This window comes from Homo sapiens, chromosome 8 (assembly GCF_000001405.40).
Source record: "Homo sapiens chromosome 8, GRCh38.p14 Primary Assembly".
Classification (NCBI taxonomy): Eukaryota; Metazoa; Chordata; class Mammalia; order Primates; family Hominidae; genus Homo; species Homo sapiens.
Window position 1 is genome coordinate 136,425,674 of NC_000008.11, and position 576,716 is coordinate 137,002,389.

Consider the following 576,716-nt stretch of genomic DNA (forward strand, 5'->3'; position numbering starts at 1 on the left):
TAAATTTAATTTGGTTCTCTGACTAGATTATTTTTAAAGACCTGTCTTCAACTTCAGAATTTTTTTTCTTCTGCTTGATCTAGTCTGCTGCGAAAGTTCTCTGTTGTATTTTGTATTTTATTCATTGAACTCTTCATCTCCAAGGTTTGTTTGGTTCTTTTATATGACATCTATCTTTCTTGAATTTCTTATTCAGATTATGAATTGTTTTCCTGGTTTCATTAAATTGCCTGTGTTGTCTTATATCTCACTGAGGTTCCTTGAGATCACCATTTTTAATTCCTTTTCAGATGTTTTAGAAATTTCCTTTTACTTGGGGTCTGTTACTGGAGAATTATTATGTTTCTTTGAGAGTGTCATGATTCCTTGTTTTTTCATGTTTCTTGTGTCCCTACATTGACATCTGCACATATATTGGAACAGCCACCTTTTTTGATTTTATGAAGATATTTTTGATGTAGATGGGTCCTATGGTGTTGGACGGGTGTAGTGCATTGGTTTGATTCTGGCTAGACTCAGTAGTGTGGTCTCTGTGATGTTTCCTCAGCTATAATCCACATCAGTGACGTTTGTGATGGTGTCAGTGGCTTAGATGACAGGAGTGAGAGCAGTAGTTAGTTTTTCCTGATGGAAGGGGTGCCAGGCTGGCTGTCAGGCCAAAAATGTGCATGCTTCATGGAAGAGCTGGGTATGCCATGGGCTGTCCAGGGGATGAGGTCACCTTTGCTCTGGCTGTTAAGCATGGTGAGCCGTGGACTGGCCTACTGTGTAGTTAACTCTCCAGGGACCTGAGCTACCACTGTACTGGTGGTCAGGCGAGACAAATTGTACGTGGATGTACACAGGTTTGTATAGGCATGGTGAGCCAGCCAGCTGTGTGTCAGCTTTCTCACTCTACAGTGTCTCTTTTCCTTGGGGTTTGGGGTTCTATGTAGGTTCACATACTGGGGTCTAAGCCATGTCACTAAGCCTAGTTTTCATGCCACCGTGGCTAGTTGCTGCAGTGTCCTGTCTGAGCATGGTAAAATGATGATGGAGACTCAGGGACACAGAGAAGCAGTGGCCATTGGCCCCAAGGGCAGGGACACACTCTAGCTGTGGGTTCAGTTTCGAGATGAGGCCATCTTGGGTTGCAAGGGTGGGGTGTCCTCAACCTAAGCTCCTATTCTGGGGAAATGCAGTTGAATTACCTCCAGGTAACTCTCCAAACTGGATTTGGAGTCTGTGAGGACTGTGGGACTCTTCTGTAGCAAGGACTACAGGCAACTGCAGTTGCAATGGGGACTTCTGGAAGGCTCCAGCCTAACAACAATCCCAGCTTGGGAGATGCTATGTTACAGGTAGAGTGCTTCACTCACCACTCTATGTTGCTATCCTAGGTGTGTGTCTTCTACAGGAATTTAGCCACTCCTCTGGTTCTCTCTAGCATATTTCCTTAACCATTCCAACAGAAATATAGTTGTTTGTTCATTGTCTTGGTTTATTTCTGTTGACTGACTAGTACCAGGAAACTTTAGTAGCACATCTTGCTAATGTCACTTATAACTCATAGTTTCTGCCATTGAACTGTAAAATTCCTTGGAAATAAAAATCACGTCTATTTTTTGTTCAGTTTGTAGTAAATACTCAGTGCCCTACATTCTATTTAGCATTGAATTTTTACAAAAATAGGATCATATTAAGAAGCTTGGGTGGCAGAGCAAGATGGCAGAATAGGAGCCTACACCATTTGTTCCTGGTTCCATAGGAACACCAAATTTTAACAACTATTTGCACACAGAAAAGAGAAAAGCACTATCATAAGAACCAAAAATCAAGTAAACAATCACGGTACCTAGTTTTAACTTCACATCACTGAGAGAGGTATTTAAAAGAATAGGAGATACAGTCTTGACTAATCAATGCTACCCCTCCCCAATCCACTGGCAGTGACCGTTCAGCGCAGAGAGTTTATGCACTTGGGGGAGTGAGGGTGAAGTGACTGCTGGACTTTACATTGAATTCAATGCTGCTGGGTCACAGAGAAGAGAAACGCCATGCTGGGCTCAGCCAACATCCACATAAGGAGGAGCATTTGGACTAGCCAGAAGGAATTGCCCATCTCAGCAGTCAGAACTTTGGTTTCTTGGAAAGCCTGGCCACCATGAGCCAAAGTGCTCTGGGGTCCTAGGTAAACTTGAAAGACAGTTTAGACCACAAGGACTGCAATTTCTAGGAAAGTGCTAGTGCTGGGCAGGGCTTAGAGCCGATGGACTAAGGAGGCACATGACCTAGGGAGACACAAGCCATGATAGCTAAAGAAGTACTTGTGTCACTCTTCCCCCAACCCTAGGCAGCACAGCTCACAGCCATGAAAGTGACTCCTTCCTTTTGCCTGAAGAGGGAACAAAGAGTAAAGAGGACTTTGTCTTGTCTCTCAGCCACAGTGATACAGAACACCAGGATGAGTCATAAGGCCCCTGTTTCAGATCCTAGTTCATGGATGGTATTTCTAAACACACCCAGGGCCAAAAGGGAACCTGCTGCCTTGAAGGGAAAAACTAAGTCCTGGTAGGATTCATTATCTGCTGACAAAAGAACCTTTGGGCCTTGAATAACCAGCACTGATACCTAGGTTGTATGCTGTGGGCTTGGGCTCTGAGACATGCTGGCTTCAGGTGTGACCCAACACATTCCCAGCTCTACTGGCTACAGTGGAAAGATTCCTCCTGTTTGGAAAAAAAAAAAAAAACACAGGGAAAAGTTAAGGGGACTTGGTGTTGTACCATATATACCAGCTTAGCCACAGTAGGGTAGAGAAATAAAGAGGCTCTTGGGGTCCTCAAGTCCTAGCCTAGGCTCTAGGACATTATTTCTGGACCTGCCCTGGTGCAGAGGAGAACCCAATGAAGAGTAAGCCCGAGGCTTGGCAACATTCATCACAAGCTGATGAAAGAGCCCATGCACCTTAACAGAACATTGGCAGTGATCTAACAGAATACCCCATTGACTGGTGGTGGTGGTGACCACAAGGAGAGGCTCCTCTGTCTGTGAAAAGGGAAGGGAAGAGTGAGAAAGACTTTGTCTGGTGATTTGAGTGCCACCTTAGCCATGGTAGAATAGAACATCAGGTAAATTTCTATGGTTTTTGATTCCAATCTTTTGCTCCAAGATAGCCTCTTTGGACCTGTCTGGGGCCAGGGGGAGCTTGCTGCCCTGAAGGGAAGGCCATAAACTGAGCTGGCTTTGCTATCTGTTGATTATAGAGCCCTAGAGCCTTGCATAAACACAGGTGGTAGCCAGATAGTGGTTATAGTGGGCCTTGGGCAAGAAGTGCTTTGCTAGCTTCAGGTCTGACCCAGCACAGTCACAGTGATGGTGGACACAGGGGTGCTTGCATCATCAAACTCCCAGTTCCAGGTGGCTCAGCACATAGAGAGAAACTCCATTTGTTTGGGAGAAAGTAAAGGAAAAGAACAAAAGTCTGTGCCTGGTAATCCAGTGAATTCTTCTAGATCTAATTTAAGACCACAAAGGCAGTACTTGTATGAGTCTGAAAAAAAAAATCACAGCATTATTAGGCTTAGGGCCCATGTCCTTTCAAATAGCTAGGAAGCTTTCCCAAGAAGGATGGGAACAAACAAGCCTAGACTATGAAGACAACAATAAATACCTAACTGTTCAATGCCCAGACACCAATGAACATCTACAAGCATCGAGACTATCCTGGAAAACATGACCTCACCAGACAAACTTAGTAAGGCACAACGGGACCAATCCTGGAGAAACAGAGATATGTAACCTTTCAGAAAAACAATTCAAAATAGCTGTTTTGAGAAAACTCAGATAAATTCAAGATAACATAGAGAAGGAATTCAGCATTCTATGAGGTAAATTTAAAGACAGTTCTCAAGAGAAGATATACAAATGGCCCATGAACAAATGAAAAAAAAATGCTCAACATCACTAATTATCAGGGAAATGAAAATTAAAATCAGAATGTAATACTACTTTACTCCTGAAAGAATGACTGTAATTTAAAAATGAAAAAATAATAGATGTTGGTTTGGATGTGGTGGAAAGGGAAAACTTTTACACTCCTGGTGGTAATGTAAACTAGCATAACCACTATGAAAACAGCATTAAGATTCCTTAAAGAACTAAAAGTAGAACTACCATTTGATCCAGCAATCCCCTGACTGGTTAACTACTGAGAAAAAAGAAGTCATTATATGAAAAAAGACACTTGTACGTGCATGTTTATAACAGCAGAATTTGTAATTGCAAAAGTATGGAACCAGCCAGATGCCCGATCAATAAGTGGATTAAAAAAAGTCATATATATATATATATATATATATATATATATATATATATATCATGGAATACTACTCAGCCATAAAAAGGAATGAAATAATGGCATTAGCGGAAACCTGAATGCAGTTGCATATAATTATTCTAAGTGAAGTAACTCAAGAATGGAAAAGTAAATATTGTATGTTCTCACTTATAAGTGGGACCTTATAAGCTTTGAGGACACAAAGGCATAGGAATGGTATAATGGACTTCGGGGACTTGAGGGGAAGCAGGGAGGGGGTGAGAGAGTACACACTGGCTACAGTGTACACTGCTTTGGTGATGGGTGCACCAAAATTTCAGAAATTACTACTAAAGAATTTGTCCACTTAACAAAAAACCACCTGTTCCTCAAAACTATTGAAATAATTTAAAAAGATATTGAAATAATTAAGAAGAATCAAGCAGAAATTCTAGATCTGAAGAATGCAATTGACATATTGAAGAATGTCTCAGAGTCTCTTAATAGAGACTTGATCAAGGAGAAGAAAGAATTACTGAGCTTGAAGACAAGCTATTTAAAAATACACAGTCAGAGGAGACAAAAGAAATAAAGAACAAAAAACAATGAAGCACATCTGCAAAATCTAGAAAATAGCCCCTAGAGGGCAAATCTAAGAGTTGTTGGACTTGAAGAGGAAGTAGATAAAGAGATAGGATTAGCAAGTTTATCCAAAAGGATAATATCAAAGAACTTCCCAAACCTAGAGACAGATATCAACATTCAAGTACAAGAAAGTTATAGAACATCAAGCAGATTTTAACCCAAAGAAGACGACCTCAAGACATTTAATAACCAAATTTCCAAAGGTCAAGGATAAAGAAAGGATCCTAAAAGAAACAAGATAAAAGGAACGAATAACATATAATAGAGCTCAAATATATCTGGTAGTACACTTTTCAGTGGAAACCTCAGGCCAAGAGAGAGTGGGAAGACATATTTAACTGCTGAAGAAAAAAAAGAAAAACAAAAACTTGTACCCTGGAGTAGAATATCCGGTGACAATATCCTTCCAGCATGAAGGAGAAATAAGAACCTTCCCAGGGAAACAAAAGCTGAGGGATTTCATCAACACCAGACCTGTCCTACAAGACAGGAAGTTCTTCAATCTGAAAAGAAAAGGGCATTAATGTGCAATTAGAAATCATCTGAAGGTACAAAACTCACTGGTTATAGCACAGAGAAAAAGCAGTATATTATAATACTGTAATTGTGATGTATAAAGTACTCATATAAGTAGAAATACTAAATGAGAAACCAATAAAAAATAATAACTAGAACAACTTTTCAAGAAATAGTATAACAGGACATAAAGAGAAACAACAAAGAGTTAAAAAGTGTGTGTTGTAGGTGTGAAGTTAGTGTAGCCTTTATTAGTTTTTCTTTTGGTTTGTTTGTTAATTTATGCAATCAGTGTTAAGTTGTCATAAATTTAAAATAATAGGTTGTAACAGTATTTGCAAGCCATATGGTAACGTTGAATCAAAAAACATACAACAGATACACAAACAATAAGAAGCAGCAAATTAAATTATACCACTGAAGAAAAATCATCTTCACTAAAAAGATAACAGGAACAAAGGAAAAAATGAAAAGAATACAATAGAACTACAGGAAAACAAATTTCAAAATGACAGGAGTAATTCCATACTTATTAATAATAACATTGAATGTAAATAGTCTTAACTCTCCAATCAAAGGACATAAGGTGGCTCAATGGGTGAAAATACAAGACCCTATGATTTGTTGCCTAGACTTGTTCAGAGTTACGTAGACTGAAAATCAAGGGATGGAAAAAGATATTCCCTGCCAATGAAAATAAAAAAAAAAAAAAGCAGGAGTAGCTATGCTTATATCAGACAAAATAGATTTATAGATTTCAAGACAAAAATTGTAAGAAGGCACCAAAAGATCATTATATAATAATAAAGGAGTGATTCAGCAAGAGAGTATAGCAATTGTAAATATATATGCACCCAACACTGGAGCATCTAGATATAAAAAGCAAATGTTATTAAAGCTAAAGAGAAAAATAAACCTCAATACAATGAGAGCTGGAGACTTCAACACTCCACTTTCAGCATGAGACAGATTTCCCAGACAGAAAATCAACAAACATAGAACAAATGGACCTCATAGATATTTACAGAATCTTTTATTGAACAGCTATAGAACATACATTCTTCTCCTCTGCACATGGATCATTCTCAAGGATAGACCATATGTTAGGTCACAAAGCAAGTCTTAAAATATTCAAAAAATTGAAATAGTATCGAGCATATTCTCTGACCACAATGGAATAAAATCTGAAATCAATAACAAGAGGAATTTGGAAAACTATACAAATACATGAAAATAAACAATATGTTCCTGAATAACCTGTGGGTGAATGAAGAAATTAAGAAAGTATTTGAAAAATTTATTGCAAAAATGATAATGGAAACAGAGTATACCAAATTCTATGGGATGTGCAAAAGCAGTACTAAGAGGGAAGTTTATAGCTATAAGTGCCTGCATCAAAAAAAGAAGAAAAACTTCAAACAAGTTACCTAACAATTCATCTTAAAGAATTAGCAAAGCAAGAGCAAACTAAACCCCAAATTAGTAATGAAAAAGAAATAATAAAGACTAGAGGAGAAATCAATGAATTTGAAATAAATAAAACAATACAAAAAATCAAAAAGAAAAGTTGGCTTTTTGAAAAGAAGAGATATTGACAAACCTTAGTCAGACTAAAGAATAACAAAAAAGGGAAAAGTCTCAAATAAATGAATCAGAGATTAAAAAGGAGACATTACAACTGATACAGCAGAAATTCAAAGGATCATTAGTGGTTACTAGAAGCAATTATATGGCAATAAATTAGAAAATCTAGAGAACATGGTTAAATTTCTAGACACACACAATCTACCAAGATTGAACTCTGAAGAAATCCAAAACCTGACGAGACCAATAACAAGTAATGATATCAAAGCCATAATAAAAATTATCCCAGCAAAGAAAAGCCTGGCACCTGATGGCTTCACCCCGAATCCTATCAAACTTTTGAAAAAGAACTAATACCAATCATACTCAAACTATTCTGAGAAATAGAGGAAGAGGGAATACTTCCAAACTCATTCTATAAAGTATTACCCTGATACTAAAATCGGGCAAAGACATATCAAAAAAGGAAACTCAGGCCAGTGTCTCTCATAAATATTGATACAACAATCCACAAGAAAATACTAGCAAACTGGTATTCGGCAATACATTTAAAAAGATCAATCATCATGACCAAGTGTCATTTATCCCACGGATGCAAGGTGGTCCAATATATGCAAATCAATTACTGTAATACATCATATCAACAGAATAAAGGACAAAAATCATATGATCATTTTAATTGGTGCTGAAACAGCACTTGATAAAATTTAACATCCATTCATGATAAAAATCCTCAAGACAATGGCTACAGAAGGAATATAGCTCAACATAATAAAAGCCATAGATGATAGGACCACAGCTAATATACTGAGAAATGCAAATCAAAACTACAATGAGATATCATCTCACCCCAGTTAAAATGGCTTATATCCATAAGACAGGCATAAGACAAATGCTGGCGAGGATATGGAGAAAAGGGAACCCTTTTACACTGTCGGTGGGAATGTAAATTAGTACAAACACTATGGAGAAGAGTTTGGAGGTTCCTCAAAAAACTAAAATAGAGCTACCACATGATCCAGCAATCCCACTTCTGGGTATATACCCAAAAGAAAGAAAATTAGTATATGGGAGAGATGTCTGCACTCCTATGTTTGTTTCAGCGCTGTTCACAATAGCCAAGATTTGGAAGCAACTTAAGTGTCTGTCAACAGATAAATGGATAAAGAAAATGTGGGACATATACACAACGGTGTACTGTTCAGTCATAAAAAGAATGAGACTGGAGATCATTATGCTAAGTGAAATAAGCCAGACAGAGAAAGACAAGCATCATCTTTTTTCATTCATATTGGGATCTAAAAACCAAAATGATTGAACTCATGAACATAGAGAGTAGAAGGATGGTTACTAGAGGCTGGGAAGGGTATTTAGGTGGGGGTGGCGGGGGAATTTTGGGATGGTTAATGGATACAAAAAAATTGGCAGAAAAAATGAATAAGTCCTAGTGTTTGATAGCACAACAGGGTGATTATAGTCACTAATAATTTAATTGTACATTTTAAAATAACTAAAAGAGTATAATGGGATTGTTTGAACACAAAGGGTAAATGCTTGAGGGGATGGATACTCCATTTTCTATGATGTGATTATTACACATTGCATGCCTGTATCAAAATATTTCATGGACCTCATAAATATATACACCTACTATGTACCCATAAAAATTAAAAAATAAAAAAAGAAACTGTATGTAGGTGAGAGAAGGTCATTATTTTTTTTTGAGTTTTGACATAATTGTCAGACTCCACCTCAGAGATGGTAGTAAGTTAAGCCACACGATATTGCCAATATTTGCTTGTTTTAATCAAGGCAAAGAGCAATTTTATATGGTTAATCTATGTTTTTAATATTCACAGCATAGATCTCCCTGAGAATCTGTCCTTAAAGCTTTGTTGCAATTACAAGGATGCCTATAAAAAGGTAATTGTTTAGTTTGACTTATTGGGTTGTGACAATGGAGTTCAGGTTAAGTCTATGGCTAGGTTTGCATAAATGGGCACACTGTTGTTTAACTGAGATGGAGATTTTCAATCTTACTGACTCTCTAAAAAATGTTCTGTTCTGTGTGTGGCCTGTGCAACGCTCTGATATTTTTGTTCTCTGATCACATAGAGTGAGATTATTGATATATCAGTAAAATTTAAAGAGGGGAGTGCAAATGGAGCATGGTGTAGGAAGCACATCCTTTGTGTCAGATGTTGTGATAGCTATGACATACATCAGTCCGTTTAATTCTTATTGCACTGCATAGGGAATGTCAGAGGATAAAAAATAGGATCAGAAAAGTGAAGAAAATTCACTCAACATCATAATGCTAATAAATGCCAGAGCAAGAGATGGGACTGTTCCATTAGAGTCTAGAGTCCAATGTTATACTAGGTGCTATGTGCTACTCCAGGTGGATAAGTCATGGCAGAAGCCACCAACACCTTCTTTAGCATGCACCTGCCATCTTTTGAAGGTTATGGTTCTTGTGTGCCAGAGACAAGGGACTCTTCTGAAAAAGTTTCCAAGTACCCAGAGACTTTGGAAATTGCACTGTGCCACCATCTGCATAATATATAAGTAGAAGGTCTGTTACCATCTTAGTTAAAGCAGCTGCAAAGTTTATGAAACAACAGGTAACAACCAGTCACAATATGCTTCCTCATTACATAAGATTTCCAGTGGCCCATTGATCTCTCTGACTCAGGCTTGCCCCAGATTCCAACTCCTCTTTTACCTGGCTCATGGTAATAGCCTGATAAATATTCTCTAGCCACAAGATGCATTTTGTGGCAAGTATGACCTCAGAAAATACAAAAAGAGTCTAACCTGGAACCCCTACCCACCCCTCACACACATTCAAAATTAAAATTCCTAACCTGGAGTCCAAATATCTTTATGATCTGGCCTCTTTCTCTCTCCACGGGCTTCTCCATAACCACTCTATCTTCTTGCCTGCACAGCAATATTCTTCCAACCCTTCAGTTTCTGCAGGCCCCTTGTGGCACAGCACCACAAGTCAAGGCTCTCTAAATTGTGCAGGGAGCAAATAAGAAGGCTTTGATTTATATTGTAAATCTAAAATTAAGAAAAGAATATATTAAGAATTCTACAAGAATTGACAAGGAGCAATAAACCCTACTGAAAGAAGGATGGAAATTCCACAATCTTGTCTAACTACTGGGGGCCGCTCATGTATCCATTTTTGAGCTATTATGACATACAGTCATATAAGCATCACAGTATGTCATCGATATGGTGACATTAATTAAACAAAGACAATAAACAGTAGACCCTTTATAGGACTTTTAATGAGATGGTAGGCAATGATGTCAAACTTTAAACTGTGTGACATTTGTTTGGTTATCTCATGACAGATTATTTGGAAGTCTTTGGAGTGTCCATGACCACAAAGCTGAGGCCCAGGCTCAGAAGTAGCAGCTGTGCAAACTGTGATGTCTAGTACATACAAGAGGCAGCAGTGGGACCATCATCAGATGAACTCTGTGTTTACTGGACATCATTCACAGAAGCCGAGGTACAAACTCAAACCCTCCCCAAAATACTGCAATCCAGTCAAGGCTGTGTTGATAAATTATATGTATTTGACATACCAGAGCAGCTTTGATCGTCAACTGGAAGCCCTGGTTCTATACAAATGTCCCACACTGGCTGGCATTTTCTGTGTTGAGACGTAGTTATTACTAGTATGCTACTTAAGATTAGATTATCTGGCTGAGAGCAGTGGTTCACCCCTGTAATCCCAGCACCTTGGGAGGCCGAGGCAAGATCACCTGTGGTCAGGAGTTTGAGACCAGCCTGACCAGCATGGTGAAACCTTGTCTCTGCTAACAGTACAAAAATTATCTGGGCATGGTGGCGCATGCCTGTAATCCCAGCTACTTGAGAGGCTGAGGCAGGAGGATCGCTTGAACCCAGGAGGTGGAGGTTGCAGTAGCTGAGATTGCACCACTGCACACCAGCCGGGGCGGACGTCATCTCAAAAAAAAATCAGATTATCTATCTTTGTATCTCTGTATCCATCTATTTCTATACTGATATGAACAGATAGTTAGATAGATGTAGATATGTATATCTTGATAGATAAAGATATCTATGCATGCCTGCAGTCTATGTCTCTAAATACAGATAAAGATGGATAGATCTAAGTATCCATCTCAGAGGTGTATAGAGAAATATAAATATATAGATATTTACATTACTCTAAAAATTGATATAAACAGGTAAATATTTGTCTATCTCTATCTCTGTCTTATATTTAGCAATATATGTGAGATGGTCAAAGTTGTGTCATCTTGGTTAGGTTATGGTGCACAGTTTGATCAAACACAAGTCCAGATATTGCTGTAAAGGTATATTGTAGATGTGATTTACATTTATTTATTTATTTTTTTTTTAACTTAAATATGTACAATTTTTATTTATCAATCATACTTCAATGAAGCTAGAAAGAAAAATAAGAAAAAAACATTTGTACAGCATAATTAATTATGAAACGGATACATTTTCTAACAATTATGATATATTTTTCTATGCTTATTTTAGAATATTGTATTGTCATTGGGATTATTGCCACCATTTTCTTCTCTGTACCTGTGTTCCTATCTTTATCGCAGTGACCAAATCTCCTCTGATAACACTTAATTTTTGCCCATCTGAAATTATATCTTAAATTCCAAAAAGTAAATATTTTCTGATTTTTAGGGAAAAATAAGAATTTTTTAGATTTCCTAGGTGACCTCTAGAAAAACTGTGACAATTTTTGCCTTATAAAATGGATGAGGCTAAAATAAATTGGGCTTCTTTGGTATGCCCCATATTTCTTCATTAGTTCCACACATCTGTGTGAGTTGCATGAGGTCAATTCTAAAAGACTCAGCCTTCTCAGTTCATTTTACATAATCTTACATATTAAGATGAATGGTGGTGGGGTGCGGTGGCCCACGCCTGTAATCCCAGCACTTTGGGAGGCTGAGGTGGGCACATCAGGAGGTCAAGAGATTGAGACCATCATGGCCACCATGGTGAAACCCCATCTCTACTAAAAATACAAAAACTAGCTGGGCGTCGTGGTGCATGCCTGTAGTCTCATCTATTCAGGAGGCTGAGGCAGGAGAATCACTTGAACCCAGGAGGCAGAGGTTGCAGTGAGCCAAGATCGCACCACTGCACTCCAGCCTGGTGACACAGGGATACTCTGTCCAAAAAAAAAAAAAACAGGTGAATTGTTTAGGAACTGTAGACATTTAACTCACAGATTAGAGACTGTAATAGGAAATTGGAGAGGTATATGCCCCCAGGTGAAACACTGGTCAAGTCTTTATGAGATAGTATTGAACCTAATGCAGAATTTTTTTTTTTTTTTATACTCTAAGTTTTAGGGTACATGTGCACATTGTGCAGGTTAGTTACATATGTATACATGTGCCATGCTGGTGCACTGCACCCACTAATGTGTCATCTAGCATTAGGTATATCTCCCAATGCTATCCCTCCCCCCTCCCCCGACCCCACCACAGTCCCCAGAGTGTGATATTCCCCTTCCTGTGTCCATGTGATCTCATTGTTCAATTCCCACCTATGAGTGAGAATATGCGGTGTTTGGTTTTTTGTTCTTGCGATAGTTTACTGAGAAAGATGGTTTCCAATTTCATCCATGTCCCTACAAAGGATATGAACTCATCATTTTTTATGGCTGCATAGTATTCCATGGTGTATATGTGCCACATTTTCTTAATCCAGTCTATCATTGTTGGACATTTGGGTTGGTTCCAAGTCTTTGCTATTGTGAATAGTGCCGCAATAAACATACGTGTGCATGTGTCTTTATAGCAGCATGATTTATACTCATTTGGGTATATACCCAGTAATGGGATGGCTGGGTCAAATGGTATTTCTAGTTCTAGATCCCTGAGGAATCGCCACACTGACTTCCACAATGGTTGAACTAGTTTACAGTCCCACCAACAGTGTAAAAGTGTTCCTATTTCTCCGCATCCTCTCCAGCACCTGTTGTTTCCTGACTTTTTAATGATTGCCATTCTAACTGGTGTGAGATGATATCTCATAGTGGCTTTGATTTGCATTTCTCTGATGGCCAGTGATGATGAGCATTTCTTCATGTGTTTTTTGGCTGCATAAATGTCTTCTTTTGAGAAGTGTCTGTTCATGTCCTTTGCCCACTTTTTGATGGGGTTGTTTGTTTTTTTCTTGTAAATTTGTTTGAGTTCATTGTAGATTCTGGATATTAGCCCTTTGTCAGATGAGTAGGTTGCGAAAATTTTCTCCCATGTTGTAGGTTGCCTGTTCACTCTGATGGTAGTTTCTTTTGCTGTGCAGAAGCTCTTTAGTTAAATTAGATCCCATTTGTCAATTTTGTCTTTTGTTGCCATTGCTTTTGGTGTTTTGGACATGAAGTCCTTGCCCACGCCTATGTCCTGAATGGTAATGCCTAGGTTTTCTTCTAGGGTTTTTATGGTTTTAGGTTTAACATTTAAATCTTTAATCCATCTTGAATTGATTTTTGTATAAGGTGTAAGAAAGGGATCCAGTTTCAGCTTTCTACATATGGCTAGCCAGTTTTCCCAGCACCATTTATTAAATAGGGAATCCTTTCCCCATTCCTTGTTTTTCTCAGGTTTGTCAAAGATCAGATAGTTGTAGATATGCGGCATTATTTCTGAGGGCTCTGTTCTGTTCCATTGATCTATATCTCTGTTTTGGTACCAGTACCATGCTGTTTTGGTTACTGTAGCCTTGTAGTATAGTTTGAAGTCAGGTAGTGTGATGCCTCCAGCTTTGTTCTTTTGGCTTACGATTGACTTGGCAATGCAGGCTCTTTTTTGGTTCCATATGAACTTTAAAGTAGTTTTTTCCAATTCTGTGAAGAAAGTCATTGGTAGCTTGATGGGGATGGCATTGAATCTGTAAATTACCTTGGGCAGTATGGCCATTTTCACGATATTGATTCTTCCTACCCATGAGCATGGAATGTTCTTCCATTTGTTTGTGTCCTCTTTGATTTCCTTGAGCAGTGGTTTGTAGTTCTCCTTGAAGAGGTCCTTCACATCCCTTGTAAGTTGGATTCCTAGGTATTTTATTCTCTTTGAAGCGATTGTGAATGGGAGTTCATTCATGATTTGGCTCTCTGTTTTTCCATTATTGGTGTATAAGAATGCTTGTGATTTTTGTACATTGATTTTCTATCCTGAGACTTTGCTGAAGTTGCTTATCAGCTTAAGGAGATTTTGGGCTGAGACGATGGGGTTTTCTAGATAAACAATCATGTCGTCTGCAAACAGGGACAATTTGACTTCCTCTTTTCCTAATTGAATACCCTTTATTTCCTTCTCCTGCCTGATTGCCCTGGCCAGAACTTCCAACACTATGTTGAATAGGAGCGGTGAGAGAGGGCATCCCTGTCTTGTGCCAGTTTTCAAAGGGAATGCTTCCAGTTTTTGCCCATTCAGTATGATATTGGCTGTGGGTTTGTCATAGATAGCTCTTATTATTTTGAAATACGTCCCATCAATACCTAATTTATTGAGAGTTTTTAGCATGAAGGGTTGTTGAATTTTGTCAAAGGCTTTTTCTGTATCTATTGAGATAATCATGTGGTTTTTGTCTTTGGCTCTGTTTATATGCTGGATTACATTTATTGATTTGCGTATATTGAACCAGCCTTGCATCCCAGGGATGAAGCCCACTTGATCATGGTGGATAAGCTTTTTGATGTGCTGCTGGATTCGGTTTGCCAGTATTTTATTGAGGATTTTTGCATCAATGTTCATCAAGGATATTGGTCTAAAATTCTCTTTTTTGGTTGTGTCTCTGCCCAGCTTTGGTATCAGAATGATGCTGGCCTCATAAAATGAGTTAGGGAGGATTCCCTCTTTTTCTATTGATTGGAATAGTTTCAGAAGGAATGGTACCAGTTCCTCCTTGTACCTCTGGTAGAATTCGGCTGTGAATCCATCTGGTCCTGGACTCTTTTTGGTTGGTAAACTATTGATTATTGCCACAATTTCAGAGCCTGTTATTGGTCTATTCAGAGATTCAACTTCTTCCTGGTTTAGTCTTGGGAGAGTGTATGTGTCGAGGAATGTATCCATTTCTTCTAGATTTTCTAGTTTATTTGCGTAGAGGTGTTTGTGGTATTCTCTGATGGTAGTTTGTATTTCTGTGGGATCGGTGGTGATATCCCCTTTATCATTTTTTATTGTGTCTATTTGATTCTTCTCTCTTTTTTTCTTTATTAGTCTTGCTAGTGGTCTATCAATTTTGTTGATCCTTTCAAAAAACCAGCTCCTGGATTCATTGATTTTTTGAAGGGTTTTTTGTGTCTCTATTTCCTTCAGTTCTGCTCTGATTTTAGTTATTTCTTGCCTTCTGCTAGCTTTTGAATGTGTTTGCTCTTGCTTTTCTAGTTCTTTTAATTGTGATGTTAGGGTGTCAATTTTGGATCTTTCCTGCTTTCTCTTGTAGGCATTTAGTGCTATAAATTTCCCTCTACACACTGCTTTGAATGCGTCCCAGAGATTCTGGTATGTGGTGTCTTTGTTCTCGTTGGTTTCAAAGAACATCTTTATTTCTGCCTTCATTTCGTTAGGTACCCAGTAGTCATTCAGGAGCAGGTTGTTCAGTTTCCATGTAGTTGAGCGGCTTTGAGTGAGATTCTTAATCCTGAGTTCTAGTTTGATTGCACTGTGGTCTGAGAGATAGTTTGTTATAATTTCTGTTCTTTTACATTTGCTGAGGAGAGCTTTACTTCCAACTATGTGGTCAATTTTGGAATAGGTGTGGTGTGGTGCTGAAAAAAATGTATATTCTGTTGATTTGGGGTGGAGAGTTCTGTAGATGTCTATTAGGTCTGCTTGGTGCAGAGCTGAGTTCAATTCCTGGGTATCCTTGTTGACTTTCTGTCTCGTTGATCTGTCTAATGTTGACAGTGGGGTGTTAAAGTCTCCCATTATTAATGTGTGGGAGTCTAAGTCTCTTTGTAGGTCACTCAGGACTTGCTTTATGAATCTGGGTGCTCCTGTATTGGGTGCATAAATATTTAGGATAGTTAGCTCCTCTTGTTGAATTGATCCCTTTACCATTATGTAATGGCCTTCTTTGTCTCTTTTGATCTTTGTTGGTTTAAAGTCTGTTTTATCAGAGACTAGGATTGCAACCCCTGCCTTTTTTTGTTTTCCATTTGCTTGGTAGATCTTCCTCCATCCTTTTATTTTGAGCCTATGTGTGTCTCTGCACGTGAGATGGGTTTCCTGAATACAGCACACTGATGGGTCTTGACTCTTTATCCAACTTGCCAGTCTGTGTCTTTTAATTGCAGAATTTAGTCCATTTATATTTAAAGTTAATATTGTTATGTGTGAATTTGATCCTGTCATTATGATGTTAGCTGGTGATTTTGCTCATTAATTGATGCAGTTTCTTCCTAGTCTCGATGGTCTTTACATTTTGGCATGGTTTTGCAGCGGCTGGTACCGGTTGTTCCTTTCCATGTTTAGCGCTTCCTTCAGGAGCTCTTTTAGGGCAGGCCTGGTGGTGACAAAATCTCTCAGCATTTGCTTGTCTATAAAGTATTTCATTTCTCCTTCACTTATGAAGCTTAGTTTGGCTGGATATGAAATTCTGGGTTGAAAATTCTTTTCTTTAAGAATGTTGAATATTGGCCCCCACTCTCTTCTGGCTTGTAGGGTTTCTGCCGAGAGATCCGCTGTTAGTCTGATGGGCTTTCCTTTGAGGGTAACCCGACCTTTCTCTCTGGCTGCCCTTAACATTTTTTCCTTCATTTCAACTTTGGTGAATCTGACAATTATGTGTCTTGGAGTTGCTCTTCTCGAGGAGTATCTTTGTGGCGTTCTCTGTATTTCCTGAATCTGAATGTTGGCCTGCCTTGCTAGATTGGGGAAGTTCTCCTGGATAATATCCTGCAGAGTGTTTTCCAACTTGGTTCCATACTCCACATCACTTTCAGGTACACCAATCAGACGTAGATTTGGTCTTTTCACATAGTCCCATATTTCTTGGAGGCTTTGCTCATTTCTTTTTATTCTTTTTTCTCTAAACTTCCCTTCTCGCTTCATTTCATTCATTTCATCTTCCATTGCTGATACCCTTTCTTCCAGTGGATCGCATCGGCTCCTGAGGCTTCTGCATTCTTCATGTAGTTCTCGAGCCTTGGTTTTCAGCTCCATCAGCTCCTTTAAGCACTTCTCTGTATTGGTTATTCTAGTTATACATTCTTCTAAATTTTTTTCAAAGTTTTCAACTTCTTTGCCTTTGGTTTGAATGTCCTCCCGTAGCTCAGAGTAATTTGATCGTCTGAAGCCTTCTTCTCTCAGCTCGTCAAAATCATTCTCCATCCAGCTTTGTTCTGTTGCTGGTGAGGAACTGCGTTCCTTTGGAGGAGGAGAGGCGCTCTGCGTTTTAGAGTTTCCAGTTTTTCTGTTCTGTTTTTTCCTCATCTTTGTGGTTTTATCTACTTTTGGTCTTTGATGATGGTGATGTACAGATGGGTTTTCGGTGTAGATGTCCTTTCTGGTTGTTAGTTTTCCTTCTAACAGACAGGACCCTCAGCTGCAGGTCTGTTGGAATACCCTGCCGTGTGAGGTGTCAGTGTGCCCCTGCTGGGGGGTGCCTCCCAGTTAGGCTGCTCGGGGGTCAGGGGTCAGGGACCCACTTGAGGAGGCAGTCTACCCGTTCTCAGATCTCCAGCTGCGTGCTGGGAGAACCACTGCTCTCTTCAAAGCTGTCAGACAGGGACACTTAAGTCTGCAGAGGTTACTGCTGTCTTTTTGTTTGTCTGTGCCCTGCCCCCAGAGGTGGAGCCTACAGAGGCAGGCAGGCCTCCTTGAGCTGTGGTGGGCTCCACCCAGTTGGAGCTTCCCGGCTGCTTTGTTTACCTAAGCAAGCCTGGGCAATGGCGGGCGCCCCTCCCCCAGCCTCGTTGCCGCCTTGCAGTTTGATCTCAGACTGCTGTGCTAGCAATCAGCGAGATTCCGTGGGCGTAGGACCCTCTGAGCCAGGTGTGGGATATAGTCTCGTGGTGCGCCGTTTCTTAAGCCGGTCTGAAAAGCGCAATATTCTGGTGGGAGTGACCCGATTTTCCAGGTGCGTCCGTCACCCCTTTCTTTGACTCGGAAAGGGAACTCCCTGACCCCTTGCGCTTCCCAGGTGAGGCAATGCCTCGCCCTGCTTCGGCTCGCGCACGGTGCGCACACACACTGGCCTGCGCCCACTGTCTGGCACTCCCTAGTGAGAAGAACCCAGTACCTCAGATGGAAATGCAGAAATCACCCGTCTTCTGCGTCGCTCACGCTGGGAGCTGTAGACCGGAGCTGTTCCTATTCGGCCATCTTGGCTCCTCCTTCTGATTTACATTTATAATCAATTAGGTTTAAGTAAAGGAGAGTGTTCTCCATCATACAGGTGGGTATCATCCATTCATTTAGAGGTCTTTAGAGCAAAAAAGGTAGTTTTCCTGGAAAAGAAGGAATTCTGCCTCAAGATTTTAATTCTGCCTCAAGAAAAATTGCATGAATTTCTAATGTGCTGGCCCGCTATGTAGATTTTGTACTTGCCAGTCTTAACAATTGCAATAATAAATTCCTTAAGAGAAATCTCATTCTTTTTCTATCTTTTTTTTTCTCTTCTCTCTATATTTATGGAAAGCTTGACTGATACAGTATATACCTATATCTGTATAATGATAAATGTATATCCATTTTTTCTGTTTATATTTATCTGTCTTTACATACATATGTTTATATGAAGTTAAAGATAATTATTTATTTACACATCTATCTAAATCTTTATGTTTTAATCTATATTAGATCCCATATCTATATACATGTGTCTGTCTATATCTCTGTATCTTTATCTATCTCTGTATCCATAGCCACATCTTTAGGGAAAAGATGGCATTTTAGGGATGAATATCTCTTTTTTCATAACAATTCATTAAATACATAGCATATTGCATATGATCCTTTGAAATGTTTCCATCATGGTGTGATTTTGTTGCTGAAAATAATGAAAACTGCATAATCTCTAAAAAGTTTTGTATCTTCATATTGTAATTCTTTAAAATATACAGTCTATAAAATGAAATTCCATTTATTAGAAGTATCCGTGTCCTCAACTTCCCCTTTGGAGTTAGTCCGGTCTCCCTGGCCCCTTCATGCCCCGACACTCTCTCTAGAGCAGAGCAAGTTTGTTTCTGTGAGCATGTAAGTCCTCTACCTGTGGCCCTGACTCTTCCAGAATTTTCTCCTGCCCAATTACCAACCACTCCCCACCCCAAATGTATGCTTCTACTCCATGCAACTGTCTGTGACCTCCCACTTTGATCAACTGTGTTATTGCATGCTCAAAATCATCCCTTTTTATTTGATTTGGTCTTAGATTCAACTTAGTGTTAAGCTAGTATCTTTTCTCCAGTGTAAAAAAAAGTTTTTGCTTTGCTCAGACAGACTAAAGAGCTCCTTCTCTGACCTCAGAGAGCACCATTTTTGTATTGCAAAGACCGTATTATATTGCAAATGTTTATGTTTCTCCCTATCCATTATTGTATTGAAATATTCTTAAAGATGGGGCCTTAGCATTTTTTGTATTTTGATCTGTACTCTATGAAAGAGCTTGATATAAAGTTGATGTAGGGCTTTGTAAAACTGATTGGAAAACATATTTTCTGGTTTTGAACCTGTACCCATTTTCCTCTCAAGCTATAGCGTCTTCACATAGTGTTTCTTCAGCAACCTCCTTCTTAGCATTCCTCAAATCTCTTGGTAGTTTTAAGGCTTAACATTGAGCTTAATGCACTATTTGATTTTCCGCATTTGCAGTAATTCCTTTGCCAGACTTTCATAATTGTGTATATGTGTGTTTCTACACACTGTTTCCATTAAGCAGGGCAGCAATGTCAAAAAGCTGTGGTACATTATTCAATTTTTATTGAATAGCCAGCATCAGTTCTGTGGCAGAGATTATTATAACTGTCAGTATTATCATAATAATCAAATAAAAGAAAGTCTCGGTTTCAACTAAGCAACTTGACCTTTTGCACATGTCTGTCTCTTTAACGTCACTTTAGAGAGGATGACTCAGCTTGTTCTAATACCAAACTAATGGTTTCAGATCTACCCGGCTCTTTCAGGGAGGGGTAGAGGTTAAGGCAGTAAAGTCCTAAGAACTGGCTTCCCAGGCAGGGGAAAGCTCATTGGCTATAACACACAACGAGTTTCTGGCTTTCTCCAGGCCTCCACGCTTTCATTTTTAACACATAGTCTCATTTAGCTCAGCAAGTCTCATTTCTATTCGGAGTTCCTGGGGGGTAAATCTCACTGGCTTTTTGCTCTTACACAAACTTGCCTAGAGCTCAGTGTATTTGCTTCTCCTAGACATATTGATAAAATTTCAGTGTAACTACTGTTGAAAATTCTAGAATCTACAATTCTCAGACAAAAATAACAAAGTTAAGCCAGGGCAGGGAAGTTTATTTGACAGAAATAACATGGGCTTTTGTACTCTATCATTCCTGATAGAGTCCACATCTGGAAAACAGGGACAGCATTACCTTCTACTATATGTGTAATGAGGAGGCAGCTGTTCCATTGTGTTTAACTGCATAGGATCCTATGACAGACAACCTCAGTTCAAATGCCCTCCCCACTGCTTCCCACGTAGGCGTTCTTAGGCAAGTGTCTACCTCGTTCACTTCAGGTTCCTCATTTCTAAAACAAGGTTACAGTCATAGTGCCTACTGCAGAGAACCCTTGGGTGAATCAATGGTGGTTTAAGTAATACTTAATGGAGAGTGACCAAAGTCCTGAGTTCATGGAAGAGCAACATGAATGCCCAACATTAATGTAATAGACTCTTTCTAATTTTAAACATTTTAATTTGATATTATATAATATATATTTTAATTTATAAGTATAATATATGTACTATATATAAATATGTTATAATTATATATACTATATACTATATTATATGTAGTATGACTATATGTATATATGTGCATATGTACGTATGTGTTATACTATATATAATCGTATACTACATATAATACATTATATACATTATATTTAATGTATTTTTCTGTGTACTTTTCTATGTGCCTTGAGTTAGTAAAATTTAAAGTTGAACAAAACCACAGATTCTGCACCTTAGAAACTTAATTCTAGTGAAGAAACTAATGCATCAGAAATTACATGCTTCATCAAAGATAAATAATGGTTTGGACATATCAGAGATATTTTCCAGTAGGGAGATCAAAGGTTTGTTGGTAGACTGTGAGGGTTGTATATATATAGGAAGGGCTTGAACTTTTGTTGTGTAGACAGTAAAGAACTGATATGGTTTGGCTGTGTCCCCACCCAAATCTCATCCTGAATTCCCATGTGTTCTGGGAGGGACCAAGTGTGAGATAAGGGAATCACGGGGGAAGTCTTTCCCATGCTGTTCTTGTGACAGTGAATAAGTCTCATGAGATCTGATCGTTTCATAAAGAGGAGTTCCCCTGCACAAGTTCTCTCTCTCTTTGCCTGCTGCCATCCATGTAAGACGTGACTTGCTCCTCCTTGCCTTCCGCCATGATTGTGAGGCCTCTCCACCCATGTGGAACTGAATCCATTAAACCCTTTTTCCTGTATAAATTACCCAGTCTCGAGTATGTCTTTATCAGCAGCATGAAAAGGACTAATACAAGAGGCATTTTTGTTTTAATTGTAAAAATAATGAAACTAACTTTGTTTATTCTTGTGATATTGTTTTAAGTATTCATTATTCTCTATTTTCATAAATATTTAACACCCACAAAATACCAGGCATTGTGCTAGGTTTGCAACATTCACAAATCAATTATAGTAATTTAGCTTGTATTTGGAGTAGCAGATAGAATATCAGTAAGTAAACAAATAAATAGATACAGATTGTGATAAGAACTATGAAAAAAAAGGGGCTGTTTTATATGTCCAGCATAGGGGAGAACTTGGGGCACTAACCAGGGTGTTCAGGATTGACCCTACTGAGGAGGCTCAGTTCAAGCTCAGCTCTAAAAGATAAGGAGACTCCAGAAGGAGCTGGGAGGTGGGGTTGCAGACATCTGGGGAAACACGTGGAAAAGTGACAAGGGTAAGAAGCAGTGTTGTGTGGTGCAGCTTTAGTAGGTTTCTGTTGTAGTTTGGATTTTACTTATGTTATTTCTTGAGCATCACTCCTTGGGCATCTAATCTCTTAAAACCTTTGTTTACTTATCTGTAAGAGGAGATGCTACTGCTGTCTGACAGGATTGTTGATGATTAAAAATCAGTAACTTTAATTAAGACCCGTGTCTTAGTCAGTTCAGGCAGCTATAACAAAAATTGAAATCATAGATGGGGTAACATAAACAACAGAAATATATTTCTTGCAGTTCTAGAAGCCAGCAATGCAAGATCAAGGTGCCAGCCAGTCCATTTCCTGGTGAGCACCCTCTTCCTTATTTGCAGACAGCTGCCTTCTTGCTGTGTCCTCATGTGGAGAAAGAGCTAAGCTCAACTTCTGTTCTCTTCATCTTCTTAAAGGGACACTGATCTCATCACGAGGGCCCCACCCTCATTAACCCATCTAGCCTTATTACCTCCTGAAGGCCCCACCTTCAAACACCATCACATTGGGGGTTAGAGCTTGAACATATGAATTTGGAAGGGACACAAACATTCAGTCCAAAGCAGCCTGGCACCAATGAGTTCCAATGATAAAGTATTAGTCAGCTCACATCAGTTTTCTACTCAAAAATCTTTTATGAGCCCCCATTTTACTCAGAGTAAATACTATATTGCTCAACATGCCTTACCCAGCATGGCCACAAATTCTGGAACATTCTATGCCTTTGCCCTTGGTCTTCCCTCTGCCAGGCATGCTCTTTCCCATCTCTCTACTGGCTGTAGTTCCTCTCTGTCCCCATCAAGTCTTTGTTCAAACCCAAGCTTTCCATTAGACTCATGTGACCCATCCTAGTTACCGCTGTTAGCTTCTCTACAATCTGTCTTTTGATGCCTCTTACTCCATCCACATAGTTACCAAAGCACTTATTTATTCTAACATGGTTTTTAATCTACACATGTATCATGCTTATTAATAATTATTTGTCCCTCTCTCCTACTAGAATATAAGTTCTGAAAGAAAAAGATCTGTGTCTGTTTGGCTCACTGATATTTCCTGAGCAAGTAGAACAGTGCCTGGCACAACAGTTATTCGGGATTTATTTACTCAGGTGACCACCTGAATAAATGGATGGCAAGTTGTTGTTAAAGTAGCTTTTGTAGAAGGATGATTGCATTGGACTCTAGATCAGAAAATATTTGGGGGAGACTGGGTATTATCTAGGCACCTGAACTAGAGGTTCCAAAGAAGCAATTTAATATTACTTTGGAAAGTAAGGATTTTCTCCCTGTTCACTTGTCTTGAGCCCCTCTATCCACAGCAACTATTGCAATTCCAAATATGAACTACATATTAAAAATAATCAATTCAATTCAATATATTGAACTGGGCTTATGGGAATGTGAAGTATAGTTGTCTGATTAGATAATTAATGTAGGAGGTAAATCTTGCAGGAAAAATCCCGATTCACCCATGACTGCCTATGATATTTCCTTATGCTTTCATACCCCAGGTGATTTGTGGTAGAGGCAAATCCTATGTCTCATGGGAGAGTTTGCATTATTCTGAGCACTTCTGTGCAGGCAGGAGACAAGACTTACACAAATAGAATGTTTTCTACAACTGAAATATCATGGGAACCCAATTCCAGAGGAAGGGATACACATTGCTGGGAAAACAAATCTTCTATTAGGTGGCCACATTGCCATGCCAATACAAATCAAAGAAAGTATCTGGCCCAAAATTGGAAGAAAACCAAATACAGGAGAATGTGCTTTGGGGATAAAGAAAGGCAACAGTGAGGCATTAGGGTCACCCACGGGTCTTCTAGGGAGAGGGACGAGCTTTGAATACTGACTTGGTTACAAGTGAGGACAGGGGCATATGACTTAATCTCCAAGAGCCATAATTTTCCAGTCTATATAAGCATATATGTCAGACAGTGCTGTGAAGCTTAAATGACATAGCATGTGCAGTGTGCATTTGTCAGAACAAATGTCAAGATTTACTCTCGTTTATCAGCAAAATGAGAGAATCCAACAATCTTTCCTTTTAACAAGTATTTATCGTGCTGCTATTCTTTGTAAAACCTCCTCATTGTCGCGCCACTGCACTCCAGCCTGGGTGACAGAGCAAGACTCTGTCTCAAAAAAAAAAAATTCTCATTGTCATTATCTTGTAAAGTCTTCATAACTCATGAGAAAGAAATCTAGTATTGCCCCCCATTTTCCAGAGTACAAAATTGAGATACAGAGAAGTATAGAAACTTGTTCAAAGGTATTAAGCCACAGCTAGGTTGGTAAAACCAGCTTCACAACCTACATATAATAAGCACTCAGTGCAAATTGGCTATTATTTGTATTAATATTAGCAGGAAAAATAATATTTATCAATGCAAATAGTTCCACAAATCATCAATTACCATTTGTCCAACAGTAAACACAGCAAGCAATATACAAAGGCACACACACACACACGCTCACACACACATGTGCATACACACACACACAAACACACACACACACACTCTCTCACAAAGGAGAAAAAAGAAACAAAACCTTCCAAAATTAGAAGACTGATCATGCAAACTCTGATGGTTTAAGGTAGGGGCAAGAGCTGCTATTGCTTCTTTTACAGTTAAGGTGGGAAGACTTTGAAGGAAACATGGTGAACTGGGGAGTTCCCTTATCCCCCTCACAGGCACAGCATGTGACGGGATGTGGCTCACTTCTTAGGGTGCCCCACTGCTCAAGCCCCTAGGGGGAGCTTGCAGATGCGCAGGTGCAGAGGCTGTGGGGAGTGCTTTTGGACTCTGGCCTCACGGCAGTGTCTAGGACTCCCAAAGCCCAAGTGGCCATGTGTTACACTGTGCTCTTTCAGTTGTGCCATCTGCAGATGACTTGTGTTAGTCAGCTCAACAGACCCTCTGACTTACTACAAGCACAAGAGGCCAGTGTGACAGCCTGAGTTCTTCCCCAGTGTACTGGAAGAATTAGATCTCACGTGGGCTGGAAGGTTGAGTGCAAGGTTTATTGAGTGTTGGAGGTGGCTCTCAGGGTGGATGGGGAGTTGGAAGGGGGATGGAGTGGGAAGGTGATCTTCCCATGGAGTCAGGCCATGCAGTGGCTGGAGTCTTCTCTGACCGCCCCTGGTTGAACTCCCCTTGGCATCCATGTCATCTGGTCTGCCGGTGTCTGCTGGTATCTGCTGGTGTGTTCCTCTGCTCCTCTCAATGCCCAGCCACTTGTGTCTGTGTCTGCTTAAGGTCTCAGGTTTATATGGGCACAGGATAGGGGGTGTGGCAGTCCAGAGTGGTCTTGGAAAATGCAACATTTGGGCACAAAAATAGGCATGCCTGTTCTCACTTAGGTGGGCACAGGCCTACAGGTGGAGCCCTCGCCAGGGACCCCGCCCCTGTCTACCCATCACTTCCCTGCCCCCCTCTCGTATCAATGGGATTTGAAGAGAAATAGGATTGAAATAGAAAACCTGATGGCTCAACTGGTTTGAAAGGGAGACATTTTCCAAACCTGAGTATGCCTTTGCTAGTTAGTGATTCACCTTTGAGATTAATTTATGTAAGACTTGGGTTGAGGAAACATCATGTGATTTTGTAAAGTTCAAATCCTGAGCCAGAAAGACCTCAAATATGAAATTAGTCCTTGCTTATTGAGGTATGGTGAAGGTACAGAACAGATACAAAGGTTTTGAAAAGCAATTTGGGAAAACTGATGTTATCCAATAAAGTTAATTTATGAGATAGTTATTTACAATAGTAAACAAATGAAACTCCTCATAGCAAATCTTAAAAAATATATTTGGTTAGCCAATTGTTTTTCTTTTATTCAACTTAAAAACAGACTTACAAAACTCAAATGTCAAAATAGTACACTCAGGACATATTAAAATTAAGTGTATAAAGTGTTTCTAATGGCATTACAAAATGTATTTTAATACCAAGTAGGAACAAAATCAGATTATTGCATGGGTTATATAAATCTTAACTATTTAAAACTATTTATAAAGGGGAAAATCCTTTGGCAGAAGTTCACCATGACAGCTGATTGTGGAAGAGATTTTATTTTATTATTTTATTTTAAACTTCTATAAGGAGCAAGAACGCTGTTTACAATTAGATGATAAAATACCATTTTAAAGTAAGTCATATTGAGAGGGTAGAAAATAAGAGGGTATACATTTGTCTCATGGAGTTAAAGGTAATCTCAGTTTCACTGGTTTAGTGCTTTGTAATCTAATGTTACCCACCCCAAGCCCTGTCACTGAGGTTATAACACTTATTTCCATTACAGCAGCAAAGTTTCCCCTATCCCTCTTGGACTCCTACAAGAAAAAAGAAACAAGCTGTTCACATCCGTCTTATCTTTTAATAATTGTATTTTAAATTATAGTTATTTGTCAAAAAACTCTTAAACTTGCAGCTGTGGATCTATAAGTTCCATGACCTGTCTCCTCTGGAAGGGGCTGATGTAATTAGAAAGGTTCCATTATCAATCATTCAGCCAAAGGCCTCTCTCTCCCTCTTGCTCTCTCTGTCTCATTCTTGCTCAGGCGCTGGCTCTCTAGCTTTCTCATCAATTACTCTGAATATTTTAGACAAAAGATAAGACCAGCTCCACCTCCTCTTGGCTACAATATTGTCATTGCTGCTAATGGAATTTTAAATCTTCCCTTAGAAGGAAGTTTCCTGGGGAGACATCTTTGGAACTGCCAATTAAGGGGAGGCTAATTTATGCACTGTCCACAGAATTAGTAATAGATTGTAACAAATGTGGCTAAAGATAGCCCATTTGGAACAAAGCAATTTTCTCTGACATTTGGTGGAGTCTATAGTTGGTTTTTATTCCTCAAATCAGAAGGTTCCGAAGTGTTACTTACATGTTAAAGTGGTCTGTAAGGGAGCTGCTACCTTCTCTCCTTCTGTAGGAAATAGAAAAATTAGCAAGAGATTATTTTTTTTCTATTTACTGTATTTCTCTTTATTTTCAAACAGACAAAAATGGTTTTTTGAGTATTTTCTTCATCTCTCCTTTCTTGTCTCCTTGCCTGAAATCAGAGGAGTTATCTGTCCCAGGGATTATCATCGGGAACTTATTTCAGGGTCACTTTGTCCATCTTCCTAGCTGGTAATTCACAACTAAATAGTTTCTCGCTCAACTCTCCCCATCCTCCCTACCCACTGACAAGTCTTATTTCATTTTCTAAAGTGATCATTGACTGTACACATGCTTTGCTCCTACCTTATTTAAGAATATTCGTGATCCAGAAAAATGTCTTAGTTTTCCTTGAAGAGATCATAATAATTTGTCTTATAATATTTAGATCCATGGAAACATAGTTTCTCTGTTTGTTTTAAATCAAATTAAACCTGAGACCCCACGGACCAAGTCAGTGGCTAATTCAGCCTGTCATATGGGGACTACCAGTCATTCTTGGGAGCTAAGGCCATTCCTCCAAAATTAAAAAAGGGCGTAGTCTTTAATCACTGCTGGGCACCACCCTTGCCTTTGCTCCTTCCACCACGGTGCACTGGGATAAAGTCCTCGGGTCTCAGTGCTGGCAGAGTTTCTTAGGAAAGCTCTCAGAGGCCTCTGGTCTTTTTATTAATTCTTCACAGATATCCTGGAAACTTCCCGGTACATGGAGTGCAACAGGCAAATGGGGCACAGATCTCTATAGTTCCTAAACCTCTAACCTTCCGTTACCTTCCAGATTCTACAGACCTCTCCTTGTCTTCCTCCTAGGAAAGAACTCCTCAATGAGGTTTTTGTTTGTTTGTTTGTTTTTTCTTTCTTTTCTTCCTTTTTTTTTTTTTGAGACAAAGTCTAGCTCTGTCGCCCAGGCTGGAGTGCAGTGGCGCAATCTCGGCTCAGTGCAACCTCCGCCTCCCCGGGTTCAAGTGATTCTTATAGGTGCCCGCTACCACGCCCAGCTAATTTTTGTATTTTTAGTAGACACGAGGTTTCACCATATTGGTCAGACTGACCTCGAAATCCTCATTTCAGGTGGTCCACCCGCCTCGGCCTCCCAAACTGCTGGGAGATTACAGGCGTGGGCCCCTGCAAGGGGCCTCAATGGTTCTGAGGCAGCCAGGTGGGAAGAGGCTCCCTTTCAAAACTCCAACCAGCCTGTGCACGGGGAGGAATGAGCACTGGGATGGAGCCACAGAAGTTCATGCTCTTTGCAGCGAGTAGGAACCTGGCCCTTCCTCTTCCTGGGTGGAACCTGGAATTCAGTCTATGATTTGGGAAGCCTACACTAGCGGGAACCCTGACCTTGCAGAGAGTTCCTGTACCCCCTTTTTTCCTTTTTGCCCAATAAATCCTATTATTCTCACCCTTCAAGTCATCTGTGAGCCTAATTTTTCATGGCTATGTGATAAGGACCCGGCTCTTAGCTGAACTAAGGAAAAAGTCCTGCGACAGCTTTATCCTTCCTTTATAAACTGTGGAAACTGTCACCACCCAACTACACCCTGATGTGATGGTGTTTGTTGCAGAGATCCCCTGGATGAAAGCTTTTTTCAGAGAGATGATCTTGTATTTAACTTTCACACCACCAGAATTGGATCAAGAGATGCACAATTGACAGAGAAGAAAAATGAGAGCCAGGAATGGATTGGGGTGACTCCACACATATCACAGAAATCTTCAACCGGAACTGGTAACACGGCCCATGCATCCTAGAAGGTCAATGTGCATCTTCACTTTTAATTCATCCACCTGCCTCTCATTCCAGAACTGTGGTCACCTCATGTGGCTGAGTCACACTGACCTTCTCTTGCTAAGTTTTCCCTCTGCTCGTGGCCTTTTCAGTTAGCATTCCCTCTGCTTAGGATTCTCTCTTCCTACTTCTTTCCATGATTAACCCCTTCTCACCTTTCACTTTCAGACTGAAATATTGTGAGCTAACAGAACACTTCTCAGATTGTTATAGAAATTTTGTGATTTTCCTACCTCCCATTTCCTGCATTACACCAATCGTATAATGGAATTTATTAGTTTTATAATATAATATCAATTTGCTTGATTGCCTGTTTTCTTTCAACTCTTTTTAGAAATTTATGAAAATAAGACTCTTTTCCATTTCCTTATTTTTTTCTTCGTAGCACTTAGCTTTATTTCTGGTATATAGTAGGTGCTCAAACAAGGATTCCTACTGCCCCCTCCTGGGTTTGATTAAGTTGCTAGGACAGCTCACAGAAATCAAACACTTATGCTTTCCAGTTTCTTACTTTTTAAAAAAATTATAAAAGATACAAATGAATAGTCAGATAAAGAGGTACATAAGGTGAGGTCTAGAAGGAACTCTGTCCCCGAGAAGATGACTGTGCACAAAAATGCATTGAGCAACTCAGAAGCTCATCTCATTGTCCAAGAGGCTTTACAGAGCTTGATTTCCAGCCCCCAACCTCTACCTTTCCTGAAGATTGCCAAAGGGAGACTCAGTTCTCTTAGACTCTAATCACTTGGTCTTTCTGGTAACCAGCCCCATCTGAAGGCTGTTTGGGATCTCACTCTAAGTCACTCCATTAACATAAATGCAGGTGTGACCAAAAGGGCTCGTTATGAATAACAGCTTAGAAATCTTCAAGGGTTTCAGAAGCTTTGTAAAAAAAACAAATATCATAATAAAGATGTTCCTATTACAATAATCACTTATGAAAATTGGATTTAGGAACTCTGTGTCAGAAACCAGGGACAAAGACCAATATATTTGTATATGTATGGGTGTGTGTGTGTGTGTGTGTGTGTATATATATATATAAAAAATCTTGTTACATAGTAGATAGCCCCCAAATTCCAAACATACAGTGAAAATGGGTTTTAAAACAGCACAACCTCCAAAAGGGAAGACATAGATTTCTTGGTGTTTTTTTCAGTTACAAAAATCCTCCCCAATAGGCCTCTCAAATAATGTTGTTCAGGAAAATGGACTAAAGAGATTGTCCTGGAGAGTAGAACTAGGAGACATTGTTGATGGCCTGATCCAAGCCGTTATTCCATCAGCACCACCTGGACCATGGGCTGGGCAATGGGACCTAGGACACTTTTCTCCCCTTGTCAAACAGGAAGTTTTTCTCTGGTTTTCTTCTGCCATTCTCCGTGGGATGTTGTAAAGTCATTTAACATACATGTGCTAGAAAGCCTGAGCCTTGATCTCAATGCTCGTTTTAGCTTGTATGCTATGAGGATAGGTCAACTATGTTTTAGTTTTAGCATGCAATGGTTGCATTATATTAGGTAGATAGTTTAAAAATTATATAATTGGGAAGAATGGTATGTATTTATGCTAGAGGAATTATAGGTGGACTATAGCGGATGTTTCTAATGGATTCCTAACTAATATCCCTTTCTTCAATTTCTTAATATGCTAATCCACCTCCTTTATTGCCTGCAACATTTTTGGAATTGTCTGACTTCACCAAGCAAAGTTTTATCAACCACAGTACCCCCAACCTTCCCTCCATTGGAGTGGATAAAATCGTAATTCAAACTTTGCAGAGAGAGAACCCTAATGCTTCTACCCTGTTCCCAAGGCCCAGGGATGAATTCAAATATGTTACACTCTTTTTGCAGGGATTAGCATGTTTAATGAGACTGCTTTTTCCCTCTTATGAGAGCACATGATAAAAAATTTTTGAGATTGTATGAGTCATCTTTGACTCCATATGGAGAAACAATGAAGAGGTGCTGTAAAAGACAAATTGTCTAAGTATCTGAACGCATGCCTGCTGCAAGCCACCCTTGTCACTTGACTTGACTATTAGCTGAACCAATAACTTTCTCCTTTTAACTACACATGCCAGGGATGGTTTTTAGTTTTAGGTTTCTAAAAGACTCTACATTAATGCAAGACGGTCATGGAAAAAAAATCTTACATTTATTGATTATTGGTCATTTATCAATATCCTTACATGAATCCAATGCTCAGAACAATCATATGAGGTAGAGACCATTATTATTAATTTACTACAAATAAAGAAATGGAGTCTCAGGGAAAAATAGCTTGACTTAGTCTCAAAGATAGGAGATAGTGAAATAGAGATTTAAACCCCGGCCATCTGTCTCTAAAAGTTTCTGTGCACTGTAAATATAGTGTTATAAGAATGCAACATACTTCATAACTATGCTGCGTCATCGTGACGATGCCTTGTCTGACTGCTTAGACTCTTCTAGTATTTGAACTCCTGCATAAGAATGATGGTGGCATTCTGGAGCAAAGCAGGAGAAAAGGCACAGTTCTTTCTTTTCCTGACCAGTGTAGACTCTGAGGATTACAGAAGGTGAATGTGGAGTATGACATGATCTGATGTCTGATGAGACTCCCTAACTTTCAGAATCAATCTCCATGTATCCAAGATTCTAACAGTTGGAATTAATTTTAATGTCTATTGTCATTTTAGCAACATTTTAATTTCTCCCTGGCTATTTCTAGTTGGGAAGCCTTCTGGGAAGGTTTTTTGGCAGGTGCTGTATTATTATGGATTGAACTTTTGAAAAACACATGATAGTGTGAAGAAGAGAGTTATTTGGAGGTTATTAATTAAACAAATATTTCCTAAGCATTTACTATGTACATAGTAAATTTAAAAGGAGAGAACAGGCAAAGATAAATATAGAATTAACATGATATCCAGGCTTTTCTTTAGAAAAGTTATAAAGTCATTAGAGAAATCAAACAAATGTATGTGAAAAATTGTTGAAGGTTATGAAACTGACCTGGTCTTGATGGGAACTCATTTCACTGATTTATTTTTCCTTGTGCTGAGCTTATTTACACATAAGGTGAGCCTTTATCCATAAATTGCAAGAATCAAATAATTCTTTAAAATATTTGAAATCAAAGATTAGTGATCAAATTTAGATATCACTAGATATCCTGATGGAGACTGTTTAAACTGCAGATTCATGAACTCTGATTTAGAGCTACTGAGTCAAGTTTATGCATAGAGACTGGGAATCTGTATTTCTAAAGTACCTACACAGAAAGACCTCCACTTCCAGAAAGATGAAATACGTGTACTTTTCTCTTATTTCTTCCATCAATTACAATTAAAAACCTGGGCAACACACACACACACACACACACACACACACACACACACATATATATACACACTATACACACGTATGTGTGTCTGTGTACATATGACATAAGAACATTCTGGAAGGTGGAGAGATAAATGCAGATGATATGGGAAACTCAGGAGCTAAGAAACAATAGTGACAACGTCTCTGAATTTCCTTTTTGCCTTACATATCCCTGACACAACGCTGAAGAAGATGGCGACCTAGAAATTCCCATGTATGCAGGCAAAGCCACAAAAGAAGCCTGATCTCTCTAGCCAAAGGACTAGGAAACATGCAGCACTGCAGACAGAAGACTTTAGACAATAACTGCTATAATTCTGCCAAACACACAGAATCATTGGTGACCCCACACACTCATATCAGCAAAGGCCAAGCAGGAGCCTAAATTTCTACTGTCACCAGACTATAGTGAGATGCCTCCAAATTCCCACTAGAGTAGTTCCAGAGAAAGCCAAATCAATGTCAATAGCTAAAATCTTTAACTCCAGTGGAGGTAATTAGTCCCCTTTTGTGCTATCTGTGGAGACTATGTGGGGAGCCTGAACTTCTTCTACCCTTACGGGGCAGTAACAAGGCTAAATTTCACGCTCTTACTGAGAATTTCAACATCAGCCAGATAATGCAAAATTATTACAAAATGCCCATAGTTTCATAACTAATATAATATCTACAATGTCCATGTTATAATTGGAAATCACTAGTCATAACAAAAACCAGAAGAATCTCAAACTAAATAATAAAAACAATCCATAAATATTATAGTGGGTTTAATAGTAGCCCCCCAAAATTTATGTTCACATAGAACTTAAGAATGTGAACTTATTTGGAAGTAATGAGTCGTTGCATATTAATGTAAAGACCTCAAAGTAAGGTCGTCTTGGATTAGGGTGAGCCCTAAATCCAATGATAATGTCCTCACCAGACATAGAAACACTAAGAGAAGAGGTAATGCGAGGATAGAGGGAGACATTGAAGTTATACAACCACAAGGTCATGAGAAGGTGGAAGACACATAAAAGATTCTTCCCTAGATCCTTCAGAGGAAGCATGCCCCTGCTGACCCTTTAATTTTAGACTTCTAATCTCTAGAATTATAAAAGAATACATTTATTTGGTTTAAGCCACCAAGTGTGTGTCAGTTTATCATGAGAATCCTAGGAAACTAATACTCATGTCAACATCAAGATGACAGTGATGTTAGAATTATCTGCAAAGATGTTAAAGTAGCCATCCTAAAAACAATATAATGAGAAATGGCAAATATAATTGAAAAAATGAAAAAAAACAGAAATTTTTAGAAAGGGATTAGAAACTTCCAGGAAATAAATAAATATAAAGAAGAATCAAACAAAATTTATATAACTGGAAAATACAATGACAAATAAAAAACTTGGTGGATGGGCACAGCATCAGAATGAACAGAATAGAAAAAAGAGTCAGTGACTGGGCAAGAAAACAATGGCAATTACCGAATCTAATCAATAGGCAGAAAATCCAAAATAAAATCAGCAAAGCCTCCAGGACCTCTCAGATTATTAAAAAAAATATCTAAAATTTGTGTCACAAGAGTTTCAGAAGGGAAGGAGAAAGGGCAGGTTTAAAAAAGCACTCAAAACAATGGATGAAACCTTGTGCAAACTTGGTAAAAGACATACCTCTTCAGATATAGAAGAACCTGAGTGAACCCTAACCAGCACAATGTACTTCCACCTCCTCAGTGAAAACCAAGGCACATAAGCAAGTTTCTAAAAACTAAAGATAAAGAAAAATCTTGAAACCAGTCAAACAGAAACTACTTTACTTAGAGGAAATCAGCAATTCAAATGAGAGCTGATTTTTCATCAGGAGCCATGGAAGCCAAAAGGAAGGGGGTATAATATTTTTCAAGTTTTTAGAGGAAACAAAGAAGTCAACTAGGAATTATGTGTTGAGTAAAATTATCTTTAGCAGTGAAGTGTGGGGTGGGGTGGAGGAAATCAATCCTAAGATGAAGAAGAACTAAGAAAATCTATCACCAGTATATTCATCCTAAAAAGAATGACTAAAGAAACTTTTCTAAACAGAAAGAAAATAGTACAAGTAAGAACCTTGGAAGAGCAGGATGGAAGAAAATAAAATGATAAGCAAAATCAGGTGTAATTACAGTAGACTTCTCTTCATCTCCTTAAGTTTTTATTTTTTTCTTTTTTGAGACAGGGTCTCACCCCATCATCCAGTCTGGAGTGCAGTGGCTTGATCTCAGCTCACTGCAACCTCTGCCTCCCAGGTTCAAATGATTCTCCTACCTCAGCCTCTTGAGTAGCTGGGATTACAGGTATGCACCACCATGCATGCCTAAATTTTGTATTTTCAATAGACATGGGGTTTCACCATGTTGGCCAGACTGGTCTACAACTCCTGGCCTCAAGTCCTCCACCCACCTTGGCCTCCGAAAGTGCTGGGACTGCAGGGATGAGCCATCGTGTCTGGCCTTCTCCTTAGGTTTTCTAAGTATTACTTACTATTGAAGCAAAAATTATAACAGCATCTTAGAGGCTTTAAGTGCAGAGAAAACACTTAAGAACATTATTATAAATGGGGGAGGACAAACGGGTGTAAAGTAGGTAAGTCCTGTATATTTCACTTGAACTGGTAAAATGACAGCACAGTACACTGTACAATACCTAGATTCACCGTTTAAGATGCTGTAAACAAGATACGCCAAGAAACACTATAAATAAATAAAAATAGAACTCTAAAAAAATGTTAAAGTAGCCCAAAGCAAGGAACAAAAAAGAGAGAATGGAAAAACAAAGAACAAGCAGAAAAAAAGGCAGATGCAAGCCCTAACATATAAATGACATTAAATGTAAATGGTCGAAATGTATCAAATACAGAGAATGTCAGAGAATATTAAAACATGTGATCTAACAATATGTTGTCTACAAGAAATTCAATTCAAATATAACAATATAGGCAGGCTGAAAATAATAAGATAGGGAAAGCTATTTATGAAGATATTACATGTAGGAAAGCAGAAATTGCTATATCAATTTAAAGTAAACTTGATATCAGAGCAAAGGAAATATCACAGACCAAGAGAGATATTATATAATAAGAAAAGGGTAAAAAACACAAGCATAGCAATCCTACTGGTGCACCAAACCTCACACCTGCAAAAATATATGAAGCAGTGTAGATAAAACTGAAAGAAGGCATAGATAAATCAATATTAATAATTGGACATTTTAACATCTCTTTCTGAACAACTGATAGAAGCACTAGACAAAAAAGTTGACAAGAATTTAGAAAAACTCATAAACACTCTCATAAAGCAAGATCTACATGACATCCATAGGAACTTCACATAGCAACAGAAATACATTCTTTTCGGTATAAAAAGGACATATGCATGGATAGACTGTATCCTGTACATTAAGCAAAGCTTGAAAAATCTAAAATAATTGAAATAATCTCTGATCATACTGGAATCAAGCTAGAAATCAACCACAGAAAAATAAAAGGAAAACCCTCAACAGCTGGAGACTCAACAACATACTCCCAAATATTTAATGAGTTCAAAAGGAAGCCTCAAGGGAAATTTAAAAATGACCTGAATAAAAATGAAAATATAAAAACATGACAACTTAGATGAAATGGACTAACTTATTGAAAAACAAAAACTACTGTAACTCACTCAATATGAAAAAGATACCTTGAAGACTTGTTTGTTTTTTGAGATGGAGTCTTGCTCTTGTCACCCACGCTGGAGTGCAGTGGCACGATCTCGGCTCACTGCAACCTCTGCCTCCTGGGTTCAAGCAATTCTCCTGCCTCAGCCTCCTGAGTGGCTGGGATTACAGGTGCCTGCCACCATGTCCAGCTAATTTTTGTATTTTTAATAGAGACGGAGTCTTGCCATGTTAGCCAGGCTGGTCATGAACTCCTGACCTCAAGTGATCCACCCACCTTGGCCTCCCAAAGTGCTGGGATTACAGCCTTGAGCCACCGTGCCCGGCCAACTTGAAGAATTTTATATTTATGAAGTGTTGTAGTCTGTGCCTGCCGCTATAATAAAATATCCAAGAATGGTAATTTATAAAAGACAGAAATTTATTTCTTCTAGTTCTGGGAGCTGGGAACTTTAAGATCAAGCTGCCAGCTGGTTTGGTGTCTGCTGAGATTCTGGTCTCTGCTTCCAGGAAGGCCTCTTGCTGCTGAACCCTCACAAGAGGAAAACCTCTGGCAGAAGACGGAAAGGCAAAAAAGTCTACCTATGTCTCTCCAGGTATTTTATCAAGTCACGAATCCTATATATGAGTGAGGAGCCCTTGTGGCCTAATTGCCTCCTTAAAAGCTCACCTCTTAATACTCTAACATTGGGGATTAAGTCTCAACATTAATTTTAGAAGGGACAAAAATATTCAAAGTATAGCATTGAAGGAAATCAAATTTGTAATTACAAAACTTCCCTAAAGAAGCTTTCCTACCTCTATGCTTTCACTGGAGTAGTCTACCAAACATTTATGAAAAATTACACCAATTTTACAGTCTCTGATTTAAATAAAATAGAATAGAATAATTTTCAATTCTTTCTGTGAAGCTGTTGTTATCTTATACAAAGACCAAATGAATCTAATACAAAACTCTAAAATATGTAATTCAAAAAATAGACCAGTAGTCTTCATATAGACAGTCACAAAAATTTATAACAAAATATTAACATTTATTTTTATAATAGTTTTCACAAATTTGTTGCCCAGATCTCATGATCATTTATTAATTTATTTAATACAGATTTATTGATTATTTACTATATAAGCAATTTTCATGATTGGCTAATGGGGTAAATAAAGTGATATGGGTTCAACAGTTTGTATCTTTAGGGTCAGAGCTGTTCCATCACACAAAGAGTTGGAATCCGATTCAAAGCTAAAAAAAGTGATCAAAAGCCTTTTTACAGGTTGAGAACCAAATGAGAAATTCCTTTTTGTCTGGTAGATAAGTGACTTTTAAAATAGGTTAACATTAGTATTTTGGTTATCTATTTATGTACAACCCACTACCTCAAAATGTATTGATATAAACAACAATTGTATTATGCCTCATACTTTCTATGGGCCACAAGTTCAGAGAAGGTACAGCAAGTATGGCTTATATCTGCCCCATGATATCTGGAATTTAATATGAGAAAGCTCAAAAGCTGTGAGCTTGAGTTATCTGAAGCTATTCTCGCTCACATGTTTGGCAGTTGATTCTGGTTGTCAGCACAGCGGTCCACTGCGCTGTTGGCTGGAACCCCTATTTTTGGCCTCTCCATGTTATCTATCATATAGGCTAGTTTGGGATTCCTCACAATATGGAGGCTGGATTCTTAGACTGAGCATTCCTAGAAGCCTGGGCTTAAAAAATAGAACGATATTGGTTCTACCGTATTCCGTTGGTAAATCAGTCACAGAGCCCAGATTCAAGGGGAGGAGAACCATAAACCATGAGGTTAGGGAAGATTGTCAAGGAATTTTGAGGCCACATTTTAAAATAGCTAGTCATCCCTCTGGGATCAGATGAGTCCTCCCAAATGCAAAATAAACTTCCTTTCTACCAGGAACCTGAAAACTCCCATTTCATTAGCCTCATCAGGTTTAGTCTTAAGGTGAAATCTCATTCTATAAATCTAGTCCAGGAAAATATGAAGCTCCTCAAGTACTTATTGTCAAAGGATTTTAGAGCAACATTAAAGTCACAACAGGCCGGGCGCAGCGGCTCAGGTCTGTAACCCCAGCACTTTGGGAGGCCCAGGCCGGAGGATCACTTGAGGTCAGGAGTTCGAGACCAGCCTCGCCAACATGGTGAAACCCCGTCTCTACTAAAACTACAAAAATTAGCCAGGCATGGTGGCGGATGCCTGTAATCCCAGCTACTCAGTAGGCTGAGGCAGGAGAATTGCTTGAACTCAGGAGGCAGAGGTTGCAGTGAGTTGAGATTGCCACTGCACTCCAGCTTGAACAAGAGCAAGACTCTGTCTCACAAAAAAAAAAAAAAAAACCACAACAGTGACCACATCAAGTAAGAAACACGGTGTTTTAAGATGAGAAACTTCATGTAAGATTGAAATAATTTGGACATTGTGTGAATTATTATCCGTATGGGTAAATTTGTTTCCTCTGTTGGTACACCATATCTACTCCATGGTTTTCCAAATGATAAGTGACAACCATGATTGGTCTTGCACTTACAAAGATGACCTGGATAATTTGAGTATGGGATGTAGGACTTGCACTACTTGTCAAGTCCAAATAAACCCATCCCAGATTCTTAGGAAGTGATAGTCTCTCATATTGAGTTCTGAGATTCACGGGTCATCATGCATGTTGATTTATTGTGTGCTAGTTTACATCTGTTGTCCTAATATAATCATTAATAATAGTCCTTATCTTTTGTAAAAGTCCAGTTTGGATGATAAATGCTATGGTTATTTCATTGAGTAAAATCCCACGAAGCATATTTTAAGAAATTGGCAGCTGTCACTTCCTTTTGTTTCTCAAAGGGAGTGCAAGACTCTTAAGGACAGAGGCAATACCTAATCCTTCCGGCTTTTCTCAAATATCTCTACTCTTTTGACATTAAGTATTATATTATTTAATAAGTTTAAGGAAAACATTGAGTCTCCTTGTCCATAAGTATCTTGAAGCCAGGGGTTGTATCTTAGCAATTTCTGTACACACAGCACCTGTCATCGTGCTCATCTGAGTCAAAAACTAATAAACGGTTGTTCAGTGAATGAATTTCCCTTCTTTCTCTTTCAAGAGTACAATTAAATCTTGAGAAATAAACTACTGTGCTATGTGTAGCCATTGGATCAGGTACTGAATGTGCCTCTTTGGACCAGAACATTCACAGCCAGCCATAACAAGATCTATTTAAGGAAGAGACATAATCTCCCTGAGCAATTTGAATCCAGCTTTTTATCACTTCACAGCAGAGCAGCATTTGCCTGAGATTTTCTTTTTAATGATTTATTAATGCAGTTGTCATCTGACAGTTTGAGTATTTTAATTTTGCTTGATCTTAAAGCTACTTTTGACACTGTTGATTATAACATCCTCCTGGATCACTTTGAATATTATGTCAGCTTAGCTGAATCAACTTTAAGTGGGTTTCACTCGTGTTTGCTCAAGAGCAATCACCCTTCCTGATGAGAAGGTGATTTCCTTCTTTCCTTCTCCTGCGCTGACATACCATGTGGACCCTCGTTTGAGAGACCTGCATTCATGCATGTCTCCACGCAGTTTCTCCAGACAAGGCTGTAGTCCTCTGAAGTAGAAGAAAAGTGGAAGGTAAGAATCTTTGACATCAGCCTTCAGGCATTCAAATCTGCCTCCACGTGACAAGTCAGTTTATCACTCAGCTTCTTGGGTTCCAGCTCTCTAAGTGGAGATAATTATATCTACCTCACACTGTTTTTGGGAGGATTTTCAGAATGTCTAGGACATCATGCTAGCCCTTACTTGAGGCCATGCTCCTGGAACGACATTTAATGAGAAGCCCTTGTGAAAACATGTTATCTGCTGGTTCAGCATCAAGGTAGCAGTGTCCGTGCAGCCGGGATAAAAATTAAGTTACTCCAGACTTTAGAATCTTCACACATTTTATTTTATTCTAATAGCAATTTTTAGAAAATATTTTATTCAAAGATGTCTACCTCTTACGCTGTATTATAAATTCCTAAGAGGTAGAGACCTCTCAACTTTTTAGCTTTGAATTTCCTTATAACTTAAGTCACCATATAATTTATGATCCAAAGCAGGAAACATTTGTAAAGAAAAGGGGGTGATAGTAATAATTATTCCAGTACGATAAGTCAAAAACAAAGACTGTCCTAACCAAACTGACATCATTACCCTAAGTATAAGCCCTTGCACGAACATATTCACCTAGGAAACCATTAATAAATTGTTAACAAATGAAAAATTTGTAGGTCAACTCATCACAAATCAAAAGTAACATTTTCAGATTCGGAATATTATACCACTGGGTTATTTCTAAACTTGCAGTCCCTATATACATGTCTGGCATAAAAAAATCTGTCTTCCAAAATAGACATACCAGTATCTCTTTGGATTTTTTCCTCCCTCAAGATTCACATCCTCAGTGCTGCCAAATTTGTTTGACCTTCTGCCTTAAATCCCTTAAAATCTGCTTCCTTTCTATCTTCCTCATAGATGTTGCCTTCCAGCAATTCTAACTATGAATATTATAAAAGTTTCCAAAACGCTCTTTTCCCTTGTCCAAAACAAATGCATATTATTTCATTAATTTAAAATAATTAATCAAAATTATTAATTTAATTTAAAATAATTAAATTATTCCAGATTTTTTTACAGTTCTACATTTTAAAAATTTTAATATTGCCCCATTGATATTTATTATAACACTTTATCCCAAAACCATGAGAGTTGCCAGTCTGGCCTTGATATACAATTGAATCCCCACACCCTGTTTCCTACTCCTTAGGCAGTGTTACCGATCCTCCTAGATCTCATGTTTCCCTGAATTTTTTTTTATGCCATCACAATCCCTTTTTGCTTTCTTCCTAGAACCACATTTCTATTTTCTTTACTTGAAGAATTTCTAATTTTTCTTTCAACTACAATTCATTGGGTGCCTACTCTATGAAAACATTCCACCCCCCTTAGGAAGAAGTGGGAATCACTTTCTTTAAGATTTCAAAACCCTTCCTATCTCTAAGAACAGGGTGATTACCTTAAATGCTCTTATCTGCACTGGAGTGTGATCCTTATGGACAACAAGTCTATCTTCTTAACCTCTCTATTTTCTGATTCTTGAAAACATCTTGCAGGTTTTGAATATCTGGGCATTACGAAGAAGAAAATAAAAAAAAAACAAAACAAAAGATTGTACAGTTTCATAGTTTCTGTGCACCTTTTCAACAGTCTCATACTCAGCACAGTTAATGCTGCTTCTGCTGATGGCGATAGAAAGGTCCTATTATGTTATTATTATTGTTGTTTTCATTGACATCAACATGAGCAAACTCCATTTTTGGATCACCAATTGTGGTCCAAACACTATGCTAATAGATATTTGTTGAGTACCTCTGTTTACCTATATCTCCTATAGGTGGGATGATGATAGTAACAATTATAATAATACAATTTATAAATAATTTACTGTGATAGGCACTGTTGTCAGTTAAGCAGTTTATAATAAATTGATTTTCTTTATAGAGAAGAGAAATAGTGTAAATAAATTACCCAGAGCCACACAATGATTAAGAGGTGAAATTAGGAATTAATCCTGGAAAGTCTGACTCCGGTGTCTACATTCTTAAAAGCTCTGTTATCCTGGAACAGGCCAGACAAAGCCCCTTTTCACATAAAGCTGACATTCACGTAAAGGAAAAAGAAATAGATCATGAACAAATAAGTACGTAATAAAACATACTTTCCAGAAAAATCAATAATTCAGAACGGGAAGTTATTTGCAAAGAATAATTCAAGGAGATAGAAGAGAGGGTGATGTGCAGCAAAGGCTGGGTATATGAGTCATAGAGGAAGTGAGACCTGAAAGAGTCAACCAGGTGGACTGCCTTCCTGCTGGAGGAACTGCAGGCAGCCATATGTCTGGGCATTAGTATGAGATGCTTAAGGACCAGGAGGAAAACCTGTGTGCCTCAGACACATTGAGCAGGGTGGGGAGTCGTAGAAACAGGCTGGGGCAGAGGCAAGAGGAAGGAGCCTTGGCCTGGTGCGTGTTTGTCTTTCATTGCCAATGCAATGGAAAGACAAGGCAGGGCTTAAAGACAAATATAAAGTAACATCATTAATATTTTTAAAACACTGTTGTGTGGAGAATGGATTTCTGGGTGAAGACTAGAACCCAAAAAGCCAGTTGGGACTCCACTGTGAAGCCCGGCATTAGGAAGACAATGATTTGAACGACTTGTAGCAGTGTTGCTGAATATAAGTATATGGACAATACTTACAGCTTCACATCTTGTGCTCATCATAACTTTGTGAGGCAGCTTCATTTTGCCCATTTTAAAGATAAGCAAACTGGGGCTCAAAGTGATTTAGCATTTTAACCAAAAGAAATTGCCACCCAATGTCCTGTTACACAAGCTGAGTAGGGACTTTAACCCAGATCTGTCCGGTTCCAAAGCCCATGCCTTTGACTCTCCAATGTTTCTGGGAGAAGACAAGAATCTCCCAGGACTCAGAGGACACTGAGGCTGCTATGGCTCGTGATAGCACTGGCAATGGAAACCAGGGGTGCAAAGTAGTGTCTAAAGAATGTTTTAAAAAACTATGTACAGCTCAAGAAATCCCTCGTGAAGGAAGCACTGTTCATGTGGGCAGCCATCATAGGTTGGCTTTGGTTGTCATGATGATAATCTGACCATGCTTGATGTGGTGGCTTCCTGTGCCTGGACTCACTGGGAACTGCAATGACCTCAATGATGGCAGATACAGGGGGTGTTTCATGGCCTGGACAAGCAGGTAAAAATCCAGCCTTCAGACCAGGATGAAACTAGAAAGTGGAATATTAAAGAGGAAGATGATATCATAAACTATCATCAGGGAAAAAGAGGGACTTGGAATAATTTTTGTGACACAGATTAATGGGTTCAATGGGTGATCAGGAAACTCAGTGTTGAAGTTCAGCTCCTAAATTCCAGGTCTGAAACCACCACCGAATATCTGCAATGATGTCTTATAGGAAGGAATATGTGGAGGGTAATGTGGAAGCACACAGAAAGATAGATTAAACTTGAGGGTTTAACAGCAACAAAAACATTACGCCAAGTTGTAATATTAGTTAATGAGCAGGTGTTAAAGTGAGGGAATGGGCAGTTTCCCTTTTCCAAAGCTTATGTCATGTCATATATATGATCTCAATTGCATTTCTTGAGAGGCATGCACCTTGATTATTCCTGTTCTATGGAAAAGGAAACTGAAGTGTAGATAAGTATTTCACCCAAAATCACCCCTGGGGAGTTGAACTCCCACCTGCGGAACCTTGCAGCCTATATCTTTCACCCTCTGCAAGCAACTCTGATGGGGCTGAAATCTAGAGAAAAAAAAGAATCATTCCTAAAGAGGCAACACTGCAGGTCATGGCAGAAGACAAACTCTACTAGGTGTTTTCAGGCTCACATAGAAATTTTGCCTTCTGTCCACTGACAAATTTTGAACTAAGTCCCATAATGTTTTGTTTGGAACTATGTTTTGTTTGTCTGTTTTCCCAGCTTTCTTCAGGATTGGCTCAGAAACTGAAATAACACCTAGATGAGACTGCACAAGTAGTTTTACATTCAGAGTGCTGGAAAAGGGGCAAGAATCAGGACGAGACTATAGAGTTCCCTGATCTTTAATTGACGCTGAATTAGTAGATAATTTGGTCAGTATTTAATTTGGTGGCAGCCTTTATTCTTATTCTCAGGATTTATGGAAACTGAACATATTTTTCTCTCTTTGAACCTTATTTAGTTATCTGTAAAATAAGGCTGAAGAAATACATGATAGCTCATTTCACTTTAAATTACTAATTCTTTTATATAACAAAAGCAAAGCATCACTAATTTGAAACCCAATGATTTCATAAGAAGATAAGGAAAGTATACTACGATTTAATTTTGAAAAACCATATGCAACTATAATTAATAGCATAAAACATGTCTTCAGATATACTATTTAATCTCCTCATCTCAGTGATCCAAATCTACTCCTCCTGTCATATTTCATAATTGTAGCACCACCCATCAAGTTGGGCAGTTCCAAGTCTTACCAAATACCACCACACCTGTTCAATGTTTAAACTACGTAGTCTATTTCTTTAATGCATTGATCTCTCTATTGAATGGCTGATCATTTTCCCACTTGAGTTACTATAATATCATCTTCCATTGGGCTTCTGCCTGACACCTGGATTTCCTTAATTCTCCTTGCAGACGTTTGTCAAACTAATAATCTAAAACAAATATCCAATGTTATCTCATTTCTGTTGAAAATCCTCATGACTCCTCATAACTTTCAAGGGAAAGTTTCAACTCCCTGTCTTAATTAGGAAAGCCCTTTATAATTTATATGATTTAGTCTGTATCATGTCAAGTAATACCTTCTGCCAGTCTCTACTTCACATATACCATTGCAGCCAGAAGAAGTGATTTAAAATTCCCTCAATATAGCAAATTGATAAAACTATGCCTTCTCAATTATTCTTCTTCTTAAGAATATTCTTCTTAGGCCGGGCGCAGTGGCTCATGCCTGTAATCCTAGCACTTTGGGAGGCTGAGGTGGGTGGATCACGAGGTCAGGGGTTTGAGACCAGTCTGGCCAATACGGTGAAACCCCGTCTCTACTAAAGATACAAAAAATTAGCCAGGCATGGTGGCATGTGCCTGTAATCCCAGCTACTCAGGAGGCTGAAGCAGGAGAATCACTTGAACCCAGGAGGTGGAGGTTGCAGTCAGCCGAGATCATGCCATTGCACTCCAGCCTGGGTGACAGGGCGAGACTCCATCTCAAAAAAAAAAAAAAAAAAAAAGAATATTCTTCTTAAGCGGGGATGTTTAAAATATGCTTCCCCCCTTACATTCTCATGACCAGCCCTGGTATTGCTTTTGTTTATTGAGATTCAGCCCAAATAATATATTTTTTTCTAAAACTCCCCCTACTTTAATCTCCTACTCCCAGATCTCTGCGCCCCTTTTGCGTTTTGATGACATTGTAGTGTTTCTACATTTTATATCTATGACAAAAATTACCATATATTCCTATTATTATCAATTTGCTTGCTAGCCCAAGAATAAACTTCATAATTGTTAGTGTTTTTTTTTAAAAAATGACTTATTCATCTGTGTATTCTCAGCCACTAGAACTATGTTTTGGGAGACACTAGGTACATACAAATTTTTGAATAGTTACTAAATTTGTGCTCTTTTATCAATAAAGAAGTTCCACGAAATGTATTGAAGACATATAATTTGTTAGTTCAAGTTGCAATATGCACATGAATACTGTTGGGACAAATAATGTATCACCAATTATTTCATTCAAAATTTCTACAATCCTAACAGATGTTCTCTCCAGTTATATGTTAATGGATGAGATAATGCTGTGCTTTGTATAGTTGCCTCATGGGAAGCCATTGTATTGATAAAGTCAATTATGTCACAATGAATAATGGATACCAACATTATTGCCTGTAGAAAGAAAGAATTTAGGTTTTGGTTAGTTTTGAAATTTTTTAAATGCCATAATATTTATGATAGCCAATAATTTAACAAACATATGACAAGTTTTCCAACTATCATTATCACTCTCTTACTGATTTTACTGTATACAAAGTGGTAGTCTAAACTCCTGAAATTTGAAAATTCCTCGTTATAAAAACTACTGCCTGGAATCCATTGCAGTTCTCTCATATTTTCATTTTATCCTTTATATTATTTTAAGACATCAAGTCAATCAATGTCAACAGATTGAAAAAGATGCTGCTTAATTTCATGAGCAATCACAACATTTTTATCTATGCAAAATGAGATAATAAGAATAATTAAGTCTTATGCCTGAGGCTCAAAGCAATTCTCTGTGAGTGGCAGGAAGGATATTCTCCCATCCTTTATCTCCACCTGGATATATGGATGCAATACAGATTGTTCGCAGCACTTCAAGGAAGACGGGAACTCAAACCTCATTCTATTATAAAACAAGCATATGGATATCAATGGTCAATTTAAAATGTTTTTGGCATATTTTATAACTTTTTGTAAGATGTTCTCTTTTCACTTTAATACCAGAGGGATGAACAAAATTAATGCACATTTCTCTGTTAAATACTTTATGAATGCTTTAATCCCCACAACTTTATGTACTTACCACTGTCATCTCTGTTACTCAGATGAAGAAATGATGCTCTGAGAAGTGACGTAAGTCCCACTCTCCCTTTTTTAAAAAGTTGCAAGTAGGGTATATACTAACCTTCCCATGTAGAAGTTCTTTCTCAATGTTCAAATATATATTTGATCAGCTGCAAGAAGGACTGGCTCAGATAGAACTGAACGTCTCGCACAGGTATTTGGGGACATAAAATTGGGATATATCAAGCTTGTGGTTTCATTCTTTTAACACATTATTGACTTAGAAACCACATAGCAGGCACCGTGCTGAGTGAACAAGTTAGGTCAGTTCTTTATTCTCAAAAGGAAGACAGCATAGTGGACAATATATGTGTGGTCTGATGCCTGCTGGCATGGAGGGAAGCTGCTAGGAAAGCACATATAGCACACCTAACAGTGTCTGAAGGGGACGGTTACAGGGCTGGAAATGTGGGTTACTTAACAAAAGGTCAAAGGTAATCGGAAAGAGACATCTTAGAGGAAAGGCAAAATTGATGTGGCAAACTTCACAGGTCACCGATTAAGGAGCTTGAAGCAGGGGAGGGTCAAGATATGAATACGATGTGTTTGGAACCAAGGAAACTGGGGAATGAGAGGCGGGATAGGAATCGAAAGCAGGGAGAGAGTAGCAAAGGGATTATTTGGAGAGATATAAATCTAGGGTCCTGAATAAGTTTTCGATAACATGGTGGTGCAGGCTTTTCACATGTAGCCTTGTATCTTTAATAGACTGAGGTGAGGGGTACAACAAAGGGTGCCGGGGGAAATATAAGAGTAAAATTCTCTGAAACTAGTGACGTAAAGTGAAATCACCATTTTTGTTTTTATGGTACAAATCCATAATAGTAAAACGGTGGTTACACCATTTATTGAACACTTACTATTTGCCAGTTTCTTCTACCCATATTTTATGATTTAATTGCTCACAAGAAATCTCTTCTGAAAATACTGTTATCCCAGTCCAAGGATAAGGAGACTTAAAAAGTCTAGAAGATTTGGCTAAAGTCATGGAGATAGTAAGTGAAAGATCCAGCATTAAAATATTTGTCTAACATTAATTTATTCAATAACATTCTTGTGAAACCAACTGACTGAGCTTTATAAGCATATTCTTTAGTACTCCCAGCAAAATTTTGAGGGGTAATTATTTCATCTTGTAGATAAGGAAACTGAGGCTTAGACTTTTCAGAATATTTTTCTAAACTGCAAATGTAGGAAGTGATAGAATCAACATTCAGTCTGAATTAATTCAGAGAGCATTTGAGTGTACTACAGACAGTTGCCTATTGCATGTTCTCACTCACATGTAGAAGCTAAAAAATGTTGATCTCATAGAAGAAAACAGTAGAACAGAGGATACTGAGGCTGAAAAGTGTAGGGGGAAGAAAGGGATAGGGAGAGATTTGTTTAAGGATTCAAAATTGCAGCTAGATAGGAAAAATAAGTTCTAGTCTTCTATAGCACTGTAGAATGACTATAATTAACAATAATGTATTACATAGTTTCAAATAGCTACAAGAAAGATATTAAATGTTTCCAATACAAAGAAATAATAAATGTTTGCGATGATGTGTATGCTAATTACCCTGATTTCATCACTACACATTATATGTATGGCAACATCACTACACAAATGGCAAATATGCATGATTTTTAAGTGCCCATTTTAAAAAATTAAAAAAAAAATCAGAATCAAAACCAGGAACCTTGTCTTGAACAAAGTAAGACCCCAATCCATATCCGTTGAATTGCAGTTGAATACATATATCTGTTGTTTTAAAGGTATTATACTTTCCACAAATAAAATTATTTTTAGGTAAAATTTACAAAAAGGAATGATGGACAGGAACAAAGCAGACATGTTTGGTCTTTTAGATCCAACAGACCAGTTTGAGGAGAGAAATAGTGAAAAGATCAAAACGGTCCAAGAGATGAGATCGCAGAGATCCTTGAGCCCATTTTTAAAGATTTTGGATTTTATTCTTAAATGCAATGAACAAAACAGTGCCTCATTTCAAGCAGAGGAATAACATGGTATGACTCATATTTTCAGAAGACCCTCCTGGCTATGAAGGAAGAATGGACAATAAAAGACCATGTAGAAGGTTTTGAATGGAAAGCAGGCATAGGATATTACCAGGTTGGACCTGAATAGTAGCGGTGAAGACTGAAATGGCATAACAGTATTAGCAGTAGAATTTCTAGAACTCAGTGGATTTCAAATATACAGAATGCAGAGGAGTAAGGTCTCTATGATGATTCCAAACCTTCCATTGCTGTAATTTAAAAAACAACCCAATTAGCACTCAAGTCACATAGGTCAAGTGATTTTTCTTGATGAGACGATCAGTGACTAATAATATCTATTGCATTCCGTAGCCGTAGCTCAGCTGAGTACAACAGGGAAAGGCTTCTATTCCTTGCTGGCCATGACCAAAAAGCTACTGCGATCTCAGTAAAATGAACAAATTGAAAATTTATTCACTTGAGAACTCCACAGCTCCATCAGAAGAATGCTGATCTGATTTTCTGAGCTGTCAATATGTTTCATTAACTATCAAACAGTTGAGTTTTCAAGACATCTTCATTAAGGTAAGTCAAGGTGCTAATACACCAGAACGCAGATTGTAAGGATTTCTTGCAAGTCCCTAGGAGATAAGACAGTATTTCGTGGGGCGGTAATTTGGAGTAGTGCCAAGCCATACTACAGCAAAGGCTCTGTTAGCATTTCTTCTTGAAACCATATTTTCTGCATTGACTATCTGGCAGTTTTGGATTGCCTCGGGCTGATAATTGGCAACTGTGCTGTTAGACCAGATGGCATGCATTTATTTATTTTATAAAGGAAAGGGAGGAAAAAAGCATGATGCAAGTTGGAAAGTCCATTTTTAGTTATAGAACAGAAAAATAAAGGAGAAAAGAAATTGATTTTAAGCAGTTCCAGATGTTATGTGCTTTTTATTTGTAAAGCCACATCTAAAAAGAGGTGGCATTAGAAACAGAAAAAAAGAGAAGAAAATAAAAAAAAAGGAGCCACAGACTAATGTTCAGTTGGATTTACTTGTTGGAGTTTGCATTTACAGTGAATAAGCATTTTTTAAAGAAGAGAGAGAAAAAAAATCACACAATTTACATATGAATAATTACTTTCATACTGTGTATACATAAGGAGAACAGAACAGCTTCAGCTGCTAAAAGTTCCATAATGTTGTGTCTTAATCACATAGCCTCTCTGGCCTACCTTGCTTGTTCCAGGAGCCATCTGTGAGGTTCTATTGTGTTAATCCTCCTTCAGCTGTTTTCTTTTGCCCAAAGCAGGACTTTAATTAGCACCCATTAACAGAGTGCCAAGAGCATCTTCCATCAGCTTTTTATCTCACTTTAGATGGAGAAGAAATTATGATTCCTGTAATAAATTGTGCCTTGTCTTGAAACTGTATGCCAGGATTCTCCCTGCCTTAAATTCAAATGTGTTGGGTCTCAGAAGATTAGATGTGTAATGTTCTAAGGAATCAGCACAACTTACTGTAGTAAATGGGTCTGGGGCAGATGTGTTACCTTGGGATTCTTGTGGTATATGGTCCCACTTACCTGCCATCCTGATTTGTATCCTTACCATGCAGACACCTCATTTGGTTCTTGAGAGACAAATTACTAGGAAGTCTCCCAGTCTCGAAGGGTGGGGCTTCAGACATGGTATTTCCAGGAAGCTACCGTATGATGCTAATACAGATAATATGCTACACTTTGAGGGACAAGACTCAAGGTTACCATTACAGGTCTTCATTGGGGCCAAGTTCAAGTATTTACCAGCTATGTCATGCTGGACAGGTTATTTCTTCTCCCCTGGTCAAAGTCTCTGTCAGAAAACTGATACATGTTGTTGTGGAATTGTTACGGTAATCACATTGGAAACATCAGAATGAAAAACCTTTACAAATCAGGAAAAATGATTTGGTATTCTGACTCTATTCTGCCATTTACAATCTATGAGAATACCTAATACATCTAAGCTAATGTTTCCTTAGTTCTAAGTGTTATAACATTATCGGACAGTTATTAGAATTAAATTATACATTATATACAGCTATAATATGCCTAACACAGTGTTTGAAGTTTAAGTGGCACAGAATAAATAATAGGTCATTCTGCTACCTTGGTTTCCTTCTCTGGGCAAATTAAATTTCACCATGCTCATAGTTAGGAAACAGAATGCATGTAATTGTTTTATATAAATTGAGTTGAAGAATATACTTTTTTATTATTAAATGATTTCTATGTGCTGGGCACTATTCTAGGCATAGGGAGTAGAACAACCAACAAAAACAGAAGTATCTCTATGCTCATAGGAATAAAAGACAAAACAAAAAGACAAAACACATGAATATGCAAATAATAGCATAATTAAAACTAGATATCTGATCTTGCCCCTTCTCTGCCATAAACCAAATTCTGCATCATAAAAAATTCTGGAAATCATAGAGCATAGAAACAGACGCGTAATGTAAAAAAAAAACTGGAGAAAAACAAGCCGATAATAGAAAGGTTATCTTTGCTAAACTGGAAAATGGTACAATCCACAAATACTAGCACATGAATATTTTAAATTTCATCACTAATTTAAGACTACACTTATGTTTGAAATGATAAACTGGCATTGACAATCTGACAGTGATGAGAAAAACGCAGAAACTATCAAACTCACAAAATGAAATATATTATTTAATGACAGAAGAATCTATGTATATTTAGTACAAAGCTGTTTCTCTCATTAGATAGAATGTCATTAGAATTATAAAATATGGAGACCCTAAAAATTAGAGTAACTAACTATAATAGAGAAAAGAAATATATATATATATATGAACTAAGAACACAGAAGTATAATTTGTATATGTATATACACATACATTTAAAACAGGACAAACTGAGTAAAGCTACTCTGCATGTGTGAGTGCATGCTTGTGTCTGTGTGTGTGTGTGTCTGTGTGTGTGTTTAGTGTTGGGAGTTCAGTGCATAAGGATCGAGACTGAGCCATGTCCAAGGTGTCTGAGTTAATGCCAACACAGAGATAAATTGACAGAAGGGACAATCACATGTAATGATAAGGGTAAGCAGGACTTCAGGATTAAATTGCCTGGGTTTGAGTCCTGGATACGTAAATTTTCTTGAGCAAGTTACTTGAAATGCTTGGACTTCTGTTTCTTATCTGAAAACTGGGAGAAGTAGCATTTACCTTATGGTATTGCTGTGATGATTGAGTGGGTACAAGTAAAGCAGTTGAGGTAGATCCTGTCTGTTGATTACTTATTCATTCTTCCCTTCATTCACTCAGTCGTTAGTCCCTTGTGGGTATCAGGCAGTTCTGAAGTCAGGAATCAAAAAAAATGGATCAGGCCCCTACCTTCATGGGGCTTATAGATAGAAGATAAACAATTTTCCCCTGCTTTAGTAAGTGCTAATGTGGTAGAAATGATTTAGATACCTTCATCCCTCTGCTACTCATAACCAAATGCAGAATCACTCTACTCTCTTGATTATGCTGAGAACCCAGCTCTCCTAAACTCCTGCACTGAAACTCAATGCAGTCCCCTCCCCTCTTTGTTTGAAATGCCTGGGAAGAAGAATGAGCAGGATTACAGCGGATAGAAGACAATCACATGGGAAGACAACCCAGCTGAGGGTGAACACTGATGCTCTGGGTCTGCATACATTTTGGTTGGAACATTGCTATACATTGTTTATGTTCCCCCAAATTCATATGTTGAAATCCTAACCCTTAAGGGGATGGTATTTGGAGGGGGGCCTTTAAGAGGTAATTTGGATAGGAGGGTAGATTCCTCATGGATGGGATTAGTGCTTTTAAAAAAGAGATCTCGGAGAGCTCCCTCATAACTTCCACCACGTGAGGACATTGAAACAAGGCACCATCTGTAAACCAGAAAGCAGATCTTCACCGGACACCAAGGCTGGTGCCTTGATCTTGGAATCCCCAGATTCCAGACCTGTGAGAAATAAATGTTTGTTTTTAAGCTACCCAGTCTATGGTATTTTTATTATAGCAGCCAAGACAAAAATTAAGACAAACATTAAACCTCACATAAGGTATAGAATATAGGTTCAAGCAGACCTCATCTCCAGCTTCAGTGTAAAGAAGCCACAGATGATATACGGGTTAGACAGAATAACTTGGTAATTACAATGCGTGATTGTGATCTCGAGGCATCATGGAAAGGTTACAGCATGTGCAATTTATTAAAAGAATACACAGAAATGATTGATGTATTTCTGGAATACATACATTACAAATGTTTAAAATGAGAAAAAATATCTATTTTATTAAGTGATGAACTTTTCAGTAGTTAGATAATATCCACTGAAAATATTGCTTTCTCTGTTGATCCTTGATTTCTGATGTTATTGTTGTTAGCGTAGTGACAGTCTTCCAAACACGCTTGAGACAGATTTGACCACCAGTCCACATACAGAACCGGGGAAAAATGGAATACTTTCGGGGAAGAGGAAATGAGATGTGTAGCTTGCCCTCAGTACTGCCATGTAGTGTGTGGTGCTTGAACTTCCTGGTTATATTAATGATGTCTCTTTCATTAGTTTATCGTAAGATGAAACATGTAAATGTTCTGGAAAGATATCACCTAAAATGAAACGAAACAGTATCTTTGAAAAAATGTTGTATTTGTAGATTGTAAATATTCCACTCACCAATATGATATCTTCATGAAAAAATTTTGATGTAGAAATTAGACCACAAGGACCCTATATAGTGCTATATTATTTTATTTTTTCAATCTTTTGAATACCTACATTTATCTGTAGGTCTGAAAAGTTTATAATAAGAATAAAGGAAAGGGAATGTAAATGAAACAAAATACATGCCCATAAAGACACATAGTGCATCATGTTTTTAATAGTTTTTAAGCTCTTTACTTGATACAAGAGAAATTGGAGCGAACATAGTACAGCCAACCAATAAAGAAGGCAGATTTACTTAATGGAGAAATGCACTAAGCTGCATACGGAATGCTTTTCAAAATTAGGACTTAACAGGAAAAATGAAAAGAAAGCAATCTGGTTAATTAGAGAAAACTAAAGATGTAGTAAAAATAGCCAAGTTAAAACTGGCTTAAGGGCATATGGTCCTTGAAAGAAAAAACATCCAGATGATCACAAACAAAGAAAAATAAAGCATTTTATGAAGTACAGAAAATGGTAAATGTCATTTTAAGTTACTTATAAAGAATCATATTACAATCAGATTGTGGTTAAAAAAAAATAGAAAGTTAAATCTTAACCCAAAGCGTGATTGAATAAATCTCAATCCTGGATATTTTTGTCGTATTCAATTTTAATTCAGGTTGTTACATTAACATGCTATGTAATCTTGAAAACACCATCTAACCTTCTTAGACCTGTTTGCACTGTAAGAAAATGCATTTGATGCATCCTTTTAGAGACAATAATGTATTATTCTATAGCAAATCTTCAGTTATTTGGAATTCTCAGAAAATATTTTCCATATCATTGAAAATGTACTTATTTCAGTGCTAAAATTTGTCATTCAGCCATTTTTACTAGATTTGTGTTTAGCATATACATATTATAAACCTGTTTCTGCTTTCTTACCTAAACGATACTAAATGCCTTTGGCTCTTCTTAATAAATTTGTGTTTACTTGAGAAATTCATGTTATTTTATTGTGATTCTAGATGGCTAAGTCTGTGTGTAAATTTCACACTTTCTGCCTCTGCTCACATTGCTCACATTTGACCGCCAGCTTCCAATAGCTCTTCCGGTAACAGCTGATCTCTTTCTTCTCATAACCAAGCATTGGTTAAACTTGTGTAAAGACCATCTTATAGTGGTTTGGGAAGGTGGGGAATTATTTCAAGTAAAGCACACACCTTTGCCATATGGATTTACACAAAGCTAACTGGACTCTCCAGAAAGCATTTTTTTTTTTTCCTTTTCAAGAATGTTGATCACAGTGGAGGCTTTTGGGTAACTGAGCTCTAAGAGAAGATATATGTCCCTACTATGTCATAGCCTGGAAAAGTTTGCTTTTCTGATCCGGCTGACAGCACCACAATTAATCAGGCAAAGTTGTTCTTTGGATACCCTAATTCTTCACATGGAACACTTCTGTTCACTTTTTGAAAAGCCAAAAGGATTTCTTGCCACCTTAACTCTCAGATTGAGAAAAAGTAAAGTATGATTGATCTTAATGTATTTCTCCTTCCCACAATATTTGTATATTCAAACAGGAGCCTGGAGAGGGCAGAGCTTACCTCCAAAATCAAAACAAAACAAAAGAAAAAGAAATGCTGATGAAAAGTTTTACTGGACATTGAGAGGTAGGAACTTAAATTCAAAAAGAGCAAGAAGTGGATATAGAACCCAATCAAATAAATATCAGTGAGAATCATAGCCCTGTCAGACAGGAAGAATGTAAAACAGATTCAGGATAGATCAGACAATAAATGCACAAGTTGTATCCTATTAAATTGTTAAAAACTGTAACAACAATAACAACAAAAATCACTGGCTTAATAACTAGATTAGCTAAAACTTGAATCCCAGGGATGTGAGCTATTAGACATCATTTGGAGATCACGGCCTTAGAGATCTTTTCCACATTTCTCCATATAAAGAGGGTAAGAAAAAAAATCACTCCTACTACTTATAGCTCTAATTCTTACATCCCTGTGAAAATTTCTGGTTAATATGAAACCCCAATTTGCTTGGTAAATAGGTAATCTCAAGTTTGCTGAATACCGAACATTTTTGTTTTGTTTTTGTCCGGGCTCACAAATCTAACCCCAAAGTTATATCTCCACATGATATTTAATTTAGTTCCTAAACTTATGGCCCAAACTGAATTCCCTGCTTTCCCTTAAACTGGCTTCTGTTATAGTCTTCTTTATTTCATTCTGCCAGTGGCTCAGACCAAACACCTTTCACTAATGAACTGGAATTTGAAGTCAATTCCTTGGGTCTCCTTTCTAATACATCCCACTGCTCATCACCTCTACTCTTTCTAGCCTGGTCAAAATGCCCATCGCCTTTCATCTGGGATGTGCAGGATCCTCTGACGGGCCTTCTGGCTTCTGCCCTTGCGTTCCCCATCTCTCTACACACAGTCTCACCTAACAGCTGCTAGAGTCTTTCTGCCAACCTCATATCACGTCATGACACTTCATGTCGTTCCCATGCTCAATGCATTTCACTGAGTTCCCTTCTCATTGAGAATAAATGCTCAGGAAAACCCCAGCCAGCCTAGACCTCATTCTCTCTCTGACCTCATCCCCTACCTGTTGTCTCTTCATTCTCCCTGCTTGGGCCACACTCACATTGGCCTTTGGGCTACTCCTCCACCATGCCAGCTGCATTCCTTTCTCAGGGTGTCTGTGTTTGCTCATCCCTCTGCCTGGAGTGCTTCTGACCCAGATATCCATGGGCTGACTTCTTTACCTCCTCCAGGTGTTTCCTCAATTGTCACCATTTACAGGAGCTCTTTCCTGACTGTGCTAAGTAAAAGTGCCACCGTAATAACTCAGGAACTCCCTATCCAGTGTTCTTTTGTTCATGGTAATCTCCATCTGACATGCCACATGATTTAATTTGTAGTTCTTTGTTGGTCTTTCTGCTTTGCATTCCCCTTGCATTTAAGTTTCATGAGGTTGGGGATACTGGTCTTTTTTTCCCTGCTGTTTTAGATCGAGCGTCTCAGATGGTGCCTGGCATATGGCAGGCTCTGAAGGTTGTATGAATAAATTGGTGCATGAGTGAGTAGTTTAACCACAGGAAATTCTAGACTTAATTCTGAACATGATGAAGCAAATTATAACTCATAGTGTTAATATTTTTGTGTTAAGTTTGGAAATAACCTGAGCTTATTTGACATTTTAATTACTCATAACTTATAAGACTTTGGCATGTTAAAGTATAATTTGACATCCTAGAGTATATAACAGATTAATTTGATTCCAATTTAAAATGTGGATTAGAAAATTTGATTTTGCTTGTCATTCTAATTTGAATAGTTTAAGACAATTTTACTATATCTGTGAAAAGTATAACAAGATACTTGTAATTTTGATCTATTAAATTTATAAAAAGTGGTTAAGTATCTGGGAAACTTAGCTTATTAGAAAATTGGAGTACTTAAAAGTAAAAATAAACACATTAAATTTATAAATAAATTTTAAAGCAGTTAATGGACCTTAAGTTGGAAGGGTTACTTATGAGCTTTTAAATATTTTTCTGGATGTACTAATAAAAAATAAGATGATTTTTAAATTAAATGTAAAAGCACAAGAAGAACAAAATTTTGACTTTGTAACATTAAATGCATTAAATATTAATTGTTAAAACAGAAGTAAATTATCCTTTTTCTTACTGTCATAAAATGTACTTTCAAATATATAAAAAATATATACTGATGGTGAACATTCATGTGTTGGTATAATAACATTTCTTTTTTTGGTGAATGTTGTTGCTGGAAGAGAAAATTCAGTTTGCTCTTAGGTCAAAAACCAATTATGCAGAAGACTAACAGTTTGATGGCTAGCTATATGTATGCATGTTTATCTATCTGTCTATCATCTATCTATCACCTATCATCATCTATCTATCTATCTATGCTGACCAGCTGTTATAGACCGAATTGTGTTACCCCAGCATTCACATGTTACAGTTCTGAACCCCAATGTTAACTGTATTTGGGGATAGGGCCTTTAAGGGGGTAATTAAGATTAAATAAGGTCATATTAGTGGGGCCCTAAGCTGATAGGCCTTGTGTCATCATAGGAAGAGGAAGAGACATCAGAGATCCCCCTCTCTCTTCCTCCATTCCCTCTCTCTGTGAATGCACAAAGGAAAGGCCATGTGAGAACTTGTCAGAAAGCTGCCAAATGCAAGTCAGAAAGAAAGATCTCTCAGCAAACATCTTGGTCTTAGACGTCCAGCCTCTAGGGCTGTGAGAAAATAAGTTTCCATTGTTTAAGCCACTGAGTCTGTGGGATTTAGTTAAGGCAGCCCTCAGAGACTAACACACCAACCTTTACCCAACAACCTTATCTACTGTTCATTCTTAACTTAGAAAACAGATTTTTCTCAACACTGAGATATTTGGGGGCTCCATGGAAACTACTTCCTTGAAGTTCTCATCTTTCATAATCGGAACTACTTTATGAATGCCTTCTTCCTTTCTGTTTGTTGGCCACACCGAGGAGAAGAACCCAAAAAGACATTTAGCTCAGTCCTTGCTCATTGTTCTAGGGACAGGTATCCAAAGAGGGGACCTTAAAGATTTTGTTCAGTGTTATGCTGACCAGCTCACGAAGGCAATGGGGGAGAAAAACACACACACACACACGTACACACACACACACACACACGCACACACAACAGTGGCTAACATCAGTGTACTTGGTACTCTTCTAAAAGCTTTGTAGCTATTATTTCATTCAAGAATTAAGGCAGAAGTCTGGGTTGAATCAGGGACTGTGCATGATCCTTGCAGTAGGTTTCAGGGACTTCAAGTGGTGATGGAAGCAGGGAAGCTGGTGGGTTATTCAGCTGGGAAAGAATGGAACTGGTACAGGAGCCATGCCATGCCTGGCTGATTTCTTACCTTTTAAAAGATGTCTTATGATTTCAGGACATGGTGTGCTTTCAAATATGGTATTTTATGTAATAGTGACAAAACTCTACCCACCACATATGACATATGAGGTTCAGCAGAAATACATTTAAACCATGTAATACATTGGCCCTTATAAAACATGTGAGTTAGGGGCACCAAACCCCTGTGTAGTCAAGAATCCACATATAGCTTGACTTCCCAAAAACTCAGCTACTAATAGCCTACCATTGACTGGAAGACTTACTGATAGCATAAATAGTTAAGTTTTTTTTATGTTATATGTATTACATACTGTATTCTTACAATAATTAAGCTAGAGAAAAGAAAATGTTATTAAGAATATCATCAGGCTTTGGAAGGCCAAGGAGGGCGGATCTCCTGAGGTCAGGAGTTCAAGACCAGCTTGGCCAACATGGTGAAACCCCGTTTCTACTAAAAATACAAAAAATTAGCCGAGCGTGGTGGCGGGCACCTGTAATCCCAGCTACTCCAGAGGCTGAGGCAGGAGAATCACTTCAACCCAGGAGGCGAAGGTTGCAGTGAAGTAAGGTCACGCCACTGCACTCCAGCCTGGGCAACAGAGCAAGACTCCTCAAAAAAAAAAAAATCATAAGGAAGAGAAAATAGATTTACTATTTATTAAGTGGAAATGAATCATCATAAAGGTCTTCATCCTCATTGTCTTTCCACTGAATAGGCTGAGGAGGAGGGAGAGTAGGGGTTGGTCTTGCTGTCCCAGGTGTTGCAGAGTTGGAAGAGGTGGAGGAGGTGGAAGGGAAGGCAGGAGAGCCAAGCACACTTGGTGTAAATTTCATTGCAAAAAATACATGTATAACTTGACCCACGCCCTTCAAATTCAGGTTGTTTCAAGGTCAATTGTAATCTGTCCAAGGCCAACAAACTTGAAACTGATTGCCTTCACGTTCTTTCCCAGCCCCATTCCCTCAGTCATTCTGCTCCAGCCACACCAGATTTTTTGCCTTTTTTCAGAAACATTCTTTCTTTTCAGGGCTCTTGCAGTAACTGCTTTCCTTGCTTAAAATGCTTGCACCTCAGATCTGGCATGGCTCTATCTCACACATCATTTATGCCATTTTCCTCATTGCCTTCTCGGGCTTCATTTTCCTCCATGGTATTCTATATATTTATTTGATTAGTTTCCATTTTTCTCAGGAGGACAAGGGCCATTTCTATTTTGAATATTGTATTTCCAGCACCCGAAAAATTCATAATGTTAAAGGAAGTGATTGCATGATGCATTGATAAGGGGTGAAACCCCAGCCTCAGTCATGCATCTACTGACATGGGCTTGGGAGCTTTCTTCAGGGCCTGGACTCCTGCTTACTTCTCCCCTTCTTCCCAATACAACATTGTTCCTGGGCTTCCCCATACAAACAAATGAATCCTTTGAACTTTTGTTTCTTTTTTCCTTACAATGGACTTGTAAGATAAGAGCTCCTATTAATTCAATTTAGCAGCTTTTACCACCAAAGTTCAGAGATGCTAAGTGATTTGGCCAAGATCACACAAGGTTATCAGTGCAGGGCTGCTTCTCACCCGGGTCTACTGATAGTCTCCACTGATGGATGGCCTTTGTGGAATCTCTGCTGTGTTTCTGCTTCCCAGAGGATGCTAATTCAGTTTAAACAACAAAACTTGGCAAGAATGCTTTTCACTTGTGTTACTGCAGCTCCTTAACCTATGACATGATCACTGATCATGTTACCCTACTGTAACCAGCACTCCTTAATAAAATGTGACTGTGGACCAAGAAGCTGGTCAAGGCTGGGAAGAAGGAAATTCCATAGATGATGTATTATTCCATTCTCATATTGCTATAATGAACTACCTGAGCCCGGGTAATTTATAAAGAAAAGAGTTTTAATCGGCTCACGGTTCTGCAGGCTGTGTAGGAAGCATGGCTGGGGATGCCTCAGGAAACTTTCAAACATAGTGAAGGCAAAGGGAAAGCAGGCACATCCCACATGCCTGGGGCAGAAGGAAGCGATGGAAGGAGGCAGCGCTACACACTTTTAGACAACCGGATCTTGTGAGAGCTCTATCCTGAGACAGCACTAAGGGGATGGTGCTGAATCATTAGAAACTGCCCCTCTGATTCAATCATCTCCCACCAAACCCCACCTCCAACACTAAAGATTATAATTCAACATGAGATTTGGGTGGGGACACAGAACCAAACTATATCAAATGAAAAACAAGAGGCCAGGCGCGATGGTCTCATGTCTGTAATCCTACCACTTTAGAAGGTCGAGGCAGGTGGATCACCTGAGGTTGGGAGTTCGAGGCCAGCCTGACCAGCATGGTGAAACTCCATTTTTACTAAATACAAAAAATTAGCCAGGAGTGGTGGCGGGCACCTGTAATCCCAGCTACTCAGGAGGCTGAGGTGGGAGAATCGCTTGAACATGGGAGGCGGAGATTGCAGTGAACTGAGGTTGCACCACTGCACTCCAGCCTGAGCAACAAGAGTGAAATTCCATGTCAAAAAGCAAAAAAAGAAAGAAAAAGAAAAAGAAAGAAAAACAAGAGGCTCTGAAACACAATGACAGGCAGGCTGTCTACTCACTTTAACTTTTGTATAGGTCACAAAGCCATTTTAATGACATGATTTCCTTTTTTACTCAGTTCCTCCCTAAAATGCTTTGAGGAAGGTGGGTGGAAAGGACGATGTCCATGTCGCAAATGATGGAGCTGAGAATCAGAGAAGGGCAGAGATGTATATAAGGTGTATTAGTCATGTTAAAAGAAAAACCTCAGCTGAATTAAATTTAAAGGAGTTTAATTGAGCAATGAATGATTCACAAATCTGGGCAGCCCCCAGGATCACAGCAGATTCAGACTCCAGGGATGCATCATGCTCAGAACAAATTTACAGACAAAATAAAGGTAAGTGACGTACAGAAATAGGAAGTGAGGTACAGAAACAGCTGGATTGGTTACAGCTCAGCTTTTGCCTTATTTCAACAGAGTTTGAACAATTAGCAGTCTGTGAGTGGTTGAAATATGGCTTCTGGGAGTGGCCAACACTCAGTTACAGGCATATACTCTTAAGTTAGATTTTCAATCTTGTCTGCCTATTAAGCTAGGTTACAGTTCGTCTGCAATAACTCAAATATAGAGTACAGAGTCCTTCTCAGGCCTCTGAGTTTGCTTTAACACTTATCTCAGGCTGCCATAACAAAATACCACAAACTAAGTGACTCAAACAACAGGAAATTATCCTCACAGTTTCTGAGTGTTGAAAATCTAAGATCAAGGTGCCCATAGATTCAGTTTCCTAGTAAGAGCTCTCTTCCTTGCCTGTAGACAGTCATCTTCTCTGTCCCCATGTGAACGGAGCACTTGCTGTCTCTTCATCTCTTCTCAGGACACTATGTGAATGGAGCACCTGCTGTCTCTTCCTCTTCTTCTCAGGACACTAACCCAATCATGAGGGACCTGTCCTCATGACTTCAACTAAACATAGCAATCTCCCAGCAATCCCATCTCTAAATACCATCATCTTGTGGATTAGGGCTTCAATTATGAATTATTGTGGGAGGCATAATTCAGTCTGTAATATAAGGCTTCACCACCAGTGAACAGGAATCAAAGATAGGTAGGTAAATTTATCCTGAAAGACCAAAACTTGTTCCATTAGCCATCACCCTATTATCTCAAATGAAACTTGAGATTGGGAAGCTATCAGTTAAATAACTCACTCCTTGAGATGTCTGACAGAAAGAGGACCTGATGTGGACCCAATCTCACTCTTTACTCTGTTGCCTCATGCTGTTTCCCTTAACCATTAAACAGATGGATAGCAGGTGTTGGAACATGATTTTCCCCTTTGCCACCTATGATTGTCATTAAGTCTGTGCACCAGATGTGTCCAGGTTTCTGCTCCTTCTGGGCACATGATGTAATGAACTTCTCCTCCCTTAAATATTGGGTATAGCCATGTGACTTCCTTTGATTAATGAGATTTGAACAGAAGTGGAGCTTATCTCTTGCATGCAGAAATCTTAAAAGTGAGTGTGTGATTGAATCGAATTATTTCTCCTGATGCAGGGATAGTAAAGGCCTTCAGGCCCAGCCTTGTACTCACCCTCACCCCCACCATCTCATTCTAAATGTGGAGCTTGGTGAGAAATACACATGAGTCATGTAAGCCCTCTGAGATGTGGGCTGGTGCAAAACCACTGAGAGAACCACTGAGCTAGGTGAATCAGAAAGAGGCAGAGAGAACAGCTTGAGCATCCACAGAAGGGAGGGTGTTGGGGTGGCTGGAAGCTGCCTAAAATTGCCAGAACATGAAGTGGGAGGTGGGGAACTCAGGCAGTTATTGATTTTGCAGGAAAAATGTATACTACACTTCTCACATTTCCCTCAAGAGCAAAAAACTTCTACTTCTTGGGAAGAAAAACAGGATTCATCTGCCAAGTGACACTGGGACAAAGAACCATACAATTGCAGCTCAGTCCCTGGTGGGTTCTCTCTCTTTCTTCCATGAAGGGGGCAGGGCAGGCTTGCTCTGTCTGTCACGTGGCAAGCAGTCTGCCTTCATTGGCTGACACCAGTGTCAGCTCTGCCTGAGACTGGGTGGAGAGGGTTGAGGAACTGGTCAAATATTGAAGAAAAAAACTGATGTTAGAGAATAATAAAGCTGATAATAGATATCCATATCTCTCACTTGTTTTCAAAACTTGGGATACAAAGGAAAGATATTATATGTCTACACACCCAAATCTCATCAGTTAGCAAGAGGAGAGACCACCTGATGGGCCAAGCATGGAGTGAAAGATTCCAGGCTGTATTTGGAAAATCAGCAAGAGAACAGGAAAATGATTCCTACAACAATGTAGAGTTTGTGCGAAAGACACTTCTTCCAAATTATGTCAGCATCATTGAGTTACTATACCTAATAATAATAATGACTGTTATAATCATAACAATGAAAATAATAATAATATCATATTTTATTCAACAGTTTAATGCTAGTATACAAAACCTAGTCAGAGGCAGAGACTAACAGATGGTATTGGGAAGATTACCAGAATATTGCTAGATATTATGCATTATCACAGTATTACAGACTTAGAGAAAACTATAGCTGGCTTTAAAGTGTCAGTGGAACCTATGAGTAATTCCAACACTAGAGGGTGGAGACACCAAAGGGAGGCTAAAGGAAGGAGGAGCTAATAATTATGCATGATCTTTATTTTCTTAGTTTTTCCATCAACTGGTCATCAGTTTCCTTTATACTTGTGGCTGTCAGAATAGGATCAAGACAGTCACACTAGATAGATTGGTGACTTCTAAACCCAGATTTTCATTAACATTTGACGAGGTTATACTCTCTCAGTGTTCATACGTGAGTTTGGAAATACACTTTCCATAATGCTCACCTTATTATCATTATTAAAGTGTGAAAAAGATTTAATTCTTAACATGAGATCAAAGTGGGAATATGCCACGGTTGTGCTTACTGCTTTGGAAAAATAATGCTAAATTAGTGTTTTACATTAGAACTGCTCTATTCTTCTGTAGTGACCAGATTATAAAGTTCTAGAGTTGTGCTCTTTAATCTGGTTGACACATATGGACATTGACAATTTCAACTGTGGCTAGTCCAAGGGAGATGTGTTAAGTATAAAATACACACTGAGGAAAAACTCAGGCTGCACTTGCACAGATAAACAGGCAGAGTCCAGCACAGAAGCCTCTTGTTCTTTGTTTGATTAGCAGGCTTCCAGGAAAAAGTTTCCTTCCCTTTTCAAACATGTACACAATGGGCTCCATGGGAACTTGCATGCGAGGAGGGGGGGTTACCTAAAACAAATGCACAGTTATACAAACAAGAGAAGTGGCACTCCGTGCTTGCCTAGCGACATACTCACAACCACATAGATAAGGGGGAGTTGTGCAGACAGCTTTTCAGGTAAGAGAAATTACTCTAACAGCTACAGAGATGAAAGGAGTTTCTTATAAAAGCTTTTGAATTCCAGGGTAAAAATGGCACCCAGTTGGGCTCCCCTCTCCACTGTGAAGAGCTTTTTCCTTTTGCTTATTAAACTTTCTCTCAAACCTCACCCTTTGTGTCCACCCTCCTTAATTCTCTTGGTCATGAGTTGACGAGTTTGGATAACATCTTAGACAATGAGACTGGTGACCCTGACCTGTTTCCGTAACATTTAATATATGGATACTTTGAGTTAAATACAATATGCTAGTGAAAATTTACTTTTTTTTTTTTTTACTTTTTAAAAATATGGCTGTTAGAAAATTTAAAATTATTTATATGGCTATAGGAGAGAAAAATAATACCTTTTTTTCACTCATCTCAAGGTTCATGGCTGACACTCCTATAACTGAAGATGAATTAACAGGAGAAAAACATAACACATTTATTTAAGCAAAGTTTTAGGTGACACAGAAGCCTTCAGAAATGAAGACCTAATGACACATGAAAAACTTATTTTTATTCTTAGGTTTGATGAAGAATAGACAGCTGTTTATAAGCATGATTGAATAAAAGGGTGCGGTCTAACAATAATAAACCGAGGGAAGTCAGCAAGGCTTGTTGTTTTCAGGTTTTTATTGGCCTGTGTCTTTATTCCTTCCCTCTGGGTATAGGGGGGGAATGTTTCACGTGAAAGTCTTATGGTCTTATGACCAGCTTTCAGGGGAGGAAGGTCAGGTAATTCCTTCATGGCGAGCTCTCAAAAAGAAGGGTGGGAGAAGGTCAGAGAATGACATCTACTGTGCCACATTTTGAGGTAGTGTCTCTTAGCCCCAACATGGCTCACAGAAATATTTATATATTCTCTTAAATAGCACTGTTCTAAAGTGGAAATATTTTATTCTGAAAAGATTTTAAACATCATGTCTGTCTACTTAGACATTGCCAGTTTGCCAGAATACTAAAGCACTGTTTTTCAGTAAGATACCAATAGGATGAGTCCTTGGTGATGACACTCTTCCCCTGACGACCAGGATGAAGGAAAACTAGGAGCCCTGCCCATGTTTAACCAGGTCCTCACCTGTCCTTCCTTAGGAAAACTGGCACCACAAAACAATCCACCTTGGAGAACATCAGGACTCACGCCTGGGTGATGATCCTTAGTAATAACTACGTCAAAATCCACAAGAATCTGAGCTCTTATGGTCATCATTTCTCCACAGATACCTGCCTCCCTACTGCTCTGAAAATCCCTATTTTATCATCACTTCCTTTCACTATCTTTCCAAATGTTTGCACTTTACTATCTGAAAAGCTTAACCTATCGTTAGCAAAGCTCTTTGCTCTAAGGAAATCTGCTTCTTTTTGGAGGGCACTGTTTTCCCTGCAGCTTTCTCAACAATGTCTGCTTTCTCTTCCACGCCCCCTAGCACCACTGAATGAGGACTTGAAGGAAGTTAATTCCTTATTCTGCATGTTACACTCCAAGGCTAGCTCCCCCTACAAGTACCACTTCTTTCAAAAGCCACCCAGGTTTGTAGCTCTTGTCATCACATTGTACTGCTCACTCTTCTTCTTTGATGTGGCCACCACTCTATCAACCAGTTCACTCCTCTCATTCTCTGAAGATTTCAGCACAAGGTTCTCTGCCCCTCTTTTCCACATTGCTCTTACCTTAATTTTTGGCGATTCCAGTATCCACATAGGTAGTGTAGACCTGACTTTTCATGAACTTCATCTCTTCATTTGCAACAAGGGAATGTCATGGTCATACCCAAGCCCTATCATTATTTAACTTAACAATTTTCATAATCTCAATATCAAGCATCCCACTTTCTGACCATAGCCTCTATCCTTCCAACTCCCTTATGGTAATAACAAGTTGTAAAAGTGTTTGATCTCACCATGTCTCAAAATTATTTACACAATCACCTTTACTCTATCCTTCACTCCTTTTATGTCCTTACTTTCCTCTCATCCAACATGAAGTAAATGGAATATCTTGCATATTCTCCATTTCATCACTTCTTGTTTTATTCATTGTATTGACTCAAAAATGCAATTACTTTTATGCTTTAACAACCATATTTTGAGAACCCAATGTCATAATATAATGGGCTATGCATCTCCTGATATCATTATGCTACTTAATTTTAATGGCAACCTGAAGGCAGTTGGAGGTAGATATTGACATTTCCTTGAGCTCCCAAGACAACATGAAATTGCATTTGCTTCTTTACTTGCTCTTTCTTCGTCCTCTCCCCATTATGGTTTTCACCAACCTGAGATATATGAGCTCTTGAAAAGTAGTGACAAGTCCTTTTATGTTAACATTCCAGCAACTAACAGATAGCCTGGAACATATTCAGTGTTTAAGTTTTCTTGAATGTGTTGGGTTCCAAAAAAGCAGGATTAATTTCTGTAGATCTCCTAAATACACAAAATTACCCTCCATTGTTTTTCTACAAATTCCCAGAGTCATCTATCATAAAATTCTAGTACTTAAAGGGACTTCAAAAATAATCTAGCACAACCATTTTATTTCCCAAATCAGAACATGAGATACCGTAGAAGAAACAAGAGAAAGGGAAATATTTTACACATTACATCTTTTGTTATTCTAATGAATTATATGTCTGTACTGTCAGAAAAATAATATTCATACAAAAACAAGAGCTTATTTAATTTTGTTAAAACCATGCTGATCAGGTGACTTCTGAGTAGAATATCTGATTTCAAATTTTGACTATCTCTCATTCTGTATGATAATGAATTTACTCCTTTGGAATCATTTTACTCATCTGTGAAATGAGAATGATGTTATTTGTATCATCAGTACCTTACTGAGCTATGCTACACATAATAAAGGTAAATAATTGAGAACAACTGGCTTGATTCATGTGGTCAACACATAACAGATCCTGTCTCCTCTTCCATTATCTCACGCTCATTCACTTCCTCCTTTCTCCTCTGTTTCTAATTCCCACCCTTTATCAGACTTGCCAGCTTTCCCCAGGTTAACAAAAAGTCATTGTATATGATGTATTGAGATTATACAAGGAAAACAAAACCTCTAATAATCATGTCGCATTCCAGCAAGTGACTTCTAAAACAGATGCCAAGATTCAAGCTCAGAAAAATATTCAGCTGGCAAATGCAAAGAAAGAAAATGTAATATTGAGGTCAATAAATTCTGCTTTACAAATGAAAATATGCCTTTAAAACTCATTTAATATTTACAAAATTTGTTTATATAGGACTCAAATTCTGCCACACAATAATGAAGAATTCATTGATTTCCAATTTTGATTAAATAATATATATATAAAAGAATATGTGTACGATAAAGAGAAATGGCTGTTGCTATTCCCGAACTTGATCTTCAAGGAATGACAGTAACCCAGGGACTATACTAAGAATAGAAATAAATTGATGGCTCCCACTATCTTGTAGAGAACTAAAGAAGTTGTATATCTGCATGTGCCTGTTTGTACACACAAATGTGCATGTGTTTAGCGTATTCATTCTTGCTCTTTTTTCTTTTCATGGCATTGTCTAGCTACACTATACATTTTCCAATGATACATTGCTTAGCCCAAGTTTTGACACAGCTGATTTTGCAAGATTCTCATCAGTCCCTAATTAACAATATTTTTTTCTCTTTGCTTTTTCTTCCCAACATCTATTGCTCTTAAAGTTTCCATTAAGCAAAAAAGAAAATAATTTTGAAGTTGCTGCCAGGTATTTGTTCTCCAAAGCAATGTCCTCCTGGAAATTCTTATTCCTCTTCTTTCTTTTCCTTTATGGTCACACCCTTCAAGGCCACCTTGCAAATTTCTTTTTTAGGAAGCTTGTTTCATAATCTTCCAACTGCTGTGGTCTTCATTTGATCTACTGAGGTGGTTATTTCCTTATATGTTTTGATTTGGGTTGCAGAACTTAAATTCCTATGTAAATTGTCCTTGAATCATGAAGCTTTAGATACATATCTGGCATGCATACTTTTCCTTGAAGTCTTCCACTAATATTCAATTTGACTTTGTCTCCTCCTGTGTAAGAAATTTCTTACAAAGGAGGACTTTATCATCTCCTCCTGTGTAAGAAATAACAACTCAGTTATTTCTAACTTACAGGATCTTTCTCATCCTAGCTTGTAGTAAATGTTTGCCTGTCTATTTTACATGTTTACGTTTGTATGTCTAATTTGCACTAAACTTTAAGTTGTTTGAGAGGCGAACCAAGCCTTATAGACAGTAGCTTAGAGTGAAAAATGCAGCCAAACTAAAACCAGCAAACTCGATTTTGAGTTTTGATTCAGTCACTCATCATGATTCTAGATACTCACACTTTATTAGGGCCTTGTTTCCCTTTTTAGAAAATGAACGTATTTCTGTTAGTCTTGCTAAACCATGTCCCTTCACTAACACCTTCTGCTCTAGTGGAGAACAGTAATGCTCTTAAGCTGGGCAAATTTCCTTCTGACCTAGGAGATTTGTACATAATGAATCCTTATTTCAGGAACACCATTTCCAGAACATTCTGTCCAGAATATTTCAAGAACATTATCACCTGTTGGCCTAGTTATCAGTCTTATTCACCATTAAAAATCTCAGTTCATGAAAAGCCTTTCCTAACTTCCTTCACTGGGTTAACAGGCCGTTTTATATAGGAATTTTAGCAGGTGTAATTCTATTTTACGGAACTTTTCCAGTTTATGTGAACGTTTGATTTACTTTTTCTTTTAAAAAATTACTGCATGTGTGTTCAACATCATATCCTCAGAACCTAGCCCAATTCCAGGCACATAGTATTGACTCAATAAGTATTTATTAAGTGATTAGTTAAGAGTGAAATAGGACAGTTCATAAAACAACATATTATAAACTGGGAAAGTCCCTAAAATGTAAAATTTGTTATGATTCATTTTTGAATCATTTGCATTAAAAAGAATATTTATCCAAGAATTCATACAAAATAAAATGCATATTTTCTATCCCTAAATTTTCTAATCTATAGGCTGTCTGGTAGCTAGAAGTTGGTCTTTTAGTTCATCCAAGTAACAGTTTGAGAATAGTCACTATGTTAGAAACAATATTAGATTCTAGGGTCACAAGGATTCTTACAGAAACAAGTCTCCCTTCAAGATTTTCACAGTCTGGTGAGGATAGTGTATTAGTTTGTTCTCACACTGCTAATGAAGACATACCCAGGACTGGGTAATTTGTAAACGAAAGAGATTTAATTGACTCACAGTTCCACATGACTGGGGAGGCCTCACAATCACTGTGGAAAGGGGAAGCAAGATACCGCTTACACGGCAGCAGGCAAGAAAGAGCTTGTGCAAGGGAACTCCCATTTATAAAATCATCAAATCTCATGAGACTTATTCACTACCACAAGAACAGTATAGGGTAAACTGCCCCATGATTTATTTATCTCTACCTGTCCCCACCCTTGATATATGGGGATTATCATAATTCAAGGTGAGATTTTCCTGTGGACACAGCCAAACCATATCAGGTAGCAAATATATAAAGAAGTTAGGGTTATCATAGGGGCTTAGGTGAAGTTAAGATATGTAAGCAAATCTGGACTTGAAGAAAAAGGATTGTGTCTGTCTGTGTTAGATATAACTTTAGAGAAAATATGGCTTGAAATCTACTTTATAATAAAAATAATTTTGGCTTACCCAACGTATAATATATTTGGTGAAGAATAGCAGAAAGAGAGGTTGAAGATATAGTCGTGGAGGTGAAGAAGGGCCATATCCTGAGAGATAATATGCTATTAATATGTTGTGGCTGGGGGCGGTGGCTCACGCCTGTAATCCCAGCACTTTGAGAGGCCGAGGCAGGCAGATCACCTGAGGTCGGGAGTTCAAGACCAGCCTGACCAACATGGAGAAACCCCGTCTCTACTAAAAATACAAAGTTAGTCAGGCATGGTGGCGCATGCCTGTAATTCTAGCTACTCAGGAGGCTGAGGCAGGAGAATCGCTTGAACCCGGGAGTCAGAGGTTGCAGTGAGCCGAGATCGTGCCATTGCACTCCAGCCTGGGCAACAGGAGTGAAACACCATCTCAAAAAAAAAAAAAAAAAATGTTAAGCACCATGAAGAGTTATTGGAGGAGACTGCAGTGGGCTCTCTTTATCTTCAGGTTCTGCATCCACAGATTTAACCAATCACAGATCAAAACTATCTGGAGCAAACAGATATATGAAAAGGTGCTCGACATCATTGATCATCAGAGAAATGCAATTAAAATCTACAATGAAATACCATCTCACCTCAGTTAAAATGGCTTTTATCCAAAATATCGGCAATAATGAGTGATGATGAGGATGTGGAGAAAGGCAAAACCTCACTTACTGCTAGCGAGAATGTAAATTAGTACAGCCACTATGGAGAACAGTTTGGAGGTTCCTCAAAATGCTAAAAATAGAGCTACCATATGATCCTGTAATCCCACTGATAGGCATATACCCAAAAGAAAGGAAATCAGTATACTGAAAAGATATCTGCACTTCCATGTTTATCAGTTTATTGCAGTACCATTCATAATAGCCACAATTTGGAAGCAACTTAAGTGTCCATCAACAGACAAATGGATAAAGAAAATGTGGTACATATACACAATGGAGAACTACTCAGCCATTAAAAAAAGAACGAGATCCTGTCATTTGCAACAACATGGATGAAAATGGAGGACATGTTAAGTGAGATAAGCCAGGCACAGAAAGATAAACTTCATTTGGTCTTACTCAGTTGTGGGAGCTAAAAATTGGAACAATTGTACTCACGGAGGTGGAGAGTAGATTGATGATGGTTACCAGCGACTGGGAAGAATAGTAGGGTTGGTGGGGTGAGAAATGAAGATGATTAATAGGCATCAAAATATGATCAGATAGAATGAAAAATATCTAGTATTTGATAGCACAATAGGGTTACTACAGTCATCAACAATTTGTTGTACATTTTAGAATAAATGAGGGGGTACAATTGGAATGTTTATAACATAAAGAAATGATAAATGCCTGAGGTGATGGATACTATATTTACCTTGGTGTGATTATTACACAGTGTGTGCTCATATTAAAATATCTCATGCACCCAATAAATATATACACATACTATGTACCCAAAGAAATTAAAATAAAATATTAAATGGAAAAAACAAAAAAGAAATAAAATTAAATTTTTAAAATATGAAAAAATAAAAAACAATACAACAATAAAAGTAACACAAAATTTTAAAAATCATATGGTATAACAATTATGTACATAGAATTAACATTTTACTAGGTATTACAAGTGATCTAGAGATGATTTAAACTATGTGGGAGGATGTGCATAGTTATTTGCAAATGCTAAGTGATTTTATATTTGGGACCTGAGCATTGTGGGTTTTTGTATCTGTAGGGAGTCCTGAAACTAATGTTTCTCAAATATTAAAGGATGACTGTGCATATAATAAGAATGCTTTTGGCTGCGAGTAACTGAAAGTTTAACTATGAATGGCTTTAATGAAAGAGAGATACATATTGTTTATTATACTAGGGAGTCCAAAGTTATTAAAGGCTAAAGAAACAATATATTCAGATCTCTGCCTCTCTTCTTTGTGATTACCTTAGACCTGTGTCCTCCTTAGCATGTTCATTTACTAAGGATGTCGTCTTTTATAATCCCAATGTGGCTACCAGCAGCACTTAAAGCAAAATTCTTCCTGCTTATGTCAAAAAAAAAAAACAACACACATACACACAAAATATCTGGTTATCTGATCGATATACCTTTACTTTTATTGTTCCATCCTTAATCATACTTACGTTTACTCCTGAGTCCATACTCAGCACTAAAGGATAAGAATAGATGTATTTGTGTAGATCTTATTTCCTAAATGCAAATGTAATTACCTTCTTGTGGGCATTGTTGATGAGATTAAGCCAGTGTCCCTGGTCACATTGTAGGCCATAGCAATGGATTTGTGCTATTTAGAATGATCTGAAATTGGGGAAAAGGTCTGCCTTCCCTGAGACATGTGGGACACAGAGGGTAAACACAGATATTTTAAAAATCATGATACTCTTAGGAAGATGATGAGAGATGGAAGTGGTAGGTAAGCAGACATCTTACTCAGCAAATTAGTGGCAAAGCTACCTCGACTACTCACAGCTTCTAACTGCTTGGTGGAAAGTTGAATAAAAAATCTGATTGTGCTAACGACTCAAACAACAAAAGAAGTCCTGTTTAAACCTAGTGAAGAACAATTTTCTACCTCCTAACAAAATCCTGGATGCCTAATTCTCATTTGAGTATCAAAGAATGAAGAAATAAAAGTGTTGTTGGGTTGTAAATAAAACATTGTATTTTAAAGATGTTGAGGCCGGGCATGGTGGCTCAGGCCTGTAATCCCAGCACTTTGGGAGTTCGAGGAGAGCAGATCACCTGAGGTTAGGGATTCAATACCAGCCTGGCCAACAGGTGAAACCCTAAAAATTTAGCTGGGTGTGGTTGTGCACACCTGTGAGCCCAGCTACTGGAGAGGCTGAGGCAGGAGAATCACTTGAACCCAGGAAGTGCAGGTTGCGGTCAGCCAACATTGTGCCACTGCACTCCAGCCTAGGTGACAGAGCAAGACTCCATCTCAAAAAATAAAAAAAATAAAGATGTTGAGTTGCAAATTATAAGCAGCTGAGAAGGTAGAACTAGAGGGCTTGTGCTGACATATAGATGTAGGTCTTACCTCCAAAATATAGGCTATCATTAAGAGGTTCTTCAGTGGAGGCAACATATTATTAAATATTTAGAAGATAATATTAATAGAATGTAGATAGCAATTAAATGTTGAAATTTAGATTGTGGGATAATCTAATAAAAAATAAAAATATAGTAAAATATAAGTAATGAAAACAGAAAGAAGGGAAAATACAAAACACTTTTGGCACACATATGATATCTAGATATAGATAAGATTATGAAAAAGAATATTAAACAATAGAATTTGAAGAAGACAAAGGTGAGGATGAAGAAAGAGAAGGTGAAAAAGAATGTGAAGGTGAAGGTGAAGACAAACAAGAAGAAAGAGAAAGGAATTATCTCAGCAGAAAATACAAGTTTCTCCTAGAAAAGAAAATCTCAGAACAGGACAAATTTTTAACATCTTGTTCCATAATAAAATCAGGAGACTAAGACGTATATAGCACTTTCGGTGGCATGAGGCCAGTTTGAATTCATTTTCTCAAGCTTGCTAGAAAATTTGCCTTGTTCACTGACTTTTTTTTCCATTTGCTAATGTTAATTTGTCCATTAGCAACTGCGTTTTCTTTTTAGTACATACAGCAAAAAGGAGCAAAGAAAGCGAGTGAAAATAATCTTTTTGACACTACCATTATATTGCCTGAAGTTCCAGGGAGTCAAGGAGATGTGAGCGATCTTCAGCACGGTTCTATAGAAGAATTCAATAATACAGAGGAATGGAATCACAGGGTCATACGCTCAGTGTACACTTAACTTTATAATAAATTGCCATTAGTTTGGTGCAAAAGTAATTGCAGTTTTCAACATTGCTTTTAATGGTGAAAACTGCAATTACTTTTACACCAGCCTAATAGTTTCTCAGGGTGGCTGTATTATTTACGTTAACAAAAAGCAATGTGTGAACATTGCAATTCTTCTGCATCTTCATCAGCACTTGTATTGTTGGCCTTAACATTTTAGCCATTCTGGTAGATATACTGTGGTTTTTCATGGTAGTTTCAAATTGCATTTCCCTGATCACCAATGATGCTATTTTTAAATATGATTATTGAACATTAGTATAGGTTTTGCTGCAGTGTATGTTTCTGTCTACTTCTTAATTGGATTATTTGTCTTCTAATAATTGATTTGAAAGTGTTCTTTATTGATGGTTATGAATTTTTTGTTAGATATATGGATTGTATATGATTTTCTGTATTCTGCAGATTGCCTTCTAACCATGACTTTAGAAGGCCTAAATTTTTAAATTTTAAGGAAATACAATTCACAAATTTTTATATGTGTTATGCTTTTACTTTTTCATTTACAGAATTATTTCTCTCCACAATATTGCAAATATTTTCTCCTATATTTGCATCTGGAAGTTTTCTAATTATATCTTTTATCTTAGGTCTATAATCCATTTCAAGGTGTTTTCTTTTTGCCTGCAATTCCAGCACTTTGGGAGGCCAAAGCGGGAGGCTCACTTAAGCCTAGGACTTTGAGATAAGCCTGTACAACGCATTGAGAGCCTGTCTCTAAAAAAAAAAAAAAAATCAAAAAATTAGCCAGCTGTGATGACATGTGTCTATGGTCCCACACTGCTTGTGAGGCTGAGGTAGGAAGATTGCTTGAACCCAGGAGGTCGAGGGTGCAGTGAGCTGTGATCCACTGCACTCCAGCCTGGGTGACAGAGCTAGACACTATCTTAATTTTTTTTGTTATTCTGTATGTTGTGAAGTTAAAAGCTTCAAATTTTCTTTCTCTGTGCAAATATTTAGTTTCTAAACATTTATTTTAAAAACCTCTTATTTCTGCTATTACCATAGCAATTTTGTCAAAATCAATTGACCATAAATGTGTCTATTTCTGAAATTTCTATTCTGTTCTCTTGATCAATGTGCCTATCTTAACACCAACACAGCATTATTATTATAATTTAGCTATATATAGTAAGTCTTGAAACCAGAGAGAGTCTTCTAACTTTATTCTTCTTTTTCAAAATTTTATATTAGTCTATGTTCTTTGCATTTCTACATACATTTTAAAATCAGCTTGTCCAATTTCACAGAACACTTTGAAAAACTCGACTAGTTTTGATTGAAGCTATATAAAAGAGTGAGGAGAATTGACATTTTAATAATTTTGAGTCTTCTAGTTCAAAGCATGATCTATTTTCCATGTGCTTGGGTTTTATGTACCTTCAGCAATGTTTTATAGTTTTGAGTTTCATGTCTTATGTATATTTTGTTAAATTTATCCCAAGTTTTTAAGAATAGAAATTCTATTGTAAAGGGTTGTATTTTCCTTTTAATTCAGTTTTGCATTTATTATTGCTAGTGCATAGGAATGCAATATTTTTAGCTTCACTTTGTATTCTGCAATCTTGCCACATTTACTTATTAGTGCTCACAACATTTTGTGTATATGCCTCAGGAGTTACTACGTACATCAACATTTTTCCCACCAAGAAAACAAAACTCTTTTGCTATCTATCTGTCTGTCTATCTATCTATCTATCTATCTATCTATCCATCTGTCTATATTGTGATAAGAAAACTTAACATAGATCTACTATCTTAAAATTAGTAATATATAATACATTGTTGTTCACCATATGCATAATATTATACAGGAGAACTCTAGAACTAAATTGTCTTGTATAATTTAATCTTTACACCCATTGAATGACTATTTGACTCTTCTGAGTTTGCATTTTGTGTTTTTTCTTGCTTCATTGCATTTTCCAGGACTATCAGTATAATATTAAATAAAAATAGTAAAAGATGACTTTTTATATCTAGCTTATAAGGTTATTAGGGAGAAGAAGTTTAATATCTTTCATCATAGATTATGTTATCTGAAGGTTTTTTATAAATATCCCTTATCAGGTTTAGGAAGTTTCATTTTATTTCTAGTTTACTGAGGGCTTTTCTAATGGATGGATGTTAAATTTTGCCAATACTTTTTCTGCATCTTTTGAAAATACTATCTTATTTTGCTCGTTTGTTCTGTTAAAAGAGCAAGTCACATTGATTGATTTTCAAGTCAAATAAACCTTACATTCCTATGAAAAACTCTTGCTATAGTTTGAATGTTCATCCCCTCCAAATCCCACGTTGAAATTTTATCCCTAGTGTTGAAGGTGAAGCCTAATGGGAAATGTTTTGTTCATGGGGGCAGATTTTTCATAAATAGATTACATTCTCCCCTTGATGGTGGTATGTGAGTGAGTTGTCACTCTATTAGTTCTCAAGATAGCTTGTTGTTAAAAATCACCCGGCACCTCCTCTGCTCCCCCTGCTTCCTCTTTTGCTGCATGAGGTCTGCACACCCTGGGTCCCCTTTGCCTTCCACCATGGGTGGACGCAGCCTGAAGCCTTAACTAGGTACTCAATCTTTCAGGTAGTGGAACTCTGAGCCAAATAAACCATTAAAAAATAAATTACACAGCCTCAGGTATTTCTTTATAGTAACATAAAACGGACTAAGACACTCTATTGACCATTCAGAAGAAGTTAAATTTGTTATACATTGCTTTGTTTTATAAATTTGTTATGCATTTGTTATCACATTGCTCAATGTGATAACGTTTGGGTAAGAATTTTTAGATATATGGTTATGACACATATTTGTTGATTTTTTTCTTGTAGTTAAAAAAATTTTTTTCATACTACACAGAGGTATCTTGTAGTTTGTTTTTTGATTTTGTTAAGAGCATAATAATGGGCTCATTAGATGATTTGGGATATGTCTTTCTCCATCTGCTGCATCTCTACTTTCTGAAAATGATGCATAAGGATGTATTATCTCTTTCCTAAATGTTTCATAGAATTATCCAGTGAAGCATTCCATATCCAAAATTTGAATTTATGAAAATGTTTTTAGTTACGAATTAATGTTAGTAATCATAGAATTGTACATATTTTTCTATTTCTTCTTGAGTCTGTTTGGTAATTTATGTTTTACTATCCTTTTTATGCCTGTAGTCCCTTTAGTGATTTCCGATTGACACATCCTAGGATACTCGGAATATATTAATTGGGTAGACTCAGATGACATACATACATGAATGGCAAGTTAGAAACATAAGCATTTTGGGACAAATAGAAATACATATGTGGTTTCTGAGCCAGAGGTTGGAAAATGATTAAAGTAGGTTAAACTCTAAAGGTTGGACAGATGAGAGAAAATATATTCTGAGACTGGTCCACATATTTTTAGGGAACTTCATCATACTCACAGTCATAGGGGAGTGTATCAGTTATCTATTGCCACGATAATGCTAAGTAACAAGCATCCAGGGAATCTCAGAAGTTCAAAAAACATTTTCTATGGATCTGCATGTTGGCTGGAGTTCACTGATTCAGGTTGTGCTCTGATGAGCTAAATGGAAAAAACTTGGTCTGGTCAGCCTTTCTCATTTGCTTCCTTGTACCAGGAAGCATGGATGTGTTCTTACAGTTATTGTAGAAATACTAGTGGCCTTACTCAGGTACATGTCTATTTATATACCACTGGCAAAGTAAGTCGCATGCTCAAACTCATCATCAATGGATAGAAAAACATGCTACGCTCCTTTTGTGGGAGAAGATGAAAAACCAGTATTAAAAGCTATATAAAGGAAGAATTAGGGACAGTAATGCCGTGCACCACACAGAGTATGGTGTCACAGGAGGGAGGAGCCACGATTTAGCTCTCACAAGTTCTTTGCTTCCAACATTGCATGAATGGGCTTGACTACATCCCTATGTTCTCAATAGATGTAAGAAAGAAGCTTTATCTATCAAGGAAATTTGCTAGAAAAATGGGGTTGTGGGTCGCTGTAGAGAGGGGTTGCTGTGGAGAGGTAGCTTGCAGGAATAAATTGAACCAAGGACAAAAAAATGAAAGACATCCTGATTTCCCCAAATGCTTAAGGGTAGTTACTCATCTTGCAACATCTACAGTACCAAAAAGAGCTAAGGTGGTCTATAAATAGTATTCCAGAGATTTATACCACATTGCCATCTTGTTGGATATTATTTTCCCACTTCCTGAGAATGTGATACTTACTGTATTGTGGGAGGGAAAACTATCTTACTAATAATGTAACATAAATTAAGAGGTATTAAATGACAGGGTTGGAATTTGAACCCAGATTTTCTTGATACCATTGGTATTTTTATATGTTTGCATCATGATATTTTTGGTATTCATCTGTAAAGTGGAATATTTTGCTACATATACTATTTCCTGTGATTACATTTTACTCTGAATCTAATGAAAAGCCTGGCATATCTTTGGGAAGTCTTACTTGACCCATCCAAATAATACAGACAAGAAATCACTTCTTTGTGGCATAAAAGGACATATGCTCCTCTTTTTGCATAAATAGCTTGGGCATGTCATTATTTATACAATTAATACTTTTAATAGAGTTCAATTTGTTTGCAAACAGTGATGTCTGCATATTTATTTTTATATGATGAAGACATAAAATGGTGACTTGAATATGGTAGAAAATAAAGGATAACTATATAGGTAAGTAAGTAGATAGATAAGTAGGTAGGTAGGTAGAGAGATAGATAAAGTGATTAAATGATTTATAATAGTCTTTCCATTTATATTTATAATATTTATTCCATTAGAAAATGAATGTTAGTGACTCTTCCTTTGGATTCAACTAGAATTGTTGCAAGTAGACAAGTTGTCCTCAGAAGTCATTGCATCTGACCTAAAATTAAAAAAAAAGTACTAAAAATTCTTAGATGGCAGTGTTCACAAGATTGGAATCCAATTTCATAGTCTTAGGAGGCTAAAATAACCTATGGATGAAATTCTAGAGGCAAACTAGAAGGAATATAGTTTCAGAAGCAGGCTCAACCAAAATAAAAAGGATATATACACACACACACAGACACACACACCTGTGGAATGTTTTCTAACCAACAAATCTCTGATATAATTGACAGAATAACACTGTGAGACAGGCATCATTCAAAGAAATGGTGTATAGTTGAAAAAAATACATTGTCTTCTCATAGAACTCTAGTAATCCCAGTGACTGAGGTCATGGTTGCTACAAAGTAAAGATAGATTATTTTCCTGCAGTCCAGTGGAACAACCAAGAACTACTGCTCTGGGAGATGGTTGCTGCAGAAATGCAATCTGGAGAACCAGGCATTAGGTGACAGTAATCTTCCTCAAGGGAACGAACAAAATTATCCTTTTCCCTCTGTGAGTGGCTCAACATTTGGTTAATGATGCAGGAGTGCTAGTTAAGTGAGAGGGTGCTGAGTAAAGGGAGAGAATTCAACAGCTGCTTTTCCCTGTGATGAAGAATGGGTTTGTTTTTTGTTTGTTTCATATTACTTCCCAATATGTGCTCATACATATTTTTATAGATTTTGTTATTATCTGTAAACCCCATGGGAGCCCCATACCTTTTGCCTGAACTTGGCATTACTCATAGCTGTCTCCTTGTTTAAGTTCATGGAAATAGAAACTTAAATATGACAAAGCCAAATGCACTCTTAAGGGACCTGTGGTGCCAGCCTCATCAAATCACACTATTCCATTTTGTAGAGAAGAAAAATGAGGACTACAAAGTATAGTGAATAGTCTCAGGTTGCACAGCAGGTGAACAAAAAGAAAGGATAAGAACTAATTTTACTGTCTTTAGATATTTCTGCTACCACACCCTGAACTCCTACCTTTACCCCACCTCAAATCCCACACACCTCTGCCATTGTCGAGGAGAGCTGTACTGCCATTAATGTGATAGTTCACATTGAGCAGAGCAGGTGGCCCGTAACAAGCTCTCAATAAATGTGAAATAATGTTTTCAAAGCTATACGTGTTATTTATTAACATGCGAGCCATTTTCATTCCTTTTGAAGGTTTTTAATTTTTAGTTTCTTTGGTAGTGATATGCTGACCAGTCTTTGATAACTTACTCTCTGTATAAGTTTCCTAAGGATGCCACAACAAACTAGTGCAGACATGATGTGTTAAACAATAGATGGTTATTTTCTCACAATTCTGATGGTGAGAAGTCTAAGGACCAAGGTGCCATCAAGGTTGGTTTCTTTGAGGGCTTTCTCCTTAGACGGTAGAGGGCTGTCTTCTCACTTCATCTTCACATGGTCTCTCACCTGTATGTCTGTGTCCCTCCCCTTCTTAAACAAACATCAGTTACATTGAATTAGGGCCCACCGTAGTGACTTCATTTTAAATTAATTACCTTTTGAAAGAGACTGCTTTCAAATACAGTAATATTCTGAGGTACTGGGGGTTAAGACTTCAATATATGAACTTTATGGAGACATAAGTCAGCCTGTATCACCCCTAAAAAAACAGAAAAGAAAGAAAAGAAAAAGAAAGCTAAGATTCATGGCGCTCATTGATTTCTATGGTGGCAAATACTACTTAAAGACAATTTCAAGTCACCAATGTGACATATCTAAACACAGCATCGGCAAAGAGATGTGCACACTTGGCTTTTCTGAGCCAGTGAAAGCTCATTCCAGCACCACTGCTATTCAATCATTTTGCCCTCTGACTGATATTCCACTGTTATAAAAGCATACCTTTTTACCTGAATCCCATTTTCAAGTTCTGTATGAGCTTAGAAAGGCATCACTCAAGGGGGTCCCTGTGAAGGTTAGGAGTTCTGGAAACTGTCCTGAATTGAAAAGTGAAGCTAATTTAGGGGGCCTCAGGCAATAGTTCCATAATCATAATGAATATTGTGGTTATTTCGAGGAATTTATGTTAAGCCAAGAAGACAGAGTAAGGTGGGAGACAGTATCTGGTCTGAATGGCCAGGTTATGTGTCAAATGTGAATCTCTCCCTCATTTAAGGAACATTCTCTCTTTTTCTGTTAGCTTTTGTTTGCTTGTTTATTTATTTATTTGGTAGCTTCTATGCCACCATTTTCTGCTGCTTACTGTTTTTCCTCTTAAAATTCTGATTGGAACTTCATATAACTTTAAATGTTTCAATATAAACGCCTAATGCTTATGCAGGACCACAGTTCTTATATGCTGTGCTCTCCCCTTAGAATTTCATCCAAATCGTCACGTAGAATGTCATTCATACTCCAATAGCTTTATCTGTAGTCCTAAGCTCTTTTCTATACTTAAAACAATATCTATATTTAGATGTCTCATTGTTATTTCCAGCTACATACCTGATATGGTTTGGCTGTGTCCCCACCAAAATATCAACTTGAATTGTATCTCCCAGAATTCCCACGTGTTTTGGGAGGGACTCAGCTGGAGGTAATTCAATCATGGGGACCAGTGTTTCCCTTGTTATTCTCATGGTAGTGAATAAGTCTCATGAGATTTAATGGGTTTATCAGGGGTTTCCGCTTTTGCTTCTTCCTCATTTTCTCTTGCTGTCACCATGTAAGAAGTGCCTTTTGCCTTCGGCCATGATTCTGAGGCCTCCTCAGCCATGTGAAACTGTAAGTCCAATTAAACCTCTTTTTCTTCCCAGTCTCAGGTGTGTCTTTATCAGCAGCATGAAAACAGACTAACACAATAATGTTAAAATTATGCACATGATTTATATGTAACTCCTCTGCAAGTACAATTTGTCTCAGAAAATGATTTCATAATATCGCTAATTACCCACTGAAGGTAGAACAATTTAAACTACCTGATTGGAAGAAAGAGAGAGAACAATAGTTTGAGAAAAAAAAACAAGCAGAACCTGAGTCATGCGTGATAATACCAAAAGTCTAAACTTTGTCCAGAAGAAGATAATATTGTCTGATGGGGTTTTCAATGCATGCAGGTGAAATACATGTGACAACCATAACGTAAGAAGAGAGGGTAAAGTCACCTATATGGTGATAAGTATTCTATCTGGAATAGTGAAGTATTGATTATAAGTAAACTGTGAAAAATTAAATATATAATGTAAACACTAAAAAACTCAATGAAAATTTTACTCAAAGATATAGTAGAAAATTAATAGATGGATTAAAATATAATACTAATAATTATTGAAAGCATTTAAAAGAAGGCAGAAAAGGAGAAACTGAGGAATTAAAATCAGAGGGAATCAACAGAAGCCAAATAGTGAAATGACAGGCATGAATGCAAACATGTAATTTACATTAAATGTAAGCAAAAACTATTAAAATTTAAACATTTTCCGGAAAAAACTTAAAACAAAAACAAACAAACAAAAGACATAAGACTAGAGGATATGCTGTCTAAAAGAAACCCACTTCATATATTATTGTATGTGCTAGTTAAAAGTAAAAGTTCAAAAACAATATACTATGCAAACACTAATCAAAAGAAACCTGGAAAGTTTAAATTAAGTCTATATTAAGTCTACATCAAGTCTACATCAGACAATGTAGACTTCAGAGAAAGAAAAAATTACTAGACATAAAGATAAATGTTATATAATGTTTAAACAGTAAATTCACTGAGAACATACAACAATTCTAAATGTAAAGGCACCTAAAAATAAAAATATATAAAAATCAACTGATTTTACTGAAAGAAAAAAATAGAATTTCTAGTTAGAGGTTTCAGCATATTTATCTCAATAATTAATAAAATAATTCACATAGTTGTAAAATCAGCAAGCATATAGAAAATGGAACAAAACCATCAACAAATTGGATTTAGGGAACATTTATAAGTCATCCCACTAAACGATAGCAAAATACATATTCTTATAAAATGCACATGAAATATTTACAAAGACCGTATTCAAAGTCATAAAACAAAACTAATTAAAACAATAAATGTATCTATTCTCATCATAGCAAACTGTAATACAAATCAATAACAGAAAGTTAATTATAAAACCTCTAAAATATGGTTTGGCTCAGTGCCCCCACCCAAATGTCATGTTGGAATCCCCAATTGTAATCCCCAGTGTTGAGAGAGGGACTTGGTAGAGGTGACTGGATCATGGGGATAGATTTCTCCCCTTGCTGTTCTCATGATAGTGAGTGAATTCTCACAAGATTTGGTTGTTTGAAAGTGTGTAGCACTTTCCCCTTAGCTCCTTCTCTCTCTCTCCTGCTGCCATGTGAAGATATGCTTGCTTCCTTTTTGCCCTTCTGCCAATATTGTAAGTTTCCCAAGGCCTCCTCAGCCATGCCTCCTGTACAGCCTGTGGAACTGTGAATCAATTAGACCTCTTTTGTCTATAAATTACCCCATCTCATATAGTTCTTTATGGTGGTGTGAGGATGGACTAATACACTCTAGAAACATGGGAATTAAATAATGCATTCTAAGTAATTTACAATTAAAAAATAAAATATTAATAAATTAACTTCATTAAAATAAAAAATATTTGCCTTGTGAAAAACACAGTTAAAAGAATGAAAACACAAGATACAGACTGAGAGAGAATATTTGCAAACCAAATACTCAACAATTGATTCATGTCCAGAATTTGTTTAAAAAAACGCGCAAAACTCAACAATAAACAAACCACTCAATGAAAATAAAAATTAGCGAAATATGTAAACAAACATATCACCTAGGAAGATACAGAAATGACAAATATGCACAGGAAAATATGCTTATCTTCAGTAGACATTAGGGAAACGCAATGAAAAAATGAATAAAATACCACTGCATACCTATAAGAATCACAAACAACAACTAAAGTTTTAAAATCACAGTATCAATTGCTGGCAAAGATGTGAAGCAGCTAGAGCTCTTATTCAAACACTTCAATTAAAATTCTGACATTTACGGGAAAAAAACTAAAATGCAAAGAAAAAGTACAAGATCAGAGGATATGCTGTCTGAAAGAAACCCACTTTGTATATTCTTGTGTGTGCAGGTATGTCACTGGTAGGAATGTAAAATGGTAGAGTCACTTTGGAAAGTAGTTTGACAGTTTCTTATAAATGTCAGCAAAGAGTTTTTGTATTACCAGCAATTTCACTTCTAGGTATTTACCTAAAATAAATAAAAGCTTATGTTTACACAAAATCTTCTACAAAATGTTACAGCAGCTATATTCTTAACTGCCAAAACTGTAAACAACCCAAACATCTTTTAATGAGTGAATGAGTAAATAAATTATGGTAGGCTTATGCAATTGAATACTAAATAATGATAAAAAGGAACAAGCTATTGATATATAGATGAATCTCAAAGACATATTGCAAAGGGAAATAAATCAGACTCAGTGACTACATACGTATGTTACATACTGTTATTACATTTAAATGACAGTGTTTTTTGGGGGTTGGGGTTCAAAGGGGTATGGTGTGAGGATTTGCAGTAATAGATGCAGCATGATGTAATTTCTTGGGGTGATTGAACTGTTCTGTATCCTCATTAGAGTTGTGTTTACACAAATTTATAAATATTTTATAATTCATACAACTGTACCACAAAATGTCAATTATACCATGTGTAAATTTGGTGAGTAATGACAAATCTAATTTAAATAGGTGTAAAAGAAAGCAGAAAATGGAGAGTTGGGGAGTTGAGTTGTACAGGTGGAGGAGAGAGTAGATTCATATACTTCCTGGGGGTATGCATAAGACATACCCATAGAGATCTATAGCAATATATTAAGTAAATGAATCTGCAGCTTCTGGGATGATTCTGATCTATCTAAACAGATCTGTGAGTAATGGAATAAAAGTGGTCAGAGTATGAATGGTGTCTCCCTGGAAGAGTGTGTAGAGTTAGAAGAAAATGTGTTCCAACAGAAATACCAATATTTAAGAATTGTGCAGGGGTTGTGTATATCAGAAACTTATAATCAAGCAAGCAAGATAATAAGGCAGAACGCAGTATAAAAGGCAGTAGAATGTTTCAAGATAAGTCTGCATCAAATGCAGCAAGTTGAAGAATAATCTGCCCATTGATATTTGTGATTAGCACTGAAATTTCAATATCATGACAACTTACAGTAATTTCTATCAAGGGGTAGAATGAAGGTTTGATCATTCTATAAAGTCTCAAGGTGTCTCAAATCTAGCCAGGGTGCCAAAGCAGCATATTGGAATATTAGGGAGAATGGAAGAACACAAAGCATGCATTTTTTGTATCCTCTCACATTTTTCTGTTATACTTTACCTTTCAGCCAATAAAGATACAATTTTGCAGTACTATAGAAACACAGTTCAGTTAGCTTCCCAAAGAGGTTTTAGGTTTAAGCCAAGATAGAGAAATTTCATAAATTTATAAGTGGTACACAGAATCTTTACTTAGTGGAAATTCCTTGATTTACAAAATGTTCTTCCAGTAGGATGAAGTTAATATTTTATTGAACTTCTACTCTGTGGCTGCCCCTTATTTATAGACATCATTAATTTACTCATCCAATCATTTATTCAATAATCATTCAATAACCATGCACTGAGCTCCCAATATGAGCTGAAGAAGCAATGAGGAACGAGCGCATAATAGATTTTAAATTAAAGCTATTTTGTTTTGCAGTCAAAATAGGCTGTTTATGACCCATAAGGCGGTCAGTACTAGCATAGTCACTTCTGTACATTCGACTCCTCAGGAAACCGATGCTGTCATTCTCATGCTTAAAGTGTAAGAAGACATATTGTAGAAAAACATGGTTTAGCAGAGGGAGAGTTTGGTCAGAGAAAGTCATAACAAAGACCTCAGCTGATTCCACAGGGAGCTTTGAAGCTGGATGTCCCTTAAGAATGACTCTGTGCTGAGGCAAAGAAACCAGGCTCGGGTACCCCTGCATGACCCAGTCATTTAAGTTGGGTAGCAGCTTCACCCCTAGAAGGGGCCATGACTTGGGCAAGGCAACTCTCTTTGGCTCCAGGCAATTTTTCAGGAGGGGTTTAGCTAAGATTCAGCGTCTTTCAATGCTCTGAGCAGGTGAGATAAGGAGTATTTCAATTCTGAATCAAGAGGACAAGTGTTATAGTAACCACCTGTTGTCTTCAGTGTTTCTGAGTGCCTTGCACACATAGGTACTTAAATACTGGTAAGTACGTAATCTCTGCAACTAAATGTCACCGTTGAGAAAGAGAGAGAAAGAGAAACAGAGAAAGAGAGAGAGAGAAAGAAGTTTTGTGCAAAATGCTGTAGTGAATGTATGAGCAAATCACTATCTTATGTAATCCTCATGTATCCTTAAGGGATAGAGTTGCAACATTTAGCAAATTAAAATTCAAGACACCCAGTTAAAATTTGAATTTCAGATAAGCAATGAATACTTTTTAGTGTAAATGTTTAATGCAGTATTTGGACTGTATGTGTATGTATGTACTTACTATGTATATATTATATATGTATAATACACAGACATATGCCATATTTTATGGATACTACTTATACTAAAATATTATTCATTGTTTACCTGAAATTGAAATTTAATTTAGCATTCTATATTTTCCTGGCAAATCTGGGATAGATGACTGAGGTTCTCAGTATTGCACAAAAATTTTTAAAAAGTAGTGATACCAAAAGGTACCAATGCAAGGAATTAAACTAGCCCTGTTTAACCATTGTGACGGTGGTGCAAGGAATTAAACTAGCCTTGTTTAACCATTGTGATTATTATTAGTCTGTGATCCTTAGTTTCATTTGCATATTTTTGTGTTTTCTCAATTTCAGCGAGCTAGAAGCCTTTTAATATTTTCCCCAGGTTCTGCCAATGGGACGAATTGATGGGAAGATAGAAGGCGGAGAGAGGAGGTTATTTCTCCCAGCTTCTGGTTGTGCCTTTGCTATCACTAGCAACAGCTGGAGGCAGCTCCAGGCTCTTTGCAGCAACTTTGGCATCAGCCGCAGCATCACTGTTAGTGATTTCAGCAGCAATAGCACCCCTGTGGGTTCCTGGGACCCTGTTCAGCAGGAGTGTTTTGGTACCAGCAGCAGGAACAGCAGCAGAAGTACCACTGGCAGATTGGCTGTAAGCGTGGGTTCATAGACTCCAGCAATAGATATTCAGGAATGGGACTTTGGGATTGGTTATTTGACCAGATCGGGGAGCCTAGAGTTACTTTGAAATGCAGTAAGCAGCAAGAATGGAGGTAAAAGATGACGCTTGCTTTAAATTAGAAGAAAATGAGTCACAACAAAAGCTCTGTGACCGCCTCTGGCGGAGAAGATGTTTATACAAGGCACGCCATTACTGATGTCTCCTGGGAATGCACCAGGGAACAGCAAACAACGGCATTAGCAGTCACTTCTGTCTTTCTTAGGTTCTAGTGCAGGTCCGTTTTTACAACAAGTTTGAGTTATATCCCAGGACTTGTTTCATCTCTCACATTTTATTCATCCTTGAACTGTATTTACTCCAACAGTAGTCATTCCCAGGGCAGCACCTGTCTCCGTGGTTCTAAAATCCGTGAATGCTGCCTGCACAGGCCCACTCGATTACTTGGGCACCAGTTCTACTCCTCAAATATTGATACCTTTCAAATTTTCTCTAATCTCTTTGGAATCGTGTATCTCTGGAGTTGAGAAGTCTCAGATGAGAAATAATAACTTTACCTAACCTCAGGTCAGGAATTCTGAGTTTGCAAATCTTGACTATGCTGTAAGCTGTTTTGAGTAGAATATGAGAACCTTGAGATTCCCACTTATAGATAAATCATGAAAAACCTGATATAATTTCATTAATTCTCCATGAGTATTCAGTGAAATAGAATAACTAATAGTTGTGTAGCTTAATTCTTGGAAATAATATAGTCTCAATAATATAATTTGAGTAATTTTTGAGTAAAAGTCCTGTCTTAGATGACCTGATGCTAAAAGACAATATTAGCAACATCATCAGTGAGTATGAGAATTTAATAAGACAATAAATATAAAAATGCTCTTGAAATTATTTAATTGCAATGATTATTAGTCTTTATTATTGATTTGTTCACATGACAATTTTTTTAGATGACTACTGATTTTGTCACTTTCTATTAAGGTAATATTAACACGTATCCACTTAATTGTTTTAAGTATATGATTTTTCCAGTTCCATTTCTCAATTAAGAAAGAAGAATAGAGAACCAGAGGGATTAAAGAAATAGTAAAGACATTTGAGGATTTCAGTCTTTCATTTATTGAGTACCTACTATGTGCCAGACACCCTGCTATATTCCAGGGATACAAAAATCTATACCATGCTGTAAATATCTTATTCTCCAGCAATAATAGCAATAGGTACAACTAATGTTTAAAGAGCACTTGTTTTGTGCCAACCCTGATTCTAAATGTTTCACATGATTTATATGATTTAATCCTCACATAATCACTCTACAATGTAGCTACCATTTTTTTTTCTGTACATAAAGACATGGAAACTTTTCAAATTTAAGTAAAAAGTCTAAGACTATATGATATGGTAGAGTCAGATTCTAGCAGAATGAGGAGAGGAGTAATGTGACCAAATTATAAAGGCCAACTTGCTATGGAGGTAACACTAATGACCGTGTAGACCAATCTAATCTTCCATTCCAAGTGCTTTTTCTTCCTGACAGATCAGCAGCATTTGACAGTACTGTCTCATCCCTTGAAAAAGTCTCTCCTGCAGGCTTCCAGGATAAGGAATTGTTCTAATTTACCTCCTGCACCACTGGCTGTTCCTTCTAATTCCCCTCTCCTGCTTGGACTTCATCTTCCTGATCTGTTAATGTTGGAGCACCCAAACACTCAGTTTTTGGTCTCTTTTGCACTTCAGTTTCCTTCCTTCAATTTTGTAGTTTGTATTCACAACTTAAAATACCATTATTATTGACTCAAATTCTTATCTCCATACTAGACTCTTATTCCAAAATGCATCCTCATATAGCCTACTGACTATCTCCAGTTGGACATTAATCTGTCAACTCTTAGTATGTCCAAAAACAAGCCCTGGGTATTTTGGTTCCAGCCTGCCCTTCCTTCCTGCACTCCGCTTTTTTATTTAATATAAACTGTATCCTGCTGCATGTTCAGGATAAACCCTTGGAGCCTTCCTTGATTCCACTTTGTGTCATTGCCTTCACCTAATCTGTTAGCAAACTGGATTGAGTATATTTCAAAAATATTTAGAATTTGACCAATCCTTTCATTGCAAACACCCTGATCTAAACCATCATCATCTCTCAAATAATCTGATTGGAGATTGCTCAGGTTTGGAATATTAATTCAGTAGCGATCTGCCCTGTATCCACTTTGGACTGTACTCAACACTTCAGCCAGATTAAGGAAGCCTGATCCTGTAAGCTCTTTCTTATAAATAGAAAAGTACATACATAAATACACAAATAACTCTTTACACAGTAAGAATCAAAATTCTATTGACAATGAAGGAGGCTATGTATGTGTGAGACAGGGTGTATATCAGAAATTGCTGTACCTTTCTCTCAATTGTACTATGAACTTAAAACTATTCTGCGAATATAGTCTATCCAAGAAAAAAATAAAAGGGCCCAAATCCTTGCAAAGGTCTGTCATGCCTCTCACAGTCTATCACCACTCACTCTTTCCCTCACTCTAATTCAGCAATGCTGCCTTCTTGCTCTTCTGCAAAGAAATTCACTGTGATCCCACACCTGGGTTTTTGCAATTGTTTCCCACTTCCTGGAAAAGTTTTATGCATATACCCACACAGTTCAATCAATCCTAGGTCTTTGTTCAAATTATTATTTTAACTGTCACTCTTACTCACTTCCATATTTTCAACTGCAACCCAGACCCAGCACTTCTCATTATCCTTCCCTATTTTATTTTTTATATATTTATTTTTTGTAGAGATGGAGTCTCACTATATTGCCCAGGCTGGCCTCAAACTCCTGGCCTCAAGCAACCCCCCTCTCTCGGCCTCCTAAAGTACTGTGATTACAGGCATAAGCCACAATACTAGGCCCTGTTTTGTTTTTTCTGCATGCACTTTTCACAATCTAATATACTACATATGCTATTTATTACCGTTTTTATTTTCTCTTTTTCCTCAGAAAATTATAAACACCTTTAGGGTTGTTACTTTTCTATATTTTTTCATTGTCTCACTCTCAGTGACTGGAAAAATATTAGGGAAATAGTATATGTTTGATAAATATTTATTAATGTAGTCATAAAGAGATGGACAATTTATTAATGACAAGTACATCTTGTGGCTTGGGAAAATCAGGGTAAAATTTTACAGAAGAAATGTAGGGTAAAAAATGAAAAGGCATTTCTCTCTCTCTCTTTTTTTTTTTTTTTTTTCTGCGATAAAGTCTCTCTCTGTTGCCCAGACTGGAGTACAATGGCGTGATCTCAGCTCACTGCAACCTTCGCCTCTTGGGTTCAAGAGATTCTCCTGCCTCAGCCTCCTGAGTAGCTGGGATTACAGGTGCCTGCCACCATGCCCATCTAATTATTTTATTTTATTTTTTTTAGTAGAGACGGGGTTTCACCAGGTTGACCAGGCTGGTCTCGAACTCCTGACCTCAGGTGATCCACCCTCCTCAGCCTCCCAAAGTGCTGGGATTACAGGTGTGAACCACCATGCCTGACCTCACAAAAACTAGGGTAGGAGCAAAGGTATGAGCCCATGCATGGATTTGTGTACAGATGAAATATAGTTTTTCATCAGAAAAAATTAAAAAGAATGGAAATTAGCAAACAAGATAGGATGCATCAAATGTTGACTTTTAAAATGTGCGTTCCTGCAAGTAATCATACTCCGACACCTGACAGATCTGAAACTAAGAAATTTCCAAAATATTGCTTCTCCAATGGTGAATATACAATGTGTTTCATTCCACTTCCTTACAGGGTTAAGCAATTGACTATCAATCAATAATCTTTTATGAAAGAAGAGATGGTGCAGCACACGCATGCCCAATATTAAGAGAGAGAAGACATTTATTGAGGCAAGCAGCTGGAGTGGACCTGCCCCCATCACCAGGCCAGCTTCCCACCTGCACGTGCAGCTCTTTCTTCTTTTGCAGGAGGCTGGCTCTGCTCATTAGACATGCAACAAAGAGCTGGCCTGTGGAGCACACATCCATATTCATAACTCAAGTCAGCTGGAAAGTTGTACATTTTTCTTTCTGGGAAGTCATGGCGACAAAGACTGAAGACCCAGGCAGCACAAATGTGAATGATGGGTGAGTCCTTAATTCAACCTTCTCCCACCCTGACTGCAATCTCTGGTGGACTTTCTAGCAAGGAAATGGGACTGGGTCACTCCCCTGCTTAAAAACCTTTCAAAGGCCTCATCTTTTATAAAGTATAAATTTCTTTTATCTTATTATGTAAGGAACTGAGTTATCTTGCTCCTGCTTAATTCTGATTCTTTTTCTTTATATTTTCTTAGATGAATTTTGAACAAATGTGGTATGATTTACAAACAACAAATTGTACATGTATTAACTGTACATTTTCATCTATGTATGTAGTCATGAGAGCACCAGTACAATCAAAATAATAAATATTCCTCTATCACTCCTGAAATCGTACACCTGCCCCTTTGTTACTATTTCCCTCCTGTCCATGTGAAGCCAAAGGTCAGCCTTCTTTTGCTGTGGATTAGTTTATATTCTCTATAATTTATAGAGATAAAATAATACAGTGTGTAATGAGAAGGAGTAGTCTGGCCTCTTTAACTCAGCATATTTAATTTGAGATTTTGTTGTTTGTATCAAGAGATCATTCTTTTATATTACTGACCCATATTCCACTGTATGAGTATATGACAGTTTAATTTAATGGCAGACATTGCTAATTTTATCTTATTAGGGGCTAGATATTTACACATTTATATAAATGTCATTGAACTCTGTTTGGCATGTCATTAATTTATTTATAAACAGTGTGATCTTTTTCGGCCATTCTTCTAATATGTGGAAGTTGGTAACAGGGGTATGTTTAGTCTAGGACTAATTATATCTCACTATGGAGACAAGAATTCCTTGAATATTCCCTGCAATGTCTCATAATTTATGAGGATTTCTAGTGCGGCTTGTGAAACCAACCACTATTTCTGGCTGTGAGAGTTCCAAGCCTTTTTCTGACTAATTAATTTAGATGATACTTTCCCCAGACTCATGCTGTTTCCTCAGACATGTGCCCTAATCAATAGTCTGCTGAATCTCCAAGGGAGGCACTCTGCAGTCTCTAGATTTCTGTCTCTGCAGCTCTTTTCTCTCTCACGCTCTGTCCTGTGAACTCTAACTGCCTTGATCTTCTCTGAGTTTCAGGTCGGTCTCAGCTCTGGGAGTCTGTCGTGCTCTGCCTGAAATTCCCCTTCTCTGTGCTACAGCCTTGAAACTGTGTAGTAAACTGGGTCAATAATCTGCTCACCTTGTTTGTTCCTCATTTCCATGGTCATTCTCCTTTTATTGCCTGATATACAGTGTCTCAAAAATCGCCTTACATAAATTTTTTTGATTTGTAAATTGTTTTAGCTGAGAGGGTATTAACTGTTCCTTGTTATTTTACGTTGTCAGGAAATAAAGTCTCTTTTTATTATTAAAAGATATTTTCACTAGGAATAAAATTCTGGTTTGGCAGTACACTGCGTCCCCAACACCCCAATACACACACAGTTTGTTTTTCCTCTTACACATTTTAAAGATTTATTCCACTCTCCTCTGGTTTGTGTAATATCTGAAGAGAAGTTAGCTGTAATTCCATTATTTATTCTTTTGGATATAATGTGTCTTTTTGTTTCCCTGATTGACTTCAAATTTTTTTTTCTCTTTTGTTCCCAGTAATGTGCATGTAATACTCTAAGTGTTATGCAGCAGGGGTCCCCAACTTCCGGGCTGTGGACCAGTATCCACCTGTGGCCTGTTAGGAAGTGGGCCACACAGCAGGAGGTGCCCGCTGTCAGATCAGCAGCGGCAGTAGATTCTCACAGGAGCGCGAACCCTATTGTGAACTGCAGACTTGAGGGATCTGGGCTGCATGCTTCTTATGAGAATCTAACTAATGCCTGATGATCTGAGATGGAACTGATTCATCCTGAAACCATCCCCCCTTTCTCCCACGGAGTCTGTGGAAAAATTGTCTTCTGCAAAACCAATCCCTGGTGCCAAAAATGTTGGGGACCTGTTATACATTATATTTCTCAATTACTATTTTTTTCAAATATTTCTTCTGACTTTCCTCTCTTTTCTCCTTTTGAAATTCCAATTATATCCTTAACACACTGAGAGAGATTGAGGAGGTCCCCATCTCTTAGATTATATTGTATGTTTTGTTGTTTGCTGGTATCCCAGCTACCCATCTTTTCATGCCTTGGGTTTCAGTTAGGACAAGTTCTTTTCATCCATTTTCAATTTTGCTGATTCTTTCTGTAGCTGATTGAATTGACTGATGAAGTCCATCAAAAGTATTTTTCACCTTTGTTATTGTGCTTTTTATTCCTAGAATTTTCAGGGTTTTTGTTTTTTTTTTCTTTTTTTCTGAGACAGAGTCTTGCCCTGTCACCCAGGCTGGAGTGCAATGGCATGATCATGGCTCACTGCAATCTCTGCCTCCCGGGCTCAAGCAATCCTCCCACCTCAGCCTCCCAAGTAGCTGCGACTACAGGCACACACAACCACACCCATCTATTTTTTTTTTTTTTTTTTTTTTGTAAAGATAGGGTTTCACCATGTTACCCAGGTTGGTCTTGAACTCCTGGGCTCAAGTGATCTGCCCTCCTTGGCCTCTCAAAGTGGGATTATGGGTAAGAGCCACTGTACCCAATCTTGCATTTTCCTTCTTTTTTTTCCTCACAGTTTTTATTACTCTGCTGAAGTTTCCAGTCTAATTTTGAACAGTATCCACCTTCTCCACAACAACTTTTACCATATTAATTATACTTACTTTAAATTACATTTTTGCTATTTCAACACTTAGGTCAGTTTGTTATGTGGATAGCTTTTAATATGTGTGTCTGTGCAATTTTGTGTTTATTTTGTTTTTACAATGTCTTATCATTTTTCACTGTTGTTGTTGAAATCTAGATCTCTTGGAAGAACAACAAAGACTGAAGTGAGTATATTTTATGCTTGGAAATGAGCAAATCATTCCTTTTGACAAGCCATTGATGTTGGGGGTGAGTATCTGTCTATCAGGAATTGAGCTAGATTTGAGATTTTTTTCTTGTTATTGTTACTCTTGGTACTCCAGAAGCTTTAAATACTTTTAATATTCCCTGTTATAACAGCTGCTCTGCCAAAGAGGTTTTGTCCACATCTGCTCAACTCTTAGCTTTATGCTTTCCATTTGCTCAATGTCTCAGAGATTATCTTAACTCTGTTGCTTGTCTTTCAACAGCGAAAAGCTATTACTGGCTACTTGATATTGGTTGGCCTGTTGTTGGAGGATGAAGTCTGTTCTTGTAATCTGATTAAGCCTCAGTTTTAGGCAGACACTAATCTCAAACTCCCTGGAGAAAAGCCTTCTAAGTAATCCTGCCCCATCTTCGCCTGGAGTGCTAAGCTAAGCATGAATTCCTAATCATCCTCTAAGATTAGACAACTTTTTTTTTTTCTCCAATTGAAGAGGGTTTTTACTCAGACCCACTCAGTGGGTGACAGTGTTTGCAGCATTTTCCCCAGATCTTTAAGGTTGTGTTTCATAAGAAAAAGAGCCACTCTTGGATTTGTGACTTTCCCACAGTGGCTGCGATTTCCCCCCGCTGGACCTGAACTGCCAGGAATGATTACTCAAGACTTTTGTCAGTCTTTATTGTGAAGACAATACCTGGTGAGGTCTGTGAAGAAGAGTCTGTTGAAGCATTTAAATTTCTCTTGTCTCAGCCCCTAGAGGTTTTATAGTCTCTTTTTTGCTGACACTATGCCATTACCACTTGTTATACATTTTATCTGAATTCTTCTTATGGGTGTCTGGTGGTCCTTGCCCAGGTAAGCAGGTGCTTATGCACCGTTTCTACTGGGTGGTGACTGACTTGTCTTAGATTTTCTGTTCAAGAAAATGTAGAAATTTTCATATTATGCAGAATAGGTTCTGGGATCGAAGTGATGAAGTTTTAATTTTCTATCCTCTAAATAGAAGGTAGAAATTACACTTTTACTTTTAGAAACAGGTATGATTTGTTTGTTTGAATTGATATGTGTAGAGCACTGATATTTACTGTATTATATGATTTGGCTGAAATCTACAGTCTTATGAGTTGTTTTCTATTTTACTCCTTTTTGAGATTTTTTTTATTTTCTCTTCTTGTTTTACTTCTCTTTTTTATTGAGATGACGTTCATATAATATAAAATTAACCATTGTTTGAAGTAGATAACTCCGTGACATTTAGTCCACTCACAATACTATGCAACCACTACTTTTATCTGGCTCTAAAAGCATTTTTGGGGTTTTAAAAGGAAACCCTATACCCTTTAAGCCATTGCCCTTCATTCCTCAAACCTCCTACTTTGCCCAAAGTAACCACCAGTGTACTTTCTGGCTGTATGTACTTTTGTATTTTGAACATCTCATACAAACAGCATCATGCAAGGTGCAGCCTATTGTGTCTGGCTTCTCTCACTCAGAATGTTCTGGAGGTTCATCCATGTCACAGTGTACATCAATACTTTATTACTTTTTATGACTGAGTAATATTCTATTTTATGTGTATATCATGATTTGTTTATCTGTTCATTCATTAATGAAAATTTCAACTGTTTTCACCCTTGGGTTATTATACATTGTGCCGCTATAAACATTCATATATGTGTACTTGTTTGTTAGCAGTTTCCGGTGCTATTGAGCTTGTACCAAAGATTTTCCTTGCATGATCATACACCAATTCTATCTCACTTTTCGAGGAACCTGCAAACTGCTGTCCACAGTGCCTAAACCATTTTACATCTCTACCAGCAACATATAAGTGTTCCAACTAATCCACATGCTTGCAAACTCTTGAAATTCTTTCTCTCTCTCTTAGAGGTTGTAAGGTTCTAACTCATTATGGTTTTGATTTGCATTTCCCAATGACTGATTTTGAGTGTCTTTTCATGCATTCGTTAACCATTTGTATTCTTCTGTAGACAAATGTGTATTCAACTCTTTTACCTGCCCCCTGCCCCTTTTAAAATGGGGTAGTTTGTTTTATGTTGTTAGTTGTAATAATTCTTTATATATTCTGACCACTAGACCCCTGTCAGATATATAATTTGGTAATATTATTTCCCATTGTGTAGGCTTTTTATTTTCTTGATAATGTATTTCTATATATATATATATGTTTTCATATATATTTATATATTTCATGTGTTATATATAAATACATGTATTTATTGATTTGTATTTATTGATTTCTTTTTAATAAAGCCCCATTTTTCCATTTTTTTGTTTTTCGTGCTCACAGTGTGATATCTAAGAATCCATTGACAGATCTGAAGTCATAAAGACCTACCTCTAAGTTTTTTCTCAAAGTTTGATGGTTTCAGCTCTTATATTTAGATTTTTGACACATTTCAGTATTTTCAAAGGCAGACATTTATAAAAAAACATTAATTGAAAGGCTAAATTATCCATATTACTAAGGCCAGAAAGAATACCTAAGACAAATAACAACTATGAGAGACACCACCATAAAAGACACATAACAAAGAGGGCAAAAAGCTCCTCTTTGTTCACTATGGACTTGAATATTTCACGAAATGGATTACATTTTAAAAAGGAAAAGAAAAGCCCTAGGTTGTTGGGTTATGCTAAGCTTTACTTCATAGCACCCATCCACAAACACAGGGGGAAGTTACAATGGAAATTATTTCGTTTCAAGCATAATGGTTGCTGGTAGATATTTCCCTGAGTTTTTCATTTCTTCATTCGCCACATATGTACAGAGCACCAACTCTACACCATGCCTGAGTTAAGACCTCATGGATGAGTGCCACTGCTTGGCCTCTGCCACCTCAGGATCCTATTGTTCCTATTGTATTTAAATATTGTAGTTGAGTGGCTGCAGTTCCCACTGTTGGATCTGACATACAGAGAAGGACAATTACTGAGCTCTTCAAAGATACAGGTTCTGCCCTCACAAATCTACTTCACAAGGCATTGGTCAAGGGTATAGCTTCTGGACCCTCCCAGCTGGGATGAGTAGGTTTAAAGTGACTAAATGACTCCACCATCCCAATCTAAGCCTTTGGATCCCTTTGTCTACATTACACCAAGAGAGATTAGGCATTTCCAGCTCACTCACAGTGGTCCATCTTTTAATCCATGTTTCAGCTAACCAAGCAAATAAACTATGAGAACTCTTTTTAACTTCCTGGGCTGCAATATTAAATCCGAGTCCCTACTTAGTGGGCCCAAATCAATAAATTCAGCCTGATCCAACTCTGTGTTCCTTCCACCATTATCCCATACCCTACTATCCATTCCCATCCCTGTTCTCCAGATTTCTGTTTATATAAATTAGAAAACTCAAGCAGTTCTTTTTAAGTGTAGTATGCCTCCTCATGGTCATACTCTCAACCTCACCTCTAGGGGCCTGCCGGGACTTTAGTCTAGTTATAGATCTAGAAGCAAACAGGGGTGTTGGGGGTGGCTCCTGGGGAGAATCAACATTATCTTACCTGGTAACTGTCTCAGGGGAGGCCATCACTGTTGCCTCAGGCAGTATAGGGTTTGTCTCCTCAGACAAAAGTGGAAAGGCTAATGGCAGCATGGGTTAGGGAGGAAATGTTGCCACTACAGGAGATGGGGAAGCTGTTTCTTCTGGCAAAAAAATTTCATCAGAGTTTACAAACTTAGTGTGCCCAGCTTCATCAGGGTCTTCCTGAGCTGACGTTGATTCCAGGGGACCCAAAACGTCATAGTGATCATCCAGTTAAAGTAGGGGCTTATGGAGGTTGGGTAATTAATGGAGTTTTAGCTCAGTTCCAACTTACAGTGGGTCCAGTGGGTAACCGGTCTTCCCACATGTCCCGATATCAAGTTGCAGGTCTCATTCTTTTCCAATCAATGCCCTCATTTTAACAGTAGTCACCTGGCGAGGCTGTGCATGCACCTTCCATTGCAGGTCAGCTACTCACATGATAAGAGTAGCTGTGTCTGTATTTCCACAACTTCAGCTCTTTCTTTACAGGAGATAAGACTCTCACTCAGGGCAACCTTAGCAGACTTGAGTCTTGGTATCTGCTTCTGATGCCGGGAGATAGAATCCTTGAGTTCATCATTTTCTTTCATCACTTTGCCCACTGAACTTAGGACCAATCAACTAGCTTCATTATTTTCCTTGGTTCTCTACGTATGGTCAGAGGTATTATGTACAGGGTCACCAAACCCCTTGCCTCTCACAAGTGATGAATCAGGAGTGTCAAATGCATTTATTTTCCATAGCTCTCTAAACAGTTCACTTCAAGGACTATCAGTGTTCTCCATAATATTAGAAGTAGTGTCCTTAGCATTTTGGGGTCTAATCATTTTAAGCAGCCAACTCCAGAAACCCCCAAACCAGTGAAAGAACTCCATCCTCAATTCTGTTCCTCTAGAACCACTCCTGGCACCAAAATCTGTATTAGTCAGGGTTCTCTAGAGGGACAGAACTAATAAGAGATATATACATATATGTGTATATACACATATATATATATCCTATTTTATATATATATATTTTATATATATATATCCTATTTTATATATATATATATCTCCTTTTATATATAGGAGAGAGAGAGAGAGGAGATTATTAAGTATTAAGTTTAAGTATTAAGAGGAGTTTATTAAGTATTATCTCACATGATCACAGGTCCCACAATAGGACTTCTGCAGGCTGAGGGGCAAGGACTGCCAGTTCCAAAAACTGAAGGACTTGGAGTTTGATGTTTGAAGGCAGGAAGCATCTAGCACTGCAGAATGATGTAGACTGGGAGGCTAGGCCAGTCTCTCTTTTCACATTTTCCTGCCTGCTTATACTGTAGCCACACTGATAGCAGATTAGATTGTGCCCACCCAGATTAAGGGTGGGTCTGCCTTTCCCAGCCCACAAGTCAAATGTTAATCTCCTTTGTCAACACCATCACAGACACACCCAGGATCCATACTTTGTATCCTTCAATTCAATCAAGTATACACTCGGTATTAACCATCACAGGGCCTCTGCAATATTTATATTTGACCAGGATTTCTCTTCTACTTCTTTGTCCAAATGATCAATCTCTGCTTCTGACCAGCTTCTCAGGGTATACAATTGCCTCTCAGCTGCTTGAGGTTCTCCACTGCGGTGCCCTCATCCATGTCCTATCCCTCATTAAAACGATCATATTACATAGAAAAGAACTTAGTGGGACCTAGGAATAAAGTTCAGCAGAACGTGAGTGGAGATAAATTCAGGAGAAGCCCTCATTAAGGCTATTTTATTAACCTTACTGGCTACTCCAGCATGCATCCTTTACAGAAAAGAACTATATTGAAAGACTATTATATACTTGTTTCTGGGATATATTATTTTTAGAAGAAAGAGGGCACAAAACTCAGTAAAAAATATTTAAAAACATCTAATATATCTCCAGAAATAGCATAAATAAAGATGACAAAAAGTCAAAAATAAATACTGTCACCAGCATACAATACACACGTATTATATGCTTGTAGGCATGTGCATATTGAGTTAAGAAACAAAAACATCTTTCACTAAATATCAACCCCATCTTCTAACTATGTGACCTTGGAAAAAGAAACATCTCTCTTTTCTGAGCCTTGATATCCAATTAGAGTCAGTATTGCCTATTTTCCAGGCTGGGAGGAAGTTTTAATGACAGCATGTATGTGGAAATAATTTTTGTACTTGTTAGTTCCTCCTGGCTATTTCATATACATCCTTTCTTTTTGTGTAAAATCATGACAGGGTGTAAGTTATTTAATTTTAAGTTGAATAAGGTAGTTTGTATATTATGAACAGTATACACAGCCTACCATTGTGCTGGACCACTATGTGTTAATAAATCAAAATCCCTCTCTTTAATGACAAGATATTTTCACATCTCACTCTCACATTCACTCATGTTCCAAACCAGGCAAACAGCCACAGTTGCTGGGTAGAATGAAGGACTCCTGGACACAGCTAGAGTAGGGAGAAGAAGAGAGTGACTGCAGGCATTAATGAGCAATTGTTATCTCCCAGAAACTTTTCTAATAACTTTATATTAAATCTCCACAGAGACCTCATCAGACACTGTGTCAGTGACGTTCTAAAGGTAGTGAAGCTGGTGAGTGGTAGAGCCAGGCAGTATGGCATGTTACTACTCTACATACAGATCTGCTATTCACCAGCCCTGAGAGCTCTGCTTGCCTCCTGCATACACTCTCTAATTCATTTATGCATTCCCAAGGAGGGTTCCTATGTTTGGGAATTCATTTACAAATAAAATATGACCTCCTCTCTCAAATAGGTCACAATCCATTTGGAACAGGATACAATTTCCTAATCTGTAAAATGGGGAAAAATACTCTGCCAATCTTACAATGCTGTTGTGGGAGCTGAATTTACATATATGAACGCATTTGTAGCTTTCAAATTACTCAACTAGCAGGAAGCATTACTGCTGTGGCTGAAATTCTTGGGCCAAACATTGAGATCTGTGCATTTGTCATGGGAAAGGAAAACAATGTCTTTGCCAAAAGCCCAAAGGAGCTCAGAGCTTCCAAAACAAAAGAGGAGGTAGAGTCTGTCAATCAGCTCTTCTCAGTATAGGAATATGCCACACAGAATGCCAGTATTACATGGATTGGTAAACTCTGTGTGCTCTTTAATTACTTTGGCAATTAGTAGGCAAAACTAACATTAGAAGTCGTTCCATTTTTCCTCCTTTTTATATTTTTCACTTCTTTCTTGCATTTTAAGTGCACCCTGCTGTTTCCAGACACCCCTGAGAGAAATACAGTTTCACTATATCTCAGAACTAGCACAGAGGTAGGAGGCCCTGCAGGCTGCATGAAAGACAAGGTGAGTCAGAGGCTGAAGAATAAGTCATAAAAGAGGAACACGTAAAGATACAGGGAAATAGATAAAATTAATATTATTTAAATGTATATGACTCCTTTTTAGATACCATTTATTGAGCATTCACTCAATAGCACAAAGCTATAACAATGACTATTATCTCAATTAATTTTCACAATATCCCTATGAGGTAAATATTGTTAAAACCTCTGGTTTTCTGGTGAGGAATCAAGTAAGAGAAGTAATGTGCCTAACTTGTGTAATATTTGTAGTTAGAAAATGATGAAGTGAAGAACCATTTTTAGAGAACCTAGTTCCTTACATTACACCTTTTCTTAGCTTCATCATACAACAGTCAGAGAAGTTTGTTTTGTACCCGTCTTAAAGAAGGAAACCAGTCTCAGGGGCACCTGTGTCTCTCATGGTCACTGCATGTGTTGGTTTGCTCAGACTGCATAACAAATGTCATAGACTAGGTGGCTTAAACAACCTAAATTTATTTCTACCAGTTGTTCTGGAGGCTGAGAAGTCTAAGATCCTGGGGCCAGCAAGGTAAATTTATTCTGAAATCTCTTTCCTTGGCTCATAGGTTGTCACTATCCTTCTGTATACTTAATGACCTCTTCTTTGTGTAGAGTGGGGAGAGAGAAAGCAAGATCTCTGATGTTTCTTATAAGGGCAATAATCCCATTATAAAGACCACACCTTCATGATCTCATCTAATCCCAATCACCTCCCAAAGGCCCTGTCTCCAAGTACCATTTCACTGGGGGTTAGGGCTTCAAAATATAAATGTTGGAGGAACACAAACATTCAGTCTATAATATTCTATCCCTAGCCTTCACAAAACTCATATACTTATCACATGAAAAATATATTCAAAGTACTATGAATGAAAAATACTTTTGACTTTAGAGCTGATAATTGAAATCAGTTAAGACTTTTATAGCTGTTGGTACACACACACACACACACACACACACACACACACACACACAGATATAATAAGGAATTAGCTCATATGATTATGAAGGCTGAGAAGTCTAAGATCTGTAGTCAGCAAAGCTTGGAGATCCAGGAGAGCCAGTGATATACTTCTAGTCTGAGTCTGCTGGCCAGATAACTAGGAGAGCCAATGGTGTAAATTCAACTTCAAGTTCAAATCCAAAAGCTGAAGCAAACTTGTTCCAGCTTGAAGACCATCAGGCAAAGAGATTGAACTGTTTCTTACTTAGCCTTATAGTCCATTCACATGTTCAGTGGATTATATGAGGCTAACTCACAGGGTAGAACATTCTGTTTTACTGAATCTGTTGACTGAAATGATAATTTCATCCAGCTACATCTTCACAGACATAAAAATAAATATTATTAAATAAATATCTAGCAATCCCATGGCCCAGCCAAGTTGGCACATAAAATTAACCATCAAACTACATTATTTGCAGACACCTAAGTCTGTAAGGTCCTAAATGGCTCCTACCACACTTTTTAGGAACCATAGCTATGTCAAGGCAAGAATAAAACTAGAATTATTTCCTGGCTGATTCTACTGCTTGCTGCTCTCTCAGCCATCTCCTTCTGTGAAGGGAAGCTTCACTTTGCTCAAGTCTGAATGGGAAGATGGGCCACTTATTGTGATTCAGTTCATCTCTCATAGGAACTTGACTGGGTGGCGTCTATTCTGGCCCATAGACTTTAAGAGGAATTCTACTAGAAGCCTATGCAAAATATTTCCTTTGCAGATTAATAGAGAAGAGAGCCAAACAACAACAGCAACACAAAGTACCTTTACACTTTATTCCTGCCTTGGGAATGTTAATTAAATTAGTGAAAACAGACTTTATATTTATTTATTTATTTGTTTATTTTGAGACACGGTTTCACTCTATCACCCAGGCTGGAGTGCATTGGCGTGTTTACAGCTCACTGCAACTTCTGCCTCCCAGGCTCAGGCAATCCTCCCACCTCAGCCTCTAGAGTAGCTGGGACCACAAATGCACATCCCCACACCCAGCTAAATTTTTTTTTTTTTTTTTTTGTAGAGACAGGCTTCCACCATGTTGCCCAGGCTGGCCTTGAACTTCTGAGCTCAAGGGATCCGCCCACCTCGGCCTCCCAGTGTGCTGAGACTACAGACGTAAGCCACCACACTCAGTCTCAGACTTCGTTTTTAGAAGACTTTTAGGTTCACAGTAAAATTCAGTGGAAAGTACAGAGAGTTCTCTTATACCTCTTGCCCCTACGAACACATAGCCTCTTCCACTATCAACATTTTACACCAAAGTGTACGTTTATTATCATTTATGAACCTACATTGACACATTGTTATCACCCAAATGCCATAGTTTACATTAGGATTCACTCTTGGTGTTATATATTTTATAGGTTTGGACAAATGTATAATTGCATGTATCTGTTATTACACTATTATATAGAATAGTCCCATGGCCATAAGAGTCCTCGATGCTCCCCTTGTTCATACCACCTTCTCTCCAAACAACTGGCAACCACTGATCCTTTTACTGTTCCCATAATTTGCCATTCCAAGAATGTCATGTATTTGAAATCATACACTATGTAGCTTTTTCATATTGGCTTCTGTCACTGAGGAATATGCATGTAAGCTTCCCCCATGTCTTTTCATGGCTTGATTGCTCATTTTCTTTTAGCACTGAATAATATTTAATTGTCTGGATGTACCACAGTTTATTTATCCATTCACCTACTGAAAGACATCTTTGTTGTTTTCAAGTTTTGGCAATTTTGAATAAAGCTACTATAAATATCTGTCTGTATGTTTTATGTGGACATAAGTTTTTAACTCATTTGGGTAACATGATTGCTGGATTGTATGATAAGAGTATGTTTAGTTTTGTAAGAAATGGCTGCCAAACTCTCTTCCAAAGTGGTTGTACCATTTGGGATTACTACCAGAAATAAATAAGAGTTTCTGTTGTTTCATGTTCTTGCCAGCATTTGCAGTTCTCAGTGCTTTTTTAATTTTAGGCATTCTAATAGGTGTGAAATGTCATCCCATTGTTGTTTATTGATCTAATCAAACACGAATGAACTATTTCCAGATTTTCCTTTACATAACTGAAGTTAAAATCTTTATTCCTACCATTGTAACTCTTGCTTCAGCTCCATATATATATATATATATATATACACACACACACACTTACATATACACACACATGTATATGCATATATATATGCATATATGCAGCCAAATACATCCTAAATGACACACAGGTACTATGGCACATCAATGATTGTAATTCACTCTGTTCTACTAATCACCTTCAAATTTATGAGCTCCTCTCAACAATTTCTGACACAAATGTATTAATACTATTATTGTCTCACCACTTTCATCAATATTTTACAGAAGATTAATTTGAAGATAATGCAGCTTACAGGAATTTATATGATTTCAAATTTTATCATTGCAGAGCAGATCTTGGAATTTTCCTGTTTAAATATTCTCCACCTGTGTATTAGACCTTATGTCTTCTTTTTAAGATATTAGTCCATGATTACATGTACACCTCTAACACATCACCATTTTCTCAACCTCACAAGATGCTTCCTATTAGCCTAAAAATATATGCTATTCACCTGAGTTCACGTTCCCTTGAAAATAGGATCTGAAGTAAAGCAATTCTCTAATCCTTAGTGGATTTTTTTTTTGGTTACAGTTCCATGGAAAAGAGAAGGAGGTGAACAAAAGGAAGAAATGCAGAGAAAAATATGGAATAGAAATATGAGGGAAGATATTAGCAAACTGGCTACATCTTTTATGACAAACTCAACTGATTACATCTTTTCCAAGAACATCTTCAGAGGTGCGCTATGAAGTATGCAGTCTCTGCAAATGGGCAGAATGTTTCTATGAAATAGACCTAGACCACCCTGAGGGCTAATGTCATAGTAAAGACTCAGATACTGTGTTTGCTGCTAGCAGACTGTGCATTTAGCAGTGACATCCACTAGGTCAGTCTTGGTGAGAAAAGCTATGTTAAGAGCTGCCATAAAACCTCCATCCTGGCCACCATGGCCACTCTGTCTGTGTGTCAATTGAACAAGACTTGAGTAGGGTAGAAGGGTGGCTGACTCATTGTTCTTCCTGCCCACCTCATTTTCCAGCCCCTCCATAGCAGCAGAAGCTCTCAAGTGGTGTGTTTACAAACCTTGAGCTAGATACAGAGTGCCAATTGGTGTATTTACAATCCCTTAGCTAGACATAAAGGTTCTCCAAGTCCCCACCAGACTCAGGAGCCCAGCTGGCTTCACCCAGTGGATCCTACACTGAGGCCGCAGGTGGAGCTGCCTGCCAGTCCCGCGCCGTGCGCCCGCACTCCTCAGCCCTTGGGAGGTAGATGGGACTGGGCGCCGTGGAGCAGGGGGCGGCGCTCGTCGGGGAGGCTCGGGTCGCACAGGAGCCCATGGAGGTGGGGGGAGGCTCAGGCACGGCTGGGCTGCAGGTCCGGAGCCCTGCCCCGCGGGAAGGCAGCTAAGGACGGGCGAGAAATTAAGCACAGCAGCTGCTGGCCCAGGTGCTAAGCCCCTCACTGCCTGGGGCTGGCGGGGCCGGCAGGCCGCTCCGAGTGCGGGCCCGCCGAGCCTACGCCCACCCGGAACTCGCGCTGGCCCGGAAGCACCGCGCGCAGCCCCGGTTCCGGCCCGCGCCTCTCCCTCCACACCTCCCCACAAGCTGAGGGAGCCGGCTGCGGCCTTCGCCAGCCCAGAAAGGGGCTCCTACAGTGCAGTGGCGGGCTGAAGGGCTGCTCAAGCGCCGCCAAAGTGGGAGCCCAGGCAGAGGAGGCGCCCAGAGCGAGCGAGGGCTGTGAGGACTGCCAGCACGCTGTCACCTCTCACTCATATAGATTGCCAATCTATTTGTGAACCAGGTAGGCCTGAGTTCTTTTCTAATCTGTCAGCTGGTTGTATAGAAACCCCCACAAAGACAGAGGTTTCAGTGGAGAGAGAAGCGTCTGTGGAACCAAGAGAGGAAATGTGAGATTCTGAGCCATTTGTTTATGTGTTTAGTTGCGCCATATGTTTGTCCCTGGCTCTATCCTCAAGGTATGTGGCCACTGTAAAATAATTGCTGTGCCTGCTCTAATTTATGACTTAGCAGATTTGACAATATGCAGTTCTAGGGCAGGTTCCAGTCAGATTGGAGCTACATTTTCCAAATTTCAGTCTGTGCTGATTCTTTTAAAAGAGATGCTAGTTATTTCTAGGAGAATGCATGGGCTTACCTCAGAAATCTGTGCAACTTCGTGTGACTTTCATGTCAGGACTTGCCAGAGATGCCATGTGGCATGCTTATTCACCTTGAAGATTTCTAGCTTCACCAGGTTTCTTGGTCAGTTTTCCCAAGTGTCAGAGGAGTTAATATGTGATCATAAATGTGTAGCAGAACACATTCTTCTAGTGCTGGGCCCAAAATGCAACTGTCAAACCACTAAGTTACTTGGTAGAAGTATTACTAAATCTGATGTATGCTGCCTCCGCATAGAAAGATGACCACGAATAGCTGTGCCCTATTTTATTGTTAGAAGGTATGAGATATACCATATTGCTCTTTATCTTAGGCTGTGCCGGCCAGCATGCTCCAGAAAAGTTCATTAGTGTGATACGATTCATAATCTTTGAGTGGTTTATCTTTCACCCTATGGTGCGTGTGTGTCTTACTGAAAGGGTCTAGGGTCTTTGACACTTTTTGATTAGTAGGTTCAATTGGCCTATTGCCTTCAATACACTGGACCAATTTTACATTTTGCATAAAGTCCCGGAGGACTGCATTATGATAGAGAACAAGAAATTTGACACGGTCCTGTGGCAAGACTGTTAAGGGGTACTGCTATCTTTGCTCTGAAAAGGCAAAGCATTTTTACTTTCTCAACCAGTGGGGCTTGAGATCATTAGCTGTACAGTAAGTATGAGAAGCAGTGTTGATCTATTACAAAATGAAAGCACATTTAACCATGGAACTGCAATTAATGCTACTACTACTGGATTAATTTTTTAATATTCCATAAATACTTGTCAGGAACCATCTAATTTTATTATTAATCATTATAATTATTTTCAGAGTCTAGATGAGGGAATTAAATGGGAAAATGACATCATTTATCTTTCCATTTTTTGAGGATGGTGCTAATCTTTTAAATTTCTCTTCTGATGTATTTTTGCTTCTGGTTTACTATATAGGGTGGGGGAGAGCTGTCTCAGGGATTACTTTCCGTATCCTACTATAATGGTCCTTACACTGAAGGTAAAGAAATAAATGATTATTCTGTCAGATGCTAAGTACCTCTATCTCAATATGTATTTGCATACTACAGAAATTAAGTACAGCGAATGTGTACAGAATAATTTAACTCACTGTAAAACAGTTAGGTAATAATACTCCCCAAATAGTTCATCTGAGCAGCAGTAAAGGTTTCATATTCTACCATAGTCAAAGTTCATCTCACAAATATTCTCTGAACTTCAGTGTTCTTTCACTTTCAACAAAAGAAGCCAAATAAGTTTTTGCATATGTTGTGCTTTCTGGATCTGAAGTAACCCTAGAATTGGAAATCTAAATGGAAGGCTTAGGCAGCAAAACTACTTGAGATGCCCCTTGTGGCACAGCTGGGTGGTATCTGTGTAATGTTAATCTGTATGGCCATTGGGCAAAGCAAGCAGCCAGGGTCCCCAGAGATAGGTAAGACTGAGGGTATCTGAGGCAGATTATAAATGGTATCTGATAATGTTGTTCTTCTATTATAAGATAATTTTCCTTATCTTGTCTTTACCTCTGTCCCTCAGTTTGTCTTTTGCCTACCGAGTTCACAGAAAAACATTTTCAAAATGTATGTAAATGTGTTCTGTTTTCTGCTCTTTTGCTACTATATCCTCTTAAATCTGTATCATTCACTCTTCAGACCACTCCACTGAAACAACTCAATTACCTTCACCTTTCTAAATACAATGACTATTGTAAATTCTAATCTAAGTTGACTTATCAACATCATTTGACACAGCTGATTACCCTTTGCTTGTTAAAATTCTTTTATCACTTGACTTCCAAGACACCATATTCATCTAGTTTTCAGTTCGGCATACTGGAAATTCCTTTATTTCTTTCAGGTGTTTATTTTGTTTAGCGTGAATTCTGAATTCTGGAGAGCCCTAAGGCATTATACCTTGAACATTTAGTCTTCTATGAGTTTCATTTCTGTGATGATTTCACTGGTATCATACTTTTAAGAAACTAAATATATATATGGTGATTATCCCAAATTTCTATTTCCGTCCTTGAATTGACCACAGAACTGCCAATATCTTCAAATCTTCATTTAACAGACACTTAAAACTCAATATGTCCAAAACTAAATTCTAGATTCATTCTTTTCGAATATAGTATTCACCAACTCAATAAATGCAATTGAGTATTCTCAATTCTACCCATTTTCCCATGGTTTATTAATCTTCTTTCATGCTGTTGATAAAGACATACCAGAGACTGGGAAGAAAAAGAGGTTTAATTGGACTTACAGTTCCACGTGGCTGGGGAGGCCTCAGAATCATGGCGGGAGGTGAAAGGCACTTCTTACATGGTGGCAGCAAGAGAAAATGAGGAAAAAGCAAAAGCAAAAACCCCCAATAAACCCATCAGATCTCATGAGACTTATTCACTATCACAAGAATAGCACTGGAAAGACCAGCCCCCATGATTCAATTACCTCCCACTGGGTCCCTCCCACAGCACATGGGAATTCTGGGAGATACGATTTGGGTGGGGACACAGCCAAACCATATCACATGGTCACTCAAATTACTACATCATTCAAATTGTCAATGTGTCTTCTTTTTCTTACATACCCTATGTTTAATGACTGTAACCATTTTTACTCCTCACTATTTATTTCTAATCAACTCTACTGATATTATAAAGTCACCATTGTATACCAAAAATGAAATTCCAAGTCTCCCACCCAATTGCATGAACCCCTTCTTGGCTAAGGGCATTCCTAAGTTAACCTGAAAAACTAGTTTAGCCATAATGGGAAATGGGGGTCAGACATGCCTCATACTCTCTTCCCTTTGGAGTTCAGGCACAGTTGACTAGCATTTAACATTAAAACAGAAACCTTAAGATTGACAAACTAGACTGTTTGTAGCAATAAGATACCAACATGACAGGTAGCAGGCCCTAGAAGAAATAAAAATATTTTACCCCAAAATATATTTTTTGACATCTTTTGAAATAATCGTGTAAAGTTGTTTCTTGTGGAAAAAAATCTACAATCTCTGGAGAATCCCCTTACATTTATAGGTATTTTTTAATGATGCAGAAGAGAATTAACTAAGAGTCTGGCAATTTTTTTTTTTTTGAGATGGAGTCTTGCTCTATTGCCCAGGCTGGAGTGCAGTGGCATGATCTCAGCTCACTGCAACCTCTGCCTCCTGGGTTCACACCATTCTCTTGCCTCAGCCTCCTGAGTAGCTGGGACTACAAGTGCATGCCACCACACCCAGCTAATTTTTGTATTTTAGTAGAGACAGGGCTTCACCATGTTGGTCAGGCTGGTCTCAAACTCCTGACCTCGTGATCCACCCGCCTTGGCCTCCCAAAGTTTTGGGATTATAGGCGTGAGCCACCACACCCAGCCACTTGCAGGTTTTTAAGTCTGATAAAAAACATTTACATTATATTCCCTCAGAAGCCTGCTACCTGGATACTTCATCTGCATAATAAAAACCTTTATCTCCACAACCCCTTATCTTAACCCAGACACTCCCTTCTATTGATTCTAGGTATTTAGTCATCTCTTTCAAGCAACTGACAATCAGATAAGTCTTTGAATCCACCTATGACCTGGAAGCTCTCCACCCCCAGCCACTCCCACCCTACTTTGAGTTGTGTTGCATTTCTGGACTGAACAAATGTACATGTATTCATTGATGTCTTAAGTCCTCCTAAAATGTATAAAACCAAGCTCTAGCCCAACCACCTTGAGCGCACATTCTCAGGGTCATCTGACACTTTGTCACAGGCATGTCCTTAACCTTGGCAAAATAAACTTCTAAACTGATTGAGACCTGTCTCAGATACTTTTTGATTTACACCATCATATCTCTTCTAAATTATTGTAATACTTCCTAACTGGTCTCTATTTTTCCTCTCTTCCAGAATTTCCATGATCTATTATTGACATAACATTCAAATAATTTTTTAAGGGGATTTTGTTGTTGGAAACCTACCACTGTATCTCTTTTTGTGCAAAGCAAAAGCTAAAGTTTTTAGAGGTTTCTAAAATGTCCTATATAATCTATCAAGCTTATTCATTATTTCTCTGGCCTCATTTTTACTACTCCTCATTCTGAGCCACTATGCCATTTTGTAATATGTCAAGTGAATTAATACTTTCTCTAGATAGCTACGTAGTTTTCTTCCTCATCCTCTCCACACTTTTGCTGAAATGCCATCTCCTCAATGAGATGAAGCCTGATCATCTCCAATTGCAATCCTCCTTTTGCTGATACATATTATTTTTCTCCTGATTTATTTTTTCCCCATGTTATTAAAACATTTTAAGATACTGTGATAATTCATTTTATGTGTCAACTTGACTGGGCTGAAGGATACTGAGAACTAAGCTCTTATTTTTTTTATCTTGCCCAAATTCCTATCTAAGGGGTCTGGGGAGCCATGCCTTACAAACCATAAATTCTCATCAGATGGTTTTTATTTAACCCTATATAGCATGTCATACTTTCCAATATGACTCTGGCATAACATTATGTGACAAAGAAGAAAGTCAAAATATTTTAGCCCAAAACATGTTTCTTTGCCATATTCTGACATGGTCCTGCAAAGCTGTCCTTTATGGGGGAAAACGTACATCTGTAAAGAATCTCCATTAACATAGCTAGATCTTTTTCTTCCAGGCCCCCCCAATCCTGAAAATATTAAGAGTCTAGTGCCTTTTAAAGGTGTAAAGAGGAAATATTTTTCATCCATTGTCTCTAAGGGCAGCCACTATAAGGCTTCAAAAGAACCCTGGTCTCCACAGTCTTTTATCTTAATCTGAACATTTCCTTTCTATTGATCCCAGGACTTTAAACAAACACAGCCAATTGCCAATCAGAAAATGTTTAAATTTACCTATTGCCTGGAAGTCCCCCACTTTGAGTGGTCCTGCCTTTCTGAAGTGAACCAATGTATTTCTTAAATGTATTTCATTGATGTCTCATGCCTCCCTAAAATGTCTAAAACCAAGCTTCACCCTGATCACCTTGGGCACGTGTTCTCAGGACTTCCCGAGGGCTGTGTCAAGGGCCATGGTCACTCATCTTTGGCTCAGAATAAATCTCTTAAAATATTTTACAGAGTTTGACTCTTTTTGTCAACAATACCCAAATAGCTGGTAAAACATGATTTCTGGATATGTCTATGAGGGCATTTCAAATGAGATTAGTATTTGAATCAGTAGACTGAATAAAGTTTATTCTCTCCAAAGTAAGTGGACACCATTCAATCCATTGAGGGCAAAGATAAAACAAACGTAGATGAAGGGCAAATTTGCTCTCTCTGCTTGAGATGGGGCATTCATTTTCTCCTACCCTCGGCCGTCAATGCTCCTGGTTTTTTGGCCTTTAGACTCAGTTCTGTCCCTCTAGAGAACTGTAACTAATACCTCAGGTATGGCTATTTTGTACTTAATAAATGTTTTTCTATATAAAAGTCACTTTACAAATGTTATTTTTCTGGCTATAGAACATCCCGTTGTGCACATGTACCATGGTATTCTTAGATATATCATTGTTTCCAGTGTCTCTCTATTATAAATAATGTTATGATGAAGTTTTACATGTTTTTAGGTTTGCTGGAGTTTGGATTTACTACTGAGTCATATTTGGAGCATGCTGGAATCTTACAACTGAGATTACCGAGTCAGAAACTGTAAGTGTTTTTAAAACCTTTTTGACATCCTACATTAATTTTTGCAAAGCTGTTGCATATAGGCAATATAGATATGTTATTGTGCCACAACTTTTCCTTTCTCTAATTTTTAAAAATATACATCTGGGAAACTGGGCAAATCTGATGACCCTTTGCCTGAATCCCTTAACACGTTTGACTTTTGACAAATTTTTAAAATCTGGTTCTTAGGCCTTCAGACTCAGACTAAATTACAAGACAGGCTTTTCTGGTTTTCCAGCTTGCAGATGGCAGCTCATGAGGCTTCTTATGCTCCATAATTCTTCTAAGAAATCTCTGTCTCTTTGCCTCTCTCCATATATGTATGCCTGACTTATTTTGGTGGTGGTTGTTTAGTCTTCTGTCTTCGTGTATATTAAATAAGGATGTAGCAATACATATCCAAGTATCATTTTTCTCATTTAATCATTTTTGTTTCAGTGATTCATTACTTGTGTATTCATAGAAACAATAAGGTCATATGTTCTAAATTGTAACCATGTGCCTTATAGTAGAATAGTGTTCCTCAAATATTTTGGTCCAAAATTTCTTTACTGAATACCCAAGAGAGTTTATGATTATATAAGTTGTATCAGTTGAAAATTAGCACATTAAAATTAAAATTAAGAAATAATTAGTAGTTCCTTTTTTTTTTTTTTTTTTTTGATGGAGTCTTGCTCTGTCACCCAGGCTGGAAGTGCAGTGGCACAATCTCGGATCACTGCAAGCTCCGCCTCTTGGGTTCACCCCATTCTCCTGCCTCAGCCTCCTGAGTAGCTGAGACTACAGGCGCCCGCCACCACGCCCCACTAATTTTTTTGTATTTTTAGTAGAGACGGGATTTCACCATGTTAGCCAGGAAGGTCTCAATCTCCTAACGTTGTGATCTGCCCGCCTCGGCCTCCCAAAGTGTTGGGGTTACAGGCTTGAGCCACAGTAGTTCCTTTTTTGAAAAACACTATATTAATCACATTATAGTTTAACTTGAATTGCATATATTTGTTTATATTTTTCAAAATGTATTTTTCATGTTTATATTTTTCAAAAACCAATGTATTTCGAGAGAAAAATGGCATTACTTTACTTTTTTAAAAAAGACTGTAAGGCCTGGTATGAAAGTAGACAGCTTGATTTTCATATTTGCTTCTGCATCAATCTGTTATGAGCTTTCTAAAAATTTAAGTATACAGGAAAAATCTGTTCTTGCACGGATAAGGCATAAGTAGTTGAGAAAGAAAGTGTACTTTAATAACCTTTTAAGATGATTGTGGATTTTATTCTCTGATAATAAACCAAACTGATAAGTGTTAAGTTTCTTACAGGTGAGTTTCAATGTGGAGTTTAAAATTCATATAAAATATTCTTTACTGGGTTATGTAAATATCTATTGATCTGTCTTGCACTTTGAGTTGATCTTTTACCCATGCATGATTTTGTAACATCATGCACTAATTATTTAAAAACATTAGCTCACTGATTTATGCAGACTTTCCAACTGCTAGCATAGTTAATTATAAAACATACAAAACCCATTTGTTAATATCGCCAATATTTTAATAAGAAAGTCTTTAACTTTTGAAAAACAGCCAATCTCACATTGGGAGATAACAACTTCTCCAAAATTCCAGTTTTCATTTGTAACCTCATATATTATAATTGACAATACATGATGTCAACTGTTTTATTTGAAGAGACAAATGCACTTAGTTTATTATTGAAAAAATACCTGCCATACACTTTTCTGAACATAGATAGTTTGTCTCTCAGTCCTGTATTTCAAGTAAAAATAGTATTTCATGAAAAAAGCAGCTCATCTGCTTGCAACTCAAACAAGCACAAGTGTTTTGTTTTTGAGGCAAGCATTTTACTTAGGTATGCATCCAAAATGCTTTATATGTCCTCCCATTTTGTCACATAAAATATTAAAAATAGATGGATTCAACTCAAAATTTGACAAACATAGTACCTTTATTGCCTCATCAAAGGCATTTTAAAGTGAAACAGGCTTTTTGCCTTCAATTGTGTGACAATGAAGAGATAAATGTCTACTAGAATAGAAGGTTCCATTGCCTTGATTTGTACTAAAATGCCAACAGTTTTCACTACTGTTTCTTTTGTGTCATTAATGCCAGTGTCCACACCTTGCAAAAAGGCAAGTAACAATTATGGTATTATTATATAAATGGTGTAGACATTGAACATCCATCAGGGTCTTGGAGATTCCTGTGTTCACATGAATACTTAGAAAATTGCTGTATTAGAGTGGAATGATAATATTGCTTGCTCTGCCTCTTTTGATACTTGTAAACATTGCCCCATCTTTGTGTAAGCCATTTTTCACTGGATAGTCTATTAAATGTAGCTGAGCTTAATTACTAACTAATATAGAATTCAGTATCAGAAATAGAATGTTGTTGTATGAGAATCTGAAATGTGGTATCAGCTTAGTGGAGGGGATTTAGCTGCCAGAACAGTCTGTCCATTGCCGTCTGAAAAGCCTATGACTGCTCTTCCACACTGACAAATGATTTTGTCTAAATATTGCTTGCTTTATCTCTAGACTCAGACCATGAAATGGCCAAGGCTAGAGTCTTAGGCAAAATTATAGGTTACCTTTAGAATGGTGGTGTGTGCCACTCCCTTCTTGATACAGTCAGCAAAGTCCGACCAATAGAAAGGTAAATATCTTTTACCTTTCATATTCAGACTTTTTCATTGTACCAAGGTGAGCTATTAATAAATATGTATGGACAAGGAGTATAAGTCGGGATTATATCAAGCAAATGGAATACACACTTCATACAAGAAGAAATAAACTCAAATTATAATATGCCACTCTGCAGGACAATATAGGACACATGTCACAACGCTAAGGAATTTGCTGTGTGCTTGTACTATGTATTCTTAGTTCATAGAGTGTTATTTGGAGCCTGTGTGGTTGAAAATCAAACAACTGCTTTCATGTAGAAAATTTAAACAATCGTAAGGGATCACTGCAAAACAGCCAGTATAGTCAAAGTTAAAAATGTGTCCCAAAATCTTTCTCAAAAAATCCAACATTCTTTCAATACTTCTTGCTAGATTTTGGGATTAACTGCACTAAGTAAGTTTGTTTTTCATTTGAGTTTATTTTTCCAAATGTCCTTATACCATAGAAGAAAAAAATAAAAAGAAGGAATGAACCAAGCAGAAAGGCTCATGGCTAAGGAACAAACCTTATCATGTTTTAAAATGTATGTTGTGACATCATTGGCCATGATTATTTGCACATAAAATTAACCACAGACAATCATATTGACAGCCTACTCAGATTTTGAGTAATCAATATTTCCAAATAAATGTTAAGCTCAGGTAAATCTAGCAGCAGCCTATTCTAAAGTGATCCTTCTCCAAAAGATTATAGCTGGCAAGGAGTCTCATGGGATGCAGATTTGATAGAGAGGTTCACAAAATAACCAGAGATTCTGCAATTTGTGTTTCACGCAGTAAATTTAACACAGGTTGTATTTTGGGCTGAAAGGCTTCTATCATCTTTAATTTATCACTAATTTATTTTTCTATCAACATGAAACCAAAATCAACCTCCAGGTTATATGGACCCCTAGCTATGCTGACCCTCTGTAAAATTTGGCACTCATAGTACCTGCTGTATCTTGATTTCTGTGGATTTATATGGTGAAAAGCCAGCATATACCAATATTTGGTACCAATATCTGGGGTGCCAGAGTTTCCCAAATAAGCAATTTATTGTTCCTTTGTGTTTTTAAAAATCACCTAACCTGCCCCTCAAAATAACTCTTTTTAGTAAAAAACCTTGTGATTTATAAGAGCACATTTGCCAAATTTTGTGAAAACTCTGGCATAAACTTGGTAGCACCCCTAATTTAATGCTACACGGTTGAATAAATGAATTAATGTTTACATGCTCAGTGATCTGACTATATTTAGGTTTGTTCTTCAAGTTTTAGCATTTGAGGATTTCCTTTTTTTTTTTTTTTGCTTTTTCCCTGTCGTTCCCCTTCTCTCTTCTCTTTCTTGTCTCTTTGTTTCCGTCCAATCCTTCTGCTACTTGTTCCTCTCCCCACTCCCTTTTCCTCTTCTTCCTCCTTTTCCTCACTTTTCTTAAGATCCAGCTATGCTTGGCTCTCCATTCCTGAGTTACTTCACTTAAAATAATGGTCTCCAATCCCAAACATCATGTGTGCTCACTCATAAATGGGAGCTGAGCTATGAGAACACAAAGACATAAGAATGATACAATGGACTTCGGGGACTTGGGGGGAAAGAGTGGAAGGCAAGTGAGGGATAAAAGACTACACATTGGGTGCAGTGTACACTGCTCGGGTGATGGGTGCACCAAAGTCTCAGAAATCAGCACTCTATCACTTACTCACGTAACAAAACACCACCTATTCCCCCAGAACCTATTGAAATAAAAAAATAAAAATTTAAAAAAATCCAGCTATGGGGATTTTAGGAAGAAAGGCAGGAAAGAACTATCATAAGTGTGGTTTCCAGAATTTAAAATATGAAATTAATATTATGAGTTTCTGAGAAATGTATTCCATCCAATTTAGACAGGAAAAAAATATCTCACAGAGGTTACATAACTCTTCTAAGTTATGTAAACGGTGGCTTTTAAAATTGTATAATAATTATCTAGTGATGCATTTATTCATTTATGCATTAAACACATATATCCTCTATTCCTGGTATCCCAGCCCTGTTCTAGGTAATAAAAATAAAGGGGCCAAAAAGACCAAATTTCTGCCCTGATCTTGATTAAGCATATTTTCTTGAGAGAGGGGTCAGATTGGAAAAAATGAAAAATAATACATAAATGAGATTATTTAAAATGCGGTAATGTTGTGAAAAACAAACACAGGCACAACTGAGTAGACTCATTTGATAGTATGAAGTGGAGTATGTTGATGGGGCGTGAAGACCAGGGTTTCAACTAGGATGTACATGCTAAAGGTATCTCTGAAAAAGTAATATTTCAGTTGAGCTGGAAAAGTCAGAGAAGCCCAAATATGAGAAGATTAGGGAAAAGGACATATGAGGCAGAAGGACAGCAATGCAAAGTTTGTAGAGGATCTAGGAGAGTGGTTGGGGTTGATGTCAGATCAGAGAGGCAGGCAGGGAGCTAGTGATATTGAGCAGAACACCATTGTCAGAGGTTTAGGTTTTATTTTCTTTGTAACAAGAAATGACTAGACAGTTTTTTAAGCAAGAGGTAAGAGATGTGATGTGGTTAATACTTAAAAGTTGTCCCTTTTAATTTGTAAAAAGATTTGTAGAGAGAGGACAATTAAGAAGGAAAGTATTTTTTTAAATGGCCATCTAAGTGCTCCAGGTTAAAAACAAAACAAAACAAAACAAAAAACAGGGATCTATAGACTGACTTGATAAATGCAGATATATTGAAAGTAGAATCCAGGTCCCATATCCAAGACAAAGAGACTTTTTAAATTTTAAAACTTAAACTGTATGAATAATGGTTATACAAAAAAGATATTAATTAAAATACGTTTATGCATATATTTTTAATATAAAAATAATTAAATTCAACCTCATCTGTGAGCCTCTATGTACTGTTGATTTTTTTTTTCACATTTTAGACTATATTCTACTCTCTCAAAATGTTAATTTGTGGGAGGCCAAAATTCTATTTCATTGAAAGAAAAGTAAACATAAATAAAAGATGTTTCTGATTGATAAAAATTGTATATTAAAATACTGAGACGTGTTTTGATCTGCATTAGTAAGTGGATGCCTTTCATAGAGTTTGAAATAGTGATTTATATTTTCAAGAGCATATGTAACTATGTTTCATGAGACAGCATTTTAAAATAGAGATATACTCAGAATAGGCTTTTAAAGCTAAAAACCCAAAGGAGAAATGTATCAGAAAAACAGTTCTTTGACTTTACTTCATTACAACCTCCTGAGACTAATCCGTTTTATAATAAATGTAGTCATCGCTTATTTATCATAGTAACACAATTTAAAAAACAAATGAAAGCCAATCTTGTCTTCTATTGAAGCAGTCTTGGACATTCTTCTGGGAAATGGCTGCTTATATTTTGCATCCATTTTATAATTGAAATGTTTTTTTTATTTGTTTTGTTTTGTTTTTACTGTTGGGTTTTGAGAATATTTTTAAATTGGATGAGATACTACAGATATGTGGTTTGCAAATATTTTCTCCCAGTCTGTAGTTTGTCTTTTTCTCTTCCAAATAAGCTGTTTCACGGAGCTAACATTTTTTTCATTTTGATGAAATTAATTCATCGGTTTTTTTTCTTCTATGGATCATGAGTTTGGTGTTGTCTAAGAACTTTTTGAGGATTTTCTCCACATGTTTTTCTAAAAGTTTTAGTTTCATGTTGTAAATTTAGTTCTGTAGTTCATTTTGACTTAATTCTTGAGTAGGCTTTAAAGTTTAGTCGATGCTCAGTTTTGCCTGGGAAATGTGGAAGTCTAAGGCTCCCCTGGGCCTTTGTTGATATGAGTGACGGTGGGTACAATTATTTCAGTGGTGTTTGGCTGGACTAGCAAGGTTGTTATCTGAAACTTTTCTGTCTTGCTAGACTGCCTTCCCTGGTCCTCTAGCTGAAGAGAACAGGCTTTTTCTCGTTCTTTCCTCCTTTTGTGTGTGCCTTTGGTGTTTCTGGGTGGCTAGCTTCTTCAGCTCCAAGTCTCAAACATGTAAGGTAAAAAGCAATACCAGGGCACTCTCCACTGTGCCACTTCTTGAGTCCCCAATCCCTAGCTGCTGTATCTTTGTCTCTCTAACTTTGGAATTAATGTTTATTTTAAATATGATATCCAGGGTTTTTAGTTGCACTTAACAGGAGGAATAGACAACATTACATTTCCTCCAAATTCACAGAAGGAGAAGTCTTAGCCACAGATTTTTATGATATTTTCTGGAAATAACCTTTATAATATTCAAGGAGACTCAAACTTCATTATATTTAAAGAGAATAATAAAATGTATAGCACTTAAAATTTAAAAAAAAATAATATTATGGTCATGACCTGTGAATGTAGGGGAGTAAGGTAAAGCTTTTCTTATTTTCAATCATCCCACATCCTTAGGGCAAAATAAACAATGGCAAGATTTAGAAGAATATTCCCATTAACAGACCCACAGATGATTAGTTTTCCTTCTCTGATCTAATATTTCTCTTCTCTTCCACAGCCTCCCTTTCTACCTCCCTACGACCCCTCAACTTCTGAATATTTTCTCTTGATATGATTCTATCGGGTTTCATTCTGTGTCAATGAATGTAGATAACACTTATTCGTGTTTAAAGTAATACTTGTGATTTATTTTGTGTGTAACCCTGTTTCTATGTGGTTCAAAAGGAGCCAGTCCTACCTGCCCCATCTCCAACTACAGGAATGTCCCCAGCCACTTAATCAGGGTCTTCATTCTGTCTCTCAACAGTGATTGATTCCAAAATAGACCCTTGATCCAATTAGATCCCATCCCAGAGTTTTTCTGCTTGAATTATCAGGGAAGGAAGGCTTTGTCCACTCGGATTGTTACACTGGAAAAATGTGAGTCCTAGCTTGCCATTCACTGTTTTGTCTGACATATGGAGGTAGTCTGCCCAAACAAAATCAAGCTCAGCTAAACAGAATTCAGAGAAGTAGAAAGAAACAAAACCCCTGCTTGCTATTTTAGCTACTGGATTTCATTTTTCTGGGAGCCAGCAGCCAGACTTAGGTCTCTCAGATTATAAATTACCTTTTCCCCTTAATAAATGTTCAGATATATGTAACTGAAAGTCTTATGATTTCTATAACTTAGTTTCTTCCTTTATTTAAATAAATTGTTGCTACATTTAATGAATACTAAGGGATAGTGATGTTCTAAAAGATAAAAATAGAAGAATAAGCAAGGTTCTGCCTTAATAAGCTTGTAGTCTAGTAGGGGAGTGCTTGCCAACAATTTTCAAATCAGGGACATGAAGAAAATATTATTTTTGACCAGGCGCGGTAGCTCACACCTGTAATTCCAGCACTCTGGGAGGCCGAGGTGGGTGGATCACTTGAGGCCAGGAGTTCAAGACGAGCCTGGCCAACATGGTGAAACCTCATATCTGCTAACAATACAAAAGTTAGTTGGGCTTCGTGGTGGGAGCCTGTAATCCCAGCTACTTGGGATGCTGAGGTCAAAGTATCACTTGAATGCAGGAGGCAGAGGCTTCAGTGAGCTGAGATAGCTCTTCTGCACTTCAGCCTGGATGACAGAGTGAGACTCTGTCTCAAAAAGAAAAAAAAATATATATTTTTTTGTGTAAAGCTGGAGCAAATGCTGATCTTCCATATTGCATGATTTTAAAGAGAACCAATCCTATCACATACGAAGAGGTACCCCAGTAGAGTACAAAGGGTACAAAGGCGGCAGTGTGCCTTGAGTAGGAGACAAGAGGAGTAAATGTGCACAGAATTTCACCCTTACTTTATTATTAAATAAAAATTTTAATGAAGTCTAATACACACACGTGTGTGTGTGTGTAGGTGTATGTGTGTAAGAGACAGACACAGAGAGAGAGAGAGATGCAAAGATCTTAAATGTAAAATTATGTGTTTTCCAAAGCAAATGTACCCATATAATCACCCCCTAGATTTAACAACACATTTTAGGTGAGACTTACTGATGCTGTTGAATGTGGTAGCAGTTCATTTATTTAAGATACTGTATAATGTTCTAAGGTATAAATGTTTACTCGATTCTGCTATTGATAGGATATATTGTACCTAATTTATTTCCCTTTATTTTTCATGTTTCTATCTAAAATCCACTTGGAATAACTTTTGTTTAAAGTATACAGTAGGAGCCAAGATTTTTTTTTCCATATAAGTATCAATTGATTCAGCATCATTCATTGAAGGAATATCTATCCCCATTTGTGTATATTTACCTGTACTAATTTCAAATGTCGCATAAGAGTAGGTTTATTTCTGAACTCTTCTTTCTTTTCCATTAATCTATGTGTCTCTCTGAATGCCAATACCAAATTGTCTTAATTACTGTGGCGGTGTTTGGTGGTGTGTGCCAATTGGCTCTATTCTTCACAATTGTTTTTGCTTGCTTGGCCCTTTGATTTTATAGTTCACTGTTTAAATGAAACTTCATTGAGTTGATAGGTCAAATTAAGGAAAACTGAACCTTTAAAATACTGAGCCCTCTCATTCATAAATGTAAAAATTCTTCCATTCTTGCAGGTTGTAATTTATTTTAATAGTAATAAGTAGTTTTGTGCACAGAGGTCTTGTTGCTCCTTTGAAAGTAACATGTAGCAAAACAAAACAAAAAAACAGGAAACATTGGCTCCTTTGAAAACATTCTCATTTCTTCAGTTTTTAGCAGTTTTGCTGTGATCCCTGTCATGTTTTCCTTTTACCTATCCTGCTTAGTTTTTTTAAACTTCTTGTGTCTGTGCTTTGATATCTTTCATTAGATTTTGAGAGCTCTCTAATCTTATATCTTTAAATATTTCTTCTCTCCTTTTATCTCTCTTCCCTTATTCAGAAACACCAATTACAAATATGGCAGACCATTGGCTAGGTCTCATATGTCTCTTACATTTTTTTGTCTGAATTTTTACTTTTTATTTTCTTTCCATATCTTAGTCTTGATATACTGACCTATTGGTCAGTTCATTAAGTATCTCCACAGTGGCATTAATTTATGTTAATCTCATATATTGAGTTCTTAATTTTGATTATTTTATTTTACATTCTAGAATTTCAGTGTATTTCTGTCTTCCATTGATTTATATTTTCTGTTGACATTGCCCATCAAATCATCTATTCTCTTGAACATACTACATTTTTTCTTTCTCTGTCTGATAAAAATATTTTATTCTCCTGAGGATTTTTTTTTCTAATGTCAACTTTTTTCCTCTTAATTTTAGATTTTTTTGGTTTCTGTATGCCTGCTGTTTTCTATTAAATGTCATGAAATACTTTAGAAACTATTTGAGGCTCTGAGTGGTGTTATATTCCTACACTTAGAATTTATTTTTATTTTTTTTCATATAGTTGAGGTAGGCGTAGATCATCTTAATCCAGTCTGAGGTTTATCAGACTTGAAGCTGGGATTCAGTCTTTTTATAAGTGCTTTTTAATTTTCATATCATGCTTTCTTTACATAAGCAGCTTTTGAAAGGTTGCACATTTACTAAGGTTTCTTTCGTAGAAGATTCTGTCCTTCAAAATGTATCTTGGCAGAATATTAAATTACTGTTAGATTATTGAATATTATTCTTAGATTTTCAGGCTTTTACATAATTCTGCTCTACTTTTCAACTTCTCGGCTACTGCTAAGGAATTAGTAAATTTCCACTTGGAAAACTGGTACACATTGGATTATCTTCCTATGCTTCCCTTCTTTTTAGACCTTTTTTCTTTCCAATCTTACAGGCTTAGTTGCTCTAGGGTGGCTTCGAACTCATGCTTTTTAAAAACTTCACCTAGTTTATCAAGTTGTTCTTGTGAATATTAAGATGATACTATCCAGTTCTTCATGACTAAAAGCAGAATTCTTCACCTCTTTTTATTTTAACTCTTGTTATTATAGTTGTCCCAGAGTTATCATCTGTCATGGTAAAACTTTAAAATTCAGTGGTTACAAAAGGACATTTTCTTTATATCTGGCACCAATTCTGGCATATAGGTGTCTAGTGATCATGAAAGGATGCTATTTTCCAGATGATTTTATAAACAGTTCTGTAGTGCCTCTGTTCCTCTAGAAATGGATAAAGGGATTATATTTCCATTAATATTTGGAACTGATGTGAATCATAGTGAAATGTTTTAAAATTAGTATTCATTCTTTGTGCTCGGTGCCATTTTCTACCTTCTTGTATATTTTTAATTAAAAAGCCCATTCCAATATAATTGACACAGTTTGTCCATTGCATTGCAGTGTTCTATTTATTAGGAGATACCATCTCTGCAATAATTGTTTTCTACTGTGCAACTGTTTTTCTTAATAAAATGGAAACTATAAAATTGTAGCACATACCATTTCCCTTTCTGAAGGGACTACTAGTAAGGTTAGAACTTAATATGTTGCCAGATTCTAACAAGTTTATAGAAAACTTTGAAAATATTTTGTAGACTACACACCTCTGATTTTTATTTATTTTTTACTATTTTTTATTATAATTTCTTTATGTTTAATATTTCTGTTCAATAGTACAGGGATTTTCTTTATTTCTGTCTGTTTTGGGTTTTTTTTGTAAGCTAAACCTTTAAAATGTTGATAAGGCAATATAAACTAAATAAAAAAAATATTTTTATCTCCCAAAATTAAATTGTAAATATTCAAAGATTAAGACATTATTTTATATATTTTGAATATAGCTACACCAAAAGAGAGTGTTTTAAACAAAATGTATGCCTAATAATGGAATTCACTCATATAATTTTCTCTATACTGTATTTAACTTTGGGCTTTTCAAAGATTAGGTGTTTAAAAATGTTAAATAAATTAACCACTATTTATTAAGTAATAATAAATTAAGGGAACTCGAAGTGCAATTAGATACACCAAACTCACTGATATTTCAGGACAGAGACTAAACATACTTAATACACAGGAAATTAATATAATTTTCTTCCAAATTGAATAAATTGATTATCTTTTTAGTACTCAACCATGTAGAAACCTGATGGACTAAAAACATTTGCTCTATTTTTAAACAGGCAGACTCTTTTGATCCATGTCTTGCAGAACATAAAATTTGGATGACAATCATGAAAGCCCTCCATGTTCCCAGGTCAGGCAATAGAGTGTAATAAGCTGACTTCGCACTCACAGACCTGAATCTTAGTGCTTAACAGTATTTCTCTGACACTGTCAAGTCATTTAACTACTCTGTGCTTCAGTGTCCTCAGTGACAAATTCACAGAGAAACTAAACTCATAATAGTATTTTTTTTAGAAGCTTAACAGGTATTATGGGCAACATGAGTTTCTGAGGGGAGAGCAAGACTGAGATTCCCTGGCTTTTGGTTTTCAGTCAGGTGCATCGTTCCACAGTTGGTGAAAGATCTTGGATTATATTAGTGTACAAGTTCAGAGATACAGAAGTATTTCAATTCAACAAATATTTTATGTGACTTTCATGGGCAGGATGCTATTCTGGATGCTAAAAACTGCAAAAAAAATATGTAAAAGTATTTCAGCTTAAAGAAATGATACACAAAAAGTGAAGAAACATGAAATAGCATGGGGTGTTTCAGTAACAGCTAAGAAGTCGGTGTGTCAGCCCCAGGGGTAAGGGAAAAGTAGAAAATCTTATGGCTTGAAAATCTGTCACGGTCCAGGTCACAAAAGGCCACTTCTGCCATGTTCCTGAGGTTGAATTTAATCTTGTGAAGAAGGAAGGGTCTTTGTAGGATTTTTAGAACAAGAGAGATGTGGGAAGATTTATCGTGCCACTCACCAAGAGCAAGTCTAGTCTTAGGCCTCCGCCACATACTGAAATAGGAGAACTTCCAGCAAGGAGACAGACCCTGTCTATGGGTGGCAGTGTCCCTCATGCCCAATGGCCTGGAAGAAAATAGTCATAATAACCCATTCAGCCATCAACAAACACATTTTGTGGTACTATGTGGTAGATTATTCTGTGCTTAACTTTTTGGAATGCATGCTCCAAGGCAGAGAGACGTGGAAGCACTAAACTGTTTACTACTTTTAAAAGTCTGAAATTGTCCCCATGGCTATGCCTTTGTTTTAACTTGCATCTTCATATATAATTTTAAAAATATAATTAAATCATAACATCAGTCTCTTCATTATTCTACTCTGTGTGGTCTGTGTTAAAAAACAAATTGTTTTTACTTATGTCTATGCCAGCTTTTCTAAATCTATGGTTTTGTTCAAGCCATTGTTTTGCTTGGAAGTTCTTCCACATTCTATGTAGTTCTTGAAATTCTATCCTGTTTTTCATGTCCTCTCTTTAACCAAGTGCACCTCTCCTGCACTGTACTATCATAGCATGGTATTTATTTATGCTCTCCTGATGACATTTGTTGCATGTATTCTTAAATTATTGCTTTTGTGAGTTCAAATTATTTGAATGGATGATGACAATAATGCCTATTATGAACATCTACCATATGCCACTCATTTGCAAAGTTAATAACCTATAATATTTCTAACCTTTACAATGTCTCTCTGAGATAAGTATCATGGGCCCCATTTGCTTATGGTGACCACGAAATGCAGAGATAGTTCAGTAACCTCCTAATTTCACACAGTAAGTGGCAAAAACAATGTTTTATGTGCATATCTGACTTTAACGTTCATTGCAATGTATAAGGTCATTTTAAATTTACTTTCTCTTTCTGCTAGATTATTTATTCGTTGGAATCAGGGATAGAGGCTTATTCATTTGCACATATCTTCTAAGTTGTAGTCATGACACTGTTTTTCAACATGAAGCTGGACACTGTGCTATGCATTTTTATATGTTATTTCAAGTACTACTGGCAAGAACTCTGTGAGACAGGTGTTATTATCACTGTTATTTAAACTCAGATATGTTAGAATATGCAGTCTTCGGTTTTCTGTTTCTGCATTAATTCGCTAAGGATAATAACCTTCCAGCTGCAAAAGAAGTTTGCTGCAAAGGATATGATTTTGTCCTTTTTTTATGGCTGTGTAGTATTCCACAGTGTGTATGTGCCACATTTTCTTTATCCATTCCAGCACTGATGTGCCCCTAGTACCTAAAATAAAAGTTGAGACCGAAGAAGCATACCAAACTTACTTCCATCAGCAGTGAGAGTATTTCATGATTCTCTTCTCATCTCTGGCATTAGCACACTTAAATATATTTGCCCCAAAGTATCACTAGTGATGTCACATTGCTTCAATTCAAACTTCTTTGATTATTAATGAGGATACATATTTTTCCTGTTTCTTAGCATTTAAAACATCTAGGTTCTGAGAACTAATATGTCCTTTGCATGTGTTTTACTCTTCATATTGGTTTATTTAAATTCCTTAAGATTAATAATTTCAATATTTTATCTGCCATATTTGCCACAAATGTTTTGTTTTTTGTGTTTTTTTTTTGAAATGCAGAGATTCTAATATTTTTTGTGTGATATTTTAAAATTTTGCCTATGTGTGAAGTCTTTCCCCACCCCCAAATCAAATTTGTCTGATTCAGTTTCACTTGTGCAATATAAATAAATTCTGTCAATCCACTGGAGCACACACAACATATATGAAGTAATAAAATCATTTTAATTTTGGGAAAAAACCTTCAGTTATGAAAACTGAGACAGAGATGTAAAGTGATAGGTAACTCGTAATGAATTTTATAGCAAGTAAATGGCAGAGGTTGGATTTGAAGCAGGAAGAAAAAATAAGAAACGTAGAAAGCACAAGCTGTGTGTTGGGTACTGGCGTAGACATGGTGGCTGATAAGAAGCAGAGCTGTTGAATAGCAGTGGTGAGAGTGGGCATCCTGGTCTTGTTCTGAATCCTAGGGGAAAAGCTTCAAACTTTTCCTCATTGAGTATGATGTTGTTACCTGTGGGTTTGCCATATATGGCTATTAGTGTGTTGAGGTACGTTCCTTCTATACCTAATTTGGTAAGAGTTCTTTTTATCATAAACGGCTGTTGAATTTTGCCAGATGTTTTTTCTGTGTCTAGCAAGATGATCATATGCTTTTTGTTCTTTATTCTGTTAATGTTGTGTATCACATTGATTGATTTGCCTATGTTGAACCATCCTTGCATTCCAGGGAAAAATCCCACTCGATAGTGGTGAATCATCTTTTAATGTGTTGATGAATTTGGTTTGCTAGTATTTTGTTGAGGATTTGTGCATCAGTGTTTATCAAGGATATTGGCCTATAGTTTTCCATTTTGTTTCTTTTTTTGTGATATCTTTCTTTGGCTTTGGTATCAGAATAATGCTGGCCTTATAAAAGGAGTTTGGAAGTAGTCCTGCTTCTTGGATCTTTTGGAGTAGTTTGTGGATAATTGATACTGGTTCTTTTCTAAATGTTTGGTAGAATTTAGTAGTAAAGCCATTAGACCCAGGAATTTTCTTTGATGGAAAACATTTTATTACCACTTCAACATCCTCTTTCATTTTTGGTCTGTTAATAGTTTCTATTTCTTCATGATTCAGTCTCAGTAGGTTTTATGTGTCTGAGAATTTATCCATATCTTCTAGACTATCCAATTTTTTGGCATATAATTGTTTATAATAGTCCTGTAAGATCCTTTGTATTTCTTTGGTATCAGTTGTAATGTTTCCTGTTTCATTCTTAATTTTATTTATTTGAGTCCTTTTTCTCTTAAACTAAAGAATTTTTTCAGTTTTATTTATCTTTTTAAAAAAGAGCTTTTAGTTTTGTTTATCTTTTGTATTGCTTTTCTACACGCAAGTCCTTCCAGATTGGGTAAATCATCCCGTGTATCTAACTCAAATATCCTCCAAGCTTTGCTGAATTTGTCTCCTGAGGACCTTTTTACAGAAACTTTTATAGATGAAAGGAATAAAAGTTTCAAATATGAAGACAAAATAATCTGCCATAATTTCTGACTTCAAGGCACTGTGGGTCTAGGAACAGAGAAGGACAGTGTGAGGAGGGCTGCAAAAGTTGTCATATAGACAAAATAAGAGTGAGCTCCAACTAGCAAATCCCCCATTTTAGCATAGGCAGCATCATATCAGGCCCATATATTCTGATGGTTCCACTAAATATTATCTAGTTTGTTCAGAAGTTTGAAATGTTCAAGATTACAAAGGGGATGTTATGAAAAATGTCTATTTTTACATTTCATTTGCACTTACAGAGCTGAGAATTTTAGGAGACCTAACTTTGCCTTATGGAAAATCCTGTCTGGGTTGTTTCAGGCATTTTATTCTTAGGAACCATCTGGTGAGAAGCCCGGGTTCTTAGTTTGAAACTTGATTTATCTGTTACTTTTCTTTCTTTTTTTCTTTTAAAACAACCTCTTTCTTTCCTTCGTTTGCTTTTTTTTTGTGTTTCCAAATAAACTTGATTCCTTCCTCACTTTCTTCATCCATCTAATGATACTTTTTCTATTTATTGATGGTCCTGTATATATTAATTATGAGTACTGCCAGAGAATACGTTAGTATTAAAAGGACACTCTAAAGAAATCCTGCAGACTTTGGATCTAAACAGACTGTGAGTCAATAGATACTATAATCTGTAGATATTATAGTGGAGAACTTACTCTTGTGTTAGGCATATGAGACAATCAATAAATAAGATATGTTCTTATCTTTATTATTAACTATTATAAACATGCAATTTATATAATCCATGGAACTTCCAGATGATTCCATGTATTTCTGGACAAAGAGTCAAATACAGAACTACCACTGTTTGTGTTGTGACTGACCCAGAGGAAAAATGTTTTATACACAAATGCATGTCTTTATGGCCTCCAGAGTTTACCCCTAAAAGTTCTAGAATGATAGACTGAGAATTAAAGAAATTAATTTTTCTGTTTCTTAAACTGAAATAATAACTCAATTATGTCTCTTACCTTACAATTTATCAGGTGGTGCTTATCAGATAATCACAGAATTGTACTCTTCCTGAATAGCCCCTTGGCTTCCTTCACTGGCCTAAATCCACAGTGAGGTTTGAATAATTTTGTTTGTTTTAGAAGGATTCAGTAACTTTTCTTAAATTAATCTGCATCCTTGGCTATAGGTATTTGCAAAGTAGACTACTTGAATGCAACATTTTGCTGAGCTTCTCCTGCCTTTTAGTTCTCCCCTTGGTCTCTTGGAAGCTAATTTCCTTCCCTCAGGACCTGTCCTGGCTCTCCACCAGGTAAGGGAAATCTGAATCTAGCCCTTTCTTAAGTCTTGCAAATTATTCTCCTCAAACTGGAGGATGCTGAATAAAATCTTACTTTGTTTAGGCTTTCCCCAATTTTACGGCAACCAAACTTTCTCCCTGAATGTGATACAGCAACAAATTTTCTCCTAAAAACATGAATGGAGACACAATTTTCCACTATTACAGTTATTTTATTTGTAATAGAAAGAATTAATTTAGTCTGCATAATATGTTTTCATAGAGTCTAGACAGAGGATTCACGTTTTCCCTATTAAATTGACGTTGATCTTATTTCTTACAAATTTATAACCCTGACTAATGGCATGTTTCTTCCTGCTCTCAGTCATCTGGTGTTAATGGTGCCGTGTCCAAACAGTTGATTTCTGTTTTCCACATAACTCGTCAGCTCCGATAGCAGTGGTGACAGTTTTAGCTCATCTTGCTACATCAACATTATTCAATTAGGCAATATTTATTAAACAGGTGCTATATGCCAAACTCTATGCTTTGCTAAGATATCAAGAGAAATACAGTATTATATCTCCCCTCAAATAATTAAACAACTCAGAGACTGAGAGGCCACCCACATGTCATGATGTCTGGGTTTTATAAAAGAAGAAAGAAGGGAACATTGGAGGTTTTAATAAAGAAGTGGTCCATTCATCAAAGAAGAGGTTATCAAAAGGTTTACAGGTGGACAATGAATTTGAGCCTCAAAGCCCAAGTAAAAATTTTCTAAGTGGGAAAGGGAGTCAGGTGGTACAATGTATAGCATAGAACAAATTCAGCAAAGATAACTAAATAGATGAAGACATAGAATGTTACAACATCAAGATCTATTCCGAAAGTTCCATGGATTTCAATGACTAGGAAACATGGCTGGGCAGTGATGAAAGGGAGAAGACTACACAACTAAATCAGAGTCAGATATGAGGGTTGATTGGTTTCCATATTGAAATTTAAACCTTAGTTCATTGATAATCCTTATGAAAGTGTTTTTACCTGGAAAATAGCATGGTCAGATTTGCTGTTGGAAAACGTCGCTTGTCTGTATAAACTAGGAGGGAGTACAGGCAGTGAGTCCATACAAGAGATTCTCATGGCCACCTGGCCTGGACATATAAGGGCCTAAAGGAGGCGGTGGACATCCACAGCTAATTACAGGACTTTAGGAGCAAACACGTATGATGGATTGAATTATTGCTTCATTCTATCTACAAGCCTTAACAATGAAATGTGGAAAATGATACTTCCCAACTGAGAAAAATGTTGTGAAACCCAAATGATATAGTTCATTCATCCCAGTGACTGATAAAACTATCATTATTACCAATATTATAGCTATTGAGGTATTTGTATTGAAAACAGAAAACAACGGAGAATTACGGGATATACCCAAGATACAGTGGAGAGAGAGACAGAGAGAGTGGGAGACAGGGTTTGAGATGTGAACAGTTAGCAAATTGAAGTATTTAGGAGACATTCTTGTGGAAGTCACAGCACCGGGTTTCACTGGTGAGATAACAATAGCATTACAATAACATTGATATAAACAGCTATGATTTATTGACAGTCACAGCCCCAACCACTTCATTTGTAATAGCCCAATTAATTCTCATAGCAACTCTGAGGCAGAAAACACTATTGTCATTATTACTGTGATCAGAGGAAACTGAGGCACAGAAAGATAAAGTAACTTGTTCAGAAACATGTCCTGAGAAAGTAACATCGTTTGATATAAACCCTAGCAATCTGTATCTAGAATCTCTGCCCTTCATCATGTGTCTGAGAGCCTGCTGTAGATGCTTGAAGGAAATCGTTGGTTATAGAGGTGATCACAAATGAACAGTCAGTTAAAGATTACCAGTAAAGAAGACTGTGCAGTCGTCCTCCCTTATCTGCAGTTTTGCTTTCCACAGTTTCAGTTACCCACAACTAACTGTGGTCCACTAATATTAAATGAAACATTCCACAAATAAACAATACATAAGTTTTAACTTGTGCACCATTCTGAGTAGGGTAATAAAATCTCACACCATCCTGATATGCCCCGCCTGGGATATGAATCAGCCCTTTGTCCGGTGTATTTATGCTGAATTTGCTACCTGTCCCGTTAGTCATTTAGTAGCTTTCTCACATATCAGACTGACTGTGGAAGTATTGGTAGTGCAGTGTTCATGTTTGAGTCACCCTTATTTTACTTAATAATGGCCCAAAGACCAAGAATTCTGATGCTGGTAATTCAGATATGTCAAAGAGAAGCTATAACGCCTTTTCTTTAAGTGAAAAAGAAAAAGTTGTCTACCTAATAAAGAAATAAAATTGCATGCTCAGGTTGCTAAGATTTAGTGTATGAACAAATATTCTATCCATAAAATTATAAATAAGGAAAAAGAAATGTGTGCAGAAATTAGTATATATAGAGTTTGGTATCATCCATGGTTTTAGGCATCCACTGGGCATATTAGAACTTATCCCCCACAGATAAAAGGGAACTACCATACTTGCTTTATCTGTGTCCCTGGGAAGCCAATGACCCTTAGGCTCAGAGTACAGTGGGCCTAACACTGTAGAGAGTGTAGACTGCATTTCCACCCCACTCTTGCGATTATTGCATCTGGGTAAAGTGGTGAGTGAGGATGGGGAGCAAAGGAGTATCAATCACTTTCAAATGATCTCTCTGCTCCATAGGTTCCATATACAATTCTTAGAAACGCAGAGCAACTATATTGTACTCAGCTCCATATTCCCCAGGGTTTATCACTGTTTTTGGTGCATTGTAGGTATCTCATTCCTATTTGCTCAGTTGAACAAACAGGAATTGAACAATGCTGGAGGGAATAAAGACATTCAGTTACTCAAAATAGCCAAAAAGTGTTTGATTAAGAGCCTTGACTACTAACATAACACCATTGATATCCAAACCCGAATGTTATCCTGTACTGTTTCTTAAGATTTTCTGTAGGAGAATTCTCAGTATATGCCACTTTGTGGACAGAGCATTGGTCCTCACTAAAACACACTGAAACATTTTATCAACTAACTAGTCAAAGATGGAAAATGCAACCCAAGAGTCTAGATGAGCTTGTCAAAAGGCAAAGTAATAATAATAATAACATTAATGTATGTGCTACTTATTTCAGACACTAGTGTATGCCAATCATTAGAACATTTACTTTACACACCACGCATATACCATTCTCCATAAATATTAACATTCTTCCATTCCTGGTATCATTTTCTAAAGAGATACCTGCTTCGTGAGACTGATTCTTAGACTTTTGAGAGGAAAAGTCAGGAGGGATGGAAGGGTTGTAGAAGGCAAAAAGAGGCATGTGGATGTATAAACTTGAGGGTGAGAGCAGTAGGCATTAAAAATTTTGGGGGATGGAATGTTGAGAAGAATTATCAAACTACGTGTGTGTGTGTGTGTGTTTGTACAGGTATACAGGTACATATATATGTAACAACACTCAGATTATTTAGAAATTGATTATTTAAAATTACCTTATTTGCACAAATTATGTTTTATTAAATTTATTAATGTATATGGTTCTTAATTAACCAGTATAACACTCTGGGAAGAGCCCCATGATGACAGCTCAGCATTCCACATTAATCATCTCTTTTCATCACAAAAGTCCTGTATCTAAGGCAGATATTTGTGCCACATTTTGTGTCTAAGGACACTGAAGTTTAGGGAGACCAAATTTCTGCCTGAGAACCCATTGCTAACCATTCATAGATCCAGTCTGAATTCAGATCTTTGGAATGCAAGGCTCTTTCAAGGCATAGCATCTTTCTGCTCAGGACGCACTCTAGTCATTTCCTCTAATAAGCTGAAATATCTCTATATCCACGGCTGTTGGTGCTTCAAATAAAACCAACAGTAGCTTTAGCTGCTAGGGACACATTCCCATTTTCTCCTATCCATCTTGAACTCGCTCACACACTGGTTTTATTAGGTCCCAAGCCTGTTTAGATTTATAACCCACTAAATTCTCATTTGGCTATTTTTTGAGGGTTCAAAAATCTGCCTTCAGACTAGCTTTGGCAAGAGAAAGATGTTCTGCCTCTTAGCTTTACCCTGCTGAAGACCCTAGGTCACAATCCAGCCAGCACTGTGTGCCATCAGATCCATCTCCTCTGGGAGGGGAGGAGATATTCCAGCTCTTGAAATATTCACTCTGTGTGTCAAACACTTATGTGTCTCCCATGGCATGGGTAATTTAGCCTGGGAAGTGCCCTGCCTTTCTCACTTCATCAAAATAATCACTATCAGCCCTCTTTACTTTGGTATGACACAACACATGTTGTAAACTGCTTTTACATACATTGGTTATTCCACGAATTACAAACACTCAAATATAAGGACACATAAAATTTGGAAAATAGAGTAAAAAAAGCTAATTATGCCACCTACCCTAATACAGCAGTAATGATAATGAGAAGTCCCTAAATGTTTTATTCATGTGCATTCATTCAATTGATTTATTTTAATTTAACATAGGGTAATGGAATTCTTTCTTGGTACTATACAAAAGTAACTTTAATCATGATTCTAGTTTTAATAAAGGCTACCATTCCTCAACCAACTATATTCAATGCACTAGGTGTTTACACATATTATCAATTTATTTATTTTTTTAAAAAAACCTATTAAACTAGTAACATTTTTCTTGTTCTACTAGTCAGAAAATGAGGGCCCGCAAAGGTCAAATTGAATTGCTTAAGATAACTTGATACTTCTGTTTTATAAGAAACAACGTGTTACTGATGTTAATTTTTATATGATCTTAATTTTTTCATATTATATGTGACACTGAAATAATATTCATATATTTTGGATTATTTTCTTAGGTTAGTTTTTGAAAATCAATACTACTAGATCAGTATACATAAACACACTTTTTAAGTTTAGCGATATAAGTTGAATAAAATGCTCCAAAGAAACTGACAATAATTTACACTGTACTAGCTGTTCATTTCAGAGAACAATTGCTAGATTTGGTTGAAACATGGTACCTCATTAGTGTTCTAATTTCTTTTCCTTTATGGACACATTTTTTTCTCATATGCAGGTAAGGATTTTTATTTTCTGTTGTCTGCATATATCTGTTATCTCTGGCCTGTTGGAATCTTAATGTTTTTTCTAATCACATATAGAGAAGTTGTAATTACAGTTTAAGGGGTGTGTGTGTGTGTGTGTGTGTGTGTGTGTTTATTCATGTGTGTGCATACACAAGAGAGAAAAGTTCGGGGATCCTTTAAAGGATGCATGTATCTGCTCAGCATCCATTCCTCCCTCTTCTGGTAACAGCACCCAATTTTCCTTTAGGAACCCATGATCTGTATGCTAAGTCCATCCATCTAGGTAAGTTGAGGTGCCATCAACATTGGATACTGCATCCTTCTGGCCATAGGAATGGGTTTAGGTCTGAGAACCAAATTTAAGATGAGGGCAATGAAAGAGCTGCCCAGTGTTTTGCTGAAACTCGAGAAAATGGTCCTCTACTTACCCTGGGGAACATAAGCCTGTGAATACAGTTTTGGCCCTCATGGTGATCACATTTTTCCCAGAGAAAAATTTCCTGAGAATAAAGGTACCACTGAGGAGAGCAAACTCAAACTACATGGAGAGATATCATTTCAGTTTCCTGATTCTGTTAAGACTAAAATCAATCCTAGATGTAATCTTTCAGTCATACAAGACTCTAATTTAAGTCAATTAAGTTGAATTCCATCATTTGCTATCAAATACTGTCTGGTACGCCTGTGTTCACCTGCCAGTTGCAGATTGACAGATGACCAGGTCTCAGATAAACACACCCCCTGCTGATTTCTTAAATGTCTTGCTTCACATCCCCTTTATTAGCATTCAACCCTTTTTTATTTGAGTACTGTGACTTCTGCTTGGAAACTCCCATAAGCGGTACCTGAATGTCAACAGCAAATGTTCTTTGGATGCCTTTGTTCTCTGTTACTTTCCACTTTCCCTTTAGCCAAGCCTGTCCCTGAGCCTCAGTCATACCTTCAGTATGGAGTTCAATATCAGTGATCAAGACAGATGTTTACAGTGTCACCATTAACTTTAACCCCCAAGCACCATAGAAGATGCTCAAAAATGTCTGTTGACCGAATGATTGCATAGGTACATTTTACCAATATTCTGACATATTTGAACCATCCCCCAAAGGAAAAAACATTTATTTTTCTTGTATTTGACACTTTCCTATGAAACTACACAAAGAACACCAGGTGTCCTTGGTGTTAAACTTTATTTATGTGAATTTTATTAAAATGTATTATTCACTGCCTAAGTTCATAGCTTGCACAGCTAAAGCTATTGCTGAAATTTAAACTTCCTAATAAACAAGATTTATACGATAAGGTCACAAGTGATCATGACAACCAAGATATTACAAACAAATAAATGATTCCATGTAATTATGGTCCCAAGCATGGTCCCAAACCAGCATCTATTTAACCTCAAGGATGATTCTGAAAGAGCTGAAGAAAATAAGTCCTCCTTTAGAATCATCCTTGGGGTTAAACAGATCCTGGTTCTGAGATAGAATTGTCTTTCTTACCAAATCCTACTGGGAGCAGAACAGGGCCTAGAATTAACCTAATATTGTCCCAGCCTTAATCATATTGTCTTCTTTTGATGTCGTTGTCTGGCTCTTTTAGAGATGTTAGCTGTACTCAGGCACACGTAATTCCTTCTTAACTCTTTTTATCTGTAGATTTCCATATCTCAGATTTTGTTAATTGACAGCAGGATGGCTCTTTTATCAAATGAAAATAATTGTTTTTTCCTGTATTTTCTTCATTAGCATTTCTGGTAAGCACGTTAAAAAAAAAAAAAAGATAATTCCCTGTCTGCCCCTCACTTCCCTTTCTCTCCTACCTCTTGCTAAGCTGCAAGTTCCTTCCCTCTCTTAATACGTGACTTGAGACATAAGATGTTAACTTCTTGGTTGCTTTGGCAAGTATTTTCTAATTATTTTCTTTCCAAATAATTTGATTTACATTTTAGAATGGTGGGGTCACAAGAATATGTTATTTTAATTTTAAAACTCAAATTCAAAGCTCATAACATTTATGATTTCAAATTAATTTACTTACTAATCTCTAAACACACCTATTTGGAAAAATAGTTTGACAATAATATTTAAATTATGTAATAACATCATTTCTGTTCTCCAAACTGAATATGAAGCTTACAATCCAGATGCTATGTCTTCTTGCCATATCTGGTGCTTACAACATGCTTGCTCAAGCATAACAATATTGCATATATCAATTATTGCCATTTTGTAAATATAGCTATTGCTATGTATAATATGAAGGCATGGAAAGTCAATGAAGAGGTTTCATCTAATTTCACTTATTCTTTAATAGCACTGAAAATTGTTTACACATGAAATCTACATAATTCCTTTACTTATTAAAAGAGCTTTGTTATTTCAGACTGCCTAAATGCACTTATACATATATTCACACATGTATATACCTTGCCTGTAAATATATTATAATTACAGATTACAGACTAATTAGAGTGTTATTTATGCCTGAAGATTACATACTAATTATAGATGAAGTTATTAGGGAAAACCTGGCAAAGGCTATGTAATTGTTATAAAATTATAAGTGTATGCAATATAATTTTATGATTATTTGTACCATATGAAATAGTAACTTGCCAAAAATCAAGCCAGAAGGTTGTTGTGAATCTGTTATCTATGTCCTTTTAATAATGTTGAGACTTAGCAATGCCAAAAGCACAGCTTGCTTTGGTTTCAAGGACAGAGGCCTTCGGAGCAGAGCTAAGTACAAACTGCTGCGGGATGTGCTGTAGATGCCTATTTTAGAGTTTGTAGATAAATGGTGAACACGGAGTTAAGGGGTAATCATGAGTTACTCAGCAACATTTTTAGTATTCTAATATTATTATTATTAATTGATGAATATAGAAACAATGAGAAATAACAAAAATAGTAGTAGTATGTGTCACCTGTGTTTCAAGCATTGTCATAACACTTTATACATGTGACTTCATCACATGGCCACATCAGCTCTGTGAGGTACAATATCTCTGTTAACTATCGCAAGGACAAAAAACCAAACACCACATGTTCTCACTCATAGGTGGGAATTGAACAATGAGGACACCTGGACACAGGAAGGGGAACGTCACACACCGGGGCCTGCCGTGGTGTGAGGAGGGGGGAGGGATAGCATTAGGAGATATACCTAATGTAAATGACGAGTTAATGGGTGCAGCACACCAACATGGCGCATGTATACATATGTAACAAACCTGCACGTTGTGCTCATGTACCCTAGAACTTAAAGTATAAAAGAAAAAATAAGAGATGAAGAGTCAAGACTCAGAGACACTAAGTATTGAGCCCCAGTCACACAACCATTAAGTGACAGAGAAGGGATTCATTCATATCTGAAAAGACTGCCTCTAGGACTTACGCTCTTTAACTATCCAATCTTTATTAGAGACAAAGGACTTCAGTTGCTCATTCTCCCTGTATTTCTTTCCCTTTGACTTTAAATGTATCCACAACAGTACACATTTTTAGTTCTTTTCCTCCAGCCTCAGGAACGGGAATAGCTTCACTGACTTAAATTATGAAGACTTTCATTTTCAGCTCCTTTTGACCTTGCTCCCTTTCTCTTTCTTTTATGCTAGCCCACTCTTTTTCCTTTCATCACACACTTCTCTTGGCTTTCAAAAATAAGATTACACCCTTATTGACAAACATCCTTTAATACTGCCTCTCCATAAATCTATTAACCTTTTATCCCTTTTCAACATCAGCTTCATGAAGAGTGGCCTATGCTCAGTCTCTCCACTTTAGCTGCTAATTACACTGCAGCCTAGGATGCCATAAAAGCCCCTCTCTTAAATGTCTCCATTGACCAAAAGATTTTTTTTCTCTCTCACTGTGTTAGTAGATTTATATTGATATATAAAATACTGCACATATTTAATATACACAATTTAATGAGTTTGGACATGTATGTCTACTTGTGAAACCATCATCACAACCAAGCTAATAGAATATCCACCAACTTTAAAAGTTTGCTTGTGCCTCTTTGTTTTAGGTTGTTTTTGTTGTAAGAACACTCAACATGGCCGGGCACGGTGGCTCACACCTGTAATCCCAGCACTTTGGGAGGCCGAGGCAGGTGGATCACCTGAGGTCAGGAGTTCAAGACCAGCCTTACCAACATGGTGAAACCCCATCTCTACTAAAAACACAAAAAAGGTGGGTGTGGTGGCAGGCACCTGTAATCCCAGCTTTTCGGGAGGCTGAGACAGGAGAATCACTTGAACCCGAGAGGCAGTGGTTGCAGTGAGCTGATATCACGCCAGTGCACTCCAGCCTGGGTGACAGAGTAAGACTCTGTCTCAAACAAACAAGCAAACAAAAAACCAAAACAAAACAAAACACTCAACATGTCTATACTCTTAATAAATTTTTAAATGCAAAATACTATTGCTAACTATAGGCAGTATGCCGTACAGCATCTTTTTAGAACTTATGTATATAAAATAACTGAAACTTTATGTCTACTGAATAACAACTCCCCATTTTCCTATCCACCAGCTCCTGGAAAAAACCATTCTGATCTCTGCTTCTATTAGTTTGACTATTTTAAATACCTCAAATGAGTGAAATAATGCAGATGACATGATCTCATATGCAGAAAATCCTAAAGACTACACACACACACACACACACACACACACACACACACACACACACACTGTTAGAACTAATAAATTTAATAAAGCTGTAGAATGCAAAATCAACATACAGAATTTAGTTGTGTTTCTATATACAAAAAATAAAATATCTAAAATAGGTTTTTAGAAATCTCACTTACCATAGCATCAAAATGAATAAAATATGAAGCTAGGTGCACTGGCTCACGACTGTAACCCCAGCACTTTCGGAGGCCGAGGCAGGCGAATCACCTGGGGCCAGGAGCTCGAGACCAGCCTGGCCAACATGGTGAAACCCTGTCTCTATTAAAAATACAAAGATTAGCTGGACATGTTGGTGTATGCCTGTAGTCTCAGCTACTTGGGAGGCTAAAGCACGAGAAATTCTTGAACCTGGGAGACAGAGGTTGCTGTGAGTCAAAATCATGCCACTGCACTCCAGCCTGGGCAAGAAAACAGGACTCCATCTCAAAAAAAAAATGAAATATGCAGAAATAGACTAAACCAAGAAGATAAAAAACGTTTACTGAAAACTGTCAAACATTGATGAAGCATTATGAAGAAGTCGCCAATAAATGAAAAGACATCACATGTTCATGGATTAGAAAATGTAACATTGTTAAAATGCCCTTACTACCCAAATTAATCCACAGATTCTTACTATCTTCATCAAAATCCCCATGTATTTTTACAGAAATTAAAAAGCACAATCCCAAAATATATATGAAGACACAAAAGATGAAAAATTGCCAAAGTGATTTTGAGAAGGAACAAAGATAGGCATCCCACTTCCTTAATTGAATATATATTACAGAGTTCCAGCATTAAAACAGTATGGTACTGGCATAAAATCTAATGGAACAAAATAGAGTTTCCAGAAATCTAGATCTATATTTATATATGTAGGTATACACAGACATATATTTATCTATGTGTGTACATATATATATATATATATATATATATATATATATATATATATATATGTTCATGCACCTACTACAGTCAACTGATCTTCGACAAGGGTGTCAAGAATACACAACTGGAAAAAGTAGGCTTTTCACTAAATAGTGTTGGGAAAACGAGAGATTCAAATTAAAAAGAATGAATTTGGACCCTTATGTTATAGCTCTTACAAAAATCCCTCATTGTATCTTATTCATTTGCTTTTTTTTTCAAGTTTTATTTTAGGTTCAGCAGTACATGTATAGGTTTGTTACATGAGTAAATTGCATGTTGCAGGGGTTTGGTATACAAATGATTTTGTCACCCAGGTGGTGAGCATAGTACTTGATAGGTAGTTTTTCAACGATTCCTCTACTCCCACCCTTCCCCCTCAAGTAGGTCCTAGTGTCTGTTGTTCCCATCTTTGTGTCCATTTGTACTCAATGTTTAGCTCCTACTTATAAGTAAAAAAGTGTGAAATTTGGTTGGCTGTTCTTGCATTAATTCACTTAGGATAATGGCTTCTAGCTGTAGCCATGTTGCTGCAAAGGAATGATTTCATATTTTATGGCTGCGTAGTATTCCAAAATATACATGTAGCACATTTTCTTTATCAAGTCCACAATTGAGGGGCCTGTAGGTTGATTCCATGTCTTTGCTTTTGTGAATAGTGCTGTGACGAATATACAAGTGCATGTGTCTTTTTGGTTGAATGATTTATATTCCCTTGGGTATATACTTAGTACTACAATTACTGGGTTTAATGGTAGTTACGTTTTAAGTTCTTCGAGAGGTCTCTAAACTTTCTGCAATGGCTGAACTAATTTACATTCCCACAAACAGTGTATAAGCATTCTTATTTTTTTCACAGCCTTTCCAAAATCTGTTATTTTTGACTTTTTAATAATAACCATTCTGACTGGTGTGAGATGATATATCATTGTGGTTTTGATTTGCATTTCTCTAATGATTAGTGATGTTGAGCATTTTTTACGTGCTTGTTGGATGCATTTATGTCTTCTTTTGAGAAGTTTCTGTTTATATAGTTTGCCTATGTTTTAATGAAGTGGTTTGGCTTTTGCTTGTTGATTTGTTTATGTTCTTTATAAATTCTGGATATTAGACTTTGAATTTAATATCCAATATTTACAGAGTATTCATCCAACTGGATGAATTTTCTCCCATTCTGCGAGTTGCCTGTTTACTTTGTTGACAATTTCTTTTGCCGTCCAGAGGCATCTACTGAATACTCTGCACAACATAATATACATTCTTCTTACCTGAACAAAGCACATACTCTAGGATCAACCACACGCCCAGCCATAAAGATATCTCAATAAATACAAAAAAGAACCAAAATGATACCAACAACACTTTCAGACCACAGCACGATAAAATACAAATAAATACCAAGAAGATCTCTAAAAATTATACAATTATATTGAAATTAAACAACCTGCTCCTAAGTTTTAGATAAAGAGTAAAATTAATGCAGAAATCAAAAAATTCTTTGAAACTAACGAAAACAAGAATACAACACATCAAAATCTCTGGGACACAGCTAAAGCAGGGTTAAGCGGAAAGTTTATATTGCTAAATGCCTACATTCAGAAGTTAGGTAGATCTCAAATTAACAACCTAATATCACAAATGAGATTAATATGTAAAAATTAATACAAAAGGTCAATGAAACCAAAAGTTGATTCTTCTAAAGGATAAACAAAATTGATAGACTTCTGCTGGATTAACAAAGAAAAAAATTTAAACACAATCAAAGATGAAAAATGTAACATTATGACTGACTCCATAGAAATGAAAAAAACCCATAGAGACTATTATGAACACCTCTATGCACACAAAGTAGAAATCATAGAATAATTGGATACATTTCTGAAAACATACAACCTCCAAAGATTTAACTAGGAAGAAATTAAATCCTGAATAGACCAATAAGAAGTTCTAAAACAGAATCGGTAATAAAAAATCTATCATCCAGAAAAAGCCCTGTACCAGTTGCCTTCAGAGTTGAATTCTACCAGATTTACAAAGAGGAGCTGGTACCAGTCCTAGTGAAATATTCCAAAAAAATTGAGGAAGAAGCACTACTCCCTAACTCATTCTATGAGGCCAGCATTATTGTGATACCAAAATCTGGTAGAGATACAATGGAAAATAAAAATTTCAGGCAAACACTGATGATGAACATTGATGCAGATATCCTCAACTAAATACTAGCAAACACAATCCAGCAACACATCAAAAAGCTAAGTCACCACTATAAAGTAGGCTTTATTCCTAGGATGAAAGTTTGGTTCAACAGAGTCAAATCAATAATGTCATTCATCACATAGACATAACTAAAAAGGAAGACTAGATGATAATCTCAATAGACAGAGGAGGCTTTCAATAAAATTAAACATCGCTTCATGGTAAAACACTCAACAAACTAGACATCAAAGGAACATACCTCAGAATAATAGGAGCCATCTAGAAAAACCAACAGCCAACATCATACTGAATGGGCAAAAGCTGGAAGTATTCCCCCTGAGAACTGGAACAAGACAAGGACTCCCAGTCTCACCATTCCTATTAAACGTAGTACTGAAAGTCTAGCCAAAGCAATCAGACAAGAGAAAGAAATAAAAGGCATCTAAATAGGAGGGGAAAAAAAGTATCTCTTTTCACAGACAATAAAATTCTATACCTAGAAAATCCCATAGTCTCTGCCCAAAGGCACTTAGAACTGATAAACAACTTCAGTAAAGTTTCAGGATGCAAAATTAATGTACAAAAATCAGTATCATTTCTATGTACTAAAACACCCAAGCTGAGAGCCAAATCAACAGCACAATCTCATTTACAATAGCCAGAAAAAGAATAAAGTACTTAGAAATACAGCTAACCAGGGAGGTTAAAGATCTCTACCATGACAATTACAAAACACTGCTGAAATCAGGGATGACACAAAAGTAGAAAAAGATTGCATGCTCATGGATAGGAAGAATCTATATTGTTAAAATAGCCATAGTGCCCAAAGCAATTTACAGATTCATTGTTATTCCTATCAAACTATCAATGTCCCTTTATTAGTTTGTTCTCACACTGCTATAAAGAACTACCTGAGACTGGGTAATTTATAAAGAAAGGAGGTTTAATTGACTCACAGTTCCACAGGCTGTACAGGAGGCATGGATGGGGAGGCCTCAGAAAATTTACAATCATGGGGAAAGAGCAAAGGGTAAGCAAGCCTGTCTTCACGTGGTGCCAGGAGAAAGAGTGAATGGGGAAGTGCTACGCACTTTAAAAAACCCAGGTCTCATGAGAACTCACTCACTAGAACTCAGAACAGCATATGCCATAGAGAACAGCAAGTGGAAAATCTGCCTCCATGATCCAATTACCTCCCGCCAGGTCCCTTCCATAACATTAGGGATTACAAGATTTGAGTGGGGACAAGGAGCCAAACCATATCAGTCACTTTTCACAAAATTGGAAAATACTATTCTAAAATTTATATGGAACCCACAACAAGCTCAAATAGCCAAAGCAATTCTAAGAAAAAAAAAATTGCTGGAGGCATCACACATCATGCTACCCAACTTTAAGCTATACTACAAGACTACAGTAAACAAAACAGTATGGTACTGGTACAAAAACAGACATATGGGACAATGGAACAGGTTAAAGAACTGAGAAATAAAGCCAGATACGTACAGACATCTGCTAGTCAACAAAATCAACAATAACAAGCAATGGTGAAAGAAATCCCTGTTCAATAAATGCTGCTGAGTTAACTGGTTAGCCATATGCAGAAGATTGACACTGAACACCTTCCTTTCACTATATACAAAAATCACCTCAAAATGAATTAAAGACTTAAATGTAAAATGTACAACTGTAAAAAACCCTAGAAGAAAACCTAAGAAATATCATTCTGGACATAGGCATTGGCATTGATTTCATGATGAAGTCTCCAAAAGCAATGGCAACAAAGCAAGAGTAGACAAATGGGACCGCAATGTGTTTTAAGTGCGATGTCTACTCTATGGCATATGCATTCGGATTTTTGAAACAATTTACTTTTACTCTCTTCATATTCAAGGCAAATCTGTCTCCTGCCTCTCTCCTTATTTCCTCAACCACTGTGAGTTTGCCCTGCTATGTTATTCATTTCCATTTTATTTTCAGCCTCTGGTGCATTTCCTGGGAGATTATGGGTGCCTAATATTAACTGAATAAATAAAGAATGGATTGAAAAATTCAAAGGTGATGATTCCTTTTTATTTTTATTATTTATTCTCTGAAATAGCATTTTTTGTGTACTGATTTTTGCCTTTTCTATTATCTTCCACTAGAATGCAAGCTCCATGAAAACAGGAATTTGGCTGACTTGTTCAATATTTTTACCCTTGGTGTCAAATGCCTGGCAGAATTGTGGGTGCTTAATAAATGAATATTTTATAAATACATGAATGAACATATGCACACTTCAGAATGTCAAAAATGTGAGAGTAAATGATGAGAAAGACATTGACAAAACAAGAGTAATAACGATGAGATAGAACAGGAAGGAAAGAGTGCTATACTCTGTTAAAGAGCTACATATGTTTAACTATATATATGGATGTGACTGGAATCATGCAATGATGCGTTACTCTGTTTCTGTGTGTGTGTTTGTATAAAAGAATCATTGTAAGTTAGACTGTGTTTGTACAAAGGCATTACCACATGTCAGACCACCCCTGAGTGTTTATTATATGCATGAGTCTAAATGTTAATGCAATATATTTTATGCTACCAAGATAAGGGAAAAGAAAGGCAGTAAGGAAATATTGTGCCTTATTTAATGTTAAATATGTGCAAGTAAAAATAATAGAGGACAAGCAAAAATGTCTGATTGTATCTTCACATCAATATTTTAAAGTTGCTCATTATGGGAAGTAATCAAATCTTAAACATTCTTTTTTGTCTTGCGCATTTTTTTGAGGGAAAGTAGGGAAAACTCAGTAAATCACAGGTCCATATACTTTCAGGATGTGAAGTGGTCTCAAGGGACATCTACAGATTTTGACTCTTCGACAGCTAAAGGGATTGGCAAAACAGATGTTAATCATTATTAGAAGTATCTGTTGATTCCTACTCAATATCTATACTGTAAAGATGATGAAGGAAGGAAAAAAGAACCTTCTGATATTCTACTTCATGTAACGGAAAGTAATAGAACAGTGTTACAACATTTAGGTCTTGCTACTATACTAAATAAATGTCAGAAATAATGCCTTTAAACTCTAAGGAAGACAGTAAAAGGGCAGGATGTAAGTCAACCAGGAAGGACAGGTCTGTTCAGATAATTTATTAACCCTGTTTGATAACTGGCATACAGCCCTTCATCTAGAATACCCTTTTGCACAAATCCTCCTGCCAGAACTGTCTCACAAGTTAAAACTTCAGTGTACACACAATTTAGTAGCCAAAACCTTGAGCTTTGGCATAAGAAGTTCCTGGATTCAAATATTAACTCTGATACCGACTAGCTATGTGACTAATGATAAGTTACGCAGCTTCTCCCTGAGCCTACTTCTCTGAGGATAAACAGCATTCCTATGTCACAAGGCTTTAACAAGGTAAGCTAGCATTATGTTTTGGAGAAATAGATAAAATAAATGTGTGAAACACACTGCTTGGCACACAATAAAATACTTAATCATATTAATTATTTTTTTAAATTAACACAATTGTTTACATCATTTATTTCATTTTATACTTATAATTAAAGTTGAAGAGTGTCTGATATGGTTTGGCTGTGTCCCCACCCAAATCTTATCTTGAATTGTAGTTCCCATAATCCCCACATATCAAGAGAGGGACCTGGTGGGAGGTGTGAGTTAATTAAACCTCTTTCCTTTATAAATTACCCAGTCTTGGGCCGTTCTTTATAGCAGCATGAGAATGGACTAATACAGTAAATTGGTACCACAGAGAGTACAGTACTACTATAAAGATACCCAGAAATGTGGAAGTGACTATGAAACTTGGTAACAGACAGAGGGTGGAACAGTTGGAGGGCTCATAAGAGGAGAGGAAAATGTGGGAAAGTTTGAAACTTCCTAAATACTTGTTGAATGGCTTTGACCAAAATGCTGATAGTGATATGGACAATGAAGTCCAGGCTGAAGTGCTCTCAGATGGAGATGGGAAATCTGTTGGGAACTGCAGTAAGGTCACTCTTGCTATGCAAAGAGGCTGGTGGCATTTTTCCCCTGCCCCAGAGATCTGTGGAACTTTATACTTGAGAGGGATGGTTTAGGGTTTCTGGTGGAAAAAATTTCTAAGCAGCAAAGTATTTAGCATGAAGCAGAGCATAAAATTTTGAAAAACATTTGCAGCCTGACAATGCAATAGAAAAGAAGATCCCATTTTTCTGGAGAGATAATCAAGCCCTGCAGAAATTTGCATAAGTAATGAGGAGCCAAATGTTAATCACCAAGGCAATGGGGCAAGATCATGTCAGAGACATTCACAGCAGCCCGTCCCATCACAGACCTGGAGGCCTAGGGGAGAAAACTGGTTTCCTAGGCCAGATCCAGGGTCCCCCTGCTGTGTGCAGCCTTGGGACTTGATGCTCTGCTTCCTAGCCATTCCAGCCGTGACTAAAAGGGGCCAATGTACAGCTCAGGCCGCTGTTTCAGAGTGTGCAAACCCCAAGTCTTGGCAGCTTCCACATTGTGTTGAGCTGGTTGGTGTGCGGAAGTCAAGAATTGAGGTTTGGGAGCCTCTGCCTAGATTTCAGAGGATGTATGGAAACACCTGGATGTCCAGGCAGAGGTGTGCTGTAGAGGCAAGCCCTCATGGAAAACCTCTGCTAGGGCAGGGTGGAAGGAAAATGTGGTGTTGCGGCCCCCACAGAGTCCTCACTTGGGCGCTGCCTAGTGGAACTATGAGAAGAGAGTCACTGTTCTCCAGACCCCAGAATGGTAGATCCACCAACAGCTTGCCCCAGTCGCCAGGAAAAGCCATAGACACTCAACACTAGCCCATGAAAGCAACCAGGTGGGGACTGTATCTGCTAAGCCAGGGAAGTGAAGCTGCCCAAGACCATTGGAACCCACCTCTTGCATCGGTGCCCCTGGATGTGAGACATGAAATTGAAGGAGATAATTTGGGAGTTTAAGGTTTGACTGCCCCACCGAATTTGGGAGTTGCATGGGGCATGTAGCCTCTTCATTTTGGCCAATTTCTCATATTTGGAATGGCTGCTATTACCCAATGCCTGTACCCTCATCATATCTAGTAAGTAACTAACTTGCTTTCGATTTTACAGGCCCATAGGTGGAATAGGTAGAAGGGACTTGCCTTGTCTCAGATGAGACTTTGGACTTGGACTTTTGGGTTAATGCTGGAATGAATTAGAACTTTGAGGGACTGATGGAAAGGCATGATTGCTTTTGAAATATGAGTACATGAGATTTGGGAAGGGCCAGAAGCAGAATGATATGGTTTGGCTGTGTCCTCACCCAAATCTCATCTTGAATTGTGGTTCCCATAATCCCCATGTGTCATGGAAGGGACCCAGTGGGAGATAATTGAATCATGGGGGTGGTTAACCCATGCTACTGTTTTTTGTGATAATGTGTGAGTTGAGTTCTCACAAGATCTGACTGTTTATAAGGGGTTTTCCCCTCTTTTCTTGGCACTTCTCCTTCCTGCCTTCATGTGAAGACGGATGTGTTTCCTTCCCCTTCCACCATTTTTGTGAGGCCTCCCCATCCATGCGGAACTGTGAGTCCATTAAACCGCTTTTTTTAAAATAAATTACCCAATCTTGGGTATGTCTGTATTAGCAACATGAGCATGAACTAATAGAGTGTCTTTATTTATCTTTTTTATCTTATGGGTAAGAAAACTGTGGCTCAAGGAATTGGATTGTATTTCCATCATTATGCAGGGTCTATCCCATCTCTTTGCCATTAAACAGCTGAACTAAATTTGAAAAATGGTCCAGTATTTGACATCCACACAAGCCCAGTGTTCTTATGTCCTTAACATTTCCCTTTTCACATAGGCCTCCTGTGAAGCTCTCTCCCTTACTTTGATACCCTTCCCCACTTTCTGAACCATTCAGTGCTTTAGATTCTGCTGACTTTGCCTGCATGCTCATTGTTTCAAACTTTTTTGTGCTTCCACCAAACTGGCTGATTGTATTTGACATCTTGACATTCTCTGTATCCTCTTACTAAACTTTCTTCAGGGAGGGACTTCCCATCACCCACTGTCCCATGTTCTTCAGTTCTTTTCCAGCTCCTCCACTATTCTGGGCTGAGCCCTGCTTTCAGGACACCAGCCCACTCTGGAACACAGGATTTCTTTGGTAGAAAATAAAGTCTCCAAATTATATCATACTCTTCACAATTCACTTTAACTGATCATGGTCTACAACTTAGGCTGTTTAGCTTTGTCTTCTAGCCATCTCTCCCATCAACCCTCAGTCTGTCCTCAGACAGCCTTTCTTAATAGACTCATTTCTGGTCTCATACACAACAGCTGGTTCTCAGGCAGAATTCTTCATGTTGTCCCTTCCTCTCTCAAATATGACTCACATATGCTCCTGGATTTGGTGTACCACTTCCAGTCACAAAGAAAAAAATCCTCTTCTATCTAGTATATATCCATCTGCTATAGTTTTTCAGCCTTATGATTAATTAGTGGTGTGTCAAGCCTTGAACTTTTTATTGCTCCATTTTATTTCTTTTCAACTTATTATTGACCATCTTTGTACATATTGTGGAACACATAAACCCACAAAAGAGGCCTGACTGGCTCACAGACAACAGAGGAAAATGCAGTACAATGCCAGCATAAGATTAACTAATGAATTACGTGACTTCAAGAGCAAGGATACTTTCAAAGGTGTGTGGAGAGATAAAAAATGGAGACCCATTCAATCTCTGTATTTTTCTTTAGGCAAGTCAAAGCTTTGGTGTTTTTTTTTGTTTATCTCTTTTTTGTTGTTGTTGTTTGTTTGTTTTGTCTGACCTTCTTACATGGGAGGGGAGAGGCCAGATGGTGCCAGATGGGGTTGTAACAGTGTTACACAAAACCCAGCCTCTGGGGACACCCCCACACATATCCCACATCATGAGACAGCCACCAGACTTTTTTCAAAGGGTCCATCCCATTCTCCACTTGAGTGCCACAGCTGAAAGGGATTAGTGACATCTTAGGGAAGAGGAATTTTGGATTGTGAAGGGTGTTTTTTTGCTCCACTTTTTTATTTCCCCCTTCACTAGTTAAATCTAAGGGACACTTAAACTTAGAGCCTGCTATTATTTTTCCTTGACCACTGTGTGACCTTCATTTCCTGGAGCTGATTCAGATGAAGAATTCTAGAACAGCATTAGAGTTTGTTGATCTTTTACCCTCTCCTGCCTCATTACAAATGCTGTGAAATTTATCTTGGGTTATCTTTTTCCAATGTATAAAGCCTTTGGTATCAATCAAACTGGACAGCTCGAGGATGATGCAGAGTGCTGGCATGATTCACTGTGAGAAACACCCTGAGAAGCTTCCCCTTTGGCTCTTCCCACATCAGCCGTGACCCTCAACCCAACTCAGAACGGAGAGGAAGCAATCAGGCATTCCCTAAATGTCTTCAGGCCTTGTCTGATTCTTGATGATGGTGAAAGAAGGATAGACTTGAAACTACAGCAGTTCCAATACAAACCAGGCACAAAGGAAAGGTTCCTTTCATCCAAGAGCGATATTACGGCAGGACTGCTCTTGCCTTAGTGACACTGATACACTCTCATCTCCTTCCTCAATCTCCAAGAAAAGCACATACAGCAAAGCAGGATCAAGAGAGATAAACAGTTTTAATATAGTTTTTCAGTAGTATATGGTTGCATGTGTTTAAGGTGAAAAAATTGCAAACGTGGCCCACCTCTTCACACCTCCACACTGGAAGGCAATCTTGCAAAGAATGGTGATGGACAGCCATTTTGTTCTGCACTTTCAAATACGTTGCTTGAGGTCCAAAGTACTTAAAATGACTTGCCTAAAGCCACACAGAGAATTAGCGCAAAGAAACAGTGTCACATCATCAAAGAGAAGGAGGGCTTTGATGTTCAACCAAACAAAGTGTCTGATCCTGGTGCTGTGCCCAATGCAAGCGATTATAAGCACACTTTATAACTCTCTCAGTTCCAACTCATTCTTTTCTTAAAGTAGAGATGTAAATACCTATTTCACTGGGTAATCATGAGAATTTTTTAAAAATGAGAATTAAAAACATAAAAGATCCAGTGTTGTTATAGCCATTCCTGGCACATAGTAGCTTTTATGTTAATTGTCAAATGTTCACATTCCGTCAGTCAATGGTTTCTTACAGCACAATCACCATGGTCTCTGAAATACTTACCCTAGCTGCTCTGCCCCAGCTCTGGGTGCTCTGGTGCAGCCAGGATACAGTGAAAGAGTCACCTCTTCCCTGCTTTGACAGGGATGCAAGGGCCTCCTTTTATTTTTACAGATGTCCTTGGCATCAGAAGGGGGCAAGCTGCACAGAGTCATTCTCAGAAAGTGCCTTGAGGGATGAGGAAGGTACTGTTGCATCATCCCAGAATCACTCATACTCCTGAAGTGACTGTGGTTGGTGAGGGCACTTATGCTATCAGCAACATGGGTTTTTCAGCCAACATAAACCTGTGCTCAGATGCACATGAAACCCCCATTTCCTTAAAGAGAGAACACCAATCCATTGTATTTCTTTTTTTTTTTTTTTTTTTTTTTTTGAGACGGAGTCTCGCTCTGTCGCCCAGGCTGGAGTGCAGTGGCGGGATCTCGGCTCACTGCAAGCTCCGCCTCCCGGGTTCACGCCATTCTCCTGCCTCAGCCTCCCAAGTAGCTGGGACTACAGGCGCCCGCCACTACGCCCGGCTAATTTTTTTGTATTTTTAGTAGAGACGGGGTTTCACCATTTTAGCCGGGATGGTCTCGATCTCCTGACCTCGTGATCCGCCCGCCTCGGCCTCCCAAAGTGCTGGGATTACAGGCGTGAGCCACCGCGCCCGGCCCAATCCATTGTATTTCTAAGCATCTGAGTGACACCCCTCTTCTGGGCCCTCCTGCCAACCCACCACAAAGCACCTGCCAGCAGGCATTCACACGCTTTGGGCACACATTCAGTTCTGACACCTGACACCCCTTGCATCCATCTCTCCCAACTTTTTCCTCCTCCCCAATTGTATTAGTCTGTTTTGACACTCTTATAAGGACTTACCTGAAACTGGGTAATTTATACAGAAAAAGAGGTTTAATGGACTCACAGTTTCACATGGCTAGGGAGGCCTCACAATCACGGAAGAAGGTGAAGGAGGAGCAAAAACATTTCTTACATGGAGGCAGGCAAGAGAGCATGTGCAAGGGAACTGCCCTTTATAAAACCTTCAGATCTAGTGGGACTTATTCACTATCATGAGAACAGCACAGAAAAAAACCCACCCCCATGATTCAATTACCTCCCACTAAGTTCCTTCCATGACACTGAGGATTATGGGAGCTACAATTCAAGATGAGATTTGGGTGGGGACACAGCCAAACCATACCACCAATATCTCAAACTTTAGAAACAAACCCCATTATCCTACCTTAAAAAATCTTATTTTCTTCTTTTCTTTCATAGCCCTGATACCTGATTCCAGGCATCACTCAGAAAAAGTCCTGTTTATGTGCAAAAACTGAAATATAAACCTTGTCAAACACAAAGGCTGTTTTTCTTCCCTATTTTCATAGTCAGAAAGTATTTTTCTTCAGAAATGCAATGGCCAGGTATCCACTCCCAATTAAAAAATGTGTGTCATCTAGTCCAGACAAGATTCAAATACCTCCCTGCAAGAGCAAAAACAAGAAAGTTGAGTTTCTATTTTAAAAGAAGATTGAAAGTCTGATTCCCATTGAAAATCCAAATTGAGTTTCAGAAGCAATGGAAATTAATAAACACTTAATGGAATTAAAATGACTTGAAACAGAAGCAATAGCTACACAAAAGGAGAGTGAGTGATTCTCTGTGTAATTTTGAGCATTACAAAGAAATAGCAGTGAGTTCTCAGCTAGACTCTCACATGTTTCATATCTAGTTGTTAATCGGTTTGGAACTGATGAGCATTTCCTTGCAAAAGCTTAGCCTGTAGAAGGCACCTTCTGTCAAGCCTTATTTCCAGTCTCTGCTGATACACGAGATCTTTCACCAACAATATCAGAAATAGCTAGTAAGCATCGCCACACCTTGGTAAGGGTATAGCAAGATACAGATGAAAACTTACTAAATTTAACACTGACTGGAAGTGGTTTAAAATCCTGGCTTGACTACGTATTGATTTTATGATCCTTGGAAGTTAAGTTGGGGAAATAAATATATTTTCAAATTTACATATAGGTAAACTGAGACAGAATTTCACTTAGACTCTTTCTGACAGTTTGCCCACACATAAATTGAAGAATATAATTACTATCTCACCATTTGTGTGTCTAGGGATATGTGTAAGTAAAGACCAAATCCAACTTGAGTCATAAAGCACTATTGTACAGACACACACAGACACACACACACACACACACATAATTTCCACTATGACATTGATCAAGAATGGTACCATGCCAAAGCATAAACTATCTAGGTGTTCATTTATCTTAACTTTATATTAAACTATGTGACCAGTTCCATTTATTGATTGTGTCTTGTTTTACATGTGTTGAATTGGTTTATTAACATTTGTCCTCATTTTGCTGTTACTCTGGAATTTCATATCCTGCAATGTATTTTTCAAACATCAAGTCATTTGGCCTAAATATTTTTTACCTAACAAACTTTTGATCTCTGTCCATTCAGTGCAAGGTACTAGTACCTTCGTATAGTCTTTAAGAGCATGGACTTCATACCAATATACGTTTAAATTCATTTCTAACACTTAGCAGTTGTGTGAACTCAGGCATGGCTAATGGCCCTATACCTCAATTCCTACATAATTTTAAATGAGGCTGGCATCTATCATCTGCTCAATGAAGATTAAGCAGATTAACATATGCATATGTATGTGTGTATATACATGTATATGTGTGTGTGCGTGTGTTTCAAAGTTTGAAATATAAAAGATAGAGCACTTGCAACCTGAAGCATCCTAATGCACATGGCCATAAAGTATGGAGTACAAGATAGTAATACAAGTTACGAAGGTGAAATTACTACAACTAATGTACTAATTGTAAATATGTTTTGTTTAATTTTTTTCTAGTAACTCAAAATCACAGCACAGCATGGTGATATGCTGCATTAAATAAGAACACAGTGTGTCCTCCATCCCTCAAAACATATTCTAAACCAGCTCTTTTCCCTCCATAAAGCAGTTCACCATATGCACATTCATGTCTGAAAGATTGGCAAAGGAAAAACTAGCTATGCGTTCAAAGCCATCCAATTCCCCCGCCTGATCTGGAAATGTAAGTGAAAGGACAGTGACAGATCTCTGAGATAATAGCAGCCGGCGGGATCATGGAGGTGAAGAATCTGTTATCTGATGTAAACTGCTATTCCATGTGAGGTGAATGAACTCTTTAAGGGGTGCCACTTAGTTCATGGGCAAAGATAATTTACTGAACACTACCCAGTCCCAGAGGCTGCTGAATTCGTTCAATTCGACTAAACAGACTGTTCTGATGTACTTGTTTATTCCTTCTTGTTCATCCAAGGCTGTGTCTAACTCATTAGTAAGAAATGACACCGTGTTAGCCAGGATGGTCTCGATCTCCTGACCTCGTGATCTGCCTGCCTCAGCCTCCCAAAGCACTCTACTAAAAATATAAAAAATTAGCCAGGCGTAGTGGCAGGTGCCTGTGGTCCCAGCTACTCGGGAGGCTGAGGCAGGAGAATGGCGTGAACCCGGGAAGCGGAGCTTGCAGTGAGCCGAGATCGCGCCACTGCATTCCAGCCTGGGCGACAGAGCGAGACTCTGTCTCAAAAAAAAAAAAAAAAAAAAAAAAGAGAGAAATTACAAAGGATTCATTCACACTCTGTACATTGTATAACTCTGATAATGACCGCTGCACATTTCCAGTGCATACGTTTTTGTTTGGGGGAAGTTGTTTCTGCTTTGCTTTGTTTTCAGATGGAGCAAATGTCTTGCTGGCAGTGTGAGAAGGTCACAGTCATTGGAACCCCTCAGACTCAGATTTTCACCTGCTTAGCCACTCACTTTCTGTGTGACTTCAAGAAAATATCTTCCTGATCTCAGAAAATGAAAGGCTTGTCACGCAATATGTGATCCCAGTTGGTAAAGGAAATTATTGATAAGGTTACCTTCATCAAATTAAGAGCTAATGTGCATCAAAATATAATCTTAAGAACAACCACTGTTATACAGATACATACTTGTCTAGCACAAACCAATTAGAAAACAACAGATAATGTGCTAGAAAAGGACACACTTCACAAGGTGGAAAATACGAATGACAGATAAACTTATGAGAAAGTGGTCAACTTTATTAACAATCAGGAAAGTACAATTAGATAGCACTACCTACTCAGTAGCTGTTGAAAATGAATAATGAATGAATGAGTAAATGCATTGGTGCCAAAAGTTGTAGAGATGTGGAGTAATAATACACTGCTCAGACTATATGGATAGAAGGTAAATTTTGTATAAATATTTTAGAAAAAAGGTGGCATAATCTACTAAATCTGTGGAAACTTATATCCTGTGGCTGTGCCATTCCAGAACTTCTTCATAATCAATAGAAAAAGTACATATTCGTCCAAGGAGACGTGCTAAAACTGTTCATATTATGACTCTTCATATTAGCACAAAACTGGAAACAACCCAGGTATCCATAAGTACTAAAAATGTGGTGTAATCAAACAGGGGAATAGTAACTAACAGTTAGAATATGAATCACAGCACTTTCAAGCAACTTGGATGAATTTCATTAGCATCATGTCGAGTCAAAGAAACAAAATAAGGCAAACTGAAGACTCAGAGTGTGCGATTGGGTAGGTCATGAGGAGGACTCTTGAATGATTGTTAATATATATCTGGACTGGAACGGTTACATTAGTTCTCAAGGTGTAAAAATGTGTTAAGTTGGCTATTTACATTATAGGCACTTTTGAAATGTGTTTTTTCTTTTTTTACGAGAACGAGATTTAAGTTTAAAAAAGTAATTTCAGTGTGCTCAATATTGTTCATCTATACCATTATTTAATAAATATTTAAAGCTGAGTGTGGTTTCTCATACCTGTAACCCCAGCACTTTGAGAGGCCAAGGTGGGAGGATTACTTGAGCCCAGGAATTCAAGACCAGCTTGGGCAACATAGTGAGACTTGTCTGTGCAAATAAATAAATCAATAAAATAAGTAAAAAAATTAGCAGGGTGTGGTGGTACATGCTTGTAGTCCCAGCTACTTGGGAGGCTGAGGCAGGAAGATTGCTTGAGCCCAGGAGGTCGAGGCTGCAGTGAGCCATGAGCACAACCATTGCATTCTACCTTGGGCAACAGAGAGAGACCCTGTCTCAAAAATACACGAAAAATTTAAAATAAAAAAAGCGTAAGGTAGAAATACTGGCACTGGAATTAATGAAGGGCAACTTTTACTTTTATGAGTTTTGTTATATTTTAATATTGCCCTCTCTGTTGATGTATGCACCTATGTCCATCCTTAATACCATGGTCAAAAATCGAGAAGTTAGCATCTTTTGTGTTCTGAGAGCGCCACTCACTTCTCACCATCCAGTTATTATTAGTGGAAATGGAGAAGTGGCCCTAGAACTTCTAGTCACTCTAGCATGGACCCTATCACCACATCCTCTAATACTGACAACCTCACTACATCTGCTTGACTTTTGAACCATCAGAACTAAACACAAAGTTTTCATCACCTGTTTTCATGAATCAGTAAAATAAACCAAAGACGCCCAGGTCAAAACTCAGAATCTAATTCTTATATATTGTAAATTCAGTGAGGCCAACCTTGGTACTCCCGTTCTTCTCTAATTATTTTCTAAAGCATGTATCACAATAAAATTCAGTATATAGTTTATTAATTTGTCTTGCACAATTATAATGTCTTAGGAGATCAGGGACTTATTTTTTCTGTGTTTGTGTTTCATTTTTCTTTGATATGAGCATAGCATTTAATAGACATTCAATAAATATTTGTTGAATTAATTAAATACAAAGAAATAAAAAGCTGCTATAGCTATGTTGACACTAAGGAAATAGAATGCAAGACAAAAATCATTACTAGATCTTAAGAGGATCAGCAAAGAATTTTGAAAAATCTATTAAACACACTTGAAACATAAAAAAAATCAGTATTAATGTATGGCATGATATAACCTCAAATTATATGAAACAAAGCTTGATATAAGTAAAAGAAGACTTTAACAAATCCAAAATTATGCGAAAAGCTCTAACACTCTCTTCTCAATCACAGATCAAGAAGGCAAAAATAATATAGAAGCTTAGAACAAAATTAATAGGATTGATTTAATTAACATTGCCTAATTTAGCAAAGAAAAAACAAAGCAGGATGTTTACTTAATTTTGTATTTAGTTAAATATTTTGGGCTGTATTAGTACTAAAAATATTTATTCAAAATTCAAATTTAACAGGGCATTATATATTTTATCTGAAAAACATGATATCTAATGGACATATATGAAACATCTAGCATTTGCCTGATATATGTTATTTTCAGTACATATAAATCATTTTCAAAATATGGGCACATAGTAGCCATAGAGCTCACCTCATCTCAAAAATGTAAAATGATTGGCATCTTACAGAATATATTTGCTGAGCACATGTAACTTTGACAAAAATTTGTAACAAAAATGAAGTTTAAAATGCACCTATAAATCACAAATACATCAGGAATTATTTATAATATAAATTGAAAAATATTGATCATATCATATTTAAAAACTCCATGTTGGAACTAAAGCAGTATTTTAATAAAAAAGTTTTAGTGAGTCCTACAGGCTCACTGTAGTTTTAGTATTTTTATTACAGGATACAGTTTGAAATTAATGACCTATGCATCTGATTTAAGGAATTTATGTAAAGAAGAGAATAAACTCAGCATAAGAAGGTAGAATAAAATAATGTGCATGAAAACCAAACCAAAATTAATAAAATATAAATCTAACAAAAATTTGAAACAATATACAAAACCAAATTTGTTTCTTATGAAAAACAAATGTGTTAAAAATTTGATTAATATATAAAAGGTGAAATATCAATATTAGGATTTTAAAACTAGATAGAAATGCAGCTACTACAAACATGATAGATTTAATAAGAGGATGTTTTAAAAATATAATAATTTGAAAAAATTTTCACAGAATCAACTGTCTAGAAAAGTGAAACTCAGTAAAATTGATTCAAGAAGAAATAAAAATGTGAATAGTCCTATAAAAATAAAAACAGACAGTAGTTTAAAATATGCTCATAAAAATAATAATGTAGAGAGCTTTACTGTTACATATTACCTTCATAAAACAAAAAATCCAATTTATATAAATAATTCTAGAGAATTATTGAAAATGAAAATGGCAATAACACTCTATTTTGATTTATACGGTTAACATATCACGTTTTAGTCAAAATCTGATAAAGCCTTTAAGAATAATGAAAACTGTACACTAATCTCCTCATGAATCCAAAACCCCCACTAAGTTTTATTTACCAGCTGAGTCTAGCAACAAATAAAAAGCACAATACATTGTGACTAATTTCAGTTTATCTCAGGTCAAGGAAAGTTTGATACCAAAAATATTAACAATGTTATTTAGCATATGTATTAGTCTATGTAACTGTAAACACAGGAATAAATCAATAAACAAATAAAGAAAACACATAATAGTTCAAATAATACAAAATTTATTTATGTTTAACAGTGCAAGGTGTATATTCTATTTTAGAAAGCACAATTATTTCTCCATACAGCCTAATTTTTATTATTATAATTATAATCCATAGGGGATTATAATTATCATAGCTTGAAAATAATCTAGTTTAGATTAATTATAAATTAAATTCAACAGTATTAAAAAGTTGAACCAATAAAATTTTATTGCCTTTCAAGTTATGTTATTTTCAAGCAAATTGCAGTTTGTATATTTTAATACCACCAACATAATTTTATAATTATTGCTCTCTGCAGTGTATCTTAAAATCAGAGAGAAGACTTAAAAAATACATTATAATGTCCTCCATATATACCTATGTAGTTACCTTTATTGAGAGTGTTAATTGCTGTTCTTTATTCCTTTATATGGATTTGAGTTACAAACCAGTGTCCTTCCATTTCAGCCTGTAGGATCACGTTAGTATTTCTTGAACGTCGGGTATGTTAGAAATGAGACCTAATTAAACTAAAGAGCTTCTGTATAGCAAAAGAAATTATCAAAAGAATAAACAGACAAACTGCAGAATAGGAGAAAATATTTGTGATCTATGCATCTGATAAAGGTCTAATATCCAGAATCCATAAGGAACATGAGCAAATTTACAAGCAAAACACTAGTAACCCCATTACAAAGTGGTCAAAGTACATGAACAGATGCTTTTCTTTTTTTTTAATACGTTTATTTTAAGTTGAGCCATACATGTGCAGGTTTGCTACACTGGTAAATGTGGGTTATGGGGGTTTGTTGAACATATTATTTCATCACTCAGTTATTAAGCTTAGCATACATTAGTTATTTTTTCTGATCCTCTCCCTCTTCCCACCCTCTGCCTTCTGATAGGCCCCAGTGTGTGTTGTTCCCCTCTATATGCTCATGTGTTCTCATCACTTAGCTCCCACTTATAAGTGAGAATATGCAATATTTGCTTTTCTGTTCCCTCATTAGTTTGCTAAGAATCAGACACTTTTCAAAAGAAGACATATGTGGCCAAAAAGCACATGAAAAAAAATGCTCAACATCACTAATCATTAGAGAAATACAAATCAAAACCACAATGAAATACCATCTCACACCAGTCAGAATGACTATTATTAAAAAGTCAAAATATAATAGATAGTGGCGAGGCTGTAAGCACTCTATGTTTGCTGAGGCACTTCTTTAATGCTCAGTCAGGTTAAACTCATCCTTGGCTTTCACACCTTGCTTGTGGGTAGTGTCAAAATCAGACACAGGTGAGAAAATAGAGCTTTCTCAGGCCTTTCCTGAACAAGTATGCGTCCCTGCACATGTGCTTAGTCTTCTAGATTCCAGGAATATGCCAAAGCTTTTCAGATCTCCCTGGATATCTCATTACACAGGTTTTCTTTTCAAATGTTTGTTCAATCACTTGTTTTTTGCTGATTCGTTTTACTGTTCTAAACAGTGAGGGTGTTAAATAATTGCCTGGAATCATTTTTAACAAACACCTGGGGAGGGCATTTTTACTGAGTAAGGTCTGACTATGGTCAAATAAGGCAAGTCTCAAATAAGTTTTTTCAGGGAGTTACTCTAGGTAAAAGAGTGAAAATTCTTTGGATTGGGACTTCTGGGAGGGCCAAGACACCCTATACCCACCGAGAACCTTCTTGGCTGCTTGTTGCCACAGCTGCCATGATTGTGAGGCTACTGGTAATCAATGCCACTTGGAGCTCTAGAGAGGCATATAAGGCAATAAGGAAATATTAAATGCCACAAAGCTCACTGTTCCAATAGGGATTCAGCTAATTTTCTTGAATCAGCGCTTCTCAGAGAGTTCTAAGTCTTTGATTAGTTTTCAGAGTTCTGAAAAAGTGGATTTTGTCAATTTTGCCAGTTTTCTCATTGCTCTTTTGAGGAGTAAATTTTTAGAGTTTCTTACTTTACCATTTTGGAAGTATTTTTTCATATCATCTTTCAGGGACTAGACCTGTGGGAGGCTCTGCTACCTTTGCTTTGAATATGTCACAGACCGGAAATGAGAAAGATCTTGGAGGAGAAAACACAAGTGATTTCTAGTGGCTAAGTCTGACAGTGATATGGTTTATTGCTATTCACATTCTGTTAGCCAAAACCCAACCATCTGGCCATTTCCAACTGACAGAAAAACAGAAGTGGAGTTTAGCTGTGTGTGAATGATGGAGTTAGTATTTTCTTATGTGGATGGGGGTCTCCCTAATACCACCTTTACACACTAGCTGAGAAAAATAATATGATTATCTCAATAGATACAATGAAAGTATTTGATAAAATTCAACAGCCATTGATTAAAAAAAGAAGTAAAACAAAATTCTGGCTATTACAGGAATAGAATGAAACTTCATTAACCTTATGAAAAATATTCACAAAAATAGATACACAAACATATTTAGTAGTACACACTCCCTTTAAGATTAGAAAAAAGCATGAAGCTTTGCAGTATCTATACCCATCATTGTATTGGATATCCTAGCAAGTTTTATGGGGAAATAAAAAGAAAAGTAACATATACAAAATTTTCAAAACTTCTCATTTCTAAGTGATAATATGGGTGCTTAAAATAATATAATCTATAGGTATACAATTCGAATTAAAAGAGATTATTAACTCAGGTGAAATATTAAATAAAAAAATTAATCACATCTCATCAGCAAAAATGCTTTAAAATTTAACTTAGAATGATACTTTTAAAGTGACATTAAAATATATGCACACAATTTAGAAATAAATCTCATGAAAGTTTTGTTTATCAGGAAAATTATAAAACAGTTTAAAAGATATCAGTAAAGACATTAATACACATAGACAATAATAAAATTCCATAATTAAAAAGTTAAATATTTAAAGCTATCAATTTTTCCCAAATAAAACCACAATTTAAAAAAAATCAACAAATTTCAACAGATTTTTGTTTTTTAGAAATTGTCAAGGTGACTATAAAATACAGAAATAAAAAGAGTCAAGAATAATAAATACATATTTTGTAGCAAATAAAGAATATGAGAGATTTTCCTTTTCCAATAATAAATATTATTGTGAACCTAGCTGAGTTATGACACTAAGTTTTTGACATAAAATGAAGAATAAGATTCATAGAACAAAATAAATGCAGAAGTCAAGTTTCCTAATTGTTTGCAAAGTCCACTCATAAAATCACTGACATTTCCAACCTAGTGGGAGAAAGAATATTTGTATGAATGGTTCTGGGTAAGTTGGTATTCCATATTAAAATCAAATGAAATCAGAGCCCTACTTCACATGGTGCAAAATGATTTGTTTTAGACTTAATGGCCTGAAAGTGAAGAGTGAAATTATCTAACTTGTAAAAAGTAATATGGAAACTATTTTTTACCTTAAAAATTGTTTTGACCTCACTCTAGGAGGAAACTTTTTTTTTTTTTTTTTTTTTTGACGGAATATTGCTCTGTCGCCCAGGCTGGAGTACAGTAGCATGATCTGGGCTCCCTACAACTTCCGCCTCCCAGGTTCAAGTGATTCTCCCCACTCAGCCGCCTCAGTATCTGGGATTACAGGCACTCACCAACACACCCGGCTAATTTTTGTATTTTTAGTAGAGATAGGGTTTCGCCATGTTGGCCAGGCTGGTCTCGAACTCCTGACCTCAAGTGATCTGCCCGCCTCAGCCTCCCAAAGTGTTGGAATTACAGGAGTGAGCCACTGCGCCTAGCCGGGAGAAAGTTTTTAAGTGAAGATCCAAGATATTCCAAAAGCAAAGCAGCATATTAGTAATTTTCATGGCAATAAATATGATACACTAGCTCATCAAAATATATAAAGAGGGAGAAAACATAAGTGCACACTATGAGAGGTTGGTGTTTCAACTGTAACACAAAAAATGTCTATACCTAAAATGTATAAATAATGGCTTCAATTCCACAAAATGTCAACCACGCAGACAAATGTTCTAAGTGGCTACCAAAATGTGTGAAAAGGGGGCCATCCTTAGTTGTGCTCGGGGAAATGATTAATGAAAAATCACGTCAAAGCTGTCAGATTGGTAAAACTAGAAAGCATAGCACCTGACAGTATTATATTTTGACTGAGATGCAATATCCTAAGCACTGCTGATTAGAGTGTAAATTGTTCAATAACGTCTGAAAACAGTTGCCTTTATATGGTAACATCAGAGTTATACATACCAGGTGAGTGTTTTGGCCTAAGAGAGAGGCATATATACAGGAAAGTACAGTGAGTGCTGAGCAGGTTCCTGCAGATGTCTCATGCTGATTCTTCAGAAAATCCCAGAAGCAAGAAATGAGAGATCTGTGATGCCCCTTTAAGGTGACATGTTGTCAACACAAAGCAGATTAACTTGTGGGCCATTTTTTTCTTTCTTTCTCTTTCTTTCTTTCTTTCTTTCTTTCTTTCTTTCTTTCTTTCTTTCTTTCTTTCTTTCTTTCTCGTTCTTTCATTCTTTCTCTCTCTCTTTCTCTCCTTCTTTCTCTCTCTCTCTCTTTCTTTCTTTCCTTCTTTCTTTCGAGACGGAGTCTCACTCTGTTGCCCAGGCTGGAGTGCAGTGACGTGATCTTGGCTTGCTGCAACCTCCGCCTCCCGGGTTCCAGAGATCCTCCTGCCTCAGCCTCCCAACTAGCTGGGACTACAGGTGCCCGCCACCACTCCCAGCTAATTTTTTGTATTTTTAGTAGAGACGGGGGTTTCACTGTGTTATCCAGGATGGTCTCGATCTCCTGACCTCATGATCCACCCACCTCGGCCTCCCAAAGTGCTGGGATTACAGGTGTGAACCACCGTGCCCGGCCCTGTGGGCCATTTCTAGAGCCAGAGGTGACAGCAAGAGTTTGTGCAGTATTGAACAAGGTTTCCAATATACTTGTCACTCCATGCTTCCTCTTCTATGGCTATGACTCTAGAGAAACTCTTGCACAAATACACCAAGAGCCTTGCACTTCTGAGTACAGCTAAAAGCAGTGTAGTTCTCAGTAGTACATGCAAATGAAAAGCATGGATAGATATTGGGATCATAAGGTCAAGCAAAGAAAAAGAAGCATGTTGTAAAATAACAGATAGAATATTCTACCATTTATGGAGATTTTAAAAACATTAGTTATTTATGAATACAAAGCAAGAGAATCATAAATGCAAATATCAAGACAGTGGTTATTTTTGAAGGGAGGCAATTAGTAATTTAATTTCAAAAAGGCATAAATAGAACTTTAAAGTCAACAGTTATATTTTTAACTGGATGGCTTGTTTTACAATGATTTTTATAACTTTAATGCATTTTATATATTTACCATGGTATCTCCTTCTTATTTATAAATATATAATTAAAAGCAAAAGAAGGAGAAAGAAGTAGTAAGAAAAAAATCAAGTATCAAGTTGCCCTTATACTTGTTATATTGCCCTATTTATCTATTTTTCTTTGTTGACCCTCTGTGAATCTTAATTCATTTATTTCTCTAAACTATCTTTAATTTATTTTTATCACTTTATGCCATTACAATGTAATATCTTTTATTTCTGATTTTAGAGATTACAGAAGAATTTAGGTAGATTAGCTAGTCTTTGGTTGCAAAATAATGATATAGGGAATCAATCTGACCATTAATACACTTTGTTTAGCCCATAAAGTGTTTAAAAATGAAGTGGGGTGTTATCAGAATAAACATATATCCTTTAGTTAGCTGTGAACCCACACCCTATTGTCTTGGGCCAGTCGGCTTTGCTCATTTACTTTTCTCTGATAATGGTTGGTTATGTATATTTGTGTATACACATTGTAACCCTACTTTATACAAACATGAAGGTTAGGAGGCAGTAGTTCAGTGCCATGAAAAGAGAAGGTTCCTCACCTCAAAGTAAAAAAAGAGGTTTCTTTAAGTCTGCTATACCCTTCTCCTCCATATGATTCTGGCTCATACTGTACATAGTCTTTAGTAGATACTACTTCTGGTTTTTTTTTTTTTGTTTTTTTTTGAGACGGAGTCTCGCGCTGTCGCCCAGGCTGGAGTGCAGTGGTGCCATCTCGGCTCACTGCAAGCTCCGCCTCCGGGTTCACGCCATTCTCCTGCCTCAGCCTCCTGAGTAGCTGGGACTACAGGTGCCTACCACCACGCCCTGCTACTTTTTTGTATTTTTTAGTAGAGACCGGGTTTCACCGTGTTAGCCAGGATGGTCTCAATCTCCTGACCTCGTGATCTGCCCACCTCGGCCTCCCAAAGTGCTGGGATTACAGGTGTGAGCCACCGCGCCCGGCCTAGATACTACTTCTTACCTACATCTTCTAACAAGAGGATTCTAAGAGTTAAGTATGCTTTGTAATTCTTCTTGAGGCCAGTGACGTTGTGCATGGGAGTTCGAAGGGAAGAGGTAAACAGAGCAAGTAAAGGCAGCAGGAATGTGCAGCAGAAATTACAGATTCAGAGAATGTGAATAAAGGCATTGAGCTGCCTCTGTGGAATAAGCAATGAGGCATGAGTTGATGTAGTTTATGTGCATTCACATCTTTTAGGGTTGGCAGGACCACTTGCAATTACGTTACAGAATTCGTAATGAAAGTCAGGGCAAGGCTTGCTTGTGAACAATTTGTTGAATATTAGTCACATTTGGACAATATCCTATGAGGAAATCACATATTGGCCTGATACTTGTCATTGAAGAGGGGAACTGACAGCTCCTTCTAACTTCACATTACGACAGCTCAAATGGTTTTATTAAAGACACAGAGAAAGAAATACAGTATCAGTATTCAGTTCATGTTAGATAATCATGACCTGGGAACCTACCATCTATCAACTTGCACTAGAACTTCTATTAGGTATAAGCAAGGTTCAGCTCCTGCCTTCAAAGAACACACATTGAAATGAGTCTGACAAATGCTTACTCACAGTTGTACTTATGTGAGAAGAGTACTAATAGAGATTGATAAAATATTGCATCAGGATTCCAGAGAATTCAACCATTTTAGTCTGGAAGCTGATTTAAGTTAATTGTGGAAACTGTCAGTGTGGAGAGAGAAAAGAAATAAGTAAGGAGAGGAGAGGAAAGGAAAGGAGAGAAAGGAGAGGGGAGGAGAAGAGAGAAAGACTCTTGCTAGCAAAATAAATAAAAGGTGCAGATATAGAATAATAAATACAGGTGGTAAGTTTGGGAACCAAAGAATGTAAGCATATTTGAGTGTATGCATGAGGGACATGAAAGAAAGGAGGGGGATCTTTCATGTTTAAAGCATGGAGGAGGAAACACTGGGACATTTTAACGTGATATAGGTGAAATTTTCCTTTGTGAACATTTAACATTAGTTTACCACCTTTAAATGTTGTGTTTAATCTAAATTTGGCTGGGAATTGCAAGCCTTTTTAAAGCTTTAATTTAAAAATTAAAAAATTTCAGTCTGCAAGGCACAAAGCCTGCAAGTTTAAAACATTTCAACTTTGAAAATATTTTGATCAGATTCTAATGAATGGATTGTAGCACTACACCTGTTGGTAGACTACATGAACTACAGACTGTGCAATTTTATAAAGAACCAGATAAACAGTTCAAAAGTTTTGTAATTTATTTGCATAGTGTTTTGTAATCATCTCTAAAAGCCTATCAACAAATTTCTTTCTACTGAAGCAGTGAGATCAAACTATGGAAGACTTTACAATATTTTCATTGTTTCCCATTCCCCGATGCGCTGTATCTTTCATTGATGTTTTTTACCCTACAATGAACAAAATGCCAAATTTCAAAGCTAAATTTAAATTATGGATCCCTTCCATAGCAACTGTGTAGCCAAGATAAGTCACTTAACTTTATTGAGACTCAGTTTTCATATCCATGAGAATGATGATGATACCTGCCTTATATAATTTCCAAGGTATACAAGAAATTAAAATTAGGTCAACATTAGAGAAAAGTGCCTTTAATGACCATAGAAGTAAATGTGAGTGTAGGTTACAGTTATCATTAATGTTATCATTAATGTTGTCATTTTCATGCTCTTTCCCTCTTACTTGGCTTTTTTTTTTGGATGCCTGGTAAATAAATCATGCTTAGAGTTAATAAATATTTGTGCCTCACAGAATACCCTTCCCTATGTGTGCATTATAACGTGTATCTTGAGTGCTGATACGGTTTGGCTCTGTGTCTCCTCTGAAATCTCATCTCAAATTGTAATAATCCCCACATGTCAAGGGTAGGACCAGGTGGAGATAATTGAATCATGGGGGTGGTTCCTCCCATGCTGCGCTGTTCTCATGATAGTGAGTGAGATCTCATGAGATCTGATGGTTTTATAAGGTACTTCTCCCTTTGCTTGGCATTCATTCTCTCTCCTGCCACCCTGTGAAGAGGTGCCTTCCGTTATGATTATAAGTTTGCTGTAGCCTCCCAGCCGGGTAGAACTGAGTCAATTAAACCTCTTTTTTTTTTATTTTTTTAATAAATTACCCAGTCACGGGTATTTCTTCATAGCAGCATGAGAGCGGATAAATACAAGTGACCTCACAACTACCCTGATACATAAACAGATTAGGCATTGCGATAAATAATTTTAAGGGAGAAACAATGTAGTGTTTTGGTTTAGAGCATGGATTATGGAATCTAGCATCTTGTATTCAAATCCTAGCTTTTTCACTACTAATTATGTAACCTTGAAAAAGTTATTTAACCTCTCTTTGCATCAAGTACATCACTGTCAAAATGTGGTTAATGCTATGGTTAACAGTTCTATTTATTTTATTGGAATTTTATGGATTTAAAGATAATTAATACATGTAAAGTGCTTAGAACAGTGCCTGGCAAACAATAAATATTCAGTAAATATTAGCTATTAATTTGCTGTGATGATTATTTTGTCAAGGTCACTGCTGAGAAAATCAGATTCAGTAATTCTAGGTGAGGTTTTAAAATCTGCATTACAAACAAGTTTCTCTGCTGATCCTGGGGCAGGTGCCACAGGGCTTGCATTTTGAAAATTAGAATTAGCTAGCATAGCCTAATGGGCAGACTCTTTCCTGATTTAACATGAACTTCATTCATATAGTTGCATGCCAGCTATATGCCACATGCCATGCCCAAATCTGGGATATGTCTGTTACTACTTTTTCATTTGTGTCCATGTGTGCTTCCTCCTAGATGCAACCCAGTAGCTTATCTTAAGCTTTTCTGTGCTTAAGAGTTTTTTTTTCTTGTTTTTAAGAATCCTTACTCTCAATGTTAACTGAAGAAGGTGTAAAATGAACACCCTTTATCACTTGATTTTTATTGATGTTTCATTTTCCTCTAATTTGTTGTGCAAAGTGCTAGCTTCCTGCTTTCCCTATTAAGGCTAGAAATTCCTTCGGCTTGACCCTACAGTTGTCTCTCTAAACTGAGTGTGTATTCTATCCTGTCTCAATTTTCCTGGATCACTGGATTCTTTCCTGAATGACATTCTGCACATTATGGCAACAAGAGAGGTATTTTAAAATCCTTTGGATCTGAAGACTCACTTTCTGTTTGAAGTTTAAACTCAAAACAGATTCCCCATTGCATGGCATCATGGTACCCTCCTACCAAACACTGTAGGAGATATCCTGGAATGTCAGATCAGTGTAATTGATCAAGGATGAGGGTCATGTGGGTTGAGAATGACTATTTGTTTTAAGATGAGTTATTCCAGAAGTAAGTCCTGAGACAAGGGTTTCAGTGACAGAGAACTTAGAAATGTCTAGTAGAAAAGTGAAGAGTAAGACAGGGAGATGATAGCCATCAATACAGAGTATTTAGCAGGTTACTGCTTTAGAAAACACAGTCTCAATCACTCTGAAAACCTCTGGGAGATAGCATAAAATTTTCTCAGTGTGGTTTCCACTGAAGGAAAAGGAGGCTGGAGTATTTACACAGCAAATCCCCATTCTTGATGGGGATTTCTTCAGGAAGCTATTTCTTCAGGAGTCGTCTCCTTGCCATTCTACTTTAAACACTAAGTATGTTGTTATGACCCCCCCAAAAATCTGGAAAACAGTTGCAGGGGTTTGCCATAGGGATCCATTGGTGTGTATGGGAACACTGTATTGAAATATGAATGGACACATATGGTAGCTGTTGTACACATACATAGCACTGGGTTGGATACTTCTCAAAATAAAGAGTTGTTTACAGATATTTATTAATTGCATTTATAAATGTTTATGTGCAGCTATATACTTATTCCAGCTTATTCTGCTCTAGGCATTGACATCCATACAGGCAATCTGAAGGTGAGTGAGATGCAATATTGCCATAAAAAAATTAAAGTTTAACAGGGAAGATCATAAAGCAAACCTATAAATAACAGCAAAATTTCAGTGGGTGGAAAGAAACACACACACACACACACACACACACACACACACACCAGCAAGCAAGTCTTCTGCACTAACAAGGTGATCTTTGAACAGGGGTATTAAGTCTGAATAGCAGTTTTCCAAGTTAGACACAGAAAGGTGGAAAAGAACATAGCAGGCTGAAGATAGGATGCTCACAGGAGACGATGGGGGAAGTGTTCTGTTGTGTATTTGAAGGAGAAGGAAACGTTTAATCTGGTAGAAATATATAAAGCAGGGTTCGAAGTGGGGGTAGGGATCATGGATGGAAGAAACTTCAATCAATGTGGACAAAATTTATGTTGAGGCCACTTTAGTTAGGGTGCTTCTGTCCCAAGCAAAAGTCTTTATTGTTCTGTGGCTCTATAAATAGGTCAAGAAATAATTTTAAGTAGAAAAGAGCCATATTTAGACAAATCTCTTTGGCTGTAGGTGAATATTGGATGGGTAGAGGAGAGATTTGCGGGTGGGTCTCTGAGGCTGTTGTAACAATCCAAAGGAAAGATTCTGATGGTAATTCATTGATAATGGAGAGGAAAGAAAGTGTTTCCAAGACAGAGCTTAAGTAAAGTCGACATGTTTTGCTTGAATATTGGATATAACGAGTTGCATTCATTATAAAAGACTGCCTTATTACTAATCTACTTACTGTCTTCTGATAAACCTTTTTGCCGTCCGTTTACAAAACTTGTCTCTTTTCTCTCTCTCCTCGTATTCCTTTTTGTATTATTTCACAGAAAAGTTTGGCATGCACAGAAACTGAGCCCTTAAATATAAAGCTTCTTAAATAACACTTCCATTCATAGTCTTTTCATTCTAGGCAGAGCAAGTTCTAATTGCAGAAGAGCAGAATGGAAAATTGGGGTGTTCATTGGCCTTGTGTATATATATATAATATATAATAAATATATATAATATATAATTGTACATTTATTATATATGATATATATCTACTATATATATTTTCTATATAAATTATATATTTATTATGTAGTATACATTACATCTATTATATACAGTAAATATATAATATATAGTAAATATAATAGATACATGTAGTAAATATAATATATAGTAAATATATATAATAGATATAATATATACTATATGTAATAAATATATAATTATATATATAATATATGTATTTAGCTTTTCTCTTTCCCTGTTTGTGTTTCTGCCTCTCCAGCTCTAAGTAAACTCTAGCTGCCTCAAAGGGGTGTTGAAATAATAAATGCAATTTCTTGAGGATGGCTTTGAATTCCCAGATGAAAGGTGCTACATCCCTGAAAATTATAATTCAAATCGAAGCAGTCAACCTTTCATCCCCACATGCCTTTGAGGTTTAGAGTCCTTATGTGGATTCCAAATAAAGTAAGAAAGTAGAGATGTTGGCATCTCTAAAATGCCAACAAAGTTTCAAAAAGCAAAACATGGGGAAGAGATTTTCATCCTTGCCTTAAAAACAAAGTTTAAATAATAGCACTTTCTATTAATAAAATTTCTATGAATTTAACTCTTGGATCTTTAATTTCCTAAAAGAGAACAAATATAAATAGAAATGCCTTTTTTCTACCATATTTCAGTTGAAATAATGGATTTGTTTAAACTACATATTCCTATATGTCAAATAATAATAAAGTAGGATAAAGTCATAGTTATATTAAAATTCATAATTTTATTAAGATCTCCACTTTCTGAAAGGGAACACACTTATGGAACTTCATTTGGATGTGGAGAAGAATTAGAGAATCTCAAGGCATCAATTAAATTATGGGTGGCAATATTTAAAATTTGAAAGCTCACAGTTGTTATAGACAGAGATAGCTACATTTGAATCCGGATTTAACCACTTCATAACTGTGGAAAAAGATGGAGTTGATTTTCTTTCTTATATTCAGGTTTCTAATTTCTAAAGTGGGAGAAATAATATTAACACCCAGTGAGGAGTCAGTCAGTTTCTGATCCTGATGCACTCGTCTGCAAGTGGTTTAGAGAATTTACTCAAAAAAAAAAAATAAATAAAAAATAAATAAATAAAAAGAAAAACCCTGGGGAAAAAACTTTGTATTTTTCATTAGAGTTCAGCCTCATAAATCCATGTGGGACTCTAGTCGAAATTGCTAACATTTTTGTAAACAAATGACAAAATACAATAATTCTTATCCAAATCAATCCCACGAAGAAAAGAGATAGATGAGTAAAAAAGGACACTTTATTAATAGACATTATGTGTAAGTCTGTGACCCCAGACTCCCTTAAGTTCTCTAGTGATTGAAGCTCTCTCTTTCATCCTGATTGAGATGAGCATGAGAGGCCTGGAACAAAGACGGGTGGAAGTCTCGCTCTGCAGGTTTCTCACAGCCCTGTTCAAACTGTGTGAACTTTTCCCTCCAATAGAAGGAGACACAGGCATAGACTTCAGGGAACAGAGGGACTACAGAAAGAAAGATCCTCACTTTCTAAGATCTTAGCAGGCCAGGAGAGCTGCCCTATGGCCCAGGAGCTGTACCAGAGGATTTCAAGTGAGAAGGTCTGGCCTTTTCTGGTATAGACTCATTCTCTGGCCATTGTAACTCTGACCACCACAAAGAAGAGAGAGAAGCAGCACCTTGAATGTATGTTATGCTCTGGTATCTATTCCCTCTAAATATTTAATTTCATCGAGAAATGTCCCAATATGTGTTTTTAAACTTGGGGCAGAGGTTTGACATTTTTGGCCACTCCCTTGTACAATATAAAATAATGGGTAAAATCCAAGCACCACTAATTCAATGTATTTCCTCTGTCAAGTGGATGCCAACAGCCATGAGCAGACTAGACAAAAATTAATTAGTCCAAAACTTGGAATTCTTCCAAGTTTAAAACCTAATCTTTGTCCTAGAGTTCCTATGATTCATATGATTAAAGAAAAAAGAGGAAAAATATAACAAATCAAATATAAGATGTGTAACAAGGTAAAGAAAACATTTTTTTCATCTAAATCTTAAGGCTTATACTTAATCTAAGTGTTCTGTTGGAAAAATTTCCCTTTTTATCTTCTTCCACCCAGCACACTCACAAGCCCATTTTATGACAACACATACATAGATACTACTACAAACATATGACCAGATGATATGAAAAATAAAAATAAAATAGGCTATTCACTGTAAAGTGACAATCATATTCTGTGGTATTATTATATTAGTCTTGAGCCATAACAATGATCCTCCTCCTTCTCTAAGGTGAGTGGATGGTAAGATTATACGCATAGTGGGAAAGCTTTACCATTCAGGATAAACTAAGTCAAATGCTCAGTGTTGACCAAGGAAACCTTAGGCTAATTATTCTGATTCATAGGTTCAATTGTGTGATGTCAGCTTGTCTAAAACCCGGAACTGTTTCCTAGATTTCCGATTTCCCTCATCTGTAGCAGGAGTAGGAATCTAGTTTAGAATTGGCCAAAAGAGTGATGTGATTATGTTTTAGAAAGATAAAACAAAACAGACATCATTAATTTCAGAGGATGTAAAATTTAGATGTAGCAACAAAAAGATAACAGAAATGCCCTGTGGCTCCCAACTGATGATTGCTTTCCTCTACTCCATGTCCGGCTCATCGTCCAACAGCTGCACCCTCCGAAACTAACATTCCCAGGGCAACAAGCAGGCATTTGGATGTAACAAACATTTAAAAATACGATACCAAATCTCTACAATCCCTTCTAAAAATATAGAGGCAGAGGGCACACTTCCTTACTCATTTTATGAAGCCAGAATTGCCCTAATAGCAAAACTAGATAAGAGTAATAGAAAAGGGAAACTATAGGATGAAATTTTTCATGAACATACATTAAAAATCCTCAAGAAAGTCTGGATTCAGTGGCTTGTACTTGTAATCCCAACATTTTGGGAGGCCAAAGAAGGAGGTTCGTTTGAGCCTGGGAGTTTGAGACCAGGGTGGGTAACATAATGAGACCTTGCCTCTACTATACACACACACACACACACACACACACACACACACACATATATATATATAGAGAGAGAGCGAGAGATAATATATATTTAAAAATATATATTTTATGTATTATATATTTAAAGTATATGTATTTATATATTATATTTAAAATATATATACACACATATATGTACACACACAGAGAAATGTATTTCCTAATATATCTCTCTGTGTATGTATGTATGTGTATATATATATTTAAAAATCCTCAACAAAATATTAGTGAACTGAATCAAAAAATGTGTAAAAAATTATACACTATAACCAAGTGTAATTTTTTGCCAGATATGCAAGGATGTTTGAACATTCAAAAACCAATTACTTTAACCTATCATATTAACAGGCTAAAGGAGAAAAATTGCAAGATCATGTCAATATATACAAATTAAAAATTTGATAGTCCAACACTCAGTTATGATAAAAACATTTTGCAAACAAACAATAGAGATAAATTTTCTCAACTCCATAGGGAACATCTACAAAAATCCTATAGTTAGAATCAGATTTAACACTGAGAAACTGGATATTCTTCCCCTAAAAGTTGAAAAATGGCAAGAATATTCACTCTCAGTTCATTATATAGGAAGTCCTAGCTAGTGCAGTAAGAAAAAATAAAATAAAGGTATACTTATGGGAAGAAATAAAGCTTTGTTCACACTTGACATAATTGTCTATATAAAAAAATTCCCAAAGAATCAAGAACAACAACAAAAAAGACAAACTTCTAGAGCTAATGAGTAAATATAGTAAGGTCACAGGACTGAGGTTAATATAGCAAAAGTAGCTAGCATTCCTACATACCACCAATGAATAATTGATATTTTGAAATTTAAAAACATACCATTCATAATATCACTAATTTTTTTTTTAATTAAAAAAATACTTAGGTGAAGCTAGAACTGAGAGATTCCATGATGCCTGAATGCTCAAATCTCTCCTGCTGAGAGTGGGGTTGGTTTCTCTGTCAGCCTGGAAAGATTGTACCCAAATCTAATGAACCAGGTGCAGGGTGGCCACCCTTACAGGCTATAATGTAGAAAATGATGTGGACCTTCCTTTGAAAGAAGGAAATAAAAGCCTTGGAGCTCACATGTGTCAGTGACACTCAGGGTTCCCTTTCTATCAGCAAACAGATTTAGATGAGATTTGGAAAGTTGGCCTTTTGGGACAGATGAAAAACAAGAATTAGATTAAATAAACACACATAATATCTCTGTTCTGCTGAGTGGCTAAGTGACTTCAATAATACTCACATTTATCTATCTATCTATCTATCTGTCTATCTATCTATCTCTCTATCTATCTATCTCTCTATCTATCTTCTATTTACCTATCTATTTATCTATTATCTATCTATAGATATCACAGTGTTGGTACTATTTTGTGTTTGGGGTTATTATAAATAAAGTCACTAAGAGAAAAAAATAAAATGAATTCAACAAATCACAGAGTAGAACAAGTATCATATATCTACTTTCACACTTACAAATGGGTTCAAATTCCACTTATAGCTTTTCATTATTGTAATCCAGAGCCAAGTCAGGGTCTCATTATGGCTTGGGAACTTGATCATTTAAAAATGACTTATTCAGTAACTAAAAGAGAGAAGTTTTTTGCGTTTTTTTCAACTATTTTCCCAAAAATAAATCAAATTGTCACATGAGAATATATATGAATTTAAAGAAAACGATTTTCTGATGAAGTACAATGATCATGATGGTAGAACTTCCTTCTTAATCCCTGACAGTTGCTATTGGATAGTGTCAATATTGCTTTATAAGGTCAATAGAAAATCAGTTTATTTCACTATAGTACATTTCCTGAAACATTTTCTGAACATCATGTTTACCCTCCAGAAGTATCCTGATATGGTTTGGCTGTGTCCCCACTCAAATCTCATCTTGAATCATAACTTCCACAATTCCCACATGTCATGGGAGGAACCCAGTGGGAGGTGACTGAGTTACGGGGGCACGTCTTTCCTGCTCTGCTCTCATCATAGTGAATGAGTCTCACGAGATATGATAGTTTAAAAAAAAAAAGAAAAAAAAAAACCAGGAATTTCTCGGCACAAACCCTCTCTCTCTGCCTATTGCCATCCATGTAAGACATGACTTGCTTCTCCTTGTCTTCCACCATAATTGAGAGACCTTCCCAGCCATGTGGAACTGTAAGTCCATTAAACCTCCTTCTTTTTTAAATTGCCCAGTCTCAAGTATGTGTTTGTCAGCAGCATGAAAACAGACTAGTACAGTAAATTTATTCCAAGGGTGGGGTGCTACTAAAAAGATAACCAAAAAATGTGAAAGTGACTTTGGAACTGGGTAACAGGCAGAGGTTGGAACAGTTTGGAGGGGTCAGAAGAAGACAGAAAAATGTGGGAAAGTTTTGAACTCTCTAGAGACTTGTTGAATGACTTTGACAAAAATGCTGAAAATGATATGGACAATGAAGTCCAGGCTGAGGTGGTCTCAGATAGAGATGAGGAACTTGTTGGGAACTGGAGCAAAGGTGACTCTTGTTGTGTTTTAGCAAAGAGACTGGCAGCATTCTGCTCCTGTGCTATGTGGAACTTTGAACTTGAGAGAGATGATTTAGGGTATCTGGCAGAAGAAATTTCTAAGCAGCAAAGTGTTCAAAATGTGACTTAGGTGCTGTTAAAAGCATTCAGTTTTATAAGGGAAGCAGAGCATAGAAGTTCAGAAAGTTTGCAGCCTCACAATGCGATAGAAAATAAAATCCCATTTTCTGAGGATAAATTCAAGTCAGCTGCAGCACATAAGTGATAAGGAGCCAAATGTTAATCCCCAAGACAATGGAGAAAATATTGCTAGGGTATGTCAGAGGTCTTCACAGCAGCACCTCCCACTATAAGCCTGGAGGCCTAGGAGGGAAAAATGGTTTTGTGGGCTGGGCTCAAGAACCCCCTGCTGTGTGCAGCCTAGAGACTTGGTGCTCTGCATCCCAGCCACTTCAGCTGTGACTAAAAGGGGCGAAAGTCCAGTTCAGGCCATGGCTTCAGAGGGTACAAGACCCAAGCCTTGGCAGCTTCCATGCGGTATTGAGTCTTCAGGTGCAGAGAAGTCATGAATTGAGGTTTGAAAACCTCCACCTAGATTTCAGAGGATGTATGGAAATACCTTGGTGTTCAGGAATAAGTTTGCTGCAGTGGTGGGGCCCACATGGAGAACCTCTGCTAGGGCTGCACAGAAGGGAAATGTGAGATTGCAGCTCCCACACAGAGTCCCTACTGAAGCACTGCCTTGTGGAACTGTGAGACAAAGGCCACCATCCTCCAGACCCCAGAATGGTAGATCCACTGACGGCTTGCACCGTGTGTCTGGAAAAGTCACAGGCACTCAATGCCAGCCTGTGCAAGCAGCCAGGAGGGAGGCTGTACCATGCAGAGCCACAGGGGTGAAGCTGCCCAAGACCATGGGAACCCAGCTCTTTCATCAGCGTGACCCAGATGCAAGACATGGAGTCAAAGGAGATCATTTTGGAGCTTTAAGATTTGACTTCCCTGCTGGAGTTTGGACTTGCATGGGACCTGTAGCCCCTTTGTTTTGGTTAATTTCTCCCATTTGGAATGGCTGTGTTTACCTAATGCCTGTACCCCCATTGTATCTGGGAAATAACTAACTTGCTTTTGATTTTACTGGCTCATAGGCAGAAGGGACTTGCCTTGTCTCAGCTGAGATTTTGGACTGAGAACTGTTGAGTTAATGCTGAAATGAGTTAAGACTTTTGGGGACTGTTGGGAAGGCATGATTGGTTTTGAAACGTGAGGACGTGAGATCTGGGAGGAGCCAGGGGCGGAATGATATGGTTTGGCTGTGTCCACATCCAAATCTCATTTTGAATTGCAACTCCCACAGCTCCCACATGTCATGGGAGGAACCCAGTGGGAGGTGATTGAATTATGGGAGCTGATCCTTCCTGCACTGTTCTCATATTGAATGAGTGAGTCTACAAGAGGTGATGGTTTTAAAAAAACAGGAGTGTTCCTGCACAATCTCTCTTTTTTCTTGCTGCCATCCGTATAAGACGCGACTTGCTTCTCCTGCATTCCACCATGATTGTGAGCCCTCCCCAGCCACATGGAACTGTTAAGTCCATTAAACCTCTTTCTTTTGTAAATTGCCCAGTCTCGGTGTGTCTTCATCAGCAGTGTGAAAATGGACTAGCACATATCCTTTCTAAATGCAGTGTTGAATCTTTTCTATTGTGGTACTTTAACTTTTTGTCTAGTGGTATTGTTTTATTTGCATATTTCTGAAAACTCTAACTATAGATTATTTTCTTAAATCTGTTCATTTCAAAGCCAGAAATTGTGCCCCAATCAAAATGGGACTTGATGTTTTAAGATTGCTTTTCATCATAGGGATATAGTGTTCTTATTAAATATAATTCTTTATTCTTCCTCATCAATCTTATCAGTAACTTTGAATGTTAATGTACGTTTCTCATGTTCCAAAGTAATAAACAGACACATAAAAGTCAATTGATTTAGACCATTTACATGAACAAATTAAGATTTCTTCTTTATTATAGTACATCTTGATATAGGCCAGTAAGAATGTCTTCTGATGCCTTCTTGTTTAGATTTGTGTCCACAGCACGAGAGCTTAAAGAGGTTGTATGCCATTTATATAACTTTTGTGGTCAGCTTGCTCAGATAACTGTATCTGCTGGATGTTAGAAAAAAATTTACTCTTTGAACAACAATAACATTAAGTTGAGGGTTTATTGCAATGTCTCAGAAATATGTTAAGACTACCTCATCTTTTTCAATAATGCAGATAAAGGATTGGGATGCCGAAATAAAGTTATTTATTTTTATAAGCTGTCAGCTTTGGCAGTTAATAAAATGTATTTTTTGAATATGAATTTGATTTGGATTCTAATGTGTATTTCCAATTTATAATCATATATATTTCTAATAAAATTTGTCGTAAGTAATACAATCACAAAACCTTCAGAGAAATCATGTATCAATTATTGGAGTCTGATCAAGGATGTTATCCTTTCTTAGCCTCCCACTACTTAAGATAAAATTGGCATATAGATTAAAAATAGTTGTTATATATCTATCTACTTATCCATTTATCTATCTATTGATCTGTCTGTCTGTCTACCTACTCACCTACCTACCTATCATCTGTCACCTAAGTATCTAATCTTTATATAAATATGCTCCATCTGGCATAGAGTTGAGGCTCTCAACAAATTCAGCTATTCTTCATCTAACCTAGGAATGGTTGATTTTGTGGTGGAGCAGAGAAATTGCATAGAAAACCGACTAGCAGTTATTGAAGTCTGAATTTATTAAATATATTAGCAAGCAAAACCTTTAAAAGTACCTCCTCTGCTCAGATATTCCTTCACTCTCATTTTTCCAATTAACTCCTATTTTTTCATCAAATCTCATGGTTAACATAACCTTTTCTCCATTTTGAGGCACTTGCTCCTTTCTTGGTGTTAATTTGTGCTTCTCTCTTTGTGCTTTCTCATCAGTTTGTATGCATAGCACATTACAATGAAATCATCTTTCTTCTATGGTAAGGAATTGACCACCTAAATAGCATGCACTTCCGTAATTATATAATTAATTACTTTATATATTTTAGGGAAGTGATATTTGTTTAGAGCCACTTGTTTTCAAATCATTTTCCTAGTATTGGAAATAAAAAACAATTCAGAAAAGGGAACTGTCCTCATGAACTTAGAGTGCTTTAGAAAGATGCAATCATATAATCAAGTAGTGATGTTTGAGCTGAGTCTTAGAAGATAAACAGGTACTTGCCTATCTGAGAGAAAAGAAACATAGTCCTCAAAGAAAGAGCAACAGAAGCAAAAGCATTATGAAGTAAAACATCTGGTCACTCATTTTGCATCCCTAAAATCATGCACAATGCCTATAATGCAGAATACATACAATATTGAAAGTAATCAATGTTTTAATAAATAAATGAATTCAAAAATGATTGCTATAAAAACACCTGTCAGAGTGCCAAAATTTTAAGACCTCAATATTCAATGCATTAAATAACTTCTACATATTAATTTGAACTAAACTAACTTTATTTAATATATAACATATTATATATGTACATATATATTACATATATATGTAATACAGACATATATATATATATATATATATATAAATACAGATGGAGTCCTTGTACATTTAGATTCCTGGAAGTAGAGTCTTTACAGTTCAGTCCTAGGCAGTCTCAGCCCTACTGGTTGGGGTCCAAATCTGCCTCCCCTTCTCTCATTCTGTTTGTTTATCTTAAAACCCTTGCCACCCCATTTACTTGCATAACACATCTTATTTATACTAATAAATATTCTTGGTTATAGAACAGATGATTATTGGAATAGTGGCTAAGTATGTGAGCCCTTGCTTTTGAATTCTGATTCCTTCACTTAGTGAGTGACAAAGGGTAAGCTTTCTTATGTATAGAAAAGCAGAGTAGAACCTACTTTATTGGATTCTTAGTAGCACTACATGCAATAGTCCATGGAGCACCAGTCCAGGTGACCTTGCTCAATGCCTCATTATCACCCAAAGCCCCTCTAACACCTAGCATACAGTTAATGACTTTCTTCTCTTCCTTGGAAGAAAATGAAGACAAATACTGCCATTTGTGACTTTTAACTGTTGTTCTTAAGTTAAAACATGATTTTTGTATTTTTTTTTGCTCAGAAAAATACCATTTCACAAATTGTAACCTAATTGTCCTAAGAGTTGTTTTGAAATGGAGGGGGTTTTTGCTGTTGTTTGGCTTGTTTGTTTTAACTCTAGGAGAAAAAAGGTAGGAGCAGGGGAGACAGTTAAATTGGAATGGCTCAAATCTTATACTAATCTTTTTGGTACTGTTGTGCTTAGAGTGTAGTTTAATATTTTGAATTCCCTACACCCATGATTCTGACAGGAGCTAGGGGAACAGAAATGTTCTCCAAAAACTATTAGACAGGCTTGTCTTGCTTTTATTATTTTATCAAGAAAAAAGGCCCGATGCTACTAATTGGAAGTACATTCTGGCCTCTGTAACAGAAACATGCTTTAGGTAAGATTATAGCGGTGATGAGGAGAAGAAGGAGAAGGATACACACAGCTTGTACCTCTAATGTCTTAAGAAAATGAATACTGTGAAGTAAGTAAAAACAAGCACCTCAATCTTTCTGTACTTAGGGCTATTATCCTCTTATTGGTACAGCAACATGTACCACCATTATCCTGTTACACTAGGCCCCTGAAACTACATTTGTGGGTTGGGGTTCCCCAAGAAAATACCAATTTACAACAAAATTTTCTTTCTCTGGCTACTAGACATGTCACTAATTTAGTTGCAGCATGAGTACCTTAACTATAAATCCAGCTGACAAATGTGACCATAACCATACAGGTAGAATTTATGTTTAAAATAGATGTGTATGATTTATTGAGGACCTTGTAGGCTATTAGAAAAATACCGCAACCCTTCTCTACTATCAGCTGCATGACACACACCTGAATTGGAAAATGCTGTAGAATTTAATTCTTATTTAGCCAGGTATTCTCTTTTTTTCACCCATCCCCTGCTTTTATTTATTCATTTTTTAATTTGAACCAGGGAAAGTAGGAAGTAGTATCAAACCTTGCCAGAATTTTATCCACTCATGTAGAGTCAGGGCTGTGTTCTCTGCGGGAGCTTTGAGTATGATTCCTTCATTCCAGTGGCCACCATTTACATAGACTGTCTGTGCTCTACTATTAAATTGCACATGGAACTGTGTCAAGAGCTCCCTCCTCTCTTTATTTATTTATTTTTAAGAGAGTGTCTACTTTGACTTCTATTCCTGGGAACAGAAATAAATTTCTTTATTAGACTATCCTGCAAACTCTTAGATTTACCAGGATTGGACTGGATCTAACAGGTGTCCAATAAAAATCCATTCTTTCCATTTATTTGGTCATTCATATAATTACCCAAATATTTACTGAAATTTACTGTGCTAGATTTGTAAACCAATAAGGAAGCAAAATATATGTATGTCTTGCTTTCATGAAACCTACAGTTTTAATCTGTTATTAATCAGGTTTACTAAACTTTATAACAGCAAATGATACACTACAACTGAAATAAAATCACAGAGCTAATGGTGTATATTAAGAACTGAATCTTGTCTGCAGGTATAAGAGCCACATCTCTTATAAAATATTTTCCATGCTCATACTGATTCCCTTTCTCTGCAAGGTCTACTCTCCTACTGCTCACACAGTATTAGCTATACTTAAAATATTTTGCTGGTCACAATTACTGGCTCAGAGGTGGACACTTCTTGCAAGTTGAACCTGAAAGATTATCTTTCTAGAATTTTTGTACTTCTGATTCACAAGCATGAAGTGTGAGAGTTTGAACAAAACTAAAATATTTTGGACTTTATAGCCAAAGGCTGTGTTTTTATGATATTCTGAATTTTTTTTTCAAAAGAAGCTGTTGAAAATGTATACATATAAATAAATTTTCTATTTTTGAAATATTGAAAGTGGCATTTCTTTCTCATGGATATAGATACCTAGTACTCTAGTTGTCATACTGAAGATTACCTGTTGTTTCTGTTTTGTGGGAAAACAGAAATTGCTCATGTGGGCATCTGGCTGGGTTCAAATGTGTTTAACATCATTTTTAGTCATTGACTTTCACCTATCTTTCTAAGTTTTGTGGGTTTTAGTTCAGTTTGGTTGATTTTATTTTGAATTTTAATATTAACATATCCATCAATAAATAAAGCTTTTTATTCAGTGGCATATGAAATTAAACCTCTGAAAGTGCTTTATATTTATAAAATGAAAATCAAGCTTAGTGGAAATAAAATTGGAGATGTATTTTGAGTCACGCAATAAAATTTTAAGGCATAATTATTATTCTTCATAAAATAGCTGATGTTCAGGTATCCTACAAATCTTTCGTGTGTATAATTATCTTTGTAATCTTAGCCTTAAATATGTCTCCCAAAACTAAAATATTTAAAGCATTTTATAATTTAGTTCAATATTCATATCCCCAACCTTCTTGGAATTTAAAAACTACTCACATTTTCTCAAAATATATTTATACCCATAAACATTGTTATAAATTAATTTTTTATTAGTATTTACATTGTAATTTCCAAGCACATATGCTACAATCATCTCAGTAAAATTAACAATGAAAAAATTAGCTAAAGGGCAGATAAAGAAAGGTGTTAGGAAATACTATTTTGATCTAAAATTCTAAGTTCCCCAATTTGCACAATGAAGATATGTGTGTGTGTGTGTGTGTGTGTGTGTGTAATAGGATGATAAGTTATTCTCAATTTTCACATTTCTGCTGGGCTTAGTGGATTATATAATGTGATAATAGGCCAGTAATTTCCAGCTTTCTTTTTGTAGCAGTAGCATCTTTATTGAAAAAAAATTTATATTAAGATATAGTATCAAAATGCATAAGGGTGTCTTTGCTTTGGCTTGGCAGGGTTGGTGTCTGTAAGCCTTGTTCTCTTGACTCTTATTAAACTGAACCTTTGCGTGACAGCTAATTGTCTGTAGAGCCATTTTAGTAAAACCATTACTGGGAATATAATATTCTTTGGAGCTTGGCTGTCTGATAATTAGGGTCTAGTGCTTGTCTTCAGCTTTCTCTAAACTTCCAATGGCAAAGAGAAGAGTCTACTTGTATGCTATAAATGAGACTCTATGGCTTTTACACACAGCTCACAGCCTCTCCTTATTTATTCATTTTTTCCTAGAGTATGCATCACGTCTTTCAACAGCCACCCAATTCTACTTCCCTGGCTAATATTTCCCTCATATTTCTCATGTGGCTAAAATACTGCATCAGATAGGACATTTGCTTCCACAGATATTATGTCCTATTTCACTACAAGTGAAAGTTTGAGCAATTAGACCACAGCCTAAGGCAGTGACCCGCTGTGCTCCAGCAACCACACTGATGGAGTTCTCATTGCTGGCCAGGTGATGAGTGATCCATCTACAATACACCGTTTTCTTGCCTGCTTGTGGACTCCAGCACTGACTTTCCCTGGCTTTGCTCTTTCGAGGGCAGAATTAATCTTATAGTATATTTGTTAGGTAGCATCCTTGGAATCAACACCAGCAAAAGGAAGAATAAGAAATTGGGTTTGGGTAGAGGGAGAAGTTGAGCTTTTAGTCCACCAACAGCCTCAGCCAACTCCACAGGCAGCTCTGGAGAAAAGCTGACTCTTCACTGTTGTTTAGAATTGGTTTGAAATATGCAAGTCTTTAAACTTCATCACAATTAGCCATTAGCTCTGTGAGTTGTTCACAAAAAGCGGAGACCATGTGTGTAGTAGTTATCTGCAGCTGAAGCCATCTCTTAAAGTAGCTGGTACATGTAGTCTGTTGTTATAACTAATTCTTTTTCGAAGGGGAATTTAGGGGGGAACATAATTATGCTGACCACTTCGTGGTTGATCCATAACTATGCCCACTGGTGAACAATATATAGACCCAAATTCTAAAATACTTTATGGGACTTTGTCAGGCAGGCAAGGCTACACCATAGTAATAGCCACTCCCAGAGTCAGAACGTTAGAGCAGAAATATTTTACTTTCCACTAATGCAACTTCTCCATCATGAGTCACCCAAGGTTTTTACTTACTATATTTGCTCAGGAAATTTGGTTAACAAATTTAGCTAAGCCACTGTCTAGAATGTCACTGTTTGTCAAACCAAAGAGAAATGGAGTTCTAAAGCTTCTCAAACCAGAAACCAAATTCTCTGTCCAGGTATTCCCAAATGTCACTTCTATTCACCATTATTAGTCAAGTCTACTCCCACAGAGTCGGAAAATGAAATCCTACTGTGTTCAAAAGAGAGCAGCTAGTGGTTGAGTGAGCAGCTTAATGACTGCCACTGAAACTTACCTCATCAAATCTCCACCTGCGCCTCTAACCTCATTCTTCTACCTTCATTCTTGCAAACTTTGGGAACTTCAGACATATTGAGATTTTCTGAATTTTTCATTCTCTCTCATTCTGAAATATATTTACTTGTGCTCTTTCCCTTGCTTTCGTCGAGAAATGAATTTTGAATGGGTGAAAATGATTACACTGTCATCAATTATAATTTTGTTGTTTTTTTTTTCCTCCATTAGTAATGTCATTTTAACTCTAAGGTGAGTAGTCATACGCCAAAATATGATCTCAGTCAAGCAAGAATATACACCTTACCTTCCTCATTCCTAAAACTCAGTTTCTTCTTCCTAGAATATGCACATCCCATATGGCCTCTGTCCAACTTGCCTTTCCTTTTTATTTCCTGCAGAGCACCCTTTAATGGTGCCACCTTTTAACTCAAAGCAATTATTTTGTGTGCCATTCATTAAGGAGTTATTAAATACTAAGCAAACGGGAGAAGTTTTAGAATGTTTTCATGTATTTCTATTTGCACGTATTTCATTGAGGTTTTACAGGTGTGAATTATTTTGTAATTACCTCTTCTGCTAATTCAGAGAGAAATCGAGAAGATGAACTTGTTATATGGGAGAAACATTATTAGAAGAAGCCAAGATTTTTGAAGTTCTTGTACAGGCTCAATCTTAATTAGTCTTCCTTGATAATATCATCTAGCTTCAATTTCCTCATCTTTTTTCTGCATAACATAGGTTTCACTAGAAAATCTCTAAGGAATTGCCCACAATTAAAATGAAGTGATTCAGAAACTAGATTAACCATTCTCTGAGACAAAAGATTTGAATAGAAAAAAAATTCACTTGTTAAATATTATCATTGTTTAGCTTTCAATTCACTAAAGTCTTTGAAAAAAACACCACTCTATTTTCTGGTGTGAAAGGGTTGTGGGGAACTGGGGAAGATATAATGTTGAATTTACAAATTGGGGAAAAGTAAGCATGTGTTTCAAAACTTGGAAATAAATCATCTTTTTAATTACCGTGGGACAATGGCCATCAGGGAAAGTCCAGATACTGAAATTAGACCCTCTACCAGGATAAGGAGCAGGGGAAACTGTGAGTCTCACAGTTATAGCCACTGGGATAAATGATAGCTGTGGTAGACAGCAACTTCAGAGTGACATCTAGAATTCATACAGAATCACATGCAAATGAACACACATATATTCTAGCATTTTCAACCCCTCTATTATCATGACTTCACTGCATTTTGCTTTAGTAAATAAACCTTATGACTCAATAAATGTCTATTAACCACTAAAGAGATAATAAGGATATCTGATTTGATGTTAATGCCATGAATGGGTGTTGAATTTTAACAGATTCCTTGTGTTTCTTTTGAGAAGATCAAATGATTTTTCTCCTTTATTTTGTTAATGTAGTTCCTTGATTCCCTAGTGGAAACCAACGATAATTATTGGAATAAACACAACTTGTTTGTGGCTTACGAATATTTTTTGTATCTCTGAATTTGGCTTGTTAGTATTTTGTTAAAGAATATTTCATTTATATTTATGAAAGAGTTGGGCCTGTAAGTTTCCTTCTGTAATATTCTTGTCATATTTTTGTACCAGGGTTATAATAGCATCATAAAATGAATTTGATATGTTCAACTTTTCCAAAAGAGTTTATTTAAGACTAAACTTAATTCTTCCCTAAGTTTTTGGAAGTATTTACTATGGCAGCATCCTGGATGGAGTGATACTGTTTAGAGACAGAATGGTTAAGCTTTAAAGTTGTTAGTACATATGACTTTTTAGATATTGTGGAAATTCTTTTGTCAGTTTTATATTAAATTACACAGAGATTTTTGTATTTATTTAAAATTTCAAATTATTGACATACAATTATTTTAACAGTATTTTAATATATATAAGATCTGACTGACGTATCTTTTTACATTCTGGATATTGATGTTGTTTTTCTTTTGGTTATATTGCCAGAATACAGCCAAATTACCTGTCTTTTCAATGAAGAAATTTTGAGTTGGTTGATTGTCTCTCTGAATATTTGTTTTCTGTTTCATTCATTTCTGTTCTTATCTTTATTATGTCCTTCTACTTTTCTCCTTTTGGGATCATATACTAATATTTGCTATTTTATTAAGATGACAATTTAGATGTGAATTTCGGCCTTTCTCTTTTTTTCCTTCTATTACAGCCATTTAAGCAACTACATTTCTCTTTAAGAAGAAATATAAAATTATATTTTATTTTCATTTACATTTATATTCATAATACATATATATTCATAAATGTCAAATTATATTTTATCACACAGATTTCAAAATGTCATATTTTAATTTTTATTAACTAAGAGCATTTTCTTTTTTTTATTTTTAAGAGATGGAGTCTCGCTCTGTCCCCCATGCTGGAGTACAATGGCACAATCACAGCTCACTATAGCCTTAACCTCCTGGGCTCAAGCAATCCTCTGGTCACAGCCTACTGAGGTGCTAGGACTATAGGCAAATGCCACTACACCTGACTAATTATATTTTATATATTTTTTTTGTAGAGACATGGTCTCTCTATGTTGCCTGAGCTGGTCTCAAAGTCCTGGCCTTAAGTGATCCTCATGCTTCAGACTCTCAAATTGTTGAGATTACAGGCTTAAGCCAGGCCAGAAACTCTTCTAATATTCGTTTGGTATCTTCATTAATTAATAAGAAAATTATAGAAGAAATGATTAAATAAAAAACATGGGAGTTCATCTAGTTATTTTTTGTCACTTATTTCCAGTTTAAATATACTGTATGCAGAGAATATGTCCTAATTCTTTGTCACTTAAATGTACTGAAACTTGCTTTATGACCCAGCATTTGCACAATATTGGAAAGTATTATATTCAGTTCACTTTAAAATAAAAGTGTGCTCTTATTGCTTGTCTTATTGTTATAACAAAATTCTTTAGAATTGGTAATTTATCAATAATCGAATTTTATTGTTCACAGTTTTGGATTGTGGGACATTCAAAATCAAGGTGGCAGTGAATTCCGTGTCTGGTGGGGAATTCACTCTCTGCTTCATAAGTGGTGCCTTCTTGCCTCATCCTCACATGATGGAAGGGCAAATAAGCACCCTCAGGCCTCTTTTATGAGGGCACTAATCTCATTCACAAAGGCAACACCCTCATGGCTTGATTCACTTCCCAGAAGCTTCTACTTTGTCATGCTGTCACGTTGGATATTAGGTTTCAACATATGAACTTTGGGGAACAAAAACATATTTTAATGTTTATCAAAATAGCATTTTAAAATATTTTTAGTACTTAAAAGTGCTATTTTAATAGCAGACCATAGCATTTTAAAAATTTTTTTAATTTGATTTTTACATTTACATATAACAACTGTACCTATTTATGGGGTAATATTATGCAGTTTCAATATATGAAATATATAGTAATCAGATCATAGTAATTAGCACATCTCAATAGCATCATCTCAAACATCTATTATTTCTTTGTGTTGGGAACATTCAATATCTTTCTTCTAGCTCTATGAAACTATATAACATATGATTGTTAAATATAGCCATCCTGCAGTACAATGGAACACTAGAACTTATTAGCTGTAATTTGGATCCTTGAACAAATCTCTCCTTGTCCTCTTCTTGCCCTTGCCCTTTCCAGTGTCTAGTATCCTCTGTTCTACTGATCTTTAATTGAATGTTAGATCTTTTTAATTAAAAAGTAAACCAGTAATTTATTTCTCTTTTGTTATTTTTTTAATTATACTTTAATGTTCTAGGGTACATGTGCACAATGTGCAGGTTTGTTACATATGTATATACATGTGCCATGTTGGTGTGCTGCACCCATTAACTCGTCATTTACATTAGGTATATCTCCTAATGCTATCCCTCCTCCCTCCCCCCACCCCATGACAGGCCCCGGTGTGTGATATTCCCCTTCCTGTGTCCAAGTGTTCTCACTGTTCAATTCCCACCTATGAGTGAGAACACGCGGTGTTTGGTTTTTTGTCCTTGTGATAGTTTGCTGAGAATGATGGCTTCCAGCTTCATCCATGTCCCTACAAAGGACATGACCTCATCCTTTTTTATGGCTGCATAGTATTCCATGGTGTATATGTACCACATTTTCTTAATCCAGTCTATCACTGATGGACATTTGGGTTGGTTCCAAGTCTTTGCTATTGTGAATAGTGCCGCAATAAACATATGTGTGCATGTGTCTTTATAGCAGCATGATTTATAATCCTTTGGGTATATACCCAGTAATGGGATGGCAGGGTCAAATGTTATTTCTAGTTCTAGATCCTTGAGGAATCGCCACACTGTCTTCCACAATGGTTGAACTACTTTACAGTCCCACCAACTATGTGAAAGTGTTCCTGTTTCTCCACATTCTCTCCAGCATCTGTTGTTTCCTGACTTTTTAATGATCGCCATTCTAACTGGTATGAAATGGTATCTCATTGTGGTTTTGATTTGCATTTCTCTGATGGCCAGTGATGATGAGCATTTTTTCATGTGTCTGTTGGCTGCATAAATGTCTTCTTTTGAGAAGTGTCTGTTCATATCCTTTGCCCACTTTTTGATGGGTTGAATTTATTTCTCTTGATAGTGTTTTGATTTTCCTCCAGAGGGAAAAAAAAAAACTTGCTGTACTTCTAGAAGCTAGATTTGATAAACAAATTACCTAATATAGTCGAAAATAGAGCTTGTTTAAAATTTTAAATTTTCATGAATGTTTTTATTCTTTGTGAGTTCTGGTCTGATTCAGTATATTCTTATTGAAGACCTAGTGTGTTCGCCAATTTTCCTCTTCTACAATAGGCCACAAGTCCATTCTTCCACTAGCCCTGTTAGATTGCTGAGTCTGTGCTAAGTTCCTTGGACTCTTGGTTCTCATTATGTTCAACCTATCACTTCCTACTAATGAACTTTTCATTGGCAGGTGCCTCAATGAGAAGAGTAACACAATGTCAGCTCATCCATCTCGAATGTTTTCTTTTTGTAATTTTGGATACTTGAATTCTAGCAAGCTTGAAATAAATGTATAAAAATACATCATCAATTATTCTAATTGAATAGAAAGTAAGTGATGATAGTCTAGTCTGACATAATGAAAAGCTGAAGTTCAAAATGTCACTGTTATTTCATGCATTGGCGTAGCATAAAATACAGCTTAAGATAAAATGTAAAACACAGCAAATAGTAGATAATAAATAAAAAAGAAAGGAATGAATATTGTCACACACACATACATGCAAAGAAATGGAATCATTTCAGCAAAGTATATAGGAAATATAAATATGTGCTAATAAGCTAACTGAAGCTACTGACTTGTTGGGCTCTGCATCTTCGAAGAGGAAGAAGGAGAGACAAGACCTTGCATTTGAGGAGTAACTATGACTGAAGCTCTGCATGGATCATTGGGGAAGAGAGTTGAGAAAAACTATAGATGATTGCCTGCTTAAACCTGCCTATCTGCTAAGGCAAGGGGGCGAAATAACAGAGAAGCTCATACACTCTTGCTCACATGACTGTGACTAAGCCAAATGGTTTCAGTGAAGCCATTATAAAACCAAGTAGTATACTGAAGACCTGGGAGGTAGAAGAACCATAACAAAATGTTTGATACAGAAAATTGAGCCAGAAATAAGAAAGAAAAAAATCATACACCCACTCAAAATATGTTTGCAAATGGAGAGTAAATAAGAAGAATAAGAGATAAATGCAAAAGGAAATAAGTTATTCAGAAAGAAATTCATGTAATTGGTGATAAAAAATGATTTTAAGGTAAATATGCTTAGAATCTCAAAGAGGTTAAATAATACATATGATTCACCAAGCAAAAAAGAAAATATAAAACAGGCAGATAGTAATTAAGAGTTGAAAGACTTAAGCAACAATCAAACAGAAATCCTGAAAATGAAATACAGAATCATTGACATTGAACACTCAAAACCTAGAAGAATAAAACCCTGACAGGATATACTATACTATTCATGGATATATTCTAATCTATTACAAGAAAGTTTAATGAATAATAAATACTCAACATATATTTTCCTTCTTGAAAAATTATGTATTCAATAATATTTGCATTAATAAATGAAATAAATATTTTTAAAGAATAAAACTCATAAAGTAAAGATAATGGATGAAAATCTGAGCAGAAGATGCACATCTTCTAGAGCTTTTCTAGTATTACTGCGGATCTCTTATCTTGAGAGAAAGCTTAGATGAGTAGGATAAACCACAGCCTTCATCTTGGGGCCACGATTGATATTCACCCTCTCTCCTTCAGCATTGATTGCAAATTTCCTTTGCCCTAAATTATCATTTCTACTGACCTTGGTGATTTACCTCGTGATGTGAACCAAACTCTCATTCCTGAAGTATCTGAGCTCCTGAAAACCATACTCAAGTTAGGGGCATTGCGCATATCTGTTTATTGACTTTACATAAAGGAGAACTGAGCAACATCCAAGCAAATGACTTAGCTGGCAAATATGCCTCTGCCTGTTTCTAGCGTATAACAGCAGTCCTACCTTCTCATGCTAACTATGGTCCATTATTCATGTCAAATTCAGATTCTACTTTTTTTGCCTATTGGTACCTGGACACTAGAATTCCCAGAAGCACAGGCAGCAGCTGTGCTTGTAGCTAAATGGAACTTTTGATGGGGCCCTGTCAAGAGGGTTCTCCGTTTGAGGATTATAAACCTTAACCCTAAAGATTCCAGAGTTATGGAGATGGAAAAGACAAAGTCTCCCAATAGGTCACTGGAAATCATGGTAAATAAATGCACATGTGCATTCATGCCTTTGTTCCCAGACCCGTACTTTCTTCCTTCTGAGGAGACAGTGCTGAACAGAGTTTATATTTCAGTGCATAAGCTTCATCCTTAACTGACTCTAAGCTGAAGCTTTGGCTGAACTTTCAGCAGGTTGTCCCAATACCATTTGGCTAGTTGTCTTTGCTTGGGATAGTGTGTGACACAACTAGTAGGTGCCAAGGACTCATTCCCAAAGTTCTTTCACTGTGGAGTGGATCCCTCATCTGACAATACTTTGCATGACATCCCATGCCTAAGCATCAAGCACTCCATACACTCCCGGATAACAATACTTGGCTGTGGCCCCTTAGGAAGAAAAAATAAACCATGCCTGGAATAGGCTTCTGCTCTTGTGAGGATAAAACACTGGTCCTCTCAGAAAGAAAGAGACGCAATGGAATCAAACTGTCACCAAGTGGTTAATTGGTCACCTTAAGAATTTGTGCCATATTGAGAGCTCAGCTTGGTTCCTGTTGCTGGCAGTGTGGACATTCAGACTTGACTGCTGCTAGAGTAGGCTTGTTCACTGGAGTCTATGCTGTCTGGCTTGTGGATTGCCTCCATCTTCTCTATGTTCTGCTGCGTTGTCCACTCAGTTCATGTGCATATCAAGCCAGTTCAGTGGTGGTTGATGATGAAAGCTAGCTAACAGGAACTGGCTGAGTCATTTGTCTAGCTGTTTATGTAATGCTTCTTCTATGGCCAATGCTTTCTTATGGACAGTCACATGTAATGGAAAACTCTTCATACTTCAAGTCCACATTCATACATCCAGGCATGTGCTTCAACCTTGAATCTCATTGTCTCACTTGTCCACTATTTCTATTGTTAAGCATTCCATTTCTTCCAGAGCACAGTAGCCAGCCTGGAGTTTCCCCAAAGGCATATAATTGTTTTATGCAATGCATGGTAGAGTGAATGGATGCAGCAGGAAGTTGAAGTCCCTGGACAAGTAGGAAACAAAATTTCCACGAATAAACTGTGCATAAATTTGTTGCACAACCCATTAATCTTCTCCATACAAAACTTGCTAACCCATAGCAGGTTCCAATTACCTTTACAATGAGTTAGTCATGGATTATCTTAGAAACTATCACTAAAGTAGTCTGAGGAGGTGAAGTTATTTTTGTTATAATCTCAATAGGAGAGATAAACAGTGTTTCTAAATTCAGTGACCATTTAAAAGATTTTAATTTGGTGAATCTATTTTGAAGAAATACTTCTGTAAAACTCCAATGATGTGAGATATTTTGTTTGTTTTTAAACCCTTATCTGCAGAATTTTTTGAAAACTAGAATTTTTATGGAACATTAAAATAAAAAAATTTGAATAATTTTTTTTTTTTTTGAAAGAGAGTCTCACTCCGTCACTCAGGCTGGAGTGCAGTGGTATGATCCTACCTCACTGCAGCCTCAAACTCCTGGACTCAAACAATCCTCCCACTTCAGCCTCCAAGTAGCTAGGACTCCAGGTGCATGCCACCATGCCAGGCTAATTTTTGTATTTGTTGTAGAGACATGAGACATGGTCTCACTGTGTTGACCAGGCTTCTCGTGAACTCAGTGAAAATATTTTTATATAAAAATAAGTCAGTTTTAGACAGATACACAGTTTATTGAGAATAACAGATTATATATAGGATGTGTGTGTGTGTAATGACATGTTAACTTTTTTTAGTGAAATAAGTTTAGAATTCTTATTCATCATCTGAAGAAAGCAAAATGACTTATTTATGTCTGGCAATCTTTCTTTTCCCTTTAACCTTCTTTTTACCAGTATTCCTCTTTTAGCTTTTCTTAGCAAACATCTCAACATTTTCCTTTTACAGATGGGAAACATAGAGATAATAAAGTAAAGTGACTTTCCAATGATGTGGAGCTGGTGGAAACAAGATCTGCTCCTATCTAGCCTGCTGTTTAACCCACAACCCAATTTGTCCCTGTCCTTTTTTCTACCACCATATTTTCTTATCTGCTTAGTCCCTCCAGTTGATAACTAACGTGAAGTCTTTTATTCCCCAGATTTCTGTGAATGTATTCTTACTTTTTCTTACTCCACCTTTTCTCCATTCTTACACAAGTATCTTCTATTTTCTGCTTCTTCTGGTTTCATGTGCTATTCCATTTCACTTCCTTTAACTTGCTTTTATTTCTAGCCCCCTTCATTTTCTCTCTTGTCTTTCCTCTCTCCCAACCTACTGTCTTTCTGATGGCAGTAACACACTGCATTTATACACAAAGCCATTTCCTTGATGTGCTCGGAGCACTGTATGTGTATTACTTATTAATCCCCCTATCATTTCTGTAAGGCCCATTCATTACTGCTTGTTGACAAACGGGAACAAGAGACCCAGGAAGATTAATTGAGCTACTCAAGGATAAACAGTGAATCAGTGCCAGAACCATAAACAAAACCTAGTCTCACTGACTTCCCTCATATCAACCTCTCCTGTCCTGTTTCTCCTTTTCTTTCCAAATCTTGCCTCATTAAGTAGTATTAACTCATCCCTGAAGTGCTTTGAGGCAATCTGCCACAACTGAATGGAGGACCAGGATGGTGCTTTTGTTTTGTCTCTGATCCTGGTTGTGTGAATTTTGCCTTGTCTATCAAAGTTGTTGAGCCTCATTTTCCCCACGTATGTCATGGAAATAAGTGGCTCGTCCTAGGACAGTGTTTTTCAATATATGATACTCAGATGGTTTTATTATGAACAGGAGATGATTTCAGGTGGTACAGGGAGAGAGTATTAAGTAAATCATGACAGTATCCTCACCATTCATTTCTTTTCAATTATCCTGATAATACCAAAGAAAAAGATTTATGTTATGTTGCTATAGCACTTGCTAATTACATATTTAACAAAGGGAGATTCAGCACCTCTGGTAGTCACAATGTCTTGCAATAGTTTAAATTAAATTATTTATTTGTACAATTACCTTCTATTAATAGTGAATAAAACAGATTTTTTTGTCAGTCAAGTTAGTGAAACAAAGCTCCATTTTAATATAGATTTCTATAAGTTTCCAAAATGATCAATGGAAACAGAAATAAGTATCAAATAATGATATGGGTGTTATAAAGATAAGAAAAAAAAATCCTGTGGGTGAAATTGATACGTCCAAATTTTGGGAAGACGAGACTAGAGGACACATTCCCCTTTCTACAACATTGATCTGAGCCAGGAGTGCTTGATGCCATTATTGTCCTCAGTTCTTTCATCCTTTCCTTTGCCATGTGACATTGCAGTGCCTCCAACTGGGATATATATTCTCCTCCTATTGATTTTAGGCTTGTCTGAGAGACTTACTTTCACGAATGAAATGTTCACCAGCACGGTCTGCGTTAATCTTCTTGGTCTTCAGCCTTTCTACCATGAGAAGAAGATAAGCCACATTGCTGCTGGCCCCAGAAAGATGAGGCCTTATGGTGCAGTTCTGACCCTGCACCAAATTAGAGCCTGGACCTTAACCTCACAGGCCCAGCCCAGGAAAGACTCGCTGAGAGCAGCTCAGTCACTGTCACATGGATGGGCCCAAGACACTTTCTTGGCCAAAAAGAGCTCAAGGGAAAAACAGACAACGCAAAATTAAAAGAAACAAGAAAAACATGTTGCTCCTTTTTTATCTCTGCCCTCCTTCTCCGGCAGGCAAGCAGCTCCTGATGTCGCTTGTCAATCTAAATGCCTGTAATCCCAGCTAGCACATTTGTTTGTTTAATATGCTTCTGCAAGACACTATTTTCTCACCACTGCCCTGGTGTTTTCCTGTCAAGCATTAATGAAGGCCCAGGGTAGGCCACCTGGGGAGATAAATGTCTAGCAGAAGCAAGTGGAACCCAGTTGGCCCCCATCCAATTTGGGAACAAGACACTAAACCCTGGAAGCCTGGCAGCTTCCAAAAGCCTTCATATGTCCCTTCCAATCTGCCTGCCTACAGAGTCTCACTCCATTACAAACAGCATATTAGATTCAAGGAGACAGCTCTGTATCCCAGCTCTGTGCCTGGTAGGTTTTGTGATCGCAGGTAAGTCACTTAAACATTTTAGGGCTTAGTATCTTTATTTGAAAAGGTGGATAATTCTGTCAAAGTGTTTGTTGATTAAACAAGCTAATAGTTATAAAGCAATTTGCAATATGCATGGGGTCACGCGTGTCTGTGTGAAAAGACCACCAAACAGGCTTTGTGTGATCAGTAAAGTTTTTTAATCACCTGGGTGCAGGCAGGCTGAGTCTGAAAAGAGAGTCAGGGAAGGGAGATAGGGGTGGGGCCGTTTTATAGGATTTGGGTAGGTAGTGGAAAATTACAGTCAAAGGGGTTGTTCTCTGGCAGGCAGGGGAGGGGGTCACAAGGTGCTCAGTGGGGGAGCTTCTGAGCCAGGAGAAAGAATTTCACAAGGTAATGTCATCAGTTAAGGCAGGAACCGGCCATTTTCACTTCTTTTGTCATTCTTCAGTTGCTTCAGGCCATCTGGATGTATATGTGCAGGCTTGGGCTCAGAGGCCTGACACTTGGCTCATAGTTAGAACCCAAAACTTGATAGTCATAATGATTATTTATTTAACCTCATCGCCTACAGTCCTGAAAATGTGCCCTAAATTCAATCACACTGAGCAGCTTTCTTAACACACTGGGACAAACCGTAAGTTTAACATATTTATAATTCTAATTTAGATTACTGTTTTTTAAATCTATTTGTCTCATTAAGTTTTCTTTTGATAGAAATTGTTTTTATTTGGTTCCCGAGCTTTCTACATATGCAATCATATCAACTGCAAAGGGATATATGTTTGTTTTCCCTTTCACAATATTTATTTCAAGTTTTGTTTTTTATCTCATTGTATTGGTTAGATATTTCAAGATAATGTTGAATAATAGTGTTGATGATACACATTTCTCTGATTTTTTCAGTAATCAAAGGCTTCAACATATTACTATTTACTCTTGCTTGCTTTTACTTCTTGTAAATAATTATTGCACTTAGATACATATCTTGCATTCTTACCACTTACATAATTCATAAGGATTTTCAATTTGAGGTGAGTTATTCATATTTAAATATGTTTTCCTTTTGTTGTGTTGAACAATTATTTTACTTTACTGTTAGATATGATTTGATAATATCCTATTATTAATTTTTTGTATCCAAGGTCATAAATAAAATTTTTCTGCTGGCGTACTCTTATTTCTATCATTCAACAAATGTTCATTCAATATATATGAGTTGGTAGATGCATTCCAAAAAATTGGGAATTCAAAGGAATACAGAACATACATTATCTCTGCTATTATGGAGCTTACAATGTAAAAGATACAATTAAAATTGTGATAAATGCTAAAACTAAGATGAGCCCTTAAGAATGTTAAGGATGAAAGTAGTTAACCAAGTTTAAGCAACAAATCCACGGTGCCATAAATTTTATTGGACCTTAGATTTAAAGGATACTTAGGAGAGAATGTGATAAAAGAGAAGTAGAGGGAAAATAGTTGGGGGATGTAGCCACATCCTAGGTGGTATGTTTAAGAAAATACAAGTAATCAGCTAACCAAAGCTGGCCTCTGTGAAAGGGATGTGAGGAATAACAGTGCTGAGAAATTATACTGCAAAACATGCTGGAGGCTCAGGCACAGAGGTGATATTACCACAAAATGTGACCAATGTGGATTTTAAACTGATTCAGGAGGCACTAAAATTTTTGAGTGAGAGAGTTGAGTTGGCATCAAATATAAGGCCTGTAGCCCAAAAGAAGATGTGCATTAATAAAAAACAAGGCAGTCTTAACATAGTACATTAGATATCTTAACACACTCAAGTATGCTTATTGTAAAGTAGGTATTTTGTTGTAATTGGCATGACTCCCTAAAATCTGGTGCCTTTATCTGGTGTCTCTAGGGAGTTAACTGGCTACTAAATTGATTCTTCAGATATCTGTTCAGGTGTGCCAGTAATGAGGTCATTATAGTAAAATGGTTAATGCCAGTGATAATTAATTTTTTTTTGCTTGAATTATCTCCTAAGAATACCAGAGAAAGCAAAGAAATTTAGAGTAAAAGCTCTCTGCCTTATATTGAAAGTCACAAATGTAATTTTGTGGTCTTACCTCAATGAATGCCTGTTGCAGAAAGTTATCCAAGTAGCTGTTAGCTAAGAAAAAAACAAAATGTCATTCTGTTATGATTAGTGGATTTATTCAATAGCCTTTATAAAAAGATGCAATTGTCACTATTCTACCACACACAAAGGTATTGCAACTCTGAGATTACTCCTCCCACCAACACTTTATGGGATTATTTCATTCTCTTATGGTAGTTATCATTTCCACTGTAATTTAGCACCAAATTGATGCAACTTCTCTCACTAAGCTGTAGGGTTGGAAGAACACAATCATGCCTCTACAACTTCTTGAGAAGGAGTACTGCTGGGATGGGTCGTCTGCAGAAAAAGATGCTGACAGGCATTAAGGTGGCAGATTCTAGAAGGAGGATTGTGAGTAAATACATTTAAGATCAGCTGACTCTTTCCTTCATTCGCCATCCAACCACAAGCAGTACAGAAAATGCAGCCCTACATGTGTCCAGGAGGGAGGAAGAAAACTTTTAAAACAGTGTTTTTTTCTTTTATAGATATATCTTCATCACCATTGATGTTCCTCAAAATTCAACCCTTGGGTCCTTTTTCTTGTCTGTCCGTGCATACTAAAAAGAAAAATTAAAAAACAACAATAAAATGGCAATAATAACGTTAGTGCTAATAACCCAAAACCTTATCATCACTATCATAAGAGTAACAGTAATCGTTAATATTTATTGTTAAATAATAGTTATTCTAACAACCATTTCGGAAAGCAGAACTATCATCTCTTCAGCTTGGAATCTCCAATGTCTAGCACAGTAACTGGAAAAAAAATGCATGGTAAAATATTTGTTAAAATTTAACTCTAACCATTTCTTTCTCAGGATGAATAGTTATTGAAATAAACTGTTCATGGTAGCAAACACCTGGTTCCGACTTCTTTGCAATCATGCATCTTTAAAAATCCCCTTTCTTTTGGACAGGGAGTAATGACCACTCCTTTCTCAAAGCCTAATTTATACCATACATGTATTAAAAATTAATTTCATAAAGGAGAGAAAATGATTAAGCTCCAATAAATGTCCAGCACACCTAGGAAAATGTGAATTATTGAAAATAGAGTCTGCATTGAATCTTAAAAACCTGGAACAACTAACTGCTTGTTACTATAGTTTGTTTTATTGAATTGATGTGATTAAACAGGAGAGTGGCTTAATACAAAGGCTTTTCCATTAAAAAAAAAAGTACACCCTCCACCTCTCCCTACCACACACAAAACCTTGTCAGAAGCACACAATTTACCACCTTGATTCGCTGAGTTGGAACTGCCCTGGTGCCATAAAGAACTCTGCAGGGTAAACTGTGAGTAGTCTAGACTGGGCAGTGTTCTCCCATTGAATTGAAAAGGTATGCTTATTAGAGTACACTAAATTTATATATATATATATATATATAACATAGTTTATATATTTTTATTATATATGTGTGTGTGTGTGTGTATGTATGTATGTGTATATATATATATATATATATATATATCACTGAAAGAAGAGAAGGAGAGAAAAGAGAGAGAGAGAGAACCAGCAGAGAAGTGTTTGGAGCAACTTTGAGAGTACTATGTAAAACATTAACTCAAAGGATAACAACGTAACTTACACAAAGCTTATGAAGCTTCATAGTTCCACACCATTCTCACGAATGCATTAAATGCCTAGTTTAAGCTGCCGTCATAAACTCTCCCTTGCATCCACAGAAAGCTAGTTGTTCCTTTTCCATGGGACGCAAAACACTGAATTAGTCCAGTTGTGGCACTGTTCCCACATGCTCATTGTGGCTGGAAGAAAAAGACAATCTTGCTGTTATGGATTGAATGCTGTATCCATCCCCCCATATTTGTATGTTGAAGTCCTACTCCCCGGTTTGATGGTATTAGGAGGTGGTGTCTTTGGAAGGTAGTTAGGTCATGAGGGTGAAGCCCTCATCAATGTCATTAGTGTTCTTAATAGAAGAGAGAGGAGAGTTTGCTTTCTCTCTTTAGGCCACATAAGGATACAAGGAGAAGATAGCCTTCTGCAAATCATAGCTGGCCCTCATCAGACACTGAACCTGCTAATGACTTAATCTTGGACTTCGCAGCCTCCAGTACTGTGAAAAATAAATTGCTATTTAAGCCACCCAATCTGTGGCATTCTGTTACAGCAGCCTGAACTGACACATACATCCTGAATCGTATCCCTTTCAATTTCAGTCTGCATGTTTCACATAGGTCCTGTGCACTATCCTGGGATCTTATATTCACCCAGGCCATTTTCTACTTAAGTCAGTCACTTCTGGGATTTGTCCTTCCTTTCCAGATACTCTATTGAGAAGCATGCTTTGTTTATAATAACATTTTTTGAAGAAATGAAAATTATAAAACTCTTCTCAAAACTTAACGAATATATCTGATTCTTGACCCACATAAACCAATGTATAAACAAGGTGAAATATGTCCAACAATAGAAACAATAAAACAAATATAAAAATGACCTTTTTTGTTCCAGCCACTGCTACATTTTCCTGCTGTCTGTTAGCATAAAACTTAGAGTTGTCCATTCAATTTGGTGTCACTCTTTACATTTCTTCCTCTTTAAACTCACTCAAGCCAGGTGCCAGCAGACATCACCCTAGGAAACTCATTTTTGTTAAGCTGGGCGATGAACTCCATGTTGCTGAATCTGTGGTCAGTTCACAGAGCTCCTCTTACTAGGACTTTGGCATCGTTTCACATTCTTGAAATATAGGCTCTGATTTCTGCATGCCACAGTGCCTTGTTTTCCACTATGCATCGCTGACTTCTTCAGCCTCCTCTGAAGACTCCCTGTCTTCCTAACTTTTAAACATTGGAGTGGCATTGCTCTCAGTCCCCAGATGCCCCTGTCTATCCTGCCACTCCAGAGTTCTCATCCAGTCTCTCAGCTTCAATATTACCAAAAGAGAGACCACTGACAAAACACCATATTTATTCCTCAGCCTCTATCATCAATTTTAGATTCCCATAGTTATGTCTAGACATATATCTGTATGGGTGTTTGGTAAGTGTATTTTTTTAAATCATGATATTTTTAACAGCTTTATTGAGGATGAAGTGGTATCAAATGAACTCTAGACACTTAAAGTGTACAGTTTGATAAACCTGCAAAAAATCACCATAGTAAGGATAATAAACATCGTTCTCCCCAAAACTTTCATCATATACCTTTATAATTCCTTATCTTTGATTCCTGCATGCAAATTCTCCTTCCTTTCCCTCTATCCCTGGGCAAGAACTGATCTGGTTTTTGTCATTATAGATTAGCTTGCATTTTCTAAAATGTTACGTGCACAGAATTATATGTATATTATTTTTAAAACCTGACTTCTTTTACTCAGCATGGTTATTTTAATATTCATCCAAGTTTTAGCATATATACATAGTTCACTTATTTTTATTGCTGAATGGCATTTCGTTGTATGACCATACCAAAGTTTGTTTATCCATTCACCTGCTGGTGGGCATTAGGTTTGTTTCCAGTTTGGAGCTACTACAAACAGAAATACTATAAATATTCTATACACATTTTTACATGAACATATGCTATTATTTATCTTGGGTTCAAACCTAAGAGTGGAATATCTGGACCATATGGTAGATACATGTTTAGCTTTTTTGAAAACTTTCAAACAGTTTCTTGAGTGGTTTTGCCATTTTACATTCCCATCAGCAGTTTTTATGAGTTCCTGTTTTTCCATATCCTCACCAACACTTCATGTTGAATGTCTTTTCAGATTATTTGGTGTTCATGTATCTTCTTTGTGAAATGCTTCTGTAAATCATTTTGTCAATTTTTTGTTTATTTTTTTCTTTTGACATAGTTATAAATTAACATACAGCTATAAGAAATAATATAGGGAAACTCCATGTATTCTTTATATAATTTTTTCTAATGGTAACACCTTGCAAAACTATAGTGAAATTTTAAAACCAAGATACTGACATTGATTGATACAATCCACTGATCTGATTTCAATGTTCTCAGTTGCACTTGTGCTTCTAGGTATATGAGTGTGTATGTAAGAGTGTGTGTGTTGAACCATATGCAATCTTATCATATGTGCCTATTTTTTTCTCATTATTGAGTTTTGAGAGCTCTTTATATATCATGAATATGATTTCTTTAGCAGATATATGCTTTATAAATACTTTCTTCCACTCTGTGTCATGTCTTCCTGTTCTCTAAATACTATGTTTAGGAGATGAGCACTTTTTTGATATCAACTAGGTACAATTTATAAATTTACTATTTTGTGGATCATGCTTTTGGTGAAATATCTAAAAATCTTGCTATATGGGGTGTTTAGAAATATGTATGTTTGCCAGAGTTCTATAACACTACTCTACTACTATAAGGAACTATTTATAGTACTACCACTATACTATTCTATTATCCATAAAGCAATTATGTAGTTGCATTTCTCCATATCTTAAACTCCCCTAAGCTGTTTGAGGGCAATTACCATTATACCTTATTTAATTTTATAGCCTTAGTGTCACATGTTTGGAATAAAGTAACTATTTAAAACTATTTATGAAAGAAAAGAAAATATAATAAGAAATAAATAAGGGAGATGGGAGAGAGAGAGAAAGAGAGGATATAAGAATGACATTTTCATGTAATTAGTACTCATAATTGAAAGCAACATTTTATGTTTTATATCAGTTACCTCCTGTTCACTACAATGACTATTGCTATCCTTAAAACATATATATGATACTTTAAGAACTTGAATTGTGGAGGATCAACAACTCAGGAAGTTGAGGCCTGAGTGATCCAAGATCATGCCACTGAACTCCAGCCAGGAAAATGAGAGTGAGACACTTTCTCAAAATAATAATAATAATCATCATCATAATAATCATAATAATAATGATAATAATAATAACTTGCATTCTTGCATTGTGTTAGCATAGAAATTCAAACCCTGCTTGGCTGAATCATGAGTAATTGTTCCATCCTGCACTGATAGATTTCTTAGCCATTTCTAGATGTTTTAATTTTAAAAGAAACATTATAATCAAGTAGAACAGATGAGTCAGGATCAAAATAAACTACACATAAATCTCAGTCATGCACCATGTAAACCAAATTGTGAGATTCGTGAGTCTCAGGTTTCTCCCACCTCCCAGTTGAAGCCCCTAGGGAAGACATTCCTAATCATTCTGTTTCTAAAAATAAGACCACATATTGACTTCAAATCTGTCTGTTGTCACTTTAAGCTTTATTTGTTGACCCAAATTATCCCTCTTTTCCGTGGCAATGCTTCAGAGGCTATAAAGCTAATCACAGAGCATGTTTTAGTAAGTTTGATAAATAAAGGTTATCCAATGCCTAGTGGTCTTGTTCTCCTGACAAACCAATGTTTTCATTCAGGTAAGCACTTCTCCTACGTGTGAGCAACACCATTTTGGGAAGGGGAGCTTGATTGCCTAAAGGCAAACAGTATTTTCTTCAATGTGGAAAGTTACTGGCTCAGTGAGGAAGATTAGTACAGCATTAAATAAAAGTTGTCCACAGTTAATCTGCTGTGTGGGACAGAGCTGGAGCTCCTTCACACTCTAAATGTATTCCTTGGTCGTGGTCTAGCATTTTAATATCTCTATGCCAAACGTTTTTATTTATAAAATGGGAATAATTATAGTTACTGCTTTACATATTTTTTGAGAAGAATTAAGTCTTGTTAAGTACTCGAACAGTGCCTGAAACATAGTAAGTACTAATTAAAATGTAGCCTTAATTATTGTTGTTATTAGGAACTGATCTTTGAACTACCTGTCCAGTTCAGAGTAAATATAAGAACTCTTGCTTTTAACACCATAACAAAAGCATACTCTCTTTTGCTGACTCTGAACAGTCTCATTTGATGCTGGTAATTTATTGATAAGAGAGAAACCAGCCTTGAGATAAAAAAAAGAAAGGAAGAGACAAGGTTTTTGATTGTATTCATTGAGATGCTGAATTGTATGGCTTGAAGTCTACACACCACTTTAGACACAGTGGCATGATCTAATAAATGCTCATGATTGCAGAAACTGATACTTTCACCATTTAAATAATAGCAAGCAAATGCTTAGCTAAGACTTTGAGATTTTGATCCCAATTTTTCTAAGAATGCATTGAGTATTAATTTTATTATACCCTAACTAGATCCATAATTATGGTTACAAAGAGCAGAGAAAGGTTTTCATGCTATTTAAAAGCAACAGATCCTAAGAGAGTGTCATTCAGTGTCCAGAGAGGAGCGCATTTTCTGAAGATGAAGATGAAAGGCAGAAATTTCAAGAGGTTGAGCGTAATGTAGTTTACAACAAGGGCACTTTGTGGACCCAGAAGTGTGTCATTATGTGTACATGTTTAAAGGACCATTATAGGTGATTTTCTATCATGTTAAGCTCTTAAATCTAGTGACTCTGTCTCTCTCTTTCTCTGTCTCGCTCTCTCTCTGTGTGTGTGTGTGTGTGTTTCTAACAGTACTTGGCAGATTTGTTGATGTTTTCCGAAATTCATGTGTTTTGATTTGCTTTTCTTCTTAGGTTAGGAATTTGGGGCATATTTATTCAGCAATCACTATGAACTATGCTTTAATAAACCCCAGCTGAGATTTTATTAACCATGTTAATGTTAATAAATATGAAACAGGAAATGGATACGAAATATAGATATACATCCCAAAAGAAATTGAGGTTTGTAGCACACCCACAGCTCCTTAGACCTTTACTGTCTTTTACATGGGAATTTCTTGTTAGCCGAAAACATGTGTCGGAAAATAGCTATGTCTAAATTTCAACAATGGATACTTTGAAGTTAGCTTCTTATATGATAATATAAGAAAATTCAAATGTTCTTCATGCTAATATAATAATTATCACAGACAGTATTTATTAACTCTCCTCTGTGCCAGGTCTACTGTGATAGGCATTGCACACTTGTGATCTCATTTAATTCTCATCGTAGTATTCGCAAGCAGTGAGAATAGAATTATTTTCTATTTCACTTGCATTTAATAGAAGAGAAAACTGAGATTCAAAGAGGTTAAATAAGTTGTGCAAAGTCACAAAGCACAAAGAAAGTGTGTAAATTTAAAATTTTTGACCTCTTCCTTTTAAGAGCTTGGGTCTCTGTCTTCTGTCCTTGGATCTGATTGGGCTTTCTGTATGTTTTGAATAAGAAAATACGAAGGAGGCGATGCTGCCTGTATCAGTACCTAGGTAATTCAGAGACCAGTAGTTTCAATTTCCTGTCTCTTAGAAAGTTGCCTTTTGGAAAACACCCCTAGATGCCTGGCCCTAGAGGAAGCCAACACTAGTCTAACAGTCTTGGAAGAAAGTGAAACCATAACAGGTGGTTCTGAAAGATGAAACATCTGGGGGAAGGAATGAGAGGGGAAGGACACCAAGACACTAGGTCCATGAGACAAGATGCTATCTTGGAAGAGGATACCCTAGCCCCAGATGTTCACTCATCTTATGTGAATCAAGGGTAATCCACCTAATTGACATATTTTTGAACATCTGAACTACAATGTCAGAAGGGCAATTAAAGTTTATTTTAAGCATTAAGTTTTGAGGTATTAAAAATGACATAGCATTAGACAACTGGAACACAATTTTGTCCCTAGAATCAGGATGCTACCTTAACAAAACGTTTTTAAAAATTGGCATTGGTTTTCGGTCTGGTCAATGTACTGGAACTAGAGTAGGTTTGAAGACATTGAGAGCTTGAGGGGCAGCAAGCAAAATGCCATTAGAGAAAGGAGAAAGGAGAAAAGATGAAGTGTATTTTGCAGTGGTGGTAAGCTCAGTGAAATTGCTGCTTGTAATAATAATAATAATAAAAAGGAAAAGTAGAAAAGGAACTGGTATATTTGGCTAATGATATTTTTAGGCAAAATGTTGAAAGTGTTAAATGATTTAGACGTGTATGAAAATGTGTACCTAGTGACAGATGAGTTGAAAAAAAACCTATTTGATATTTTAGTAGTAGTATGGGAAATACAAATAATATAGGACTGGCCTAGTTTGAAAAATGGAGCTATTTCTCATGCACATTTCTACAATTAGCAAATGATTCTCAAAGTAGGTCACAGCCCCAAAGAAAGAAAACAAATGCAGAGTATTGCCACTGATTTGACCTGTGGCTTCACAGTAAAATTCAAATCAAAGATGTTCTGTAAGATCTTGATGAGACCTGGGAAAAGTTTAGAGTTACTTCATAGATGCTCTTAATTAAACAAACTAGCCCATAAAGATGGTATAGTCATGACCTGTAAACTCATTCAAACTGTAGAAACTCTAAGAATGCTAAGTATGATCTCATAGTAGCTTTACAATGGTTCCAGGTCTTGGAATATAAATATGGGTGTGGTTAATAAAGAGGAGTATTGATAATATAAGATTGCCATAAAAGTGTTAAAGGAATTATACCAGCTTACATTGACAGAAAGATAAATACCCAAAATGTGTGTATACATACATACGTGTGTGTATATATATTTACACACACACACATACATAGTTTTAAATATATTAAAAACATATGATGTACTGTTATATAAACACACATATATATGTATATATGCCTTTGGATTTCTAATTATGGGCAAGAAGCTGGCTAAGATAACTGCAAGTAAAAGATAAATCTTATAAAAAGAAAGGATGATTTGGAGGGTGCAATCCAGAACCCAGAAGTTATAGGCAGTAGTTGCAGGATATTATTTCCTAATCAAGCAGTAGAATAACATGACAATGTGGTTTCAGAATTGGTATGGCTCATTGACCATTTCATGACTTCTTTACTCCTTTATTTGAGGAGAACTGTGTATTACAGTTTCCCTATACCTCTCTCCTCACTGAATACTGTATGTGTTGGGTGGGGTGGGGAGAAATAATGTCTCTTTAATCCACAGGTTTTAAGTTTAAGAAAAACTACACTCAAGCAGATTCCTCCAACATAAATTCAATGTATATGGCAACGCTGACTTCCATTTTGAGCATGAAAAAGTAAGGGGATGAGACTTTTAAGTGTCTTGGGAGCCAATTATATATTTTCTGTGATATAGCAAGGCAACTATTCTGCGACCAGACGGTGTATGGTGGCAGAATAAAGACAGTCACTATATTAGTTTGCTAGGGCTGCTATGAAAAGGTACTACCAACTGGGTTGTTAAAACTACATAAATATATTATCTCACAATCCTGGAGGCTAGAAGTACAAGACAAAGGTGTAAGTAGGACTGGTTCCTTCTGAAGGCCTGGGGGAGAATCTCTTCCATACCTCTCTCCTAGCCTCTGGTGGTTTAATGGCAGTCTTTCATATGCCTTAGTTTTTTTCCTAACTTCTGTCTTTATCTTCATATAGCATACTGAGTGGAAGGATATTTGTGCCTATCATGTGACACAGCAGAAAATCTTCCAGACAAAAGATTAGAACGCTTAATTAAATAAAACGCAAAGAGCACAAAGAAAGTGTATGAAAGCGATTTGGAAGTCATCTATCAAAAGGACACAGCTCAAGATATCCCAGGGATGGTGTTTAGATGGTATTCCATATTAAATCATATTTTTATCTTTAGACTGATGAGCACTGCTGCCTAATTGGAATTTCCTGTTCAGTGTGTGTTAGGAGACAATTGTATAATAATATTTTGCTCCTCTTTCTACATGGGAAATGCCTGAACTGCATGGGTTAGATAGAATTTACACTTCATTCTTCATATTCAGTTAGAGCTCAGTCCTGCTTGGGCCCAGTGAGGAGCCAAATACTGTACACCTCACAATTGTATGCCCTCTGGACAACAGAAGGAAACATATATGTACCAGATTCCACATAATCCTGTTCCCATTGATCCAAGGGTTGCCCCACAAGGCATTAATAAATGTGCACTTTCAGATTCTGTTGCAATTTTGCATTTATAGGACATGGAAGAACTAACAACTAAAACCTTCCTTGATTAGTCATCTGAGTTTTAGTTTTACTTCTTTCTGTGACATACGGCACTGAGATTCAGTTGCCTCTAACAACATGAGAGACTAGAAAATGACCGTGTGTAGTTGTTGTGTTAGAGTCAGTAGAATCATTACTACATCATCTGGTGAAAATCCAGTTGATTCTGTTGGACAGAGCCTCAAGCTGAGGGTACACAAAGTACAAATTCCCAAAGTGGGTTACTAGAGCAATGATCAATTCATCTCTCACATCTCAGTTCCCAGACCCTTTAATCCTAACCTTTGGGACAGAGGACTATATATATTGCCTGTTGATTCTGTCCATATACGTGAGGGCTATACTCCAAGACCTCCGGTGGATGCCTGAAACTGAGCATAGTATGAAGCCATTTGATGCCAATCAGAACACGTTTCTGCTCATGTCTTCTACTCACAGACTTTTCTTTCTAACTAAGCACTTATCACACTAGCTGTAACTTTTGCGGTTTGATGTGTGACAGCAAAACTAGCACAATTTTTTTTTCCTCTTCACAATTTTACTGATAGAAGATGTGTTCTTACCTTAGATCTTAGCACTCTCAGCATACAATACTTTTTCTTTCCTTATTAACTAGAAAACTTTCACCTTTTCACTGAGAGAAATCATTTTTATGGCCTCTCTTCAGCATTTCCTAATTGCCAACATCACTATTCTTCCATTTCAGGGACATTATTAAGTAAAATAAGGATTATTTTTACACGGGCACTGCAATACTGTGACAGTTGATCTGATAACCTAGAGGGCTACTAAGTGACTTACAGTTGACCACATAGGCTGTACAAAGGGATGATTCATGTCAGGGCAGGTCAAAGCAGGACCATATGAAATTTCATCACACTACTCAGAACAGCCTGCGATTTAAAACTTATCAATTTCATGCTGTTTTAGAATATTCCGTTTAATATTTTCAGACCATGGTTGACAGCAGGTAACTGAAACCATGGAAAGCAAAATGGTAGATAAGGGAGGACAACTTTACTGAATCCTGGAGGAAAGCACTCCAACCCACAGGGTGTTGTCTCTGAGCCAGTACCTTAGCTGATCCTTCCACTGACCATTGCAACATCTATCGTGTAGCTGCTCTAGGTGATGTGGTTTATGGTAGCACAAATGAATCCTGGATCGTGTGTTTACTGTGACACATGGTACTAAGATTCAGTTGCCCCCAACCATTGCAAAAACTGCTCTGTCATGGAAAGGGTCTCTCATTCTGAAGAGATGTTGTGTGGGATCCCATTTCAGCAAATCAATCATTCTTGTCTGGAGCCTCTGAGGAAAATTTTTATTTCCAAACTTATTTTACATGTTGGAAAAATGTATATCCTTGAAGTTAGAGGACTGATGTTCCCATTGCCTTGCTGGCTGTCAACTGAAGACCACTCTGGGGTCTTAGAGGCAGCCACGTTTCTTACAGAATTGTCTCCTCCATCTCCAAGCTCACAGTGACACATCAAATTCTTCTTGCACTTTGAATCTCCAATTTTCTGTTCTGTGACCAGCCAGAAATATGGTTGTTTTCAAAGGGCTCATTTGATTAGGTAAAATCCACCAGGATAATATTCCATCATAAAGTCAACTGTGCCAATTAATATATTCTAATCACAGGACTAAAGTCCATCATATTCATAGTCCTAGGGACTATTCAGGAAATGCACACCAAGGGTGGGATATCTTGGGAGCCCTCCTAGATTTATTAAAGCAGGAAAGACAAACACATACCCAATGCAGGTGTCAATTGTGGTAATGATACATCTCTGCCCCATCCAGAAAAGAAAGAACCTACTATAATCTAACCAGGCTCACCATGGATGGTGCTACAATGAATTCTCAGTGTCACACTTCAATAATATAGCAGCATGAACAAACAGCCGTGAGAATCTAGCTTGGTGAGAGAAAGTCCATGCTGTTGGGCACATGCATAGTTTCCATCTGATCACTTCATCCCGTCTGTTCATGGTCTTGTTTTGCCAGCACCAGAATGGCTGAGAATCAAGGCAGAGTGACATACTCAGGATAGATTATTCTGATTGTTAAGTATTTCTTCTTTGCTGGTTGCTCTATAGTGGGCTCTAAGAAAAAAAAAAGATCTTTACCTTTGTGTTCACATATTTTCCCATCCATTCATACAGGTGTGTCATCCCTCAACATCCTTGCTCTGATTTTTCATTCTTGACTCTAAGGCTTTTGACTATGTGATTGTTAATATTGAGTGCCAACTTGATTGGATTGAGGGATACAAAGTATTGATCCTGTGTGTGTAGGTGAGGGTGCTAACAAAGGAGATTAACATTTAAGTTAATGGACTGGGAGAGGCAGACTGACCCTCAATCTGGGTGGGCACCATCTAATCATCTGAGGAGGAACATGGAAGAACTAGACTGGCTGAGTCTTCCGGCCTTCATCTTTCTCCTATGCTGGATGCTTTCTGTCCTTGAACATCAGATTCCAAGTTCTTCAGCTTTTGAACTCTTGGACTTACACCAGTGGTTTGACAGGGTCTCTTGGGCCTTTGGCCACAGACTGAAGGCTGCACTTTCAGCTTCCTTACTTTTGAGGTTTTGGGACCTAGGCTGATCCACTACTGGCTTCCTTATTCCTCAGCTTGCAGAAGGCCTGTAGTGGACTTTACTTGTGATCTTGTAAGTCAATGCTCTTCAATAAACTTACTTTCATATACGTACCTCTATCCTATTAATTCAGTCCCTCTAGAGAACCCTGACTAATATAGGCTACATAGCCATCTCATTTGCCACTCTCCTGCCCAGGCATCTGTATATTTCTGACCTTGAGCCGTTTGTCTTTCTCTTTCATACAGTGAAAGAAAATGTGCACCGCTAGGCACTGTACCCCCTGGGAGGATTCCTTTCACCGTTGTCCTTAGGGTCACCCTGGAGTAAAGGAGTATGGCTGCTGCTATCCACTGTGAACTCCTGTCAACTTTTCGAAATGATTAATGGGAAATTTGGGCCCAAATTTTCTTCCCCTGTCAGTTGGCCATTGGAAAGTTGACTTGAGACGATAAAAAATTGTTAAATTAACATAGATTTTTGTTAACATGTAATTGATTGAGACACTGCTATAGAGGTGCAGCAGAGGGTGATAGTTTTTTGTTTTCATTTTTTAATATTTGGTTTAGACGGTAAATTTTAATAAAAATACCATGTATCAGGAGACAACTCAAAAACTCAAATATCTTTGATAACTTCTAACAAGAATTTCATTAAGTCAACATTCAAATATAGATTTCAGAGTCAGATTCATTACACTAAAGAGGCCATGATGATTGTTTGACATTAGGGACATCCAGTCCCTTGATTCCTGCCATAGACATAGAATGGCACAGATGCCCACACAACATGTTCCTGAGTTTCACTGTAACTACTGTCGACTTCCTTTTCTTTTCTTTTTTTTTGAGATGGAATTTCACTCTTGTTGCTCAGGCTGGGGTGAAATGGTGCCATCTCGGCTCACTGCAACCTCTGCCTCCTGGGTTCAAGCGATTCTCCTGCCTCAACTTCCCAAGTAGCTGGGATTACAGGCATGCGCCACCATGACCAGGTAATTTTGTATTTTTAGTAGAGACAGGGTTTCACCATGTTGGTCAGGCTCGTCTCGAGCTCCTGACCTCAAGTGGTTCACCATCTCAGCCTCCCAAAGTGCTGAGATTACAGTCATGAACCACTGTGCCTGACTAACCTTCTTGATTCCTCTATTGCTTTCTCTTTAATTTTGCTGTTGGCACCTAATTGTTTTGGATTAGCAAATAACACAACACAGGCAGTATAATACCTCCTTTTTTTTTGTGACAGAGCCTCACTCTGTCACCAGGCTGGAGTGCAGTGGTGCAATCTCAGCTCACTGCAACCTCCACCTCCCGGGTTCAAGCGATTCCCCTGCCTCAGCCTCCTGAGTAGCTGGGACTACAGGTGCATGACACCACACCCAGTTAATTTTTTGTATTTTAGTAGAGATGGGGTTTCACTATGTTGGCCAGGATGGTCTTGATCTCCTGACCTCGTGATCCACCCTCCTCGGCCTCCCAAAGTGCTAGGATTACAGGCGTGAGCCACCGCGCCCGGCCCCAACATAGGTAGTATAATACCTTAAGTTCATAACTGATTGATAGTGATGGAAATTAATGAAGAGTGAGGAAATCTTGAGTCTTTATCACCTATACAACTTTGAAAGCTCTTTAAAGTCCTCTGGACTTTAGCTACTCTTCTATTAGGTTGGTGCAAAAGTAACTGCAGTTTTTGCCATTCCTTTTAAGAACAACAACTGCAATTTCTTTTGCACTAACCAAAAATAAAATGGGATAAAAATATCTGCTAGGCTTAAACTCTCAAGATGCTTCATAAAATAAATGATTATTGATTGTAAAAAACTACCTGTAGTTTAGAAAACAGATACAAGATTTGTACCATTTTTACAGACTTAGGATAAGTTTTCCTCTTGCAATACAAATAAATAAGTGTAATTTAGAATTAGCAGTGTAAACAAGGCTCATTTGTAACTCTGTCATTATAATTTATTATTGGCCCATGAAAAGAATTAATTAATTAATTTAATTTTTATTTTTTAGAGACTGGGTCTTGCTCTGTTGTCCAGGCTGGAGTGCAGTGGCATGATCACAACCCATCGCAACCTCCACCTCTTGAGTTCAAACAATCCTCCTGCATCAGCCTCCCAAGTAGCTGGGACTACAGGTGTGAGCCCCCATGCCCAGCTAATTTTTGTATTTTTTGTAGAGAAGGGATTTCACCACGTTGACTGGGCTGGTCTCTAACTTCTAGATTCAAGCAATTCACCTGCCTCGGCCTCCCATAATGCTGGGATTACAGGCATGAGCCACCACACCTGGCCTTCAGAATTAATTAACTTTAAATAAAAAGATAATGCTAATTTCAAACTCTTCCTGCCAATAAATTAAAGAAGTTCTCTGCATAACTGCTATATAGCAATACTTTATATTTGAATTAGGATTTTTTTCCCTGAGTGAAATATAATATACCTATATATCTATAATTTCTTTCTTAAATTTTATTTTATTTCAATAGCTTTTGGGATACAAGTGGTTTTTGGTTGCATAGATGAATTGTGTAGTGGTGAAGTCTGAGATTTTAGTGCACCCATCACCAAGCAGTTTATATTGTACCCCACTAGGTAGTTTTTCATCCTTGATCCCTCTCTCACCTTACCCCTTTTGGGTCTTCAGTGTCTGTTATACCACTCTGTCTGCCTTTGCTTACTCATAGCTTAGCTTCTATTTATAAGTGAGAACATGCAGTATTTGGTTTTTCATTGCTGAGTTACTTCAATAAGAATAATGTCCTCTAGTTCCATCTAAGTGGCTGCAAAAGACATTATTTCATTTTTTATGGCTGAGTTGTATTCCACAGTGTGTGTGTGTGTGTGTGTGTGTGTGTGTGTGGGGATCACATTTTCTTTAGCCACTCATCCATTGATGGGGACTTAGGTTGATTCAGTGTCTTTGCAATTGTGAATTATGCTGTGATAAACATATTCATGCAAGTGTCTTTTTGATGTAATGATTTCCTTTGTTTTGGGTAGATGCCCAGTAGTGGTGGGATCGCTAGATTGAATGGTAGATCTACTTTTAGTTATTTGAGAAATCTCCAAATTGTTTTAATAGACGTTGTACTATTTGCAGCAACAGTATATAAGCATTTCCTTTTTACCACATCTGCACCAACAATTTTTTTTTTTTTTTTACTTTTAATAGTGGCCATTCTGGCTGGAGTAAGGTGGTATCTCACTGTGGTTTAAATTTTAATTTCCCTAATGATTGGTGATGTTGAGCATTTTTTCATATGTTTATTGCACATTTATATATTTTATTTTGAGAAATGCCTATTCATGTCATTTGCCCACTTTTAAGTGACATTATTTGATTTTTATTTTCACTTATTTGAGTTCCTTGAAGATTCTTGATATAAGTTCTTTATCAGATTCATGTCTTGTAAATATTCCTTCCCATTCTTTAGGTTGTCTTTTAAAAGTGATTGTTATTTCTTTTGCTGTGCAGTAGTTTTTTTTTTTCAATTTTATTTAGTCCAATTTATTTATTTTTGTATTTGTTGCATTTGCTTTTGGGGTCTGTCATAAATTCTTTGCTTAGGCTGATACCAGAAGGGTTTTTCCTCAGTTTTCTTCTAGAATTTTTGTGGATTCAGGTCTTAGATTTAAGTTTTTAATCCATCTTGAGTTAATTTTTGTATATGGTGAGAAATCAAAATCCAGTTTCATTTTTCCACATATGGCTATCCAATTTTCCCAGCACCATTTATTGTATAAGATATACCTTCTCCAGTTTTTTGCTTTTGTATATTTCATCAACAATCAACTGGTTGTAAGTATTTGGCTTTATTTCTGGGTTCTCTCGTCTGTCCCATTGGTCTATGTATCTAATTTTATACCAGTAGTACCATGCTCTTTCGGTTGCTATAACCTGATAGAGTAATTTTAAGTTGGGTAATGTGATGCCTCCAGATTTGTTCCTTTTGCTTAGAATAATTTTGACTATTTGGGCTTATTTTTTGTTCCGCATTAACTTTAGGATTATCTTTTTCTAATTCTGTGGGGAATTACATGGATATTTTTATAGGAGTTGCATTGAATCTGTATATTTCTTCAGACAGCATGGCCATTTTCATGATATTGATTCTTCCTATCCATGAACATGGGATGTATTTCCATTTGTTTGTGTCATCTATGATTTCTTCCAGCAGTGTTTTTGTAGTTCACCTTGTAGAAATCTTGTAACGCGTTGGTTAAGTTTGTTGCTATATCTGTGTTTTTGTTTGTTTGTCATGCAGGTATTGTATCCTGTTTTAATTCTCAGTGCGGTTGTTGTTGGTATATTGCAGTGCTATTGATTTGTGTACATTTATTTTGTAACCTGAGACTCTACTGAACTCATTTATCAATCTAGGAGTATTTGGGAGGAGTCTTTAGGGTTTTCTAGGTATAAGATTATAACACTAGCAAACAGAGGTAATTTGACTTTCCGTTTTTCCATGTGGATACCCTTGATTTCTTTCTCTTGCCTGATTGCTCTGGCTAACACTTATAGGACTATGTTGAATAGAAGTGGTGAAAGTGGGCATCTTTGTCTTATTCCGGTTCTTATGAGGAATGCTTTCAACTTTTCTCTGTTCAGTATAATGCTGGCTATGTGTTTGTCATATGTAGTTTTTATTAACTTGAAGTATGTTCCTTCTACACCAACTTTGTTGAGAATTTTTATCATTAAAGCATATTGAATTTTATTGAATGCTTTTTCTGCATCTATTGAGAATATATTCATACATCTATAATTTTATATATCAGTAATTCCATCTGGCATATTTTCAACTTTTTGACTTAAGTGAAATAATACATGAAAAGTCCTCAATTTAATGTTCTTGAAAGACTAGCTAGTATTATTAGATGCTGATATTTTTTGATAGGACCAGTATTTAATGGCTATATAGCTCTTCTAATCTAGAAAAAGTAGTAGTGACTTGAAATATTAAGCTTGAATAATTAAAAATTTGATCTTGAAGACCTGTGGTAGGCAGAATAATGCCCTTCACGTGTTCATATCTTAATTCCTGAATTCTGTAAAGATGGTACCTTTCAAGGCAAGAAATATAAAGACCTTTAAGTGGGAATATTACCTTGAATAACCAGAGTAGACAAAATGTCTTTACAAAAGTCCTTATAAGAGCGAGGCAGGTAGATTAAAATGAAAGAAAGAGATATGTCAGTGGAAGTAGAGGCCCAAGATTCAAATAATTATGCTGCTGGTTTGAAGATGGAAGAGACCATAGCCAAGAAATACAGAGGGCCTCTAGAAGCTGGGAAGGGACTTTCATCCCGACCCTCCAGAAAGGATGCCAGTATGCTGACACCTTGATTTTAGTCAAGTGAGACCCATTTTGAACATCTGACTTTCACATAATAAATGTATGTTGCTTTAAGTCTCTAAGTTTGTGATACTTTCTTACAGCAGCATAGAAAATGAATGCAAGTTTTTTACCAATTATTGAATTCCTACTATGCACTAGGAACCATTAATGTAACAATTTTCCTGTTCTTATGGAGGTCATTTAGCGTGTAAAGCTTTTTATTTACATTAGGTGATATTTCAAAGAGATACCATCTAAAGTTTAAACGAAAAATATTCTGGGATATATCGTGGATTTACTTCTTTCTGAATATTCTGAACATTGTGGCCATTTTAAATGTATTCTACATAAACTAGGTATTATAGATCAGCAATAAATATAATCTCCAACATTTAACTTGTATCCATGATTTCAGTTTAATCAATTGAAAAAAGTCACAATATTACTTGTGGATTTATTGCTAATATTATACAGCTAGAATAAAACTGAACAGTAAATTTTGTAAAAGGCGACAATTTTCAACATGCCGCCACTAAATTGTGATAAACATGTTACACATTAGAATGTGGTTATTTGTTAAATAACCAATTTTATGACCCAAATAAGGTGTTAATACCTACATTTTTCTTTAAACTAATAGGTGCTCAAGTATGCCTGTATGTTGACTCTAAAGCAGAATATTAATATCTTCATGTTCAATAAAAAATGCTTGATTGCTTTTGTCTCAGGCACAAACTGCAAGGTAATATTAATAATTGAGAAAAATCTGCTGAAAGCTTCTTTGATTCAAAATAAGCTAGGTTTGTTATTAATAAGTGAAATTTGTATAATGGTTTATAAGGAAGTTTTACATTCATTAGATATGCTGACCCTCTCAATAATTTTTTTTCCCATAAATGAGGAAATTTAGCCTTAGATAAGTTATAAAATTTGTCTAGAGCCATAAAGCTTATTGATGGCAAGTCCATGATTTGAAGTGAGTTATTTTTATTGCAGAGTAATCAAACTAAACTTAATCCATATTTCCCTGTCTTCAATTATTCACATGTCCCCTCATGAATGTTTTATTTTATCTGCCTGCTACTTATTTTTTTCATAAATCCATTAATTACCTTGAGTTAAACACTTCCTAAAAACTCTATAGATATGGGTTGATATTTATGATAATATACATTTAAATACAGATACTAAACAGTATGAATTTGAATATGCTTTTCTTAAGGACTTGCTGTATTTTCTGTTCCACTGTCTGGTAGGTGTTTCTTTCTGTCCGAATGGGAAGATCACTTAGTGTTTAAAAGAGATTAACCGTGAACTGAGACTTTCATTTAACCTGTGGAAATTATGCTATTAAACAGCAAGTTTCTTACCACCTAAATACATCTTGTGGACTGAAAACAGCTTCTATTCTACATTTTGGAAAATACTGTGATGCACATTACTGCCTCCATTGCCTGATGTTTACACTTATTCAAAGATTAATATGTGACATACACTTGTTGAAAGCAGAGGAAAGGGATTGCCTATTATTATCCATTTATACATTTTCATCCAATCAATAAATATTGTTTTCAGAATATTCAAGAGTATATCATAGATCTCTGTTACAGAGGTTGGCAGATTATGCCCAAAGGTTAAATCAGGTCTGACATCTGTTTTGTAAATAAAGTTTACAGGGGCATAGCTTTGCCATTCTGTTTACATATTGTCTATGATTGCTTTCAAGCTACAGTGGAAAAATTGAGTAGCTGCAACAGAAACTGTATAACCTACAAACCTAAAATATCACTTTCTGGCCCTTTATACAAAATATTTTCACACCCCTACTATAAAAGATATCAAAAAGAATATCATACTTCTACTCTCAAAAAACATGCATGCAAATAATTGTGTATACATTTATACAGACATTCAGAAGTTAAATATATAGAGGGGTATGACAAAAGAGAGTAGCGAGAGATTAATGTCAGCTTAACTCATAAGGAAATGTTTGATGAATCAAGTGGTATTTGAACTGAATCTTGAAATATTTGGAAGGTTCCAATGAGCATGGAAAGGAGAGAATGTTGACCCAAGTTGGAAAGTGTGCTGTTTCGGTTAGGAATAATTTTAGCAGCAAGGAGCCAGAAATTAGGAATAGGCTAAACAGGTCAGGGTTTACATTCTTCATACAATAAGAAAACTGGAGAGAAGCTAATTCTAATTTGTTTGCCACAGATCAATGATTTTAACCGCCCTGTGATTCCCCTGAACTTCCAAAATCTCATGTTATGCCTCAGAAATAACATGGCAGAAGAGAAAGAGAAAGGCATCAGGGACATATCACTCTGTTAGGGCAGAAATGCTTTTCCCAAATCATCCCCATGATCCTAGGTTAGGGCTCACTGGTATGTCGTGGGTCTCCTTCTAGCTACAAGGGAGGAGGGACCTTGTCAAGAACATACTTAAATACAATTTGTTGCCTTAATAACTCACCAATGATGGTAATTGAGGGAGAGACAGAAAGAGTTAGCTGTAGCTCACTTGAATGAAGCCCGGAGGCTTATACAAACTTAATGTACTTTGAGGAGAAATTTGACTGTGATTAAGATCTGCTTTAGAGAGATGGATTTTGGCATATTCTGGCTGAGAGTTGAAAATGCTTCATCTTGTTCAATTTCTTTCCCAACTCATCAAAGCAAGGCTAGGTGGAAACTTCTTTACTTAGAATGTGCTATTTTCAGCTCACCCTGAACTTATTCAAAATTCATTTTGTCTTAAAATTAATTGAGACTACCCCATATTCAGGCTGCCTCTGCACTGGAAATCAAGACTTCTAGGCAAACATTTTTCATGATTGTATTTTCCTTTTAAACAATTTTATTTGTAAAAATTTATAAAATACAAATGTAATTTTGTTAGACAGATATATTGGGTAGTGGTGAAGTCAGGACTTATAGTGTTTCCATGACCAGAATAACATACATTGTACCTATTAAGTAATTTCTAATCAATACCACCCCTGAACTCCCCCAAACTTTCAAATCTCCATTGTCTGTCATTCCACACTATGTCCTACACATTTATTTCATTTTACTTTTCTGAGACGGAGTCTCGCTCTCTTTCCCAGGCTGGAGTGCAGTGGCGTGATCTTGGCTCCGGCTCACTGCAAACTCCGCCTCTCGGGTTCAAGCAATTCTCCTGTCTCAGCCTCCTGAGTAGCTGGGACTACAGGTGCATGCCACCATGCCCGACTAATTTTTGTATTTTTATTAGAGATGGGGTTTCACCATATTGGTCAGGTTGGTCTCGAACTCCTGACATCAGGTGATGCATCTGCCTCATCCTCCCAAAGTGCGGGGATTACAGGCGTGAGCCACCGTGCCCAGTCTGTACACATTATTTAGTTCTCATTTATAAGTAAGAGCATGTGGCATTTGCCTTTCTATGTCTGAGCTGTTTAACTTAAGATAATGGCTTCTAGTTCTATCCATGTTGCTGCAAAATACATGATTTTATTTTTTTCTATGGTTGAACAGTATTCCATTGCGTATATATATCGCATTTTCCTTATCCATTCATCCATTGGTGGATATTAAGGTTAACTCCATATCTTTGCTATTGTGAATAGGGCTGTGATGACATGATGACATATAGGTGCAGTTATCTTTTTTTTTTTTTTTTTTTGACGGAGTCTTGCTGTGTCACCCAGGCTGGAGTGCAGTGGTGTGTCTCAGTTCACTGCAGCCTCTGCCTCCTGGGTTCCAGTGATTCTCCTGCCTCAGCCTCCCAGGTAGCTGGGATTAAAGACATGCACCACTATGCCCTGCTAATTTTTGTATTTTTAGTAGACAAGGGGTTTCACCATGTTGTTGGCTAGGCTGGTCTCGAACTCCAGACCTCAGGTGATCTGCCTGGCTCCGCCTCCCAAAGTGCTAGGATTACAGGCGTGAGCCACCATGCCCAGCCAGGTGCAGGTATCTTTTTGATATAATAATTTCTTTATTTTGGATAGATGGCCAGTAGTGGGATTACTGGATCAGTTTTTCTTCCTTACTTTCCACGCATTCAAAAGTAAATGCTCCTTGAGCAGCCACTATGAGCTGGACATTGGAGCCAGTCCTGGATACATCGAGGAACACCACAGACCTTCTGTCCTGAAGGAATTTTCTTCTAGTGAGTGTATATATGTGGGGAAAGGAGAGAAATAGGAGTAAATAAAAATGGTCTTCTCCTAGGTCACTGATGTATTTATTTTTATTGAACATAGTTTTAATGTTTGGTCTGCATCCAGTTTTTGATTCTAACAAGTGATTACTATTACTCCTTCTTCTGAGAATCATTTTCTTTCCATGTCTGTCTCTGTCTGTGTGAGGGAGGGGGAAGAGTGGTACAATTTTATTCTGGATTTTCCTCTTTTCCTCTTCTTCTTACATATTCCTTCTCAGAAATTTCCTGGGATCCTGGATTTTTTTTCCTGCTGAAATATTGGTATTTCTCATGGTCTTATTTATCTCCTTTGACAATAGGAGGAATTCTTTCATTCATTCCTGTTAATTACCATTCAAGTTATAATGAATCTTGAAGCACTGTCTCTAATTAAAATCCTTTCCTGACATCTATACTGCTTACTTATTAATGCCTCCACTTGGATGTTTCCAGGACACTTAAAATCCAGCCACTCGAACTCAATCAGTGCCCTCCTTCCCTTAGGTTACCTTTCTCAGTAAACTGCATTTCCACCCCCTCCCTTTCTCAGTCCCTCTCACTTGATTACTAAATCTTAGTGAGTCTACCTCCTGAACACCCTGCACCTCTGCTGCTTCTGGCCACCTGCTGCCTCCGTGCTAGGAGCTAGGATACTGCAGCCCTCTCAGGTGGCTTCTTCTTCCTGGTTGGCTCCCTCTAATTTATCCCCCTACCACAACTAGAAATATTTTTAAGGGCAAAATGGGTCATGTTACATCTCTGTTTAATACCCTTAAATGATTTCCTTTTGCTTCAGGAAAAAAAAATGATCCAAACTTCATCATTGGGCTAAGACATATCAGAAGTTTGGGGATCTGCAGTACTCCTTACAGTGCTTACATTTCTTCACTCACTGCAGTCAAGCTGGAAAGCACACAGGGCCTTTAGCAGGACTCTGTTCATCCTCTTGTCCCCAGGTGACATACTCTTTTACCACTGATCAGAAAGCCCACAATTGGAGGTGGAGGCTTACCTGGCCCATGTTTACTCTGCTAACTTACACTTCCTTAGGTATTCTCTCACTGACCTTCTTCTCCTTCTCCTTCTCCTTCTTCTTCTTTCTTCTTCTTCCAGAGTCTTGCTCTGTCACCCAGGCTGGAGTGCAGTGGCACCATCTCGGCTCACTGCAACCTCCGCCTCATGGATTCAAGCAATTCTCCTGCCTCAGCCTCCCGAGTAGCTGGGATTACAGGCAAGCGCCACCATATCCGGCTAATTTTCTTGTTTTTTTTTAGTAGAGATGGGGTTTCACCGTGTTAACTGAGATGATCTCAATCTTCTGACCTCATGATCTGCCCACCTCGGCCTCCCAAAGTGCTGGGATTACAGGTGTGAGCCACAGTGCTCGGCTGACACCCTCTTCTTAATACCCTCACAGTTCACCAATACGAGGGTGAGCATCTATCTAGGTTTCCCTGGGACACTTTGAGGGAAACTGGCAAAACAAAGCACTGTCTTTTTTTCTCTTAGAAGTGTCTCCATTTTGATGGTAAATTATACTATTATTTTAGTTACAAACCTTAACTTGCCTTGTGATATATATTTTATTTAGGATTTTCTCACTATAACTTAAGCTCCAGAATTGGAGGGATGCTCACTTGTCCTCTATTTTGTCTCCCAAACCTAGCAAGGTGTAGGTATGCAGTTGTTAGTTATTAGTAGATAGAGCAAGGGCATCTCACTGTATCCTCTCCGGGAAGACGGTTTTCATCACATCTATGTGAAGGGCACCTCGTGTGGTGGTGTTCACAGCCTGTTCAGCTGGATATGACTTACCAGTATTAAAACTGGTGTGAAGAACATTCCTGATCTATCTATCCTGGCCTCAGTTTGGTGCTTGGCTGGCAACAGGTTCCCAGGGCTTCCACTAACGCCTGCCATGACATCATCTGGCTTCCTTTCCATCGTGTTTAATAGTCTTCCTTCGGATCTGAAGCACCTGCAGACAGAAAGCTTAGCTGCCTTGGTCACACTGTTATTTTCATCACCTGCCATATAAAGTGTGCTTAATAGATGTATTTTGAATTAAATTACTCAATTAATGTTGAATGAAATGCATGCTAATCGAAGAAAATGAAGCACATACTTTTTCCAGGTAGATAAAAGAAGAGACAGAGAGGAAGGGCGTTAAAAGCAGCAGTGATAGAATGAAGTCTTTCCAATTTTTTTTCAAAAATATTTTTCAGACTCTTTAAAATTTATTAGTTATGAATTATACCAAATTTTCAGTGAATTCACACATGTATTGAGATAATATTGGAGTTGGTTAGAAACCCAGTATTTGATCATAGTACTGAGGAATGTTAATTCTTCTCCACATCTGATCACTTGGTAACCTCCCAGAGAACACTTGAGAATAGAAAAACCACAGAGACTCAGGAAGCAAGAACGCTTTAGCAGTTCAAATATTTTTCTTCTTCTGGTTAATCTGATGTCTTAGAGACGTATTTAGTCTTTTGCTGGAAAGGTTGGAAAGTGGCTTCTAGATCCTCATGTGGAGGTTATTAGACAGACCATAGCCAGCTATTTTCCTACTCTTCAGTAAATTATGTCTGGAACTAATTCCCAACATCAATGTCACTACTGGAAAAGAAAATCAGAAGGTAAGACAGGCCATACATTCATTGAGCAACCTTGAAATGTCAGGTCCTGTTTTTGACACCTCACTAATAGATATATTTTTCCCAACAACCCTATGCAGTAAAATTTATTATTCTTAAAATCAAACTGTAGTGGCAAAATAAATAGTGGAGTGAAAATGAAGGACAGTTCATCATTTGTGTGCATGTGTGGGTGAGGGAGTGCGTACTTGTGTGTGTGCATCCATCAGTGTATGAGTATGGTGTATGTGAGTGTGTGTGTTTGTTAATGTGGGAGTGTGAGTGTCTATGCCTGAGTGTGTGTGTGTGTGTGTGCGTGTGTGTGTGTGTAAAATCACAGTCCTGCTCACATCTTTTCTTTGCAGGCACTTCCTGATTGCAAAGACAAATATGCCTCTTTGGGTCCATCATGAGGAGGCATCAAGGACTTCTTGCCCTGTCCTTGCTCTTTAGCCAAAACCCTGGCTATCTTGGTGAGTTCCTGTGAAAATCAGACAGTCAGCGATGCTCTTCCAGCTACTTAGCTTCCTGATTAATCAGAGTGCCTTGACATGGGACTCCATGCCCAATCATAGGACCCAGCCTGGCCCTGAATCACAGAGTGCATGGCAGGGAAGAAGGTACACCTCAGCCTCATCCAGGTCCCACACCCCAGTCCTGGTCCTCTTTATTTGACAGGTTCATCTGGCCGGGCCTATGGTGAGAGGAGGACAGGGAGCTGAGCTAAATCTCCTGACCATTTGTGTAGATGAGCTAGACAGTATTAGATTTCTTCATACTCATCCTGTCCTGTGGGATCAATAGAGTTCACTTTTAGACTTAGGATAATACCCATCAGAAGGCTAATTACATGGACTTTGAGTCATCTAAACCTAGAGATAGACCAGGTTATACTAAGGACACTAACAAGCTAAAATCTTAGGAACTTAAAACATCATAATTCTCTTTCTTATTCACACTATGTGTGTGTTCACTATAGTCAACTGTGACCTGTATTCCACTCTGTTATTGGGCCTACCCCAGGGCTAAGGCTCATGGTGTAGATGCCGTGTTCTGTGAGTGATGACAGAGGAAAAGACTGTGGCAAAGTCCACAATGGATGGTCAAGCCTCTACCTGTCACTGTGCACACATGGCCTGAGCCAGATCAATTCTCATGACCTAACCAGACTTCAGGTTAGAGGGAAAATAAAATCATCTTATAGGAAAAGGAAGGAACTGCAATGTGGATCAACAATGGGCTCTGCCACTTCTAAGTGTTTATGTCAAAACACTTTCAGCTGAGAGGTCCCTGAGTCAGTTTCCTACAAGGTAAAGTGAAAATAATATAATAAGTAGCCACCACAGGAGATTCTTGTGATGATAAAATGAAACAATGCATAGAAATCATTGGAAAAGTGTAAGTTTGGAAATAATCGCAGTAACACACTGCTGTTGAAAGAACAAGTCCTGGAGGTAAGCTGGTTCTAACCTGGGCTCCACCACTCCTTGGAATCATAAACTCAGAAAATCACTTCGCATTTTAGACTCCTCATCTGTAAAATAGTTTCTGATTCAATGTGTTTCTGAGATTAAACGAGATTAAGTATTTAAGTGCTATTATGGTTCCTGAAACAAAATAAACACCCAATATATGTCAACTAGTATTTCTGTTGTTATTTGGATTAAAGAAAATAAGTCAGATTCTGTCCCTTGCAGAGCATCTGAAACATAATGTGAATAATAATGCACAGAAGAATAATATTGTGGTTGAAAATGACTTGAGCTGTTAGTTAGAGAAGTGCTTCTTTGCCATTTTGAAGTCATGGCTCCAGTTGAGAATATGATATAAATTATGGGCTCGTGCACCTTAAAGAAAGCATACAAAGTAAACATTACATATACTTTTGGGGCTTCTTACATTTCTCACGACCCTTGTCTAGCCCATGTTTATCATTTTACTCAGTAGGAACAGCATGATGACCTGTTTTTCTCTCCCCCTTTCATTATTGTCCTTTCTGGTCAATACTGTGGTGTCTGTAAATTTTAGCTGTGATGTTCTGGGTAGACCCACTTCATTCTCTGTTTTTTTGTTTTGTTTTGTTTTTGTTTTTCCCCTTTGGAAAAAAATGGGTGTAGAGAAGATGCAAACAACTTTGAAAATAAATACTAATTAATTAACCAACAGAAAAAGCTTTTTGTCCTAGAAGCAATGTGTTTCTTACAAAAGATATCACATGCAGGACTATTTTTTCAGAACCATAAAAGTCATGTCCTTTTTGTGTGAGGAAAAACAGACATGATAGACAGCAAAGATAACCCTGTGGTTAGATTTCCCTTTAATAGCAAGAAGCAGGGCAGTTCCACCCAGACACAGCTCTTTTCAAAGTGCTGTTTTGATTGCCAACCAAGAACCCTCTTAGCAGTTTGCCAAATGGGACTCTTTCGGAGATGTGTTTCCTCATGTTTGTGTGGCACTCTGAAATCTCAGGAAAGATGAGAGAATAGGGAGGCCATCTTTGGGATCTGGGATGTCCTTCTTAGTACTGTGTTCAGAACAAAGCAGAATCTGGGGCCTGAAAACATTGTGAAGTTCCTCCTCAGGGTCACCAACAGCACAATCCAGAGACTGGCAGGGAAGGTTGAAAATGACTGTGGAGGGAGCAGGGAAGTTTCTTGAAATTCACAGAACCTGAGAACACATCCAGCCAGCCATTCTGTCTGGTTAATAACTTCTTCAACATTTGGAGAAGGAGGCTGCCTCACAATAGGCTTGTCACAAATCAGCACTAACACTTACTTTTCTAGCTCATCTCCACACCAAGAGATCATGTCAGAGCAAGCTGGGTTATGATTCTTTGGAATAAGACAGGGCCAGCTTAGAATTTCGATGCTACTTCTTACAAGTTGTGTGAGTTGACTATGTTATTTGTTCTCTCTTAGCATCACTTCCTTTTCGTGTAAATGAGCATGGAAAATGTAAAGATTTTGAGGGATAAAAATAGTGTATTCACAAAGAGGATATAGTAGATGTTCAGTAAGTGTGAGCTGTTTCCATGAATGCTGCTTAAATCGAGGTAGAAACCTGCAGATTTGTCTCATTTCAAACTAGCTCAAAAGCCATCTCTCTGAAGCTTTCCCACAGCCCCTAGAAACATGGTGTCTTTGCCTTCTCTTTGTTTTCATAGTACTTTGCACATACTTCTGCTTATTGAACAATGCTCTGTTAAGTCCCAACAGTGCCAGATATGAGGCATACAGAATAGACCCTGCTCCTAAGTAGCTAGGAATCTAGAGAAGGAGCCCAGTGAATACATAATTCCAGAAGTGTGCATCCACACAACAACTCAGGAAGACCTGCATTCTTACCTTCATTTTGATATGAGGCTCTGAGACTCCAAGTAGTTAAGTAACTTGCCAAACGCCATGCTGGTAGCAAACCGAAGGACTCAGAACTCAAACCCAGTTCTGTGTGAGTGCAGACCCCTTATGTTTTCTATAACAGTAGCTTGTTCTGCTGATATAAAGCTGCATATTCACAGGTCCTGGGGAGTGGAATGCAGACCTGTGTTTTAGAATGGGATGTTATTCCAGTCAACACACACGTATTACCCCCTCCATCCCTGCAGTGCATGTTTCCTCATGGTACTCACAGGAGACTGAGACCTAGAGATACAAGCAAAGAATCTAAGGTCATGCACACATTCAGCTAAGCAGAGAGATTCCACCCAGTTACTTTAATTTGAGAGACTAAACAATTAGTCATTATGCCTTGATGCTTTGCAAGTAGCATTCCTCATGATGATTAGGTCTCTCACCAAACTCCAACCTCCTTAACAAAAAGGACCACGTCTTGTTCCTATGCCCTATGGGACGGATGTATGTCTTAATTGGTGGACAAGGTAAAAGGTGCATAAAAATAAGAAGCAAATAGAGGAGAGAGACAAATAAAAAATAATACAGAAATAAAAGTCTGTGATTTTAGTTTGTTTTAGAAAAGGGTGATGAGCCAGAAAACATTCCCAGAAATAACACCAGATGGAAATCTGTCCACTGACTGCCTCAGCAACTGTATACGCATATTCTGGTTCATATCATGGTCAAATGAACCAAAAAGACATGGATTGATCATGCTTCAACCACACACACATCGTAGAAATTCTCCCTTGGCCTGTGCTCAACCAAGGGAGATGGTGAACAGCTCCTCTGTCTGCCTTAAGAAAGAATGCAGTAAGTGATCCCATTACTGGGTATATACCCAAAGGATTATAAATCGTGCTCCTATAAAGACACATGCACACGTATGTTTATTGTGGCACTATTCACAATAGCAAAGACTTGGAACCAACCCAAATGTCCATCAATGATAGACTAGATTAAGAAAATATGACACATATACACCATGGAATACTATGCAGCCATAAAAAAGGATGAGTTCATGTCCTTTGTAGGGTCATGGATGAAGCTGGAAACCATTCTGAGCAAACTATTGCAAGGACAGAAAAACAAATATCACATGTTCTCACTCATAGGTGGGAATTGAACAATGAGAACACTTGGACATAGGGTGGGGAACATCACACACTGGGGCCTGTCATGAGGTAGGGGGATGGGGAAAGGATAGCATTAGGAGAAATACCTAATGTAAATGATGAGTTAATGGGTGCAGCATACCAACATGGCACATGTATACATATGTAACAAACTTGCACGTTGTGCACATGTATGCTAGAACTTAAAGTATAATTTAAGCAAAAAAAAAAAGAAAAAGAAAGAATGCAGTTCTTAACTCAGCCGGTTGCCCTTGAGCAGTGTGTCTCTGGATAGTCCCTTCTCCTCCCCATTTTCCCGTTCCCACAACCTTTAACATTGCTTTATAGAACTTGCTCTCAGTGGCACCCACATCTTCCTGTTTTTGGATGGGGAAATCTCCGAAAGTTTTTGACACCTTTCCTGTGTCTGTGCAGTTTCATAGTCAGAAAATATATCATCCTCTGGTCCCTAATTTGACCTAAAGAGTGACTCTTAACATTTCATTCATCTGTACCATTCTTTTTTTTTTCAAATAAAAATCTGATAAGAAATCTCCATGTGTAAAATATTTATAAAGAATACTTTTATTTAAATGAGGAAAAGAAGCCTGAAATCTGTCACATTCTTTTTTACTTCAACTAAAACTGCCGTCCTCCCTCAACCACATCTCACCACATACTTTTCCCTCTAGAATTTGCTTGAAATCTTGCTTTTTTAAGTAGAAGAGCTTGGGAACCACTTATAGGAATCCAGCAGCTATCTGAGGTCGACCACTTTGCTTTGATTTACTGAGCTCAAGCGTTTGCAGCAGCAACAACTCAGGTGGCAGGTTCTGGAACAAAACAGTGTAAAATTCGGGCATTCTGCACCCTGGCTGCCTCTCTCTATAATCTTGGCCTCCTCTGATCTCTGTCTGTTCTGCACACTTCCCCAGCTTTCATGCCGTATACTGACACTGATTACCAGGGCTCCTTTGAATGCTTTCAAGGACTGAGTAAAGTTTGTAAGAGGCATTTCTGCAGTTTATTTTCTCCAATAGGGGCTGGTGATACACACTGGCAGTTCCACCCATTTCTTTTGCCACCAATTTCTGTGAACAGTGTCATGGAGTTGCTAAATGGCCTATGTGAGAGGAGCTTGTAATCAAGAACCATCCGTGGTTGACAGATGTGGCTCTGATTCAATGGAGGGTTAGGGGAAATTGTATTAAATACCAATGTCAGTCTGCACATGAGTTCAACAATGTTCTTCTTTTGGGTTTGAGTAGCTGGGAGAGTGCAAGGCACTCAATCCTTCTCCAACGCTTCAGGTCACTAGCCTGGGTCCTGCTGAGAGACTCTGAAAGGCTTGTCCCAGTTGTTCGTCGGGCAGGAGGGCTGAAATGTTGAATTTCTAAAATTACTTAATTGATTGATTGATTTGAAGTTTTGTGAACAGGAATAAGAGCTATTATGTAATATTTTCTTACCTGGCAATAAATTTTGGTCATGTAAACTAGGACTGATGTAGGGGCATTTTGCACTTCAATGGAAAACAGCTGTCAACATGGTATCATGGTCATGGACTACTCAGAAAAATCACAGAGGAAAATGGTGAAATGATTTTAATTCATAAAACTGCCACTCATCATATAATAGAACCTATGAAAAATACATAAAAATAATGTAGGCTTATTTTTAATATATTAATTCATTTTACATACACTGTCTCCCAAGTGATAAGCATTGTACCTACATTGTAGAGATCAAAAGTTGAAATGTAATTCATATCTTTACAGAGTTACAGTTGAATAGAAAAGATAAGGTATAAACCCAAGTAATAGAAGTCTAATAATGTGTAGAGTCATCATTTTAAACAACTCAGAGAGATATTGAGGGTCATTTTGTAAATATAGAAGCCAAATCCCTCTATACTTGAATGATATTTTACAACATCTTTATAGGTCATTTGTAAATTAGTGATGTTGTCAGAAGGCTAAATTTCACCTCTTATAGGTATGCTCTTTCTGTTATTCAACTGTAGTAGCCAGAGTTCTTTTGGTTGCAAGTATCAGAGAGCCAACTGAACCGAATGTAATCAGAAATGGGTAAATTTATTACATCATGAAACTGAAGTGAGCCCCAAATAGCTTCAGGCATGGCTTAATCCAGGTGCATAAGTAATATAATTTGGACACAATGTCTTCATTCTTAGGGCAGATCTTTCCAAATTTGTGAAAAAGGGAGCCAAAGGAAGGTCTACTATTAATGTACTTCTTATAATAAAACTTCAGAGAAGAAGAAAGAGAGTAGTTTGTTTTATTGCCAACAAAATTTCCAGGGATGTTTGTGATTGCCCCAGCTAAGCCCATGTGTCTAGATGAATTTCTTAGTCATACTCTGATTTAAATTATATGGTCATCTCTCATCTGGTTCATGTTAAAAAGCCAATCAATTAAGTCTTATCATATGGCTGTGGGGCAATTCTCAGAAGGAAAAAGAGGTGATCAAACAATAATAAACCCCTGTCAAACAAACAACTATGAAAACCAGGAAGTACCTCATACAGAAATGTTGACATTAACCATGGAATAATCAGAAAGAACCTTGAGGTCATGTTTATCACTTTCTTAATTTATAGATGAGTTTGTGCATTACAAGAGAGGTTGTATTAGTCTGTTTTCACACCGCTAATAAGGAAATACCCAGGACTGGGTAATTTATAAAGGAAAGAGGTTTAATGGACTCACAATTCACATGGCTGTGGAGGACTCACAATCATGGCAGAACGTGAATGAGGAGCAAAGTCACACCTTACGTGGGAGCAGCCAAGAGGCTTGTGCAGGGGGACTCCCATTTATAAAACCATCAGATATCGTGAGACTTATTCAGTACCATGAGAACAGTATGGGGGAGACTGGCCCCATAATTCAATTATCTCCACCTGGTCCCACCCTTGACAAATGGGGATTATTACAATTCAAGGTGAGATTTGGATTGGGACACAGCCAAACCATATCAGAGGTAGATTGATTTGTCAGAGCTTTCAATTATGCTTAGTGGCTAAGTGTTGACCAAAGTTCAGGTCTCCAGAATTGTTTCATTATGGCTCACCATTTGTGTGGACATCATTGTCTTTATTTGTCCAAGGAATACCATAGGAGAGCTGGAATTTAAGGTAACTACCATGTTTAACAAGCAAAACTCATTTTTGCTTCCTTAGTATAGTTATTTGCTTTCAGTCTGAAGGTTCCACACAACAGGTGTCCAAGCTGGAAAGAGAGGAAAATTGTAAAATTTCCCTTAAAATTAATCTATTTTATATTGTTATCTTGAAAAAGTCTCATTTCTGCCACTGCTGGGGACTGAAACTAAATTATGTATACGCGTGTGTCTTTAGTCACTAGAATCACAAAAGAAAATGATCTACTAACCTTAGAGAAATTCTTCCAGTGAGGAGCAATTATCTTTCTATTTGTTTGATTTCACTTTAGAGGAAAGCGAAGGCTCTCACAAACTATTAGAGCCAGTGGGAAGTTTCTCATCCTGGAGCTAGACTGTGAACATTAATTCATTTCACATCTGCTTTTATGAGGACTACCCTTTGCCTTCTAGTTTCTGGTATCTTTCACCACTAGTCACAAGGGCTGTCTTTTCTATATGCATTGCTTCTTGGTATATTATTTCTGCCTGTGATTGGCACAGGCAAATCTCAAACCCCAATGCTTCAAACCCTAACCCTGTATTAATGAGCTCTCACATGCTGGTTGCATTTATAACTTGACATATATAACTTTATTTAATCTTCCCAGCAATTCTATGAAGCAGGTTCTATTATTTTATTCCCATGGTATAGATACAAAAATTGACGCACTTAGAATTGAATCACTTGTCTAAAATCTCACAGCTAGTAAGTGACAGAGTCAGAATTTAATCCCAGGCAGCAATGTCAGTGTCCATATTCCTATCCACAATGATATGCTATTCCAAATGTTCATACAATTGCATCTAGCAAATGTGGATAAGAGTAAGAATCCTTTGCATTTGGACAGCATTTCTCATTGCCCAAAGTTTTCACTATCTGCTGCTTCTGTCAGTGAAGAGATTACTTGAGGGAGTTTGGAGGATAGCAAAATGATTAAGAATCCTGGCCCTATCTGTAGTCAGAAATATCTGTGTTAGAATCTGATTTGTAATTCGATTTCTCAGAGATATTTGTAATAAGTGAACATCTACTTCTGGAAAATGCTGAGGATTCTAGATAATAATACTTCTAGTAAGTATCTTTAGATTGGATGTCCTCAATGCAATTTCCCTTCCCTTGTGGGAAAATTTCTCACTGGGTGTCATATTGTTGGGAAATTAACTCCTTCCCCAATACCCTAGAAATTATGATTTGGACAATGAGTCTAGAGCTAGTCAGTTCAGATGTTCTTTTCTACATTAAAGTGTTTTTTTATTATTTCAACTTTTAATTTAGGTTCAAGGGGTACATTGTGTGACACTGAAGTTTGAGCTACGAATAATCAAATCCCATCACCCAGGTAGTGAGCATAGTACCTAATAGACAGTTTCTCAATCTCTGCCTTCCTCCCTACCTCTCCCCTCTAGTAGTCCCCATTGTCTATTGTTCTCCTTGTTATGTCATCTGCACTCAATGTTTAGCTCCCACTTATAAGTGAAAACATGCAATATTTGATTTTCTGTTGGTGTGTTAATTCACTTAGGATAAAGTTTTCATGAGTAATGAAGAGATTCAAGACCAGTGGCTGCAGCAAGCCATAGCACTAGGGAGGGTCCACAGCCTGTGATCTCCAGGAATGACAAAGGTGGTAATGCCAGCAGAAACAGCATCAAAGGCTCTGTGACTTGACCTTGGTTGGATGTACCAAGGTTATCCTGAAACTCCAGCATCCACAGCAATTCTGTGACACCTTGATATCATTTCAATACATTCTTTTCCTGCTTAAATTAGCCAAGCAATTTCTGTTGCTTACTATTCAGGTTCCTGATAGGCACAGTACCTGACTCCAAAGGTCATACATATAATAGAAGAGTAATTAACATGTTTTAATTATTGTTATCATTATTGTTATTGCCATTCTTTTATGGCACTTTTCAAATTACCAAGAATAAACTGGATTTATATGGTTGATCACAAAGAAAAATAATCAAAACTATCTGGATGTAGAGAAGAAATCTTTATGCCTACGAAGTCTCTTCAAGCAGTTCAGTGAGTATAGATACTCGTGGAGCCAAGGGAAAGATACAATGATCACACATCTCTAAAAGTTCTTTCCTTCAGTTGGTGATCATGTAAGATAACTGCTGTCTCAATGAGAAATATGCTTCTTCCTGAAAAGAGCAGATAAAAGTGTTTTTAGATAGTGATATCCAAAAGTAACAAACTGCAGTAACTAAGATGAAGATGCTTTGGTATGGTGAGGTGTTATAGAAAGAGTATGAGCCCATTGTTCAATTCCCACCTATGAGTGAGAATATGCGGTGTTTGTTTTTTTGTTCTTGCGATAGTTTACTGAGAATGATGATTTCCAATTTCATCCATGTCCCTACAAAGGACATGAACTCATCATTTTTTATGGCTGCATAGTATTCCATGGTGTATATGTGCCACATTTTCTTAATCCATTCTATCATGGACACAGGAAGGGGAATATCACACTCTGGGGACTGTGGTGGGGTGGGGGGAGGGGGGAGGGATAGCATTGGGAGATATACCTAATGCTAGATGACGAGTTAGTGGGTGCAGCGCACCAGCATGGCACATGTATACATATGTAACTAACCTGCACAATGTGCACATGTACCCTAAAACTTAAAGTATAATAAAAAAAAAGAAAAAAAAGAAAAGAAAGAGTATGAGCCTTGATACCTAAAAAACCTAGAATCCCAGCTCATGTAATTGCAGGTATAATTTATGTTTTAGCTAGCCCCTGCCCCACAGACTGGCTTGGTTCATAGGCATCAGCCAGGTCTTCCAGGCCACTGACAATTTCATATTCACCTTTGTATTACTCCATGTTAGCATTTGGAACATTTCTACAAATCATTGCTAAGGTAATGAATCCTCTCAGAGATCAAGAACAGTGATCAAGGTAGTTCTACAGTTTGTTCGTACGTGGAAAGAGATGGTTTATTTGAAAGGCTCTAGAAAAGTTTTTCCTTCCTGAATTTCTCCTTCCACTAATTCATGAAATGTCTCCATGTGTCATATTCTGTCCATCCCCTGAAACTATCCCAGTTGCTCCCATATACAGTTAGTGTTCAGGAGGATGCTTTGCTGTCGTTGTGAACTAGCATATCTAGCATTTCCTTGAGTTATAGAGATCTCTGAATTATTTATGTCTGCCCTACACTCAAGTGAGAAACACTCAGTGAATTTAAGAATTCTGTTGGATTAGCATCCACCCCAAAACAGGAGCATACCATTCATTTTGAGTGCCCCTAGAATATATACTAAGACACAAAGACATACTAAGACAGGTCCTATCTTGGATGATGAAGTACACATCAAACAATTTTAAAGAAATTAAAATTATACCGGCTACATTCTTTTTTTTTTTTTTTTTTTTTTGAGACGGAGTCTCGCTCTGATGCCCAGGCTGGAGTGTAGTGGCATGATCTCGGCTCACTGCAACCTCCACCTCCTGGGTTTGAGCCATTCTCCCACCTCAGCCTCCTGAGTAGCTGGGACTACAGGTACCCGCCACCACGCCTGGCTAATTTTTTATATTTTTAGTAGAAATGGGGTTTCACCGTGTTAGCCAGGATGGTCTTGATCTCCTGACCTCGTGATCCACCTGCCTAGGCCTCCCAAAGTGCTAGGATAACAGATGTGAGCCACCGTGCCCAGCCACAGGCTACATCCTTTAATCAGAAATTAGTTGAACCAGAAATCAGCAATGGAAATATAACCAGAACACATCTTAACACCTACAGTGACCCCTGACAAGGCTGACCATAAGATGACAGAGGTTGGCCTCAGCTCCTGAACTTTTCACCCAAAATAACTCCAGGGGTTGTCCATATTGGTGAGGCCAATGGACTAATGTCATGACCAAACCTGTTCAATACTGACAATTTCAGGCAGTACCTCTAATAACAGGACTACATGAGCAGGCCTGTTAGCCTGTACTGCCTTACTAATGTGTGTCCTAATTGCAATAATCTAACATTGCCAACTCTTTATTTCCAGGGACCATGTGCATCCTCTGAGACTGCACTTCTTGGATGTGTATCTGACCATCCTGACACTGTCTCAGTCCTGAGATATGTCAAGTCAGCTTCAACATTCTGGTTAGACGTATGCGGTACCTAAATTAATACTTTGGGCCAGGGAAGAAAGGATACAGACAAAAACTTAGTTAAAAAAAAATGAGAAAATGAAAAAAGGGCCAGGCGTGGTGGCTCATGCCTGTAATCCCAGCACTTTTGGAGGCCGAGGCAGGCAGATCATGAGGTCAGGAGTTTGAGACCATCCTGGCCAACATGATGAAACCCTGTCTCTACTAAAAATACAAAAATTAGCTGGGTGTGGTGGCATGCACCTGTAGTCCCAGCTACTCGGGAGGCTGAGGCAGGAGAATCACTTGAACCCGGGAGGCGGAGGTTGCAGTGAGATGAGATAGCGCCACTGCACTCCAGCCTGGCCACAAAGTGAGACTCCGTCTCAAAAAAAAAAAAAAAAAAAAGAGGAAATCTTCTGGCTCTCTAAAGTAGCCCTGATGGACAATGAGATGGGTGATGATACAGCTTTTCCTGGCTTGGTAACTGTTGGGACTCATGGTTATCTGCAGTTTTCCAGGTAGGTCTGATGACCCCACCTGGAGTGATCTTGATTATGTCTGTGGTCAACTTTTACTTCAGTCTGACTTCTTGGTTACTGCCACATCCCCCTCTAAATCTGACCTATTAGGGTCTACGATAGGCTAGCTTATTTTTATTTCTCAGGTCCTAAAACTTCAAGAGTGAAATTGAGGAGTCTGACTCCTGGTCAAAAACCTATCTGAGATTTTCCAGGCCAAACCATAGGCAATTACGAAGGCTCCACCTGCCAGGCCTCACCAAGAAAGCTACCCTCCAACACCAGGCTGGATGCAAGCCAATGCATGGCAGTCTCTGAGGAAAGCTGCAATCAAGGACTCAGGGCCTCCTGGCCAGTCATGGTCTTCACATATTTGCATTCTGAGCCTCGGTTGCTCTCCCCCTAGCTGTCTTTCCCTGAGGCCTTGGGCCAGGTCCTCTTCAGGGCGCTACCTCAACCAGGAAATCCTTGTGGGAGGAAGAAAGGGAAACTTGAAGATACTTTTTCCCACTCTAACTCAGTGTCCAGTAATTTTGCACTCCTAGCTTTTTCCCCTCATTCATCACACCCCCCTCAACGTCCTTAAAACTTAGGTGCCTTTTTATTTAGGGTTCTCAACATTGAGGCACCCCCACATCTGTCAGATCCAGATGATACTTGACTGGTGTGCTATTCCACTGGGGGAAAATGAAAGAGGGAGATTTGTCTCCGGCTCTGATTTTAGACTCTTGCTTGTACCATTGCAGTAATTGATAAAGGCTTAACACTTCCATGGATGGCTTGTTGCTTTAATCAGCTGCTCTCATACCTGACAGCTCAATTCTCCCTCTACCGGTTTAGCTCAGCTTCTGACAGTAACTAGACAAAACATTTTAAAGTGATCCATGAGTCAGAAACAGTCTTAAGTGAAATTGAAAAAAATTAAATAAACATTAAAAGAAAACGTACCAAAATTTGAAAGACACAAAACAGTGGTGAGAGGGAGATTTATAGCACTAAATGCATGCATTTAAACAGAGGAAAGACTTCAGATCGATATTCAAACTTCCTACTGCAAGAGTGTAGAAAAGAAAAAATAAAGGAAGCAGGGAAATAATAAAGTTAGGGGCAAAATAGAAATCATTAAAATTAAAAACAAAGTAGAAAAAAATCAGTGAAGCAAAGAGCTGATTACTTGAAAACATCAATAAAATTGGCAATTTCTAGCAAGAATGTCAAATAATAAAAGAGAGAAAGAAAGAGAAGACACAGATTACCAATATCAGGAATAAAACAGGAAATAAGACTACAAATCTTGCAAACTTTTAAAGGATAATAAGGCAACGCTATTAACAATGCTACACATATAATTTTGACAATTTAGATGAAAGGAATCAATTCCTGGCAAAATACAGACTATTGCTACAAAAGGAATCAATTCCTGGCAAAATACAGACTATTGCTACTCACCTAATATATAACAGATACGTTGCATATCCCCGTAACTACTAAGAAAATGGAAATTACAATTTTAAAAGACATTTTCAAACAAGAAATCTTCATGCTGTGATGATTCTACAGGGTAACCCTGTCAAATATTTAAAGAAGAATGAACACCAATTCTGTACAACATATTCTAGTAAATAGAGGAGGAAGAAATACTTCTTCACTAATTTTATGAGGATATTATTACACTAGTATAAAAATTAGACAAAGACAATTGGACTGCAGCAAACTACAGGCCAGGATCCCCCATGAATATAGATGTGAAAATTATTAACTATTACCAGGTAGAATTCAGCAATATACAAATAATTATACCCTCAGGACCAAGTGATGTTTATTTCCAGAATGGAAGGCTGATTCAAAATCCAAAAATTGATCAATATAATCTACCATGCTTACGGACTAAAGTAGAAGTCATACGATCATATCAATCAATATAGAAAAATAAAAACAAAAAACGAGCAAAATGTAGCATCTATTTATAATAGAAACACGGAAAAACATAAATGGGAAACTTTCTTAACTTCAGTTAAAGCATCTACAAAATGTATAACTTATATTATACTGAATTGTAAAAATTAATCGTTCCCCCTAAGATCAAGAACAAGGAAATGACCTCTGCAGTCACTATTCTTTTCAATAGTTTGTTGGAAAATCTAGCCAGCATAATTGAATAGCAAAGGAAATAAAAGGCATGTAGATTGAAAATTAAAAAATATAACTATTCCTATTTTCAAGTGACATGATTGCCTAGAACTAAGTGCATTCAGTAAGATTGCAAAATACAAGACAAACATACAAAAACTTGTATTTCTATAACTAGCAAAGAGCATGTGAGCATTGGAAATAAAAATACAATGCCATTTATAATCACTCAAAAACAATAAAATACTTAAGTGTAAATATACTAAAACGTGTGCAAAACTTGTATACTGACTACTACATAATACTTATGAAGAAATCGAAGAAAAGGTATAACTCTTCCCAAGTTGACACACAGCTTTCATGCAATTTCTTTTAAATTCCCAGCAAAATCTTTGTAGATATAAACAAGATTATTTAAAAATCTATTTGGAAAGGCCAGGAAATTGGAATAAATGGACAATCTTGAAAAGGAAGACAAATTGGGAAGACTCATTCTGTATAATCCCATGCCTAATGATGGAGTGATAATGGTTAAGACTGTGTGGAACGGTGGAGGAACAGACATATGTATACCAATGGAGCAAAACAGGGAAACTACAGGGAGAACTTCACAATCATGCCTGACTGACTTTTCATGCAACATCAATTCAATGAAGAAAAGATAGCCACTTCAATAAATTATCTTGGCGCAAGTGAACGTTTATAAGTAAAAAAATGAACATTGATGTAGTCTTACACAATATACACACATTAACTCAAAATGGGTCACAGGCATAAATGTAAAATGTTAAAACTTTTAAACAAACATAGATAAATATCTTCAGGATCCAGGGCTAAGCAAATAACTGTTCAACTTTAAACCAAAATGTATAATTTAGGGGCTGGGGACAGTGGCTCATGCTTGTAATCCCAGCACTGTGGGAGGCCGAGGCAGCGGATCACCTGAGGTCAGGAGTTCGAGACTAGCCTGGCCAACATGGTGAAACCCTGTCTACTAAAAATACAAAAATTAGCCAGGCCTGGTGGCACATGCTGGTAATCCCAGCTACTCAGGAAGCTGAGGCAGGAGAATCGCTTGAGCCTGGGAGGTGGAGGTTAAAGTGAGCCGAGGTCGCTCCATTGCACTCCAGCCTGGGTGACAAGAGCAAAACTCTTGTCTCAAAAAAAAATATATATATATGCATATATAATATAATATTTATATAATATATATTACATATGATTTAGGAAAATAAAAATGTATAAATTCAACTGGGTAAAAATTAAAAACTTTAGCACTGAAAAAGATGTATTAAGAAAATGAAAATTTAATCTACAGACTGAGAGAAAAAATATTTGCAAAGTATGTGTCTGAAAAATTGTATCTAGAATATGTCATTACCTTTCAAAAAGTAATAATATATGAATAATCATTTCACTGAAGACATATACAGATGGCAAATAAGCACAGAAAAAATATTCAACATTACTAGCTACCAGGGCAATGGAAATGAAAACCAGAATGATAGTTCACTACAAACCTATTATAATAGCTAAAATAAAAGAAATAGCAGGCCGGGCGCGGTGGCTCACGCCTGTAATCCCAGCACTTTGGGAGGCCGAGGCGGGCGGATCACGAGGTCAGGAGATCGAGACCATCCTGGCTAACACGGTGAAACCCCGTCTCTACTAAAAATACAAAAAAATTAGCCGGGCGAGGTGGCGGGCGCCTGTAGTCCCAGCTACTCGGGAGGCTGAGGCAGGAGAATGGCGTGAACCCGGGAGGCGGAGCTTGCAGTGAGCCGAGATTGCGCCACTGCACTCCAGCCTGGGCGACAGCGAGATTCCGTCTCAAAAAAAAAAAAAAAAAAAAAAAAAAGAAATAGCAACAATATTAAATGCTGGCAAGAGTTCAGAAAAATCAGATCACTCATACATTGCTGGTAGGAATATAAAATGGTACAGCTGCCCTAGAAATAGTTAGGAAGTGTCTTAGACAATTATACATCCAAATACTGTATGACCCATAAATTGTATTTATGGTCTTTCACCATAGAGAAATTAACTCATATTCACACAAAAACCTGAACCAAATGTTTTGTTCATAATAACCCCAGATATTCTTCAATGGGTAAATGGTCAAGTAGGCTGTGATACCCTGAATAGCCATGACAGTCATACCATAAATACTAGTCAGCCTTGAAAAGGAGCAAACAATTGACAAATTTTATGAGCTGGATGAATCTCCAGAGAATTATACTGAGTGACAAAAGCCAATATCAAAAGCTGTGGATTGTAAGGTTTCATGTATATAACAGTCTTCCAATGACCACATTATTGGAATTAAAAACATATTGGCATTTTTTCTGAGAGTTAAGGAGGAGGTGGGGGCCAGGGGAAAATGGAAGCGGCTCTCAGAGGCTACATGGGGGGGGTCCTGTGGTGATAGAAATGTTCTACAGCTTGACTGTGTTGATATCAATGTCCTGGCTACGGTATTGCACTATATTTGTGCAAGACGTTCCTGTTGGGAGAAATAATTGAAAGAGTACATGGGACCTCTCTCTGTGATTACTTACAACTATATATTTATTACGATTATCTCCAAATTAAAAAGTTTAAGTGAAAAAAAAGAGAAGAATGAGGAAAGTCTCAATACCCTGCAGTGATCTCCAAGATTTTGGGTTTTATAAAAATATAAAAGTTTAAAAAGTATGCATAGCTGAGTTAGGGATTGGGAAAAAGGAATAGTTGGAACACAGAGGATTTTAGCGCAGTGAAACCATTCTGTATGATATTATAGTGGTGGATACATGTCATTATACATTTATCCAAACTCATGTAATGTACAACACCAAGAGTGAACCCTAATGTAAACTATGAATTTTGGGTAATAATGACATGTCAATGTGGGTTCATGCGTTGTAACACATGGACCATGCTGGTGGAGGATGTTCACAGTAAGAGATGTGCATGTTTGGGGGTAGAGGGTATATGGGAACTCTCTTGTAAACCTAAAACTCCTTTAAGAAATATAGTTTATTTAAAAAAATAATGAAATGAACAGACAAAAAACAATATCATTTAATCCAAACATGTCTGTGGGCCAAAAATGGCTCCTAAGAAGCTGTTCAGACTTCTGATATGGTCTTTTCAGCCACACCAGAATTATGAGACATAGAGAAAAAGATCAAATTCCCCAGATTATAAAAATATGAAAAGGAAGTGGCCGAACTGCAACTCTAGCCTCCTGCTTTCTAGGTGTGAACACCTCCCTCAGATGTTATCATCCCTGAGAAAATCTGCAGATAAAAATGTTATTCATTCTCGGTCACTTGTTTTTATACTAATGATAAAGCTCATTACCTGTTATTTTCCCTCAGTTTAAAGGTGCTTTCACAGTTCAAAGTAATATTATTTGACAGATAGAATGCATAATGGTAATTGGTGAATTCAATAAATATGCACTGTGGGCTGTACATTTTGTTGTTTACTGGTTAAAAGAAAGTAAATAAGAAACAGCTTGCCTTTAAAAATCCACATTTTAATGGTGGGAAAGTATATAAGCTAATATTATAATATTACCAAGTGAAAAATTCTAATTGCATGAATTGCAATATTTACTGTAAATAAGTACCTGTTACATGAATCATGATTAAGCATCTAACCCTTTAGGAGACATCAAGGATTCCCCCACTCCTTGAAGCTCAGACTTGTAAGGTATGTTTACATCTGTAAATGGCCCAAGTGTAACTCCCTGAAGGAACTGAGGAAATAGAAAATGATTGAAACTGCAGCCCTTGGAGGCAAGGAAATATGAATATGAATCCTACAGTTCTCATTTACCAGAAGCAAAGCTTTGGGTATATCACTTAGAGTCCCTAGACTTCATTTGACTCATCAGTACAATAGGACTTTAATATCTGTCTTCCAATGTGGTACTGAGTGTCAGATATAGCATGATAAGACACTTAATAAAGGGGCTCAGACTGGATGTTCGTAAAGACCAATACTCTAAAGTCTCAAAAACAGGTATGTGCCTGGTTAGAAAACTGGGAGTTCGGTGCATTGAGCTCTGCCACTTTGTTTTTTTATATGTCTGTTATTAACTTGTGGATCTTAAAGATTGATATAGGCTAAGCATGGTGGCACATACCTGTAATGCCAGCACTTTGGGAGGTCAGGGCAGGAGGATCACTTGAGCCAGGAGTTGGCGACCAGCCTGGGAATCATGGTGAAACCCTGTCTCTAAAAAGTAAGAAGAAATTAGCTGGACTTGGTGGTGTCCACCTGTAGTCCCAGCTGCTTGGGAGGTAGAGGAGGAAGGATTGCTTGAGTCCAGAAATTCGAGGCTTCAGTGAGCTGGGATTGTGCCACTGCACTCCAGCCTGGGTGACGGAGCGAAACCCTGTCTCAAAAAAGATAAATAAATAATATAAATGTGCTTGTTGCCTAATATTTGATAGTGTAACATAGAAAAGACATTGTTTGCAGTTTAAAATGCTTGACTCAACAAAAATTAAGCATGTCTTCTTTCTAGGATCCCTGTAAAATTGAAGTAAAACCCAATTTTTAGAAAGTAGTATCCCACAAGGTCCACGATTATATGAGAGGAGATAATAGTGTAGCATACAAGAAATTTCAGCCAGTTTCAAAGAGCAAAAGTTGGAAAGGAAGTTATAACACAGTGACTTCTAGAAATATTCTCTTAAAATATGAAGCAATTTCTCCTGAAAGCACTCCAGAAGAAAATCAAATGCCCTGGCATATGGGGTGCTATTGAAACATGTGTTTGGAAAGTGGAGTGGAGAGCGGTCATTATCTATCTGTTGTAATTCTCTGCACAGAATACGTGGACCCCCGTGTTTCCAGACCCAGTCTTCACAGCCAGCATGTAGCTCAGCCATTTCCTAATGCACCCTTAGAAATTATATTAGGGGTTCTTTTCTGGAAAAGTAAAATGCTCCAGTGAAAAGATCTTGAGATGCTGATATTTAGAGACTCACAAAGAAAGAGGATCTACTAGTGTGAGAGGCTTTTATTTAAGCCACCAGGAGAAGGCCTGATCTGTCTTATGGTGTCCAAGGGTTTATTAGACTATTGGATGCTATTAGAGTCCAGTAAGTCAAGAGCTGATTTTAAAAGGGCACAAAATTATCTTGCTGTGAATGGAATGGCTTTCCTTCAGAATCCTGGGGGTTTGCATTGTGATTTCTCCACTTGGATTTGCCACAAGCTCCATATTCCTTTTCCTATAGCTTTTCCCTTTTTCCACTTTTTCCCATCACTGACGCTTCCAACTCCACAGGATCTGCTGGTCACCCAGCTGTAGTGTCAGGGATGATTGTACTGTGCCTTATGCCTGCTGCCATGCCCTTTTTGTTGTGAGCCTTACTCAGAGATGTCAGCTTTCTGTGTCACCGGGTGACAATATATCTGGAACAATATTCCTAGATGTGGAATGTCTTGATTTTAGAAGTCAAAGAGGCCATCCAGGTGCCATGCTACCTACTTTATGGTAGGTGATGCAAGATGCAGGTGACATTTTGGAAGGAGTATCCTGTCAAGACTCCTGAACTTGACCACTAAAACCTTTACTGAATATTCCTGCAATCTATCTCCCATCCTCTGGAGCATCTTCAGTCTCCTAGCTAATGCTTGCTCCACCTGTCCATTCACCATGACACAATCAAATGAAGTGGATCAGTGTAACACGCTGTGAGGTGGTCCAGATGTTATTTGGATATCATAACAGAGGGTGGGTGAAGTAATGTAACCTTGAGGCAGTACTGTACATTAATCTTGCTGTCTGTCCATATGAATACAAACTGTTTCCAATACTGTTTTCTAGTTGCAATGGAAAAGACTGCATTATCAGATCATGGCCACATGCCATGTACCTGAGGCCTTGTTCGTCACTCCAGCTCTGATACAATGTCTAGCACAGTAAGCGCAGCCACTCCTTGATGACAGATGTGGAGGTGGAGGTCTATAGTCATTCTCCAGGACCTGCTCCATTTCTGTAGGGGCCAGAATGGTGAAATAAACATTCAGAAAATTGCTAGATTAGATAGAAACTAATATCACAAAATATTTGAAAATGTGGGGATCCTTTTGCTCTTCTTTGCTGAAGGCTTGACTGGAGCTGGAAGATCCACTTCTGTGTGGTTTACTACTCAGATCAGACTCATTTTTGGCAGCTGGGATTATTTCCTCTGGAAGTCAACCTCTTCATGCCATGACAGCTGGCTTCCCCCACAGAGAGTGGTGAAAGAAAGAAACAGAGATGCAAGGAGGGAGTTACAGCCTCTTATGACTCAGTCTCAGAAGTCACAATGCCACTTTCACTTTTTCCACATTCTGTTCATTAGAAATGAGTTTCATCAGAATGAGGAAAGAAAATGCACAAACCCCCGCTGTGAATTACCAGGTGTCCTGGATGTGTCAGAATTTGATATGCCTGTTGTAACAACCTCAGGGGAAGGAATTCGGCTCCTCAAACTTTTGATGTTATGATTGTCAAAGGACTGTGGTGCATTTCCAAACCACCACACACACTAACAGTGTAAAATTTCAAATGAAGCTTCAGACCTCTGGACTTAGAATACAGGTCTCTCCACTCACCAAGAAGAGCATTACCAGGAGACACCCTCCCTCACACTGTGTGGATTTACCTTGGCTTAAGTGTGCTGAAGGAAAAAAATAAACAATAATGAAATAATTCATTCTACTTGAAAGTGCCCATCAAGAGTTTCTGGAAAGACGTTCATTTACCTGAACAGCTTATACACCAGAAAGAAATTTGTTGCCTGTTCTCTCTGTAAGTTTGTGTGTGCAGGTTCTAGATTTACTACCACAAATATTGCCAATGGAATTTAAGGGAAACCAACATATATGAAGAAAAATAAAACTCTACAACCTTAAGGGTCCTTCAGTATTGATATACTGTCTTAGGAAAGATATCTCAAACTGTGTGCCAAAAGATAGTAATATGTATCAAAATGGAGTGAAAAATCTCATTTAAATGGTTTACCAATAGATTCTGTAACAAAACAAAACATTTTATTAGCGTTTTTAAGTGAATGACTTATCATAGATTTTTATATTTTGATTGAATTTTAAATTTTCATCAACACAATAAACAACTTATATTCTATAAAATGCCTTTGACTCTGGAATCCTATTTTGCAGGACACTTATTAATGCACTTGGAGAAATTCTAGTTTGAGTATGAGACAACCTTGAATTCGAAAACACTTTACAGTTTAAGTACCTCTTTGTGGACTTGGCATGTGTAGACCCCTGTTGTTTTCACTACTGCAGCTGGCAATTTCTAAACATCTTACCTATTCCAATTACGGGCTGATTCCTGGAGATATTTTAGTGTGCACCCTATAACTTACGTGTTTCAATAAGTGGTGGCTGAATTTAAATATTTCAAGATATCTCATAACCTAATAATTGCAAAATAGTCTCACTTTCAGATAACTTAGAGTTTCATAAATGAGCATGGCAGAGTAAAAAGTAGAAGGAAACCTGGACTCGGAGAGTAAAAGACATGAGCTAGAGAGACCCATTTTTGCTTCTTGTGAGCTTATGATTGCTTCACTTAACTTCCTAAACCTACATTTTCTTTTCTGGGAAACAGGTTAAGTAATCTCCATCCTGCCTGTTTCATCAGGATCAATGGAGATAATGCACAAAAACCATGAACTGCTAAGTGTTCTGTATGTTTCGGAAGTTAGCAGATGCCTGCTGATACAATGTGTTGAATAGTTCTTACGGTTAGACAGCATCATTAATCGAACAAGACGTGAAATACGATTCATAAGCGGATAGAGAACTTTGCTTTCCACGTGGCCCACACACCCGTGGCAAACAATTTCTTCAGCAGCGTCTCTGTCTTAAAGTATTGAAGGATGTGTCAGTGGATTTTGTGAAATAAGCCAAGAATTAAATGCCTTCTGCTGTGGCTGAATTTTGGTATTAGGCTTCTCTTTTGATTGGATCAAGGGATGATGAGTATCTCTGTAGAGAACAATGAATAAATCACACACCATTCAATAACTGCCAATTCTATCCAGATGCCTCGCTTTCAGATATGTCAGCTAACAAAAGAAGAAAAGTCAATGCTATATTTATTAATTCTGATTTCTTTCTCAGAAGACATCTGAAATATGGCTTAGATTTCTGGTAGAAAATATATCTAGATAGAGCTAGCTAGCTAGTTAGCTAGATATAAATATAGAAAGACATTTTAAATAAATAAATGAAGGATTCTTATCATTTAAAGAAATACAACAATATCCTCTGGAGTTAGAGACACCTAAGATTGAATCTCAAATTTACCACTTATTAGCATTATATCCTAAGATAAACAATTTAACATTTTGAACCTCAGTGTCCTTAAAGTATAAAATTGGTTGCAGTAATACTACCTACTCATAAGGTTATTGTGAAAATTGAATGGGATAAAACATATGAATTGCCTGGCGCCATACCTAACATACAGAAAACCCGCAGGTACTGTTAACAATTATTAGTAGTAGAAGTGCAGTGTTGTATGCGTTGATAATTAAAACAGTATCATTTGCCTTCAAAGATATGTCAGACTGTGGGATACCAAGATAGGAGGAAGGATGACCAAATGTATTTTAAGGTGTAATGTGATATGCTGCAGTTAAGGCACCGTGGTACAGTGAATGAAAGATATGGTGATTCTGAGAAGAGAATCAGAGAAGCCTCCCAGTGAAGATAACATTGCTGATGTGCGTTCAATGAAAAGGAAGATTTCAACAAGTGTCTCTGTATAATTTAGGCTTATTTCCAATGTGTCATTTTATAAACAGCATGAAATATGGATTCAGACAGTTGTGGATTACCTTGAGAAATATTTGTTTTTATTATTCTGCAGATGTCTATTAAGTCAGACACTTGGGTAGCCACAAGGAATAAAACAGTAAATGGAATGTTATTCGTGACCTACCAGGAGGCTGTAATCTAGGGAAGGAAAAAGGCCAATAACCATAGGTGGATAAGTGTAGGGGGACCATATATCACCAAAAACAGGTACTTCTGAGTATGGAAGTGGGTAACTATCAATAATTCCACCAGCACTTAAAGCATATACCAAGTTTGTTCTCAGCAAACTGGAACTCACTGTAAACCTAGGCAAATGATTTGAGATCTCTGTAAGTACTACAGGAAGACAATGATAGAACCAACTCAGTGTGGGCAGTGGGCAGGCAAAAAAACTGAGGAAGTTTGTACCGCGTTTTAACAACTAGGAGTTCACGAGGCAGGAAAGAAATGGAGTCCAGCCTATGGAATGACACAAAGTTATGAAACCCAGTGGTGTGTGTCAGGATCCACAGACAGGTTCATGTGACTAAAATGTATAATTAAAGGGAATTGGCAAGACATCAAAATAAGATACTTAGCAAAAATAAAATAAAGCAAAAAACTTGAAGAACTAAAGCAAACATTGTTAATAATACAAAGCTAGTAAAGGCAAATCTCTCGTTGACGCCTGAAACAATTCAAAGGGCTGGCTAACTGCACTTCTCAACATTATCTTTACATCTGTGCGCGACAGCTTAGAACTCACTGCTGTGGGGTATTGAGTAAAACATAAGGTTGGTGCCTGCTATAGCTTGAATGCGTGCCCCAAAGTTTATGTGTTAGAAATTTAACCCCCAATGCAACATTGCTGAGAGATGGGAATTTTAAGAAATGATTATTTCACAGTGGTTCTGTCCTCATTAATGGACAAGTGGCATTATCTTGGGAATGGATTAATTATCACAGGAGTGGAGGCCTGATATAAAAAGACAAGTGTTTCTACCTTTGTCTCTTGCTCTCTCACATGCTCTTTTCCCCTTCCATCTTCCACCATGCAGTGGTGCAGCAAGAAGGTCTTTCCCAGATGCCGGAACCTTGATATTGGACTTCACAGCTTTCAGAGCTGTGGGAAATAAATTTCTTTTCTTTATAAATTATTTGGTCTGTGATATTCTGTTACAGTAACACAAAGACTAAGACAGTGGTTATTCTGTTGTTTGTTTGGCTTTTATTTATTTATTTATTTATTTATTTATTTATTTTACCTCCCATGGCATTTGGCAGATTCTGGAAAACCCCAAAGGCTCATATTACACTTCCTTCTCAGTAGTAATGAAATTGCACAAGACTGCTAAGCTCCTCTCCGCATGTACATTTTTAGGTAGCTGAAATGGCATGCAGATTTACCTTGTGTTACTTCTTCACAACAGCGAAGATACCGATGTGTCCTCTGAGAACTGAGAAAGAAACATCTAGTCAGCAATATGCAAGGCTCCAGATAAGAAGTCTGGAAAGAGAAGTTTATTAAAGGAGAAAAAAGTCAAGAAACAAAAAAGAATAGAAAAATCAGCAACTTCTAAAGAAACTTTTGCTTTTCTTTTCTCTGCAGGGGCTTCCCCAACTCTTGGAAAGTTCAAAAGTATATTGATTCTGTCTTTCTGTCCAGAGAATCTCCATGTAGTTCTAAGGCTGAAAATCAGACTCAACTCAACTACAGGGAAAAATAATGATAGTATTTAACCAGTTTGAAACTTAGCATATTCATATGTAATTTGGGTCTAATTAAGTGCATGCTACAGATTTGATTTCTGGATTATCTGAAATAACATATATAAAGCAGTTGATAAAATACATGGTATACTTAGTATGTGCTTAAGGCATTTATTTGATTCTCTTATGGCCTGTCCTGTTAGCAGTTTATAATTGAGGCTTGTGCATCCACCTCCAAGAATATAGAGAACTTGATGGTCCCTCATGAAAATGTTTTTGATAAAAACTGACTGTCTTGTTTTCAATAAGACAGATGTGGAGATTATTACAAGATGCTTAGAGAGGCAACTTTGTGTCACAGAAATTCACACTGACCTATTACTTAAAAGTTCTGGGTTTAGGTCTTGGCTCTTCTGCTAAATAATTTGGGGTCATAGGTAAGATCTCATCTTTCGAATTCTCAGATTCTTCATCTATAAAATGAACATATTTCATTGGAACGGAATTTTCAAAAATGTTTGTCAAAGTCTGCTACATAAGTTAAATAATTTTGGAAAGTATTAAAGAAGTTTATTTTGGCTGGGCATGGTGGCTCACGCCTGTAATCCCAGAACTTTGGGAGGCCGAGGAGGGTGGATCACGAAGTCAGGAGATCAAGACCATCCTGGCTAACACGGTGAAACCCCGTCTCTACTAAAAATACAAAAAAAGAAATTATCCGGGCATGGTGGCGGGCGCCTGTAGTCCCAGCTACTCAGGAGGCTGAGGCAGGAGAATGGCATTAACCTGGGAGGCGGAGCTTGCAGTGAGCCGAGATCATGCCACTGCACTCCAGCCTGGGTGGCAGAGCGAGACTCCGTTTCAAAAAAAAAAAAAAAAATAGAAGTTTATTTCGTGTTGGACTTGTAAAAGCATTTAAAATGTATTGCTGCATACTCTCATTCTTCAGGAGAAATATCTATTATGAGCACCCCAGTAAATTTCATTGCATAATTCTCTATCACCAACCCCCACCCCATTTTGAGAGTATCTTGAAACAACTGGTAGATACTTTTGGAATTGCCGGATGGAAAACCTCCAAAGGCTGACATGAAGGCTATGAGTGATACAGTGAGAAGACCATGTGACCTGCATATTTTTTTCTTCGGAATTGTCTATTATACCTAACACTGTTTTTTGAATTTCTTTGAAGATCAGTTTATTCATGTGGTTAGAGTCCTACCACATCATGTTACTCACTCTTGAGTTTTGCAGTATGGAGAGGATGTTTATGTTGAGTACGTGGAGCAGGAACTCCAGTTTAGCGTCAGCCTAGAGAGGTGGCTCAACAAGGGAACGGGAGTGGTATACTGATAAAGGCCTGGGTCTCTGTCTCTGAGTCACACAGACTGGGGATGAAATCCTGAACCTATTAATCTTTTCAGCTAATTTTCTTCTCCATCTTATAGCGTTATTGTGAGAATTATTAATAAATAGAGTATAACTCGTCATGAGAAGGCAGGCCATGTTGCACTTTACAAACAGCTCCTAAGCATAGTTAATCTTCATTTTGTGGATTCTGTATTTGTGAATTGGCCTACTTGCTAAAATTTATTTATAGCCTAAAATCAATAGCGTGTTTTAGTGTTCATTCATAGACATGCATGGGACAACAAAAGAATGGAGTCACCCAATGAGCACATTTCCGACTAAAGTCTATCAAGGCCATGCTCTGTCTTGTTTCAGCTCTGACACTGTAAACAGTGCCATTTTCACTGTCTGTGTAGCGTTGCTGTTTTTGCATTTTTTTATATTTTTGGCTTTGTCATTTCACTTTTAAAAAATGACCCCCCCAGTATAGTGCCGTACTGTTACCTAGTGTTTCTAATTTCAAGAGGGGTATGGTGTGTGTTATGGAGAAAATATGAGTCTTAGATAAGCTTTGTTCAGGCATGATTTATAGTGCTGCTGGCTATGAGTTCAACATTAATGAATCTACCATATATTTAAATAGAGTGTCTTTAAACAAAATTACACAGGAAACAAGGTTACGTATTGATCAGTATAAAGATGTTGTGAGCAGGGGCTTGCAGACACCTAACCATGTATTTCCCCTAGGAACAATGGTTCAATATTCACTAATTCAGTGTTTATGGTGACTTTTTAGGACATAATTACCATGAATAATGAGAACAAACTATCTTAAATAGAGATTGTTTTGTGCTCATATTTTATGAGAGTGGCTGTGGCTGACAGAACTCTGATATTAAAAATGCTATAGGTCCCATGACTGAGGAAAAGAGAAATCTTGATAGTACCAGATTACTAATTGAAATACTCAGTGGGGGCCGGGCACAGTGGCTCATGCCTGTAATCCCAGCACTTTGGGAGGCCGAGGTGGGTGGATCACGAGGTCAGGAGATCGAGACCATCCTGGCTAACACGGTGAAACCCCGTCTCTACTAAAAATACAAAAAAAATTAGCTGGGCATGGTGGCAGGCGCCTGTGGTCCCAGCTACTCAGGAGGCTGAGGTAGAAGAATGGCGTGAACCCGGGAAGCGGAGCTTGCAGTGAGCCGAGATCGCGCCACTGCACTCCAGCCTGGGCGACAGAGCAAGACTCCATCTAAAAAAAAAAAAAAAAAAAAAAAAAAAAAGAAATGCTCAGTGGGGAAACTGGCTACACCCAAACCCAAAGGTATCTGAAAGTATAATTCAGTTATGGGCTCTAAAGTGCTAACCATTGTAAGTATTCAACAGGCAACACTAACATGTGCTGGGCCTAGGACACTCAGGATATCGTGTTCACTTAAGGCATAGCTCTTGCTGTTTGGCTTGGAGAGTAGGGCCTGGGAAGAGTAAGTCAAGTGGGAGAAAAGAGAATCTCGAGCTGATAACATGCTCAAAGCTTGGAGCTAACCATGGCTCCCCTCTGTGTGTCTTGTACCTCATGGCCAATCCAAAAAGGCACTCTCACATACAGAGAGGCAACAAACAAAGAGGCAGATATAGAGATACAAACATACAAAATGAACAAGTGCATTTATAGTTAGAAAACTATCAAATGTTTTAAAATGAAAAATGAATCAATACTACAGGTGGTCATATTGTTGTATTCAAAATATTTTTATTCTCATGTTTAATGAATTTATTTTTTCTTAAAATGTTAAAATGCAAGGATTAATTATATGAAATACATAAAGGATGACTTATTTTTCTAATCAAATGTCTAACCTAATTAAAAAAAAAAAGAAATGTGCTTTAAAGAATGGCAGCTCTAATTAGGGACAAAAGAAGAAGATGAAAAAAGAGGAGGAGTTGGAGGAGGAAAAGGAGAAGAAAGAAAAAGTGGAGGGAAAAGAGGAGGAAGAGGATTAATAGAATGATGTTTAATATGTAGCATTCAATGCATAAAACAGGAATATATATATATATAATTTAATCTATTACTCAAAACGCCAACATAAACTTCTAGGGAGGGATGGAGTCATGAGCAGACCCAGCCTCTGTGTACTCCACTATTAACCTACAATTCTTTCAAAATGTTTGAACTCAATTTAATCTATTCATCATACTTTATTTTTTAATTGAGAGTCCTAATTTTTATACCTTTTTATTTAGATTTTTCTGTATATATAACTGTGTTACAATGTACAGAATTTTAATTTAGGATGAACAGCATAGAACAGCTATTTCTGCATATGTCTTATAGGTAGGTTAACGCATATACTTTTGGGGTTGTCAGCGTTCAAGACACTTCTCCTTTCTCTCTGGAAACCACGATGGCATTGTTTTATGAACCTTACAGGGAAAATGGAGCCTTTTAATTTTATTTACATTTTATTTTCACCCCAATTGATAAACCTCGATTTGATCAACCAGCTGTTATCTGAATAATTTTCAAATGATTCAATAATCCAAAGTTGTCCGTGGAGAGTATCACCTCTTGGTGTGGGACACCTGGATGCTACTGTGTGTATTGTGCTCCTTGGGGATTTTTTTTTTTTCTTGAGTCGGAATCTTGCTGTCACCCAGGCTGGAGTGCAGTGGCCCAATCTCGGTTCACTGCAACTTCTGCCTCACGGGTTCAAGCAATTCTCCTGTCTCAGCCTCACAATTACAGGCACACGCCATCATGCCCGGCTAATTTTTGTATTTTTAGTAGAGACAGGGTTTCACCATGTTGGCCAGCCTGGTCTCAAACCTCTGACCTCTGGTGATCTGCCCTCCTTGGCCTCCCAAAGTGCTGGGATTACAGACGCAAGTCACCGCATCCGGCCCTGAGGATCAATTTTTATAAGAGAATTTCTCCTGTTATACTTCTCCCTCTTTGCTAGCCTCTATAGGGTCCTATGTGGTAGGACAGCGATTTTCTAGAAGATTCTAACCATAGTAAAATACCACTTTTAATATAACTCAATAATATATGAAAGAAAGGGAAATTTCTGAAGTAAAGAAGTGATAGTGGCGATGCAGAAAAGTAGGTTTTTAAGTTTTAAAGAGTAGGATCCACAGGAATTAGGGAAGATTATAGCATATATGGCTTTTAGCTATTCATAACAGAAGCTAAATCGAGCTAGGGGAAAATATTTAAGGAAGCAAGCAATGTTGAATTCAATTTTGGGTCACATTTCTCAAATTTTATAAACTCCATATGAAAACGCTTGGAATATTTCCACAGATAAGATACGAAAATCAGTTAGTTCTGTCTTCCTCACGTAAATCAGCATCTTTCAGCTGGCGTCTCTCACTGCGGGCTTCTCATTGATGACTCCAGGGAAAGTTGAAATTGACCTGTTATTTAAAAAAAAAAAAGTTTCACAATAGAGCCAAAACTCTCAAGTCATTGCTTAGTGCATGCCCTTTTCCCCTAAATTTTGAGTGCTTGGGACATCTATGTTTTGTTATGAGAAGGAAGAGCTGAAAAGTCAGGGACTTTTACTAACTTGAGACAGTCCCAGAAGTGAAAATTATGGCACAATCACATGCAGGCACTAGAAGGTTTTCCCTGGTGTATTAATGCAGGGGCTGATGCACAGAGACTCTGGAGGAAGAGCGAACAGAAAAGGCCCACAAGCTATACCACAGGTACTGTGATCCTGTGCCCTTTGCATTCGACTGTCCTGGTTCCAGTATGGCAAGAGGCATTAATAGCATCTTTTTAAACAAGGACCTTCAGATCACACAGAGTGAACAGCTAGACTTTGATATTGTACACCCTTGATCTTCAGGGGATGATAATGCCAGAGTTAAATAAGCTTCCCATTCCCCAACCCAAAACAGCATGGGTGAAGAGACTTTTAAAAAGGAAGGTGTCTTTTTGAAAGTGCATAATATGCAGGCGCTCAAGTGATTCTCTTTTATGTGTCTGAGGAGCTTTCTGATATCATTAACACACTCTGGTTTAGATATTGGTCTGGAATTAAATGCTTCTCCCAGAATCCTCTTTTTTTGCAGTCCGTCACTTCACTTACAGGGCAACAGGAAAAGAAGGAAACATAAATATGCTTAGAGTCTGTAGTGAACAAGGTATTCATTTCTCAAATCTCTTTCTTACATGACTTCTCACTTAATGCCTTAAAACTGCCTTATAAGAAATTCAGCTAAGTTGGTAGAATAGATCATTTGTAATCAGAGACTCATAGATTCAAGTCTCCTTTCAGTGGATGTTTCCTTTTATAGGCACTGTAACACAGCGGCCAAGAGCACCGATGGCAGAGCCAGATAGCCTGGCCTTGAACGCTGGCTCTACCTTTTACAGCTGTGCCATCTTATACAAGTTGCTCATTTTTTCTGTAATTCACTTCTCTCATCTGTAAAATAGAGTTGGTGCTATTAACCTATCTAATAGGATTGCTACATAATTTAAATGAGTAAATACATGTAAAGTGATTATAACAGTGCCTAGCAAATAGAAAGCTCACAGAAACTGTTGCTATGATTACTATTTAGTTCTATTTGATATATAGGGAAACATAACGTCTCAAAGAAGAGTCATAGCTAGCCTGAGGTCATAGAGTTAGTAGGAATTGGATGAGCCAAGATTCAGAGCTAGATCTAACAGAGTGTGCCCACTACCAAATTAAAAAGAAGGAAAATATACAAACAAAAATAAAACCAGCTGCTTTTCTTCTCCCTGGTAGCTAAATTGAGTTTTGAAACCATGCCAACTGTAAAATGCTGAGGTTCACTAAACACTTATCCAATTTAAACTTATTAGCAGAATTAGTTGTCTATGACTTCAATAGGAAGTGATTATTAAACCCATAATTAATGAGACATAACACCCTGTATTTAAAATGTAAAGACATCTATGGCACTGAAAGTTAGAGGAGCATCTGGCTGCCTTCTGGGGATGAACGACTGACACCTCAAACTTATTAAAAATGTGGAGTGGTCGTGGGCCACCACTGATCAGCAATAGGAAAGACTGATGGACGTTGATGTTCCTGACACACTAAGAGCTGGCCCCTGCCTTAATCAGATATCCTATTGTTTTCAGGTTCAACCAACCATGCTCTCTTTAAAAAATGTCCTGGGACAAAGAGATACTAAAATTTAAAATATGAATAGTAGCATAAGTAAACCTTTACTGAACAACATAGTATTTTATTTGTACTGTAACATTTACTGCATGTAACAGCCCACCATGGATATTTGTTAACTATTATAATTTTACAAATATATAAAATAAGAATTAGAAAGAAGGTATAATTGCCCTGTGGCTATTCATAGTAAGTGACAGCTGGCAGTATAACCAATGCATAACTTACAATAAAATGCCTCTCTTAACCACTCCCTCATTCTGCTTCTGAGAACTAAGCTTTCAGACTTTAGAGAATGTTGATGGCCAGTTTAAAGATACATGTGAACAAAACCACAGCGAAGCTGCTGAGGCTCAAAGTAGAGCGATGACTTACTAATAACTTAATTATTCAGTAAACAAACATTTACTGAACAAATATATACTAGATATTATTCAGGTGATGAATATAAGTGCAATGAATGAGACAGAATCCCAGCTGTCAGGAACTTGGCTTCAAGTGGAAGGAGGCAGACTATGAATGAATAAATGGAGAGATAATTTTAGATGCTGATACTTTTTTGGAAGTAAATTTAATGCTGGTTTAAGAGTAACTGCCAGGTAACCTTGGACCAGGTGCCCAGAGAAGGTGACATTTAATTTCAGAGATCTGAATGGCAAAAATAAACCAGTAGAGATGGGAGAAGATAATTACAGAGAGAGGCACAAGCTTGTACACAGGGATTGGCAGAGAATGGAATACTAAGAGCTCCAATTCTGTGTCCAAATAAAAAACCCAGTGTTGTACATTGCCAAGAGGTAGGTGATCACCACATAAAAAGCGAAGGACAAGTAGGCTTCTTATTCTTACTCTGTGAATTTAACTGGTGCATATGAAAACTGAGAACCACCTTATATAAAATATGAGAAGCTCATCCTCTGATCTCAAACTATATTATAAAGCTATAGCAATCAAAAGAGTAAGGTACTGACATGAAAACATGTATATAGACCAATAGAATAGAATAGACAGCCCAGAAATAAACTCCCATAATATGACCAACTAATTTTTAACAAAAGTGCCAACAATACACAACAGGGAAAGGAAAGTCTCTGCAATAAATGGTGTTGGAAAAACTGGATATCCATATGCAAAAGAAAGAAGTTAGATCCTTACTTAACATCATATACTAAAATTAACTCAAAATGGGTTAAAGACTTAAATGTAAGATCTAAAACCATAAAACTCCTAGATGAAAACGTAGGTTAAAAGTTCCTTGACATAATTTGGTATATCATATATAGATATTTTTCCTTAATGCATGTTTTTTAAATGGGTTTATCCTATTTTATCCTATTCCTATTCTGATATTGTGTACACTTGTGTGTTTGTGTGCATGCTTGAATGTATGCACACTTACACGGGCAGTAAAGATGGCTGATCTTTATAGTGCAACTTTATAGTTCATCATTTTCTAAAGCAGGAGGAACCACATCTGGACATAATAGAGACTCGGTCTTCATCCAAAAATTCCAGTCATTTAGTTGGCTATGGCAACTTGGTGGGATGCTGAGCCATCTTTTTTAAGGAAGCATGATCTCATGTTTTATGTTTAAGAAGACAGATGCAAATGAATACTTGGTGAACATAAATCTATACTGTAACAGAGATTGCCAGTATCTGACAAAAATAAATTCTTTTTTATAATATGTGTTCTTTATAATAATAAATGCTTTTAAAATGAAGCATTTATTTTTCGGGGCACACAACTAGGCTACATTCTCCAGCCTCCCCTGAATTCAGTTATGGCTTTCTGATTAAATTAGGGCTTCAAAAGATAAACAGTACCAATAGGATCCATTTATAAAACCCTCTGGCTGGATGTGGTGGTGCATGCCTGTAGCACCAGCTACTCTGGAGGCTGAGGTGGGAAGATAGCTTGAGTCCAGGAGGCAGAGGTTGCAGTGAGCCAAGATAACACCACTCCAGCCTGGGCAACAGAGTGACACCTTGTCGTTAAAAAATAAATAAATAAATAAGTAAAATAAAAAATAAAATAAAAATAAAGCCCTCATTCAGGGTCCTCCATGTGCTAATTTGCATCAGCTGGTACTAATACAGGCAACCCCAGGTATCTTTTTGCTTATTAAGAGGCATATATAATCTCTTGCATAAATATGTGATAAAGAAAGAAAACATGGCTGGGTGCAGTGGCTCATGCCTGTAATCCCAACTCCGTGGGACACTTAGTCGGGTGGATCACCTGAGGTCAGGTGTTCGAGATCAGCCTGGCCAACTGGGCGAAACTCCTCCTCTACTAAAAATATAAAAATTAGCAGGGCATGGTGGTGCATGCCGGTAATCCCAGCTACTTGGGAGACTGAACCAAGAGAATCGCTTGAACCCAGGAAGCGGAGGTTGCAGTGAGCAGAGATCATGCCATTGTACTCCAACCTGGCTGACAGCACAACTCCATCTCAAAAAAAAAAAAAAAAAGAAAAGAAAACATAAAACATAAAGAGCAATACAAAATATTATATTATTATCTAGCCATTGGTGAGCTATGTGACTAAGTCACTTCACCTCTCTAAAGTTCAAATTTCTTAAGAGAAAAGGTTAGACTAAGTGCTTGACTGGCCTTTCCACCTACTCTGGGAAACATAACAGTCGTTTCCTCATTCCTCAACCCCAAAGCCGTGTGTCTCATCCAGCTCAAGTCACAAGAGGAGTGCATTGAATGAGTGACTGATGAAAAAGTAAATGAATCAATGCATCTCCTGAAGATCAGATCCTAAAAGAGTGCCAATTTAATACCCACACGCAGATCTTCCTTGAAATTGCCACTGACTGGGATGAGGCGCCTGATGATTAAGGAGACAGGAAAATCAAATAGGAAAAGTAATTTACAATATGATAATACACAATAAATAAAACAATATCTGAAGCAAACTGGGGCAGGAGTAATCTTGCTGGGATTTAACTGAACTGCACCAGATGCCGTTGGCATTGTGAAAGTGCACACTGGTGTCTTCTCATTAAATGAGTTCTGTCTGTCTGTGCCCGCCACTCTCCATGACACATGTGAGGTTCGGATGAAGCGGGGCGGGGTTTGGGGTGGGTGAGGGAGACAGGAAGATGCACAGAGTGTGTTGCGTCTTGAGATGCAGCACAGGATGCTGTTGCGTGGCCCTGCGGCACTCTGTGTCGTTCTCCCAGCTCCTGCTGCACTTACTTGCTCAAGGGGATGCCTGTCTCCTTCCTCTAACTTGTCAGTGTCTCCTTGCTTGGGACTGGCTATGGGTTGTCTTCCTATTACACTTCCCTACACATGTTGATTTTTCTGGCCAGATTTAGAAATGTCCTCTATAAGTTAAAAAGTATAAATAAAAACCTAGGAGAGTCTGATCCAGTACTTCAATTTTGTTCATCTCTAGATATCTTATGTCACCTGGCAGATGAAGAATCACTGGTTTAGCTGGGTGCCTGGCACATATTTGAGCCTAAAACCTTATGGAATGCACATGCTGGCACATGTATGAATGAATGCATCAGTGAATTTGGCATAAGCCACGACTGTAAGCATGTGTAAGATGCTGTCACAATCTGGTCTCAAGCTTTTTTTTATTTTACGTATTAGGCTCCAGTCACATCTGACAGCCAGATGCTCTGGAAATACATCATGGGCATCTCCACCTGAATTCTCCTAACCTGGGCAGATGCATCTCTAGGATGACAAGAGGTGGCATAAACAGTATTAAGAGAGTTCACTACAAGATCTTTTGAATTTCCTCTTTCTTAGTGTTGGTCTGTCCAATAAGGGGCCTCTGAAGCAATCCTGCCTTCCCCACTTTCACAGTTGTTCTTTCATTTCACAGAAGAGCTTGCCTCTTACCTGTCCAGACACTTCCATGGGGCATTGCCCTGGAGGGTAGACATCTCCAAAACATATTGGATTGGTCAAGATATCATCCCTTGAATAAAGACCTTGCTGTCAATTTGGCCCTCCTGCTTATTCGTTAGATGATTTGTAACATGCTTTTTGCTATCTCTGCATTTTCCTAATCTGAAAATAAATGGAAAATCAGAAATTTATTAAGAGGTGATAACAGTTAGTAATAATGGCAGTGTTAATATTGGCAAAGTTATGACTCTTATGGTAACTAATTATTTAGCGAGTCAGATTTCAGTTCTTTCATTTCAACAAGATAACGATTTGAATTGACTTGGCAGCTAAGAGATTAATACAATGATGAGGGAGTACTATGTGATTTGTGACCTATAACTTGATAGGAATTCAAAGAATTGGGAGATATTACTAAAACAAAACCTCCCCCATTTCCATACACTTATTCTTTTGTATGAAAGTTCTCAGTAATGTGAAGCATAAAAACTAAAAATAAAAAAGAAATAAAGCTCAAACTGAACTCATTCTTACACTGAGAGATATTTAAATTTATGAGTAATATATTTCAAAATTGGTGACAACTAATGACATATTCACTAATAAATCACAGTCATATAAATTTTACAAAATCTTTGTAATGATAAAACCTTGAAAATAAATAATTTTAATACTATTTTAAAAGTTGATATTTGTATCATGCAATCTCAGAGATGAAATGCTCATTTGCAATTCCTTTATTGGCCTTTGGAGTAAATGAAGAACATAATATATTGCATATTTTCTATGCCCCAGTGCTGAACAAAACACTTTACAAGTATGATCTCACCTAATATGGAAAACATTTCTTGGGAATGGTAGACTTGAGAAGTAAGGAATTTCAGAAAAGTTAAGTAATTTGCCCAAAGTCACATATACCGAATTTAAACTCAGGTCTATCTAATAAGCAGAAGCTGTACTCCTAAGTCCTTATAAAATATACTACTTAGATAAAAAATAACAACTTTCACAAATTACTCAGAGAAGATTTAGCAGAATAAAAATTCAAGTTGTGTCCTGATTTTTAGCTTGGTGACCCTTCCTTTGTAAGGGGCAGGATGCATGGTGGTTAAAAGCAGGCTTTGATGCCAAACTGCCTGGGTTCAGATCAGGACCCTGACACCTACTAATCATTGCAGCCTTAGGCCTTTCTTTAGTGAAATCCAGTACTGATATTGATACAATGCTGTATTAATGCACTCGATATGATACAACAATCTTAAGAAGATTTATAAAATATCTCAAATATTCAATGTGTGTGTATATCTGTTCTTACAGTGTTACCATGTGTAGATTTGTGTATCCACCACCAGAGTCAAGGTACTGAACAGTTCCATCACCATAAAGATCCTTCATTTTTTCTTTCTTTAATCATTCTGTAACTTTCATTTCCATCCACTTCGCTTTTTTTTGTTGTTTTTAAAAGGTCCAATATATCATTTATTCTGTTACGGATTATGCTTTTCATGTCAATTCTAGGAACACATTGCATATCCTTAGATACTGAAAATGTATCCTGTATTTTAATACCTTTGATTTTACAACTCACATTTAAATGGTGATCCATTTTAAGGTTACTTTTGTTTAAAGGGGGAGATTTAGAATGAGGTTCATCTTTTTGCCTATTGATGTCCAATTGCCCAGCACCATTTGGTGAAAATGCTATCATTCCTCTGTTGAACTAGTTCTTTTCCTCTATAGAAAACCCATTTAGTATATTTGAATAGTTCTGTTTCTGAGTCCTCTATTCAGTTCCATTAATCTATGAATTACAAAATTGCCTTGATTACAGTAGCTACATAGTAAGTCTTAATACTGGTTAGAGTTGATAACTCTCATTTTATTCTTCTTTGTTAAGTTTTTTTAGTCTGCTCCAGCCTATGTCTTTCCATATACATTTTAAAATAAAGTTGTTTGTGTCTGCAAGAATTCTTGCTAGATTTTTTTTTTAGGAATTGCACTTAATGTGAAGATGAAATTTGGGAGAATAGGTATCTTTATTATGTTGAACATCCCAAACCTGAAATATGCTCTTTTTCTGAATTTATTAAGATGTTCTTTGGTTTATTTCATAGCATCACATAATGTTGAATATATAAATTCTGTATATTTTTAAGTATACACATATATTTCATTTTCTGTGAATCAATTTTAATCATACTTCATATTGAATTTCAGTTTCTGCAAATTTGATAACATAGAAATGTGATTAATATTTTGCATATTGATTATATGTTCTGCAGCTTGTGAAATTCACTTATTAATTTTAGAATGTTGTAGATTTCTTAAGATTTTCTATGTAAACAATTATGTCATCTGAAAATGGGACCATTATCTTTTTTTCCAAACTGTTTACCTTTTAGTTATTTTTAACTTGTCATTTTACAGTGGTTAGAGCTTCCAGCATGATGATAAACAAGATTGGTGGAAAGGACATTCCTGCCTTTTTTTTAATGGTTTTTTTCTTATTCTTGGAGAGCATTCAGGTTTTCTCACCATTATAAGTATGATATTAGCTGTAGACTTTTTGTACATGTTGTTTTGTTAAGTTAAGGAGTTCTCCACTATTTCTGATTTCTTAAACATTTATACAGTGATTGGTTGTTGCATTTGTTAATTTTGTATATATATATCAAAATGTTAAGTTCTTATCTGTTTTGTAGGTCATTCTTCTGGTGATTTTTCAGAGCCTTTGTGGTGTTATTTTGACCTTTTAAAACATCTAGTGCCTCTGGACATTCCAATCTCTAAGGATTCTGCCTGTCAGGGAAGAAGGCATTTGACCAGACTGGGCTGCTAGATGTCTCTAGGTAGATACAAGGACTCTCAGGTCCACAGTGGCAAAAAGGTTTTACCAAGTCGCGTGCTTGCTGGGGCTGTGTCCTGTTTTTCCAGATCTACCTGCCTAATTTGGTATCTCTTAGTGGGAAAAGCTAGTTACTTATGCAATTTTTGTGTACATTATTTCACATATTAAGTTCAACGTTTCCATAAGATGATCATATAGAGGGGAAATAAAATACTACTCTTTAGAAAAACAGGCCTTTCAATTTGCCTTTATCACAGTGATGTAGATGAGGTAAGAATGGGCATTATCAAAATCATTCAGTAAAATTAAATTGCACAGTCATTTTTAGGCTATTTGGTTAACATTAACTATTAAAATAGAAGTTTATTTAGATTACATTGATCCAGCTGAAATCCAAGTCTGAAGATTCACAGAATAAATTATGTGTCACCTTTTCATCTTGTAAATATCAAATTGTTAGCTAATGTCTGCCTAAAATAAAAATTATTGAAAAATAATCAGATTTATTTATATTACATTCTTTCAATTTTGACATTTTGTATTTTATATAAAATAATTAGCACAAGACTTCAATAAAAGAAGGCAAACAATTATTTAATCAAATTATTCCTTAGTTTGACAAATAAATGTTTAAAATAGCAAATTTAAAATTTTGGCATACTTTCTCTAGTAATTCTTTTGTCCTCTCCAGACAGAGAAATGACATAAATTACCAAAACTTGTTTTGGATTAATTGTATATTCCAAAGTGACCATTTCTTTTTTTTTTTTTTTTTGAGACGGAGTCTCGCTCTGTCGCCCAGGCCGGACTGCGGACTGCAGTGGCGCAATCTCGGCTCACTGCAAGCTCCGCTTCCCGGGTTCACGCCATTCTCCTGCCTCAGCCTCCCGAGTAGCTGGGACTACAGGCGCCCGCCACCGCGCCCGGCTAATTTTTTGTATTTTTAGTAGAGACGGGGTTTCACCTTGTTAGCCAGGATGGTCTCGATCTCCTGACCTCATGATCCACCTGCCTCGGCCTCCCAAAGTGCTGGGATTACAGGCGTGAGCCACCGCGCCCGGCCCCATTTCTTTATTTGACTCCAGGAAATGATACCTGGATGTTTCTATAAAAAACATGTTCATCACTGTACATTATGATCCTCTTTGTAAGAGTTATAGGGCACATCAGTATAGTGAGACTCTGAAATCTTTCCAGAAAAAAAAAATGTTGGGTTCAATCCTGTATTCCCTAAAGATATTTGTAATTAAATGTTTTGCTTGTTTTTAAGTATAATATCCCCTAAAAACTGAAGAAGATAGGATATACAGTAATTAGGTTAAAAAAACAAATAAGCAAGCAAGCAAAGAAAGAACCCTGGTAAAGAAATGTAAATCCTACTTTATGAAGCTTTCTCTTGACCAAGATACCTTAATCTTTCTCTCGGCTGAACTGAACTTTAGACAATCTTCCTAACTCTAGGCACGATCTTTTTTTTTTTTTTTCTTAGTGCATTTCCTTTAGAAAACATGTAATTTAAGTTAGTTCTCTGCCCCTTTGAAACATATAGGTCACTTTTTAAAAAAAGCTTCTTGCCAGATTTACAGCAAAGGAATGTCTTTTTCAGGAACCTAGGAGCCACTGAAGTGTAACGAATAAGAAAGATAGTACCCCTATGTCTCAGTTTCTGTTGAAGGTAGAAACCTAACTTCACTGGGCACCAATTAGCAAACACAGCTTGTCTAATCAGAGCCAGTAACATTTGCAAACTTAGAAAATACTCAATATGTTCAATACCTCCCATTCATCAGCATCCCTTCCAACACTCTCTAGTTCTTTTCCATTACACATACCACACCTTAAACTCTCTCTCATCCTTTATTTCAGAAGGTTGAATGTAGACTGTGTTCCGGTCTTTCTTCCCTATTACAATAGCCTTGAAAAAGTCTTCCTTGACTGTTTAACTTTATCAAGTACAATTTTTAGTTTGACACTTTTGATACTTTTTTGCCCCAATTCTATTATCACAGGGACTTCACAAATCATTATTAAAGATTTGAGTCCTAAAAGCCAGAAGAGGGTCGAAAAACAAAATAGGTGAACAGAGAGACAGACAGACAAATAAAAAAAAAATTGACGAAAGTTTGTGAGGGAACTAATGAAGCAGGAGCCAGAGAAACAAGCTGTGAGTAATTTATAAAGAGCAGGAGCCAAGTCAGAAATGAAGAATTAGGGGAGGGCCAAAAACCAGCAAAAAGGGTCAATATGATGACTCCATCTAAGAATCTCTCCATACATGGGTGAAGCTGGAGGCCATCATTCTTGGCAAACTAGCACAGGAACAGAAAACCAAACGCCACGTGTCCTCACTGTAAGTGGGAGCTAAATGATAAGAACACATGGACACAAAGAGGGGAACAATATGCACTGGGGCCTACCTGAAAGTGGAAGGTAGGAAGAGACAGAGGATCAGAAAAAATGACTATTGGGTACTAGGCTTAGTACCTGGGTGATGAAAACATCTGTGCAACAAACCCCTGTGACATGAGTTAACCTGTATAACAAACCTGCACCTGTAACCCAAACCTAAATTGAAAAATGATAATGATAATAATAATAATAATCTCTCAATTTAGAAAGTATAACTTTTAAAAAGCAAATTGAAGAATTTGACTTATCTTCGCTACAGATACTTTCACTAGTATTGTTCCTTCCTAATTTGACCTCAAATCCTGGTGAGTAATTATGCCTGACTATTTTGTAGTAATCACATAAAACATAAGTGTGTTGAGATTTTTTTTTAAGTAGATGGTCAATGTAGCCTTTTTAAATCTTTAATTCTTGGATGGCCACTTAATGTGGAAGCATTAGCATTTACTGTGCTGTGTAGCATCACTAATTTGACATTTTTCACCTACTGCTCCTTTTTTATCAAACATTTGTTGTAAGAAGAATTGAATTTCAAGCTGAGTAAATGGTTTTTTTAGGCAGTGCAAAATTTAATACTGCTTTCTTATTGCTACATTTAATTCAGCTCTGTTTCTATTAAAATATGTTTCTATTAATGTCAGTCATTTTTGCTTTCTTTTCTGTGGAAGATTGCAAGAGAACCCTACAACTGAGACTATAAACGTTCCTTAAAGTATGTTCACAGTACATTCCCATAAATAGATGATAGATAGATAGATAGATAGTGTCAGGCCTCTGAGTCCAAGCTAAGCCATCATATCCCCTGTGACCTGCACGTCCACATCCAGATGGCCGGTTCCTGCCTTAACTGATGACATTGTCTTGTGAAATTCCTTCTCCTGGTTCATCCTGGCTCAAAACCTCCCCTACTGAGCACCTTGTGACCCCCACTCCTGCCCGCCAGAGAACAACCCCCCTTTTTCCTTTACCTACCCAGATCCTATAAAACGGCCCCACCCCATCTCCCTTCGCTGACTCTCTTTTCAGACTCAGCCCGCCTGCACCCAGGTGATTAAAAGCTTTATTGCTCACACAAAGCCTGTTTGGTGGTCTCTTCACATGGACGCACATGAAAGATAGATAGATAGATAGATAGATAGATAGATAGATAGATAGACAGATGATAGATAGAGAGAGACAGGGCAGACTTTTCAAAAGAAAATACAATTTTAGAAAATGATTGTTGAAATAGAAGCAGCTGGTAGCAATCCCCGTGGCCAGCTTTGAGAGCCAATATTATGCTGGAGAAAAGATGGAACCATGGGGCTTCTATGATTGGTAAAGTGTTACTGCTGGAAGTAGCAGTATGACCAATAAAGCCTGAAGGGTCTTGAGAATATCATAGCTGGGAACACCTATCATAAATTATTTTTTGTTTTCATGTCTTATCCATTTATCTATCTCATTCTGTCAATAGTCTGTATTGATTTATTTATACATCAATAGTCTGTGTTGATTTATTTATATTTATATACAGTTCTGTATAGCAGAAATATAAATTAATCTATCAAATGCAACCTCATTCACTCAGTGTGAATGAAGCACATACTATAAACTTAATAACTTATTTGAAATTGAGCATAAAAGTCAAATAACCTAAAGGCTCTGTTTTGAAGAAATTGAAGGTTTAGTTGGGAAAAATCTGATAAGGAATCAAACCATGAGGTATTGATCATTATTTTTTTAAGGAATCTGAGGCCCTGGGAGCTCAAGTAACGTGTCTGAAATAAAAACAAAAAGCAACAGAGTTATGATTTTAACCTAGGTCATCTTTTTCAAAATTTATGGACCTGGTTATATTTAAAGGTTTCGATTTTGGTTTTGTGTGGTGGAGGAATTTAAATCCATTGTGCTTATATTTTCTAATTATCTATATGAAAGCACTGATTTGGAAATTATTTAAGAACATTTATATTTAAAATGCAAGTTAAGAATTTAAATGAACTTTAATTTCATTGAGATGTTGAGATTTAAAGTCCAATGATTATTGCTAACAAATTGCATTCCATAAATAGCTTGATGGCCATTGGGAAGAAAGAGAAAGTATGCATTTCTCCGATGCATATTAATTACCTGCATATTGTTTTCACCAGGAAATGGTTAGGCATTAGCAAATAGCAACAACAGGTATTCGAGATGGGTGGCTTCCAGGTGAAAGGTTTGCATAAAGATGGATTTGGTTAAGATCAGTAATGATTAATAAGAGCTACAGTTAGAGTACAGCATAGTCCATTTCAGGATTGGTGTATTAGTCTGTTCTCACATTGCTAATAAAAACATACTGGAGACTGAGTAATTTATAATGGAAAGAGGTATAATGAATTCACAGTTCCACATGGCTGGGGAGACCTCACAATCATGGCAAAAGATTAATGAGGAGCAAAATCATGTTTTATATGGTGGCAGGGAAGAGAGTTTGTGCAAGGGAACTCCCATTTATAAAACCATCAGAACTCATGAGACTTATTCACTACCATGAGAACAGTAATGGAGGAAACCGCCCTCATGATTCAATTATCTACACCTGGCCCCATCCTTGACACCTGGGGTTATTACAATTTGAGGTGAGATTTGGGTGGGAACAGAGCCAAATGATATCATTCCATTCCTGGCCCCTCCCAAATCTAATGTCCTCACATTTCAAAACCAATCATGCCTTCCCAATAGTCCCCTAAAGTCTTAACTCATTTCAGCATTAACTCAAAAATCCACAGTCCAAAGTCTCATCTGAGACAAGTCCCGTCTGCCTATTAGCATGTAAAATCAAAAGCAAATTAGTTACTTCTTAGATACAATGGGTATACAGGCATTGGGTAAATACACCCATTTCAAATGAGAGAAATTGGCCAAAACGAAAGAGCTACAGGCCTCATGCAAGTCCAAAATCCTAGAGGGCAGTCAAATCTTAAAGTTCCAAAACTATCTCCTTAGACTTTATGTCTCACATACAGTTCACACTGATGCAAGAGGTGGGCTCCCCAGCCTTGGACAGCTGCTGTCCTGTGGCTTTACAGGGTTCAGCCCCTCTTCCAGATGCTTTAACGGGCTGATGTTGAGTGTCTGTGGCTTTTCCAGGTGCACAGGGCAAGCTGTCAGTGGAGCTACCATTCTGGGGTCTGGAAGACAGTGGCCCTCTTCTCACAGCTCCACTAGGCAGTGCCCTAGTGGGTACTCTTTGTGGGGGCTCCAACCCCATGTTACTCTTCTGCACTGCCCTAGCAGAGTTTCTTCATGAGGGCCCCACTCTTCCAGCAAATTTCTGCCTGGACATTCATGTGTTACCATACATTCTCTGATATCTAAGCAGAGGTTCCCAAAGCTTGATTCTTATCTTCTGTGTACCCACAGGCCCAACACCACATGAAAGCTGCCAAGGCTTGGGGCTTGCACCCTCTGAAACCACCACCTGAGCTGTACCTTGGCCTCTTTTAGCCATGGCTGGAGCAGCAGGCATTCAGGGCACAAAGTTCTGAGGCTGCACTCACCAAGAAACCAGTTGTCCTTCCCAGGCCTCCAGGCCTGTGATGGGAGGGGCTGCTGGCAAATGTTTCTGACATGTCCTGAAGACATTTTCCCCATTGTTTTGGGGATTACCATTTGACTCCTTGTTACTTATGCAAATGTCTGCTGCCTGCTTGAATTTCTCCCCAGAAAATGGGGTTTTATTTTCTATTGAATCCTCAGTCTGCAATTTTTTTTTTCAATTTTTATGCTCTACTTCCTCTTGAACACTTTGCTGTTTAGAAATTTCTTTTGCCAGATACCCTAAATCATTGCTCTCAAGTTCAAAGTTCCACAGATCTCTAGGGCAGGGACAAAATGCTGTGAGTCTCTTTTCATAGCAAGAGTGACCTTTACTCCATTTCCCAAGAAGTTTCTCATCTCCATCCCATCAGAGACCACCCCAACTGAAACTTTATTGTCTATATCACTATCAGAATTTTGGTCAAAGCCATTCAACAAGTCCCCAGGAAGTTCCAAACTTTTCCACATCTTTCTGTCTTTTGAGCCCTCCAAGTCTCTAGTAAGTTTCAAACTTTCCCACATTTTTTGGTCTTCTTCTGAGCCCAAACTATTCCAGCCTCTGCCTGTTACACCATTCCAAAATTATGTTCACATTTTTAGGTATCATTATAGCAGCACCCCACTCTACCAGTGCCAATTTACTGTATTAGCCTGTTCTGCTAATAGAGACATACCCGATTCTGGGTAACTTTTACAGGAAAGAAGTTTAATGGGCTCACGGTTCCACATGGCTGGGGAAGCCTCATAATCATGGCAGAAGGCAAATGAAGAGCAAAGACACGTCTTACATGGTGGCAGGCAAGAGAGCATGTGCAAGGGAACTCCCATTTATAAAACCATCAGATTTCATGAAACTTATTCACCACCAGGAGACCAGTATGGGGGCAGCCACCTTCATGATTCAATTATCTCCCATGCAATGTCAGAGATGAAATGACTGGACATAAGTCTCTTGCTTTTTGTGACAACAAGTCTCTGAATATCTCCACCAGGCCTTCTCAGAATACATCATGCTTAAGTATCTGTTTGGTTTCCTCCACTTACTTCTTAATATGGTTTGGCTGTGTCCCCACCCAAATCTCATCTTGAATTCGCACATGTTGTGGGAGGGACCTGGTGGGAGTTAACTGAATCATGGGGGCAAGTCTTTCTTGTGTTGTTCTCCTGGTAGTGAATAAGTCTCATGAGACCTGATGGTTTTAAAAAGAGGAGTTCTGCTGCACAAGTTCTCTCTTTGCTTGCTGCCATCCATGTAAGATGTGACTTGCTCCTCCTTGCCTTTTGCCATGATTGTGAGGCTTCCCCAGCCACGTGGAACTTTAAGTCCAATTAAACTTCTTTCTTTTGTAAATTGCCCAGTCTTGAGTGTGTCTTTATCAGCAGCATGAAAATGAACTAATACAGTTCTGTATAGCACATAGAATGGATTGAGTAATATGAGAATGGACTGAAGTTGGTTAGGGCACAGTAATAGAGTGAGGGCTTCCAGCAGTATCATGACCGATGGGGAGATCATCCAGGTCAGCAGTGTCCATTTGGCCCCTGCAAAGCAAGTCTGAAAGTGGTAATGAGCTCCCTGTACACTCTGCTCCAGCTGGGTTGAGCTTTCACATGTTACAACATTTAGTCTGGCTCTCAGAGTTTCCTGAATAAAGTTTGTGTAGAAGACACTTATTCCAGACACACAAATATGAGAGCTACCAACAACTCAGTCTTTCTACCCAAATAGGAAATCATTCAAGGCCAAATTGTTTTCTCCTATCTTTCACTCCTTTGGTTGCCATGTGATTACAACATGTATTTCTAAAGTGACAACTTCTTCCCAGGTGAAAGCAAACGAATAATAAGGCTTAAAGAAAGCAGTTCTCTGAAAATGAAGTACTAAAGGATCACATTCTTCTTTTTTCATGCAAATGAGGTCCTGTTGGAGCAGCAGAGCATTACTCAATAAATCATTTTGCACTCTTGAGCAGCCTGAATGCAGCTCTAATTCCGACACCACGGGACTGTTTAATTCAGCTCTAAGGAAATGGTACAGCTGGCTGAGCTTAGTACACACTTGAACATTGAACTTCTCCCTCCATTAGCGCACTTACCCTGTGCTGCCCCATGCTTTGCTTAGTTTTTAACTAAAATTCTATTACATCAAATTCCAGGATACTTGAGGGCAGGAACTAGGGTGGCAGTCAGAGTAAAGTAACACATTTAAAATAGCAATAGTTAATAGGATGTAACACGTGTTAAGCACTTTGAATTCATTATCTTATTTAAATTGTTGACACCAACAATTGGATATTTATATAGTTATATACATATTCAAATGAGAAAACTAAATCTCGAAGAATTGTATATTTTAATTTCAGTTACATAGGTAGTAAAATATGAGTCATGGCCGAGCATGGTGGCTCATGCCTGCAATCCCAGCACTTTCGGAGGCCGAGGCAGGCAGATCATGTGGTCAGGAGATTGAGACAATCCTGGCTAACACAGTGAAACCCTGTCTCTACTAAAAATATAAAAAATTAGCTGGGTGTGGTGGCATGTGCCCATAGTCCTAGGTACTTGGGAAGTTGAGGCAGGAAACTCCCTTGAACCCAGGAGGTGTATGTTGCAGTGAGCCAAGATCACACCACTGCACTCAAGCCTGGGTGACAGAATGAGACTCTGTCTCAAAAAAAAAAAAGTATATATATGAGTCATATTTGCATTGAGTTTATTTGACACCAGACCAGTTTATTATAAAAGACTATTTTCCCTGCCCAGAATCAGACACCATGTAACCCTCACCACCCCTGCAAATGGGCTAGGCAGCTGTTATTGTTTATATTTGACAAATTTAAAAAAGATGCTAAATGAGGTATTTCAGATCCTTTACTGAGTAATGTAAGCTATATTTCAAAACAAATAATCTTTAATTAAGTAATTTCTACTATATTATGTCCAATAGGGATGATAACTGATAAAAAGCAAAATAATGGGATTTGCATTTTAGAAATCTTAGATTGCAGCACATTGGACAAAACTTTGTCAGTGTTTACTCAACTTGTAAGTTGATTTTTACTGTAAAACAGTGAGATGCACATGAACTTTTTTCTAATTTTTAAAGAAAAAAGTTCAGAGTAAAAATATTAACACAGAACAAAATCAATATATAATTAGAAAAAAATTATTTCAATATAATATTTTAAAAAAGAAGGCAAAATTGGCTTTCTACCAAATGTATTAAGTGAACAAAAGTTGTCAACTTTATCATCTCATGGTTCCGTGTATTAGATATAATTTGAAATGTCTTTAGTTTGACCATTAAGAATTTACGGCTAGAGAGATTGGGAAATGCTTATCAATGTGGCAGAAGTAAATGCTAATGCCTGCCAAATTTAATGATAAAGGGAAGCGGGATGAAAAATTTCCCAAATACTGGTAAAAAGTCTCATCCCTTCCTTTGTGGAGGTAGAATGGTGAAAGAGTGATACAATTTAATGTGATATTTATTTATTTATTATATTTTTTAACTTTTATTTTAGGTTCAGTGGTACATGTGCAGGTTTTTATATAGGTAAACTGCATGCCACAGTGGCTTGGTATACAGATTATTTCATTACCCAGGTAATAAATATAATACTTGATAGGTAGTTTTTCGATCCTCACCCTCCTCTGACCCTCTATCCTCAAGTACATCCTGGTGTCCATTATTCCCCTCTTGGTGTCCATGTTTGACTCCCAATTATAAGTGAGAATATGCAGTGTTTGGTTTTCTGTTCCTGCATCAGTTTGCTTAGAAAGATGGCCACCATCTCCATCCATGTTCCTGCAAAGGACATTATCGTGTTCTTTTTTATGGCTGCATAGTATTCCATGGCATACACATACCACATTTTCCTTACCTATTACACTGTTGATGGTCATCTAGGTTGATTCTATGTCTTTGCTATTGGGAATAGTGGTGTGATCAACGTACACATGCACGTTTCTTTATGGTAGAATGATTTATCTTCCTTTACATATATACCCAGTAATGAGATTGCTGGGTAGAATGGTAGTTTCGTTTTAAGCTTTTTTAGAAATTGCCAAACTGTTTTCCACCATGGCTGAGCTAATTTACATTCCCACCAGCAGCATTTAAGTGTTCCCTTTTCTCTGCCACCTTGCCAGCATCTGTTATTGACTTTTTATTAATAGCTCTGACTGGTGTGATATGGTATCTGATATGGTTTGGCTGTGTCCCCACTTAATTGTAGCTTCCATAATTCCCATGTGTTGTGGGAGGGACCTGGTGAGAGGTAATTAAATCATGGGGGCAGGTCTTTCCTGTGCTGTTCTTGTGATAGTGGATAAGTCTCCTGAGATCTGATAGTTTTATAAATCTCCTGAGATCTGATAGTTTTATAAAGGGGAGTTCCCCTGCACATGCTTTCTTGCCTCCAACCATGTAAAACGTGACTTTTCTCTTCCTTCACCTTCTGCCATGACTGTGAGGCCTCCCTAGCCATGTGGAACTATGAGTCGATTAAACATCTTTCCTTTATAAATTGCCCAGTCTTGGGTGTGTCTTTATTAGCAGCATCAAAACAGATTAATACAGTAAATTGGTACCAAGGTAGTGGGTGCTGCTGTAAAGCTATGCAAAAATGTGGAAGCATCTTTGGAACAGGGTAACAGGCAAAAGTTGGAGTAGTTTAGAGGGCTCAGAAGAAGAAAGGAAAATGTGGAAAAGCTTGGAACTTCCTAGAGGTTTGGAGGGCTCAGAAGACAGATGTGGGAAAGTTTGGAACTTCCTAGAGACTTGTTGAATGGCTTTGACCAAAATGCTGATAGTGATATGGACAATGAAGTCCAGCCTGAGGTGGTTTCAGATGGCAATGAAACAGGAAAAGTTCTTTTATCGCCCTCACAGGGTGTGAGAAGGAGGTGTGGCTCCCTTCTTTGGTGTCCTGCTCCTCAAACCTCTCAGGGAAGCATGCAGATGGCAGGTACTGGGCCACGTGGGCTCATGGGCCACGTGGGCTCCGACCCCATGGCAGCATCTAGCGGTGAATGTTTACAGCTCCTGAAGCCCCAGTGGGCGTGTGGTACAGTTGCTCTTTTAGTTTTGCCATCTGTGGGTGGCTTGTGTTAATCAGCTCAATTAAACCCTCTGCCTTATGGCAAGGACAGAAGGCTTTCTGTATCCTGGGGTTGTTCCCTTGGTATATTGGAAAAATTGGATTACATGTGGGCTTGGAGAATGAGTGCAAGCTTTTATTAAATGGTGGCAGTAGCTCTCCCCAGATAGACGAGCCAGAAGAGGGTTTTTCCCTGGAGCCGGGCTGCTCAGCAGCTGAACTCACCTCCAACTGCCCCAGGCAAATTTCCCTCGGTGTCTGTGTGGTTCTGCTGGTCAATGGCCTGACAGCATCTGCTGGTGCCTTCCAGTGTGCTCCTATGCTACTCTGCTCCTCTTGATGTCCAGCCGCCTGTGTGCTCTCTGCCAATGGGTTCTTCACCACATCCAGCTGCTTGTATCCAAGCCCATGAGGGTCTTGGGGTTTTTACAGGCACAGGATGCAGGCATGGTAGGCCAGAGTGATCTTGGAAAATCCAACATTTGGGTGCAAAAACAGGAGTCTCTGTTCTTACCTAGGTCGGTGGGCACAGCCCAGAAGGTGGAGCCCTCTCCAGAGACCCTGCCCTTTTCTTTCCAGCACTTCCCTGCCCCTCTCCTGTATCAGAGATGAGGAAGTTGTTGGGAACTGGAGTAAAAATGACTTTTGATATGCAAAGAGACAGGCAGCATTTTGCCCCTGCCCTAGTGGTGCGTGGAACTTAGAAACTGAGAGAGATGGTTTAGGGTATCTGGCAGAAGAAATTTCTAAGCAGTAAAGCATTCAAGAGGAACCAGAGCATAAAAGTTTAGAAACTTTGCAGCCTGATGATGCGATAGGAAACAAAACCCCATTTTCTGGGGAGATATTCAAGCCAGCTGCAGAAATTTGCATAAGTAATGAGAAGCCATATGTTAATCCCCAAGACAATGGGGAAAATGTCTCCAGGACATGTCAGAGACCTTCACAGCAGCCCCTCCTATCACAGACCCAGAGGCCAAGGAGGAAAAAGTGGGTTTCCTGAGGAAAAAAATGAGTTTCCTGGGCCTGGCCTGGGGTCCCCTGCTGTGTGCAGCCTAGAGACTTTGTGCCCTGCATCCCAGCCACTCCAGCCATGGCTAAAAGTGTCCAAGGTACAGCTTGGGCCATGGCTTCAGAGTGTGCAAACCCCAAGCCTTGGCAGCTTCCCTGTGGTGTTGAACCTGTGGGTGCACAGAAGTCAAGAATTGAGGTTTGAGAACCTCCGCCTAGATTTCAAAGGATGTATAAAAATATCAGGATGTCCAGGCAGAAGTTTACCTGGGGTAGAGTCCTCATGGAGAACTAGGGCAGTGAGAAAGGGAAATGTGGAGTCAGAGCCCCCACACAGAGTCCCCAGTGGTGCACTGCCTAGAGGAGCTGTGAGAAGAAGGTCACCATCCTCCAGACACCAGAATGGTAGATCATCCAACAGCTCGCACCATGCACCTAGAAAAGCCACAAACACTCAACACTAGCCCATGAAAGCAGCTGGGAGTGGGGCTATACCCTGCCAAGCAAGCCACAGGGTGGAACTGACCAAAGTCATGGAAGGACCTCTTGCATCAGCATCTCCTGGATGTAAGACATGAAGTCAAAGAAGATCATTTTGGAACTTTAAAGTTTAATGACTGCCCTATTGGATTTTGGACTTGCATATGGCCTGTAGCCCCTTTGGTTTGGCCAATTTCTCCCATTTGGAATGGGTGTATTTACCTGATGCCTGTATCCTCATTGTATCTAGGAAGTAACTAACTTGTTTCTGATTTTACAGGCTTGTAGGCAGAAGGGACTTGCCCTGTCTCAGATGAGACTTTAGACTGGGGACTTTTGTGTTAATGCTGAAATGAGTTAAGACCTTGGAGGACTTTTAGGAAGGCATGATTTGTTCTGAAATATGAGGACGTGAAATTTTGGAGGGGTCAGGAGTGTAATAATATGGTTTGGCTGTGTCCCCACCCAAATCTCATCTTGAATTGTAGCTCCAATAATTCTCATTTGTCATGGGAGGACTCCAGTAAGAGGTAAATGAATCATGGGGGCGGGTCTTTCTCATGCTGTTCTTGTGATAATGAATAAGTCTCATGAGATCTGATGGTTTAATAAAGGGAAATTCCCCTGCACAAGCTTTCTTACCTGCCACTGTTTAAGGTGGGCCTTTGCTCTTCCTTTGCCTTCTGCCATCATTGTGAGACCTCGTGAAGCATGTGGAACTGTGAGTCAAGTAAACCTCTATCCATTATAAATTACTAAGTCTCAGTATATCTTTATTAGCAGCATGAGAATGGACGAATACAGTGTCATGGTGGTTTTGATTTGCATTTCTGTAATTATTAGCGATATGAAGCTGTTTTTCATATGCTTGTTGGCCACATGTACATCTTCTTTTGAAAAGTGTCTGCTCATATGCTTTGCACACTTTTTAATGGGGTTGTTGGTACTTTACTTGTTAATCTATTTATATTATTTAAATTTCCTACATATTAGGCCTTTGTTGAATGCATAGTTTGTAAATGTTTACTCCCATTCTGTAAATTGTCTGTTTACTCTGTTGATAGTTTCTTTTGCTGTGCACATGCTGTTTAGTTTAATTCAGTCCATTTGCCAATTTTTGGTTTTGTTGCAATTGTTTTTGGAGTCCTCTTCATGAAATCTTTGCCAGGGCCCAGGTCCAGAATATTTCATAGATTTTCTTAGAGGTATTTTATAGTTTTAGGTTTTTCATTTAAATCTTTAATCCATCTTCTGTTGATTTTTGTATATGGTGTAAGAAAGGGGTCTGGTTTCAAGTAGCCAGTTATTCTAGCATTATTTATTGAATGGAGAGTCTTTTCCTCATTGCTGGTTTTTGTACACTTTGTTGAAGATCAAATGGATGTATGTGTATGTTTTTATTTCTGGGTTCTCTATTCTGTAACACTTATCCATGTGTCTGGTTTTGTACTAGTATCATGTTGTTTTGTAGCCTTGTACTATGGTTTGAAGTCAAGTAACAGGATGCCTCCAGCTTTGTTCTTTTTGCTTAGGATTACTTTGGCTATTCAAACTCTTTCTTGGTTCCATATAAATTTTAGAATAGCTTTTTCTAATTCTGTGAAAACGATCATTGGTAGTTGGATAGGACTAGCATTGAATCTGTACATTACTTTGGGCAGTATGGCCATTATAATAATACTGATTCTGTCTATCCATGAGCATGGAATGTTTTTCCATTTTTGTTTGTCATCTCTGATTTCTTTCAGTAGTGTTTTGTAATTTATGTTGCAGGGATTTTTCACCTCCCTGGTTAGCTGTGCTCGTAGATATTTTGTGTGTGTGTGTACTTGGGTGTGTGTGTGTGGCTTTTGTAATTGGGATTGTGCTCTTGATTTGGCTCTCAGCTTTGATGTTGTTGGTGTATAGAATGCTTGTGATTTTTATACAATGATTTTGTGTACATAAAGTTTGCTGAAGTTGTTTATTAAATGTAGGAGCTCTTGAGCAGAGACTATGGCGTTTTCTAGATATAAAATTATATCATCTGTGAAGAGAGATAATTTGACTTTCTTTCTATTTGAATGCCTTTTATTTATTTCTCTTGCCTGATTGCTCTGGCTAGGACTTCCAGTAGTATGCTGAATAGAAGTGGTGAGAGTGGGCATCCTTGTCTTGGTCCAGTTCTCGAGGGGAAAGCTTCTAGCTTTTGTCCGTAGAGTATGATGTTGACTGTGGGTTTTGTCATAGATGGCTTTTATTATTTTGAGTTATGTTCCTTTAACGCCTAGTTTATTGAGGGTTTTTAACATGAAGCGATGTTGAATTTTATCAGAAGCATTTTCTACATCTATCGAGATAGATCTATTGAGATAGAGTTTTTTCTTTTAGTTCTGTTTATGTGATAAATCACATTTATTGATTTGAATATGTTGTATAGGAAGAATAAAGCCTACTTGGTTACAGTGAAATAGCTTTTTGATGTGCTACTGGATTCAGTTTGATAGTATTTTGTTGAGAAATTTTGCATCTATGTTCATCAGGGTTATTGCCCTGATGTTTTCTATTTTTGTTATGTCTCTGCCAGGTTTGAGTATCAGAATGATGGTGGCCTCATAACATGATTTTAGGAAGAGTTGTTCCTTCTCAATTTTTTGGAATTGTCTCAGTAGAAATGGTACTAGCTCTTCATTATATATCTGATAGAATTTTGCTATAAATCTGTGTTGTCCTGGCTTTTTCTGCTTGGTAGTCTTTTTATTACTGATTCAATTTAGGAACTCATTATTCATCCATTCCGGGTTTTAATTTCTTTCTTGTTCAACCTTGGGAGATTGTATGTTTCCAGGAATTTATCAATTTTTTTTAGGTTTTCTAGTTTGTGTGCATACAAACACTTATAATAGTCTCTGAGAGTTTTTGTATTTCTGTAAGGTGGTGGCAATGCCTCCTTTGTCATTTCTGATTGCATTTATTTGGATATTCTTTTTTTCTTTATCATTATTATTATTATTGTTGTTAATTATTTTTTGAGACAAGCAAGGTCTTTCTCTGTTGCCCAGGCTGGAGTGCAGTGGTGTGATCTCAGCTCACTGCAACCTCTGCCTCCTGGGTTCAATCAATTCTCCTGCCTTGGCCTCCCAAGTAGCTGGGATTACAGGCACCATCCACTATGCACAGCTAATTTTAGTTTTGCCATGTTGGCCAGGTTGGTCTTAAACTCCTGATCTTAAGTGATCCAGCCCCCTCAGCCTCCCAAAGTGCTTGGATTAAGGCATGGGCCACTGCAACCGGCCTTCATTATTAATTTAGCTAGCAGTCTATCAATCTTGCTGTTCTTTCAAACAACCAACTTCTGCTTTCAGTGACATTTTGTGTGGTTTTTCACATCTCAATTTCATTCAATTCAGCTCGGATTTTGGTTATTTCTTTTTTTCTGCTAGCCTTGTGGTTGGTTTGCTCTTGTTTTTCTAGTTCCTCCAAATGTCATGTTAGGTTTTTCATTGGAAATCTTTCTAACTTCTTGATGCAGGTGTTTAGCACTATAGACTTCCCTCTTACCACTGCTTTAGCTATGTCTCAGAGATTTTGGTATGTTGTATCTTTATTTTCATTAGTTTCAAGAATTTTTTGATTATTGCCTTAATTTCATTGTTTACCCAAAATTCATTCAGGAACAGGTTGTTTAACTTCCATGTATTTTGTATGATTTTATGAATCTTCTTAGTATTGCTTTTTACTTTTATTGTGCTAATATCTCAAAGTGTGGTTGGTATGATTTTGATTTTTTGAATTTACTGAAAAGTTGACAGTTATTTTACGGCCTATGATATGATCGATTTTAGAGTATCTGCCATGTGCAAATGAGAAGAATATATATTCTGTTGTTTGGGGGTGGAGAGTTCTGTAGATATCTGTTAGGTCTATTTGGTCGAGTGTCAAGTTGAGGTTTCGAATATCTTCATTAGTTTACTGCCTCAAAGATCTGTCTAATGCTGTCAGTGGGGTGTTGAAATCTTCCACTATTTTAATGTGATCTTCTAAGTCTTTTTGTAAATTTCTAAGAACTTGTTTTATGAATCTGGATGCTATTGTATTGGGTGCATATTTATATCATACTTTTTTTTTTTTTTTTTTGGTATTTAGGCTAAGAGTTCTAGATTGTATGTCCAAAATGTCACCACTGAAACAATTTAGAAATTGTAATGCTTAGGAATTAAAGTAGCTATTGATAAAGAATCAATTCCAGTTAGTAGTCCAGACAATGAAAGTAGATATCATGAAAATTATAGAAAAGAATCAGAAAATATATGCCTTTCTTGAAGTAAGTCTGAAACTGAATGACTAGATAAGAAAATACTATTTTTATTACCAGGTGTTTGTTAAGCTACATAGAAGGTAGAAAAACATTCTGAAAAAGAGTTAAAAAATGTGAAATACTTTGAGGAGAACATCAAGGATTTCAAGGTCGATAGGATAATGAATTGGACAAGGTAGATTTTTGATTTTACACACAATGTGAAGAAATAAGAGTCAGATTGCTGAGGCAGTACACTAACATTTGCAGTTTACTTCAACTCTTCTCTTCCCAAATGACCTGTCATTCTTAAAGTAGTATTTTGCAATGGAACTTTCTGTACTGATGAGGATATTTTGTATCAGTGTTACAAAATATGATAGCTGTAGCCACATGTGGCTTTTGAACTAATGAAATATGGCTAGTGTAACTATGAAGCTAAATTGTCAATTTTATTTAATTTAAATACATTTAAATGTAAATAACTGCAAGTGGCTAGTAACTATATTTAAAGCTCTGGGAGGTATAGGAGTATACTAGCATACTAACTAAAATGCCCAGATCTATAGTTTTCAATCTCCCAGTGATTTTATCTAAAATATCTGAATAGAAGAAAAAAACAATAAACAAGATAGGAAGAAGTAATTGAGGAGGAATACTTTTTTCTGAATTCTGACTGTCAAGTACTCTATGTCCCTGACAAAAAAGAAACAAAACCCACTCTAAAGAAAGAAAAACATAGTAAGTCTCAAGTTAATATCATAAACAATTTAGTTAATACACTATCTAGATATGGATAAAAATAATTGGGCACACATAGGGAGATATTCAATATGGTAAAAATAAAATTAAAGTGAAAGAAAATACCTAGCAGAAAGAGTACAAAATACAAATAGACTGGCAGGCTATAGATACTTATATTGTGACACACACAATTTAAATAAAAAATACTTACCATTTCCAAAAAGATAATAGAGACAAGATTAAGCATTTAGGCAGAGGGTTACAAAATATACATGTCTAAAAGGAGACTTTTTTTACAGTGAAAAGTAAAATAATGAAATTATTTACTTCTTTTACAGATTAAAAGTAAAATAATGAATTTTTAAAAGCCAATAGATTTGTTTTACTGTGCTTTAGACTCTACTGAATAGAGAATTAATTAATTAAATTTTAGAATAAAAGAAATTATTTAGGTTGAAACACAAAACACTAAAATGAATGAAAAATACAGAAGAGAAGGAAAGGGGGAAAAGTGAGAAATTCTAAGATTCATACAGTTTGATTTGTAGAAATAGAATTGTAGAAAAGCAAAAATATTGCAGAAGCAATGTTTGAAGACATAGTGTTTATCTTAGTTCCATATGTATATATATGGAACTTGGAGATATATATATATATATATATATATATATATATATATATATATACACACACACACACACGCATATATACATATATATATATATATACACACACACACACATATATATATCTCCAAGCTACAGATTCAGAAGATCTACAGACCCCAAGCCAAATAAATAAAAAGAAAATAAGACTTGAATAGATCATAGTAAAACTGCTAAATAACAATTTTTAAATGTGTTAAAAGCAACCAATTTTTTAAAGTACAGATAATCGCTAAAGGTGTAATACTGAAATTAACTGCTGAATTTTCAAGAGATAATGCATATCATAAGAGAATAGAAAAACATTTTAAAATTAGAAAAAAAAATTGCCAATTTAGAATTCTATGCACTTTGAAAATATATTTCATGAATAAAGATAAATGTAGCCATATTTATACATATGTGTATAAAACAAAATATCTAATTTGCACATGTATGTTTAGTAAAACTGGGCCAGGCATGGTGGCTCACACCATTAAGCTCAGCACTTTCGTAGGCCTAAGTGGGAGGATCACTTGAGGTCAGGAGTTTGAGACCAGCCTGGCCAACATGGTGAAACCCGGCCTCTACTAAAAATACAAAAATTAGCCAGGCATGATGGTGCACACCTGTAATCCCAACTACTCGGGAGGCTGAGGCATGAGAATCCAATGAACCCAGGAGGAGGGGGAGTTTGCAGTGGGCCAAGATCGCACCACTGTACTCCAGCCTGGGTGACAGAGCAAACTCTATCTCAAATAAACAAACAAAACCAAAACGTTATGTTGATATCACATTTTCTGCTCTTTTACTATAGGGGAAATTGAGAAAGTTACTGAGATTAGGAAGAATCTGTATCCTCAAACTCTTTTTTTTTTTTTTTTTTTTTTTGAGATGGAGTCTCTCTCTGTTGCCCAGGCTGGAGTGCAGCGGCGCAATCTCGGCTCACTGCAAGCTCCGCCTCCTGGGTCCAGGCCATTCTCCTGCCTCAGCCTCCTGAGTAGCTGGGACTACAGGCGTCCGCCACCACGCCCAGCTAATTTTTTTGTATTTTTAGTAGAGACGGGGTTTCACCGTGTTAACCAGGATGATCTTGATCTCCTGACCTCGTGATCCGCCTGCCTCGGCCTCCCAAAGTGAGCCCCCGCGCCCGGCCACCTCAAACTCTTTATCTGCAAAACAACATTTTCAATGCAAGGAATGTTAACTCCCCTGTCCTTCTAAAACTCTAAGCTTTAATGACAGTTTAGTGGTTCATTTTGATCTCACATATGCCCAGTAAATAAAGGCATGAATTTAGTTCTGAATCACAAATATGTTATTTTTCACAACTAAACATGTAAAAGTCAATGATTCTTTTTTTAATTTAGTGTATGCGTTGAATTTTATGCTTAAGATCTCTCACATCACAGTTTCCAGGATAAGAAAAATAAAGAGCCATACACATTTTTTTCTGTAAATTTTGCTAAAAAAAATACAGTAAACAAGGGTTATTTATTAGTAGGTGATTAGGTATTGATAATTAAATTGCCATTACATTTCAGCGGGAAGTCAGAGTAGAGAAGGAATATGTGCAATTAAAATGGGGTTTCTATTAATACATTTTGATAACTCACTTTCTATGGCTTAACAATTTGTAATTATTTATAACAATACCAGATTGTCTACCAATGGGGAAAACATGTTAGTTTAGGTAGACCATATAGAGGAAGATGCAAGCATTTCTAGCATTGTCTTCCTACAGTCTAATGGGGCCTCCTTCTCTGTTACTTGAAGTAGAGTGGATAAAGCTCTTCTCTGTTTCCACCTGTTGATTGACAGAAGATAAAAGACTCCAGTTGTGATGAAAAATTACCGGGGAAATTGCAGTCTCTACACAAATGCAATGCCTTTTATGTTTGCAGCCCATGAATGGATGTACTGCTGCTTTTATGTAAAAGACATCAATTACCAAAAGCTCCTCTAGTTAAACTAAATTTGACTTTGAGAATTAACTGCATTTGTTCTTTCAATAGATGCTTGGGGAATAAAGTTGTAATGACCTTTCTGGGGGTGTAAAAAAAATCAGATGCCAGAAGATTGAAATTGAACAAAGATGACATTCGGCCTGAAATAATTGGGCCATGCATCAGCAAACAAAAAACAAAAAGCAAAATCAGTGGCTTGAGTTATTTAAAAAAAAAATATGGATCGTGCACTCATTCACTTGTTTATACATTTGTTTTCTTAGCCAGTCCTTGGAAAAGGGTAAGAAATAAAATCTGATGAAAAGGTGTTGAAAACTTAAAAACAGCCTTGTTACTAAAAGTAGCATTTTGATTGTGAAATGCACTTCATATATACATATCTCAGTTTCTTTATCTGACAAATGGTGATACAAAAATGTATTAATGAGAAAATTCTAATTTTTATGGAGAACTCCAGGCCTCTTTCATCTTATTTGGGAGAGGAGAAAAAAAATCATAGTTAAGATTCAAGGAAAAGGACAAAAACTTATGCATAGCATACTTTGGGTTGGAGCTTCTTGATCTAGTAAAGATAGAAATGAATAATTCCGGCCGGGCGCGGTGGCTCACGCCTGTAATCCCAGCACTTTGGGAGGCCGAGGCGGGTGGATCATGAGGTCAGGAGATCGAGACCATCCTGGCTAACAAGGTGAAACCCCGTCTCTACTAAAAATACAAAAAATTAGCCGGGCGCGGTGGCGGGCGCCTGTAGTCCCAGCTACTCGGGAGGCTGAGGCAGGAGAATGGCGTGAACCCGGGAAGCGGAGCTTGCAGTGAGCCGAGATTGCGCCACTGCAGTCCGCAGTCCGGCCTGGGCGACAGAGCGAGACTCCGTCTCAAAAAAAAAAAAAAAAAAAAAAAGAAATGAATAATTCCTTTTTTATTAATAGTGAGATTAATGGAATAAGAGAAGCCTAAGGCTGGCCTTCCCTTTGGAAAGGAGCACTCCCAGACATCTAAGAAATGTCCAGATGGGAGCCATAATATGGCTAAAATGAAGTAAGACTCGTGATTTTAGGAGATAAAGATGCCTGTCACAATTTATTTTTATTTTTTTTGTGGACTCTTCTTGCTATTAGAGTTCCCTTTTTAGTGTATAATTTAAAGATATATATGAGAAAAATATCAGTTAATCATTGTAATATAAATCACAATTTGGGGCTGCTGTTATGTAAAATATATCATTTAGAAAGAGCCCTTGATAATTCCTTCTCCAGCTAAACAAAGTCTACCTTTGCAGATTTAACCACATTTGCTCTTTTTAGGGCTTCTTATTGAGCAAAGTTTTAGTTAGCCTTCATGTGATGGAGGCAAAATCAGATGTTAAGAAATTGAAATTATATAAGCATACTCTTCATTGTAAATAGTTAGCATGACTGTGCATCAACATAGATATTGTTGGAATTGTTGGTTCTCTACCAAAAATTGCCTAAATCATACACACATCTGAGTGTGGTCCAACTTAACACAGAAGTAGACCAGTAAGAGTAGAAGTGAAGTGTGGTTTATGAAACCCTGAAGTTCCCCAACCTTCATTCAGGAGACCCATTATGTGAAAACTCTTTCAAAACAATATTAAGATGTTAATTATCCTTAACTGTTTTGACATCTGCACTAATGATTACACAAAAGCAATGATGATAAAATGGTCGGTGCTTTCGTATGAATCAAGACAGTGGCACTAACATTACTGGAAGGCATTATATTTGCTGAAGTAGTAACAGTAAAAGCATTAATTAATTTAAATCTTAACTCATGGACATACAGCTTTTCAATATTCTGTGTGACAGAATAGGAAGGGTGCATAAAGCACTTCTGGAATCTGATGAGTGTTACCAGAAAAAGCACTTGTGAGGTTGTTTGTCTTGAAACTGCATCAGCTAGTTTTTTTGTTTTGTTTTGTTTTATTTTTATATAAAATACAATTTTTACTTAAAATAATAATTAATGGGTACTAGGTGTTCAAACTTGTGTATTTGGCAGACATTCTCTCAAAAAAGTATTAAAACTAAACTCTCTCTTCAAGAAAATAACTATCATTATCTGTGATCAAAGATTTGAGCATTCAAGTGAAAATTAGAATTTGGGAAAACAAAATTATTCCTAGTACTTATAAAGTTTCAGATGAGAATGATCTTAATATTAGCAATATATTTTTTGAATGTAGAGTGAAATATGTATTTACATTTGGAATAATGCAAAATTCAGTAAACCCATTATTTCCAACGGCTAATGCATGAAGTTTTAAAGTCATGCTTGATAAAAGATCCAATACATTTTTATGTAACAGGGTTCAAAAGGGTACTGATGGTTTCAGATTCTACATTTAAGTACCCTTTGAGTAAATATTAGTTATCAAGTTTTGGTATAGTATTAAAGAATATCTTCAATTGAAAGAACTATTAAAATACTCTTTCTTGGCTGGGCACAGTGGTTCAGGCCTGTAATCCCAGCGCTTTGGGAGGCCGAGGTGGGCGGATCACCTGAGGCTGGGAGTTCAAGGCCAGCCTGGCCAACATGGCGAAATCCCATCTCTTCTAAAAATACAAAAATTAGCCAGGCGTGGTGGCACGCACCTGTAATCCCAGCTACTCGGGAAACTGAGGCAGGAGAATCACTTGAACCTGGGAGCTGGAGGTTGCAATGAGCCGAGATCATGCCACTGCACTCCAGCCTGGGTGACAGAGCAAGACTTCATCTCAAAAAAAAAAAAAAAAATACTCTTTCTTTTTCTCACTATATACCCTTGAGCAGTCAGATTGTCTTTTCATATTTCAACAGAAAACATGTGGCAACAGTTTGAATACAGAAACAGATGTGAGAATTAAAGTGTCTTCTATTAAGCCAAATAATAAATATGCAAAAAATATGAAATAATGTTATTTTCATTATCTTTTTGTTTTATATAATGTAGTTATGTTTCATATATTTGTGTTGTTAGTGTGTATTTATATTATCAATTTAGATGAATTAATAAACATTTAATAATATCTGATTTTAACTTCTAATTAAAACAGTAAATGGTAGATATAGCTCACATGACCAGACACTCCTTAAGGTGCTCAATAATTTTTAACAATTTAAAGGTAACCTGAGACCCAAAATTTTGAGAACCACTGATCTCTACCAGTGTATTCCACCTCTGTAATGTGAATCAAGGAGGATGCTTCCAGAGGTGGATCCCTGGATCCCATCCCTTTCAGATACTGATTTAATTGGTCCAGAGAAGAGCCCAGGCATCAGTGCACTATAACAACTCCCCAGGTGATTTTCATTTTGCAGTGGTGTCATACCAGTCTAGTGGGAAATACAGTTACTTGAACTTTAAAATGCAGATTCTGTTTTACTAAATCTGGAGTAATGCCTGGAAATCCACCTTTCTTTTTTTTTTTTTTTTATTATACTTTAAGTTTAGGGTACATGTGCACAACGTGCTGGTTTGTTACATAAATATGCATGTACCATGTTGGTGTGCTGCACCCACACTCGTCATTTAGCATTAGGTATATCTCCTAATGCTATCCCTCCCCCATCCCCCCGCCCCACAACAGGTCCCGGTGTGTGATGTTCCCCTTCCTGTGTCCATGTGTTCTCATTGTTCAATCCCCACCTGTGAGTGAGAACATGCGGTGTTTGGTTTTTTGTCCTTGGGATAGTTTGCTGAGAATGATGGTGGAAATCCACCTTTCTAATGAGTTTTCTGATGACACCTACGTTGTTGGTCTGCAGACCACATTCTACCTCTGTCTATGCAGTCCACAGTTAATCCCGCTGTCTCATATGGTGCAGCTTAGATCCCCAGCAATTACCTGGACTAGACTCCAACGTTGAGTTGTAGCCCTCACTTCATTAGCCTGGGAATCTTCTCTGAAGAATTCACTCTGCTGAATTCTGGCTGCTTAATATTTGGTCTTTCAGAAGTCCAGCGACTTCTTTATCCATTTTCTACTTCACTCACAGTGACGTTGTAATATATGAAATCACAGATATAAAAGTGCTTGGAAAGTTATAAATTTCCACATAGATGTAAAATGTTTATTTTATTACCATAATTAGCATTGACACTCAAATAGTCATAAAGATCATTAACCCCCACCACGTTCCTGACATAGGATCGTTGGGGTGTGGAACTACAGACACAAATGTGTTGCCTGGAGATTATATTTCAGTGAGGATAATAAAATGGCAAATCACAGATAGGAGTGATTTTATTCATTCACTCAACCATTAAATAAATATGTATTAATTGCCAGTTATATTCCAGGCTATGTGATAGGTATTCAGGACAGAGGCAAGACAAAATGAAAATATTACTTACAAAATATTTTAAAAACTCAAAGCATTATAATAAAATAAATACATGCAAATATTCATAGTTCTACTGTATAGTTTACTCATTTATATTTTGAGAATTTGTTTTCAGGTTCTTTATCGCATTTTAAAAACAATTTAGAATTATATAGTGATTGCTATTTCTGACCTTCAGTTATCCATTTGACATTAGTATTTTTACAGGTCATTTTTCTGTGAAATTTTTTAATATAACAGAGTAAAATCTTACATGAAGTATTATAGTGAAATAAAAATATAACCTATAAGCAGATATCAAAATCAGTTTGGAAAATGCTTGATATATGTTTAATACTATTTACCATTTAAAACTGAACATAACACCAACTATTTCCACCAAAAATTCTAAATATTCCAAGGAAAGTATAAGAATGAGATAGATACATACTAGATATAAGAAATAAATATATAGGTCTGGGCGGTGGCTCACTCCTGTAATCTCGGCACTTTGGGAGGCCGAGGCGGGCAGATCATGGGGTCAGGAGTTTGAGACCATGCTGACCAACATGGTGAAAGCCCGTCTCTATCAAAAATACAAAAATTAGCCAGGCACAGTGGCGCGTGCCTGTAGTCCCAGCTACTCAGGAGGCTGAGGCAGGGGAATTGCTTGAACCTGGGAGGCAGGTTGCAGTTAGCCGAGATTGCATCACTGCACTCCAGCCTGGGCGACAGAGCAAGACTCCATCTCAAAAATAAGTTAATATATAAATATAAATAAATTATATATAAATATATAAGAATCAATATTTATTTATATAAATGTATTTACATATACATTTATTGCATATAAATTAATTTATTATATACAAATAGGTATATAATGAAAATTAAAAATAAGCAACTATACTAATTACTATTGGCTGATGATGTATTCCTTTGATGTAAAGTTTGGATTTTACATTTTTTTAAGATAATGCTTATTATATAAAATATACAAACAATTTTTCTAAGTTTCTGTATTATTTAGTTGTCGCAGAGCAACAAATTGACCCCTGTCATTGTCTTTGATGATCTTGAAGGTTTCTACACTTGCCATCTTAGAGGTGCCCCTCTTTCACTAAAGTGGGAATAGGAAATGTAAAATGGAATAATTGATCACATTTAATTTAAAAATCTTAACTGCCTAATCTATTTAAGCCAACTAACAGCCTTGTGAATTAAGTATTTCTATTGTGCAAGTAAATCCTTGTCATTATTTATATTTTAATTAAAATAAAATTTTAGGGATAGTAATAGAAAAAATATTAAAAGGAAAGATCGTTATCTGCTTTTTATTATTTAATAACAGCAGATAATGTTCTACCACAAAATATTTGGAGGAGTTATCTTGCTTTTATATTTGAGGTTGTTGGTGTTATATATATTTTTTCTGTTAAAGGGTCTATAACTTTTAGCACATCATTTGTGAGCATCTCCTGTGACTAAGATACTACTAGACACTTGTAAAACAGTGGAAGGAACAATGATAATGACATTAACTAGGTATGACTTTTGCCCTCAAACATGAGTTAGGGAAAGAGAAAAGTAATGAAATCAATATAAGGTGATAGCTACTGAATTTATCACCACTCAGTTAGTTGCAGAGAAATAATCTGCTTTATTTTAAGCATGAAGTGACTTATTTCAGAATATTAAAAGAATTACAAAGTCATTTTAAGACTAAAGAATAAAGAAACCCAAACTAAACTCTTGGTTTAGTCTTCAGAAATAAGTTTCTCAAAGCATTCCTGAGAAAAGTGCTACCAGGAAAGTCCTGTGAGCTGAGGATCTGCCAAAGCTGTCACTGTAACTGCTCGTTCCAGATTCATGCCGCTAAGCTACACTCTGGGTTCTGGTGATAATGCTTACAGGACTAGAACTATGCTGCACCTGCTATGCTTGCTCTAGCAAAATGGAAGCCTCATACCCTGCATCCCTACGCCATTAAGCTAGTGACCAAACACCGACAGGAGCCAATGCTGCCTCAGGAAAGTGGAAATCCTCCAAGAAGGATGTTGCTGGGAGAAAGAGCAGAAACCCAGACCCTTCTCCTTCCTGCCTTCCAAATCACCTTTGTGTATAACTGATCGGGATACCACAGTCACCTATCTGGGACATCCAGTGTTTGGACTACAGAAGGCACACTAGTGGGAAGAGGCAGAAATGGCTATTGATAGTCCATCAACTGTGTATTATATTCTGTGATATTAATAATAATAAGAAGAATATTGCAATTATTAAGAAAGTTTGAGGCGAAATGGAACAAGTAGGATATTTCTTCTAAAAATGTGACCTCAAGGAGAAAGATAAAGTTGTCCTTAAAAGAAAGGCATAGAGAAAATTTTATAGTTAAAAAATATAATATGAGAATAATCTGAACAGGGTGAGGAGAAGAGGTGGAGGAGGGGACAAGAGATGGTACCTTGCCAACAAACATGCTTAGCAATTTTGGTTACTGCAGCATAAATGGCTGTAAGCTTTGTGTATGCACTCACCCTCAAAGGCAGTATCTACTTTGCTACATGGGCTTTGTGATGCCTTTCATACTCTAATCATTCATTACCTTTTGAACGAGTGTGATGCCTTCAATTTGAAAAAGCTATACCACTGGTCCCTAGAGTTACTTCCTTAAAGAAATGGTTTGTTTTGTTTTTTCCTTAAGAGGAGGAAATCCTATTGGCATCTGAGATTTGTAAATATAAACACATAAAAGATATTTAGCTAGTACTTTTCTTATATTTTATTAAAGAAAATATCAAGCCTGCATATATGGATTTTGTTCTAGTATATTACAGATTTTTGTCCTAGAAAACCATATACTTCCATATCAATGGGTATCAATCAATATTCATATGATTCTAGAAAAATTCCTTAAGGGTTCTTATCATGGATCAATTTAAAAGTCATTGCATGCCTAAGCTTTAATATTCTCTAAAGAGAAAAATAAATTGTTTTACTTTCCAGTGATCTCTATAGGAAATTATTTATATTAGTTTACAGAAAAAAATATGTAAAACTGTAACCATCTTCCAACATGTTCTCCAGTATAATTTTGTTTGCTTTTCCTCTTTTTCCTTTAAAAATCATTACTTTACCTTTGAGTACAGTATTTTGAATAATCACATTCCATTTTGAAAAAAAAAACCCATAGTGATCAAATGCCAAAGATCCTGTGATTGAAAAAAAATCAAAATAAGAGTAGCCATTAAAAATTTACCTGCAATTCATAAAGTTCACAATCTGTCATTTTATCAAAGGCTTTCTGTTGTGGGAAGTCAGGGACCCTGAATGGAGAGACTGGCTGAAGCCACAGCAGAAGAACATAAATTGTGAAGATTTAATGGACATTTATCAGTTTCCAAAATTAATACTTTTATAATTTCTTAAGTCTGTCTTTACTGCAATCTCTGAACATAAATTCTGAAGATTTCATGGACACTTATCACTTCCCCAATCAATACTCTTATAATTTCTTATGCCTGTCTTTACTTTAATCTCTTAATCCAGTCATCTTTGTAAACTGAGGATGTATGTCACCTCAAGACCCTGTGATGATTGCATTAACTGTACAAATTGTTTGTAAAACTTGTGTTTGAACCATATGAAATCAGTGCACCCTGAAAAAGGACAGAATATCAGCGATTTTCAGGGAATAGGGAGATAAGCCTGAGGGGTCGGGCAGAATAGAGCCATATTTTTCTTCTTACAGAAAGCCTAGAGATAGATGTGGGAGTAGGAGAAATATCACTGAATTCTTTTCCTATCAAGGAATATTAATAATTGATAGCCCTGGGGAAAGGATGCATTCTTGGGGGAAGGTCTATGAACGGCCGCTCTGGGAGTGTCTGTCTTACAAGGTTGAGATAAGGACTGAAATACACCCTGGTCTCCTGCAGTGCCCTCAGGCTTGTTAGGATTGGGAAATTCCAGCCTGGTGAATTGTAGTCAGAATGGTTGTCTGCTCTCGAACCCTGTATCCTGTCTGCTCTCGAACCCTGTATCCTGTTAAGATGTTTATCAAGACAATGTGTGCACAGTGGGACATGGATCCTTATCTGTAATTCTAATTTTGCCCTTGCCTTGTGATCTTTTATTACACTTTGAAGCACGTGATCCTTGTGACCTACTCCCTGTTTGTACATCCCCTCCCTTTCTAAAATCCCTTATAAAAACTTCGTGGTTTTGCAGCTTGGAGTCGCCATCATGGTCCTACCAATATGTGATGGCACCCCCGGAGGCCCAGCTGTAAAATTTCTCTTTGTACTCTTTCTCTTTATTTCTCAGACTGGCTGACACTTAGGGAAAATAGAAAGAACCTATGTTGAAATACTGGGGGCTGGTTCCCCTGCTAGCTTTCCTTCTGGTTAGCAGAGAAATTAGAAACTTTTGACATTCTGAGAGGGATAGAGTGATGTCAAAGGGACTATGAGGAAATTGAGCTATGGGAGAATTTCATCTAAGTTAAGAGGAATCCCAGAGGCCCCCTCCTTTGAATAAGCCATATTCTATGCTTCAGAGAGAAAATGAGACAGGAAACTCTAGCAGCCTGGAGGAGATGAAATTCACCAAGGACCAGAGCCCAAAATGAGGAAAAGAAACCCATTTGTCTTAGACTATCTGCCATTGCCTGGGCCAGAAAAACCTTTTTAAATCTGCCTTCTGAATACTGCCTTAGAACAAACAGTCTCACTTTCTTCACCAAAATCACACAACTTCTTATCTGTTTGTCTTCCAACTTTTGTACTCCCCACGCTTACTGGAATATAGGGGCATAGCATGAATATTTGTTTAATGAACAGAAACAGTGTCTGAATTGACATTCATTTCCCTAGTCCATTCTCACACTAGGGAGACATTCATTTCCCTAGTCCATTCTCAGCCATAATACTATTAAGAGAGCTTCCAAAACTGTTGATCTTACAATGCCACTCTCATTTCTAGTCTCAATAAATCTGGTACTGAAACTGGATCCCATAACCCCATGGAACTGTGCAGACTCAATTAAGATTATGGCACCTGGCAGATCCTTTAACAGGGCAAAATAGCCCATGGAAAACCTAAAGGAGTGGCTTTTCTCCCAATGCCTGTAGGCTCCAGAAGACATTGGTGCTTCAGTAGAAAATAAAAGGCAATGTCTGGGCACAGTGGCTCATGCCTGTAATCCCAGCACTTTGCGAGGCCGAGGCAGGTGGATCACCTGAGGTCGGGAGTTCAAGACCAGCCTGGCCACCATGTGGAAACCCCATCTCTACTAAAAGTACAAAAGTTAGCCGGGCATGGTGGCACATGCATGTAAACCCCAGCTACTCGGGAGGCTGAGACAGGAGAATCACTTGAACCTTGGAGGTGGAGGTTGCAGTGAGCTGAGATCATGCCATTGCACTCCAGCCTGGGCAACAAAAGCAAAACTGTGTCTCAAAACAAAACAAAACAAAAAATAAAAAATAAAGGAGAAAATAAGAGGCAAGTAGACAAATAAATAGAACATATATCACAATCAGGTTTCAAAAGAATTGTGGGTTATAATGGTCACATGGAATTGATGGGATTTAAATACTTTAAGTTAAAAAAAATTGGACTATTTAGATACTGAGAGAGTTGTGCTACCCAGAGAAACACCACTCCAGACTAAAAAAGAACAAGAGAGTTTAAAATTAAAACTACTCTATATCATTAACCTTCTTGAAGCTGAAGAAGTCTCTGTGGTCTTTCTCTTTGCTCCAGTATCTTTGCGCCTCCTCCTGTCCATGCTTGATTCTAATGGTTGGGTCAAAAAGAATATAAATAGAGGGAACTTTCAATGTAAAAGCATCAAAGACAATCTTCAATCTCAACAAGGGCTATTTGCCATATGGTGGCCCATAGCTACGCATCATCAATGATCTGGATATATGACTCACAGGCTACTTCTGTGTTACTTAAAATGAAGAGTACTGGAGCTCCATCTAGAGGCGGGAGTGAACATCTTAAATACAAGCAATTGTGCAGGAATAAGGAATTATCATCAACTAATGATGGCAAGCTAGAATTTGATTCTAGGTCTGCTTTTCAGAACACAATTGCTTCTGTCAACAATTTGCAGAATTTAATAAAATCAATGTAAAGCAAAAATCTTAGAACATTGTCTGGCATATGCAAAGCATTCAACAAACATTAGGTGGTTTGTTACCACTGAAATTATCCACTTAAAACTTGTAACCAAAATTTGGCTTCTGGTAGGTATTGTATTGCTGCCTTGATAGCCAAATATTTTAAAAAGCCAACCCAAACCATGGCAAGATAATAAAATCTGAATTTTAAAAGTTCTGTCACCAAAAGCAGCATCAACCTCATCAAGGTCAAGTGTTCAAAGAGATTGCTGTTTGGAAGCAGATTGTGTGGTTTCTTAAGAGTCATGTAAGCAAGTACTAATCAATATGTAATCACCTTGAATTTGTATTGTAAACACTTATAACTATCAATTTTAAAGAGTTTCCTTGTAAAGCTTTTAAATTATATTCACATAATTTCTTCATTGCAGTGAATTTTAATGAAAGTGGAAAAACATCCTTGGAATTCTTGGAATTGAACTACATGCTGATTCTGTTACTATTTTAGGTTATGTTTGAAATGGGCATATTTTTGTAGCTAATCATAACAGGAGGATTTCAATGACCTTAAATGCTTATTTTTATATAAGGATTTCTTTTTTTAGGCTAGTGTAAGTCAGAAATAAAAATCATGATACACCAGGGATGAGCTTCATTTCATTTGAAGGTCATACCCTGCATTTTTTGAGATCCTTTTTAGAGTTCAAAATGTCTATCAAAACTAATTTGCTGAACATTGGTGGTGTGTGTTGGGGGAAGCTAGTGGATGGATAATGAATGAAAATTAGCAGTACAAAATCTATTTCTAATCATTTTTTCCTCCAACTTTTCTCATAATCTATTTCAATTAATGATACTCAATTCATAAATCAAAAATATGGTAAACCTGCTACCCAATTCATAAATCTGAAATATGCTAAATCTTTCTTTTTCCACCCCATCCCAATGGTCCTTTCCTTTCCTGGAATTTGTATTAAATTTACATCTTTTGTATCACTTTGGTCAATGTCTCAATCCAGGTGTTCTCTGCGTCTCCCTGGCAATTGCTTAATGGATTCCTAACTTGTGACTTCATTTTGGTCCCTAGCTTCTCTCTATATTGCCTCTGTATTCATTATCCTGAAACAAGAATCTCATTCTGCCACTATGAGGGTGTGATGGAGAGCTGGTAAAATATAGCAGGAGCTATGGCTTCATAGCTATGGCCTCATATGCTTCATAACAAAGCATAGGCTTAAAAGTTAGAGAGACATATGCTAGAATCTTGGGTTTTCTAATTTATAGCTACATCAACTTGGGAAAGCAACTTAGGCTTCTAATAAGTCAGCTGTTTCAACATGTATGAAATGGGAGTGACTCTGCATTTTCATTGTCAATAATTAAGTGAGGCAAGACCCTACAAAAAAATGACTATGTAATAGTTATTATCTTCAGCAAAGAATGCTGTGATTTCATATTCTCTGGACCTTCTTAACAAACATGACTCTACAAAGATGCCTGGTGAAGAATAGGCATTCAGTAAATGTTGAACAAATGAATGAATTATATTTAACTTAGACTGAATTATTTTGTTTTGTTTTATCCTAGAATTTTATTTTCTCTTTTCTGCCTTATAAAATACTTCTTATAGCTTAAATCCTTATACTATTGAAAAGCATATGACCCCATTGACAGGTAAGAACTCTCTCTTCTTTGTGTCCGTATTACTTTTAACTGTTCAAATCTCATCATTAAGTTATCTTACATTCATCTATATATCTTTCTATTTTGATATCACACTATGAATTCGCTAAGGAAGTGAATCATGTCTTAACTTTCTGTTTCTACCATTGAACATAGTTGCTGGCCTATGGGAAGTACCAATAAATACTTGCCAAGTAACTTGTCTAAGAAAAGCAAAGAATGAATTGTATAAGCTGAGATAAAGGAAGATAGTTTGTGTGTGTTCCTTAGACATGTTTTCCCAAGAAAGAGACACAATTTGAGAGCAAGTAGTTTGGGGAGCCAGAAAGGCTCAGAATGAGGGTAGAGAATGCGAATGGAGAGAGGGAAGGGAATGAAGCCAGTGTAAAGTGGGCTAATGAGTACATTACCACTGTGGACAATGGGTTTCCCTCCCACTGGGGATCTCTAAGATACAGTGTAGAACATTCTCTGGAGTTGCTCCCCTCTGGGAGCTCCTCTCTCCCAGAGGGGAGAAGAAGCTGAAGAACTTTTCCACAATCTCTCCTTCATATTGTAAGTTCCTTAGAGAAAGTCCTCAGGCAAAGTTGCACAGCCCATAGCTTGTACAGAAGGATGAGTGCCTGGGGATGGAACAGGTCAGCTGCCATGGTGCAAACTTTCAGTTAGAAAACACAAACATGTGGGTGGCATGGGCCAGGGAACAAGAAGCACTGGAGGCGGTTGTCAAATAGATTATGTTTTTGTTGCCTCTCAATTCTGCTTTATTTACTCTTGACACTGAGGTCCCTCATGGCACCCACTGCAACTCAATTGGAACATAGAGTTTATGCCTGTAATCCATGAGTATTGTCCAGTCATTCTGTGTCTTCATCACCCTTTATCACCGCCCCCTTTTTTTTTCTTAGAACCTTGTTTTCAGCTAGTTATGTATAGATAAATTTGATGTTTAGGGAATTCACAATTCACAATGAGTTATTTAAAAAAAAATAAGAATTTCCCTTGGACTACAGAAAAGTTTGACTTTTGACACAAAATGTAAATAATATACATGTCATGTAATAACACACAGCACCATGCAAATCACTAAACCTCTCTGAATTTCAGCAATGTCATCTACAAAGTAAAAATAATTTTGTATAGTGGTTGGGAATACTAAATATGAGGAGATGTACGTTATTCAGAGGAAAGAGTCTGGGAATGGCCACATTTTACTTGAATATAGACTCTTGCATGACGAAATGTTCCCAAAGCCATTGATCTGATAAGAACCTCATGTGGGGACATATATTGCACATTTGGTCATGAATTCATGGGAAGAATCATGGTGCTGCCAAAAAAGGAATCTGGATATACACAAATGAGTCCATGTAAAACTGCTGAAATGTTACTAAGATTGATGGATTGTATCAATGTCCATTTATTGGTTGTGATGTTGTACTATAGTTTTAAAAGATGCTACCATTGGGGAAAATAGAGTGAAGGGGTCATTGAATATCTTTGTATTACTTCTTACAATTGCATGTGAATCTAAAATCACCTAAAAGGATTATGTTGTACAAAAAGAATATTGGAAATGCAATACCTGCTATGCTTATTTTTGATCAATCTATAAATAGAAGGCTGGAGACAGGAACTATGAATAATAGTGGGTGAGCCATCACCAGGTGTGTGATGGTTCCATTAATGAAATTATAGAGGACAAAAGAAGGTGGATCATCTGTGAATGATTTCTAAGTTTGTCAACACTTGCAGAGAAAACCTCAAGAGGCCATTTGCGTTTTGACAGAGAGATGAGCCTTTGTGAATTTAAAACAACCAGGATGTGAAGCCTGTGTCCTTATCCCAAGAGGTGCCAAAAGCTATAATTTGGTGAGAAGAATTCAACGAGTCACTCTGCGGCCTGTGTTCAATTCCCTCAATTGCTGGCTTTGTTTTTATGTAATTGTTGCTTTTTTGTGGATTCTCAGTAGCCACGTGCCATTTATTCTTTCATATGTTATTTGCTAAAAAACAAAAAGAAGATTCTGAGCATATGCTATGTTCCTTGTGTGCAAGTTGTGTGGGTGCCAAAGGTCAATACAACTGGATTCGTGTCTTAAAGAGCTCCAAAAGGAGAAGAGAGAAGTAAATCACCCAGTACTACACAGTATGCCATTAGAACACTTCTGTTACCTTATTTTTGTATTTATGAATACTGTTTTTTAATGAGTTTTTTAAAAATTTCAAACAATAGGCCAGGTGCGGTGGCTCATGCCTGTAATCCCAGCATTTTTGGAGGCCAAGGCGGGTGGATCACAAGGTCAGGAGTTTGAGACAAGCTTGGTGAAACCTCATCTCTACTAAAAATACAAAAATTAGCTGGGTGTGATGGCGGGCACCTGTAGTCGCAGCTACTCAGGAGGCTGAGGCAGGAGAATTGCTTGAACCTGGGAGGCAGAGGTTGCAGTGAGCCGAGATTGCGCCACTGCACTCCAGCCTGGGTGACAGAGCAAGGCTTTGTGTCAAAAAAAAAAAAAATCATGCAATAAATGTACATAGTTTCAAAATTCAAATTGAACCAGAATAACTAGGACTGAAAACAGCAACCCGTCACTGTTTCCCTACTTCACTCCCAAGTGTTGTTTCTCAGAGGAACCACTGTCAGTCTTTAGGTTGTTGAGTCTTGTATTCCTCACTACATTTTTAATAAATAAGCTTATATTATTGTTTCTTCATTTTTGTATTTTATTGAGTATTATTATATATAATTATGCTACTCAGCATATGCATGAAATGTACTATGCTTAAATGTCCCTTTCGTTTTTGTGTTTCCTAGAGTTAATAATTGCCTCATATTTCACCTGGGATTTTCCTTCAACTTGATTGTAAGAATTCCCTTTGTTTCTGTTCATCTTGGAGCCCCTGCTGGATCCCACCCTTTCCTCTATCTTGTTTTAATCTCTCATTTTGGTGGAGAAAAGTCTTCAGAAGCTTTCTAACAACAGACAAAAATGCAATGGATTTTGCAAAGTCTACTTTTAGCCTTCATAATAATTGACAATTTGACTGGATAAGGAACTGTAGTTTCTTTATAGTTGAATTATGCAGAAACATCCATTTCTCATCTTCTGTGTTTTTGTTTTCCATTCTCTTTGTCTTTAAAGGTGGATGATACTTATTTCCCTTAATATGATTTTGGTTATAATATTTAGTGTTGTGTATTTTCGGAGAGAGGGGAAATTAGCATATTTATTCAATCTGCAATGACTAGCTAGCCAAATTGCTTTTCTTTTGTCTTTTTCCTTCCTCCCTTGTCCTTCCTGCCCTTCATATCCCTGGACTTCTTTTGATTTGGGGAGGCTCTGTACTCAGTGACAGGACTAGGGAGATTAAAGTGAAGTGCACGGGGAAAGAAGCATGATATAGGAATCCCTAAACATCTTCTTTTCTCTCTCTTGTCTTTGAACAGTGTAATGGGACAATCCATAAAGCCAATGTCAGAGTGCAGATAGGGAAAAGGGATTAAGAGAACTATTTATTATGCCCTATAAAGTTTATATACAGAAGCAATCTTTGTAACTTACATATGACCTGAAAACATCACACTGATGGCTTTTATTATAGGTGGATTTTGAAGTGTAATGAATGTAATATAATATTTATTCCCCTTACCATATAGTTCGTTGAGATTTGAAGAATGCATAGCATTGTATAACTTCTACCACAGTTAAGATGGAAATCATTCCATCACATGCCAGATTTTTCTTATTACCCTCTATAGCCAACCCATCTTCCTAACCACATCCTCAGCCCTAGCCCTGAAATTTATAACCAGTTTTCTTTTGTATGGAGTGTTTCTTCTCATCTCATACATGTCGTTTTATTCCATACTCAAACATAACAAGATTAAGAGATTTAAGAAGGTTGACATAATTTTATCTTTATTACCAATAAGGCAATGTGTATTAAGGCATTTGAAATTAATGTAAAATTTACTCAATGGAGTAAATCTTAAACAATTTTTAATTTAAAAATAATTAAAAAATAATCTAATTTTTTAAACAAATTGTAAACAGTGGAGTGATATACTCTAAACTTCTCCTTTATTTTTGATTTCATTATTAATTAATTAAGCCACTTCTGTGTGCTAACAAACATGGGAATACCAAGATATCATCCAGACACTTTGAATTAGGATTTGTCTACAGTATTTTCAAGTTTGATTTAAAATGTAATGTTTATATGGAATTATTTGTATGGAGACTATAGTCAAGAAGGAATAGGAAAATATGGAATATAATATTTATCAAGTTGACATCATTTCAATATATTGAGCCTTTACTCCTATAGGTACTACGTGAGATAAAGACTATGAAACTTACACAATAGTTTAGAGACATAGGCATTCATAGTTTATTTCAAAATAATATTATAATCAATAAGTTAGCCATATGCCAAGTGATAAGCATATTGTGAAAAACATCTTCTTTTATATTACTGGGTCTATACTTTTATCCAATTTTATAGTAAAGAAACCAAAACTAAAATAAATTTTAAAAAACTCCCTGACTGTCAGGGATATTAAGTGGCAAGTAAAGTTTTAACTAATTCAAGGCTGATGCTTCTTTTCAATATAATGTATTTCCTCCCACAAATGGAGGGACTTGTGCTCTTGTCTCACTATATTCTCACTTTAGCTTTTTATGTTAAAACAAATCTTCTTGCTTCTAAATTCTTATTTTTTCAAGAATATGCTATTTTATTTAACCCTCCTCTCACCTATATCACAGCAGTCTCCCAATTTCTAAATGATGGCTGTCTCTTCCCTATGTTATCACGTTCAAGTATGTTCTATATAAATTACAGCAATGCTAATATTAATACATATATGCATAAGCATTTAATACATGCATACACACTACATTGTCCAGTATTTGACACTATCCCTCTGTTTCCTTCCACAAGAAAATTTTTCCACTGAACTTTTTACGTGTTCTATCTACACTTTCTCGTCTCCATTTCTCTTTTTAGTCAGTTTCCATTTCTTTTCAAATCAGGACTCCACAAATGTTTTCATGATATAATCATCATGCTTCCAAATCCAATGGTCATTTCTCTGCTCTTCTTCACTTGATTACTCTCCTCCATGAATCTCTCTCTTTCCATCAGGGATTCTGCAATCCCACACTGTCTTAGTGCCCTCTCTCCTCACTGATTTCTTCTTCTTGGTCCCTTATTCAGACCTCGCATACTGCCTGATGCTAAATGCTGGCATGCCTTTGGGTTTCGTGCTGGAGCTCACTAACTTCACTGCTTTGTGATATTTTTTCCCCAAGTGATTTTATCAAGCCCCGTGGTTTTAGTAACAACCATGAATTAATGCCTCCAAGCCTTTAGCTTAGATTTCTCTTTCCTGAGCTTCAAATCCATAGAACCAAATCTCTCGAATTTCTAAGCTTTTCCCTCCCCAGACTATTTTTCATAAAACAGTAAGAGAGGTCTTTCAAGAATGTATGCTATATAATTTCATCTGAACTAAAGCTCAAGCTCATAACCATGGGTAATGAGGATGAATGATCTTGCCCCTAGCAGTTTATCTTACATTTGCACTTAAAATTCCCTCTTCAGAGTACTGATTCATTTTACATGGCAGCTCGGAGAGGACTGCATTGACAACCTGAACTAAAATAGCCAATCTCAGTTAATCTCTAAGTACAATTCTGTTTAACTCTGTCATTAAATTTATAATAATCTCTAATGATTTTATTTCTTCCCTTGCATATTATTAAGTTTGATATTCAACTAAAATATCAGCTCCATAATGATAGGATCATCTCTATGTTCACTCCTTTATCCTTAGGATACAGCAATACCTGGTACCTTTTAAAGGTTCAATAAATATTTACACAAGTTAGTGCATATAAAAATCTCAGACCAGTGCCTGACACACTGTGAGTACTATATGAATAAATGCCAAGCATTAATTTAATTTTTATTAATCTTTTTTATTAAATAATTGAATCAATACATGATACCTTAGAATTGTATGGTGAGAAATTTTAAACATTTATTCATTTTTCATCTGCTTTTCTCTAAAAATATTAATTTATAGTGGTCTACTCATTATAATACGTAGGGAATGAAAGTAATAAGAAAAAGAAAGATGTAGTTGAAGTTTTTAAATTAGAGTCTGAGACTTCAGTTTTTCAACTTAAAGTAAGTGAATAATAAGGCTCAAGTAATCAGGTTGTCATGAAGTACAGATATGACGAATGTTGTGTTTAGGGATCACTGAATCATTCATCTATTCAGAGTCAGTTGAATTTAGACATACCACAGGTTCTAACCATGGAAAGCCTTGTATGCTATCCATAGATGATCAGGAGAGCAGTTCATCTCTTGTCAGTAGAAAAATCACATGTTCAACTTTTCTCCAGTGCAAGTATCCTCTTATGGCAATGTGTGTGAGTCAGTTGGGTCGGGGAGGACTTTTTGGTTACCTGAGCAAGGTGACAAAAATTGTCATACTTTGAATAGGTATTTATGTGCCACAGTTATTCTCATTAGTAATTACTTGGTAAATAAACAGATCATGATAAGAAGAATGGGAAAAGTGTTGAGGAAAAAGATGTGTTAAAAATGTATTCCTGAAAAAATGTTCTCCACAAATTAATAGTTGTGGAGGGCTGTAAAATTAGTGAATTCATTTAAGATGGTTTATCTCAGCCATTTTTTAAAAGTTTATTTGTGAAATGGATTTGATAAGATCTAAAATATGAGCATGTCTAACATTGTTCCAAACAGAAAATTATGCTTAATAGTTGATTTCCTTTCTTTTCCTTTCCTTTCCTTAAAATTGGCTTACATATAAAGCAAGTATCTGTTCAACAGGATCCCTTCATCACAAGTTGTACAAGCTAACAGAATGCACACACTCTTACACACAACGGAGATGATTTGAGAACTAATCCCTTCTGGCTTAGCAATAACAAAATGCTATTGAGTTCTTCCCTTCTGTCCTTCTATGTAACATCATGCTTATAAGACAGAGAACCACATGCACACACACACACACACACACACACACATATATATTTTCTGATTAGATGACAAATAATTCAAAGAACCTCTCAAGATTAACCACAAAAACACATATTTTCCAGACTCTTTATGAAGCTCAATCTTGGTTGAGTTTCATTATGTCATAAGCAAATAAGATCCAGGTTGCACAGAAAACATAAAATTCCAGAGATATTTTTGCCATAAATCAGTAAGAACAGTTATTCCTGCTTTAACACAAAAACTATACTTTGCTGTTAAAGTCTTTAAATGTATAATCTTTCCTTATTTATCTGTATACTATTTGTAACTAACACAGAGCTCCACGTAAAGTTAGATTCAATTGATGTTTATTGAATTAAATGTACAAATTCCTGATTGTAATATATATGTATATATTTAAAAATTAAAACTCAAAACTCATTATTGTGCATTTTTGTGTTTAAAGCATTAGAATAGCTGTTGTAAGGGATACAAAGATTAATAGTAGAGCTTCTTTTCTCCAGTAGCTTATAGTGAGCAGACAAAAGTGCTTACCTAAAAAGGATGCAAATGTGAAACTTCCTGTGATTACTGCTATGATAAAAGTAAAGTTGTATAAGATGACACTGAAAGAAAATATCCAATGTAGTTGGAAGGAATTTAAAAAGCATACTTGTAGAAAATAGGGGTTGAATTAGTCCCTTTTAATTTATGTTTAAATGGATTTTGATAGCAATAACAAGCAAAAAAAGATAATGAGAAGATATGGGGTGTTTTAGCAAATAATGAGAAACTTGGAGGTTCTAAGCATAAAGTGTATTGAACAAGACTGGAAAGAGAGGGATTTAGCAGAAAAGCTTGGGAGAAACAGAGCATCAAGGACATTCTGCTAAACAAGCAAGGCAGTGATGGTTTTTGAACAGTGGCAATGAAGTGTGCATCAAACCTAGGAAGAAGTGAGCTTTAGGGGCCCCTTACACACATGGTACTGAAATCCAGACTATGAGTCACCTCTTCAACCAGAACATGATCCGTTTATGGAGAAGCTCTTTAACTTGGCTGGAGAACTCATTGGAGAAATCCAGTTATTTCGTAATCTGGTAATTAAATAACTGTATCAAGGCCAAATTAGAAAAGAAATAATTAGTAATAACTCTATGTCTAAAGAAATAGTAGCCCTATGTGTTAGTCTAGGTCCCAGAAGTTATTGTGTGTAATTAAAGCAACTCTTGTCCAAATACCTCTCACTGGAACATCTTCTCTTGCTCTCAGATCCTACTTAAAACCATGGGTATTTTCATTGTCATTTAAGAATCAACTCTGTATACATATGTAACAAACCTGCACGTTGTGTACATGTACCCTAAAACTTAAAGTATAATAATAATAAAATTAAAAAATATATATAAAGGAAAAAAAAGAATCAACTCAAGTTATAGTTTGTCTGTTTTTTTTTATATACCAAACATTTTTTATATGTTTTCACAATTTTCATCATAATATGTCTTTGGGTATCAAAGTAATACTTCCCATTGTAGGGCATATAAAAATTACCAGAGACTGACAGAAGCAGAAACAAAATCACTTATGACCACATCACTGAGACCACAAATGAAAACAAATGTGTGTCTTTGCTTTCAGGGTTTCTTCTAAAACATTTTCTTCACCGAATAGAGCTTATATTCTATATTATTGTATCTTGCACTTTTTTCCATAACATTTTATTACAGGTATTTCCCATAATATTCAAAATTAAATAAAGGTAATTTTATTGTCTATATAATTTTCTTATTTTTAATAAGGTATTATTAAAATAACTGATTTATGAGGATATTGCTTCATTTCTCCTTTTACATATATAAGGTCTCTTTAATATGTGGTTAATGGAGTCTTTATTTAGTGCTTATTTCATTCCAATTCCAGACATTTAACAACTATGAATAGAAATGCTTATAAACTAATAGATTTTTTAAATGGGCAAAAAACAGATATTCAAAAATAAGAGCAAATTGCAATTATGCATAGAAATATAATATCAACTCTCACTATTAGTGATATATAAGTATAAAACTACAAACAGCTACTCTATTTTAAGAATTCAAAAAGTTTTTAAAATGTACTTTTTAATTATAGGTTACAATTTTAACTTTTTAAACATTTTCTATTTTCTGTTTAATAGTATATTATAGGCAAGACTAATATGCTTTTACTTAAGTACGTTTACTTCTGGGTATATATCCAAAGGTATTATAATAAAATCAGTACCTTAAAGAGATATTTGCACTCCCATGTACGTTGCAGCATTGTTCATAATAGCCAAGATATGGAAACAACCATCACCAGATGAATGGATAAAGAAAATGTGGCATATATACATATAATGTACTATTATTCTACCTTACAAAATGAGGAATTCCTGCCATTTGTAAAACTATGGATGAACCTGGAAAACATTATGCTAAGTGAAATAAGCCAGTCACAGAAAGACAAATACTGCATGATTTCACTTATATGCAGAATCTAACAAATACTTAGAGTTTTGGGGTTTTGCTTTTTGTTTGTTTGCTTTTAATCCATGATTTTGTTTGATGGGTTAAGTGGGTTATTTGCTTTCAACCTACTGAGAAGTATTATACCATATCATTAATTTCATTAATATTGGATTTATATTTTCTAATATATTTAATTTCACTGATTTCTGATTACTAGTCTCTAAAAATAATTCTTTTCGAGTAACATGAAGAATTTATCAAGATTTTACTTTCATGATTTTTTGTTTTCTTTCCATGTCTTCTTCTCTTTTTTAAATAACCAAGGTTATTGACTGCTATGTTATTTGTTTCTATTTCAAAATTATTTTCTATATTATGTGTTATACAATATATATCTATGTACAAAAGTTTTACATAAAATTATGTCTTATGTTTTATAGTGCTTTTATATAATTATTTCCATTTTTCAAAGAGATTAACATTTTAGTAGCTAGAATGTGTATATCTATATATACACACACACATATACACACACACAAACCTATGACATATATACTATGTAGAGAATAGATATAAACATATATATCTATGTATCTGTATCTGTATTTATATCTATATCTTTCTCTTGAGAAAAGGCATAGGAATATTCCAAAGCAACCATGTTGCATGCCTTCAAATAATTCTGTATGGTGGATTCTCTATTTACAATTCTGCCTAGAGTTAATGATGCAGCAGACATTGGTGATAAACTTTTAGAGAGCTGCTTATCTGAAAATATTCCTTTGACATATTAATGACCACTTGTCTAAGGATGTATTTAAGGGGTCTCACACACTGTTATATTGTGACCTTATTGTCTTCTGGTGTTTGGTGTTGAAGAAAAACTACTGCTCTAAAGCCAGACTCTTCCTCATTCCCCTCATGGTTGACCTGTGGATTATCTCTAGAAGGATGTTAACAATTTTTAATTCAAAATTTCACAGAATTATATCTAAGATTGTGTTTATTTTATTTATGTTTGTTTGAGATGTGTTTACTGTTTGAGTTTTTGATCTTATAACCCTCTACACAGATTTTAGAGTAATTTTATGAAGATGTAATTTAGATGTGTTAAAAAAGAATTCGTTCAAGTCAACAGTTTTCTGAACTTTGACAAAGGTAAACACTCATTTAATAGCTCTAAATCAAAATATAGAACATTCTTATCACTCCAGTAAGTCACTTTATGTTTTTACCCATTCAACTCTTACAACTCTGACCCAAGCATTCAACAATACATATTCCTTCAGAAAAGCTTAATTCTGCCTGTTCATGAATTTTATCCATATGAAATCCTGAAATACACATACTTTTATTGCTGGGTCCTTTCACTCAAAATGATGGTTTTGTAGTTTACCAATGACATTGCATGTATCAATGGCTTGCTCTTTTAATTATTTATTTGTGTTCTACTATATTTATTATTTTACCAGTTGAGAAGTATTTTGGTTACTTTTAGTTTTTGATATTATTAATAAAACCACTATGAATATCTATGCACAAGTCTTTGAGTAAGTGTCTAAAATTCAATTGTTGAGTTACATGATAAATGTTCAGTTAACTTTATAAGAAACTGCTAAACTGTTTTTTTCAAAGTGTTATACCATTTCCTCCATCCACCAACAGTGTATTATTGACAAAAAGAGTCCAACTCTATAAAATACTTGAAGAGATTTATTCTCAGACAAATATGAGTGACTATGGCCCATGATACAGCCCTCAGGAGACCCTGAGAACATGTACCCAAGGTGTTCAGGGTACATCTTGGTTTTATACATGTTCAGGAAACACGAGACATCAATCAAATACATTGAAGATACATATTGGTTCTGTCCAGAAAAGCAGGACAACTGAAAGAAGTGGCTTCCAGGCTATAGGTAGATTTAAAATTTTTCTGATATGTAATTGGTTGAAATAATGATTATCAATAGAAAGGAATGTATGAGTTATGATAAAACATTATGGAGATCAAAATTTCATCATGCAGATGGAGCCCCTAGGCCACAGGCTTCAGAGAGAATAAATTGTAAATGTTTCTTATCAGACTTAAGGTCCATGTTAATGTTAAATGCTGGTCAGCTTTTCTTGAATTCCAAAAGGGAGGAAGGCATAATGAGGCCACCTCCGAATCCCTACTTCTGTCATGGCCTGATCCAGTCTTTCAGGTTAAGTTTTAGTGTCCTGGCCTAGAGGAGGAAGTGCGTTCAGATGGTTGGGGTGGATCTTTGAATTTTATTTTTGGTTTACAGTATGAAATTGCTACTGTAACTGCTCCATATACCCCCTGACATGTAGTGTTTACAGTCTTTTTAATTTTAGCCACTCATTGGTTGTGAACTGGTATTTCTCTGTAATTTTAATTTGCATTCTCTGTTGGCTAATATTATACGTCAGCTTCTAAGATAGCACCCAATTATCGGCACCTTTTCTTTTTCACTATTGAGGCCCTTGTTATAATGTCCTCTCTTTGAATGTGGACATACTTTATAACTTTTTTTTCTAATCAATAAAATATAGCCAAAAATATAAGATGTCATTTCCAAGATTAGTTTAGAAAATACTGTGATTTCCATCTTGCTAGCAGACACTCTGTCTTGCTGACTTTGATGAAGCACGTGGCCATGTTGGAGGGGTACACATAGCACAGAACTGAGAGCGACCTCCAGCCAGCAGCCGGCCAGGAACCCAGGTTCTCATTTCAACAGCCCACAAAAAACTGAATGCTGCCAAAACCCATTTTTATAGCTGAAAGGCAGATCTTTCCCCAGTTGAGTCTTTAGGTGTTATCCCAGTATTTGCCAATAATTGGTAGTCTTGTGAGGTACCCTGAAGCAGAGGAACAAGTTAAGCTGTGCCAAAATTACTGATCCATAGAAACTATGAAATAACGCAAGTTTGTGGCTTTTTACCTGCTGAGGTTTGGAGTAATTTGTTTTGCAGCAAGAGATAACTAATATTAACAAATTCTTCTTTAATTTTGTGAACAAAGCTTTTACAAAATACATATTAAATTCAACCTCTGGATACATCAGGTTTGTTTCTTACTGGCTTATTTTTTCCTATACATGGTTACATTTTCATTTTTCTTTGGATGTTTAGTAATATTTGACTATATGTAGTACAATGTGGTTTATACAATGGATTCTGTTATCTTCCTCTGCAGGCTGTTGATAATTTGTTCAAGAAAGCAGTTTAGTGACTAAATTATCACCTTGAACTTGTAAAGGCTTAGCTTTACCCTTTGTCTGGGCAGAGCTGTGAAAGCCCAAGATGCTTCTTGGGCTCCAAAACTGGGTAGAGCTTCACCTTCATATTCTGTCTTTCTGGCAGATCTAAAGGCTTAGTTTTCGGCTTTGTTTGAAGATGTCTAGACAAAATCTTGTTTTAGGGTCTTGCTCTTCTTTTAAGGCTTGACATTTCTGGTGGCCTGCTTGCATGTGCAGAATGGTGTTTGTTGCCTCCAATCTCATGTTAAATCACAAATTTTGTAAACTTATCTCATTCAATTTGCCTGGATGTTGGAGGTGGAGCCTGGTGGAATGTGTTCAGGTCACAAAGGCAGATCCCACATGAATGGCTTGGTGCTCCCACCTGTGGTAATGGATGAGTTATTGCTCTGTTTCTTCACATGAGAGCTGGTTGGTTAAAAGTTCAGAGCACCTACCCCCTCTCTTTTGCTCCCTCTCTTGCCACGTGACTCGCTGTCTCCTCTTTCCCTTCCACAGTGATTGAAAGCTCCGTGAAGCCTTCACCAGAAGCAGATGCTGGCACCATGCTTCTTGTATAGACTGCAGAACCATGAGCCAAATAAACCTCATTCTTCATAAACTACCCCATCTTAGGTATTCCTTTGTAGCAACACAAACAGGCTGACACATGTGACAATAGACACTAATGTATCTCTACATTTTGTCTCAGTCAGAACTGGGGCATATTTCAGTGTTACCCAAACCCTAGTGTCTGTTCTATGCTCAGCCCTGCAGCTGCTCTCTAGGTAACCTTGTACATTCTCATCCAGTTCATCTCCTGCCAGCCCTCCAGCCACTCATGAGTGACCAAATATAACTTTCGGTGCCCCTGAAGAACTCTTTGTCTCTAGTGTTCTGCATTACAGATTTCAACTACTTTACTTCCCCAGACTCTTATCTTTGCCTCCTTAGCTCGAGGGAGCAGTCATATACTTCTTAGAGCAAAGCTGATTTTGATGTGGTTGTGAAATGGGAAAAGTTTCCTAATCCCCCTTGCAGGGCGTGCAATGGGTATGTGGCTCACTTCTTCAGTGTCCTGCTGTTCAAACCTCTATGGGAAGCATGCAGACTGGCAGGTTGTGGGGCTCTGACCCCATGGCAGTGTCTAGGGGTGAATGTTTACACCTGAAGCCCCAGTGGGCATGTGTTACAGTGTGCTCTTTCAGTTTAGCCATCCATAGACAGCTTGTGTTTATCAGCTCAATTAGACCCTCTGCCTTATCACAAGAACAGAGGGCTTTCTGTATCCCAGGTTCTTGCCTTGGTGTACCGGAAGAATTGGATCACGTGTGGGCTTGGAGGATGGGTGCAAGATTTTTTACTGAGTGGTGGTGGATCTCAGTGAGGTGGATGGCAGGCCAGAAGCGGGATGGTGTGGGAAGGTGGTTTTCCCCTGGAGTCAGGCCGCCCAGCAGCTGGGCTCTCCTCTGACTGTCCTGGCCAAACTTCACATCGTTCAGTTGTTGACGGCTGGCATTTGCCAGGGCCTGTCGTTGTGCTCTTCCACCAGTGTGCTCCTCTTGACGTCCAGCCGCTTGTGTCTGTGCCCTCTAGGGTCTTGGGGCTTTTATAGGACAGGACAAAGGCATGGAAGGCCAGAGTGGTCTTGGAAAATGCAATATTTGGGCACAAAGGCAGGAGTCCCTGTCTTTACCTCGGTCCCTGGGCACAGGCTGGAGGGTAGAGCCCATGCCAGGGATCCTGCCCATCTCCTCCCAGCACTTCCCTGCCCTTCTTGCGTATCAATTGTAAACAAAAAATAAAATTCTAAGGCCCCCCAACCATCTGAATGGATTTCCTCCTCAGCCAGGGCTCTTAAAATTTAACCTGAAAGACTGGTTCAGGACATGAAGGAAAGTGGGAGATGGACATGCCTCATTATACCTCTCCAGCATTTGCATCAACACAGACTTTAAGTCTGATAAGACACATTTTACAACCTATTCTCTCTGAAGCCTGTGAGCTAAAAGCTTCATCTGTATAGTAAAACTGTGGTCTCTGCAACCTGTTATCGCAACCCCAGACATTCCTTTCTGTTGATCGCAGGTCTTTAGACAAACTCAACCAATTGTTAACCAGAAAATGTTTAAATTTACCTATAGCCTGGAAGCTCTCCCCACCCCCCTAGCTGCCCAGGCTTTCAGTTGTCTCACCTTTTTGGACCAAACCATGTATTTCTTAAATGTATTTCATTGATGTCTCATGTCTCCCTAAAATGTCTAAAACAAAGCTGCACCCTGATCTCCTTGGGCCCATATTCTCATAACTTCCTGAGGGCTGTGTCAAGGGCCATGGTCACTCATATTTGGTTCAGAATAAACCTCTTCAAATATTTTACAGGGTTAGACTGTTTTCATTGACGATAATTTGGTTTCACAGAGTTTGACTGTTCTCGTCGGCATGGTTGAGACATTATCCCTGGCAGAAGGCTGGACTGGCATGGACATCATTTGATGAGTTCGTCTCCTCTTAACAATCAAAGCCTGTTTTCCAGTGCGAATAAACTGTTGCCTTATATATTGTTTTCCCATTTTTATAGTTGTTTACTGCAAAAAAGAGTCTGGTACAAGTTACTTTGCTAAAACCTTGATAAAGTTTTATTCTACGATTCTTCAATCAATGTTTCTGTTTTGTTTATTCTGTTATCTCTGTTGTGTCATACCATAATTCTCTCATTAATAGCTCATATTCTTTTTCATAGCTATTCAATTCTTTAGCAGTTTCTACTTTTATGTTTGGGAGAAAATTGAAAGCTTGATTTCTTATTTTGACAAGTTTTCTAAAGGTTTCAGCATGCAATATTTTTTTTCATAGCCTTACAGTTTGTAATAGTTCATCTGATTGTAAAGCTCTTACAATCTTTCCTGATTTTAAGTCATTTTAACAACGACTTTCTCTCTTTTTTATTTTTAAGAAACAATGTCCTCCTTTTCATTTGTTGAGAACTCTACTCAGCTTTTAAAAAACTTCCTGTGTATGTACCTTAATTCTTTTGACAATAAAACATTACTCTGAATATTCAAAGGGTCTTTCTTCTTTAGAATGGTGGTTCCAAAGAGCTATATTTTCCTACATTTGGTGATCTTTCTTTTGTAAATTTGGAACTTGGTTTATAGCTTTTTAAAAAGGTTTTACCAACTACTAATATGGAACCACATGCTGTTTTCTTTATGAGTGGATTTTTCAGACATTCTGTTAATGCAAACCAGACGTTCATGACTGCATCAGTCTATGAAAGCTGAGAGATACCTGGGGCCATAGGCATTCTCTCCAGTACAAGTTGCCTCTTCTTTTCCTTTGCCATGTTTAATGAAGTTCACTTATTCATGTCAAAATACTTTTTTTTCCTTCACCCATTCACTTTCTCCTTGTTGTCCTTCAGCCTCATCCCACCTCCTCCTCTACTCACACACAAACACATTCCAAGCCTGATCCCTGGGACTTGCCCAAGGCAGGTGGGAGTTCATTTGTTCTCTAAATGTTTTACCCCGCACCCTACCTCCTAACCCCCTGCCCCTCCACCTGGCTCCCCCACATTTCCCTCTAAGAGGGAGTTGTAAGATGGTTTATCCTCAGGCACTTCCACTTATCTCCTGGGCATATGCCCTTTCTCAGAAAAAGTAGTAAGTTGGAATATTACAACATCCTCTGATGTAATGTAGCCACTCACTTAGTTTACAAATCAGAAATCAGTGGTAGTTTTTGTTGTTTTGTCAACATCCTGAAGAATTAAATACGGATACTCCTATATACAAACATTTTACTCCCATCTTTATATTCTTTTTTTTTCTGTTTGCCATTCTAATTGAAATCGAGTGGTAGAAAGCAACATAGATAGGCTCATTGTCATCTTACCCAGGAAATAAAGGAAAACTTACTGAATGCAAACTTGGTACTGTACACTAGAATGTAAAAGCTCACTTCCAGCTTAGTAAAGGACCAAGAAAGCTACTACAAAGCGAATTCAAGCACTGGAGCTACTCTACTGAACCACGTAGAATCCTGTCCTCCCTCACCATGTCCACAAGGACACAGTATGGGGTAGAAAGGCAACACATGCCTGTGCAGAAGGAAAGAGCAGGTTACTGTATTAGAAAAGCCATTTGTGTGAGGCCAAATCGTGATTCTGACAGCCCAATTATGACAAGTGACATATTTACAAGGTGCCAATCTGTCAAATAAATGGAGACTAAATTGGCTCTGGAATAATAGCTTATAATTCTTTCTGCTGCTTTCTTTGACTGATGTGCTTTATTTTTACCTTTTTTTTTTTTCTTCACATACTTCAGCTGATTTGTGAGTCCAGGAAATGGTAGGTGCATCTTTAATCCAGTTCAAAGGGGCAAAGGACTAGCATTTACAGTCCACATATGATCAGCTTCGGTGCTAATTTAATTACAGAAATGACCTCTGTTAATCATTATAACATTTAATCATGTAGGTATTATTCCTACTTCCTACTTTAAAAATGTTTGAAGAAGCACCAGTGTCCATCAAATAGCTCATAATTACACAGTTCAAAGGGGAAGAATATTTGTATTTGATGACTTATTTCTTTGACTCATCATTCTATGTCATGACAGGTAGTTAATTGTTACTACTTAACTCCACTGCAGTTACTAGTCACACACCTCTCTTCCATAGTAAAACTCTATGAGGGAAAAGACTGTTTTATCTATTCATTGCTTACTCAGAAACTTAGTACAGTGGAAATCAGAAAACATTTATTTAATTCCAAAGCCCATAGAATAACATTAGTAAATTGACTTGGAGGTTGAGACTTAAGTTATAGAAAGGTCTCTCTCTACTTTTCGTTCAGTGATTCTTTCATCTGTACAATGGGTCTATTATCTGACCTACAGGACTATTGTAAGGAACATAAATAGGATGGAATAGAAAACAATGCAATGCAATAAGGAGAAAATATCAGAATATAACATAGATATAGATGATATCTATAGTTCTTTCTAAAACATCAGCACCTTCCAAACCCCACGTACATGCATATGCACGCACGCACATTGAAATGTAGTATTATCTGGGAATCGGATCAAAATTTTAGTACCGGTAGGGACTGCACTTGTTTGTTTGTTTGTCTGTTTTTGTTTTTTTGTTGTTGTTGTTTTGAGATAGTCTCGCTCTGTCTCCCAGGCTGGAGTGCAATGGCGCGATCTCAGCTCACTGCAACCTCTGCCTCCCGGGTTCAAGCGATTCTCCTGCCTCAGCCTCCCAAGTAGCTGGGATTACAGGCATGTGCCACCAAGCCTGGCTAATTTTTGTATTTTTAGTAGAGACAACGTTTCACCATGTTGGCCAGACTAGTCTCCAACTCCCAAACTCAGGTGATCCACCTGCCTTGGCCTACCAAGGTGCTGGAATTACAACTGTGAACCACCACACCTGTCCAAGACAGCATTTTTGCTATGTAGCATCTCATTGTATGAACTTAACATAATATGTTTAAATATTTCCTTGCTATGCAATTTTATGTATTATGCATTGTGCTACAATAAAGATACCTGTACATCAATCTTTGTTTAAAATGTGTTTCTACTGAATTATCTGGGTTGAATTCTGAGAAATAAAATTATAAATGTAGAGATAGGAGTTGAATTATATTGCCAATTTGGTGTTTAGTCGGTTTGTAATAATCTATTCTTTCACTAACAAAGAATGCACATGTTAAAATAAGATATTCTCCTAAAAATCAAAAGTTACCTTTAATAAAATAGTTAATTAGATAATTTAGCAAGATTGACTCTTTAAATATGGGTCAGTTATGTGTATTATATTGAGTGAACTTTTAAATTTTTAAAATGTTCTTATGACCTAATTTTCATAGTGATTTCCTGATACATTGATGATTGAGATACATAAAACATTCTTAGTGCCTAATATTTACCTCTAAAAACAATATTGCTTTTTAAATTGGCAAAATGTTTGGTGGCTGGCTGCCTGTGATACTTTGTAAGTTAACTATTTCTATGTTTATTTATTTATACTTGGATATTTATCAAGTTTTAATAACTTGCTGCAAACGAAAATGTTTAATAAATTGATCAATGTTTAAACTATGCGTTAGACATTAGCAATGTATGTGGCAATATATTACACACAACAACTCTCTATAATAAATAGGATAAGTATGGACTATGAGTGATGCCTTCACAGAGTAAAGTCCGGTAGAAAACATAGGCAAAGTGCAGCCAACTAAAGGATTTCGGAGGTGCCATTGAAGTGCCCTGAGTCTCACCTTTTAAGGAGTCCTGGCCTGAAGCTAGTGATGCAGGGGAGCAAAACATCAATGGGATTTATTAAAGAGAAAAGTAGCTGACTTCGCAGTTGGGAGGCTTAGTGCATGGGGGGCAAACTGCTGTTCACATAATCCTCAGGGCAAGAGAAGGACTAAGTGCCTGTTGTAAAGGCCAGTAGATTTGCGTCTGTCTAGGGATCCAGCATCCTTCCCAGAGTATGTCCCCTATGGGATTTTTAATGATGCACCATGGACTAAGCATTAGAGATCCAACTGGGTCTTTTGTGTCTTGTCCAATCAAACTACTGAGTGGAGAAAAGAAGCTCAAGGCTAATGTCAATTTCTTAAAGGCTCTAGAAAGATATGCACAAAATTCTTGCATTAGTGATACATGTAATAAAGAAAATAATATTAAGTCAGAGAGAGCAGTTTCCAGCAATTGCCCATCAGAGAAAAGGCTTTCTATATCTATAGGGAAAATGTAAAACAATCATTCAGTGAAAACTCGCACTATCTCTTTCCCCTTCCCCTTGCCTATGCTCAGACCTCACAGGGACCAGATAGAACAGTAAAGTTCCAGTAAATAAAGGAACAAAGAAGAAAAGACACTCTTCACCTCTCCCATCAACTGTGCGTGGTGAGGCTGTCAGGAACTCAGATGGGAATGGGAAGAACACTGACGTTTAAAACAAGTTTAGATTTTTTTTCTTACAAAAAGTTGGACATTTTAATTTGTAGAATGAGAGTGTTTTATGACAAAGTGAATTTAAGATAATGAATTACCTAGGAGTGAGGAAAAAGTCATCAAATCTGCCCATTTATTTTTTTAATAAAACCAAGAAGAAAAGACTTTCCTCTCTGCATGAATTTTAAGGAGAGAGTGGAACAAAAATAAAGTGTGTTTTTAGTTTTATTCCAATAATGCATGAAAGACATTGTTTATGCATGAAAATATAACCATGGTTAAGACAATTATGGGGAAATAGATGCATTAAGAGAATATTGAAGGGGCATCTATACGAAAGTAAGGATACAAGCAGCACTTAAACATGAAGGATTTGTACTAGGAGTAGCCATAAAAGCATGCAAGAAGATTATTGCAGGTAGAGCGGCAACCAGGTGTGAAGGCCTGTAATTGACAAAAGTAAGACAGAAAGTGTTTTCCTATATCTTTTTATATGGGTAGCGCGCTGTATTTAATGGTTTTTTTTTATATTGGCTTTTTTTGTGTTGTTTCAACTGAATTATAGAGGAAGAGAAATGGGAGTTGCTAGAATCCCACAGCCAGCTCTGATAGGGCGAGGGCTCAATATTACGTCTCCCACATTTTTCTTCTGCATAAATGTAGCCCTTTTCTGAGAGAATTATGATAGGTTCTTTCTAGGTTAACATTTTTGGTTTTTAAAAAGGGATTTAACCTTCTCCTACTAATATACTTAGTAAAAATATACCCAGGATTGATTAGAAATGGACGTGAGTGTCGTGAAGGAAGAAGTTGTTATACTCTTAGGTTCTTGGAAACAAGAGGCAAGGCACGCCATGCAGGGCCACACGTGGGGAAGCAGCAGGTGAGTCAGAAGGCAGAGGGGCGGGGGAGTATGGACCACAGTTTTTCTTTTTTGAAATGGAGTCTCGCTCTGTCACCCAGGCTGGAGTGCAGTGGTGCAATCTCGCCTCACTGAAACCTCTGTCTCCTGGGTTTAAGCCATTCTCCTGCCTCAGCCTCCTGAGTAGGTGGGATTACAGGCACATGCCACCACACCCGGCTAATTTTTGTATTTTTAGTAGAGATGGGATTTCATCATGTTGGTCAGGCTGGTCTTGAACTCCTGACCTCGTGATCTGCCCACCTTGACTTCCCAAAGTGCTGAGATTACAGGTGTGAGCCACCGCGCCAGGCCTGGACCACATTTTTACTGTTGTTTCTGTTGGAAGAAACACAGGAGTCAGAGTGAGCAGGCTTAGGATTGGCTAGCTGACAAGCACAGTAGGCCACAGAATAGGGACTATCCCCAGTTGTCCGGTGTCTGGCCCTGGGCTGATGAGGGCAGGGTGTGATGTGTGAGTGGTCAATAAAGGAGGCAGTTGAGGGGTGTGGGCTCCAGTTTGGTTTGTTTGTACATGAAAGGTGAACTCACAGGCCAGTTGTTTGCTCTTTCTCTGAATTAGCTAGCCCTGTGGGGGTGGGGGGAATCTCACCCGAGTCAGCAAGCCCCCAGATGCCAGAGCATCATGAATACAGAAAACGAGAAAACATAGTTAATACAGTAATGAATAATAATAGATTCAAAGTGAGAAAATAAGTGTCCTTCACTTGAATCTGCTTGAATTCCTCTTCCACAGATATTCCTCATTTAACATCATATCATGCCCAAATGAAGAACAATGTTTAAGAGGACATTGATTGGATTTGTATTAGAAAGTTTATTGTTCTTGACCCCATTTTAGGGTTGTCAGATAAAATGCAGCCTCAAAGTTAAATTTCGGATAATAAAATTCTTGGTATAAATATGTCTATAATATGCATAGAACATATACTAAAAATATGGAAAAATTGCTTACCTGATATTTACATTTAACTCCAAGCCTTTAATTTATTTTTTTGCAAAGTCTAGCTACCTAATTTTATTTTGAAATATTAAATGTAAGGTCTACTTTTCTGTTGTCAAAAATAAAATCAGATCCAGTTAGAAAATGTAAAAGTTTATTATCTTGTCATCAAGGAAGGTACACTGTGATCCAGGAGACATTAAACTGAAACAGTAATTATTATTATTCTGTTTTGCAAAGTCTAGCTTCCTAATTTTATTTCGAAATATTAAATGTAAGGTCTACTTTGTTGATGTCAAAAATAAAATCAGATCCACTTAGAAAATGTAAAATTGTATCATCTTTTCTTTAAGGAGGGTACATTGTGATCCAGGAGACGTTAAACTGAAAGTGGTGAGAGGCTCAGAAGCACAGTTACAGGATGGTTTATAAAGTAAAAATGAAGAAATCATTTAACCTTTACAATGATTAGTTATTACAATGACGGTTTCCTGATAGCAGGAGATTTGTTAAAGATGACTGCTTTATGCCATTTTTGGAAGGCAACTCAAGTTTTCTTTATGATTATTAGAGACTTTACAAGAAATAACCAAAGTTAAGTTTTGCTTATGTTCAGAAATTAAGCTGGCTTGTTCACGTTGTTGCTAACACAACGTTCTTGGCTTTCAATGCAATAGAAATTAACATGAAGTCTGGCACACTTTTCCTAGACAAGATTTTGAACACTTATGCCTGGAAAGGTTGGAGCTAAGGGAAACAGTGCAGGAGGAAGGGTTTCCTAGTTGGCTCCCCAAGGTGGGTCCTAGTGGTATCTAGAGGAGGGTACCATAAGTAAGTAATGAGCTCAGTAAGCATCCTTACATGTGGTGGGTAGAGCGCTGGTGCACAGGCCCAGTGAGAAATCATGCTAACACATGCATTGCATGGCATGATTAGAAAACAGTGGGGGAGATGTTAGTATTACAATGAGTTAAATGTTAGGGCCATCAACCTCCCGGTCTTGTGTGCATGATGGTAGGATCCCCTGCCTTGGGTAAGATTTGTAGCCAGTGTTGCGTGTCTTAGCGTTCTCAGATATTTTGCAAGGTCTCAGGGGGTTTCGGGCCAGTGCGGGTGGGCTGAGTCCTGTCTCCAGTCCATCTCAATGTGGCTTTCTCTGCTGTGAGAAGTCCCATGACTGGTCTCCATCTTATTATATTTAAAGCTGGTTACCTCACATTTCTGAAGAAACTCATCTCATCCTGAGCTATTGAACGGACATTGTTTGAATAAACCTTGGCATTATGCCTATTTCAGCTTTCATTGAAGGTGCAATCTTAAATGAGTTATGATTAGCACATCATCTTTTTCCCTCAAATATAATAAAAGGCATATATTTTCCTTAATAACTGTGTAACATTCACATTTTCTGTTTAATATCTGTATATCTGCAACATGCAATTCATCACACATTTCTAATTAACTTCTAATTTTGGATTAATTTCCTTTTTCTTTCTTTGGGCTTTCCTAATGAGACAATAAGTTACATTTGCAAAGGGCCCATATTAGCAATACTTGCTTGATGATAACATCTTGTGGGTAGTTATCATATAATTGTCTTTTTAAAATTATTTTCCCAGTTGTTAGGTTGGTTGCTGTTCATTGTACCCGCCAAATGTGTCATAGTCCCACCAAAGGAAGCAGATTTCCCTGTGGAACTTTTACGGAAGTTTTGGTTAAAAAGAAAATGAAAGAAGTTAACGTGTGTAGAAGCCAATGGAACTAATGGCTAAGCATTCTAGAAGTGACATATAATTGGAAGTGATAGGTCAGGGTTCAATTCTCTGTTGTACACTTACTAACTCTGAACTACCAGGTACGTAGTCATTACATTTTCCTAGCCTCAACTCTCTCTTATGTTTTAAAAGAAAAAATTAAAACCACACTTAGAATGATGTAAGATCAGAATAGACACTAAAATTGAAAAAAAAAGTTTTGTAAATGGTAAAAAGCTGCACTCATAAGTGATCTTTATGGTTTTTTTCCTGCAGTGTGATTAATGCCACTAAAATAAAAGCAGTGACAATGTCCACATTCTATTTCAAGTCTGTGTTGATTATGTCCCTATTATGTGCAAGTCTCTGCAGGGGAAAGTGTGTGAGGTAGACAATTTAAACAAATCAACCGAATTTCTTTCCCAAACTGACACTGTAGTAGAAAAAATACGCATTGCTTTTCTCAATAAGCATTTATCAAGGACTTACCTGGGATCAAGGGCAGTGTAGATTTGAAGGATAGAGTCATAATGGAATGTTTAATGGGATGTTTTCTGGGTCCCCTACCATTGCTTACAAAGACAAACTGAGGCAAGAAAAGACCTTAAGCAACATCACCTTCTGTAGCTATGGCTCTCCAGCTGAGCAACACATTAGAACCAAATAGGAAGTTTTTTGCTTTTGTTGTTGATTTGTTTTGTTTAATTTTTGATACCCAGTCTGCACAACAAAAATTTACATCCCAACATTTGGAGTGCTTTGTAATATTCTCCAGGTGATTCCAGCATGCAGGCAAAATTACTTCAGAATTGTTGTTCTAAAAAGCATGTGATTCGCTACAATTCACATCCTGCCTCCAGATCTTCGGAAGTGGTGTGTAATTTGGCTTCGGTTGGCCCCATTGACACTTCACCACACCCCCACAGTCCTCATCCTCAAGGCTGCTGTGGGGAAGAGCAGTTCTTTGCCCAGGTTGGGCTTCATGGCTTTTCCTAGAGCCCTAAAAGAGAGCTATTTTCAGAGACCAGTGTGTCCTCCTCTTCACCTCCACACCCGAGGAAGCAAAACCAGAAGAGGGAGGGGAGGAGAAGAAGAGGGGCTGGATATCCTGCCTGAACAGGAGGGAGGAGTGCGGGGGATGTGAGAGTGTACCCAGCATGACTAGCAACTGAAAATCAGCCCAGAGGCATGGACCAGAATGCAATGTGAAGGGGTAGGGATGAGAAATTCCACAGAACATGATTGAAGGTAGTGACTAAAAATGAAAGAAAATAATTCCATACTGAAATCTTGCCAAATTCTAACTCTTCAAAACCTTAGAGAGAGGAAAAAAAAGAAAGAAAAAAGATACAGTGTCTTCCCTAGGGAAATTCAGAGTCTGGATGGAGATCAGAGTCATATGAATAAATAAACAGTGCAAAGTTTAAAAGGAGCTGTGCTAGAAATCTCTAGGCTCTAAACAAATGTAAAAATGGATGCAGCACACTTTACAGGGGTTGGGGGCCAGAAAATACTTTGATGAGAAAGTGTCCCTTCTAACATGAGTGAGCTCTGAGCATAATAAAGAGAAACAGTCCTTTGAGAAAGAGACAAAGGGGATCATTGAGAAAAGGCTGGGATGTTTAATAAAATAGATGTAGGTCAATATGGCTGAAGGACAATTAGGACTGGTACCTAAAAAGGTCATTATCTAAATGGCATGAGAATAACAATGATTCAAGAATCCTCTAGGTTCTGGGATAGAACAGTAAAAGAAAATATATTAAAATGTTTGACCTCATGATCCATCATTATTTAATTTAAACTTTATAAGAAATCATTGAGATAGGGTATGAATAACATTTTTTATAGATGAGAAAACTGAGGCGTGGGAGAGTTTCATTAACTTGCCTGACATCAAACAGTTATTGTAGAATTGGGATTTGATCCTGTATATCTTTCTCTGACTTTCAAAACTATAGTTTATATTCTTCCATCTGTGGAAAATAATTTAAATTGAAGAAACTGTTCTTAAAGTAACAATCCTTAAATTATGCCTTACGGTGTGTGTGTCTGATTTCAGCTTTGTAGTGAAGTAGAGCGATGTCTGAACTTTATCTTCACCACTTGGTAGTAGTGGTGGATTGCTTGTGTTGTTTCAATGGCTGACTTTTTTATACACCTGTTATAAGCTGATAGTTTTCTTCATGACATGAGGCTTTGCCAGGTCACTTGGTTTGTCCAGTGGGAAGTTAACAAGTGGGATGTAAACAGGCTTGAAACATGAGTGAATTTCTGCTTTCATGCTTATACCATTGGGTTTGCTCTCTCTTGCTTCTCCACAATTGCCAGGCTTCAGGGGGGATTTGCAAGACAAGTTGTTGCAGATTAAAATGGCCTGAAGCTCTTTGCTGCTTTTCCCATCAAAAAGCGGAATGTGTTTCATCACCTCAAGAATATGGCTCGGCTTGTGACTTGCCGTTAACAACACAGAAGGAGTTGTGTGACTTCCAAGCTGCACCTCCATATACCTGTCAGCATTCATTCTCACTTTCTTGCAATGCAGTGACTACTATGTGAAGAAGGAAAAACTAGCCTCTCTGAGGTTGAGAGAGCAATTTGGGAGAAAAGAAGAATCACTGCAGCCAGCACCAACTGCCAGGCATGGGGGTGAGGCAATATTAGGCTATCTGGACTTCACTGAGCCACTGGGAAACCTCATATAAGATGGATGAAGCATAGCCCAAATTGCTGATCCACAAAATTGGATCACAAAAGGTGGATGTTGTAAGCCTCTAAGCTTGGGGATGATTTGTTACAGGGAGGAAAAGATAGCTGATGTACATGCGGAGGAAAGCCCAATTGTACTATCCAAAGCCACCCTAGAACAGTCAGTACCCAGCTAACCAGTCAGTTGACTATGAATATATAAGCAAGCCCAGTTGAGGTCAGTTGATCTTGGACATAATCAGTACAACAGGATTGAGAGAAACAACAGATAGATTTTTTTGGGGGGTGCTTTGTTACACAGTTGGTTCATAGACATAAAATCAGTACCATAGGAGACATAATCTTAGAACAAAACCCCAAATATGTGATGCTAGCTTTGGGATCAGGTAGCATGCAGAGGCTAGAAAACTAGCAATGACACTTAGCAATTTGTTAGTACAGGCTAGAGAAAGGGTTAGTAAATTATTAGCAGAGGTTAAAAAATGCTTAAACATTCTAGAAGAATAGAAAACTAGCCTCCAATAGCAATCCATGTTATGTAATTTAAAGCGTTTGTTAAAAATGTATGTAGTGATAGGTGGGAAATTAGAACAGTTTAGCAAATTCACTTTCAGATATTTAAAAACATTTTAAACATTTTCTAGCAGAATGTTAAAAGGTCAGAAAGTTGCTCAAAATGTTATAAGAGGTTACAAGAAAGAGATAAGTTAAAAGAAAACTGACACACTTAGAAATGGAATTTAGAGTGAGTGTATTTAGAATAGAAATTAAAACTGATTAACATCTCCATCCTCTCAAGCTGTTAAAAACAAAAGGGCACACACTCAGGATAAAAGTTAAACTAAGTTTCCGCAATAATTTGTTATTAAGATATCTAGGCCAGGCACGGTGGCTCATCCTAGCACTTTGGGAGGCCAAGGCGGGGCAGATCACCCAAGGTCAGGAGTTCAAGACCAGCCTGGCTAACATGGTGAAACCCCATGCCTACTAAAAATACAAAAAAAAATTCGCTGGGCATGGTGGTGCACGCCTGTAATCCCAGCTACTCGGTAGGCTGAGGCAGGAGAATCGCTTGAACGCAGGAGGCAGAGGTTGCATTGAGCCAAGATCATGCCATTCCACTCCAGTCTAGGCAAGAAGAGCAAAACTCTGCTTCAGAAAAAAAAGATATCTAAATGTGTTATGATAAAATCTACAGTCAACTCTATTATCTAGATAAAATAAATAAATAAATAAATAAATAAATAAATAAATAAATAAAAAGCAAACCCCCCAAAAAGCAAAAACAAAAACAAAAACATCTGAGGAATCTCATGGGCATTTTCCCACAACAGCCAAACTCCCAGAATAGAAACAATTAAGTCTATATAGAGAAATACACATTAGATGTGGTTTTTCTCAAATCAGATATTTTCCATTCAAGTTCATAGGAGGTTCACACAATTACAATTAAGAGAATTGTACAGGTGAAGGTGCCATATGGGTGAACCAAAAAGGACTGGAACTAGTTAATTTTTTAAGAGAAATTCTTCATCTCCAACTATCTACAAGGCAAAAGCAGGTTGAAAAATTTTATCGATGACATATTTTCCAATGCTTCCTTCAGAAGTGAATATGGAAGACAATGGAAAACGAAAGATCTTCCAGAGGGCAGATGTATGTGTCTTAAGCAACACACTGAAAAGCCACATAGAAAGCATAACCAATGTCCGGTCAAATAATTTTTCTATCTGTGAACTAGGGAACTTTATACTGGCCCAAGTGAAGTTTGGATTTTCTATTGAGCAACGTCTGGTGGTCCTCCATTCCTTCCTTTTTTTGAAAGTAAATGATAATTGTAATTATCTTGTGTCCATCTCACCAGTTTATCATGAGTGTATATGTAGAACGATGTAACAATTTTTTAGTTCCTGGGTTTCTGGAACAAGAAGAGTCACATCAGGTCTGATGTACATCACATGATTCTGGAAATAGAGACTAAATTCCAATGAGAAGTGTGGTTATAAGATTTGTAAGATCCTTTTTTAAGACCTCTGAATGTATTAAGGTGATTTCTAGTCAACATCTCACCCATAGTTTACTACTAGGAATCTTAAGGCCATTGACCAAATTAGACTCCGAGAGTTTTAAGAAAGGTAAATGTATTTTTTGCACGATAGAGGATTGTGAATAATTGGGACCAGAACATAGGTATTGGCCTATTAGTTCAGTTGATTTTCATAATTTAGGTAATATGAATGCTCTTTGCCCCATAACTTTGTATCTCGTCTCACTTTGATTTATCTTGTCTATGTGATTTCCTTTGACCAATCAGATGCTAGCAAATATGAGATGGCAAAAACTGGAAAGCTTGTATGCATCTCTGCTCATTCTCTTAAACAATTTAGTGTGCTTGCTATTGCTTCTGTGTAATCAATATGAAAATATGTATAGGCTAGTCAGAGAATCTGCTTGGGCTAGCCTGCTAGAGGAATATGAGACACACGGAGAGGACCTTAGCATTCCCAGGCCCGGACTCATGAACAAATTTAGCAGAGATCAGCAGAACATGCCCACATCAGTAAACTGCTCTGCGTACTCCTAGAAACAAGAGAACAATAAATCCATAAAATATTAAGCCACTATGTTGTAGGGTGGTTGGTTGCATAGCAAGAGTTAACACTTTCAGTGGTATATTAGCTATGAGAGTCTATGTGAATTTAGTTTTGTATTATCTATGCCAGCATGGGTAATTTCAGCACAAATCAAATTTTTTATCTTTTAATTGGTGTTAATAACATAATACCGCATTCAGGGTTATTTTTAAAAATTACGTAACTACCAAAAATAAAGAACATTTGACACATAAAAATATTTTTATTTTTTTTAGAAGGATTCTCACTCTGTCGCCCAGGCTGGGGTGCAGTGGCACAATCCCGGCTCACTGCAACCGCCACCTCCCAGGTTCAAGTGATTCTCCTGCCTCAGCCTCCTGAGTAGCTGGGATTACAGGCACCTGCCATCACGCCCGGCTAATTTTTGTATTTTTAGTAGAAATGGGGTTTCACTATGTTAGCCAGTCTGGTCTCAAACTCCTGACCTCAAGCGATCCACCCACCTCAGCCTCCCAAAGTGCTGGGATTACAGGCATGAGCCAACTCGCCCGGCCCTATGTTTAAGTCTTTAATCCATTTTGTGTTGATTTTTGTTTATAGTGTGAGCTAAGAGTCTCAATTATTCTTCTGCATGTGGAAATTCAGTTTTTACCTTATTTATTTAGCAAACTGTCATTTTTCTCATTGTGTCTTCTTGGCACCTTTGTCAAAAGTCAATTGACTATACGTTTGTGGGTTTATTTCTGGGGTCTCTATTCTGTATCATTGGTTAATGTGTCACTTTTTTCCCCAATACCATAGTTTGAAATCAGACAGTCTGATACCTCCAGCTTTGTTCTTTTTGCTCATGATTGCCTTAGTTATTCAGAGGTTTTTTTGTGTCTGTGATTCCATATGCATTTTGAAATTGTTTTTCTATTTCTATGAAAAATGACATTAGAATATTGATAGAGATTGAATTGAATCTGTAGATTGTTTTGGGTAGTAAGGACATTTAAACAGTATTAATTCTTTTAATGCCTGAACATGGAATATCTTTTCATTAATTTTCATCTTCTTTAATTTCTTTCATTAACATTTTATAGCTTACAGTGTACAGGTTTTTACCCCCTTAGTTCAATTTATTGCTAAGTATTTTGTTTACTTTTTTGTACTTATTATAAATGGGATTTTTATCTCTATTTCTTTTTAAGATAGTTTTTTTGCTAGTGTATAAATATGCTACTGATTTGTGTGTGCTGATTTTGTATCTTACAACTTTATTCATGCTTAGTTTTAACAGTTCTTTTGAAGGAATCTTAACAGGTTGTTGTATATAAAATAATAGTGTCAGCAAGCAGTGACAATTTCACTCTTCTTTTCCTTTTTGAAAGTCTTCTATTTATTTGTCTTGCCTAATTGCTCTGGTAGTGACATCTACAACTATCTTAAATCGAAGAGGCAAGAGTGGGTATCCTTGTCTTTTTCCTAATCTTAGAGGAAAGGCTTTCAATTTTTCACTGTTGTGTATAATGTTAGCTGTAGGGATTTCATAAATGACCTTTACTGTGTTGAGGTACATTCCTGCTATACCTAATTTGGTGAGAGGTAATATCATGGAAGGATGTTGAATTTTTCAAATGTTTTTTCTACATCTAATGGGATGATCACATGACTTCTGGCTTTCATTCTGTTAATGTGATGTATCAGATTTATTGATTTCTGTATATTGAAACATCTTTGCATTTTAGGGCTAAATCCTACTTGATCATGGTTGATTATATTTTTAATGTGGTCTGAAGTTCAGTTTGTTAGTATATTTTTGAGGATTTGTACATCCATGTTCATCAAGGATATTGGTCTGTAATTTTCTTTCTTTTGTAATGTTCTTTCTGGTTTTGATATCAGGGTAACAATGGACTCATAAGAAGAGCTTGAAAGTATTCCCACTTTGATTTATGGAAAAACCTGAAAAAGACTGGCGTTAGTTCCTCTTTAAATATTTGGTATAATTAGACCACAAGTCATCAGGTTGTGGGATTTTCCTTGAAGAGGGACTTATTATCACGATTCAATCCCCTCACTTACTATTGGTTTGTTCATATGTTCTATTTGCCCATAATTTAATCTTGGTAGGTTGTATTTGTATAGAAATCTATCAGTTTCTTATAGTTTGTCAAATTTGTTGGTGTATAAATATTTATAGTAGGTTATTATGATTGTTTGCATTTCTATGGTATCAGTTATAATGTCTCCTCTTTCATTTTCGATTGTTTTTCTTTTCGTCTTGTCTTTTTTTTTTTTTCAGGTAGTGATATAGTTTGCCTCTGTGTCTCCGCACAATTCTCTCCTTGAATTGTAATCCCCATAATCCCCAGATGTCAAGGGCAGGACCAGGTAGAGGTAACTGCGAAGTGGCTACATTGTCTGGGGTAAATACCCGGGGCTCATCGTCTGGTGCCAAAAATATTTAAGACATGGACACACACGAGGAGTTTAGGAGTGGAGATTTAATAGAGAGAAAGGGAAAGGAAAACAGCTCTCTCTCTAGTGAGAGAGCGGGGACTTCTGAGAAGAAAAGACTGGCTGGTGGCAGAGTATGTAGGATTTATTGGCAGGCTTGAGGAGGCGGTGTCTGATTTACCTAGGGATCACAGATTGGTTCGATCAGGTGTGATGTTTACATAGGGTGAAGGAAGGATGGTAGCTCCACCCTAATTTTATTATGCAAATGAACTTTCCCCTTGGCCAGTGCCATCTTGTCTGCTCCTTACTGTAGAAGTGACTGGCAGAGAAGGGAACGTGGGGCCACCATTTTGAACGTGATTGGCACAACTGCCAGCATCTATGTCTGCAGCTCAATTTTACAGGCTGCTAGAAAGGAAAATGATTTGGGGCTTTTCATTAAAAGGAAAACCTTACCTAGGGCTTTTGTACCCTCACTATCTGCCTAAGTAATTTTGTCTTAACTCCCGTATCACTTGGATCATGGGGGCAGTTTCCCCATGCTGTTCTAGTGACAGCGAATGAGTCTCACGAGATCTGATGGTTTTATAGGTGTCTGGCATTTTCCCTGCTTGCACTCATTCTCTCTCCTGCTGACCTGTGAAGAGATGCCTTCTGCCATAATTGTAAATTTCCTGAGGCCTTGCCAGCCATGCGGAACTGTGAGGCAATTAAACTTGTTTTCTTTATAAATTACCCAGTCTCAGGTATTTCTTCATAGCAGCATGAGAACGGACTAATACAGGTAGCTAAAGTTTGCCTATTTGGTTTATCTTTTCAAAACAACCCACTTATTGCTTTGTTGATCCTTTGTATTATTTTTCTTTTTTTTTATTATACTTTAAGTTTTAGGGTAAATGTGCACATTCTGCAGGTTAGTTACATATGTATACATGTGCCATGCTGGTGCGCTGCACCCACTAACTCGTCATCTAGCATTAGGTATATCTCCCAATGCTATCCCTCCCCCCTCCCCCCACCCCACCACAGTTCCCAGAGTGTGATATTCCCCTTCCTGTGTCCATGTGATCTCATTGTTCAATTCCCACCTATGAGTGAGAATATGCGGTGTTTGGTTTTTTGTTCTTGCGATAGTTTACTGAGAATGATGATTTCCAATTTCATCCATGTCCCTACAAAGGACATGAACTCATCATTTTTTATGGCTGCATAGTATTCCATGGTGTATATGTGCCACATTTTCTTAATCCAGTCTATCATTGTTGGACATTTGGGTTGGTTCCAAGTCTTTGCTATTGTGAATAATGCCGCAATAAACATACGTGTGCATGTGTCTTTATAGCAGCATGATTTATAGTCATTTGGGTATATACCCAGTAATGGGATGGCTGGGTCAAGTGGTATTTCTAGTACTAGATCCCTGAGGAATCGCCACACTGTCTTCCACAATGGTTGAACTAGTTTACAGTCCCACCAACAGTGTAAAAGTGTTCCTATTTCTCCACATCCTCTCCAGCACCTGTTGTTTCCTGACTTTTTAATGATTGCCATTCTAACTGGTGTGAGATGGTATCTCATAGTGGTTTTGATTTGCATTTCTCTAATGGCTAGTGATGATGAGCATTTTTTCATGTGTTTTTTGGCTGCATAAATGTCTTCTTTTGAGAAGTGTCTGTTCATGTCCTTCGCCCACTTTTTGATGGGGTTGTTTGTTTTTTTCTTGTAAATTTGTTTGAGTTCATTGTAGATTCTGGATATTAGCCCTTTGTCAGATGAGTAGGTTGCAAAAATTTTCTCCCATTTTGTAGGTTGCCTGTTCACTCTGCATCACACTACCTGACTTCAAACTATACTACAAGGCTACAGTAACCAAAACAGCATGGTACTGGTACCAAAACAGAGATATAGATCAATGGAACAGAACAGAGCCCTCAGAAATAATGCCGCATACTTACAACTATCTGATCTTTGACAAACCTGAGAAAAACAAGCAATGGGGAAAGGATTCCCTATTTAATAAATGGTGCTGGGAAAACTGGCTAGCCATATGTAGAAAGCTGAAACTGGATCCCTTCCTTACACCTTATACAAAAATCAATTCAAGATGGATTAAAGATTTAAACGTTAGACCTAAAACCATAAAAACCCTAGAAGAAAACCTAGGCATTACCATTCAGGACATAGGCATGGGCAAGGACTTCATGTCCAAAACACCAAAAGCAATGGCAACAAAAGACAAAATTGACAAATGGGATCTAATTAAACTAAAGAGCTTCTGCACAGCAAAAGCAACTACCATCAGAGTGAACAGGCAACTTTGTATTATTTTTCTAGTCTCCAATTCATTTATTTCTACTCTGATCATTATTATTTCTTTCCTTCTGCTAACTTTGGGCTTCTTTTTCTGTGTCCTTGTGGTATGATGTTCCACGTACCCTTGATGAATGTTTATTCCATTGTTTTGGATAAAATATTCTGTATATGTCTTTTAGGTCCATGTGATTTAGTGAATTGTTTGAGTCCAAAATTTCCTTATCAATTTTCTGTTTGAATGATCAATCAATTTTTGAAAGTAGGGTATTGAAATATCCTACCATTATTGTATTGCTGTTTCCCTTCTGATTATTTAATATTTGTTTTATATATTTAGGTGCTCAGGTGTTGGGTGCATATTTAGAATTGTTATATTCTCTTGATGAATTAATTCCTTTATCAATATATAATGTCATTTTTGCCTCTTTTTACTGTTTTTTACTTAAAGTCTATTTTGGCTGATATATTTATATCCACCATGCTGCCTTTTGGTTTCCATTTGCATGGAATATCTCTCTTTCTTCCTTCATTTTCAGTCTATATATATCTTTAAAGGTGAGGTGAGTGTCTTCTATTCAGCATAGAGCTGGATCTTTTTTTTTAAATTAAATTAATTCACCCACTTTGGGTCTTTATGTTGGAGAATTTAGTCCATTTACTATCAAGCTAATGATTGATACATAAGGACTTGCTACTGCCATCTTGTTAATTGTTTCCTGGCTGTTTGTAGATAATTGTTTCTTTTTCTCTCGCCATCTTTCTTTGTGATTTGATAGCTTTCTTTAGCAGGGTGCTTTGAATCTTTTCCATTTTTGTATTGTGCTTCTATTAAAGATTTTGGATTTGTGGTTACCATGAGGCTTACCTAAAATATCTTAAACTTATAACAGCCTATGTCAACCTCTCAAGAACTTACATGTAACTGCATACAACTCTAGACTTCTACTATCTCCACCCTACATTTTATATTAGAATTTACATCATTTTGTAGTGTGTATTCCTTGACAATTTAACTTAGCTATAGTTATTAATAGTTTTGTTTTTTACCTTCATACTTGGGACGAAATTGCCCTATGTACCATTTTTAAAACTCTAAAATATTCTAACTACGGCTGTGTTTTATTTTTACCATTGAGTTTTGTGTTTTTGTATGTTTTATGTTATTAACTAATAGCTCTTTGTTTTAGTTTAAATATCTCCCTTTAACAATTACTGTAGGCAGGTCTAATGGTGATCAAATCCCTTAGCTTTCATTTGTCTGAGAAAGTTTTTATTTCTCCCTCACTTATGAAATACAGATTTGTTGGGTAAAGTAGTCTTGTTTAGCAAGGGTTTTGTTTGTTGGGGGGGTGTGTATGTGTGTCTATGTGTGTGTATGTGGAGAGACATTTCCTTCAGCACTTTAAACATATTATCATACTCTTTCCTGGCCTGCAGGGATTCTACTGAGAAATCTGCTGATAGTAGAATTGGCACACTTTTCTATATGATGTATTTCTTATCTCTTGCAGCTCTCAATTTTTTTCTTTGTCTTTATTTTTTGATAATTTAATTATTATTTTAACTATAATTTATCATGGTTTACTCTTCTTTTAATTGAATTTGATTGAAGAACTCTGTGCTTCTTGTAACTGGATGCTGGCCTGTATCCTCAGATTAGGGCAAATTTCAGTCATAATTTCACTGAATATGCTTTCTGGCCCTTTTTTTCCTTCTTCCCTATCTAAACGCTTATTGTGCATAATTTGATCGCTTGATGTTGTCTCAGAATTCTAGCAGGCTTTCTTTCTTATTTTTTATTATTTTGTCTTTTTGCTTCTCTGACTGGATAATTTTATATGTTTATTCTTCCAGCTCACTGGTTCTTTTCTGTGGTTTATTAAGTCTGCTGTTGAAGCTTTCTATTATATATTTTTAGGTTAGTCATTGTGTTCTTCATCTCTAGGATTTTAATCTGATTATTAAATTTTTTCCATTTCTTTGTCAAACGTTTCACCTTTTTGTATATTGTTTTTAAATTTTTACTAAACTTTTAATCCATACATTTCTGTAGTTTATTGAACTTCTTTATAAGTATTAGTCTGAATTATTTGTCAGTCATTTTGCAGATCTCCTTTTCTTTGAGGCCTATTATGGAAATTTTATTAGTTTATTTTGGAAGTGTTATGATTCCCTGATTGTAATCCTTGTGCTTTTGCATTAATTGCTACACATTTGAGGAGATAGCTCCCTCTTCTGGCCTTGGCAGGTTTTTTTGTTTTGTTTTTGTTTTTGTTTTTGTTTTTCCACAAGGATAGACCTTCACTATGTAGTCTAACTTGTGATTCTGGATGGGCCCCAAAGTAAAAACATCAGGTAGGTGGAGCTTATGTTGAGTTCTCTAGTTTGCTGGACCTCTGCCTTTGCTGAGATGTTTGGTGTGGCTGCTGGCTGGGCTTCATTGCCCAGTGAGACAACTGACTGGGCTTTGCTGTTAGGCAGAGCTCCTGGCTGGGTACTGTGATAGCTTCAGCTTAGGCTGGTCACAAGATGTATTTTCTGGCTGGGCAATTCTGCTATTTGGGATCTGCTTGGGTGAGGGCTTCAGGCTGGGATCTGAGGATTGGCAGAGTTGTTGCTTGGGACAGGCTGAATTAGAGGCTATGTTCCTTATAAATGCATTATTGAGTATTAAAATCCACAAAGATTGGAATCTCCCTGTTTGGCCAAGTCTGTTGGGTGTGCTTTTTACCTGACTGGAACTGCTGATTGACTTCCCAGGTGAAGTCTGTCTAGTGCCTTCCCTTCTCCAAAATGGGGCCTGGAGAAGACTTGATGAGAGCACCCGGGCTGTGTGGGAAAAGTGGCTAACCGTTTGACCCTGAAAGACCTGTGAATTGTGCTTCATGCAGCATGGTTGGCTACTTTCTCTAGTGTAGTGTCTCTTGGTTGGAATGCAGAGCAACCACCAAGTTCTGCATGTTGGTTGCTGCGAGCCCCACCCCCATCCTTTGTGTCTATCTGAATTCTAGGTGGTCTAGCTCTGGCAGTGTTCCCAACATTTCTGATGGAATGCAATGGGAGTAAGCATCCTGCCAAGGGTCCCAGAATATTGAGAAAGCTGAATGAATGCCTCTAGCTCACTTTCTTCCCTATAGAAATTGTGGTCCAGGATAATGATCTCTGTGTTGCACTGTTCTTGCGTGGGGGTGTGGTGGCAAAGTGAAAGAGAAGCATTCTTACCATTTCATTACAGCATTTTATGGTTCTGCCATCCAAGGGAGTGTTTAAGCCTCCCCTTAAGTTCTGGAATACTCAGATGGTATTATTATTAGTATTATTAGTATTATTATTTGGATAGTTGGTAGTTGGATTTTTGTGGAGGGAAGCAAAACTTGGAGAAATCTTATCCTACCATCTTGCTGACATCATTCTTCGTCACTGCACTTTGAATAAATTCCATGAGGGTAAGATTCACAACTCTTGACTACATGATTTGTATTATTTTATTTTTATTTTTTATTGGGAGGAAAAAATAAATTAATTATTTGGAAGCATACAGAATCAGAGATAGTCTTGGTGCATTTAGATAGATATGTTTACTAATGGGTTAAGCATATAGAATGAATTTAGAAATTTGAAAGATATAACCATTTTGGTGTCAGTTGAAGCAGTGAGTGTAAATGAATCTCTAAGGATTATGTGGAGTCAGCAGCAGGTATTAAACAGAGACTTGAAAATCATCACCATTTAAGGTAAGCAATGAGAATAATACACACAAAAGTAAACTCTAATAAAATGGCTAGGGGGTGCAGGAAATAATTGTAGAACAGAGTAGCATAGTAGTCAGAGAGTAAAAGAATGAATTTAAAAAATAAGTTGAATGGCCACAATATAAGATGTCTCACAGAGACAGATGAGGTGACATTTTTGAAAAATGCAATGGAATTGACCAGAAAAATGGGGAGATTTTTGCTTGTTTCTTAATCTTGTTGAAAGCTATTTCATTATATACTGTGATAAAAGCCAGAATGCAGGCGACTAAAGAGAGAAAAGAAAGTGAAATATTGGAAATAGTCTGCAAAGCGTACTGCTTTTTGAGTTTTTTTTTTTTTTTTTTTTGAAGCTTCGAAATGAATGAAGAAAGAAAAGAGACATTAGGAGAAATCGGGGTGAATTTATATGTTGTTTTCATTGATTTCCCTGAGAATTAGCATTTAAGAGAGAAATTAAAATTATAAAAAGTGATGTTGGTTTGGCACAGATGGAATATTTAGGAAGATAAAGCCTCTCATCTTCGACCTAGTATAGGAGATATGAGGATGTGTAGAAATAGTAAACATTAGAGATTGATAGGGAAAACAACATAAAAAGTCGACCTATCCCACATATCAATGGTTGTTTTCTTAAGGCGAGTAAATATTCTCACTTAAGCAATATGGTAATAACAATTGGCTACTTGAAGACAGAAGACGGGGAAAGAGCCCATGAGGAATGACTAAAACTCCAAATGTTTAGCATGAGGGCTTATCTCAAGATAAAATTCAGACATTAGTATAAAAGCCATACAACTCATTTGGATTAGTTGCTTCTGCAGGAGTGGACCTGTAAGAAAAATGAATAGAAGAAAGGAGAGTGAGATGGCAGGAAGCATTTTTCAAATGTGCAGAAATTAAACGATTTCTTTACTTATTTTTGCTAAGAAACCTTTCTTCCCCCCTTGCGGGGGAGAAGAAGACTTTCCTGAATATAATGAAGAAATTAAAGAGACAAACAAAACCCCTATCTGGCAGTGTTGATTTCAGGATAAAACTCAATAGTGTATAAGAAATCAGCTGGAACTGTCTTTGGCATGTTTCACACACAGTGAATATTGGAGAGCTAATCTCTTTTCCTCACTCCCTTCCCATTTTCTCTGTTTCCTGTATCCTCTCTATCTCTTTTTTCCCTTTCTTCTCTCTGTCCTTCCTTCCTTCTCTCCACTTTCTTTTTCCTTTTCTTTATTTTTAATTAATTAATTTATTTATTTTTGAGACAGAGTTTCACTCTTGTTGTCCAGGCTGGAGTGCAATGGCGCGATCTCAGCTCACTGCAATCTCTGACTCCCAGGTTCAAGCAAATCTCCTGCCTCAGCCTCCCAAGTAGCTGGGATTACAGGCTCCTGCCACCACACCCAGCTAAGTTTTGTATTTTTAGCAGAGATGGGGTTTTGTCATGTTGGCCAGGCTGGTCTCGAACTCCTGACCTCAGGTGATCCTCCCACGTCAGCCTCCCAAAGTGCTGGGATTACAGGCGGGAGCCACCATGCTCGGCTTTTTTTTTTTTTTTCTCCACTTTCTTTCTTTCCTTTTGTTCTTCCTTCCTTTCTTCCTTCCTTGCTTCCCTCTTTCCTTTCTTTCAACTGGCTTTTTTCTATGTTGGATTTCCTTTTCATCTCTCTTCCTATATTTATATTAAAGAATATATTATTTCTTTATTTTTAAATATTTTGCTGATCTGTATCATAATTACACTGTAAAACATTGATTATGTTATCAATTTGACTGTGCAGCCTTCACCTCTCCTCACTCTATATCATTTGACTTTTTTCAGCTGACATTAAATGATCAAATAAATCATATTATCTGTGCATATAGAAATGATCTCTGAGGAAGTGATGCTTCACTTGAGCAATCAGAAACACAAGTTGAATTTTAAGTGGGCTTACATTTTTCGTGCTTTTCCATGCTTATTAATGTTTTAAGTACCAAGCTCCTTTTCCTAGGACGTTTTTGAATCCTTTATTTTATTCAAATATAACCATTTTCTAGACTTCAGCACCACAAATTGGGTTGAAAGTTTCAGAGACTAATCAGAAATGTCGTATCACTGTTGTGCACTAGAAAACAAAGATGGTTTTAAGCAAATTGCTAAGAGAAGTCATTAGAGGAGAGAATCTTGTATAGGATGAGATTTATGCTACCCACCATAGTGCAGTCTGAGTTTTTTCAATGAAGATAAATGAATAACTCCATCATCTCAATGTGTAGTCTCTTTAACAAACATGCTGTCTGTTCTATGATTTGTGATGGTTTTACACAGGAAAAACTAACTGAGATATATCATGGCTGTCAAATCCTGGTATTCCTGTGGACTTTCTGAACAGACGATTGTACCACTTTCATTATCTTTGTGTTACAGATAATGGATAATAAACCAGCTTACAGTACCCAAAGGAGAGCTTCTTGGACCCTGGAAAAGTCTTCAAATGCACCGCATACACATTAAACTTTTTTTGCCCTCTGAAGATGCCTTTGAATCAAATAAAAATTGCTTTACTTTCAAAATCAAGAATCAATTTTCCAGAGTTCCCTGGTTGAAAAGGATATTTTTATCTGTGGCCTCATCTGATTCTTGAGGAATTTAATTCTCCATTTTTCAAAGTTTGGATGGGAGTACTCTAGGATTCACTTGGGGGGCATTTTATAACCCAGATTGCTTCCCAATACCCTTCTTTATTTCTCATCTCAGACTCCATGGATTTAGCCTTCTACTCTTTCTGTCTCTAGTCAACATGCCCCGATCTGCCTTTTGGACTTTCATTAGTCTCAAATTGGCCTTCAAAGCAGGATGAGATATTTCTAACTGTCTTCTACCAGTCCTACACCACAAAGCAATAATTTATTTGATCAGTCACTCACTTTGGTTCTACACTGTTAATTCATACATGTATTAATAAGTTAAATAAATAAGCTTTTAACAATGTATATTCAATTTAAAACAATTTTTCTTGTTCCCTAGGGTTGCCATGTAAATAAAACAGAGTAGGCTTGTGAGTAAAATAACTCAGCTTTTGTATGTAGTCTTTGTGTTTGTCTTTTTGTATTATACATTTATTACCATTAAACAAGAAAGGAAAACTGCAATACTATAAAATATGTCAAACCTGAGAAGGCTATACAAACTTAAAACGTCATATAAAGTACTCTTAGGGGTTTTGGTTTTATAATTTCTACTTCTTTTCTTGGAAAGCTCCTGAAATCTCTGTTTTCTGTCTGTATTCCATTCTCTGTTACACATCAGTGTTCTTGACTGAGACCAGTAGTTCTCTCTTGACCTCCTATTACAGCCCTCTCTAGAATTCATACTGGATCTCTACTTAGAAAACTTCACCTTGTCAATTTTAGAAATAATGTAGAATTATTATTTGCTACGAGTGGGCCATACACACTTTTTATGTATGTATCATGTATATCAGTAAGGGGCTCTGCAAGGAAGTAGCGTATTTCTCTAAAAATCATTTGCTAACAATCCACCTACTTAATGAACATTTCGCCAATGACCAGTCCACATGTGACCAGCTTGTTCCAAATACAAAATCTACCAATATATCATAAAAATAAATTAAAAATTTGTAGCAATTGAATGGAGCAGATTTTACTATCTGAATTTTAAATCACTAAAGATTTCTGCAAATATTTAGTAGATTATTTTGTTGTCATTGAAATATTTTTCAAACGTTTAATTGGCAGAGGTTAAAGAGCCACAGAGTGATTTCCTTTTTAAGAGTGTACTGACGGCCAGGCACGGTGGCTCACGCCTGTAATCCCAGCACTTTGGTAGGCCGAGGCGGGCGGATCACGAGGTTAGGAGATCGAGACCATCCTGGCTAACACGGTGAAACCCTGTCTCTACTAAAAATACAAAAAATTAGCCGGGCGTCGTGGCGGGCACCTGTAGTCCCAACTACTCTGGAGGCTGAGGCAGGAGAATGGCGTGAACCCGGGAGGCGGAACTTGCAGTGAGCCGAGATCGCGCCATTGCACTCCAGCCTGGGCGACAGAGCCAGAATCCGTCTCAAAAAAAAAAAAAAAAAAAAGTGTACTGACATTGAGAAAATAATATTGCATGGGCAGCACTCAAAGCTCAGCATTTTAAATACAGTATTTCAGTTCATAGGAATTTCTTTTATCCTTTTTTAAAAGTCATTTCAAATTTTATAAATATTTTTTCAGTATTTTTTAGGCTAATTTATTAAGCTTAGATTTGGAAAGCTGTGATGTTGCTCCTATTTTTGCTTCATTTCTATGATTTTTAAAAAAAATCCTAGTAATTCCTATACTTTTTCATATTTATGATTAATGCCCACCTCCATACTCAATATCCATTATAGCAGTTTATTCTAGCCATCTTTCCTTCCTGCTGTATGGCATAGTTTTATTTCAGCATATTGAGTCTTTTTGTAAACTGCTGCCAAATTTATTTATCTGAATTATTCCCTCTCAGATACCAACATTTCAGGATCTTATTTCTGTTTGGATTATTTAGGTCAATTTCAATTTTCATGCATTTTATTTTTCTTTAAAATCAATTATTTTCATAATCTTTTAACAACTTCACAAAAGTCATATTAACCTGAATTTTTCAGTTTATCTTTGTCGTTTTTGTATTTCAAACTTTCTTTGGTGATGGGATTGTTTCAGCTTCTGTGAATACTCTCAAATTATGAAAATGTCATTTCTACTTATAGCTAATATTTAGGTGATTTTTACCTTTGACTCAGTCCCACACCGATTAACCCAGAATTCTTAGGTATTAACAATTGAATTATTAACTTTCTATGTTTTCTTTTCAGAATCCTTCCCACACATACCGTACTTATGGTGAAGGGATTTCAGATATAGGATGCTATTCTCAGACGGTAATTTTGGTTACTGATTAAGTGTACATTTCTAAATAGTAGACATTTTTTAAAGTAATAATAAAAGTGCAAACTTACCTATTGGCTTTCAAGAAATCATCTGTTGCTTAAACTTCTGGTATAAAGATGAGCTAAAAACGAATCACCAAACATCAATACAAACAAAACCAATAGAAAGTTACTAAAATCATCCTATTGGATGAGAATTTTGGTGAACTTTATAAATCTTTAATGTTTAATAAATCAATAAATTGATAAAATAAAAATTGGTGATTTGACACATTTATATTTCAGACAATTTGTGTGTGTGTATGTGTGTGTGTGTATGTTTGTGTGTATGTGTGAATTGAATCACAAACTATGCAAAATGGTGGTGCTGCTCATTCACTTGTGACCTCAAGTGAGTTTATCTACCTTGTTTCTTCCTTAATTTTTTTGTATCATTCTTCTTTTTAACCTTTTTATCCACTAGTGATCAAAATGAAGATAGGTTTCCTTCTTTACTAATACTCCCACGTATGTAGAGCTTACTTAAAATGCAACTGGGATGTATTTCATAATAAAAATGAGAAGCAAGATCATCAATCGCCAATTATCATAAAACTCAAAACTGAGAAGAGCTCCAATAAGTCACTTGTTCCAGCTTTCTAGCCTCAAACAGGGAATACATGCACACACATCCACACCACAGGTGACTCACTGCGGCATAAGGAAAATACATAACCTTTCCCAATACATGAGACCACAGAGCAAAGCTCACATTTATTTAAATATTCCCACAAGATAGTTGGAGGGGAATTAGTTTGTCTACCATAACAAACAGACAAGATTCATGGAAAAACAGAAGCTGAAGAGTACATTGTGTTAGGAAATTCTTAAGGATCTTTTCTGGATTTTGCTGTGGCTTTTAAGTGTTCTATAATTTTATTACAACAGATTTTTTTTAAATGTATCCGATTCACTGAGTGAAAAAGAAGTCTGCTAGTTATTGAAGTCACACATTCAAATTTCACTTCCTCTGGGCAGGTTAACAAATAGAATTGTTGAAGACATCATAAAGGTCAGATGAATGGAGGATGCAGGTCTCCCACTCTCCAGTTGTTGCAGAAGAGGTGTGCTTGGGCCATGGTGCTCTGCTGGACGTGCTGTGGGACCCCAACTCCCCACACCACACCAATGCTCCCTTCTTCCAAGCAAATGCCAAAGCTGACTTATCAGTGACGGCACATCCACACTTCTGGGGAGCTGGGTCGTCTGACTGTAGGAGTTGCCTGTGAATGCCTGCTGCCCAGAACCTGACGGTCTTGAGACCAGTGGGATTTTACACAGGGGGGAAGACACCATCCATGTGGGAGGATACTGATCCCCAGCACAGTGCCACTGGCTGAGTGAGTATATGTGTGTGGGGTGATTCAAGCTATCCAGAGTGAGCATAAGGATCATTGCTGGAAAGACCTACTTAAACTGTAGGACATTTGAGTTGTGAAAAGAGTGACACAAATGAAAAAAATTAACTGGAGTTTATTCATTCAATAGTATCTTCATGACAATGTTGAGTAGTTGCATTTCCTATGAAAGACCCCTGCTTTGATTTGGTGTTCTCCAATATTATTAAGGAAGAATATATACTCTCTGTGTGTGTGTGTGCGTGCATGCGTGTGTGTGTGTGTGTGTGTTCATTTCTTGATATACCTAGCAAGTCAGCAAGTCTGTTCCTGGTGTTTCCCACCAAATAATCGTAATTTACATGGTGTAGTTTTATCACTGTAAATGATAACTTATTCCAGGACTAAGTTATAAATTGAAAGTAAGGACAGAGCCTGTGTTTTAATGTCAATGGCTAGCACAGTGTCTGGAACACAGTAAGCTAGCAGTGATTATTTATTAAATAAATTCACATTAGTTTCTTCTCTACTGATATGGACTGGATGTTAGTGTTCCTCCAAAGTGTGTATGGTGATTACATTTGGAGATAGGGCCTCTAAGGAAAGAATTAAGGTTAAATGAGGGCATAGCAGTGGGATCCTGATCTCATGGGAACAGTGTCCTAACAAGAAGCAATCCCAGAGAGCTCGCTCTCTCTCTCTATCTTGCTCTTGCTCTCACTTTCTCCTTCTCTCTCTCTCTCTGTCTTTATGCACACCCATTGAGGAAAGACTACATGAGGACATAACAAGAAGATGGTCATCTACACGCCAGGGAGAGAATTCTTACCAGAAACCAGCTGTGATGAACTTTAGTCTGAGACTTTCCAGCCTCCAACACTCTCAGAAAATGCATTTCTGGTCCTTAAAACCCCTAGTCAGTGATATTTGTTGTGGTAGTCTGAGCAGACTAAGAAATCCACTCTTTTGCCCTTTGCTAACTTCTACAGTTTAATGTAAATGCCAGTTTAATTGTATCAACCAAAAATTTCCATGGCTATTTTTTTTAAACATGTGTTTTCCAGTCTTAATACATTAATACAATTCAGATTCTATTATGTGCTAATTAAATTTAGATGATTTATATGATGGTCTTCTGAACTACTTCTCAAATAAAAGTAGTACATCCTCCTTATTAGAGTTCTGCATCAATGATGTCTTTTTAATGCCAAATAAAATATATATTTATTCAATTACTGCTGTAGAAAAATTGTCAAGCTTTCTTCTAGTAATACAAAATTAGATACTAAAAGTCCCTTATTTAAGACCCATGAGTTACAGATAACAACCCATCTAGTGATAGAGGCCCATTGCTTTCAGAAATTTAATTAAAAATAAGTGGACATCATTGGTTCCAACTCCTACCTTCATATTTTTTTAATACAAGTCAATTAAATCACTAGGTCATATTGGGAATTATATCATTTTTAAAACAACATTAGACTTGTCATCTATAAGCTTCTGCCTGGACTCAGCTAACTAACTCTTCAAATGTCCAAAGCTTTGCATGATTTCCTAGTAAATTAGCCTGAAACAATCTGTAAGAGACAATAAGAGTATGATGTGATTCTTCTTGTGAAATCTGATTTGAAGCTACACTTAGGAGAGAAAGTAGAGAATGAGAAAATTATACAGATGTTTCAAAATCGTGTTGCAAATTTCTGTATGGATTAGTTGAAAGAACAATGGCCTTAAGATTGACGAATACATTAACTTTTCTGATTCTGCCACTAAATAAAAAAGCCTTTGCCCTTTTGCGGTCTCAATATTTGTTTCTATGGGTAAAGGGATAGTAATGGAGTAAGCTATGTGTTCCCAATATTTTCCTCATTAAGAATTATATACATTTCTATTTATTTCTATGTGTTAAAAATTAATGTTTTGAAACAATTATGTACCAATCAAACTACATTTACTAATAGCTTCTGTGGTCACATAATGTACCTTAATATACTTTTCTTTTTTTCTTATATTTATTTATTTATTTTTTACTTTAAGTTCTGGGATACATGTGCAGAATGTGCAGGTTTGTTACACAGGCATACATGTGCCATGGTAGTTTGCTGGACCTATCAACACATCATCTAGGTTTTAAGCCTTGCATGCATTAAGTATTTGTCCTAATGCTGTCCCCTCCCCTTGCTCCCCATCTCCAGACAGGACCTGTTGTGTGTTGTTCCCCTTCCTGTGCCCATGTGCTCTCATCATTCAGCTACCACTTGTGAGTGAGAACATGTGATGTTTTGTTTTCTGTTCCTGTATTAGTTTGCTGATAATGATGGCTTCCAGCTTCATCCATGTCCCTGTAAAGGACATGATCTCATTCTTTTTTATGGCTGCGTAGTATTGCATGGTGTACATGAGCCACATTTTCTTTATCCAGTCTGTCATTTGTGGGCATTTGGGTTGATTCCAAGTCTTTGCTATTGTAAATAGTGCCACAATAAACATACGTGTACATGTGTCTTTATAGTAGAATGATTTATAATCCTTTGGGTATATACCCAGTAATGGGATTGCTGGATCAAATGGTATTTCTGGTTCTAGATCCTTGAGGAATCACCACACTGTCTTCCACAATGGTTGAACTAATTTACACTCCACCAACAGTGTAAAAGCATTCGTATTTCTCCACAGCCTTGCCAACATCTATTGTTTCCTGACTTTTTAATAATCGCCATTCTGACTGATGTGAGATGGTATCTCATTGTGGTTTTGATTTGCATTTCTCTAATGACTAATGATGATGAGCTTTTTTTCATATGTTTGTTGGCCACATGAATGTCTTCTTTTGAGAAGTGTCTGTTCATATCTTTTGCCCATTTTTTGATAGAGTTGTTTGTTTTTTTCTTGTAAATTTGGTTAAGTTCTTTGTAGATTCTGGATATTCAACCTTTGTCAGATGGGTAGATTGCAAGAATTTTCTCCCATTCTGTAGGTTGTCTGCTCACTCTGATGCTAGTTTCTTTTGCTGTGCAGAAGCTCTTTAGTTTAATTAGATCCCGTTTGTCAATTTTGGCTTTTGTTGCCATTGCTTTTGGTGTTTTAGTCATGAAGTCTTTGTCCATACCTATATCCTGAATGGTATTGCCTAGGTTTTCTTCTAGGGTTTTTATCGTTTTGGGTTTTACATTTGAGTCTTTAATCTATCTTGAGTTAATTTTTGTATAAGTGGTAAGAGAGGGGTACAGTTTCTGTTTTCTGTATATGGCTAGCCAGTTTTCCCAGCACCATTTATTAAATAGGGAATCCTTTTCCTATTGCTTGTTTTTGTCAGGTTTGTCAAAGATCAGATGGTTGTAGATGTGTGGTGTTATTTCTGAGATCTCTGTTCTGTTCCATTGGTCTATATATCTGTTTTGGTACCAGTACTATGCTGTTTTGGTTACTGTAGCCTTGTCATATAGTTTGAGGTCAGATAGCGTGATGCCTCCAGCTTTGTTCTTTTTGCTTACGATTGTCTTGGCTATAGGGGTCTTTGTTGGTTCCATATGAAATTTAAGGTAGTGTTTTTCCAATTCTGCGAAGAAAGTCAATGGTAGCTTGATGGGAACAGTATTGAATTTATAAATTACTTTGAGCAGTACGGCCATTTTCATGATATTTATTCTTCCTATCCATGAGCATGGAATGTTTTTCCATTTGTTTGTGTCCTGTCTTACTTCCTTGAGCTGTGGTTTGTAGTTCTTCTTGAAGAGGTTCTTCTGTCCCTTATAAGTTGTATTCCTAGGTATTTAATTCTATTTGTAGCAAATGTGAATGGGAGTTCACTCATGATTTGGCTCTCTGTCTGTTATTGGTGAATAGGAATGGTTATGATTGTTGCACATTGATTTTGTATCCTGAGACTTTGCTGAAGTTGCTTATCAGCTTAAGGAGTTTTTGGGCTGAGATAATGGGGTTTTCTAAATATAGAATCATGTAATCTGTAAACAGACAATTTGACTTCCTCTCTTTCTATTTGAATACCCTTTATTTCTTCCTCTTGTTTAATGTATTTTTCTCTAGATGTTTATATACAAAATAGTTCATTATATAGTTTGACAACCACAGATTGAGAACCACCTAGATAGATCATCTGCAAAGACATATATGACTTGGTTACCATAGCTATGAAATAGAGAAATAAATATACTAGTATTTTTTGTAAAGGTATTTAAATAAAATTTGGAAAAATAAATATGAGGCAATAAAGTATATGCAATCATAGGATAGGATGATTCTAAAATCTCAAATGTTTCTGAATAATTTGGAAAAATTTTTACTCAGATGCTTACATATTTGTGACATCCATTTAAATTGATTGATCCATTTATTTTTCTATCCATTAATTAACTCATTTATACATGCATTAATTCACTCATGCACCAAGTAATCACTTTTTAGAGGGTCTTGTGCTATTATTATGAACACAGTTGGAGTAGTAAAGGAGACACAGGGCTGGGTGTGGTGGCTCATGCCTGTAATCCTAGCACTTTGGGAGGCTGAGGCAGGAGTATCACTTGAGCCCAGGAATTCAAGACGAACCTGGGCAACATAGGGAGGCCCCATTTCTACAAAAAAAAATTAGCCAGGCATGGTGGCGAACACCTGTGGTCTCAGCTACTCGGGAGGCTGAAGTAGGAGGATTGCTTGAGCCCAGGAGTTCAAGGCTGCAGTGATCCATGATTATACCACTGCACTCCAGCCTGGGCAACAGAGCAAGACCCTGTGTCAAAAAAAAGGCACAGGGTAACAATAATTAGACTAATGTAAGAACTGTGGGAAACCACATAAACAGAGTGTTTTATTGCTGTGGTAAATAGTTTTGTACAATCAGAAAAGGTGCTATGAAAGAGTAAAGAGAGAGCTCACAATGTCTGGGAAGGCACAGGAGGTTTTTGGGAAAAGGTTATAGCTAAGAGACTTTTCAGGAATTAGTAGGTTTCAGCCAGAAAAAAAAAGGGCTGATTACTCATTTCTTCACTTTGACAATGCTCGTTTGTGATTTTGGTTTTTACAGTTTGGACAATTCTAAAAAATATATCTAATGAATAAACTGACTCATTGTTTGAAATATCTCAATTAAGTCCTTAATTATAGGGAAGCTATAGCTTTTTTGAAAGAAGATAAAATAAGTTGGTTTACAATGGTATTTTATATATGTGTGTGTGTTAGTGTGTGTGTTTGTGTGTGTGTATTCCTCCAAATGTACCTTCTTCCACATCATTCCATGCCATTAATGGAAGTTCAATGATTCTCTGCCCTAGCATTCCATATTCCACATTCTTCATGCACTTGTACATTCAGCACGTATTTATTATGCCAACTGGGACTCTTCCATGAAGGTGGTATGAAAATAGAAAGTTACATAAATGAAAAACAATATTTGTGTCAAAATAATTGATATCCCAAACCTTAGCATCATGCAATGTACTCATGTAACAAACCTGCACATGTACCTTCTGAATCTAAAATAAAATTGAGTTTATATTAAAACATTATAATATGAATTGCAACCCTGTATTATTTATGTATTTAGTTTCCCTACATTCTGTCTTTTTTTCTTTTTTTTTCTTTATTTTTCTTTATTTATTTATTTATTTTGAGACAAAGTCTCACTCTGTCGCCCAGGCTGGAGTGCCATGGTGTGATCTCAGCTCACTGCAACCTCCACCTCCTGGGTTTAAGCAATTCTCATGCCTCAGCCTGCTGAGTAGCTGGGATTACAGGTGTATGCCACCACAACCAGATAATTTTTGTATTTTTAGTAGAGACAGCGTTTCACCATGTTGGTCAAGCTGGTCTTGAACTCCTGACCTCGTGATATGTCCTCCTCAGCCTCCCAAAGTGCTGGGATTACAGGAGTGAGCCACCGCACGCAGCCTCTCATTTGATTTTCAAAAACTATTAACTAACATTATTTAACATGTGAGAAGTTAAGTCCAATGCCACTCAATTTTAAATATCTAATTGAGAAGTGAACCCAAGAATTTTGTCCTCACACAACTGTTGACAGTTGAAATAACTGTCAATTGTATTGTCTGGGGAAGACTTCATGAATGAAATAAAAGTTCAAAGATTCAGACAGTTGTCCAGGGCTTTTTTCAATAGGTGAATCTGAGAACTTTCTGAAAGAGAAACAAACAATTGATGGAATATGAATAGATATTAGAAATGCATGTGTTATTTCCGGGGTGGGGGGGAGAGAATGAGTTACACTATTTTGACTTGAGCAGCTATACCATCAAGACAAGATACAAATAATCCAAAAAATATAGACTGCAAAAACCCTCAAATATCAGGTCAAGGACTACACACACACCCTTTATCCTGTAGGCAAAGAAAAGCCACAGAAAATATTTCCCTTCATCATTCTGCCTTAAGCAAGCCCTTGGGCAAGGACAGAGAAGTGAAACTTCTGACAAGGCTTCAGATTTTTAAACTGAGTCCATTTCTGCCCACTGCACTGAAGTTCTTTTGGCTCTTTCTTCTGTATTTCCATGAGCTAATGCTCTGAATTGCTAACTGGCTGCTGATGCAGAGGTCGGTGTGGAGAGGACTTTCCATGGTTATGGTTGCCATGGTGACTGTCTCCTTGATATTCACTTATTCCTCGCATCTGCTGATGTTTTGTTTATGGCCATTGGAGAGAAGCATCTCTGCATGAGGCTAGCAGGAAAAGAGGGGCTCTCTTGTCTCACTCAGAGAAAGCAATATTTACACAACCCAGAAGAAATCATTTTGCAATATCTTTTTCCCCTCTTTTTACAGAAGCTGAGCTATGTTGAACAGGATGAAAGATGTAAATAATTGGGAAGGAAAGTTGGAAATGTAAAGATAATGGAAAAATAAAAAAGATTAGCGATATCTATGTGAGAAATTCCTGATGAGTTGTGTGACTTTCTCTGTGGGATATCTGAAGTGAAATCTCTTTTATTCTTCAAAACTTTTTAAAAGCCACTATTTCTTAATATACAGTTTCTGATATGCAATACATTCAGAGCTGGGTTAGGGTGTGTGCATTGTATCTTGATCTTGATAGTGGTAAAATCTGAAATTAATTATTTCTTTCTTTATTTTTTTTTTTTACAGAGTCCTGCTCTGTTTCCCAGGCTGGAGTGCAGTGGCATGATCTCAGCTCACTGCAACCTCCACCTCCTGGGTTCAAGTGATTCTCCTGCCTCAACTTCCCTAGTAGCTAGGATTACAGATGTGCGCCCAATGCCTGGCTAATTTTTGTATTTTTAGTAGAGACGGGTTTTCACCATGTTGGTCATGCTGGTCTTGAATTCCTGAACTCATAATCCGCCCACCCCGGCCTCCCAAAATGCTGGGATTACAGGTGTGAGCCACTGCACCCTGCAGAAATTAATTACTTCTAATGATCAACCCTTACAACAAAAATACGTACAATAAAATAATTACTTTAGAAAGATAGAAAGATCATATCCCACCCAAGTCAAAGGCGCCAGTTTTGGGGTAATACAATAATGACAATGAAATTTCAGACAAAAACTTACGGACACTTACATTTTGGCATAGACAATAGGATCTGTGTAAAAAATGATCCATCTGGGATAAACTATATTATTAGCAGCTTTGTAAAGCCTTTAGATTTAAGAAGCTTCTGGAACCTACAAATGGAGAATTCATGTTTTCAGAAATTAATTTGTGGTATAGCACCAACTTTCCATCCCACTAGAAAAATGAAGAAGAAACCAGAATCAAGGAAGAAAGACAGTCATATGGCCTGAGCACAAGTTTTGGGACTGAGGAATGAGGTAGATGCCTTATTCTGAGAAAGACAAAGAGAACTTTATGTTTCCCAGGCACACTGTACTGACATACCAAGAATGTTAGTAGCCTCAAATTGTAGAGATGAGTGTGCACTCACAATTTGAGGCTACTCAATTGGGATGGTAGTTAGATAAGCAAAAGGTAGAACAATCACATGTTTAAGACTGGGTCAGGCTAGTTAGTATCGCAAAAGTAATGTTTTGGTTCTGGTCTGTTTTTCTAAAACATAAATCCAAAGCATCCTGGTAGAAGCAAGTGAATGCCTCATAATTGCTACCCATCTACTGTTAAAGAAAGTGCCCATAAGAAAGTATGTTCAAATGGTAGTTGTTAGTAAACAAACATTTCTTCTGAAATTAGATAATAAAACATTGTCATGATTAATTTGACTGGGTAAAATATTAGAATACATTACATAGGACAAGGATGTTGATAAGAAATGTCCAGATATTTTGAAAATAAACCCACTAATAGTGCATTGTACCACCAACCTTCAAAACCTTGGGATAAGATGAATTCAATACTATTTTCTGTACTTATTTTCCTATAGGTGATCAAATGCGTTCAGCACAGAGCTTGATCTCAAGGTTGAAGGGTTTTTTTTTCTTGCATTTCTAAATGCTGTACTTACTTTATTTTAAAACATGTACTTAAAAATACGTTTTCCTCACACTGGAAGTCATATAGCACCATCACAGGCAGGATCATTATTTTGGAAAGCTATTATTCTCAAAATAGAGATTCAGGAAACCTAACTAATGTGGTAGCTCCAGAATGGTTAAATCAATGAACTATAGATTATCTCCCCTATATGCAAGGACAAAGCTCGAGGAAGCCCTTTTCCAGTCATTCACTTAATATTTTCTCAATTCAATATTGTTTTTCACAGTTAGTTGTTCAACCATTATTATATTTCTAAGAACTGAGCATTCATACTAAAATTGTTAACTATGAGAAATAACTATAAGAACTACACTTTCCTTTTTTTCTTTTCTCACATGGAGTCTTGCTCTGTCACTCAGGCTGGAGTGCAATGGTGTGATCTTGGCTCACTGTAACCTCCACCTCCAGGTTCAAGTGATTCTCCTGCCTCAGCCTCCCAAGTAGCTGGGATTACAGGCACATGCCACCATACCTGGCTAATTTTTGCATTTTTAGTAGAGATCGGGTTTCCCAATGCTGGCCAGGCAGGTCTTGAACTCCTGACCTCAGGTGATCCTCCCTCCTTGACCTCCCAAACTGCTGGGATTATAGGCGAGAGCCACTGCACCCAGCCAGAACTACACTTTTCAATGCTAAAAACATTCACAAGTAAAATACAGTTGTAAATAATTATGCATCAAATAACACAACAATCACATTTACAAAGTAGAAACTATAGGATATGAAAAAAGACATAAGCACATCATTTTAATTTCAAAATAAAGTGTACAAAAATAAAGAGAATCTGAAAGTTGCATTCTTAGATGAATATGACATTAGTCCATTTTCACCCTGCTGATAAAGATATACCCAAGACTGGGAAGAAAAAGAGGTGTAATTTGACATACAGTCCCATGTGGCTGGGGAGACCTCAGAATTATGGTGGGAGATGAAAGGCACTTCTTACATGGTGACAGCAAGATAAAATAAGGAAGAAACAAGGTGGAAACCCCTGATAAACCCATCAGATCTCGTGAGACTTATTAATTATCATGAGAATAGCATGGGAAAGACTGGCCCTCATGATTCAATTACCTAACCCTGGGTCCCTTCCACAACATATGAGAATTCTGGGAGATATAATTCAAGTTGAGATTTAGGTGGGGACACAGCCAAACCATATCATTTTGACCCTGGCCCCTCCAAATCTCATGTCCTCATATTTCTAAACCAATCATACCTTCCCAACAGTCCCCCAGAGTCTTAATTCATTCCAGCATTAACCCAAAAGTTCACAGTCCAAGTCTCATCTGAAACAAGGCAAGTCCCTTCCACCTATTTGCCTGTAAGTTCAAAAGCAAGCTTGTTACTTCCTAGATACAATGGGAGGTACAGGTATTGGGTAAATACAGCAGTTCCAAATAGGAGAAATTGGACAAAACAAAGAGGTTACAGGGCCTATGCAAGTCCTAAATCAAGCTGGGCAGTCTAATTTTAAAGCCCCAAAATGATCTCCTTTGACTCCAGGTCTCACATCTGTGTCACGCTGATGCAAAAGGTGGGTTCCCGTGGTCTTGGGCAGCTCCGCCCCTGTGGCTTTGAAGGGCGTAGCCTCCCTCCCAGCTGCTTTCATCGGCTGGCATTGAGTGTCTCTGGCTTTTCCAGGTGCACGGTGCAAGCTGTTGGTGAATCTACTACTCTGGGGTCTGCAGGACTGTGGCCCTCTTCTCATAGCTCCACTAGACGGTGCCCCAATAGGGACTCTGTGTGGGACCTCTGACCTCACATTTCCCTTCCACACTGCCCTAGCTGAGGTACTCCATGAGGGCTCTGCCCCTGCACCAAACTTTTGTCTGGGCATCCAGGCATTACTATACATCTTCTGAAATCTAGGCGGAGGTTCCCAAACCTCAGTTCTCGACTTCTGTGCACATGCAGGCTCAACACCATATGGAAGCTGCCAAGTTTTGGGGCTTCTACCCTCTGAAGCCAGAGCCTGAGCTGTACATTGATCCTTTTCAGGCATGGCTGGAGAGGCTGGGACAGAGGGCAGCAAGTCCCTTGGCTGAACACAGCAGAAGGACCCTGGGCCCGGCCCACAAAACCATTTTTTCCTCCTGGGCCTCTGGGCCTGTGATGATAGGGGCTGCCATGAAGGTCTCTGACATGACCTGGAGACATTTTCCCCATGGTTTAGGGGATTAACATTAGGCTCCTTGCAACTTATGCAAATTTCTGTAGCCAGCTTGAATTTCTCCCCAGAAAATGGGTTTTTCTTTTTCTATCACATAGTCAGGCTGCAAATTTTCCAAACTTTTATGCTCCACTTCCCTTTTAAACTTAATGCCTTTAACAAAACCCAAGTCACCTCTTGAATGCTTTGCTTCTCAGAAATTTCTTCCATCAGATACCCTAAATCATCTTTCTCAATTTAAAAGTTCCACAAATCTCTAGGGGAGGGGCAAAATGCTGCCAGTCTTTCTGCTAAAACATAACAAGAGTCACCTTTACTCCAGTTCCCAACAAGTTCCTCATCTCCATCTGGGACCACCTCAGCCTGGACCTTATTGTCCATATCGCTATCAGCATTTTGGGCAAAGCCATTCAACAAGTCTCTAGGAAGTTCCCAACTTTCCCAGATTTTCCTGTATCCTTCTGAGCCCTCCAAACTGTTCCAACCTCTGCCTGTTACCCTGTTCCAAAGTTGCTTCCACAGTTTCGGGTATCTTTTCAGTAACACCTCACTCTACTGCTACAGATTTAATGTATTAGTCTGTTTTCATGCTGCTGATAAAGACATACCCAAGACTGGGAAGAAAAAAATGTTCAATTGGACTTATAGTTCCACATGGCAGGGGAAGCCTCAGAATCAGGGTGGGAGGTGAACGGCATTTCTTACATGGTGGCAGCAAGAGAAAATGAGGAAGAAGCAAAAGCAGAAACCCATCAGATCTTGTGAGACTTATTAACTATCATGAGAATCATGGGAAAGACTGGTCCCCATGATTCAATTAACTCCACCTGGGTCCCTCCCACAACACGTGGGAATTCTGAAAGAAATATAAAACATTAAACCCTGATAATAGAGAATATAACTATTCTCAATATGTGAGAGGAATATGTGTAATAATCATATATTAGGTCACAAAGAAAGCAACAGTAAGTTTTTAAGACAAGAAATATCAAAAATTTTATACATACTACAAAACTAAAAAGAGCTTCTAAGTAATTTTTAAATAATTTCCATAATTATCATTTGGTTGAAAAATATTTCCACAATACACTGATAATAAAAAGCTATTCTCAAAATCTATAAAACACTGATAAAATAGTGATCATAAGACAATTCATAGTCTTAAACATATTTATACTAATTAAAATGAAAGGATTACACTTAATAACTTATATCACCAACTCAGAATTCTAAAAAAAAAAAAAACAAAAAAAACCCAGCAATGTAACCCATAAAGAAACATACAAAGAAGAAAAGAATAGAGATAAAAGGGCAAGTCGATAAAGAAGTGAGTAAAAAAGTTTTTTTTTCATATCTGTTTTTTTTTTCAAATTAGTTAAGTACATGAACCAATAGTTAGCTTTATAAAAAATAAAGGGTAGGGGGCAATAAAGAAATAAGCAAATGAAAAATAATAAAAGAAATATTACCATTTAATCAGGTTAACTTAAAAATAGATTTCCTTGCAGACCTCATTGTAAATTAATTTGAAAATCTAGATGTCATGGATAATTTCCAAAGTACAGTTTACCAATATTAATTTAGTAAGCTGCATAAGGAGTTTAGGGACTATTACTGTTACACACACATACACACACACACAGCATACAACCCAGATTGTTTCAGAGAAAAAAAAACCCTACAAAATCTTGAATGAAAAAATAGGGTTTATGTTGTATAAATTGTTTCAAGTCCCAAGAAATGATGAAAGGTATTCAATTAATTTTTATGAACTAAGTATATCATTGATATTTAAATCTGGTAAAGACTGTAGAAAAAATGAAAAAACAAAACAATGTTACTTACGAATATCAACGAAAAATGCTAAATGAAATATTAGCGTACCTATTTAATACCAAATTATGGAAATAATACATTGGGATCAAGTGGGATTTATTCCAGGACTGGAATGTTGCTTCAATATTAGAAAATTGGTTAAAATTTATCACAACATTATCAGATTTTATGAGGAACATGAAGTTGAATATCTCTGTAGATTTTGACAAAGTCTGAGACAAAACTCCTCACTCCAAATTTTTAAAATAAAAGGAAATAAATAAAACATAACACTATTCTAAAATAACAATACATAATGATAGTTAGATATATCTATCTATCCGCGTCTATATGTATCACACCTCTAACTATATCTATACAGCTAGCTTCTATAACCAGCATCTTGCACAATAGTAAAACTAGGTGCATTTTCATTAATAGAAGGTACAATGCAAGGATACTCATTATCTATCTCCTCTACTATTTAACATTCTACCAGAGGTACTAATTAATGCAAGGAAATACAGTAGACCCCCTTAATCTGTGATTTCACTTTTTATGGTTTTACGTATATATATATGTGTGTGTATATATATATATATATATATATGGTTTTACATATATGTATGACATATATATATGGCCAAGCACAGTCCAGAAGTGTTTAATAGCAAATTTTGAAATAAATTATGTGTAAGTTTTTTTATTATGTGTCGTTCCATGTAGCGTGATGAAATCTCACACCTTGAGGCACCATCCTGCTCAGGACATTAAACATTCCTTTGTCCAGTGTATCCACACTGTATATACTACCCGCCAGGTGGCCTTCTTGGTTATCAGATTGACTGATACTGTGTCACACTGCTTATGTTCAAGTTACCCCTATTTTATTTAGCAATGGCCCCAAAGCACAAGAGTAGTGATTCTGGCAATTCGAATATGTCAAAGAGAAGTCATAGAGTGTTTTATTTAAGGGAAAAGGTGAAAGTTCTTGACTTAGGAAAGACAAAAAGGCATGTGCTGAGGTTGCTAAGGTCTATGATAGGAAGGAATCATCTATCTATGAAATTTTAAAAAGGAAAAAGAAATTTGTGCTAGGTTTCCTGTTGCACCTTGTACTTCAAAAGTTATGGCCACAGTGAATTGTAAGTGTTTAATAAGATGTAAAAGGAATTAAATTGTAGGTAGAAGACATGAATGGGAGCATGTTCTGACTAATGGAAATTAGCTTCAGTATACCTGTGGGTTTTGGAAATCCACTGGGGGTCTTGGAATGTATCACTAGCAGATAAGGGGAACTATTATGAGAGCAATCATTGAGAGGCATAATAATTGGGGGAGTAAATATAAAACTGTCTTTATTTATAGAAGTGATGATAATACTACCTGGAAAACCCTAAATAATTGCATTAGAAATCTATTGCCACATTAAAAAAACCCTGAAACATAATGTCTTACAAAAACAATATCAGTTATCTCACACTGTCTGTGAATCAAGATTTCAGGCAGAGTTTAATTGGGTCCTCTGGCTCAGGCTCTATTACAAAGCTGCAGTCATCTCAACAGTAAGTTGGAAAAGATGAACTTCCCAGCTCACTCACTTGATTGTTGGCAGGATCTGTTCCCCCTGAGCTTTGGACTGAGGTCCTCAGTTCCTCACTGGCCATTGGCCAGAGATCACCCATGGTTCTGCATATATGAGCCTCTCCAACATGGTAGCTTTCTTCATCAAAACATGCCAGCCAGGTAGACAGTATAGGGATGTAGAGATGTTACGGAATTACGTATCCTAATTACGGAAGGCACACTCTATGACTTTTATCAGAATCTATTAGTTGGAAGCCAGTCACTAAGTCTAGCTTATATTCAAGCAAAGGTGATTGCTAAAAGGCAAGAATTTCAGGAAGCAGGAATCATTGAGAATCATCTCTGACACCTTCCTATCACAAAAATATATAATAAAACTAATTCAAACAATTGAATTATTCAGTAAAGTATCATGATATAAAATTAGACATAAGTAAACCAGTAACATTGGTAGACAAAACGATAGTTAGAAAATGTGATGGTAAAAATGATCCTTTCCTTTAAAATAACAAAAAAGAATATAAAATGGTCACAAGGAAATGTAACAAAAAATGTTAAAAACTTATGTAAGAAAAACTTTAAAATACTTCCAAAACATACACTCGAGCTATCCTTTATCATTGAATAAAATTATTGAATATAACAATGATTTCAGTTCTTTCAGAGTTAACACATTTAATATAATCCTATTAAATTAAAATATAATAATTTAAATTTGCTGACCTGATACCTTGTACCCTAATAATTTTCTGGTGGAACAAAAATTGGCACAGTCTTTATGGAGCAAAATTTGGCAATATTTAGCAGGACTGTGTATACATTTACCTTCCAACTCATCAACTCCAGGAAATTATCCTGAAGTTACACAAACAAAGCTACATGTGCATAAGCTTATTCATTGCAGTCTCATTTAAAATTATGTCTATATATTTGTGACAGTCTAAATGCCCATAGAAGAATAGGCCAATATTCTATGACAGATGAGGATAATGGAATACTATTCAGTTGTAAAATGAATGAAGATAATCTCTGTGAATTGAGACGGAGTTTCTTCCAGTATGTAGGGAGGGAAAAAAGTGAAAAGGAATATTTATACTTCATTTTGAATGAGAAAAAAAGGGGAACTAAGAAGACCTACATGTATAAATTGATTTGTTCCTGTGTAAAAGGAACACAATCAGGATAAATTTAAAAAGGAGAGAAATTTTGAACAACATCTGATGAGAACTGAAAAATATATATTGACTTTTTTTTCCAAAGAGGTGTGAGTTAGCAATTGTGAAACTATTTTCATTATTTTCTATAAGTGAACAAAGTGAGTAAATAAGTGACAATGTCTTAGATATCAGAACCAAATTTCTCACATTTAGAGAAAAGAGTTACAAATATGAAAAAATTGAATGATTAGTGATGCTGTTAGAGGCATCAGTATAAACCCATGGCTTTTAATGTCAATGTCTATTATTATCAAGATAATCAAGATAGATAAGATTAAATAAATAGACAGGAAACACACCCTATCTAAACTTTTGTATGGCTGGGATTTGTGAAGATAAGATGTCACCTTAGTGATTAGCTTACATTACAGGATAAAAGGAAGGGAATTTTGAAAAAGTAACGAAGGCCCCTAAACAGTTGACTTGACTTACTGTAAAGGGAGAGTATCTTAGGTGTGGCTGATCTAGTCAAGTGAGCCCTTAAAAGAGGGTCTGGACTTTCCCCTAATGTCTCTGAAGCCATGCTGTGAGTGGGCCTCTAAGAAAGCCACAGAACAAGGAACTGTATGGGTTTAGTAGTTGAGAATAGCCCCAGACTGACAACCAGCAACAAATTAGGTACCTACGTCCTACAGCTACAAAGACCTGAATTCTCCCAAAAACGACAAGGGGTCGTTGAGAAAGGACCTAAAATACACAATTCATGAGTGGGATCATGATCATCCTGGATCATCATCATCAATAAAAAAAAGTTCTTTCTTTTTCTATTCCCTTGCTACACAGGACAAATGCATTGGAAGTACTTTGTAAATCATAATCTACTTTAAACAGTCAATATTTCATTATTAATCCATGTTTCTGGGACTAACTTCTTTACGCTTTAATATTATTATGGTCATCATTAAAGATTATTTGCTGCCACCTGGTTTTAAAGTTGAGGGAGGGGGAAGGCAGGGAAAGAGAGTGGAAAAATATAACATCTAAAGTCTTTTTTTTCCCATAGACTAGATCCTATTTTCATTTTATCTCCACTGTCTTCTACATAGTTTATGTCTTATGTTAACATACACAGTATCATCTAATATCTCCCCTCTTAAAATGTAAGTCAAATAAAACAGGGACTAAGGAGCAATATGACTAAAATGAACATGTTCATCATTTCTAGAGGGGGACCATAGAAAATAATACTGCCTTCTTCAAGACACGCCTTTATCTCCTCAGGCTCCTATTCATGTGAGGATGTCCCTCCTGAGTCCCGCAGAGAGGACTGTATATTATGTGTGTCTTTATATCCCAGCATGTAGAAGCATCTGATAGGTAGTGTACACACAGTTAGGTGAATGAACGGGCAATATATACATGACCACCTTGCTCTGGAGGATAGGACAGGGAACAAAGGGAGATGTTACTGAAGGCAGGGCCGTACTAAAGGTATAAGCAGTTAAAATTAGCTGCTACATTTTCAAGATTAAAAAAGAAATCACTACCTATTTTCTGACAGTGTTATTCTGTATTGGCAAATAATCATCTGGAAAAATATACATATATATGTGTGTGTGTATACACATATGTGTGTGTGTATGTGTTATATATACACAAATATATACATTAAAAATTATATATACATTACAAAATATATATACACACACATTACAAATATATACAAATATATATATACATTACAAAATATATATAAATATATATATACACACACAGGCATACAAACATACATACACACACACAAACACATATATAACATTTATATAATTACCTATGAGAGAGCTATTCTGAAAACTCCACATACTGAGAACATTATAGTCACAGACTCCATTCTAGAGGAGTTGGGTAAGCAGACATCAGGGTCATATGGAGAGGTATTGTGGCCAAGTACTATGGCAGGCATACACCCCACCCATGCATCTGAAACCTGGCCTGTCTTTCTAGAGGAGGCTCTATCACAGACTGAATAAGACTACGAACTCCAGAGTCAGACTGCCCTGGATCAAAGACTAATTTTGGCACTGAATTTCGATGTAACTTGGGAAAGTAATTTGCCCTCCATATTTCAGCTTGCATAGCTCTACAATGGAGATTTTAGTATGAAATACTAAAGACCATTATGAAAGTTATGAGAATCAAATAACAGTACTACCTAACGTTTATTGAATGCATACTAAATTCTAGTGTGTTCATTCTTTTTTTGCACATATTATCTCGTTTGGTCCTCACAACAACACTTACAGGCAAGTATTGTTATTATCCTTCCAAAAATAGACACGGAAGGACCCTTCCAAGCCCCAATAGTGGGCAAGTGGCACAGATGGGATGAAGACCCCAGCAGCCAGACTACAGTATTCATTACCTCAACTGCTTTTGAATTCTCTATCTCTGGGTGCATAAAACTGTAATGCAGTCAGTACTGGTAAAGTCAGTGTCAATTATGAATACTTCTATAAATTTTTCCTGTACTATTCATGATCGGTTCACATCTAGAAAATGATAAGTTTAGATCATAAGGCTACTGCTGATAATCCTACTACTCTGTGCTAATAATAATGTCTAAGATGATTTTCTCATTTGGCACCAGGCACTATGCTACATATTTTACTTATAATATGTTGTTTCATTGAATAGTATCTAGAGAAGCAAAATATCTCATTTATATAATAACAATAAAAACAATAACTAAACCAGCAATAATAAGACATAGCTGATACAGTCATCTAGTGTTATTTGTGTATCAGCTCATTTAGTCCTCACAAAGACCCAATAAATAGGCAGTTTTACTATCCATAGTTTACAAATAAAAAAATGGAGGTAAAGATTAAACGACTTATCCAGGATCACACATGTAGTAAATGGCAGACATGGGATTTGGACCTAGGTACTGCAGTTCAGAGTGCACCCTCTTAAGCATCTGGAATTGCCTTCTGTATGAAGAAGGTGAGCTCTGCGCAGGTTAATCAACTTGCCTAAGGATGTACCAAGTCAAGGTTTTGTTGGATCAGTTACGGGATGTGTTTAAAACTAGCACCTGCTACTTAGGAAAAGAGTGAAGTGGCTTCATTAACAACCTCAGTGGGACACATTGTCCTCAATTTAAAAATGCAGATAGGAGCAACACCCTTGTTGGTTCACTTTGTTGCCTATTCAGCAGAGACTCTGAGCACTGATGATGCTCCATACACCAGACTTGCTGCAGCAGATCCTGCAGTGAGCAAGAAAGATGCAGACCGTGTCCCATTCATCACACTGGTGTTTTAAAAATCATTGCAGGCTCAATGAAAGCCAAGAATGGCTACGCACTGGTGCTCTGGGAGACGTGACAGTTGACCTAGGATGACTGAGGGATCCAGGAAAAGCCAAAATAAATAAGGAATTTTCATAGGAGTACATCAAAATGAGATCTTCCTATGCAGATTAAATAAAAACATAGATGTTAAAACACTTTAGAAAAACAAGTGAGACTTCTCTCTAAAAGTAAAGAAGTGCAATTATCAAGAACAGCATTTTTTGGCTGAATACAGTGAGGAGAAAATAAAATGCAAATATTGGAACATTCATCCTACTGCCACTTTTAAATTAGTTAAATAATTACTCTAGAAAATAATCTGTTTCAATGGACTTATTTTATTATTGAAGTAATACGGTTGCTTAATGCAATTACTTCTACCAGGTCATATAACTCACTGTGATTTGTAATTCAATTGAGTATTACATTGTACTTTTACAGAGGCATATTTGTAGGTCTCCTTTTTCCCCTTTTCCCTGTCAGATATTTTACCTCCTAAGTCTTTCTTAATAGTTTTCTTGTTATTTGTTTTTTAGGCAAGGTAATAATATCAGATCTCTATCCATATATGCAGTTTATTTAAGGAGTCAAGGTTTTATATAGACAAAGTAAAAGCACTAGACCATCTCAATGTGAGGAAACAGGATCTGGATGGGGGAAAGGTAGATAGAGGGGAGGGCACTTCTTTGGAATGCTCCTCAGAAATTATGGACTCATTAGACATGAGATGAACAAACAATTGCAAAGAAGTGAGAATCTAGAATGGTTCTCAGAATTTGAAATTGAATATCTCAGAGTCAAATTACATTTTTCTTTTAGCTTCCAATTATCTCCCTTTAATAAAGTTCTATGGCCCTTTATCTTCACCTATTTGTAGAACATATAACTTCACACATATGCACACATGACCACATGCCATGTACATGTAGCTTATTTTGACTTTTAGACTGTGCACTTTTAGACTGTACATCAGGGAAGAATATCTATTTTCTTTTCTTGCCCTACTCTTCAAAACTCAGACCCAAGAGCGCTCCTTGAAGAAGAGACATGAAACTAATTTTAAACATTGTTCACTGTGCTCAATTTCTTTCATCCAGTATTTCATTTAATTGTCATGACAATTCTAATAAATAATCTTGTTTTGCAAAGGGATTAACTGAGAATAGCAATGGCTAGATACTCTCCTAAGGTCACATGGGTAATAGTGGTGTGTAGAGTAAGGACCTGAACTTAGAACTGTCTGAATTCAAATACCCTACTTGCTTCACTCCTGCAGGATGTTATCTATTATTTCACAGAATAACACGTGTGTTTAAAAATATGTGAATGAATAAATGATTGTATGGTACCCATAATTGGAAATTATTTTAAATTATTTTATGCTATGTTTGTAATGTACTTTGGGTCACATTTCGTGATGTTTTTAATATACCATGACCCTTACCCATTTTTAGAAAGTACAACGGTATTGTATTTTCTATTTCAGTCAGTATCATTTTTTGTTATGTTACCTCATCTTTCATAATTTCTTTTTTTTTTGAGATGGAGTTTTGCTCTCATCTTTCATAATTTCTTTCCTTTTTCTTTTTTTTTTTTTTGTGAGATGGAGTTTTGCTCTTGTTGTCCAGGCTGGAGTGCAGCGGCGCAACCACCTCCTCTCAGGTTCAAGTGATTCTCCTGCCACAGTCTCCCAAGTAGCTGGGATCACAGCATGTGCTGCCATACCCAGCTAATTTTTTATTTTCAGTAGAGATGGGGTTTCACCATGTTACCCAGGCTGGTCACAAACCCCTGACCTCACTTGATCCACCTGCCTCGGCCTTCCAAAGTGCTGGGATTACAGGCCCATAATTTCTAAATAAATATGCAAATGATCTTCTCCCACTTATTTCTCATCATTTTCTTAAAGGCTATATTGCCTACATGGTTAGACACCCAACAGGTGGAAAAAGTCACAATCAGTGCTTTAGAAATCTCATATATAGTAACAAAAATAGTGTAACATAAGTCACAATCTACTGAAGTGTACAAATCTCATTACATGTTTCTATGTAATGATCAATAAGTTTATTGTTTTAGAACTGAAAGTCGGTCCTATAAGAAATATGCCTCATGCGTAAGTGAACAAAAGACTATTTATGGAGCTGAAGTAAATGAACACAAATTAGATCCATGCTGAATCGGTTCACCTTTAAATGACAAAGCAAGACCGCACAGTCACTAAAACACACAGGGACAAGAAAATTACCTGAAAAGGTTGCAAAACAACAATCAATCAAATGGCATATGCCAAGAAATACATAGAAACTCTTTGAAAAATAAAAAAAAAGGGTAGTTCTCAAACTTTACCTAGCTTTCCAGAACCTTTTCCAGGTCATATTTGTTTATTTCATTCCAAAGCTAAAAACGTCAATGGTAAAGTAATTTTAAGGTCTGTGTTAGAGACTTACAGAGGTATTTGCAGGCTGTAAGTGTCTTGATGTAAGTAGGTGCCAGTAACCACAGAATTAACTCGAGTTAACTTGCATTTGAAGAGCTCATATAACTCACTGTGATTTCTAATTCAAATGAGTATTACATTGTACTCTACAGGGGTATATTTGTAGGTTTTCTTTTTACCCCCTTCCTCTGTCCTATCTTCTACCTCCCAAGTCTTTCTTAATAGTGTTCTTCTTATTTATTTTTTAGACAAGGTAATAATATCAGATCTCTGTCTATATATATGTGGAGTTGATTGAAGGACTCAAAGTTTTATACAGACCAAGTAAAGGCACTGGACCCCTGGAAGACACACTCTGATGCCAGCAGAACAGGCTTGCACTCATATCCAGAGTTTGAAGACCACTTCCATGGACCACTGCTGGCAGAAATGCCCCCAGAGTGGTCGACCAACTGTGCACCCATGCTCCTAGCCAGAGTAATAGCTTCATAGCCCCACCCCCAGCCAGCCAGACCCCAAGTTGGCTGATCCACCATGTGCATGCATGTGCCTCTGAACTGAAAAACAGCCTGGTGAGTCTAACCCTGATATAATCATACCGTACCATCATAATCTTCTTTAGTCTAGACCACTGAGATACTTGCAAACCTCACTGGCATGGATTACAGCTGAGGAAACTACACAAATGCTACACTATTGTGTCCACTTAGAACCAAAGCCAATGCATTCCACTGAATTGACACCCCAAGACATATCTATTTGAACGTATTTTCCTATTAAACTTATTTATAAAATTGAAAGTAGCAACTGTCCAAATAGATTCATAGAAATCAAAATATGGACACAACAAACATAAAAACGTGACATCTCCAAAAATACACAATTGTTTTTTTAGTAGCAGATGCTAATCATAAGGAAATATACAAAATGATAGAAAAAGAATTCAAAGTAATAATCTTAAGGCAACTCAAAGAGATATGAAATAATCCAAATAGACGAATCAACAATACCAGGAAAAATTTATTATTTGAATAAGGAATTTAATAAAGAAATATTATAAAAAATACAGAAATTCTACAGCTGAATATTTTAATGAATAAATAAAAAAACACAATCAACAGCTTCAACAAGAGATGAGACCAAGCAAAATAAATACTTTTGAACTCAAATACAGGTTTTTAAAAATAACATAAGCAGAGAATAAAATTAAAAAGAAAAGCGAAAAGAAAGGAAACAAGAAAGATAAAGAAAAGAGAAGAAAAGAAAGAAAGGAAAGAAAGAAAGAAAGAAAGAAAGAAAGAAAGAAAGAAAGAAAGAAAGAAAGAAAGAAAACAGGATTTATGGGATACCATTAAGTGAACAGATATTGACAGTATGGTCAACCCAGAAGGAGAATATAAGGAAAAAGGGAGGAAAATATATTTTATGAAATAGCTAAAAAACTTCCCAAGTCATCAGAGAAACATGGATATCTACATTCAGGAAGCTCAAAGAGTCTCAAGTAGAACCAATCCAAACAGGTCTTCTTCAAGGCATTTTAGAGACAAATTGTCAAAAGTCAAAGGCAAAGAAGGAATTCTTAGGAAAAAAAAAAAGCAAGAGAGAAGCATCAAGTTACATATAATGTAATCTCCATTAAATGAACAGTGGATTTCTCAGTTGAAATCTTGTAGCCAGGAGAAAATGGGATGATGTATTCAAAGTACTGAAAAAAAATTTTTAAAAAACTGCCAGCCAAAAATATTATACCCAGCTAAGCTATTCAGAAATGAAGGATCAATAAAATATTTCACAGAGAAAAAAAAAAAAAACTAAGAGAATTAATCACCACTAGACTAGCCTTAAGAGAAATATTTGAGAGACTCTTAGATCTGGAAGTGAAAAGACAATATCAACCATCATGAAAACATGTGAAATTATAAAATTTATTGGTATAGTCAATACAAATGGGAGAAATAAGAATCAAAACTATCACTACAGAAAACCAGCCAACTGCAAAACTAAACAATAAGAACAGAAATAAGGAACAATGAATATACAAAACAACCAGAAAATAATTAATAAAATGACATGAGTAAGTCTTCACCTATTTGTAACATATTTCAATGTAAATTAATTAAATTCTCTATTTATGCTATTGACTGGCTGAATGGAAAAAAATAACAAGACCCAATTCTATGTTGCCCACAAGAAACTCACCTTGCTTGTAAAAATGCACATAGATTGAATATGAAAGGAAGAAAAAGATATTCATACAAGTAAAAATCCATAACTTAGGAGAAGTAACTATACTTATATTAAACAAAACAGACTTCGAGTCAAAATGTATAAAAAAAGAGTAACATTGTGTAATAATGAAGGGGTCAATTCAGCAAGAGACTATAACAATTGTAAATAAATACGTACATTACACAAGAACACCCAGATATATGAAGCAAATATTATTAGATGTAAAGAAAAAGATAGAACCCAATAAAATAATAAATGAATCAAATGGACCTAACAATCATTTATAGAACATTTTACCCAATAGCTGCAGAGTACACATTCATCAGCAGATGGAACATCTCTAGGATTGACCATATATAAGGACACAAAAAACCGTCAAAACATTTGAAAAAATTGAACTCATATTAAGTATCTTATTTTGTATCATAGTGAAATAAAACTAGAAATCAATAACAAGATGAACATTCAAAATTATACAAATATGTATGGCATGGTGTAGATCTGTGTCTCCATCCAAATCTCATGTCAAGTTGTAATTCCCAATATTGGAAGTGGGGCTTAGTGGGAAGTCACTGAATCATGAGGGCAGAGTCTTCATGAATGGTTTAGCACCTTTCCCCTAGTGTTGTTCTCATGATAGAGTTCTCATGAGATCTATTTGTTTAAGAGTGTGTAGCACCTCCTGCCCTCACTCTGTTTCTCCAGCTTCAGCCATGTAAGATGTGCCTGCTTCCTCTTCACCTTCTTCCATGATTGCTGGTTTCCTGAGGCCTGCCCGAAGCAGATGCCAGCTTCATGCTGCTTTTTGTACAGTGTGTGGAACCATAAGTCAATTAAACCACTTTTCTTTACAAATTACCATGTTTCAACTATTTCTTTAGAGCAATGAGAGAATGAACTAATGCAGCATTGAAATTAAACAACATGCCCCTGAATGACCAATGGATGAAGGAAGAAATTAAAAAACAAATTTTAAAAAATCTTAAAACAAAAATAGAAATGCAGCATATCAAAACTTATGGGACACAGGCAAAGTAATAGGAAGAGACAAGTTTATGATGTTTCATGCCTATGTGAAAAAACTAGAAACATTTCTAATAACAAACTTAATGATGCATCACAAAGAACTATAAAAGCAAGAAAAGCCAAACCCAAAATGAGTAGAAAGACTAGAAATAAACTAAAATGAGACTAAAAAAATACAAAAAGTGAACAAAACAAAAGTTGTTTTCTTTAAAAGATAAAAAATGACAAACCATTAACTAGATTAATAAAAAAAGAAGACCCAAATAAATAAAATCAGAAATAATAAAGGCAACATCACAGTGGATACCACACAAGTACAAAGGATCAATAGAGACTAGTATGAACAACTATATGCCAAATAATTCAAAAACCTAGAGGAAACACATAAAACCTACCGAGATGGGACCAAGAAAAAAATAGAATACCTGAACAAACAAATAACAAATAATTAGGTTGAATCAGTAATAAAAATCTTCCAATAAAAACAGTCCAGGGCCAAATGGCTTTACTACTAAATTCTACTGAACCCCTAAAGAAGAATGAATACCAATTATTCTCAAACTATTTCAAAACATTGAAGTAAAGGGAAATCTTCCAAACTCATTCTGTGAGGCCAGCATAACCTTGATATCAAAACCAAAGACACAACAACAAAAAGAAAACTACAGGTCAACATCTCTGGTGAACAGAGTAAAAAATCCTCAAAAAAATACAAACGAACTGATTCCAACGATATATAAAAAAGATAACACATCATGATCAAGGTAGGTTTATCCCAAAAATTCAAGAATGGTTCAAAATATGCAAATCAATAAATACATTATATCAACAGAATGAAGGACAAAAAACTTATGATCATCTTAATAGATGCAAAAAATTAAAATTTGACACCACTTTCTGATTAAAACTTGCAATAAATTTGGAATATAAGGAAAGTAACTCAACATAATAAAGGTCATATTTGATAAACCTAAAGCTAATATCATACAGAATGGGGAAAGTCTGAAAGTTTTCCTTCTAAGAACTGGAATGTGGCAAGGGTGCCAACTCCCAAAACTCCTATTCAATTGGTCCTAGAATTCCTAGCCAAAGAAATTAGGCAAGAGAAAGAAATAAAGGGCATCCAAATTGGAAAGGAGGAAGTCAAATTGTCACTAGCTGGAGTCGACATAATCTTATATATGAGAAACCCTAAATACTGTACCAAAATCTTTAAAACTGATAAATAAATACAATAAATTTACAGCATACAAAATCAACATAAAAATCAGTAGTGGTTCTATACATGAACAGTAAATAGCTGAAAAGCAAATTAAAAAGAAATTCTGTTTATAATAGCTACAAAAATATAAATGCCTAGGAATAAGTGCAATAAAGTAGGTGAAAGGCATCTACAAGGAAAACCACAAAACGCTATCAAAAAGAAATTGAAAAGGACACAGACAAATTGGAAGACATCCCATGCTCATGGATCTGAAGAATTAATATAGTTAAAATAAAAATACCACTGAAAGAAATCTACAGGTTCAATGCAGTCCCTTTCTAAAGACCAATGATATTCTTCATAGAAATAGGAAACGAAAAACTTAGAACTTGTATGGAACCACAAAATCCTTGAATAACCAAAGCACTAATGAGCAAAAAGAACAAGCTCGAGGCATCACACTAACAGACTTTTAACTGTACTACAAAACTGTAGTAACCAAAACAGCATGGTACCAGTATAAAAACAGACACATAGACCAATGGAACACAATACAGAACACAGAAATTAATCCACTTCTCTATATAGCTAGACTGATTTTTTACAAAGGTGCCAAAACTGTTTATTGCAAAAAAATGACACCCTCTTTCAATAAATGGTACCATTAAAACTGGATATTCATATACAGATAAACAAACTAAACTGTACCTCTCACCTTATATAAAAATCAAACCAAAGTGGATCAAAGACCTAAAGGTAAGACCCAACACTATCAAACTACTAGAAGAAAACATAGAGGAAATGTTTTAGGACATCAGTCTGAAAGAAGATTTTATGAATGAGACCTCAAAAGCACAGGCAATGAAAGCAAAATTATGCAAATGGTATTATATTCAACTAAAAAGCGTCTGCCCAGCAAAGGAAACAACAGAGTGAAGCAACAAACTACTGAATTGAGAGAACATGTTTGCAAACTATTCATTTGGCAGGGGATTATTATCCAGAAGATATAAAGAATTCAAACATTTCAACAGCAAAATAAACAAACAATTTAAAAATGAATATGTTTTCTGAACAGACATTTGTCAAAAGACATTTGTCCAACAAAAGATGAATGAATAAAAATAACATGGTATACATGCACAATGCAACACTGTTCGGCCATAGAAAGAATGAAATCTTGTCATTCATGGCAACATGGATAGAACTGAAGGACATTTCATTAAGTGAAAGAAGCCAGGAGCAGACAGTTAAACAATGCATATTTTCAATCATATGTGTAAGCTAAAAAGCTGTTTACCTAATACAAGAAAAATGAGAAGAGGATAAGTTTGAGTTTGAGACGGAGGAAGAGGAGGATAGGGAGAGACTTGTTAAATGATACAAAATTACAGCTAGATAGAAGGGCTATGTTCTAGTGTTCTATACCACTGTAGTATGATATAGTTAACAATATATCATACAGTTTCAGATAGCTAGAAGGAGAATATTAAATGTTTCCAACACAAATAAATGATACATGATTAAGATGAAGGAAATATGCTAATTACCCTGATGTGATTACTATTAACATTATATGCATGGCAACATCACTATATACTCCATAACAATGGACAGTTATTATTTGTCAATTTTTAAAAAGATAAATAAAATTTATAAAAAAGAAGTTAGATTCTTAAATCAACTTTATAGAGCCTGAAGTTATGCAGAAGGTCATGAAAGGTAACATGAAGCTAACCTGAATACCAGTAATAACTAGGTCACCACCTAGAGAAAAACAAAAAGCTTTATACCTCATCCTCTGTGCAGAAGCATTCTGATAGAACATGTTATAAAACACTGAAAGAGACACTTGGAGGTTGGGGAGGTATTTGGGTAAAATCCAATGAGGCAAAACCATAGAGAACAATAAGATATTTGTTACAAATATATTGGAAAAGTATTAGGATCCAGGATGCATAAAGAATTTCTAAAATTCAAAAATAAAATGATAAGAAACCTGATTTTCAAAAAGAATTAATAAATTTAGTAGATCCCTTAACAAGAGAAAACAAGGGTGGCAATAAACATATGGAAAAGCAAGAGGCTCTATCTCATTAGAAAAGTTTCAACTGCAATGAGGCATAATTCGCCACCCACAGCTTGACAAGAATTTGTAAGTCCAAACGACTGTTAGGATATAGAGAAAAAAATACTTATATAGTGCTAATAGGAATGAAAATTGCTTCAAAAACTCTACAAAATATATTTGTATTATCTAGTCACATTGCAGAAGCAAATCCTATGAACAGCATTTCAACTACTGAGACACTTAGGGACATTCTTGGCCCTATATCCCAGAAAAAAAATGTTCAAGCATGTTCACATAAAACAAATCGTTGAAAAAATTCCAAGTATCCAACACAAGTATATGCTTAAATAAATTGTGGAATAGTCCTACAATGGAATGCTATATAAAAGAGAATTAATTAAACAACATACAACATCAACAACAGAATGTTGAGTGAAAATATTAACTTGCAGAATAAAACATATTTATGTTCCTTGTATATAGAATTCAAAAGCATCAACAAATATAAATTTTGCACATATTGTAAAATAATAAAAACACAGGAAATATAGAAATAAAACTAGCAGATCAGGCAAATAAACTTGAGAAAGGTCAGGCATGAGCCTCAGAGTTAAATATAATGTTCTATTTCTTAAATATTGAAGGTTGATATACTTAGACACTTTTGATCATTCTTTATGCATTATACATATATAAAACATTATTTTATATATAATAAATGTTTAATCAATAAAGATAAATAATACAGACAAAAAAAACTATAGCTGTGCTCACTAAATGCTTGTTTCCGACTACACTCTTCTACTTGATGACTGAATAGTGATTAGTTGGTGACAAATAATAGAACAATTAATATTTAGGAAGAAATTCTGAAAGAGAAAGAAAAAAATCAAGAGAGTGGGAGTGATATAGGGAGGGGTGATGAGGAAGGAAAGGAGAAAGAGAGTGATATAAAGAAGAAAAAATTTAAAGAGAGGAAGAAAATGAAAACTTGTCAGAGATGTATCATTAAATATCAAACATTGTGTTACAACTTTCTGCATGTTTTATTTAACCCTCATATGAAAACTGTAAGGAAGGTATATTCATTTATAATTTAAAGATGGGAAAAGTAACTTATATTAAATATCCAAATATTAGGGAGGGAGGAGAAAAGGGAGGGAGGGAAGAGAGGGAGCTTATACAGTTTGGCTCTGTGTCCCCACCCAAATCTCATCTGGAATTATAATGCCCATAATCCCCCCGTGTTGAGGGAGGAACCTGATGGGAGGTGATGAGATCATGGTGCTATTTCCCCCATGCTTTTCTTATGATAGTGAGCTGTCACAAGATCTGATGGTTTTATAAGTGTTTGGCAGTTCCTTCTTCACACACCCTCTTGCCTGCTGCCATGTAAGACATGCCTACTTTCCCTTCCATCATGTTTGTAAGTTTTCTAAGGCCTCTGCAGCCATGCAGAACTGTGAGTCAATTAAACCTGTTTTTTGAATAAATTACCCAATCTCAGGCAGTTCTTTATAGCAGTGTGAGAATGGACTAATACAGGAGGTAACGATAGAAAGAAATATGGAAGAGAAGTTTGAAGGGAAAAATGATAGGAAAAAAGGAGAAATGAAAACAGTAGGAAGGTGTTCACTAAAATAACGTTTCCCTAGCAATATTTATGAAACATTGAATTTTAAATAAATATTTTTTGAAATATGAAATATAACTTGCAGAACTATAGCCTTAAGTGTAAAATTTTTTCCGCGTACCTATGATTCAAACACACAGAAAATTTTCTTTTCTATGTTTTAAAAGTGTTAAGAGAAACAGTGGTTGACTATCCCGCTAAAGATCTACAAATGTCTAATTCATGGCCCCTTTGGATGATGGTTTCTGGCTCACTGAACTCTTAAGAGTAGTTTTCATACTTAACAAGCCCCCTTAGGAAGAAATTTTCAGTAAACTTGATCCACTTGACAGATAGCAGCACTGATGCTCAGGTATTTAGGTAAACTTCTTCATGCTAGCAGCTGAGCTAGACAAGAACCCATTATGTATTTTTCCATCTTTTCAAATTCTTCCTAAGTTCATCTTTAGCTGATTTTTTTTCTTTGGTATAAACTCTATATTCATCATATACTTACAAAGATTTGCTAACTTTCTACAGAATTGAAAAGAACAAATTAGTGGGTTTAAATATTTTATTGTATTTGCTAATTATGTTGATAATGTGTTGAACAGGAGCGGAAAATGCATGAGTATTCAAAAAGAAAAAAATGATAATTGTGAATCTATGTATGCAATTGGAGATTTGCTAAATTTCAAACTTCACCACTGGCGTTAGTGTCAGTAACAAGTTCAAATCAATTCAGCTCATGCACAACTGCTGAAAGAATGAGTCATACTGCTGGGTTTAATGGAGAGACAATGACGTGCACTTGGTGGTGCAATTTTGAAATCAAATGTGAAGACAGACATCGTTTGTCCTTTGCAGTTTGGCTGGAGTGTGGAGTCATAGGTCATCACAATTTGTTCTCTTTGCTCTGTTGGTTTAATCAGCATTTTACAACAGTGTCAACTAACTTATTTTAGTATTAATTCATAGTCTCTTTGAAACAAGCATTTGGATTTTTAAGATGGTGTGTTCTCTTTTATTCTTTCAATAAGCATATTCTGAGTACCTAACGTGTTTTATCAACTATAAATCCAACAGTGCAAACATGAGTAACATGGCCCTGCTCTGGAGACTACTGGGAACACAAACACAGGTAAGTGCATCAAACAGAGATAAGGACTGTTAAGAGGGGGTATGAAAGAAATTCCATGTGAGAACAGGGAGGTGTGCCCAATTATCACTGTGAGCATTAGGGACAGGTACATACTAAAGCCCTTGAAATGTGCTAGTAAGAATATAAAATACGTCTTTAAGACAGAGGTTTTCATTATCTCCATCTTCACATAGAAACTGAGCTGAGAGTTTAAATAATATAGTCCATGTCACAGATTGTTATGATCTGGTAGAGTTAGGTCATGAACAGCAGTCTAGTTATCATTTATGTGTCATCACTGCAAAACTGAGAGCACAAAGACTCTCTATCATGCTGCCCATATTTGCCCAAAAGCTGGGACAGTGTCCAATACATAGTAGATATTTTATAAATAGTGCTATAGATAGATGAATGCATATGCCAACAGCCTACCTAGTAAGCATTTTGCAAAGTGTTGATGGCCCTGTTGAAAACCTCTGTGATCACTCCTTGGACTTTCTTGCCAATAACCCAATGAGAGGCAGGGAAGCACAACTAACCATGTGTTTTTGTGCCCTCTTTGTTTCTATAGTACCTCTTCTGCTGCATGTTGATTATCTATCCAGGTAATATTATTTAATAAATTCCACAAGTATTTATTGATTGTCTACAATGTGCCAAAAACCATACTAGGAAATACAGGCACAGCATGGAACAAGAGAGGTTTAGTGTTTCTTTTCCTCTCAAAGTTTATATTGTGATGGGCATTATTTACATTTTCTATTTCAAAATAAATTCTTATGTTTTTGTTAAAATAAGTAGACATAACTTTTACAGATTAAAAAGATTTTGGTAAAAACAAAATTCTACTTTACATTTTTAACTATTTTTATTTGTGCCTTCTACATAACAGAATGGGATCTCTTCTTAGTTTCAACACAAACATTGAGGTAGAGACATATAGTTATTGGTATTGTGTATGCTCACTTAGAACTTATCAACTACTACACACTTCGCTGATACTTTACCATCCCTCCTCTACCCCACCTCTAAACACAACAGATTCATGTTTAGAAATGCCTGCAATTCATTTTTTGTTACATTTTAGATCAAAAGATATGAGTGGACATTTTTTGGATTAATGGCTGCTTTAATAAACATATGGTAAAAATAGCAAGCAGAATTTTTTTTAAACAAACATTGCACTTAATCACATTAGCCTGAAGTGGAAATGGATCTGAAAAAGAATATTTAGCACAGTGATAGCAACAATAAAAACTACCAGGTCTCACAGGTGTGTTAAGTAATCTTTACGTGAAACACAATCAAGAAGACATTCTTCAAAATAAAAAGATTCAGAGATGCGAAGGAACTTATCCATAATTGTTACACAGCCAGTAAATGGCAGCTCTGTTTTTATTCATTCAGTTTTCATTCTGTCATTTTTTTATTTCAGTGAGTAGCAATCATGCCTTTATTTTAAGTATCTGACACTGTGTTAGGAGCTGGGTTTGCTGTGAGAAACAAGACAATCAGGTATTCTTCCCTCATGAGGTCTACTGTCAACTGAGGAGACAGTCAATAAATAAATATAATAAGTACAAATCTTGATATGTGATTAGTGAGACAAATTGGGTGACTGGAGAAAGGAGAATGAAGGAGACCTGCCTTAGATTGGTGCTGAAGAATTCTCTGAAGAAGTGGCATTGAAGGAGAGCAGGGGAGAGTTAGAAGGAACCAAGCCATGAATAAATTTTGGAAAGAAAATAATGCATCAGGTCTAAAGTTGAGAACTGCTGGTGTTCCTGACACGTTGTGACTGAGGGGAGCATTTCAGTGGATACATTTGGAAATGACAAGAGAGAAGGAATCATGCTGGGCTTCATACACGACAGCAACAATTTTGTTTTTTATTTGAAGAGTAATGGAAAGCTATTAAGAGATTTTTAGTTGAGGGAGAAGATAAAATGTTTCATTTGAACAAATGTCTGATGATTTCCAAGCCCACACCATGTGCAATAGCCCAAATGTTCTATGGATGTGCAATGTGTGAAAGGACTTTGGAAAACAGGAGAAACTCGGCAACTGCAAGGCGGTAATGATAATAAATGTCTTCACCTCCTGAGTGGGGAATATTCAGCAAGTTTTCAAAGGACGTCTTAGTTTGTATGCCTTTGGGTTTCCATTTTGTTTTGATTTTGCATGGCAAAACAACATACTCCCCTTGCACACCTACAATGTAAAACACATAGGCTGGCCCTTTAGACACAAATGGCAATGATATACCATTTGCTGAAAGAAGTTGGTGATATATTGCGTGAGAAAGATGAATTAAGAAAGCACCTCAGTAAAATTGATGCTTGCATCAGAAACAATCCGTACCCTTAAGGTGAGGGAGCCCAAAGAACTGCAGAGGAGGAAGCCCAACCAGCCTTCAGATGGATTCCTTCTGATTTTTTCAGTGTGTTTATGCTTTGCTCTTTTGGCTTGTTTTACACTCTCTCATGCTATAGTCCACTTCTGGACAAAGGTTCTGCCTCTTGAATACGCTCTTAAATTCTTTGCCTTTCCAAATTTAGCTTGATTTTCCTACAGATATTTTAGTGAATCTCCACAGAATGTACAAGTGATATAAAGACTTTAGTGAGAGTGAAGTGCCCTCATTTATTTAGAGATAGGTTCTAGCTCTGTCACCCAGTCTAGAGTGCAGTATCATGATCACAGCTCATCTCAGCCTCCACCTCTAGAGCTCAAGCAATCCTCCTATCTCAGACTCCAGAGTGGCTGGGACTACAGGCATGCACCACCACACCTGGCTGTTTTTATTTATTTATTTATTTATTTTAAAAATTTTGTTACAGATGGGGTCTCCCTAGGTTGCCCAGGCTGATCTTGAACTCCTGGGCTCAAGCTATCTTCCTGCTTTGACCTCCCAAAGTACTAAGATTACAGGCATGAGCCACTTCACCAGGCCTATTTATGTATTTTTTTTTGAATAAATGTTTTCTGCACTTAAAACTTGGAAAATTTCAAATAAACACAAAATAAGAAAACAGTACAATGAATCCCATGTTCCTGCCACACAGTCTCAAAATCAACATTTTTCCAATCTTGTCTCTATCCCCTTCCCACTTTCCTGTCCCCTGGAGTATTTTTTTCCCATTTCCTGGAGTATTTCAAATTAAATGTTAGACATCATAACGTGTCTGGAATTGGTGGGTTCTTGGTCTCACTGACTCCAAGAATGAAGCAGCGGACCCTCGCAGTTGAGCGTTACAGCTCTTAAGGCGGCACGTCTGGAGTTGTTCGTTCCTCCCGGTGGGTTCGTGGTCTCGCTGGCTTCAGGAGTGAAGCTGCAGACCTTCGTGGTGAGTGTTACAGCTCATAAAGGCAGTGTGGACCCAAAGAGTGAGCAGCAGCAAGTTTCATTGCAAAGAACCAAAGAACAAAGCTTCCACACTGTGAAAGGGGACCCGATGGTTGCCACTGCCGGCTCTGGCAGCCTGCTTTTATTCTCTTATCTGGCCCCACCCACATCCTGCTGATTGGTCCATTTTACAGAGAGACGAGCGGTCTGACAGGGCGCTGATTGGTGCGTTTACAATCCCTGAGCTAGACACAAAGGTTCTCCACCTCCCCACTAGATTAGCTAGATACAGAGTGTGGACACAAAGGTTCCCCAAGTCCCGATTAGAGTAGCTAGATACACAGTGTCTATTGGTGCATTCACAAACCCTGAGCTAGACACAGGGTGCTGATGGGTGTGTTTACAAACGAGCTAGATACAGAGTGCCGACTGGTGTATTTACAATCCCTTAGCTAGACATAAACGTTCTCCAAGTCGCCACCAGAGTCAAGAGCCCAGCTGGCTTCACCCAGTGGATCCCGCACCGGTCAGCAGGTGGAGCTGCCTGCCAGTCCTGCGCAGTGCGCCCGCACTCAGCCCTTGAGTGGTCGATGGGACTGGGCGCCCTGGAGCAGGGGGCGGGGCTTGTCGGGGAGACTCGGGCCGTACAGGAACCCAAGGAGAGGCGGAGGCTCAGGCATGGCGGGCTGCAGGTCCCCAGCCCTGCCCCGCAGGGAGGCAGCTAAGGCCAGGCGAGAAATCGAGCGCAGCGCCGGTGGGCCAGCACTGCTGGGGGACCCAGTACACCCTCCGCAGCCGCTGGCCCGGGTGCTAAGTCCCTCATTGCCCCGGCCGGCCGGCCGCTCCGAGTGCGGGGCCCGCCAAGCCCACGCCCACCCGAACTCCAGCTGACCCGCAAGCGCCGCGCGCAGCCCCGGTTCCCGCTTACGCCTCTCCCTCCACACCTCCCTGCAAGCTGAGGGAGTCAGCTCCGGCCTTGGCCAGCCCAGAAAGGGGCTCCCACAGTGCAGCGGCGGGCTGAAGGGCTCCTCAAGCGCGGCCAGAGTGGGCGCAAAGGCCGAGGAGGCGCCGAGAGCGAGCGAAGGCTGTGAGGGCTGCCAGCAACGCTGTCACTTCTCAATAATATTTCACCTGTGAATACTACAGTATGTATCGCAATCAACTAGATTTTTTTTCTGTTTTTAGTCACTTTCTAATTTCAAGGTATTGCTAAAAGTCCTGGTGATAAAGGTTGAAAATGAAGGAAGCTTACATCAGCCCACAGTTGGTGTACTCAAAATCACTTCTGACCCATTGTCTTCAGGCCAAGTCCTCGCTTTCGTTAAGTGAAGTGAGATTTTCCCTAGGAGGTTGATCTCAGTGTCTCATATAAAACCTGTGTTGGACTGACCCTATTTTTCTATATTTTCCAGTCTTCATTGAATCTTTGAAGAAATCTACCTCATATTTTTATGTGTCATATGGGTTTAATGGAATGAAATAGCAATTAGAGCTACTGTGATCAATACTGGGGACGTGGTAGACTCACGAGTTCTTAAAGTGGCAGGGGCGAATCCAATCTTGTTATCCATTGATGTCTACTAAATATTTACGTTTAATAAATATCTCACTTGAACCTGTGGGGTGAAGCTGAGGGGCTATTCTAGGGAATCATTTGAAAGAATCAGTGAAGACTCCTGCCTGCCCAGTGGTTCTGACCCATGGCAAGCAGTGACAATCTGATGTGGCATAAATACCAGATGGTGACAAATAACACTGACATTTTGTCAGAAGCAAAGACATGACTCAGAACCAAAAACTTTGCCTAGATGAGTGTCAGTGTTTGGTGACAAATAGCTCAAGTCTGACAGCATGCTTCACTGCATAGACTTTCATCCATCACGGAGAGTTTTTTTTTAAATCTCAGAACACAAAACACCCAACTCCCAATATTGGGTGACATGAGAAGGAAGGTAAGAAAAAGGCAAGTGAGAAGCAGCGACAAAGACAGAGAGCCTGAATTGCAAAACAGTGATTCTCATTTTATTTTAAGAATCTTATTTTTCACCACTCTCATACTTCATAATTCAGAAGTGCGTTCTGCTGGTCCTCTCCTGAAAATAAAAGTGCTGGGAGAGGGGTGTTCGAAGTTGTCAAATGAGTCCAAACCTGATAATCAAAGAGTTAGCACTTGATCTGTGCATTTTTTGAACATATATATGTGTTTTATATATATATATATAACATATATGTGCTATATATGTATAAAACATATATGTGTTATATATATATAACATATATATGGAATGTATATGCTTATTTGCTTGTTTAAAACAATTTGCTAAACTAATAGCACAATCTACTAACAGCCAAGTTTGGTAGATGATAGCAGTGAGATGAACATTGAACTTTGAATTAGAAAATCTGAATATTGTGTCTCAGTTCTACAAACTATTAGCTGTGCGAGTTAGCTTTCCAGAGCTGTGTTCTCACTTGTTCATCTATACCTGAAATACTTATTGAGCACCCTTAATGTGACAATCACCGTTCTTGACCCTGTGATACAGTGATAAACATGAAAGGAAGAGGTCTCTCACTCCATTGAGATTCCAGTGACATGATATAAAAAAGAACAAATCAAAAAATAAAAAGGGCAAGGTAATTTTAGTGTTACCTACTATGTAGAAATAAAATAAGGTCATTTGAAAATGATTAGGCCATGATTGAGAATTGAAATAATGTACTCTAGGATTGGATGGAAAAGAAGAACTCTCTGAAATGGTAATAGTTTTGCCTTAACTTTAATCATGAGAAGTGTCAGTCATGAGATGACCATAATTAATAGGATTCCAAAGAGAAAGAACAATAAAAAGAGAAGTAGAAGGAGAGGACATGGAGTATTCAAGGAATAAAGTGAAAGTCAGTATGAACATATCGTCCCTGCCGCAATGTCAAATTCCCAAAATTAGATTTTTGGGAACGTTGAATTAACAGATGTGAAAGTGTTTGTTTCCATGTGCAACATACGGTCCTTCAAATAACTTTTTTAGTACACACATGAAGAAGTATAATTAGCATGTTAATTTATTGAGTCACTAATCAATTACATCCTAAAGGTCAGACCCTAAAGGAAAACACCACACCACCACATTGAAAACATTTTCTAGGGCATTCCTTTATTCAGTCACCAGGAGGTCCTGGTGTTGGGTCTTGTCCTGATACAAGTGTGTGCAGGAGTGAGTTGCCATAAGGTATGCGAAATGAGAAGGAGCCACATATCATTTTTCAAATTTGAAATTTTCCTTGTTTTTTTACAGTGTCACTCAGCATTTGATTTATTGTTATTTTTGTGCGTTGTGATCCTACAGATTTCTGAGATATATTATATAATCTGAGTATTATATATCCTCAGAAATGCTGAGACTCAGTGTTGAGGTTTTTATTGAAGGCATGTTTACTCTAAGCCTGTACCTGTCTCTGGTTTCTCTGCCCCAATTTAAAACATCCTTAACAAGGCTGCCTCAGTGTTCTTCCAACCCCCAGTCTTAAATCATATCTTTTTCTTTCTCACATAACAATCTTTCAAAGACTTCTCAATTGTACAGACATAATTTACTCAATACTTAGTTCCCCAAACTATTGTAAGTACATAGTAAATACCAAACACTAGTTGAGTGTAGTGATTCATCATTAAAGATGGTAGATACTGTCTCCACCATCATGGAGATTTTATTCCAGTAGTAAAGATAATATTTAAATAGCAATAATAATGACAATAAGTTAATATTATGTTAAAAGTAATGTTCCACTAAATATTAATAATCTAAAGTAAAAGCCTCTAAAACAAACTATAATATTGATATGGTTTGGCTTTGTGTCCCCACCCAAATCTCATCTTGAATTGTAATCCCCATGTGTTGAGGGCAGGGCTTGGTGGGAGGTGATTGAATCATAGGGGTGGATCTCCCCATGTTTTTCTCTTGTTAGTGAGTTTTCATGACATGTGGTTGCTTAAAAGTATGTAGCATCACCCACTGCTCTCTCTTCTTCCTTTTCCAGCCATTTAAGACATCTACCTGCTTCTCCTTTGCCTTCCATCATGACTGAAAGTTGTCTGAGGTCTCCCAGCCACGTGTCCTGTACAGCCTGTGGAACTGTGAGTCAGTTATACTCCTTTTCTTCATAAATTACCTAGTCTCAGGTAGTTCTTTACAACAGTGTGAAAACAGACTAATACAAATATCATAGAAAAAAATTCATAGAAGTAGAGTTAATTCAATAAAACCCACCACAGTTACTTTAAAGCACTGTGTGATAGTGTTTAAGCCACCCAGTTCTTGATATTTTGTCATGGCAGCTCTAAAAGAATAATACGGGAGGTGACATCTATATTAAGTATTGGCAGAATTTAGCTTAGCAGAGAAAAGAGGGTTTGGGTAAGACTATTTGGGGTAGCAGTATGTGCAAGAGAACAGTAAGGTGAGAGGACTTGGCTGTTTAGTGTAAACCACCAGTCTAGACAGGGTGTGGCCTAGGACATAGATGAGCTGGAATAGGGGTATCAAGACATGAGATCCAAGTGTGGCTGGGAAAGCATGAACGATGGAACCTCACATGCCTGGCTAACACATGTTGATTTCATCATAAGTTCCCCTTCGCCCAGTGGAATTCACATTTGTGAAGCCAGGCAAAGATCAACATTTTCCCAAATTCCGATAAAAACATGAGAGGTGCCCTAGAAATTCTGGCGGAAGTAAATGTTATATTTGAGACACATATTGTATTTTCCCTTTTTCTCTTGTCTTCCTGTGTTTCAGATGTAGAAAGGAAAAAGGGAGAGAAATGGAGACATTTATTGAATCCAGGCACCATGCTGTGGATTGCTAAATACAGCTTCGTAATTTGCATCTAGTTATCTGGTCTTCCAAGCTAGCTTTTTCAAGTATTTTTACCTTTACACATAAAGTTCTATTGGAGATGTACTTCACCCTTTTCTGCACTAAAGAGTTTAATTTTTCAAGACTCAGTTCAAACTTCATTTTGTTCTGTGAACATTTCTCTGGTTTTCAGAAAGTTATTCACATGCCACTCTCACTCTGCACCACTACATGAATAATGTATTTCTATGGTTATATTATCACATTGTATAAAAACCCTTCTACAAAGAAGGACAAATGTTGCCTGTTCTCACTCCTATGTGGGAGCTAAAAATTTAAAATATTAAACTCATGGAGGTAGAGAATAGATTGATGGTTACCAAAGACTGGGAAGGGTAGTGGGAAGACAGAGATAAAGTGAGTATGGTTAATGGGTGCAAAAATCCAGTTAGATATAATGAATAATATCTAGTATTTGGTAGCACATTAGGCTGGCTATAGTTAACTATCATTTGTTACATAGTTTAAAATAGCTGGAAAAGTAGAATTGGAATGTACCTAACAAAGAAATGATAAATGCTTAAAGTGACAGATACCCCAATTATCCCCATTTAATCATTGCACATTGAATGCTTGTATCAAAACATCACATATAACTTATAATTATATGTAATCATTATGTACCCATAATGATTTAACAATTAGAAAACAACAACAACAACAACAACAACAAAAACCTGTTCTGGTAAAGGGCCTGGTGCATGTTAGGTGACCCCCGACACACATAACCCAAGTACTCTGACGTGTGTGTCCACACTGCAGCACACAGATGGCACTAAGATTGAGATCTTGTGGAGGCACATGTCTTCTCCGAACCTGTTTTCTCATCTCTAAAAGGAGAGAGGTTGAAATTGTCAGACACTCTATTCTTAAAATCCGGGATTTGATAAGTGAGACATCATGTGACATGCTCTTCAAGAGATATGCAGGTAGCTCCTAACCACATTTGATATATTCAAAGAGATGAATTTCTCTATGCCAGAATGAGAACAGAATAAAATAATTTGAGAAGACCAAAGTATACACCAGATCCAGATCTGCAGAAGGTGACTGCTACAAAGAGAGAGATTGTCAATTTGAGGAATCAGTCTCTGAAAATACTTTACATGAAGACTGTAAGACACAATATACTAATTAGAATGCTCTCTTCTTGGGTTATTCTTTTGTGTTCTTTCATTTTCCAGTGTAAGAATCTGCTTAGGAAAATCTGCTAAGAACTTAGCTATAACTTTGAGTGGTACATAACTTTATTACCTCAAATGGTAGCTAATTAAGAGATAGAGTGTTTCAGAGAATTCGTGGTAATTACTGCTTCTGTTGCTCATCTCTTTCTGACATCTGATGTTTTATGAAAATCTGAGGGTTTCACAGAACCTGTGATAGTATTTATTTTGCCAGGTGAGCATTTCAAGTTTAAAGAGACACCTTTAAGTGGGGACACCCCGCAGGCACACTGGCCATAGTGATCGTGCTGAAGCCAGTCAGTCTGCCCTTGTGGCTGCATTGTCATGGGCCTTTCAGAAGAGAAAAAAAAAAACACTTTTGGAGTCACTCTACCATGTTATAAATCTCCTTTTTTCATCCTTTACTAATTCTGTTAGTCTTGGGAGAGTTTTACATACCTCTGGTCTTTTTTTTTTGAGATGGAGATGCGCTTTTGTTTCCCAGGCTGGAGTGCAATGGCACCATCTCAGCTCACTGCAACCTCTGCCTCCTGGGTTCAAGTGATACTCCTGCCTCAGCCTCCTGAGTAGCTAGGATTACAGGCATGTGCCACCATGCCTGGCTAATTTTGTATTTCTATTAGAGATGAGGTTTCTCCATGTTGGTGAGGCTGGTCTGGAACTCCCGACCTCAGGTGATCCACCCACCTTGGCCTGCCAAAGTGCTGGGATGACAGGAGTGAGCCACTGTGCCTGGCCATACTTCTGGTCTTTACTGTTCATATGTATAAAATGAAGATTCTAATACTCAACAGAGATTTATTGTAAGAGTGAAATGAAAGGATGATTGTTGGCGGTGGAAGATATTTGAGTTACCCTGTGTCAGGGTAAATCTGTATCAGTCTGCAGCAACTTCAGTTCTTGCCTTCTCAAAAGAAAGAATTCAACCGAGGGGCAGAAAGCAGGAGAGTTCAAGGCAAGATTCAGAGCAGGAATGTGTTTATTAAAAAGCTTTAGAACAGTAAGAAAAGGAAAGAAGAAAAAAAGAAGGAAAGTACAACTTGGAAGAGGGCCAAGTGGGAGACTTGAGAAACCAAGTGCCCGGCTTGACCTCTTGGCTTGGGTTTTATAGGTTGGCATAACTTTCGGGACCTTATTGGGAAGCTGCTGATCAGTTTCAGGTGGTGTTTTCTATCTATTAGGAGACCACCTTTCCCTGACACGGCTGGGGCCAATTATTACTTTAGAGAAATGGTTAACAATCACCTGACCATCACCTGATGGTTGCCCAACATTCCTGGTGTGTGTGGCGGGGGTTGGGGGGGTGGTGATGACAGTGGGGGCAGGATGGTGGAGGGGCTCTCTTGTCCTGCTCAATACCTGACTGGCTACCCACTGGAATACTTTTTTCAGATCATCTGGCACAGCATTGCTGCTCACAGACATCCTTCTGTTAAAAACCAGTGTTCCCCCAGGAACATATGGCTGATTAAATTCCCCAGCAACAAAAACAATATTATCAGTGAATGCTTTACCTAATAATGTGTATATTAACAGGGACTAGAATAAAAAAAAAGCAGCTGTCTTTTTGTTTGTTTGAATGGAATGTAAAATAAGGTATTTCATGAACACCAAATTATTTTTGAAGAATTGAATACGTGAAAACAACAAGAACTCAGGAAGATGGATGACTTACCATTTATGTAAGGTTACATTAAGGACAGAGACCCAGGAATCCTGACCATTCTTCCAGAACCTTCAGTCTTACTGCCTTGGCACTGTAACCTCAGATTAAGGGGCTAAGATGGGAGAGAAGCGAGATATTTGGACAGAGGGCACCTTAGCAGGCCTCCAGGAGGAAGAGAAGGAATTGCTACTTCAGTCACTATTTTTGTCTAAACTAACACTCTTACCATTAAGCTTTGTCATGGTATAGGAGTCCTAATTACTGAAGGTGCTTGAAGTCCTCTGTTTATAGAAGATAAAACTTGTCCTAACTCACCTGCCCCAAACCTAGCAGCTGACCTGATAACACAGGGGCTTACTCATTGTTTTATGTGCCATGCCTTGGCATACAAGAATAATATTTGCACTGAATAATATTTATCTCTTTTTGCGATGTCCTCTATATGAAACCTGTGTTGTATCTTTGGGCACATGCAGTGTCCAACACTTTGAAATCAATTATATTTACCAAATGAACTTATTGGTAAATAATGAATGGATGAATGAATACATCAGGAGGATTAAATGTTCTCTAAAAATATTTTAACTCTAATATTTTAATATTCTCTGTTATTTTCTTTGGGTAAAGTAGAATTTTTAAAATATATTTTATTATGTTTAAGTATATATATTTATACTTAAAAATATTGGGGATCAATATTCTTTGGGAGACATTATACAGAAAAGAATTTGGTTGAATTTTCTGCTAATCTGAAAAGTTGAATGTTATTGTCATATTTGCCTATGAGAAAAGGAAAGATAAGAAAAGATAATTCACAAAGGGACACAGTTTGAGAAGGACTAGGTGACTTCAACACTTGAGCTTTTCTTGCTCTTCCATACAGCCAGAGAATAGTAAAATATCCTATATTATTTTGCAGTTTATGAGGCTATTTTGCAAGGAAATTTCTGATATTCCAATGAACACAGAGTATAAACAGCTCCGTCTTCTGCTTGATGAATTTGCACACATGATCAGTAATTTAGAAATCAGATACATCTATTTAATGTTCAATTTAGAAGAAACTTGTTTCTCACATCCTGGCTCTCTTTACATCTTCTGGGAGAATGGCTATCCTTCTTAGCAGCTGATTAACAGCAATTTGACTCTCAACTGAAGAAGTCCTGAAAAGAAGCTCATGGGCTCTAAGAAGGTTAACAAAATCAGCAAAGGCAAAAAGAATTCATAGGTATACATAAATATGAATATTTCAGTTTAGCATTTTCTTCTGTGTTAATTTCCTTTCTGTCTTGCCTCTCACACATTATTAGGCATCCTAGGTGGCTGCAACTGCCCTGTCCGTTTCTTCTCCTCAGAACTCCCACCTTCCTTGGTTGTTTCTTCTTTCTCTGAATGACCCCTAATAACCCATTTAGTCTTAGCTTTGACTTTACGTCTTCCATGAAGTCTTCTTCTACATGTGTTCTTGAATTTCTCTGTACATCTTTATCTTTACATGTGCCACATCTTGTTGCAATTATTGGTGGATCTGTACCCACCACTGAATTGATAATTTTTGAGAAACGTGAAGCAATTCTTGCCTTTATTCTCAATCACAATCACAGCTCAGCACATAGTATGCATTACAGAAATGCTTTGTGGAATAGAGGAAAATAGGAAGGAGAAAAGGAACAAATGGGAAAGTAAATCACATTGTAAGACTCTAAAGCCTGTGATAATAAGGAATGCGTGTCCTAACAGTTGGTTTCATTCCCTTGATGCTTAAACAGGAAGCACTTCTTAACTTGAGCCAGGATTCATCTCCATAAAAAGTAGATAGTTTGGTCTTAGTTATATCTTTTATAGCCATTTAATGTAGATATTTAAAACACAGTGATTGGTGACTTTTGGAATTTTTCCTTCCTGAAGCCAGCTCCTATACCTCCAAATGCTTTGACAAACTGTCATATGACAAAAGTACACAATCCCTGGATTCTGATTTCTCTGCAACACCCTGACATATAAGGAATTGTAGGAAAGAGAGTCAGTATGAAGCATATGCAGTGACAAACTTCATAGTTGGTAACTGTGTCTGTAATTGCCAGTCATGATACTGGAAAGATATTTTATCTTATTCAGCCATAAATCAGAAAACTTTATTCTCATTCATAAAATCAGAAAAAACACAATGCACTCAACTATTTTGTATACAAATTAAATGAGATAACATTTTATTTACTTTGTGCAGTCCTTGGCACAAAGGACACTTGCAGATGTCTTTTAAAGTAAAAAGTTGTTTAAGTGCGTGTGTGTGTTTGTGTGTGTGTGTGTGTGTGTGTATGTTTGTGTCCTGCAGGAGTTGCTTTGTGAATTAATGTGATGAAGAGGTTTGAGATATTTTAATAGTACATGAAAACATGAACATGGCATCCAAAATAAGGTTAGTTGTAGTAAAATGAACTCTTAACTGGGAACCAAAAAACAGTAACTTTACGGTTCAGCCCCGCTACCATCTAAGTAAAAGATTTGGGGAAAATTATGACTTCATGACAGCCACATTTTTTATATTTTTTACATGGAAAGACAAAGTCAAAATATTTTCATTATTTCTCCTGAATTTAAGTATTAATTTATATTTAACAAAGTCAAAAGTTATTCTGTGACAGAAGCAAACTAGTAAAACTCTAATGAAATCTCAAGAATACTGATAAATCAAGGCTAAGGGAATGAAAAAGATGGAATAAAATCTGTGTGGCTAATACCATCAGCGTTTGAAATTTTGCTTTCTCCTCCCTCCAACAACAACTCATGAAAAATGCTGATGTTGACTTCAGAAAAAAGTTCCCAGTGATGGAAAGACTTCAAAAATCACCCCAGACAACTGGCCTTTAAATCTCTAATGACTTTTTAAAGTACGGAGTGACATCCTTCATGTTTAATTCAAGTCATATCCAATAGTTCCATCAGCATGAAGAACATGAGGCATAAACATTGAAATTTAATTTAAACAGTAATTGGACACAAATTTGTTTCTAGAAATTGGAACATAATATTAAAATACATCTCCGGTTTCCTCTCTAGTGATAGTAAATGCTCTTATGATAAACACATGGAGAAAAACTGTGTGTTTTGGATGAATGTTTATTTCATTCCATTCAAGAAACACCCACTGAACTTCTACCAAGTGCTCTATACTGTACTCAGCACATAAAGACAATATTCACAAGGAAACAAAGTCTTCCCTTTGGAAGAAAAAGCATGTTTAGTCCTCAATGTCTTATCTGAATTTAAATGTTATAGTATAAGTTCCCAATCTGTTAAATAATGTTAAGTTGGTCTTAAGAAGTGAACAATCTTATGCTTTAGGCTCTCAAAAAATTCATTGAAAGAAAAAGAAGATAAAATATCAAAGTGCTTAATGGATCTTTAACTGATTATATTTGTGTAAAACAATACGTTCTACACCAAGTTGCATTTTGAGAGGAGTACTTAGTGTCTTGAACAACCATATTGGTACTGATACTGCTAAATTGATATAATAATTTAGCAATATAAATGACAGTATAAATGATAAATGATAGCCTTTTTATGTTTATATTTTTATTTAAAGTATATTTAAACAATTTTTTATTTGCTCATCTAGACAAAACTGGGAAGTAGGCAGAGCAAGATCTTTGCTTCTGTAGAAACTGAGCTTCAGCGAGTCAATTGGTGAAGCTCACCAGTTAGTTGCTGAAGATCACCAGTGCTAGTATGTAGCAATAGCAGGTTTCAACCACAGTGCTTTCCTCTTTGGTCTCCCTGGATGAAGGATTGTTCTGCTTCAGATCTGAGTCACTTTATGGGAAATATTTAAGATGTGGCAAATCAAACGAGAAAGACACTTAAACAGACTTTCCTATTTCTCCTCACATTATAGTATGACGGAAGCAGTCCCACCACCTATTAGCTAAAGTTGAAATAGAAGCATCCCAACTAAATGATTAAAAGCGCATCTACTAGATTCAGACTGCCTGGATTCAATGCTAAATCTACCATTCACTAGTTATGTGCCCTTAGGTAGATTGCTTAACCATCGCATGCCTCAAATCCCCACCTGTGCAATGCCAGTAGTGATAAGAGTACCTACCTACAGGCTGGTAGCAAAGACTAAATAATTTCACCCATGCGGAGGACTTAGAGAATTGGCACATAGTGAGTACAACCTTAAGTGTTAAGTAGTGGTACTCAGAAACCCTGTGATGCAATACTTTATGATGTCAATGTAAAGGAAACTGAAAAGAGTGTTGAAAGACAATGGTCATGGAACTGAACAGATGAGCCTCTGATTCCTGTTCTGCCACTGATAAACCCTATGGTCTTTGTCATTTACTCCCCTTCCTGGGCCTCCCTAGGGAGTAATGAGGCTAGAAGAAATGATACCTGGGAAGGTGAGACAGATAGACTAAGAGCATGTTCTAGAGTCAGACAGATTCATGTAGACACCACAGCTCAGCAACATATTAACCATTTGATGTTGAACGTTGTAAACCAAAAAAGTACCTGAGACAAGTCTCAATCAATTTAGAAAGTTGATTTTGCCAAGGTTAGGGATGTGCTCACAGCACAGCCTTAGGAGGTCCGGATGACATGTGCCCAGCGTGGTGGGGGCACAGGTTGCTTTTATACGTTTTAAGGAGACTTAATACATCAATCAATACGTGTAAGATTTACATTGGTTCCATCTGGAAGGGCGGGACAACTTGAAGAAGAGACTTACAGGTCATAGGTAGATATAAACATGTTCTGACTGGCAGTTGGTTGAAAGAGTTATTATCAGTAAAAATATCAGTTATGGAGACCTAGGTTTTATCATGTAGATGAAACCTCCAAGCAGCAGGCTTTAGAGAGGTTAGCCCGTAAATGTTTCTTATCAGACTTAAGGTTTGTACTAACGTTAATGGTGGAGAGGTATAATGAGGCACGTCCAATCCTCATTTCCTGTCATGGCCTGAACCAGTCTTTCAAGTTACATTTTAGAGTGCGTGGCCGAGGAGAAAGTCCATTCAGGTGGTTGCAGGAAGGTGAGAGGAGGTTCAAATTTTATTTTTGGTTTACAATACCTATCTCACCTTACAGAATGAAAAGGGAAGTGCCTGCTCATAGTTGGGTGGTGGTGACTTAATAGGATCATCCAATTGAAGCAATTAGCACAACTCATCATATTTTTATTTAATAAATGAGTCATTATTATTATTAATATAGACTTATGACTCTTTTAATAAAATTATATGATGCCAGGGGCTATAAACCTTCTGTAAAAGGTCAAGTAAACTCAATACTCAAAAGTTGAGAAAAGAAACTAGTAACTTGTATAAATGTCCACAATGTGCTACGGCAAAATTTTTATTGATTTGTCTTGCCATTAAGCAGCATTCACTTGAGTCTCCGTGTTGCCCATGGCACTTTCCTTGGGTAAGTGCCTCCGGGTCAATGCAGTGAGGAAGGTGAAAAGGAATAGATAATAGAAAAAAATATGTAACAAAATCTTCATGGTTTCATTTAGAGAATATTAACCAGCTCTTCCCAAGAGCTTATAAGGTACCTTATATGGAAAGTTATGCAAATTATATGTCAGAGTGACAATATATGAGTAATTTCTAGAGGCATAGTTGAGTTTCAGGCATGATTCATTCTTCCCAGTACTCACCGTCTAGACTGTAAACATGTGTTAAGGATAAAGCCATTTTAACAAATTTTGGAACTCATTTTAACAAACAGAATTCAGAGCCTCTTTAAAAGTTACACCTAAAAAATGAGTTTTAATATGAGCCGGGGTTCTTTCACCTGGTTACCTGTGGTCACTATCGGATTTAACCTCATTCTTCAACTACTTACATCACTTTAATCATTATACTTCGTTGTTCCTATATCTTACCCTTTCTACAAACTTTCCTTTTTTATTTATTTATTTATTTATTTATTTATTTATTTACTTATTTATTTTGAGATACGGTCTTGCTCAGTTGCCTAGGCTGGAGTGCAGTGGCACAATCTCGGCTCATTGCAATCTCCGCCTCCCAGGTTCAAGCTATTCTCCTGCCTCAGCCTCCCAAGTATCTGGGATTAAAGGTGCCCGCCACCATGCCTAGCTAATTTTTGTATTTTTAGTAAAGACAGGATTTCAGCATGTTGGCCAGCCTGGTCTCAAACTCCTGACCTCAAGTGATCCATCCACCAATCTCCCAAAGTGCTGAGATTACAGGCGTGAACCATGGCGCCAGGCCAGTCTTTCCAATTTTTGATTGTTGGCTGTTCTCTGGGTCTAGAATGTCTTCCACTTATCTGAAAATACCTCTAATTGCCTTTCTCAACATTTTCCTGCTGTAGGAAAAGATACAAATAAATAGCATCTACTGAACCCAGGTTTCAGTATGTGAAAGACAAGCATTCTCAATAGACAAATATGCCGTTATACCTAATAAATTCCAGAAAGAGAGTCTAATTGTGTTGCTGATATGTTGATTTGCTCTAAAGGCCAACCACTGTCTTCAGCAGACATTCATCCCCATGGGTGAGAGTAGGAAGCAGGCTTCAACACCTGTTTTTAAATGTTTCCAGGTCAAAATCATCTTGGACAGTGTTTTAGGTTGTAAAATTGTGGAAACTGAAAAGGACATGAAATCTCTGCTTTAGAGGAAATGCAAAGTTTATTCCTATAGAAATGCACACCTGTGTTCCAACAGTAGTTCTTTCGGATATAAGCGTTGGTGAGGCTGAATATACTAACTTTACTATACTGTTTAGTTTTCAAAGTATTTGTATTATGTATTGCGTATCTACTATGTATCAAACAGTTTTCAAACAGTATTTTAGGTACTGGAGGGGGTGGGGGAAACTGTAACAGAAATAAAGTAACCACCATGGACTTTATCAAAATTAAAAATATTTTGTGGGGTGGGGGGAGGGGGGAGGGATAGCATTAGGAGATATACCTAATGCTAAATGACGAGTTAATGAGTGCAGCACACCAGCATGGCACATGTATACATATGTAACTAACCTGCACATTGTGCACATGTACCGTAAAACTTAAAGTATAATAATAATAAAATAAAATATATATATATATATATATTTATTCTAAAAAATATACTGGGAAGTAAATAAAAGGACTAATGGAGAAAACATTTGTAAAACATATTTGATAAAGGACTTGCATCTGAATTTATAATGAATTCTAAATGAGCTTATTTAACTCAATAATAATAAGACAAAAAAATCCAGTTTTAAAATGAACAAAATATATGAATAGAGATTTCACTGAAGGGATTTTATGAGTAGAATTAAGCCTTGTAAAGACGAAAACTAAGACATTTCCAGGAGACAATACAGTCTATGCAAATACTGGGAATCACTAGAAGAGAATGCGATTTTTTGAAAATTAAAATAGCAAGTAGTTAAATCTTGTCAAAGCATACAACTCCACTGGCAAGATTTAAGACAATTGAAGCAGGAAGGAGCCAGCTTTAGGAATGTCTGTGTTAGCGGACATATGGAGAATGTATCTCGTGAGGGATTTACACTTTATACTGAACACAAGAGGGAGATATTGAAATATATTTTAGCAGGGGCACTATTTAAACAAATATCCTACAATTACAGTTGATTTCCATTCTGTCCAGTATGTGTTTTTGGTACATTATGCTTGACACTAACACCATCACTGATTCTCTCTTCAGTGCATTTGTGTGTGGATATTTGTGTGTCTAGCATTGTCTTAGTTCCTGAAAGCACAAAAATAATGAGATGTTGTCTTCATCTGCTAAGAATGCACAGTCCACTGGGTGAGGGCCATAGGAAAATACCAATATTGCAAAAGCGAGTTCCATTCTGCTGTGGAATCCAGTTTAGATTCGAAGATCACTGAGTATGGAGAAAGCATGAAAGGGAAACATTGGTGTAGAATCTCACCTTAATAAGTAGGAGTTTCCTGTGAAATGGAAAAGGGATGGGGAGAATCCCCGACAAAAGCAAAAAAGTGAAAGATGGGGAAACATAAATGCAGGAAACTCTGAGAACAGTTCTGGAGACTCATGTATAAGTCTGTAATGTGGTAGGTCTGAAAATAAAAATAAAAAATCTATGTAGGCAAAAATGCGGCTCAAATATTCAAGATGCCAAGTTTTTGGAAGTGAAGTTTTCACTATGGAATTGAAGATTCACAGCTTTCTGAAGACAGAATAAAACATCCAGGGACAAGCAGGAAATACCTAGAGGCGTGGCCATGAAAACACACATGCGCGTGCAGCTGGCTTGTTGGTAAGGATGAGCCTGCCGGTATTTGGTACATAAGGGCTTAATGTAAGTTCCAGAGACCAAGCACACATAATATGTGAAGAGCTGGTGACAAAGTTGAAACTGGGAAGTAGCCAGAGGCCATACCTTGAAAACTGTGGTATCCTTTGATGAGAAGTTGAAATATTCTGCAATAGGTCTGCATACTCAATATTTTCCACTGAATTGCTTCTAATGACAGAGGAAAGATAACTTTAGGTAGTCTGGTAACTCAGCACCAAACAACCTGACAAATGTTGCCAATTTCTTTGAAGTCTGATGTTTCTTCTTTAAAATGTAAATTAAATGTGAGGCCAATTATGTTGATTAATAGGTATTTTAATATAATCTGCTTTCAGCAAATGTTTAGATAGAATTGTTACCCCAGGCATTTGGCCCATGTTTAATGGCTGATTTAGTAATCTAAACACCTCCATCTCTGCAGGGAGTATACAGCCATATGAGAATCACTGTTATAGGTGATGAGGCTCCATGAGAGGGCATTAACTTCTAAAAGCATGAGAAACCATCATCTTCTTCTGCAATGAGAGAATCAATGTGCCTCATGAAGTTACATACCATGATGAAATAAACCATAATCCATCCAAAGTTTACCAGCCTCTTATCCCTGCAGCGCCACATTTAACTTGACTCTGAAGTTACAGTTAAATTAAAAGGGTTTGCATATTTTATTCTCTCTAGTGATTTTATTGCTCACTAGAGATTTGCTGTATTAAAAAGCACCAAAATTACTTTTATCAATTAACGATATTATACTTAACGTCTAGATAAATTATTGAGTGGTGTTTGAAGTTACTGTGAGAAAACTTTGCATTGAATAAGGAAATGTGTTGATGTCCGTGTTTTGAGTAGGAAAGTTACTGTTTTTTTTGTAATAAATCCTAGTGATGAAAATGTTAGTAATGATGGTGAATATGAGGATATTTCAGGTACACTGCAAGAAACTAAGGATACAAAATTGGCCTCAAGGAGCTCACATTCATTGCCTGGCGCGGTGGCTCACACCTGTAATCCAGCACTTTGGGAGGCTGAGGCGGGTGGATCACCTGAGGTTGGGAGATTGAGACCACCCTGACCAACATGGAGAAACCCTGTCTCTACTAAACTACAAAATTAGCCGGGCATGGTGACACATGTCTGTACTCCCAGCTAATCAGGAGGCTGGGGCAGGAGAATGGCTTGAACCCAGGAGCGGAGGTTGCTGTGAGCTGGAGATCGCGCCATTGCACTCCAGCCTAGGCGACAAGAGTGAAACTCCATCTCAGAAAAAAAAAAAAAAAAGAGCTCACATTCAGAATTTGATGCAGTAAGTAAATCAGCCTCAAATTATGATACAGTACGTTAAGTACTACAGCAGAGCTGAACACAGCATGCCATTGGTGTAGAGAGAAGGACCTCTCACTTGGACATGGAGACAATGTAGATTTCCTGAAGAGTAAGATACTTGACCTGAGTTTCCAGGCTGCTTAGAAATTGATCAATCAAAACAGGCTTGGGGATATTCAATAACAAGCTATGAAACCTGTGCCATAGCAATGAAACATGGGGAAATTGAAGTGCGTAGAAAATCAGCAGTTACTTTCGTTTGTCTAGACTACAGCAAATGAAACGGAGATTGACAGGCAGTTAAAGGTCTCATGCAATATAATGAGGAGCTTGGCATCCACCTGCAAACTAGGCAAGGCCAGGTGGGTCTCCAATGTCCCTTCAAGTGGCTAAATGTGTTATTTACCTGGCTGAGGGGGCAGTGGAGTTTGAGATTTTATTTACGTTCTATAAGCCAAGCCAAGTCTTGTAACCTAGGTCTGGCACATGTGTGTGTGAGTGTGTGTGTGCAAAGGTGCTGTATTTTTGCTAAGCCATGGGCCTGTAGGGCTCTGTCCACCTGGAAGTGTGTCTTTTTGTAATCTACACAAAGGACAAAACCTGTGCTATAGAAGCCAGTAGATGCTTTTGCAAAATGTAAAAAATGTGGTTATAGTGAATGTATACTTTGGAAAGATGAGTCTGGTAGGTGTGAGGAGCATGGAATAGATGAAAAGACACAACCAGCAGAGAGAGCAGATAGCCAACTATTGCAATTACTCAAACTGTAATCAATTATTCAGTGGAAGCAGATAAGAGGGATCATATTTTCCAAATATCTTTATCACAGTCTTCTCCTCATAACCGCCTGCTATTTCTGATTTATTTTCCTCAGCTAAACATGGGTGTTACTACCCTTTCTCTACTTCAGTTGCAATTAAGAGGCTTACCAGTTATTGCCGTTTCCATCTAAGTATGTTTAAGAGATATATCGAGTCACTTTCTGCTAATAAAAATGATAACATGCCAAAGGTCTCTATTCTAGTCATGGATACAGGTTTTTGGGTGCTCAAGGTTTCTTTTGGGGGTTGCTGTTTAAGAACAGGTATTTAAAATATAAATAATAATTTACAACAATTAATTTTTAAATAGAATTAAAACACACTCAAAAATTACAAATTAAGAAGCTGGCAAATATCACCACATCCATAAAAATAACATAATATTCATATTAATATACTGCCTGACAAAATTCTGTAGAAAATAATCCCATTATTTTTAGTTGCATATTTTTTATGGTCTTTTTATTTCCCTATTATTTTTAGTTGCTTTTTTTTTTTCTTTTTTTTTTCTTTTTTTTTTTTTTACAGAGTCTCCCTCTGCTGCCCAGGCTGGAGTGCAGTGGCGCGGTCTCTGCTCACTGCAACCTCCACCTCTCGGGTTCAAACAATACTCTTGTCTAAGCCTCCTGAGTAACTGGAGCTACACGCATGTGCCACCACACCCGGCTAATTTTGTATTTTTAGTAGAGATGGGATTTCCCCATTTTGGCCAGGCTGGTTTCGAACTCGTGACCTCAAGTGATCCACTCTCCTTGGCCTCAAAAGTGCTGGGATTAAAGGCGTGAGCCACCATGCCCAGCCCAGTTGCATATTTTTTACAATATCTTCGTTAATTATATTACTAATTTTATAGTATAGTTTTCTATGGCAAAAATAGAAAGATGGTTCATTGAGTTGTTTTCTCAAACATCATTTTTTGTTTTACTTATTGGTGATGATCTATTAATAATTTAGGAATATGTTACTGGCTGTCAGTCCCTGTACCAGCTGGAGGACATGGGACTTAATACCTACATAAATTTGTCACCTATTTAGATGTCATCTGTTTCCTTTTAAAGCAGAGCTGATGCTTTTACTCTTATAAGACTGCATATGAGTTGAACAAAGGAACATATGGCAATGACTTGTTAGAGTGTATTTAAGAATTTAGGGGAGAAGAACTGTTCACTGCCCAGAGTGAATGTGGTGTCCCCACACATATTCCGCCTCTGGGTGCCAGAGGAACATCCCAATGCAGCATGCTTTGGGTCCAACACTTTCAGGCCATGGCACTGGGCATTAGAAGGATCAGCCCACTGGGCATTAGAATAATTTTTGAAAAGCATTTCTCCATCAGAATGTTAGCAATCACTTAACTAGACATAGACTTACCTATATAAAGATATCACTGAAGCTCCAAGTGCCCACACCACCTCAATGCCACCCAAAATGAAGAAAGTATGCCAGAGGGGAAGGTGGCAAAGAAGGAGATAGCATTCTTAATAGGTTGCTCTTAAAATATTTTACTTTTTCAAATTTTATAACAATGTACTACCTTATGAGCTCCTCTTTAGGAATGTGGCCTTGCGAGCAACTATTTGGCAAGTTCACCCTGGGTTTGGAGAACATCTGACCAAACCCTCCCCATTAGCCCATGAAAGCTGTGCCAGTTGCAGTTGAAAGAAGAGGCTATTTTCTCTTAGGGACAGAGCCCTTTGGAAGAAGGCCCGAGAATGGGTCCCACTAATGGCTGGGCTAGTTTTGTAGGATTTTACCTTGAACCCCTACAAGACCCACCTAGACTGCAGCTGTGTGATGTCCATCTCAGTGGTATGGCAGAGGATATAAGGTACCATTTTCTGATAGACTACCATTTGTTAGGTACAGTACATGACATTTTGTATACATTTATTTTAAATCCTGTCATTTTCTTGAGGGATAAGCGGTTACTACAACTCAGAATAATTAACCTGAATTAACCTGTCTGTAACTAGACAGGTAGTAAATAAAAACTAGGAACTCAGAACCTTTTTTTCTGGCTGTAAACTGAAAAAAAATGAATTGTAAAGATGATGATGATGATGATATAATAATAATAAAACAAGCAAAGCTAATAATAGTTTACAACTAAAATTGATTAAGTTATTTCAATGTGTTGGTCACAGTTCTAGATGCTTTACATAGATCATCTTATGTGGATCATACAGTGCCCAATATATGGATATATCATCCCCATTATGCAGAGGAAGACATTAACATACATGCCAGTTAGATGGCCTGCTCAGTCGTTATAGAGGTATACTGGAGTTTGAATTGACTTTACTTCAAAGGCCGTGTTCCAAGTCTAAGTTTTTGATTACCTTTTAAATGTGTTCTAAGATGAATTAATCACTGAGTGCACAAAGAATAGAAAAATTCAAATATGCAATTTTTGTCTGTTCTCCTTCTCCCTTTGAACCAAGACATGCCAATTATTAGTTACGCTTCTGCAGATAAATAGAACCAATAGGGTGTGTATAGTTATATAAGAGCAGATTAATCATGGCAATTGACTTCCATGATTATGAAAGTCAAGAAGTCCCAAAGGGTGTCATCTGCAAGCTGGAGACCCTAAAAAGCCAGGGATGTAATTCAGTCTGGTCTAATAACTGAAGGAGGTGCTAGGTGGGGAAGCCTGGTGTAAGTTCTGGAGATTGAAGCCCAAGAACCAGAAGCTCCAATGTCCAAGGGCATGAAAAGATGAAAGTTCCAGCTCAAGAAGAGGGAGAGAAATCACCCTTCCTTCACTTTGCTGTTTTGTGTGGCCCTCAGTGCATCAGATGATGCTCACCCTCTGTGGCGTCAGCAGATCTTCTCTACTCAGTCTGTTGATTCCAATGCTAATCTCTTCCATAAACACATTCACAGACACATCCACAAATAATGCTTTACCAGCTTCCTGGGCATTTATTATCCCAGTCAAACTAACGTATATAACTAACCATCACAGCCAGTTTGTAAATATGCCTGTAACTAGACAGGTAGCATAGCACAGGCCAGCTGCCAAGACCATGGGCTCTCCTAATTCTGAGTACATTGGAGCAAAGGCCTTTGACAATCCAGGATTCAGCAGCAGGTTCAGATTTCCATAATTTTCACCTTCTCTCTAGGCCCTTGCAGCTGGGAGATGATCTGTAACAGCAGACCACCTTTGCAGACAGCAAAACAGAGGGAGGCAGTTTTCACACCTGACCCAGTGGCACTGAATAAGTAAAAAAGTCAGGATGTGTGATGAACCCACTGGGAAATTCATGCTGGCAGAAATATTATGTTCGATCTGTTTCCCTTCTGGGAGAACAGCTGGGTTACCTGGTTGTGAGTCTCTCTTATGGTTTTCTTCTGAACGGATAATTCAGTCTGAGAAGTGAGACAATCACTTGCGTGCTTTAATTAAACAGTGGAATCCAAGAACTACGGGAAAACTCATGTGAGAAACATGGAAAACGTAGGAGTTAAATTTGTTGTTACTGTGGTGAGTGAGAGAGCACAAACTCATGGTCACCGTGCCCATTGAAAGGATCAGCCATAGTGCAAGGCCCATGAAATGGATGCCCTAATTCAATATTTATGGCAGCATCCTCATTTCACAGATGAGAAGCCTGGGTTTCAGAAAAGTTAAATTTTTACTCAAGTTGACACTAATTACAGGTGGTACAGTTGAAGAAAGAGCTCAACTCTGGCAAAGGGAGACCAAGAGTAACCTCTGGTGTGGAAGTTGGCTGAGCACTCAGTGCCTGACTGTGCTATACTCCTGTTGGACATGAGCTGTCTCTCAGAACACCAATTCAGACAAGGTTACTCCAAGACTATGATACAATAAAGCAAAGCAAGGATACTTCGTAATTTTGTGGAAGCACAGACAAAATCAATATCAGTATGCCACCTACAAAAGACCAAACAGCCCTTCTCTTGGCCAAAATGAGTGATGTCTACTTCTTTACTAATGAAGTTTTATTTTTGTTCTAGTCAGCTCTCCATCCAGATGAGATTTTTTGAGATACCCAATCTTATAATTGCCTCCAGCTTTCTGACAGCATCTAATTTTGGCAAACTCTCCCCTCCTTCTGTCCTCTCCCAAATGACCTAACCTAAACCCCAAATCTACAGAAAGTTATTTCTATTACCATCTTACTGAGACACCCCATGATTCCTCATGATATGTGTTATTTGTCTGTGCAACAGGTAATAAATTGAACTTGTTCACTACCCATATGTTTCTGGTAGTTTTTAAATAATTTGACAAGTCTTTGTTTGGTGGATGGTGCCGTCAAAGAAGTAGGTATGGAAATCGTGTCAAGTTTGGGAAGTGCCAGTGCTGATGTGTGAACCTGGACAAGCTCCAGAACAAGTCAAGGACCCCTGAAGTTACTTATTCAGAAAATACAGGGTTTGACAATTGGATCTTCAAGAACCTTCTTGGTCTAAAGCCATAATCCATTTAACGACATTCACACTTTTGATACTTGCAGCCTGTTAGGGTGGCCAGGGAAGGTTTTAGTATCTGCATCTGACAGAATAGAATAGTGAGACGCAGGGGCAACATTCAGTAACTAGCTTTTTGGCAGACCTGGAAATAAAATGAAAGCTAATTCCTAAGATCAGAGCATAATTGTATCTGCTTAGTAAAGATGATAACAGTAGCTAAGAGGAATTGAGTGCTTATCATTTGCCAATCCTCACAACAAGGCTATTTGTTAGATACTATTAGCATTCATTTTCTATATGGGGAAACTGATTTGCAGAAAGGCCAGGCAACTTGCTAACGTTTACAGCCAATGAGCGGCAAAGCCCAGATTTGAATTTGGACGGGAGGGTCTCAGTTTATGTTCTTCACCATGCTTTATCCCTCGTAAGCACAAAGTGTTCCAGGCAAAGGATTAGAACATTGTCTCACACATGGTAGATTCCTAATTAATACTAACTTTATCATCGTCTTATTTAAACATCCCAACACACCTACAGAAATTCGATGTAAGTAGCATTCATATCTCTATTTTTCAAATAAAAAAACTGAGGGAGTGTCATTAAATAACTCACTCAAGGCCACACAGTTTGTATGAGACAAGCATGAAACCTGAATCAAAGTATTTCAGAATGTAACTATACTGCCCCTAGTTGTTATTTGTAATTTATTTGATCTATATTCTCTTAAAGATTGTGTGGTCGGTATTGAGGTATATATCTTATCTTCCTTACTTCTCACAGTAAGACTATGACTTAGGTATCGCTTTATCTTCTTTTTACCCATCAAGAATATGAGGCAAACAAATATTCACTGATCTGTCCTAGATGATACATAATGTAGGTTTTATGAAATCAGGGGACATAACATGAGCAAATTATTGTAGTAAGCATCACTGCAGATGAGTCTTTTACTTTATCTAAGACCTAGTGACATTTACTAATATAAAAACAACTAATATGGTGATTTAAATGTTTTCATTAAAATAGGTGGAGAAGGTTTCTTGTCTTCATAATTTATTAAACCCTACTCCAAATAAATACAAATTTCTTTTAAAATTCTTCATTAAAAATAGTAATTCAAACATATTTTCTCTCCTGTCATTCTAACAGAATGCTTACATTTTTACGTTATAAAAATGTAAGCATTTTTGGAAAGGAAAGGTTACATTTACTTATACACGTATTCATAAGAAAAATATTGAACATCCACTCTACTCCAGCCACTTGATAGTCTCAGTAATTTCAAGGAAACTCTGACTTTGAAAACTAAATGACTTGCCTGAGGGCATTTAAATCCTGGCCTTTTAGCTGTAATTTATTAGCACACTGAATCACATGCAATTTATAAAATGTTTTCTCGGCCGGGCGCGGTGGCTCACGCCTGTAATCTCAGCACTTTGGGAGGCCAAGGCGGGTGGATCAAGAGGTCAAGAGATCAAGACCATCCTGGCTAACATGGTGAAACCCCGTCTCTACTGAAAATACAAAAAATTAGCTGGGCGTGATGGTGGGCGCCCGTAGTCCCAGCTACTCAGGAGGCTGAGGCAGAAGAATAGCATGAACCCAGGAGGTGGAGCTTGCAGTGAGCCAAGATCGCGCCACTGCACTCTAGCCTGGGCAACAGAACAAGACTCTGTCTCAACAAAAAAAAATATAAATGTTTTCTCAATAAACCTTATACTTAAGAAGCTTCTTGCAAATAATCTGTAGACATGATATGGTGAACTGACTGTAGGTAACACTTTCTTGTGCTCAGAATCGTGGCATGACCTTATCAAGCTGAAATACATGGGTCCAGTGCTTTTCATTCTTTGATCCTCAGTTACTTCATTTATAAAAGCAAGGCTAATAATATTTATCTTGCGGGTTAAAAAGAAACAATTCAACAATTATAGCATAGGATCAGAAAGACATTAAGAATAAAAATACGAATAACTTTTTATAAAATGGATTTGTAGTCATAAAATAAATAAATGTGTTCCTTAATAATGCTCCTGTTTTTATAATCAATTTGCCATGTTTTCAATCCTTCTAGTCAGGAGTCTATTTTGTGTGCGAATGTTACCAAAAACCTCAATAAATACGTGTGAACAATTGCTGAAAACTATCCAATTGGTTTTTACGACTAAAGTTTTAGTTAATTTAATCATTAAGATCAATGATAAAGAAGTTTTCTTTGCTAAGAATCCTTGACTTTGAACAAGACAGAGCTTGAGAATGAAAGGTTTTTGCTTTCCTTTTTGTTTTAAATATTGTAGAACTTAGCAATAATTTTTTTAACCTTTCATCTTTTTTTTACATTATTAATATTTTCATGATTTTTAAGCTGAAGGAAAATGATGCCAAATAGAAATTTGGATCTATGCAATGGAATGAAGAGCAACAGAAATGAAAAATACGTGGGAAAACATTTTCTCTTTCTCAGTTTTTTGAAAGACAATTGATTTTTAAAGCAAAAATATAAACCATGCATTTTAATATAATGTTTATTGCATAGGTAGAAATAAATGGATGAAAGAAATAAATGGATGAAAGTAATAACACAAAGGACAGAAAGCCTGTAACTGAAGGTTCGCCTTTTAAGGTCCTTAGAGCATACAATAAGTAGTATATTTATTCATATCAAATGACAATAATAATGCTAACAATAATAATAATAATCCATATAATGTCTCCTGAAAAAGAAACTATATAATCAGTATTTATAGAGCATACAATAAGTAGTATATTTATTCATATAAAATGACAATAATAATGCTAATAATAATAATAATAATCCATATAATATCTCCTGAAAAAGAAACTATATAATCAGTATTTATAAAAAGCCAAGGGAAGAGATAAAAAGGAATATTGAAAAATAATCATAAAAAATAAAAATAAAAACTTAATCCACAAGAAGACAATTAAATAGATAACAAGTAATGTGATTGAATAACCATATCAATACATACCTTAAATGTAAATAGACTAAACATTCCAGTTGAAAAGCAGACACTGTCAGAATAGATTTAAATTTTAAAAAAAGGCCAGGTGCAGTGACTCACGCCTGTAAACCCAGCACTTTGGGAGGCCAAGGTGGGTGGATCACTTGAGATCAGGAGATTGAAACCAGCCTGGCCAACATGGTGAAACCCCATCTCTACTAAAAATACAAAAAATTAGCCAGGTGTGATGGCAGGCACCTGTAATCCCAGCTACTCGGGAGGCTGAGGCAGGAGAATCGCTTGAACCCGGGAGGCAGAGGTTGCAGTGAGCCGAAATTGCGCCATTGGACTTCAGCGTGGGAGACAATAGCAAAACACCATCTGAAAAAATAAAAATAATAGTAATAAATAAAATAATATTTAAAAAAGACCTGTTCTAGCAGCCTTTCATCAGGAACTTTAGAATTTTCTAAGTAAAGAATCATATCATGAGCAAAAAGAGGTAGATTGACTTCTTTTTTTCCTAGTTGAATAGCTTTTATTTCTTTCTCTTGATTGATTGGTCTAACCAGTACTATGTTGAATAGGAATGGTGAGAATGAATATCCTTGTCTTGTTCCAGTTCTCAAGGGAAATGTTTTCAGCTTTCTCCTGTTCAGTATGATGTTGGCTGTGTGTTTGTCACAGATGACTCTTATTATTTTGAGGTATGTTTCTTTGATGCCTAGTTTGTTGAGGGTTTTTATTCATGAGGGATATTAAATTATATTTAAATATTTTTCTGCCTCTATTGAGAGGTTCATACACTTTGTGTTTTAATTCTGTTTATATGGTGAATCGTATTTATTGATTTACATATTGATATGTTTTGGCTATGTCCCCACCAAAATCTCATCTTGAATTGTAGCTTCTATGATTTCCACATGTCATTGGAGTGACCTGGTGGGAGGTAATTGAATCATGGGGCGGGTATTTCCCATGCTGTTCTTGTGACAGTGAATGAGTCTCATGAGATCTGATGCCTTTATAAAGGAGAGTTCCCCTGCAGGTGCCCTCTTGCCCGCTGCCATGTAAGATGTTCCTTTGCTTTTCCTTTGCCTTCCACCATGATTGCAAGGCCTCCCCAGCCATGTGGAACTGTAAGTTCATTAAAACTCTTTCCTTTATAAATTACCCAGTCTCGGGTATGTCTGTATTAGCAGCATAAGAACAGAGTAATACACATACATTGAACCAGTCTTGCATCCCAGGATAAAGCATACTTGATCATAGTGAATTAATTTTTGATGTGCTGCTGGATTTAGTTTGATAGTATTTTGTTGAGGATTTTTGTTTCTGTGATCATCAGGGATTTTGTCCTGAAGTTTTCTTTATTCATTGTGTCTCTGCCAGATTTTGGCATTAGGCTGATGCTAGCTTCATGGAATGAGTTAGGGAGGGGTCCCTCCTCCTTAATTTTTCAGAATAGTTTCAGTAGGATTGGTACCTGTTCTTTTTTATGCATCTTGTAGAATCTGGCTGTGACTCCATGTGGTCCAGGGCTTTTTGTAGTTGATAGGTTTTTTATTAGTGATTCAATTTCAAAGCTTAATGTTGGTCTTTACAGGTTTTAAATCTCTTCCTGATTCAATCTTAGAAGATTGTGTGTCTCCAGGAATTTATCCATTTCTTCTGGATTTTATTATTTGTGTGCATAGATTTGTTCATAGTATTCTCTGATAATCTTTTGTATTTCTGTGGGATCAGTTGAATGTCATCTTTGTCATTTCTGATTGTACTTATTTAGATCTTTTTCTTTTTTTTTCTTTGTTAATCTAGCCAGCGTTCTATCAATCTTTGTTTTTCTTTCTTTCTTTTTTGGTAGAATCTACTACTCTTGGATTTATTGATGTTTTGTATAGTTTTGCATCTCAGTTTCATTAAATTCTCCTCTAATATTAGGTATTTCTTTTCTTCTGCTAGTTCTAAGGTTGTTTTTTTTTTCTAGTTCCTTTTGGTGCAGAGTTAGATGATTAATATGAGACCTTTCTAACTTTTTGATGAGGTTGTTTTGGGTATAAGCTTTCCTCTTATTACTGCTTTTGTGACATCCCAAAGATTTTGGTGAATTGTGTCCATATTTTCATTAATTTGGAATATATTTTTTGATTTCTGCCTTAATTTCAATGTTCACCCAGTACTTATTCAAGAGAAAGTTGTTAAATTTACATGTACCTGTGTTGTCACCAGAAATCTTCTGGATATTGATTTCCAGTTTTTATTGTACTATGAGTTGAGAGTGTGCTTAGTATGATTTTCTTTTTTAAAATTTACTGAGACTTGTTTTATGACTGAATATGTTGTTGATCTTAGAATATGTTCCGTGTGCAGATTAGAAAAATGCATATTCTTTGATTGTTGGGTGGAGTGTTCTGCAGATGTCTGTTAGGTCCAATTGGTCAAGTGTCAAGTTAAGTCCAGTGGTTCTTTGTCAGTATTCTGCCTTGATGATCTGTGTACTGCTATCAGTGAACTGCTGAACATTTCCACTACTCTCCTGTGGTTATCTATGTCTTTTCCATAGGCCAATAAGTATCTATTTTATGAAACTAGGTATGGGTTTACCCCAATTTGGGGGGTGTAAATATTTAGAATAGGTGTTTCAGCATACAAAATCAATGCACAAAAATTAGTCACATTTCTATACAACAATATTGTCCAGACTAAGAGTTAAATCAAGAACACAATCCCATTTACAATAGTCAGAAAGAAAATGAAATACCTAGGAATACAGCTAACTAAGAGAGTGAAAGGTCTCTAAAAAGAAACCTACAAAACACTGATGAAATAAATCAGAGTTAACACAAATACATGGACAAATATTCCATGCACACGGTTTGGAAGGAGCAACATCATTAAAATGGCCATACTACCCAAAGCAATCTACAGATTCAATCGTATTTCTCTCAAATACCTACCTCATTTTAACAGAATTAGAAAAACTATTTTAAAATTTATATAGAACCCTAAAAAACTCTGAATAGCCAAGGAAATCCTAAGCAAAAACAACAAATCCAGACGCATCACATCACCCAACTTTAAACTATACTACAAGCCTACACTAACCAAAACAGCAAGATGCTAGTACAAAACCAGATACATACACCAAAGGAATGGTATAGAAAACTCATAAATAAAGCCACATACCTACAACCATCTGATTTTTTTTTTTTTTTTTTTTTTTGAGATTCAGTCATGCTCTGTCACAAGGCTGGAGTGCAGTGGTGCAATCTCAGCTCACTGCAACCTCCACCTCCCGGGTTCAAGCAATTCTCCTGCCTCAGCCTCCCAAGTAGCTGGGACTACAGGCGCATGCCATCACATGCAGCTAATTTTTCTATTTTTAGTAGGGACGAGATTTCACCATGTTGGCCAGGATGGTCTTGATCTTTTGACCTCGTGATTCACCCACCTCGGCCACCCAAAGTGCTGGGATTACAGGCATGAGCCACTGCGCCCAGCCCCATCTGATCTTTGACAAGGTCGACAAAAACAAGATACAGGGAAAGGACTCTGTAGTCCATAAATTGTGCTGTGATAACTGGCTAGTGGCAGGCAGAAGAATTAAACAGAACCCTTACTTTTCGCCATATATAAAAATTAACTCAAGATATAGATTTAAATGTGGGGCCTTAAACTCTAAAAATCCTAGAGAAAACCTAGGAAATACTCTCTTCTTGATATCAGCCTTGGCAAAGAATTTTTGGCTAAGTTCCCAAAAGCAATCGCAACAAAAACAAAAATTTAAAAAGTGAGACCCAATTAAACTAAAGAGCTTCTGCACAGCAAAATAAACTATCAAGAGACTAAACCAACAACCCATAGAATGGGAGAAAATATTCACAAACTATACATCTGACAAAGATCTAATATCCAGAATCTATAAGGAACTTAAATAATTCAACAAGCAAAAAACAAACAACCCCATTAAAAAGTGGACATGAATATCTAAAAGTCATGCCTACTTTTTAGTGGAGTTGTTTGTTTTTTGAGTGTTGAACTGTTCAAATTCAAACAAGATAATGTCTTTTGAAAGGTACTGATGGAGCTGGAGGCCATTATTTTTAGCAAGCTAACACAGGAATAGAAAATCAAACACTGCATGTTCTCACTTATAAGTGGTAGCTAATGAATAAGAATACATGTACACACAGAGGTGAACAAGACACACTGGGACCTTTCGAAGGGTGGAAGGTGGGAGGAGGTGAAGGAACAGAAAAAAATAACTATTGAGTATTAGGCTTAGTATGTGGGTGATGAAATAATCTATACAACAAACCCTGCAAAACAAGTTTACTATGTAACAAACCTTCACATGTAATCCCAAATCTAAAATAAAAGTTAAAAAAACAAGAAAAGAAACTGAATCCTCAATGTGATATATCACAAGGTGAGGCCTTTAAGAGGTGATTAGGTCATGAGGTCTCTGCCGTCATGAATAGATTGATCTATTTATGGATTAATGGGTTAATGAGTAAATGGGCTATGCTGAGAGTGAGATTGGTGGCTTTATGAGAAGAGGCAACGAGGGTTCAGCTAGCACACCCAGCCCCCTTGCCGTATGATTCCCTGTGTTACCTTGAGGCTCTCCAGAGAGTTCCCTCATCAAGACTTTTCAGCCTTCACAATTGTAAGAGATAAATTTGTGTTCTTTATAAATTACCCATTTTCAGATATTCTGTTATATACCCCCATAGGTATGTTTATACTAATATTTCTTGTTTTTGATTACCCTTCTGCTAAAATACCATAGAACTGAGTCTCGACACCACCATCTAAATTTTAGTTACACCCTATGCAATGTCTGATGGTCTGTAGGAGGGACCTCTGTGATAGGAACAAGTCTACCTGGATAGAGATGCAGACACCTGAGCATCAACTCCAGCTCTGTAACCTCTCCATCTTTGCATCTCTGAATCCAAATAGCTCTATGTATGAAAAGTGGAAGTTGGACTAGATGCTTTCAAACTGCCTTTCAGTTAGCTCTGAGATTTTACTGGTTTACTAGGCCCTGGGGAGAGTTTTACACCCAGCTGCCAAGAGGCACAAAGGAGCTGTGGAAGACTGTCAGGGTCATTAAACCCTCCTCAGTGGCTGATTTTTTCCCAAGAGAGCCATAGCCGCTGGGGCAGCCAGAGTGCACAGGGATAAGCTTCAGAGATAAAATTGGATCAAGGTGTCTGCAATATTCAGTAGGACAAAATTAGCCTTCTTTCTGACCTTCAAAATCATTCACCCCTATATTTGAAATCAGTAATAAAACTTCATTACAATTTAATCTTCAACATTGCCTTCTTAAGGATGCTAAATTACTTGATAGAGGGAATAAACTAGTTTATAAGATATCAAAATTTTCCAGCAAAGGCAAATGCCCACATTTGAGAGTTCAACAGAGAACCATTCCTACATATGAGGGAATAAGCAGAAAAGCACCCAAATTTACCATGATATTCTATGATTTGTGAGATATGCTACCAATGTGACATAGTCCTGGAAATTACCTTTGTGTTTTTTGATTAAAGCCTCCTATCTAGTACGTGAAGAACCATCCCTTGACAGATGTTTGGTGGTGGAAACCGCAGTTGAGTAAGGAACACAGGCAAAGTCCAACACAGTGAAAATGAACCATAGGCCAAAATAGCCAGGTGGTATAAAGTTAGTTTAGTAGGCAGGGCACGTGGCTCACACCTGTAATCCCAGCACTTTGGGAGGCCAAGGCGGGTGGATCACGAAGTCAGGAGATCGAGAACATCCTGGCTAACACGGTGAAACCCTGTCTCTACTAAATATACAAAAAATTAGCCGGGCATGGTGGCAGTCACCTGTAGTCCCAGCTACTTGGGAGGCTGAGGCAGGAGAATGGCATGAACCTGGGAGGTGGAGCTTGCAGTGAGCCGAGATCGCGCCACTGACTCCAGCCTGGGTGACAGAGCGAGACTCCATTTCAAACAAACAAACAAACAAACAAAAATAAAGTTAGTTAGTAAAAATGTTAATGTTTAAGAATATACCCTTACCCCAGGACATACTTATATACATATACACATTCACATGTACAGATAAAAAATTAACATTTATAATACTGTCTCAATTCTGACCTTCTTGAAGATTTCATATTTCATCTCTACTTATTCTGTATTGAAACTTTCATTGAGTGGTATGCTGGGGTAATTTCACTGGCTCATGAAAGCCAATAGTTATATTTTTATTAATTAACAAAAGAGACCTAATTAAACTAAATAACTGTTGCAAAGCAAAATAAACTGTCATCACAACAAACAGACAACCTACACAATATGAGAAAACATTTGCAAACTATGCATCTGACAAAGGTCTAATATCCAGAATCTATAATGAACTTGAATAAATGATCAAGCAAAAAACAAATAAGCCCATTAAAAAGTGGACATAGGACATGAACAGAAACTTCTTAATAGGAGACGTATCTGTGGCCGACAAGCATATGAAAAGATGCTCAGTATCCCTAATCATTGGGGAAATGCAAATCAAAATCACAATGAGATATCATCTCACACCAGTCAGAATGGCTATTGTAAAAAACAAAAAGATGCTGGAGAGGTTGCAGAGAAAAGGAAACACCCTGTGCAATGTGTGTCTCACTGCTGGTGGGAATGTAAATTAGTTCAGCCACTGTGGAAAGCAGTTTGAAGATTTCTCAAAGAACTTAAAGCAGATCCATTTGACGCAGCAGTCCCATTACTGGATATATACCCAAAGATATATAAATTGTTCTACCATAAAAACATATGCAGACGTACGTTTATCACATATGCATGCATACATTTATCACAACACTCTTCACAATAGCAAAGACATAGAACCAATGTAGGTGCACATCGGTGGTGGACTGGCTAAAGAAAATGGGGTGCATATATACTATGGAATACTACATAGCCATTAAAAAAAAAAAACAAGATCACGTCCTTTGCAGCAACATGGATGGAGCTGGAGGCCATTATCCTAACCACATTAACATAGGAACAGCAAACCAAACACCACATATTGTCAAGTATAGGTGGAAACTAAACACTAAGTAAGTGTGGACACAAAGAAGGGACATGAAGAAGAGACCAGGGCCTCCTTGAGCTTAGAAGATGGGAGGAGGGTGAGGATTGAAAAATTACCTATTGTGTATTATGCTGATTACTTGGGTGACAAAATGATCTGTACACCAACTACCCACAACACACAATTTGCCTATATAACAAACCTGCACATGTACATCCTTGAACATAAAACTTGGAAAGAAAAAACATAAATAAATAAATAAATTTTCATTAATTTTGCAAACTGTTGATTAAACACAGACATTATTAAAAGTTAAATTATAAAAATTCAAATAATTATAATTATGTAATAAATTATATATAGTTATATAATATATTATGTTATATTATAATTTATATAATTACAATGATATAAATATAATTAATATATATAATTGTATATTATATATTTATATATAAATATATTTATATCATTGTAATTATAATTATATAAATGTTAATAAATTACATTAAAAATCAAGATAAATAACAAAAGTCACTTCATAAATATTGTTTCATATTTTAATATTATATATATTATTGAGAGTATGGTGGAAATATGACACCAACTCCATATTCAGTGACGTCACATGGGTAGCTTGAAGCAGGCCATCATAACAGTATTTCCACCACAGAAATGAGAAAATGCTGCAAATCGAGTTTGATTTATGGTTTTGTTGATTGTCCAAACTTAAGAAAGTGCTGGAGAAAATATAAATAATACACATTAAACTTAGAAGTATGTCATGTTTGTAACCATTACATCGTGAAAAACACAACATATTGGGAAAGTATTCACCTAGTATTACACAACTCTTACCAATTCAACAAAGATGTTGTTCACATGACCTACTGACGAATAAGTGAAGTTCTAACATATATCTTTGCTGTTTCACTTTGATTTTGCTTGTTATTATAAATGAAAAAACATTAACTGACATTTATATTGGAACTACATTATTTTGCCAATGATGTGAGTGACTTTGCTTAAGTGGATACTAAACAAACATTTATTCATGGGTTTATTTTTGTATCACTTCTGTTGGAAATAGAATTATAAAAACTTGTGGTAGATTTTGCAAGAAATAGCAGGTCCTGCTGAAGTTACAGGTGTGTAGAATTTACAATAAATGCCGTTGTATATTTGACATTATTTGTAAATTGTATCATTATTTGTAAAGCACACAAATGCTTTTATAAATTTTACAGATATTAAGAGAGACAAAATGCTAAGAACACACACACACACACACACACACACACATATATAAATATAATCACTTTTTAAAAGAAAGCTAGTTGATAAACGCTTACCAGGACACCACTGCTGTCCTTTCATTCCTAAAATTCTGTCTTCTCCAGCTTTTCCATTCCATCACTTTAACTCAACACAAGTTATTTCCACCATTTGATTAATTTGCTTTCACTCCTCCAAATTCAGTCATGCACCCACTATTTTCTCTGTCTTCCTGCCTTTCTTTTATCTCAATACCAAGTACAGTTCTGTAATTATGTACTCATAGTCTTTCACCTGAATAACTGCAATAGCCTCCTACCTGAGCTTCTATCTCTGGTCTTATCACCTTGTAACACATTCTGCAACTCGCAGTTTCAGTAACTTTTTTGAGTCACAAATGTTGTCATACATTTCTTTTGTTTAAATATTCTAAAGATCCCCTTTTGAGGTTACGCACAGATTCTCAACATAGCATCCTTATATCCAGGTGCAGTACTAGATACACCTTGAATCAACTGTTAGCCCTTGAGCTGCTGTGGTCATTTCAGAAAAATGATTTAGAGAAGGGTGAGGCTGGAGTATTATTGTTACTATGCATCATATCTGCTGCTTATTTTAAAAGAAATATCAACATCTTTCTGTATCCAGTTACACTTATTCCTAAAATCAAAATTACCAAGACTAACTGCCTGCTTTTTGGAATTTATCGAATACTAGTAGTGCATTTCTGTGCTACCTTAGCCTCTTTCTTTTGTGAGCAATACCAAGCAGGTGATGAATTCAGAAGTTGAAGTAGAACTTTTATCTAACGTGCCCCAGATTTTATCCTTCTCATCTCCCCTAGACTAATTTCTAAATGAATTATACATTAATGTCAGGATCTTTGTTCCTTCTGGGTTGGGACTCTGGATGGTGTGGAGGTCAGTAGTTGGTTAATCTCCCACATGTTGATCAGTGTGATTCAGGGTGAATAGAGAAGATGGCTCACTTTAGTGAGGGGGAGGCAGAGCGTGGCCTTGTGAAAACAGAAGCCTCTAAAGGATAGTTAAGAGAAACGCATCCTCAGACTCTGCTTTAAATACATCATGGGCATAAGTCAAGTAACGTCTTTGTGGCCTCAGTTTGCGCATGTAGAACATTCATATATTTTGAATATTTGCATATATCATTTATCACCTCTAATAATTACTCTTAGTCCAGTAACAGTAATGGGAACAACAGCAATGCTAACAGAGGCTAAGACTTATTGAAAAGGTCAACTGCCTAGTCATTTTTCTAAGTATTTTGTAAATTATGCCACGCAAACCTCAAAACCATCACTATAATTACATAAATAACTGCTACTTAAAATTTTTATTTTCCAGAGGACCTTGCTAAGAGCCAGGGAGGTTAAACACATTGACTGTATGAGCAGAGCTAATACCATGTGGTTTGAATCAATTTCAGTGGGCTCAATTGAAACCACAGGTCCTCTACTCAAAATACACATACAAACTCATAGACATTTACATCTAGTAATTCTTATTTTTTAAGACTCTGCTTAGACATTACTTCAAGCAAAAGGTTCCACATTTTTGATCATATATGATATAAAAGATAGTTGGGCAAAGTTAAATGCATATATTCCCTGGTAAGTCTCCCCTAGTCCTTTAAGACAGAAAAACATGTCCCTTCTACATGCCTTCACTGCACCTTGTGCTTTCTGTTGTCATAGAAGGTATCTAATGCATGTTTTTGTAATTGTGAGTTTACTTGGCAGTGTTTCCTATTCACTGTAACCCTAGCACCTAACCTCCTGCCTTGTTCTTTGTACAGGCTCAATAAACATGTGTTAGTGATCACAAGTCCAAGGTAAAACAAGTGATGTTATCACTGTTTTCCCCAGAGCCTGAAACCTAGATCACCTTGGGTTAACGCAATCTTTCTTCATGGGGACATTGCTTTACCTGCAAATGTGTTACCTTGCTGGGCTTTTATGGAAAGTCATTAGAAACTGTTAACACCTTAGCAAACTGTGTCACAGAGCAGATACTTAAAGATCTAATCTTAAGGGGCCCTCAGGAAATGTTAGACAAAATTAGGGTGAGAAAATAGTTTAAAAGAAACTGAAATTGAGGGAAAAAGCATTTTTACTCTGACTCTAGAAGCATTTCTTTTGTTGTCTATTCACAATGATATGATAGACAGATATTGCTCTAGACACTGAAGATAAAAAGACAGAGTCACTGTCATTGAGGAGTTCATAGACCAGTGAGAGAGAGATGGGCAAAGAGAGCAATGATTGTAATGCAATATAATACATGTTCCATGAACAGCTATTATGGGAACAGAGAGGTGAGAATACTTTAGGTTGGTAATGATGTAAGGAAAGGATGTACAAATTGGAGAAGCTTGCTAGCTTGGGGAAGAATAAAGGACATTCCTGACACCAGAAAGCTTATGTTCATGACTACTGAAAGCATTTAATGTGGTAATGCATGTGAATGAAGTGACAAATTGCAAGGCTGAAAAGTGATAGCATCTCAGGCAGGTGCACTCATTTGTACTCATCACGTACTCACTGTTAAACGGGAATACCACCCTTGCCCAGGTTATTATGGTATTGAATGAAGTGACAGATAGATAGCATTTCGTAAACAGTGTGACGCAAAGGTACAGTAGAGTGGGTTTTAGCAGGAGGAGGAGGGGGAGTTCACAGGAAAATTTCAAATTCCTTACCTGTTCCACAGGCCCTACAGGATCTTGTATCAGCCCCACTCAGGACACTGATGCTTCCAGGCCTTGTTTTCCTTCTTGTTGCATCAAGAGTATTTCCTTTTTGATTCATTACAATTGTTGTTGTTGTTTTGTCCTGATTCATTCTCTTTTGCTTCAACCTCCAGATCTTCCCATGTTATATTCCTTTCTTTAGTCATGTTTTCACTGACATATCATCTCTTCAGATGAACTTCATTGGTCATTCTAGTCAAAAGTGTAAAGAGTCAGTCAAACCCATCATCCTGTTCCATTTTTGTCACCATCTAAGCTTACACTGTCAGCTACGGTATCAACTGGTGGCCTCTCCTCTATAATAGAAGTTCCAAGAAAACAGAGGCCTCGTTTTCCTTATTCAATGCTATATTCTAAGCATCTAATGCAACATTTGAATCTCAATAATTCATTGAATGAATCAATGAATGGATAAGTAAAAGTAGTTATATAACCTTTGTGTTTGTTTGGAGGTTCAATTTAGTGAACAGGATGCTAAAGAAAGTCCTCCCAACTGTCTGTAGATAAAGATATAATGCCTTGTTGTGCGGGTTAAGAATTCTAAATGTCTCTACATAAACATGAGGCTATTTTAGATTTGGACTGACAAGTGCTTTAAGATTAGAAGACATTTATTCAATTATTTTAGGCAGCAAAAACAAAACACCAGCACTGGAAATAATTGCCTCAGCTAAATATTTTTATCTGTTCCACATCCCACCACCAGAAACATAATTATTCTTTCATTATATTTTCCTTTTCTTTTCAAGAAAAGAAATTTTATTTACAGGGTTCTTTCTAATAGGAGAAACCAATCTTACAGCTAGAGTCCCTTTTTTCTCCAGAAATCATTTTGGAGACGTCACTGTGGGCAGATTATTTTTGCTCTCAGCAAACACTCTTTCTATGATCTATTAATGTATTTATCTTTGTCAGGATGCAGAGACCTAATAACCAATTCTCCAAGCCTCTTGCAATGTAGCATCTAATTTGCCTTCCCTTGAATTGTTGGTCCTGCTGTTGTTTGCTCAGTCCCTGGTATAGTACTCCCTTCTTCTCTCAAAAGTCAGAACAAATTCATTCCAAAGGATTATTTTCAAGTTATATTACTCTTCCTAACTCATATCCTCATTTATTTCTGATGACATCGTGCTCAGAGTTCCATCTCTTCATGTACTGCTTCAGTAACTGACATGGACAGTAGACAACCACAGGACCCATCAGTGGGCTTCAAGGGAGCATCAGTGCCTGACGAATGGGGAGCAGCACCAGCATCCTCAAAATTCAAAGGAAGCCATGAGGGTACATGGGCAGATCTGATGATAAAACAAAGAGAAAACTTTATAAAATACACAAATACTTAATACATAGTGACTGTGTTAATAATGATATTTACTGCTTTTATAGCTGTTTAGAGTTATACAATACAAGTTTCTCTATTACCAAAAAAGCACCATCTTGACTCAAGGACATAGTACGGTCAGCCTTCACACATCCGCAGAAAAGAAAGTCTACTGAGATTCTGAAACAGGAGAGTTCCCTGGCACCCCTTCACAGGACATGAGACGGGTGTGGCTCGTCTGTTGGTGGCTGCATGCTCAAACCCCTTATAGGACAGGTAGCATGCAGATGGGCAGGTGCAGGAGCCGGAGTGAACACTTTTGGTCTCCAGCCTCATGGTGGCATCTAGGAGTGTGTTACAATTAATGTCCTTTTAGCAGTTGCTGTCCGCAGATGGCTAAGTGTTGATCAGCTCAGTGGACTTTTACACCTTGTCCTCTTGGTACCCAGGTCCTTGCCCAGTGTCCAGGAAGAATCAGGTCACATATGGACTTGAAGGGTGAATGTAGGAGTTTTATTGAGTGGTGGAGGTGGCTCTCAGCAGGATGGATGAGGAGCTGGAAAGGGGATGGAGTGGGAAGATAATCTTCCCCTGGAGTTTGGTCATCTCATGGCCAATCTTTTCTTTGACCATCCCCAGACAAACACCACCTGATGTTCAGATGCTCCTTCTCTTACCTTCTTCTTTGCCATGCTGTTCTTCTGCTCTTCTGCTCTTCTGTTCACCTGTTCATGGAGCCTGGAGTTTGGGGTTTATATGGGTACGGGATGGCAGGGGGGCATGGCAAGCAAAGGCAACATTTGGGCATGAAAACAGGAATGCCTGTTCCCATTTAGGCCCACGGGTTTCCAGACTTGAGCGTGGTGCTTTTGCTGGGGAGCTGCTCTCATCTATTCAGTATTTCCCTGCCTCCTGTTTGTATCAATTCCTCTCCAGTTTGACAGATAGGAACACTACCCAGAGTGTTTTGTCTTTCCTTTTGTACCTTATTTAATTCCTGAAACAACCTTGTACAGCTATTATAACCTCCATTTTATACATTAAAACACAGAACAAAAGTAAATTTCAGGAAGAAAATGAGACCGGCTTAAGTTTGAATAGCCAGGCAACACCCGGGCAGTAATTCAAAGTGATTGTTTTCACCAGAGCCCCCTGATATTATTTCCTCAGTTTATCTCATTTGGCCCTAATCATGTGTGATACCACCTTAGAAGAGCATCTCTTCTAAAAGGACCAGTAAATCCCTTCATACAATAAAGAAAATATCTGCAACCTGACACTTCAAGAAAGGGAGAGCATGCATCAAAGACTTGGACATAGGTGCATTTGCTGCCTTCGGGGAGAGCTGAGTCTATTGAAGGGGGCAGACCTTATTCAAATAATCACTTACATAGGTAACTAGAGTTCAGTTTCTCATATGGAGATGTGTCATTGCTAAACACAATAGTTAATAATAATTTATTGTATACTGCACTTAAATTTTACAAAAATGAAAGATCTCAAGTGTTCTTACAACACACACACAAACAGTAACTGTGTGAGGTGATGGATATATTAATTAGCCGACTGTGGCAGTCCTTTCACGGTGTCCACATATATTAAAACATCACATTGTACACCCTAAATATATGTAATTTTTATTTTTCAATTATATCCCAATAAAGCTGGAAAAAATAAATGAAATTAATGTTTGTAAAAAATGAGAGAGAGCATTAGGAGAAATACCTAATGTAAATGACGAGTTGATGGGTGCAGCAAACCAACATGGCACATGTATATCTATGTATCAAACCTGCACATTGTGAACATGCACCCTAGAACTTAAAGTATAATAATAATTAAAAATAAATAAATAAAATTAGAGAGAGCTCATGCCTGTAATCCCATCACTTTGGGAAGCTAAGGTGGGCAGATCACAAGATCAGGAGTTTGAGACCAGCCCGCCCGACATAGTGAAGCCCCATCTCTACTAAAAATACAAAAAAAAAAAAAAAGAGAGATCTGGGCGTGGTGGTGGGCACCTGTAACCCCAGCTACTTGGGAGGCTGAGGCAGGAGAATTGCTTGATCCTGGGAGACAGTGGTTGCAGTGAGACGAGATGGAGCCACTGCACTCCGGCCTAGGCGACAGTGTAAGACTCCGTCTCAAAATAAAAAAAAAATTGAGAGAGATTTATTTTAAAAAGGTGTTTTTATTTAGTTTTCAAAATGGTTGAGTGGTTGGGGAATGCTAACAAAGGTCCAGAAAAGACCACCTAAGCATATGAATTTAAGCTGAGGTCGGGAAAGTAAATAGAAGCTAGTCAAGGAAAGGGAAGAGTCTTCCAGCAGGAAAAATATACTCTGAACAGAGGCTCTGAGGTCTGGGGGTCATCTACACCAGGCACAATAGCACTGTGCCTACAGCCCACAATGCTTTGAGGGGCCCACGAAAATGTCTTAATGTCTTTAAACATCAGAAGAATAAAATGAATGGAACCCAGCCTGAAGAATATTCATCTTCATACCAAGGCAATTATAAAGTATATTTTTTTTAGTTTTTTCTGGGATAAAGGACCCATGGAGGCAAAAGTGTTTCAGGCCCATGACAGTCATGATGTGGCCCAAAGTGGGAAAAAACAGAAAGCTAGTAAGCATTGGGGAGACAAGGGGATGCTGGCATTGCTGGAGCACAGTGTCGTTTTCTTCTTGCCATCCCATTGTAGATAGCCCTGGAAAAACAAAAAAAACTAAGAATAAACAGCTCTTCCTTTCCTTCTCTTCTGGGGGTGGAGTTCTCAAAACACCATGTTAATTACTACCCACTCTCCTGCCTCCAAACCTGCCTGTGCCCACCCAAATCCTGTCATATCTATTGAAACTGTAATTGAGACAGCACAAAAAGAACAATGCCAGAAGATAATAAGGGCTTGATACGAGAATGAATGAGTGAAAACAAAATTGTCCATGTTAAGTGTGTGGAGCTGGCAATAAGCCGTAACATAGTTCAGAGGAAAAAGGCATTTCTTTGTGATTGACTTCAGCAAGCATTGCTTTAGCAACTACTTGTTGCAGTGGGACTAGAACTGTAAGGGGACTGAATCCCTGTTCTCAAGGAGGGCCCAATGTTTGAGATTAGATGTGTGAGTGATTTACTATAATTCAGTGTGGACAGTTCTAATTATGCAATATAATCAGTCAGGAAAGCAATATTCTTTTCCTGATCTGGGTATAAATGATGAATGGAATGTGGAAATGATAAAATGAAAGGGAGATGGATTTTTCACTCAGAGGAAATGATATGATCTATAATGAAGTGATAAAAAAATACAATGCATCTAGAAATAGAGAAGACACTAGGGATTGTAGAATAGACAGGAAAATTGGTCTGGAGACAGTTCCCCAAAGTTCACGAATTCTTTCTTAATCAAATAACTTCATATGTAGAAAATTGGGTATTTAAACAAATTAAATAGGCAAATATTAACAGAGCTCACCATTATTATTAGTTCTGTCTTAACACTACCACATTTATATAGCGCTTTCCATTTTATGTCCAATTATAGAAAAACACCAATTGGAAGTAGTAATATGAGAGTTTTGGGGGCAATAAGTGTAGCTCTTAAAGCTACTTCAGAGAAGGGCAAAAGAAAGAAAAATAATAAAAAAATGAACACTGGGAACAATTCCTTATATATCAAAGTGCCACTTTGTGATAAAACATATTATACTATGATAAATATATTTTAGTTTAATATAGGGAAAGGGAGCAGCCACAGTCATTTTGAAAGAATTTCTTTCAAAACAAATTTTTTTTTAATAGAAATGAAAAGACAAGCTTCATTTGTTCAAGAAATTTACCTAGCTTGAACCCCATTTTCTCAAAATTTGATGTAAACAGTATACTATTTTTCCCTTTACCATGATTTCTTATGAATCAATTTTAAAAGAAAGGATATCATGATTCTACTATTCTTCTTCCTACCTGAAGGCTTTGCTAAAGTGCCTGTAATTTGTACATCAGTCTCAGCACTGTATGCTTTATTTGAGAAAATGTATAACTGTATGAGCTTCAGCTTCAGGACATTTTGTATGTAATCATTAAAGCACAAAATTGTTGCCTGGAACCAAGGATGATTATTTTTCTATTTGTTCGGATTCTGGCACACAAAATGATCTATCTTGATTCTCTGTCCTGGCATTATTTTGCTTGCAAATCAGGATGCAGTATAAAACTTTCCATAGATACAAACAAAGCCAAAGAATTTAAGATAGTTTTGTTGAGGGAATGCTTCACTCTCCTTTTATATCTATCACAGCATCAATGAAATGTCTGGCACACAGCCCAGGTCTGGTCCCACCCAATTCAGTTCAGCAACATTAAGCAAGTAACTCATTCACAAAATACTGTTACTGACATATTATGATCTCTCGACCTTTGGGAGACATAAACATGAACAGTTTTATGTTTCCCATAACTACCTCTATGTGTACTTCTCCTTCCTAGATAGTTCAGAGGGGGATCTATTAACAATATCTTAGCTTCTTTTTATAATTGTTAGTTGTTTTGTTTGTTGAAGAGTCTCATTCTGTTTTTTTTTTGTTTGCTTGTTTTAACTTGTTATTATTATTTCAAAGTTTCAGATTCACATGCAATACAAATCCCTCCTCCTTCCTCTGCTTGAAGGCATGCCATGAGGGTGTTTGAGGATGACTCTCAGAGAATGCTCCCCTTCATTTTTCCCTGTTCTTGTCATTCTAATTTTGGAGCAGAAACAAGGACCAGGGGTACCAAGACGTCTGCTGGCTTCTTGGTTGGTACTTGGGTTTCAGTTCTCTTTCTGTTGGTGTCTCTTCTCTTCTCTTCTTTTATTGGTGCTGTGTTGATTCCCTGTGAAGAGCAGGGCTTTTTTAGGTGAAAAATGCAAATCAGTTCCATGTCAGGAGAGATGGAGCCTGGTTCTGGAATTCCCCAGTTTGTGGCCTCTTGCCCCTCTCTCATGAGATAGGATTTGGTGTCTTCCTCTCTTGTCAGTCCCCTTCTTACGTTGATTGGGAAGGGGTGTGATAGTAGAGGCAGGATCAATTCTGTTGAAGAAGCACCTCTCAGCCCCACATAGACAAGGTGCCACAAATGGTTTCCTGTTTTCTGAATTTAGAATGCAGGACAGTTAGAATCAATTTTTTTTTTCACCTTTGGAATCAGACAAAATTTCAGGATGAAAACAATGACTTTTTTTTACTTCCCCTGTAATATCCCCCCATACAACTGCTATATTCTAAAGCACCATGTTCTATACTCACAAGAAAGTCACTGTGGAGAGACAGACTATGATAATTCAAGATTCACAGAGGTGTGCTAAAGTGCTAGATCACACCAGAGACAAGGGTTTAGCTCAGTTTTTATTTTCAGGTGTAAAGTTCTGAAGGAATGACATGTGAAGGACATTGAGATGTTAGCTTAGCAGGAAAGGACAAAATATATATACGCAGGAGAGCACAGGTTTTGAATACAAAAACTCTGCTATGAGGGGGAAATGATGATCTAAAAATAACAGCAACTTAGATATTTGAAACTAAAATATGAAATTGATCAAAAGACCAGAGGTAGTTAAGGCAGGGAAAGCAAAATATGTCAAATAATAAAAGTTTTCTAATGTTTAGCTGAAGAGTTTGGATTTCAGATGGTAAGAATTTAATGAAGAATTTTAATCCAAATACATATATTCAGTTTACCAGAAGAAATACTAGGGGGTGCCTAAAATTCCGACAATCACAAATACCAACTCTTACTAAAACATTTTTCATGTAAATTCTCATCATTTATTTCACATATATAACTTACGTTCATCGTTATCAATTGCACATGTAGACAGTGTTAGTCTACTTTCAATGAGAAAGTTGAGGCTCAGAGAGTTTGTTTTCCCCAAATTTATTGTGGCATAGTTGACAAGTAAAATGATATATATTTAAGGTGAACAACTTGATATTTGAAATACATATACATTGTGAAATATTCATCATACTGGATAATTAACATATCCATCACCTCCCGTATTTCCTAGTTTTCATTTCCTTTCTCCCTCTTCCCTCTTTTCTTTCTTCCTCCTCCTCCCCTTCCCTATCCTTCCCTTCCTTTCCATTCCTTTTACTTTCTTCTCTTTTCCTTTTCTTTCATTCTCTCTTTTCCTTCCTTCCTTTCTTCCTTTTTTTGTGGTGAGAACACTTAAGATCTACCCTCTTAGCAAATTTGAAGAATATGATACAATATTATTAAGAGTAGTCATTGTTGTACATCAGAACTCCACAAATTATTCATCCTCCATAACCAAAATTTTGTACCTCTTGATCAATATCTCTCCATTTCTAGAGAGGTTAAGCAGAATTTTGTGGGATTGTAAAACTAACCAGTGTCAGAAATGGGATGATAGTTAATGTCTCTACTGAATCAAGACTGGTGTTTATACCATACTTACATGTGTGACTTAAAACACTAATGTACAACTACAAAACTCATGCTTTCTTTATGGACTCTTCCTACAATTTTCCTGGATTTGGTTTTACAGGAGAAAAAAGACACATTAAGAGACAAATTTCAACCCAAAGAAATTTAAAAATACATGTCACAAAAGGAACCTTCATTGATAATTCTGCACCCTTCATCTGTCAAGCATTGTGGGTGCCCTGCCCAAATCCTCTTGAGATGCACCATGGCAGTGCTAACTAGCAGATTTCCAACTAATGGCAGCTACATCCTTTTGCCAGAGAACTTTCTCTGCTGGTAGAATTCCACTCAGTTCATGCTCCTGGCAAGATATAAATGTGTGAGTAAATTCTTCTCTTCCCCATAGGTATCAACTAATGACTGGCTGATGTTGATCTATAAACACACCTCATCCATTGGGTGGTGAATGGGATAACTCTGAGCTGCATGTTCTATACTGACTCCCAGAATTTCCCAGCAAGATTGGTGTCTAGGTGTCCACAGCAGAAACTTGCTCAGTAACATACTTCTAACAAATTGCCTTTCCTTTCCCACCTCCTTCTCTATTCCCCTACTGGTGTTTCTTAGGATCTCATCCAAATGAATCATTTGAACTGATATTCTTGTTTATAACTTGTTTCTAAAAAAACAAAAACTAAGATACCACAGGATCCAATTCCAGAAAATATTAGCACTATTAGGAGACTGTATTAGGACAGTAATAGAATATCTCCTGATCTCAATTATGCAAAATGAAGTAGATAGAGGAAAAATGAAGTTGATAGAGGAAAAATTTCAGCCAAATTAAATGTAGAAGAGTTTAATTGAGCAATTAACTATTCATGTATTGGACAGCCTCCTGAGCCAGAGTAGGCTGAGAGACTTTAGTGCAGCCATGTTGTTAAAGACTTATGATTAGAAAAAGGAATGCAACATACAGAAAATGGAAGTGAGGTTGGTTACAGCTTGCCATTTGCCTTATTTGAATATGGTTCAAACAGTTGGCTGCATTTGATCGGCCAAAACTTGGAGACTGACCCAAGTGTCGGCTATGCTCTGTTTAGACTTCCACTTGTTAGAGTTCATGATGTACAGAGAAACCTTTAGGCTGAACTTAAAATATGGAAGGAGGCAGCTTTAGGCTAAACTTGATTTGAGAAAGTCCTGAGTTTGTCGTTTATTTGTTTATTTTATTTTATTTATTTATTTATTTTTAGACGGTGTCTCAGTCTGTCGCCCAGGCTGGAGTGCAGTGGTGTGATCTTGGCTCACTGCAAGCTCCGCCTCCTGGGTTCATGCCATTCTCCTGCCTCGGCCTCCAGAGTAGCTGGGACTGCAGGCACCTGCCACCACTCTTGGCGAATTTTTTGTATTTTTAGCAGAGACAGGGTTTCACTGTGTTAGCCAGGATGGTCTCGATCTCCTGAGCTCGGGATCCACTCGCCTCAGCCTCCCAAAGTGCTGGGGTTGCAGGCGTGAGCCACCGCGCCTGGCCCTGTCATTTATTTTCTATAAACTCTACAGCATGTTCTGGGTTAGAATTCTATCCCATAGACTTTATAATCCTTATTTCTTCCATACGGTTGTATTTCAACTGTGGTCTAGTTTAAAATTGGTATTTCATTCCTGGTAGTAGAGGTGATAATTTGAGTTACTGTCTTACTCATGGATACCAATATCCCATTATCTATTGGCATGAGTTTATTATTTCATATTTTACCAAGTCAAATAACCTATCACTGATTCTTAAATGTATGTTTCATAGAATAAATTTCTGCACTTAACACTATGAGTCAAGATATATTGGGAAAGAGAAAACACTTGAAGTATTTCAAAAAGGAAAGAATTTAAATCAAGAGAAATAGAGTTTTATACTAAAATTAAGAGCTACACTAGTGAACATTGGAGAAGCTGCTTTACAGAGATTAGGAGGTCATAAATCACAGAAACTATATGACACCTCTGCCAATTACCTCAGGTGCATGGCATCCTAAAGAAATGATTTGTAGTAAGTTTCATGAAAACTACTTTCACAATCTCATATCTTTTATCTGCCAAAAGCCATGTGTCTGCCCTCTCCTGCCAGGGCAATGATGGTGTCTGCTCTTTTATGCTTTCCAAAGCTGTAGTGAGTGCCTTCCAGTGGTGAAATGTAAACTGCAATCTTACTGATAAATAAGCCAAAGCAAGGTGGTCTCAGGCTTCTACCTCTGACCCAAACAAGGGAGGCAGAGAATGGGGCAGGAATAATAAAGGATGCTTACAGACTATCCATGACAACAAAATTACGGTATAAAATGATAACATCCAAGCTGGGTGCAGTGACTCACACCTGTAATCCCAGCACTTTGGGTGGCCGAGGCTGGTGAATCACAAGGTCAGGAGTTAGAGACCAGCCTGGCCAACACAGTGAAACTCCATCTCTACTAAAAATACAAAAATTAGCCGGGTGTGGTGGCACACACCTGTAGTCCCAGCTACTCAGGAGGCTGAGGGGGGGGAATCACTTGAACGCAGGAGGTAGAGGTTTCAGTGAGCCAAGACCACACGATTGCACTCCAGCCTGGGTGAGAGAGTGAGACTCTGTCTCAAAAAAAAAAAAAAATCCATAAGGTTAAAATACATAAAATTGAATTAAATAACACAACTATATTAATATAAGTCTGGAGGGATAAAAATTGAAAAAAAAGTGTTCTGAAGTTTGTGTGGTCTAGGTAGGATGTAATTGTCTTAAATTAGCTATGGGCTTTGTAATTTCTTAGGTAACATTAAAATGTCCAAAATCGAGCAAGTAACTTAAACACTAGTAGAGGGAAAAGTAGAATTATAAAGAAACAGTAAATGGAAATGAGAGAAGAATGAATCATGGAATGGAAGGGACAAATGAAAAATACAAAAGAAGGTGCAAAATTGAGGTCAAAATACGTAACTAATTATATTGGATCTGAGAGGATTGAGACTTCATTCAAAAATATGGATATTTTTAAGCTAGATAACAGAAGAACAACAACTGGAGAAACAAAATCCAATTAAATGGTTTTAGAAAAAACATCTAAAATACAAAGATGCAAAGAGATTGAAAGTAAAATTATAGAAAAATAGATTTCATGCAAGTACTGCTAAATACAATGAAAACAATTATTTTGATTATTTTATTGAAGCTCAATAGCTCCGATTTGCTTCTTTATTCAAAAAAAGAAGTGTAGGCAAAATACTCTTGGACAGCTGATGGTATATGTTTTTCTGTTCCTCTGCTTCCCAGAAGGTCACATTTGCATAATTTTTTGGATTGTCTGTTCATCTAATAAAGGGCAATTTCAGGGCAGGTGGATTTCCATATACTTGATATGGAGGACCTGAGAACATCTTAGAAAAATACTATCTAGGCAGATTTATGTGGCCACTACAAAATTGCAGCAATATTTATTACTTGCTTTATAATGGGCGCATCATAGGACTGGTAATTCTTGGAGCCAGTGTTATATGATTACTTAAGTAGCTGATTTTTCATACCATGAAGCAGAGAGGCAAACAGCATAAGAGAAATTAAATATATTTAGAAGTTCTTCGAATTAATTAGAAAGTAGAGAAAGCCATTGGCTAATAATGTGTCCTCTATGGCTTTGTTTCTATTAATGAATGTCAGATTAAGCCCAGAATATAAGTCATGTATGCAGAGAGATGGGCGGCCTTTTGTTTTCTCTTTGTCTTGACATTAGAACTACAATTAATCTAATCTCTTGGTCAGGATATTTAATAGTATGCTATAAAGAATAATTATAAGGGCTGGATGCATTCAGCAAATATTTATTGAATTGCCACTTGTAGGCGTTGTGCTAGGCACTGAGGATGGATAGAAGATCAAATCACAGCTCTAGAGCTCTAATTGCTCTGGCAGACATCTGCATGACTTGGTTCTTTGCTTTAGACAGAGTTCTTTAGACAGCTCAAGTGTCACTATATCAGAGAGGTCTTTTCCTGACCACCTGTATAACAGAGCAACCCTCTCCCTCCCCCTCCTCTATACTCTCAGTTCTGCTTACCTTGCTCCATTTCCCCTGGGCACTTACCAACTTCCAACATATAAAATGTATCCATTTATTGACTATGTTATTGTATGAAAATATAAACTCCATGAAAGCAAGAACTTTGTCTGATATCACAATTGTTTCTCTTGTGCCTCAATTATTCTCAAAAAACAGTGGGTGGGCACAAACATATATTAGATATTTGAGTCACTAAATGAACCAGTTATTTAAAAACATAACCACACCCCTCTCCCTCCCCTGGCTGTGCTTTTAGAACATCCTCACTCTACCCAGTTCAGTGCCAAGTATGTGGGCTTAAGCTTTGTGTGTTTTCCTTGGAATGCTCTAAAACTCAGCAGTGACTAAGGAAATCCCATCAGAATTTGTTAGGTGGGCTCTCACTCCACACAGCACCTGTGCCATCTGTCCTTGGATTGAATCAATTCAGCCCACAAATTGCAAGTTTGCAGCAGGACATTGATAAAAAGGTGTCTCAAGGATCATATTAAGGGTTCTGGTTCAAAGTAGCTGGTTAGAAGAAGCTTGTGTGAGTCATTCTCATGGAGAGGAAACAAAGAGGTGAGTAAATACTAGCTCTTCAAGTCAATCGCCTATGAGATAATGTCAAGAATTATGAAGGAAGCAATGGGACCCATGGAGAACAGAGAATAGCAAAGCCAGGCAGTCACCCGCCCAGAATTGGTGCAGAACCATGGGAAGCTCCTTTGCACAGAGAAAAGGTGAATAAGTGAGAGCCTCTGAAGGATCCACACTTTCCATTCTGCATCTCTGCTACCCTGGGCACAAGAGAGCCATCTGATTCCCCCCAGGACTCCAGACCTACACAAAGAGCTGGCTGGACTATGTGTTAGGAGCCCTGTGGGCCTTGGATCCTTAAAAACCTCAGTGCCAACTGCCACAGCCCCTCCAACAAGGGAAGACAAGGACTTTCACATGCCCCCAGGATAGGTGCCACAGATATGGTATTGAGGAGCAGACACAATGCAGAAGCCACCCCTGCCTCTCCTCACCAAGCAGGGCACAATGACTTGGGACTGAAGTGCAGCTGTCTGGCCCCTGCATGATCACTGGGGTTTGTTGCAGCTCTGCATTGCTCTGGAATGAAACTCCTAGAGGTAACTGGCAGACCTTCTATGATTGCCACTGTACAGACAGGTGGTCAGACTGTTTATCACATGACACCCCCATCCCTGCTGCTCCCTGAAAAATGTGATTTGATGCTTTCTGGCTCCCTGCAGACTCACCCTGCCCCTGCCTGAGCATTTCAACTGAGGACCAGAGCCCTTCTGAAAACCTTATCACTACAGGCCTGTGATCATCCCTCCAGCTCCCACTGCCTACACATTCTGTCTCCTCCAGCTGTAGAGTTCATATGGTAATCTGGGGACCAGCCCACCCTTCCCCATCACAACCAGCACTTGAACCATGGGGAGACAGACTCCATCCATCTCCATCAGGACTCATACACACTGTCCAACAGTATGTCCTAGGAGTCCTAGGAGCCTGAGAACTGGGGAACTACCTTAGCCCATTCCAACTCTGCTGGAACCTGATGACTCTTGCAGGACCTGAGGTCAGGCAAACCTACCAGCTAACACCAACACAACCAACACCCACCTGCAGGGATCCAAAAATGGAGCCCCTCCCCTTACATGAAGCAGCAATGCTATCACATCAGAGAACAGGCAAGCCGTCAAGCTATCTGTATCAGGCTGAGTGCTGAAGTTCTGTCCCAAAACCACTCCCACAGAGAGTCACAAAACAAGTATATCCCAACGTTTCTAATGACAGAAATAGACTAGACTAGAGTGAGCATCCAAACTAGGAGTCACCAGCCCTGGAACAGGGGTGTAATAGGTTAATGGTTCATGTTCTTACCTACTTATTCAGAATAAGAAGCAGGTGCAGTCTCCTCACCACCAGTACCCCACAGAGACATCAGTGCATTTTACTGGAAGCTCCTCCCAGAGACCTTCCTGAGGGGTGGTGCCTGCACTCACCATTTGGGTATTTGTGAGCAAGCCAGGGACTCTAGCTCTGCCCAGCTCTGTCCCCCCACCCACTTGGAATAGGAAGCTTATGGTACATGTCACTCCACTGTCCAGCATCTCACAGTAAACAAAGATCAGGTACATACCCACCTGCCTGTGCTGAAGGTGACTCATATCTGTAACCACCATCTACTGGCCTGTAGATTGAATCATACAGCCCAATATAACACCTGCTGACAGAAGTGCATAGGGCTATACCAATGTAATACCAAACAGAAAAAAGTTGAAAGCATTCCACTGAGAATTGGAACAAGACAAGGATGCCCACTCTCACCACTTCTATGCAACATAGTACTGGAAGTCCTAGCAGAGCAATCAGACAAGAGAAAGAAATAAAGGGCATCCAAATTGGTAAAGAGGAAGTCAAATTGTCACTGTTTGCTGATATTATTGTATACCTAGAAAGCCCTTAAGACTCCTCCAAAAAGCTCCTGGAACTGATAAATGAATTCAGCAAAGTTCCAGGATACAAAATTAACGTACACAATTTAATAGCTCTGCTATACAACAACAGCAACCAAGCTGGAAATAAAGTCAGTAACTCAACCCCTTTTACAATACTTGCAGAAAAATAACATACTTAGGAATATACCTAACCAAGGGGGTGAAACACCTCTACAAGGAAAACTACAAAACACTGCTGAAAGAAATCATAGATGACACAAACAAATGGAAACACATCCCATGCTCATGGATGGGTAGGATCAATATTGTGAAAATGACCATACTGACAAAAGCAATCTACAAATTTAAAACAATTCCCATCAAAATACCACCATCAGTTTTCACAGAATCAGAAAAGAGAATTCTGGAATTCATATGGATAAAAAAAGAGCCTGCATAGCCATAGCAAGACTAAGTAGAAAGAACAAATTTGGAGGCATCGCATTACCCCACTTCGAACTATACTCTAAGGCTATAGTTACCAAAACAGCATGGTACTGATATAAAAATAGGCACATAGACTAATGGGACAGAATAGAGAACCCAGAAATAAACCCAAATACTTACAGCTAACTAATCTTCAACAAAGCAAACAAAAATATAAAGTGGGGAAAGGATACCTTATTCAACAAATGGTGCTGTGATAACTGGCAAGTCACATGTAGAAGAATGAAACTGGATCCTCATCTCTCAGCTTATACAAAAATCAACTCAAGATGGATCAAGGACTTAAATCTGAGACCTGAAACCATACAAATTCTAACATCAGAAAAAACATTCTAGACATTGTCTTAGGCAAAGACTTCATGACCAAGAACCCGAAAGCAAATGCAACCAAAACAATGATAAATAGGTGGGACTTATTTAAACTAAAAAGTTTCTGCACAGCAAAAGAAACAATCAGCAGAGTAAACAGACAACCAACAGAGTGGGAAAAATATCTTCACAATCTATATACCTGACAAAGGACTAATATCCAGAATCTACAAGGAACTCAAACAAAGTAGCAAGAAAAAAACAAACAATCCCATCAAAAAAATGGGTCGAAGGACATGAATAGACAATTCTCAAAAGAAGGTATACAAGTGGCCAAAAAACATGAAAAAATGCTCAGCATCACTAATGATCAGGGAAATGCAAATCAAAACCACAATGTGATACCACCTTCTCTTACAAGAATGACCAGGAAAAAAAAAAAGATATTGGCGAGGATGTAGTGAAAACGAACACTTCTACACTGTTGGTGGGAATATAAACTAGTACATGATGGAAAACAGTGTGGAGATTCCTTAAAAAACTAAAAGAAGAACTACCATTTGATCCAGCAGTTCCACTATTGGGTATTTACCCAGAGAAAAAGAAGTCATTTTATTTCAAAAAGATACCTGCATATGCTTGTTTATAGCAGCACAATTTGCAATTGCAAAAATATAGAATCAACCTAAATGCCCATCAATGAATGAGTGGATAGAGAAATTGTGCTACATATATATACTATTCAGCCATAAAAAGGAATGAAATAATGGCATTCACAGTAACCTGGATGGAATTGGAGACCATTATTCTCAGTGAAGTAACTCAAGAATGGAAAGCAAACTGTCATATGTTCTCAATCATAAGTAGGAGCTAAGCTATGAGGATACAAAGGCAGAAGAATGACTCAGTGGACTTTGGGAACTTGGGGAAAAGAGTGGGAGGGGATGAGGGATAAAAGAATGCAAATTAGGTACAATGTCTACTACTCGGGTGATGGGTGCACCAAAATATCACAAATCAACACTAAAGAAATTACTTATGTAACCAAACACTACCTGTTCCCTCAAAACCTATGTAAATAAAAATAAAATAATGCTAAAAATAAAAAAGAAGTGCATAGGACTATAGCAACAATGTTAGAAGATTCTACACAACATTCTGTACAGTGACATCCCCTTGGGAGTAGAGGGGAGAGGGAAAGAAAAAAATTATATAGAAAGAAAGAAAAATAATCTTATCAGCACAAAAGTAATTATAAAAATTAGAAATGCCAGCTTCTCCAGCTGAGAAAGAACTAGCATAAGAATTCTGGCAACATGAAAAGTCTGAATGTTGTTACACCACCAAAGGATCAAACTAGCTTCCCAGCAATGGACACTAACCAAAATAGAAACTCAGACATGACAAATAATTCAAAGAATGGATTGCAAGGAAGCTCAGTGAGATCCAAGATAAGATTGAAAATCAACACAAGCTTATAAAGCAGTTCAATAAATGAAAATAGAGATAAACATCTTAAAAGGAAATCAGTCAGAACTTCTGGAAATGAAAAAAATTAAGGAATTTCAAGATACACTTGAAAGCCTTATCAATAGACTAGACTAAGAAAAAAATATTCAGGGCCTGAAGATCAGTCTTTTGAACCAGCACAGTCAGATAGACACAAGGAAAAAAAGAATTTAAAAAAAAGTATTTGAGAAATAATGGATTATATAAAATGACCAAGCCTATGAATTACTGGCATTCCCAAGAAACAAAGAGAAAAAAAAAACCTGGAAAATATATTTGAGGGAATAATTCAAGAAAATTTCCCTAATCTTGCTAGAGAGGTAAGCATTCTTTTATAGGAAACCTAGAGAATACTTTTGAGATACTAGACAAAATGAACACCAAGGCATATAGCTACCAGATTGTCTAAGGTCAACACTAAAGAAAATATCTTAAAGCCAACTAGAAAAAAGGTCAGATTTTTTACAAAGGGAACCACAACAAGCTAAGAGAGAAATTCTCAGCAGACTCCTTACAAACCAGAAGAGATTGAGGACCTATTTCTCAGCATTCTTAAAGAAAATAAATTCCAACAAGAATTTCATATCCATCCAAACTAAGCTTTATAATGAAAGAGAAATAAAGTATTTTCCAGATAAGCAATCACCAAGGGCATTCATCACCACTAGATCATCCTTACTAGAGATCCTTAAGAGAGAGTTCTAAAAGTGGAAATGAAAGAACAATACCTGCTACCAAAAAACACATGTAAGTACATAGCCCACAACCCTATGAATTAACTATATCCAAATCAATAAATGTATTCACCACAAAAACAATTTAAAACAAAAACCACATGATAATCTCAATTGATGCAAATAAATCTTTTGATGAAATCCAACATTCCTTTATGATGAAAACCCTAAACAAATTAGGCATCAAAGGAATACCCCTCAGAATAAAAACATCTATGACAAACCCACAATCAACATCATAATAGATGAGCAAGACTGGAAACATTCCCCTTAAGAACACAAATAAGACAAGGATGCATACTCTCGCCATTCTCAAGCTACATAATATTAGAAGTCCTAGCCAGAACAATCCGGCAAGAGAAAGAAATAAAAGGCATCCAACTAGAGAAAGAAGACGTTAAATTATCTCTCTGTTGATATTACTCTATAGCTAGAAAACCCTAAAGACTTCACCAAAAGGCTTCTGGAACTGATAAATGACTTCAGTAAAGTTTCAGGATGCAAGATTAATGTAAAAAATCTAGCATTTCTGTACATTAATAACATCCAAGCTGAAAGCCAAATGAAGAACACAATTCCATTGACAAAAGCCACACAAAAATAAAATGCCTAGGAATACATCTAATCAAAGAAGTGAAATATCTCTACAAGGAAGACTACAGAACACTGCTGAAAGAAATCAGAGATGACATAAACAAATGGAGAAATACTTCATGCTCATGGATTGAAAGAATCAATATTGTTAAAATGGCCATACTGCCAAATGTAATCTACAGATTCAACACTATTTCTATCTATCAATGTCATCTTTTACAGAATTAGAAAATAAAACTATTCTAAAATTCAAATGAAACAAAAAAAGATCCTTAATAGTCAAAGCAATCCTAAGCAAAAGGAACAAAGCCAGAGGCATCATGTTACCAGACTTCAAGTTATGCTAATACCACAAGGCTATAGTAAGCAAAACAACATGGTACTGGTAAAAAGCAGACGCATGTACCAATGGAACAGAATAGAGAATCCAGTAATTAAGCCACAATCTACAGCTGAATAATATTTGACAAAGTTGACAAAAATAAGTAATATGAATAAAACTCCCTAGTTAATAAATGGTGCTGTGATAACTGGCTAGCCATAGACAGAAGAATGAAACTGAACTCCTACCTTTCACCATGTACAAAAATTAAGTCAAGATGGATTAAAGACTTAAATGTAAGACTTCAAACTATAAAAAATTCTATAATAAAACCTAGAAGGTACCACTGTAGACATCAGCCTTGGCAAATAATTTATAAGTAAGTCCTCAAAAGCAATTGGAACAACAAAAATTGACAAATGGGACCTCATAAAATGAAAGAGCTTCTACACAACAAAAGAAACTCTCAACAGAGTAAACAGACAGTCTGCAGAATAAGAAAAAATATATGTAATCTATTCATCTGGCAAAGGTCTAAAATCCAGAATCTATAAGGAACTTAATTCAACAAGGAGGAAACAAATAACCTTATTAAAAAAGTGGGCAGAAGACATTAACAGACATTTCTCAAAATAAGACATACAAGTGGCCAAAAAACATGAAAAAATGATCCACATCCCTAATCATCAGAGAAATGCAAATACAAACCACAATGATATACCATCTCATACCAGTCAGAATGGCTATTATTAAAAAGTAAAAAATAAATAAATAAATAACAGATGCTAGTGAGGCTTCAGAGAAAAGAGAACACTTATACACTGCTTTTGGAAATGTAATTTAGTTCAGCCACTGTGGAAAGCAGTTGGATATTTCTCAAAGAACTTAAAGCAGAACTACCATTGAACCCAGCAATCTCATTACTGAGTGTATACACAAAGGAATATACATCATTCTACCATAAAGACACATGCATGCATATGTTCATCCCAGCACTATTCACCACAGCAAAGCCGTGGAATCAACCTAGGTGCCCATCAATGGTGGACTGGATAAAGAAAATGTGGTACCTATACACCATGGAATACTATGAAGCCATAAAAACTGTGAAATCATGAGTCTTGCAACAACACGGATGCAGCTGAAATTCATTATCCCAAACAGATTAACACAGCAACAGAAAACGAAATACCACATATTCCTTACTTGCAAGTGTCAGCTAAACATTGGATACACATGGACATAAAAATGAGAACAATAGATATTGAGGACTACAAGAGCGGGGAAGGTGGGAACAAAGTCCAAAAAAATACCTATTGAGTACTATGCTCGCTACCTGGATGATGGGATTAGTTGTACTCCAAACCTCAGTATCATGCAATATACCCATATAACTAACCTGCACATGTAACCCTGAATTTAAAATAAAAATTGAAGTTAAAAATTAAATCAAAAACATAATCACAATGCAAAAGGGTAACTAGATGCTATTGGAAACATATAAATCAAATATACTAATTTCAGTCTTCTGTGTCACCATTCATATACAATAATTAAATGCAGTGTATTGCAATCAAACAGAGATTTGTGGGAAGGAGATTGGGATGCAGTCTGAGAAATGGTTCAGTGGGAATTACATTTGTACCCAAGAAATGCTCAGAAGGCCATGCAATAAAGGAAAGGCTTAGACCATTCTGGTAGGACTGAGATTTCTAACATGGTTTATATGAGGACATCTGTATTATTGATTCAAAATTTTCATATTAACTTTGTTATGCCCCCAGAATAAATTGAGAAAAGGCTGAGTGAAAGGAATGTGAGTTGATTTTCCAGTTAGTTAATCAATAAGCACACTTTGAACAGTTATATCTTTATAGTCTTAAGCTACATGCAGGAGCACAATGTGTATTAGGGAACCATTCTCACCCTGTATTGAAGTCCCTCATAGTCTGATTGTAGTTTTAGTCAGCCTTATTATCATCACAGTGTATGACTTCATGAAGATTTTTGAGAAATCATCAAGAGCATAGTGGCTCCACTACACATTTTTTTATTTCTCTTTCCAACAGAACTTTAATGCTATTCAGGTGTTAATTTTTCATCACCATAGCCCATGTGCTTTAGGATTTGAATTTGACTCCGGAATGAGCCTCATTATTACAATAAAAATTGCATCCTTTATGCCATAATTTGGTCCAAATAGGTGAAAAGGGAGACTTGTTGAGGCCTATGGGTAAATTCTCACTTTTCTAAAAGTGGGACTTCTCCCACTGGATATGAGTAGCAATGTATGCCTCTTTGCAACTGGCAGCAAAAATTTGATGCAGGAGTACTTATGATTTGTCATCTACAAAGCTAGGCAACTGCAGAGAGTGAAAGGGAATGCAATTTATTATTATTCTAGATAAAAGGTATGTATAAGTCCATTTGCACACTGCTACAAAGACAAACCCAAGACTGGGTAATTTATAAAGGGAAGAGGTTTAATCAACTCACAGTTCCACAAAGCTGGGGAGGATTCAGGAAACTTACAATCATGGCAGAAGGGGAAGAGGCACACCTTACATGGCGGCAAACAAGAGAGAGTGAGCAAGAGCAGGGAAAAACTGCTTTATAAAACCATCAGATCTTGTGCGAGCTCACTCACTATCACCAAAACAGCATGGGGGAAAATGCTCCCATGATGCAGTCACCTCCCACCTGGTCCCTCCCTCGACATGCAACGATTATGGGGATTATAATTCGAGATGAGATTTGGGTGGGGACACACAGCCAAACCATGTCAAGATACAAACTGGGTATTTCCTAGTAAGCAAGTTGAATGGTCACCCTACTATAAAATGAGGAATAGGCTTAGGAAGAAATCAATGCTCAAGGCAGCACAATAAAAAAAGGCTGAGATTGTGGTTATATTAATGAACTACTTGGATTTCCTTCTGCAAACGTATAAAATTGCGTTATCAGGTAGGTTTCTTTGAGTCAGGTCTCTATTGCTTACAGTTTAGTGCACTTTAAATCACACACTTGGTACTAATTTATGTTTGTGTATTTACTTTAGTCATTGGGTATATAGAACTATTCTGGGATCAAGCGATATGACACATACAATAACAGGGAAGAAGTAGGCCTGGGAATGTATAATTTCATATGACATTAAAGATAAGCATAAAAAAATACCCTGAACTAGAATATGGTTGAAGTATAAGGTCCTGCTGAGAATCCAGCTTATGTATTTGGTGGTTTTCATTATAGCAGCACCTTAGATGCATGTTCCTCCCTTTCATACAGTGGTAAGATTCTATGCCAAGGACCAGGATAATTTACTTCGACTTCCTGCTGTGGCCCTATGTACCTGGGGCTTTGAACAAGCTGTGTTCTTCTTCTGTGTCTTAGATTCCTTATTTCAGTAGCTATTGTTTCCTTTATGTTTTATCTTTCTACCTTGCATTAAGGGAAGGACCAAGACTTGTATCTTCCAAAGAATCAACTTCAATTAATAAATCAACTTTCAGTTGGTAATCACAAACACACACACACACACATTTTTTACATAACATATTTTATATAAATAATTGTTCAATTGATTATCACTTCTCACTTCTGTGCTGCAACCAGACCTTTTATTTCCAAAGTGTTTCAATGCCATGGTCTTATTTAATGATTACAATTATTAAATTCACCTTCCATTGTGATTTGGAAGGAGGATGGAGGAAATAGTGAGTTTAGATTTGAAACTGGTGGCTGTCTCTCAAGCTGATGGGTTTGCACATATTGAGGGAACTGAGAGGGAGAGAGAGAGCCCTGTACAGCCATTTGAGAAGCTAAGTGGTGCAACACAGAGTGGCATCCACGTGGCTCATCAAGACCAAATAAACAAAGAAAAACTACCTGTTGTCTTTATCATAAGGAACACTAAATAATAAGGAAATGCACCTTTTTTTAGTAGAAAATAGGCTCAGGTTTGCTTCCGAAAATAATAAATTAAATAAATATAAAATGTACATATAAAATGTATTACTTTATATGTAATAATAAATGATTAATATATAATATATATATTTATATATTAAAATATAATTATTTTAATGTAATAATATATGTTATTTTATATATAATAAAATATAAAATATTCTGGATGGGCTATTTATGCTAGTCACAGCATGAATGTGGCTGAAATATTGAAACATGAAATACTGGGGAAAAGATGGGTCATAGATGATTCCACAAGAGCGGAAGAACAGAAATCATCACCAGCCTTCAGATAGGTAAAGTAAGGCTTAGGGAAGTGAATAGCTTGCCCAATGTCATACAACCATTATGAAGAAAAGTGACATAGATTCATACCTTTTACAAATGTCAAGTCTTGTCCTCTCAGCTTTCAGCTATAGCATTTGTTTTTATAAAATACATTCACAAATGAACCATATTCATCTGCCAGTAAGAAAGGAAAAATTGGAAATGTTGCCCTATAGTGATGAGCATTAACAATTAGAATATAATCCAAGCAGTTCATAAAAAAATAACTGGGGAGACATTAAGAGGCAGGAGTATTATCATTAAAGATGATGACCAAGCAGTGGCCCATAAACATCTCCAATCATGCCAAACCACAAACCTCTAGTGCTATAATGAGTCTCAAGATTTTATCTCTGAAACTGTCTCTTGGAAGAAGAGTTATTGAGAGCTTTCTCAGCCATTAAATCTTTCAGCTGTTAGAAGTGATTAGTTCCCACACAGATATAGCCTATTTGACCTAGATAGCATGCATTTTATAAATAAATGAGAATGTGGCCATCACTTTTACAAAAGGGTCTATGCCACAACATTCATTGCATGCTCCTAAAGCCCTCAGCATGTCAATGCCTTCTACGTTTGTCCCTATTGTTGTATTACAAATCTCTTCAGTAAAATCAACAAGTGTACTCCTACTATGAGTTGCAAGGAGTGAAGAAAGTTGACAAGGTCATTTATTTTTGAACAGGACATCAGTATATTATACAGAAAAAACTTTGATCATTTTCTTCTTCAGTTAGGACAGTTCCTTAAATTAGAGGTGTTTAAAATAAAATGATTTTATAGATGGAGGAAAAGAGAGTGAGAGAAAAATCTTTCTGTCTAAGATGGTTAATATTGTTAATTAACAGCATTTTCATTTGTGGACTCTTGATGCCAGGTCAGCACATAATTTATTATACAAGATTGTTCACCATAATCTCCTGCATACCTTAGGACCTCTCACATGAATTTTCTGATTTTTCTACTCCTAGGATCATCCTTGCCCAATTACTGAGCCAGACTATCAGGGCCAGTGTTCTGGAATCAAGCTGACTTATCATTTCCATGCTTGTCATATTTCTGTGGTTGAACACATGATATTACAGGAATTTTCCTTAGTTCAGCTAAAGGCGGGGCCCCTGTCACACAGCCATGAAAGATTGGGCTCACAGACAATTTGAATGGTGAGAATAATGGGATATATTAGGCAAAAAGGAAAAAAAAGAAGGGAGGGGCAGGGAAACAGGGACCCTCCGCAAGGCCAGAGTCTCTGCTGGTGCCATTCCAACCTTGTAGTTTGAATTCCCCCTTCCGCACAGGAAGAGGAGGGGCCAGGTTCCTCCTCACTGCAGATGGTGTGAACTTCTGTGGCTCTTCCCCAGTGTGTGGTCTTCCCAGTGTACAGGTTGGTTAGAGGCTCTGCCAGGGAGCCCTTCCCACCTGGCTGTCTCAATGGGGCATTGCTCAGCCTACAGGGCCACAGATTTCAACAGTCATCTGCTCCTTGACCCTATTTGCACCTTAGCTCTGCCCATAAAAGTACACTTCTTGATGTGTTTTTCTAAAAATCTCTCAAGTGTTCCACTGGAAATGTGGCTTCTATAACCCATTGCCACATGGGATAAAATTGGTTTCTCATTCACCCACATTTTGCCATAAAAATACTGCCCTGACACTTGACAGAATTACTACTCAAATTGCTCAATGCAAATTGCTCAGTAATTGGGCAAGGATGATCCTAGGAGTAGAAAAATCAGAAAATTCATGTGAGAGGTCCTAAGGTATGCAGGAGATTATGGTGAACAATCTTGTATAATAAATTATGTGCTGACCTGGCATCAAGAGTCCACAAATGAAAATGCTGTTAATTAACAATATTAACCATCTTAGATTATCCATCTTGGATTATCTTATTTCCTGCCTCTATAAGATGAATCTTCATTAGTTTACAAATTAACAGATATTTGCATAATTATCACGAACTTTTAGTCAACATGAAATCATTCTCTAAAGTAAAAAACACCAGCAAAACCAAGTACTATTTTAACTAATTAAAACAGCTATTCCATGTTCCTCTTATATAACCATGACTACTCATAAATGTTTTTTAATGTGCGTTATAAAAATTTAATAAAAATACAAATAGAATACAGATCATTATCACTATTCTTACAGTCATCATTATTATAAACATGATTAAACATTTAGTATAGTAGAATATACAATGCTATAGATTTTTTTAGTACAGGACATGATTCTGACCCATAAGGTATTTCCCCTCCAGTTAAATACAAGACACTGATGTCCAAAAACAATCATTAACAATGTAGGAAAACAGACCACAGAATTAGTAGTGTCATGCTCTATCTATTTGAAATTTTAATGTCAAGATATACTCTCAGGGACTTTTCTTGTTCTATAATATGGCTTATTTCCCCAAACCATTATTTATCTTAATCCAATTTTCTTTTCTGTCTTCGTTATTTTGTGTCATGAATTTTCCCAGAATGCCTTCACTCAATTCTGCCCTTGGAACACTCAATTTGGGAAAGTCGTTTTGCTGTTTTAAGTAGAATTAAGATCAGTGAGGCTAAGGACCAAGTCAGTTTCTTTTCTTTTTTAATCAAATTATACACGGCACGTAACTTGGCAAATGACTATGGAAGGAAGGAAGTAAAGAAGAGGGAAGGGAGGCAGGGAGGGAGGGAGGCAGGGAGGGAGGGAGAAAGGGAGGAAGGAAGTTAGTTTTTAACTTATTTAAGTAAATACTAACAAGTACTATTGCTGAATTGTAAGATTATTTCTAGTTTTTTTTTCTATGCTGAATTTTGTTTATTTAAATTTAAATCGCTTTTTTATTTAGAATTTTTAAGTGGTAAAATACAAAAATGAGAACAGTGCATAAAACATAAATTTAGAGCATAATAAACAATTATAAATTAAGGATCATATCTAGGTCAAGATATATAAAATTGTCAGCATACCAGAGTCCTCATCTATATTTTCTGATCATATTAATTTTCCTTAGCCCTAGAGTTAACTGAAATCCTGGCTTTTACGGAAAACTTTAGATGTTCTAGTTGTTTTTATTTGCTCCAGTTTTTATTTTTGCAATGATAGCAAACCACCCTACACTTAGTGGCATAGCACAATAGTCATTTTGTTATGTTCACAGATTCTGTGGGTCAGGAATTAAGAAAGGACAAAATAAGAACAGGGTAATCCCCAGTTTATAATATATGGGGGTCTCAAGTGGAAAGACTCAGAGTATGGGGTGACTTGAAAATTGGAATCCGAAACATATAAGACCGATTCATTCACATTTCTGATTATTTACATCATTGATAATAGTCAGGAAACAACAGATGCTGGAGAGGATGTGGAGAAATAGGAACACTTTTACACTGTTGGTGGGACTGCAAACTAGTTTAACCATTGTGGAAGTCAGTGTGGCGATTCCTCAGGAATCCAGAACTAGAAATACCATTTGACCCAGCCATCCCATTACTGGGTATGTACCCAAAGGATTATAAATCATGCTGCTATAAAGACACATGCACACGTATGTTTGTTGCAGCACTATTCACAATAGCAAAGACTTGGAACCAACCTAAATGTCCATCAACGATAGACTGGATTAAGAAAACCTGGCACATATACACGATGGAATACTATGCAGCCATAAAAAAAGGATGAGTTCATGTGAAACTGAAAACCATCATTCTCAGCAAAGATTATATCTAGTTTTGTAAGAAACTGCCCAATTGTCTTATAAATTGACAGTACCATTTTGCATTCTAACTACTAATATGTGAAAGTTCCTTTTATAATTTTTATTGAGTAAATTTAAGACGTATAACATGATGTTTTGAGATATCTAACCATCTATAGTCAAAGTCAAATCAAAGATGGAGGAAAAGGTGTGGTGAGAGAGGGAATCCCTGTCTTGTGCCAGTTTTCAAAGGGAATGCTTCCATTTTTTGCCCATTCAGTATAATATTGGCTGTGGGTTTGTCACAGATAGCTCTTATTCTTTTGAGATACGTCCCATCAATACCTAATTTATTGAGAGTTTTTAGTTGAATTTTGTCAAAGGCCTTTTCTGCATCTATGGAGATAATCATGTGGTTTTTGTCTTTGGTTCTGTTTATATGCTGGATTACATTTATTGATTTGCATATGTTGAATCAGCCTTGCATCCCAGGGATGAAGCCCACTTGATCATGGTGGATAAGCTTTTTAATGTGCTGCTGGATTCGGTTTGCCAGTATTTTATTGAGGATTTTTGCATCAATGTTCGTCAAGGATATTGGTCTAAAATTCTCTTTTTTGGTTGTGTCTCTGCCAGGCTTTGGTATCAGGATGATGCTGGCCTCAAAAAATGAGTTAGGGAGGATTCCCTCTTTTTCTATTGATTGGAATAGTTTCAGAAGGAATGGTACCAGTTCCTCCTTGTACTTCTGGTAGAATTTGGCTGTGAATCCATCTGGTCCTGGACTTTTTTTGGTTGGTAAGCTATTGATTATTGCCTCCATTTCAGAGCCTGTTATTGGTCTATTCAGAGATTCAACTTCTTCCTGGTTTAGTCTTGGGAGGATGTATGTGTCGAGGAATTTATCCATTTCTTCTAGATTCTCTGGTTTATTTGCATAGAGGTGTTTATAGTATTCTCTGATGGTAGTTTGTATTTCTGTGGGATCTGGTGGTGATATCCCCTTTATCATTTTTTATTGCATCTATTTGATTCTTCTCTCTTTTCTTCTTTATTAGTCTTGCTAGTGGTCTATCGATTTTGTTGATCTTTTCAAAAAACCAGCTCCTGGATTCATTAATTTTTTGAAAGGTTTTTTGTGTCTCTATTTCCTTCAGTTCTGCTCTGATCTTAGTTATTTCTTGCCTTCTGCTAGCTTTTGAATGTGTTTGCTCTTGCTTTTCTAGTTCTATTAATTGTGATGTTAGGGTGTCGATTTTAGATCTTTCCTGCTTTCTCTTGTGGGCATTTAGTGCTATAAATTTCCCTCTACACACTGCTTTGAATGTGTCCCAGAGATTCTGGTATGTTGTGTCTCTGTTCTCGTTGGTTTCAAAGAACATCTTTATTTCTGCCTTCATTTCATTATGTACCCAGTAGTCATTCAGGAGCAGGTTGTTCAGTTTCCATGTAGTTGAGTGGTTTTGAGTGAGTTTCTTAATCCTGAGTTCTAGTTTGATTGCACTGTGGTCTGAGAGACAGTTTGTTGTAATTTCTGTTCTTTTACATTTGCTGAGGAGTGCTTTACTTCCAACTATGTGGTCAATTTTGAAATAGGTGTGGTGTGGTGCTGAAAAGAATGTATATTCTGTTGATTTGGGGTGGAGAGTTCTGTAGATGTCTATTAGGTCCGCTTGGTGCAGAGCTGAGTTCAATTCCTGGGTATCCTTGTTAACTTTATGTCTCGTTGATCTGTCTAATGTTGACAGTGGGGTGTTAAAGTCTCCCATTATTATTGTGTGGGAGTCTAAATCTCTTTGTAGGTCACTAAGGACTTACTTTATGAACCTGGGTGCTCCTGTATTGGGTGCATATATATTTAGGATAGTTAGCTCTTCTTGTTGAATTGATCCCTTTACTGTTATGTAATGGCCTTCTTTGTCTCTTTTGATTTTTGTTGGTTTAAAGTCTGTTTTATCAGAGACTAGGATTGCAACCCCTGCCTTTTTCTGTTTTCCATTTGCTTGGTAGATCTTCCTCCATCCCTTTATTTTGAGCCTATGTGTGTCTCTGCATGTGAGATGGGTTTCCTGAATACAGCACACTGATGGGTCTTGACTCTTTATCCAATTTGCCATTCTGTGTCTTTTAATTGGAGCATTTAGCCCATTTACATTCAAAGTTAATGTCGTTATGTGTGAATTTGATCTGTCATTATGATATCAGCTGGCTATTTTGCTCATTATTTGGTGCAGTTTCTTCCTAGCCTTGATGGTCTTTACAATTTGGCATGTTTTTGCAGTGGCTCGTACCGGTTGTTCCTTTCCATGTTTAGTGCTTCCTTCAGGAGCTCTTTTAGGGCAGTTCTGGTGGTGACAAAATCTCTCAGCATTTGCTTGTCTGTAAAGTATTTTATTTCTCCTTCACTTATACTTAAATTTAAATGATTTATTTGGGTAGTAATAATTGCAGTTGAAGGCATAGACACACAGCAAGTGGTCTTTGGTATGTCAAAAAAACAGAGAGAGGGTTAGACATTTTATAAAAAGGAGAAATGTAACATTTTATTTGAAAGAAAAGTTATTGGCATTTACATTTTGTTTTGAAAGAAAGTTCATTGGCACCAGTAAAATTCTGGAGAGCTGGCAAGCTCTGATTTGTGAGTGATGGCTATGAGTAAAATTGTGGGTCACAGAAGGTTATTTCAGCAGCTATTAGTTAAAACTAATTTCAGTTTACTACAGGCATTTTCAACAGCCAGACTTTCAGAGAATTACATTCTTGGAACAATGTTATGTACTCTGTATTTTCACCTGGCCTCTCAACTGTGTTTTAATTGCGTATGACAAGAATGAACCAGTTTTTATTATTAACTTTGACAATTTGTACACAATGAAATGATAGAGATAACATATGATAAATAGAGATTACATATTCATCATCTCACAATATCACAGTTATTTTTATTATTTGTGTGTGTGTGTGTATTTTTTTTGGTGGGGTGCATATGGTAAGAGCACCTAAAATCGCTCTTAGAAAATTTTCAGTAGGCAATGCAATATTATTAACTACAGTCTCCATGTCGTATTTTTGATCTCTAGGTTTATTTACCCTGCACACCTGCAACTTTGTACCTTTTGATTTATATTTCCCCATTCCTCCTCTCCTGCCTCTAGTAACTACCATTCTAGTTTCTGTTTTTATATATTCAACTTTTTTTTAGGACTTCACATATATGAGAGATCATGCAGTGTTTATTCTTTCTGTGTCTGGCTTATTTCTCTTAGTATAATGCCCTCCAGTTTTTATCTTGTTGTCAGAAATGGCAGGATTTTCTTATTTAATTAAATCTGAGTAGTATTTCTTGTATTATATACATACTACAATTTTTTTGTTTTATCATCTATCAGCTAACATTGAGCTTGTTTCTGTATCTTTGCTATTGTGAATAATGCTGCAATAAAAGTAGGAATGCAGATAGATTTATGAAGTGCTAATTTTATTTTCTTCGGGATATTCTGAGAAGAATAATCTCTGGGTCATATGAGATTTTGACTGGGTTTGCACTGAATCTATAGATTAAGTTGGGTAAAACTAATATCTGACGATATTGAGTCTTCTTATCCATGCACATGAAATATCTCTGCATTTATTTTGTCCTTTGATTTATTTCATTGGAGTTTGTATTTTTTTCTCACAAGATTTTATGCATATTTTGTTAGATTTATACCTGAATATTTTATTTTTTGGTGTGCTAATGTAAATATTATTGTGTTCTAAGTTTCAAATTTTACCTGTTTATTAGTGGTATACAGGAAAGTGATTGACATTTGTATATTAACCTTGTTTCCTGCAACATTGTTATAATTGCTTATTAGTTGCAGATTTGTTTGATTTTTCAATTCTTTTGAATTTTCTACATAAACAAACATGTCCTCAGTGAACAAAGATGGTTTTATTTTTTGCTTTCAAATCTGTATTGATTGTATTTTCTCTTTTCATCTTATTGCATTAGCTAGGACTTCCAGCACAATGTTGAAAAGGAATATGCTGAGAAGGACATATCCTTGCCTTGTTCCTGATTTTAGCAAAAAAAGTTATTAATTCTTCAACGTTATATGGAATGTTAGCTAGAGGGTTTTTTTTAGACGTTCTTTATCAAGTTGAGAAATTCTCCATTGTTCTTAGTTTGCTGACAGTTTTTGTCAATAGTGGGTATTGAATTTTGTCAAGTATATTTTCTGTATCTACTGATATTTTCATGTGATTTGCCTTCTTTAGTCTGCCATTGTGATTTATTGCATTAATTGATTTTTTAAAATGTTGAGAGAGTTTGCATACCTGGAATAAATCTTATTTGGTCATGGTCTGTCAATTTTTTATACATTACATTTTCTAATATTTTGTTGAGGACCTTTGCATTTATTTTATGAGAAATATTGGTTTGTAATTTTATTTTTTTCTAATATCTTTATTTGTTTTTGGCATTAGAGTGATGGTGGCTCCATATAATGAGTCAGGGAGTATTCTCCCTGCTTCTTTTTTTTTTTTTTTTTTTTTTTTTGATAGAGTCTTGCCCTGTCGCCCAGGCTGGAGTGCCTGCTTCTTTTTTTTTTTTTTTTTTTTTTTTTTTTTTGACAGAGTCTTGCTCTGTCGCCCAGGCTGGAGTGCAGTGGCGCAATCTCTGCTCACTGTAAGCTCCACTTCCCGGGTTCATGCCATTCTCCTGCCTCAGCCTCCCAAGTAGCTGGGACTACAGGCACCCGCCACCACGCCAGGCTAATTTTTTGTATTTTTAGTAGAGATGGGGTTTCACCATGTTAGCCAGGATGATCTCGATCTCCTGACGTAGTAATCTGCCCGTCTCGGTCTCCCAAAGTGCTGGGATTGCAGGCGTGAGCCACTGCACCCAGCTCCCTGTTTCTATCTTCAGAAAAATATTGTAGAAAATTGGTAAAAATTTTCTTCTTAAATGTTTTCAGGAATGTACTGGTAAACACACCTGAGCTTGTTACTTTATATTTTGTAAGGTTATTAATTATTGACTCAATTTCTTTAAGAAATATATGCCTACCCAGATTGTCTATTTCTTGTTGTGGGAGTTTTGGAAGGTTGTGTCTTTCAAGAAATAGGCCCATTATGTCTAGGTTATTTGATTCGTGGGCATAGAGTTGTTAATAGTATTCCCTTATTATCTTTTTGATTTCTATGATCACTGTAGTGATGAACCCTCCTTCATTTCTGATATTAGTAATTTGTTTCTTCTCACTTTTTTTTCTTTATCATCCGGTAATAGGCTTATAAGTTTTGTTGCTCTTTCCAAAGAAGCAGTTTTTGATTTCATTTATTTTCTCAATTTATTTTTATTTTTCAATTTTATTGACGTCTCGAAGTTTTATTATTTTTTTCTTCTCTTATCTTTGGATTTAATTTTCTTTTTTTTCATCTCCTAAGTTGGAAGCTTAGATTACTGATTTTAAATCTTTCTAAGCATGCTTAGCGAGATTTTACCTTTATCTCTACTGCATTCCACAAATTTTGGTGTATTTTTTTTTAATTTACTGCAAAGTACTTTTTAAATTCCTCTTGTAATTTTTTGACTCGTGTTATTTAGAAATTCCTTGTTTAATCTCATACTATTTCAGAATTTTTCAGCTGTTTTTCTCTTATTGATTTCTAGTTTAATTCTATTGTGATCAGGGAGCATACATGATAAGATTTATTCTATTTTGTTAAAGTGTGTTTTGTGGACTAGAATATGTCTATCTTGGTGAATGTTCCATGTGAGTTTGCATCTTGTTCTTGTTGAAGTCTTCCGTAGGTGTGAATTAACTATGTCCTTACTGATTTTCTGACTATTAGAGCTGTCCCTTTCTAATAGAGAGATGTTGACATCTCCACTTATTAGCAACTCTTTTAAGGCAATGTAAAGAATAATCCCTAAAAGGAAAAACAGCTCTACTTTCTACTTGGCTTTCTGCCATAGGACAGAAATGGACCACCCTTATAGTGTCAATTGATTTTTCAAAAAAAGACATCCAAGAAAATCAATGGGAAGATAACATCTTTTTAAAAAATGATGCTGAAATATTTGGATATTATATTGGAAAAAATGAATAAGTCGTTCCTGTTTCTCAAATATTTTTAAAGAACTTATTGATACCCTATTGGTCAAAGACCAAGAGTAAAAGCTAAAAGTAATGTGTTGCAGAAAACATAAAAATAATCTATGCAAACTTGACATTTGATAAGATTTTAGAAAACACACAAATTGCACTAATCGTAAGAAATACAGAATTAAACATAACATGAACTTAATCAAAAGTAATACTTTATTAAAAGTCACTGCTAACAAAGTGAATAGCAAAACCACAGCCTGAAAAAAATTAATAATATGTACATGTCATACATGACATACACCAGAATACAGAAAAGTGACATAAATAGTCAAAAAGGAAAACTACCCACTTAAAATCAGGATCAACACATTTGAAAAAACATTTAAAAAGAAAGATATGCTTTGGGGTCAATAAACATATGTAAAAGTGCTTGATATTCCTATCATCAGGGAAATGTAACGTTAGACTGCCTTGAGATACGGCTGTCCTCTCACTGGAATGAATGCTGTTTATACACACTGGCAACACTGTTAGCAACGTGTGGAACAAGTAAAATTCTCCTATGTTTTTGGTAGGTGTGTAAAATTGTATAGCCATTTTGGAAAACGATTAGTACTTTCTTACAAAGTTGAACTAATACCTAATCTGTTACTGAGCAATTATGCCATGAGATACATCCATACAAAGTTGTGTACAGCATAGTCTCAGTAGCTTTATTCATAAAAGTCTATAAGCAACCTAAGTATTCATCAATAGAAAAAATAATAAGCATTGTCAATGAAAACATATACAACTACTGATACATGGAATAAAATAGGTGAATTTAAATATCATTATGCTGAATAAAAGAAATTTGATGCAACAATTGCAACATATTGTGGATTTCTAAAACAGTGTAATCAAATCTGTAGTGATATAAATCAGAAGAATGATTGCCGCTGTGTTCAAGGTGGAGATAATCTGGAAAGAAGCATGAGGGAATTTTAGGATAGTGAAAATGTTCTATTTTTTATAGTGGTATTTCTTAAACAAATGTATATGGCTTTCAAAACTCATCAATCTCTACACTTAAGGTCTGTGCCTTTCACTATGTATATATCCTATCTCAATTTTTAAAAGTGGAACATGAAGAAATTACCCTGTCAGAAATATGTCTCTGCCAAGATTTTTAAAATTAATTTATTACATGCCTATTTGTACATTGTCTGTCACAATGCAGACATTTGTGAAATGTTGTTCTTTCTGTGTTCCTTGGTATTTTGCAGAATTCTTGACTTGTAGGCTCAATGGTTCAGTGCTGCAGTGGAAAGGATTTGAAGACAGGCATATTTGTGTGTTTAGCTGAGTTCTGTCACTGCTGATAGTGTTAATTTAGGCAAATTCCTTCTGAATTCCAGAGTGTCATTTCCTCATCTGAAATATAAGATTTTATTTGGGTTGTCATGATGGCAATAAAAAATGTATATACAATATCAGACAAATAATAGTTGTTTGATAAGGAATTGTATTTTTGAGTTTGTATATATGTTGAGAGATTCGCGAACAACTTGTCTTATCCTAATCATTTTATTATCTCTATGGGTTAGAAGTTATTGCTATCCCTCCTTAAAGACTGGGAATTTGAAAAGAGCTACGTAACTCAATATCACAAAGTACCAAATAACAGAGCTAGATTTTCATCCATGAGAGTTGAACCTGAGGTTGCTTTTTCAGTATGACTTTCTTCCATTATCTCCCATAAATGGCGATGATGGTGAGGATAATGATGGTGATAATTGCTATCATTATCCATCTATTTACAGTCCTCTATAAATCTCTTCTCCAATTCCTTAGACAGAGGACCACAATGACTAATTTAAGCTCTTCGGTATCAAGAAGCTAACAAATTTAAGGGCATCATCCTTGTTGAACATCTTCAATGTTTAAAATTATTGTCTTTATCCTAAACTAAAATTTACGCACTGGACTTTATGTGCTTGCTGTAAGCTGTGCTGAACTAGTCTACTATTTTAAAATGCCAGCCTTTAAAATGCATGAGAATGCCTATTAGAGCAGATTGAGTCTTTTCTCGTCTCTTGAATTGTGACAAGGAATTTACTGAACATATTCCTTGCATGATTCTGAGAGACACGGCAAGCAGCCCACGGCTGATAAAGGCACACATCTGGCTTTGACTGTGTCCAGTGCTAATAACAGCCCAATGGAGCTTACCTCGCCTGAATCCCTAGTCTTATCTAGTGCCTCTAAATCTTAGGTGACATGAAAAAAATCTCATGTCATTGTACTCCCCCGACCTCCTACTCTGCTTTCTCTGCTTCTCTTACCCTGAGATCAAATGGAAACTCCTGGTTCAGAAATCCCATTATAAAAATTGCAGTAATAATGGGAGGATTTGACTACTACAGTATAATCATTTTTTTCTATTTAAAAGGTAATGCTAAATATGAAGTTTATAATAGTGAATTTCTTTTTTTTTGTACATACTTTTTATTTGTTGAATAAATGAATATTTGTCAATATGTACATAACCACATAGAGCGAGCATTAGATTTAGAGAGCAAAATATTTGGGTTCTAATATGCAAAGCCACTTACCAGCTGTGAGGGCTTCGGCAAAGAACTGAATCTGAGCTCAGCTCCCTCAACTGTAAAACTAGGTTATTCGGACCTATGTGGCCTACCACACAGGCTTATTGCAAGGTTCAAATGCAGAAACATATGAAAGTGCTATGAATACAACTTAGAGCAATACAAACAAAACAAGTAACAGCAATGGAATTTCAAGCTGAAATTCACACCCTCGGATTGTACCCATGTACTGATGGAGTCAACAAGAAAGTGACAAAATAGCTGATTACTAATGAGAACGAATATGCCATTCTTCTGAGTGGGAAGAATTCTGCAACACCCTGTAGCTTGTCGCTGCAATGAATTACTTCCCAAACTTCACAAAGATGTCAGAGACCCGCCATCAATAATTCTCTCACAGAAGCACAAGGGCCAAATGTCCCACGTTTATTTACATATGAAATGTGTTTCATACAGTTATGATGGATGGAGTGCATAACACCTGACAGCAGCAAGACCTTTCGAGGAACCGAACGTTGACTACAGTATATCATGCAAGTATCTATATATACACAAAAGAATTCCTTTTCTTAAAAAAAAAAAAAAAGTACAAAACTTGTTCAGGGATAAATACAAGATACAAAATGCAAAAGAAAACACAAAACAAAACCAAAAAATAGAACTCTCTCAGAGAACTATAAACGGAAGGGACGGAAGAGTACCTCTGCTGCATTTTAATAAAGCAGAACTACCGACATTAAATATACTTCTTGAAATGGCTGAACTAAACCCGGGTGGCTCAGTGCTTAAGGTAACGGCCAATTGCAATACACAGGCGGCTGCATTGATAAGTCGGTGGTTGAAGTTGTGCATCCCGACTCTAAGTACCAGAACGTTTGGCAGTAGCACCCAGAACAGGTTTGAGACAACTGCACTCCAGTGTGGACGTGCCTTTGTCTTCAGGCCATGCCGAAGGGTGTTTAAAGCAGTCTTGCAGGTCGCTCCTTTCCCAGCCGTGGATAAAAACTGAAGCTAGGAATCTAATAAGGAATGCTGATTTCCTCAGTTCCATTTTGAGGAATGGGGAAGGCTATTCTAAAGGAAAAAAATGGGATTTGTTTTCTCGGCAGATCTGCAAGGCTGGCTTTAAGAGCACAAGGAGGGAAAGTAACGAAAGGGCTGGACTACTATAAAAGTTACAAATACGTAGTTAGACCAATAGATTTATATAGTCAGGTTTTTGTCATGTAATTTATTAACTATTACAGAAACACAACTAAGAATATCAAGTATTTCTCTGGCTCTTGACAGAAAAAAATCAGTTGACTTAACCCTTTGCTGTCAAAAGAGTTGGCGTTTCCTATAATAGTGAATTTCAATCAGTTTCTTTGTAGTGGTATAGATCTGGATGAAGATAGTGTCTACTCGGGGTTGGAAGTAGGGTAAAGCTAATGAGGTGACCACCCCAGGAACAACATTTAAGGGTTGCTAAAAGTCTCCATAATCAAGATCAATATTTTAACACAATATTAAAAAAAACAAGTTAATGAAAAATAATTAAGGAAAAACAAAATATCAAATTTTAAAATAAAGACAGAATCAGTTTGGTGATCACTATAAGGGAATATTTATCAAGCAGCCTCCTATAATAAAAATATGACATGGCTATATCTTGGTATGATGGGATGTGTATCTTCTAAAGGATGATTCAGAAACAAAGTGGAAAATTAAGAGGGTTGAGGAGGGGACTTGAGAGGAACAGACAGCTTGGTGCTGCTCAGTGTCTGATTTGAACTTATAAAATGGAGAATTAACAAGGAGAGGTTGGAGCCTCAAGGATAACTCTTGGACAAGCAAAGTCAGTAAGTCAGAGAGGAGACACTGTAAAGCAAAACTCCTGAAAGACAAGGAATTGTTCTGTATGTCTATAAATATTTTTTTTGGGGGGTGGTATTATTAATAATACCAATGAAAACTTAATTTAGAAAATATAGTTTGAAAGAAAAGGCAGCAATGAAAGCTTGAATTTTAGCTCTGTGTCATTCATTAGTAGCAATAACAGTAGTTCTCATTTTATAAAGTTGCTCTAGGAATTGCATGAATGACTAATATACATTTACAGTATTACCACAATAAACTGTCACATGCAATAACATAGTTACATTTCTTTTTTTAAACTTTCACTTAAAGGTCAGGGTACAAGTGTAGTTTGTTACGTAGGTAAACTTGTGTCATGGGGGTTTATTGTGCAGATTATTTTATCACCCATGTATTAAGTCTAGTACCCAGTTTCCTCAAATATTGCCTCTTTTTAAGTGTCTCTGCTAAACTTCTTAGTTTTTCTTTAAAGGTAACTATCATTAATCTTGGTCACATTATTTTCCATCACTCTTAACTTTTCTCACTAGTCATTCATATAATGTAATCTATGAACATCCACTTGCTCTTTGGCATACTTATTAAGAGCCTTCTGATCTTTTCTCAAGGCTGTGGGATTCTACTATTCCTGAATTTTCCCCCTTCACCATCCTGGATCTTCTTTCCTCTCTCTGTATTTGATTCCTGTTCCTCAATTTTATCATTTTAGCACAACGTACATACAATGCTTGACAGAACTAAAAAAAAACTATTCTAAATTTTATATGGAACCAAAAAAAGAGCCCGAATAGCCAATGCAATCCTAAGCAAAAAGAACAAAGCTGGAGGAATCACATTGACTCACTTCAAACTATACTGCAGGACTATAGTAACCAAAACAGTACGGTACTGGTACAAAAACAGACACATAGAACAATGGTAAAATAATAGAGAACCCAGAAATTAAGCCATATTCATATAACCATCTGATCTTTGACAGAGCTGACAAAAACAAGCAATGGAGATAGGACTATATATTCAATAACTGGTGCTGGGAAAACTGGCTACCTGTATGCAGATGACTGAAACAGGACCTCTTCCTTACACCCTATATAAAAATCAACTCAAAATGGATTAATGATCTAAATGTAAAATCTACAACTATAAAACACTGGAAGACAAACTAAAAATAACGTTTTGGACACAGGAACTGGCAAAGATTTCATGATGTAAATGCCAAAAGCAATTGCAATTAAAGCAAACATTGACACATGAAACCTAATCAAACCTAATCAAACCAAATCAAACCAAAGAGCTTCTGCATAGTAAAATAAACTATCTTCAGAGTAAACAGGCAACCTACAGAATGGGAGAAAATATTTGCAAACTATACATCTGACAAGTGTCTAATATCCAGAATCTACAAGGAACTTAAACAAACATAAAAGCAAAAAACGAACAACCTCATTAAAAAGTGGGCAAAGGAGACATGAACAGACACTTTTCAAAAGAAGACATACATAAGGCCAACAAGCCTATGAAAAAATGTTCAATATCACTAATCACTAAAGAAATGCAAATCAAAACCACAATGAGATACCATCTCAGGCCTGTCAAAATGGCTACTATTAAGAAGTCAGAAAATAACAGATGCTGGTGAAGTCGGGGAGAGAAAGAAATGCTTATACAATGCTGGTGGGATTGTAAATTAGTTCAACCATTGTGGAAAGCAGTGTGGGGATTCTTCAAAGAATTAAAAACAGAATTTCCCTTTTGCCATTTGACCCAGTAATCCCACTCTAGTTATATACCTAAAGGAATATAAATCATTCTACCATAAAGACACATGCATGCCTAGGTTCATTGCAGAACTATTCATGAATCAACCTAAATTCCCATCAACAGTAGACTGGATAAAAAAACATGTGGTGCATATTCACCACGGAATACTATGCAGCCATAAGAAATAACAAAATTATGTCCTTTGCAGAAACATGGATGGAACTTGAGGCCATTATCCTTCACGAACTAACACATAAACAGAAAACTCAATACCTTAATACCACGTGTTCTCACTTACAAGTGGGAGCTAAATGATGAGAACACTTGGACAGAAAGAGGCGAACAACAGAAACTTGGGCCTACTTGTGATTGGAGGGTGGGAGCAGGGAAGGGTCTTGGAAAAAAAATCTGTTGGGTACTATGCTACTATGCTTAGTACCTGAAAGATGAAATAATCTGTACGCCAAACCCCTGAGACATGAGTTTACCTGTAAAACAAACCTGCGCATATATCCCTGAACCCAAAATAAAAGTTAAAATATTTTAAAATAAATAAATATTAATAAAAATATTTGAAATAGTGTGATAGGAAATAAATCCTAGTGACTTTACATATCTTGTCTCCAATTTTTTCACTTCCTTAATTTTTTGTTTTAGTATATACTTTCATATTGAACACGAGTTTCCTTTTGAATTTTTAGAACATTATGCAACTGACTTCCATCTTCTAGAGTTGCTACTGACAACACCAATTCTATTCTGATCCTCACTTTCATATTAAACCTTTGTTTTCCTCCTCTCTGAAAAGGTGTTAGGTCATATTTATCAACTAGGTATCTTGAAACTTTCTGGCAATATGTATTTATTTTTCAATGTACTTATGAATCTTTCCAGTTTGAAGATGTGTAAAATATTTTTCTGTATTATTTGGTGTGAATTTTTTCTATCTCTTGTTTGTCTTACACTAAGTTACAGCCTTCTGTGTTTCTTCTATTTTCCCATATATTTTTATTCTTTTTGAATTATTTTTGATATCTTTTTAGTCTATATTTAATTTTCAGAGAAGATTTCTTAATGTTTCAAAACATTACCTTGTTCTTGAAATCTATTGCATTTCTTTTCTTTTCTTTTCTTTTCTTTTTTTTTTTTTTTTTTGTGAGGCAGATTGTCGCTCTGTCACCCAGGCTGGAGTGCAGTGGCGCGTTCTTGGCTCACTGCAACCTCCACCTCCCAGGTTCAAGCAATTCTCCTGCCTCAGCCTCCTGAGTACCAAGTAGCTGGGATTACAGGTGTGTGCGACCACATCTGGCTAATTTTTTTGTATTTTTAGTAGAGACAGGGTTTCACCGTGTTCACCGTGTTAGCCAGGATGGTATCTATCTCCTGACCTTGTGATCCACCAGACTCGGCCTCCCAAAGTGCTGGGATCACAGGTGTGAGCCACTGTGCCAGGCCTATGTTCATATTTTTAAGAATGTATTCTTGTTTTCCGAAAATTTTTATTAAAATGTCATCTTTTTGTTCCATGTCCATAATACCTCCAATTTACATATGGTGATTGACTGTTATTTTATTGATTCTTTTATTTTTTGATGCCGCCTTTTGGTCATTATTATACACCTTTTCAGCCAATGTTTATTTAGCTTTGTCAATATGTGCATCACCTTCTATTATTTCACCTTTTCTTCTCAATTTTACTTTCTTCTACCTGAAATTCATTCTTGATTTTGCCAATAAGAGTTTGCAAGAGGAAGGCTTACTCAGTTTTTCTTTTGTAATGTTTTGCTTTGTTTTCTAGAATGTTAATTTTTGTCCTTATCTTATTTATTCTTGATTGATGATGGTTTTGTTGAGCTTAGATTATGAGGTTGATAATTGTTTGTATTTAGCACTTGGGATCTATTTTTTCTTTATCTTGTATCCTCTATTTTATTGATGAGAAAAACATTATCATTCCACTCTTTATGTCTTTGAAAGAATCTACCTTTTCTACTATTTTTTCTAATAGTTTTCTAAGTATATTTGAATGCATGTTCACTATGATTTGTCTGTTTATTAATATAGCTTCCTCCCTCATATAGGCATTAAATAGGCATTAAAATCTCTTAATATAGGTATTAAAAATCCTTAATATAGGCATTAAAATCCCAAAATCCTGTCCATAAGTCATATATCTGTGTTTAAAACTTCCATAAATACCTGCAATATTATCTCTTGTTTTTTTAGTGTCTTGCTTAATTCTTAGCATCTAGAACTTCTTTCTTTTAAATTCAGCCATATTTTGCTGTATCTATTCATAATCATATTACATTTAACATCTATGTTTCTTAGTAGCCATTCTTATCAAATCTATGTGTCATATTGCTTGAAGTTGAACCTGCTTTACAAGGCCATGCTAATTTTTAAAAAATTCCCACAGATGCTTTTGTGCAATATTGAAATTCTCACTAGCTTCTTTCTTCTCTGAAATGCCAAACTATTTATATGCCCCATGCAACCAAACATCGGATTGCATGTTACATGTTTTTCCTAGGAGTATTTGTATATGTATGACCTTTTTTGTTTTATCATAAACAATGTAAACTGTGTTCAAAGCAAGACATACCTTAATTCTAAATCCAATGTGACAATGAACTAGTCTTATAATAGATTTGGATTCTTAATCAAGGAAGTCTGACAAACCATATAAACTAAAAGTAAAGTATTATGCCTTATAGAAATTCAAGTTCATGAAGTACATTCATCTTCGCAACAATCTTGGGAGCCATATTTCATCATTTCATTTTACATATTAAGCACCTAAGGCTTGAGAAAGTATAGGTCCAAAGTCACACAGTTAAATCACAGTAGAGAAAGGGGTCAAGTTCATTTCTTCTGCTTAGTAGAGTATCTTTACTACTGTTTTATATTTCATATGCTGTTTCCTTGCTTGAAAATTGGGGCTTCTGTGAGATTCAAGGAAGGCTATGCATGTGCCTTTGCTGCGTAAACTGCCAGGCGCTGCATAACTGAAAACCAAGGATGGCTATAATGCCAAGCAGCAGAATCCCTCCTCGACGGAGAGGACCCAAGCCTTTTATACCTTGGTTAATTACCATGGTGGCCATCTTGTCTTGACCAGGTTCCCTTGAAAGGATTTTAATGGAAGGGTAAAGCACTCAGAAAATCTGAGTAGGAGATCAACTCTTTCCATAGCATCATCTCCCCAACAAAGAGCTTGTCTTACTTGTTCATCTAAAAGGAAATAAACATATCGTGTCTCCTATCCTTAGCATTTTTGTTCCCTTGTCCAGAAGTGTGTCTCATCCTGTCAGTCTTGATACCTGTAGGATTTTATAGCTCTCTCTTCTAGGCTTGATGCTGCCTTTGTTATGATTCTTCTTCTAGCCAGGTCTCTACTGTGGCAGTGAAAGAGGGAACTGAGGTTATTTGGCAGTGAAAGAGGGAACTGAGGTTATTAGCCAGCTCATTCCAGGCAGAAACATCTCTCCCACACTTGGCTGGAATAGCTATATAAGCCCTTTATCGTTAGAAAAACAGAAAACCATTTAAAACTGAAGTGCAATTAGAGCCAATGTACTTCAAAGCAAGTGTATTTACATGTAGGCTAATTAAAGAAATCTTTAAAGAATTCAACATTACAGATGGTACACTGGGGAAAATGTATATTTGGTTATATCCTTCTTTCTCTCTCAATGCTAAATTGTACAATAAGCACATATTCATTTATAGAATTCTCTCAAGTTGTTATGGCAACTGAAATTTAGGGTCAGACAGAAAATGCATTGTTGCCATTGTTCTCTGAGCCTAAAGAAAAAGAGTTTTAAAATCTGGTATGAACTTTGAACATCACAGAAAAAGAGGAAGTTTACTTTTGTTGCCTGTGATTCCATATCTAGATTTCAGTCTCTTCTCTGACAAACTTCATTATGTCTTAAACTTCAGTTTCTTTCCAAATAATCTTGTTCCACATAAATAATTGAATATCAAGTAATTTAGAGTTATTTTTTATGAATTAATGTCATTTTTGTTATGTCTAGTGAAAATTTATTTACTTACGTTTTATTTAGATAATGTTGCAGGGATTGATACAAACCCTATTTAATGATCTTTGACATATTTCAGATTAGTTTTCATATCTATAAAATGGGTTTGATAAAACAAGGCCCCTTAGAAGCCTATAATAATAAAAACACATAGGAGAAAACTCTTCAAAAATAGTAATTTATAAGGGTATTTTCATATGCATTTCAAAACTTTCATTTATTCATCCAGAAAATGTGGATAATGCATTTAATATGTGCAAATACACACTAAGAAAAGGCAAAATAAAATAAAATTTAGTGTTTGTCCTCAGGAACTCACCTGTTAGGCAGTAACCTCGATAAGCTGAAGTTCTGGCCAAGGGTGAAGAAAATATTAAATAGATTGCAATAGGAAAATAATGAATTTCAATTTTAGCCTTTATCAGCAGAGACTATAGCTTGTTTTATTAAGCTGCCTAAACTAATAAGAAATCAGTCTTATTGTCAAAGTGTATACAGAGTACTATGAAAATTCACAGAAAAGACTATCATCCTTTAGTAAGGAAGAGGTATCTGATTTTTCTCTTGGCCTGCTCCTATTTTCTTGGCCTCAACTCTAATTCTAGCTGTGCTACGGCTGTGGCACACAGGTCCATGGTGGGGTCGGCTTATTTCTCACAGAAAGCTTCCCACTTCAAGCCCACAATCTGTTTCTCCAGCATGCTGACACAGGGCATCTGTGACACCATAGCTGGGGAAATGCATAGAATCTTGCTCAGACATACACACATACACAGCCAGAAGTTCAGGAGTTGCCCTGGAGCAACCCTGAAACAACAGGGTCAGGAGAGGATAGCTGAATTGTCTTTCCCTGTTAGAGTCCCTCATGCCTTCTTTTTGATATTGACTCTCAAATAAACCGCATGCATAACTATATTGACTCAGGCTGTGCTTACAGAGAGAGTCTGGGTTAAGGCAACTGCCCTAGGAGTAGACTTTGAAAGCCAGTCCCCAGGAGGGATCCTACAACTGGATCAATCACCCATGAGATGACGAGAATCTCATTGTTATTAATAAGAGGAGATGGAGATAACAGAATTTGCACCTTTTACCATTGAAACAACTAAAACTCTCATTTGGTAATGTGGCAGAACTGGAATGTGCTTCATGAAGAAGGAGGCAGAACTGAGTTGTGTCATAGCTCTATCCTTTCAATGGCATAATGTTATGATAATCATTAGGCTTTGAGATTATCCAGCTTGGATGTGCTGCATGGGAAGCCTTGCAAAAAAGAAGATGAAAGGCTCAGGTTAGGCAACCGTCATCTTCATGCACTCCAAAAACCCACAGAGTCTACAAGGAATTGTTTAAAGATAGTTTATATATAAAGAAACTCTTATCTCCTGTATCTGCAGGCAAGAATGTATTGAAAATGAGACTTAACTTCTATTTGATAATGATGGAATGATTGTTGAAAGTCTTAGCTAACAACCAGTCTGAAAATGACCAGCAAAAGTGGTGTCTATCTTACAGGATCAGGTACATATGCAGTAAGTCAATAGCTGACATATAGCGTGCTCTCACTAACAAATAGGGCAGATGGATGCAGGACCCAAAGGGCCAATGCAGCATCAGCTTCACTTCCATCACTTTCAGTGTTCCACATGTGGAGAGTCTACTATTCTTCCCCACAACCTTAGACTCTGCTGGTTTGAAGTCATAGCACACAGCATCAATATCAGGTTACTTTAGGCTTCTCATGCCTGTGAATCAACTGACAAAGGAAGTTTTATAATGAAATGGGTCATAGAACATGAGGAACCGGGGGTTCTGCTCCAGAGTCACAACATGGGTGTGTGTCTGTCACCAAGGATGTCCTTTGTGCCCTTCTTCCCCGTGATAATGGCAAGTGGGCAACTACTGCAATTGAGACCTGCGAGAACAAGGCTAGGATATTAGTTTCATCAGGAATGGGGTCTTTGTCACCCATTAGGCAGGTAGCCCAGAGAAGCTGAAGTTCTGGCCAAAGGTGAAGGAAATATAAAATAGGTTGTAATAGGGAAATAATTTCAATTTTAGCCTTTATCAGTGGCTGAAGCTTGTTTTATTAAGCTGCCCATATTAGATCTTTTTTACAGACTTGTAGCTGTCAAACTTTGATGACTCGGTAATATATTAGACAACGTAGGACACACACAAACAATGCAAAGGTAGACTATTAGACGCCTCTTATGCATAATGTCACATCCTCATCCAGGACTTGCAATAATTCCATCTGTGGCTAGAGCAAATGGTCCTGTACAGGCTTTAGACCACATTGCACTGACAGTGTTACACCTTAAGCTTGTATCTCACATCTTTTGTTTACTTCCTGGGCCTTCTTTGCCATTATGGACATCAGTATGATGGCCTTGGCATTCATTCACAACAGCTAAGCGTTACAGAGACAATCCTTACCAATGGGGCACAGGAGACAACAGACAAATAAATGTCTCTGCCTGTCATTCCTGGAAGACAATTTGGGGTAAAATTCTACACATTACTAGAAGATACTGCTCAGCTCAAGACTCTGTTAGAAGAGCGCTGACCATATCAGCACATTTCTAATTTTTTTTAACCTTATCTAGATCAGTGAACTCCTACTCCCTAAGATCACCACCCAAATAAACTACACAAAGTCTCCTATCTTATCAATGGCTCCACTCTCCACTCCACGGAAAAGTAAGATGAAAAGTGTCATAAAATTGTGGCAATGATTCCTAAGGAATGCAAAAGAGATGTCCAAGTTTTTGAGCAGAAATGAGAAGGGAGTTGGGACATCATGCTCATAAACAGACAAGAATAAAAGAATTTATCCAACATAAAAAAAGTCATCAGTAACAGAGAAGCTTACTTTAGAGAGACAATTCTCACTTTAGAGAGACAATTCTCCACCTGTATTAAAAAGTAGAATTAGTAGTGTTGTCAATGTATGCATTTAGATTAGTTCTTCACTATTGTAGCAGGCACAGCTCCAATGAGGGAGTTGTGTACAGTTTATATGAGTGTCAATATATTAAATTATTGTAAGGGCCAGTAGGTGATATAAAGGGTTGTTTTTGTCTAGTTGGAGATTCTAATTAAATGAAGACCACATGTCATTCTAACGTGGGCTGCGTTATTCAGCTTAAGCTGGTAGCCATGTGGAAGAACAGGCAGATATGTCAGACCTGGGAAGTACTTTTCTTATGTAATTAGAAAAAAATTAAATTAGTTGTGGAAATTTAAGAATATTTACAGAAATAATTTTGCTGAAAGATACAACCAATAATATGGCTGTGTGCAAATATATATATATATAGTTATATAGAAATATAGTTATAACTATAGAAGTATAGTTATAAAATCTAAAAATAAAAAATGTAAAGTATAAAATGACAGTAATAATAAATATTCAAGCTTCACATTGACAGAAATAAATTAATCAACTTACATAAAATCCCTGGCACAAGTCTTTGGACAAAGATAATTGGTATTAATAATATTATCCATATCCAAATAGTTATTAGTTGTTATTCTTATTTCAAAATTTTGCCCCTGTGGTTAACATAGCTACCAATTTCACTTAGTTGCTTAACAAATCTTTATTGAGACCTGTCATGTGATTACTTATCCATCATAAATTTATACAAATAGTCAGTTGCTCTTCTTTCCTTCTTTCCTTTTTTCATTTTTTCTTCCTCCTATCCTCCTTTCTCAAATGGACAAGCTCTGCATTTTCCAGTATCTACCTTTAGGTTATGGCACTATTCAGTAAGTTCAGAAAGGTATTATTTCACCTAAGGGTTCTGGTTCAGGAGTCGTTAGTGAAATGTCACAATAACAAAGACAAGTCAATGCAGTTTGCAGTCTTATTAAATTGATATCAGTTTAGAAGAATAAACTTAATTAGTAGAATAAATTAACTGCAAACTTTAATCTGTTAATGTTGAATTTTTTTTAACTTCAATATGTAGTTAGAGGCTTCTTTTCATATAGTGCTCGGAATTTAGATACATTAACCAGCTTTTCAGCAAATGTCACTTACCATAAGTTAGTTATTGTTTGTTTGTTTTTTGGGTATGTCAATTATATGTAAACATGGGGAAGCATTTCTAATTAATGTATTCATCAAATGTTATTTGTTTTAAAATAATTTTATTGTCCTTCATTACTAGGTTCTAAAATTGATATGATACTGAGATACTTAACTGTTAACTGTTGACATAGTTGATTATGTAGTTTTTTTATTCAAAATGCTTGGAACAAGAAGTGTTTTGAATTTGGAATTTTTCTATGTTTTGGAATATTTGCATATACATAATAAGATATCTTTGGAGTGGGATCCAAGTCTGAACAGGAAATTTATTTTTGTTTCCTATACATCTTATATACATAGACTGAAGGTAATTTTATGCAATAGCCTAAATAACTTTGTGCATGAAACATAGTTTGTGTACATTGAACCATCAGAAACTAAAGGTCTCACTATCTTTGCCACCCATAGGGACAATCTGTGGTTGTTTGGCATCACTGTAATTCCTGATGCTGAATTTCTATGCTATCAATAAGCAATCATTTTCTTACATATATTTATGCATTAAGAACCTAACAGTAAAAAAAAATGACATACCATTAACGCATTGAAAAAATAATGTGTCAAGGGTAACTAAGCACACAGTAACATCACCAGGATACCATATAAGCTGCTAAACAACAGCAACAACAAACAATGGCTGGCTATCAGTCTCCACCTGTGTTTCCGTGTTTTGATTAAAAGGTTCATTGCATTTTCTTGGGGGAAAAGAAACATCTGAAGCAGTTGAGGGACCAGAGAGTGAGTCCTCGAGGGATGAGGAGGCATTTTGTTGGATGGCTTTTTAAAATGTTTCCTCCAGAGTCATCTGCATCATTAATGTTTTCGTCCTAAAAGTCTCTCCGTGATTTTATAATCTATTGTGATTTCTTGTTCTGTTATGAACAATTCCTCCTCTAGTCTCTCAGTAAGTCCATCACACGTTTTCACCATGTCATCAATAGGCACTTTTTCTGCAGTGTTAACATCATCTTCATTATCACTATTATCAACATCACCTTGATTCAGAGCCATTTTTGATATTTTACCATCAGTCAATGAATGAACAACTGGAGCCTCATTATTGATATTAAAAACTGCTTCAAGATCTACTTCTTCCAGTTTACCAATGGACTCTGAAAGTATAATTTTTTGCATATATAAGGAGTGCAGGCTTTTTCTTTACTTGACGTATGCAATCTCTTAAGGTCACCACCTTGCTCATCATCATCACTGAACATAGTTGCAGGTCAGAGGCTGTGCCAGGCATGTACAACTGTGTCTTCTGTCACTGTGTTCCAAGCATGTAGCATCATATATGCTAAAGTCCTTTTGAGAACCTTCCACACCAACACTTTTGTTCACTGCTACAATGCTGTTCAAGAAAGTGCTTTTGTATTTACTCTTCATCAATCTAAGGATAGCCTGGTCACATGGCTGAATTAATGAAGTCACATTTGAGGGAAAGTTTGTGACATAGCATTTCTTTTTATTAAAAATTCTGCTGCAGAAGGAGCAGAATAGTCACCAAAAAATAATAAAATAATGCAACCTTTATCTAGTCCTGCTTTCCTTCATTGAGTATAAGACACTGGTAAAAAGTATTTGTGAAACCAATTGGAAAAGAATAAGAATGAACTGGTAAAAGAATTACTCCTTGAAAACAGGGAGGATGCGTGCTTTTGCCCATCACAGCAAGTTTACAGTTACTCACGCCTGCTGCATTAGCACATTCTCCACAGTTGTTCTGTCCTTGATATTCTTAATTTCTATAGGAGCTGTCTCATCAGCTGTAGTCAATGACTTTCTAGGGCAACACCACCACAACCATGATGTTTCATCAGCATTGTAGATTTACTCTGGTGTCCTATTTTTATCAGTGATAGCCTTGGTGAACTTATCAATTAATTTCTCTGCTCTTTCATGATCAGCAGATGCTTTAAAACAAAACATATCTAAAAATCTAATGCTGCATTATTTCTGATAGTTCTGCAATCAGCGTGTTCAATATTTACTTTTTCTCTCGGTTTCAGTTCATCATGACAGATCTTTGATTGTTTCATGATCAGCATACCTTTAAGTGGCATCTCTTTACTGTAATTCTGATGAATCCACTCTTTAAAAACATGATCAAAATCTTCATTGTTATCTTTCTGCAATGGCTTATGTTCTATTTTTCATTAACTTCTGTTCATCATTTTCAGCATATAATGTCAACAATTTATCTTTCTGTTTCTTTAGGTCATGTACGATGGTCATTCCAACACCATGCACTTCTGCATGACGTTTTCCACTTACACCACTGTCCAGTTTCTCCAACAGCTTGACTTTCTGTGCTATAGATAAGCATAAATGCTTCCACTTTTTCTTAATACTTTTACCCATAGGAATATGTATAGGCCTTTTTTTTTTTTTTTGAGACACAGTTTCCTTCTTGTCACCCAGGATGGAGTGCAGTCGTGTGATCTCGGCTCACTGCAACCTCCACGTCCCAGATTCAAGCAATTCTCTTGCCTCAGCCTCCCAAGTAGCTGCGACTACAGGCACCTGCCACAGCGCCCAGCTAATTTTTTTGTTTTTAGTAGAGACAGGGTTTCCACCATGTTGGCCAGGCTGGTCTTGAATTCCTGACCTCAGGTGATCCACCCACCTCAGCCTCCCAAAGTGCTGGAATAATAGGAGTGAGCCAGCAAGCCTGGCCTTTTTTGAAATTTTCAACAAAATTATTACATTGCAGAGCAGAGAATAATAATAATAAAAAAAAAACACAAACACAGTAATTAATGGATGTAGGTCTTGGCCCCATTTGGAGCATTGTGAGGAACCTGCTGTTGGCACAGCCACCCTGTACATGTGCTATTTTATTGCACTTTGTGTTTATGTGGAATAATCTGGGCATAAGTAAATAATATATATTACAGCTGAAGCGGGCTAAGAAGGTTCTCACTCTTGGGAATGCTGAATAAATCATGTGTTGTGGACCTGCATTTTGACTGCAGCCCATCACATGAGGTCACATATGAAATTTTCCACTGTGGCATAATTTCAGTGCTTAAAAAGTTTCAGATTTTGGAGTACTATATTTCAAATTTTGGATTTTCCTATTTGGGATGATCAACCTGTAAAAGGTAGTAAACTATACCTTCTTAGGAAATGTTCCAAATTTCAACATCACTCATTTACCGGTCTAATATGTTGGCATTATTAAACAAAAAAAAAATATTTTCTTCATCTGTACACATGCTATAGATGATCAAGGTAAGCATACATGATCATTTTCTCCCAAAGGTCTGATGAGACAGTTTTGCTCATACTCCTCAAACAGTCTGTTTTTGCCTTTGTTCATGTTTTTTTGGGGAGGTCCAGAGTTTTCATCTTTTGTGTTAAATTAGTCACTCAACGGAAGTGGCCAACAAAGTTTTGAGCTTCTCTATGTTTTCAGTATTGCACTGAGTGCTAGAGAATAAAAGCTAAATAAGGAAATGTTCTTGTTCTGAACAGCCCCATTGATTAAAATAATGTAAAATAATTTTTCAACTGTCTACACTTCCAAAATATATACATAAGTAGTAATGTGAAAGTTTTAAAACTTTTCTTGAGGATGAGGCTAAGTTTCATAAGAACTTTGGTGTCATATTAAATAAGATTATTGAGTTTATTAAATGAATAGTGAAATGATGTGAGTTGAGACAGAAAAGACACAACATGAACACCAAATATTTAAATACACCTGTACTTTTAAAATGTTATAGTTTTAGGAGCTTCAAATTCTTTTGTCAGGGATCAACAATAGTGTAACAGTAAAAACTGTGTGCTTTGCTGGTGATCCTGATTCCAAAATCAATGCAAGTCATTAAAAATATTAAGCATGAAAATTATATGGTCAGATTTGCAGTTTAGCAATAGCACTCTGCCATCAATGTGGGAGATAAAGAATGGTGAAAACTGAAACACAGATAACAGTTATGGAACATTGCAACAATGCAGAAAAATAGTATTTTCAGCCAAAATCTTGGTAATTGGTGCAAATATGAGGTAGATAGGAACTATCTTAAGCAAAATGAATTATTAGGGGTTACTGCCTGGTTATATAAAGGGATTAAATATTTCTGGTAGTGTTAATAATAGGACAGTAATTAAAATAGGTAAAAAGAAAGTAGCATGAGTAGGGGGAATGTAAAATAAGTTAATTTCTGAGCCTGCTAATACAGAAGGATCTGAGGGGCAACCTGGTGGGGAGTCTGGTAAACAATGGGATAGACTTATTGAACGGTATAGCTTAGACTGCAGTTCTAGGAATGTGGCATACATTTGCAAGTTATCCATTCATGCAGGTGGTAGAAGTGGTGGGCATAGATGAGCCCTGTATAAACAAGAACATTTTATTGGGAAGCTAAAAAAAAATGCAACTCAAAGAAGGGAACATAGAGAAGTCAAAGGACCCATAGTTGGAGACATAGAAGAATTTGAACCTCTGTGCTGTCTCCCAAATCTTCCCCATGAGAATCACTCTCTTTCCTTGGCATCCAACAATAATTACATGCCAATAGAAGCATTATTATCTTTAATTCTAATCTTGAATTATAGATGCTTATTGCTTGCCTTATCTGCTTTACCATTTTGTAATACAGGGGAAAAGAGATGGGGGCAAGATTTGTGACTAGTGACTGGTTTTGTTTGTTTGTTTGTTGTTGTTGTTTAGTTTTCCAGAGTGTTTCACACATTGCTTTTAATAATTGTGGCTGCTCACTGAACATGTTTCAAATTTACATATCATTGAGTAAACTACTCTTAGATAATGTAAAAAAATAGAACCCAAGCAAAGAGAAAATGGGCCAACTGGAGCATCAAGAAGGAAGGTGACTTTCAAGGAGAATTCTGGAATAGATATTTGAACAAGGCCATAGACCGCATTTCCACGAGGAGCAAAGGGGAGGGTATATTCCAATGTCTGGGAACTGAGAGCATGAGCACCTGGTGCTGAAAGTACAGACAAATAAAATGGCTGGTGCACTGTTCCTCAAAGAAGTTCACATCTGGGTGTAAGAATAAAGAAACACCCTGGGAGGCAGAGCTTGCAGTGAGCCGAGATCGCACCACTGCACTCCAGCCTGGGGGACAGAGCGAGACTCTGTCTCCAAAAAAAAAAAAAAAAAAAAAAAAAAAAAAGAAACATCCAAGAGTGGAAAAGAAAGACTACTCTATTGAGTGTTCTATTATAAGACACAGATTATATGTACCAGAGAATCAGGAGAGAAAGATAGAACATTTTTTACAAAATCTCTTACGAATAATTGTGTGTGCATGTATGCGAGTTTGTCTATGTGTGAATATGAACTCAGTTTTATACAAAGGAATTTTGCATAAACTGTAATTTTTGACCTCACTCCTGTGACATCTTTTTATTATGGTTGAGGGATGTATACAGTAAAGAGTAAAGTCCAGAGAGGAAGTCACTTGTTCAAAATCACAAATCTAATAAATTTTAAATCCAGAATAAATATCATAGATATTGCACTCCCAAACCAGTTCTCTAAAAAGTGTTTTCTACCACAATGCTCTAATAACTAGCAGGCTGGCTCTGAAGCATCTCCCTACAAGTTATCTGCTAGAAATTCCTTTGCATGGCTGTCTCCTAATAATCTGGTAGGGGAGAGTGTCAATGAAAAGACATATGGCCAATTGAGGGAGTTAGCTGATAACAACAGTTTGACTGATGATGGAAGCCTCCTGCAGCTCTTGTGCTTCTCTTGGGTTGCACTGTAGGTGGAAGAAGACTGCTGTAATTGATGCCACATGCTTAATAAAGGCATAGCTTAGCTCAGAGTAGCACTAGGAGCTGTACTGAATCTGTTTAGAAAGGACCTCCTGTATGCCACCCTTGTTGGCTCCCTAGCTCAGCCTGGCTTGGAAGACATTGTAGACATCTATTATTCTGTTACTGTCAGCCTAGCTGCTGCCAAGTTGTACAATCTATCACATCCCAGATATTTTCTTGCTGTTCAAAGGAACATCAGATTTTAGAGCCAGAGATTACTTGTACAATTATCAAATTCTCTTAATTCACTGATAGGGAAACTGAGACCCAAACCTGTTTCCTGGACTCTGTAGCTCACACGTGACGTGTGTTGTTAATGAAAAAGCTATGTTGGTATTCATAAAGTATTTATGTTTGAAACAGTCGCAAGTGTAATTTTTAAAAACTGCCTTCTGTATATAATATTTCCTCTTAAAGAAAAAAGGCTCTGAAAGACAGTCAGAGGCTCTATTTCAATTCAATTTAATATATTTAATTGAATATCTATCATGTGCCAAACAATTTTCCTTATCACTGGCGATTCATAGATAAAATATGCTGACCAGTAATGAGAACCCCATCAAGAACCAAGAACTGCCTGACCTTTAAGGGATGGCAGAGTTAGACAAATGCATGAATTTTACAAAACTCTGTGACACTACAGGTGAGAAAGAAAAACACATTAATTTTGAAAACTTATACTTGATTATACATGACTTAACACAAAATCATACATAAGACACTGAACACTTTTCTAGTCCACCATGATACAATATATCTCGACATCAAACCTAAATCACCTTAAAAACAGGGGGATATATTTTCTGAATAAAAAGTTTCAGTTCCATCTTTTATTTTAAATTTGGATCACTTATGCAGAAGGCATCTGATAAACACTTTATGTGCCAAAGATTGGTATAAGCAAATGACAGCACTTCAACAGAAACGTTACAATGAATGAACACAAAACGCTCTGTTTGTATATGGAGAAAAAAAGAAAGAATATTTCATTTACATTTTATTCTGCCAAATAGGCTGCATGTCTCTAAAAAACACAAACACATGACTAGAAGAAAGTGTTGGTTGGATGAACTTTCCATTTAAGACAAAGTATAAATATTTGCACTTAAGGAAAAAAATACACTGATCATTGAAAAATCAGAAATGATGTAAATTGTATTTATAATAAGAAAAGTAGTTTTGAATCTTTACTCAGGGTCATAAAGGCATTTTTGTAATAGGAATAGAAATTCTGATTTGGGCAGAAGAGTTTTATCAGGCTATGATTCTGTTAATTTCTTCAGAATCCTTTCCAAAATGTAACAAATGATAACTGTTCATTTGGATAGGTCTAGGAATTTTTAACTTTCTAAACTTCTTTGTGAGCCATTTAAACAGCTTCTGACACATGGTAATTAAAGCTGAGCTCTCCTCAAAGACATAGTCCTCTATATTCTCTTGGAAATATAAGTGCTCATTAAGATGTTGTGAATTGAGTATGAAAAACCCCATACGTATTAATATTACCTTCTTTTCACCCATTCTTGGGTATTCTTCATCTAATTAGTTGACTAAGGATATGGATTTCAGATAATGTTTATTTGTTATTATTTCATGGAGACAATGCTTTATAGTGTTTTCCTCTTTTCAAAACATTTATTATTTTATTCCATGTAGCTTCATTAGATTTAACTTAGGAAAATTTTTATTTGTTTCACATATAAAAGTTCAAATTTTTATTATTTTTTTCTGTTAGACATTTTAATTCTATTTCTGAACCAAACAACACACAATATTGTTCAGGATTCCCTAGGATCTTTGAAGAAACAGAACCATGTTTCATTTTTCTCAACCTGAGATATTTGAGACTAACCCTAAACCTAATAAGAATCTTCACCAATGTCTATTTATTTTTTTAATAATCCCATGGTACCAAAAAATTTCCCCCTTTAAGATCCACATTTATGGGTAAATATAAGATTTTTTATGAATTTGGTATTATAATTCTGAGACTTTGGTTTAGGGGATTAAAATAATACTATTCGTTCTTTGCTATATTATTAATTAATACATACAAGTATGTTATTTCAGCTATGTAAATTCCAAATAAAATTATGTTTTGACATTAACTTCAATCAGATATCATTTTGGTGTTTTTGTTTTAATTTTTATTTATTTACTTGTTTATCTATACTGCTCTAAGAACATTTAACAGGAGTCTACCCTCTAAACAACTTTTAAGTATATAGATTTTTAAGTATATTGTTAACTATAGGCACAATATTATACAGTAGATCTCCAGAACTCATTCTTCTTGAAAAATCAATACTTCACACCAATCAAACAACAACTCTCAATTTTCCTCTTTCCCCATCTCTTGGCAATCAACATTCTACTCTCCACTTCTGGGAGTTTGACTATTACAGATGCTTCATGTAAGTGGAATCAGGCAGTATTTGTTCTTCTATGACTGGTTTATTTACCTTAAAATAATATCATTAAGGTTCATTCACATTATCACACGTCAGAAATCCTTCTCTTTTAAGGCTGAATAATGTTTCATTGTATGTATTTACCACATTTTCCTTATGCACTCATACACTGACGGATATTTAGTTTGGTTCCATATCTTGGCTATAGCGAATAATGCTGCGATAAACATGGGAGTGCAAAAATCTTTTTCAGATCCTGATTTTAATTTTTTAATGAATATTCAGAAATCAGAGTGCTGGATCATAAGTAGCTCTATTTTTAGTGTTTTGATAAAAATCCATACTGTTTACCACAGCAGCTGCACCATGTTACATTCCCCCACCAACAGTGTACAAGAGTCCCAATTTCTTCACATCCTTGCCAACTCTTATTTTCTTAACAATAGCCATCCTAACAGATGTGACATGATATTATTTGTGGCATTGATAAGTATTTCTCTGATAGTTAATGACGTTAAGCATCTTTTCATATACCCATTGGCTATTTGTATGTCTTCTTTAGAGAAATATCTGTTCAAATCCTTTGTCCATTTTTTGACCAGAGTTTTTTCCTTTTGGGTTGTACAAATTCCTTCTATATTTTGGACATGAACCCTGAACCGGGTATGAATATGTTTTGGAGCAAGTGTCTAGGTCTAGGTGAAAATGAAATAAGTCAAAATCTGTTTAACATTTTTATTTATTTGCAAGCATGTGGCTTTCTCTCTCAGACCTTGCAAATAATTTTATTCATTTGTAGACTCAATACATATACTTTCAGCAAACATTTATTAGGTATTTACAACATGCAAACTCTTATTGACACTATGACATTCAAGGATGTATGGCATGAAGGTTGTAATCTAAACTGTATTTCTCCTCCACACATGCATAGCTTGTTTGATAATTCATAGGGTGATCAGTAACTAAAAGTAGAATCAATGCAATAGAATTAAGACAATTAGCAAGTATGCACATCCCTATATACTTTTGTCAATAAGTTAGTTATAAATGTTATGAGGCAGTTTATGTGTCACAAAATTACAATGCACACATACATTATTAGATATAATACTTTTGCTCACCTAAAAGAGCATTCCTTCTCTCTTTTAAATCAGACCATTGAAATAATTTAAGGGAATTCTTGAAGGTCACACAAATAGTAAATTGTACAACCAGCTCTAAAGTCCAGATCCCTGAATTCCAAAAGGAGAGCTTTGCTGTGTGTCATGCAATGTTTCAGATTCACACCACAAAATTAGTGTGTGTGCACAGACTCTGTGAGCAACCACAAGATGGAAATGATTCTGGAAAGCTATGCTGAGCATTTATGCAGTTAGAACTTCTCTCATGGCCTGAGGAGTTAGGGAAGCTTCCAGAGGTTTCTCACTTCGAAATGAGAAAGAGCGTAAATAGCAGGAATGTTAGGTTTATATATGGCCAGTGCTGGAGCACACATATTCGAAGTGAATGAATCATGGAGTATTCAGTTGAACAGAAAGGGAAAAGGAAAAGTTCACTGAGGCATTTATTTCTTTTGAGTTCTTACTTTGTTTTACTTCCACCATGAAATATAATTCTTCTTTCGTATTTACTATGAACTTCCGATATGGCTAAATCTATTGCATTTGTTTCCTTTGTCATAATAACAATTTCCTTCCCTTTGTTTGTAATTCTCTTTGTTTATTTTCTCTTCATACAGTTTCTTCATGTATTTGCATCAATCCAAAAGCATTGAAGAGAAAAAGGAAAGTGATTATTGAATGGGAAGGGCTAGGCCACCAATCATGACTACAGCTTTTGTCTTTGCTATGTTGAAAACCAGTCAAGGCATTGGACTATATTTAAATTATTGAGTTGGTTTTGCTTTTGCAGGATAGTACTCAGGTACATAAATTAAAGCAGAAATATGGCTGTCCCTCATAGAAATTATATATTTTGTTTATTTTAAGGGATTATAATGCTGGATGGCTATTTATATTTGATGACATTTGACCTAAATGTATTTGTGGAGTAAACATAATTAATAGGAAATGTATTAGCAATAAATTGATTGCAGTATATGATTTTATTCTGGCTCATACATACATTTAGCTAACCTTCTTCTAGTCAACATATAGTCTATTGTCTTCTGCAAATAAGGAAAAATAACTACTCCATATAGGTAGATCTTGTAAAGTCCTAGCAGGGGCCTTTTCAAAAACCACTGAGATTTATAGGAAGTACATCACCCAAGGGAAGATAAGGCCTAGATATATAAGACTTAGTAGCTTGAATTTGAAGTAAAATCATTCAACGTTTTATTGTAGAATTTCTTTCTCGCCCAAGTTGTATAGACTTGCCGTGAACAAGAAAGGGAAGGGTGCAAACAAAAATAATAATAAAGAACAAGTGTTTAGGGGAATTCTTGAGGGTCACACAAATAGTAAATGGTACAACCAGGTCTAAATTCCAGATTCCTGAATTCCAAAAGGAGAGCTTCATTGTGTGTCATGCAATGTTTCTGATTCATACCATAAAATCAGTGTAAATATTTGGAACCTTTAAAAGTTAATATAAAAATATACATTATGATGAAAATTAAGACTGATAAAAATGAGCCAAGGATATGAGCAGAAAACTAAATGAAAGAAAATGCAAATGTAAATAAATAATAGAATTTGAAACAATGAATTATTTTTAGCTATAATACTGGGAAAGCTTTTAGAAATTGATGTTTAAGTAAATTATCATACACTTACTTATTTGTAGCTTTTTACATGGTGCTGATTTTGTGCTGGGCTCAGAAAAGAATATTGTACAGCCAGTGACAATGTGATTTTAAAGAATTCTAGAGATATGAAGAAATACAGAAGAACTGTTAATAAAAATGACAATATGCAGCATATATTTAATTTTTTATTTGTAATTATCTGTATAAAATGTTTCACATACATTTTATTAAATCCACAAAATTGTGGCTTAGATTTATTAAGCAACTTGCTCAAAGTTGCATAGACAGAAAGTGATAAAGCAGGAATGTTAACTCAGATCTGCCTAACTTTGTAGTACGTATTTTTAACAAAGACAATATATTCCTTCTGCATTAAAGACATAGATAATCATAATGTGAAAGTGTATTCTTAGACTAAGAGAACACATACATATGCACACACACATACGCATATACACACACACACTTCCATATGTCTAAATCTTTAATATGGGCAATTTTTACTTTGAACATTCTGCTTTTATGCAATAAATATGCACTGATTTTATAATCGTGATTTAAAAAAAACAAATGTGAGAAACTGATTGATTTTATGAGTCACAAAATAAAAAATTTTGCAAACTGGGCAGGATGTCTCTATTTTCCCTGTCTTTCTCCTGAAGGTCACACTGAATTTGGACACTGGAGAAGAGAAAGGAGAAGGCCATTCTGGCTACCCTAGGACTCAGAGACGGTATGTGCCCAAGCACCACACCACCTGGCCTCACTGGGATACAGGAATGAAAAGCAGACAGTGCAACAGACCATTTGAAGGCCCGCATAGGGCTTTGCATCTTTGGAGCCCAGAACTTGGCAAGCCCATTGTAAATGTTAAGGATGCAATGAGCCGCATTCTCTTTTTGCTTCTTAGTTATATTCTACTTTATGCTCTCCCTTAGATAGTCAAGGGTGGTTTGGGCTGTGCTAAAATTCCTGAAATGCTCTTGTCAGAGGTAGATAGAATAGGTGAGGAGGCAGGGGTGTAAGCTGTGATTTCTTTTTTTTTTTTTTTTTGTATTCTTAGTCATATGTATTTATTTATTTATTTACTTATTTTATTATACTTTAAGTTTTAGGGTACATGTGCACAATGCTCAGGTTTGTTACATATGTATACATGTGCCATGTTGGTGTGCTGCACCCATTAACTCGTCATTTAACATTAGGTATGTCTCCTAATGCTATCCCTCCCCGCTCCCCCCACTCCACAACAGGCCCCAGTATGTGAGGTTCCCCTTCCTGTGTCCATGTGTTCTCATTGTTCAATTCTCACCTATGAGTGAGAACATGCGGTGTTTGGTTTTTTGTCCTTGTGATAGTTTACTGAGAATGATGGTTTCCAGCTTCATCCATGTCCCTACAAAGGACATGAACTCATCATTTTTTGTGGCTGCATAGTATTCCATGGTGTATATATGCCACATTTTATTAATCCAGTCTATCATTGTTGGACATTTGGGTTGGTTCCAAGTCTTTGCTATTGTGAATAGTGCCACAATAAACATACGTGTGCATATGATATCTTAAGTGATTTCTATCTCAGTACTAGTGCTAGTACCTTCCAGAGGCATCGATTGATTCATCATGAATGCTCTATGATACAGACTTTATTAATCACATTCTACAGCCTAGAAAAGCTAGGCTCCATAGGTTAGTTTATGGCCTGAGATGACACGGCTAGTGCCATGACCAGGCATTTCCATTATGTTTTTCATAAAATCCCTTTATTCTCCCCTGAATCACTGCTTTTTCACCTCCCCCCATTTTGCCAGAGAAATAGTACTCTCTAACTTTAATACTAGTTCTTATGTGTCCTGATGATAACTGGATAAATAAAGACTGTACACAAAACTGATGGTCCAATAGTTATTAACATAATGCCTCAGTATAATACAAATCATAAACTCCACTACTCCAAAAGTTACTTTTTTATGTTTAAATAATTCTCCACAATACTTGAGATGTAGACTGTTGCTATTTTTTTTTATTATACTTTAAGTTTTAGGGTACATGTGCACAACGTGCAGGTTAGTTACATATGTATACATGTGACATGCTGGTGCGCTGCACCCACTAACTCGTCATCTAGCATTAGGTATATCTCCCAATGCTATCCCTCCCCCCTCCACCCACCCCACAACAGTCCCCAGAGTGTGATGTTCCCCTTCCTGTGTCCATGTGTTCTCATTGTTCAATTCCCACCTATGAGTGAGAATATGCGGTGTTTGGTTTTTTGTTCTTGTGATAGTTAACTGAGAATGATGATTTCCAATTTCATCTATGTCCCTATAAAGTACATGAACTCATCATTTTTTATGGCTGCATAGTATTCCATGGTGTATATGTACACATTTTCTTAATCCAATCTATCATTGTTGGACATTTGTGTTGGTTCCAAGTCTTTGCTATTGTGAATAGTGCCGCAATAAACATACGTGTGCATGTATCTTCATGGCAGCATGATTTATAGTCCTTTGGGTATATACCTAGTAATGGGATGGCTGGGTCAAATGGTATTTCTAGTTCTAGATCCCTGAGGAATCGCCACACTGACTTCCACAATGATTGAACTAGTTTACAGTCCCACCAACAGTGTAAAAGTGTTTATATTTCTCCACATCCTCTCCAGCACCTTTTGTTTCCTGACTTTTTAATGATTTCCATTCTAACTGGTGTGAGATGATATCTCATTGTGGTTTCGACTTGCATTTCTCTGATGGCCAGTGATGGTGAGCATTTTTTCATGTGTTTTTTGGCTGCATAAATGTCTTCTTTTGAGAAGTGTCTGTTCATGTCCTTCGCCCACTTTTTCATGGGGTTGTTTGTTTTTTTCTTGTAAATTTGTTTGAGTTCATTGTAGATTCTGGATATTAGCCCTTTGTCAGATGAGTAGGTTGCGAAAATTTTCTCCCATTTTGTGGGTTGCCTGTTCACTCTGATGGTAGTTTCTTTTGCTGTTCAGAAGCTCTTTAGTTTAATTAGATCCCATTTGTCAATTTTGGCTTTTGTTGCCATTGCTTTTGGTGTTTTAGACATGAAGTCCTTGCCCATGCCTATGTCCTGAATGGTACTGCCTAGGTTTTCTTCTAGGGTTTTTATGGTTTTAGGTCTAACGTTTAAGTCTTTAATCCATCTTGAATTGGTTTTTGTATAAGGTGTAAGAAAGGGATCCAGTTTCAGCTTTCTACATATGGCTAGCCAGTTTTCCCAGCACCATTTATTAAATAGGGAATCCTTTCCCCTATATCTAGAAAACCCCATTGGCTCAGCCCAAAATCTCCTTAAGCTGATAAGCAACTTCAGCAAAGTCTCAGGATACAAAATCAATGTACTAAAATCACAAGCATTCTTATACACCAATAACAGACAAACAGAGAGCCAAATCATGAGTGAACTCCCATTCACAATTGCTTCAAAGAGAATAAAATACCTAGGAATCCACCTTACAAGGGACGTGAAGGACCTCTTCAAGGAGAACTACAAACCACTGCTCAATGAAATAAAAGAGGATACAAACAAATGGAAGAACATTCCATGCTCATGGGTAGGAAGAATCAATATCGTGAAAATGGCCATACTGCCCAAGGTAATTTATAGATTCAATGCCATCCCCATCAAGCTACCAATGACTTTCTTCACAGAATTGGAAAAAACTACTTTAAAGTTCATATAGAACCAAAAAAGAGCCCTGATCGTCAAGTCAGTCCTAAGCCAAAAGAACAAAACTGGAGGCATCACGCTACCTGACTTCAAACTATACTACAAGGCTACAGTAACCAAAACAGCATGGTACTGGTACCAAAACAGAGATATAGATCAATGGAACAGAACACAGCCCTCAGAAATAATGCCGCATATCTACAACTATCTGATCTTTGACAAACGTGAGAAAGACTGTTGCTGTTGAATGCATGGTCTGAGAGCTAGTAATGTAGCCATAGTAATCAATAAAAACTTACTGATTATTTTAACTAATGCAGTTCAACTTATGCAGATCATTGACATGAATATGTGACATTGTGACATTGGCTGATAAAAATAATAGCTGACAATTATAACATTTATTGACTGCTCACCACAGGCTGGATTCCCTGGTAACTACTTTACATGCTTCATATCATGCAACATATGAAGCATGATTACACTGGACTTCAACCTATGAAGCAAATTACACTGAACTTTAAGTGGAAAAGTAGGCACCTCAAGTGTGCCTTTTTTTAAACAATGTCTGGATGGGTCAAGGCTTTCATTGCTGATGACAACAATTTTATGAAAACGTCCTATTATCCCTATGTTAGAGATGAATAAGATGAGTCTTTAAAACATTGCATCAATTCTAAGTACCACGGTTGAGTTTTAGACTTACAACTGTTCCAGCCTCAAAAACTAATTTTTAGCTAGTACATTCGGTTGCTTCTTTTTGAGGCTTTTACAAACTGGCAGTGGAAAAAGAGTAATATGCCTAAAGCTGTATTTCACTGGAGGTTATCTGAGGTGCAAGAGAGGCTACCTCAGACGAACAAGTCTTATGTTAAAAGAAATACAGGAGAGTCTCTGTAAGGTGTGCTTATTAACACATCGTCTAAATGATCTCTTCTTTAGATGTACATAGAGTGTTTCATTAATGGATCTGAGAGAAGCAGTAAGAAATTAAAGGAGAAAATCAAAGAAATGTCTGGGATCCCAGGAGTTTACAATTTCTATCCAGAGTGCAGCTCAAATTTCTCCAAAAATAGGCAAATGAAGAAGGTTGATACTTAACACTCTTTAGGGAAGCATTTTGCTGTCTAGGATATTTTATATACTTTGGGTAAGTGAATGTGAAAAGCAGATTACACTGGACCTTAAATGGAAAGGCAGGCAACCAGAGAGTGCCTTTGTTTAACAATGCCTGAATAGGTCAAGGCTTTCATAGCTGATGAAAATTTTAGCATATTAATCCATTTAGGAAGCTGGATTCCTCATCTTGTGCTTGATTGCTAATCACAGACATTACATTATGGGCAAGCTGAGGTAGGCAAGCTCCTGGCATATTGGGATCAAAACACACTTTTAGAACTAAAGCGTGGTACTCCTCAAAGTTGCCATCTTATGTTGAAAAAGTGCCAGAGCTCTTGGCTTTAATCCTGCGCTGTCAGCTGCAGCCCCAAACATAGCTGATCATACGGGTCTCCTGATCAAAAAACTTTCAGTGGCTCAGCACAGCCTACAGAGTAAAATAGTTGTCCCAAAATCTCAGGGACTTAGACATCCAACAGAAATTTCTGTTCATTCTGCCTCTAAAACACTCTAGACTCTGACCACGTCTTATCGTAACCTAAGGTGCCATTCAAGTACTCAAAACCCCACATACCACTGTACCATTCTCTCTCTCTCTCTCTCTCTCTCTCTCTCTCTCTTTCTCTCTCTTTATCCTCTCCCCTCATTCACATACCATAGAGACAGAGATGAGGGTGAGAGACACATACTTTTTTCTCTCTCTGTTTTTATTATGGAACATATTAAACAGATACCAAATTAGACACAATAAAAAACTTGATGTATCCATCACTCAACTTTAACAATGAATATTTTATGGGCAACATTATTTATTTATATCCACACTCACCCTCTTCCTCATACTTTCATTTGGATTAAACCCAGATATTATATTGTCCCACCTAGAAAAGAATATCAGTATATTTCTCTAAAAGATAAGGACTCTTAAAAAGCATAATTACAAAGGCATTTTGACATCTAAAAACCCACCATTTTAATATTGCCATACATTGAGGCAGTGCTCGCATTTTTATAAATGGCACATGCATGCACATGGATATATATGTAAGTGTACATTGCAATGGTTGGAATGTTTGTGTCCCTCTGAAATTCATTTTTTTAAAATGTAATCCCCAATCTGTTGGTATTAAGAGGTGGAGCCCTTGGGAGGTGACTAGGTCATGAGGGTTTCCCTTGAGAATGAGATTAGTGACTTTATAAAAGAGGCTGGCGGGAACTTGTCTGGCCCTGACCATGTGAGGACACAGCAAGCAGGCACTGTCTCTGAAGCAGAGAGTGAGCCCTTACCAGAAACCAGATCTGCTGGCACCTCCACTTTGGACTTCCCAGCCTCTAGAACCATGAGCAATAAATTTCTGTTGTTTATAAATTTTCCAGTCTACAATATTTTGTTACAGCAGTCCCAAACTGACTAAGCCGTATGTATATTTTTATGTATAGTTGACTCTTAAACAACATGGGTTTGAACTACCTGCATAGATCCACTCATATATGGATTTTCTTCTGCCTCTGCTGTCACTGAGACATCAAGACCAACCTCGTCTCTTTCTCCTCTTCCTCAGCCTATGTAATTTGAAGACAGCGAAACTAAAGACCTTTATGATAATCTAATTACATGTAATAAACAGTAAATATATTTTATCTTCTTTATGATTTTCTTAATAACACTTTCTTTTCTTTAGCTTACTTTATTGTAAGAATATCATATAAAATATATATAACATACAAAATATGTGTTAACTGATTATTCATTGGTCAGATTTCCTGTCAACAGTAGGCTATTAGTAGTTAAGTTTTTGGGAGTCAAAAGTTATACACGAATTTTCAAATGTGTGAAGATATAGTACCCTAACCCCCAAGTTGTCCAAGGGCCGACTGTATGGATAGAAGGATGGATAGATGATAGATAGATAGATAGATGGATATAGCTATATCTATAAATATAGAGAAAAATATAAATATAGAAATATAAATATAGACATATATAAATATACATATGAATAAATATAAATGTAGATGTGCATGTAATATATAGTGTGTTTATTAAATTTGTATCCAAACAGGAATTGGTTGATTTGTCCCTTAAGTAACTTTAATTCATAGGGTTACCCTGCATCTCCTTAGTGGTTGTTACTATGTCTTGACCTGGAGAAACAATTTCTGTCACAGCCTCCTTTCCCACTACACTCTTCTCCATTCATCAACCTGAACTTCAGAGTATAAATTTTATCACCTCTGCTGAGCCCTTCTAAAACTTTCCATTACACTCAGAATAATGTCGAAGTCCCCTAATGTGACCATAAGAATCATAGAGAATCATGTCCTCTCATCTCTGGGAGCTCATCTCCTCTGGGCTCCCCTTGTTCGCTTGGCTCCAGCCACATTAGTGCTTTTTCTCTGACTCTAGATCATGCCAAGTTCTCAGGATCACTAATCCCTCTGCAGAAGGGATCTGCCCTAGATGTTGCTGTGACTGCCCTTTTCTTATTGCTTATGTTACCACTCAAATGTTACTTCTCAGAAAGGATCACTCTCTGAAAGTAGTGCCCACATCACAAACAACGTGTGCTCCCTTTACTTTGTGTATATATATATATATCTTATTCTTACTCCACCTGGATGAAGCCCCTTAAAGCCAATGACTGGGTCTCCTTTATCAGTTTCTATATCCTGGAGCCCAGGACTGAGCCTGGCATGCAGCATTGCCTCAGTAAATCTTCGTTAATTAGACTCCCTTGAATAATGAACAACATTTGAGTTTTCTATTAAGCATTCCTTTCTCTTCATCAACCCCAACAGTTTCATAATTACATTCTGCTCTCTTATGCTTAGGCACTTTTCAGGGTGATTTAGGTGGTCCTCATCACTGCACCATCACTCCTAAATGTGGTGTGATGATTCAAGTCAGGCTGCAATACAGTCAGGGAATGTGCATCAAGCCATGATATTTAGACCTGCTGCATTCTGTTGGCGTTGCTAGGCCACAAGGATCTCATCCAGAGATAGAAATCTGCCATTTAATTCACAATGTGAAGCTATATGAGCTGCTTGATATGTTTTATCTCATTGGATTTTCGTTATCCCATTTTTTGCAGTTTGAGGAGACTTAAGACTCAAGGAGCTTAACATGCATTACACAGTGGAGGAGCTGTGATTTAAACTGGCATAAATTTGACAATAAAACCAGGCCTCTTCACTCAAGAAAGTGAGAGGCTAGTCATTGACCCATAGAAGACTGGTCAGCATCCTTCACAACAGCTGAATGTCATTTCATGAGGGCAGAAAAGTCCTTATAATTAATTGAGCCTAGAATGAAACTCCATGTCTCTATAAACACCGTCTATGTTTGGTAGAGTTTTAACATATTTTTGCTTTGTCTAGAAATGTTCAAAATTTCCAAGAATCAAAGCACCAACAGCAAATGATGCTTATGGAATTTGTTAAGCCAATACCACTTAGGTAAACTATTTGCTTTACTGAGTATATTGTGCAAAAATATAGCAGAGGAGATTCCTCCTTCTGTTACAGGCTTGGAACTTAAATTAGCTGAGACTCATGAGACATATGGATTGCAATGAATTTTATTCATGAAGATTACTTATACATAATATACATATTATTGGCTGAGACAGGGTCTCACTCTGTCACCCAGGCTGGAGTGCAGTGGTACACTGCAGCTTACCGCAGCTTCGAGCCAGGATCAGTTGATCCTCCCACCTCAGCCTCCTGAGAGTTGGGACTACAGGCACATGCCACTATGCCCAGTTAATTATTATATTTTTTGTAGAGATGTGGTTTTGCCATGTTGCCAAGGCTAGTCTCAAATCTGTGGACTCAAGCGATCCTCCTGCCTCAGCCTCTGAAAGTGCTGGTATTACAGGAATAAGCCACTGTGCCTAGCCTATATTTCAAATATCTGTGGCATATTGGTAAGGAATCTCTGTTGTGAAAAATGTATATTGAAATGAATTACTAACTTTGGGTTTGCCTCTTTATTTTCCATCAATCTTCTCTTGTTACTGTAGACCCCAGAGGTCTACCCCAAAACTCTTTAGCTTCTTACATTACTGCTTCTTTTTGTAGTTCATCCTCTATTTCTTATTGCTTCACTAAACAATCCTCTACTTATTAATGCTTCACATGGTCTCCAAGATGTTTTAAAGTATTCAGTTCTGAATGCCTTTACGTGTGGTGGAGTTTCAATATAGACAACATATTCATCTCTTATATTTCACAAAAATAAGGAGGTGGGGTATTTTTCTGGCCCAAAAAGAAGTCCAGATATAGGCAATTTAGGACTGATGCAGATGTTTGGTACTACCATCAAGAACCGATGCTCTTTCAATATTTCTTCTCTTCTATCATTGGCATGTTGGCTTAATCTTCATGCTTCTCACTTCTTGCTTACAGAATGGCTAATGCTTAATGCCTCAGGTCCCTACTGAGACAGGAGCAAGAGATCAAGAAGAAAGGAATATAAGAATTCCATTTATGTTTATTTGACCTCATGGAGAGGGGATTGGATAAATGGAATTTTCACTCTTTACAGACTTTAAAGAAGAATCAGAAAATGGAGACTGGGATTGGAAGCAGAGATCCGATGGCCAAATTACAGTCTGCCACTGAAGCTAACACACCTATGGGTAAGAAAAGATCTCACTAAGAGGCAGAATTTCAGTTAGGCCTTCATGGAGTGTTTTCACAGTTAGAAGGGAAAGGGACTTTTCAGGCAGAAATAGCAACAAGTGCAAAGGAACAGAGACAACAATGAAGTCACATATATAACCAATTACATATATACAATATAATACATTGTGTCTGGCAGGGTCACAAAGATTCAGACCGTATCAGTACTTATCTTTATCATATGAGATACAGATAAATACTGCTATGATCTGAATGTTTGTGTCCCTCCCAAATACATATGCTGAAACCCTGCCCCCTAAGGTGATGGTATTAGGATTGTGTGGCCTCTGATTAGTGCTTTTCTATAAAAGTTTCAGAGTATTCTTTAGTCTCTTCCACCATGTGAGGGCACAGTGAAAGGAAGGACTTCTATGGAGCAGAATGTGGGCCCTTACCAACACTGAGTCTTCCATTGCCTTGACCTTTAACTTCCCGGCCTTCACAACAGTGAGAAATAAATTTCTGTAGTTTATAAGCCAATCAGTCTATGGTGTTTTTTTTACAGCAACCCGAATGGACAAAGACAGGTACCTACAGTGAACTCAGTATTCAGATTCACAACAGTGATTAAGAAAACATTATCACTCAGAGAGTTTGTAATGTGATAGAAAAGAAGAATGTCAAACATTTTTTAAAGTAAAAAGATTATGAAATAATGAAAACATTCAGGAAAATATGTTGATTCCTAGCAAGAATATATAATAGTTTTTGTGAGAGAAGGATCATTGGATTCTTTCCTGAAAAAGTTGCTTTTGAGAAGACACTTGAAAGATAATAGCCATTATCCAGCAAATATGTTTGCAAGGAGAACAGGATACTCAAGGAATAGAAAACAGCATATGCAAAGTTATAGACTATGATCAAAAACAATTAAAAAAATTAAAAGACAGTAAATATATCCAAGGTGGGCAGAACAAAGAGGATGTGGGGAAGAGGGGCTAAGATGAGACTTTACATACAGGAAGGGCCCTAATGAGCCATGTGAAGGAATCAAAGAAAGTGGAATATTTAGAACTAATGAAAAGTCCAGTGAAGGGAGAATATTCTGGCTTTTCATATTTCTTACTTGGGCCTGTAAGACTGTGTGAGCTGCTTCTTGCTGAATTCTCCATATACTCTTTCACCTTCCTTCGCCTTCACTTAGGCTACTATGGCCTTCTTTTCCTCCAATATGCCAAGGACTGGGGGTCCCTGATTCCTTCATGTCATAAAATTCATTATTCTATTCCATCCGTAGTTGTGGAGCCCCCTGGGCAGTGAGAAAGGTCAGGTTTTTGATTGGCAAAGTAAGCCTCAAGACATTTTTAATTGCTCTTTCCTCCTACTAGACAACTTTCTCCCCTCATTTATGCATTGCTGGCTCTTTCTTAATATTAAAGTTTTTCATTTGCCAGAAAACAGAGCCTCAGACACAGACTTTCATGCAGGTAGTTTAGCCTGGATGTGTTATCTGAAGAGCTTAGTAAATGGTAAGTGTGAGACAGGGAAGAAGGAAGAACACTGTTAAGCTGGTTTCTGCTGTGGCAGTTTGGGCTCAGTGACTGTTGAAAAGCCACGTAGAATGAACCTTACACTTGTCCACCCAAAGGATAAAAAGAAGGAACTTAATCTTCTGAATGACATCTGCCATTGGTCAAGCGTTGGCCTTGGTGTGTTAATTCTCTTGTCCTTCTTGGTTTGTACATCTGTGAAGGTATAATGGTTTTCTGCAGGCATTTTACACTGCAAATTCAGATACATACTGAGTAGAATAGAAGAGGTACTAGGTGTAACTGAGGCAAGGAAATGTTGGCTTGCAGTCTTTGAAGCTGATTGCTAAAGCTTTAGTGAGAGAGATGGAGAGAATGAGGGGTGAGGTTCAAAAGATATCCACTGAAGAGCTCAGCTCAAATACTACTTTCTTAGAGAGGCCTTCTTCAACTACCCAACCTAAAATATTGTCAACCACACTTCTGCCCCCTTTCACAAGTCCTGCATTTAAAAATTTTCGTAGCATTTAGCCCTCTTTGGAATTACAATATTTTCTTATTTATTTAACTATCATCTGTCCACCTTCCACCAGAACATAGCTCCATTCTGTCCTTCTCACAATCTCTGGCTTCTGGCAGGGTGTTGGCTATTAAGAGCCCTCAATAAATAATTGAGAAGCACAGACAAAAAATGAAGTTGGAAAATCATTGAGAGAAACTCATAAAAGTTCATATAAATCACACTAAGTTGTTTGAGTTTATATCTTTATGTCTTGGGAAACAATTTTGCAGGCAGTTTTGTTCTCATTCCACAGCTATAGAAGGTGGATCTCAGAATGTTCAGGTTTACAGGCCACATATGCTAAAAGTGCTTATGGGACTACAATACAAACACCATTCGTTTAAGTCCCAAAGCTCCCTCAAGTCCCGGTACTGGCATAACTTAATGCTGCCTCTCAAGATTAAAAACACGGATCAAGAATATCCACAGGTTTTTGGCTTCAAAAGCAGCATACTCACCTTATTAGGAAATACTTCTGGATTTCCTAGGCTAGGTGAATCACACCATGTCTGTAAAATAACAATTTTCCTCCTAAAAGCTAAGCTCTTGTGTTAACAGCCCTATTACCCCATTAACTGTGCACCTCTAACCCCCGTGCTTCTGGTAACATTTTTGTAACTGCCCAATCTGACTTCCAATGTCATCTAGAGTGGCATTTGAGTCATATCTTCTCTTTATTCCAACTGTATATGGTGCAGGCCTCTATAGATATTTTCAAGAATTAAATAAATGAAATAACTAGTTGATTAGTAAAGCGTATCATACAATGATTACAACCATAAATTGTTTTCAAAAAATTATCATATATAAAATACATGAGAGAATTAGCAGATCTCAGTGTTTCTGATCTTGTAAGCATCTGGACATCCAACTGTTTTGTTTGTTTGTTTGTTTGTTTGCTTGCTTTTTTTTTTTTTTTTTTTTTTTTTCCTGAGACTGAATCTTGCTCTGTCGCCCAGGCTGGAGTGCAGTGGCATGATCTCAGCTCATTGCAAGCTTCGCCTCCCGGGTTCACGCCATTCTCCTGCCTCTGCTTCCTGGGTAGCTGGGACTACAGGCACCCGCCACCATGCCCGGCTAATTTTTTTGTATTTTTAGTAGATATGGGGTTTCACCGTGTTACCAGGATGGTCTCGATCTCCTGACCTCATGATCCGCCCATCTCAGCCTCCCAAAGTGCTGTGATTTACAGGCATGAGCCACTGTGCCTGGCCTTGTTTGCTTTTTTCTTTCTTTTTGTTATTGAGGTATACCATACATATATACAAAGTGCTCAGATATTGAGGGTATGGCTCAATGTATCTTCTGGATAGAGATTTGCATACATATAGAATGAAGTTTGAATACTTTCTATGTAGCATGGAGATCAAGACACAGAACTTTTGCAGTATCCCTGAAATATTCATTCACCTTCCCAGTTAACACTTCACTACACTGAGGTAAGTATTATATTGACTTCTATTAGATTAGTTTTGCTTTTCCTTGTATTTCATGTGAACAGAATCATAAAATATGTGCTTCTTAATACCTGGCTTGTTTTCCTCAATATTGAGACTGAAAAATTTATCCATGTTGATATGTGTAGCAGTAGTGTTTTGTTTGCTTCTGATTATTTTTCACTGTATGACTAGATCGCAATTTATTCACAATTCTAGTGTCGATGATTTCCTCCCTCCCTGTTTTTGGCTGTTATAAACAAAGCTGCTTCAGATGTTCTTAAGTCTTTGGGGGCATGTGCACTCATTGCCCCTGGACATATATCTCAGAGTGCAGTTCCTGATCCAGGGGTAGATTATGCTTAGATTGAGTAGTTTCTGCCACTTTCCCAAAGTAAATATAACAAATTATTCTCCCTTCAGCAATGTTTTACAGTGCTAGGGGTTCGAAGTCTTTGAAGGCAAGAGATTTGCATTGTTTCTTTGTATCATCCATCATGCATTCCATATGCTTTACTTAGCAGGTGCTCACTAAATATTTGTCGAAGAGCTCATGCGATTCCTCTCCCCTCGTGAGAAAAATATCTGACCAAATGGTGAGACTGGTTTCATTGCATCCAAAGGCACTGCAGGAGCACCATCAAGATGGCAAACTTGGCAACTGCAGTTGCTGAAGCTTGATGTTTTGTTTTGCTTTGTTTTAAGAATGTTTTCATCCTAATACATTATTTTTGTGACGAATCATATCATGAATAATTAGACTGATCAAAACTGGAACCAGATAAATGACCTGCTCTGCAACTGAGCTCTTTAACAAATGTGCAGTGCCCTGGAAGCAGCCATTGTCCAATCCCTAGGCAAAGCTCCTTGATTCAGGACACATTCCTTTACCCAGGAAGACAACAGCATTATAGAATGCAGGACCACAAATCTCCCCAGAGATTAGATATTCAGCCCAAACTCTCCTCTGGATGCGAAGGCAATGTGAGCTAGGGGAAATGAAGAAAGGACATTAGAGTAAAAAACAATAAAAGTTAATGAGGTTTGAATACTGCCTATGTAACAGGGTGACCTTTGCAAGAGTTTTTAAAACTATAAGCCTCTATTCTCTTGTATATAAGTTAAGGATAATATTTACTTTGTAGTGTTTTTATGAAAAGAAGATGTAAAATTTTGAAGTGTAAGGCAGGTGCCCAGCTATTGGCAGTGATAGCAATAATATAACATACAAACAATAAGTATCATCTAGTAGATGCATTAAAGATGTGCCAGGCACAGTAGTAAGCACTTTGCATCATTATCTCATTTTATCCTTCTGAAAGAATGCAGAATGCCATGGTAGAGCTAAATACTTAACTGAGAGTCAGGCATTTGGCCAAAAAGAGGTGGACAGTTTGGTTATGTCTCTTCTACCACTTATCTTGGTTAAATGTCTTGATTTTTCTTGCCTCTTCTTTCAAATCTATCAAATAGTGTTGTTGGATTAAAGTCTTATATACTACAAAATTATATTACCTATGTGTCTCACACTTACAGCACATCAAATAAAACCAAGATAAAAAAATACGTAAGCAGCTATTATGTACCAATAAGTTTAATAGACAGCTCCTGCCCTCAAAAGACCTCTAATTATAATATCATATGGTAAGAGTTCCTGTAGGAAGTAGCATTAAATTTGACTTTGAAGAATGAATAGGTGTATTGTAGGGAGGGGTATTCATTTGTGTAAATGCTTGGAAATGAGTAGAAACACACTTCATTCTACGAAATCTGAGAAGCTCTTTTCTTAGGGAAACAAATGATGTGGGTATAAAATAAAAGTGTCAAGAACTGTGGCTGGAAAATAAGTTGAGGTCAAATGGGAACCCAATTAGGGTCACAAAAAATTGAACCTAGAATCCATTTTTCTTTGATGGCTTATTTCCTATGGAAGGCTCATATCAGCACATTTCCTGGTTTTCAGATGACAAAATATGAATTGGCCTTGATTATTACTCCTCAGAGTGTTCAGGGGTGGGTCCCTCTTGATTTGTGTGGGGACAAGTTTAGTGCAGTGTTTAGACAGTGTGGCTTTAATTCTGTGCACACAGTTAGCATGGGAGATTGCTTCCTCTGACATTATTATGAGCCATGAAGTTCTCAGATTTTACTGCTTCAAGTGAATCAAGCCATTTTCCAAAATGAATTATGGATCATAAACCCTTGGGGTGGCTATAGTGTTGCATTTTTGTGAAATCCATATTCGGGATGGACATTTATTGAGCACATAACTATTATAAAGTGTTAGCTGCAAAGTAAGTTTGGCTTGTGGTTGACTCAGCAGCAGAGGAGTTTAACATGTTCATTTCTGAGTGTTGGATTCCAATCTGCTCTTCTAAAATCCCATGTAAATGGGGTTTGGAGGTTTAGGCAATAGTCCAAGATGTGACTAGGATCAGACCCAGGCTCAGTTAAAGGTTCTGTGTATCGTCTCTGGGCAGAAAAACACTCAGCAGATGCTAAATAAGATAATTTTTTGGAGATAAAATTTATGAGCTAAATTGAATGACTTCAATTTTACCAACCTACTCAACCTATACCATCTCTCCACTATCTTCCTTGCCTGCAAAGTGATGGGAGATAAAGACAGAGACATAGAGACACATACAGAGAGAAAACAGAGAGATAGAGAAACAGACAAATAGAAAATGAGGCACGGAGACAAAAACAGAGACAGAGACAGACAGAGAAAGATGGCTGGTAGGCAGCGGGACAGAGAGAGTCAAGAAGGGAGAGAGGAAGGAGAGAGAGGGGTTGGGATGAGGATCTTCAGTTCTTATGCCATTGTTTTCTCCACTCACTTAGCTGATAATACTCAGGTATTTCCAGTCTTCTCAAGAAGCTCTCAGATGCATCCCCTCCTATTCTCCCAACTGCCCAAACATCTGATCATCAGCCACACCAGTTCCCTTATCTTCTTATGCAGGTTGCCATCTTTTGTTTATTTGCTTATGAATCTAAGTCTTCAGTGCTGTTATCCTTGTAGAGATGGACTTTGCTTCATCTCTGTGCACTTACACCTACATCCATACATTGAATCTTCTAGGGGCAATTCTCCCCCCTATGAGAATAAATCATTCTCCTCTGTGTTCTCATAGCGTTTTATTCAAGTTGCCTAAATATAATTTCATCTACTTTGATTTAGTGTTTGTGTTTTACCTATCTCCGTTTTAGACTGTGAGCTATTTGAAGACAGGGATGACGTTGTTTCATTCATTTGATCTCTCAGAGGACTGGTCTGGTAATGAGTGGCAAGCATTGCACTGAGAATGAGGGAACGGAGAAGAATTAATGCTGTCCAAGAAGCCCGCAGGACAGCCTGGGTCAGAGTTGGTAAAATCCAATGTGACTACAGCAAAGTGAGAAAGAAGCTGCAGGTGTGAGGGGAATCCAATGAACATCTTGCTATAGAGTGAGTCAGAAATATTGTGTGAAATGAGCCTGGTTAAATGAAAAGAATTTAGTAGGCAAAGAATAAGATAAAGATAATATATAAGGAGAGAGACTCATGTACTGTGTTCCAAATCAAACAGAACATTCAGTTCTTGGGAAATTGCAAAAAGTCAGGATGATTAGAACAAAGAATAACTTTTTGATCTATAGTTACTCCATTTTTGCAAAGGGAGAAGGGACAGAGGAGGTTAACATAAAATGTGTTCTCTAGGTGTCTACTATGTGACAGGGCTCCATGTTTTAAAGTCTTGTTTAATATGATACAGAGAAGGCAAGCCCCAAAGTGGAGCTTAGCCCACTGGGTTCTTGGCTTTGCCCTGGAAAGATTTCAAGGGCAAACCAGAGGTAAAAGAAAATAGCTTTACTGAAGAAGCAGTGTTACAGCTCTGTAACTGCTCCTGCAAAGAAGGGCTACCCTGTAGGAAGAGAGCAGCAGCTCAGGGCAGTTCTGGAGTCATAGTTATACCCACATTTAACTGTGTGCAGATTAAGGGGTGGTTTATGCAGAAACTTGGGGGAAAGGGATAGTACCTTTGGGTCATTGGGTCATTGCTATGGAAAGGGGTGGTGACACCCAGGTGTTGCCATGGCAACAGTAAATTGACATGTTATTCTTAGTGGGTTTGTTTGAATGAAAGCTGCTGTCACCCCAGCCCTGTTTTAGCTAGTCCTCATTGTGGTCTGGCATCTGAGTCCTGCCTCCTACCTCAAATATATTTAATCCTTTAAGGTAGATATTATCCCTATTTAACATGTGAGGACACAAAGGCTCCAAGAGTTGTCCACAGTTGCACAGCTTGGAAGTGGCAGATGTGGTCTCTGTGTTCATTAGCCTTCCTCTGTACCATATGCTTTTTCAGATAGTCGCCAAACACAAGAATACTGTGTTGTCACGCAAGCTTGAGATTTCAGTCACACATTGACATTCCTAAAACTATCCAGTTACACATAAGCATGCTGTGGACTAGAACTAGAGTTCACTAATTGTAGGAAGTTGGCTTCCTAGAATTGTGAGAATGAGACTGCCTCCTCTGTAGGACATAAAGGGAAATACGAAGGAAAAATATTCAACTTTGATTTAAATGAAATTCTGACTGGAATCTGATGCATTTGTATTTATCATTTGCTACCTAAAGAGCCCTACAGAAAAGGACAGAAATGTGGAGTGGGAAACTTTGATGCAGATCAAGTAACTGCTTCATCTGAATCTGAAGTAACTTCTCTGAATCTAAGTTCTTTACCAGTTAAATATGGGTATCAATGGCTATCTCATGATTGTGAAAACAATATATGCCAAGACATGTGGAAGTCTCATTAAGCTATATAGGTGCAAAACTCATCAGCTATCTATGAAAATAATCTATTTTTTAAGATTAATTACCAACATTTTTGTCCAAATTGTTCTTAAAACTGGCAACTTACCAACTCCTAGAGCATTTTCAGCTAAATTCTGACAAAACTATATTCTTTACAAATACCATGACTGTTCCTAAAATACGTCTGTCTCTTCTTGCCACGTTTATTATACTCCCAGGTGAGCCCTGAGGCTTTCTGATTCTGTTCACCATTTCATGGAATCATTGAAACAAACAGTGACAAGTAACATGAGAAACCATATAACTGAATGCCACTACTAAATAATTGAGAAACCTCAGTCCCTGTGTGTATTTCTTTGAAATTATGACATTTCATTTGTACTGCTTTCCCTCCACACTTAGGGCACTGGACTAACAGTAATCTCTCAAATTATAAGGAACCCCCAGTTACTTACAGTCTCAGGGCTGTTGGATATCTGTTTCCACATTTTCATTACTAAGCTCTACAATCTGTTCTTCCCACATCCCCAGTATTAACACCAAGACTTTCATGTAGTAGAATAATCACCCTCACAAGGATGTACACACCCTAATCCCTAGAACATATTTTACATTACTTGGCAAAAGGGACTTTGCAGATATGATTAAAATTTAGAATTTTGAGAGATAAAGATTACTTTGTATTATATGGGTGGGTTCAATACAATGACAAGGGCTTTTAAAAGAGGGAGTCAAGAGTATCAGAGTAAGAGGAGGAGAAGTAATGATGAGGCAGGATTTTTTTCTGTGCCACTTCACCAGCTGGAGACCCACTCTAGGCTTGCTGCTGGAGGTACCCTAACCACTTGGCCCAGCAAGCTGCACTTGCTGTGGAATCCGTGATCAGCTCATGGCTGGGCTGGGTGTGCTGTAACCTGCTTCTGCCTTGGGTGCTGGCATCTGGACGAGAGGAACACAATGGCACCCAAAAAACTTGCAAATGCTAGAAATCATAGAACTTCAAAGAGGGTGTTATGTTGTGCTATTGTTCTGGCTCAGGGAACCCTGAGGTCTGGGCCCCCATTGTGTGGCACGGCTGCCTGGCACTGGCAGAGGGCAGAGGGCTACAGTGTTACAGCCTTTTTGGCACACGCATTTAGCAGTTCCTGGGTTCTTATCCTCCATTCAAGAATGAGGTTATACTGAAAACCAGAGGGTAAGCAGGGTGGAGAGTTTTACTGAGCAAGAAAATGGTTCTCAGTGGAGGTGGGACCTGGAGTGGGCAACCCCCTACCTGAAGTCGGGTAGCTCTCAAGTGTGGCTGAGTTTGGGGGTTTTATTAAAGGCACAGAATAGGGGAGGTGCGGGCCATAGGTAGCATTGGAAAAGGCAACATTCAATTGATTAAAAAGCATTGTTCAGAACCAGGTGCAGTATCTCAAGCCTGCAATCCCAGCACTTTGGGAGGCCAAGGCCAGATCACTAGAGGCCAGGAGTTTGAGACCAGTCTGGCCAACATGGTGAAACTGCATCTCTACTAAAAATACAAAAAAAAAAAAAATTTGCTGGGCGTGGTGGCACGTGTCTGTAATCCCAGCTCTTCTGGAGGCTGACACAAGAGAATCACTGAAACCTGGGAGGTGGAGGTTGCAGTGAGCCAAGATTGTGCCACTGCACTCCAGCCTGGGTGACAGAGTCAAACCGTGTCTCAAAACAAACAAACACAAACAAACAAACAAAAACAATGCATTATTCAGAAGGAACCAACCAGAAAAGAGCAGGCAAACAGGATAAAAGTGTTCTCACTCTGTGTCGCAGGCTTCATCTGGAGCCAGTAGTCCAACCTTCAGGGCTTCAGGCTGTTTTTGGCTGGAAGATGGGGTTTCACTGAGGACCCATCCCTATCTATCTAGGGAAGTGTCTACCTCCTGCTGCTATCAATTGCTCCTCTGAAGAGGTATATCTAATTCCCATTGGAGTAGGAATGTTGACAGCTCTTAACCGCTCCATGCTGACAGGGGCCATTGTTTTGGGAAGATGACATTCAGATATCTCAGAGGCTTATCCAAGGGTTCCCAGTCAAGGAAGCTTTTGTCTGAGGCTCCATTTGCATTACTGTTTGAAGTTTGATGGCCTGAAGGTGAGAAGAGACAAACCGGTTATTAGGAAACATGGATCAAAGGAAACAAGCAGGTAAGGACAGCCCAAAAATCCTGAGGCTGCCAGAATGCCCAGATAACTGGTGGCTATACTTATGCCTGCTAAGACTTTGGTGCATGGAGCTTGGCTTTGGTTAGCTACCTTGGTCTTATTTCCCCCTCAAAAAATCCTCTGCGTATGGGCCACTCCATTTACCCCCATCACCTAGCAGGATTTGCAGGATAATTGCCCAGAATTAGAATATTGATCCAGATTTTTACATTACCCATCACTTTTGTTTCTTCTGAGCTGCAGCCAAAGATCACGGATTGGTTCACAGGAATAAGCAGGGTTAGTCTGCTGAGACCAGCTCAATCGGGGAGACCCTAACCCAGTGGCGCTAGAGGAATTAAAGACACACACAGAGAAATACAGAGGTGTGAAGCAGGAAGTCAGGGGTCTCATAGCCTTCAGAGCTGAAAGCCTTGAACAGAGATTTACCCACGTATTTATTCACAGCAAGCCAGTCATTAGCATTGTTTTATTAACAGCAAGCCAGTCATTAGCATTGTTTCTATAGATATTAAATTAACTAAAAGTATCCCTTATGGGAGACGAAGGGATGGGCCAAATTAAAGGAATAGATTGGGTTAGTTAACTGCAGCAGGAGCATGTCCTTAAGGCACAGATCGCTCATGCTATTGTTTGTGACTTAAGAATGCCTTTAAACAGTTCTCTGCCCTGGGCGGGCAAGGTGTTCCTTGCCCTCATTCCGGTAAACCCACCACCTTCCAGTGTGGTCATTATGGCCATCATGAACATGTTACAGTGCTGCAGAGATTTTGTTTATGGCCAGTTTTGGGGCCATTTTATGGCCAGATTTTGCGGGGGGGGGGGCTTGTTCCCAACATGTCCCCCTTATTTGATTTGCAAATTGATAAAAGCAAAGGCAGCTTTGTCATGGTGAGCTACTTCTCACAGGAGTCAGGATCTGCATCTGCAGACTATACAAAGACAAACAACACAAATTAAAAGCACAATCTTTGAAATCACAGAGCTTCCAAGTGTTCATATCCATTTTAATGGGTTACTAGCTGCTAATCTGTCTGCAGCTCCTCCAAGCACTCCAGTTCCTGGCATTAAGGTCAGGTGTGCCTGGGATGCTTTAAACATTTGTTCTTTTAATTTTGCAATATCCAACGACAAGTTTGTAGAGTGTCCTTCTAGATGCTTTTTTTATTCTTTCCCAAATTTTGATCTTATTAAGAACTTTTACTAGTTTCCACAAATCCTTATGTTAAGCTCCTAGAGCGGGCCATATCATGTGAGATTGAGATACCACTATACCACCATGGTTCCAGATAACAGGAACTCTTGCCATACTTCTTGCCATTTCTACCATCTGAATGTTGTGTTCAGACCAGCTGAACATAGCGTGGCCATAGCATGCAGTCTGAGAGGTGCAATTTAAGCTAAACTTCCCCTTACGGGACCAATCAATAATGATTCCATAGGAATCATTGTGTAGCACCTCTGACTGTTCTGCAATGCAGTCTTCCTAAACAAACATGTTCATTTTTACTGGCCAGGTTCAATTTTGTTTACAAATAGGTTTTTGAGGGCAATATGCCTCAATTATAGGAGCAAATTTATTATGATAAATACTGAGATCAGAAATCATGTGTAACTGTGTCAGAGTGATTACATCTAGGTATTCTTGCCAGCCAAGATTGATAAATATGCCCAATAAGTGTAATTGTTCTCTGTGTCAGCCCTTGTTGAAGGAATACTCATGGCAATGGTGATCATCGCTATCATAGCTACCATTAAATTACTCATTGTGACTGGTTGTCCTGCTTTCCTCAGGTTTTCTTCCACCATCTGTGACAGCTTCTTGATCTGTCGCCAGGTGAGTGGCTGTGTTCAACGGGTGTTGCTTGTGACAGTTGGGGTCCTCCTCAGTGTCAGTCTCAACATGACTGCAACCGGGGGGTCCTTGGGATCCTCCCAGAATCTCTTCCTTGACATCTGGCTCATGATAAGGTTTCAGGTGTCTTGATGGTATCCAAATCAGTTGTTGATTTTGGCCTGGAGATACACAAGCATAACCTCTACCCCAAGTTATTATTTTACCTATTTCCCAACTTTTTTGTTATTGGATATCTCCACCAAATCAGTTGTTCCGCTTCTGTCTTTGCAGCTGGTTTCTGTAGATGCTGTTCAGCTGCTGATAACATCTGGCCTTTGGGCAGGCTCAAAAAATTTAAAATTAATAATGCTAGATTCAGTTGCATCAGTGGGGTTCCATATTCTCTATTTCCCCCTTTCTGCTTTTGCAAATGCTCTTTTAGGGAAAGATTCATTCTTTCCACTATGGCTTGTCCTTGAGAATTCTATAGGATACCAGTAATGTGTTTAATATTCCACATATAGAAAAATGGAGCCAGAGTTTGGCTAGTATAGCCTGGGGCATTATCTGTTTTAATAGAAGCTGGAATGCCCATCACCCAAATCACTGCAAAAGATGACATTTAACACAGGCAGAAGACTCTCTTAATTGGCATGTAGCTCAGACAAACTGAGAAAAGGTGTCCACACATACATGTACATAAGATAGTCTCCCAAATGAGGGAATATGTGTTACATCCATTTGCCAAAGAGAGCTAGGTTCAATTGCTTGCACTACATACATCTGGCAAATTGTTGGACTGTTTAACATGCCTTGTGGCATCACTTTCCAATGAAAACAATTAGGAGGCTGCAGGTTGTTTACTGCAGGATTTGTAAATGCAAACCGTTCACAGTCTTGCTCAGTTAAGGGGATATTAAAGAAACAGTCTTTTAAATCTATGACTATTAAAGGCCAATTTTTTGGAATTATAGCAGGGAAGGCAATGCTGGCTATAATGCTCCCATAGGTTGTATAACTGAATTGGTAGCTCTTAAGTCAGTTAACATTCTCCGTTTGCCTGATTTTTTCTTAATTACGAAAACTGGAGAATTCCAAAGGGAAAATGTTAGAGCTATGTACCCATTTTCTAATTGTTCAGTAACTAATTTCTCTAAAGCCTCAAGTTTCTCTTTACTTAGCAGCCATTGTTCTATCCAAAATTCCTTATCTGTTAACCATTTTAAATGTATAGGTTCTGGAACCTTAACAATGGCTGCCATCAAAAATGATATCCTAATCTTTGGCGAGAATTTTGTCTTTCCACTTGAAGCGGTTCTTTCAAATCTTGCAAATTTTTTTCTAGTCCCATACCAGTCCCATTTCATGCATTGTATGTTGACTTTGAGGGCTATATAATTGTTCTGGATGTGCTCCCCATTGTTGTAATAAATCTCTTCCCCATAAATTTATAGGTACAGAAGTTGTAATTGTTTGAATAGTCCCAGGTTGCCCATCGGGCCCTTCACAATGCGAAATATAACTACTTTGATATACTTCAGGGACTTTATCAACTCCAACTATGTTAAATTGAGTGGGTTGAATTGCCCACATGGACAGCCAGTGCTGTAGAGAAATGATTGAAATGTCCACTCCTGTGTCTACCAAACCTTTAAATTTATTTCCCTGAATAGTTATTTCACAGGTAGGACATTTATTAGTAATTTGATTTACCCAATAATCTGCTTTGCCTTGTTTATTTGTGCTTCCAAATCCTCCTGTTCGTTTAATTTCACTTTTCCCATTTCCACATATGGCACGATCAGGAGCTGTGCTATACTATCTCCTGGCTCTGCTTTCCAGAGAACAGAAGTAGATATAACAATTTGAATTTCCCCATTATAATCTGAATCAATGATTCCTGTATGTATTTGTACCCCTTTTAAACTTAAACTAGACCTTCGTAGAAGTAATCCTATTGTCTCCGCTGGCAAGGGTCCACAGATTCCTGTTGGGACCTTTTGCAGGGGTTCCCCAGGCTGAAGGCCCACAGTTTTCATGCAGCATAAATCTACTGCGGCACTACCGGCTGTGGCAGGAGACAGACATTGTACAGGGGTGAGGGAATGGCCTGAGCTGGAAATGCCCCAATTTAGAATGGGACCTGGGACAGGCCCCTCATGATGTTTCCCAAAATCAGGTTCCCTTCTTTATCAAACTTAGAGTGACACTGATTAGCCCAATGTTTTCATTTTATATTTTGGACATATTTCAGACTCAGCAGTTTTCTTTTTTCCCCTATCTGGCGGCCTGACTCTCTGATTATTTCTACATTCCTTTTTAGTATGAATAGCTTGTTTAAATTCTTTGAGTAATTTAAAAGGAAAAGGCAAATGTAGCTATAATATTTCCCTGTTGATCTGGGGGGGGGTGTATTCTGACAGGGAACTGCCAAGCCTCTAAATCACCCTCTCGTCTAACTTGCTGAATTCCTGCCTGAATAGAACTAAGAGCAGTCGCTCGAGACACTGCTCAAACAGTCACTGGGGCAACAGCTTTTCACCCAGTGTCCTCTGGAAAAGAAAGATCTGGAGGGTCTTTTTCTTTAAAATAATAATGAGGGGGTGCAGAAGGGTAGGGATGAACCTCTCCCTCCTTTGCCGCTTTAGCTTTAGCTGGCAAATAAACATACTCTGTAACCTCTTCTGTTACTTCGTTATACTGTCCCTCCTCATCATCAGTGTGAAAAAGTCCCAAGGTGGAACAAACTAGACCCCACACTTATCCCATTGTTACCCTGATGTTTCTGAGCTCCCCGTGTTACCATGGGGATTGCTTTAAGAGTGCTCGGGTGTCCTCCAGCTAGTTCCACGTTCTCCAACCTTCGCTCCAGTGACCCTTTGACCTGGATTTGAGCCCCCACAATGGACACCACTTGACGAGACCAGATCAGTCAGGGAGACCCTAACCCAGTGGCGCTAGATTAATTAAAGACACACACAGAGAAATATAGAGGTGTGAAGTGGTATATCAGGGGTCTCACAGCCTTCAGAGTTCAGAGCCTCTAACAGAGATTTACCCACGTATTTATTAACAGCAAACCAGTCATTAGCATTGTTTCTATAGATATTAAATTAACTAAAAGTATCCCTTATGGGAAATGAAGGGATGGGCCGAATTAAAGGAATAGGGTGGGCTAGTTAACTGCAGCAGGAGCATGTCCTTAAGGCACAGATCGCTCATGCTATTGTTTGTGGCTTAAGAATGCCTTCAAACGGTTCTCCACCCTGGGCAGGCCAGGTGTTCCTTGCCCTCATTCCCGTAAACCCACAACTTTCCAGTGTGGGCGTTATGGCCATCATGAACATGTCATAGTGCTGCAGAGATTTTGTTTATGGCCAGTTTGGGGGCCAGTTTATGGCCAGATTTTGGGGGGCTTGTTCCCAACATTAGTATACATTGTAGACAAAAAGTTTAAAACAACTAATGAGACTACAGTCTAATAGTAGATGTACCATAACATTTGAAACATAATTTTTTTTTCTCCTGTTCTCATTTTTGTTAAAAACAAATCATGATAGGACTGATTTGTTTCCAAATTAACTGAGGTCTTATTATACTTGGCCTGATTATTAGCATAAAGCAAAGAAGAATAATTGTTTTCACATTGGCTTTTTAAATTGACTTTGATGGAACTCTTTTCCATAAGGAATCTCAGATAAGACTTTTTAAAACTGAGCCCAGCCATAGGTTTGTATTCTCAACTACCTATGAGTTGGGTAAAGTCCTCTCCTTTTGAGGTTCCAAAATAACTTGGGGCCCTCGCACCTGTTAGAAAGTGACATTCTTTACTCAACACAGGTTAGGAACCCTGTACAAGGACTGTGTAGACAAGGTGTGAGGCCAGTTTTCCTAAGGGCTTTTATTGGCTTTATAAGTCAAGGTTGATTCCTTAAAAGGAAGCACATCCTTATAGTCAAAGCCTTAGTAAAATAACCAGTTTCTGCAGTTGCATCGTGTTGCAAAAGAAAATGAATTCTTATTGCACTTATGCAAATAACTATATTGCCGTAAGTTAAGAATACTCACAAATAGTTTCCAAATTCTGGAGGAAGCAGGCAGAGAGAAACAAATATGCTACACATTTTGTTCACAGGAGTATATTTTACTCAATTGTCAAAAGCTGTAAATAGCTCAAAAATAAAAGTTTTCCTGACTCTGAAAAATAAAGGATCAGCAATGTTTTAGGAAAAAAGTTAAGAAAGATTACTTCATCTTCTATTAGCTCAATCTATTCAGTCAATACTTGTTCTGCTTGATATTCATGAATATTTCAGCTCTTCATGAGTCCTGAACATTTTTCCCCTACTCTAACGTCACAGTCTCTAAAGTTATCAGAAACCCGCATTAGAAAGCACCTGTCAAAGTCTTGTGGCTGATTATAAACCATGTTTTGAAGAGGATCAACACAAGACAACAGTTGTCTGTGAAAGATAAAATGTCTTAGGGTAGTCACAGTCAGAAACATAATTGACAAAGAAATCTGGTTATTTTTTGTGGTGTGCAATAACTTAACCTAATAACTCTAACTATGATTGATAGCATATACTCAGATATTGGAATCTTAGAAATCCCAAACAATTTTGGAACATATATTATTATTCACTAAAATATAACCTGAGAGGATTAAACATTATTTTTATTTTGACAGTGTCATGTAACTAAACATGTCAAATAATCCTGTTTACTTCTCTTTTGGATGCTCCAATGGCCTTCTGTAGTATCCCAAATTTTGGGGTCAGAAAATACTATTTCGAAGCTGAAATTTGATTGTTGGAAACCTATCAAACATGTTAAAGGTTTAAAACGCATGATGTTATTAAATAGAATTCCACATTACCATAAATCATTTATTTAGCCAAAATGATGACTCAAAAACTTTTAAAAAGTCAAAACCTTTACTTATGAAGAGGGAAGACTTAGCTTTCCAAAGAATCTGTCCCTTCTCTTTCCCTTCCTTTTTGTTAGATTATTCTCAAGGCAAACAAAAACTTTTCATTATCCTATAATATTACATAAAAATATTTTTCAAGATAGTGAATGCCACATTTCACCCTTGCATTAGTCTACTGTTAAGGTCAACCCAGATTTTTAAATGAAACCTTATAGACAAATCTAATTTTAATCACTTTGACCATAAGGTGAGATTCTTGTAAACTTTTTATAACTCTTTACAAATTTTTGTTAAAGAGCAAATCAGTGCCTTAAGAAAACATTTTTGTGCTTTTATTCTAATGCACAATTTATGGAAAGAACAAGTAATCCCCTTTGTTTTTAGTCAATATGTTCACACACAGAATTTCTTTTACAAGATTAATTTTTACAAACCTTCCACAACTTGTTTAAACTTTTAGCTTTATGTTATCTAATTTAAAACAATCCTTTAACCCTCTAAATAAGGCAAAAATTTACATTGTCATGTATTCTCATAATCTTTTACGAAAAACACATTTTATTTTCCTTACAAACATCACATGTAAATCTATTTTCAGTAGTCTCAATTACATGATATAATGGTAACTCTTAGCAATTTTTAATTTTGGTGTGAACCCTGTTAAGTTTTTTAAATGTGTACTAGGTACACATCACGTCTGATACTTTCCAGCCTAGAGACATGGTTAACTCCACATGTCCAAAGGCTTAATGAAACTGTAAAGCAGGCAATTTGAACAATTTTTGAAAGTCAAAGAATCAGTTTATGACCTTAAAGCATTTAGCAAACCCAGTGTCTGACCTGCATAATTTAGACCACATGTCTACATTTTGAAGATATTTTTATTTTACCAATAATCTTTACAGCTGTTTTTATTTCTCAAAGATTAAAGTCACATAACTAAAAGGCAATAAATCTTTAATTATTCTTTTAAAAATATTTTATCTCATCACTTATTTTTTAAGCCAATTAATTAGAACTCTTTTATATAAACATTGCACACATAACACATATAAAACAACACAGACATACAGAAGAAGATCCAGTAGTTGTAAGAGCTTTCATTTGCCTTCAATTTTGAGTGGGATTTATCCAATTTCAATTCCTTCATGGGGCTCCATGAAGAAAACAGAGTTATTTTTCTTCCAAAACGGGGTCTCTGGAACCTCCCCCATTTTCCTAAGGAGTCCCAGGCTATCAGAAATTATCTTAGGGCCTCTCATGTGTACATTAAGAGTGGCAAGACAAAATGGAGAAAAATAATTTAGTTGACTCAGAAGAAAAAATAATAATATTTTTCCAGAAAAATAAGATCCAAAAAGAGAAAAGAAAGGAAGACCTTTTAAATACAGCTATAGTTTGAATATCAACTTTTTATTAATCTGACTTTTAATCAGAGCACTCTTTTTTTAAAAAAAAAAATCCTTTTAAATATGTTACCCGACCTTAGACACATCAAATGGCAGCCAGTGCTTCTGGCTTTTGAACTTTACCAAAAGTAACCTCACAGATAAAACTGATAAGCATTAAACAAAGGTTATGACTTAACTACAAGTGTATGTGGTATTTTCAAGGAGGAAGTAAGCAGCTTCTACAAGATTTAGAATCTACAAAAATAGCTCAGAGAAAGGAAAATTCAAGAAGTGAGATTGGGAGTTGATCATGGAGGGGAAGAGACTACAGTGATTTTTATCATTCCTACAACCAGTTTGCACAGAAAAAAGAGAAGCCAGAAGTCCAACTAGTAAGAATTTTTACCCTTTTGTGGATATGTCAGGCTTCTGGGTTCCCTCCCCCTGGGCCCTATTGACCCTGGAGTCCTATGAAGGCAAAGCAGTCAAAGAGGTTATCTGCATACTGTAAAAGTTGTCCCTCCTCAAGAGATTGTTCAGTTAGATTTGTAAATTATTTCTAGTTCATTTTTAAGCCAAGCAGTTTTATGTTTGGGGAAATCAAACTTCTCTCAGTTTGGGGGATGCATCTGAGGAGTGTCCTGTGGTACAGAGATGCAGTTACCATCTGTGAAGAGAGAACAGAGGAGGAAAAAGAAAAGGGTTTTATTATTATTATTATTATTATTATTATTATTTTTTTTTTTTTTTTTTTTTTTTTTTAATTTCCAGGAGTCTGTGGGTCAAATGATTCCCGGTGACTCACGGTGCACTTGAGAGGAGTGCAGGCTGAAGACAGTTGATTACACATCTAGAAAGATGGGAAAAAAAGAGTCTTTTTGTTCCTTTCTCTTTTCAGAGAAAACCTGGGGTACATGAGGGAGAGAAAAATGGCATTTCTTTTTTTGCTCTGTTCTTTCCTTCCCTGAGTCCTGGCAGCCACTATTGGGTGCCAACTATGTGTGCCAGTGTGACATTCACCCATGAAACAGCGAGGCCTACGTAGAGAAGTATTCACACTCATCTACTTGGTTCCTAAGCCTCCCGCTGTCAGTAACCTTTCACTTCCCTAGACCTCATCTATTCTATGGATGCTAGCATGACCTCTAACCATGAAGTGGAGGGCCTATTCGGCAGGAATAAGTTATGCTCCCCTGCACTGTGCCCCTAGACTTCCACTGTCATCTGCCTCTGGGTCCCTCAGATCTAGTCTTTGTGTTTAGGTCTTCAAACTGAAGCTTGAAATTGAATTTGGAACAAATGGTGCCTCAGGAGGGTGTATGGACCTGTTAAATTAGTCCCAAGAGGCCCTTGCCAAGTTGCAGCCAGCAACCACTGAGATAACTCCTCTGTTGCTTCCCTATCATAAGCAGAATGCTAAGGTGAAGCTGTGAAACCAGGTACTCAACAAACAAGGGAGAGAAAGGGAGTCCCAGGAATTGGGGACCTGGCCTAGTAAAATCCCTCTCAAGAGGAAAAATAACTAACCTCTCACATAGAAAAACTCACTTTATTCACAGGACTATGTTAACTCATGACATGGTGGAGAAAAAGAAACAACTTATCTCCAGGGGAGGGGAAGGTGCCTGAGGGGAAAAAGCCTCTTACTTTATGCAAATAGATTCTTTTTTTTTTTTTTAATTATACTTTAAGTTTTAGGGTACACGTGCACACTGTGCAGGTTAGTTACATATGTATACATGTGCCATGCTGGTGCACTGCACCCACTAACTCGTCATCTAGCATTAGGTATATCTCCCAGTGCTATCCCTCCCCCCTCCCCCCACCCCACAACAGTCCCCAGAGTGTGATATTCCCCTTCCTGTGTCCATGTGATCTCATTGTTCAATTCCCATCTATGAGTGAGAATATGTGGCGTTTGGTTTTTTGTTCTTGCGATAGTTTACTGAGAATGATGCTTTCCAATTTCATCCATGTCCCTACAAAGGACATGAACTCATCATTTTTTATGGCTGCATGGTATTCCATGGTGTATATGTGCCACATTTTCTTAATCCAGTCTATCATTTTTGGACATTTGTGTTGGTTCCAAGTCTTTGCTATTGTGAATAATGCCGCAATAAACATACGTGTTCATGTGTCTTTATAGCAGCATGATTTATAGTCCTTTGGGTATATACCCAGTAATGGGATGGCTGGGTCAAATGGTATTTCCAGTTCTAGATCCCTGAGGAATCGCCACACTGACTTCCACAATGTTTGAACTAGTTTACAGTCCCACCAACAGTGTAAAAGTGTTCCTATTTCTCCACATCCTCTCCAGCACCTGTTGTTTCCTGATTTTTTAATGATTGCCATTCTAACTGGTGTGAGATGGTATCTCATTGTGGTTTTGATTTGCATTTCTCTGATGGCCAGTGATGATGAGCATTTTTTCATGTGTTTTTTGGCTGCATAAATGTCTTCTTTTGAGAAGTGTCTGTTCATGTCCTTCGCCCACTTTTTGATGGGATTGTTTGTTTTCTTCTTGTAAATTTGTTGAGTTCATTGTAGATTCTGGATATTAGCCCTTTGTCAGATGAGTAGGTTGCAAAAATTTTCTCCCATTTTGTAGGTTGCCTGTTCACTCTGATGGTAGTTTCTTTTGCTGTTCAGAAGCTCTTTAGTTTAATTAGATCCCATTTGTCAATTTTGGCTTTTATTGCCATTGCTTTTGGTGTTTTAGACATGAAGTCCTTGTCCATGCCTATGTCCTGAATGGTAATGCCTAGGTTTTCTTCTAGGGTTTTTATGGTTTGCAAATAGATTCTTTCAAGAGGAAAAAGAAAGCTCTTGATTGTTATATTCTTCTGTCTTCTAAAAATAGACGGAAACCACATTGTTGGGGATTTCATCCCTGATGACTGAGCCAAGTACTCATTTTCACCAGTAATATTATCTCTGTGGTTTGCAACACCACCCTTAACATTGTATGTAAAGAAGAGATGGAAAGCATGACAGCCACACAAAAACAAGTTGGAAAGTGTGATAGAAAACACTGGGGGTCTTGATGCTGACACCCTAATGGGTGATTGGGGACTGGAGTCAGTTGATGTGCCTATGGATAACATGGAGATGTAGCCTCGGCAAGATACCAGATACCCTCAGTTGCCCCAGGACCTCCTTCCATTCCAACATAACAGCTAGACCTCCTTCAAAAGGAGACTGGATTGAAACGAAGCCATTATCCCCAATACCCAGGGTTGATGGGGGTGTGGAGGGTTAACAAAATTATCCCCAGCAAGCCTGTCCTCTGCAGCTGCATCATTCAGCCTTAATTGGCTGACAGAGATCTGGTGCTTTATCTGCCTTCAGAAAAAAGTCTGAGGACAAGACGCCTTAGAAATGAAAGTGAAAGTGTTTTAGGTTCACACTTACTCACCCTTCCACAGATCCTGGACAAGCCCCCAAAAGTAATGCAGGATTTTGGCGGTGTTGCTTCACCAGCTGCAGACCTCTGAAACCAGCAATGCCTCTGCCCAGGGCCTTGCTTGGCTCTGGTCTCACTGCTCAAGTTACCCTGCCCACTTGTCCAGCAGGTTGCCATTGTCTTGTGCCCTGGCCCAGATCCCACACTCATTGTGGAATCCATATTCAGTCTGTGGCTGGGCTGGGGATGCCATGACCTGCTTCTGCCTTGGGAACCAGCATCTGGACAAACGGAATAAGGAAGTGCCCAAAAAACTCAAGACACGTCAGAAACCGTGGAACTCCAAAAAGGGTGTTACAGTGTGTCACAGCTCTGTCTCAGGGAGCCCCGAGGTCTGGGGCCCCAGAAGAGTCATAGGTCTTCTTTCCTTCCTACCACTCACAGCTCAGTGAATAGGGGGAAAGGGGCATATTTCAGTCCATTTGCATTACAGCTTGTTCAATCTCACTGTCCCACTGTGGCTCATGGCTCCTGGGCTGGCCTGGCCCTGCCATTGCTTCCTGTTACATGAAGCAGCAGTCCGGTGCTGGCACAGGGCTACAGTGTTACAGGCTTTTTCATATCCACCTTTGGTGGGTCCTGAGTTCTTGTCCCATGTCCAAGAAGAATGAGGTTACACTGACAACCAGAGGGTGAGCAGGATGGAGAGTTTTCTTGAGCAATGGAATAGTTCTCAGCAGAGAGAGGACCTGTACTGGGCAACCCACTATCTGAAGTTGGGTAGCTCTCAAGTGTAGCTGAGTTTGGGGTTTTTCATAGGCACAGAATTGGGGAGGTGTGGGCCATAGGTAGCATTGAAAAAGGCAACATTTGATTGATTGAAAAGCATTATTCAGCAGAAACCAATCAGGAAATACTAGGCAAACAGGATTAGAAGTTCTCACTCTGGGTCGCAGGCTTCTTCTGGAACCAACATCCAGTCTTCAGGCTTCAGGGTAGGGTTTCACCAGGGACCTGCCCCTATCTGCCTTGGGATTTGTTTGCCTCCTGCCACTATCAATGATTGAAGCAGAGATCATAGAGAGAAAAATATTTGAAGATACTATACTGTTGTCTTTGAAGATGGAGGAAGGGAACACAGACCATGAAGTTTGAGCAGCCTCCAGAAGCTGGAAAGACAAGGAAACACATTCTCCTCTCAAGCTTCCAGAAGAGCATTGCATTAGTTTCTTCTCATACTGCTATGAAGAACCACCTGAGGCTGGGTAATTTCTGAAGAAAACATATTTAATTGACTCACAGTTTCACAGGCTGTACAGAAAGTATGACTGGGAGGACTCTGAAAATTTACAATTATGTCAGAAGGTGAAGAGGGGCAAGCACACCTTAGCATGAAGAGCAGAAGAGAGAGAGAGAGTACAAAGTGGGAAGCACCACACACTTTCAAACAACAAGATCTTGTGAAAATTCTGATGAAAATAGAAAAAGCAAAGTCCACTCCCATGATTCAATCACCTCCTACTAGGCCCCTCATTCAACAATGAAGATCACCAACATAAGATGTGGGTAGGGACACAGATCCAAACCATATTATGAGTATAGCCCTGCTAACCCATTTCATACATTTGACCTCCAGAGCTGCAAGATAATGTGTTTGTTGTCTTGTTGTTGTTGTTTGAAGCATTAAGTTTAGAGTGTATATTCTAAAGCAGCAATATGAAATTAATAAACATTTAAAATACATTCCAGCTCCCATGTCAGAAAGTCCTTTCTGCAATTCTACAGAAGTATTCTCCCACCCCTGTCTTCACTTTATATGCTGCCTTCATGATCGTTGGTACAATCTATAACTGTTTTGACCGTGAGTCTCTTTATTAGTATTAACGTTGTTTCTCCAAGTAGAATGTAAGTTTCAAAAGACCAGGGACCATATTGTCTTGTTCACATTTGTATTTTCAGTGCCTGGAGAGTTCAATAAATAAGAAATTTGAAGATCAAAAAAAAAACCACAAATAATTAATAAGTACCTGGTGAAAAACAAAAGGCTAGGACCTTTGCATTTCCTAATTCCAAGTTTAATTTTTTTTGCATTTTTTCCTTTATGCTCCAAATCTCTGTGGTCCTTCCAGTAAAACTCCTCATACACCTTGATTATAACTATACTTTCATGACTCACTGTGTTCTTTTATGCTGACTGAGCTGCCTGTGCCACCATCATTGCTTGTGCAATTTATGCATAATGGAATGAACATGGGCTTTGTAGCCTGGAACCTAATTCCCAATTCCAGTTCCAGAATCCCTTTAGGAGGTGACCACTATGGACTTTTCTTCACATATTGAAAACAAAACAAAAACAACCATTAACAAGAGTTGCCTTTTTAAGTTCTTGTGAAGATTAAGATATTATTTTACCAAAAAAACTTAGTGTCTGACGAAGCCAATGTTTTATAAATTATAATCTTCTAAAAAACCTAGATGAAATATTACTTTTTCGTTGTATCTAGGTGACTTTTCAGTCAACTTTTTCTGCTTTTTTTATACAACATATTCATTATATGGAATTAATTGCAATCTGGAGAAAATATGACTTGAAGTCAGTAGGTATATGCTCAAATTCACTTGCTAGTTTTGATTTATTTGGCTATAATTCAAGCAGTTAAACTTCTATATCTTTGTCTATAAAACTAAGATGATAAGAGCTAAATCAGAAAGTGTTATAGAAATAAACAAGTTATTCAATCAAAGTAATTAGCACTTTCATATTTCACAAATATGAAATAGCCTTTGAGCTATTTCATGTTTGTTCACTGTGCTAACTGGTAGATCTCCTTCCCCACTACCTCAATTTTATAAGTGACATATAAAAATGTATATATTTAAGGTATAAAACATGTTGTTTTGATACACATATATATTGTGAAATGATTGCTATTAACTACCTAGATAACATATCCATTACCTTACATAGTTACCTTTGTGTTTGTGTGTATGTATGTGTGTGTGTGCATGTGTATGTGTGTAGTTAAACCATTTAATACTGACTTAGCAAATTTCAAGTATATAATGCAATATTATTAACTATGATTATCATGCTGTATATATAGCACATTTTCTTTATCCACACATTTGCTGATGAACGCTTGCATTGATTCTATATCTTGGATTCCGCAAATAATCAATCTCATTGCAAGAAATCAATCAGTTGACAGATATATAAAGTCAAAAGTTAAAGTTACAACTCTTCTAATTTCCTGCATTTTTTAGGGGGTAGCCATGGTGAAAAATACAGAATGAGGTTCGAATATTTACTACCAATCTTGTTCATTCTATCATATCCCATTTTAAATGTTTTTCTTTTGAAAATGTAATTAAAAACAAAATATTCTTCCAATCCATAAAATCTTTTCAGGAAGAGAGAAGAAATGGGAAACAATTTTATTGTTGAATAAGCAATAAACCAGAATGTGATGCACATCACAGGCAATCTGCTTAGAGACTGCGAAGACCAAAACTAAATCTTGTTCTTTTATACAGCCCAACAAATAGAATCTATTACATACATGTTCTCAAGCAATAACTAGTAGTCAAGTAAGGAAACTTGAGGTGCCATTTGTCACACATGTTTATATTAGATTCTCTTGGTAATTGGGGTGGCCAATTTTTGTTAGCTAATTGGCATTATCCAAAGGAAACATAAACTTCTCGCATCTTTGTGAGAGAAGGTAGTTCTGTGCCTTAAAGAGAGGCACCCTCTGGGATATAATGCTGCTATGTTCCTTGAAAATTTCATTTTGAAGAGGTGGTTTTGTGGTCCTTAAGAAAGACATTCCTGGGGTTTGACACTGACAAGAGGTTTACTTACCATTTCATAACAGTGATCAAAGTCACAGAAAAATAACATATATTTTCCAAAGTAAATATTCTGAGAAAAGAGAGGGAGGAGGAAGTATTTTTATTAACAATAGGGAGAATGAAGTTTCTTATTTTTAACTTGTGTTTTCTGTTATAGGCTCCTATCTTGATTCCTCTCTCTGTTGTCAGAGAGTAGGTCTTTACCTGTTTCCTTATCTATAAGGTGAATGTATTAATTTAAAAAGTGAATATGTATAAATCAATTAGAATAAATGCCTGATACATAATGCCTATATGGCAAACAAACTGGACAGCAATAACTTAACTTAAGCATACCTTGAGAATGACCTCAGGGTCTATGAAGACTGCGTGTTTTGAATTCTGAGCTAAGGAATTCCTAGCTAAGAGGCCAACCTGAAGATTCACTCCGTATCTACGAAGGATATCTGAGCTCTTGGCCTATCTCTTGGAACCCAATCCCTACAGGGAATCGAGGCCCTTTGTTCTGAGTTAAATGGAGGTTTCTAGTTGGAGGATGCCGAGTAAAAATGTGATGTAAACTGCATGCTTTTCACAAGTGAATGTGGTTCTCCTGTCCAGCACACCTCTGCTGGACTGCCCTTGAATGTAAGTCCTGTCAATAAATGCTATGTCTTGTTTGCTGTCTCTGGGTATCTTCTTTGGCCTCTTGGACATGATGTCATCCCTTTTGGAGTCAATAGTGTTCCAGCATGACAATGCCTTGTGTGAGTGTTAATGATCTATTCTAGCACTGCATTCAATTTGCCTCTTCAATAGCTTTATCTTCCACCTTTATTTACTTATGTAGAGGTCATGATTTTAATTTGGGTGCACTCAACATGATTTTAAGGATTGTTTTTTCAGTCCACATTCAGTTGTCCAGATGCAGATCCAGAGGAGGCACAATTGAATTTGGCGAGGGCCAAAAATTAGCTTACTTAAGTCAGATAAAGGGGAAGCAACAAAAGTGTTAAAGATGTATTTCAGGCCAGGCACGATGGCTCATGCCTGTAATCCCAGCACTTTGGGAGGCCGAGGCGGGTGGATCACGAGGTCAGGAGTTTGAGACCACCCTGGCTAATATGTTGAAACCCTGTCTCTACTAAAAATACAAAAACTATCTGGGCATGGTGGTGTGCGCCTATAGTCCCAGCTGCTCTGGAGGCTGAGGTAGGATAATCACTTGAACCCGGGAGGCGGAGGTTGCATGCCACTGCACTTCAGCCTGGGAGACAGAGCGAGACTCTGTCTCAAAAAAAAAAAAAAAAAAAAAAAAAGATGTCTTCTTGGGAGAAAAGTTATGGCCAAGAGACCCATTATGAAAGTAAGCAAAGACTCATTAAGGTGATAAGAGTCCACTCCAAGAGAGGAGTGGGCTGGCCCCGCTGGGAACACAAGTAGCAGCAAGGGTTAAGTAGTAGCTGAGTTTATTCAAAGAGACACAGAGAGAGTACACTTAAAGATGAGGCAGAGCAGCCTGCTGGGAAAAGAGCCAGCCAGCAGCCGTGAGAGTTCTGCACTGAGGTTTTTGTTTTGTTGGAGTCTTGAAGTTCCTGACTCTGTCTCAAGTCTCTGCCTTTGTTGGTGTCAGTTTACCACTTCTGTCCTAAGTTTCTGCCTAGTCCCTACCTAGTCCTGTCCCAGGTTCCTGGGATTCACTCTTACTGTCAGTTGATGGGACATGTAGGCCCCATGCTGGATGCGAATCCTACCTAATGGTGACTTTGCTCATTACCACCATCCCTGGATGGTCATATAGTGGTTAAATCTGTACTTTATGTACTGTATATCTCTTAGGAATTTCCCCTTTGTCCTCTTTTATTCTTATGACCATGTAGCTAGCTGCATTCTGACAGGTTTTACAGGGTGAGCAATTACTGGGCATCTTATCAGGCATTTGGGGGCATTCCTTTCTGCGTAGGTACTTCCCCTCCTCTCTGCTCCTATCTAGTATGCATGTTTTGGCTGGCCTGTGGGGTGTGAGACTTTCCAGACCTTCTTTTCTCAGGGGCTCCTGCTCATGTCTATCTTCCTACTCTAACAAATATCATATAAAATAAATAAAATATAAGTTCTGAATACAGAGTGAAGGGAGAACATAATGATAAAGGACAGACAACAGAAATGTGGTAGGTTCAATGAAATTTCCTTCATGATCAAGTAATTGTTTTAGGCAGGTTGAAGAGTGAGAGAATTAGAACTGCCTCTCTAAATTTAGGAGAGCTGAAGTTAGGCACTTATTGGCAATAACAAGTTCTGAGGTGTGACCATGGGCTTGGGTAGTAGTTAGTTGGAGAGCAAGATCATTGCACGACAGATCAAGAAGCGAAAAGCCAAAGTACTGAAGTAATTGTTGATGGGGATACTGAAATCACTGTGCATTATGGACAAAAACAGTATGGGAGGAGGAACATCATTGCAGATGCTGAAATCTTCAAGGAATTGAGAATTTGCCTCAAGTATTGAAATAGCTGCAATATTTGCAACAAATATATAAATGAGGGGGACCAAGAGGGGTAGTGAGTGAAATAATTTACAACTTCAGAATGTTTCTTAGGGGAGAGGGGGGATCTTCTAGAATTTCTAACAGGGAAGAAATCACCTGTCCCTTCTGCAGACCAGGGCTATAGGAGAAGTGGAGTCCTCAGGAGTGATCCAGGTGTTTGCTTTTCATTTACAAGTGAAAAGAAGAATGGAATGGAGTTTGCTGGTTATGTGTTATGTGTGGTACATTACAGGGCACTCAAGGGAAAACTTTGGGGAATAGGCAAGGGTAGGAGATAAATTTAATGTGGGGATACTCATCTCTATGTAGATAAAATGATTTAACGAATGAATGAACCAAAAAGGAAGTACAACCAAATCCCTCCTCCAGCTCCTCAAAGAATGATCTCTAACTTTTTTTCCACAGAGAGCACTCGCTAACGTGATAGATAAGAGAGTTAGAAGCATCTTTATTCTATCTTCTCTCCAGCCCGGCATCTTGACTCGGAATTTAACTGTTTCACCTGGGGCCAGGAGAAAGCTTTCTCCCAGTTAATTACCACATGTTAACACTGAAGCTGTATCCTTATTTCACTGCTGAATGCAATCATTGCTCCCAGTATTATGGTAATGATAACCCCCTCCCTGGCCTTCTGCCTTTAAGCTTGGATTTAGAATATCAATTGATATGGATAAAATTTAATGTGGCACAAAATATTACAGAGGAAAAATGACACCATAAAACGCACCTTTCGGTGGTGAGTCATTTTAGTACTGGGCAGTATTTCCTTGGAGACAGATCTTTAACAGCCTGCTGCATCCAGGCTATTGTTCTACTGACTGTTGCCTGTAGGTGGATGTGAGCATGTTGTACAAAGGAGATCTTTCACATATGCCCAGAGGAGGATGTCTTGAGGATACATATTTAGCAAACATCCATTGAGTACGCATCAGGTCCTGTGCTGAGCTCTGAGGCAGATCTAACGATGAATGAGACAGGATTCCTTTTCACAGTCTAGCTGTGAAGACAGACTACTTTTAGGGTTGCAATGGTTCCAGCAGTAATAAAAATAAAAATCAGTATTCATTTACAAGTATTCATTGAGCACTTACTATATGCAAGGTACTTTGCTAAGTTTCAAATACTGTATTGCAGAATATTATCTTAGCTTTGCAAAATTGGTTTATGATTGATTCCATGGTCCTACAGGGACCCAGATACTTACTTTTGGAGGGGAAAACAATGACCATTCACATCTCACTTTTTTACTTAAGGTGGTATGTAATCTAGTTATGGTATAGAATGCTTTGGGGAGAACTCATATGACAGGTAGATGTAGAAAATAGGACTTGAGGACTCTGCATAAGATGAGCAGTGAAGAAAAAATTCCTACATCCATAGGACATATACATCTGTAGGAAAGTGAAAATAAATTATCTGTGACCTTATAGAGAGAATATGAGATACTATGAGAATCCCTCCATGGCCACAAAGTAGAGGGGATATGGTAGAAGGGACATTTGAAGAAGTGGCTTAAAATAATTTGACGAGCTTGCAGTAATTCACTTATTTAATTTGTAACTTGTAGGAAACAAACTGCTTTCTTTGTGGACTAGGATGGTAGCACTGCCTTAAAACATCTTTAAGAATATGAAGGCTGAGAATAACATGGTGGATTTAGAAAAGCACACAGACATAATCCTTCCTGTAGAAGAGCTGCTGTTCAGCTTTGATTCTCTTTATCTTAAAATCTCTATCCAAAGGAACTGGCACCCTTGTCCTGTTTCAGTCTTAGCATATTTCCTTTGCCTTTCTTTATGCTTTATTCATAATATGTGGCAGCTCTTTGTTTCATCTCCTGACTATGGCCTTTTCCATATTATAATTTGAGAGATGACCAAAATAGACACCCTTTATCCACTAAAACACACCCTAAGGTTAAGAGGACAAAAATGACACCTGTAAGTTCAAGGTTCAGAGTTGCTGGCATGGCAACTTCTTAAGTTCCTATGGCTATAAGAAAAATCACACTCTTGCTAAACTCTCTCACAGTAGGAACTATTAGACAAATTATCAAACCCCTCCTAGCTGCAATTTGCAACCCAGACCACTACAATTATGACTGGAGAGAGGACCAGCCTTACAGACATTATTTTCTGATAAGCAACTGCAGACGTTAAGCCTGCTTCAATCAGTTTATGGAGGCTGTGCACAAATGGTCCTTTTGTCCTATAGTTCTCCTTTTGATGTAAAGAGCCAAATTTCTCCTCATTTTAATGCTAAAACCCCACCCCAATGTGAACATGTGATGTATGTTATGTATAAGTTTACCCCTTGTGCATGCGTTGCATCTCCCTCAAAATATGTATAGCTTTCTCCCCAAACCTGTTGCTTATGTATTACTCTGTAATATGAGGCAGGCTCCATGCGGCATAAAACCCAACCTGTCCTTTCGCTTATTGAAGAGAGAGCACTTTCAGCACCTGATGGAGACTGTCTCTTCCCATTTTTGGAAACTGATATCACCAAAAGCTCTCCTTTCTACTCTCTAGCTATCCTAGTGGTCTTTTGCATGACAATATTATTGGACCTTTGGCCCAAGTTGTATTATCTAATAAGAACCCAGGCTTGGGATGATTTAACTCACATCATAGCTGTTGTCTGTTCTGACCCCCAAATGCCTAAATGATGCAGGTATGATAGACTATTATTTGTGATCCCTCAATTGTATCTTCTAGTTGTTAATTTGCGCGAAAATATTTTTTGTTGTAGTATACCTACTTTTTTCTCCACTTTTGCATCATCTCTCTTGTGTATTAGTTACTGTTGCTGTGTAACATACCCTCACAAAATGCAGTGGTATAAAAGAGCATTTTATTATTCTTATGGATTCAGTGGTTTAGAAATTTAGGCATGGGTTTTAGGGAGGATGGGTCTCTGTGTCACCATGCCTGGGTCCTCAGCTGAGGAGACTGAAGACTGCGAGTGAATCAGCAGCCCGGGCTGGAGATATCTGGAGGTGTTTTCCCTCATGTGATTACAGTTGATTTCACCTGCACTCTAGACCCTCAGCTGAACTGTCAGCTGGAGCATCTATACATGGCCTATGCACTTGATGTCCTTATATGTGTAAATTTGGCTTTCCTCACAGTATAGCAGCTGGGCAACAAAAGTAAACGTCCCCAAGAGAACCAAGAGGAGGCTACATCACCTCTGAATACCTAGCCTGTTAATTCATATATATAATATCACTTCCACTATAGTGGTGAGGGTACAGAAAACTTAACTTTTGATGGGAAGAGATTTGAAATATCACTGGAAGATTAGCACATGATTTAGGAGAAATTGTTGCCATTATCTTTGGAAAATGCAGTATGCCTGTATTAATTTCCACTTGCTGCTGTAACGAACTACCTCAAACTTAGTTGCTGAAAACAATGCAGATTTGTTACCTTATTCTTCTGGAGTTCAGAAGCCTGAAATAGGTCTCACTGGGGTAAAATTAAAGTATCATGAAAGCTGTCTTCCTTCTGAAGACATTTCATAAAAACTTATGAAATGTCACCTGAGAGCTTCTCATTCAAGGTAGGGTAGAGTAGCTTGCAACATAAAAAATGCTCTACCCGAGTACACCCAGAAAATTGGATAGGATTTTAAAAATCCATTTAAAAATATCAGAGGGCTACACAAGCAATGACTAAACTTGTGAAGAGTATAGACGAAGTTGTAATTAGAAGAAGACTTGTGACTGGAGACATTGGCCAATGCTGCGTGTGGAGGAAGTAAGAAACTGTGTATCTGGGCTTCCACCAGCACAGGGAGGCTGCCCTAAGACAGAGAGGGGTGTAGAATGTTTGGCAGAAGGTCCAGGCAGGTGTGACAATGTTTAAAGCTCAGAGAGCTAGAATATACAAAGAATTTACTCCAACTCTGATTGGAGAGGGGTAGGGGGATCCTAGTAATCCTTTCAGTTGAAAGACCTAAAGTGCTATGCTCCAGGGTTAGGGAGACTAGAGGTAGACATAGCTTTACAAAACCGCAAATTAAGTTCTACCAATTCAGTCTCTGCTTGGATGAAGGTGTCAGTTACTTCATTCTGTTTGTCCATCATAGGAAACTGTGGGTACTCACTGATGATTTTACTAACTCAAAGCTCTCAGGAAAGCCTTCTAATGTAGATATTTTAACTTATTCTTCTAGATTAGGAACTATAGTATTATTTCTCATAATTTCTGTCCTGACCCTTCTGTATACCAGCTAGAGTGGAGGTGTTAGTAGTGGAGGGAAAGGGAGAAGAACCTATCTCAATGAAAAATATCTTTTTCTCTAAAGCATATAAATCAGAACAAAACTGATTCATTTGTTCATTTGTGAATTTGTAGACATGTATTTATTATATAAATGTATTTCAGGTTCTGTCCTATATCATAAGATCCAGAGATAAATAAGTTGATTGCATGTCCAGGAAATGCTAGTCTCAAAACCCTTTGCAAAAATTATGACAGTGAGAGGAGTTTAACACAGTTGACTCCATCTTGCTTCTAACATTGCAAGCTTTCCTTGCTCATTCCTGGGCACAGGCCAAGCTAACTATAGGAAGAATTTAGATTATAGTTTAACTTTAAAACAAAGATGATAATACTATTTTCCCAAAATGAATAACCTCTTTGCTCAGGAACTGAAACTGCCTTTGTAAAACTAACACATTAGTCACAAGGTTAGAATTAGTGTTCAGGATTAATGTAGTCAAAAGTCACAAGATTTTTAACCTCCCCACTTGCTCTTACAGATAGCACCACTATTGTAAAACCTAAGGCTGATATTTGAGGTATCTTTTAGACCTTTCATTCTGATAGACCAACTGGTGCCACCAGGACCAATAACCCACCCAGGAAGTGACTCAGCACAAGAAGACAGCTTCAGACCCCTATGATTTCATCCCTAACCCAACCAGTCAGCATTCACCTTCCCTATTTCATTGCCCACCAAACTGTCCTTGAAAAATTGTAGCCTCTGAATTCTTGGGGAGGTAGATTTGAGAATTAACTCTCATCCTTTCACTTGGCTGGCCATGATATTATTAAACTCTTTCTTTGCTGCAACACCAGCTATTCTCATTGTATTGGCTTTTGGGGTCAGTAGGCAAGAAGAACCAATTGGGCTGCAACAGCTTGATAATAAAATACAGTAAGTAAGAAATTAGAAATTATTGCATTAAGTACTACCTTGAAAGTGTAGAATAGGCAAAGTCATCTGTTCTGAGGGTTGAAAAATGCATAAGAAGATTAAAAATAGAATTACAGCATAGGTACTATTTGAGTTGAATCTGAAAAATGAGTCAGAGTGACTAGATAAGAAGGAAGAAATTCCAAACTGAATGCCTGGCTGTTGTCTAACATCAATACAGTTGGAGGTATCTTCATAAATTATTGCCAATACTATGCTCTGACCCTACTGTGATGCAGAGAAGTTGAATAGAATTTGAATGGGATTTGGATTTGAAAACTCCTAATCAAATCTGTAATCATATGCAGACAAAGTCTACATCAAAGCACTATTAATATTACTAAGTTTTCTTTTGTTATTAATTTTGCTATTTAAAATCAATACATTGCCATTAAATATAATTAAAACTTGAAGAGTTTATTGTGTAAAGTATTTAGAATATGCATATTTCAAATGTTGATTATTAATAAACTATATCATTAATAATACTGTCTTAGCTTCAGTCTGCATTTGGGAGAGGCACATTAATAGTGCACTACTAACTTTATTATAGTATTACTCATTTTTTTCAAGGGTGCAGTTTTTTCATCTTATTCCCGGTCTATGATCAATTATTGGAGCTACTATGGTGTATATTTCTAGGTACTTCTGTACAAACTGCCCTAACCTCCTAAATCTCATCATCCTGCCCCACCTCCCTTGCTTAAGTCTTACATAATCTTAATGCTGAGTTGCAAAGCCACTTCCCTTAACCTCGCCTCTCCCAAGCCAGTCTCTTTCTAACCATGATTCTAAGTGGATCTATGCCTGAATCCCTTTAATATGGAAAAATTCTGAAGCTTCTTCCAGCATCTGTGTGGTAGGCTTTTGATCCAGGAGAAAGCATCTCCCTTGGACACAGTGGTTGATAAATATGATCTGTGCATGTACTCAAATTCAGCTAATCGGAGATATTCCCTGGGCTTTCCAAACTGGAGCTTGATGAAAGTATCAGCCTTTCTTCCTATAGTCTTGTTCCGTGGCAGTTAGAGAGAATTAAGATGACTCTCAAAAAAAAAAAAAAAAAAAAAAAAAAAAAGAGAAACTCCTGATCTTCAAGACCCTGGATCCAGTTTTCTCTGAAAATACCCTCACTCTGCCCTTTCATGTGACTTACACTTTCTGTGTTTTTGTTTGTTTGTTTTGTTTTTTGTTTTTGTTTTGCTAAGGCTAATATGAGCTGAAATTCTCTCTCTTGCAATTGTAAAACAATATTGAAAAATATACTCTTCTATATCAATTATTTATTGTTCTCACCACTGGATGGCAGAATGACTGAAGACAATGTCTTACTTATCTCTGTAACCAAACACTTGACAAGACATCTGACATCTTAGACACTCAATATGTGTTGATCATAGGAGAAAATAGAGACCAACCTTGTTTCATAGGGAGATAGTTGCACAAGGAAACATTATGCCCATTATAATGAATCCATGAGACTGATAGGTTTTAAATTTAACAAGAGATTAATGTCTTTTTAAAAAAAAAAGTTCTCTTTTTTAACTCTTTCACTCTGTCTAGGTATGTAGGACCTTCTGTACACACACACACACACACATACACACGAGATTATTTGTAATGTTTCCTGTATCTGTAGTACTTCTTCTCCCTTGATCCCTCAGGCAAACCTTTCTTCAAGCTCTGTTCAAATATCAAACACCTTTGTCAAGCATTTCGGAATACAAATCCTATTACACAGCACTAAACATTCATATTACCTGTCAATGCATTCTGTGCTTTTGATTATCTCATTCTATAGAAATTATTTTTTTCATATCTACCCATTCTCTTCCTAGGGTTTTAGCTCTTAAAGGGTTGCATATTTTACTGTTTTGCATTCTCAATCTCTAAAATAATGACTGACACACAATAAATAATCAATGAGTATTTGAAAGAAAAACACTTTGTAAAGTTTTTGCCCAAGTCCTCTTGTTTTAACTGCACAGTGAAACTGAGAGTGGTACATATTATTCTATCAGTTTTACAGATGAGAAATATACATGCAAAAACATGTTTATTGTACATGAAGGCAGCAATTTTGTTTCTCTGGTTTATTAGTGTATCCCCAATGCCTAGCACAGTGCCTGGTACAAAAGGGTGTGTGTATGTTATATATATACACAGTTGGCCCTTGTGTTACAGGAAAGGGGTCCTGATCCAGACCCCAAGAGAGGGTTCGTGGATCTCAGGCAAGAAAGAATTCAGGGCAAGTCCACAGTGCAAAACAAAAGCAAGTTTATTAAGAAAGTAAAGTGGTGAAAGGACAGCTACTCCATAGACAGAGTAGGACGTTCCCAAAAGTAAGAAGAGGAACACACCCTCCCTAGGTACAATGCTTGTATATATGGGGAGATTTGCTCTGTTACAAGGGTTTGTGATAAAGGATTAATTTTCTTATTTACTATATTTTGCAAGAATCAATATTTTTATCTATAAATCAAAATTAGGAATGCCTTTTTTCTCCAGATATCAGGATATCTGGACACTCGCAAGTCTGGGTCTATTTGGCAAACATTAGGCTGGGCACAGTGGCTCATGCCTGTAATCCTAGCACTTTGGGAGGCCAAGGCGGGCCGATCACCTGAGGTCAGGAGTTTGAGACCAGCCTGACCAACATGGAGAAACCTCATCTCTACTGAAAACACAAAATTAGCCAAGCATGGTGGTGCATGCCTATAATCCCAACTACTCGGGAGGCTGAGGCAGGAGAATCGCTTGAACCTGGGAGGTAGAGGTTGTAGTGAGCCAAGATCACTCCATTGCACTCCAGCCTGGGCAACAAGAGCAAAACTTCATCTCAAACAAAACAAAACATTATTAATTTGTTCCCTTAACCATAAACATCTAGAGGTAGGTATGCCTAACTTTCTGGGAATGCAGCCCAGCAAGTCCCAGACTCATTTTCCTAGCCCTCACTCAAAATGTGGTCACTCTGGTTCGAATGCCTCTGACACTTGAACAACACAGGTTTGATCCATGCAGGTCCAAGTATAGGATGATTTTCTTCCTCCTCTGCCACCATCTCTTCTTTCTCCATCTCCTCAGCCTACTTAGTGTGAAGATAAGGATGAAGACCTTAACATTGCTTCACTTTCACATAATGTGTGGTAAATATGTTTTCTCTTCCTTAGGATTTTCTTAACAACATTATATTTTCTCTAGCTTATTTTTATTATAAGAAGATAGTATCTAGTACATATAACATATAAATATAACATATTTATATGTATCATATGTATTCTTATGTATCTAATCAGCTGCCTTGTTATCTGTAAGGTTTCTGGTCAATGGTAGGCAATTAGTAGTTTAGTTTTTTGGAAAGTCAAAGGTAATATTATCAGAGGTGCTCAAACCAGAGTGACTCCATTTTGAGTGAGGGCTAGGAAAATGAGTCTGGGACTTGCTGGGCTGCATTCCCAGAAAGTTAAGCATTCTGGGCCTCTAGATGTTTACAGGTAAGGGAACAAATTAATAATGTTTACTAAACTGACCCAGACGTGGGAGTGTCCAGATATCCCAATATCCAGAAAACAAAGGCATTCCTAATTTTGCTTTAAAGATAATAATATTGATTCTTGCAAAATATAGTAATTAAGAAAATTAATCCTTTATCACAAACCCTTGTAACAGAGCACATCTCCCCATATATACAAGCATTGTTCCTAGGGTGGACGCGTTCCTCCTCTTACTTTCGGGAGCTTCCTTCTCTGTCTGTGGAGTAGCTGTCTTTTCACCACTTTACTTTCTTAATAAACTTGCTTTGACTTTGCACTGCAGACTCTTCCTGAATTCTTTCTTGCGTGAGATCCAAGAACCCTCTCTTTGTGTCTGGATTGGGATCCCTTTCCTGTAACATATTTCTGATGACTACAGAAGGGACTATAGTGCAGAAACCTCGACCCAGCAGCTACATTTGGGTAAGTGGTGGGATCCTGTAACATATTTCTGGTGAGCACAGAAGGGACTATAGTGAGGAAACCACCAACTTTGGGTAAGTGGTGGGGTCCTGTAACAATATGAGGATTGTCAATTGCACTGGGGGTTGACACCTCTAACCCTTGCATTGTTCAAGGGTCAACTAGAAGTATATATGCATGTATGTAAGCATGCATGTATAAAATGAGCCTTAGCTACTTTCAGTGGCAGACCTTCATATAAAGTTATGAAGTTACATTTGCTCGATACCACTACACTATCATGCCATATTTTTCACTGACCAGATTTGAAATTGGAAGCCACTCAAGACTAGAGGTAGTACCTTCATCCACTCTGCATTGCCCCATGACCTCTGCACACGCCTTTCAGGTGTGTATTTACCATGAGTCAGCAATTGTGTTAGGTGCTTTTATAGTTTGAGTTTTTAGTAATTATCATGGTAATTCTGTTAAATATTAGATCCTCATTATTCATAGAAAATGATCAAGACTTACAAATCTAAGGCAACTTAGCATATTGTAGGCCCTCACTTTTTAAATTTTTAATTAAGTGGAAGTGAAGTGAATTCAATTTTATATTATTACGTAGAAAGTCTCCAACACACTTTGAACTAAAAATCTCAGAACACACAAATGCACCAAAAAAGGTTCAGAAAGGTCTGTATTCAGTTGAGCAAAGTGTTTGGGAAAATCTAACAAAATGATGACTTTCTTAATGAGATTTGGCAATTTCTATCAATAGTTGACCAAAAGGAATTTAAGTAGCTACTTGAATACCAATTACTTACAAATGAAAAACAAGAAGAAAAAGGCAAGTGTCCAGTTTAACTCACCATAACAGAGAAAAACATTCACTAATCAAGGCAGAGACTGGAGCTGTAGCCCCAGGTCAAATAGTGCCTTTGGCAAATTGGCCGTTAATTCGTGGAGACTCTAGGCAGAAACTCAGCATCTGCAACTTGAGTTTTTTTGTTGTTGTTGTTGTTTGCTTTGTATTTTCTGGAGACAAAGCTTTCCTCTAAAATGCTGAGCCATGTAATGGATTTCTTCAACCTCCTGCTCTCAGGGTCAGGGAACAGACATTTTAGGAAAATGGGCCTCTGCTACAGAACCATGCATGGAAGCAGCACTGGCTCTACAGATGAGCAGGTGGCACGTGTGGTCACACTGGCCCTGTGCTCAACAGGCCCCATAATTGGTTTGTGCTTTGCTGTAGCTGTATTACAATTTTTATTTTATCTTTGAACTTACGTTTCTTAAATAAAGTCCCATAGGTCCAGGGAGCAAGTGTGTAAACACAGAATTAAGCTTTACCTTGCAATGCACTTTGATCATGGAATGCCAATGGCTCCAAGACATGAAGGAGTTAACCGGACTCAAAACAAGTACAAGACAAGCATGTGTTCCATGTAGGACTATGCAGGTTGCTGATGACACCAAGAAGCCTAGCTTTCTATTCAACCCTGAACTTGCAGAAAGAAGGCGATGGTGTTCTAAGAGCATGAAGTGACCAGGGAACTTTTTTATTCTTTGTTACTCATGTTCCTTTTCTGTATTAGCCAATCACTGTAGCTGAAGTGATGATGTGGAAGAAAAGGGCAAACTATACTTTTCTTTTCAGTTCTGTCTTCCACATTATTAAACCACAAGTACAAGGTGTTGCCAGAAAAGGTGCATATCAAATACAACAAAAACAGTTTATTTTATTTTGCACAGTGTTTACATTATTCTAGCGAGAATAAAATACATGTGCATGTGTAAGCTATGAAATATAAATTATGTAATTTTAATGATTCCATATATGAGTCAAATGTTCTTACATTTGGTTTTCAAACTATACTTTCACAATATGTAAAGAGGAGTGTACAATTTTGGCTAATAATTTAAAATTTTATTTTCACAAACTTAAAATGATATCAAATAGCAAGTAAAAAGCACCATGACAAGTCAAGAGAGACCATGAAAGGAATGAAAAACTTCATATCTTAGTATCTTTTGCAGCACTGTTTTCCTAATTTTTGAACAAGGAGCTCTGCATTTTCATTTTGTGCTGCACCCTATTATTATGTAGCCAGCACTGTATAAAAGTAATGTAGATGAGACTCCTTTTAAAGTTGTTGATGGTCTGACTGTAAAAGAAATACAGTGCATGGCTGGGCACAGTGGCTCACGCCTGTAATCCCAGCACTTTGGGAAGCTGAAGTGGGCAGGTCACTTGAGGCCAGGATTTTGAGGCCAGCCTGGGCAACATGGTGAAACCTCATCTCTACAAAACACATAAAAATTACCTGGGAGTGGTGGTGCACACCTATTGTCCCAGCTACTTGGGAGGTGAGGCATGAGAATGGTTTGAAGCCTGGAGGCAGAGGTGGCAGTTACCTGAGATCGCACCACCGTGCTCCCACCTGGATAACAGAGCGAGACTCCATCTCAAAACTAAAAAATAAAAAAAGAAAAGAAAAGAAATACACTGTAGTGAGTTAAGCTAGACCACTTTTATCAGAGAAGACAACATGAGAATGAATTTTAACTGGGGAATCATGAATATGTCCTAAAGCAGATGTTCTGTCTTGAGCCTTAAAGCATGGATAGGATTTTAAAATTTGTCCTGACAAAAGTTATGGTGCTGAGGGGCAGGAGAGCAGTGTAGACTGGTGAGAAAAATGCCCCATGTAAATGAATCTATTGCATTACTCAAAGCATGGTTAGGAAAACAAGGAAGAAAAGAGACATTTGTAGGAAACCACAATAGCAAATACAATCTTTATTCTTAGATAAATCATCTGCGAACAGCAATGAAGTCTCCCCTTTGTTCTCTACACTTTCTAACTGGTATTGCTGATGTAAAGGAGAGTCATGGTGCTTGTTTGTTGATAGTACCTAACTCCTCTGGAGCTCTGCCTCTGACTGCTTGACCCTACTTCTGATTCCACCTGCACTGAGGGGATGGTCCCTTGTAGGAACGGCCTCACTTCATGTTGCCTACTTCAGGCTTCATCCATCTTAAGCATTTTCACTTCTTGCTAGGGAATCTTCCAGTGTCACAGTGCCAACGGGAACTTGGACAGCCTGGATTCGTGCCTGGCTTGTAAGTGTGTGGACATGACATCATCAGAAGCAGCTCTCAGCCAATGAGGAATGGGGATTGATAATGAATGCTCCCAACACCTGTGCTCGTGGTGTACTCTTTTGGTATCAAGTCTATACAATCCTCCCGAGGTTGTGTGAAATAGAGCCCCCACCAAACTCAGCAGCAGCCTACCTGATGCTCTGTATTGAGTTTCCTTCCTTCTCTGTCTTGTTCTTCAAGGGCTATTTTTCTTGTTTCTTAGGATCAATCTCTAATTAAACTACCAAAATACTAGTTCTTTTTGGTGTCTGCTTTTGAAGAAATCCAAATTTTGAACACTTTTTATGTATTGTCCTTCTTGAATTAATCCTCTAAGACAGTGGTGTTCAATATTTTGGCTTCTCTGAGTCACACTGGAAGAAGAATTGTCTTGGACCACACATAAAATAGACTTAACACTAATGATAGCTGATGAGCTATTTTTAAAAATCACAAATAAATCTCATAACGTTTTAAAAAAGTTTATGAATTTGTGTTGGGGGGCATTCAAAGCAGTCGTAGGCCACATATGACCCACAGGCCACCCGCTGAACAAGCTTATTTTAAGATTTACATGCATTAACAAGTTTAATTTTAACCAAAATTGGTTGTTTTATACTTTCCATTTTTTTTTCTTCATCTTGTTACTTTATCCGTGGTCTCCAGGATAAACTCTGAAGAGTTTTATTGGCAATGGGCATTCTTGCTTGTTCCTGAATTTAACAGAAATATTTTTATTTATATTATTTTATTATTTGTATTGCTTATTACTACAAATTTTGGGGGGGATTCTTTACTCAGAAACCAATTTGAATCTTTTCAACAATTATGCAGGTTTTTTTTTTCATGTATCATTTTCATCCTTTCTTCTGTTAATGGTTCTTGCCATAGGATAAGTTTCCACAGATTTTACAGATTCTACATTTAGTCCAAACTTAACATTGGTATTCAAAATGAAACTCACCACAGACCTTTTATGTTTGTGTCACTCATGGTTCACCCAAAAATCGCAAGTATGCCAAAAACACACGGTAACTGTGGACCTCTTTGCTTATGGCTTTAATGTTTTCTCTTGCTATGCTGTCTGCAAACAACAGATCATAGAATGATAACAATTCATTGTAAAGTACCTTGGGTCTAGAGCCACGATGGTTATATCTACTTATTAATGACATATTGTTCATGCTTTGACCTTCTCGCATCTTAGCATGGTGGATGCTTTCTCATCCTTGTTTGATGAGGGACGGACTTGTATTTTTGCTCATCTCTGTAGGCTAGTTCTCTGTGTTCCCTCTCTTTTCTGTGCCACTGTCTTACAAATGACCTTATATCACAGTCTCTGTTTTTTATTTTGGAAAATGTCTTCAGCATTCACCAAAACCTTTAGAATTATTCTTACCTCTTTATTTGGTTTTTATATTTGATATCACCATTTTGTTTTTTAGAAATTGTACTTCAAAAATCTATTCTAAACATGGTCTTTCATTCTTATTCTTGCCTGACTTAACTAGTCCAGGCCCTGATTGTCTTTTGCCTGGACGACCACATATTTCTTGTATATCCACATTATCTTCTCCCACTCATTTCCCACTGCTTCCTGTATGTTCTCACCTTTGATTCTCCATGGCTAACTGGATCCATTCCAAAACATTCCCCTTGTTATAACAGATTCCTATCAATCTGGATCGTCATATGTATCCAGCCACGTGTTTTGACATTAATATAGGTTAATCGAGTATTTGAGACATTTAAAAGTTTGAGATGAGAGGGTGTATGATTTCAAGTTGTAAGAAGTCAGTAAAATAGCAACAGCAGTCACTGTTGTTATAACCCATCTTTAATTATCCTGCTAATGTGTTTAAATAGGAAATAATTATGGAATTGTAGGTATCCACTATACACTGAAAAGCCAAGCAAGTCATCACAATGTATGTGAAAGCTCTTGGCATATTTGTTTGTCATTTTTTTCTGTCAATTTTGCCATTTTAAATTATGTAAATTAATTTGCATCAACATGTTTACTTCATATCAGTCAGGAGATCCACATAGAGTTTACAATTATTTTAAATGTCTAATTTAGTTTTTCTTTAAAATAGAATATAATTGACATCTTTTATCTGCATCTTCCTATATGAATATTTTGTTCTCCCTTTAACCATATATTAGATAATTATTTTGGAAAGTTTAAAGGATACTCATTTCCCACTTGCAGACTATTTAATCAGATTCTCTGGAAATTTGGACATACATATTTTTTAAAAATTTACCTAAGCAATTAAAATTTGCAGCCATGGTTTGAAAAAAATGCTGGCTACTCTTTCTGTCTTCTCTTTTGGAAATCACTGCACCATCTGAACCTGCTCTTTGTGATATCACCAGCTGGCTGGCACACCTGTGATGGAAAAAGCAGCTGAGCATCTGACATGCTATTTGTTATTATTATATTTTTGTTCTGACTGTTCTCAGACTGACAGAAGCATTGAAAATTCAATGATATACTAGAAGAAATCTTTTTAGCATTTTTATATCAGATTGTCCTCACTTTCACTCTTTTTCCTTTGAAACCCATGAATATAAATTGAATATCAGATTCTCCACAGAAGAAAATAAAGCTATTGAGTTTTTATTGGTGGAGGTTAGCAGACACCATTAACTCATATTTCTTCAACCTAATTCTTCGTTACCAAATGAAACCACTGAAACCATCAATGCACAGGGTTCTATTAGATTCATGGCTTTGGAATTACTCCAAGGTGGTAAAAGTGAATGAGTGGCTATTATTTTATTACCTAATAGCTGACTGTAGACTCTAACAAAATCCACACTTGGCTCAGCACCCATCCTCTTATCCCATGTCTGCTTCACACTGCTTTTAACGTATGAAATATATCCCAGGAAGATATTGGCCTTGTTAAAATTGCATATAGTAAGATGTCCATTTACTATCCCGCGCCAGATGTCGTCTGTGATAGATATTATATACACAGACTAGATATTTACCCAGAACAGCACCTGAAGTAGCATGATTTTCTTTTACCTCCAGATTTAATAAGAATAATAAAATGCATAAGAAATGACTGGATACTTATTATGGAATACAAGGTATGCAGATTTTTATTATATGTTAACATCATCATAAATGTCTGCAATAACCAGAAAACAATAAAGAATATGTTAATAATTTAAACTTTCAATTTGTGTTTATATAACTTCTAAAAGAAGAAGAATTAAGAAAACCAAATTCCAAAGTCATCTTCTTTCATATTTTATTATTTTCTTTTCCTGCAATGTTGGCCTGCCTTGGGAAGTCACTTTTTCCTAGGCACTTATCTTAAATTTATTATTCTACACTTCTTCAAGTTCAAGTAGCTAAGGAGAGTGGAAAAGCTTATTTCTCCGTGGGATACATTATTTATAATAAACTATAAACTATGCAAATTTCCATGTGCTCACAGTATTTACTAGGAAGGAATTTCTTCCTCTTTCTGTCACTGGCTGAGGGAAGAATGACCTCAAACTATTCAGTACACTTCTCTATAGCACATTTTCTGTCAAGCTCCTCATTGGTAAAATAAAGGGTGGGATAGGTTAATAATCTCTACATCTCCTTCTAATTCAGAAACTCTGTAATTTTGTTGCTCTACAAAGATGAATTTAAAAGTAAAAACAAAATTCTAAAAGGAATTCTCTAAAGACATGTATGTATCCAGAAGTTAGTTACTCAGATGAAAAAGAATACAAATTTTAACCAGAAGGTATCTATGAAGCATAGTACTTTGTCTAATGATCTTTTTAGGTTAAGTGGAAGGAAAATATATCATATGCTGTGTTGTAAAGTTTTCAAACTCTTCCATTCATGTATCATGTGTCCCTCAATTTATTAAATGCATTTATTGGTAAAATGCATGAGTTTCTACTTGTATTTAAAAGTATGTGACATAAAGTATCATAACTAAGAAAGAAAAAGAGAAATTTGTTCTTTATGATTCAGAATCCTGCAAGAATTCCAGCCTGGCATTTGGGAGCTCAGGTTGTCATCAGGCCACTGAAAGTAAACTCTTTATCCTTGAGTGACTCATCTGTGAATGGGGGAAATCAGAAGAGTACCTCTGCCTCTCTTTATCCTTTCTTTTATCTGCCACCACGCAGTCCATGCTGCCACATCCCTCACCAGGAATATTGCATGAGTCTCCTAACTCTTCCTTTTCCTCTTCTGTTACCATCTGATTTATTCTGGTTATTCTTGATAAATGCAAATTTAATAGTGTTGCTTTCTACCTAAAGCATTTAAAGGGCTTTTCAATTTAATAAATAACATAAAACTTAAACTCCTTGTAATGTGCTCAAACTATTTTACGAATTGTTTCTTACCCATTGCCAATGTCATGCAACTCTGACTCACTGCTAGCTAGCTTCATTGGTAGTGAATGAGACCTTGCACACATGAGGCTCATTTGATTTTCTGTCTTCCTGGAATTATCTCCCCTGGGCTTGTCCAGTGGCTGAATTATTCTCATCCTTCAGGTTTCCTTCAAAGGATACCTCCACAGATGGGCTTTTTGAGTTGACTTTACATTCGACTTTTTACAAGTCTTCTCTGTCACATTATTATGTTTATGCTTTTTATAGCATTTATCACAAATAAAAATGTGCATGTATTTTTTGTTTTGCTTATAATCTTTTTGTATCCCTAGAATGCAAACTCTATGGGGACATAGACCTTATTGTCTAATTCCCACTGTGTCTCAGTGCAAGTGTTATATACAGGGACCACACTCAGTACAATACTATTTGCAAAGTAGAGATATTTAATAAATATACGGTCAAAATATTAATTTTAGAAAACAATAAAAAGGGTATCTTTTTAAATAAAAATATACCAATGGATGATTATAAATAATACAGCTCTGTCTTTAAAAATCCTATAATTTCTTTCTCTTTTTTTGTGCAGATAAGTAGCTCAAAGTATTAAAAATACTTACAAGTATTTTTGCTTGTAAAAAGTTGCTTTATAAGTGCTCTAGGTGCTTGGATGAGGTAGGCCTTTATTTTAAATTTGAATGATCAATAATATATAAAAACTCTTCAAATCATAAAGGCAGTATAAATATTGAATAAAGCTAATGAATAGTTTCCATGGTCAGTTTAAATGTTTGTTGTTTCCTTTAAAACATTTTTCAGATAGTGTTTAATGCTGTGAACTGTTCAACAGTGAAATTAAAACAAAATATCAGCGATTTGAAAATGTCTTTATCAAATATTTACTTTTATTTGAATTTCTTGATGTATGTTTGTTTTGTTTTGCATATTTTAAGTTAAAAGTTGAGTAAAAATTTACAATTTTATTCTATTATTAACACCTTAATCCACACAGAGCAATGCTGGGACTAGAATGAGTCAAGCTAGGTGCTTAAGGAGACACTCGCTCTCAGTGTTTTGTGTGCACAGGTCAGCAGCTGAGAGTGATAGCCTCCTTAAATTCTGTCTGCTTGGTGCCTGGCTTGCTATAACCTAGCCCTAGCCTCTATTCACAGTTACAAAGACAGGAACATGGAGGCCATGCCTTGCCAAAGTGAGCTCATTCACCTAATTGTGAGTAGCCACAGGGTAAATTATCTGTGTAACTCTGTTCTATTAGAGTGATTTAGCAAAATAAAATGTTTTTGGTTTTTAATTAGCTTTTGTTTTTAATTTTTAATTTTGTTTTTAATTAGCTGCATCCCCAAAAGGAAAGAATTAGTGTCTTATTTTAAATATTTTTATGATAGATCATAAGAACTATCAACTTTTTGTATCAGAAAGTCAGGTGTGTTACTCGACTATGTCATCTGCTATATCTGTGCACATATTGTTTCAATTTATCCCCATAAATTATACTCTATAAAAGCACATTCTATTTTGTTGTTTTATGTGAACTGTTTTAGGAAATGGTATTCCTTGCATTTACCTAAATAAGCATAGCATCCAAAAATAACAAAAATTGAAAGATAATTCAATACATTTAGCTTGTCAATTTCAGTTTGTGAAGTTTCATATAATCTCAGTCTCCAAATAACTCATCAAGAAGAATGAATTAAAAATTTTGAATTCTTCTGTGTACCTTATTCTCAGAAAATTATAGTATTTGTATTTCACAACAGCTTTCTCAATGAACCTCCTTATTGTCATGCAGGATGATAGGATTCAAGGGATAAGTATGTTTTTTTTTTTCTTCATAGTGTGTGATTCTTCTTGGTTTTCCAACCTAATTTCTGAACCAATTGAGAGATACAAAAAAGTAAACATATAGAAATAAAAATGGCATGTTTTATTATTAACTGAGCCAATGGGGAATGCGCCTTCGAAGTAGCAAAAAAAGGCTTCCATATAACTGCATCCTAGATGTGGAGACTTCTCTATTCTCTCCTAGTCAGTGGAGATTCACAATCATGTCAGGGTCTTTATTGCTGAGATAACCACATGGATTAGAATGGAATAGGGAACGTCGGCAGTCAGGAGCTTATAAGAGATACTAGAAAGGACTGAGCGTCACTTATCCCGTTCCTTGTCCCAAGCCACAAGTAAAATGAATCACTTTTTGTTCCTATAGTGAAAAGAGTGGAGAGAGAGAAGGAAGCCTAGGGTGTTATTGTAATGGGAATTGCTCAATTTAGAAACAGGATGAGTGGAGTACAATAAAAACTGAGACTGACTATGCTATACTTGGGCCATACTTATTCTTAATAAAATGTGGCTTATCTGAAATTCAAATTTGAACTGGGCATCTTGCATTTTTATTTCTTAAATCTGACAACGCTGAATGGAGAATAACTGTTCCCCCAATGTCCCCTCAGTTTCACCCTTCAGATGATTCTCTAAATTTATTTTCCTTATTTTTTGTAATTTTGTAATTTTTAATTTTTGTGGATACATAGTAGGTGCATATATTTGCAGGGTACATGAGAGGTTTTGATACAGGCATGCAATGTGAAATAATCATATCATGGATAGTGAGATCTTATTAGTGTTCTTTTTTTTTTTAATTGGAAACACCAGAAGAAACTTTAATGGTACTGAGAATTATATTTTATGGCACTGGATCGAAAGGTCTCTATAATGTCTTTTGATTCTATAAAGTTAGGGATCTGAAGTAGTTAGGGCTGGCATAATTAAGCAGCAGGGTGGGTCCTCAGAGTGCCACAAGTCACAAACAGGAAGAAAGTATACGCCAGGGCAGTTTCACGATCTTCAAAATGCTGTTCTGTTTGGTTAAGTTCATGAGGACCTAAGCTGAAAGAGACTGTCAACATATATTTTGTTTTCTCCCAATTCCTTATATTGCAGATGTGATAACTAAGTTCAGAAATTTTCTTTTCTAAAATCATACAGCCAGTTAAATGAAAAGCTAGGGTTGAACAGTCAGACCTTCAGTATACTGATCCAATTTTCTTTTTGCTCCTCCATGGAGTTTTTTTTCCACCTCTCACTCCTTGCCTTGGCTGCTAAGAACAGTACGTGTGACTATGCTGCAGTTCCTAAGTTCTACTTATTATGCCTACACATTTTTCTAGCAATAACTACCCCTAATAGACCTTGCAGAGCACCCAAATTGAAAATACCCATTTTTCATTAATAGATTAAGCAAAAGCTGCTAAATAATGATGATGGCAATAATTACATAAAGGGTCTAAATACAAAATAAATTTTGAATCAGATTAGAATGCAGAGGAAAATTCAATTTTCCAATTTCCACTGCCAAGAAGAGAAACTGCTGCCTGGTGGAATTCAATACAGGTCTGTATGTTTAACTGAGCAAATGAGCCCTGCATGCCATAACTAAAAATAATACAAATGCAGGACATAAGCATCGACACAAGCGACTTCATTTGCCATTGGTGTCTCTGTGCATTTGTGCTTCTTGTCTTTGTAATATAAGTGACTTGTCACTCTACTATGATTGGGCAGAAATATTAAATATGCTTTTGCTCAATTCTGAATGATCTTATGAATATAATCCTGTACTCCCTTACTTTAGAAACTCCTTAATTAACTCTCAATTTTTTTGTATGATAAAAAGCTTCTCCTCTATTATGATATAGTAGGCTCTACCTGCATTTTTTTCAGTTTAACTCTTTCATGTCCCCATCATCATATTCTATGCTCCAGTGAGAACCTGCTCCAGTCAGAATGAATACTTTCCTGAATGTAATAGGCTTTTCCATGTGGGTGGATTGATGGATACAAAGAAAATAAAGTAATATACCTATTGAAGCAACCCCAAGCTAGTTCTAATTGATGGAAGTGGTATATAAACTACATTTGGAAAAATACTAGGCAGATAAAATATAAACTTCCTGTAGCCCTCTCTTATCCAGTTGACTGCTCCCTTCACTTTTAATGCTCCAATGTTTAGTCCTTCTTGCAAACAGAAAGAAGGTAAAATGCAAACATCTGATTACAATTCGTGTGAATCTTATTGAGATAACGTTGACCTATCAAGTTCTCCCTTTGTGTGTCTGACATTCTGAATGTATGCTACCTCATTACCTAGAATGTTATACCATTATCTGGAAGGTAAGCAATATTACAACCATTTACAAATGAGAAAACTGAGGCTCAGAGAGATTAAATAACTTGTCTCAAGTTTCACATCCAGATATCATTAAATATCTGTTTGATGCCAGATATCACTAAATACCTCAGTTTATAATTATACTGCAGACCAGAGACTGGTTTTGTCACCATGGCCATTAATGCTGCTTCGTAGATATTTGAATAGGGTTATGTTTCATTTCTTGAGAACAAAATGGGATCCTTTTGAGCTACTTTTTTTTACAAGTCTATATGTGTTGTTTTAAAAATCCTGTGAAAGCTCATACAAGATAAATATAGTATAAATATAAAGTAGATAAATAAAGTAGTAGTAAGTTGTAGTAACGTTTTGTCTCAAATCTTATATCGCATAGCTCTGTGGCCTAAAACAATTATGGCACTAATATCTCTAGGTATCTGTTTTAATATCAGGAAAGGCACTTATGTATTTGAGAAAGATTTTTTCTCTTGAGGTAATGATTATTGCTCTACATTTCACACAGACTACATATTCTGGATATTATGGATTAACCTCATTTTTTATAAGTTTCATGCCTAGTCTGGAATTTTTATTGATATTTTTGGACATCAATCAGTCTTTCTCTAGATTTTGAATCCTTTTAGAAATATACACTGGAGACTGATAGGAATTAAACCTTCTATCTGTTTTACCCTGACAAATCTGGATTACAGAATAAGGATTACATCCAAGACCAAAATAGACTTCTTGCATCACTCCCCAGATCCACAACTTTGGGGCCATACATCGTAAGTGTTGTGTCAGCAGCATATTTGTTTATTAAAATTTTCTTCCAATATTTCTTGAGTGTCTCCTATGTGCCTGTGACTACCTAGGTACTATTTATACCACAAAAGAGACAAAATCAACCATGCTGTTATAGACCCTCTATTCTTAAAGGTATTGGCCTAGACTTCAGATGAACCTACAATATGAATTCAATAAGTAGAATGCATGCTGTGACCCCACCATGCCCACTGTATGGAAACAGGTTCAGAGAATACAAAATGAGAGCCTGCCCCGTTTAAAGTTCTGCTCTTCAAGGAGATTCAGAGGAGGTTGGAATACTCATCCCCACTTCATAGAGAACCAGGTCTCAATGGATGTTTGCCTTTCATGTCTACCAGTACAGAAAATTTCAGGGATTTCTTATACTCCACAAAAAGAAAAAAAAAAGTTAGGAGATGTTATAGTTGACTTTGAAATAAGTTTCAGAGGAAAGAAACTGCTTCATCCATTACTGTTCCCCAAATGTATGTTCTTTTAACCCACCGAGTTTATCAAATAAACTCATGGTCAACCAGTGAGTTCCTCTGGAGGAGGAAACAACTAAGTGTCGGGGCAAGTTCAGCTTTTATTACCAGAGGACTCTGACAGAAGTTCGGAACACAGCATTAGTAAAATGTACTTCCAGGCATACTGTGCCTGAAGTCAAGCATTCTCTCCCTGTCCTTTCTTCTCCCCATTAAAGAATGTAAAGCAATCGAGTGGATCTAGTCATTATTAAATTTCTCATTGCTATAAATAACACAGACATAATTAATATATTTAAAGAATATTATAAAACCATTACATCAATAAATTAGAAGATATATGAAAGAAATTACCTTAAAACAATATAATATAAATGATAACATTTCAATTTCAACTCAAAAATTAATATACAGTCTTAGCATGATAATCTTTGGAAAAAACCTGAATGAACAGTTGAAAGTTTTGCCAGGTAGAAAACTCAAAGCCTGCATATTTTTGTCAGAAATTCTATCAAAAATTTAAAAATACTTATAGGTTCATATAAACATTTTCAGTGGGATAATATTTCTTATCTCAATTTACATTATTTATACATTGCCTTTATACCAAACCCCATAAGAACAAGAAAAATGAAATTTTACTGGTCAAAGTTACCATTTAACCTACAGGCAAAAATCCAAAATAAAATGTTGATAAGACAAATCAAAGTATTCGTCTGTCTACTATCTATTGGTCCAATTAATAATGAGGGTTTACCCCAAAATCCAAGTTTGATTTAGCATTAGAAAAATCTATTAACACAATTCCTACAGATGCAGATTAATACAAAAACATAATTTTATCTCAATAGTTGCAGAAAAGCATTTTTAAAAATTCAACAATGACTCGTATTAAAAATTATTAGCTAACTAGGAATGAAGATGTGAAGATTAAGTGTCAATTTACCTAAGCTATGGTGTCTGGAAGTCTGGTCAAAAACAGGTCTAGATGTTGCTGTAAAGGTTGTTTGTTTATTTTAGATGTGATTAACATTCACATCAGTAAAATTTGAGTAAAGCGTACCCTCTATAATGTGGATGGAGCTCATCCAATCAGTAGCAGGTCTTAAGAGAAAAAGGCTGAAGTCCCACAGTGGAGAGAAAATTTTGCCTCCAGACTTGAAATACAACATCAGCTCTTTCCTGGGTCTCTAGCCTGTGGGCCTGCCCTATTGGAATCACCAAGCCTCAGAATCACATGGGTTAATTATTTAAAATCTATTTCTCTCTCACTGTTTCTCTCTGTCTCCCTCTCTCTCTCTGTCTCTCTCTCTCTCTCTCTCTCTATATATATATATATGTGTGTGTGTGAGATTTATAGTTAAACACAAAATGTTATATTTAAATGTGAAATATTGAAATCTTTGGTCCTAGGTAAAATGGGAAATCATAAATGAGTGAATAAACAAATGGTATAAGAATTGTTACCATTTCTGATGATATAAATAACTATTACAGAGTATATGATTTCTATATAGATTTTAATTTCAATTTAAACATGTATTATTATCAATCTAGCAGACTAATAGATAACTAAAAATTAAATCTATATTCACACAGTAGTAATAATTAAAAAACAAATTTTAAAAATTACAATTTCATAAAAGAGTATGAAGAAATAAGAGACAAATGAGACACTCATAGAGAAAATTCTAGTAGTTAATTTATGGGCAAAAGGAAAACCCAAGTGAAGTGATAAACAAGCCAAGATTTTGGATTGGATATAGTGTTAAAATATCTTTCACCCTGGTATAGATGCATCAGTTCTCTCTCTATTAAAATATCAGCAAAGTTTTCAATAATTTGACAACCTAATTAGAAACCTCCTATGGCCACCCTTTTTAGAATTCAAACCTTTGTACCATACCATCTAAATCCCACATGCCCTTGTCTATAAATTGCATAGCCCTCTTTACCTTCCAGTATTCTTTATGATATTTTATTTCCTGGTTTTTTTTTGTACATATTCTTTCCTACACACATTAGAATGTAAGCTCCACAAGGATAGGAAGCTTTGTCTGTTTTGTAGCATGATACAGCCAAGTGCCTGCTGAATAGTCAGTGATTGGTAATTATTTGTTGGATGATGTTTAAAATCACTGTAAAAATAGAGTTGGAAAATAATAGCAAATTGAATAAATAATAATTATGAAAGAACATATTTTTCTATATAAATTTTTATTTCAATTTAAACATTACAATTCTTAATAATCTAGCAAGACTGATAGATAATTAAAAATTAAATATTTATTCACATGGTAGCAATAATTATAAAACAATTTAAAAAATTGCAATCTCATAAAAATGGTACATAGGAATAAAAGACAAGTAAAACCCTCACAGAGAAAATTATCTGTGAATAAAAATTTAGGGCTGGGTTGGTGGATCACACCTGTAATCCCAGCACTGTGGGAGGCTGAGGCAGGCAGATCACCTGAGGTCAGGAGTTCAAAACCAGCCTGGCCAATATGGTGAACCCCGTGTCTACTAAAACTACAGAAAAATTAGCTGAGCATGGTGGTGGGCACCTGTAACCTCAGCTACTCAGGAGGCTAAGGCAGTAGAATCGCTTGAACCTGGGAGGTGGACGTTGCAGTGAGCCGAGATTAAGCCATTGCACTCCAGCCTGGACAAAAGCAAAACTCTGTCTCAAAAAAAAAAAAAATTAAAAGATACCCTCAAGATTTAAAAGATTATATTAATTAGGTGTATTAGTCTGTTCTAACACTGCTATAAAGAACTACCTGAGACTGGGTAATTTATGAAGAAAAGAGGGTTAATTGGCTAACAGTTCTGCAGGCTATACAGGAAGCATGACTGGGAGGCCTCGGGAAACTTACAATCATGGCAGAAAGCAAAGGGGAAGCAAGCATGTCTTCACATGGCCAGGCAGGAAAGAAAGAGTGAAGGGGGAAGTGGTACACACTTTTAAACAACCAGATCTCGTGAGAACTCACTCACTATCATGAAGACAAAAAGGGGGGAATCTTCCACTATGATCCAATCACCTCCTACCAGTCCCTGCCCCAACACTGGGGATTACAATTCAACGTGAGATTTGGGTGGGGAAACAGAGCCAAAAACCATATCATTAGGATAGTGAAGTTTTTGCACAGGTAGAAATAAACAAAGTAATTGAAGGTAAAGGAGATGCTAGAAACAGATTCAATTTATGCATGTATGTGCACCCCTCATGTATTACAGAAGTGTCATCATAGAGCATCAGGGGAAAGAATGGTCTTTACAATAAATGGAGCTGGAACAACAAATTATCCCATACCCCAAGTTATGTTTGTGTGGCAAAACTATCAGAGAAACAACTATGTGAGGTGATGGATATGTTAATTAGCTTGATTGGGTGATCATTTCCCAATGTATACATGCATTAAAACATCAGTTGGTACATCTTAAACATATACAATTCCTATCTATCAGGCATACCTTAATAAAGCTGAAAAAAGAGAAAATCTACTGGGTTATATACTGCATATATTTGTAATGGCAAAGGACTGGTTTCATAATTATATACATTATTTTATTAATCAATACAAAGAAAGGCAGAAAAACCAATAGAAAAATAGGCAAACATCTTTAGCAGATATTTTATCCAAATAATCAATAAACATGAAAAGCTGTTCAGCTTCATTATTAATCAGGGAACTGCAAATTAGAACCACAATAAGATAAAATTATCTTCTCAGCATACTTGCAAAAATTAAAACAGTCTTATACTACCATGTATTGCTCAGAATGTGTAGTAATAGAAACTCTCATATAATGCCTCTGGGAATGTAGTTTCATATAGTCACTTAATAAAATGGCATTATCTACTGAGTGGGAAGGTTTGCATAGTCTGTGATAAGTTGATTCCACTTCTAAATAAATATTCAGCGAATGGGTGCCCACATGGAATTATTAGTATGTAATAACACCAAACTAGAAATAACCCAATGTCCATCACCAGTAGAAAAGACAAACTCTTACGTATTTATGCAATGAGCTATCATCCAGTGATATAAAAGAATGAACTGCACTACATAAAAAAATCTAGACAGATTTTATAAACATGAGGCTGTCTAAAAGAGGCAAGAATCAAGAGAACACATACTTTATTTCATTTATGTAAGGTTAAAAAATAAAAATAAAATCACATACATACATATAAATATAAAATCAGTGCCTTGAAGTAATGCATACTTCAATATATGAATATGTTTATTTACTTATACATAATATTTAATTGTAAATATTTACCTATATCAATATTAATATAGATATGCATGTACATATTATAGGATAAGGAGGGGAATGTGATCAGAAGGGACACATGGAGGAATACTGGGCACTACTAATATACTCCTACTCCCTCTCAGTGGTGGCTACATAGCACCCACTTTATTTCTATGCATTTAATTCAGCATTTTTTCTCTTTTCTATGTGTATGTTATATTTTTAAATTAAAAATAAATGGAAAAAGCAGCCAGGAGCAGTGGCTCACGCTTGTAATCCCAGCACTTTGGGAGGCCGAGGCGGGTGGATCACCTGAGATCAGGAGTTGGAGACCAGCCTGGCCAACCTGGTGAAACCCCCGTCTCTGCTAAAAACACAAAAATTAGCTGGGTGTGGTGGCATGTGCCTGTAATGCCAGCTACTGTGGAGGCTGAGGCAGGAGAATTCCTTAGAACCTGGGAGGCAGAGGTTGCAGTGAGATCGCTCCGCTGCACTCCAGCCTGGGTGACAGAGTGAGATTCTGTCTCAAAAAAAAAAAAAAAAAAAAAAAATGGAAAAACCAAAAGAGGTTTAACATTACTACTTAGGAAAACACAATTTGGTATCATAGGGAAATACATTTATACCAAGAAATAAATAAAATATATATTTAAGCTCATGCTGGACAAACGATACTGGAAAGAACATGGAGTGACAGGAACACGTGGAGACTATTGGCAGTTGCACAGATATTGTGTTTGCCTTCTATAAAGTCTATTCTGGCATAAGTGTGAGGGATGAAACTATTCAGTAGAGAACCTGAAATGTTCTACTTATACCTCTTTGTGTCTAAGCTTGACACCTTAATACCTTGTTCTTCCAATATGTAATACTATTCCCCTTAATGTTTTCATATTAATAAATATTGAGATTTGACTAGAAAAATAAAATCACACATATGCATAGTATTATGTAGAGAGAGATACAGAAGTGTGACATTGTGTTTATACTCCCAATTATTCATCAAATATTAATCAGCCTGTGCTTTTGTTCCATCAAACTGGTAAGTGCTTGAGGGTATAAACTAAATTGGATACCATTTCTCAGTTAGAAGAGTTTCTGGCAAGATTTTTTTAAAAAAAGCAAAACAAGGATACTCTAAACATTTGAAACCACACATGAAGGTAGACACAATTTGGATCTGAATGTGGACATGTCTAATAGAGCATTTCTCTATGTGGTGAGTTAAATAACAATATCCAGTTAACTACATAGAACGAGGTTCAAAGTACAGATCTTGTCATGTAATGTGAGTGACTCACAATGCCTCGAGTATGGAATAAGAAAGAGAGAATTGCAAAAAAAATTATAGATTTAGATGAGATTTTGCTAATGTTTTTGAACTTTTTCTTCCTTTATGTGAATTGTGAATTATAAAAAAAAAGAATGTTCTTACTTAGTCATTGATCACTTCATCCTTCATACATATATATATATATATATGCATGTACACATACAAAAGAATTAGAACAAGGATTAATTTCTAATAGCAATGTGTCTCCTTTAGCTATTCTCATTGGTTCTAGTAGCCTGGAATAGCATAGCTCCGTGCATGCAATATATGATCAATAGATGTCTGCCCAGTTGTTGAATTATTTTATATTAAAAAAGCAGGTGAGTAGGAAACTCCATATTTCTCTTTAAAAACTAAGTATAACAAGTTGTTTTGTCATTTCACACTTCAATGGATGTTTTTCCCTCATGAATTAGTGACCGACATAAATAAAACTTTCTAGTCCCTGTTTTAGAACATATAAATTCAAGAAGAGAAGAGAAGAGATCTATATATGATGCCCCTAAGAGTTTGTATTGATTGCAACTTCACAGGTCAACTATTATTATCACAAATAGAGCTATGATAGAGCAGCCTCAGCCACAATATTCATTCGTATTTGTTCATTCACCTAACATTTATGGAGCACCTACTTTGAGCCACGCCAACTTAAGTGACCACAGCCTTAATTAACTGAAGGGCAGGGGCAAATTTACAGACGGTTGCACTATAGCCATGATGCAAGAATCTGCTTTACCAGACACAAAGATAAAAAAGAACAGTAATTCCACAAATGCAATGAAATATTTGTCAGTTATTTCTCAGACTTTGCTAACACCGGGACAAAAGAAAGATGATAATAATCACAGGGTCGGTGCTCCTTGGATCGCCCACAGGAGCTGGTCAAGTTCTTTCTTGTATCTCAAAAGCACAGGAATATGGCTTTGACTTTGCAATATCCATCTATTCTCTGTCCCTTGGACTTTTCATTGCAATGTTGAATAATTATACCAATGAATCTAGGAGTCAGTGTCAAACCTTGCCCATATATACTCTGAAACACTAGTTTTGCACAAATGTCCTTCCCTTCTAATTCTGTACTTGTCTTACAGATTGTTTTTTCCAATGCTTTATTTACTCTACAGCAAGCTAGCTACTTTTCCTGAGGCAAGGAACTTCTGTGGCCATAACTTTTCTATTTTTTACTTTCTTCTCACTTTACAGAGGCAAAAATATCTTTAAAAAAATTAAATAAAAATTGTCACTCACAGGTTTTAAAACTCCGGAAAAGAATACAAAGCTCTTGTGTTTAGAGAAGAAAAATTTTCTTTGTTCCTGATGAGAAGTAAAGAGAGGAGGAGTAGCTGGGGTACAGATAGTACAAGAGTTGTGAGATGCTGCTATGAGATCTTGTCCTTAAGGTTAATAGTCTCATAAATTTATTAGTGTGAGTGGATTCTTGAAAGAGTTTATGTTTGCATTTTGATAAACAGAGGCAGCCTGCAAAGAAGACACAAAACATGAATTTTCAAGATCTAAGAATCGGGAAAACTTGTAAAAAACTCTTAAGTCTTTCAAGCTATGAAATGCTTTAGTGTTTAAGGCAATTATACTTAAATCATCCAGGATGGTAAAAGAATCCCAAAAGATTTTAATTTAACATCACTTTAACAAATATTAAGAAAATAATAATGAATACAATATATTAAGTTTCTTCCCCAGTGTGGTTTAATGAGTGGTCAAAGAGACAAAAACAAACAAACAAAAACAAAAGAAAAAAGGAAAAAGAAAAGTAGCAGATAATATGTAATTGTACAAATTGAAAGCAATTGTACAGATTGAAAACAATTGTATATAAAGGGTATTATTTGCAGGGAATAAACAATAGAAAAATTGGGTTACAATTAATATTTCTTGAAAGTATACCATGTGCAAGCCTTAGGTAAAACATGTGAATGTTTATGAGGTTTTAATTGTTCCCATAAAATGTAGTCTTGTGTGTTCTCATCATGTATACAAATAACCTCTGCCTTAAAGAGGTTCTGTGTTAAAGAACACAGTCTTGTGAGATGGTAGCATTTCCTGGACCATTGTGTTTGGGGGCCAACTAAACCAGGGGATGTTTCTTATCTTCTCTGAGTTCAGGCCTAGTTAGGGCCAGTTAAGCTCCTCTTGATCCTATACTTACTTCTGGAAGCTGAATCCCTGTGTCCTGTTGCCTTTGGTCAACCCCTCTTCAGAACTGCATTAACAGATCAACTCAAGACTTAAAATGCTCCAGGTTGATTGCTCTGCACTTCTTAACTCCAGGCTTCCCGCTGAAATAAAGTTCATTAGAACCAGATTAGAGCTTAACCAACTCCCTCCCTCCCTTTCTCCCTCCCTCCCTCCCTTCCTTCCTCCCTTCCTTCCTCCCTCCCTCCCACCCTCCCTTCTTCCTCCCTTCCTCCCTCCCTTCCTTCCTCCCTCCCTCCCTTCTTCCTTCCTCCCTCCATTCTTCATGCCTCCCTCCGTTCTTCCTTCCTCCCTCCCTGCCTTCTTCCTTCCTTCCTTCCTCCCTCCCTTCCTTCCTTCCTCCCTCACTTCCTCCCTCCCTTTCTTCCTTCCCTCCCTTCCTTCTTCCTTCCTTCCTCCCTCCCTTTCTTCCCTCCCTCCCTCCCTTCTTCCTTCCTTCCTTCCTCCCTCCCTCCCTCCCTTCTTCCTTCCTTCCTCCCTCCCTCCCCTCTCTTCTTCCTTCCTTCCTTCCTCTTTTCCTTCCTTCTTTCCTTCCTTCCTCATTTAAATCATATGATAATGGAATTTACATTATGATATGATTGCTAAAATTACTTGAGCATATTAAAGGTAATATTTAAGGGGAAAAATAATTAAATAGGAAAAATTACTGAAGGAAACTAAAAATATTTTACCCTACTTTGGGAGGCTGAGGCGGGCGGATCACGAGGTCAAGAGATCAGGACCATTCTGGCCAACGTGGTGAAACCCCGTCTCTAATAAGAATACAAAAAAAAAAAAATTAGCAGGGCGTGATAGTGCGTGCCTGTAGTCCCAGCTACTCAGGAGGCTGAGTCAGGAGAACTGCTTGAACCTGGGAGGTGGAGGTTGCAGTGAGCCGAGATCACACCACTGCACTCCAGCTTGGTGGCACTGAGACTCCATCTCAAAAAAAAAAAAAAATTGCCCCCATATATACTTATTTGACTTATTTCAAGATGGCTATTCAGCGGGGCTAGGAACATAGGAATAGCTAAAATGCTGTCATTTTTGGGGGGCGGATTTGCACATGTAGAGGAGATAAAGTGAAATAAACAACAGATGCACACAGGCTTTTTGCGAAGCCCTCCCTTACTCATAACTAGGAAAGATTAACAGAGTCAGAAACCTTTAAAGCTCTGACAGGAACATTGCCCACTGGCTACCATCTATTCCTTCTGAGGGCTGCTGCCTGACAGGTTTCATCTGCACAACATGACCACCTTTTCCCTGGGCCTTTCTTCTCCTCTCTGTCCCATAACCTGTTTGGCCATGTCCTGAGCTCTTATTCTTTTGTAACCTCAAGTTGGTGTAAAAGCATCAATTGTCTGGCCATTTATTTGAGCTTTTAATATTAGTATGCCTCCCATGCCCATATGCACATTAATATATTTGTATATGTTTTCTTCTGTTAATCTACCTTTTGTCAGTTGATTTTCAGTGAACCTGTTTTTCTCCCCTACACTACCATTGATTTTCAGCAAAGTTTTCTTTTGCCCCTATACTACTGAGGAAAATAATCAGAAACACATAAAAGTTACTTCATATTTATTTATAAACTTAATATAAAATGTGTATCTCCAGAAATAAAAAAATGGCTGAATAAGTTACACTAAAACCATATAGTGGAACTGTTGAAAATAAGTATTTAAAATTTTTTTGAGGTCACCAGAAAATGTATATAATATGCAAGTAAGTAAAAAATATGGAACATAAAACTAAGTGCGCAGAGTGATAATTATTTACAGATAGAGATACAGATATAGATGTATATCTATCTAAGTAAAGAATTAAAAAAATAAACAGAAGGAAACATATCCAACTATTTAGAGTTTTTATCGCTAGAATGTAGATCATTTACTTTAAAAACATTTTTCCACAATATGTGTTTTTAAATTTTTAATTGAAAACATTGTATCCACACCATTAAATAATGTTACCAGAAAATTAATTATGTCATATAAGAAGATATTTTTAATTTATAATAGACAAGATAGCTCAATGCTGCTTTTATTTATTCTTTTTTCCCCAAAATTAATAGTGTTACTAGAGACCAAACACCTTCTCAGCCTCAGGGACAGCCCTTGAAACTAATATATTGCCTGCTAGTCTGGTGTTCTGTGTTTTCAACAAATGTAGACCAAATAATATATTTGATGAGATTGTTCGCAACTCATGGGTTAGGTTACTGTCGTATCCATCTTTGTACCCCTATTTATTGCTCAATATAGGAGTCAGCAAATTTCTAATAAACATAAATTGTCAGGGATGGGACTAAGTTTTTTTTTCTCTCTTTTGAATTTCTTCTTATACAGCTAACATAGTCCTTTGTATAGAGAAATAATCAAAAACTATACTTATTTGTGGGAGCTAAAAATTAAGTCCATGGAACTCATAGAGATACACAGCAGACTGATGGTTACCAGAGGCTGGAAAGGGTAGTGGGGGTGGGGTGGAGAAGTGGAATTGTTAATGGGTACAAAAAATAGAAAGAATGAATGAGACCTAGTATTTGATGGCACAACAGGGTGATTATAGTCAATAATAATTTAATTTTACATTATAGAATAACTAAAAGACTATAATTGAATTGTTTATAACACAAAGAATAAAAACTTAAGGCAATGGATACACCATTTACCATGATGTCATTATCAAAATATCTCATGCACTCTGTAAATATGTACACCTACTATGCACCTACAAAAATTAAAAATTAAAAAGAAGGAAACTGTTGTCATGTTTCACTTAAGAAGGGTGTAGTTCTGAGAAATGTGTCTTAGGCAATTGCATCATTGCACAAACATCATATATTTAACTTTCACAAACCTAGATGGAACAGCCTCCTGCCAACTTAGGCTGTATGGAATAGCAGATCGCTCCTAGGGTATAAACCTGTACAACATGTTACTGTACTGAGTACTGTGGGCTTCGTAACACAATGGTAAGTACTTGAGTATCTAAACATATCTAAATATAGCATAGAAAAAGCACTGTAAAAATAGTTTTATAATCTTATGGGACCACAGTCATATATACAGTCTGCCATTGATGAAAACGTCATTATGCAGCACATGACTGTAGTTGCTAGATTAATGTGAGTTAAAGCTTAACATCATATTCATGCAAAACTAAATGCCACCCAACCTGTGATATTTACACAGAAAGTTAAAATCAGCATCAAAGATAGGCGTGCTGTGATGGGAGCTTGCTGCTCTGTTGGGTGGGTGCTGTAGGGTAAACCACAAGCTTTTTGTACTCAGAAAATAGCACTTTGACTGTTTTACCCCTTAGGGAATCTCTAATTTAATAAGGAGTTCTCAGTAAATACTAAATCAATTTATCTACCTATGTGTCTATCTATCTATCTATTTATCTATCTATTGTTATTTATTTCCCAAAGATGACCAGGCATTTCTTAGGTTTTTATCTGGAAGCAGATGGTGAGAGAATGAATCAATTCTTTAAGAGGAAGAGCAATAATTCAATGAGAAAAAGGAAAGAATTCTCTGTAGTCCTAAACACCTGGTCAGAAATGGATGTAATGGGGGAAAAAAAGAGTGCAGGCGTATGCAGGCCCAGGGACAACTCTGTGCTTTAGGGCTCTTGTTTTGAGTGTGAATGTGGTGAACTGGCAGAGAGGAGAGGCTGGTCCAGGCTCTTCATACTCTGTGTAAAATGTAAGACTTAAATACAGTAGGCCCTCATATCTAAGGGTTCTGCATCCACAGAATCAACCAGCCACAGATTGAAACTATTCAGAAAATTTAAAAATTCAAAGAATACAAATAAAGATTCAATACAGAATACCAACCATTTATGTGGCATTTATATTGTATTGCATATTGTAAGTAATCTAGAGATGACTTAAAGTATATGAGAATGTGCATAGGTTATATGCAAATATCATGCCATTGCCAATTTATGGAACAGATTTGTGCATTTGTAGATTTTTTTGAGGGAGAGGGTCATGAAACAATCTTCCTTCAATACCAAAGGATGAGTGTAGAGAAAACATTTTTAAAAAACAGTAAGAGTGTCTCAGATGTATTATTTAACTATTGATTGCCAATTTCTAACATATTATTAAAACTCCATAGAAGACATGTATCATTAACTTCAGAGAGGTTAAGGAACTGAGGCTCAGAGAGGTTAAGGGATTTGCCAAAGCCACAGTTTGAACGTAGCCTGTGCTCCTTTGTTTCCCAAAATCTCAAGTCTGGGAGTGAGGATAAGTCTGATAATGGATGAAGCAGCCAGGGTTGTGAAAGTGAGGAGCACCAGACAGCCCATAGTAGTAGGAGTAAAGCCTTTTTATCCAAAGCCAGATAAATCCACCTAGTCAGCCACTGACACAATCACCTGTGTTGCAACATCTCAGAATTTGTTGTGGATTAAATTCAAAGTGGAATGCCTGTTAAAAACACAGATATCTTTCTCTAATGTCTGATGATTATAATTTGTGCAGTTTGGGTACATATATTTTTAACTAACTCCCCAACTGGAAAGTGTAAAGAAAACAAATAGGCACAGTTTTCTGAAGTGAGAAGTCTTGTGAAGAAGACAGACTTTAAAATGCCTGAATTGAATGACATTACTACTTCTTCCATGCACTGCTAGATCATTTTAACCTCTCAGCATCGGTCTCCCATCTGTACAAGAGGAAAATAATACTAGTCTACTCTGTTTTGAGAAAAAAAAACGCAGCACTATATATATGATAAGAATTAATGAAAGACACATCATAATTTATATAGTATTTCTTATAAAATGTATTTTAATCATAAAAAGGTATCCAATGAATCTAAATTGTCATTCTGTAAAACCACAGAGTTATGTCCATAAAACAAAATTAAAATCATAAAAGACAACAAAAATCTTTGAATCGTTCCAGATTTAAAGGAGTATAAAATACATGCCAATAGGATACTTTGTGTCATCCTGGGTCGGAAATTCAACTAGGAAAAAAGTGCTATCAAAGAAATTTAGATGTGGATGGGAAAGCATCACCTCTGCCCTTGGAAAGTTCATTGTTAAAATGAACTGACAATAGATAGACTAGGAAGAGAAAAAGCATACAAGTGTATTAACATGCACAGGGACTTGGGAATCCCACAAATACGAGACTCCAAAGAGGGCCAGATAATTGAGGCTCAATCGTCCCCTTTCAAAGGGGAGAAGGAGGTGGGAGACTGTTGGCATTTTAGAGTGGTAGTACAGAATTTTATGGAAAATAAATGGGCCCAGGAGGCAGACATTATCCTGCACATGATTCTCTTAAGAAGCTTAATGGGAACAGGAAATTATTAGAAGGTAAGAGGTGAAACTGCATTGGGAATAAAAGTTGTCTTGTTGTGTAGATAAAGTATCCCGGGTAATTTCTGGAAGCGGCCCTCAGAAGAATACATGAAAAGTCTGTCTGGCACAGTGATGACTTTTAGTCTCTTCTCGTCATAGTCGCTGGTTTCAACTTTTTTGGTTATTTGATGAGACTCTTAGAGAAGAGTTCTAAAGACAATTGTATTTCTTTTGGAAAGAAATCTCCTTAGTCAGATAGGGAAACTCCAGACAAAGTCCCTCCCTGTGCTTGTGGGAAGAAGAAATAAGAGAAGGTTGGAAAGTTATTGGTTCTGAGGCAGCTTTTAAGCCCTTCAAATTTCTTTAAATTCAGTGTTGACCATGGTAAAATATCATACTTTGCGGTAACATTCTCTGCACCCCAATAGAAAGGAATGGTACAACTGGTGAAATTTGAATGTATATCACATTTAAAATTTAATGCTAACTCTGCTAATTTCCTAATTTTGGCATTTGTTCTGCAGTTATATAAGTGTGTTAATCAAGTGCAGGTCCCCTCAGATCTCCCTTCAAGGAAAGACTTGCTGCCCAGTCAGCAAGCAGACACCTCTAGTTATCAGCTTCTTCAAGCTGTACCTCAGCTGCTTAAAGCCACCTCACATAACATGAAGTTGTGTCCTTCTTGGAGAAGTCCAAATCCAGGGACTCAGACAGTGTGGGGATAAACACCTGTCCATTTAGCCCAAGGTACAGTACTCTGATGAGCAATCCTTGCACCAGAGCTGCCTGCAGACTGGCCAAGGCTGTCAAGCCAGTCTTTATCACAATTTGACTTTTGCCTCTGTCCAATCTTGCTTCCTCCCTCTTCCATTCACAGCTGATGATCCCTAATAAATCATGTCTCACACATCAAACTCTGTCTCAATGTTTGCTTCCAGATAACCCAACCTGTAAACTCAATGTGGAACACAGTTTGAGAAAAGAAGTGAGAAGATTCAATTTTGAAGTTGGATCACTCTCCTACAGGCAATGAAGACCACATCACTGATGGTAGGGTGAATGTTCTCGTACCTCACAAAGTGGCAGTCCACTTCTTAAAACATCCACTATGCATGGAGAAAACCATGGTGATAAGGATAATGGACTGGGTAGCCTGTGATTGGTGATACAGATGCTCTAGAGAAAGCTGATGCTGAGTAGCAGGTCAATGAAAACCAGGTGTGAAAGTAGCAGCATCTTGGTTGCATTTAAAACAGTTTTATCCTTGCAGTATAGTTTGAAGTGAGGTAGCATGATGCATCCAGCTTTGTTCTTTTTGCTTAGGATTGTCTTGGCTATAGGGGGACTTTAACTTCATATGAAACTTAAAATAGTTGTTTTCTAATTCTGTGAAGAATGTCAATGGCGGTTTCATGGGAGTAACATTGAATCTATAAATTACTTTAGGCAATATGTCCATTTTCATGATATTGATGCTTCCTATCCATAAAGATGAAATGTTTTTCCATTTGTTTGTGTCCTCTCTTATTTCCTTGAGCAGTGGTTCATAGTTCTTCTTGAAGAGGTCCCTCACATCCCTTGTTAGCTGTATTCCTGGGTATTTTATTGTCTTTGTAGAAATTGGAATGGGAGTTCATTCATGATTTACCTCTCTGCTTGCCTATTGCTTGTGTAAAGGAATGCTTGTAATTTTTGCACAATAGATTTTGTATCCTGAGACTTTGCTGAAGTTGCTTATCAGCTCAAGATGTTTTCGGGCTGAGATGATGGGGTTTTCTAAAAGTAAAATCATGTTGTCTGCAAACAGAGACAACTTGACTTCCTCTCTTCCTATTTGAATACTCTTTATTTCTTTCTCTTGCTTGATTGCCGTGGCCAGAACTTCCAATACTATGTTGAATAGGAGTGGTGAGACAGGGCATCCTTGTCTTGTACCAGTTTTCAAAGGGAATGCTTCCAGTTTTTGCACATTCAATATGATATTGGCTGTGGATTTATCATAAATAGCTCTTATTATTTTGAGATATGTTCCATCAATACCCTAGTTTATTGAGAGTTTTTAACATGAAGCGATGTTAAATTTTACCAAAAGCCTTTTCTCCATCTATTGAGATAATCATGTGGATTTTGTCTTCGGTTCTGTTTATGTGATCGATTACGTTTATTGATTTGTGTATGTTGAACCAGGCTTGCATCCCAGGGATGAAGCCAGCTTGGTCATGGTGGATAAGTTTTCTCATGTGCTGCTGGATTCAGTTTGCCAGTACTTTATTAAGGATTTTCACATTGATGTTCATCAGGGATATTGGCCTGAAATTTTCTTTTTTTGTTATGTCTCTTCCCAGTTTCGGTATCAGGATGATGCTGGCTTCATAAAATGAGTTAAGAAGAAATCGCTCCTTTTCAAATGTTTGGAATAGTTTCAGAAGGAATGGCACTAGCTCCTCTTTGGTACCAGGCTCATGGGGACTCAGCATCATGGGGTGTCTGTCCAGGTCAACCTGATGAGGGGTTTGCATAATTTTGCTTCCTCTTTCATCACTTGCAAAAAGATATAGAGATAGAGAATGCATAAAATATCTGGATTGGTGGCAAGTGTGAATGAAGGACATTACTTCTTCCATGTTTGGAGAGAAGGGAGGTGAGAGCTATGTCCCTGGTTCAGCCTGTCAGGTCCCAGTCTTAAAGGATGTGGTGTGATACACGTGACCAGAGTGCAGTTTGCTGCATTTCCATTCACAGGTGTGGCTGAAAATGAAGTGATGCCTTAATGTTTAATGGCCATTGCTCCTTGTTAATATATTTTCCTTGACAATGAGCCATGACTGGGCCAAGGTGGGATTTAGATATTCTTTGTTTTGCTTGCTGAAATGTCATATAATAAAACTTTATTCCCTTCCTCTAATGCATAACTCTTCCATACTCTTAAAGATGCAACACATTTGACATTGAGTCAGGCAAGCATTTATGTTCTTGGAGAAGTTGGGTGTTCAAAGGTTGTGGCTGCAGAGATTCAGAGAGCTTTAGTTTATACTCCCCCAAGAGCTGCATGTTAATTATGTAAAGACACTCCCAGCCTCAAACCCAACACCCAACCTCAAAATGACCATTATTAGGCAGAGTTTAGGGGCAGTTAAAGTTGCTTAAGAGATTGCTGCTAGGTTGTGGTTTTGCCAGTTTGAAAGCACCAAAACAGCATGGAATCCAAGGTAGGATCTAAAGTTTCTTCATCCATCTGTCGCTAATTAAAAAGAATGCCAAAGAATATATGGTCATGGAAGTATCAGGAAAGAAAATGAAGGAAAAGGAACATGCTAAATACAGATCTAAATAATACTGTTTTCAGTAAGTGGCTGACAAATTCTCCAAAGGTGAAGAATAATCTGAAACAAAGACCACCTTGAGTATGTCAGATAGTGCAGTTTTATTCCACTATATGTTTTAATAATATTTTCTTGGCACCTAGCACAGATGGTATCCTACAGAGACTCACCCACTAGATTGTTATCTGCCTTTCTCTGATTAAACACTAAACAAGTTTGTAAGGCCTGTGGATTAGCTATGTTTTCTTATTTTTACATTTTTGATGCTCTAGCATTTGGGCCCTTTAAATGCCTAGGGAACCACTTCTCTGGAGGTTAACTAATTCCTGGAAACGACAAACAACTTGCCTGCCACCACACATTTGATAAGCAAACCAACCAATCCAGAGGCCATACTTCTCACCAGTCTCCTTTTATCAGACTAGTACAGTCCATGGCACTATTCCCTGCCCTACTCACCACCCATATAGCCCACAGCCCATCAAAATTTTTCAAACTTTCTGATCATAAGTTTCTACTCTTCATAATTGAACCTTGCCTGCCCGTTTCTTTCCTGTGAAAACTGTGAGAAGATTCCAGCCAACTCATAGTTCTTTTTTCTGTCTGCCAGGTCATCTCTGTTGGGTGCTTCTCTAGGTGGCTCTGAGTAGCATGCTTCTTAGAATTTAGAAAAATAATTCCTTCTTCATGGAAATCAGTTTAGTGTCTGTGTGTCTTATGGTACCTGCTCAAATAAAGTCCTGTTACATTTTTAGACCAGTCAGATTTCAAAAATAAGTAGATAAATAGGCCAAAGCATAATATAATTTAGAAATAGAGGAATGGTATCTAAATAGACATTTCTGGTTGGACTATACAATATTTTAGAAACTCACTTTTTCTGTGTATCTCTTTATTTCATTTAAGAAGTATTCATTCATCAGTAGGATAGTAGCCTTTACAAGGTAATGACTAACTATGTAGAAATTGTCACAGATCCAGAGTAGGATATAGAGGATACCACTGATTGGCCCAATAAAAAGATTAGATTTAAGAGCTAGAAATAGAGAATGCAAACATGTGTAATAACTTACAAACAACATCCTGAGCAAAAATAACCAACATAGGAATCTTTTACTAACACCCATAACTACCAGACGTTTTCATCTTTATCTAATCTTCATCTAATCTGCCAGAGTATTTTGAGCATATCTCTTTATGGCATTTATGAACCTTTTATCCACTATGGCACCTACTAGTATGAAGATCTTGTGGCATCTGCAACATAAAAAGTTCTTACAGGGTCAAGAGACAACATGGTACACTGGAAAATGCACATAAATCCAGGTGGGAATGACGGTTCCATTACTTACTGGCTCTGTAGTGCTGAGTAAATTACTAAATTGTGTTTGCCTTCAATTTTCTTCTTCGTTAAATGGAGAAATATCTCTTTCCATAGCTTACTGGAAAGATTAGATAAGAAAATACATGTAAAATGCATGAGACACAGCAGGCGCACTAGAAACTTTCTTCTTTTCACTTTCTAGGATCCTTAGCCATGGGTTGAACATTCTGCTTATTAGAGGTCTTTAGTAAAGGTTATTTCATACACTCATCATTATACATACAAAAACACTAAATTTACATTCATCTATAGATTTATAGGCAGAAGTGGAGGATATTAAATTAATTTCATAGTACATTACTGCAATGTTAAATGCTTTACAGAAAAAAGTTGATAATATGTAAATAAATAAATAAGAAATGCACATGCTGATACACCATACAGCAGGGTAAAGTGTACGATGTGAGAGCTCACACTCACTGAATAGTTTTGCAGAGCCCAGCACTGTGCTGAAAACACATTTTGTGTATTTACGTCATTCTGAAGCATATGCTGTCGTTGTTTAACTCTTCTTAGTTGAGGATGCTGAAGAGCAGAAAAATTAAGCAACTTTCTCAAGACCAGCTAATAATTTTTTAAGGAAATACTTAAAGCCAGTCATTATGGCTTCAGAATCTCTAAATCTTCCCTCAGTTTATGTCTATGCTATGCTCTCCTATATTCTGTGAATTCATGTTTTGTATATGTATGTGTTAAATATGAAAACATTGATTAATCCAACAGATATTTATGGAAATCCATTCATTCTGAGCTTCTGCCATACACTTGCTTTGCTGCTAGGGAACATGTTTTAGTCCCACAGGACTTTGCGAGGCCTGCAGAAACCTGTCTCCTTCCTCTCCCAATTTAAGAGTATGTTTTGGCTTTTAATTTTAATACAATTTAATTTATTATTATTATTTTTGATTAGTACTTTTCGTGCAGCCAGTTAAAACCATAGTCTGTCTACTTTGTAGCAATGAAGATATTATCCTATGTTGTTTTCTTTTCCCTTTCACATAAAAGTCCCATTCATTCCAAATTGACTTAGCACCCTTCAACAGAAAGTTCGCGCTTTCCCACTGCATTGTAGTTTCACCTTTATCCAAGAGCAGTTGCTTTTATATACACAAGCATCTGTTTTCAAATTGTCTATTTTATTTCATGGATATATCTTTATCTACCTTCATATCATACTACATGGTTTAAATTGCTATTGCTTTAGAACAAATTGTGATATCTGGTAGTATGAGTCCTTCAGCAACTTTTTTTCTTTAAGATTCTCTTTGTTATTCCTTGTTATTTGCATTTTCTTTCACATAAAATTTAGAAGGAGTTTGTCAATTTTCACATATGTACACAGACACAAATGCACCCAGATGCACACCCACACACACATACACCAATAAATATGCTGAGATATTGATTGGGGTATATTTAATGCACAAACATGGGAAAATTGATATCTTTACAGTATTGGGTGTTCCATATAAAAGAGAATCTCATAGATATAAATGTTATAGAGAGTTTGTAGAGTTGTCACTATTCTGGATAAATACACACACACAGAGACACACGTATGAATGTACTGTTGTATGCTTTTGTACCTGTACACACTTTTAATGTAGTGTTATAGCACTTATTTCCTTAGATTCTTTCTTTAGATTTAGCTTTAGAAACTTGGTAGCTTTTATTCTATTTTAAGTCATATTGTTTTTAGCATTACAATTTCTGTTATATACACACACACACACAGAGTTGTTATTGTTGGCTTTATATTTAGCAACCTCATTAGCAAACATTCTTGAACACCTGTTCTATGATCATTGCTAGGACTGAGGATATAAAATGTGCAGTTTGTATCCCTATTCATTGAAGAGCTCACAGTTGAGATGGAGAGATTCTTCGCATGAGCAAAGACTGAAGGAGCCCTGGGAAGGAGCTACTTACTGAATTGCAGGAGTGCTGTATTCAGGCAACTGACAAGAAGTTAATGGCATATTTCAGTTTCATTATAGCTAGGGAGGTATGTCTGGATTTTTCATATACTCCCTGTCTCCTTTCCCATTTGGACTATTTTTGAACCTCAAATCCAGCGAAAATTGATGATGAGTGCCACCTTTGTGTTAATGCTTTATTTCACTATGTTTTTACACAGAATGAAAGCTTATGAAAGGCAGGGAATAATTTCTTTTGTTTACTGCCAATTTCTAGAGCCTAGAAGAGCAATGTAGCAAGATAGATGCTCAAAAAATATTTATCTTTACTTATCATATACTGGCTATTTGTCTTTCCTTAAAACTAATCTTTCTTATCCTTCCATGTTCGGCTCCAGTGTCACCTCTCCATAAAATCTTACTCTATGTCCAGCAACTTGATTTGAGAATTATATATTTTGTCCTATTACTATATCCTCAGTTATGGCAGTTTACATGCTATATTAAAACAAAAAAATGTATAAAATATCTCCATCTCTTGTACCATTGTCAGAAGAGATGCTGCTTTATTTATATTAAATTCCTACCTGCCTAAATTGGTATCTGATCCATAGCATTTTTTTCCATGAAAGAGAACATAAATGAAAGAATGAATAAATGAATGAATGGAAAACATTAAATTCAAGTCACACAACTAGTGAGGAACAGAACTAAGAAGAAAGCCCATGGCAGTTGGCTAATATTAGCCCAGTTAGTTGACCGCCAGTCAGGTTCATATAGGAATTCAGAAATTTTCTTAACTAATCCTCCCCTAGAATCATCCCCCACCAGAGTTCATTCGGTTACTGGTGAACTATTTACACTAGTTTCACACCAGGTTGCAGAAGAATCAGATCGATGACTGATCACGTGTAGGTGATTGCATAAACCTTGTTCTTGGATCAGACAGAGGTTCCTGATCCCTGACTGTTTACTCACAATGGAGACATGGGCTAGGTAATGTAGGAACTATAAAAACAACAACATAAAATAATTACTTTTACCACAGGTAATGACATTGTGATTAACATTTGCCCAAAATAATCTTCTTCACTTCCCATAACCACACTGTGAAGTAATGGATTGAAGTTCTTGACTCCAGGATATGGATCTGAGGATAGTAAGAGGAAACACTGGGGCCGGGTGTGGTGGCTCACGCCTGTAATCCCAGCACTTTGGGAGGCCAAGGCGGGTGGATCACCTGAATTCAGGAGTTCGAGACCAGCCTCAACATGGAGAAAACCCGTCTCTACTAAAAATACAAAATTAGCCAGGCGTGGTGGTGCATGCCTGTAATCCCAGCTACTCGAGAGGCTGAGGCAGGAGAATTGCCTGAACCTGGGAGGTGGAGGTTGTGGTGAGCCAAGATGGTGCCATTGCACTCCAGCCTGGGCAACAAGAGCGAAACTCTGTCTCAAAAAAAAGAGGAAATACTGAACTCTTGAGACTGACCTTCTAGAGGTCACAGTTCAAAGACAGATACTATGCCTTATCCATTCTCCCATTGCAGAAAGATCTTGACAAACACTAATGCAGTGTTAGCATGAAAAATAAATGCATAAACACAGGATTCAGAGTCATTCAATCAAACTAACTCTTGAACCCAGGCTCTTTAACTTCTTAGAATTAGATCTTAGATAAGTATGCTAATACACAGAAGTCTCTGTTGCTCTAAGAAATGGAGTTAAGCAGATGTCTTACACATAGGATTCTTAAAAGGAGTAAAAACTGCTTAGTTATACAGAAAATCTAGCACTGAACCTGTATCCTAATCTGTAATCATGAAGTGCAGCTGTTAGGATTATTTATTAGGACTACAATTCATTAATGACTTTTGTGTTCTTTTTCTACTTCTTTCATGCTGGCCTTGCCTCTGTCCTTTCTTCACCCCCAAACTCATTCCTGCTTCACAGGCTTTAAACTGCCATCCTCTTGCCAAACCTGCCCTCCATGTTTGTGCATGGATGCCTGCTTCTCACAGCTCAGGTCTCAACTCAAATGTCACTGAGTCTAAGAGGCCCTTCCTGGTCACGCCACATACAGAAACTCCTCCTTCTCTTTATTCAATTATTCTATTTTATGTTTTAGTATACTTGCAGTTCTATTTCTTTATGTGCATGTTTATTTTCTGCTTTATCACAAAAGAATTTAAGAGACTTAAAGGTCAATATTCTCCCTTGTTCTATAATGTATCACCAGTGCTAAGAACAGTACCTGGCGTACGAAATAACGACACCTACTTCAAAACACTTTCCAGAAAATTCTAGTTGTAAATTGATATCCTTTTTTTTTTTTTTTTTTAAATGCTCCAATAGCATTTATTTTGTGTCTCATTCTGGGTCTGTGTCTGCTGTTAGTGGGGACTGTCCCATGTGGCTTCGAGCTCCTGGTGGCTTGCATCACTAGGGCACCCATCATAAGGAGTGGCAGAGCAAGTTCTCATGAAGACCTATGGAACAGAAATAATACCAATAACCATGGTTATTTTAGGCACAAATTAAGATACAAATCATGGAAACCACCAACTGTGTTTTTTCGTGACCTTATTATGAATCAGGCACTCCCCATATATTATTTCTAATCCACATAAAACCCAGATTGGACAGAAATTGTTTTCTTCATTTTATGATAGAGAAAATTAAGACTAAAAAGTGAGGCAACATATCTGGTATAGTGCACTGTATTTAATGTAGTGAGAGTTGAACTGGGGTTTGAGCGATTCCCACAGGCTCTACACTTTTTTATGTGATGATGATACTACCTCCCAGTGACAGCAAGATCAAATTATTCATAAAACTTTTTTGTTATTTTACACTTTAAGTTGGGGGAATTGCATCTCAATATTTTGAATAATAAATAACAGGATGATGAACATATTTTACTAGAATATGAAATGAGTGTTCTTTTATTACTAGTACTTATTTACACTGTCTAATTCAATAAGCATGTCTCTTGTTCCTTACAGCTCTGCATAATATTTTATATCATAATTATAACTTAATCATAACTCAGCCTTATTAAAAACTGACAGGCCCTAGCTGTTGATGTGGTTAGTTTTTCCGCTAGTTATTTGAATCTTGTTTTTTCCTCCATTTAATGGATAATTTCCTTTCATAGGGATACAACATGGCCTTTTATAAGCATGGGCAAAAATATGCAAATACTCAGGTCAATCAATGCAATGTTTCCTAATTAATTTGTTAAGTGCAAGTCTCTGACCACAGTTTTGGATGAGGTAGAAAGTATTTATGTTTCTGTGAATCACTTCATATGAACATCTACATATCTTCATAGGGATAAGACAAATGGCACTGGATGGTGTATGCATTGGTAAATAATTCCTAATTACATAAATGCTTTCTTCTTGTGGAGATATTTTCTTCTTCTGAAGGCCTATAGGGCTTCATCTATACCTTTCTTGTGACATCTTTTTTTTTCTGCCTTACCTTCTGGTTATATGTGCATACTAAAGAACATATTAGGTGTAGAGAAGGCTGACTTGAATTTCAACTATTTTACCCATTCCAATTTCTGCCTGTATGACCTTGGGCAAGAGAGGTTATCACTGAATCTTTGTGGCCTCACCTATAAATCAGAGTTGCTATGTCAACTCAAATATTAATGTGCTTGTGTTTATTTCTGGAAAACAATAGATACTTCTCATATTCTCCACTAATCTGCAAATTAATTGATGGCTGAAACTATGACATATTCATCATTATCTTTGTGCCTCCCACAATTACTGCAAAGGCAGAGGAAACTTGATTACAATTATGAAGAGAAGGCTAATAGAGTTCACGTAGTTATTCTGCTTGGAATAACTCATCTCAATATTACAGCCTCAACCTCTCCTTTAATAAATTCTAGACATTCTTCAAAAAAAAATCATGCAAAATCTATCTACATCCATATATTCCTCCTTCTTCTAACTGGAGATAATCTTGATAAAGTAACATATCTCCTATACCTCTCTGTTATTTATTTCTTTCAATCTTTAATTATACATTTGAATTCATAATTTATATTTCCATTCCATTTAAACTCACTGAGATTAAAGTCATACTATTTGTCCTTTTCTGAATACCCCAATGGTCGAACGAAGTCCCCTGGGATTAACTCCTGTGTAGTTTCAGATTGTATATTACTAAATGCCAGGCCAGTCTCCAAGCACATTCCATGCTGTAACCTCAAAGAGGACCTGGGGCAAGAGAACAAGGAACCTGGTGTAGGCTCTATACATGATATGGCTAGGCTTTGTGTCCCCACTCAAAATTTCATCTTGAATTATAATGCCCATAATCCCCATGTGTCACGGGAGACACCAGGTGGAGGTAATTGAATCATAGGGATGGTTTCCCTCATGCTGTTCTCATAATAATGAGTGACTTCTCAAAAGATCTAATGGTTTTATAAGTGTTTCATAGCTCCTTCTGTGTTCATTCTCCTTCCTGCCGCCTTGTGAAGAAGGTACCTTGCTTCCCCACTGCCTTCCACCACAATTGTAAGTTTCCTGAAGTCTCCCAGCCATGTGGAACTGTGAGTCAATTAAACCTCTTTCCTTTCTAAATTACCCAGTCTCAGGCAGTTCTTTACAGCAGTGTGAAAGGTAACTAATACAATACATGTGCATGAAATCTCTTTAATCTATGGGTCAATGGCTTTCATCAGTTTTGGAAAATTCCAACCATTATCACTTCAAATATGGTCCCCACTACTATATCTTCTTTTTCTCATTCTGGATAGTCTTTATAGATCACTTGTGTCTCACATGTTTCTATCACTAATTCTATTATTTCAGAAATGTTTTCTTTTTATGGTTTAATTTAATATTTTATTCTCATACATCTTCAAGTTCACAAATCCTGATTTCTGCTGTGGCCAGTCCACTGATAACTCTTTTAATAAATTCTTTTTTTTGAATATTGTATAATTTTTATGTGTAGAATACTTACTTGTTTTTAAAAATCCACCCTTTCATCTATTTTTTCTTCTTTTCCTCTTTCTTCCACATTGTCACAGTTATTTTAAAGTTCTTATCTGATAACTCCAATATTTGGATTATCAGTATTTGTTTGTATTGTTTGTTTTTCCTTTTCTCTTCATTATTATCAACAGTCTAATAAGTTTTATTACATGCCAGACAAGTATATAATAGAACCACAGAGGACATAGATGATCAAAGTGAGGTTACTTCTCATTCATTCTATTCTTCAAGTGATATGCTCCTGAACTTTTATTAATGGCCTAGCAGATTTCTGCAACCTCGCTTTCGAAGTTTTGCTTCATAGAAATTTTTGGCCTACCTCTTTAGCTTACTTCTCACTGGTTTCAAATTCTCACGACAATCTTGAGAAAGAAACCAGCCTCATTTATTTCAGGCCCCCTCCAGCTTGTGAGTACTATGAGAGTGCCAGAAACTCCACTCTGCTTTTCCACTTCAGTCCTCTAGTTTCCAGCATCACTAAATAACTCAGCAAATGTTTTATTTGGATTTAGACCTGCATTAAGGAGTCATCTTGTATCCAATTCATTTTAATACCCTGCACAACTACCAAAACCCTGCTGGCTTCTTTTTACCTCAATAGAATCATCCAGCATGAACCAATCCAGCATCTGTCTGAGCTCAACATAGACAAATAGCTCTAGAACAAAAATGACTGAAGAAAACCAAGTTACCAAGGAAGACTGTTTTTCTCTCTCAGATTTATTAAACTTTTAATAGCAAGATAATTTTAGGCCTATAAAAGTTGCAAAAATAATATAATTTCCATGTATCCATCACCACATATTCAATTCAACCATAGAATAGATATCAATAGTAAGAGAATACCCATAGTACAATATCATAATACTATTAACTCTAGTTCAGACTTTTCATCAGTTTTCTACTAATGTCCTTTTTGTAACCAAGAATCCAATCCAGGAACTTTACCTTACATTTATTTGTCATGACTGCTTAGTCCCCTCCAATCCATGATAGTTCCTCAGTCTTTCCTTGCCTTTCATGACTTTGACAATTTTAAAGAGCATTTGTCAGGCATTTGGTCAGGTATCCTTAAACTGGGGTTTGTTTGTGTTTTTCACGTGATTTACCTAGAGTTATGGTTGTTGAGGAAGAATAACATAGAGGGGAAGTGCTCTTCTCATCACTTTATGCCAGAGAGTGGGGGTAGGACATGATATCAACATGATTTATCTCTGGTGATGTCAACTTTGATCTTTTCGTTAAGGTCGCAAAGCAGGGATAGATAAAGAAATATATAGCTGTGTGCTAGCCTATGCACACACACACACACCTACCTATAACTAATTACCTATTTTCCATCTATGTATGTATGTATGTATGTATCTATCTTTCTATTTCAATAAACATAAATATATACTGATATATTTCACCTTAATCAACACCACAGGATTCACTTTATCCTCACCTCAAAGAGGTGAACCCTGTGGTGCTTGGTTAAAGTGAAATTATATCAGTATATATTTATGTTTATTGAGATAGATATAAGTATATATATATTACCATTATATATATTAAGTATATATAAAGTATATATATTAAATATATATATAAAGTATATATAAAGTATATATATTAAATATATATATATATATAATCAGTATATATATTAAGATTTGAAGCATCTTACTCCCACAATGGGAAACCTGGATTCTGTTATATACAATTTATATATTTATTAGTTCATACTTTGTATGCATGTAATATGGTTTCAGAATCTCTCATCTGTACTCTTCTGAAAAACAAATTTACCAGCTATCATACTGTGTTTATAAACAGTTACTTTGGTCTTTATACCTATAGTTTACACACACACACACAAATCTTTTTCAATGCTACTTAAGGTAGCTCCTTTCTTTCTCTTATCCTTCAGTGTGGTTACATGATTTATTTGTCATAGAGAGAAATTATTTGCCCCAGTGTATATTCCATTCTTCCTCCAAAGTCTCAGTTGAGTTTTGCTTTACTTTGCTTAGAATACAATCCTCTTTGTGTGTGTCTATGTATGTAATATGATGGTGGCCTCTAAGATGGCCCCAATGACCCCTGCCTACTGGCATTTGTTCCTTGACTGTTCTCCTCTCCTGGAGTATGGACTCAGCTTCTTGACTCACTTATAATAACAGCCAAGTAGAATTAGGGTGTGTCATTTCTGAGATTAGATTACCAGATACCTGTGACTACTATCTCGACTATGCTCTGACAACCTTTGTCTCTCAGAGTCAGTTCTCACATTGTGAGAAGCCCTAAGGAGAGTCCCAGACAGCAAGGAACTGATGTATCCAGCCAGCAGCCACTGAGGACCTTGACCTGCCAAGAACAATGTGAGAATGAGTTTAAAAATTGCATCCTTTTACTCATACCATTCCCACAACAGTCACATTTACTTTTAGACAATAGATATTGATATCCAGAACAAAATTCTATTTCAGTTCTCACTTAATAATACCACTTTGTGCTATCAATAGGTAGTATTTGGTTGCTGTAAAGGTCAATATTAAAAGGGATAAAGGAAGGTATGCAGAATGCATAATATGTGTTCAGATTATATTGATTCTCAATAAATGTTAGCTGTCAACAATATTCTATATTTTTCACTAATTAAAGAATTATGTGCTTATATAACCCAGACACTATAATAAGCCTGCTGATAAAGCACTGAGAATAGAGCTGGGGTTGAGCTCTGCCCTTATGCACCTTAAAGCCTATTTGGGGAACTGGAAATTAAACAAATAATTACAAAATAATTTAATGAATATAGGATGCTTACCACAGGAGGCTTAACATTAGGTATTGTTCAATAAAACACCACTGATAAGACTAAACAATTAGAAATGCTCAACTAGCTGATGAATACTGGGCAGGGGGTAAGCTGTCTCACCACAAATGGAATTAAGCCATGTTTCTGAGCTATGCTCCAAGAGGTCTTCTCTCTCTGAGATGGTGAGAGCTGGCTCATGGTGAGAAGTATAGAGATGAATGAGATAAGGGCCCTATATATAAGGAGCTCACAGGTTATGAAGGGAGACAAGAGGAAATTCTGTAACCAGGTAATTAGACAGCAAAATGATAGCAAATAGTAATAATTTAAAATGTGAAGAACTTCAGACAAGTAAGTTTGAGAATAATTCCTGACTCAAGGTAAGAAACCATGGGACCATCTCTATTTTTATTTTTCAGCTTGAAACATGAAGAGAATGTTCAATTGTGTTATCTTTTAAAATGAATGGAGGCGTGTGTGTGTGTTTAAAAAACCTGTGGTTACAAAACCATTATTTTGCTGCTTAAAGTGAAAAACTTAAGCTACTTGGAAAATGTTCCCTATGTGTAAATACATGCCTGAAAAATGAAGATTTGCATCACAATTTAGAGTGGCCAACTCATACAGATTGCCCAGGCCCATCCTGACTTTAAAACCAAAAGTCCCACATTCTGGGACTTTTGTGAACCACCTCAGTTTCAATCAGAACAGGACAGCTGATCACCCCACTTCACATGTACTTTTAATTGCATTTGGAAAACTGCAAATAAATAATTCTCTATATTAAAAATAATATGGTATGGAAAGATTCTGTCTAGTGTAAAAAAAAATAAGTCTACCATAAGTATGTCTTTACTTCAAGACCTGTGAGAGTAGATAAACTCAGAAACCAGAACAAAATCTCATTGTCTGGAGAATTACCAAAGCATTCTGAAAAAAATTGAATAATTCCCAAGAGAGAATCTCAGCAATGGAGAAATGAGAACTCTTAATGCTTTCCTTCTAAAACTCAGATTGAACTTCTTCATGCTAAAAGAGTATACATTCCATTTTTGTTAGCATAAAAATATATATACTTACAAAAAATATTATTAAAAAATCTGCCTGACTTTTTTATGTTTTACTTTCATTTGTCTTCCTATGACTGTAGTTGAATTCATATCTGCAAATAATGCACACTGAATAAATATTTGAATAGAAAATGAATGGATAAGAACAGAGAAATTTAAAAGCATAAATAAATAAGTGACTGACTGAATGAAATAAATAAGTGCGTTCTATGGGCTGCAATATTACTACCTGTTTCCAGCTTGACAAAAATAAGGATTGTTAGGCTAGCAGATCAATGTACGCTATTTGAATTATTTGAAAACACAAATCTCCCATTATTTACAGGTCATGGGAAAATTATTTGATGTTAAAAGTTTGTACATCAATGGGATGGGTAGCTTTGCACATACTAAGATAAGCCACCTTTAGGCAAATGAAATGCTATTGGTCATATGGCTACAGTTGATACTAATTAGTTAAAAGAATGTGCTAATGTCGCCAAGAATGGGGGATTAATTGCAAGATGGACAGTGTCTTCGCTCTGTTTAAAAGCTAGAGTCTCTGCACTTTGTCCTGGTCCATCTTACTAGAAATCCGTTATTTACTCACTTATCCACTTATTTGAATTTGCATTGTCTCTTTATTGTGAACCTGAGAAAAGGCTATAGAGTGGGAAGTCTATCTTTGCTACACATTAGGTGGGTGACTTTGGATTAGTTAGCATTCCTTGAGACCACAAACGGATAGAAAAAAAAAAACCTGACAATATGTAACTTGCAGAAAACACGTCCATTTGCAAGTACTGATCTCTATTATTTGAGTTTTATTTTAATCATGTAACAAAATAGTCAAATGAATGGGTTGAAGATTTACAGTATTACAATGATCACTCCTGATTCCTAATGAAAATTATCATTGTATTCATATTTCTTCATTTTAAAATCAATGATATATATTTAAAATTATAAAAATATATATTAGAATGTATTATACATGATTATACCTTAGTTCCTGACAAATGTTGGGCACCTCCTCACACTGGCCTTCTTCTCTTTAAAGCTGTTCTTTCTTGCCCTTCCTCTATTTCTCTTCCCTCCCCTTTTTTTAACTTTCTGCTGTTCTCCCTTCTCTCTCCCTTTGCATTAACTATTTATTTTGTTTCGTGGTGGATTTAAAGATGACCAGAAATGCATCCTACTTTCAAGAGCTGATGATGGCCTTATTTAAACATGTACTGACTGATTTATATTACATTACATAGGAGAAGTGACTTAAGAAGCATATGGATACACTACTACAGTAACTAGAGACAGGGGGTGCTACTTCCAGTCACAAAAGTAAGAAAAGTTTTGGTGGCGCAAGGATATGTAAAGCAGAGATAAGAATTGAAAGTGGGCCGGGCGCAGTGGCTCACACCTGTAATTCCAGCACTTTGGGAGGCTGAGGTGGGCGGATCACGAGGTCAGGAGATCCAGACCATCCTGGCTAACACGGTGAAACCCCGTCTCTACTTAAAATATAAAAAACTGGCCGGGTGTGGTGGCGGGTGCCTGTAGTCCCAGCTACTTGGGAGGCTGAGGCAGGAGAATGGTGTGAACCCAGGAGGCGAAGCTTGCAGTGAGCAGAGATTGCGCCACTGCACTCCAGTCTGGGCGACAGAGCGAGACTCCATCTCAAAAAAAAAAAAGAATTGAAAGTGGAGCAATAGCATCCTCTCTTTCTGCTCTCCCCTTGCAACTGCTGAGGCCTATGGCTTTGAGTGGCCCTGAGATCCTAAAAGTGGAGTTTTGAAGAAACCCATTCCTTCAGCTAAAGGGATCTTCAGAGCATAGCTTCTGCTAACAAGACCATGAAGCTCAGACCTTACCTTGTTGTGATTGAGCATTTGAACAAACTTTACAGTTTGGAGTAGGTAGAGTAAGAGTAAGATTGTGGGAGCTAAAAAAAAAAAATAGGAACAAGTGAGAAAGAAAAGTATGACTGTGATAGTGAGAAGGTCACTGAAGATACTGATGATCACTCCCAGTTATACAATCTATACTTGAAGCACTTTACTTGAGACCCCACTGGAAACACACACAGGTTACGGTGGCTGATGTCTATGATTCTTTGTGGATCTCCCCTTCCATCCTCTGAAACACTAAGAGATCATCGAGGATATGTGTAGGATAAGGCAACATTTTAAATAAAATTGCTCTCAGAATTCTGGAGGAAGGATTGGGAAAGGTTAAATAGATCAACAAAAGATGAAGTGTCAGTAGCTCTGACATCAGACTTCAGGTTGCATTTTGACTCAACATGACCTGTTTTACCAGCAACGCTAAGCCAAGTAACACATGGCATTGGCCAAATACATTTTCATAGATCTTAATCTCCAAGCCATTCCCATAACTGCATTAAGGTGTCATCTTCCTAGGAGGAGTCTGGCAGCAGTAAGTATAACAGTTCAAAATTTTCCAATTATTCTGAATATTTTCTTTTATTTGAGCCTCGTAAGAGCTCACTGAGATAAAAAGAGATCAATACTGCATTTTTTTTTTATTTTGCTGCCTAGAAAACTGTATTCCCTAGCCTGTTATCTTCTAACTTCATGTATATGAATTATTTTTTTCTTTAGGATTCAACTTATGTAAGTATTCCTTGACCTCTCCAGATGGAATGAGACACCTTGTCATATTCTTTTATAGCATGTCAAGCTTTTCAATCATTGCCTTCATTCCAATTTTAGCACATTTGTAACTTGCAAAGTTTTTTATTAAAAATATATCTTAGTAGAACATAAAAGACATAAAAGCAGGGACTACATTTGTCTTGTTCATTGCTACATCTTTAGTGCTTATGACAGAGCCTTCCACATAGTAGGTACTTTAAAATATAACAGAATAAATAAATGAATTACAAATCAATAAAATTTACAATAAAGAAAATTGGTACTCAGAGTACTAAACTACTTAAGTCACACTCAGAAAGTATGAGAAGAATGTGCTAGAATACACATCTTCTGAGCAGATTCCAATGTGTTACGTAATATCCCGTTTACTTTTTACTGTAAGACTACTATATGATCCGGTAATCCCAATAGTGGATATATGTCCAAAGGATATTAAATCCATGTGTTGAAGCTATATCTGCATCCCATGCTTATTGTAGCATTCTTCACAATAGTCAAGACATGGACTCCACTTATGTGTCTACCAGCAGGTAAATGGATAAAGAAAATGTGGTGTAGATACACAATGAAATACTCTGAAATATCAGCCTTAAAAAAGAAGTAAATCCTATCATTAGTGACAACATAGATAAACCTGAAGGACATTACGTTCAGTAAAACACACCAGGTACAGAATGACAAACACATCATGATCTCAATTTTACTGCATATGAAATTGTAAAAAGTCAAACCCATAGAAGCAGAAAGTGAAATGGCCTGAAGGTGGGGGAACTGAGGAGATGTTGGTCAAATAATCTACAATTTCAGTTAGACAGAAGGAATAAGTTCAAGAGATCTATTGTATAATATGGTGACTATAGTAAATAACCATGTATTGTATACTTGAAAATTTGCTGAGAATAGATTTTAAGTGTTATCACCACAAAACTGATTAGTATGTTAGGTGATGGTCATATTAAGTAGCTCGACTTAGCTGTTCTACAATGAATACATGAATCAAAACATCACATTGTTACCATAAATACATACCATTTCTATTTGTCATTTAAGAAATATATTTTTAAAAATTTCAAAAGGTAGAAAAGAAAAAATGTGGAACAAAAAGAAATATAGATAATATATATGAAAAATTCAGAGAAGAGAAAGAATTTTAAGGCACTTAGGTCTGAGAATATACTCAATCCTAAAACTCTGAAGTTCAATTTCCTCTAATTTTTGAGCCAAGCTTCACAAAAGCAATTATCACATAATTTGTTGATTTCTTTCCCAAGTGAATGTTTGCCAAACACTCCCTTCAAAGATTTCATATGCATTAAATATTTATGCCAAGCTGTTACATAGAAAACTTGAGTATATACTTTGCTTTTAGAATTAATTTATTTCTAATTTTTTAATGCAAAGTAATTAGCTGAATTGCTCTTAGAATATAATCACTTGTTGTATGTTTGAATAAGTTAAGCACGGCTTTGTAGAAATGTGACTAGTTTATAATTATCTAGGAGCCTGAAATGTTCCTTGTGGCTAAAATAATATGATCAAACTTAGTGGCCACTTAAATAAAATCACATTAAGCATGACTTTATGCAAGGAGTCATTCCTGGAAAAATTTGCCTTGTTTCTCTGTTTACTTCAACCAAAAATGAAAGTGACGGGTTTTGAAGGAAATCCCTTAGATGATACCACATCTGTAGGTGAGGCAGTGTAGCCGATAAACTGGCACATAGCCTGCAAGACAGAATGCACTCTATGACCTTGGTCAAGGTTATTAAGATTGCTCAGCCTGCATTTTCTGATGTTGCAAATTAGCACATTAGACTAAATATTCTCTAAAGAACTTCCTTCATTTCACTCTGTACATTTTTTTTAATAAAGCATATACTAAACCAGGTCTTGTGACATTAGGGATGACCCCTTCACATTATCACAAAGATGTATAATTGTCACACCAGATTTATACAGTGTTTTCCTACTAGGTTTTCACAACAAGGGGAGGAGTAATGATATTATCATCCTCAATTTATAGTTTAGGGAGATAGATCGAGGTTCAAAGACAATCAGAGTCTGATGGTTAACACTTCCAAACATTCCTGGGAAGAGTTGCTACCCAATATTTATCTACTTTTATTTCGGACCTTGATTTGTGAAGATTGGATAAAACACTTCTGTTTTTGACCTCTTTGAGGAGTATAATTTATCTTCACTTAATCAGATTACTTATAATACTTTTCCCCCTTCAGATTCAGTCCATGGGGGTATCATTTAACACTTTCAAATTCAACCAGTAATGTTGGCTTTGTCTATTGGCACATGTGCAATTGCCCTCCCTTCTCAATCCTCAAGATATGCAGAGTGAGGAAGAACTGCATGAATACTGATCATTGGTGCCGAGGACGTCTTTACTCTGGAATCTGCCTTGCCTGCCATTGGCATTGAATCCCTTACTTAATGTGAGAACACGGAAAGGAACTCATGGCGTAGCAGTTAGGAGAATGACATATTTGCTGGCATTTTCATGATAAAAGTATTATTAAAAGTGGAATTTTTGACATAATCTCAAATTTGTCACTGATATGATGTTACACTTTAGAAAATAATTTATCTATCTTATCATTCAATAATTACCACTCATAATAACAAGGATACTATAAACAATGATGATACCTATTATTTCTTCACTATTTGCTACGTGACAATATGCTAAGCAGTTTTATACCCACCACCGCATTAAAGTCTTCAAATTTTTCTACACAAAGCCACCACTGTACCAATTTTATGGATGGAGAGACTAAGAGCAAGATGAAGACTGAGTTTATGTAACTTAACATTTACTATAACCCAGGTCAGTGGGGGTTCTGTTCCTGGTTGTACACTAGAATCATTTGGAAACTTGAAAAAATGCCATGTCAGTACCTCAAGTTACTTTAAGTTAAATAGCCTACTTACTGCACATAATGGCATTTTCAATGTGTAGAGCTAATGTGTCTAAGATGCTGGTTAGCTAAGATCAAAAGAGACTGTCTTCAAAGTGCTCCAACACTGTAGAGGCAAAAGCTACATAAACTAAATTGATTGCAGTAAAATATTACAAGTCCAGTATTACTGATGTGTCAGTACCACATTGGGAGACATGGAAATGTCATTTGTACAATTTATTTAATCTTGGTTTATTTTCTCATTTGTAAATGACAATAGCATCTGCACCAAAGTTGTTGGGAGATTAAATTGGATAACTTATGTTATGGGTTCTAAGGACTGCATTTGGCAAATAGTTAAGTGCCTAAAATTGAGCTCTTCTTTCCTTATATATGAAGTGTATGAAGAACCCAGTTCTCCATTTGTGAAATAGTGACCATAATACTCCTGCCACAGGTTCCTCTGAGGATCAGACAACACCACAGATGTGAAAGTCCTTTGCAAAATACACCAAACAAATGTAAATTGTTTTTATGGTTCCAAATATCTAGACTGGAAGACATATTGGATCCTTCTCTATGAATCAGCTTCTGCTATTATCCCAGACCCTTCCCAACTGGCTTATTTTGGAGCGTATAACTGCATTTTTAAAAAATTATTCTCTTTGCACTCTCTAGAATTGTATATATGAATTTGGCTTCTTGTCCTGAAATATCCACCCATAGTCAAGGTACAGGGCAGCAGGAATTGTCTGATGATCATCTCTTGGACGTAGAGTACATCAGAACCTTGAAAATTCTTGCTTATATTTATTTCATCTGTGTTTTCTCATCATCAATAATCCTTCCTTAGCCATTTCAGCATTCTAGTAAGCAAAGGATAAAGGCGTGCTGACTTTCTTTTTTAAATTCTGAAAAATGCCAGATCTATATTTTGGAGAAGCTAGCTGACTTGAGGCGATGACCCACTTAGGTTTTATTTCATCATTCTTTTTGTACTCTCCATGACTCTTAGGAGGAAGAAAAATCAAACACCATCCACAAGAAAAGACAGCACTCATCCTCAAAACGACTTTTATAAGCCTGTGGATGAAGTATAAGGAGTAGACAGAGCCTGGGCCTGGGCGTTAGCGTCCTGAATTTTACTCCTGTGCCTGCCAGGGAGTCCCTGGTCCTTAGGAGGCTGGGTTTGGAGGAAGCAGGATGGTAGGTTATGAAAATTCAAAACAGCCTACTTGTGAAGAAGTGGAACAAATCCAGAAGCTACTTTTCAGCAATTGATTCTGTGGCAGAGTTAGAGCTACAAGCTTAGTGTTTGGATTCTATGACCACAATCTCTTGATATGTACCTGTTGTTTCCTTTAGTGAATATGAGAGTGCTTTGAAAAGAACAGGCATCCAAGTCTCCTGTGGTTCAGACTCTGATGCACGAGCTTCTACCGCTCCTTTCGGTGGAAGAACTAAAATCCTTTTCCATAATAAAACTAGTCCCAGGCGTTAGACAATCTTGGAACTTGCTTCCCTTTGTAAAATTGAGCATGCTTCCTTCTCTTTGCAATGGAAATGATGTCATAGTTAGACATTTGGTTATTATTTTTAAGGATTCTCTGTTTTTTTGTTTAAAACATGCCATACTCCTATGTAATTCCTGTCTTTCCATAGCTTAACACTTCTACTGGATGTCCCTTTGCATACAGATTAGAGTCTAAGCCTCAAGCATCCTATCCACCCCTCTTCCTCTATTCCTCTTTCCTTCCTGTGTCTGCACAAACTGCACCGTTTTCCCACTATGTCTGCTTGGTCTGAGTATGTTCTAGCGCAGGGATAGCAAGGGACGAGATGGCCCTCAAGGAGCTTGAATTCTAATGAAAATAAGAAATTACTTTCAGTTTCCAGAGCACAAGGCTGTCTTCTCCCCACCTCATCACACTCCTCTTAGCCCTCTGGAAAGGGCTCTTTCTCGTTCAGGTGTCTCAGCTGGCGGCAGGTGGCTTTTCAATGCCCTGTGGTCGTGACAGTGCAGCCCTCCTTAAAGGCCTTGATGGCAGCCTCCCTATGAGAGTCTTACACATTACAAAGGAGCTGTGGGCATGGCAGTTGCCACAGGGCATTTGAATCTTTCACTTAACTGTTGCTCTTCTCACAAAAAAATAAAAAGCTCTTTGAGGAAAAGAACTGTGATTGCTGCCTTGTCCCCCAACCTAGCACACTGCCTAGCCTAAGAAGACATGAATTAGTGCTGAGGAAATGAATTAATGAATGAATGAAGGGATGAATATTAAATCCATGAATGAACGGTTGTTATGACAAACACGGCTTCAGACAAGGCAGACGTTCTTTATGGAAGATCACTCACTGCCACTCAGTGTAAGATCAGGGCTGTCTAAACACATTTACTAACAAGATATATGGTATGTTTACGTCCATTCAACAATTACTCTTGCAGTGAAACAAGAAGTAGAAGAAACAAAGTTAGCGTTCTCATATGCAAGAGTTAGCGTTATGTGTCAACTTGGCTGGGCCAGATGAGCAGATATTTGGTCAACAATTATTCTGGATGTTTCTGTGAAGGTGATTTCTGCATAAAATTCTTCTCTAAATTGGTGGACTTTGAGCAAAATAGATTGACCTCTCTAATGTGGATAGGCCTCGTTCAATCAGTTAATTAATAGAACAAAAGACTGATTTCTCCCTCCCCAAGCAAGAAGGGATTCGGGCAGCAGACTGCCTTCCACTTGAACAGCAAAACCTCCCTGGGTTTCACCCTGCAGACTTTGACTTGCATCTCCACAATCATGAGTTAATTTCTTAAAGTCTTGCACGAATGTGCTTTCTCTATATATACATACGTATCTATGCAGAGAGAGAAACATATGTGCACACATGTGTACAAACACATACACATTGTTTTGGCTCAATTTCTCCAGAACTCTGACTAATACATCATGAACTTGCAGAATTTTGGATATTTGACAAATCTGAGGAATTGAAGAGACGGGCACCTCACCTTTTCTGAGCAGAAGAGTTCATTTGATGAAACCTGAAGTAGAGAGCAGGTGAGTACTTCCAGTAATTAAGCAAAGAAGAGAATCATCTACCGAATGTGTTTATTATAAATATTAAATAATGGAATCAGACTTCCTATGTTATGAATTCCTTGACTATTAGAATGCACTATGCAGATATCAGCACATTTAGAAGCTGAAGAGATTGCAATCACCGTATTTTTGTCATTTTTAGACACGCCGTTTTACATGAATGCAGAAAAGTGTAATTATAAATAATACGGGCCATTTATTAATTGTTGCATACTTTTTCATATAGTGTATATTAGACATATTCATGTAAAGCATTAAGTAATTATGCATGTATTATCTCATGTGCTTTTCAACATAAGTCTACTGCTACCTACATTATATTATTCCCATTTTCCCAATGATGAAAGAGATGTACATGGCTGTTATACAAACTATCTAAAGTCATCCATTTAAAGGTATAGACTGAAGATTTGAAGTCAAGTTTCTCTGATCCCAAAGTGTGCATACTGGCTACAATAGAAAGTAATCAGTGACAAATATACACACAGGTTTCCTTTTTTCAATAGAAACTATTGCGATTCAAGCAGACATTGTTGGTGTTGCTGACATCCCCTTACTACTCACCTTCACATGGCAAGGGGCACGTACTGCAGGCATCTGTGTCTTTCTGCCTGAGAGCTCTGTGTGGTGTATGCGTGTGTGTGTGTGTGTGTGTGTGTGTGTGTGTGTGTGTGTGTGTGTGTGTGTGTGTTTAATCCTGGCTGGAAAGCTTGCTGGCCTTATGCATAGATGCCGTCAGAGAAATACATCTTCCATTCAAGTACATCAGGGTAAAAGCATGAGGACTCACCGATGTCCTCATCCCTCAGTTGGGATAGCTCTGAGGCATGCTCTGTGGTATCTTTTAGCATTCTCCAGTAGAATTTTGCTTTAGTTGCCCATGTTGACTACCGGATAATTTTGCAAATTTTATTGGCCACACTTCCTTCCTTATCTCAGTTTCCCACTGCCTTACTGGTGATTCTTGAGTTCTCTCTCAAATCAGTTACAGCCCCTCCAATCCTTGCCTCAGGGTTCATTTCTAGGACGACCCAAATTGAGATAGTAATCTGAAATTTTTGGAAATGTTCATGTATTTTAGTCATTACAGATTAGTTAAATTCCCCAACGCTTTAGTGTTTCCCTTTTAAATGCTTTCCAGTATGATAATCTCTGTCCTTGAAGCTGAGGACAGGAAGGCAAATGCCTAGATTACTAAAATTGTCTCTGCAAAATCCCAGTACAGTAATTAATACCTATTACCAGTGCATGTGGGGAAATGTTGTCTGAGGCAATATTTGCGTATTTATCTACTCTATAGACTTTTAAGTGCATGCCCTTTTTGCAAACACCCTCAGGGTACATGTACAATAAAGAATTCTGTTAATTAAAATGCAGCTATTGCATTAATAAAACATCAGATAAAACTGCAGAAAGTAGTTTGATAGTGCCACGTTTTTGTTTGTTGGATCAGAATTTTGCTTTCTCCCCCAACTTTCTTTCTTTAATAGGCCTTTCTGTATTACTCTCTGAGATATCTAATTGAGGCTAGGATCATGAATACCTGGAACCTCAATGAGACCTGTACTGATTTCAGAGGATCCAGGGATGGGAATTATAGCACACTTTGGGAAGCATCCAGATGGAATGCTGGTGATATGAAGAGAGGAAACCCAAGAACAAACAGTAGGAGGAATTTTATTACGTTGATTTTCACTTTGCTGTTTGCTGATTTTCACCTTCTTAAGCTTTTAGTTCCTCTCCACCATACAAAAGTACTGCTCCCATGTTCCATTGAATCAACACATGTCATTGTAGTCACATCAAATTACACTTCCTGCATCTTTACCTCTGTAAAGTAAGGATGATTGCTCAATACATTTGGCCAAAATATCTGAATCCTTTAGAGAGCCCTGAGAGAGAATTTCTTATAATACATTCACTCTATTTTCTTCTCTATACACCTGTTGAAGTGGCTTCATGACTATTTTAAAATGGAGACAGCCAAAACCTAAAATTGCATTTATGCAAACGACAGGGCATTTTTCAGACACTCACAGGAATTGCACGCTTCCATGTTAGGGTACATGGTGTTTTATTCTCATAGAATAATAATATCGTTATCCACATAATTGTAACCATTACTATTTATGAAATAGTTTATACTTGTTAAGCTTTTCTTAAATGATTTTTGTTCTATACCTTTTAAATTTACTCTTCACAACAGATCAATGAAGTTGGTTTTATCATTAGTCCCATTTTACAGATGAGTGTAGGTATCTTTTTAGAGTTCCTTCTACAGATAGATGGTAAAAAAAAGTCTTGCATTCTTAAACACACTTCATAAATGTGCCATCCAATATTGTAGACACTAGCCACATTAAATCAAAAGCAAAAAGTAAGTTAAATTAATGTTGAATCATATAAATGAATTAAAATTTAATTAAGTTAAAATGTAGTGTCTCAGTCATATTGACCATAATTTTTTCCCATAATCAATACTTTCTTTTTTTCTTTTCTTTTCTTTTCTTTTTTTTTTTTTTTTTTTTTTTTTGAGACGGAGTCTTGCTGTGTCACCCAGGCTGGAGTGCAGTGGTGTGATCTCGGCTCACACTGCAAACTCTGCCTCCCGGGTTCACGCCATTCTCCTGCCTCAGCCTCCCAAGTAGCTGGGACTACAGGTGCCCGCTACCACGCCTGGCTAATTTTTTATATTTTCAGTAGAGACGGGGTTTCACTGTGTTAGCCAGGATGGTTTCGATCCCCTGACCTCGTGATCTGCCTGCCTCGAATTTTTGAGGTATGACTAGCAAACAAAAATTTAAGGTGAACAATATTTAAGGTGAAAAAATTTAAGGTGAACAATATTTAAGGTGAACAAATATTTAAGGTGAGCAATATGGTGTTTTGATATACCTATACATTGTAAAATAATTAACACAACCAAGCAAATTAATATGTCCCTTATTCCACATAGTTACCTCTTTTAATGAGAACACTTGAGATCTACTTTTTAGCAAATGTCAAGTATACAATACGTTGTTATTAACAAGAGTCATCATACTGTATGTTAAATTTTCAAAATTTATTTGTGTTATAACTTGAAAGTTTATATTCTTTGACGAACTTTTTTCCTTTTCCAGTACCCACCTTCTGCCCCCGATAACTACCATTCTCTTCTCTTTTACTAGGAGTATAACTTTAAAAAAGATTTTCACATATAACTGAGGTCATGTAGCATTTGTCTTCCTACATCTGGCTGATTTCATTTAACATAATGTCCTTCAGGTTCATCCAAGTTATTGCAAATGACAAGATTTTTTACTTTTTTAAGGCTGAATAATTCTCCATAGTATATGTAAATACCAAATTTTTTATCGATTCATCCATCAATGGACACTTTGGTTGTTTCCATGTCTTGTCCACTGTGAATAATGCTGCAACATTACTCTGCTGTTGTAATGCTTCACTCCAGAGGTTCAGATGTCTCTTCAAGATTGTGATTTTTATCTCATTTGGAAACATATCCAGAAGTGGACTTGCTGGATCATATTGTAGTTCTAATTTTAGTTTTTGGAAGAATCTCTACAATTGTCTCAGGATCCTTAGGGTGTCACTTCAGCAGCTGAAACCTCTGTGGCCAGTGGTGCCTCTGCCTGGGTTTTGCTCATGCCTGCTGGGCTTGTTCCGTCCGCTTGGCCTGACCTGCTATGCTTGGCTTACGATACCCTCCCGGATCCCACACCTGCCAAGGACGAGACAGGCGCAGAGTGGAGAGGGGTGTGTGGGCAAGTGAGCATGGGATCTGGCCACTGCACACAGCCAGGTACGCTGGCGGCTGCTGCGACTAGGGCAGCTCCAGGCACCAGCACAGGTGTCAGCTACAGGCAAGGCTGTGCCTGGACAAGACATACTGCAAGCAGCTTCCACTGAGGTCAGCAGCATTTGGACAAGGGGATTGCCATGATGCCCAAAATCTTGGAGATGACAGGAACCCTAGACCCCCAAAGAGGGCAATACAGTGCGTCACAGCCCTGGTTCAGGGAGCCCCGAGGTTTCGGCTCCTAGAAGGGCCGCAACTCCTCTCTACTTCTCCTTGCCTGCAACGTGGTGAGCAGGGGGCCATGTTTTAGCCCTGTTTGTGTTACAGCTCTTTCAGTCCTGCCATTAGACGGGTTCCATGTTCAGGAAGAAGGAGATTCACAGACAACTGTAGGGTGAGCCAGGTGGAGAGGAGCTTAATTGAGTGACAGAGCAGCTTGCAGGAGACCCGAAGTAGGTAGCTCCTTTCTGCAGGCAGGTCATCGCACCGCCTGCCCAACTCTCAGCAGAGAGGGGACCCGCAGTGGGTAGTTCCTTTCTGCAGGCAGGCTGTCCTGATGAGTTGAGGAGACCCTGAGTGAGGAGCTCCTTCCCGCAGTTGGTATTCCCAACTTGTTTCCCAGTCAGCCTGGGTTTTTATGGGCTCAGCAGGGAGGAAGTGTGTGCTGATTGGTCTATAGGGATCCATGAGCAGGCCCGGAAACAGCACCCCGAGTTTTCACTCTAAGCCACAGATTTCATCCAGAACTGACAGCCTGGCCACCAGGCTTCAGGCTGTCCCTGGCTTGAAGGTGAGGTTTCACCTGGGACCTGCCCCTTTCCACCCAGGAGCCTGTCTGCCTCCTGCCGTCAACATGCCATCCATGGTGCCCAGGCTATTTGTGCCAAGGGATGAGGAATGCCTGCAGGCTCATGCCGAGCTACCCTCAGCCCACCCCTCAGACTCCCTCCTGTGCTCCTAGGTGCCCAAAGTCCAGAGGGGGCCGAGACGGCAGGATGCTGGTGTGTCAATGCCATCCTGAGTGCACGCATACCCAGCTGGGTTGCAACAGCACCCGGTTTCCGCCACAACTTTCCTCCGAAACTGGAGAGGCCAGGGACGGGAGCAGGCACTTCCCAACTTGCAGGGCCAGGGAGGGCTTCCTGGGCTTCTCAGAGTGCAGGGATGCCTGGGTTCAGAGCCGTAGCTAGGCAGCTGCAGCTGCACCTGGGAGTGTGAGGCTACCACCTCGCCAACTACGTAGAGTGCGGGGCGACTTCCACTCTGCAGCCAGCATCTTCTCAGTGGCACACTAGACGGGGCTACCACTGCCATGACAATGATTGTACCAATTCACAATCTGATCAACACAGAGTGCTTCCATCTTTCCACATCCTTACAAACAACATTTGTTATCTTTTGTCTTTTTGATAACAGTCATTCTAACAGGTTTTGTTTTGCATTTCTCAGACGCGTAGTGATGTTGAGCATATTCTCATACACCTGTGTGCCATTTGTGTGTTTTCTTTGAAAATGTCTAATCAGGATCTGTGTGCATTTTTTATTCAGGCCATTTGAATTCTTGCTATTCTGTTGTGTGAGTTTGCATCCCTTATATAATTTGGAAACTAACCTCTAATTGGATACGTGGTTTGCAAATAATTTCTCCCATTTCACAGATCGCCTCTTTATTCTGTTGATTGTTTTCACTGCTGTGCAAAAAACTTCTTAGTTTGATTTAGTTCCACTGGTTTATTTTTGCATTTATTGGCTGCGCTTTAAGTGTCACATTCAAAACATCATTGCCAAGATCAATATCAAGGAGATTTTTCGTTCTTTTCCTCTAGAAGCTTTGTGGTTTCACGTACTGTGTTTAAGTTTTAATATAATTTTAGTTGACTTTTTTTGTTTCTGGGTTAAGATAAGGGTCCAATTTAATTATTTGAATGTAAATAACCATTTTTGCAACAATATTTATTGAAGATACTATCCTTCCTTTATTAAGTTTCTTGACAATTTTGTCACATATTAGTTGAGCATGTGTGTGTGGGTTTATTTCTGGGCCCTCTATTTTCTTCCATTGGTCTACCTGCCTGTTTTGATGCCAGTGCCATACTGTACTCATTATTATAGCATTGTATTATGACTTGAAATCAAAAGGTCTGGTGTCTCCAGCTTTGTTCTTCTGGCTCAAAATTGCTTTGGCTATTTGGGGTCATTTATGGTTCCATACAAATTTTAGGATTTTTTTCTATTCCTGTGAAAAATGTCATTGAAATTTTGATAGAGATGGCATTGAAACTGTAGATCACTCTGAGTAAAATGGACATTTAAACAATATTAATTCTACTAATCCATGAACACAGTATATGTTTGTATTCATTTGTGTTTTCTTCAATGTTTTTATCAATATATTATAGTTTTCAATGCATAAATCTTTCACTCCTTGGTTAAATTTATTCTTGAGTATTTAATTCTTTTTGATGCCACTAGAAATAACATTATTTTCTTTATTTTTTTGAAAAATTTGTTGTTAGTGTATAGAAACACAATTTTTGTATGTCAATTTTGTATCCTTGCAAATTTTGTATCCTTGCAAATTTGTATGCCAATTTTGTATCCTTGCAAATTAGTTAGTTTTAATCAATTTTGGTATACTTTAAATCAATTTTTTAATTGATTTAAAAGTTTTTAATCAATTTTGGTATAGTTTAAAAAATTATATATGTGTATATACATATATGTGTGTCTATATCATTATATCTATGTATATATACATATATCTATGTATATATACATATATAGATATCTATATACATATATATACATATATGTGTGTCTATATCTATATATGTATAGATATAGTATATAGATATCTGCATATAGATATCTATATATGTATATATACATAGATATCTATATATGTATATATACATATATAGATATAGACACACATATATGTATATAGACATATATAATTTTTATAATATGTATATCTATACATATGTAGATATCTACATCTATACATATGTAGATATCTACATCTATACATATGTAGATATCTACATCTATACATATGTAGATATCTACATCTATACATATGTAGATATCCACATCTATACATATGTAGATATCTATATCCATATATACATATGTAGATATCTATATCCATATATACATATGTAGATATCTATATCCATATATACATATGTAGATATCTATATCCATATATACATATGTAGATATCTATATCCATATATACATATGTAGATATCTATATCCATATATACATATGTAGATATCTATATCCATATATACATATGTAGATATCTATATCCATATATACATATGTAGATATCTATATCCATATATACATATGTAGATATCTATATCCATATATACATATGTAGATATCTATATCTATATTATACATATTAGATATCTATATCTATATTATACATATGTAGATATCTATATCTATATTATACATATGTAGATATCCATATATATGTAGATACCCATATATACATACACAGATATCCATATATCTACATATATAGATATCCATGTATATACATATATAGATATCCATATATACATATATATGTATCCATATATGTATATATGGATATCTATATATGTAGATATCGATATAGATATCTATATATGTAGATATGCATATATGTATATATGGATATATTAGATATATATCTAATATGTCTATATTTTAGACATATTAGATCACATTATCTACAAGGACTTGAAATTCTTTTTTTCCAATTTGGATGCCTTTTATGTCTCTTTCTTGCCAAATTGCTCTGGCTAGAACTTTCAGTATTATGTTGAATGGCAATGGTGAGAGTTGTCAACCTCATCTTTTTTCTTATCTTAGAGAAAAAGCTTTCAGTTTTTCACCATTGAGTAAGATTGTTAGGTGTGATCTTGTCATTTGTGGCCCTTATTATGTTTAGGTTCATTTCTTCAATACTCAATTTGTTGAGAACTTTTGTAATGAAAGGATGTTAAATTTCGTCAAATGCTTTAACTGCATCTATTGATATTATAATTTTTATTCTTTACTTTTATTATTTGTCTCTTAATGAATGTGGTGTATCACAATTGTCAATTTGCCTATGTTGAACCATCCTTGTATCCTATGGGAAGATCCACTTGATAATGGTGTATAATCCTTTTTACACGCTATGAATTCAATTTGCTGGTACTTTGTGGAGAATTTTTTTTATCAGTGTTAGTCAAGGACGTTGGACTGTTATTTTCTTTCTTATAGTGTGCTTCTCTGGCATTGGTATGAGGGTAATGTTGGCTTCATAAAATGAGTTTGAAAGTGTTCTCTTATCCTCAATTTTTTGAAAGACTATGAGACGAATTGGGGAAAATTCTTCTTTAAATGTTTTGTGGAGTTTGCCAGTGAAGCCATCAGGTCCTGGACTCTTCTTTATTGGGAGTCTTCTTAATTCAATCTCCTTACCTGTCATTGGTTTGTTCTGATTTTCTACTTCTTCATGATTTAATCTTGGTATATTGTATGTTTCTAGAAATTTGGCCATTCGTTTTAGGGTATACAATTTGCTCGTGTATAAATATACTAATTTCTAGTGGTCCTTTGTATTTCTCTGGTATCGGTTATAATGTCTTCTCTTTCATTTCTGATTGTATTTATTTGAGCCTGCTCTTTTTTTTTCTTAGTCTAGATAAAAGTTTGCCAATATTACTGCTCTTTAAAAACAATTCTTAGTTTAGTTGATCTTTTCTATTGTTTTCTAGTTGTGCCCTTCATTCATAATGTGTTATTGGACTTTCAGCCTCTTGATTTACACAGACAATATTTACTTCTTGTAGCTTCTCACTGGTCTTGGTCCAGTGATTGATAGTGTTCTCCTGGTCTTGCCTAAGCTCTCCTTTTCACTTAGGTAATATCTTCCCAGGTGGCAGGCCTAGCCTGGAACCAGAACAACTATCCCCACTCTAAACCAAAAACACCACTTTTCGCCCACACCTGTCCAAAGAGAATTCCTTAATGTCTCCTCTCACCTTTTCCATGCCCACTTCTTTAGACACTGTTTAAGCCACTCACTTTATTTCCATAGAAAATATAACAGTAATATTCCATCTACAGACAAGAGTTTGTTCTGCCTGGATTTTTTTTTTAGAAAAAGGGAATATTACACTATAAATCTGTCACATAAAAGTGATTTCCTATTTCTGTCTTAACTTGGGTGCCTCTGAACAAGAAATATTACCTTTCTTCTCTGTATGGTATGCTCTAACTGTCCTGTTTGTATGTTTAATGAATATATTTAACGACAAAGCTAGGAAAGGGATGACAAATGAGGTTGTAGGAGGCTGGATAAAGATGCTGATAGATATAGACACCAAGAAATCCATAGGAAAATACAGGGCACATCTTAGTTTCATAGACTTCAATTACTAGTAAGAGAAGCCATTTGTTCAAACACTCTGCAGCTAGAGACTCCACACTTGCAAGGTATCCCAGCCTTGAAAGGGAGGATTTGTCTGACACCATCTCCACTCACAAGAGCGTGAAATCCAAAGAGAGTGACAGACATACAGACATACCGTGCCAGCACATTGAAGCATGTGAAACAACTCAGCAAAAGCATAGAGGAGAAAGGGAGAATATATTTGAAAGACTGAAAGTATGAAAGTAGCTCAGAATTACTAAATCACAAGTAGCAAACAAAGTCTGACAAATATATATTGTGCACATCAAAAATAGGATTTTCGTCATCTTCTTTTCTTATTATGTTTCTCATAATTTGAACTTATTTAGACCAGCAACACCACAATGTTATTATTTCAAAGGCAGAAATTGCCCCATATAAATGTATTTCTCTCCTTACAGTACCCTACTATTCTCCCTCAAATTCTTTCTTCATGTTTTAATTGGCAACTAAAAATTGAATATATATATATTTTTTTCAATGTACAATAAGTTGTTTTGAAATATGTATACATTGTGGAATGGCTTTCACTTTCCCTTATTTTACTTTTCCTCTGAGTATGCACTTTATTTCCTTTATTTGTGAAAATTATAGGTTAAAATTTAGTAAATCAAAATCCTTGGCTGAGCCTTAATTTAGTAGGAGACATAGATGTCTATAAATTAAATCCAATGGAATAAAGTCTGTAGGAATAAAGTATTAAAAGCTCAGAGATTCAGTCTTTCTGTGTCCTTCCTGAATAACTGATTGACAAAGATTTCTCTTTTTTGCCAGCTAAAAAGTGTCAAAAAGTAAAAATAATCATTAATTTATTTGAAAATATACTAAATTTATGGTATAATGCATCAACTAAATCCAATCACCACACTGGTTTAACAGACTAGATAAATTGTAGTCCAAATAATTAATGGGAAAAATTGCAATTAAATTGAGCATTTAAAGAGGAAAGGCTTTTGTCAGTCAATTTTGAATAAAGGCACGCCTGACAGGTTAAGAAATGCATACTTATGACCATCGGTAGACAATGGAATAGAATCCCTACTTGTTGCCTGGCATAGTGGCTCATGCCTGTAATCCCAGCACTTTGGGAGGCTGAAGAGGGTGGATGACTTAAAGTCAGGAGTTTGAGACCAGTCTGGCCAACATGGTGAAATCCTGTCTCTACTAAAAATACAAAAATTAGCCGGCGTGGAGGTGTGCGCCTGTAATCCAAGCTACTCGGGAGGATGAGACAGGAGAATCCCTTGAACCCAGGAGGCAGAGGTTGCAGTGAGCAGAGATAGCGCCATTGCACTCCAGCCTGGGCAACCGAGCGAGACTTGGTCTCTATAAAAAAAAAAAGAAACTCTACTTGTTAATGTGTTTTATTTAGCAATGTAAAGAATATCCCAATCATAATGGCTTAAATTGTGTATGTGTGTGTATACATGTATGTACAGATAGACAGATGTAGACACATACCAAGAGAGAGAGCGGCCCCAGGGTTTTATCTATTCAACATTATCATCAGATTCCAGTCACTGCCCATCTTTTCAGTCGTTGTTAGAGCCATCATTTATACTACCCAAAATTTCCTCATGTGAATTTAACTCATATCCACTCTAGTCTTTCATTCTGTATCAGAGTTAATTTATCTCAATAGAATTCTCAGCTTCATCCTCTCCCCCTTCACTACCCACCACATTCTCTGTGTTTCACACACCTGGATGCTAAGTTAGAATAGTTTTGGCTTAATGAAGTTTTACATTAAATTAAAGAAGACAGTTGTCAAAAACCATAAGACAATTATATAGCAAAAAAATACTTTTTCATATTTGTAAATGAAGGGGAAATTATCAAATATTTCCACTTCTCATTGCAATATAATATAGGATGAGGCTTCTCTGTCTCCCTGGAGTTAGATGTGGTCATGTTACTCAAAATGTGAGGCTAAGTGATAAAGCCAACATGGGGCAAATTGGCCACTGCTTGATATTCAAAGGTAGCCCTTAATGTTCCAGTTGGTGACTGCTATATCAGAAGTGCCTCCTGGAGTGAGGGGGTTGGTGATGACCAATGACATGCTGCCATAACGACAGCCATCCCCCACCTCCGCACACACATACACATCAATGTAGCATTAGCTTGGAACTGGGAAGGGAGCACTAGGGACACAGTTATCAGAGGCTAGAAGGAAAGGAAAGTGTTATATAAGCTTTAAGTAAAACTATATTTTACCATACCTCAGACAGCAGACAATAAACATAAACTTTAATAAATGGAAATAACTGTGAAGTCGCATGCATTTGTAAAGAATAACAAGAGAAATCCTTTATACATTTTACCCAGTTTCTTCCATCACAACATTTTGCAAACTTATAGCAAAATATCAAAATGAAGATATTGACAGATATAGAATATATTCATTTTATTCTGATTTCCCCAGTTTTACTCTTTTGTTTATGCATTCAATTCTTTACAATTTTATCACCTGCTTATGTTCCTATATCTACTCCCACAGTAAAGATACTGAACAATACAATGTCATAAGAATCCCTTATGATGCTTTTTCATAATTACACTCACTCCCTTCAAACTCTCTTCCTCCAATCTCTAGCAATTACTAACCTGGCTTCTGTTTCTACAGTTTTGTCATTTCAAATGAAAATATATATGGAACCTATAAGAATTTTCACTCAAAATAATTCCCCAGAGATCCATCCAAACTGTTATGCATATCTATAGTTACATTTTGTTGCTAAGTAATATTCCATAATATGGATGTACCACAGTTTTTTTTGACCATTCATCTGTTCAAGGACATCAGGCTGGAAACAGATTTTGACTATTACAAGTAAAGCTTCTATAAATGTACATATGCAGTATTTTCTACAAATGGAAGTTTTCATTTCTGCGGGATAAATGCCCCAGAGAGCATTTGCTAGGTCATATGTTGGTTGTATCTTCAGGTATTTTTTGTTTGTTTTAGAAACTACCAAATGTTTAGAATGATCCAGTATCTCTGCACACTTGCCAATGTTTAAAGGTGTCACCATTTTTTATCTTACACATTCTGAGTAGGCAGCCATCAATATGTAATTTGTATTTTAATTTGCATTTCCCAAATGAATAATAATGTTGAGCAATATTTTGTGACTTCATTTGTCATCTGTATGTCTTCTTTGATGAAACTACTGTTCATGTATTTTGTCCACTTTCAAATTATGTTTTTATAAAATTTGTTACTGTTAAGAATTGAAAATGTTTTATACATTTTAGGTATGTTGTTTGCAAACCTTTTCTCTCAAACTGTAGTTTATCTTTTCATATTTTTTCACATGTACTTTTATGAAGTAAAAGTGTTTAATTTTGATAAGGCCCAATATTTCATTTTTTCTTTAATAGATTGTGCACTGAATGTCAAGTCTAAAAATTATTTGCCTAATTCTATATCCTTTAGATTTCCTCTTCTTTATTTCTAAATGCTTTATAGTTGTACTTTTTGTTTTACATTTTCTGTAATCTATTTTAAGTTTTGTCTAACTTCTGAGTTTTAGGTTCTCTTTTTTTCTTTTTACTTTTTATTTTTCCTACATAGAACCAATTGCCTCAGGCTATCCTTTCTCCATTAAATTGAATTTGTACTTTTGTCAAAAACAAGTTCAGCATATTTTTGTGGGTCTATTACCAGGTCTTCTGTTCCAGCAAACTGTGTGCCTATTCCTTTGCCAATATCACATTTTACGTGATCACTATAGTTTTATAGTAAGCGTAATTACAATAGAATAATTTATTCTACTTTTTTTGTCAAGATTGTCTTAGCTATTATGGGGCCTTTGTGTTTCTATGTGAATTTTTAAATAAGTTTATCTATACCTATAAAAAATCTTGTTTAGATTTTGACAGAAATTGCACTAAATCTATAGATTAACTGTGCAGAATTGAAATCTTAGTTATGTAGAGTCTTGTAATCCCTGATTATTGTGTCTGTCTCCATTTATTGTAAGTCTTTGATTTTTTCAATCAGCTTTCTGTAAGTTTCAGCATGTATGTTTTGCTAAGTGTATACTTAAGTAGTTAATTTTCTGCTGAGCAGTTGTGAATTCCATAGTGTTATTTTTACTTTCTACACAGCAGGTTCATTGTTAGAACATAAAAATGTGATTAATTGTTTTGTGGTTGATCTTGAATCCTGTGACCTAACTCAACTGACTGATTAGTTCTATGAAGTTTCGGTGGATTCTTCAGAATTTCCTCTATAGACAATTATGCCATCTATAAATGGGACAACTTTTTTTTTCTATTTCAATTTGTATGTCCTGTATTTCCTCTTCTTGCTTTATATTACAAACTAGAACCAACTTCCAGGATGATGTTGAATCAACTTCATGAGAGTAAATATCTTGCCTTTGTCCCAATCTTAGGGGAAAATCATTGTCTTTCACCATTAAGTATGTTAGCTCTAGCGTTTTTGTAGATGCTCTGTAATCAAATTGAGGTAACTCTGCTCTACTCTTATTTCCCTAATAGTTGTATTATGTGATGTGTCAACGTGGGTTCATCAGTTGTAACAAATGTACCATTCTGGTGCATGATGCTGATAGTGGAAGAGGTTGTGCTTTCATGGGGACAGGAGATATACGTGAACTCTGTACTTTCCAAATCAATTTTGCTGTGAACCTAAATCAGCTCCAAAAATTAAGTTTATTAATTAAAACAAGAGTTTTGTTATGAATTGCTGTTGGCTTTTGACAATTAATATGATCAAATGATTTTTCTTCTTTACCATGTTTAAATGATGGATTGTATTGACTGTTGTTCAGATGTTAAAACAGCCTTGCATCCCTGGAATAAATACTAATTGGCTATAGTGTATAATTCTTTTTACACATTTATCATTCAATTGGCTCATATTATATTCAAGACCTTTGTGTCTAAAGTCACAAGATATTGGTGTACAGTTCATTATTGTACTGTCTTTGTCTGATATTGTTATCAAGGTAATACTAGTCTCATAAAATGATTTGGGAAGTGTTCTTTCTTACACTTTCTGGAAAAAATTGCTCAATATTCATGGTGATTCTTTTTAATTTTTTTTACATTTTGCAAAATTATCTTTATAGAGCGTCTAAGACTGTCTATTTCATCTTGGTTGAGTTTGGTGGCTTGTAGTCTTTGACGAGTCACTTCCTTTCTTCTAAGTTTTCAGATTTATGAGCATAAAATTGTTTGTAATATTTTCTTACAATCTTTTGAATGGATGCAAGATATGTAGTGATACACAATATTATTTTGATTCTTGGGAAATTGTATCTTCTCTTATTTTATTAGTCTTATTAATTGTATTGATAAAATTAATAGAGGTTTATTAATTTTATTGATAAGCTAGCTGTTTTGTTTATTATTTTTATTGCTTCTTATTTTCAATTTCAGTGAGTTTGTTCCTATCTATATTTCCTTCATTATAGCTTTGAGTTTACGTTTCCATTCTTTGTCAAGTTTCCTGAGGTAGATACATAGGTTATTGATTTGAGACTTTTCCTCATTTTCAATGCAGGCATTCAGTGCTATAAGTTTTTCTCTCAATTGCTCTTTAACCAAGTCCCACAAATTTTGATATATTATGTTCTCATTCAGTAATATATATTTTTAAAATTTCCTTTGAGACTTACTCTCTGGCCAGGGGAGTATCTAGAAGGGTGTTGTTTAATGTTTCCATGTTTAGAGATGTTTTTCTGTTTTCTTTATGTTATATATTTATAGTTTGATTCAATTATTGTAAGAGAGCTTACTCTGCAACATTTTATTTATTTGTTTAAAAATGTACAATACATTTTTTGTTTATTTCAATAGGTTTCTATGGAACATGTAGTGTTTGGTTACATGAATACGTTCTTTTGTGGTGATTTATGAGATTTTGATGCACCCTATCACCTGAGCATTATACACTGTACCCAATATGTAGTCTTTTATCCCTCACACTCTTCCCACACTTTCCCCTAAGTCCCCAGAGTACACCATATCATTCTTATGCCTTTGCATACTCATAGCTTATCTTCCACCTATGAGTGAGAACATATGATGTTTGGTTTTCCATTCCTGAGTTATTTCACTTAGAATAATGGTCTCCAATTCCATCCAGGTTGCTACAAATGCCATTATTTTGTTCCTTTTTATGGCTAAGTAGTCTTCCATGGTGTGTGTGTGTATATATACATATATATATACATATATCACATTTTCTTTATTCACTCATCGATTGTTGGGCATTTGGACGGGTTCCATATTTGTGCAATTGAGAATTTTGCTGCTATAGACATGTGTGTGCAAATATCTTTTTCATATAATGACTTTTGTGTAATAACCTTGCGGTAGCTATGCAGGAGTGGAACTGCTGGATCAAATGGTAGATATACTTTTAGATCTTTAAGGAAACTCCACACTGGTTTCCGTAGTGGTTGTACAACTTTACATTCTCATCAACTGTGCATCATTTTAAATCTTTTAAAAATGTTTAGGTTTGTTTTATGGCCTAGAATATTGTCTATCTTGATTAATTTTCCATAATTGTTTGAATAAAAAAGTGTATTTTGCTTTTGTTGAGTAGATTGTACTATATACACCAGTTAGACACTGTTGGTCGATTATGTTATTCAGACCTTCTACATATTTGCTAGTAGTTCTCTTGTTTTTGCGAGTGTGTTGAAGTCCCCAAATATAATTGTAGATTTGTCTATTTATCTTTTCAACTCTATGAGATTGTTTATGTATTTCATGGTCTGTTGCTTTAGGAATATATATTTTGTGCACATATATTTATTATTATAAACTTTTCTGTTTGGAGTTTGCCCAACCTTTGGAATCTGTATGTTTGTTTATTTCACCAAAGCTGAAAGATTTGTACAAAATATTGTTTCAAATACTCTTTCATTCTCTTTTAATTTCTCATTTTCTTATGGGACTCTGATGATATAAATACTGGATCTTAGTATCCCATAGATCCTTTAGGCTTTATTCGTTATTTTCTCTGTTGTGTTATTTCATCTTCATGGTTACTAATTGAATCCTCTGCCATTTGACCTTTATTCATGAATTCAGCCAGAGAAGATTGTTTTGCTTTGGTTTGGTTATTTATTTTTTTAGTTCAATAATTTCCATTTGTTATTTTTTAGATCTCAATTTCTTTCTTGATTTTTTTTCTATGTATTCTTATTTGTTGCAAAAGAATTTGTAATGGATTATTCAAACACTATTTTGATGCCTCTCATTAATTTCTTATTAAATCTATTCAATATCTGATTTATCTCAGTGCTGGCATCCATTTATTTTTTTTGCCACTGAAGTTGCAATTTTCCTGAATTTTGATATATCTAATTATTTTGAATTGTATCCTGAACATTTTGCCTATTGTGGTAGGAGACTGTGGGTCTATTTATATAGTTTATTTAAGTCAGCATTCACCCTATTTAAGTTTAGCATGCGGGTCTTCACCTAACTCTGTGGGCTGTGTTTCAAAGGCAATTAAATTTACGGAGCTTCTTCACTGCTGTGTTGGCTTGCTTGGTTTGTCTGTTCCTTCTGCTGGGGCTCCCATTGATTACTGCTGATGTTGTCAAGGCCAATTTCTCCAGGTATCCCTTAGTGAGTGAGGACTGTTGTGGGATCTCCCATTTGGCATATCCTAGCTACCTCCATGACTTGGTTTCAGGAGGGTCTCAGGCTCCTAGGGAAAAGAAAGATTGCTATGTCAGAGCACTTGCTGTGGCTGGGGATTGTTTCCAATTCCATCAGGCAGGCTGCCTACGTGTCTCTCAGTGGAAAAGATGAGCCTTAGACACAGCATGGAAAGAGACGAACTCTCCTGGCCACTTAATTCTGGCAAAGCTCCCACTCACTCACTCACTCTTCCCTTAGTGGTGGCGTGAGACTCACATGCTGTCAGAAGGACTCATGGTCAATCTGGCAGAAGAATAAGCCTACCTGGGCCACCTTCTCTTCTAAATTAGAGGGTCTGGAGTGGGGGGATCCTGCTGTTGTTATCCTCTTCCCCTTCTCAAGTCTCAAAACAGCTTACATTCTTAGCACATTTTAGCCTTCTTCTTTAGTTTTCTCTTGTGCTATTTTTATAGCTATGCTTAGCAGAGAGGCAAGAAAAAAATGGGCTTATG

The 576,716-nt window shown here is 37.0% G+C and overlaps 3 long non-coding RNA genes across 3 annotated transcripts, besides 8 other annotated features; all 3 read left to right on the forward strand.

The window, feature by feature from the left end:
• Nucleotides 62,110-62,159: a silencer, noted in NCBI's record as "silent region_19570". NCBI's record gives its function as "represses an Ori minimal core promoter by ATAC-STARR-seq in GM12878 lymphoblastoid cells {active_cell/tissue: GM12878}" and the evidence as "EXISTENCE:reporter gene assay evidence [ECO:0000049][PMID:35858748]".
• Nucleotides 63,756-94,624, forward strand: LOC124900255 (uncharacterized). The gene is made up of 3 exons (XR_007061190.1): nt 63,756-63,829; nt 90,293-90,627; nt 93,475-94,624. It is a non-coding gene; the product is annotated as an uncharacterized LOC124900255 (long non-coding RNA).
• Nucleotides 69,195-69,284: an enhancer, noted in NCBI's record as "active region_28024". NCBI's record gives its function as "activates an Ori minimal core promoter by ATAC-STARR-seq in GM12878 lymphoblastoid cells {active_cell/tissue: GM12878}" and the evidence as "EXISTENCE:reporter gene assay evidence [ECO:0000049][PMID:35858748]".
• Nucleotides 83,398-86,950: a meiotic recombination region, noted in NCBI's record as "this region was identified as a recombination hotspot within the HapMap YRI population". NCBI's record gives the evidence for it as "EXISTENCE:nucleotide sequencing assay evidence [ECO:0000219][PMID:20981099]".
• Nucleotides 83,398-89,693: a biological region, named in NCBI's record as "meiotic recombination hotspot E".
• Nucleotides 84,965-87,458: a meiotic recombination region, noted in NCBI's record as "meiotic double-strand break mapped by DNA meiotic recombinase 1 chromatin immunoprecipitation followed by single-stranded DNA enrichment and sequencing in the germ cells of some male individuals with the PRDM9 A/A, PRDM9 A/B and PRDM9 A/C genotypes". NCBI's record gives the evidence for it as "EXISTENCE:chromatin immunoprecipitation-seq evidence [ECO:0000229][PMID:25395542]".
• Nucleotides 85,070-89,693: a meiotic recombination region, noted in NCBI's record as "this region was identified as a recombination hotspot within the HapMap CEU population". NCBI's record gives the evidence for it as "EXISTENCE:nucleotide sequencing assay evidence [ECO:0000219][PMID:20981099]".
• Nucleotides 85,583-86,982: a meiotic recombination region, noted in NCBI's record as "crossovers mapped in sperm cells of males of European and African ancestries; recombination frequencies vary with PRDM9 genotypes, with PRDM9 A/A > PRDM9 A/N, where N is a non-PRDM9 A allele. Low recombination frequencies are observed with some PRDM9 alleles". NCBI's record gives the evidence for it as "EXISTENCE:DNA detection assay evidence [ECO:0005519][PMID:18650392, PMID:20818382]".
• Nucleotides 94,625-105,124: 10,500 nt separating the features above from the next.
• Nucleotides 105,125-471,928, forward strand: LINC02055 (long intergenic non-protein coding RNA 2055). Its single transcript, NR_147196.1, has 6 exons — nt 105,125-105,333; nt 111,305-111,386; nt 364,162-364,216; nt 371,601-371,697; nt 471,312-471,405; nt 471,760-471,928. It is a non-coding gene; the product is annotated as a long intergenic non-protein coding RNA 2055 (long non-coding RNA).
• Nucleotides 312,791-313,319: an enhancer, noted in NCBI's record as "NANOG hESC enhancer chr8:137750707-137751235 (GRCh37/hg19 assembly coordinates)". NCBI's record gives its function as "activates a minimal SCP1, AML or CMV promoter by ChIP-STARR-seq in naive H9 embryonic stem cells {active_cell/tissue: H9 hESC(naive)}" and the evidence as "EXISTENCE:reporter gene assay evidence [ECO:0000049][PMID:30033119]".
• LOC124902073 (uncharacterized) lies at nt 379,534-384,232 on the forward strand. Its single transcript, XR_007061191.1, has 2 exons — nt 379,534-379,737; nt 384,069-384,232. It is a non-coding gene; the product is annotated as an uncharacterized LOC124902073 (long non-coding RNA).
• Nucleotides 471,929-576,716: the final 104,788 nt, after the last annotated feature.